Source organism: Ursus americanus, chromosome 2 (genome assembly GCF_024610735.1).
Source record: "Ursus americanus isolate L20-20 chromosome 2, mUrsAme1.1.p, whole genome shotgun sequence".
NCBI classification, from domain to species: Eukaryota; Metazoa; Chordata; class Mammalia; order Carnivora; family Ursidae; genus Ursus; species Ursus americanus.
The window spans coordinates 66,401,760-66,967,486 of NC_142128.1; the positions used below are offsets into that span (position 1 = coordinate 66,401,760).

The 565,727-nt window shown below is 50.2% G+C and overlaps 9 protein-coding genes, 3 long non-coding RNA genes, 2 other non-coding genes and 6 pseudogenes across 85 annotated transcripts; 16 read left to right on the forward strand and 4 right to left on the reverse strand.

Annotated features, from left to right (window-relative positions):
• Positions 1 to 37,678: 37,678 nt before the first annotated feature.
• On the reverse strand, positions 37,679 to 81,277 carry MDM4 (MDM4 regulator of p53). Of its 3 annotated transcripts, XM_045787552.2 has the most exons (12): positions 80,587 to 81,043; positions 80,447 to 80,488; positions 64,956 to 65,068; positions 63,398 to 63,472; positions 58,869 to 59,002; positions 57,579 to 57,634; positions 53,638 to 53,705; positions 52,810 to 52,909; positions 50,450 to 50,610; positions 48,836 to 48,985; positions 47,270 to 47,350; positions 37,679 to 45,282 (listed from the first exon to the last, which is right to left on the reverse strand). In XM_045787552.2, the coding sequence occupies exons 3-12, from the start codon at positions 65,031 to 65,033 to the stop codon at positions 44,707 to 44,709; spliced, it is 1,479 nt and encodes a 492-aa protein (XP_045643508.1). In that variant the 5' UTR covers positions 65,034 to 65,068; positions 80,447 to 80,488; positions 80,587 to 81,043; the 3' UTR covers positions 37,679 to 44,706. The 3 variants fall into 3 exon arrangements, with proteins under 3 accessions (XP_045643508.1, XP_045643507.1, XP_087712894.1); XM_045787551.2 differs by lacking the exons at positions 80,447 to 80,488; positions 80,587 to 81,043 and adding an exon at positions 81,129 to 81,277; XM_087856768.1 differs by having other exon boundaries at positions 80,447 to 81,043.
• On the forward strand, positions 60,052 to 60,475 carry LOC148110642 (histone H3.3C-like; annotated as a pseudogene).
• Positions 81,278 to 85,845: 4,568 nt separating the features above from the next.
• LOC123785697 (large ribosomal subunit protein uL1-like) lies at positions 85,846 to 86,815 on the forward strand (annotated as a pseudogene).
• Positions 86,816 to 89,065: 2,250 nt separating this feature from the next.
• TRNAK-UUU (transfer RNA lysine (anticodon UUU)) lies at positions 89,066 to 89,138 on the forward strand. The gene has a single exon. It is a non-coding gene; the product is annotated as a tRNA-Lys (tRNA).
• Positions 89,139 to 89,413: 275 nt separating this feature from the next.
• TRNAK-UUU (transfer RNA lysine (anticodon UUU)) lies at positions 89,414 to 89,486 on the reverse strand. Its single transcript has one exon. It is a non-coding gene; the product is annotated as a tRNA-Lys (tRNA).
• Positions 89,487 to 98,469: 8,983 nt separating this feature from the next.
• PIK3C2B (phosphatidylinositol-4-phosphate 3-kinase catalytic subunit type 2 beta) lies at positions 98,470 to 160,271 on the forward strand. 6 transcript variants are annotated; one of them, XM_087856796.1, is made up of 34 exons: positions 98,470 to 98,621; positions 119,996 to 121,028; positions 122,621 to 122,860; positions 124,315 to 124,415; positions 125,028 to 125,182; positions 125,476 to 125,596; positions 128,421 to 128,532; positions 128,674 to 128,753; positions 129,105 to 129,168; positions 130,647 to 130,793; positions 131,400 to 131,433; positions 132,719 to 132,914; positions 133,931 to 134,053; positions 137,587 to 137,754; positions 138,293 to 138,404; positions 139,623 to 139,765; positions 141,101 to 141,289; positions 142,764 to 142,857; positions 143,012 to 143,106; positions 143,564 to 143,744; positions 144,755 to 144,862; positions 145,463 to 145,555; positions 146,352 to 146,481; positions 147,752 to 147,888; positions 151,517 to 151,686; positions 152,182 to 152,338; positions 152,677 to 152,786; positions 153,712 to 153,913; positions 154,303 to 154,427; positions 155,474 to 155,591; positions 157,325 to 157,406; positions 157,793 to 157,899; positions 159,100 to 159,228; positions 159,745 to 160,271. In XM_087856796.1, the coding sequence occupies exons 2-34, from the start codon at positions 120,084 to 120,086 to the stop codon at positions 159,931 to 159,933; spliced, it is 5,157 nt and encodes a 1,718-aa protein (XP_087712922.1). In that variant the 5' UTR covers positions 98,470 to 98,621; positions 119,996 to 120,083; the 3' UTR covers positions 159,934 to 160,271. The 6 variants fall into 6 exon arrangements, with proteins under 6 accessions (XP_087712922.1, XP_045643514.1, XP_045643515.1 ...); XM_045787558.2 differs by lacking the exon at positions 122,621 to 122,860 and having other exon boundaries at positions 98,474 to 98,621; XM_045787559.2 differs by lacking the exons at positions 98,470 to 98,621; positions 122,621 to 122,860 and adding an exon at positions 116,811 to 117,120.
• Positions 160,272 to 169,440: 9,169 nt separating this feature from the next.
• Positions 169,441 to 177,533, forward strand: PPP1R15B (protein phosphatase 1 regulatory subunit 15B). Of its 2 annotated transcripts, XR_015722137.1 has the most exons (3): positions 169,454 to 171,927; positions 173,100 to 173,282; positions 174,915 to 175,054. XR_015722137.1 is itself a non-coding variant. In XM_045787563.2 (2 exons), exons 1-2 carry the CDS (start codon positions 170,041 to 170,043, stop codon positions 175,134 to 175,136), a joined length of 2,109 nt encoding a protein of 702 aa, XP_045643519.2. In that variant the 5' UTR covers positions 169,441 to 170,040; the 3' UTR covers positions 175,137 to 177,533. The 2 variants fall into 2 exon arrangements, 1 of the variants encoding a protein (XP_045643519.2); XM_045787563.2 differs by lacking the exon at positions 173,100 to 173,282 and having other exon boundaries at positions 169,441 to 171,927; positions 174,915 to 177,533.
• A 7,055-nt stretch (positions 177,534 to 184,588) lies between these two features.
• Positions 184,589 to 196,323, forward strand: LOC148110643 (uncharacterized). 2 transcript variants are annotated; one of them, XR_015722139.1, is made up of 3 exons: positions 184,589 to 184,725; positions 186,866 to 187,008; positions 196,044 to 196,323. It is a non-coding gene; the product is annotated as an uncharacterized LOC148110643 (long non-coding RNA). The 2 variants fall into 2 exon arrangements; XR_015722138.1 differs by lacking the exon at positions 196,044 to 196,323 and adding an exon at positions 191,665 to 194,560.
• A 2,433-nt stretch (positions 196,324 to 198,756) lies between these two features.
• Positions 198,757 to 334,189, forward strand: PLEKHA6 (pleckstrin homology domain containing A6). 20 transcript variants are annotated; one of them, XM_045787571.2, is made up of 28 exons: positions 198,757 to 198,854; positions 204,113 to 204,189; positions 210,650 to 210,707; positions 292,689 to 292,769; positions 293,414 to 293,528; positions 298,222 to 298,326; positions 298,961 to 299,033; positions 301,626 to 301,726; positions 305,145 to 305,347; positions 306,869 to 307,351; positions 308,566 to 309,088; positions 309,587 to 309,673; positions 314,850 to 314,930; positions 315,827 to 315,895; positions 317,173 to 317,253; positions 317,464 to 317,613; positions 318,446 to 318,541; positions 319,974 to 320,085; positions 320,676 to 320,815; positions 321,709 to 321,858; positions 323,010 to 323,139; positions 323,355 to 323,461; positions 324,536 to 324,712; positions 325,638 to 325,805; positions 325,897 to 326,030; positions 326,537 to 326,682; positions 331,363 to 331,486; positions 332,139 to 334,189. In XM_045787571.2, exons 1-27 carry the CDS (start codon positions 198,772 to 198,774, stop codon positions 331,476 to 331,478), a joined length of 3,846 nt encoding a protein of 1,281 aa, XP_045643527.2. In that variant the 5' UTR covers positions 198,757 to 198,771; the 3' UTR covers positions 331,479 to 331,486; positions 332,139 to 334,189. The 20 variants fall into 20 exon arrangements, with proteins under 20 accessions (XP_045643527.2, XP_045643539.2, XP_087712953.1 ...); XM_045787583.2 differs by having other exon boundaries at positions 305,205 to 305,347; XM_087856827.1 differs by lacking the exon at positions 331,363 to 331,486.
• Positions 334,190 to 340,822: 6,633 nt separating this feature from the next.
• Positions 340,823 to 352,652, forward strand: GOLT1A (golgi transport 1A). 3 transcript variants are annotated; one of them, XM_045787585.2, is made up of 5 exons: positions 340,823 to 340,934; positions 349,079 to 349,170; positions 350,238 to 350,350; positions 351,602 to 351,665; positions 352,300 to 352,652. In XM_045787585.2, the coding sequence occupies exons 1-5, from the start codon at positions 340,910 to 340,912 to the stop codon at positions 352,336 to 352,338; spliced, it is 333 nt and encodes a 110-aa protein (XP_045643541.1). In that variant the 5' UTR covers positions 340,823 to 340,909; the 3' UTR covers positions 352,339 to 352,652. The 3 variants fall into 3 exon arrangements, with proteins under 3 accessions (XP_045643541.1, XP_045643540.1, XP_087712988.1); XM_045787584.2 differs by having other exon boundaries at positions 340,826 to 340,934; positions 350,172 to 350,350; XM_087856862.1 differs by lacking the exon at positions 340,823 to 340,934 and adding an exon at positions 349,805 to 349,920 and having other exon boundaries at positions 349,093 to 349,170; positions 350,172 to 350,350.
• A 2,311-nt stretch (positions 352,653 to 354,963) lies between these two features.
• On the forward strand, positions 354,964 to 358,781 carry KISS1 (KiSS-1 metastasis suppressor). Its single transcript, XM_045787890.2, has 2 exons — positions 354,964 to 356,485; positions 358,393 to 358,781. The coding sequence occupies exons 1-2, from the start codon at positions 356,380 to 356,382 to the stop codon at positions 358,728 to 358,730; spliced, it is 444 nt and encodes a 147-aa protein (XP_045643846.1). The 5' UTR covers positions 354,964 to 356,379; the 3' UTR covers positions 358,731 to 358,781.
• Positions 358,782 to 373,283: 14,502 nt separating this feature from the next.
• Positions 373,284 to 383,351, forward strand: REN (renin). Its single transcript, XM_045787594.2, has 9 exons — positions 373,284 to 373,437; positions 376,473 to 376,623; positions 377,187 to 377,310; positions 377,915 to 378,033; positions 378,959 to 379,155; positions 381,316 to 381,435; positions 381,825 to 381,969; positions 382,243 to 382,341; positions 383,190 to 383,351. The coding sequence occupies exons 1-9, from the start codon at positions 373,340 to 373,342 to the stop codon at positions 383,349 to 383,351; spliced, it is 1,215 nt and encodes a 404-aa protein (XP_045643550.1). The 5' UTR covers positions 373,284 to 373,339.
• LOC123785708 (uncharacterized) lies at positions 374,533 to 391,956 on the reverse strand. 31 transcript variants are annotated; one of them, XR_015722207.1, is made up of 8 exons: positions 391,661 to 391,956; positions 390,694 to 390,753; positions 381,693 to 389,593; positions 381,514 to 381,589; positions 381,001 to 381,414; positions 380,725 to 380,790; positions 379,543 to 379,855; positions 374,533 to 377,049 (listed from the first exon to the last, which is right to left on the reverse strand). It is a non-coding gene; the product is annotated as an uncharacterized LOC123785708 (long non-coding RNA). The 31 variants fall into 31 exon arrangements; XR_015722193.1 differs by having other exon boundaries at positions 390,694 to 390,819; XR_015722226.1 differs by lacking the exon at positions 391,661 to 391,956 and having other exon boundaries at positions 381,693 to 388,101; positions 389,207 to 389,593; positions 390,694 to 390,983.
• ETNK2 (ethanolamine kinase 2) lies at positions 385,740 to 403,431 on the forward strand. 4 transcript variants are annotated; one of them, XM_045787590.2, is made up of 8 exons: positions 385,740 to 385,997; positions 387,730 to 387,989; positions 390,977 to 391,099; positions 395,609 to 395,751; positions 396,349 to 396,432; positions 398,945 to 399,090; positions 400,540 to 400,613; positions 402,198 to 403,431. In XM_045787590.2, the coding sequence occupies exons 1-8, from the start codon at positions 385,740 to 385,742 to the stop codon at positions 402,268 to 402,270; spliced, it is 1,161 nt and encodes a 386-aa protein (XP_045643546.2). In that variant the 3' UTR covers positions 402,271 to 403,431. The 4 variants fall into 4 exon arrangements, with proteins under 4 accessions (XP_045643546.2, XP_045643549.2, XP_045643548.2 ...); XM_045787593.2 differs by having other exon boundaries at positions 399,019 to 399,090; XM_045787592.2 differs by lacking the exon at positions 390,977 to 391,099.
• A 2,894-nt stretch (positions 403,432 to 406,325) lies between these two features.
• SOX13 (SRY-box transcription factor 13) lies at positions 406,326 to 450,596 on the reverse strand. 9 transcript variants are annotated; one of them, XM_087856882.1, is made up of 15 exons: positions 449,978 to 450,596; positions 426,515 to 426,723; positions 417,927 to 418,125; positions 416,673 to 416,784; positions 416,294 to 416,380; positions 415,041 to 415,213; positions 414,578 to 414,646; positions 414,127 to 414,241; positions 411,678 to 411,763; positions 411,322 to 411,484; positions 410,820 to 410,929; positions 410,595 to 410,691; positions 410,151 to 410,294; positions 408,758 to 408,974; positions 406,326 to 408,168 (listed from the first exon to the last, which is right to left on the reverse strand). In XM_087856882.1, the coding sequence occupies exons 3-15, from the start codon at positions 418,122 to 418,124 to the stop codon at positions 407,895 to 407,897; spliced, it is 1,845 nt and encodes a 614-aa protein (XP_087713008.1). In that variant the 5' UTR covers position 418,125; positions 426,515 to 426,723; positions 449,978 to 450,596; the 3' UTR covers positions 406,326 to 407,894. The 9 variants fall into 9 exon arrangements, with proteins under 9 accessions (XP_087713008.1, XP_087713014.1, XP_087713017.1 ...); XM_087856888.1 differs by lacking the exon at positions 426,515 to 426,723 and adding an exon at positions 439,337 to 439,535; XM_087856891.1 differs by lacking the exons at positions 426,515 to 426,723; positions 449,978 to 450,596 and adding exons at positions 439,337 to 439,535; positions 440,061 to 440,916.
• Positions 438,874 to 446,372, forward strand: LOC148110644 (uncharacterized). The gene is made up of 2 exons (XR_015722227.1): positions 438,874 to 438,937; positions 441,177 to 446,372. It is a non-coding gene; the product is annotated as an uncharacterized LOC148110644 (long non-coding RNA).
• Positions 450,597 to 459,516: 8,920 nt separating the features above from the next.
• Positions 459,517 to 463,337, forward strand: LOC123785642 (small ribosomal subunit protein eS21 pseudogene; annotated as a pseudogene).
• A 20,184-nt stretch (positions 463,338 to 483,521) lies between these two features.
• Positions 483,522 to 529,799, forward strand: LOC123785643 (small ribosomal subunit protein uS12 pseudogene; annotated as a pseudogene).
• Positions 529,800 to 530,869: 1,070 nt separating this feature from the next.
• LOC148110645 (small ribosomal subunit protein uS10 pseudogene) lies at positions 530,870 to 531,270 on the forward strand (annotated as a pseudogene).
• Positions 531,271 to 564,515: 33,245 nt separating this feature from the next.
• On the forward strand, positions 564,516 to 564,927 carry LOC123785644 (large ribosomal subunit protein eL27 pseudogene; annotated as a pseudogene).
• Positions 564,928 to 565,727: the final 800 nt, after the last annotated feature.

Genomic DNA, 565,727 nt, shown 5'->3' on the forward strand with positions numbered 1-565,727 from the left:
CCTGAAAATCTGCATTTCTAGCACAGGCTCCCCAGGGGGCGCCACGGACTCGGGGCCAGGTGCTAAGACCCTGCAGCTCGCCTCGGGAGTTGTCGCGAGGATTCACGAGAAAATACAGGTAAAGCACCTGGCACTTAGTAACGTGGCGGTTCTCAGCCTTGGCGGTGCCATAGGGCCCCCCGGGAGCTTTAAAAACTGATGCCCAGCTCCACAGACCAATTAAACCGGAGTCTCTGGGGGTGAGATACAGCCGTGACTGCGTTTTTTAAAAGCTCCGCAGGTGACTTAAAGGTACACTCAAGGTTGAGAGTCACTGTAGTAAGAGCTCAATACGTTCAAAACCACTTTCATGCTGAGCCAGCTGCCCCTCTTGTCAGGGCCTCTCCTCCTTCCCCGGGGCCCCAGTCGCCCACTCCGGCTTCCACGGGAAGGACTGTGGGGAAACCACCTTGCCTGTGGCTTCTCCAGTGGCCGGTGCAAAGGCCCATCGAGAGGACGAGCACTGGTCCCTGCATTCAGTGAACCTCGTGGGCATTCACTCAATCATCAGCCAGGGTGCGGTGGCCGTGTTTACGCTGTGCCTGGGGAACGCGGCGTGCATCAAGCCAGCCCTGTCCTCAGGACTTCGTACCAGATACAAAGATACAGACTGTTGGACTCTGGGATGTGGACGAGTCTTCCAGCCCCATCCCTCACCCACCATCGAAGTTCTCCCTCTGGCCGCCCCGCCGTCTCATCCCAGCTTAAATACCATACGCGACAGAGAGCTCATGACCTCATCAGGCAGCCCATCCGGTTTAGCAGCTCTACTGGTTTAACAGTTCTTCCTTGGACTGAACGAAAGCCCGGCCCTGTGATGGCTACTCATTAGCTCGGAACTTCGGGAGCCACTCAGCCCAGGTTCCCCTCCCACGTGACAGAACTACAGCTCGGGGGGCTCCTTCGGCGGTGGGAGGAACTTAGACCCCGCAAATTGGGAGTGCACTGGACCCTACCCTCAGAAGGGCGAGACGGAGGTCCTTGTGACCCGAGGGCCAACTCTCCGGCTCTCACAGGTCATGCCACAAAATACTCGCCGAGGAACCGACCACACTCTGACCTTAACCCCCACTCCACTGTTCTTTCCCGCTCATCCGCAGCCTCAGCCTGCCCCAGCCCTGCATCAGAGGTCTCCGCCAGTCCCTGCTGATGGTGGGTGGTCGTCACCACACAAACGAATGCGATACAAAACTGCAAAGTGACATCACACATCTCGGCCCCCAACGTCAGAGCAGTGTTTCAGTCACCCACAGAGCCACTGAAAAACTAAGGCTCGGAGTCGGTGGCGGGGGGGGGGGTCAATAAATAACCAGAGATGAGAAAAATCAACCAGGATCATGACACAACAGCTCCCTCAGAAGTCAATGAGCCGGATAGAAAAAATTGAGAGAGGCCCACGGAAAGGGTGAAGCGTTTCCATATTTTTACAAAACAAAATCTGCATTAAGATCCCAGTGCAAAGTCCAAGAAGAAACAGAGAGCCTCCGCCACCCCCCACCTCCTCCCGGAGTCTCCCGTGTGATTAGGGAGTCAAGTCTCACCCAACGGAAGCAATTCTGTTCTAGGCCGGTAATTCAAGATGGCGATGATCCAGAGTTAGATGAAGGGGAACACAGATGAAGAGGTCGGAAGAGGAGAACCAACCGAGACTAGGGAGGCCAGGGAGGCTTTGCCCAGAGGACCCGGTTTTTCAGAAAGACACCATCAGCATGGACTCCTCCTCCTTGCTGACCCCTCAACGGACACCCACCTCATCCTGGTGGAGAGAAGCCCCAAAGCTTAGGACAACTGAGGACCCAGCACACGGAGGAACAAAACCGCACTGTGTGTGGTCAAGACCCTGCAGCACAACATACAATGGGTCAGACCAAAAGGCAGAGCGGGGCTTGGAGCTGGAGGAACCCCTGAGGTGGCAGAGAAGGGTTCATCTGAGAAACCATACAAGCCCCCGCGGGGCCGAGGCCCAGCCCGTCCGTCCCAGTGTGCTGCTGGCAGGCCCATGCTGGGTCCCCCAGGAGGTCCGGCTGCTGTAGCCAGAGAGGGCATGAGGAAGGGCAACGCTGCACTTGAGTGAAAGGCCAATCTGCAGCAGCCTTCCCTCTGTGCTGACTCTTCCCCAGATGGGTCAGAGGGGCTGCCCACCTGTCATCCCGGCCATCCCTGCCTCCCGCTGGGCCTCAGCTAGTTTTCTGGGGAACAACCAGGTGGCAGACATAGGGAGGGAGAGACATCCCTAGAGGAGTGTGGGACCAAAGCAATATCACGTTTCCCAACTCTCAGCCTGTGCACTATTTTCGCAGAGAAAAACAGGCTAAGATCAATACAGAGGGGGAAGCAAGTGGCAAATATGTATTCGAGACCGTGTTTGCACGGAAGGGAAACAGTTGAGGAGTTGGCAGTTGTGACCCTTGGCCATGTGGGTACCAGCAGAATGCTCAGCTGCTTCTCCGTCTCCTTCTCCTCCTCCAGCTGCCTCTCAGTCCTCGCCAACCTCAGTGAGGACAAGGGGATGCCTGGGGACCTAAAGTTCTTACCTGGGGCAGCCCAGGCGAGGGAAGTCAGAGTCTGGGTTGACCTTCTCTCCCTCCCTGCTGCCCTCAGAACGGAGGAGTTACTAATACCCCACCACGCACCCTTGTCCCTGCTTGGCTCTATTTTTTTAAATTTATGTAAATGATATGATTTCTTTATTTTAATTTTAAATTGTGGTTAAAAAACATATAACATAAAATTTACTAGCATAACCACTTCTAACTGTGCAGCTCAGAAGTGTTAAGGGTGCTCACACGGTTGTGTAAGCAGGCTCCAGAATTTTTCCATCTCTCAAACCTGAAACTGTTATCCATGAAGTAAAGTCCCCATTGTCCCCTCCCCCGGCCCCTGGTAACCTTGCTACTTCCTGTTTCTGTGACTTTGACTTCAAATAAGTGGAATCATACAGTCTTTTTGTGACTGGCTGAGTTCACTGAGCATTAAGTCCTCAAGGTTCAGCCACGCGGCGGCAGGTGTCAGGATTTTAGCGCTGAATATTTCCTTGTATGTAGAGACCACATTGTGCTTATACATTTCTCCACTGATGGGCCCCTGACCTGCTTCCAGCGTTTAGCTCTTGTGAGTAATGCTGCTGTGAACATGGGTGTGCAAACATCTTTTTGAGAGACCCTGCTTTTCCTTCTCTAGGGTATATACCCAGAAGTGGAATTGCAGGATCATACAGTAATCCTATTTTTAATGTTTTGAAGAAGCCGCACTATTTTATACCCCCCCCCCCACAGTGCACAAGGGCTCCGGTGTCTCCGCCCGCTTTGTTTTTGAGAGTTCCCTGAGAACAAGGGGCTCCCCAGCACCAGCACCTCTGGACTTGAAATGAGAACCTCGGTGCAGTTCGAATGAGTAGGGTCCAGTCCTCCCATGCCTTCTCGTCTGAGCCCCCACGTCCACGTCTGGGGCTGTCCCGTGGCCATGACCCGGGCCTGAGGAGCAAAGAAAGAAGAAAACAAGAACTCCAGAGGCAGTGAGTCAAGCAAACGCACAAAACAATGGTGCTCCTATAATCGCTCCCGTGGCAGGAGCACTCCGCAGTCAGAAAGATTTGGGGTAAGGAGAGCAGGGCTGAGCTGGCTGCATGCGGCCCATGGTCAGAGCCCAGGGCAAGGGGATGAACACGGGAGAGGCTGGCTGAGGACACAGGTGTGGAAGTCCAGGCCACCATCAACTCTCCCCTGCACCACTGTGACAGTCTCCAACCTGGCCTCCCGCCTCCCTTCTGGTGTGTGGCAGTGAAACAGCAGCCAAAAGGCTCCTTCTAAAATTCAAATCCAATCCTGTTCCTTCCCTGCTTAAAATGTGTCATGGCTCCCCACAGCCCTCAGATGAAACTCCTGGACACATCATCACAGCAGTTCGCCACGCGGCCCTTACATCTGCTGTGTCCCTCCCCCCTTGTCTGAGATCCAGCCACACAGATGAGTTTCAATTGCTAGAACATACCACACTTGCTGTCTATCTTGGGACATTGCTTACACTGTTCTCTCAACTTGGAACATTCTCCCACAACACTGTCCTTCTTCTCTTCATCTAGCTGGTTCTAATTCATCCTGAGGGTCTTAGCTTAGATGTCACTTCCTCCAAGAAGCCTTCCATGGCCTCCCCAATTCTGAGCCAGAGCCTCTTCTCAGCATTACCATGGGGATCATGAGAGGCTTCACACACTGGGTGTATATTCCCTGGTGACTTGCTCGTGCTCCAAAAACACTAGGTTCTGGGAACAGAGCAGAGTCTTGTTCACTTTTTATCCCTGGCACCGAGAACACGGCCTGGTTCGGTGTAGGTGTTCATTACAAGTTTTTGATGAGTGAATGAATGTGTGAGTAAACGCATGAAGGCCTGAGTCATGAGGCTGATGAGACACGGGAGGTGGGGGTGGGGGGCGGCTGGCCGACTTCCATCCTCCATCCACCCACATAAAGTCTTCTAACGTGCAACCACTAATGTCAAGTTTAAAATTAGCCAGGTCTTTTGACTTCTTTCTTGTCTTCTGGCCTTCAGTGCCTCCCCAAATTTATGGGAAACGAGGGTAGGTGAAAAAGGGGCGGGGACCAAGCAATGAAACGTGAATGCTGGAGTTCCTTTGGAACCTGATCCAAAGCTCTGGATTATTGATGTATTTGAATTTATCTAGCTGTCCCCTGTCTTGTGACACAGAGGAATGAAAAGTTTACCGTTCCTTCCAGGCCTCCCTTGGCCTCCCAGTTTCTGCCCAGTGATCATGTCCTTCCCCGTTCAGCCCTCCTGCCCGTGGCTGGGAGGCAGCTGTGATCTATGGCCTGTTGCCCGGGGAGCCAGCCCGGCTGAGGGGCCCAAGGAGCTGAGTGTGGCGGTGATGCATGTCTCCGAGCCGGGCTGTAATTGGCCATTCCCTCCGGATGGAGAGACTTAGCACAACAAAAATCTCCCCTGCAGCATCCTGAATCTTTTTCCTGCAACTGATAGATGGCAAGTCCCTGACATGGAAACATTTGGAAGGAAAGAGCAATGATCTGGGGGAGAGGCATGCAGAGGGGGGTCTGTCCCAAAGCACTGGTACTCTCCCCAGGGCCCCCAGCACGGTACATTCTGGGAACACAGATGACTAGGGACTTTTAGGTAAATACTGCTGTTGTTACCATACTAACCAATAACAGCATGCAGGACCCCAAAGAGCTCTCATTTCCATTAGCCCTGTTACTCCCCTGCCATCACTGAGAGGGTGAGAGCGGCAGGCAAGGGCTTCTTGCAGTGACAGCTACTATTCGTCATCAAGCGTCCTTGTGACACAGGGGTTTTGCACACATTCTCTCTGATCCTTCCAGAAATCCCAGGAGGTGAAGAGTTTCAACCTCATTTTATAGACAAAGGTCCAGAAAGTTTATGTGACTTACCCAAGATCAGGTCAAGGATTCAAGCCAGAGTGTGTCTGGTCCCTGAGCCATCCCGTCACGTGGCAGGTGGGTGAGACGTGGCCCTTTGTCACACAGCGAGCGGAGGGCAGTGTGGAGACAGAAGCCCAAGCCGCCTGCCCTCTCTCAACAGCTGTGGCGGGCAGGGAGGGCAAGGGAGAGCAGAGCCCCATGCGCCCACCCTCTTTGCCCCTGGGTGCATTTGGCTCCCCACGCTTACCCATTTCAGGAATCGGGGGAGGCCGATAGTGTCCAGGACCTCTCGTGCTCATTCCCTTCTCTGCCTCAGGAGCCACGTTACATCTTAATGAGGAGGAAACCCGAGGTATTTAGCAGGGGGTCGCAGGCCAGGACATCTCTACGGAGAACAGCTGTCAGCCACACGCACAGGCCCCTGAGGGCTCCGCTGGGCTCAGCCCTGGGCGGGTGGTCAGAACTGGGCTTCTGGGCCTCCTGGCTCCCGTCGCAGTGTCGCCTCCCGACGGATCTCTATGCACTGTGGCCTGGAGGTACCAGGGAAGGTCCGGAGGTTAGCTCATGTGCGGAGTTCAGCCCCATCTGGAAGGTGCTTTTTCCAGGGACATGAGATTCAGTCACAGCCAAAGTAAGAATGGAAAGGCCCAGGTAGACGAGGCCGAGACAAATGCTCAACAGCTGTTTTCTAGATCACTCTGCTACATCAGACACACACACACACACCCCGCAGCTCTGCTCCAGAAGTGACTGCTGCCAAGCCTCACCCCACAAACCAGGAGCAGCACCCCAGCTCGCATGCCAGCTCCCCTCCCTCTCTCCCTGCCCAGTGCATAGACCCAGAGACCAGAATCACAGGTGACTCAGGCAGGCCCAGGGGAGCTTATCCTTCCTGCCCCCTCATATTATTTCCTGCCCTGAGCTAAGTTCCACAGTCATTCAGCCAAGCAGGCCGGAGCAGGGGGAGAATTTCTCTTGCCAAAAAAGCTAACGCGAGGTGAAATGGCATTAAGAACAGTGTCGTGTCTGGACAGGAGGCAATGGTCTGGGAGGTCTCTGCACTGGGCAGCCCTCGCCTTGCTCGGCCTGAACCCCGCATGCTAACAGCATCCATAACTTGGGGGCCCGTCAGCGAGCACACCGGAAGCAGGGCCAGCCAAGACCCTTCCATGCTGCGCCTGTGAGAGCCAGCTTCAGACGGCGGAGGGACGGGCGTGTGGAAGAGGGAGGAGAGCAGTTCTCTGAAGTCCACAGGGGACACTCAGAACAGGGCACGCGAGTGACAGGGAGGTAGGCTTCAACCGACGTGAGGACATTTTCTAACCGCCAAAGCTGGCTGAGTTCTATGCGCCCCAGTGGCCACAGCAGACGGCTCACCACCGTCTAGAGCGGGAGTTATCCCGTGAAGTGGTGAGACCTCTGTCACGGCGCGTATCCCAACAGCACACTGAGTGCGGATGAGCGCAAGTCAGACCCGTCTGGCACCCATTCCCGACTCTCTCGTGGACGGATTGCGTGACTTTGGCGAAGCTACTTGAAACTGTTTCTCCGCTGGGACATGCGCATAATGACCTCCCTAGGTTCTGAGGCTTCTGTGGGGTTAATGCCTAGAGAGTCCCTCACATGGGTAAGAAAGCACGGGATCAGCTGTAGCTAGAACAATTACATCGAACAACAAGCCGACACCAGGGGGCCCCAACTGGGGGAGGTCAACAGACAGAGTCTCGGAATGGTGGTGGATGGTGCTGGGTCATCTCTGAGATCCCTTCTAACCCGAAGGTACACAGATTTACCCATTTTTTTCTGTTCTTTTTTCTCATTCAATAAATGAAAGTAGCCTGCGACAGAAACTCTGCTAGCCCCTGACTAAGCCAGGGATGAGAGAGTGCCTCACCCTTCCCTTCCCTCTGACACCTCACTAATCACTCTGTGCCTGAAAGCCCTCCCCAGCTGATCAGAAAGATGCGATATTGGCAAAAAAAAAAAAAAAAAAAAAAAAGATGAGATATTGGCATGTACCCCCCCACACACACCCCCCACAACAATCACCGAACTCTGTGCAGAGCCTGTTTCCGGACTTGGCTATTTCCTCACTCTCGTAGCTGGCTCTGGCTCGTGTCCTCCCAGCCTGTCTCTGGACCGTCCTGGTGATGCACCCAAGGCAGCAAGATCTGTCTGCCACAGCCTGAATCTATCCCAGGAATCTATTCCTTGGGAAAAGAAACAAAGAAAGGTCCGCAGACCCCCAACACGACAAAAGTGACCCTGGATAGCAGACACCCTCATTCCGCTAGGAATAATTGTCTGTTTCAGGAGAACAAATCATTGATCTGAAATAACCCACCTGGCCTAACGCAGCTGACCGGCGCCCATAGTTATTGGACCAAGTCAGGAGCTCAGGGCTGATGTCTGCGTTTGGAGTGGTGGGCATTTAACAATGGCAGGTTAGAATTGATGAGACTTTCTGATTAAGCCTTTGCCAAGCCCTCCACTGGGCACTGTGGCCAAACCATTCAGAAGCCCACTGAGCAAACCCTGGGGTTGCTGAGGGAAAATTCTAACATCCACAAAGTGGACCTTCTTGTCTGCCCAATTACCAATAGGACCTTGGCAAATATCCAATGGAAGACAAATCTTCTCATATGCTGTGCCCATTGCAAGAGGCCCATCCGCATATCTTTTTCTAAACTTGCTGCTCACCAGTTCTTGAATCTGACCCCTTTCAAGTTCTTGACCATCTGGCCAAACCAGTAGCGAGGCACATGAATGAGTGAGCACCTTGCCTCAGGCCATCTTTCCTTCCAAGCAAAGTAGTCCACAAGATGTACCACTCAAAGTACGACCACCAGGAGGGTATCTGTTCTCTGTTTCGGGGGCACTTCTGAAGAGCTGTAAGGCTACGTAGTTTACTCTGGGTGGATATCAATACATCATGAGGAGTTTTGCAAAGCCATCTTGATCATTCCCCTCCTCGGCCAACTTTCCACGAATCTACGGATGTCCATTGAGGAAGAGGTAGCAGAGCCCCAGGAGGGGGCAGACTGGGGAGTTTGAGTGACTTGTTCCTAGAATTTACATGAGCCCTTGGTATCTGCTTGGGCAAGTTCCATGGGTATCGTCAGTGTGTGATGACGGCGTGTTCCTGGGCACGCCTGAATTTATGGCTTGGTCCACGTGATGAGCAGCTTTGGCTGCAAGCTCTCGTGCTGTCCGGGGGTCAGGGGCTTTGTCCATCATGGCCGGGACAAAGCCAAAACTGTTACTGAAAAGAATAGTGACCTGAGAAGCTGAGCATCGTTTGCTCCTGGTGCCTCAGGACCTCCACTGGGATTCTCCTACTGCGTTTGCCCCATGTGGCATCAGCATCATAAAATTGGTCCCCCAAATCCAAGGGGACTACCTTCCAGCCAAGATGAAGTAACAGGGATAGGACTTACCCTCCCAGCTAAAACAACCCAAAACCAGACAAAATATATGAAACAACCGTTTGCAGGACATGGCATACCGGACAACGCAGCACAGTGATCCTTTGAGATGGGAAATAAATAAGACCATCGCTGTGATTGCCCAGGCTCACTACCTTCAGAGAGCGTCCAGGCCACAGGTGGGGAAGGGCTCCCGGCTGGAGCCTGGTGGGCTCCCGGAGTTGAGGAGACAATGCTGAGGGTGCAGGGCAGGTAGAATTTGCAGGAAAGAACACTGGAGAGAAAGAGTTGCACAGAGGGCGAACTCTGGGGACCCACAAGGAGACTCTCCCTCAATTACTCAGCGGAGGGCTCTCATAGGCCTGTGCATATGAGGAATCTGTGTGAAGGGGGGTGGAGGGAAGGAAACCAAAAAGGTTAAGGTGATCAGTGCTCACCACTCACAAAAGCGAGGAATGGTGCCTGCTCCTAGAGCCCCGACCGGAAGACCCCTGACGCGTGGGGCATCGAACAGGGCACAGCAAAGAGTCTTGTCTCATCAGTTCTAGGCTGTATCTTCTCAACTTTCTCAATTGACATTTGCGGCCAGATAGTTCTTTCTTGTATAACAGCCGTAAACTTTATATACCTTATAAGAGAGTTCCAACATACGTGAAACAAAATGGATGGGACCGAAGGAGAGGCCGACAAACCCACAATTCCAGCCAGAGATTTCCATCCCCCGCTCTCCATCATTGCCGGAACAGGCAGGCAGAACATGAGCCAGGTTATCGATGATTTGAACAACCCTCACCTGACTTGACCTAGTCACCGCTACAGAGTACCCTCCCCAGCAGTAGCAAGGGCACGTTCTTTCCAGTAAACACGAACCTGTGACCAAGAAAGACCATCTTCTGCGCCATAAATAACACCAAGAAATGTTAAAGGATTGAAGTCATACCAAATATGCTCTCTGACCACAAGAGAAATAAATTGGAAATCGATGCAGAAAGATCACTAGAAAATCCCTAAATATCTGGGAACTAAGTAACACAGCTCTAAACAGTCCAGGGGCCAAAGCGAAGGGAAATTGGGAAGTGTTCTGAACTGAATGAAAATAAAAATACAGCATCTCAACGTCACTGGTGTCAGGATAGTGGTACTTACATCCTTTATTATTAATCATCACGGCTGAAATTTATTGAGCGCTTATTACTACGTGCCAGGTGTATGTAAGCACTTTACATATACTATCTTACTGAATCCCTAGAAAAATTCCATGTGAATAAGGTACTATTACGATTCTTGTTCTGTACGTGACTAAACAAAGACTTAGAGAAACAAACAAAAAAATCAAAGCAGTCCTTACGGGGAATTTATAGCACTAAACACAGGGTGTAGAAAAGAGGCAAGGTTTTGAATCACCTCTCCAGGCTCCTTCTGTCACTGCCCTGCTGTCGTGGTCCGTGTGTATGTCCCCTACAAGGGTGTCAGCGCTCTGAGGACCGGGCTGTAGCTTATCCATCCTTAGTCTCCCGAATGGAATACAGTGCCCGGTCCCCCCCCCCCTCCCAGCCTCCAGAAACATGACTTGACTTGACCAATTCCACCTTCACTGGTTTCCCTTTTCTAGGAGCTGGGGAATGCCCTCTGGACCTGAGACTTCTACTCCATTCCATCTGGAATAAACAGAATTCTGGCTCCCTAACGTGGCCAAGGTATGCCTGTGTGGACCTGGAGATGGGCCCCCTCCCAAGCCCAGTCGGTGAGGGAAGACAGAACCAGCCACCCAGACCCTTGAAAATCCAAGTTCTTTCCTACCATAGGGCTCTGCCGTTGCTAGTCCCTCCTCTCCCAGTTCTTCTCGTGTCCGGCCCCTTCTCATCATTCTGATGTCAGCTCAGGAACCCCCGGGAAGCCTTCTGAGATGAATGTACACCAATGTTCCAGCACGCTCGCCACCTGTAGCCCCTTCTTTGGGTTTCATCACTCAGACTTTGTTTCGGGGTGACCACCTCTCTCCTAACAGACCCAGTCCTGGTGAAACTGTCAGTCAAGGCGCCCTGCTCTCCCCTGCCTGAGAAGAAACAGCTCGGTCTCCGGATTGTGACTCCTGGGCAGAGTGTCACAAAAAGAGAACAGGATCAGGAGACCTTTTTCCCAAAGGCCACCCTCTGAAGACACTGAGTGTCAGAAAATAACCCTGGTTCCTGTGCTTCCCCTTCTTTTTTTTTCTCTTTTATCCTTTCTTTAGATCCCTTATGAACTCCCCTTACCCTTCCAGAAATTTCTTTTTGCTGAGTCAGTTCCCATTGCTCAAGGGAAGAACTCTGATACTAGTTTCCCATCCTCAGTCACTATCTATTTACTCCTTCCATAGCATTTTTCAAAATCCAAAGTGATTTTTAAAAATTTGTTGACGTGTATTGTCTGCCTCTGCCACTAGAACGTCAGCCCATGTCAGCAGGGACCTTTTCCTCCTAGCTCCCGGCTGTCCATCAGCACCCAGCCCCAGGCTGGCATGTGGTGATGGGGGGCTCCAGAGGGAGGCAAGACCACACCGTGGCCCGGGTCGCACTGTGAGGTCTGCTTGCTGGAACGCTGGGCTGCAGGAAAGAGGGGAAAGGAGAGGACAGCGGGAGCCAGTGAAGGAGCCTTTCCCAGGGAAGTGCAAACTCCAGCTTGGGAATTCCCAGCCCCAGATTCCAAGACCTGATCTCTCCTCTGCTCCTCCTTTGATCTCTACCAATCCTTTGTAAATCTCAAGCAGTGTCTTGTAAATCTTTAATTACAAGAAAATTGCAACCCAACCAGCGAATACACGAAGAGTGTTGATAAATATTTAAAATTGCTACAGCAGCAGATCTGAAGGGATTAAGAAAAGATATATTGGAGTGACAGTTATTAAACACTACATCCCAGTAAATGTTACAGAGCAGATAAATAATGCAAGCTCCTGACAGCCGCTCTGTGCTCTATTGCCGACAAGACAGGGGCGATCTGCCCGGGACATAGGACGTGGTGTCAGAGGAGGGAGCCACGACTTAGCTCCCTGCCTCCGGGAGGCTTGCCCTACCTCACACTCCCTCAGCACGGCTGTGTCCGCAAAGTGGTGGTGGCTGGTGGCTGGAAGGAAAGGGAGAGAAGTCTCTGGAATGGTTGGATTTGGAGAGCTCCAGCCGTAGGCTAAGCCCTCCCTCAGGGCGGTCCCTGGAGCAGCCTTCTTTCCTGCCTTCATTCAGTTCTCTCCTCTCCTCGTTCACGGATTCACCGTTCACCTAGTGCCTCACTTATGCCCTGACGGACTCATTCACTTACTCTTGTATTCCCTGGTGTGTGCATTCTTTCACGCCTCAATTCAATGACTTATGCTTGCATTAACTTATGCAGCATTTGCTCACGCACCGGTCACACGTGTATTGAGCACTTGCTAGAGCAGAAAAGGTACAAAGCTGAGCAAGACCCAGGTCTTGCCCTCAAGATCTGAGAGCCGGGGGGGGGGGGGCAGAAAGATAAAAATATTACAATAAAGGTGACTCCTGGCGTTTGTAGCTTCCGTATTTGCTGTTTGACTATTCAGCAAGCAACCACAGAGGGCTGTGACTGTCAGACATGTGCACTGTTGTTGAGACACAGATGTGAACTACACATGCACCGAGGCTGGCTGTGCGGGAATGAGGGAGACACCTGACACAGGCTGGAGAAAACAGGGAAGGCTTCTTGTAGGAGGTGATGTCTGGGCACCATCTATATGCCAGGCAATTTGCTGTATAGCTTGATTACTTCTAACAATTTCCCAACTCATGTTATTTTTTTTTAAAGATTTTATATCTTTATTTGAGAGAGAGCTCGTGTGCATGGGTGGGTGGGGGTGCAGGGGTGTGGAGGCAGAGGGAGAGGGAGAAGCAGACTCTCCGCTGAGCAGGAAGGCCGCCGCAGACACAGGGCTCAATCCCAGGACCCCGAGATCATGACCTGAGCCGGAGGCAGACGCTTAACCCTCTGACCCACCCAGGCGCCCCTCCCGACTCATTTTAAAGATGAGGAAATCAGAGATCAGCTTATCCAAGGTCACAATGACAGTGGCAGAACAGAATTAGAACCAGAGACTGACTCCAAAGTCTGTACACTTTCTACTATACTCGCCTGCTTCCCTGGGGACCTGGCCAGCCACCTACCTACAGTGAAGAAGAATGGGATCATCTCTTCCCTAAGAGCAGTGCGATAGAGTTATTTCGTGTATTTATTTGGCATCTGGAGTCTACAACAGGAAGCTTAGACAACTGTATACAACCACATAACAAACACAGGCGGCAGAGGCCGCCGCGGTTCCAATTTCTCTTGCCACAGATCCATTTTGCTAGTTCTTGAGTTTCACATAAATGGACCTAAAGGTATAAAGCGTTTCATCCTCTTTTTTAAAAAAAAATTCTTTTTTAACTGATCTCCACACCCAGTGGGGCCTGAACTCACAACCCCGAGATCAAGAGTCGCACGGTCCACCTCTACCAGCTGAGCCAGCCAGACGCCCAGGTTTCTTCCTCTTAAGGTAGTAAGAGAAGGTTTTAAAAGGAGACTTTTGTGGGGCGCCTGGCTGGCTCAGTAGGTAGACCATGCAACACTTGATCTCAGGGTTGTAAGTTTGAGCCCCACGCTCGCTGCAGAGATTACTTAAAAATAAAATTTAAAAAAAGGGGGGGGAGACTTTTGGAAGAAATTAAGGTCAATCCCTCAGGAATGTCCAACACAATGACGTGACATATCCCCAACTGTGGAAAAGGCAAGACTGGATGGCACCGCTCAAGCTTCCAAAATCCCTGGTTCCATTTACTTGTCCCAACCTTCTAGGAGGTGGGTGTTAACCACAGAAGCTCAGCGGCCCCAACTCCTGGCGCTAGGGAGCCTCTGACCCTTCTGGACCTGTCCCCTTACCTCTTCTCAAGGTGTGAGCACTGGGAGCATACTTGGGTATGCTTGTCATCTGCTCTCCTACTGCCCTGGACCTCAGGAGGTCCCCTAGCTTCCTGAGTAAGAAAAGCTCATCTTTATCTGGCCTCTAGATTCCTTCCCAGCATTTTAGGCTGTCCTGAACTTGCCTGCCCACACCGTCCTCATGTCTCCAAGAGGCAGGAATCTAGGCTTGTTCAAGGAGGCCCAACATCTCCTTAAAGGTCCTGGGCGCCATCTTGGTTCTGGCTTTCTAGGAGCTTGGCAGCCTCTACAGGGACACAGTCTCTGCAGGGGCTTCTGCCTTCGCACCAGCTTCTCTGTGAGTCAGCACCTGCCCCAAGCCTCTTATCTCAGTCAAAGTGGGGCTCGCTTTCCAGAGGCCCACCAACTCCCTGTTTCACATGTAAAAAGTGCCGCGTTTCTCCTTTAAAGAGCAGGAATAACAGAAATGGCTTGACTCACAGAATGAACAAGTTAGCTCAGGGAACCAGCCTTGTCACTTGAGGGTATGACATCCAGGTGCTCCCCAGGGAGGAGCAGAACATTCCCCAGGGCTGCTCAATTATATTTCCACGGTCTGGAGAAATTACTTTTATACACGACACAACTGGATAGATAGCAAAATTTCCCGGCACGGGGTGACTGGGGAAGGGGAGGTGGATCCCCCAAGTGTCCGCAACAACAGAGACCCCTGCTGTGACCAGAACTGGGTCAGATGCAGGAATGGGGGCAGTGACCTCAGGTCACTGGATGCTCCAGTGTCTTCCCCTAAAAAGGCTGTGGCGGAGCCCGAGCTGCCGGGAATGACTGACTGAATCTTTTTAATCCATGTCCCGAGCATCTCAGCAGTAATTATCTGTGGCTCAGTGCTAATGTGCCCTGTGGCACCCTCCCAACACACCCCTCCCAAAAGACTCAGGCTCTGCCTCACCAATTATCCGCATTGTGCTGCTCATCCCAGAAGGAGGGGCCGGGGCAGGAGGATAGTGTCCCTGATCCAGAATCCATCCATCAGTCAGTCAACAACCTTAAGGAGCCCTTCAGAGGCAAATGACCCTTCCATCCACTCTGATCTTTAACGACCTGCTCTCTTGTCCTATTTCCTAATCGTCTCTGTGTTTCTCTCTGACGTAGTCATTTATTCAACAAAGATGCAATGAGCTTGAGAGGCAATCTGGTACAATAAAGAACACCAGGTCCGGAGCCAGATTTTCTGGGTTTGAACTCCAGCTCTTCCGCTTACTAGCTCTGTGGTCTTGGGCAAACTATACTTCAGATACCTTGGCTGTGAACTGGAAATAATCCAATACTCACAGAGTTATTGCCGAGTGAAGTCAAATATGCAGCCTGCTTTGGAGGATTTCTGGCACATAGCATTGTAGATGGATTTGTTATTAAAATAAGCATTATCGGGGAACCGGGCTGGCTTAGTCAGTGGAGCATGCGACTCTTAATCTTGGGGTTGAGTTTGAACCCCACGTTGGGTGTAAAGATTACATAAAAATAAAATCTTTTAAAAAATAATCATTATTGCTATGATTAAAACATAGTGCTATTGGGGCGCCTGGGTGGCTCAAGTGGTTAAGGGTCTGCCTTTGGCCCAGGGCGTGATCCCAGGATCCTGGGATGGAGCCCCGCATCAGTTTCCTCCGCTGGGAGCCTGCTTCTTCCTCTCCCGCTCCCCCGCTTGTGTTCCCTCTCTCGCTGTCTTCTCTCTGTCAAATAAATAAATAAAATCTTAAAAAAAAAAACATAGTGCTACACAGAGATAAACAGTGATCAGTAAAGAAATTACACCTGCCCTCGGGGACCTCCCATCTTGGCAGGAAGCCGCATCTCACAATTGGGACTAGCAGGAGGAAGTAGAAGCCAGGGGCTAGGAGCAATGTGATGAGGGGAGGGGCGCCCCAGCTGGACTGGGACCTCAGGGGAGATGCCCCTGAGGAAGCTCGTGAGCTGAATCCCACAGGATGGGCGGGAGTTGGCTGGGCAAAGGCAGCAGCAGGAGAAGCCGTCTGAGGACATGAAAACCCCCTGTTAATGGAGTTCACAGAGATCCTCAAGGTGCAGGGCGGGGAGGGCAGGAAATGAAGGAGCTGGGGAGTCAGCAGTCAGGAGACCACTGGTGTGGTCCACATAAAAATAGATACGGCACCAAAGGCACGGCCCATGAGAGAAAGAATTGAAGAACTGGACTCATTAAAATTACAAACTTCTGCTGTGTGAAGGACACTGTCAAGAGAATGAGAAGACAAGCCAGAGACTGGGGGGGGGGGCGGGGACCATCTGCAAAAGACACATCTGCTAGGGGCGCCTGGGGGGCTCAGTCGGTTAAGCATCTGCCTTTGGCTCAGGTCATGATCCCAGGGTCCTGAGATCGAACCTCACATCAGGCTCCCTTTGCTCAACAAGGAGTCTGCCTCTCCCTCTCCATCTACCTCTCACCCAGCTCAGGCTCTCTCTTGCTCTCTCTCTCAAATAAATAAAAAAAATCTTTAAAAAGAAAAAGACACATCTGATAAAGGACGGCTATCTGAAATATACAAAGAACCCTTAACACTCAACAGTAAGAAAACAGACAACCCAATTAAAAGATGGGTGAAAGATCTGAACAGACACCTCACTGAAGAAGATACGCGGATGGCAAATGAGCACAGGAGAAGAGGTCCCACATCATATGGCCGCCGGAAAATGCAAATTAAAACACTACACAACCTATCAAAACGACGAAGTCCAGAACACTGACAGCAGCCGAGGCTGGGCAGGGATGTGGAGCAATAGGAACTCTCGTTCACGGCTGGTGGGAATGCAAAAACGTGCAGCCGCTTTGGAAGACAGTTTGGCGGTTTCTTACAAACCAAACAGACTCTTACCATACGATCCAGCAATCACACTCCTTGGTATTTACCCAAAGGAGTGGAAAACTTATGTTTATACGGAAACTTAAACACAGATGTCTGCAGCTGCTTTATTCATCATTGCCAAAACTTGAAAGCGAAAAAGATGCCCTTTGGTAGGTGAATAAATACAGTGTAGTACATTCAGACAACGGAATATTGTTTAGCACTAAAAAATGAGCTATCAAATCATGAAAGGACATGGAAGAAGCTTAAATGCATGTTACTAAGGGAAAGGAGCCAATCTGAAAAGGCCACGTACTGTGTGATTCCAACTATAGGACATTCTGGAAAAGACAAAACTCTAGAGATGATAAAAAGGTCAGTGGTTGCCAGGGGGTTGGCAGGGGGTAGAACACGTGGAACACAGAGGATTTTTAGGGCAGTGAGACTGTATGAGACTCTATGGTGGACCCGTGTCGTTACACATTTGTCCAAACCCACAGAACGGACAACACCTGAGTGAGCCCTCACGTCAACCATGGACTGTGGGTGATGACGTGTCAGTGTAGGTTCCTCAGCTGTAACACGTGCGCCCTCTGGTGGGGAAGGTGAGGGTGGGGGAGGCTGTGCGTGTGTGGGGCTGGGGGTATATGGGAAATCTGTTCTGTTCAGTTCTGCTGTGAATCTAAAACTGCTCTAAAAAAATAAACCCTGTTAAGAGAAAGAGAGAAGAGAAGAGAAGAGAAGAGAAGAAAGAGAAGAGAAGAGAAGAGAAGAGAAGAGAAGAGAAGAGAAGAGAAGAGAGGAAGAAAGAAAGAAAGAAAGAAAGAAAGAAAGAAAGAAAGAAAGAAAGAAAGAAAGAAAGAAAGAAAGAAAGAAAGAAAGAAAGAAAGAAAGAAAGAAAGAAAGAAAGAAAGAAAAGAGAAAGAAAGGGAAAGAAAGAAAGAAAAAAGAAAGGAAGGAAGGAAGGAAGGAAGGAAGGAAGGAAGGAAGGAAGAAAGAAGAGAAGGAAAGAAAGAGAGAAAGAGAGAAAGAAAAGTCAACCAAGGCAGCATCAGTGGGGAGGAAGAGGGAGACAAGTTACATCTGTGAGGATGAACTGGGGTGAAGGGCAGAGAAAGGTCGGGGGTGATTCCCTGTTCAGTCCCTAGTCTTGGGGCTTGGGTGAAGGGCCCCATGGAGGGTCCGCTGGAGGAGGAGCCAGCCTGCATGTGGGATGGGACTTTGGTCTTAGACACACTGGCTTTGAGAAACAGTCAGGGAAGGTGGAGGGACCAGTGGGCATTTAGATTCATGACTCTAAAGTTCAGAGATGAGGTATAGTTCTGGAAGGTACCGGCATGTTTAAGCTGCTGGTTTAAGCCAGAAGATGGAGAAACTGCCCAGGACAACGTGAAGAGACACACAAGTAGGCCCGGTCTGGGTAAGGCTTTTGCGTGGCCCCTCCTGTGCACACCAGCCACGCCCACCCCTCCCTCTGAACCCCAAAGTTGGGCCTTCTTACCAATTCCCATCAAAATCAGACAGCTGGGGTTCCTCCTCTTGGGAAGAGGAACCCTGGTCAGAGACATCGGGGCCCCGATTCAGGTGGGGGTGGGTTTGGCAGACTGAGAGTGGGGATGGGGAGCTCTGGAGGCAGCTGGGGCGGGGGGAGAGGGGAACACGAAGGAGAGGAAAGAGCTGCAGAGGGGAAGGGAGAGGTGGGGTAAGGGGAGAAGGAAGGAGAGGGAGGACTTTTGGGGCCAACCCAGCAGGAATACTGAAACTGAAACTTGGAGAGAAGTGAGTCATCCAAGGTCACAGCATGGCGAGGGCAGGAATGGCATCGGAGACACGGAAAGACTTTCAGGATAGGAAGAAGCGAGCTTGTCCTTACTATGTGCTTGGGGACAGCCCTCCCTTCTGCCACTTCCCAGCGATCCAAGACACCTGCAGGTGGAGAGGTCTCTGCTGGCTCAGGAGCGGTGCTGCGCATACACCGATCTGCTCTCGTCTTGGAGGCCAAGGCTGCGCTTGTAGCTTCGTGTGCGTGGTGCGGGGATGGCACAGGGTTGCACACTCCAAAGCCGGCTTCATGAAGGAGGACCAGCCATTATTTTCCACATAAAACACCTTTATGGACTTGCAAACGCTAGGCTCCAAAGTTGGCTCGCTCGGTTGGACCTGCTTGAATAAGCTATGTCGTCAGTCACAGAGCAATGGGCCCCTCCCTCCCGAGAGCGCCCTACCCGAAAGCCTGTAAGTCTAGGCTGCGCTGGGAGGGGACCCCAATTGAGACAGAGGGCCCCTGGCCTCCCAGGCAAAGCACAGTTCGGATGTCTGCACGGTGATGCATGGGCACAGGGCTGCTGGGTATGTGGACACGTAGGAGGCTCCCAGGGGAGCAGCCGCCCAGCAGCCCCTTTTCTAGAAACTGCACGTCCACGTGGTCACAGCAAGGGTCCCGGGGCTTCCTGCTCCCGCTTCAGCCACGCAGCTGCACTGCCTGAGCTGAGCCAATCAGAGTTCTTCCTTGAGAATCTGGAACCAAGAGCTTCCAGTGAGGTCTGGCTTTCTCATCAACAAGAGGCACATACACTTCAGAAATGTTAGTGGCCGCCATTTTCCGCTGTCCAGGCAAAACTACAGAAGCAGCTAGTCTAGAGAGCAAGAGAAAAGAATGAGTCAGACCTGAAAGAGAAGAGCCAGTTGTATCTATGCCGTTGGGTTCCATGATACCTACAATTCTTCTACCAAAGTCCTGATTTTTGCTTAGAGTTGGTTTCTGTTACCTGCAACCAATAAAGAGTTAATGAGTAGAACTCAGTCGTTCTCAACCTGGGGTGACTTTGTTCCCCGGTGGACATTTGGTAATATCTGAAGACATTTTCAGTTCTCTGAACAAGGGGGCCAGGAGTGGGTAGAGCTTGTGGGAGCCATGACACCTCCTAGAATGCTCAGGACAGCCCCCACCACAAAGAATCATCCAGTCCAGATGTCAATAGTGGAGAAACCCTGGTTTAACTGAATCCACCATGGATGTCTAAAGGCGAAACATCATCCTATGAACATAGATGCTTGTATCACTTCTCCATTTAGCAAAAATGATTTTGTATTAAATGCTAATATTCAGTGGTGAGAATTCTCCTTCATTGATAGTGGGAGGAAAGTCGATTAGGGCAACCCCTGTGAAGAATCATTTAACAGTATCAGGGGCCTTAAAATGTTCCATCTTAGATCCAATAATGGATTTTTTGGAATTTATTCTTGGTAGAAAAAGCTTAATTCAGAGATAATACACAAAGATTTATGCAAGAGGATGTTCATTGCAGCTTTATTTATAATGGTGAAAAACTGAACCAACTTGGGTATCCAACCACGGCACATTGGTTACATAAATTGTGATACGTTCATATCACAGAATAATATATGTAGCACTTAAAATTATGTTTGGGAAGATTATTTAATAACAGGGAAATGCTCATTTGGTCAACTGAAAAAGCAGAATCTAAAAATTTTGAACTATATATAAGCACAGAAAAAAGGCTGCAGGGAAATTTATCTAAACTTCTGCTGTGGCCATCTCGAGGGAACAGCTAGCTTCGGTTTCCCAGCCTTTGAAATTGTTTTCTAATTTTTGTGTAATGAACACGTATTGCTTTTATAATCAGGAAAAGAATTAAGACTAAACAGGAATCCTAGAATCAGAATTGAAGATAACATAGATTTATTTCATCATTCATCCAAAAATAAATACAGTAGTCCCACTCCCCGCCTTATCCATGGGAAATATGTTCCAACACCCTCAAGGGACGCCTGAAACCACAGATAGTACCAAACCCTATGTCTCCTATGTTTTTTCCTATAAATACATACCTTGATAAAGTTCAATTTATAAATTAGGCACAGTAAGAGATTAACAACAATAATTAGTAACAAAATAGAACAATGATAACAGTGTACTGTAATAAAAGTTATGTGAATGTGGTCTCTCTCTCAAAAGCACTTGGTGCGTTGTACTCACCCTTCTTGTGATGATGTGAGATGATAAAATGCCTTCATGGTGAGGGGAATGAGGTAGACACGGTGACCTGACATTAGGCTACTGTTGACCTTCTGGTGATAGGTCAGAAGAAGGATCACCTGCTTCCAGACCACAGAAAGTGAAACCACGGGTTGGGGGGGAGGGTACTACTGCATGTACATGAAGGGTCGACCAAGTGCCAGACATCACAGACAAAAGATAAGGCCCCTGCCCTTATGGGGTTTCCACTTGAGAAGGGAAAGCACTTTGGAATTTCCACCCACTTTCAAATTCATGATCACAGAATTCCTTTGAAGAGGCTTTACTATGAATAAACAGCTACATTCATTGACAGCTTGCTGTGTAAGTACTAGATACCTTACAGTTTGGATCTCGTAATCTCTGCACAACACCTCAAAGAAACATAGTTAAGTCTCGGTCAAGATCACACGGCTGCGGGCAGTGGCCAAGCTCCAAATCAGACGACCCTAAAAACCACTCCCTGTCTACTCTGCTCCCTGCCTCAGTGGCTGAGGATCTGTGAGCATGAGTAGACATAGGATTCATTCCAGAACCATGTGAGGTGACACATGGGGGTCACCAGGCAAGATTTTAGGGTTGACAGAGCCAGATGGCAGAAAGGGACATGCAGAGGGCAAAGTAGGCCACAGACGGGGCCTCCCACTGGAGGGCTGAGGGTTAGTTGTTTGTAGTTACAGGGAAGGTGGTGGGGTCAGGGGCCAAGGGCACCGTCCCAGTGGTGCTCTGAGCAACCCCTCGGAAGGAAGAACAAGGGAGGAAGAGAAGGAAAAGCAAAGAACACTTCAGAAACTGGAATTCGAAAGAAGAGGACTTTGATACAGGCTGGAACAGCAGCAGCTGTGGCCACAAAGAACATTCCCTCCCCAAAGTAAGTCCATTAGAGAAGGTTCAAAAAAGGGAGAAGAAGATGGAGAGGCCTGTGCTGATACCGCAGACCACAGCCCAGGGAACTGGGAGGATGGAAGGAAATCCTCCCCTGGCCTTCACCAGCTCCTGGGCTGGCCCTCCGCTGCACATCCTGTGGTTGTCTGTATTTCCAGCTTTTATTTTGTTCTGTCTCTTTCTCAGCCTCTTGCCTTTGCCCAGCAACACCCCCGCCCCACCATGAGCTCCCTGTGCAGACAGGGTGTCTGTCTTTGCACCCCAGATTCCAGGGAAGTCTAGGCCTGTTATTAGAGGCCCAGTAAGCGCGTGTAGTTTGAATGAACGGGCAAATAAGATAATGTACCTGAAATCACTTTCGACAGTCTTCAGAGAGATCACGATTAAGAGCTCATTCCACAAATACTCATTGATCACCGCTCTTCGCAGGGCCTCTGCGAGCTGCCCCCGGCAATGCGTGGTGAAGTCCCTGTCCCCAAGGAGTTCGCAGGGTAATGAGGGAGAAGCCCTGGTGTAACTTCGTCTCCTACAAACTACAAGAACATAAACATTAACACAAAGATATGCTGTCAAAGAGGCCCGGGCGAGGCCCAGGAACTGCTCCCCGGGGGCCTTCGAGAAGGCTTCCTAGAGGAGGGGCTGGCTTCAGAGCTGCCTTGTCGAGGGGCCTTGGCAAAGCCTGGGGCAGCTCGCTGCCTTCCCCTTCTCCTCCCCCCGCCCCCGGCCCCAGGGAGCCCTGGCCCCGAGGCCTCCGCAGCGCCCTCTCTGGCAGGGCCGCAAGCCCAGCAGAGTCAGAGGGCGGAGAAGCTGCGGGGAGCCAGGCTTGGGTCGGAGGCCTGACTCTGCCAGTTCCTGGCCAGGTGACTCGACACGCTTCCATTTTCCAAGTCTCAGTGTCCTGGGGTATAAAATGAGGACAAGGGCAGTGACTAACGTTGGTGGTGACACTTCAGTGAACTGACATGCACGGAGAACCAGGAACATAAAGGAAGAAACCTCTCCATGAATGTCAACTCCCTTTACCTCTGGGATCCGTCACACAGCAGCGCCTCTCACATAGGGCGGGGGTACTCCCCGGCCTCACGGCTGCGGCCCTCAGCCAGCCCCTCCCTGTGGTCTTCGGGTCCTGCCTGGTTCCCAGAAAAATGATGGGGGTTTAGTGAAGCCTAGACCTCCGAAACTTTACAGGGAGAGTTCAGAATCTCTCCCAGGGGGCTGGGTGAAGAACGGGTCTGTAATCAAGTCGCAGATGTCTGAAACAAAAGCATGGTCCCATTTGAGCCTCTGACCCCATGAAGCACAAAAGAGCAGGTGTAATTACCCCAGACGAGGAAACCAGGCCTAGAGAAGGGAAAAGATTTGGCCAAGGTCACCTAGGGAACCAGGGGCAGAGCCCAGACCAAGTCTATTCTTGCCTCTGCTGTCTAGAGTTAACATCGAATAGGCTTGATGTCAAGGGCTGGGGGCCCCTGCCATCAGGAGTCACACCCGAGGGGCGCCTGGGTGGCACAGCGGTTAAGCGTCTGCCTTCGGCTCAGGGCGTGATCCCGGCGATCTGGGATCGAGCCCCACATCAGGCTCTTCTGCTATGAGCCTGCTTCTTCCTCTCCCACTCCCCCTGCTTGTGTTCCCTCTCTCGCTGGCTGTCTCTATCTCTGTCGAATAAATAAATTAAAAAAAAAATCTTTAAAAAAAAAAAAAAAGGAGTCACACCCGAGCCCCCCTACCTTATTCATGGACTGGTTAGGACTGGGGGAGACACTTCCGGGAGATGATCAGAAATGTCTGAACCGCTCAGTGAATAGATGAGCTCTCAGCTCCACAGTCCGGGAGCTCGGGACCTTGAGCAGGGCCTTCTCCCTCTCCTGGTCTGCCCTTCCTCATTGTGCAATGAAGCAGTTGTCCTTGAGGTCTCCAAGACCCATTCTCCCCGATTCTCAGGAGCTCCCAGGCATTCAGCAGAGGAGGTTAAGGCCAAAAGTCAAGCCAAGGCCTCCTTGTCTTTCACAGGACACAGGCCCCACAGATATCCAGCTGATGACACTGCTCTCTGGCCTGCCCCTCCCCTCCGTCTCCTGCTTTCCCGAACAGATCTGTCCCCTGTCCATCTGCCCCTGGTTGTTAGTGCAGCCGCTGGCTAGAGAGAAGGAAGAGGCTGTATTCATAGCATCTTTGTCCATATCTACCAAGTGTGTTGGCCCAGAGCCTCCCCTGACCCAACTTGTTCTGACACTGTATCCTCTCCAGTCTGCGCTCTCCTCCCTGCACCCATGCCCCAACCTCAAAGATGCCAAGTTAAACAGCCAGAAGCTACTCATAGCTGGACTCTTTGCTGGAGCAATGGGAGCCCTCTGACCTGCGTATCCTAGGGGGAAGACGAGCTGGGCCTCTCCTCACTGGCTGTCCCCTCCGTTCCATCTGTCCTGTGGCCACTCCCTGTATGCGAGGTTGGAAGTGGCAGTCACAGATCACCTTGCGTCTCACGTTAGAGCTGCAGAAGCCCGGAAGTTTCAATGGCTTGCTCATGTTCACGTGCAGGAGCAGGGGAAGGAAGCCACTCACTGTCTAACAGGAGCTTGGCCGGGCCATTAGGCCACCTTGTCCCCTGACCCCCATGGCCACATCCAATATGGCGGTCGGGTAGATAGATATGCAGGAGAAGTGCTCTGTCTTCTAAGCCAGTTCACCGAGGAGATTCAGAGGAAACTCAAACTGTAAAACTGGCAGGGGTGGGAGCGCAAAGGGGAAAAAGATAAATTAAAGACCACAGCCCCTCAAGGAGGCAAGAGGGGGATGGGGTGGGGCAGGGGCTAAGGACATACATTCTGCTACAGCATCGAACAGCGAACGGCAAACAGCATCACGAATGTGTGAACCAGCACAGTCCGTCTCTCCTGCCTGGTTACTCGGTCAATATTTGCTGAATGAATGACTGCTAACAGCATGCGATTCTGTCTTTCCTGCTCTGGTAAGTTATAAAGTCCATGCAGCCAAATCAGCATTCAACCTGGCTTCCCCGCAGTCTTTGTTTTAGGACCCCAGGCCAAGGTGAAAATAATGTTTGAAAAGACGTGAGATGGTCCATTTGGGACCATTCAATTTCTATATTTGGTAGGGGAGGGGCTACGTGGTTTGGTGCTGGGATTGGAGGGCGGGCCCCCCCTCCTCCCCCTGCAGGTCTCCGGTTTCCAGACAAATCGGGGTCAGGCTGCTTTCCTACGTGGAACTGCCTTGGGACCTCACAGGCAGTGCCAGTGAACGACCGCCGTGCGGGAATTCGTGACTTTCTTGCTGAGGCCAAAACCGTGCAGGGGAAAATGGAGCCAGGCCTGCAGCGTAGATTCTGGCCTCGGCGGGGCGCTGCTTTACCCACTGCAGATACGCAAGTCTCTCGCTAGTGCTGTGATTGGTCTGTCTCTTCTGGTTTTGAATTCTGCAGGGGAATCACACGCAGCCCCTGGTCACCACCTGTACACCCAGCATGCTGAGAGATTCTAATTTCTGAGTAAATTACCTGAGTGCAGAAGGGTCTGCCACAGGAGCTGGGGGAGCATAGAGCAGGGACAGGAGGTGGGAGTAAATGACTTGTGCATTAATCACAAAGCAATCAGTGGATGACAAGGGGCCCTGGAGCCACTGGGTCGGTGCAGCTGGACTCAGCAGAGGGAAAGGTCACCCTTGCCGGGGAACCCCCATCCATCACCAAGACACCCACTTACCTGACTTCCGTGTGCCCAAGCCTCCTGTATGCCAGCTCGGCAGAGAGGCTGTACGGCCTGATTCATTGTCCTTCATCCACAGCGTCAAGGGCCATCCCAGCACCCTCGAGCCCTGCCACCCCTGGCCGGGGCCACGGAGCCTCCTTGGCCCAGCACCCTGCCGAGGAGGAGCCTTGGCTGGTTAACCTTTAGGAAACCACTGACTCGGTTTGGCCAGCTCCCGAGGCCTGCCGACTTCCCTTCCTACGCCCTATATCTTCCCTAGTTACCAGGGTCCAAGGAGAGAGGGACTAAGTGCTCGCTGCTCTCCCATCAGCCTACTTGTTTGACCCTCCCTGGCTTCTTCCTCCTGTCCAATCTACCCTCCACTCCCCACTCCCGCCCACTTCAATCCCCCCTGAACACAGAGGCCCCGCTGGACCCAGCTCACCTGCCCCTGCCCTTCTCTGCCTGTGCCTTAACCCTGGGATCAATTTGTTTCTGAAAGTAATTTCATTGCACATGCGCTGTGCCTTCCAAGTCATTTCCATTTGAACGGGAGCAATGTCTTGACCCACGAGTAACACTTGGCAGCGGCTTTCAGCAGTGGTGATGGGTTTGGGGGAGGGAAAAACATCTTGACCAGACGGACCATTCTCTGGCCCAAATCCATAGCTCTGGATTCCGACCCTGGATTAAAATCCTGGCACGACCTTGGGCAAGTCATTTAACCTCTCCTAGCTCTTCGTCGAGAGCAGGAATAAACGCATCCACCTCACGGATGTGAGGAGAGGATGTAATACATGTATATTTTAAGATCCTGGTTACAAGGTTGAAACTACCCTCCTTAGCATGGTAAGGCTGGTGCTTCCAACACGGGAAAGGGGATGAGGGGCGGAAAATCAAACTGTCCTGAGCACCCCAGCAGGTGATTTTAAAGGCATCTGGCCCTGAATATCCACAGCACCTGTGCACCCATCCCTCTGGGTAAAGGATTATTTTCTTTACATTTCTTTACCATTACAGCCATTCCTCTGGGTAAAGCATTATTTTCTCCCCCCCCCAGGGTCCTCTTTGGACATGTAAAAATCTTTGGGAAGTTAAGGTCACTAATATTGTAATGTGAAAAGTTTATTTTTTTAAAGATTTTATTTATTTATTTGAGAAAGAGAGAGAGCACGTGCGAACGCGAGCAGGGGGAGGGGCAGAGAGAGAGGGAGAAGCAGACTCCTACTGACCAGGTAGCCCAACATAGAACTGGATCCCAGGACCCCAGGATCACAACCTGAGCCAAAGGCAGATGCCCAACCGACTGAGCCACCCAGGCGCCCTGTAATGTCACTAGTCTAAGCAAAAGATTTTGTTTATTTCATCTGTGAAAACGCGGGGTGCCCTGGGGCTCTGAAACCAGGAGGAAGCATGGATTGTGTGAGCTATGAAAGGCCAGGTGTAGGCTTACCCATGACCTCATTCCACCCCTACAACTGGGGTAGTTACTGGTGAAGGACAACTGTTTCAAAGGTCAAATCAAGACCCTTAGGCAAATGTGGAAAGTAACACGTGTCAATGATATCATCGCACTCGGCAGTTAATGAGGGACCTAGTGAGATGTCACAAGTGCTCAGAGAATCCATACAGACACATACGCAAGCCATCAGGAAGGCTGCACTAAATTCACTGAACAGAGGCAAACTGGTCAATATCTGCAGGGCAGTGATCAGTTGCATTTCTGCTGGATACAGTTTGTATCGCTAAGGGCAAAATCATTTGCATTCTTATCAGTTTTCTTTCTTTCTTTTTTTTTTTTAAAGATTTTATTTATTTATTCGACAGAGATAGAGACAGCCAGCGAGAGAGGGAACACAAGCAGAGGGAGTGGGAGAGGAAGAAGCAGGCTCATAGCGGAGGAGCCTGACGTGGGGCTCGATCCCAGAACGCCGGGATCACACCCTGAGCCGAAGGCAGACGCTTAACCGCTGTGCCACCCAGGCGCCCCTCTTATCAGTTTTCTACAGTTTTGCTCAAAGACAAAGGAAGACAAAGTTAATCCAGAGGGAGACCAGACAGGACAGCCAATAATCATCTTTTCTGCCCATTTCAAAGTCTCTCGCAACTTTTCCTAACATGATGATTATCCTCCTCATGACAAAGCAGAAAAGACGAAGACGGGCACAGCATGTGGGAAGGGGGATTCTATCCAGTGCCGGTCCCTTCTGAGGGCGGAGGAAGTCCGGACAACAACGTCACACCTGGGATGACTTCAGGAAGATAGGAAGGAGGTAACTCTCCCCACAAAGTTCTAGGATGTCCTTCAAAGTCTGTCCTTTATTGGAGATTACATCCTTCATATATTTATGGCATTCAAACATCCTTTCTGAAAATATGGTAATCATAGATAGTACTACCACTATTGTTGTTTAAGATTTTATTTATTTGACAGGGAAAGAGCGAGCACAAGCAGGGGGAGAGGCAGAGGGAGAAGCAGGCTCCCCCATAAGCAGGGAACCCAATGTAGGACTTGATCCCAGGACCCTGAGATCATGACCTGAGCCAAAGGCAGACGCTTAACCGACGGAGCCACCCAGGCGCCCTTACTAGTTGTTTTTAAAATGTACTTATTTGAGGAGATAAAGGCTAGCACCCCTGTTCTGTGTTTTTTTGGTTTTTGTTTTGTTTTGTTTTTTAATTCATCTGTGATAGCCGAAAGTCTAGAAACCCGATCCTGGTAACAATTCTGAAATGTTGTTCCAGGTAAAGTGGCTGAAGGGTAAGTCCTGTTCACCCGGGTCCACGTCCCCTAGCCAGTCAGAGGTCTGCTGGTCCTGGTGCAGGATGGGCAGCCAACCTGGATAGGGCCTCCAGACACGAGGCTGCAGCGAGAAGGGAGAAGAACATGAGACTTACGGACTGACTCCCCGGGGTGCCAGAGGGAGGCTGAGACAGTAGAGCTGGAAAATCACCCTGTCTGGGCCAGGCCTCCAAATTCATCGTGTGCGTTGTGCTACGTGGCTTGTCGACAGCCTTTCCCTACACCATCCTCCCTGTCCATAGCACAGAAGACTCTGAGACCCAGTAAAACCTGGTCTATGCCGGCACCTGGGCCAGAAGGACAAGCAACGGGGCATGGGACAACCTCCCTTCCCGAGAGCCAGCCCCAGTCCCTGGATGTAGGGATGCAAGCAGCAAAGCCAGAAGGAGAGGGGTTACAGACTCAAGACTGATTAGATCTGGAGAACTGGAACAGATGCTTCTAGCATGTTCCATATTAACATTTGCAGCCTGGCTTTTTCAACTCCTCCATAGGAGGAGTGGGGTTGGCAAAACCCTGCCCCCTCCCTCACATCTGACTACCCCCCTGCTGCGAAGGAACTGCTTCTAAAGGCACAGGGCCACCTGGCCCCCCAGAGCAAGACCCCTCCCCAGAGAGCAGGGAGAGCACGGGAGCTGGAGTTGTGTCATTCCAGCGAGATGGCCAGCCCATCCTGGCCCTAAAGGGGCAGGTGGAGTGAGGGCAACGAGGATCTCTGGGCACCAGCATTCTGTGTGTTAAGGGCTGCTCTCCTGAGTACCTGCTTTCTGCCGGATTAACGGGAAAGAAAATGAGCAGCAGGAAGGAGACAGCTCCCGACGGTTTTTCAGAAAAAGTGCGTTTAAACTTAAACTCAGTGTAGCAGAACAGCTGGGCTGGAAAATTGGTTGTTGAGCTCTGCAGTTGGTGTCAGGGACCCACTGACTGAGAGGGAATAAGAGCAGCTTGAATTTGTAAACTACAGGGACTGAGAACCAAGACAAAGGGCCTCTAGGGACTCCGGCGACTTCTCTTCCCCTGTGCCAGCACGTCCGGGGGAACGAAAGGACTGAGCTAAGAAACCATGGCCAGGGCCCCAGCTGGTCACGCACTATAGGCATTGGCCGGGCTCTAGAATTTTCGTGTTCCCAGCTCTGCCTTCAAGGAAACAACCCCAGAATCCCAGAATCCCAGGTCTAGAGGGACCAAAGATGGCACAGGAACCCCCTGCCTCAGCTCACCTGTGCCCACAGGGAATGCCCCCAGTCCTCTGCCCAGCCTGGCCTGCTGTCTGCAGCTAGGATGGGGGGAAATGCCTCCTGGTAGACGCGGAGACCTGAATGTCTTCTGTCACCAAGCATGGTGGGTACAGTCTGTGGCACCTTAGATGGGAACGGCCCCTCAGAGATGACCTGACCCACAGGTCACAGACTACCCCAGTGCACCTGCAGGAGTTTTCTTCTTGGCCTATGTTAGAAGTACTTTTTAAGTCCAATATCTACAACAGAGACATTTCCTCCACAAATCTGGTGTGGTGGATTCTCTGGAAATACTAGAAAGGCTGGCAACAAGAGCCCCCCATGACCACATGAAAACACCCTTTATGGGGGCACCGCTCTCCAGACTATTCCAGTCCCAGCTCTCCCTACTGTCCCCTGACCCCGCTGCCTTCCTGTTCCACGAGACACGACCGGTCTCTGCAGGTATGAGTTTGTGAGGCCAGACTGCACACACTCCAGGCGTTCGCAGTGACCGTAAGGGAAAATCTCTTGGTCTAGTGCTCATTCCCCTCCTTTGTGATGCAGCCTCTTCCCTTGCAGAGTTAGCTCACCCCCAGGGATTTCCTTCCTCTTGTTCCGTTATCTTCATCTAGTGACCTTCGTTAATATAAAAATAACCAGAGCAGCAGAGCAATTTTGTTTAATCCTCCTTTTCCTGTGGCCACGCATTTAAAGTCGGTGGTTCAGGCCAGTGGCAGGACCCCCTCTACGGTATCTTCTGGGGTTTCTGGAAGGTATGATTAGGACCTTAATGACTGGGCCACTTAGTGCTTGGGGGCCAGAGGTGCTAAATATCCTGCTAGGCAAGGGATCGTCCATAAAACAGAACGAAACAAAATTTGTCCTTGTGGAATGCTTCAAACACTGATTAAAATGGAACACCGGCTAATGTTTTCCTATCTCTCGTTCAGCTTCTCGATGCTTCTGTAAAAGGGCAGTAGTCTCCTTCAGTCACATAACACAACACTTCTCACACGGGATTGTTGTGGAGATGGACAGGACAGAAAACCAAACAGATAGCTGCCACATACTACACACACAGTAAATGTCAGCGATGACAACCAGTTTAGAAAAGGGGACGGGACACAGGAACTAGGGTGTCTGCCCACAGAGCTAAGTTCTAGTCCTGCGAGAAGAGCGAGTCTTCCGGTAACCAGCCAGGGGATCCGGGTCCTGTCGTTTCTCCTCTCCCAACAAGGAGGGGTTGCACGAGATTCTTGGGAGTCCCCTCCACCCACCCCAAATATTTTGTGGTTCTGTGTGCCTAAGATGATGCATGACATACCCTTTTGACTTTCCTTCAGGCTTTCCTGGTCTGGGCCGGCATTCCCAGGTACCAAGTTGGAAGCTGACCTGAGGCTGTATTTCCTCCCCCATCAAATTAAAGAACAAGGTTGACAGGTAAAGAGTACACTGGATATCACTGCTCCCCTAAAACCCGTGACGTTTTGAGGGAGGCTCTCATGACTGGTGGCCTCAGTTTTTCCAAGGTGCTCCCCTTCCTCAGAGGGAGAGGGAGCTTTCTTTCCGCAGAACACAGCCTCTTGTGAGGGGTACCTGCCCATCACTAGACTCTCACCCCAAAGGGATTCAGGGAAACAGCTGAGGCTCAGCAGTAAGGCAGGGGCTCAGAAATAGATCCCACCAAACACCCCCCACAGCTGGAAGGAAGGCGGCCATGATGGGGGAGTGCAGGGGAGAGGCTGCGCCTCAAAGGGAAAAGCAGCAGTTCAGGTCATCGGAATAAACCAGGAAGAAAGGAACCGCAATAGCTTATTACTGAGAGAATAATTTGTAACTAGGTTACAGACAGTCTGAAGAGACGGAATGGAAGGTGGAAATGGAAAAAATTAAAAAAAACGGAAATAGAATTCTCGTGATGGCTGAGGTGGAGGAAGATCACCATTTACTCCAAACTTCTTACTCCAGATTTCCCTCCTGGATTTTAGAGGCATCTTGCAAATGGATCCTTCAAGCACCAAGAGTAAGAATATTTAAATAAAGACTCCTGGGGCGAATCAAGGGTTCTAAGGGCCCTGGAGCCTTCCTCTTCGATTTACGGGGTACTGGCGCCCTCTGGCGGACAATGTGGGTCACACCGGCGGGTTGGAGGCCAGAGACGCGATGGGCACTTCTGCCTGAGGAAGCTGCCGCCGCAGCCAAGACGCCCCCGCCACAGGAAGAGGCGACCTCGGGTGCCGGGCCCCTCACATGCGTTCGCTCATCTGCCCATCACGCTCTGTGTTCCAGACCAGTGAGCTGAGGCTTAGAGACACTAAGTGAACTGCCTGAGGTCACCCAGCAAGCAGCAAACGGGTAGTTCTGATTCAGTGCCGAGGATTCCAGAACTCCTGATGGTTACAAGTGTTTCTCTCTCCTCTCTCTCTCTCTCTCTCTCTCTCTCTCTCTCTCTCTCACACACACACACACACACACACACACACACGCACAGAGAAAGAAGAAAGCGGATGCAATTTTCACCAAAATGTGTCCCTTATTTAGGTAGCAACTCTACCCAGTTTTGACCAGTATAAAGCTGGAGTTTTTTGAGTTAAAATTTCCCAATTTGGGGCACTAGAAGTTTCACATTTCTTTAACTTGACCCAAATACATGGTTTTGTTTCCCACTAGTGATTCTTTTAACGGTTAACGATGAAGGCAAGAGTCCCAGCACGCGAGGAAGCAAGATGGGGTTCTCCAGACCCCATGCGTTCGTCGGTCAGGCGGGGCTTGATATCACTTCCCCTCTGTGTGTTGAAAATTATCTTTAAAGACATGTTCACCTAAAAGATTTTTTGTGTGTGTGCACACCTGGCCCTAAACCTGAAATGAGTCCTTGCTCCTTTCTCACTTCTTTTCTCTACCCAAGACGCTTCGCGTGTGTGGCAGAAACATTTCAGTATCTGCTTGAGATCTAGAAGTCCGGTAGAACAAAAACCCGTCCTTAACAATTCCCCACTCTTCCTCTCCCTCCCCCAAATTTCAATCATAGTGTTAAACGATAGCAATGACTCTCAGAATATGGTTCCTAAACCAGCACCACCAGCATCGCCTGGGAACCTGACAGAAACTTGGACCTACTGAATGGAACCTCTGGAGATGGGGCCTAGCAACCTGCTGGCAAAGCCTTCCAGGTGGGTCTGTGCTTGCTGAGGTCTGAGAGCTACTGTTCTAGAACAGGGTTCTTAACCTAGGGTCTGGAGGAAGTTTTAAGGGGTCTAAAACTTCCTTGGGTTTGCATATAAAATTTTATAGATAGATAGATAGATAGATAGATAGATAGATAGATAGATAGATAGATAGAAAGATGATAGATAGATAGATATATCTTTTCTCTGAGGAGGAGGTCCAGGGCAGTCACCTCTTGACCCCAAACAAGTTATGAACTTCTACTCTATGAATTGTTTCATGGTAGACATCTCCCTGCCTGCACCCACAAACTCTTCACTTTCCTGTTTCTTTGCCTTAAAAGACACCTGGCTTTCCCCCAAAGAATCTTGTGGTCAGGGGCACCTGGGTGGCTCAGTCGGTTCAGCGTCTGCCTTTGGCTCAGGTCATGATCCTGGAGGCCTGGGATTGAGTCTCCACTAGGGTCCCTGCTCAGCTGGGAGTCTGCTTCTCCCTCCCCCTCTGCCCTTCCCCCTGCTTGTGCACCCACTCTCTCTTGCCCTCTGTCAAATAATAAAAATTAAATCTTTAAAAAAGAAGTCCTGTGATCATTTTCACATACCCCATGTACCTTCAGTATAGGAGATGGGCCTCCCCTGTACTGTACCCAGACCATTATCCCTCCACACAGAAATCTCTGCTCTTTTGAGACTCAGACCCCCCCTTTATTGTGTCATCTGCTTACCTTCCAGATATTTCACTCATTCACTATAGACTTTGGATTCCTACGATCCTGCCATCATCCTGGGTGGTATCGATGTCATATGAATGACCCATCCAACACCCCAGCCTCACAGGACCCTCTCTCATTGACCACCTCAACATCAAGAAATCTCCCGTCCATGACACCTGAATTGCTCACTCTAGGCCATGCTGGGCCTTACCCTCTCACCTAGGCTGGCTCCACCTTTGTATCAGTCAGCTCAAACGAAGTCAGTGTGGTAACACACCCCTAACTCTCAGTGGCTTCCTAGAAAATGTTTCTCTGTCCACTGTAGGACAGCCACAGCTCTGCTCCCTGTTCTTGTCAATCCTGGAGCCAGACTGAAGAAGCAGCCCCCATTCTGGGGTGCAATCGCCTCACACTGGCTAACGCCCCCAATGGTCCCTAAGCCTCTGCTCAGAAGTAGTACACTTGGGGCGCCTGGGAGGCTCAGTTGCTTAAGCGTCCGACACTTATTTCAGCTCAAGTCATGATCTTGGGGTTCTGAGATCGAGCCCCGCGTTGGGCTCCACGCTGGGCATGGAGCCTGCTTAAGTTTCTCTCTCCTTCTTTCTCTGCCCCTCCCCCTCTCTCTCCCTCTGAAAGAGGGAGGGAGGGGAGGGGAGGGAGAAGGAAGAAGGAAGAAAAAAGTAATACACTTCATTCCCACTCATATTTCATTGACAAGCCTGGTGTCATTGGGGCAGGGAGCGTAATCCTCTCCAGAGTGTGGCAGAGAGAAGCGGCAGATGTTTTGACGATTCAATCTACCACGATCTTTGAAGTCTTTATTAGAACACCAATCCGTCTCAGAACCCAGCGGCCTGTCCTTTCTGCTCTCAGCCCACTCCTACCATACCATTCTTTCAACTTCGTTCAGGCTTCCCACTTCCCATGAGCCCCCTCCCAGAAACAACTCGATGATAGATAACCTTTATTGAATGCCACGTAGGTGCTGACTTAACATCTATTATCCCATGATGTATCTGCGACTTAGAGAAGCTAAATAACCAGCGTTCGCTTTCTTCTTCCTGTCCTCCAGGTTAGAACCACCCCTTCAACTATTAGGGGAGAACCAGGTAGAACTGAGAGCCCAGGCTGGGGACATGAATGCATCGTAAGAGCCGTCTGCAGGTTGTATGATTTTTCTCCTGGAACACGAAGCGCCTGGCCTATTGGTTCTCAACCAGGGGGGATTCTCTCCCTACGTGACATTTGGCAGTGGCTGCAGATATTTCTGTCATCTTGAGTAGAGGCCAGGGATGCCACAATGCCCAGGACTCTCCCCCGCCACACACAACAGAAAATTTCCCAGTCCCAAATGTCCATAGTGCTGAGGCTGAGGAGCCCCAGGTCAGGGACGGGGAGTGTCCAGCAATGGCCTCGCAGGTTTCCCTGGTCCGTTCTCTCCTATCCCCCAGAGTTCCCACTTCAGACCTTCTCCATTCTCTTCAAACTCTTACCCCAACTGCCTCCTCCATCAGACTCCACTCTCTCCTTCCCTGCTTTCGACTACACTGAACTGAACTTTCCAGTCTTCCAGATGCCATGAGCTCCTCACCTAAAGCCCCTTGCATGCCTGCTCTTATCTCAACGCTCCCCCTCTCCCAACTCCCATCCTTCCTTGAGCTCTCAGCTTCTCGTCTCTTCAAGGAGGCTGTTCCTCAACCCTTGACTAGATCGAGCCCCTCCCTCTTCTCCATTTCCCACAGCAGCACGTGTGCTGCTAACAGAACACACATCACACTATGGGTTTAACTGGCCAGTGTCCCTAAGCCACGAGCACGAGGACCACGTTCCTCATCTTCACCACAGAATCCTCGCGGCCTATGAAGTATAAGATACAGAATATTTACAGCCCAGGTCTCTCTAGTTCCATTTGGATCTTCTCATATCCCCAAAGTCAACATATCCAAAACAAACTTGTTTTTTTCCTACCTCACCACCACCACCGTCACAACCTACCCTTTTACCTACAATTTTTACCTCAGTGAATGGCACAGCATCCACCGACTGCCCAAGCCATCCGACTCCTCCGCTTCCCTCACACCCCCAGTGACTCTTTCAGGAAGTGTGTCCCTTCCGCCTGGGTTTCCCTCAAATCCATGCACTTCTTTGGGCTTTTGTCTCAGACACAATAGTTTTAACCAGTGACTGATTCTGTGACTCTGAATTCCCTTGGACAGGTTATTTGGTTCCTCTAAGCCTTAAATACCCCATGGGACAATAAATGCCAGGTCAGCACCTACTGTTTAGTCGATATAATAATAATAAAATAAAAAATAAATAAATAAATAAATAAATAAAAATAAAAAAAATAAAAATATATATATATTTTATATATATAAATATATAAATAAATAAAAATAAATAATAATAAATAAAATAATAAATGAAATAAATAAAAATAAATAATAATAAATAAATAAATAATAATAATAAAATTAATAAAATAAAAAAATAAAAATAATCTACTATTATTTTTTCCAGGCCCACTGCCATCACCTTAGGAATATCGTCATTTCCAGCCCGGATTGCTGCCACAACCTGTCATCCCTGCTTCTAGTCTGGCCAGCACTCTGGGCAATTCTAACAATGCAGCCAGAATCTCCTAAAAATGCGAATGAGATCCTGTCACACACCTGCTTAAACTCCTTTAATGGCTCTCCGCTGCCTTCAGGATAAGGCTCACACTTCCCGGCTTGGCACAGCACACTGTCATCCGGCCACTCCAACACTCCAGTGCCTTTTCTCGTCACTTCTCCAGCCACAGCCCTTGCTCCAGTCACACGGAACAACGGAACGCTCGCCAACAAGCCTTGCTGTCATGGGCACTTCTTTCACTGCCCTTTCCGTGGCCCACGTGGCAACTGCCAGATGTCCCGAAGTCCATTGCTAGGCTGTAGGCAACTTGAGGGAGCTTCCTAATGCACTGTGCTATTCCCAGTACCAAGCAGGATCTGGCTCATATCAACACCAAGTAAGTGATAAGCTATACTGAATTGATTGAACTGCCATACTTTATTTTGAAGAGGAAAGAAAGCAAGTGAGTTTAGGGTTGGGAAGGTATGTGGTGAGATTATCCCTGTATCCCCAATCTCGTACCGACCTGAAATCTTTCTAACAGTACTAGATTTTAAGATACCTTAGAGAATGGATTGTGCGAATTCCGGCAAACAAGCACCAACTAGGCATTTGTCTGCTAATGACAATTTAAATCAGTTACTAGTTTCAGTTCGCCCTCCTCTGGCCTTAAGACTACATTCAGTAATGATTAATCGGCAGCACCAGGACTCAAGATGAGTAGGATGCAAAACCCAGAAAACAAAACATGTTATGCAGTGGGAATTGTTACAAAGTACCTTGAGAGGTCACAAAATATGGAAAGGGTTGTGTGGACACAGAAACTGGCTTCATCCTTGGCTCTAATGCTCCTCTCGCTTTTTTGTTTTAAAATCCAATCCCTGATGTTTCCATGTCACCCCCACCCCACCCCCAGGAGCTCCTCATACAGGTGCATAGTACTCATCGCTAGATAAGACAGCCTGTGAAGTGCGCCCCCAAAGGTGTGCAGTGTGCACCAATCCACACCTGCTCTGCAGTGGCCCTGAGCTCAGGACAAATGACCAGATGTTTCACTCACCTGAACGGTCTTCACTGTAAGGACATGACCTTTTGAAAATGTGGGCTAGCAAGCTCTTTGTGGGCAGGTTTTCTTCAATATCCCTCCAAAGAACAGAACCCTAGGGCCACAGATCAGTGGCTGCAATGAAGCTCCTCGGCGTGAACGTACATTGTGCTTTTGAAGAAGAGATCTGGTGAGTTTCTTTAGCTTCTCAGGGAGGGCTATCACCCACCTCCCAATTTAAGAACCACGGCTAGAGACCTCAGCAGACGGTAGGCAGATACGTGATTAATGTGTACTTTGTGACAAGCCCTCAGTCCCTCTTGAACTAGCCCCAATTCAAAACACAAACTAGAGCCCTGCACCTAGGAGCTCTCGGTCAAATCAACAGAGGCCAATCTGTCATCTCACCATTCGAAAGCTCTCCAGCAGCAAAGAAGGTGAACAAGATGGCAAACCCCGTGGGCTCAGAACACTTAGGTACAGACTGGGCCCAGAGAGAAGGCTTGCCTTCAATCACTCTAGACATGCAGGTACGTACGATAGAGTCTCTCATACTCAAGGGCTCTAGTTGGGGAAATTCCACTTGGCCTAACTAACTAGCTCAAGGTTAAAAAAATACTCTGCAAAATCTTGAGGTTCCCTTTCAGGATTGGGGACCTAAAAATGAAATACAATACTCTAATAGGTGATTGGAGGAAAATATCCAAAGTCGCTGTTGATTTTAAGTACGTAACTCCTTTTGCAAGATCTGTTTGTCCCCAAATCAGACTAAAGATTACACATAGAAACAGAAAGTGAGATTTTTGCAATATACACATTTCCCCAATAATGACACCACAAAATGGCAAAATGAAAAATATTTAATACTTAAGAAGCACAACAGAATCAAAAGGTATTAAAAAGCATTACGTAGTGCAAAAACCAGAAAGATGCAGAGCCATTAACTTACTGGTGCTTAAAAGGACTAGGCAGAAAGACACACAAACGTCTCCCTTCCTTAATTAGCGAGCTAGCCACTCTTCAAAACGTTACTTGACATTGCTTTTTTCTGTCCACTTTATGAAACAACATTTGCTACACTCCTGTTGATGATGCTTACCTGATCAGACATGTTATTTGGAAACCTGCATGTTTTCTGTATGCTGGCAGTCACTTTAGGCCACCCACTCAAGTGCAAGTAGAAAATCTGTGTCCGTCCAAACCACAGCAGAGCAGTTGTAGCTCCTATCCAAACTTCACACACTCCTCTCAGAACCTAGGGACAGAACTCTTTTCTAGTCAAGAGCTTCCGACCAAGAAAAGGCTATAGGAGTTCCAGGCGTAGGTACAAGGAAGCAACATGGGCTCTGCTAGGCAGGCACAAAGGGGAGCTTGCGTTCAGCTTCCAGGACGTGAGGTATTTTGAATATATACCCCGGATATCGGTATAACCATTTTCAACATCCTCAACTTCCATACCAAACTATGAGGTAGAAAGGGGAGCATGTGTGTTCATTTAACAGGTGAGAAAAATGAGGCTTAAGAAGGTGACAACTGGGACTGCAGATGGTGGAAGGATCTTATTCCTTATCTCTATCCAAAACGCACTGAACAGTGCCTACCTATAGACCAAGGACAGAATCCTATGCAGAGGCTTACAACTTCTACCTTGCCAAGTACCGAGGAGGCCAGAAACATTTCATTCCCCTTTTAAAACATTTTCTATTATTTTTAAAAGGAGGAAAGAAAAAAACCAAAGGAGATGTTTTGATTATTTTCAAAGGAAGTGAAAAACAAGGCAAATTATCGGGGGGGGGGGGGCTCTTGTAGGAAGAGGGAAGGCTGGCCTCAGCTTCTTAGTGCTGAGACAACAGGGAAGCTCATTCCCGTTCCCCCGTCATGGACACAAAGGAGGCCTAAACTGCAAGTTGTTTTTTATTAGACAGTAGCTCTGGTGTCACAGCTTCCCTTTAGTGCTAGAATCCACCACCCACCCCTGCAAAAGAAACATTCCCCAGGACTGACAGGAAAAGAGGAATCGTATCGAAAGATACTGTAGTTCCAACCACCCAGAGGGTGATACAGAAGGCCTTTGGTATAAAAGCTGTATCTGGAAGCAGATCACTTTGAACTCTAAGGAAAAAAGAGCAATAGTAAGGGAAGAAGAAAGAAGAAAGGTATGACCTCAAAGTAGTTACTGTTTAAAACAAAAATGCCTGGGTTAAGACATTAGCCGCTCTAATAAATTATCAGTGTCACAGTGATGATGTCAATCTTCAAGAAAGCACGTGCCGAATTACAGCAACTGTTCTGAGAAAGGAACTGCTCTGACAGCACTACTGAACCCTCTTTAAGATCACTGATCCATTCTACCGCCAGAAATGAGGACTCTTACTTGCTGTCCTACGCTCCCAGAAGACATAAAGGATCCGGGGTGAAGGAGAACGTCTGCAGCAGCAGCAGCCTGGACTTCAGAGCAGCTACCTCTGTCTGCAGATACACGGATCTGCAACATTTTCAGTCACTCGAAAGGCTCTGATACAGACACAGTAAACCCAAGGGTTTTTACTATCTACCTCTTGTAACAATGCCACATTCGCCAATAATGGCGTTACTTGGGATTGCACATTCCTTCTACCAAAAGAGCTCAGAATGCCTGGGGGACTCGTTCCCACGGGAGAGAAGAGATCCAGTGGCTCCTATAAAGAAGAACGTAGCAATGGCGACCGAGGAAAGCGCTGTCCTCACACAGGACGTCTCAAAGCAATCTGGAGAAACGGTCCCCAAATTAGGTCAGGGAGTCACCTCAACTACTACCTCAGACACTCATTTCCAGTTTAGCTTTAGATCCTCAGTATCTCTCCTCATATGCTCAACTACAACTCCACTAATCACCATCTGGGAGACTCCGGCAAAGTAACCTCAGCATACCCTACGGCAGTGCAAAATCCCAGACATTTGTAAACATTATACGTGTTGCTTTTGGCACAGGGGAGAGCCTATAGGTTCTTTATCTTTGCAGTGAAGATTCAAAATACAGCTAGTTCCGATCCTATAGCCACTTTCAGCAAAGGCATTGGCAGTCTTGATAGTATATGGGCGTACATATATAGCCGTGAATGAAGAGAACCATCAAAATAAATTCTTCAGGACACTAATCAACAATTTAAGTAGATGCTTGGCCAAATGGAAAACAATGGCTTCACAGTATCTAAAGACATGTACTTTCAGAAGTTCACACGACTCTCTGTGGGGAAAAAACCCAAGTATCTGGTTAACAAATTTCCTCCTTTCTAAAGAGAACGAAGAGAGAACACTACAATAGTTCTACAGAATCCAAGATCTAACATTCATCAATTCCTCATCAATGACTGTTCAAAGGAGCCAACAATGCACTGAACTGACATTTAAAAAAAAAGTTACAAATCATTGTGACCTTTAAAAATAAATTCTTACAAAATAATGTCCCACAAAGCATTATATACACCTAAATATACAAAAATTATTATTAACACACAACCGCATATTTCAAACGCTTGGCAGTGATTCCGTCTTCTATTCCGTCTTCTATTAGAAAAGTTTGTGGCAGTTTGCAGGCTGGCCCGGCTGAGGCTGATCCATCACTCAAGCCTAGGACTGCAAACCTTTGACAGTCCATAGGTGGAGTGGGAGGAAATGGTAATATGCATCTGAAGGCTGGTCTTAAAATTTTTATAAAGTCTGATTTAAGTATTTAATACAAAAGCATAGCAAATATTAAACATATGGTACAAGTAGAGTGAGTTAATGAGACAGGAGACATTTTTAGCTATAAGCTAGAAATTCATTGTTTCTAAAGATGTGCTACTTTTGCTCTGAACTTTCTGCCCAGGATAACATGATCATAAATATTAAATGATAATTAAAATAAGATCTCTGGTGCTTGGACACCTGGCTGGCTCAGTCAGTAGAGTGTGCGACTCCCGATATCGAGCCCCACGTTGGATGTAGAGATTACTTAAAAAAAAAAGAGAAGAGGGGGCGCCTGGGGGGCGCAGTCGTTAAGCGTCTGCCTTCGGCTCAGGGAGTGATCCCGGAGTTCTGGGATCAAGCCCCACATCAGGCTCCTCCGCTGGGAGCCTGCTTCTTCCTCTCCCACTCCCCCTGCTTGTGTTCCCTCTCTCACTGGCTGTCTCTCTCTGTCAAATAAATAAATAAAATCTTTAAAAAAAAAAAAAGAAGAGAAGAGAAGACAAGACAAGCCAAGACAAGACAAGAGCAGAGCAGTCTGGTGCTAATGTGGGATAATTTCATTAACCCTGAATCTATGACATGATACAGCAGAAACAGTCAATTCCGCCGGCACCTACTTTAGAGATCCTTTCCTCACAATCAAGACTTCAACTCAAGCAGCTGAGAGTGAAAGAGGAGAAAAGGAGAGAAATCAGATGGGCCGCTGCGAAAGAGGGGTAAACTGGCACTGTCTCCAGAAAACCAGAGCCCTGGTTCACTCTGACTACAACTAAAAGATAAATGGTAGTATGTAGAAATCAGGAGTTTATCTCAGAGAAGTAAAACTTCTCTGAAGTTTTGTGAAGTATGTGAAGACTTCACATACAAATCACGTATTGCTTTCATGGCAGTGAGTAAAGTACACATGTACCGCAGTGGCATTAAGAAAAGAACAAAATCAAAGATGAATCAAGATGGTTTAAAGTCTCGCAGGTAAAGAATTGCTCTCATAGCACTATTTGGCTCTTTGTAGGATCCTCGACCCCTTCTACCACAAGAAATGCAGATTCCCCCTTGCTGTCCTACGCTCCCAGAAGACATGAAGCAAAGATCCTGGGGAAAGGAAAACACCTGCAGCAGCAGCAGCAGCACCCTGGACTTCAGGTTAAGCGATCGAGGACTCTCAGCTCTTTCTCTGTAACAGTTCCGGTCACAACGCTCTTGCTAAAAGGACAATAAACCCAAGTGTAGGTTTATCCTAATACTCACAGCTCAAACACGCAGCTTGGGGTCTTCTAAGCAGAGGGATTTAGCAGTAATAACGGGGACAGTAAAAAACCCAGGTGAGAAAGGAGAAGGAAAGCTGGGTAGCATAAGAGGATCCTGTGCTGGGGAAGGATGTACCAAAATTAGCATCAAATATCTACAAACACAAATACAATTTTTAAATTTTTTCTTAAGTTTTTTTAAAAAAACTGCAGCTTTACCTAAGAGGAATCAGAGGGTGCAAGTGCAGATCCCCTACTCTCCCTGTCCCTCCTTTAAGTTATCACCTGCAAAAGCCCCTAACTGGCAAAAAATCAGACAAAACTGAGGGTTATCAAACTATTCTGAGAGGAGCAGTCGGAAGAAAACAGGGAAGACAGACATTTAACTTGCTGCATTCACCATGGTCTAACGAAACACTGAACTCCGAGGACTTGTTCTGCTTCGAGGGGAAAACCCTCATCCCTGATACCTAGAGAGAGCGAAACCCTTGTCCCTGATACCTAGAGAGAGCGAAGAGACCTGGGCTTCCTTCCCTAAGAAGGGACAATACTGGAGAAAGTGGTTTGGGTTCCTCTGCACCTTCATCTGTCCTCCCCCTGTGGGAGGAGTAACTTAGTGTAAGAAATTTAGGAGTAACTTAATCTATACAAGAAAGGTTGACATTTACTGGACCTTTTCTCTTTGGGGAGAAAGTGTTAAAAGTCATTCTCTAGAAGTCCTACTTTGGCTGCAAGTCATATTCTGCAAGACTTTAAGATGACGAGCATCTTAAATCCAAGTTCCGTAAGCATCACCCTTTAAATATTTAACAAATAATGAGAAGAAAGTGAGCATGCTGTTGGGATTTACTACAAGTGACTTGGATTCTAGTAACAGCTGCATCACCAGCTATGACTCTTGTCTGTCATTGAACCTTTTAGCCTCAAGTGCAAAATAACAGGGGTTGAGTAGAAGAGTGCATTCTAGTTTTAAACTTCTAGAACTTTTAACAAAACGCCCCCTCAAGAAATTAAATATGATGCTAAAAGCAATCTCGTTTGTTATACTTCTTGTAACTGGGAAAACCTTTCCTTCTAGGGCAGGGCTTCCCAGAGCGTGGTCTGTGTACCATTTACAAGCTTGGAGAACACATGTTCTAATGGAAAGAAACCCCTCAATGGGGAAAATGAAGCTCTTGTGTGAGTTTCACTTTTTTTTTCCTTTTTCTTTTCTTTTTCTTTTTTTTTTTTTTTTTTTGACTTGGGCTTTTCTTAACAAGCAACCCAGGTGATTTTTATGATCCATAAATTTGTTAATTCTAGGGCTGTGGTCTTCAAAATCTCATATGCAAACCCCTGGGCCTACATCAAGATTTTTTCCACGGGGAAAGCAAACGGGTATATGTGTAAGGATATCAGCTTAAAGACCTCCAATTTCCATACTGAAGCTCAGATAAGGCTTCTTCAGCTCTAACATTTTTCTTTATTTTGGTTTTCACAACTGCCATACTCCCTATTTCCAAAAGAAAGGCTGACTCACACCCATCAAGAATCTTACTACGGGGCATTGCCTCACAATGTAAAAAACCTCTAGAGGCATCAAACAAAAGAACAACAATAAAACAAAAACAAAACAAACAAACAAACAAAAAAAACCTCAGAGAATTCTCAAGGGACAATGAGGACAGAGTAAAGCAAAGAGAGCTTAGGTTAAAAACTCTGCACCTCATCTATCTCAGAACTGTAACTGAGAAGCTTGTACCAGAAATGTGTTAATGCATTTATTTGAATTAAAAATAAAGTCAAACATTTTCTGACTGAAAATGAAATCTGATTTGGCTGGTGAATTTTAAAATGAGAACAGGCTTTGCTACTTTATATGACAGGACTTTTCCTATCAATTTAATCAGCTAAATCTACAGCTCCAAGGCTTTGAGAAAAATATTTTTAAGGCACATATACAATATATTGGATACGGTATCTTTTGTAAGTACTTAAATTTGTTTTTAAGATTTAGCTGTCACATTAAACATGTGCAAAAGAAAAACTAACCTAGAATGAGAGCCATGACATGGAGGAGGAACTGCCTGGAAAGGCGCACAAGGGACAGAAGCCATCCCCTTAGACTGGCTTGTTCTAGGCTGGCTACTCAGATGCCTACAGCTCACCAGAAGGGAACACTCTGTTTGCTAATCATACCCCAAGGTATAAAATGTGCAAAAGGTTATATATAGTTTTTCAAAATTCTTTCAGGGGTATGTTAGCAACAATGTTCAATACCAGTGTTCTAGGCATACATGAAAGGAATCTCCTGCTTTTCAAGACTTTTCTTTTGGCTTCTCTGAAGTGTGCGGCCTGACTGCAACCATAAAGTGACCTATAGCATTACACAGCTTGACTAATCAAATTACTTATGTTTTTTTCATTGTTAGCTCTAATATTTTTTCTAACAGCTACCTTGGATCTTGATGCCTAAGAACATTCCCTGACAGAAAAAAAGAATAGGGAATAAAATTAATTGAAGAAATAGTAAATCTTCAAGTAACTCGGTAAGTGAATGAATGAAAGTACTTTTGTTTGTACTGGCAGTTGCTTTCTCCCAGATCCTCATCTTTAAAGAAAGAATGAAGTGATTAACATATCTTTTCATGTTAATGGAAGTCCCCCAAACTGATAATATAGTTCTAAAGAACTCATTCTCAAATTCCCTCTAAGTGTAGAAGCAAAAATGTCATGACACACAGATGTTTACATAAATAAATTAACAGATGCAGTGGGTTACGGTGAGGAGAGATGCTCAATACTGACATTTTGATACATACTTAGCCCTGTTAATATTTCCCTGTAAGTCACTGAATCAGCTATGCTATAAAAACCTTAATTACCAACTGAATCCAGCCCTGTTAATATTTCCCTGTAAGTCATTGAATCAGCTATGCTATAAAAACCTTAATTACCAACTGAATCTCCTTCTTGCAAATAGGGCATGAAGCCCCAGCCTTTTTCAATCTTCTGGCACAGTGAAAACAAGTGACAAGATGCCCTGTCCTCCCATGAATAATGTTCCCGTCTCGTGGTCTTTTCTCACACAGACTACATGGCTTCAAGAGATTCTGGCAATCCTCCATGTTTTCTGTATCTGTTCTCTGTTCAAAAAGGTTATCTGATTGTTCTCCCATACTTGATATGGTTTCTTGGCTTTCAGAACTGTGGGCCAAATCCAAGAATTCCACTGAGTTGCAGGGATCAAAAAGTTTGGGGGTTTTTTCTTCCTTTGTATATTCACCTTTAGGTCTAACAACTGGAGCTGATATGGTTCTTCGGCAATCAGGGACATCAATTCCTTCATTTTCCTTCTTTTCAGGTATGGCAGTGATATCAGACGTGGAGAGAGAATGGGTTAACTTAGAACAATCCGAGTACCAATCCTTCCTCAACGCCCAGCAACGAAAACAGTACCTCTTGCTTGGAGAGTTAAATTTCTTGCACTCAGTACACTGCCACTCATCCTACAACAACAAGTGAGACCAATTAATACTCACGCAGTGAACATGAAGCTGAGAAAAACGGAGGGTAGGCCAAATCTCATCACCTCACCAAGCTAGTGAGAGTCCTGACATTCCACATCAGTGGTCTAGCCTCGCATGTGAACAAATTCCACAGCCAGGTGTAAGAAAGTCTTAAGAAGTTTTATAATGACAGTGATACAATCGCCATTTCAAGTCAAAATCTAATATAGCTATCTTTAAGAATGTTAAATTCATTATTCTGGCATTCTGTCTTGTCTGGGTGGAGTTTACACTGCATGCTTTTCCCTGCTGCCTTCTTTGTAGTTAATTTCTCATTGTACAACTTACTCTTTTATTGAGCAAGAGGCTGAAGAATGAAGAAAAGATAACACTTTCATTCCTTCCCACTAATTAAGAAATGTTATAAAACTTGGCAAGAAGGAAGCTAAAATTAAAATGAAGTTTGAAAACCACTACATCACTTATGTTCTCTCACTGCTCTCAGGATTGGAGGTCGCTAACTATATGCCTAAACCCTGCCCTCTGAAAAATGACTGTTCTCGTCCTTGGATGCTGGTAACTTTTTTCCAAGTTCTCCATATTCAAATTAGGAGATACGAGCACTCAGTTAATTTTAAATGCCCTGCTTACTGCAAAGGTAGCTACCTGGAACAAGTCAAAGAGTATTTAATGTGGACAACTGCCTGGCTTTGACAGGATCAGTGATTTGACACAGGCAAACTTGATTACTTCCAGAATGAAGGCCGCACACTTCCCGTTTAGAAGGCATAACTCAACTGCCTAGGCCAAGAGGCAGGCCGAACACGACCATTTGTTAAGCTTGGCGGTCTTCAGAGAGCGTCAAAACATTCTTGCAGTTTAAGATCCTCAGATCTCATCTGAAATGCTATACAGAATCTCAAAGGGACTTCATAAAGACTTGGAATTCATAACTGATGGTGTGTCATAGTCTAATTGGCGTCACTTTTTCTTCTTTAGTAGTACATAAAATAATAGGGCTTATTAAATTAAATGGTGTCTTTGATTTGATGAAATACAGTCTATTTGCTTAATAGGTTTTCTGGGCCCAAGTAGCCACAGAAGTCTGATTAAGATGGAAACACTTATCTCTGCTATTTGTATTACGGTCAAGAACACTTAATGAACCAATATATTCCGTTTTATTACTTAGCTATCCACAGACAGATAATTTGCAATGCACTACCATAATGGTCAACAGTGGCAGGCTGGGAGTTGGGGGAGAATCAACACAAGAGACAACCTACAATTTCTCTATCCCCAAGCAGCAAACTGTAAAATCCCCTCCCTTCCCTATTCCCCATCACCCTTCTTCCCAGCAAGTGAGCTGAGGGAAGCGCTAAAAGAAAAATGGGGAACTAGTATGAAAAGAGAAAAGCAAGGTATACGTCTGAGTCTAAATCTCGGTTGTCACACTTGGTGACAAATCCACACCTAATACCTAAGAGCTTAATACTACATCTTCATTTACTAGCCCTAAATTTAAGTAAACCCGTGTGGAAATTAAGCCATTTCCTACTCGGTTTAAGAAAGCAGTGAAAATATGATCTTTATTCTTGACGAAGAATTTGAGCTAGCTTACAGGTCTATCTTTACGATTATGGAGGGCTGTTTAGTGGGGAAAGTAGTGTAGGACTATTTTAAATAACTCTGTGTACCCACTGACTCATGTCCAAAGAATTTTGTTAGCAGGGAGAAAGGCATACAGACAGGCATTTAAGTCACCCCTTTCAGGGTGGGGAGAGGATTAGGTCAACTCATCCTCCTCTTCTCCAAATTCCAATAAAAACCTCTAACAAGATATAAAGAAGCCAACGTGTCTTAACACCAAGGAAAGCAAGACGGGGGGGTGGGGGGAATGGGCTTCTTCAACACAAGTGCACTGCTGGAACATTCACACTGGAAGATACAGGTGGTGCAAAACAGCTCTTTGACTAGCTACTCATACCTCGGAGGTAACTTCCACATCAGTATCATCACTTAGGGACTTTGAGTCCTCAAGGTCATCATTTTTTCCCACTTCAGTCACCTGCGAGGGCAAAGACATCTCATTAGTAAGGTTTACCTACTTTACACGAGGCTATCACCTGAGAGCAAAGGAGACAGAAGATCTTCAATTTAAAGCTCACATTCTGCTTCCATCACTAGCACTTGAAAAGAAAATGGTTCACATGACTCGGTGCATGCCCAGCCGGCAGCTCTACAGTAGAAGAAACGACTGAAAAATACCCAGAAGGGTCACCAAATACAAGAGGGCGCCCAAATGTATGACTTCAATGAAAATAAACAATATCAGAGTAGAAAAGCTACAAATCATTAAATGTGGAAATTTTTTATCTTGGCAATTTAGGCAGGCATTCACAAGAATAAGGACTGCATGAGAAAATGAAGTGAAAAGAACTAAATAAAATAAGGGACTGAGATGTGAAGAACGGAAAAGTATTTTATGAAAAGTAAATTTCGTATTCCAGAGTAAAACGAGTTATGGGATACCCTGGTTGTCCTATAAAAACATGCCTGTGGACCAGGAAACAGAAAGTTATGAAATGTGGGAAGTGTCTTCTAAATTTTCAAATTCAGAATTTAAAATTCTAAAAATTGAAACCCTATTTTGTGAGCTAGTAAATGGAATAAAATCAATTATGATAAAATTAGGAAACTCAGTATGGCAACTTTCTCACACAAGTTCAAGTATTTCAAGTTCCATCTCTCTCAACGGAAGTTTCCAAATGTCACCTTTGTCTTCATTCCAGCCACTTGCAGTCCCTTCTAATGCTACCCATACAACTAGTCTAGCAGGACCCAAGCATCGATCTGCCATAAACATACCAAGATATCCTTCAGGAACCCAAATTACTATGCAAATCCCTCAAATTAAAAGGATGACCCTATTTAGATCTGTGTTTTGTTATATTTACTCAATAGATGTTTACTGAGAATCTTGTCAATGTCAGGCATTGGATCTGCTGTCCAATCTCTCCTGAGTCTTGAGCACATGCTTACATGACTCTTGGTGTGCTCACAGTGTGTGTATTCAGAGTTCTCTCTTCTTTCCCCTTATTTAAACTCTAACTTATGTAAGAAGAATTCACCTGTCTATTTCCATTTAGATATGAATGACTGTGGAAGACACTGAGATGTCCAAGAAGTAAGACTTTTTTTTCCCTACTTAGAGGGAAAATGGCCATGGCCATGGCCATTTAAAGCCTGCCTTGTTAGCAAAGCAAGGTCTCCAGGAGAAACAACTCCACAGTAAGAGATCAGACAAGGAAGAAAGGGCAGCTTCTTGCTTCTAAAGAAGGAGGAGTGTTTTACCCATGCAGTCCTATCCTATTTTCAAGACAGTGTTAGTTAATTTAATGAGAACCTGAAAACCAGATATGGGAAAATATTAAAAAGTAAAAGGGGGGGATTAAGTGAGTCATCTGTGGTACAAAGGGTCAGGACACCAGATCTGAACAGAATGTACTATGTGCACATAAATACAACCAACGTGAAATTTTTCCAATCATACCTTTTTGTCTCTTACTTTCCCTACTTCTTCACTTGTTCGTTCAGTGTCTGCAGCTTCAACTTTTATTCCCACACCAAACTGCTCTGATACAGACTCATTCAAAAACCACAAGTCATCTGTGGTGTCTGAAACAATAGCAGTACCTATATCCTAATAGAAAAAAACAAATGTAAGTTTTTGTAGTCAGAGGCTTATCAGTGACACTGAACCAACAGAAATGAACCCAAAACTCAATATCCTCACACACCTCCAAAGAACACCTAGCCTCTCTCTTCAGCGGACATCTATTCATTCAACAGATATCTACTTGGCACCTTTGTATAAACTAATGAATGGATATAGGGAGCCTGGCAAGGAATTTTCTATTTTAACAGTAAATCAGGTATAACACCTGAGAAACAGTACCAACAAGCTTAAAAGCTAAAGACTCATAGTTGCTCAACTAAACAGAATGCATTCCCTAAATTTCCTTTCCAAAGGTGACACTCTGATAACCTAGAAAACATTCTGTTAACTGTGATATATTACTTCCTTTATGGTCAATAATGTTTACTGAGGGGCGCCTGGGTGGCTCAGTCGGTTAAGCATCCAGCTCTCGATTTCAGCTCAGGTCATAAGATCAAGCCCTATTTCAGGCTCTGCACCCAGCACAGAGTCTGCTTGAGATCTCTCTCCCTCTCCCTCTGCTCGCTCGCTCTAACTAAACAAAAAAATAAATAAATAACACCTTTAAAAAAAAAAACGTTTAGTGAAATATGAGAAATACTGATGGGAACTCAAATCTTCGGTCCTGCCTCTGAATTCCTAAACAACTTTAAATATAAGCTTCTTTCTGCATTCAGCTATGGATATTTTATGACATGCTTTTCTACACTATTTCTATGAGAAAACTTATTATTTTGCTACTATTCTATATCCATTCATTTACTCAGCAAATACTCACTGAACTCTTAGTACGTGTCAGATACTGCTCTAGGTACTCGGTAACAGAATAGAGTGACGAATAATGCGAAAGCCCTGGACTTACATTTCAGGGGTAAATAGGCAAGAGATACATAAACAAAATAGAATAACCGTTTTTCAGAGTGAGAAGTGCAATAGAGAATACAAAATAAGATAAAGGAACAGAACGCCTATGGCTTGAATACGGGTATAACGCTGGAAGTAATGAAAGTCATTAGATTTTGGGTATGTTTTGGATAAAGAGCTGATAACCTGAATGTGGCATATGACAAAGAAAGAAATCAATGCTATCCCTTTAGATTTGGCTGGAATTACTGGATAGAAGGTAGATTTGTGAAAAAGGAAAGGCTATATAGGAATGTTCAGAAAAAATTAAAAATAAAATCAAGAGCTCTGGTTTGAACATGTTAAATGTCAGATCATCTAAGTGGAGGTGTGGAGCAGGCAGCTGAATATAGAAGTTGGGCATTTAGAGAAGAGGTCAGGGCTGCAGACACAGATTTGAGCAGCAGACACACGCAGATGGTACTTCAAGTCATAGCACTGAATGAGAATTCTTACAGAATGCAATGTGTGGTCAAGAGTAACCAAAAATACTACTCTTTCAAAAACAAAAAACACAGAAAGTTCCTGTTCAAATGTGACGTTTACCTGATTTGTCTGTAAATCAGTCGAGCCATTACTTCTAGGTGTATAGTTGTTCCTCAGGTTTCCTAAAAACCACCAAGGCAGCCCAGCTACATCCCACTCCTCAAACCCAAGGTCCAGCTTAGATGTCTCATCTTGGGTTAAGTTTTTTATGAAGTCTTCATCTACAGCAGTCAAATGGAAAGGACAGTAACTATGTACACAACACTAAGAATCAAAACTCACTTTGTAACATTTACAATCTCTTTATGAGACAGGTAAAAAGAAATTTCTATAGCCAGCATGAAAGAAACAGAAATCAAATATCTCAGTCACAGAGCCCAGACCTCCTCTCAAAGTTAGGCCTCATTCATTAGCAAGTAATGATACTAGAAGCAGATGATCATTTACCAAGAAATCTAAACTCTGAAAACATACAATGACATTGTTCTAGAAGGATTTCGAAATGGTCATTTACTGCCACGTTAAACATTCATACCATGGCAATAACAAAGCAATGGCAATAATAAAGACAGACTTGCTCTAGTACACTACGCCTGATAATGGCTCGATCCATGAATTGCAAATAGTGGTGGCAGGGCGGCCGAACCTGAAGACAGAAGCAAGGCAGTCCAGACCGAATGGGCATTCACAAGGTTGTCGAGGCAGTCTCACTGCTACATATGTAGGGATGTTTCTCACGAATTCATGTTTGGATAGGTAACAGCCATTATAAAACACTGAACTCTAGGTTGTCTAAGTAAATGTATACCTATGTCCCTTCTGGATCAATGGGCTCCTTTGGAGTTATCTAAGGTCTAGAAATACTGCAAACCCAAAACACAAGAAGGTGCCACATATTCCAAGTAGAAGATCTCCTGCTGTACATCCAAATGACATTCAAGGTGGCTACTAACACAAGTCTGCTGCTACCACAATATCCCATCATCCAACCTGTTTTCGTTGTGCTCCCCTCTTTGCCCACTTTCTCACTCTCCTCTACCTCTTCCCAATGCACCAGCCATGCCGATAGCAACCACAGGTGCTTAAATGTGTTGAGGTACAAGTGCTTGAAAACTTCTGCAATAAATGGGTCCCTGTCAGAACAAAATATTACCTTATCTACTTACAAATTATGTTGAACCCCGCCCACTCAGTTTAGGGGAAAGTTCAGCTTTTTACTTATTCATTACTAGAATTATCAAAACCCATATGCCTGAGATGATGCCATATTAAAGTTATCCTCATCTCTTCAAGCTCTCTAACCTCTTGTAAAGGAAACAGAAATATCCTTGCCATGTGTACAAAGTCTATCCTTTCTACTTACACACTTTCCTGAAAATACTAAGCTCTTTATTCTCAAAATTTATAGCACAAACTACATACAGTCTCTTCAATCAGCTATTCTTAGATTTCAAATAGCCTTCTGAGTAGCAAATAAGCAAGGACCTGCATTTAAGGAAAAAAATTACACATTTAATACCATACAGACCAGAATAAGCTCCAAGGTGACTAGCTAGCTCAAAATTCGGTTGCATGATAAACTGATTCAATTTTAAACATTTAAAACAATGACAGCAGCAGCATTTTCTGGGATGTTGCTAGAGGTCTAACCTGCCATTGCTCCAAGTGTGAGCCACTTGGAACTAGAAACTATCATGCCATAAAATACCTGAGTAATTTATGATTTTATATACCTGTACAGAAAAAATTTTGGCAGATACATTATAAAGCAGAGCTTGGGGAAAACTTTCAAAATATGGATTAACTCATTTAACCTGACCAGAGCCTATCCAGTATGGATGGCAAAGATCTGAGGCCTATCATCCAAGGGCAAAGGAACTACTAGGCTTCTGAGGTCTCATTCTTGGCTCTGACAAACTAAGTCTCTATCATCTTTACAAACTCCAAAACTCCACAAAAATTAGCCTTCTCCTCAAGCAGACAAATCAAAATAAAAATCCTAACCAGACTGAATATATACAAGTATGTCAAGATTTAAAAGGCCAAGGAAGCTGATTTACTAGGTGGCAAATTGATAAATCTGTAGCGATCTTCTATTAGCATGCATGCCAAAGGACAGATCTTGCTCCATCCCAGTAAACACAGGTGGCTAAAAGAGAACTACCATCTTCTTCCTAATTAACAACGGTCACTAGGGTAAAGAAGAAGTTTGCAGAAAAGAATGGGAAGTAAGTATGACATATGCCTCTCCTACTTCATATGCAAAGAAAGCACATTATTATTTTTTGAGTTGTCTACAGAATAGTCTCAATTACAGCCAGTGCTTAATGTGAATAAATGCCATTTCTAGAAGTCATCAACAAAAGAAAGAAAAAAAGAAATAAAAAATTAAAAAATGTATAGCCTTCATCCAAACTTACCTTCTCTAGAATTCCTGCATTTATGTTGTGAGGTAGGCAGTGTAGGAATATTGCCTTCTTCTGTTCTTTTCCTGGAACTGGAACTTTCTTCTGCGCTTTGCTGAAAAAAAAGGGAAAGATGTCTATTAGTGCAATAAAAATGACAAGACCAGGGGATGTAGCAGTTCCATTCTGGCTCACCAGTTAGTGTGCGGCACAATGGGTTACGCACAAGAAAGAGATCTCTGGAGTTCACAACAGTCATCAAATAAAGGCAACACCTCTCCTTAACTCACTGTGAGCAGAGCTAAGAGAATCCCAAACCTGGGGGGAAAATCATCTCTGCACAAAAGACCATAATCTACTGTTAAAAACAGGCTATCAATATAAAGCTTGTAGACTACAAAATTAGGCGTAATTCAGAAAACATGTGAAACCCTCAGCATATACCAAAATGATCATAAAGTTTTCCCAGGTCTGGAGAAGCTTTAAGAATGGCCTGACATGAACTTAACTGCAAAAAGCCTGTAAAAATCAAATAAAGTAGTTTTCTCAAACACCTATATACATACACCATCATACACACAGGCACACATAAACCCTAAAGAAAACGCAACTGGAGGAACTGAAGATCAGAAGTGCTACATCCCAAAGAAAGATTCAGAGACTGGAACTCTGTTATGGGCAGAACAGAGAAGTTTCACTCTGTCCCTGGTCTGTGCACTCCCAAGAACCTTTCTTATTAAATTCTTACCGCATTCAGAGAAAGGTCTTGGGAGTCCCAGATCCATAGGTACAGAGAAGGGGCCACTCTGTACAACAAAAGAAGTCACCGTGTGGTGATTTTACCTTCAGTTGGTCTTGACCTGGAATATCCATACTGTGATCCTGTGCGAGAGCGAGAGTCTGAGCAGCATCTGGATAGCAAGTAAAACAAAAGGAAAACCTTCCCTGGTAATAACCATTCTTTCCACATAAAAAGGACCTCAGCAAACAACCCTGGAGCCAGGTTTGCTCCCTAAAGATGTACTTCTCCATGTTGGCTGGACAAAGCTCTCACCCAAAAGGGAAAAATAAAAACTGGTAAAAATGGCAAAGACCAAGACAGGCTGTATTCAAAATGTATTACCAAAATGTTATCTGGGAGAAAATGGAAAATAACTAAAACATGTTCATGGCAAACGTTCAAATTTTAATAAGAAAGTGATTCCAACCAAGAAATAATAGAGAGTATTTTTTATTATCTCTTCCCACAGGTGTTTATTATCAAATCTGCCTAACTTGTAAACAACAGCAAAAAAAGTCTGGCCTTTAATTTTTATTTTCAACTGTTAGTTAAACAGGTTATGAAATCTGAAAATCTGGAATTCTCCCCACTTGCTTCATAACAATGAGCACCTCGTATAAACTTACATTCTAAAGTGTCAGTCATGATTTCCTGGTTTAAATTCCCATTACCTGAATATAGAGTAGTTTTTTTAATTAACAAGTTTTATTTTTCCCAGTTACGATAAACATTTCCTAAGAAGGAAGGGAAAGCAGATAAAGTTTTTCTCAAAGCCAATGAAAAGCAAAGAAAATAATAACCTGAGAGAAACTCTTAGTCTGAGAGAAATGTATTTCAAGGACGTGGAAATTTTTCAAACGGAACAGAAGATGAAAACTTAGCTACAAGAAAACGACAAACTGCGGAGAATTTAATAACTTAGACTGCTCATTATATGAGGTTATATGTTAACTGAAATGTTCCAAATAAGTCTACCAAGGGTTGGGTTCATTAGCTACTATCAGGTCCAGAGATAAGACACTTACGGAAAACCTCATCCTCACATAATAAAGACTGCCAAGAAAAGAATACGGATCCTACAACTGGTCTGATAATTCAGTTGTTTTGCACAAAGCAAACAATTTCAAAATTGTAATTATACAGAGCATGATTTCTACAAGCATTTTTATAGGTAAATGGAGAATACTGAGAAGTTCAAGAGACAGCATTTTCTGACCGCAGTGGTCTTCAAAGATCAACTAACAAGACAATGCAGATAAAGCATTTCTTTAATAAAGCAACTTGAGCATTTTATCATTTATAGTTCTAATGCCTTACTATCTTCCTTAGGTTAAAACATTTAGAAGCAGGGGTGCCTGGGTGGCTCAGTCATAATCTCAAGGTCCTGGGATTGAGCCCCACGTCAGCCTCCCTGCTCAGCAGAGAGTCTGCTTCTCCCTCTCCTCCTGTCCTTCCCCCTACCCGTGCACTCTCTCTCTCTCTCTCTCTCTCTCTTTCTCACGCTCAAATAAGTAAGATCTTTAAAAAAAATAAAACGCTTAGAAGCAAAAAGAAATTATCTGGGAAAACTACAATGTACAAAGGAACTTTAAAATAAAGCTTGTCATATATATTTCATTTTGTTGATATCCATGTGAAGATTTGGACAAATGATTCATAAAGAACCATCTTTACTTTAACAATGACATTTTCTCAACCATCAAAGTAAAAGGTTTAACTCACTTGCAAAGGTGTGCAATAGATGATATAGAAAACATTTTTCTCATTTGTCCTTTCAAATAAAACACATGCAACCCAATTTACTCAGATCAACAGAGATAACCAACCACAAGCACCAATGCAAGTGCAAGTCAAGAGCAGACAATCAAAATTACTTTGGGGCACTACTCTGGTTTTGAACATTGTACTACGGTTACATAAGATGTGACCATTTGGGGAATCTGGGTAAAGAATATTTAGAACTCTTTATTCATACTTTTACTACTTTCCTGTAACTAAAATTATTTCAAAGTGACAAGTTTAAGGACAAAATGTTTTAAGGATTTAATGTTCAGAGAGAAAACTGTGTTAAGAAAAATTAATTGGGGCAAATTCTGTTATGACATCAATGTGTGGCACAAACGGTCAGTCAGAAATATCTGGTCTACCAATTATCAGTGGCAACTAATCTTGGACAAATCACTCATTCTATTAAAAAAGCAAAAAACAAAAACACAAACAAAACAAAACAAAACAAAACAACCCTCCATTTCATCATCTCCAGACCTTCCTCACGGGGTTGTTGTGAGAATCAACTGAAATGTTATCAAAATGTTCATTTTAATAGATGGCATGTTAAATGCTGCAAGTGCAAGAGAGAGAGAGAGAGAGAGAGAGAGAGAGAGAGAAGAAAAGTGAGAACTACACCCATTCAAGTTATCCAGAGAACAGATCAATCAGAAGACAAATTCTACTCAAAGAGTAGATCAGCAAATATAAAATCCTCTGTGTATTTCAAGCCTGCGGTGAGTATCCCAGGAAAGTCCTACAATTTCACCAGTGACTGAATTTCAATAAAGCGCCATATTATTTGCAAGACCTTCCCCCTCAACAGAAATTTACAGTTGGGTGAAGTGGGTGAAGTGGGCAAAGTGGGCAAATGGCTCAATGAAGCCAACAGGCTCCAAAATTCAACCTAAGTTCAAAATCACATTTCAATACGAAAGCACAGTCTCTCTGCTCTCACGTTAAAATCCTAAGTCTTTATTAGGAATGGATTCTTTTCAATTATTTGTTTCACTAAACTCTTGAAAGATAACCAATCTAAAAGGATTACACACTTCTTTAAAGGATACGGAAACCGAAAATCTAATTTGAAGCTCACAAAAGGGCTTCACAGAGGAATGAAGAAAAAAAAAGTTTCATTATTTGGAAAAGAGTAAAAAAGAGGGTTACATTTCAGTTGTATCCAGTTGATTCACTGATCTCTAACACGCCAGACTCCAGACCCCAAAGCAGCCCACTTCCTCCACATACCTAATAAATTAAACTCCAAGGGCAGTATTTAAAAGACACGCAATCAAGCAAAGGGTGTTAGACAAATTGGCATTCATGTAACAGAAAGCTAAAACCATTAGGTGAAAGGTTCTCGGGGGACCCTGATAACAGATGGATCAGAGTAACACCACGTGAGCCCACGGAATCAACATCACTGAAAGGGACAAGGGACCTTACATGACTCAGATGTGACGCAACAGATGTACAAAGCACCACCTACGACACCTTCTCAGCAAAAATTCAAACTTGAAACTATGCAAGCATTACTAGTTTACCGAAAATAGAAGAAATGGACAAATACGTTAAACAACATCACAAGGATACCACTTGCAACCTCCAGAATGTGGGAATTTCTATAGGACAAAATAATCCATTTCTTCAACAAATAAATGACATAAAAATAAAAGGAGGATTGTTTTATAAAGATACTTAGAGGCATATCAACCAAATGCAACGTGTGGACTTTGTCTGGATCTTGATTTCAACAAGCCAAATGTAAAAGACATTTCTGGGATAACTGGGAGTAAACTATACATACACTGGCTATTGGTAGGATTACAGAGTTATTATTTATTTTATTATTATTAATTTTATTGGGTGTAAGAATGACACTATAGTTATGTTCAAAGGAAAAAGGTCCTTATCTGTTAGAGATTTTAAAAGTATGTCCAAATGAAAAAAATAAATAAAATTAAGAAAAAAAAATATGTCCAGATGAAGCAAATGTGGCAAAATGTTAAAAATTACTAAGCCTAAGAGATGGGCATTATACTAATATATTTTCTGTACATTTGAAATTTTTCACAATGAAAAGTTAACATCCTAGTAACATTCTGTATGACAGGTATCCCTCCCAGTCATGGCAACACAGCATTTCATTTCCATCTTGATCCTCCTTGTTTTCCCATCATTTGCCCCCTTGAGCTCAAAGCTGTGATACAAACTGAAGAAATAGGATGTGACGTACCTGTAGCAGCAGAGGCTAACGAGACAAGATTCTTTCTTAGCATATCATAAAGAGGGCTATCAGAGACAAAAAAAAAAAAAAAAAATTAATAACGCCACGGTTTTCCATTAAAATGTTACATGTTTACCTGATACGTGATCTTCCAACTTTCTCTATAACACATGGAGAAGCAGAATGTTTTCCCCAGAATAGATTTGTTTGTAATTATTTAAATGTCAAGATATTCATGTCCAAGTGCTTGTGTTACTTTGCCCTCATTAAGAAACTAATTAATTTACATATTATTTAATTAGCTAACAGTAACACAAGCTTTCCTTTGGAGACCATTCCTTCCCACTAGGAATTAAGTTTTACAATTTTAATTGGGGAAGGAGTGGAAGGGAGTCTTACCAAAGTAACACAAATGAGCTCAGAAAAAGAGTCCTCACAAAACTATAGAAAGAAAACACTGGCTTCTCAATTACTAAATAGTTTGACTCTAAAACAACCATATACACCCCACGCAGATGGAGAAAGTCACACAACAGATCAGAGAAGCTCTACTGTGATTCTTTTTTTTTTCTTTAATAGAGAGAGAATGAGTGGGGTGAGGGGCAGAGAGAGAAGCAGACTCCCTAAAGAGCAGTGAGCCTGATGCGGGGCTCAATCCCAAGACTCTGAGATCATGACCTGAGCTGAAGGTAGATGCCCAACTGACTGAGCCATCCAGGAGCCCTCTACTGTGATTCTTATGAAGCCCCTCATCAACCCCAAACTGCCCAGCAAGGCACATTTCTCTCATCAGCTCACTCTTCCTCTCTGTAACAGGTGCTTCACAAAATTCTAACCTAGCCCCACCAAGCTCCTCCTCCCCAGGCCTTTGCACATGATGTTCAATCTGCCAGGAGCTCGCCAACCCTCTCCCGGAGCACCTCTCTCCCCTCACTTACCCTGCAGCTCTCAGCTCAAATTATCACTTCCTCAAGGAACCATACCTTAACCCCTAAGACCCTAAATCCCACCCCCAACACAGCATCATGCACCTCCTGTCTGTCACACCCACAGTGTAATTTTACCATGTGCTGGTGTGATAACCTGATTAAGAGCATCTACTGTCCTGCTGCTCTTAAGCTCCACAGAATCTGAGACTGTTGCTCAGTAACATGTTCTCAGGGCCTCACAGGCTCCCTGACATGGGCAGGCCTTTCAATATTGATTGACTAAAGGAATAAATAACCATTAATATCCTATGGAGACTGAGTGGTTAGATATAAGCACCCAAAAAGATAAACGAACCCTCACTCTTCTTACCTTGGATCTTTCACGGAGAAGCTCTGACGACCTAGCAGTTCTCCCAAAAGATCTCCACCGCAATACACCATATGCTGCTCCTGCTGATCGTAAAGCTGCTTCACCATTATGTACTGGCCTAGATAGTGCATGACCTGCGGGACAATAAAGGTATGACGAGCGCTGTCCAGTGGCTCCAAAGAACACAAATTAATTATGAGAAGACCCGGTAAGTTCATTTATTAGAAAAAGAGAAAACATACATGAGGATGACTGTCAGTGCTTGTGTAAGGAGTCCTACAACAAGATGGTTGCCCCCAACGACTAGGTTCATCCACTTACTATCATGCTGGCTATCGAGAGACTTTTTTTTAATAGAAATGTAGTGGTCTGACAATGAGAGAAAGTGTTGAATTTACCTAGTATCCCCTTAAAAATTTTTTCACCAGTCCAAATAAAGAGGTCTGTTCTATGACTAGAAGTAATAAACTTAAAATGTGTCTGGGTCATAAAAATATTTTCCAAGTCCAGGGACACATAACTACAAGACGCTTTTGATGCACGTTCATTTAATTCTTTTTTGACATTAGCCAAAAGTAAGAAGCCATCAGCACTGTAAGTGCATAAAACACAGAATCTGGTGTCTATCAAAAATTTAGTCTATCTTGCTTTTTTCAGAGTTCACAAAAACGGAAGGAACTCAGACAAGTTCATGATTCAAAAGTTTTAAATTATCTATTTTTTCCTAATGTTTTCTCTATGCAGATTTTTTTAAACTGCTTAATAATTAAGTTCACTTAATGACAGTAAGAACTTTGTTGTAACAGATTCTAAGCAGACCAAAGCAGCTATCTTTATCTTTAGGCAGCGACTTCTCAGGAATTGTTAGATATCTGCACAGAATATTTTTTCCAACACTGTTCCCATTATATTGGTACAATAATGCTCCTAAGCTCCCCTCTATACCAAGCAACATTTCACCCCAGCTGGGTAGGGGAAAATTAGATGGGAAAGAGCATCCACTGGAAGAAAAAGGAGGAAATTTTATATCTGTCCAACTTCCAGAAGAAATAAATTCACTCTTAAGTATACAAAGTAAGATCTTCTAAGACAATACAGCGTTTGCAGCCACTGCCGCACCATCACCATCTCTAGCTCCCCGAGCTCCTGCTGAAGAAGGGGGAGTAAGTAAGGTCTCTATTCTATGGCTTATACAAAGCACACCACTCACAAATCAACCAGTGGTAAAGCTCTGAGGAAGTGACTGACTACAAAAAGCCACTTCTAAGAGTGTGCCCTCTTCTGGAGGGGTGAAGAAACCTCATCGTTACAGCCCCAGTACTGCTGCACTCTGTGAAACTAGACGTTATCAGAAGTACACTGAACTTCTGATTCGCAAACTTCCTTTCCAGCATCTGGTGCAAAAAATTGCTCAGGACTTCGAGAGAGATCTGTGCTTCACTGCAGCTACTGGTGCTCTGCAGGAGGCAAGTGAGGCCTAGCTGGTGGGCCTTCTTAAAGACACCAACCTGTGTGCTATCCACACCAAACATGTAAAAATTATGCCAGAAGACACCTATCCAGCTAGCACGCCACACACGGAGAATGTGCTTAAGAATCCACTATGATGGAAAACATTTCATTCTTTTAAAAAAAAATTTTTTTTGTCTTCCTGCTGGTAGTTCTGAATGTTAGGTATTTTTTTCCCATGGGGTCAAAAAGTACCTAAGAAAATGATTACAAGCGGAAAAATAGGGAAAAGAAATCAGGGATTGGTAGTTTTTCCATTTTCATTCATGTATGAATTTCTTAATATAAATGTGGGGACCGAAGGCATTCGTGAATGCAAGGCAAAACGTTTCAGTGAACAAGCCTCAGCAGCTCAACTTCATAACAATTATAAATAAACCTCCTATATTTTTCTGGACAACTTGGAGCTTAAAAATTTTTTTCATTTTATTCATTTACTTGAGAGAGAGAGAGCTCACGTGAGAGAGCAAGCATGAGAGGGAGAGTGGCAGAGGGAGACAGAGAAGCAGACTCCTCTCTGAGCACAGAGCCTGACACAGAGCTCGATCCCAGGACCCTGAGATCATGACCTGAGCCGAAGGCAGACCCTTAACCCACTGAGCCACTCAGGTGCCCCTGGATTTTTTTTTAAACAAGTAAATTTCTTACTGACAGTAACTGCATGGTGTTGGTAGCATTTTTTTCACACGGTAGATCCATCCGGTCACTACTCTAAGTTGTCCTACATGCAAGTCCATGTATTTAATGTTGTCTGTCTTCTACGCTGTTCCTGAAAGTCTCCTATTAAAACGCATTAAACAGGGCGCCTGGGTGGCAGTCAGTTAAGCATTTCGGCTCAGGTTGTGATCTCAGGGTTGTGAGAACGAGCCCCACACTGGACTCCGTGCTCAGCACAGAGTCTGCTTAACACTCTCTCCTTTCCCCTTTGCCGCCTCCCACCTACCTGCATGTTCGCCTGCACACTCTAATAAATAAATCAACCTAAATAAATGAACAAATAAATAACACATTAAACTAGGAGAACCTGGCTGGCTCAATCAGTAAAGCATGCAAACCCCCCCCTTTTTTTTTTAAGATTTTATTTATTTCTTTGAGAGAGAGAGAGAGAGCATGAGAGGGGGGAGGGTCAGCGAGAGACACAGACTCCCTGCTGAGTAGGGAGCCCAATGTGGGACTCGATCCTGGGATTCCAGGATCATGACTGAGCTGAAGGCAATTGCTTAACCGACTGAGCCACTCAGGTGCCCAGCATGCAACCCTTGATCTCGGGTTTGTGAGTTTGAGCCCCACATTGCGTGTACAGATTATTTAAAAATAAAATCTTAAAAAAATAATAAAATAAAAATAAATGCAATAATCTAAAAAAATTAAAAATTAATAATGTGTACATAATTACTATTCCTATTATACCGTACTGCCTCAATGCATGTATTAAGAACCAAGATTTAAAAAATAAAAAATTAGGAAATTCTTCTTTATGCACCAGAGAGGGTCAAAATTCATAATAGCCTCATGTAAACAAACTCTGTCCAATTTTTCCCCCCGTAAAACATTCTCTCTGACCAATATGTAGTTAATTTCTTCTTAACCCAGGAAAACTCTACCATGTGACTGAAGGAGATAGCATAACTCATTGTAACAACCTTACTGATATAAAATTCCATACTTCAGGGCACCTGGGTGGCTCAGTCGGTTAAGCACCAACTCTTGGTTTTGTCTCAGGTCATGAGATCATGGAGCCCCACAACGGGTCCCACACTCAGCACGGAGGCTGCTTGAAAATTCTCTTCCTCTGACCCTCCCCCCATGCATATGCCAGTGCGCTCTCTCTCCCAAATAAATTTTTTTAATTTTTTAATTAATTTTCTTTTAAGATTTTATTTATTTACTTGACAGAGAGAGCACAGCAGGGGGAGCAGCAGGCAGAAGGAGAGGGAGAAGCAGGCTCCCCGCTGAGCAGGGAACCCGATGCGGGGCTCGATCCCAGGACCCTGGGATCATGACCTGAGCCGAAGGCAGACACTTAACCAACGGAGCCACCCAGGTGCCCCACAAATAAATTTTTTTTTTTTAAATCCATACTTCAGGATGCCTGGGTGGCTCAACGGGTTGGGTGTCTGCTTTTGACTCAGGTCATGATCCCAGGGTCCTAGGAATAAGTCCTACTTGGGGCTCCTTGTTCAGTGGGGAGCCTGCTTCTCCCTCTGCCTGCTGCTCCCTCTGCTTGTTCTCTCTCTGACAAGTAAATAAAATCTTTAAAAATAAAATAAAATAAAAATCCATAATTCAATAATAGTTTCAGAATTCTAGAAATATAGTCCAAAATGATGCACTTCATTTAAAATGATAAAGGAACTATGAATATTCTAGAAAATCTAAAATGCTTCCAATTTGTTTCCTTGAGAGATATAATGGCTCAGGAGTACAATGTTTCTTAAGTTTTGCAGAAAGTTAAAAAAAAAAAAAACGCTTGTTTCTTCCAATTAGAAAAGGTTAGATTTTATCCTACTAAATCCAAGCAGTTCAGAGAGATTAACATTTTAATATAGAGTCTTCTCCATTTAAGGAATTCAATTTGTTTCTGTTAAAAAACAAAACAAAAAACCTTTAGATGCTAAATAAGTTATTTAAATGCATAAGTGTTTAAAATAAGTGCTCAGAAGAGTATCTGACACATTTATAACGAAAAACTACTGCATTTAATTCCTGCTTGCCAGTACATCCTATAAATCATAGACAGTGTCATTTTTTAATCTTGTACACGCTTTGCATTTTAACTCTGAGATCAATGAATTCACAGTTAAATTTTATGTTTGGCTGACAACATACTTCAAAAGGAAATGTAAAGGATATATGAAGTTCAATTTAGCTGGATGGTCTTTAAAACAAGCAAACGCTGCCTCTCTAGTACCTCAGGAGTAGAATTTCCTTTCTTGGACCTGATTTCAGAACTATATATTATTCATCAGCTTCTACTTCTCAGCTGTTCTTATAACCAAGAATTCTCTTTGATGGCTTACCTCTTTAACAGTGAACATTTCACCTTGTGCACCTGCTGCCTGCAAAATCTTCAAAAGTGGCTGTTTTGGTCGTACCTGATAAAAACATAAAATAAACCTGCTATTTACATTCCAACTAGATTGGTTTCTGAAACCCTACGGAACAAGAAAACCTCCTTAAATATATTTTTTTAAACAAACCCTCATAGACACTTACCATCTAACAACACACAATCTTCCAATACATACAATAATAGCAGATAATCAGACTACTACTTGCTTCCTTCCTGAAAAATCACATTTTCATAAGACAGCACATTCACACCTACTAGGATGGCCATAATAAAAAGAAAAAAGAAAGCAAAAATAAATATTGGCAAGGGTGTGGAGAAACTGGAACCCTTGTGCACTGCTGGTGGGAAGATAAAATGGTTCAGCTGCTGTGAAAAACAGTTTGGCAGTTCCTCAAAAAGTTAAATGCAGAATTACCATATGACCCAGCAGTTCCACTCCTAGGTATATATACCCAAAAGAACTGAAAGTAGAACTCAAACAAGTATTTGTACACCAGTGTTCACAGGAGCATTATTCACAAGAGCCAAAAGATGGAAACAACCCAAATAGCACCGACAGGTGAGCAGATAAACCAGATGTGGTATAAATACACAAGGGATAGTGACTTTGACATCTCTTGCCTCTGACTGTAGAGTCTGTCTTTAGCCACACAATTTTATATTTAAAATGTTTATGGTCAAATTTCTCTCTCTCTCTTCCTCTTATAGCCGCTTTGGTTTTGTCTTAAGGCCCCCCTCATCCTAAAGTTTCCCAAGCATTTCTTAATTTTTCTTCTAATATTATTTCACTTTTTACATTTAAATCTTCATCTATCTGGGATTTGTTTTTGTACAAAGTTTGAGGTCTTCATTTGTTTCCTTCCAGAGATGAAAAATTACATCAAAACCATCTATTATATAAGCCACAGTTTCCCCCATCAAATCCAAATTCCAACTTTATCATATACTAAGGTACATAATACTAGACATTGTACAATGTTTTTATATGTGAGGAAAAGATATGGAACGAGACACACCAAATTAATAATAGTGTTGTCTTAGGGGTAAGGGACTTTGGGGGAAGAAGGGAAAAGATGGTGAAGGAGTCCCTATAGATAAAAACTTTATAGATAAACACATTATAAAATTGAATTTTTTATAAGAATACATTTGCTATATTTACAATTTAAAATTAATTTTTAAAGTAAACAAGCTTGTTAAAATGAAGTGAGATGGAAAACAAACATATAACTTGACCCCAAATTCTCCACTAGCCACCCATACCCTAAAACACAAGTTTTCAAAATGTACCATATTTTAAGCAATCTGTAAGCTCCCCATCTTTATTTAATCAATAATCAATTCAAATTTTTAGCACTGACACCATTTACTAGTTTCCCTAAGATGACATTTAAAAAATAATCCTTTCTGCTCTACATAAAATCCTATCAGTGAAGTCACCTACATGCTCCAACTCAATTTTTTAAAAGCTTACAGAAAACTAGGAATGCCTAAAAATTCTTTACCTGATTGGTTTGTTCTGGAGAGATTCTGCAAGCACTGTCAGAAGTTGAACACTGGGCAGAAGTGGAAAATGATGTCATTTTGGCAGTGAAGAAATTACCGTCTGCTGATAAATCTAAAAGGAAAAAAAATTATGAAATCTCTTCTAAAGCAGAAAATTCTCACTTTAAGATTTACAAAATAGCAGCCAGCAGAAGTTAAAAAAAAAAAAAAAAGACACGTATCAGAGCGCCCTACACAAATGCAATATATCCATATGAGGTTCTTGATAGTCTTCTGATCCCTAATCAGATCCTACAAAAAACTGAAGCACTTAATCAAGAGTCAGAGCCATCTACGCCTTCCCTCAGGTGAAGCCTGAAACAGAAACAGGTTCAGGCATGCTCCAACCTCCACAGTGACGAGTGAGTAAACTGTTTTAGCTAAAAGTCAAATTTACAATTATTACCTCCCCAATGGATATCAGGGTTTCAGTAACTCCTCCTCTCTTGAACAGTGCTCAAGAGCACCCCCTGGAAGACAACAGATGTAGAGCTGGGGGAATTACCAAGATTTAGTAATAGATTTAAGATTCCAAGAGCACATCAAGAAAAACCTCTGCAACATGTTGAAACGTGTCTTGGCAAGGAACCGCAGGAAAGTGAGAGTCAAATTACTCTCTAACAGTTAAAGCAGCTTTTATTTATTTACTTTTAAAGACTTTTTTTCTTTATTTGCCAGAGAGAGAGACAGCCAGCGAGAGAGGGAACACAAGCAGGGGGAGTGGGAGAGGAAGAAGCAGGCTCCCAAAAGAGGAGCCTGATGTGGGACTCGATCCCAGGACTCTGGGATCACCCCCTGAGCCGAAGGCAGACGCTTAACGACTGAGCCACCCAGGCGCCCCAAAGCAGCTTTTAATACCTGCCAAACCCAAAGAGTACAGCAGCTAAATACCTACAAAATGGGTTAAGCCAAGGTGGACATTTATCGTCAAGCAGATACAGCATGAAATGAAATAGAAAGTAAGGTTTAGTTAAAAATTTTCACCTTCTACCATCTTCCAAAAAAAAAGCTATAAGAGGGAAAATAAGATTTTAAATAAACTTGAAGTTTACCATCAGGCCTTTTTCTAGTAAAAAGGTGATAAATGATCAGTGAAATTTATGACAAGCCACATCAGGGAAAGGGTGAAAGAGGCCTGGAAAAACTGACAAACAAGTCTGGCTAAAAGTAACAAGATTCCTTAATCTTGTGAGAATACTAACTGTAACAAAATACAAATTCCTCCCTCCCCCATCTGCTTCCCTCGCTACAAAATGGGTAGTCAAACAGCTACAAGCATAATTTACAATTTTAAAGCAGCTAGCTTTTAATTAGCATTTCAAACCTGATTTCCCCAAACCTGCCAGTCCTGCAGTCTTCCCCATCTCAGCTATCAGCAACTCCATCCTTCCAGTTGCTCAGGTCAATGACCTTGAAGACATCCTTGATTCCTTTTTCTTTCACATCCCACACTCAGTTCATAAACAAACTCTTAAAGCTGTATCTTCAAAACATACCCAAACTCTAACCATTTCTCACCACTTCCATTATTACTGCACTAATCCAAACCACCTACCTCTCAACTACACTACCCTTCTAAGGTTTTCTTGCTCCCACCCTTGCCTCTCCAGCTCCTAACTTCCTCCTTTTGTCTGCTCAAATGTCAGTTTACCCAGGAGGCCTCCCATGACTACCCATTTTTAAAACTGCAACTCCCAACCCCCAGTATTCCCTATCTCCTTCCTTGCCTTATTTTTCTTTACTGGCCTTGTTACCAATCAACATACTATGCATTTTAATTATTTGTCATGTAAAACATAAGCAACAAGTGGGCAGGGACTTGTATTTATTCATTCGTGACTAAATTCCTGGTGCCTAAACTGACAATTACATACACTGTAGAGCAACATGATGGATACAAATACCAGTAACAGGGTGGATGGGGGTGCCTGCCTGGCTTAGTTGGTGGAGGACACGACTTTTGATCTCAGGATTTTAAGTTCAAGCCCCACATTGGGTCTACGCTTACCTAAAAATAAAATCTTAAAAAATAAAATAAACAGTGTGGATGGTTTCCAAAATGGTCCCAATGAACAGCACGTCCCAAGCAGCTCTGTGACATTTATCAACAGAATACAGCGAAAGTGTTAAGTGCCAATTCCAAGCCTGGCAGCTTCATTTTTTGTGCTTTTGGAGACCACTAAAATCTGACTACTCTACTGGAGACCACATAAAAGGGCCATGTGGAGAGGATGAGTTGTCCTGTTGAGCCCAGCCTTCCAGCCATTCCCTCCAAAGCACCACATACTACAGGACATCCCAACTACAGCTGTCACCTGACCACAGCTGCATGACAGACAAGAACCATCCAACTCAGCCCATGGAATCGTAAGAAATAAATAAAATGGCTGTTGTTTTAACTCAGTTGTTGGGTGGTTTATTACATAGCACTAGATAGTCAAAACAAATGGCAAGGCTTATGAACAGCTTACTCTGTACCAGGCACACATATAAACCCATTTAATATTTAAATAACCCTATGGTGTAGGTTAGTATAGTGTAATTATTATTATTATTGTTTTACATCTAAGGCAAGAGAAGCGTACAGATGTTACTTGCCCAAGATAATACAATTCAGTGCACTGCTAGAGTCAAGATTTCAAACTCAAGAGTTCTGAAGTCCACACTTAGTAGTATTTTTCTGCCTGTTAGACCTCAATGTACAGAATTAATCATAATCCTTTCCTTCAACATACTCATTTTTTATCCACACATGGCCCACTTTTCCTTGATTCTTCCTGATGCAATAAGCATCCATAAAGCAGTACTCTTGACAATAACCTATATTTAACTATAATATCCCCTCCCTACCCCATTCCCCTGCTTCTCCCCAACAATTATCCTTATCAACTGTTTTGATTTTCTTCCCTTCCTTTTTATGCATTTTACGGCATCAAAATGGAAAGCTAAAGAGTCAATATTTTTAGTTTAGTTGCTTTTAACTTAAAAAAAGCAGGTATAGTAATTCACTAACATTAATTCCTACTGTCGTCTCACTTTATTTTTATTTTTTAACATGTATGTTTCAGAGACAGAGATCAGTGATTCATCAGTCTTATAGCCAGTGCTCATTACATCACGTGCCCTCTTTAATGTCCATCACCCAGTTACCCCACCCCGACTCCCCTCCCCTCCAGCAATCCTGTTTCCTGTAATTAAGAGTGCTTAGTTTTTTTTCTAATTTTTATTGTAAACTAAATAGAACATAAAACTTACCATTTTTAAGTGTACAATTCAATAACATTAAGTACATTCACAATACTACACACCATCACCACTATCCATCTCCAGAACTTTTTAATCACCCAAACTGAAACTCTGCACCCATTGAACAATAAACTCTCCAATGACCTCCTTTCCCCAGGCCTTGGTAATCACAATCCTACTTTCTGTCTCTATGAATATGTCTATACTAGACACCTCATGTAAGTGAAATCACAGTATTTGTCCTTTTGTGTCTAGCTTATTTCCCTTAGCATAATGTTTTCAAGATTCATCCATGTCATAGCATACTTTTCATTTATTTTGACTACTGTATAATATTCCAGTGTGTGATGAACATCTGGGTCGTCTCTAGGTTTTCACTATTATGAATAGTGCTACTAATATTCTTGTACATGTGCAAAAAAAGTGTCTCTTGGGCATATCTATAAGAGAAATTGCTGGATCATAGCATATATGACTACTCAACTTTAGGAACCGATACCGAACTGTTTTCAAAGTATTTGCAACAATCCACAATCCCATCAAGAATGTGTTAAAATATCCTGTGAATCCACCTCCTTTCCATTATTTGATGTCATAAAACTTTTTAATTTTTGCCAAACAGGTATGGGCTTGATTTTTTCTGTTCACTAATGATAATGATGATAAATCTCTTCATATGCTTAGCAGCCTTGTGTTTCCTCTTCTATGAAATATCAGTTCATGTCTTCTGGACATTTTTCTAATTGATTTTGTCATACTTATTAATTTATAACAGTTCTTTATATATTTTTAACATTAGCTCTATGTCAATTGGGTGTCCTGCAAATATCTTCTCCTAACTTGTAACATCGTCTCCATTTACTAGAAGGTGCTTTTACAAAAACTTAATTATAATAAAATCAAACTTATATTTATCAATCTTTTTTATAATAATTTTTATTTTGTTATGTTAGTCGAATCTTCTTTTTTAGTCAATGACCTCTCTGATTTAAGCAATCTTTTATTCCCCAAGGTCTCATATTCACCTATACTTTCTACTAAAATTTGTGAGTGTGTGTGGTGAAAGGATGACATTTTTTTAATGACATTTAAATTCTTAAACCATCTGGAGTTTACTTTTTTCTTTTTAGAGATCAATTTTACTCTTCTTCTCTATAGATAGCCATTTTTTCCAGCTCAGTTTATTGAACATGCATTTCTTTCCTGACTGCCAGCCACCTATTTTGTATACCAAATTTTCCTTAAATACATGGGTATTCATGAGTTCTGTTCTATTCCACTAATCAATCTCCCCCAGCTTTCACATTCCCACTGTTCAATCTATGTTCATTCAACTTAATACTGTCTTAATTCCTATCTTATAATGAATCTTGCTATCCAAAAGCAAGTCTTCTCTTCCCTGTTCTTTTTTAGAAGTGACCAGCTATTCTTAACCCCCTAAGTTTTCAATTTTAATTCCAATTCCAATATAGTTAACATAGTGTTCTATTAGTTTCAGGTGTGCAATATAATGACTCAACAATTCTACACATTACTCAGTGCTCATGATGATAAGGGTACCCTTTAATCCCCATCACCTATTTCACCCAACCCCCACCCACTTTCCCTCTCCTCTGGTAACCATCAGTTTGTTCTCTATGAGTCTGTTTTCTTACTTTGTCTCTTCTTTTTTTCCTTTGCTCTTTGTATTGTTTCTTAAATACCACATGTGTGAAATCATATTTGGCTTTCCTCTGACTTATTTCTCTTAGCATTATACTCTCTAGCTCCAACCATGTTGTTGCAAATGGCAAATACAAATGACTTCTCTTTTATAGCAGAATACTCCAATATATTGCGCATATATACCAATCTTCTTTATCCATTTATCTATTGATAGACACTTGGGCTGCTTCCATAATTTGGCTATTGTAAATAATGCTGCAATGAACATAGGGATGCACGTATCCCTTTGAGTTAGTGTTTTGTATTTTGGGGGTAAATAGTAATACAATTACTGGATCATAGGGTAATTTTATTTGTAACTTTTTGAGGAACCTCCATACCATCTGCCACAGTGGTTGCACCAGTTTGCATTCCCAGCCCCTTATCTCTTCCATATAAATATTAGTATCATCTTTACCCAAAGTTCCATAAAAATCCCTGTTGGGATTTTGAATGAAATTACACTTTACATACAGATCAAACTGTTTTCTAATCACTAACATCATATATTTCTCTATTTATTAAAGACTCATTCCTTTTAGTAAAATTTTGTAATTTTCCCTTTAGAGATTTAACATGTTTGTGTTAGAATAATTTCTAAAGTTGATATTTTTTTTTTTTAAGATTTTATTTATTTGACAGAGAGACAGCCAGCGAGAGAGGGAACACAAGCAGGGGGAGTGGGAGAGGAAGAAGCAGGCTCCCAGCAGAGCAGGGAGCCCGATGGGGGGCTCGATCCCAGGACCCCGGGATCAGGCCCTGAGCCAAAGGCAGATGCTTAACGACTGAGCCACCCAGGCACCCCTCTGAAGTTGACATTCTACTACTACTGTGATGCCTCCCTTTTCATTATGATTTTGCTTTTGCCTATATACAGAAATACAATGACTTTCATTTGTCTTCTATCCAGTCACCTAAGTTATGTAATTATTTCTGTTTGTAGATGCTTCTGTTTTCTATGTAAATGATTATATCGTCAGGAGAAATCTTAACCCCTCCTTTCTAATTCTTACGCTTCTAATTTCTTCTGTCTTACTTTACTGCTTAGGACTATCAACACAATGTCAAATACACCTGATAGTGGGCATCTTTGTCTCTGATTTTAAAAGAAGTGCTCCTAATGTTTCCCTGTATGTTTTTTGGTAATGTTTGTTGTTCTTTAACAGTTACTCTTTATCAGTTTAGAAGGGTTTCTTTTCAACCTCATTAATTTAAAATATATCATGGAAAAGTAGTTTTTATAAAATATTCTTTCTGAATCTATTGAAATGATCAAGATTTTTTCTTTTAGGGGCGCCCGGGTGGCTCAGTCATTAAGCATCTGCCTTCGGCTCAGGGCGTGATCCCAGAGGCCTGGGATCGAGCCCCGCATCGGGCTTCTCCACTGGGAGCCTGCTTCTTCCTCTCCCACCCCCCCTGCCTGTGTTCCCTCTCTCGCTGGCTGTCTCTATCTCTGTCAAATAAATAAATAAAATCTTTAAAAAAAAAAAGATTTTTTTCTTTTAATCTATTAATGTGGTGCCTTTTGAATTTCATTTATGGATTTTCTAAAATTAAATCTTTACACACCTGAGATAAACCAAACCTGGTTTGGGGGTATTATCCTTTTTTGTACACTGTTGGTTCTGATCTGCTACCTTGTTTAGGTTGTAAAGTCTATATTAGGGAGTGAAATGGGTCTACAATTTTCCATGGTCAAGTTTTTGTCTAGTTTGGATGTCAGGGCTAGCAGGCCTAATAGAATAAATTGTTGAATAGTCCCTATTTTTCTACTGCCAGGGGAAAACAAACTACAAAATTGAGATGCTCTGGTCCTTGAAAGATTGGTAGAATTCACCTTTGAAACATAAAACTTGGTGTTTTGTGGGAAGATTTTTAATCACTATTTTAATTTAATAAATATTAGATTATTCAAGCTTTTTATTTCTTCTTCCGTTTGTCTAAGTTTTCAAAATTACTGGCATATAGTTGATAATATTCTTTTAATCTGTGTACAGACGCATCTCCTTTCCATTCATGATACAACATCTTTTCTTATTACCTCTTCTACTTTTTTTTTTTTTAAAGATTTTATTTATTTATGTGACAGAGAGACAGCCAGCGAGAGAGGGAACACAGCAGGTGAGTGAGAGAGGAAGAAGCAGGCTCCCAGCAGAGGAGCCCGATGTGGGACTCGATCCCGGAACGCCGGGATCACGCCCTGAGCTGAAGGCAGACGCTTTAACGACTGCGCTACCCAGGCGCCCTACCTCTTCTACTTTTAAAAAAATTTATTCTGTTGATCACTACCCAAATTCTTAAGTTGGACATTCAGCTTACCCCTTCTAATCTGAATATTTAAGGTTACAAATTCCTTCCCCCTGCCATCCCTGCAGTATTTTTTAATCTAGCCCACAGGTTTTGCTATATAAAGTTTTTATCATTCAGCTGTAGGTATTTTTCAATTTCCATAATTTTTTAAATCCCTGAGCTTGATAGCGATGTCAATGCATACTGTATTTTCTAAACCTACATTTTTGTGATTAACTCCTAATTTAACAGCACTGTTGGGAGATATCCTCTCTGTAAAACCTGTTCTTTTAAATTTTTAAGGCTTTCACCTGGTCTAGTTGGTGATCAATTCTATAATGTATGCTTGCAAAAGTCTATGTTATTATGTTGAGCCTGTTGGCTTTTTATAATCTTATATATCTACTAATTTGTTAGTCTGACCTATAAATAATTGAGAGATGTAATGAAATCTCCCACTATAATGGTGGATTTGCCCATTTATCCCAGTGCAGTTCTATCAGTTTTGCATCATTTATTTTAAGGACTTCCAATCAGAGGCATACATGCTTTAAATTGCTATATCTTCTTGCTGAACTGAAATATTATTGTCATTATACTGTCATTATACAGGGATTGTCATTATATAGTGATTCTTTCCATCCAATTAAGATATTCGGTCCTCAAGTGCTTAAATTTAATCTAATATTAGTGAGGTCATGCCAGCTTTTATTAATTCCGGTATGTATTTTCCCAATCTTTTACTTTCTATTTTACATGCCCTTAAACTTTTGGTGTGTCCCTTGTAAAAAACATGTATTGGGACTTTGAATTTTTTAATCCAATTTGTCAGTTTTTATCTTTAGTAAATTTAGTCCATTCACTCTAATTAGTATATATGGATGTTTCCACCACCCTGATATAGCATTCTAGTTTGTTCTATCCTTCCTATGCTTAAGATGTTATTACCTTTCTTATTCTTTCTCCGTCTCTCCGCTAGTAAGAGGTTCAGTATGATATCATCTGGACTTTAAATGCTAGGATATTTATTTATTTATTTATTTATTTATATTTATTTATATTTATATATATATATTTTTTTTTTCTTTTTTTGGCCTTAGCCTTTACAATAAATATCAAGGAATAAGGGCGCCTGGGTGGCTCAGTTGATTAAGCAACTGCCTTCAGCTTGGGTCATGATCCCGGGGTCCTGGGATCAAGCCCCACTGCTCAGTGGGGAGTCTGCTGCTCCCTCTCCCTCAGCTGCTCCCCCTGCTTGTGCTTTGCTGCTGTCAAATAAAATAAAATCTTTAAAAAAATATATCAAGGAATTACAATCATCTTTACTTCATAGATCTCTTGTAACACTTCCTGGATTTCAATCTTAGTACTTCAGGCAGAACTGGGCTCAATGTGGGTCTTTGCATGGCAAGGCTTCCAAGACTTCATACACCTGAGAATATTTTTATCATCCCCTCCTATTTAATTGAATGTGGTTGGGTATAAAATCCTAAGTTTCTCTTCAAAACGCTACAAACACTTTTTTGTTTTCCTGCATTTAGTGATGCTGGTCGAAACTGATGTCAATTTAATGTTTGTTCCTTGTAATCTGTTCTCTCTGAGGCTCCTTTTGCTTTGTTACTCTTAAATTTCACTATAATGTTCCTGGAAGCACGTTTTTCCTGATTTCTCATCTTCAGCATTCTAAGGAAACTTTCCCCCTGAGGACATTCTTTTTTTTAATTCTTTATTTTTTTTTTTTTAAGATTTATTTATTTTAGAGAAAGCACAAAAGTGTGGGGGGAGGGGCAGAGGGAGGGAGAAAGAATCTCAAGACTCCCCACCCAGCACAAGCCTGAGACCATGACCTAGGCCGAAATCAAGACTCAGATGCTTATCCGACCGAGCCACCCAGGCACCCCCACCCTTTTAATTCTAAAAGAGAATTATTTTTCCCATTATTTCTTCAAGCATGTCCTCCTTTACATTTTTTTTTTTTTTTTAATGCAGGCTCCATGCCCAATGTGGGGCTTGAACTCATGATCAGAAGATCAAGAGTCACATGTTCCACCAACTGAGCCAGTAAGGCGCCCCCTACTTTTCACTTTTAAAACTCCTATTATTTAGGGGTGCCTGGCTGGCTCAGTTGGTGGAGCGTGCAACTTCCAATCTCGGTGTTGTGAGTTCGAGCCCCACACTGGGTGTAGAGATTACTTAAAAATAAAATCTTTAAAAAATAAAAGAAAATGAAATTTAACAAAAAGATTCCTATTATTTAGATGTGAGTACTTCTACATTTATTTTCCTTACCTTTCAGTTTTTCCTTTAGATTTTCTTTTTATCCTTTATTTTTTTATTCTGGGAGATTTTCTCGATCTGGAGTTCTAATTCATTCTTCAATTGTATCCATTCTGCTATTGCATCCATTGCATTTTTCAACCCTACGATTTCGGCTTGGTTCTCTCAGCCCCTGCTTATTCTCATTTCAAGTTCTTAAGATGTTCCCTGTTTCTTTTAGGATAATTATCAGTCTAACTTTAAACTCTAAGTCCATCTGTTTTACTATTTCTGTTCCAAAGAAACTTATACATTATTCTTCTCTTGAAATACCTGTGCTCTTCAACAGTCTTTGTTATTTTTCCCTAGAGGATAGGAGATACTCTGACAGGCAAAGAATATGGGGCAAGACCAGATTCCAGCCCACATTAGCTCAGTAAGCTGGAGTTAGGTAGAAAACAAGTAGTAGGGGTGCCTGGCTGGCTCAGCCAGAAGAGCATGTGACTCTTGACCTCAGGGTTATAAATTCAGGCCCCACGGTTAGGTGTGGAAATTACTTAAAAATAAACTCTTAAAAAAAAAACAAGAAGTACAAAAGTAGAAAGCCCCAAGCACCAGAAAACCACAATCACTCTCCACCCCACTCAATCACTACCCAGATCAAAAACTCATCCTTTGTTCCCCAAGAAGAAGCACTATGATAAGATCTGGGGAGACTAAGGACTTAGAAGGTAAGAGACAGAGAAGTGATGTTTAAGGTCATCACCTATTTTTCATCAGCTTCTCACAAGTATACGCTTCTGTAATGCCCTGATTCACTCTTGAGGACAGCTGGACTAGGGCTCTGAGTCACAAGCATAGAAAAAGGTAATTCCAAGGTAACGAGGCAGGGGAGAAACTAGAGCAGTATTCCAACAGTTGCCTTCCCCCTGGTTTTATCCTCCTAAAGCCACACCTGGTTGACTTCTGTCCCAGACCAAACACCGCCTCCCCATGCAGACACACACAGGTTCAAAACAGCCCAATCACCCATCTGTTTCTCACACCATTTTCCTATTACCATTCCTGTAGGGATGATTTTGGGAGGGAACCAGCAGTCATGCTAATTCAGCATCTTGGTAGGAACAGGAACTGACCACTTGGGGGGGCCTGAAGAATTTAAACATCAGTAAGGTTTTCCTACTTTGCTTTAACACCTGGTAGAAAGTGTTGTGCTATAAAAATAAATAAAAATAAAAATAAAAAAAACACTGCTTTAAGGGCTATGGAAGTTAAAAGGACACGTCATCTGATTGCAGGGCAGGGGAGGAATGGGAGGGAATGGAGACAGGAGTGGAAGGATTTTAAAATGAGAGAACAGTGAAAAGAATGGGAGGGGAAACATGAGCAAAGGCACTGTTCAAGGATGTATGTGAGAAATGAAGTCAGTTGACAAGCTCCGAATCCAAAGCAAGATCTTGTCCCTTTCCCACTTGTAGTCTCTTTTGAATGCAGCAGGGTTAGGTATTTTACTTGCTCCTTAAAAGAGGAAACTGAGCCTAAAAGAAGTCAAATAACTTGCCCGAGTCTAAAGCTTATTCTTTCCCACTATGCTATCAGTGAGCAGTTACATTCAGTCGCTCAAACCAGAAAGTTGGGGGCACCTGGGTGGCTCAGTCGGTTAAGCCTCTGACTCTTAATTTCAGCTCAGGTCATGATCTTAGGGTTGTGAGGTCGAGCTCCATGTCAGGCTCCACACCGGGCAGGGAGTCTGCTTGGTGTCTCCCTCCACCCATCCACCCCCAACCCCATGAGTGCGCTCTAAATAAATCAGTTTTCTTTATTTGTCGGAGAGACACAGAGCACGCGAGCAAAAGCAGGGGAAGCAGTAGGCAGAGGGAGAAGCATGCTTCCCACTGAGCAAGCCCAATGCAGAACTCGATCCCAGGACCCTGAGATCATGACCTGAGCCAAAGGCAGATGCTTAACCGACTGAGACACCCAGGCGTCCCAATGAATAAACAAATAAAACCAGAGAGTTAGAGGAGTCATCTTATCTCTCTCTCCCCATTATCACATCATCAAACCTAACCAATTTTAACTTCTAAATCTTTCAAATCCACCTCTTTTCATCTCCATGACTATTTCCCCAAACCAGAAGTATTATTCCCTGCATCACTGAAATAGACTCTGAACTGGTCTCTCTAACCCCCTTCAAACCGAATTCCACACTATAGCTAGGAGGATTAAAAAAACAAAATAAAAAAACAAACCCACTCCTACAGTGCCAAGCCCTGCTCTAAAGCTTGCTACTGCTCTAAAGATAAACACAGAATCTAGCCCCAGTCTTGCCAGTCTTTCCTCTTGCACTTCATGTTCTTCTCCATGCTCCCTGCACCTCACCACACTGATCTTTTAGTTTCTCAGAGCATTTACTTCCTGCTTCAGGGCCTTTGCACACATTGTTCCTTAATTTGTAGCACTATGAGGTCTGCACAAGACTGACTCATCCCAGACCTTCTAGTCTTAGGTTAAATAATCAGTTCAACAATCATTAATAGATGATAAACCATTAAGTGAAAGGCTGGGGGAGGGGGAACTTCAAAACACATGGAGAAGGCTGAGAACACTCGACCACTGACAAAACTCTCTAAAAGGCGGTCATTCGCATCATGTACTTCCTGATGTGAAGCAAGAGGAAGCACCCAGAACCTCCTACCTCCTATGAAGTATTCTTGACAAAAAAAAAAAAAAAACTAACCAAGCTTCTACATCTAATTGCTAACTACCTGCTCGTAGGAAAAATGGAGGGTAAAGGAATAAATAATACCAAAAGCAAATAATTAGCCAAACCCAGAATGCAGGAAATCCTACAAGATCTCAGATGGGGGGAGGGGGTGGAATATGGTTAAGTGGGGAGACCATTATTGAGGCTTAAAAAAACATACACTTAATACAGCGTGTGGACCTTGTTCATTCAAGTCCTGATTCAAAGAAACCATCTGTAAATGCCATTTTTCTCTTAACAATATAAAAATTGTTTAGAGAAATCTCTAAACAATCATAAAATTTTTAATTATGTACTAGGTAGTAGATATTAAGAAACTGTTAACCATAGTAAAAAGGCACTGTGGTAATTTTTTTAAATCCTGACCTGATAAGAAATACATCCTAACATATTTAAAGGTAAAATGACACATCTGTGATATGCCTTAAAATATCTCATTAAAAAACTGAGAAAAAATTGGGGCGCCTGGGTGGCTCAGTCGTTAAGCGTCTGCCTTCAGCTCAGGTCATGATCCCAGCGTTCTGGGTTTGAGCCCTGCATCTGGCTCCCTGCTCAGTGAGGAGTCTACTTCTCCCTGTGCCTCTGCTCCTCCCCCCTGCACCCATGTCCTCTAGCTCTGCTCTCTCTCAAATAAATATTTTTAAAAAGCTTTAAAAAAAGCTGAAAAGAACTTGACTACTTTTAAATGAATGAGAGAAGAAAGTTCTTTTTGCTTTCAAAAAAACTCTCCCTGGAACAAACTGACGGTTGCCAGAAGGGAGGAGGTGGATGGATAGGCAAAATGGGTGAAGTGGAGTGGGAGATACAAGTTTCTGGTTTGGAATGAGTAAGTCACAAGGATAAAAGGTACAATACAGGGAATACTGTCGATGGTATTATACTAGCGTTGTGTGGTGACAGACAGTAGCTGCACTTGTGGTGAGCACAGTATAACGTATAGGGCTGTCAAATCACTACATGTACACCTAAAATCAATGTCACGTCGGGTGTTAACTGTATTTCAACTTAAAAAAATAATAAATAAAATAACCCAAAGGACTCTTTCTCAAGAGAGATTTGTTTATTGACAGAGAAGCCATGGGGCACCTGGGTAGCTCAGTCAGTCAAGCATCTGCCTTCAGCTCATCATGATCCCAAGACCCTGGGATCAAGCCCCAGGTCTGGCTCCCTGCTCAGTGGGGAGTCGGCTTCGCCCTCTCCCTCTGCCCTTCCCTCTTGGCTGTCTCTCTCAAATAAACAAATAAAATCTTTAATAAGAAAAAAAAAAAAAAAAAAGAAAAGAGAAGCCAATTCCACCACTTCATTCCACAATACAGCAGAACTAGGGATATCCCAGGCAGGGCAGGCCAAAGTACCCTGGTTTTTCAGTGCATTTGAAGAGTGAAGGACTATCACACATGGGCCTGTAGAGCTGACTCAGGAGGCACTTCCACTTCCAGACTCTCACTCCCCTCACTGGGCATGTGTGCATGAGCTTATATGATTGGTCTCCAACTTACTGTCTCCATTCCTGCTTGGTACTCTTCTCCAAGTTTCCACTTCCACCACTCAATCCCCACCATGACGAATGATGAACTCAGTTTCTTCAATGTGTCAAATCCTCTTACCACTTACCTGCCAGGTGTTTTTAGTACCAAGTTTTTCAAACTATAAGTTGTACCCCAGTGAATCTTAACTGCTCCCCTCCATTAATGAAATAGAACAGAACAGAAAAGAAAATAACAAAGGTAAGTTTTGTTCTGAGGAACCTGTTTCTGTTATTGAAAATAGCCAACACAACACAGTTAAGCACCTTTGTATCAGTCACTCTTTAAAGCAATAATTTTTTTGCAATAACTCATTCAATCCTTACAGAGATCCTATTAGGTAGATATATTATTGTCCTCATTTTCAAAGGGGAAACTGAGGCAGAGAGGAAGATAACTTGCCAAAAATCATGGTTTTAGGGTCCAAGCACTCTGGCTGCAGAGCCAAAGTTCTTAACCATTCCCCCCTCCTATGCGTACTGGGTCACAATATAAAACTTATTTTTTACTGGGGGTCATGGTTTAAAAAGTTTGAAATACAATGCCTTTGGATTTCAGACAGTATCAGGCACCTGTCCTTTCTCCTCTTCTGTGATCTACTTTCTACTGAAAATTCTTATTCTTCTACCTAGGTCCAAAGTCACTTCCTTGGTCAAGGCTTTCTGACACCCCAAGGGAAGCTGATGACACCAGAGCCCCTCTATTACCACTTACCACATTATATTTTTTGTGTCCTCTACTGGACTGAAATCAGAGAGCAGTTTATTCATCTGTCAGTGACGATGAAAGACTGGTTTTTACCCTGCACTCAGTCCAAGAGACTCCTACACTTCATCTTCAAATCTCTACCTTTGAAGACAACTGTGAGTGTTAAGACTAATTAAATTAAAATTTCTTGTCAGAATTTAGCAGAACTAATCATTCGTAATTGTTTAAAGCCCTAAGGACCTCTACTAAACACTACTGTCTGATTCTCTTTCAGCTACATACTTGAGAGTAATAAAAACTTAAAAAAAAAAGAAAAGAAAAGAAAAGAAAACTATTTTACTATTCAGATGTTTAGTTCTTACCAAATCTGTTACACACCTACACAGGTAAGTGTGTAGCAAGAGTATACTCCAACAGTTTGCAAAACAATGTGGCAGGAAAAACCCACAACTCCATCAGTCGGGAAATGGCTAATGAAACTGCTGTACAGACCTCTAAAGCAGTACTAGGCAAGTGTTTAAAAGAAAGTATATGTATACTTGATGGAAAGCTGTCCCTGATATTATCTAAAAAACTTAAGGTGCATAACAATGCATACAAAATGATCCCACTGTTGTTTAAAAATATAAGTACTGTAGGAAAAAGGAAGGATGTTATCAAGCACTTAATAGTAGCTAGCCTGAGGAGAGAACCGGTTAGAGTTAATGAACAGTTAAACTTTACACACTTCTGTATTATGTGCCTTTTTTTAACTTCAGGCGCACGTCTGTTTCTTTATAAACTACACAAATTTGTGATCCTGACCAGTACTGTGTGAAACAAAATATTGTGAAATAAGTATTTTTAAATTAAATTATCTTTTCGAGTCAGGAAGGTACGAGGAGGGAAGAGACAAAACCTAAATTGAGATGTAGGAACACTTAACACCAGAGTACCAAGTACCTTTGACAGATACCTGTTCGGGGTGGAGGGGCTTCCTAACCAACACAGCGCTTTCCTGGTGACGGGAAAAAGCAACAGCATGTTATACGGGTGTCGCTTTAAAAGAGTGGTTTTCAAAATCCGGGGTGCACAAGAATCAGCTGGAAGGTGTACCGTTTAAAACACACAGTCCCGAGCCCCATCTCCGGATGTTCTGCTTGGGCGGGTCTCGGTGTGGCCCAGAAATGAGCCCTCTTCAAAGAAGCACTCATGTGCCTCTGACACGGATGGTGCGCAGCCCTGAAAGTTACTACCTTCAAATCTTGAAACACATCAATGTCATTCTTCCCCCCTCCCTCTCTGGCCACCTCTTTCCTCCAAAGGGCCTCAGCAGGTTTCCAGGGTTGGGTCCAGTTAAACATCGTCCACCGACCATTTCGACTCCAGGTTTGCAACCTGATGGCCGAACGGCAGCAAGCACGTCACTCCACCTCCATTTTTACCTTCCGCGGGGCCTCACGCATAACCCTTCCCCCACCAGCCCTTCTTCCGCCCGGCGCGACTGTCCCAACGCCGCCACCCATGCCTCAAGCTCCACCCGCCCGCTGCCCCAGCTCGGAGGCCAGCCGAACTGGCCGCGCCACCGCCCGCTCCCCGCTCTCCACCTCCTGCCCCCAGCCGCCGGGGACCCGGCCGCCGAAACGCAAGAGCCACACCTTAAGGCCGCTCCAAGAGTCGCTCCCCCGCCGAGCACGGGGGGGGAGGGGGAGTCAGTCACAGGCCGTAAGGCCTCAGCAGCATTTTGAAACGGCGAGTAGTGAGGGCGCAACTTCCGGCCTCCTGAACCCATCCCGTAGAAGGGCTTCCGGTGAGGCCTCCGGAAACCACGGAGGCTCCACTGGAGGGCTAGAGAGGTGGAAAGGCTGAGCTCTTCCTGCCATAGAGTAGAGCCCAGTCCGGAGAGAGAGTCGCAGGTCCTGGACGACCGAGTTGTGAGGTTTCTAGAGAAAACGTTTCAGGAACTCGTAGGGTCTGATGGTATTTACAGCCGTGTCCTAGGAGATCAAAAAATCGAAGAAGGGAGAAACCTAATGGCATAGCCAGAGGCAGCCTTTTGCTCTTCCGAAAAACGCCCTTACCTCTGTTCCTCAAAGTTAACTTACTCTTAACTCTCCAGAGGTCGTGGCTGGAAAAGGCAAACAGCATGTTACTCTTGTCGTTAATTGAGGGAGAGGACTAGAATATACACGAATAACTCAAGATACGTGGTAAATGAGGAAAGAGGTGCAAAGAACCAGGAGGTGGAGCTTTTTGGATCAAACAACCTGATGTCCCAATATAAAAGCACCTGCAACAAATCAGCTTGGCCGAGTTCCACCTCTGCCGGTGCCAGATGGTATTTATCCCTCCCAAGTACCTCATCTTATTTCAGAACGATTCTAAATGTTAGAGGATTTTCTGAGCTGAAGTATGTTACTTTGCAATTTCTAGTGGTTTCAGTTATACACTTGGGGGAACAGAATAAGAAGTCATTCTTCGTAATATGAATACTATTCAGTCATTTGAAGACAGTTCCCATGTTCCATCCCTAACCCTGCCCCTTGTTTTTCTGCAAACTAAAAATCCCCACACAGCCTTCAACTGTTTCTTACTTGACGTGGCTTCAAGCCACCCTGGTCACCATGTTCTGAACAAGTACTTGTTTAACTTGTTTAAAATGTGGCTGCCAGGACCGGGTACAGACCCATGTTAAATAAAATGGGGCGATGACCTCCCTTAATTTGCACATTGCACCTTGCTCTATTTCTGGCATATCCTTCCGCATAGCTGAGAGATCTAGATTCTGTAAATGAGCTGAAGAATTAATTCCTTTTTCACAGTTGCTCTGAAAGGGCCTGAAGTCAGCAACCACCTCTCTCAAAAAATAGAGGGGAGGGGCTTTTTTAGGTGAACCACTCTCAACTGTTTCTCCTCTCTTTTTTGTGCAATTAATTTTGGTGTAGTTTTTTAAAATTCCCTAATAGTGATTTGTACCTTTAAAATAGTATCCAGTTAGTTTAGGCCTCTTCCTCCTGTCTTCCGGACTCTTGGAATTATGATCCTCTCCAGCAACTCATTTTAAGATCAACAAACATTTGTTGAACACCTACTGTGTGCCAAGCATCAACCTAGAAGACTCCAAAGCAAACTCCTGGAATGTGTCTAGTGGAAAAGTCAGTCCAGATAAAGAGAGTGTGGTAAGTGCAATTAACCTTGCCTGGAAGGTTGAGAGAGATTAGCTCGTTTACTTTTGCATTTTGCAAAATTTTGATCAACATATTTAATTTGTCTTTATCGAAAGTCTTGATAAATATGTTGAATAGGACATGGTTAAGAATAGAGTTTTTCCCCTCATGGTTGACACTGATTCGTGATTAATCATTCATCTTCAAATGTTGTTCTTAAACCTCTAATGATCCTACCTAATATCTGGCAACATTTCACTATCCTTCCCCAAGGAGTTCATAAAACTTCATCAAATGACTTGCTCTAATGAAAATAAAACATAATTAGAACATTTCTTCTCCTCATCAAGTAAACTTACCAAAAAAGAAAATGAAATTAGCTTAACAAGCTCATAACTCAGTGATCACCACTTCCTTCTCTAGGAACTGTACTCAAAAATCGTTTAATAAAGAGACAGGAAATCTGGGTTTAGTCTAGCTATTTCTAGAAACCAGAAAGTTACACAGTTCTTCAGTTTCCCAGTCTGTAAATAAAATGGCTAAATCAGATGATTTTTCTAGAGCCCCTTGGAGTTCTAAAGGAACTAGAAGTCAATGTTATTGATCTATAGCCTTTCTTAAAAAATCATAATGAACTACTTCACACATACAAAAAGGTATAAAGAAGAATATGATCTCCTTTTCCCCACCACTCTTCCTAAAAGCAATACTTTACCTATTACAAAAAAAGTTTCCTATAGTCCATTCTCCTATGGCATCTCCCTCCTTCAACTCTAAAGGGAACTCTTCTATATTTGGTATTTACCTCTGCTGTGCACCTCTTTAGATTTTAGGATTTATATATGTGTATATTCCTTAAAAATATTTTGTGCTTTTAAGATTTTTATAAATGGCATCAAACTGTGTGTATTCTACTGCAACTTGCATGTTTGCTGATCATTGTGAAGTTCCACAATGTCAAATCATGTATAGTTAATTTTCAATATTGTTCAGTAGTGTTGTATAGTAATATATTGAATTGTGTAATTAATTGTTATATAGTAATTACGCTTTTCTAGGGCTGCCATCACAAGATACCACAGACTGGGTCACTTAAACAATAGAATTTGTTTTCTCACAGTTCTGGGTGCTAGAAGTACAAGATCAAAGTATTGGCAAATTTGGTTTCTTCTGATATCTCTCCTTGGCTTGCACATGGCTGCCTTCTTGTTTTGTCCTCACCCCTTGGCTGGTAAGTTGTCTGTGTCCTAATCTCTTCTTATAAGGACACCAGCCATAATGGATTAGGGTCCATCTGTATGACTTCATTTTATCTTAATCACCCCTGTAAAAGGCCTGCCTCCAAATAGAGTCACGTTCTAAGGTGCTCAGGGGTTAGGACTTCAACATTGTAATCTGGAGATGGGGGGGCACACAATTCAGCACTTAACGGTAATGAATGCGCCACAATTTTTTATTCATCTCCTTTGATAAATACTTAGGTGTTTCCAATTGTTTCCTGCTACAAACAGTGCTGCTATAGACACTTTTGTACTTTGTGCACTCTAGGGAGTAGAATTAGTGGGTCCAAAACATCGTCAGCACTATCAGATCATAGCACAGTGCTCTCCAACGTGGTCGTAGAAGTAGACACTCCTGGTGGATGTGTATAAGATGCTATTGCTCACATTCTCGACAATAGCCAAACTATGGAAAGAGCCCAAATGTCCGTCAACTGACGGATGGATAAAGAAGATGTGATCCTACACACACAGACACACACACACACACACACACACACACACACACGGGAATGCTATTCGCCCATCAAAAATAATGAGATCTTGCCATTTGCAACAAATTGGATGAAGCTAGAGTGTATTATGCTAAGTGAAATAAGTTGGTCAGAGAAAGACAAATATCGTATGATTTCACTCATGTGGAATTTAAGAAAGAAAACAGATGAACATATGGGAAGGGGGAAAAGGAAAAGAACGAGAGAGGAAAATAAGCCATAAGAGACTCTTAATGTTAGAGAACAAACTGAGGGTTGATGGGGGGTAGGTAGGCTAGATGGTGATGGGTTAAAGAGGGCACGTGATGTGATGAGCACTGGGTGTTGTATGTAAGTAATGGACCACTGAATTCTACTCCTGAAACCAATATTATACTATATGTTAACTAACAAATTTTAAATTTAAAAAAATGAATAAAGTAGAAGTGCAGCAATAAAAAGAAAAAGATTCTGTGGCTCCACATCTTTGCCAATCCTTGTTATTGTCAGATTATTTTAAAAAAAACCAATCTGATACACGTGAGAATTTCTCATGGTGGTTTGATTTACATGGTGGTCCATGATTATTAGTAAGGTTGAGCATTTTTCCATATTCATTGACCATGGTTACTCACCTGTGAATTGCCTGTCCATATCTTTTGCCCACTTTTCTATTGGTTTGTCTTTTCCTCAGTGATTTGTAGGAGTTCTGTATGGGATATTAATCCTTCTTGATTATATGTATCACAGATCTTCAAATCTATAACTTGTTTTCACTTTTTTAATGTCTTTTGATGAACAGTTTTTAAAATGAAGTCAGATTTATTAATTATTTTATGTTTCACTTTCTTTTCTTTTTCATTTAGAAGATTCTCCCTGTTTTGAGGTCATAAAGTTACTCTCATATACTTTCTCCTAAAAGTTCTAAAGATTCACTTTTCTCATTTAGGCCTTTAATTCATCTGCAATTGATTTTTGTGCATGTGACAACATGGAGATCCAATTTTATTTTTTCCATTTGAAAAATAAATGTATGGCTCTATTACTGAATCTATAAGCTGAATGTGAGCCTATCTATAGTCTCTTGAATTAATCTTTCCTTCCTATTTAACATAATCATTGAAGGTTTTGTAGAAAAAGAATCATTTGAGTGGGACCTTAAAAAATGAATAGGATTTCAAGAGGCAGAAATGGGAGAAGTTCATTTGAAGAAACATGGCACAAATAATGGGGAGAGGAAAGAGATGAGGAATTTAGAAGAGACGGTCTTAAAACTGAAAAGAATCTACTTTGATCAAAGTGTTGGTTACTGAGTAAAAGATTGGCACGGTATTGAATGCACTGTCCAATATAATATCCACCTGCCACACGTGGCTTGAAATGTGGCTAGTCCAAATTGAGATTCGAAAACTTAGGAGGGCTTTTTTCCAGTTAATGCGGCTCGAGGAACCATGAGCAGCAGATCCCCGAGATACCCCGTACGAGGCAGGGCGGGAAGTCCTGCAGGGGAACCAGGGCAAGCGCCGGAAGTTTCTGGAGCCGGTGGAGCTGCAGATCAGCCTAAAGAACGATGACCGTTACAAGAACAAGTGCTTCTCGGGCACCGTCAGGCTGAAGGCCACTCCCCACCCCAAGTTCTCCGTATGTGTTTTGAGGGACCAGCCGCACTGTGATGAGTCCTAGGCTGTGTATTCCCCACATGGACATTGAGGTGCTGAAGAAACTCAACAAGAATAGAAAATTAGTCAAGAAGCTGGCCAAGAGGGCGCCTGTGTAGTGCAGTCGTTAGGCGGCTGCCTTCAGCTTAGGGCGTGATCCTGGCATTCCAGGATGGAGTCCCACATTGGGCTCCTCCGCTGGGAGCCTGCTTCTTCCTCTACCACTCCCCTGCTTGTGTTCCCTCTCTCGCTGGCTGTCTCTCTCTGTCAAAATAAATAAATAAAATCTTTAAAAAAAAAAAAAAAAAAGAAGAAGCTGGCCAAGAAGTATGATGCCTTTTTGGCTTCAGAATCTCTGATCAAGCAGATCCCATGCATCCTGGGCCAGGCCTGAGTAAGGCTAGCAAGTTCTCCTGCTTACTGACCCACAACGAGAACATGGTGGCCAAAGTGGATGAAGTGAAGTCCACCATCAAATTCCAGATGAGGAAGGTGCTGTGTCTGGCAGGGACCATTGGCCACATGAAGATGACAGATGATGAGCTCATGTACAACATGCACTTAGCATCATTGTTCAAGAAGAATTGGCAGAACATCCAGGCTTTATACATCAGGAGCACTGTGGGCAAGCCGCAGGGCCTATACTAAGGCACGGTTTAATAAGCCCTAGTGCCACCATTAAAAAAAAAAAAAAGACTTAGGAAAAAAAATACTGTAAAGTATCTCATTAATAATGTTTTATATTGATTACATATCAAAAGGATGACATTTTGGATACATTGGGTTGAATAAAATATATAATTAAAAATAATTCCTTCTGTTTCTTTTTACTTTTTTTGTTGTGGCTACTAGAAAATTTTAAATAACAACTGTGGTTTGCATTATATTTTTATTGGGATGGGTATGGGATGCCAGCAAAGTCAGCCGGGGCCAGATTGTGGAGGATTTTGAATGCTGTTATAAAAAGTTCCATGTGTCACTGAATAAAGTAGTAGGGGAGAATCAAAGAGTTTTGAGCAAAGGAAAGGCATTCTAATATGCCTAACTTAATGACTAAGCATCCTGCTGCACATCTGCTAATTTTAGAAACCATTTTACCATTAGCTCTGGACAGATGATTAATTCTGGAAATGTGATTCTTACAGAGAATATTTGATGTGGTGGTCCTTGTCATTGTTTTTATTGTAGCACGAATGAAACAAATCTAATGTGTGCCCCTTTGAGTGAGAAATCGAAACATAAATGAGCCAAACTTTTAATAATTCCCCGTTACTCAGGGGATAAAGTGATTCTTTTTGTCTGGAATTTACTCAATATGGTCAGCTTTCAAAATTCTCTGCATCTCCCCCCAGTCCAGTCAAATATGTTAAGCCTTATATACAGCACGGTCACTATAGTTAATAATGCTATAATGCATATTTGAAAGTTGCTAAGAGAGTAGATCTTGAAAATTCTCAACATAAGAAAAAAAACTTGTTACCGGGTGTGGCGACACATTTACTAGACTTATTGTAGTGATCATTTTGCAATGTATACAAATGTGGAATCGTTATGCTGTGCACCTGAAACTAATGTTATATGTCAATTATACCTCGATAAGAAAATAATTGTTAAAACTATTTGAAGTGTTGAAGTGTAGATAGTGTTAGAATGCTAGAAAGAGCAGAATCTGTAGTCTGTGCTTGTTACGTCTTTGCCATTGTCTTTCTGTGACTTCATGATTGCTTATTTCTTGTCAGACACCATTCTAAACAATTTATATAAACTATCTTAGGAACTCTCACAGTTTCTATTGTCTGGAGACACGGAGAAGTAGCCTGCTCAAGAACACACGGTGGAAGTGAGGTTGTTTTTTGTTTGTCTGTTTTTGGAAGTAAGGTTTCAAACAGGGGCACCTAAATTCAGAACCCAGGCTTTATGTAGAAACATTCATCCTTTCAGTTTTTCAATGTACATATATGCACCTTTTTTAAAAATTGCTTTGAAATATGTCCTAACTTAACAATAGTTTGCAATTTTTCCCAAGTTGTATTCTTCTATAACGTGATTATTAATTAGCTACATAATATTCCACGTATTAAGGCTGTACCATAATTTGTATAGCCATTATGTCAACTGCAGTATTTTCCAGTTAAAATGCCACGACGATCTTTCCTGTAATCAAATCTTTTTATACATCCCTGATTATTTCTTTAGGACAAATTCCTGCAAGTGAAATTTCTGGGCCAGAACAATCATTCCTAAAGCGTTGGAGTTAAGCAGATGGAATGAAGGGAGAGCAACATCAGCTAACAGAAATTCTTTAAAGTCCCACCCTAAGCCCCATGGTGCGTGACTCTCAAGGCCCGCTCTGTAGCAGAAGGCAGCGCTCAGGTTGCTGATGGCTGTGGAAGAGAAGAGCCTCCAGTGCTCTGACCAATGAAATCTCTGCCGGCACATTTAACTTTCCTGACTCTCTGGCTTGCAGGGCTTCTGCCCCCAGGGGTCACGGCTGGTGACTTCCTCCAGGGTTTGCGTCACTTAAAAATTACTTGGATGTCTTCAAGGGGCATACAGGACAATCACACCGTCCCTCTGCAGGGTCCTTTCTCCCACTCCAAACTACGCAGTTCAATCCAGCAGTTTCCGAGCAGTTTATTTATATTCTCTCTTAAACTCTTTTTGTCGGGTCGGTTTTAGAACTGATAGCCACCCTATTATCAATAGTAAAATAGATCTGATGCCACTATGCTTCAAAAGTGGTATACCTCGCGTCCTCTTAATCCTGGAGAGAGATTACAAATCAAAGAAGCCTACGTAATAATGGTTATTGGGCATATAAATACCTCGCAATTCTGAAGTAGCTGCTAACGCTAGAGAAAAGTGCACGATTTAGTTTTTCTGTTTCTCTTTGTTGCAGGGATCCTGAGCTTTCTCGGGTCTAAAACAGTTTCACAAAATACAGGTGAAAGAAATCGATTACACAAGGTTCTTTATTCTTATGTAAGGTATTATAGTAGAAGCTGTCTCTTGTGAGAGCCCGGATAGCTCAGTCGGTAGAGCATCAGACTTTTAATCTGAGGGTCCAGGGTTCAAGTCCCTGTTCGGGCGCTTTGCTTTAACTTTCACGTTTATTTTTTTCTTCAATTATTAACAAGCTGAGAAACAAATTCCGTCTCAATGGGAAACCACAGTGCAAAAACCTCCATATTTGCCAAGAAATTGAGTGATTTTGCGCAGTTTTTTTTCTTCCCTGAGAACACATTTACCTTGCATATTCTAAAAGCAATGAAAAAATGAATTTAATTTGAAGTGGAAGCACGTTTCATGACAAGAATTTCGTATGGTGATACTTAGTAATGTAAGTAAGGGGCAAAAACCACACACGCCCGAACGGGGACTCGAACCCTGGACCCTCAGATTAAAAGTCTGATGCTCTACCGACTGAGCTATCCGGGCGCTCTTAGAAGGGGTTGCTCTTCTATTTACTTGATATAATTCTAATAAGTTACTTCTCCGGTGAAATACATTTAAAGTACATTTTCTGACACGATAAAGAAAAATGTTCGCTTTTCTATCTTTTTCTCCATTTACTTAAGATACGTGTTCTTCAAGTTGTCTCATATTTCATGTTTGCTCAATTGCCAATATCTACAAAACTGAAACGAAACAGTAATAGCTTACAAGACAAGGCAACCAACATCAAACTTCCAGACATAGAGTTGCGACCTCTTTTTCTTACAATTCTTCTGTCTCCTATCTATCACTTCGCTGGTAGGACCTCTTAATTTTAGTTACTCTGCAGAACCAGATTACAGTATCTTTCCCCTTAATGAAAAATACATTTCCATTCACTAGATGATGTAGCTGTTAGATAAGCATTCCTCAGCACAAAAGAAGGAAAGACGCATTTGATTCATGAATAGAGGAGCTAATATAAGACGATAAAAAGTAATGGTGGGAAGGTGGGTCCAAGTATTAGATAGAGAGAAAATGAGCTTAGACTTTTAATTTAGGTTTTGATCGAAGTTTTGCCTTTCCCCGCCTACCAGGCAAGTTGCAGTTTTCCGGTCAGGCTCACAAGAGGAGCCCTCTTCAAGCAGTATTAGTGTGCACCCGTGGGAGCAACATGGAGAATTTAGAACAAAAGCCTCCAGATCGGCCTCGTCTTTGCTAAAATCAGTTTCATCAACCCTGACGCAGAGGGTGGGGAACACAGGATTATGAAATTTCGAAAACTGATAAGGGAATTCATTTTTTATTTCTGGGAACTTGAGGTTTCTGAACACAATGAACAACAAAACAGCTCAGCCTCAGTTGGAGGGATTTCTTTCCTACAATTGTCTGATTCTTTTAGAACAAAGACCAACAAATTATGTGATCCTGAGCAGGCCTGGGTTTCCACATCTATAAAATGAGGGAATCGATTGGTTGTCCTGTAAGATACCTTCTAAATCTAAAGTCTTACCGCGCCATTACTTTCCCCACTGTGAATAAGATTAGAAGGAACAGACTCAAAATGCAACAGGAAGGAATGATTTAACTGAACAAACATTTATTGATCATCTATTATGGCTTAGGTCCTGGGCTAGCTCTAGAGGAGAAGATAAATAGGACACGATCTCCCTTGCAGCCTAGGAAAGAAGGCAGACGCTTAAGCAAACCACTTTAACAAAGTAATGAATGCAGTCATAAGAATCAAGGACAGCATGGCAGGAGATGAGCCTGGACTGAAAGGCCGTGGTTATAAAATGAGGATGGGGGCCCTAGAGCTTTCAGCAAGAAAAACACATGGTCAGAGTTGAATTTATAAAAGTGACTGTCAGAGGTGTACAGAGTAAATTGTAACGAGCCACCAGACATTTGTCATTTGCTTATTCAGACATTTCTTGAGCACCCACTGTGTTAAGGAAAATTTCTTGCTCTGTTTTTATGAAATACATTATACCTAACTTTCTTTTAAGGAAGGGAAATGGTATCTGTCCAGACTCCCTGAAGGGGAAAGAACAGAGGGGCCTTGAAGGGTTTTTTTTCCCTCGCCCAGTGGCTGTCTTACATGGTATTGCCTTTCCTTCAGGATAATAAACCTGCTGTTTAAAGTTGAACAGACTGAATGAGATTGACCCCTCAACTTGCTTATTGAGTACCTACTATTTCCACAACAGTAAACTAGGCACAGTGGGAAGGAAAACAGTAAGCCCAGAAGAAAAGTGGGGAGGGTAAATTGGCTCTGAAGGATGGTGAATAGGCTAGTGTGGCTTGGGTGGAGGGAGGTAGACACAGGACGTGCCAGACTGGAGACAGCTGACCAGTATTTCAGGCCAAGGAGAACAATTATATCATATAGGCAACGGCAAAATTTGAAAGTTGAATCGAAAGTTTGGCTTGTTAACATTGCAAAGTTCCCACCTGAGGTAGCAGGAACTGAATCCGCTTTTCCTCACGTTGCATTACACACACCAGCGGGGAAGGCTATCTTGTACCGTATTTAGTGCTAACCCTGGAGTGCTGCTTCAAGCTTCTCACTTCCCGTAGACTGTCTAACTTAATTCTCCCGCTAGAGGGCAGTCTAAACTCACAGATTCTATATTGGGGACCCCGCCCCACATTTCTTAAGCGTCATTTCCCCCACTAATTGATCCCTTTTAAATTGTTTTTATTTTAATTTAGTGTAGCTAACATATGGTGTTATATTAGTCTCAGGTGTTCCCCCACTAATTTGTAAAGGGATACTTTTTACACCCCCCCCCCACACACACCCGTTCGCAAGACTCCTCTGTCTTTGAAAATCACCATTGATTCTGTATCAGAGCTGGGAAAGTTGTGGAGCAAGAGAGGTCTTGCCGTTCTCCCACCTTCTTGCCCCCTTAGTGACACCATTTGTTACCTGGACCCTGACTTAGTCCTCTGCTTACAGCTGGAAAGCACTAGCTTAAGCAGTTACACCTTGGAGTGCAAACTGTTTCCACGAGGACCTGGGGGCACCTACTTGCATGGTGAGGTCTTGTCTTCCTCATCCTGAGAGTCCCACAGTGGTGCATGGCAGGGAAAGCATGTGGATAGTTGTGAATTGGATACAATTGTATTGAAGAGCCAGATAGCACATCTCTAATGGTGGAATTTAATTTAAGCCAGCAGGAAAGGTTTAATTTGGGGAGGCTTTCCCAGGGCTTCCCAAACCAAAGCCAAGTGTAGCTGCCTATGCAAGGACCCAGTCTTCCATCATCGCTGTATAGAGTCTTTGGAGTTGAGACCATTACGAGGCAGCAGGGAGATGCATGGTACAGAGAAGTTGTTTGGAGAAGTCTCCTCTGGTGTTTTGGCCCAAATAACTCCAAACTGAGAGCAGCCTGGGTTCTGGTAGGTGCTCCCACCCCTCTCCTCTCTGAGAATACAGGGAAGGTAGCAGCCCAACAGTCTTGGACAGCATCAAGAGCTCAGACACTGGCATAAATATTCCCTGAACCAGGTAGCCCTCAAATGTCCTGGGTCATTGAAAAGGTATAAGAGAAGGACTGTGTCAAGGCCAGTGGGATTCAATGAGATTGAAGAAGTCAATCTGACCACCAAATATTTACAGAGCTCCCCTACCCGACTTCCAACATCTATTCACCTTTCAAAAATATTTGGATTTTTTTTTAGGAAAGTCTACTGAAGGATTTTTAAATGAAAATAGTGCAAGCATTGCCTTTTGCAATTTTAGCTTAAAGTTGTTTTACAGATAAACCCTAGCCCAGAGCAGAGCCCTGAGAGAACACAGATTTACTCACCCTCTCCTCTCATTCATTTCAACCGCCTGCTCCCTAATAACCAGGTCCTCATTCATTCACACAATTCACCAATATTTACTGAACACCAGCTTTGGATTAGGCAATGAATTAGTTCTAGAAATTCAAAGGTAAACCCAACACAGATTGCCTTGTCTCGAAGGAGCTTATAGTCTAATTACCCTCCTCTTCTGTCCTTTCCCCCAATCCAGGAAAAAAATCAAACAAGTAATTTCAACACTCTGTGATTAGTGTTACAACCCAGGCATCTCTCAAGTGTGTTTAGACATCCTCAGGAGGCACTCTAGGGAAGCTTCCTAGAAAGCTAATTGTAGGGTGTATTAGTCTACTATTGCTGCTGTAACAATTTACCACACATTTGGTGGATTAAAAGTTTACTACTATCTTATGGTTCTGTAATCAGAAGCCTAACATGGATTGGGCTGAAATCAGTGTATCAACAGGGCCGTGTTCCTTTCTGAAGGCTCCAGGAGAGGATCTGTTTCCTTGCCTTTGCCAGTTTCTAGAAGCTGTTCACATTCCTTGGCTCAGGACCTCAATCCTCCGACTTAAAAACCAGCAGTGTTGTATCCTTCTTACCATTCTTCCATCACCACATCTCCCTCTGACTTCAGCTGGGGAACATAATTGTGCTTTTACAGAGCAGTGTGATTAGATTGGGCTCACCTGGGTAATCCAGGCTAATCTCCCCATCTCACAGTCTTTAACTAAATCCCATCTGCACAATCCTTTTGCCATGTAAAATAATATATTTACACGTTTCAGGTATTGGGAAGCAGGCATCTCCTCCTTCGGGGGGGGGGCATTATTCTGCCTACCATGTAGAAAGACAGCCACATAAAGGGAAGGGCAACAGAGGTGGGGTTGGGGGGGTAGGATGCCCTTTCCAAGAGTAGGAAGAGAGAAGAGCTTGTAGAATGACCCCTAGGTAAGAATTGCATGTATTCCAGAAACAACATAGAGTTTGCACTGGAATGAGAGAGAGTTATTCATTCAATCCACATTTATTAAATGCCCCTGATATGGTAGGTGCTGTTTTATTTTTTTTATATTTTATTTATTTATGTGACAGAGACAGCCAGCGAGAGAGGGAACACAGCAGGGGAATGGGAGAGGAAGAAGCAGGCTCATAGCGGAGGAGCCCGATGTATGCCGGGATCACGCCCTGAGCCGAAGGCAGACGCTTTAACGACTGCGCTACCCAGGCGCCCCTGGTAGGTGCTGTTTTAAGGATACAAGGATGAACAAGACAAAGTCTCTGTCCCCTAAGGCTAGAGTGAAAAGCAAGGGCCAGATTATGAGAGGCCTTGTTGACTTTCTTGAAGAGTTTGAGCTTCATCCAAGAGTTAAATGGAGATATCCATTCATTCATTCATTCAACAAATTTTATTGAGCACATGCTATGTGCTAGACACTGTTCCAGGCTCTGGGAACACAGAAGTCTAAAAACTAAAGAAAAAAAACAAACTAAAGAATCCCTGCCCTCACAGGGCTTCTGGGCTACTTGATGTTAATTAAGCAAGGGAAGCAGATGTCTGCTTTAGAAAGATCATTCTGGCTAGGGTGTTGGGGAAGAGACCAGAGGGGAGCAAGAATAGAGGTAGCCAGGCCCTTGACCCCCTTCCTCAAGATTCACGGCCTCCAGCTTCGTGTCCCTCGTTGGTCACCTCTTCTTTTGTCAGAAACTCTCTTTCCCCTTTACCCTCCAGCTGTACCAATTCTGCAACACCCCACCCCCAGCCCTGATTCAACATTCTACACCTGGGCTTCCCAATGCTGCAGAAGAAAATGAGGAAAATATTACCACCACCTCCACTACATATCAGAATATCTGATTCCAGCCACATCCTCGACTCTGCTGATGATTCCATTTCTCTCTCTACGAAGCTATCATTCTCATTCCTTTTGGTGGCTATTTTAAACTTATCCACTTTCCTTAAGTCCTCAAGCCCAGCTTGACCCCTTCTCTTTCAGGAGATTGCTTACAGACCATCAAGTAACAACCAGTTAACTCCTAACCTCTATGTTTACCAATCTAAGAGAGGATCTGCTCCTTGGCCCTTTCTCGCAGATACCCAGGCAACCCCACCCCCTCCCCCCTGGTGTGTCCAGATCCTATTTCCTCTGGGACAATTTTCATCAGTCATCTATCTCCTTGGTCTTCCCCCTCAACATTTGAGCATATTTAAGCCCTTCCCTTCTGAGAAAGGAAAGCCGTAACAAAAATCTTCCCCTCCATCCTGCACTCCTCATCCCCCATCCACTGCCTTGTATTTCTCCTTTCCCTTAATTGCCAAGCTTCTAGAAAGAAGCTTCAGTGTCTTCGTGTGTCTCTTTTATTCCTTAAGCCACTGGAGCCTGTGGATTTAACTGTGACTGTTCTCACACCACTGGTCCCAGTGATTCTCCTGCCAATCCAAAGGGCACTTTCCAGCCCTGCCCTCCTGGCTATCCCTGCCACACTTGGGTTCTGGTCACTTTCCTGACACTTCCTCCTACCCTCCTTTCTGATACCCTGTGGTCACGGGTTTTCCCTACCAACTTGGTTGTTTCTTCTCAATCTCTTTGGCAGGGCTCTTTCTCTGTACACCCAACTGGGTGATCTCACGCATGCCCACAGCTTCACCGACCATCCATAATCTGAAGAGCCCAAAATTGCCCTCGTCCACATCTCTGTTCTGACTTTCGTTTGTAGACGTCCTCACCTAAACATTCCACAGCTACCTCAAACTCAACATGTCCAAAATGAAACTCATGTTTGCTCCCCCAACACCTGGGTCCTGTCTTACTGTAGTCCATAGTCCCCCACTTGGTGCATGGCATGTCCTGCCACTAATTCCTAAAGGCATCAAGGGGACATGATTCTAGATCCCTCCTCCCACTGCCTACATTCAATATATTATCAAATATGATTGATTTGACTTCCTAACCATTGCTTGTATCTGTCCTTTCCATCCTCACTGCTACAGCCCTGGCACAGTTTTGAGATTCTCTGATCTTGCACTCTGAATGTAGCCATGTCCTCTGTGAGCTCTTGGCCTGTACCCCCAACGTGGCAGGAAGCAAATGGCACACTCCAATTTGAAGAGACAATTTACACAGGGTCAGCAGGGTAAAGGAAAGCCACAGCAAGAGTGTGCCGCACGTTGGGGCCAGCAGGAAAGCAAGCTTCCACTCTCAGATATCTGAATTGAGAAGGGGGGGCTGCGGAGAGGGGACTGCCCAGAGGGAGCTATGAACTTTGGTTGAAGGTGGCAGCCAGCCCACAGGGACTCCAAAGAGAGGGAAATCCTGAGAAGCAAATATCCAGACCTATTCAACCTTCTTCCTTCCAATCTTCTGCCAGGGCTCCCAGTGTCTCCCCCCCCCCCCCCGCCCCCTACTCGGTAGCCAGAGGGCCAAGACTGAGCCTGCAGGGACCATGGGAAGACACACAGTGCATCTTCCAAATCCTCCTATGTCATATGCCAGGTTTTTCTGATCATATAACTCCCAGTTCCACTTGTCCACACCTGGGTTCTCTGTCACCTGCGGGACAAAATCTAAACTTCTGGGCATGCCCTGGGTTCTCTTATAAGGAAACTTTTTCTCCCTACCAAAGTGCATTATAGAGCCTTTGATTAGATGTTCAACCCAGTGACCCGGGCTTGTTTCCTGTTAGCGCTCCACTTGAGAAATTTTCACTCTGGCAACAGACATACTGAGGGCCCCCAGGCCACTCTGTTCTCTCAGGCCTCTGAGCTTAGCCTGATGACAGGCCCCCAGTAAAGGACACAAACATTTGTACTGTGAACAAGTGGCGAGTGAGCGAACAAATGCGTGTTTTTATCTCCTGTGGCTCTCGAGGATTAGAAATAGGATCACGTCTCCATTATCAACCATGTACAGAGCATTCTGTCCAGAGTCATCAGAATGGTCCACGTACATTCTCTCATTTGCTCTTCACAAGAGCGCCGAGCAGTAATTGAAGTTGATATTATTCCTGATGCTACCCAAGGTCACATGGCAGCGGGCAGAGAGAAGAAACACAGGCTTGGGTCTCCCCTCTCATGAGCTTCTCCTCCTATTGTCTCACTCAGGGGTGCCTGCAATTAGGGGTCCTTCACAGTCACTCAGATTTCATCTTATACGAGAACAAAACAATATCCCAAGAAATCCTTCTGAATTGGGAACTCGTTTTTTATATTGCTTTCTCCCCCTGTAGGACTTCTTCAGGTTAGTCAAATTCCCTTCCTAATAAATATCCTCTTACTGAGCTTTGGAGTCTCTGCAAATTCTATAACTTTATAAATCTAGGAAGTGTGTTGGCTTTTTGCACAATTTTGTATTAATGAGTAAATTGTAGAGGTCCCATATCTTATTAAAAAGGCCTCTCTGACTTTTTTTTTTAACTCTAGTAAACCCTAAACAGACTGAAATAGTAGCATTTTAACAAACATTTTCTTGAGACCAGGAAAGGGGTAGGTTGGCAGACGTTTCGATGGGAACCCTGGCTGGGGAGTCCCAGGCTTCGGAAGGAGGCTGCGAGCCTGGAGACCCCGATACCTGAAGAGGAATTGCAGGGCAGGGAGGCTGGGAACCGAGTGTTGACCCTCACAGACCCGCAGAAAGGAAGGAGGGCCCTGGGGGGAGAACAAATTCAAGTTTTGAGGAAATTGTACTTTGAGACCAGAGATTTTAGTTACTATGCAAAGCAAATGCTAATGAGGGGCTGGCCAATTCTTGGTGGTTGTTTTTTTTTTGGGGGGTGGAGCCTTTAGGAAAATTCTTCTAGAGACCGCTGGTCAAAAAAAGCACTTAGAGTCAAAAATCTTAAACATAACCTACTGAATGAACGAAGTGGGTTTTTTCCCTACCATAGTTGGCTTGGAGGACCCTCTACCACCCCTCCCCCTCAGGATTGCTATTCTCTGGGGTTCAGGTCGGACGAGGCACTCGGGCGGACAGAAACACCAACACGGTTGAGTGCTCAGCGCCGAGACAGCTTCCCCCCCTACCCCCACCTCCGCCCTCAAGGTGGGGCTTTTGCCGGCGTCGCAATCCTAATAACGCAGGGGGAAAGTCCTCGAACCGTCAGTGGTTCCTTCTCAGCAGAACGAGCTGGCATTCATCTGACACCGAGCAAAGGGGTTCCCGCAGGGAAAAGTAACGACCATCTGCAGAAACCTCACCCAAGTGGGAAGCGGCAGCGCCGGCTGCCTGTTCCCGAGCACAATCGGACGCCCGCGCACCGCTCTCCCCCGCGCCCCTGCGGGGAGGGGGAGGGAGCGAGCGAGCGGCGGCGGAGGGAGGGAGGCGGGAGGCGGGCGGCGGGAGGGAGAGGTGGAGGGCGGTCGGGGTTCCGGGGCCCGCCCCGCCCTCGCGCTCGCCGCCGACTGGGCGCTGCGGGCTGGAGCGGGCGGCCGGGTGGCTGCCTGTCCAGGCCGGGGCTGGCCGCGCCTCGCGTCGCCGTGCAGTGCGCCGGGTCTCCGGGAGATGGCTTCTCCGCTCCCGCCCGCTGCTCCCGCTATTGTCTCACCCGGGGTGGCCTGACTCTGCGGGCTCGCGCACGCTCGTGGCCCGGAGGGCTCCCCCGCGCCCCCGGGAGCCGGTCCCGCGCCCTTTCCTGCCTTCCCCGCCGCCCCGGGGTGGGGGCCCAGGGCCGGCGCTCGCGGCGTGCGGCGCGGAGAGGGGAGCGGCCCGGGAGCGGGCGGTGCGCGGCCGGCGCGCCCGGGTGCCGGGGACGCCTGGGGCTGCGGAGCCGGCAGCCCGCGTCGCGGAGCACACGCCACGTCGGGTCTCGCAGGGAAGCCCGCAGCGAGCACAGGTAGGACGCGTCCCGGGCCGCGAGCGCCCGCCCCGGGGTCTGCAGATGGCCCGCCGACTGGAGGGAGCGGAGGTCAACCGGCTCTCCCTCCAACATGGCAACAGCCGAGGTGCAACAATGGAAGGAGCCGCGGGTTCCCGGCGGCCGGCCGAGCCGCGGACGCGGTGGCAGCGAGGGCTCCAGTCCGCGGCGCCCTGCAGGTTGCCGACTCCCGCCGCCACCCCGCCCCAGCAGTTTCGGGGCGTCTCGGGCCCCCGGGCACCCCCTTCCCGCTCCTTTCCCTCTCAACACACTTCCTGGCTCCCAGCTGCAAGGCGATCGGAACCAACCCATGGTTGGGGGTTTGTTTGAGATAAGAAATAAAAAGCAAAACCTGCCCCGGAGTGGGGGGTGGGGGGTGCTTTCTCTTGCAGTGGGTGAAAAGTCAGCATCTAGCCTGGGGAATATATACATTTTTTTTTTTTTAGCCAGACGGAGGGCAGACTTGGCTTCTGCCTTATAAGGTACCGCAGCACCAGGAGAAGCTTGAGGGGGAGAGAGGGACCCTCAGGCCTGAGTTTCCGGGCCCTTCGGGGAGGCGCTGCTCTCCTGGCTGGTGCTTGTCTCTCGCGTTCTGCTCCCGACAGCGGCGGCTTTGATGTTGGGGAGCAATCGCAGCAGCAGGAAGCCCAGGGGACGCTGCCAAGCTGGGGTGGGGTAGGGTGGGGAGCCAAGGGGCTTGGCAAGCTCCTGGGCTGTGAGAAGAGATTACCAAATATATGAGGTAGGTTAGTGCACACACCCTGGTTGGCTGAGGGGTGTGCTGTGTGAGGAATCTGCCATTGCTCCTGCTCCTTCAGGCCAACCTTCTCTGCCTCCGTCCTCACCCCCTTGCGGGGTCTTTGTGGCTTCCCTGTCCCAGTCCCACCAGCCATGCCTGGGATGGAATCTCCATTGTCTCCTGCCCTGGTGTGTGTGTGTGTGTGTGTGTGTGTGTGTGTGTGTTTCTCCCCCTCAATTCCCTTGGGGAATTTTGTACCCTGGGCTGGCTGGTCCCAGCATGGCACCAGATTCCTGAGCAGACAGCTATCCGGGCTTCCAGAAAGGGGCCAACACTGCCCCTCCTTCTCTCTCCAAACTACCTGACTGTCTGGGATGTGGCCAAGCAGATGTAAGCAATTTGCACTGAATTCCAACCCTGTATCAGTTGCTGAATGAAAACTTACTCCCCTGCCACACGGGGCCTTGGAAAGATACTGGGAGAGAAACGTTCCAGGGGGGTGGCAAACCTGATCCCCAAATATTCCTCCTTCCCCAAGTCCAGCTGTGCATCCTACAGCAGAGAGGTTATGAGGCTTCAGAACTGCATCTGCTCCAGAGCCTGGCAGTCCCATCTGGGGTTGTGTCCATGGAAAAATTAAGTAGAGGCACATTTTATAGTTCTGCCTGGCATCTAGCATCTGAGGAGCTGGTGGCTGTGAGCCGGAGCCCTGGACTGAGGCTGTGGCTGCTTCTCCTTTGGCCTTTGGGAAATCAAGGTTTGATTTCCATGGCTCTGAGTTTACTGCTGAGTGTGCATGGGTGTGTGTGTGTGTCTGAATTTGATCAAGCTCTCAGCCCTGGCCAGAAGGGAGCTTGTGCATTTTCCTGTCCCTGGACACATCAGTGAGGGAGGCTCACGGTGTGCGGGGTTGAGGAAGGTTTAGTGAATCTGGGGCCTCAGGATTTTCTCTGGGGTGCTCCTATGGCATGGCCCAGTGACCTGGAATGCTTTCGGTCTTTGCCATGACCTAGTGGCCCTCTAGCAGACACCGCACAGCCTTGTGGGCCTTGGGTCCCCTCTCCGGTTCCTCACCGCACCTGGCCTGACACTTTGCAGGTACCTCGTGTGTATGGTCCTTCAGCCTGGACAAGCCCTGCCACAGCCAGCAGGGAGAAAAATGAGAGAACTGTGCTCCCTTTGAGGGGTTTGTGGCTGGCCGTAAACTTCAGGCTCCTCATGCTCCCACGATGTGAACTTGGACGTGATAATGCGGAGTAGTAGAGAAAATAGTGGGTGGATTTGGGGTCAGGAGGCTTGGCTTTGAGTCCCGGTGTGACTGACTTCCAGCTGTGTGAGCATAGACAGCTTATGAACCTAGGACTTAGTTTGCATATCTGTAAAATGGGGGGAAAATACCCTTGGCTCGCAAGATTGCTTTAAGGATGAAATACACTGCTTACCATGAACTGAGTAAAATCGTGTGTGTGAAAGCACTCTGGAAACTGCAGAGTACTATACCAACGTGTATTACTCACCCTGAGTTTAGCCTTGGTAACAACAAGGGAGGGAGAGCTGGTGGGGGTTGGGAAAGGGGTGGGAGAAAGGGATGGAATAGAGAATGTTCTGGAACATAGGACAAGGGAAGCGTGATGTGCCAATACCAAGGTACCTATTTCTTGGGTGACTTCTGTTTTTTGCGGGGGGTGGTGTGTGTGTTAAAAGAGTTGGCAGGATGGGAGCTAGGAGAGAAGGAGACACTGCTTAATGATATCTGTATAGAAGTCGGAAAACAAGTACCCCCCAAAGGCAGGCTACTGTCCATAAACAGGGTAGTGCTGAGCTGGCAAATAATATAATAGCTAACATTTACTGATGTCAGTCAGCTAGTAAATGACAGAGGAGGGATTTAAAGCAGGCTGTTTCACTCCAGACCCTGTGCTCATAACCTCAGTGCCACTATAAGGATGATATCGGGTCTTGGGAGAATGGAAGGCGGTAGCAGAGTTATAGAATTCATTCATACTGGATTCCCTGACTTGAACACCCATGACAAGTCACCAGACTGGGACATTCCTTAGATAATAAAGTTCTCAAGGGCAGGGCCCCCCGATAACACATCCTTAATTCCCAGGTATTTGGGGGGGGGTCAAGGCACATGTATGTGAATTCCTTGGGTTCCTGCCTTACCGGCCTTCCTCTGCTTTCCCGTTCATATCCCTACCTCAGTGTAAGGAGAAGACTGGGGGTAATCGAATCAAGTAATTTTGCTACCTTCTGGTCAACATTAATAGGTTTGGGACTTGGGCTCCTCTGGGAAATTGAAGCAAATCTTTTGGTTTAGTATTTCTATCTGCTTTATTTCGTGTCTGTTTTATAAAATGAAACGTAGGAGACTGTTTTTCTTGCATATTCTATGACCACATAAGGCTTTAGAACGGGAGAGGACTTTGGGGAGCATTTCCCTGAGAAGTGACTCTGCCAAGGTCACACAGTGACTAGCGGTGTTGGGACTTTACCCTTGCCCCCTAGATGACAATATGACCAGTGACAGGACCTATCTTTGGCACGTCAGAATCGTGCACAGACCCTGCCAGTGACCCCATCGTTGGGGAATTCTTTCAGAGCACGGGTGATGGCATTCACTCACCCCAAATTTCTATGTTGGCTAAAGACATGAAGGACACGGAAGACACTGTTTGTGCTTCGGGGCGGAGGTCCTCCAGGTCAGGAGAAGGAAGAGGAAAGAGGTTCTTAGTATTCCTGAGGCAGAACACAGAACCTGTGCCTGAAGGAGTCTAGCAATTCACTCCTTCCTCTTTTGGAATACTTCCCGCGGGAAGTCTCACCCAGCAGAGGCTCCGTCGTATTTCCAAGAGGAGCCAGAGATCATCTGCCTCTTCAGAAAATATTTTTCTTTCACCTACACTTTATCACTCCTGCCTCTATTTCTTCCTGAAAACACTGTTCAGTTCTCTTCCTCCTACACCTTTCTCTCTCTCCAGCCAACCAACCCTCGTCGCTGTGAGATCGATCCCCTGGGCAGCCGTGCTTTCTTTCCTTCTCAGCATTTCTTCCTACCATGCTTTGTGTGTCCTAAGTCTCTGCTCCTGAGGGTCCTGTCCCAGAGTCTGGGTTCTACTTCATCCCCTCTCCCTGCCTCCTCTCCGAATGGAGGTGGGTGTCAGGAATGAGAGCTGCTCTACTCAACATGGCTGGTTGCCCATGCCCCATGCCTGGCTAAGCCCAGGCCCACCAGGAATAAGCTTGCGTGGAGGCATCCTCTCCAGCCAAGTTCTTCTTTCTATCTTAGTGTAGTTGGTACCCTTGGCAGCAAACCAGAAGACATAGGGTGAGGAGAAAAGAGGAAAGAACCAAGAAGATTGCATTTTGAGGAAATGCTACAGCGTGCCTTGCTAGGAGGAAGAGATCGGTAGGAGCCTTTCTTGTCTCAGGTCTCAGAGGAATCCAGAACGCAGGTGAGTGTAATGATGGGGCTCTTCCACTGTTGAGACATCTCTGGAGAGCCTGTCTTTGCTGGAAGCAGAGCGTCCACCATGTTCCTGATTCTCCATGCCATTCTGTCTTCCTAAGAGTGAACCAAGGAGGTTAAACTGATAAGGAGCACCATTAGAGTGTGTTTAATTCTGACCCAAAGAGGAGAGATTGTTTGCAAATTGGGTATTATGGGAAGCTGGGAGAACACATCTATATTATTCACCTCCAAAATATTAGGGCCAGGATTTCACGTTTCCACTCTAGACTCCGAGAAGGCAGATTTTTTTTTTTTTAATAGAAAGGATAGATATAATTCCCTGACAAGAGACTTTGAAAGGTAGAGTGGTTCCAGAGGGTTGGCAAATCTTCTGAAGTGCAATTGTGATGACACTGTTGCATATGGTTCCGGCACACAAGGCGAAGAGGAGCCACCTGAGCGAAAGGTGAAGTACCAAGAAAGGCAAGGGCGTGTGATGAAGGATAGCCAGCAGCATGGAGGGTCTGTCCCCTGGGAGCTTTTTCGTTTCTTTCTTTTCTCTTTTTCTTTTTAGGTTTTGTTCTTTTTTTCCCCCTTAGGTTTTTATTTTAATTCCAGTTAGTTAACATACAGTATTATATCAGTCTCAGGTGTTGTCCACTGTGAGCTTTCAGACATTACTTTCACCTTCCCCTAACCTTGGAGGAAACCGTAATGATGAAACTGTGTCTTCCCCCTTTATCAGTGGGAGAGCTGAGATTTCGATTAGGTTTGATTCAAACAAAGATGAAGAAACATGCCGAAGATAATTACAGAAGAACCGAAGTTTGAATCCAGGTCAGGATAACGTCCAGCACCCGCGTTTCTTCCTTCGGTGCTCCCCTGTAAGGGACCTCTGAGAGAAAAGCGTGGATGAGGCCCAAGTTCTGAATGAGATGGGGTTTCCCCAAGGGTCTGTTGACAACAAAAAGGGTTGTTCTCAAAGTCGTCTGTGGAAGAAGCTATGGTCACAAAGGGAGATAAGTCTTTCAGATAATGTTTAAAAAGAACTCATTCATTCATTCAACAGATGTTTTTGAGGGCTTACTAATGACTTTCAGTGCTTTCAGTGATGAGGACAGAGAGCCTTCCAGAACTTACAGTCGAGTGGGGAATACAGACAAGTAAATAGGCTGTGGGGTGAGTGTGTGAGTGGGGGTGTATGGGATGCTTTGGAAACTTATAAGTGGGGCATGTGGGGTGGTCAGACTTCCTGGAAGAAATTCAGCGTTAGCCGAGATCAGAACAATGAGTAGAAATTGGGCTGGGGACGAAGTGAAAGGCAAAGCAGGTGAGGTGAAAGTAGTATTCTGGCCAGAGCCATTGAAGGAGTTTACATTTTATCGTTTATTCTCGATGTACCTGATGCTCTCCCCAGTGCACAGGAGTGAAGAAAACAGTCCCTGTCGTTCTGGAGTTTGTGTTCTGGGAGAACTTCGTTCGCTAAGAATAAATTAAATCAAGCTGCTTTATTTTGCTGGTAGGGATTCTATACTGGTAGATCAGGGAATTCCTCATAGACAAACCCTGGCTGAACTTAGGGAAAGTTTGAAAAAGACTCTTGGGATAGTCCTACAGGTAACATAGGGTAGAGGCAAAAGGTGAGTTAATTAATGGTTGGTTATCTTCCTCCAACAAAAAACATCTTCAGTGCCTCTGTTCCTTCATTCTTAATATTCATTGATTCATCAACTGAAAGGCGGTATAAATTCAGTATATAGTCAAGAGTGTGGCTTTGGAGCCAGATTCTGTGGGTTCAAAGCCTGGCTCTCCCACGTACTGGTTGTTTGATCTTGGGAAAGTTACTTAATTTCTCTGTGCTTCTGTTTCCTCATTTGTAACGCGGGGAACATAATAGTAGCAGGGGGGAAAAAGGCTGTGGTAAAAATGAAATGAGTTCATTAAGGAACTATCTAGAACACTGCCTGATACCTCGGAAGGGCTTAATAAATGGTGGTTGTTACAATTTTGTTATAGGGATGCAAACTTAAATTCGGTATGGTCCATGACCTTGAAGTAACCATATTGTACTCCAGAAACTGCAAGTACCCCGCTGTGGAGTGGGGTAATCCTCTCAGCTCTCTGAGGCAGTTGCCGCACAGCTGCTCCAAGAGCTGGTGTAATCGCAGGCAGCATTTCAGAGAGGTATAGAAGCCAGGACCATGGTGCTTAATATTTTGGGGCCTCTAGACTCAGAGTCTAATAAATGCTATGGGGTATCAACCTGGAAAAATCAACTACAGCTTTGCCTTCCTCATTCAGAATCTCTGATCCTACAGCAGGGAGGGGTTAAATGTTCTCCTCTGGGTTGGCCCGACCACCTTCTGAAGACCATATTTAACAGCTGTGTCCCTGGTTGTAAAACACTGCTGAGCATCGTGGGGAAAGCAAAGATAAATAAGAGGTCATTTTTATTCTTAGATGAATGGGCTTATGTCTGTGAAAGTGTTTTGTAACTATAAATCACCTACATGGATAAAAATTATTTTTATTCTAATCAGTAGTAGACATAATGCAACAATATAAATGCTGTATATGTTTCGAGATGTTCAAAAGAGAGCAAAAGTCAACTTTCAGTCATAGGAGATGAGAGAAGGCTCAACTATAAGAGCAGGCACTTGTAGAGGGCAAGGCAGAGAATATTCCAGAAGGCAGTAGCATGACTGAAGATTTGTGAGAAAAGTCGTGGCCCTGGGGAATGATTAATAACCACCAACATTTGGGGGACATGCAGGGAACTGGGCTGGGACTCAGTGTGGGGAGGCTTGAATGTCTGATAACGAAGGGGAGAGACAGAAACCTTTTCCTCAGAAGGATGACATGAACAGAGCCATTGCTGCAAGGTTGGCAGTGGAGCACAGATGCTTTAGATGTCAGCGAGGAGACAGACCTTGTTAGAAGACTGTTTCACTTGTTCAGGTAAGAGAAAGAATAATAATTTTTGGTGCCTAATATGTGCTTTCAGTAGGTTATTTCACTCAAGGAAAGTAATCCAAAGCTTGGAAAGGAATGGACCAATTTCAGAGAGATTGGAACAGGAAGGCCGGGGGATTTCCTTCCCTGGAGGTAGACTGTTGTGGCTCAGTCTAGAAGGAGCACTGGAGTGGGAGTCTGGGACCTGCCTCTAGTTTCTAGTCCCATTTCTGCCACTGACTAGCTGTGTGACTCCAGACAAGTCATTTCTGCCCTCTGGTCATTGGTGTTCTCTCTCTTTCTCTCTCACTTTTTAATTTTTTTTTTTTTTTGAGTATAGGTGACACAAGATGTGACATTAGTTTCAGGTGTACAACATAGGGATTCAACTTTTCTATATGTTAGGCTGTGCTTACCACAAGTGTAGCTACCATCTGTCACCCACCACGCAAGTACAATACCATTGCCTAGATTCCCTGTGCCCTCTACTCCCATGACTTACTCATTCTATAACTGAAAGCCTATTATCTCCCACTCCTCTTCCCGCATTTGGACAATTGGTCATTGGTCCTCTTATCTGCAAAATGGTGGGTCGTCTTTTGGTTTTTGCTTGTTTATTATTTGCTTGCTTTTGAGTGGCTTGGGAGGTGAAGAAGTGTTTTGGGGTGTCGGGGGAGAGTGCGGAATTGTATTGGGGTAATTAATCCCCAGTGTCAGCTTGCACTTTCGGTAAAATGGGATGTACCCGGGGCCCATTCTGTGGGATGGGAAAAACACTATGAATTTTGGCCTCAAACAAGTTTCGATTGAATTCCTGATTCTACCATCTACTAGTTGTGTGACCTTGGGTAAATTACGCAGTCCCCTTCCTGTTTTCTACTTCCCTCATCCATTAAATAAGGATATTAATATCCATGTGGGAGGATTGTTGTGAGGATTAAAGAAGACAATACCTGGCACAAAATCGCGGAGGGGAACAACAGATCTCCTTCTTTCCTTCTATTTCTGTGCTGCTCATATTCCCCCAGCCTCTCCCCCCAGCCCTGCCCCCCTTCTCCTCTCTCCCTTTCACCCAAACAAAGTAAGATACCTCCACTCCAGTCATGACAGCGGAACTGTCCTGGGGGAACTAACTTAACAGACTGTAATGGTGTTTACATACTTCGGAGTGGTATTTCTGTAAGGTGCCTGTGGAATGTCAGCCCCGATAGGCCTGTACACACGGTCACACCCTGGCTACACTTACCCAGCTACAAGCGATGTCAGCTAATCCCTACTGAGAATGGCCTCCGACATTGGACCCTGAGTGAGGATCACATGGGCAAAGCCCCATAAAGATGGAAATGGTGGGATGGGGGTGTGCCACCCTGTGCCAGGTCGGCAGCTGGTCCACCCCTCTGCCGGTGTAGACTGGGGCTCTGTCTTATGGACACCTCTGTCTCCCTTGGGACCTTCCTGGGCCGAGTGGGGCATAGGAGGTAGGAGAAAGGCATCAGATGCAATACCAAAAAGAATTGCCATGATTCCTTGCCCTACTCCCCCACCCCCTAGGTCACTTCCTGCTTAGAGAATAAGTCTTCTTGACCCCTCCACACAGATGAAAATTGTTTCAATGCCATTTAAGGCAGATGTGCTGTTCTTGTGTCCCAGACACCAGAGTCACCATTTCCATCTGTTGTGTCACACAGCATCAGAGTGTTAAGGAGACATGAAGGATAGAAGTGAGGAGAAATTGGAAGGACTGACCAGGGAAGGCTTCTGAGGCTCTTGAGTCAGAGTGGGAAGAGGAGAGAGAGAAAGCAGGGAGGAGGAAGGAGGCTCCAGCTGCACCCAGGACTTTTGAGGCCCTGAGAGTCAGCTGGTGGGGAAATAGGGCATGGGGAGTCTTTACTAGGCTGTCAGTGCAGATGGGTCTGACTGAGGGCACTGGAGCCTACCACCAGGACAGGGGTGACCAGACTGATGTGGGGAGACCTGGCTGGGATCCGATGGGATCTGGTACCACGGGACACTGCCTGCTGCCTCCTCCCCAGGCCCCCATCTGTGTTTCCCTTTCCCTATGGTCTGGGGATTCTAAACACTGAGAGGCCATCTTGGGGAAGGTTTCAACCTTAGTTTCCTCTTAGGCCTGCATTCCGTATGGGGTTTCTCCTTTGACCCAGGTAAAATGGAATCCTTGGTCTTTCTCTAGGTTCAGTGTCCTTGGCTGAACCTGAGCAGAATATCCTTCTGCCTGTTACCAGGAAAAGTGGAGTGGAAATTTGTGGGTACCGGTAAATGCCTGGTGGCGGTGGCCGCCTGGCTCAATCTTGGCTGACAATAGCCAAGGCCTGCGATTGGAGGGGTCAATGACTTAGAGACAAGCTGCCTGCTGGGCTGCACTGAGAGGGACATGTGCTCTGGACGGGGGCAAGAGATGCCTAGGCCTCAGGCGCTGAGACCAGGGAAGCCTTGAAGAGGCACGGCCAGCACCAGAGATCCACCCCGCCTACCTTTTAATGGATCATTCCTTCCAGGCCACTAGAAATTTCCCTTACCACTTCCAGAATGGGTTGGGTTGGGTACTCTTCTCCTCAGACTCTGCTTTTTAAATGCAAATGTCCAATGTCCCTGGGCGGGACTAACACCTTGGCCTCTAACACCCGGGTGTAAATTAGTATCAGATGTTCGGTGGTGTTTTCTGTGTGTGTGTGTGTGTGTGTGTGTGTGTGTGTGTGTGTTTTCTGAGCTGTAAGATGGGGACTGGTTGAAAGGGGCGCCCCTTGCCTTTCCCATCCTGGTCTGTGGGGACCCCAGGGCCTCTGCAATGTGCCCTGACTTAGGAAATAACTGACCAACCCTGAGGCCTGCTAGAAGCTAGGTGGCCTTTGGGCAAAGGCCTGCTTGACAGCCCCTTCCCTGGCATTCTGGCTCCCTGGTGCCCTGCAGGCCTGCCTCCAGTGTATTGGAATGTGGACGGGGAAGGCCCAAAGCTGCACCCTGGAGCCAAAAGGTCCTGTTTCCCTTTTTCTTCCGGGTTTAACCTTCTGTTTACTCTTCTCAGATGTCTTTGCCAGGGACACTAAGATTGTGACCTCATGGTGTCAAAGCCAGCTTCCTCTCCTTTCTCCTCAGGGAGCTGATGAGGGAGTGAGCACAGTCGAGGGGGTGTGTGTGTGGAGGGGTGGGAAGGTAGGGGGGTGTGCAGGGGCAGATGTAGGTAATTGTGTTGGGTGTGGGGGTTGTGGGAAGTGTGCGGGGTATGGAGTAGGCATGGAGAGTGTGGGGTGCATGTGGGTGTGGGGGGGAAGGTGTGTGTGTGTGTAGGGTGGGGAGGGAGGAGATGGAAGAGGTAGGTCTCGGGCGATGTGGAGGGTGCACGGGGAAGGGTGTGAGGGTGTGGGGTACGTTAAGGAAAGTGTGGGTGTATGTGCAGTTTGTACGATTACTGGGGCTTCAGGTCCCTGAGAATGACTGTAGTCTATCAGGGACTTTTTCGATCTGGGGAGTTAGCGCTGACGGAAGACACTCTTTACTATCAGATCACATGTTTCGATTGCTGGTTTAGGGACTGTGGCGGCAGAGGGACAGTGGGCAGGGCTCGTGGAGTGTGCAGAGCCTTCCTACTGGGAGGGGGCAGGGAGCTTGCCCTGGGCATGGTGTGGGGCCTGGTCTTCAGCTCCTCAGCCTTTTTCTGCTTGACTTGCTTTTGCCCTCCTCCAAACCACGCAGGTGGCTCTCAGCTGCCGACAGCCCTCTGCCCACACAGCCTGTCCCTGCCCCCTGGCTCTCTCCGACGGGCTCACAGGCGGTTGCCCCCAGCCTTCCCACAGACAGCACCACCACATGGGAGCTGCGGTGCATGAGCACCCCCTTTCTGCACTCTGGAGGGTCGTCCTGGGGACCAGTTTTCCAGGTCCTTCTCATCCGGAGCCTGGGCTTCTGGCTCATCTGGGCCAGGTGTGCACTTGTTGGGGGACAGCGCAGGGCTGGGGTCAGGATTGTTCCCCACATCGGGTCTGTGGACCCTTCCCCCACTTTGCTGCAGCTCCAGTGTGAGACCCAGGGCAGCGTCACTGACCCTTAGTGGGCTTCGGTCTGCTCATCTCTAATAGACAGGAGGACCCTGTCATGGAGAAGAGAGAGAGCCTCTCAGATGTCTAAGAAGTCGCTACCAGAAAACAACCAAAGCATGTTAGCATTGAATTCATTGGAAATGCTCCCTAAAACTCAGAGCTCTGATCCCCAGCAAGGATGGGAGGAGGTCCCACTGGCATTATTCAGTGCACTCTAGTTAGTCCAGTGTGTCTGCAGTTACCCCAAGATACACCCTCTCCCCTTGCCATGGGCTTGGGCCGTGATTGAAGAGCTGCTCGGTCCTTCTTTGCAGACCCTGATGGGTTAGCCCCACCCAGCCCATGAGACCTTGAGGCTCGTGAGGACTTGGGGCTCGAGCACGGGAGCAGTGAGTTGGCCCCACACTGCCTCTCATCTCTTCCCTCCGTGAGTCTTCCAGGCAGAGCAGAAACTCCGGTATGTTCTGTTCTCCCTTTGGTGCCATGGCTGGATGGGAACAGCTGTGACCTGCTTTCTGGATTCTGTTTAATGGGCTGGCCGCCTCCAGGGAGTTTCCCCAGCCCACACAGGAATCCTGGGGAACTGCATTCCAAAGGACACGAGCTGGGGAAGCTGGACTGGAGATGGAGCTGGTGGTGACAGGGGACAGCACAGGCCTTGCGGGAGGCCTCGGTTTTCGAGAAGCCAATGGCGCTGTGTAGCAGAGCTGAGGAGGGAGGCAAAGGCTATGAGGGCTGCTGTGTGCCCATCCCCCACTTCACCCACTTTCTTACATCCTCCTCCCAGAGGGGCTTCCTTTATACTTCATGGGGTCTCCCATGCCCTCAGAGAGATTAAGATTTCTTAGATGTTGGTGTTTGGAAATGTTGGGGTGATTTTTCTGACACAGGATGGGCTGGTGTAAAGAGATTTGTCTGTAAAGAGATTTCCTTAGGAATCCCCTCCGCTGGAGACCAAGATTGGCAAGGGAAGGTCATCCCGGGAGCCCCTTCCCCCACCCCCATCCTGTCCCACTGCCTTTCTCTGGAGGGCCAAGGAAGCTGGAAGGGTAATTCTTAACCACCATGCTGCTTGCAGGGAACCCAGATGATCAGAACTAGAAGGGGCTGGTTCTATGGGCTGCTGTGGCCCAGGGCAGGTGGGGGGGGGTGCGGAGCAGGAAGTACAGACCAGACAGAGAGGCGATGTGGCTGCTCTGGCTCCCGGCATGGTTCCTGGATTAGAGAGCCACACGCTGCCAAGACCTTTCTTCCCTCTTTGCCAGGGGTTCCACTCAGCTCACTGCCAGCTCCCGCTGTCTGATCTACATCGCCAGCTCTAGGAAGGAAAGTTTTGAAAGAAGCCACGAGCTGCCTGAACTCTTCCATCCCTGACTTTCCTCTTACTCAAGTCCTGAATCTGCAGGGTTTGTGGTAGGATTTGTGATTTTCAGGGCTTCTGGGTATGTGTGTGTGTGTGTGTGTGTGTGTGTGTGTGTGTACAGAACCACTGCACACATGGTTTCTGAGCTGGGATTGAGGACTTTCGGGCTGTGAATGTGAACCCAGCTCTACCTAGTCATGTCACACAGGCTTCTAGCATCTGTCTCTGAGCTCCTAGGACCCAGAGAGCCCTCTACTAACTCTGATATCAACTTGGGCTTCAAATGAGTGGAATGTCCAGGGTAGGCCCAGGGAGGCCAGATATGGAGAGTTAAGTTCCAGTAGCAAAGACTGAACCACATGGGACTGCTTTAATTTGGCCAAGAAGATGCTAGAGAGGGACTAGGTGAGTAGGAAGAAAGCACAGACAGTTGTTTTCTGTCTTCCCACACTTGGAACTAAGTGATAGCCACAGAGAGGGAGCATAGATAAGAAAAAGACCTTGTTGGTGCATGTGATTCAGCGATGGGCCTGACATCAAAGAAGCTTGCAGAGCTGTGCACAACCTATAGGTTTTCAATGCTGAAGCCGGGGTCAGATGGGTATCTGTTTGAGACAGGGAGTTGACCTTTCAGATACACCTTCCCGTTGGCTTCCTGACACAGGGCATGCTAACCTTCCCTGCTAGAGCTGAGCCTCTGGTGGCGGGGTGCGGTGGGTGGGTTGGTGGGGCAGCAGGTGTATGGAGCAAGGAGTGGGGGATGGGTCCCTGGCTGCAAAGCCAGTGGGATTTTGGGTGTGGGTAAGTGTGGGTGTTGGGGAGTGGAATGGGGCAGGGGTCCTCTGAAGACAAAATTCTGGAAGCCAAAGGGTTTGAGTCTGAATGGTCTCTAACTCCTTGACCCATTTCGTTCTGAGAGGAGGTGCTGAAGGTCCCTTCCTAGGTAGTCCTAGAACTGACTCCGCTTCCCTTATTAAAAACTACTAAAAGGTGGGCTGCCCAAGGCTGGGGGCATGAGACCATCTTGTTTGACAGCTCTCCATGTTCCCTGCCAATGAAGAGGGGCCAAGACGTGGTACTTCCCTGCTTTGTGCCCGAAGGGGGGGGATTGAATTATTTATGGGTATGCTTGTCACCTTGGCTGGATGGTAAGCTCCCTGGAACTGTGCTGTGGTCATCTGAATGCTTCGAGGAGGAGCGTGGCGCCTGCCATGTGGCTGGTACTTGGTGGCCATCAGGATTCAGTTCTGCGGGTCTGGGTGGGAGGAGATGACCCAGACCTGTCAGGCTGAGCAGAGCCGTTCTGAAAAGGCGCCCTCCTGCCGGGCAGCAGGAAGCCCTCTCCGCCCACAGCTGGGATCACTGCTGGCCCCTGGGACCCCACCCTCTCTGGCACGGGGACTGAGCAGAGCCAGCTCACTGATGGGAGTGTCCTCTCCTTTCTCTCCGCCCTTTGACTCCAGACCATTGTGTGGCTCTGCTCTGACCCCGTTGCCTCCCCCGCTGGCCTTCAGCCATCCTTTGGTGGCCCTGTGAAGTATTCGGTGCCTGGTGCTGCTCAGACCCTGGCACCCACCTGCTTACCCAGAAACACGCCCTCTTCCGTCACCAGCTGGCTCCCTGGGGCTTGGTGGGGTCCCTTTCCCCCACTTGCCTCTTATCTTCCTGGCAGTTCCAAAACTGTGGTCTGAAGGGTCCAACCTGGTGGCGTGTCTGAATTGCTTGGGAGGCTTTGAAATGATCAGAGTTCAGGGATTCACCCTCCTGAGTCAGACCCTCCAGAAGAGGGGCTGGGAATCTGTACATTCGAAAAACTTCCCAGATGACAATTGCGAGCATTCTAATGTGGACTGTGCATTAGATCATATTACTGTGTCAACCTTAAATGTTGTGGGTGTGCTAATGGCGTCGTGTTTATATAGGAAAATGTCCCAGTTCTTTAGACATTCCGGCTGAAGTAGTTAGAGGCGAAGTGCTTGCATCTTCCCTTCAAACGGTGAAGCAGAGAAAGAGGGGAGGTGTAGACGGTGAGTGCTTGCGGGTGATAAAGGGAACCTGGTTCAAAGGGGTCTCTCGGACGATTTGCACCTGCTCTCTGAAAGAAGGACCTGAGAAGAGAATGCAGCCAGCGCCACCAAGGTGTGCAGCTCCAGGGGGTGCCATTCTCATGGTTCTCTTTGCTGTGGTCAGAGGGGGGCCCTCCCATAGACTCCAGTGTGTGCTGCCCCCTGGAATTGTGCGACACTGTAGAACTGGCCCCAGCTCTCTCTTCCTGGATGGGCTGCACAGACCCAGGCCCTCACCACCCCACCTCTTTCCTGGGACCTACATGAATTTTTTTCCAGAATCTCTAGGAGTCCTTGAGACTAAGGAAACAGAGCAATTTCTAATTTGTCAACCCAGCATAGGCTGGTGGAGAGGGAGCTGAATTGGGGAAGGGGAGGGAGAGGCAGGAAACATGAGACTCTTGATTCCTAAAATACTTTATGTATCCCCACCCGTCCCAGAAACTGAAATTTGGGGCTTGAGTTCTTCGGGGAAGCCAGCTCGCTCTAGCTCCAGGTTGTTGGGAATGTTGCTCCTGACTTCTGTATTTTCCCCTGCGCCTGGCTGCCTCTCTGTACCTTCAGTCCACCTTCGGGGGTGGCTCTCCTGGTCTTGTGGGAGCTGCTGCTTGTCCCCCTCCTCACCTTGGATCCTGCAGCATCAGAGCGAGCAGAGCATGAGCCTGTTGGAGGGAGAGCTGCCAGTGTGGCCCCGGGCACGGGATCTGTCAGCAGGCTGGCCCTCCTTCTCTGCACGTCTGACAGGCAGTCTGGTGGAGTCCTGGCCAGGCGCCTGGGGACGGTGGTTAGCGAGGGGTAGCTCGGCTTTCCTCAGCTGAATTCCAGTTTTGGAAGAACTTCAGGAGCCAGGTCTGCTGGATCATGCATGGGCCTTTCTTCTCTTTCCTCCCAGGGCTAAGGCTGCTCCTTAGCTCTGGGATGTGACTTTGGAGTCCTCTGAGAAATTTGACTCAAGGAAGCCAATGGGTTAGAATCGGAGGCCCAGAGCTGGAAGGTACTTTGTCAGGTGGTCCTGTCCGTCCGCGCACCTGCCTTTTTGGATGCCAAACCCAGCCCAGTGAGGTGATACCCAGTCCCGTGTTTCTAGGACCCAAGGAAGGGCACCAGCTGCATCTTGATCACTGGTCTTCTGTCTAAAAACCCTTACCACCAGAAAGCGCTGTCATTACATCCCAGTTCAAGTGCGTTTCTCAATGGAAATGAGGTGACTTTGGAACTTAAGGAGCTTGATGGTGGTGGTGGGGGGGCTGACAGATCCATACCTATTTAATTTGGAATATGCTACTTTAAGACTATATTTGAGGTATGTAAAGGGTACTATTGGGAGCATAAAGAAGCAGCCCTTAGTCCAATCCAGGGATTCAGAGAAATCTTCCTGGAGAGCATGATGTCTGAGCAAAGTCTGAGGGGTGAGTTGAGTCCCACAGGCAGAAAGTGAAAGGGAGTTGGGAAGGGCATGCCCAGGGGAAGGAAGATGTCGAACACAATCAGGGAGGTATTGAGTACCTGGCAATGAATGGCTGCGGTTAAATGGAAGATGGGGCAGGTGATGAAGGATTTGTAAAGGAAGCAAATGGAGAGCCTTCGAAGGGGTGCAAGCGGGGAGTGGAATGATCAGGTTTTAGGAAGAGCCCTCGGGCTGTTCTGGGGAGAATGCCTTAAGGACGCGCAGATTAGGAGGAAGAACTGTTAGGAAACCATTAAAATAGCTCCAATGAGAGAAGATAAGGGCTCAATGAGGGCCACAGCCGTTGGGATGGTGGGAAGAAATAGATTCGGGAACACTAATGAGGCAAAGTCGCTCTCTGAGGAAGACTTTGGTGAAGGGCTGTGGGGGCCGGGCGAAGGATGGGTTTCTAGCCTGGGCGACTGGCTGGTGCCCTTTGCCAGAGTGGGGAGACCGGAGGGAGGAGAGGTTGTGGGAAGGGAAAAGACAAGGTGGTAGTTCAGTTTGGGACATTTGGGGCTTGAGATACGGGTGATATCCACTTGAGGGGCAAGATACCCCTTTGGATACGCTCTAACACACCAGTGGAACGAATGGGAGATGAGAGGCAAGGTTGCTCGAGCAGAGGGTGTTAACATGGCTGAGAACGGAGTCCTGAGCCAACACCGACATTGCAGGAGCAGACAAAGGAAGAGCAGGACAAAGAAGGAGGGGGAGAACATGAAAAAAAGTAGTGTCATGGAAGCCAAGCGGTAGAGGGTTTAGGGAAAAAGGGGAGGGTCTGGAAAGCGAAATGCAGCAGCCATGTCTGGGAGATAGAAATGCCTGTGGAGGGGCCCCTGGGTGGCTCAGTCGGTTAAGTGTCTGCCTTCAGCTCAGGTGATCTCAGGATGCTGGGATCGAGCCCCTCCTCTCCCTGCTTAGCGGGGAGTCTGCTTCTCCCTCTGCCGCCCCCCCCCCCTGCCTATTTGTGCTGTCTCTCTCTCCCTCTCAAATAAATAAAATCTTAAAAAAAAAAAAGACCTGTGGAATTGGATGGCCTGGGCATTGTTGCTGGGGTGGTGTTCGTAGAAGGACGGGGACAGAAGCCAGATTACAGTGAGTCGCAGGGTAAATGGGATTGGGAAAGTTCACCTGTCTTGTGCTCTCGTAGAGCTTAGCTGGGAAGGCACAACAGAGAAGGTATTGGCTAGGGGACAAAAGGCAAGAGAAAGTGCTTAGGGTGTAGGGTTTTTGCTTTTGTTTTTGTTTTTCATGCTTTCTTTTTAAGGCTAGAAGGAGCCTGAACATGTTTATGTGCTGAAGGGAGAGACCCCGGTAAGGAGATGCGGCGCAGGTCCCGCAGAGGGAAGGGAACTCGGGGGGCATCCTCCCGGAGGAGATCCAGTGAATGGGACAAGGGCGCAAGAAGGTTGTGCCTCCGCAGGGGGCAGGAACCCGCTTCCCCTGAGACGGAAAAGAAGAAAGACTGCACGCAAGTGTGGATAAATTCGTGCGTGAGAGAGGCAGGAAGTTAGATTATTTCCAATGGCTTCAGTTTTCCTCATCATAATGGTGCCTGGCGAAGGCAAATCTTTTTTTTTTTTTTTTTTTTTTAAGAGAGAGAAAGCACGTATGCAAGTGGGGAGTTGGGGAGGGGCAGAGGGAGAGGGAGAGAGAATCTCCAGCAGGCTTCACACCCAGCGCAGAGCCTGCCGTGGGGCTTAATGTCATGACCCTGAGATCATGATCTGAGCCCAAATCGGGAGTTGACAACGCAACCAGCTAAGCCACCTAGGTGTCTTTTTTTTTTTTTTTTTTTTTTTTAAATCAGATCTCTGTTTATTGCAGAGAATAAATGGATGGAATTTAGGGTTAAAAGCATGGATGGAAAAACAATGGAAAAGAAATGCCTTCTGTTTTCAGTTGAATAGGGGTCTATAAACTCTTCTTTCTTCCTTCCTTTCTTTCTTTCTTTCTTTCTTTCTTTCTTTCTTTCTTTTTCTTTCTTTTTAAGATTTTATTTATTTGACAGAGAGAGAGAGACAGCCAGGGAGGGAGGGAACACAAGCAGGGGGAGTGGGAGAGGAAGAAGCAGGCTCCCAGCGGAGCAAGAAGCCTGATGTGGGGCTCGATCCCGGGACCCTGGGATCATGACCTGAGCTGAAGGCAGACGCTTAACGGCTGAGCCGCCCAGGCGCCCCTATAAACTTATTTCTAAAATCATTTGATTCCTTGTTGTTACTGTGGTCATGAGTTGTGTATCACAGGTCTGGTCCTGCAGGTAAAAGGCTGATGCGGTGCCCAGTAAAACTGAAGGAGAAGCTGCTCCTGTGCGCTCCAGAGCCGTCTCAGAGGTGGAATTACCAAACCCAGGCAGAGCACCCAGGACGGAAAGATTTGGGACCCGACTGGACTCAGGGGTGGGCACAGCTCTGCTCCCTGTGTCTTGCGTTCAGCACGTTCAGGACACATACAATTGTTCCTTCGGCCACCCATGACTAGAAGAAGGAATTTCTGTTACCCAAAGCCAATCAGACCCAGAAGATTCTGTCAGAGGGCCCACATCTGAGTGGAGAAGAGGCAAAGATAAGAGGGACTCCGTCCCTGAGGTCACGGGCCCTGTGGCCCTGGGTTGGGACAGAAGACTCTTAGCAGAGGTCCGGCCTCTTTGGAGGTGGGTGACAGCCCAGCCCTGAGAGCCCAGAGAGGGTATGTGTCACATCCTCATGGGCCCTGAGCTCCAGGGGAGCAGCACTGAGCCTGGGGTCCCAGAATCAGTGTACTAATTAGCCTCAGACACCGACTAGAGCCCAGAGATGGTCAGGGGCTGAGCTGCCCATGGGGACAGAGACTCCCCCTGGGATTCCTGACCATCAGCCTCATCCCAGGACAGCAGGTGTTCAGGGCACATCCCAGCTGTCCTCGTGAGAGGACCCCAGTCACACTCAATGTCCCTGGTGTTTACTGCTGATGGGGATTCTGCCTCCTGGAGATTGTGACACCAAGGACAGTGAGGTGAGCTCAGGTTGACCTGACTTCTGGAGGGACAAAGAAGCCCAGAAATGGCAGAGTCCAAGAAACTACACAACAAGAAAGAAGAGACAGCCGTGTGTGTGTGGGGGGGGGGGACCAAAAATGAGGCCAAGTGTCGGCGTGCCTAAGACTTAATACTCTCTGGAATAAAAGACTTGGTCCAGTTTGGAGCATTTCTCTGGTGTCTGTGATCTAAAGTACTAGGACCTTTTCCTGGGACCAGTTTCCCAACTCCCAGCAGCTGTGTTCTGGGTATCTCCATCAACTCATCCAATTCCTTTGAATTTCAAATAGTGAGACTCCCTCTTACCCTCTGTGGGTGAAAAGTAACCTGTAAGAAGTTGTTGAAGGGTAGACAAACTCAACAGGCAGAGAACCACTTCGTATGCCCCGAGGCTGGAGTTGGGCTATTCAGTGTTTGGGGGAGCTGCTCGCTAAGACTGACTAAGCCAGCCGAGGCCCTCTAGGCCAGGGTTCTGCGCCTGTGCCTGACGGAGACACGAGGGTCCTGGGCAGGCACCTCAGGTCAAGAAATACCTTTGTCCTAACACATTAGGGACCTGATGGAACTTACCGCCCAAGTATCTACCTGAACTTTTTTCCTTTTGATGTTTCCAACTTTCTGAGCATAAGGAACAACGTGCTTCATGTTGATTACCTGCTGGGTAAAGCCGTACAATAGAATGAATAATTTTTTATAATTGTACGAAATCGTGAACTTCTTGGCTGCTGGCGCTAAGGGTCAGAAGTGGCCACTTCACATTCGTCTCCCCCAACCTCATCTGAACCACATACACTCAGAAGTCTGTGGTTCTCAGCTTCGGCTTTAGACCAGAATCTTCTGGGGTTTTAAAAAATACCACTGCTCTACCGCAGGCCATTTGAATTAGAATCTTTCTTAAGAGTACCCAGGCAACAGTACTTGGAAAAAGTGGCCCCAGTGTTTTTAACTTGTAACTGGGGTTGAGAAGCGCTGGGCCAGGCTCGCTGTGTCCTGACAACCATTCGTTCAACGCCGTCTTCGTGTCATGGCTTCTAAAGAAAAGGATACCAACACTGCAGTGCATGGAGGGGGCTGCTTGCAGTCAGGACCAGCTGGCCTAGGGGTCGTGCCTCCCTGCCTGGCTTCCTGAGGGCCAAGGGGAATCCATATGGCACACCTGTAGTCCTTCAGGTACCCGGGTCTCACCTGTTACCTGGCTTTGTTTAATTGCCCCTGTTGGTGTGTTTGGGGAGGATCTTAGTGCAGTCTGAGTGGTTACAAGGTCTGTTTCATTGGACTCTGTTTCACTTTATAGCTTTATTGAGGTATAATGGACGTACAATAAACTGTACCTGTTTAAGGCGTACAGTCCGGTAAGTTGTGACATATTTATGTAGCCATGAAGCCATTGTCACAATGTAATGAACATATTTCGCATCTCCAAAAGTGTCCTTTAAGCTTCTTTGTCATCCATCTCTCTTTGCCCCCCCTTCCCAGATAACCGCTGATCTGCTTTTCTGTCACTGTAGATAGTTTTCATTTTCCAGGATTTTATATAAATGGAATCCTGCATATTCATATTTTTTTGTCTGGCTTCTTTTAACTCCGATGTAGGTATTTTGAGATGCATCCATGTTAGCGCATGTGTCAGTAATTCATTCCTCTTTGTGGCTGACTTAGTGTCATTTTGTGGACGCAATCACATTTTTTAATCCAGTCCCCTGTTGATGGACAGACCTGGGTGGTTTCCAGTTTGGGGCTATGACAAAGGCTACCATATGCATATATGAGTCTTCGTGCAGACATGTGCTTTCATGTTTCTTGAATAAGTGACTAGGAGTGGGGTAGTTGAGTCATATGGTAGGTGGATGTTTACCTTTTCGAGAGGCCGCCTGTTTTCCAAAGTGGTGGCCCCATTTCACATTCCCCACCAGCAGGGTATGGGAACGGTCCTCTTTAAACGGATCGAAGAGCCCCTGTTTCCATATTCTCTCGGCTGATGCGAGGTGCCTCCTTCTTTCCTCGGAGTACACACGGGAGAGAGAGAGGAGGGTGGGAGCGAGGGACCAGACATCTATAGATGAACGGAAAGGTGGATGGATGTATTCAATAGATAAATAGAGTTGCCTTGGTATCTCTCTTTTTCTCCATCTTTTTGTTTCTTTGATCTGTTGTAGGCACTCAAGAAACAGGCAGTGGCCCAGATTATGTCACCCAAGTCACATTATTAATTCAAGTCTTTTTATGGCTGAATGATATTTTTAACCCCTCACCTGCAGGTGCCCAGACACCATGCCAGAATCCTGTACACCTGACGCTGGGAGGAAGTAGAAGACTTCCTTGTCTCCTCCGTCCCCCGTCTTCACCATGTCTTCGACTCAGGGCAGTGGGGAACACTGGAAGTCCCTGGAGTCGGTGGGCATCAGCCGCAAGGAGCTGGCCATGGCCGAAGCCCTGCAGATGGAGTACGACGCGCTCTCCCGGCTTCGGCACGACAAGGAGGAGAGCAGAGCCAAACAGAACACAGACTCCTCTCTCATCAGCTGGGATGAGCCTGTCCTAGACTTCTACAACAAGCCGGCAGGAAGGCAGAAGGACCTCAAGCTCTTACGTGGTCTTTCTGGCTCCGATCCTACCCTCAATTACAACTCCCTCTCCCCGCAGGAAGGGTTATCCAACCACTCTACCTCCCAGGGCTCCCAGCCTGGCCCGGATCCCTGGCCCAAAGGCTCTCTGGCTCGAGACTATCTCTACATCTTCGATGGTTCAGATGAGGGGCTCTCTTTGTCCCCTGGGGACCTAGGATCGGGGGACATAGATAGCTCTTCCAAGAAACTGTCCCCACCTCCTCTGCCTCCCCGCGTCTCTATCTGGGACACCCCTCCGCTGCCTCCCAGAAAGGGGTCACCCTCTTCCTCCAAGATCTCCCAGCCCAATGACGTCAACACGTTCTCTTTGGTGGAACACCCTCCAGGCAAACTGCTAGGGCGTCGCATCCTGGAAGAGGAAGAGGAGCTGGGCGGTGGGGGTCCGGGGCGCCTCCTGGGGCCTGTGGACTATGACGGTATCAACGACGCGATCACCCGTCTCAACCTGAAGTCGACCTACGATGCGGAGATGTTGCGAGACACCACCAGGGGCTGGAAGGAGGGCCGGGGGCCCCTGGACTTCGGTGGCAAGGACACTCCTGGGAAACCCGTGGCTCGGAGCAAAACCATGCCCCCTCAGGTGCCGCCCCGCACCTATGCGTCCCGCTACGCCCACGGGAAAAATACGACCCCGGGCAAGAACCGCCGGATTTCCGCCGCTCCGGTGAGGACCTCGTTGCGTTCCTTCTGCCCTCCTTTCCGTTCAGAAACAAAGAGTAGTCCTTCTTTCTTCTTTGTTGTTCCAAATTCAAATCTGCTACCCGCTCACCCCGTTGGTCCTCTCCTCCCCTCTGCTCCTGTCTTTGGCCCCTGGGCCCTGGCTGGGGAGAGGAAGAGGGGCACCAGTGGAGACATGGCTCCTTTTCAGGGCTGAGTTTTGGGCCCAAACAGCCCTTGCGGGTGCAGGTGTTTTGAAATTTTGGTTCTTAGCATGGGCTCACTTCACAAGGTAAGGATGGAACTGGGCTGAGTGGATTCTTTGTGACTCTGTGGCCAAATGGCCTGTGGCCTGGAGCAGGCTGCCTCTGCTTTCTGACCTGCTCTGCCCAAAGTGCTGTGTGATGATGAGGCCCCGTCGTGGCATTAACCAGTCTTTACTGCTCACTGGTCACCAGACCCCAGTCCACACCCCTCAACAACCCTGCCTGGTCTCTCTCGTTCCAAAGCTTGCTGGTTCTTGCTCTCTGTCTCCTTTTGTCTCCCACTGTCTCTCAGTCTATTTCTCTCCCCCCCCCCCCAATCTCTGCCTTTCTCTCTCTCTCTCTCTCTCTTTCTCTCTCCTCTCTGTCCCTCTGCTTCTATTTCTAGCTCCCCTGTGTCTTTCTGCCTGTCTCTCTCTCCTCCTCTCTCTCTCTCTCACTGCGGGGAACTATACAGAACTAGATTTACCATCTCGGCCGTCTGAAGTATGTAGTTTGGTGACATTTGGGGCATTCACATTTTATGCAGCCCCACCGTCCACCTGCTTTCACGGTGAAAATATTTAGGAAAGATAGCAGTGTGACAATACTAATTTTGCGTTTGTCCGTACACAGTATAAAATAGCCAAGTATCCACACAGAAGCACGGGGCAGGTTCCAGGACAGCTTTGATCTTTTTTCTCTGGTTTAAAAGAGTGTCAGCAGCATCTCCGTGGGTGGGACCTGAGGCCACTTGGAGTTTCCCCCTTGGGTCTGGAAGCCCTGACCCCAGAGGGAGTCCGGAGGTGCCCTCACGGCTGGCGGCTTCCGTAGGAACGGCATTGCACTTCATTCCATCCCTGTTTCCTGCTTATCCATTGTCTAAGGGACACGGGGGCTTTCCCGCCCTGTGTCCCAGCAATTGGGACCCTTCACAACTCTGGGAAAGCCACGTGGTCCTTCCTTCCTGTGCTTCTGCTAAGAGAGTCCCCCAGAGCAGAATCAGCTTCTGCGAGAAGTCACGACTCTGGAGCTCAGGGCTTTTTAAAGGCCCTGCTCCGAGAGGTGGGGCTGCTCCCGCTATTTATAGGGACGGGGAGATTCCTGTTCCCGGCTCCGAGTTCCTCACCCAGAGCGGGGCCTACTCAGAGTCAGGCCACCCGGGTAGGTGGTCACCTCTGTTGCTCCCTATCTCTTTTTCCTCCTTCCACCGCCTTACCCTTCCCCTAACCCCTGCGTGTCACCGGGGTTCTAAGCGGGAGCTTGGTCCAGAGTGTCCTTGAGGAAGCTAGGGCAGAGCAAAAAGCTCTTGCCAGTTCTTAGGGGGGAAATGAGGCCTTGGTCATCCCCACCTCAGCTCAGTGCAGGGGCTCATCCCACCGGGCGGGGGGACCTCTCGGGCCCTCGGCCCATCCCGCCACTCCGCCTCCACCGGGCTTTCAGACGGAGGGACCCTCCTTATCCCAGACCTGCGGAGCCAGTTCTGGAAATGGTTGGCTCCGAATGCCAGCCTGGTACCCCCGCTGCCAGCCTCGGCCCGGCAGACTCCCCCAGCCAACATCGGCCGATGCCACCAGGGCCTGCCAGCAGGGCAAACGTAAGTGGCTTTTGTTTTCTTACGGAGCCAGGGAGTGGTACTGAAGGGCATGAAAATGGCCTTCAGTACCACTCTGTTCTCTAGCCCCCTCCCCTACCCCTCCCCTCTCTGTCTCTTGGTCTCTCTGTCTCTGTCACTCTCTTACCCTCACTTCTGTGGGTTAATTGCTGACAGTGGTACTATTGTTGTGAGTGGGACACAGGCTGGAACTTGGCAGAGCAAGGGCCTCACATGCCAACTGCCCCGGCTGCCGCCCGCCCCTCTGCACCCCTCCACGCTCACCCCCGGAGCAAGGCTAATGAGAGGGGTCACTCAGAGGAAACAATTTGGATATTCAAATGAGGAGCTCAGTTGCTGCCATCTGCCCCCAGGGGCGGGGACATGAGAACAGCCAGCGGGAGGGCGAGAGGTGAAGCGTTGCTCTGTGCACAGGCCGGAGCTCCCCGGAAGCAGCTGCTGGCAGCGGCCGCCTTTGCCGGATGCAGCCTGGGGCTCCAGCCCCATCCGAGCTGCAGCTTCATTCCCAGGGGGCGGCCTGTCCCGCAGAGACCTGCCATGCCCCAGCTCCCCGTGCCACTTCCTCCTCCCTGGGGCACCGGCTGCAGGCCTTGGTTGAGGGCCGCCTTAGCACCCGTCGGGGTGACTGAGAGCAGCTCTGTGCTGGGAGACAGGTCGAGTCTCCTCTGACAGAATCCCCACCACCACACGCAGGTTCTCGGATAGGAAGTGGGGCCCAGGCAGGCCCCCTGACACTCCCGCTGAGCAGAACCGAGAGACGCTCAGGAGCCAGGAGGAGCTAAGCCTTCTCCAGGTTCTCTCCTGCCCAGAAAGCCGCTTTGGTACTTTCTTCCTCAAATAGCATTGACCGAGGAGGCACATGTGTCTGAGTCACGGCCTCCATCTGAGGACTCTCCGTCTCTGTCTGCTTTAGCTCCCTGGGGCTTGCTGTGGATGCTGAGGCCTTTGCCCCAAGGCCAGCTTCCCTGGGCACTGTTTGGGCAACCCACTGGCCCTGGCCTCCACAGCGGGGTGGGGAAAAACGGCTGCTTGCAGAGCTCTCTGCCACACTCCCGGGAGCACCCCCAGAAAGCCAGCCCGGGGACCCAGCAGTGCTGTGTGCTGCCTAACCTGGGTTGAGCTTATTAGATGCTGGCACCCCCCCCGCCACCCCCCCCCACGCCCCCGGGAGAGGAGGTTTGGCCACATTCTTGTCCATCCCATCCAGACTTCCAGCCTCAGCCAAGGCTTCGAGTTCTCTTTCCACTTGGCTCCCAGTCTCCTGGGACAGCAGTTAAAGAGATTGCTGGATTTCCCACATTTTCCTGTGCCCCGAATGTTCAGTGCTTCAAAAGCCTTTACACCCAGAGTGTCAGCGTTTAGATGTGGGAGCAGCCTGTGGGAAGGGGGGGCGCCATGAGGGAAAAGGCGCTGAGTCAGCTGCTCTTCTCTTAAAGGTGGACTTGCGACGCCGTGCTGTCGCCAATGGCCATGAATTGTTTGAGGTCTCAGAGGAAAGAGATGAGGAAGTTGCTGCATTTTGCCACATGCTGGATGTGTAAGAGTTTAAGGATGGGGTGTCGGGGAGGGCTCTGGGGGCTAGGGAGGAGGGCCAGCCCGCTCAGAACTTTCTCTAGGAAGGAAGGAGAGCCATATTGATTCCCTCTCAATTCACAGCTATGGGGTGCTTCCTACAACAGGTGTTTGTGGGCTTTTTGAAATCTTAGAAGTTTCACATTTTGGGCAAAGTTTATGAACCCTCGATCCAACAGACAAATTATCCCAGTGGCTTCGGGCTCAGTTGTCCTCAGGAGCAAACGCACCCTGGGTGGAGCTAAGAGTATATTACCTGGAGCTAAACGAGGAAGGAAATGGAGTTGGGAGAATTTTGCATTGAATTTAGCACAGAAAGCTTTGTCATTGTCAGCTGTCTCTGCCATTCAGCAGGGCTTGGGAAACATTTTGTAACTGTAGCAAATGTGTTAAGAACATGGTTTCCCAGAGCTGCTTCCCCACTGCCCCCCCATCCTGGGCTATAGACCTGGAGGGCCAGCCTGAGCAGGGACAGAAGGGCCCTTGGCCTCAGGGTGGGAGGGTCCCAGCAGGCGTCTTCTCGACTGCTCTCTTCTGAAGGCACAGCGAGGGTCCTTCTCCCTCTCTTCCTGCACAGCCTTCGATCTGGCTCTGACATCCAGGACTACTCCCTGACTGGCTATGTCTGGAGTGCTGTCACCGCGAGCCCAGAGCACCTCGGGGATGAGGTCAACCTGAAGGTGACCGTGTTGTGTGACAGCATACAGGAGCCACTCACTTTTACCTGCAACTGTAAGTGGGGAGGGCGGATGAGCATCCCTTGAGGTGGGGCAGGGATGGCTGTGGTTTGGACGATAGGGTCCTTTGACCTCAAGTCCCACCCCACCTGGGGCCCTGAGGAGGGGCAGTGGGGATGCTTCTCTAGGGGACGGGCTCTGGGGCCAGTTTTAGGGGCCCACAGTTATTTTCCCCAATCCCAAATTGTGGGAATGCTTAGCCAGGAATGGGGCGATCAGTGTGGGGATGCTGAGCGCCCCCCCCACTCTGGCTCTCCCCATCATCCCTCCCCACCCCACCCGTTACAGGTTCTTCCACCGTAGACTTGCTTATCCACCAGACTCTGTGCTACACCCACGATGAACTGAGGGATGTGGACGTGGGGAACTTTGTGCTGAAGCCCTGCGGGCTGGAGGAGTTCCTGCAGAAGTGAGTGAACTGTGGACAAGGCGGGTAGGAAGCGGCACCTGCCTTCTGGGTGGTAGGCTTGTCAGGGGGCTTCCTCGGGGTGGTGCTGGGCTGGCGGCCTGGGGCTGGCAGCCCCTCCCTGATTCCACGACTGCTTTCTGGGCACACTCACAGCCACGTCGCACTTTCCCCAGGCACTGTCTTCCAGCAGGGCTGGCCGGCTTCTGAGCCAAGTCTGCTGTGGAAAGAGCTTGGAGCTGGGACCAGGCAAAGACTAAGTCATATCTGCTTGCAGACGTCTGCGTGTGGAGAGATGCGGGTGTGGGGCTGAGGGGGAGAGGGGACTGTCAGGAACTACTTCTCCTAGATTGTGTGTCTTTATGGCCAGGGGCAGATGGAGGACTGGGCAGAAGTGCCCTTGTGGAACTTAGGGGAAAGATTACAAATGCTCCCTCTTCCCCGTTTCCCTGCCAAGAAACCTTTCCCCCTCCGGCATGTGCAGCTATTTTTCCACCAGAGGCTTGCCTCCAGTTCCTCTCCATCCAGTGCCCTGGGCAGCAGGCAGCCTCCTGGAAAGTCTGATGTGGACCAGCTACAGCTATGCCCTTTCCACTGCCCTGGGGCTCTGAGTGCTGGGGCGGGAGGGGGAGGAGGGTACACGCCTCAGGGGATAGGGCTGTGGGGCAGGATCCAGAATCAGCTGGAAGGCAGCAGATAAGGAAAAAAGAGATGTGCTTTCCTCCCCAGGCTTCTGGCTGCCTACTGCCCACTTTCCCTGGCCACTCAGGGAAAGTAGGCCTTGGCAGTGGGGAAAGGAGGGGCCTGGATCTCAGTTCTTCGGAGTGCTGGATGAGTGCCACCACTTGCTCGAGATGCAAGGATGCTTGACCAATGGCTAGAGCAGTTCTTGACTCGTTTCTTTCACCCTGGGGAAAGGAAGGGCAGGGCCCTGCGTGGCATAGCCCCAGGAACCCTGTTCAAAGGTGTTCAATGTGTACTCACCTTCCCTAGAGGAATAAGAAGGGGTCCTAGACTCAAGGTCTCCTGGCAGAGAGCACCCCAGGCACTGTTGTAAGGGAAGAAGGGGCATAATGGGTCACACCAGTATAGCTGGTTTGGGTTGTGGCTTGCCACTTACTAGGTGTAAAACCCCGATCCTCAGTTTCTTCCCTAAAGTGTAGCAAGGATTAAATGTGAGAATGACCCAAGGAGCAGGGAAGGACCAGCCCAGAGGGAAGAGAACATGGGGATCCATTAGCTGGATATTCTCATAGTCCTTGAGCCCCCAGAGCCAAAGATGGTAGACCAGCTGTCAGGTTCTGACTTCCTGCCAAGACCCAGCTAGAGTGTTCAGCGTGAGGTGCAGCTGGAGACGTGGTCCCGAGGTCATGCCCCTCCCACTCTAAGTTGAATGCACACAGAGGAAGGCCTTCCACAGAGAACGTCGGTCCAGTCCCCAGGGGACCCCAGTGTCCAAGACTCTTGGTCCCGAAGCCCCCCTCTTCCACCAAGGCTCTTCTCTTCCCTCCCACCCCACAGAAAATCCTAGACCTTTGAGCACCAGACAGCTGCCTTGGGTGGAGGTGGACAGACCCTCTGGGGGTTCTAGAAAGCTGCTAGCTCCCAAGGAAGCCCTGTGGTTTCCCACCCTGGCTGAGCAGGGGCTGATGCTGAGGGGGCGTGGTGGGTCCAGGATGCAGGCTGCTCTCAGATAAGAACCTTGAGACTGTCCCAGGGGAGGGCTGGGTTTCCTGCTGCCTCCCCCACCCCCACCACACTCTTCCTTCCTCCTGGGACACTCCCACCAGACCCCCCTGCCCAGCCTCTCCACCCGCAAGGTTTAGTTCTGGCTCAGCCTTGGCAGGTTGGGGCCTAGATCTGAGGCTTGGCCCCTCAGGCTGTGGAGAACCCCTTAAGTCCTGGCTGTTCCCAGACCGGTCTCAGGCCGGCACCTCTTCGGCTTCTGCACAGACTCCTCCCCTTTGCTCCCCTCCTCTCCCCTCCATTTCTGGCCTAGATTCCCAGCTCTGCTGAGGAAGGAAGTCCCTTTCCGGCTTCTGTTACCCAGCTGCTGGGACCCGGCCCAGGCCTGCAGTGCTGGTCTGCGAGACAGACTCCCTCTGCCCCTTCTCCTGGGTTTCCTCTCTGACTCTGGTGTGATTTGGGAGGGAGGAAAAGGCTGGGTCACGGAGGGACTCCCAAGGCCGCCGCGAGACTCGGGTCAACAGGGTCTCATGTGTTGTCGCTCAGCAGTGAATGGCCTGCAGGTGGGTGTTGGTCAGGAAGTCTGCAGAGATGTGTGTTGTTACTCACAGTCGGACAGGACCCACGGAGAGGGGAGAAGCAGACTTTTTTGGGCTTGGGAGTTACAGACCTAGAATCTTGGTGGGTTGGTTTGGTGGGCCTCAGCACCCCGGTCACTGCTGGTAGGGAGTAGGAGACTGAGGACCACAGTGTGGGGAGAGTGTCGCTCAGCTCCACGCCCCAGCCGGAGCACAGGTGACTTCCAAAGTGTCCTGTATATCAAAGCCGAGAGAATGGGGTTTAATCACTGCCCCCCCTCCAGAAGGCCACCCATGGAGTGATCCATGATGATGACACAGGTAATAAATGACGAGGGAAGTCAGCATTTGTGCAGACCAAGGTTGTGTGGTTCAGGTGACTTTTCTTTAGACAGACCTCCGTGTCTTTCCCTGAGCTCTGCAATGACATTTTCCAGGAGCCCAGGTGGTACCCCCGTCACTGCCCGCTTCCTCCTGTTTTTCTCTCCCCGAGGTCAAGGTCTACATCTCCCTTCCCACCGAGTCCCCAGGGTGCTAATGGTCTTGTCCCCCTGTTCCACCAGCAAGCATGCCCTGGGCAGCCATGAGTACATTCAGTATTGCCGCAAGTTCGACATCGACATTCGGCTACAGCTGATGGAGCAGAAAGCCGTACGCAGTGACCTGGCCCGGACGGTTCGTGCGGAGGCGGGTGGGGGTAGTGGATGGCTGCACGGGGGTGGGCGGGTGGAGTGGGCAGAAGGTGATAGGAGTAGGGTAGGAGCACTGGGTTGAGATGGATACCACTCCTCTCTGAATAGTACCCTTCTTCTACAGGTGAATGACGACCAGAGCCCCTCCACCTTGAACTACCTCGTCCATCTGCAAGAGAGGCCAGTCAAACAGACCATCAGCAGGTGAGCGTGGGTGCCATCTTGGATGTGGGCCAAACAGGAACTGTGAGGGGACCCCAGTGGATAACTTGCTTGCCTTTCTGCCAGAGCCAGGGGTTCTTACAGGTGTCTGGGATGAGACCCAAGAGTATTCTAGCAGAAGATCCCCACTCTAGGGTGTGTTACATGCCTTCCCTCTAGCACTTGGCCATCATTCTCCAGGTGAGGGGTGGTGAACCTGTAGAAAGAGTGGGAACCCCTTTAAACTAGAGCCTGAATCCTGAGCTGTGGGGAGGGAGGAAGAGAATGGGTCTCCCAGTACCCTGGGTCTGTCCTGACCTCTCCTATGACTTTTCCCTGCCCCCAACTCCCCAGGCAGGCCCTGGATCTTCTGTTCGACACATACCACAATGAAGTGGATGCTTTCCTGCTGGCCGACGTGAGTGTACATCATGGGGCTGGCCCAGCTGCCCAGAGCTCTTCCTCTACGTTCCCAAAGTCGTCCCGGGACCAGCCGGCCCTAAAGGGATCTGGAGTAGACACTGAAAATCTAGCAGCAGGGCACTTCTTTCCATTCCCCTAGGCCTTGGGCAAACCAAGACCGCTGGCTTGGGCAGCTGGCAAGTATGCACAGAGGGGCTCCGCTCCTCTGTGGAAGTCGGTCCAGAGCTATGCCCTGATCCCGGTCTCTGGAGCGGGCGACTCCAATGCTAAGGGACTAGAGTTGTCTGCCCGGCTGCTGTACTTAAATGTGCTCCAGAATTCACGTCCTATGAGCAAAGCCAGGAACCTCTGATTTGAGACATTCTGATGTGCTGGAGTCACAGGTGGAAAACCGTCAGGAGGTGAAGAATCCCAGAGGTAGGGACAGGCCAGGACTCTCCTCACTTGGATTCATGTGGAGTTTTAAGCCTCAAAACCATGAGCGTAAACGTTTGCCCCAAATGTCATGAACCCCCCCCCCCAAAAAAAGAGGACAGTGATCTTCAAAACCCTATCTCATGGTTCCAGTTCATAGTGGTCATGGACTCTTCCCTTTGCGGGAGTTGAGCATTATGTCTAGCTCAGTCCTCTACCCACCACCGGAATCCCTTCTCTAGCAGCCTCTGCTCCACGCCCACATTTACTGTGGTGAGGGGGAAGATGTCTGAGCCCCTTTTGTGGACTAGTCTGGCCCTACGTTAGTGGCTGCTGTGGGTAGAGAAGCGTAAGGATTGTCTTAGCCTTCAGGGAACCCATCTTCCTGCTGGAAAGATGGGATAGTCACCTAAGGTTCTCAGCGGACAGAACAGGGTGAACTTATCACAGGCTCTTGGAGAGTGATTGGAAGACTGGCCAGGGGGCGCTCTGAGAAGGAGGCTGGATGTTGGCTGATCCGTGATTTGAACTTCAGAGGTAATCAAGACAGGACAGGTGAGGGAATTCCAAGTGAGAAAACAGCAGGAGCCCAAGTGCCGAGGAGAGCGTAGGGGTGTGGCCTGTCTGTGGTACTGAGATGCCATCTTCCTGGAAGGTCTAGGTGACAGTACGAGAAATAAGGCGGCCTGGGCAAAGGGGCCCGACTATGGCCTCTGGCTTCCTTGCTAGTCCCTGTGGGTTGGTTTTATTAAAACTGCATGTCTCTGGGGGATATGTGTGTGTGTTACGTGTTTGTACAGTAGCTGCCAGAAGGAGTCTGGGAATCAGGGGAGGTTCAGGGAGGACCTGAACAGACCTGGGAGCCTGGGCATGGCTCATGTAATTCAACGGGAGCGATTTCAAACATCGCTAATGCCGCATGTATGAAAACCAAGCATGGGAGTCCAGTGTTACTCCTGAGGGTCATGAACCTCTACTCCTCCCAGCCCATTCCTTCAACAGTGTGGGTGCTGGAGGCTGAGAGTGCTCATGCCAGCCTCGCTGTGCTGCCTCCCACAGGGGGACTTCCCACTGAAGGCCGACAGGGTGGTCCAGTCCGTGAAAGCCATCTGCAACGCCCTAGCCGCCGTGGAGACCCCTGAGATCACCAGCGCCCTCAACCAGCTACCCCCCTGCCCCTCCCGCATGCAGCCGAAAATTCAGAAGGTAACGGGTCTCAGAGCGTTAGTGTGGGGGAGGAGGAGAACAGTAACTGGGTGACTAGGTGTCCACTTACTCAAAGGTCCTCTCTCCACCTCCACCTTGCAAGTTTGGAGTTTAACCACAAGAGTTCTTGTGTCCCCTCTTCCTGAGGATGAGGGTAGGCGAGGGTCTGCCCCGGCACTGATCGCCAGGAGCCTGGGCTGGCAAAGGCTTTATTCATAATCACCGAGGCATTGCCTGGCACTTTGCATACCCATCAGGGTGCAAAACCAAACCCTCCCCTGAGCCAGGGGCTCCGTGACTCCGCAGTGGGGGCCTTGTGCTGCACACACATGGCCAGCATGATAGCCACTGCGACCGGGGCTGCAGTGGGCTGTGGGAGGGAGTGTCTCATTTGGGTGGACACGACTTTAACCTTGGTCTGGCTCCCAATGTCCATCACATGGCTCTGGTACAAACCCTGACGCCGTCTTCCCTGGGGAGTCTCTGCTTCTCACATTTCAGGCTAGTCTGGTCCAGATGAACACAGCTGTGAAAAGCCCTTCTTCCAGCTGTGCCAGAAAAGGCCACAGCCCTGAAGCTCCCCTCCCTCTCCTTTTCCCCCAATAGGATCCCACTGTCTTGGCTGTGAGGGAAAACCGAGGTAAGGAAACTACTCTCCGTCTCTTTATTCAGCAGGGGCAGCTGAAAATAGGTCTCTGACCAGATTGCTTTTTCTCCCTGGCCCCTTGATTTATGGGTCCAGGTCTGCCTCTGGGTGTGTGTGTGTGTGTGTGTGTGTGTGTGTGTGTGTGTGTGTTTTCCAGCTGGAGAGCACATTTCTTTCCACAAAATGTTTTCTCATTATTTTTACTAGTTATTCCTGTGGTGTCCCTGGGAGATGGTGATGAGGTGGTGTACGTGGGAAGCTGGGGGTGGTGAGGCAAAATTAGCCCTGGGCTCTTACTAGGGTAGGAGTGTCATTATTCTCCAGGAGGCTCCTGATGCCTGTGTTTCCAACTCAGAATAGGCCTGGGGAGAAGGTGATAAAGAATTTTTCCCTGCTGAGTCTTTCAAGCAGAACCTTTCTCTGGAAGCCTGTATCTCTGGGATTCTTGGTTGGTGATTTGTAGTCGTATGGGTTTCATGAATTAATACCTGCCCACAAAGCATGATTTTATTTTACTTTAAAGATTTATTTATTAGAGCACAAGCTGGGGGAGCGGCAGGCAGAGGGAGAAGCAGACTCCCTGCTGAGCTGGGAGCCTGCCATGCACGGGGCTCGATCCCAAGACCCTGGGATCATGACCAGAGCTGAAGGCTGACAACCGATTGAGCCACCCAGGCGCCCTGAACAAAGCGTTATTTTAGGGACCAACATAGAAATTGTTTGCTTTTCTTTTGCCAAGCAATGACTTTTAAAGTTACTGACAATTATCAATCCCACTATTTCCCGAAAGAAAGGACATTTTACACAAACTAAGTAGCCCTATATAAAAATAAGGAGAATGTTTAATTAATTAATTAATTTTTTTAAAAGATTTTATTTATTTATTCGACAGAGATAGAGACAGCCAGCGAGAGAGGGAACACAAGCAGGGGGAGTGGGAGAGGAAGAAGCAGGCTCCCAGCGGAGGAGCCTGATGTGGGGCTCGATCCCATAATGCCGGGATCACGCCCTGAGCCGAAGGCAGACGCTTAACCGCTGTGCCACCCAGGCGCCCCAAGGAGAATGTTTAAAATTGAGTATCATTTTGAGAGAAGCTTGTGAGCCTGCTTTTATTTTCCTCACTTCGCCACAGCTGGGTGAACCTTGTCATGGTTGTTGGAAACTGACTGGCATTTGGGGACTCCTGGCCTGGGGTACACCATCCTCGCCAGTGCCATGGCAACAGGATGGGGCGCATTGAGGCCTTGCGACCTTTCCTTCTGACCCCTTCTTTTCACAGAGAAGGTTGTGGAAGCACTGACAGCCGCCATCTTGGACCTGGTGGAACTCTACGGCAGCACCTTCGATGCGGACTTCCAGACGGCCGTGCATGGGAGCCGCAAGCACGATCTGGTCCAGGAGGCCTGCCAGTTCTCTGGGCCCCTGGCCTTTACTGTCTATGCCACCCACCGCATCCCCATCACCTGGGCTACCAGGTGAGCCCAGGGCTGAATGTCCTCTAGGGAGTGAGCGGAGTGGCTTCTCCCTGTCTGCGGGCGACCCCACTGTCCTGAGTTGGCGGTCTGTGGCCTTGCAGCACACCTAAGGAGCCAAGTGCCTGAGGGGGATTGTGGGCAGGGACATCCCAAGGAGAGGCAGGAGGTCCCCTGGGAGATGGAGAGGACGCTGCCAGGCCCTCTCAGCGCCGGTTGCATCGGCATCCCAGCCCCCCACCCACCCCAGGCCAGCTGATAGAGACACTGCGACAGATGGCGGCTTCCCAGATCCCGTGCATGCCCCAAGGCCAATGACTGCACTCCCCTGCAGTTGTACAATGGGAGGGGGAGGGGAGGTGGGAGATGACCCTTTGTCGGGAGTTCCCTAGGCCTGCAGGGGTGGGTGGAGGGGGACCTTCCTTTGGTAATCCTTAGCTCCTCTGCCTGGTCCCTGGCATCCAGGGCCTGGGGGAAAAGGCATTTGGCTCCACCTCCCTCCTTTGCGGACCCCCCTCTCCCTTCCCCCCTGCCTCTTTGTTCCTCACTTAATGTATTCCTCTGGGCGATTGGCAGAGAACAAAGGAGGCAGCCTGGGAAACCAGGGCCTTCTCTGACCTCTTCTGTCAGGCACCTGTCACGAGCCACAGGGACCCCCATGTGTTGGCATTCACGTCGGCATATGTCGATTTCATCCCCCCCCACCCTTGTGGCTTGTGCATGCGCACACGGACACCCACCGACTCTAAGGAGGCGGCTGGCTGCACAGGCTGGTCCCCAATAACGAAGGGGGGGGAACCGTGGGCCCAGCGTGGAGCCTGAAGGTGGGCGGAGGGATCCAGATCCAGTTGCTTCTCCTGAAGCTTTCACAAATCCGATTTGGCTGTCCTGTCCCCGTGACCCCATGCTCTAGCCCCAGGGACCAGGGAGGAGTCTTCGCAGGAGAAATGGAGCTTGGCCTAGGCTGGGTGACTGTGATGCGGTTTGGGGAGCTGAGCGTCCTTCTCTTTCTGTTGCAGCTATGAAGATTTCTACCTCTCCTGCTCCCTCAGCCATGGCGGGAAGGAACTATGCAGCCCCCTCTACACCCGAAAGGCTCACTTTTCCAAGTACCTCTTCCACCTCATCATCTGGGACCAGCAGTAAGCCCTCCCCCTGGGCCCCGGGGCCGCCCTTGCAGACCCCGCAGAGGGGCCCACACCTGCAGTGAACCAGGCTCTCCCACGAACCCTACCCACACAAGCCCTCAGCCTCTTGAGTCTCCGCTTCCCTAACCCTTCCATGGGGACCAGTACCATTTCTAATCCACAAAAGCTCTCTCTGTAAACCATAAAGGATCATTTAAAACTTAATGGTTAGCTTTCATAATAATTCTTGTCTTGATCTGTCTCCCTTAAGAGGTTTAACTAGTCTGAGGGATTCTCATCTTTTCCCTTCTTCCCAAAGTTTCCGTGGAATAGGGAGAGGGGCCTGTGCTTTCTTCCTTCTTGATGGGAAAGGGCAGGTTGTCCAGAGGAAGGAAGAATGGGCTGGGAGCCACAGGAATAAGCCTCTGTTTCTAGGTGTGTCTCTGGTCCTACGTCCTCTTTGGCTTCTCTGTGCCTCACACTGTAAAGTGGGGCCATTTGTTTAATTCAGAGGCCATTGTGGCATTGAAATGAGATAAAGTATAAATGTAAGTATGAAACCGCAAGCACAAGATGGTATTAATCAGCATTTATTTTTTTTTAAAGATTTTATTTATTTATTCGACAGAGATAGAGACAGCCAGCGAGAGAGGGAACACAAGCAGGGGGAGTGGGAGAGGAAGAAGCAGGCTCATAGCAGAGGAGCCTGATGTGGGGCTCGATCCCAGAACGCCAGGATCACGCCCTGAGCCAAAGGCAGATGCTTAACCGCTGTGCCACCCAGGCGCCCCCTAATCAGCATTTATTGACCAGGGTTTGCTGTCGGGAAGATAGGCATCCGCCGAGCAGAGCAGGAGGGAAATGGAGGCAAGCACGTGCAGAGGGGAGGCGCTGCAGGTGGTGCGCCCACCCTGTACCCGTGTTGTGTGCCGCCCTGCCCTCCCTCCAGACTGCCAGAGAGCCCCTGGTTTGCTGCCCCCAGCTTCACTTCCCCAGACTGAGTCCTTATTTGCAGAGCAGAACTGGAACTTCAGTATCTAGAGTGCAGATTAGAGGCCGAACAGGGTCCTGGGGGAGGCCAAGGTTGCCAAAATTGGCCGAGGCAGAGTCTATGCAAACACGGGGAGAGGTGGGTTATTCAACAGATGGATAGCTGGGGAGGCAGACCCTTTCTCCTGTCTTCACTCTTGTGTAAGTTGTAGAGCAATAAAACTGTAAATAAAGCTTTCATCAAACAGCCGCCAAGGCTGGAGAGATTTCTTCGGAGGCAGTAGATGGCTGCGCAAACGGCTTTGGAGTTCCATCATCGCCTTCCGCTCCTCTGGCCTCGATGACTGCTGCTGCCAAGGGGGTCGTGCTATCCAGTGCTCCAGCCTGGTCAGACCCTATTCCCGTAGAGTAGCAGCGGCCTAGAGGCAGCCTGGCCTGCCCTACCTCAGCCTGCCTGCTCTGTGGGTCTCCTTCTCCTCCCTGTCTTAGATTCAGCCTCGAATCCCACAGGGCTGGTCCCTGGCTAGAGCCCTGTGGAGATTTCCTCTCTGTGCTCCCCATTCCACGTGCCCCACAGAGACTCTTGGCACCTTCATGGTCAGGATCAAGGCATCTGAGAGAAGACGCTGCGTGGTGTAGGGCTCAAAGCATAGGCTGAACCTTGGGAAGTAACAGGGCCTAACTTATAGGGCTATTGGAGAACTTTCGGGACACTGCAAGTAGAATGCGTGTCACAGTAGCCAGCATGTGAGAAATGCTTCCTTCTTCATCCTCGTTGTCATCTTTTTAGCTGGGGGAGCCTTCTCAGTTCCGGTTTCCCTGTTCCAAGTGACTGACATGGTGACTGGCACACGGAGATATTTGTGCATGCAAATCCTATTTGCATAGCCCCGTTCCAGTGCAGAACCCTCAGTGTCATGTAGCAAAAAGTACGCAATGTGTACACACATCACACAAGTGAAGCGATGTTCCACTCTCCACTGAGGAGGAACCCAGCACAGAGGTGTGCAAAGTTCCGACCTTGCAAGTAGCAAAAACCAGGACTGGAACCGGCACATCCCAGGAGTCCTTCCTGGAGGAGGTGGCCCTTGTGATGTGATGTTGAGGAATGTCTGCAGAGGGGTTTCTCAGGCGGGAAGGAGGTTCAGACTGCAGTCAATGTACTGGTTATCCTGACCAACCCCGGATGATGGTCCGTGGGAGAGGTTTTGGAATGCTAGATGGACTCAGGACTGAGGAGAAGGGGATTCTGGCTGGTTCTAGGGGTTGTGGCTTCCTAGTCTCTTTGCCTCCAGATGCACAGTGGGAAGCCTCTTCTGGGCTGACAGGAGAGGGGTCAGCACCAGCCCCCTCTCCACTTTGCTGTGGGGTCAGCTGACTGTCCTGCCGCCGTAGTACCGGGATCAGCTAACTCTCAAAATAGGCCCAGCAGCCGTGCTCTGCCATCCCCTAGCCAAGCCCCAGCCTGGCATGTCTGCTGGCTGCTGGAGGGGCCCTAATTATAGCCGTGGGCCCCCAGGGTACAGGCAGCTGGGACGGCAGGGCTCTGCCAGTCTCTGGCGGGTGGGAGGAAGTGCCTCACTTAGGTGGAGATTTTCCTGCAGGAGTGAGGGGCAGCAGTGGAGGGAGGCTGCTTGATCAGGCCACTGGGAACCTTGGGGGTGGCCGCCCTCCCTCTGTGCCCTCTGGCGTAGAAACTGCCCTGGGCTGGCCAGGCGGGCGTGACAGTGTGGACTTTGGCCCAGGGACAGCTTCCCCAGAAGGTAATGTGGGTCCTCCCTCACTTTCCACAGTTCCTCTTTCCCTCACCCCACCCCTTATCCTGACCTTGGAGGGAGTGGCTGGGCGTGATCAGGGCAGAGGAGCCCCGGGAGAACACATCTGGACTTGGGTAGTGGCAAGGCTTACGTGTCCCCGTGCTTATCATCGCTGGCCAGTTTGCTTGCTCTCCCCACCAGGGACTTCGGGAAGCCCCTTCTCTTTATCCCTTTGGCTTTGAAAGTGTTTTGGGGGGAGAACAAACCATGTTGTGTCCTGGGGGTTGGGAGAATAAGGGGACAGGACAGACAGGTGGGAGAACTCTTGGGGGAGGGTGGCCTGAGGGCAGAGAACACCGTGCTGCTGCTTCCTCCTTGCTTCTTCAGCCTGGGACGCGGGGGAGGGGTGAGGGTTGTCAAGAGGAGCCGCTCCTGGGTGACCCTCTGCAGAAATCCTGACACAAGGGGCATGTGGCTTCACTGTGGGACCTGTAGTCACCTGAACTGGGAGATGGCTCTGGCGACCCAAGGGCTGTCTGGTCACTGTAGGTGGCCTCCAAATCGGGGCGTTGGGCGTACTGTACAGAGAGGCTGCAAAGACAGCACAGTGTGCTTCTGGGAGCATCGGTGGAGGTTGCACCTACGGTCTGGGACCTGTCCTGGTTCCAGGCTTCCCCAGGGAGCACATCTGATATCCCGAGAGGCAGGTCGAGTTCGCAGCCTGCCCTCGACTTCCTGGGCCACCTGTCCCTTGACGCCACAGGGGCGGCACCTCCTGATATGGTCTCCTGTCCTCCCCAGGATCTGCTTCCCCGTGCAGGTGAACCGGCTGCCTCGGGAGACCCTGCTGTGCGCCACGCTCTACGCTCTGCCCATCCCCCTGCCTGGGAGCTCGTCAGAGGCCAATAAGCAGCGGCGTTTGCCGGAAGCCCTGGGCTGGGTCACTACCCCACTCTTCAACTTCAGGCAGTACGCGTTCCCACGCCCGCCCGCGGCTTCTTGGCCTCGGGAAGGAAGGAGGGGGATAGAGAGAGGGGCTGCTGCACTAGCCAGTGTCCCTTGGGAGGTTTGGCCATGTGGGGCTCACCCACAGAGTCCAGAGGGCCCTAGTTGGGGGCAGGGGGGACCAAGGCACAGGAGGAGAGACCAGGACAGTTGATGTAACCAAGAGTTTCTGGGCAGGACGGGGGGGGGGGGGCGCTGTGGGGGGGAGTGTGGAAACACAGTGCTCGGGTAACGTGTCATCTGGCCCTGTCATTGGAAGGGCCTTCGAGGTCATCTAGTCCACCTCTCTGCCTCATGGGGCATCCCCACCGCTGGGTCATCCAGAGGTTTCCTGAAGGGGGTGTGCTTTTATAGGGCCTGGAAGAAGGAGGAGCCTGTGGTCTAAGAGAATGACTGAGTTGGGTGGTGACTTCAAAGGCTGATTTTTGGGTGGGGGAGCAGGAGGAAAACCATCTCCTTAGCCACTGTGTTGGCTCATTCCCCTCCCCTCCATTCTCCTTAGAGTCCTGACCTGTGGTCGGAAGCTTCTGGGCTTATGGCCAGCAACACAGGAAAACCCCAGTGCCCGTTGGAGCGCACCTAACTTCCACCAGCCAGATAGCGTCATCCTGCAGGTGAGACCCCAGCCCCAGGACCCTCCCTCCTACCCGCTGCTCAGGACTGCTTAAGAGTCAGTGCCTGCCTAGAGGTTTGGGCTAGGACAGTAAGAAAAAGCGCTGGCACGTTGGGCACAGGGCGCTGATGTGATCGAAGCAACGAGGGTGAATTTGGTTGGACCCGGAGTGGGAGCTGAGTTCTGTGGAATCTGTGTGCCGTCTCCTGGAGGTTAACTCTTGATCTCAAGGAGGCCGAAGGCAGGGACTGAGCACCTGCAGCCCCATCTGGGGCTCAGCAGTCTGGAGTCCTTTGTATCGAGCCCTTCTCTTACTGAGTCTGATAAAATCTGAGCTGTCTCCCCTGAGGGGAGACCCTCGGTGCAGCCGGTCACTCAGTGCTCTCTCGGGGTGGACCCACTCTCTGGGGAGAGAGGAGGAGGAGCTGGTCAAGCCCAAGGTCTAGTTACTGGTTTCTGGCTCCCCTTTCTTATGATCATGAGACGCTTTGGTATGGAATCTGGGATATCAAAGTGGACATAGCTTGACGTAGAATGATATAGAACGAAGGCTCCAGAGGCAGGCGTTTTTGTCTGTCTCAATTAACCAGACTTAACGCCCAGGACCTAGAACATTGCTTGGCAACTTATCGGGGTTTGGTAAATATTTGTTGATTGAGGGAACGTAGGACCCACTCGGCTCTGATAGGCGGTTTAGGAGGATGAACATCGGGGTGGCATAGAGCAAGGGGACCCGGGTCGCATGGTGAGAGTCAGTGGGGCCCTCACCTGGCATGTGGTCCCACTTCCCATCAGGCAGCAGTGCCTTCCAGGGCCACCCTGAAGGCTCCCTGGCCTCAGCTTGGAGGCTCTCAGTGGCTCAGCCCGTGACACTTCTGTTCCAAGTTCTGGCCTGGGGCTGCCCTCCGCTCCCCACCTGGCTGCATCTCAGCTCAACTCTTTCTCACTTGCCCGTTCTTCTCTCGCTTTTTCTCTGTGTTTCCTTCTCATTTTTTCTGAAAGTGACAGCTGGAAGGGGCTTTCCCCAAAGTCCCAAGTTCCCACTGAGTCCAACAGGGTTATTTTACAAGCAACCTGCAGGGAAGGGAAGGAGGGAGGGAGAAAGGCAGGACCGCCAGCCTGAGACAGAGGTGCTGGAGAGCCGGGAAGGTGGCAGCTCACTCTCTCACTCCCTCACCTGCCTGTCCTCTCGCCCTGCTTCTCTGATGCCATCCCCCAGATCGACTTCCCCACCTCGGCCTTCGACATCAAGTTCACCAGCCCCCCTGGAGACAAGTTCAGCCCCCGCTATGTGTTTGGCAGCCTCCGGGAGGAAGACCAACGTGTGCTTAAGAACATCATGCAGAAGGAGTCCTTGTACTGGTGAGGCCCGGGGCCTTCCCCAAGTATGGCTCAGGCAGGCCCCATTCTGTCTGACCTCTCACCTGCCAGCTCCAGGTTCCTGCCCTCCTGCTTTGGGAGTAGAGGTGGGAAGGGACAGGCATTGCCACCCAGGCAGGACGCAGTGGAGAGAGGGCTCTGCTGGGAGCAGCCTCCAGGCTTCTTTTCCTGAGCTGACGCTAGGCAAAGGGGAGAGGCTGGGGTCAGGAGATGGGATCTAGGAATGCCCATCCTTACAGTGGGGCCTGGGGCCAGACTTAGCTTGCCCCACACACCAGATGCGCTGTCTACTACTTGCTGTCCATGGGGGCAGCTGACTCTCTCCTCACCACCCTGCCCCCACCTCCTGCCCCTTCCACACCCACAGCCTTTGCATTTCCCTGGCCCTGTCACTTTCCAAAAAGGATCAGGTGTCGGGGCAGGCTGGGAGCTCTCAAGGGTAAGCGAGTCCAAGCTGATGTCATCCTTGGGGCTGCTTCTCTTACCAGGATTGGAGGGGGCGGGGTGAGGAGCTGAGAGCTGAAGGAGCTGCTGCGTGGGGACTCCTGCCCTGCCTGCTCTCCCTGTATACCTCTCTGGCTCCTGCATTGCATGGCCCTATGCCACGTGCACGTGTGTGTGTGTGTGTGTGTGTGTGTGTGTGTGTGTGTGTGTGTTCTGGGGGCAAGGGAGATGGGGCTCATCTATCCCTCCTATCCCATCCAGGGAGTCAGAGTAGCTGGGTGACTACAGATCCCCCCGCCCCCAACTCCTCTGCTGACCCCTTGCTTCATTAGCCCCTCAGCTCCCTTCTCCCATTAGACACCTGATCTCAGGCAAGGCTTAATTAGCGGTGGCTTCTGTAAAACCTCCAGCTGGCCCCAGGAAGCCCCAGAGGCTTCTCAGCCATCCAGACCCTGACATGTGGGGACCACTGCCCTCTAGTGGCCCATCGTGGGAGTGGCGCTCTAAGGGCATCCGCAGGAGGGGCGGCAGATTGGTGCCCGGACTGTGAGTTCTGCCTCAGTCAGATGTCCTGAGACGTCAGGATCAAAGATGAGATTTGGGCCCTGGTGGCCAAACTTTGCCTCACACATTGCGATCGCCTGGGGATCTTTTAAAAATACCGATGCCTGGTTTCCCCAGATGTTCTGACTCCGTGGGTGGCGGTGTGGCCCAGGCCTGGGGACTTTATAAACCTCTCCAGGTGATTGTAATGTGCAGCAAAGTTCGGGAACCGCTGAACCGGAGAATGAGTAGCATTCTTTTGGAGAGTAGGTACCCTCCCCTGTGGCTGACAGTGCCCTCCCTCACCTCCCCTGCAACCCCCACCCGCAGGCTCACGGATGCCGACAAGAAGCGCCTGTGGGAGAAGCGATACTATTGCCATTTGGAGGTGAGCTCACTCCCCCTGGTGCTCGCCAGCGCCCCCAGCTGGGAGTGGGCTTGCCTGCCCGACATCTATGCTCTCCTGAAGCAGTGGACCCACATGAACCACCAGGACGCCCTGGGGCTCCTGCATGCCACGTGAGTTGTAACACCCACCTTCCCTTGACCACGAGTCCTTCCAGAAGCCAGGGCTTGGCACTGCCCACCACTAGCCTGAGCCAGTCCTGGGGAAAATGGTCAAGTGGGCTAGGAAATTCAGGGCATCTTCGCTTCTTTTTGTTGCTTTTTCTTTGTCTCCTTTCCCTGCGGCGTTACATTATGAACGTTTTCCAAGCATACTACAAAACCGAAGATTTTACAGTGGACATCCGTGTACCTGCTACCTAGATTCTAACCATTTTAACTATTTGCTCTATTTGCTTTCTTGTGCGTATACCCTTCCATCCAACCGTCAGTCCATCTTGCGTTTTTGATGCATTTCAGTGTAAGTTGCAGACATCATTACCTCCCTCTAAATGCTTCAGCGTATGTGTATCATTGACTGGAACTCAACATTTGTTGGTTTGCTTTTTTCTTTTGAGGCAAAATTTACTATAAGGAAATGCCTAAGCCTTACCTGTACATTGGCTGAGTCTTGACACGTGCACACCCCTGGGTGACCCAAACCTTACCACTTCGTTTGACTTTAACAGTCGTCTTTTCCCTCTTTCCCTCAGAAGGGTTTTCTGGGGATGTGCTCCTCCCAGTTTCAGGCCCCTGGGCTGCTTTTTCCAGATGGTGCCCAGTGTTCTTGGCTTCTTGCTTGCTGCTTTTGGTAATTGAACTGTACCCAATCCATGTGTCTTGCCTTCGGGACTTTTTGAGACCACGTCTTTGCTAATCTCTGCTCAACTAAACTCTGCCACGGGGTACTAGCTTATATAAAACTCCATGAGTCTCTGTTCTTCACCTGGCTGGCTTTGTGTTAAAGGATGGTACCATCACACTTTAATCCACGTAAGGGTTCTTTGGTGACAGGAATTTCTAGCACAGTAGGGGTTGAGGAAAAGATTTTCAGGAATGGGGTTGAAGACTTGTCCAGTTTTTCTTTCTTTCTTTCTTTCTTTCTTTCTTTCTTTCTTTCTTTCTTTCTTTCTTTCTTTCTTTCTTTCAAGATTTTATTTATTTATTTGACAGAGAGAGCGAAACAGCCAGCGAGAGAGGGAACACAAGCAGGGGGAGTGGGAGAGGAAGAAGCAGGCTCCCAGTGGAGGAGCCTGATGTGGGGCTCAATCCCAGAATGCAGGGATCACGCCCTGAGCCGAAGGAAGACGCTTAACGACTGAGCCACCCAGGCGCCCCTCTCCAGTTTTCTTTAAATCATACAAGGAATGGAAGTGGCCACCGTCCTGTTCCTCCATGGCCCCATGCCAGCTCTGACCAGGGGACAGAGCCATTCTCAAGGGTTGCTATCCAGACAAAGTGCTAGGGATTCTTCTAGTGGCTTTGGCAGATTCTGAGGGACCTTGCCTTTTCTCCACCCATGTCTCTGAAGCCCAGCTGTGAGCGTGCTTGGTCACTTCTGTGCCGAGACTGCAGCTGGGGTGTCAGGGGGCTGGGCTCTGTTTTGCAGCTTCCCGGACCAGGAGGTACGACGGATGGCCGTCCAGTGGATCGGCTCACTGTCGGATGCTGAGCTCCTCGACTACTTGCCTCAGCTCGTGCAGGTGGGTGGACCGGCCTTCCGTCTGGTTCTGATGATCCCTCCCCTGGCCCCAAGTCCGTCGGCATTCTTGCAGAACCCAGGGTCCCCGGCGGGATAGTGGCAGGTGTAGACTGCAGGCAGTCCATATAGCCTCCTGTTCCCTTTCCCCTAAACAGGCCCTGAAGTACGAGTGTTACCTGGACAGCCCCTTGGTGCGCTTCCTCCTGAAACGAGCCGTCTCTGACTTGAGAGTGACTCACTACTTCTTCTGGTAAGCCACGTGTGAAGAGGGGGGAGGCAGACGTGCGTCCTCGGCTCAGGAGTATTTTACTCTTCCGTGTACGGGGTAGGGAGCTCAGCCATCGGGGTTCCAGGATGTTGCTGACTTCCAGGTGGCCACGGGCTAGCCCTGTTTCCCCCGGGGAGGGTCTCAGTCCCCAAGGGACAGTGGATCATCGGTGGCCCTCCTTTCCATCCACACGTGGCAGAAATAGGAGAAAGGAGCCACAGAGGGGCTTTGAGCTCTGATTGAGGCAGGGAGGGCACAGACTGGGATCGGAAGGAACACTTCAGTATGAGCTGCGCTCACAGAGGCTGTTTTCCCTCCCGGTCTTGGGGTGGGTTTTCTGGGGAGCTGCAGCGGTGTCTGGCCCCTGCCCGCCATTCCACACACCCTTGCCGGCGATCCCAAGTGTCCCGACCCCCTCCCTGCTCCCTTTGCCTTGCAGGCTCCTGAAGGACGGCCTCAAAGACTCTCAGTTCAGCATCCGCTACCAGTACCTGCTGGCGGCCTTGCTGTGCTGCTGCGGCAAGGGGCTGCGAGAGGAGTTTAACCGCCAGTGCTGGCTCGTCAATACCCTGGCCAAGCTGGCCCAGCAGGTCCGCGAGGCTGCCCCATCCGCGCGGCAGGTGAGGGAGGCGGAGCCGCCTCTACCCGTTTCTGGTCCCAGGCTTGTGTAACCAATCATTAATTCCTTCGCCGTCCTCACCGGCAGGATGGCACTTGACCGTCTCCGATTTAAGGGCTGGGAGGAGGGGACTCTGTCTCTAACCTACAGGCCACAAATTGAGAGTCTGCAAGCTGGATACAGCCCATGGATGTGCTTTGGTTGGCTTGCAAAGTATTACCGTGTTTATGTAACTGTTCGCTTGAAAGGCTAAGCACATTTGTATATGTTGTTCACTACACAAGAGCACCCAGCTGGAGAGGGCAAGTGTGGGCTGAAATCCAGTCCTATTTTGTTCAGTAGGCTGTGAGCCATAGCTCAGGGCTGCTGTTACCCAGAGCAGGGACCTTTACTGTTTGTATAACCGGGCTGTATTAGGCCAACAGTGTTCCTGGTTACTAACATTTAAAAATTGGGAGAATTTAGGGGCCTCTGGGTGGCTTAGTTGGTGAAGCATCTGCCTTTGGCTCAGGTCGTGGTCCTGGGGTCCTGGGTTTGAGCCCTGCATCGGGCTTCCTGCTCAGAGCAGGGAGCCTGCTTCTCTCTCTGCCCCTCTCACACGCCCCCCTCGCTCATGCTCTCTCTCTCTCTAATAAATAAATAAAATCTTGAAAAAAATGTGTAGACTTTAAAGTCCAGATTGTTGGCTTTTCTTGGCAATGTCCCGAACAGAACCATCCCCTTGAGATGCACCTGTTCCCTCAGTTGGTTGTGGCCTGCCTCACACCATGGTGTCATCTGCGTCGGCTCTGTAAGCCGTCTGGGCTTGCTGCCCTTGCACTGTCCCCGGTGCGACACCCCAGGCTGCAGTAGTTTTCCCTCTTCACAGTCTCCTGCGGGTTGTCCACACTTCTCCGGTGGTAGTTCTCATCCCAGCCATTACTGGGCGCCCACCCCTGGGAGAGGCCTGGTTCTGAGGAGAGCTTATGGGCACCCCCCTCACCCCTGCTTTCCTTCTCCCCTCCCTCTCAGGGGATCCTCCGCACGGGCCTGGAGGAGGTGAGGCAGTTCTTCGCCCTGATCGGCTCCTGCCGCCTGCCCCTCAGCCCTAGTCTGCTGGTTAAGGGCATCGTGCCCAGGGTGAGTGACTGGTGGGTTTGGGGCTCTTGGGACAGGGAGGGCTCAGTGGAGGCGAAGTCCTCCCACCCTGGTTATTGAGAGGAGGAAGAGAGGCATATTTGGGGCCTCTTTCCAGCTCTAGTATTTATGGACTTTTGCCTGACAGCTGCGCAAAGTGGAGGAATTGGGTCGGGGGCTGGGTAAGTGTCTCTTCTGATGATACAGGACCCAGGCAGGTGATAATGACCACAGCTGTCACCTGCACCGCTGAGCACCGCCTCTGTGCCACACTGTTCTGAGTGCTTTACACCAGTTATCACATCTTATGCTCACAACTCTCGCGAAGTTGGTCCTGTTGGGAGCCCCATTTTACAGAGGAGTAGACTGAGGGTTAGATGGGAGTCACGTCCTGCTAGGTTGTATGCCGAACGCACCGAAGGCATGAGAGAGTGCTTGCCGGAGCCAAGGCTGTAACAAACTGGCACAGGGGAAGGAAGGAGCGCGGGCTCCCGAGGAATCTGGCAGAAACTACAAGCAGGCGGACCAGCAGCAGCAGCTTGACCCGTGGTGCAGAGGGCATCTTCCTTCCTGACCCTTGTCACTCCCTCTCTCCCATGGCAGGACTGTTCCTACTTCAACTCCAACGCTGTCCCCCTCAAGCTGTCCTTCCAAAATGTGGATCCACTGGGTGAGAACATCCGTGTCATCTTCAAGGTGAGGACACGTCGTGAGCCTGGGGATGGTAAAGGTGGTAGAGGGAGGGGAAAAGTGGGTTGAAGGGGGGCGGGAGCAGCCCCAGCACGGGCCTCTTCCTCCATTCTACCATTTTCACGTGTGAAAGATTATCAGGTGACTGTGGAAATAGACTAATTCTACATGGCCCCAGCGGGCTAGGAACAGAATGTTGGCAGGTGTAGTGAGGCAACTGGCAGCTCAGTATACAGAGTACTTTCTAGGAGGCAAAAGTACCCAGACAACGAATGGATACAGTGGTAATCTGCTCGTACCCGAGGGTGTTCAAACAGAGGCTGAATGGCTACATGGCAGCAATGTTGAGAAGGAACTTAAGCGAACAGGTGCAGGTTGGACTAGGTGAACCCTAAGGTCCATCCTAACTGATGCGCCCAGACAGCCATGATTCTGAGAAGTAATCCATAGTCTGAGAGCGTGTAATACTAGCAGGAGAGAGGTGATGCACATGGGCCACTATATAGTGGCTGTGTGTCAGTTCCAAATCCAAGGTACAGATACTCAAGTTTTAAAAAGTCTTGACGATCAGGAATCTAAATTCAGTTCAGATGGGATGTGGGGTTGAAGAAAGAGCCGGAACGCCGCAGGGGCAGATGCGATGGCTCGCCCGCCTCCGGTCGTTTGACCTGGTGTGAGCCGAGAAGGGAGGTGGGAGAACTGGGCAGTCCCCTGTCGCTGTTTGGGCCCAGGTGGCTCTCTTGGAGCATCTGGGAGCCAGGGGAGGCGATGGAGATGAGCTCTGGTCACTTTCTTCATCCAGTGCGGGGACGACCTTCGCCAGGACATGCTAACCCTGCAGATGATTCGCATCATGAGCAAGATCTGGGTCCAGGAGGGGCTGGACATGCGCATGGTCATTTTCCGCTGCTTCGCCACTGGCCGGGGGAGAGGTCAGTTGGGAATGGGGGGGCTGCGAGCCAGCAGCTGGTGTGCAGGGCACCCCTTTGCTTCCAGCCCTTCTCCCCTTCCCCAGCATGAGTTCTGTACGTCTCCAGAAAACCAGAACCGGCAAGGTTATTTCAGTAGAAGCTGTGGAAGGGCATCAAAAAAAGGAAGGCAGGGCAGAGAGAGGAACCGGAATAAGTCAAACAGACTTGGTGACAGAACCACCAGCTGTGTGGTGTGGACTTGGCGTCCTGATTCAAACCAACCAGCTGTGAAAAGGTAGTTTTTGAGACAATAGGGGGAAATGTAAGTATAGACTGGGTTAAAGAATGATCATTAATGTGGGGGGTATGCTAATGGCCTGGTGGTTATGTCCTCGTTAGTTGTACTTGAAATACATTTGTGAGGGAAATGACATGTCTGGGATTTGTAAGGGGGCCCCTGGCTGGCTTGGTCAGTAGAGCTTGTGACTTGATCTCAGGGTTGTGAGTTCAAGCCCCACATTGGACTCAGAGTTTACTTAAAAAAAAAAAAAAGGTACTTCAGTAAGGAGGGAAAAAACAGGGTTGGCTGAGTGACATAGGCAAAACAAGCTCAGCAAAATGTTCATAATTTTTCAAACTGGGTAATGCTTATGTGTGAATTCATGATCCCATTCCTACTCGTGCGTGTGTGTATGTGTGTGTGTGTGTGTGTGTGTGTATAAAAACATATAAAATGTTCATACAGGGGCGCCTGGGTGGCTCAGTCGGTTGAGCATCTGCCTTTGGTTCAGGTCATGATCCAAAAGGGTCCTCGGATTGAGCCCCACATCGGGCTCCTTGCTCAGCAGGGAGCCTGCTTCTCCCTCTCCCTCTGCCTGCCTCTCCTGCTGCTTGTGCTCTGTCTCTCTCTCTTCCTGTCAAATCAATAAATATAATCTTTAAAAATATATTCATACATATATATGAATATGTATGAATATATATGAACATTGTTCATATATGTATGTATACACACACACACACACGTCTGAAAATCCTAATAAAAGTTAGAAACAAAAAAGGAAGAGCAGCGATGAACTAGGGAGACCAAGAGCCCCAATGTCCCAGCGTGGAATATGAGGCTTGGAAATGGTATTCCTTCTCCCGCTATCCTTTCCCCCCGATTATCAGACTTTGTCCAAATATCCCGGGCTTCGTTGATAGGGAAGCATCCAGCGAAGCTCCTGTAGTTCTGTCCCCGTAGTCCCCTTGGCTCTGCTCTCGAGTGCCACAGCCACGCCTCCTCTCGCAGGGATGGTAGAGATGATCCCCAATGCCGAGACGCTGCGCAAGATCCAGGTGGAGCACGGGGTGACTGGTTCCTTCAAGGACCGGCCCCTGGCAGACTGGCTGCAGAAACACAACCCTGGGGAGGACGAGTACGAGAAGGTAGGATTGGGGGCGGGGGGGGCGGGGGCGGGGGGCGGCGCGAGGCTGGGGGCGGGGTGTGGCTGTGTGAACACAAGGCCTGCCTGGCTCAGCTGTGTCGGGAAGAAAGAAACACACGTGGCCGGTGGGAGCCTCCACGTGGCTAGGGTTTGGGTCAAATGGCTGTGGTAGGCGGACTGAGAAAACGCCCTGGTGTCCAGCTGGGAAACCTTCGTTGAGTTCGCCTGGCAGATTGAGTTTTGGGAGTAGGAGGGGGGCCACCTGTTGAGAAGCTGCCTGGGTCTCTCCTAATCGTGGCTCCTGTTCAGTTCCTCGGCCTCAGAGGGCTTCAGTGGCACTTTGCACGATGTGACTCAAGATGCACTCAGTTGTTCCCAGTTACGGAGCTGGTTTGGGGCAAGGCTGTAAATAAGCAGGAGCCGCGATTAAGGCTGGATGGGTGACAGAGGTCATAGAAAAGGAGGCTGGCCATTCCTTAGGTGGATCTTTCCCAGGTGGTAGGGCCTTGGTGGCCTGCTGTGGTCCATGGCTTGTCCACGGTTTCATGGCGAGGGAACCAGTCCTAATAACCAACTCATGAAAGAGGAACTATAAGCCAGAATGCCAATTTATTTAACTTCCAAGGGGACCTCGTACTAATGTATATTGATCAGTACATTTTATCCCGGAGGGAAGACCTTATGGACAGCCGAATTGTAATCGGAGTGTTTGTTTAGTGAACATCTAATTAGATGATCCTAGATGGCCTTAAGTGTTTGAGTTCCCCAGGATTTAATAACTGGCCTGCTCTACGCTCTGAAATCTCGTGCCAACTCACCAGCTCTTATGACTTTAAGTATTACCCGTTTGATGACATCTTCCAAAGCCATTCCCTCCTCTCTCCCTCGAGCTGTGTGCTCTGAGCCACATGCTTGCTGGAGGTCTCTACTTGAACTTCACCCATACCTCAGACTCAGTACAGGCAAACCCAATATTTCCGTCTCTCCTTTTCCTGAAGCCTGCTTTTTAGTGTTTCCTATCAGTAAATGGTGTGAGTCCCTGTGTTGTCACCCAGGACAGAGCCGTGGGTCCTCTTCTGCTTCCTTCTGGCTCACCGCTGCTGTACCGAGCCCTGTAGATTCTCCTTCCCCAGCAGCTCTCACATCTGTCCTCTTCTTCCCATTCCTTTCAGCTATGTGCTGTCTGTCCCCTGAACCACTGGGATGCTTCTCCTTCTGTCACCATCTGTGCTTGAAGTCAGAGGTTTTTTTAAATAAAGTATAAACCGCTCATGTCACTCCTTTGCTCTAGGTTCTTCGAAGATTCCCTACGCCCTAAAAGGTCCAACATCCATAGTGTTGCACGCAAAGCCTTTTGTAATCCAGCCCAGCCTACCCCGGCCGTCCCATGCCCCGCAGCTCCCCTCTTATGACAACTTACGCCCCAGCCCAGGAGACTCTTTCTATTTCCCCGATATCTTTAGATGATAGTGTTCCTTCTGCCTGGAAGGCCAGGTGTTCCCTTCCCCATCCCTCAAAACCCACCCTCTCTACATTGCCAATCGCAAGGCCCTCTACCCTTGGAGAGGAGTAATATGGATTCTTTCCTCCCGCCCCTCCACCCCATATACGATTTACCACTAACATGGATTCTTCAGGTATCAAATGGCCACCACGCAAGGGGCACTGTGCTTGGTGCTGGACTTAGTCTTCCGGCCAATGTAATAAAAAGTCATAATAAATATGATAGAAGGCTGCCCAACAAGAACGTACGGAGAAACTCACTCTGTGTCTTTGTGCTTAATATCAGTCTTCCAAAGGCAGCCTGTCGGCTCTTCTTGACTTTCTGCTAGAATAGTGCTGGTCGTTTCTTCTGCTGACTTCCAGTAGGAAAGAACTAGAGCCGTTTGTCTCCTGGCCACTCCCTGAGCAAAGGGAGTTGCCCACATCCTTCAAGTGAAAACCCCTTAAATCAGGAGAGCTCCCTTGGTCTGGTGAGACTTCCCGCAGCTCACACTCCACATAACTTAGGTAATGAGACCCGAGTCATTTACCCACAGCCATATAGCTCTTTTGTGAGTCAAGATAGGATGCATTCCAGGTAGGGGCGCCTGGCTCGCTCAGTCGGTAGAGCGTGCGGCTCTTGATCCTCGGGGTTGTGGGTTCGAGCCCCACGTGGGGTGTAGCGATTACTTCAAAATAAAATACTAAAAAAAGAAGAAGAAGAAGAATGCATTTCAGGTGGAAAGAATATCTGTGGAAGGAAGACAAGTTGATGGAGGTGAGGGTCAAGACCGGGAAGTGATGGATTGTACTTCTTACTGAGTGGTTTCTCTTCATTCGTCTGTTTCCCTGTCCTGGAAATAGTCCTTTCCTTCCAGAAGGTGCATTCTGTGATTTCTTTATAGACTTTCTGTTCTTAGATTCCTGTGGACTCGCCATCTGGTTTAATTAGACAAGTGAGTGGGCAGGGGGTTCTGTGTGGCTAGTTTTTCGTTTTTTGTTTTTTTTCTTCCCCGTGTGGCTAGTTTTGAAAGAGGCCTCGTGGATGGCCATGGAGCTGCTGGGAGATAAGACCCCTAGAACCTGGGGAGAGAAAAGAGTGAGGGGGGTGGCAGTGGGGCTGTCGGGGCTCAATGGGGGAGGAGTCTGCGGGAGCTGGAGGGCTTGGGACTCCAGGCCCTGAAGGATGAGGAGGAAATTTGTAGAGAGAGGCAGGAAGGGCACACATTCCCCATCTGGGAAGCTTTCTCTCGTCTCAAGTCTGTACATTCCTTGTTGGCGATGCCGGTTTTTGCCCTCTGTGGATGAGTCTGTCTTGAATTCTTAGAAATTCTGTAAACCTCACAAAGAGGAATCAGAGGGTGAAAGGTATCCGTTTGCTAATTCCATTACTTGTACTTCCTGGAGAGACAGCTAAGGGGACAGATGCCGACCCGATGAAATAAGGTGGATCTAACCCCTTAGCCATCCTCCCTCCTGCTTTAAATTTAAAAATCTCTCTCACACAGTTTACCAGCTAGAGATGTCTGATTTTCAAGTGTAAACCCCACCCCCCGACCCAGGAGTGTCAAACTGCCTCAGCTCTTCTTTGGAGTGAAGTGACTTTAATTAGATTAGCATTTAGCTGATACCAAGAACCCTGGGAATGGGAGGTGTCTATGGGGCAGGGAGAAGCCTGGAGAATTCTGAGGAGGGTCAGGAAGGGACCCGGAAGTTGGCCGCCTCAGGGCTTTGCTTGAGCTGAGCCGGTCACAACTGTTGGGGAATGTGGTAAACATCCGTCTTCCTGTCTATTAAGGTCTCTTCAGTTGGGGCCGGTCAAGTCAGGGCTCCCAGATGAGTTCACTATCTTTCCAAGTCAGTCTCCCTAGAAGAAGGAAAGGTGTAGAAGAAGATGGATGGCAGATAAAGTGGTGGAGAAACATACACCAGCCTTCCATCCCCTTACAGCCCATAAGACAGGAGAGAGGTGTCTGTGTGTGTGGGGGTGCCCGCTGTGCACGATGAAGGCTGACCTGGCAGGTGACAGGTGCTGTTGGGGCTCCTGAGGGAAACAGCAGGGCTGGCTGGGTTGTCTGGCCGTGGCCCTTGCAGTCCCTCGGAGCCACTTTCCGTCCTCTCCTCCCATCTGCCTGCCTTCCCCTCAGGCTGTGGAGAACTTCATCTACTCCTGTGCCGGCTGCTGCGTGGCCACGTACGTCTTGGGCATCTGTGACCGGCACAATGACAACATCATGCTGAAGACCACCGGCCACATGTTCCACATAGACTTTGGCCGCTTCCTGGGCCACGCTCAGATGTTCGGCAACATCAAGCGGTAAGTGGTCTCCTGAAGCCAGGCCGCACGTGGAGGGCAGGGAGGTCCGCAGAAGGGGTTCCGAGCTGAACACAGGCCTGTCTTGGAAGGGGGCTGCACTTGAGCCCCTGGGCTGAGCAGCTTTGGAGAAGAGAAGGCTGAGAAAGAGGTCAAGTCTTTGCAGGGCCTTACAGAAGAATGGGGGACCAGCTCTTCTCCCTCCCTGCTGAGGCCTGAGCAAAGGCAAATGAGCCCAAACCACAGCAAAAGGGAATACAGTTAGCTATCCAGGAAAACAATATTGGTAGCTCACAGACAAGGAATCAGTGAAGGACGTCTCTGGGGGTCTTTTGAGGTTAAGGTAGGAAAAGCAAAGAGGGAGCAGGTAGGGAGAGCCCCATCTATCCAGGTTCCCGCAGGTGACGAGGGGAACTGTTCCCTGACGCACCCCACAAGGCAGAGGGCTTCCTCCTCCATGCTGACCTTCTACCTGTATGTTCGTTCCCCTTGGCCCAGGGACCGTGCCCCCTTTGTCTTCACCTCGGATATGGCGTATGTCATCAACGGGGGCGACAAGCCTTCCAGCCGCTTCCATGATTTTGTTGACCTTTGCTGCCAAGCCTACAACCTCATTCGCAAGCACACCCACCTCTTCCTCAACCTCCTGGGCCTGGTGAGGAGCTCATCCCTTTCTGAACCCATCCTTCTTATCATCTGGCACCAACTTTAAGGCTCCCCTGTCTTGCTTCAAAGGCTTTTTGGAGGTCTACTTCTCTGAGGTCTAGATAAAGGCAGGGCACAGACTACTGGGAACAGTGGTGTCTGTGCGGTGTCTGACTTCCTGCCCCAGCCCCTCCATTCTTGTGGCCTTCCAGCCACTGCCCACAGCATCCATCTGCCACCCCCTAGGAGGGTTAGGGAGCCTCGCTGTAGAAAGTCTTGCCCTATGGGGGGAAGGAGCAAGAATTTCTGGTTAAAGGTGCCCTCTCTCCATCTTCGCTTTCCTTCTAGATGCTGTCCTGTGGGATCCCCGAGCTCTCAGACCTGGAGGACCTCAAATACGTGTATGATGCTCTGAGGCCGCAGGACACAGAAGCCAATGCCACTACCTACTTCACCAGGTAACGCCCCGAGCCCAAAACAGCCCCACCCCCCCACCCCCCCACCCCCCGCAAGTCATTCATTCCCAGGCTGCCCGATGGGGAGGAGTAGGGCTCGGGAAACGGGAAAGCTCTGCTCAGATGGCAGAGCCCAGAGCTGACTCCATGTGCTTGTTGTCCTAACTTTGCCTCTGACTTAGGGAAGCCACCTGACTTCTCTGACTCCGTGTTCTGTCTGTATTTTGGGGCTCACCTTTGTGCATGGAGCTATTGCAGTCTCTTACATTCTTGCCAGGTCTTGGTCAAAGACTTTGTTTCTGGGACGAACATGGATTTTTCTTAGTCCTTAGCTCTCTGGATCAGAACCCTTGCACTTACCAAAACACGGAATTCCATGGTTCCATTTTCCCATACTTGACAATGTTTGTAGGCACATGGTATGAAACCAAGGACGTGTCTCTGTACTCACGTCTACAGTTCTGTCCGTGTAGGCGAGGCCTCTGTTTTATCATCCACTCTTTTTGGAACTTGGCCAGCTAAATTTTCTCCGTTGTTCTCACATAGAACCTCTCCTTTTGATCTGAATTCTTTAGATTGAATGGTGCTTGGTGAGGTTCCCTTGTACTGGAGGTCTACTGTATGTAGACATTTTCATGCCGACCGTGTGCTGGAATCCCTAATTCCTTCCTACCGTGGTTTAACGGTCTTTGGCTCAGGAGGGCAGCAAGGGGAGATAAGACCCCAGGATTCACATGAACAAATGGCATGTAGATAATTGGGTGCCAGTCAAGCACCCTATAAGGATAGTACACAGGGAAAATGATTCTGTCTGAGCTGAGGGTTAGTCTCAGGTGTCAGGGGATAGTCGTTGCGATCGCTGTGTCCAAGCAGTGGGGACTTGGGTCCGTGGTTACATCCTTTTCTCCCCATCCTCCTGTACCAACAGGTTGATTGAGTCCAGCCTGGGCAGCGTAGCCACAAAGCTCAATTTTTTCATCCATAACCTGGCTCAGATGAAGTTCACGGGCTCAGACGACCGGCTGACCCTTTCCTTTGCCCCCCGAACACACACACTCAAGAGCTCTGGCCGCATCAGTGATGTTTTTCTCTGCCGCCACGAGAAGATTTTCCACCCCAACAAGGGCTACGTAAGTGTTTTCTCCCATCTGACCCTGTCTTGCTCCCCACCGCCCCCAGCATATTGGGGTTCTGACTGTCTCTTCCCATCTGCACGGTGGGCATCCCGTGCACAGACTGAGCCTCTCCCCTGGGCGAGTAGGCTGCTGGAATCAGGGAGCCGAATTGGGTGGTTGCCCCGTCTGGGTCGAGGGTCCTATGAAACATGTGCAGGACAAATGTACATCTGTATCTTCTCCTTTGGAGATACTTTTGCCCTTTTCCTTCTAGAAAGTGGACTCCCCCAACACATACGTACACCCACATGCACACACCCCTTCCCTCTTCTGTTCCCTTACCCACTCCGTTCATTGGGTGCACGGGGTTTGGCAGGTATGCTCTAAGACTTGGACCTTTGCAGGTTTATGTGGTAAAGGTGATGCGAGAGAACGCTCATGAGGCCACTTACATCCAACGGACGTTTGAGGAGTTCCAGGAATTACACAATAAACTGCGGCTGCTCTTTCCTTCTTCCCAGCTGCCCAGGTAGCTGCCCCCTTTCCTCTCTGCACCGGGACATCCCGGGGAGGGAGAACCGGTAGGGGCTGGCAGGACTGCAGGATCCCGAAACTACCCTTTCTTAAGATCTGCTTGGTTTTCTTGGCCTGGTCATGAGTGCGGTAACACATGCGCCCCCTGCTGGCGGGGATCTCCTGACTTAGTCCAGCCTGGAAAATGAGCGTAGGTCCACCTGCTGGGAGAGAAAACTGGGGCTAAAAGCAGAGGACTTACTGGATCTGAAGATGTTTCAAAGTTTTGGGTTTTTTGGGTTTTTTTTTTTTATCTTTTAAAGAGTAAAAGATAAATAGAAAACAAAATTTGGCATATACATATGACGGAATATTATTCAGTCTTAAAAAGAAGGAAATTCTGACACGTGCTACAACATGGATGAACCTTGAGGCCATTATGCTCAGTGAAATAAGCCAATCACAAAAAGACAAATAGTGTAATATTCCACTTATATGAGTCTCTAGAGTAGTCAGATTCCTAGAGATCAAAAGCGGAATGGTGGTCTCCAGGGCTTGGAGGGAGGGAGGAACAGGGAGCTGTTTAATGGGTACAGAGTTTAGTTGTGCAAGTTGAAAGAGTTCTGGAGATGGACGGTGGTGAGGGTCACACAACAGTGTGTATCTAATACCACCAGTGAACTGTAGTGTTTAAGATGGTAAATTTTATGTTCTGTGTATGTCATCACACATTTTTTAAAAGGGGTTTTCAAATGAATTTTTTACTTTGATGGGGAAAACTGTGGGCTCCTCCAAGGGCCCCGAGGCACTTCTGGGGAGCCCTAGGACTGCCCAACAGCTTGGTTTTCTTGTCCGGGGTTCCTGGAACTGCCGCGTGAGATGCTGCCTGAGGGTGTCGTCGGCGCAGCCCCGGGGAGCCGTGGGAGGAATGGGGCCGGCTGGTGAGAAATGTGGGTCAGGTCGCTGAAAACGCAAATGAAATGTGACAAAAGCCTGCCGCCTCTTCATTTTCTTTCCCCTTGTTGCCTCTCCTGCGTTCCCACGGCCCACCTGCCTCGCCAGCTTCCCTAGTCGCTTCGTGATTGGCCGCTCGCGGGGAGAGGCGGTGGCCGAGCGGCGGAGGGAGGAGTTAAACCGCTACATCCGGCACTTGACCCATGACGCCCCCGAGGTGGCCGAGGTGGGTGGGCTCCCCTCTGTTCCCCGCTGGGGTGTTCGGGGGCGGGGGGTGGGGTGGGTGGGGGATGGGGTAGGGGGAATGTGGGGGAAGCGGGGAGGTCGCGAGCCCCCTGGTGGTCAAGTTCGGAACTTGGCTCTTTGGGTCTGTTTGACTTTGCAGAGGAGGAAGAGGGGGCGGAAGAGGGGGCGGAAGAGCGGGGAGGAAGGAGGGAGGGAGGGTCTTAGCTTCAGCCTCTCGGGTCATGCCCTTAAATGCTGGGCGCTTGGAGAGACATTTATGAGACATTTATCAGAAGCGATCCCAAAGTACTAGGAGTGATCAGAACCTTAGGAAGGAAGGGGTTTTTGAGGAAAAGGAGTTTTTTGAGCAGGTTGAGTATTTACCTAGATTTTTTTTAAACAAATAGTATTACAATTTGGTATTATAATGAGCATAAAAACAAATACAGTCATCAGGAGGCCCACCCCCCTGCCAGATCATCTCACCCCATTTCCATGTTTCCTTCCTATTTGTCTATATGCAAATGTGACTCTTACCATTTTATACTGGTCATTGCTTCAGTATCACTGTATAATGTATTTCTCACTTTGAGTTTATAATAAGCATAACTTTAAATATCTGTACCAAATTAATACTTTGACTTGCAATACCAAAATCTCCTTAATCATTTGCTTCTTGAGACCGATTATGTCCATTTTTTCCCCCACTATTAATGCTAGGATAGGTATTTTCACACATTTTAGTTTTTGTTTTCCCTAACACAGTTAGGAAACATTCTCAGGAAGAGTAGAATATCTGGCTCAGATATTTCTCTGCTTGAAAGGTGTCTGTGTGTCCAGGGGGAAGGGCATGGCAGAGAAGAACAGACTGCTCTTGACCTGATGTGACCTAGGGTTTTTTTTTCCTTTTTAAAAAACTTTTTATTTGAGAACTTTCAAACATACAGAAAAGCAGAGAAACAGTATAATGTGTGCCTATATGTCCATCACCTAAACAGTTACTGTCTCGCCAGATTTGCTTATTTTTGTATAAAGTATCTTTTTATTTTTTAAAGATTTTTATTTATTTATTTGACAGAGAGCAAGAGAGAGCGCACACAAGCATGGGGAGCAGCAGAAGCAAGCTGGAGCAAGGAGCCCGATGTGGGGCTTGATCCCAGAACTCTGGGATCATGACCTGAGCCAAAGGCAGACGCCCAACCGGCTGAGCCACTCAGGTGTCCCTGTATGAAGTATTTTAAAGTCAATCACAGGGACACCTGGGTGGCTCAGTCTGTTAAGTGTCTGCCTTCAGCTCAGGTCATGATCCCAGGGTCCTGGGATGGAGCCCCGCATTGGGCTCCCCGCTCAGTGGGGAGTCTGCTTCTCCTCCTCCCCCTCCCCCTGGCTGCTCTCTCTCTCATATAAATAAAATCTTTTTAAAAAATTAAAAAATAAAATAAAGTCAGTCACAGACAGCGTGACATTCTGTCCCTAAACAGTCACTGTGCAGCTCTGTTCCTGTGTAACTACAGTGCCATCATATCACCCAGTACATAGTCCATATTCAGAGTTTCCCTGTCGTCCCTCGAATTCTTTTTACAGTTGGTTGGTTTCAGCTAAGATCCAAACAAGAAGCACATACTACATTCAGTTGTTCCATTTTATAGGCCTCTTTTAATCGGGAATAGTCCCTTTTTTTTTATGGGGCCGTTGTCTTACTGAAGAATGACTCTGCCTCTGATTTCGTTCCAGTGCGATCTGGTGTACACCTTCTTTCACCCCCTGCCCCGAGATGAGAAGGCTGCGGGCGCCAGCCCCGCTCCCAAGTCCTCAGGTACTCTGCCTTCTCTGACATTCCTGCCAACCTCTCTGAACCTTCCCCAGGGGTAGTTTCTCCCGCCTCCACATCTTCCCAGTTCCCTCTTTCTCTAGAGGATCTGGTTTCCCACTCAGGCTGTGGGGCCCATCGCTCCTCACGCAGGTTTCCCAGGGACAGGATACTCAGTTGGTGATTACACACGCACGTTGGTTGGACCGTCTCAACCCAATTCTAGATCATGTTCACAGACCTCACCTGGCAGTTCCCCCATGGGGTATCAGGACCCCGACATGAAGATACGGGGGTGGAGGGTGGGGAGAAGACAATGGAAACCTCTGCCTGGCACCAGATGGGGACAAAACTGGCCTCATGACCTTTCTTGCGTTTCTTTGACCCTATAGACGGCTCCTGGGCCCGGCCTGTCGGGAAGGTGGGCGGGGAGGTGAAGCTGTCCATCTCCTACAAAAACAATAAACTCTTCATTATGGTCATGCATATCCGGGGCTTGGTAAGTACATGCGCAGTCTTCATTTGGTTCTCTGTCTTTTTCTGGTACTTTTCTGACTTTGGGAAGTAGTCTAATTACTCTGAGCCTTTTTTTTTTTTTAAGGATTTTATTTATTTATTTGAGAGAGAGAGAGGACAAACAGCGGGGAGTGTGGGAGAGGGGCAGAGGGAGAGGGCCCTCAGAGCAGGGAGCCCAACACGGGGCTCAGTCCCAGGACCCCAGGACCATGACCTGAGCCAAAGGCAGACGCTTAACTGATGGAGCCACCCAGGCGCCCCTACTCTGAGCCTTATTAAAATGAAGATAATGCTGGTATCTACCTGGTGGAGTCGGGGGGGTTAAATGAAGAGTGCACACTGGCACCTAGCAGATAGCAGTAAATGCTCTCTGACAACAATAAAGCAGAGGACGGATACTGGGGTGGAGCGAAGCCGTGGCAGTCTTATAGAGAGGTCAGGGAAGCCTTCCTTGACGAGGACGTAGGTACTCGAGCAAAGATGGAAGGAGGTGAGGATTGTTCCAGGCAGAGAGAGCAGTTAAATCCAAAAGCCCTGATGAGTCAGGAGCCTGCCTGGAGTGTGTTGGGAGGTGCAGGGGGCCATTGTGGCTGAAGGCTGCAGAGCAAAGGGGAGAAGAGTGGGTGATGGGGTTGGAGAGGGCACCGCGGACCGGAGCCCGGGTCCCACAGTCAGGACCGTGGCTCTGACCCTGAGTGCGATGGGAACCATGGGAAGGTTTTTGAGCAGAGACATGACAAGATCTAATTTAAGTTTTAAAAGGATCAGGCTGGATGAAGCCCTAATTGGCTGGCCTTCAGCAAGCAGCTTAATCTTCCTGACTCATCTTCCACCTCTTGGGGGTTACCTGGATCAAATGACAAAATAGACAAAGACATTGGGCCAGGCAGGAAGCTATCTAGGGATATGATGGCTCAGTCAAAACGGACCAAGGGATGGCATGCCCCGGGCGTTTGTATGGAAAGTATAAACTGGGTATAATAGGCAGTCACGTTGATGTTTAGTAGGACACCTCCTATTGTCATGGGAGAGCTTTCTCTCAGAATGGAGTGAGCTGGGAAGCACGTTCCTGTGCCTCGCCAGAAGCCAGGTGTGGGGTTGATCACAGGATTGGTGATAAAGACACAGACCTAGGAAACTTTTTTTTTTTTTTAATTTTTTAAAATTTTCATTACCTTCGTAGCAACTGCTCCAGGACGGGAATGACCCAGACCCCTACGTGAAGATTTACCTCCTCCCTGACCCGCAGAAAACCACTAAGAAGAAAACCAAAGTGGCCCGGAAAACCTGCAACCCCACCTACAATGAGATGGTGTGTGGGGAATGTGCTGGAGTAGGGCTGGGGCTAGCAGACTACGCCTGTGTGTGGAAATCAAGTCGTCTTGGAATGCGGCCCCACCCATCCCTTTAAGGACCGTCTGTGGCTGCTCTTCACGTGGCAGCGGCGGGATTGCGTACTCGTGACGTAGACCAGACCCTATGGCCTCAAAAGCCTAAAATATTTCCTGTCTGGCCTTTCTCGTAAACAAGTTTGCTGACCCTTTGTCAGGATTCCACAGCTGAAACGTGGCCTCGGCCCTGTCCCGTGGGGGGTAGGAGTCCTTTGCTGATAATGAGCGGTGGCCTCAGTACAAAGCCCTCACCCGCCTGACCTCTCAGCAAAGAACAAAGTTCTTTAAAACTCTTCTCGGGTTCCGAGTGCCCTCTCTATCCCCTTGGACTCTGGTTGGGGAGCTCAGAGGTCTCAGCGTCGGCCAGATCAAACCCCGACAGACCTAAGCGTCTCCCTCTTCTGTGTCCCCTCTCTTCCCAATCTGTGTGCTCGCAGCTGGTGTACGACGGGATCCCCAAGGGAGACTTGCAGCAGCGGGAGCTGCAGCTGAGCGTGCTGAGCGAGCAAGGATTCTGGGAGAACGTTCTCCTCGGGGAGGTGCACATCCGTCTGCGAGAGCTGGACCTGGCCCAGGAGAAGACTGGCTGGTTCGCACTGGGATCTCGAAGTCATGAGACCTTGTGAGCCCAGCAGAGCCCAAGCCCTCCCCCCTTCCCTGCCCAGGACCCCAGGCTGCTGGGGGGGCCAGGGGAGAGGACTGTTCCCCTGCTTCAGGTGCCCTTTCCTTGCGAAGGGGCAGGGCCCTTGGCGGGCCTCCCCTCTGTCCAGGCGGGTCGGGCCTTTGTGACAGGAGGTAGGGAGAGTGCGATGCTCTCTGCTGTCCCCTCCTCTGCCCAGCGAGCTTGGGTTGGTGGTGGTGAGCAGCCCCTCGGAGGCTGTGAGGTGGCCGCAAAGTTTTAAGTTTACCTTGTGTCAAGGGAGCAATGCCTGGTTTGGGGTGAGTGGGGTGGGCTGTATGAAGTAGCATTTGGGAGGGGGGGAGGGGGGATTATCTTTATTTTTATTTTTAAAAAATGAAATAGTAATGTTGTCCTGACTGGACAGGAAGCCTCGTGAGAAGGGACTTCACATATGCCTCGGAAGGCAAGAGAGGAAGACTATTTGGACTTTTTGTATGATTAAGGTTCTTATTGGACTTTTCCTTAGGTTTTTGTTTGTTTGCTTGTCTGTTTTTCGTTTTTGTTTTTCTATCGATAGGACTTAACTCGGGGAGGGGCCCCGTGGGTCCTTGGTTAGAGCCCTCCCTCTCTGAGGGCTGGTCGGGGAGGGGCAGGGAGGGTGGGTGTGCCGGACCGAGGCCTGCATGGGGCCTTTCTGATTTTTGCCTCCAAAGGAGAGCGATGTGATATCTACGTGTGTAAGGAAGGGCCTTCCGAATGGGGCTCGGCAGAGGACCTGTATTCAGGGACCTGAGCTCTCTCAGGGGGAGTTTTTCTTCTCATCTTCCCCTACTTTGCTAGGACTCGCCCTGAATACTGTCTTCTACCCCTCCATTCTCATGGCCCCCTTGGGGACCATCTGGTCCCTGCAAATATGCCGGGGGTGCTCCTCCATAGGTCTCTCTCCCTTCCTTTTTCTCCGGTAGGGTAAAGTACTGTCTCAGTTTTCAGATTTCCTTCCACCCAAGGGCATCCCGGCCCTGGGCAGGGGCCTCTCAGCTGCAGATGCCAGGGGGATCCCGTCACCCCACCACACCTCTCCTTTTTATGTGCTGCTTTCCCCAAACTCCATTTCTGTCACATTTTTTAAAAACAAGAATTTCCCTCATTTTATGGGGCCATAAACCTCTTTAGTCTGGAGCCAAAGGGATGCCCTAAGTGGAGGAAAGGGGCCTGGGGTGGGGGATTCTGGTGATGTTCTTTGGTTGCGAGGAGGCCGGAGTGGAGGGCGTGGTTGACCCCCTGGAGTTGAGCCTGGAGGGAGAGACTGGGGCACTTAGCTCTCGGACACTTTATTCCCTACCAGGTGGACTTGAGAGTCAGTCTTGCACTTTACTCCAGAGGGCTGTGTTCCTTGGGAAAAGAGGGAGAGACTTCGAATTTCATAGGAACTTTTAAAACCAGACTTGGCTTGGATGTACCCCATGATGGGGGCACGGAGGTAATCGAGGATACTCTCAGCCATCCCTCCCCAGCTTCCTTCTCAGCTCCAGGGATCAGAAATTCCTCCCTTTGCTGACTCATTCCATAACTGGAGAAAGAAGCTCCATTCACTGAGGCCACAGGGTAGCAAGGAAATCTAAACTTTTCCTTGAGGTTCAAAATGTCAAGGATCAAGTGGCCACGGTGGGGAAGGGGGTGGGGGAAGTGGGGAACAGGGGTGGGACTTCTCCAGATGAACGGACCATAGTTGGGTTACTGGCTCTTTGCCCGTAGCTCATTTTATTTTGACCTTCTGTGCCCCTGACTTAAAGAGGTCTGTGTACTGTACCCACTTCCCAGACGTCCTTGTATCTGCTACTTTCTCTGGAATTGTATTTTCTAATAAATGACATTTGAGAAAAACAAAACTAGCGTTTCCAAGATCGGTCAATGTTTTGATGAAAACAGCTGGTGTATAAGGTGAGATAGTGATGGGGGTTGGTGGTCTTACAAACGGTGCCTTTCAGATGCACCGGTGCCCTGCACTGGGCATTTCACATTTGTCAGCCAAATTTAGCCTCAGAACAACTCGATCAGGTCAGTAGTAGTATCCCCATTTCACAGATGACGAAAACAGAAGCTCAGAGAGATTAAGTAATTTGCCTAAGGACACAGCCCGTCAGCGTTGGGTCTGGAATTTGAATCTCTGGATTGACTCCCAACTTGGGGCAACCTCATAGGTAATGTTGAATGCAGTCCCTTAAGTTGGTATATTATTTGTTAGTTTTCAGAGTGTTCTCTATATAAATGATGCCGTGTTTCGTTGCAGCTACCGTGGGAGGTCAATATGGTTCATTGATTCATTCTGTCAACAAACGTTTACTGTGTTTACCGGTGCCACCTGGTAGCAGGCCTCTGTTCACAAAGAATACAGCTCCTGGAGTTGTGCGCTGGGCCCTGGGCCATGTGACCCCTGGAGTTCACAAAGATAAATCAAGACGATCTCTGCATTTGAGAAGGCTACTGCCTAGTGCTGTTTAGCCAACCATGTTTGATACGAGACGAAACTGAACCTCTGAGAGGCCTTACGACTATGAAGTCATGAGAGCGGAGCCGTAGCCCAGAACTGAACTCACCAAGTGGAAGAAGGAGGCCATGTGACCCTCGTTCGAGCATTTCACCCAGAAGTTTTCAAAACGCTCCAGTGGGGTGTCCTGTTTCACCCCAGGAGATTCTGTGGGGCTTCCAAGGGATTTCCAGTAGTAAACAGTAGGAAGCATTACCTATCTTGCTGGGTTTCCAAGTGGTTTTGGGATGTCACTGCAGTTCTGGGCGAGTCCCAGTAGACCTTTTAAAAGTTAGAACTTGAATCTGGCAAGAGTCTTAGTTGGGGAAATTTCTTGGCCAAATGGGGCGGAAATCTGAACCACCCTGAGGGAGTGGGCATGGGAGCTGGGACAAGGGGCAAAGAGAAACAAAAGAAGCCCAGGAGGCTGGGTTTTCTGAGTGCAAAGAGAGGTGCCAAAAATGACATAACCTGACTGGCTGGGATTTGGGAGTAACGATTAGATTGGACTTGAAAGGTGAAAAAGGAGGCAGCATTGTTAAGTCAGGTGGTAATTGTGGTGGCTGGACCGTGTCTGAGGTGTCTAAGGGCCTTCTCTGAGTCAGGCAGGGCGACCAGGCAGTGTGGCCACTAAAATGACAAAGATGTGGCTCCTGTCCTCAAGGAACTCACTGCCCAGCTAGGGAGGCTGACCCGGGAACACAGAATTACAGCGTGCTGTCTCAAGACAAGGCAGGAGAGGGGAGGGGCCGGGTAGGCAGGGGGCTTCACCAGGATAACCTGCACTGAGCTCTGAAGTGGATCAGAACTCCAGATTTTATTCTTAGTGTGATGCGACTACCATTGGAAGGTTTTGAAAAAGGGACTATAGTGCTCCAATTTATGTTTTAAAAGGTCATTCTGATTGTGGTAGAAAGACCACACTTTAAAAATGGTGCCCTGGGGTGCCTGGGGGACCCAGTCGGTTAAGTGGTTAAGCGGTTAAGCATCTAACTCTTGGTTTCAGCTCAGGGCAGATCTCAGGGTTGTGGGATTAGAGCCCCACCTCAGACTCTGCACTCAGTTTGGAGTCTGCTTGTCCCTCTCCCTTCGCCTCTCCCCCTTCCCTCCTCACTTTCACCCCTGCACACATACTCTCTCGCAAAAAAATAAAATATTTTATAAAGACAAATAAATGGTCATTCTGGCTGCTGTTTGAAGGACGAATGGAAGCAGCAGAGAAGGCCCTTGCAGAAGTCTAGGAAGGAAATGATGGGGCGGGGGGACAGTGAGAAGTAGTTAAATTCTGGAGAGAATTCGTGAGTTTCAAGGTAGAGCTGATGGATCCGCTGGTGGATTCGATGTGGAGTTGAGGCAGAGAGGAAGTGAGGGTGACTCCTAAGTTTAGGGCCTTAGCAACTGGGCGAGGCAGACTGGGGGTGGCCATCGAGGAGAACGGGCAAGATGGCGTTCTTGGCGGAGCTGAATGAAGAGTTTTGTCTCGGGCACCTGGCTGGCTCAGTGGGTAGAGCCTGCGAAGCTTGATCTCGGTGTCATGAGGTCAAGCTCCACGTTGGGCATGGAGCGGACTCAAGTAAATAAAATTATTTTTTTTATAAAGAGTTTTGTTTTGATCATGATCAGTTTGAGGTGTGTGGACATCCACGTGGAGAAGCCAGAGACTGGAACCTGAAGTGCCCGGGAGAGGGCAGCCTGGAGGTTAGGTATGCACGGCGTCCACACGAGGTTGAGATCACCTAGATCAGGCTAGAAGAAAAGACACGGGTGGACTGAGCACTGATACAGGCCAACGTTCAGAGGAGGGAGAGGAGGAGCCACTGGAATTGTAGGGACACCAAGGGAGCGCCGTCATGGGAGCCTAAAGAAAAGTACTGTCCCTGTCCTAGGGCCACTGCAGCAAAGTGTCGTAGGCTGGGCAGCGTAAACAATTTAATTTGCTCACAGGTCCAGAGGCTAGAAGGCCACGATCAAGGAGTTGGCAGAATTGGTGCCTTCCGAAGGTTGGGAGGGAGAATCTGTTCCATGCCTCTTCCACCTTCTGGTAGTTCCTGGAAATGGTTGACATTTCTTGACTTGTAGGGTACATCACCCCAGTCTCTGCCGTCATGTTCACACGGTGTCCTCCCTGCGTGTGCATGTGTGTCGTGCATGCGTGTCTGTGTCCACACTTACCCTTTGTGTAAGGACACAATCCTACCAGATTGGACCCACCCTAAGGACCTCATCCTAACTTTCCAAGACCCTGTTTCCAAATAAGCTTACGTTCACAAATACTGGGGGATTAGGACTTCGATATCTTTTAGGAGGACACAGTTCAGCCCACCACAGTCAGAGGATTGGACTTGGTAAACGGTTGTTGTTGATCTTGATAAGGGGGGTTGTTGTTGTTGTTGTTTTCTTAAAGAGGCTCCATGCCCATGGTGGGGCTTGAACTCATGACTCCGAGATCAAGAGTCTGACGCTCCACCCGCTGGGCCAGCCAGGTGCCCCTTGAGGGCTGTTTGAAGGAGTAGTGAGGACAAAGTTCACACTGGAGGCAGTTGCAGAGAGAAAGTAGAGACCATAACCAACTCGAGAAACTTTGAGGTAGTGGTACAGAAACTTGGAGGGGCATGAATCTGGGAGATGTTTAACTTTTTTAAATATATTTTTTAAAGATTTATTTATTTTAGCAGCAGGGAGAGGCTAAGGGAGAGGGAGAGAATCCCAAGCAGACTCCACGCTGAGCGCAGAGCCCGACACAGGGCTTGATCTCAACACCCTGAGGTCAGGACCTGAGCCGAGACCAAGAGCCGGATGCCCAACTGACTGCTCCACCCAGGCGCCCCAAGCTTTTTAAATTTTATTTTTTAAAGATTTTATTTATTTATTTGACAGACCGCAAGAGAGGGAACCCACGCAGGGGGAGTGGGAGAGGGAGAAGCAGGCTCCCACTGAGCAAGGAGTCTGATGGGGGGGGGCCTCCAACCCAGGACCCTGATATCATGATCTGAGCTGAAGGCAGAAGCTTCCAACTGAGCCACCCAGGCGCCCCTTTTTAATTTTTCAGATAGGTGTTGCTAACCCTGCATGTGAGGCTCTAGAAGCTTGAGAGAAAATTGTATTGGAAGGGGGCTCAGGGAGGCCAGAATTCCTTTGGTTAGACACGAAGGGATAGGATCCAGGAGGCTGCTTTTCTTTTTTTCTTTTTTTTTTCTTTATAGATTTTACTTATTTATTTGACAGAGAGACGGCCAGCGAGAGAGGGAACACAAGCGGGGGAGTGGGAGAGGAAGAAGCAGGCTCATAGCGGAGGAGGGAGCCCGATGCAGGGCTTGATCCTGGAACGCTGGGATCACAGCCCAACGACTGAGCCACCCAGGCGCCCCAGGAGGCTGCTTTTCCTGTCGTGAGTTTGAAAACAGAGTAGTGGGTCCAAATGCAGGTAGATCAGTGGGTTTAGTGGTGGAAAGACGAGGTTGTTTATGTCCAATTGTATCTGGTTTCCCAATGAAGTATGACGTGTGATCCTAAACTAAGAATGTGTGTTTATGGGAATGCTGGAAATTGGACGAACAAGCATCGTGAAACCTTCCCAGAGTGTAGGAGAAACAGAGCTACAGTGGAACTATCCAGTGTTGTAGGCGTGCCTGGCACTGATGAAATGTGTGATTACAAATAACAAAGCAAGTCGGTGGGCACGGCTGAGGGCTTCTGCAACGATTAGCTGCAAGAGTGTAGACTCAGAGTAAGTGGGTAGTTGGGTGTAACTAGGGTTGGAATTTTGCCAGAGAAAAGCAAACGCGCGAAGGGTCTTTGCAAGGGGACCACGAATTCACGCTGGGTGAGGAGGGAAGTGAAGGAGGGTTTCTGGGGGTTGGTAAGTTGCTGAGGGGATACGAGGGCAGTGCGTTGCAAAGATGGGAGGTGGTAGCCACCCAAAGGGTGGAATACTTAGAAATAAGATTTTGGAGGTGGTACTGACTCAGAAAAATGAAGTCAAAAGCGATATACCCTTTATGTCAGGCCTGCACAATCTTTTAAAATAAACATAATTAACTGAGGTTTAAATCTTCTCTTTTGCCAAAGTGCCAGTCCGCTTGCCAGTCCAAGGACTTCTTGTCTTCACCAGCAGGCCTGCGGCCATGGCAACGCCTTGTTATCTCTGTGTCCAGAGCTACCCTCTGTCTGCCTTCTACCTGATAGCAGGCTGCAGAAGGCTGGTTTACACTTTCTTTTCCTGTTGGGACTGATAGGACAAAGTCACGTATTCCTATAGTTTTTGATACTTTATGATTGTGGTTTTTTTTCTCTTTAGAACAACTTCCAAGGTGAGGAAAATAAAATTATGTATTCAACGACAAGATGGGGAAGGGGAGGCTCATTCAAGAAAGCTTTCTTGTTGTTGTTGTTAAATTTATTTTTATTTATTTTTATTTTTTTAATTGACACATAGTGTATTATTTATTTCAGGGGTACACGTCTGTAATTCATCAGTCTTACACAATTCACAGTGTCAAGAAAGCTTTAAGAAATGTTTTTTGGGGACATGTGGTGTTAGTGACAAAGTTGAGTGGAAAGCAAAAGGCTTAGCCATAAGGAAGATGTTGTTATTTTAAATTATGAATACTCTTCCATTCATTCAACAAACATTATCGGCCACCCGTTATGTGCCAGTCAACGTGTTAGGTCAGGATTCCTAAACTTTTTGGTCTCAGGATCCTTTTTACACTTTTTTTTTTAAGATTTTATTTATTTATTGGACAGAGAGAGACACAGCGAGAGAGGGAACACAAGCAGAGGGAGTGGGAGAGGTAGAAGCAGGCTTCCTGCTGAGCAGGGAGCCGGATTCAGGGCTGGATCCCAGGACCCTGGGATCAGGCCCTGAGCCGAAGGCAGACACTTAACGACTGAGCCACCCAGGCGGCCCTCCCTTTTACACTCTTAAAAATTATTAAAGACTCCAAGGAACTTTTGTTTATGAGTATTATATCTATCAGGAGTTACTGTTTAAGAACTCAAAACTGAGGAATTTTAATAATAAACCTACTACATGTTAACACAACACTTTTAATGAAAAATTATTTTTTACAACAAAAAACTGTAGCAAGAAGAGTGACCTTGTTTTACATTTTTCTCCCAAATGTCTTTAATATCTGGCTTTTAATAAAGGACAACTCCAGTCTCTTGTTTTTGCATCCACCTGTTGCCAGATCACTTATCACGTGTCCTCTAGAAGATACATGTCTACTGTGCACTCAATGAGAAAGTGAGAGTTAAAAAGGAAAATCACAGCTTTGTATTATTATGAACATTTTTTTTTTTGGCCTTGAGGGCCCCCTGAAAGGGTCTTGAAATGGGATCCGCAGAGGTGCCCAGGTCGTATTTTGTGACTCACTGGGCTAGGTACTGGGATACAGCCCTCAAGGAGCTGAGACCAGCAGGAAAGAAGAACATTTACAGGTATACATAGTGTAGTGTGTTAAGTGCTCAAATGGTAATAACAGAATTCTGACTGGGAAGGTTAGCAAAGACTTCAAGAAGGAGGTGACATTTGAGTTGGACCTTAAAACATGAGTACTTGCATAACAGGGAGGAAGACAGCTTTCTTGCCTGAGAAACAGCACGAGTAAAGGCAGGAAACAAGTCCAATGTTCTAAAGTATTACATGCATGAGGGGAAGTTACGAAGAGAAAGCTGGTAAAGTATGGTGGGTGGACAGGCTGTACGGAGCCCTTACTGTGTAGGCAACAGGAAACCATTGTTAGCCAATGAATAACAGATATTAGCTGATGTTTATCCCCCTACTCTATCTAGGTATTAGATAGAATTAGTTCTCTCACCAACCTGTTGAAAGAGGAATTATTAGTCTCACCTGACAACCAAGAAACTGAGGCTTCAAGAATTTAATTTCCATGCTTGGGTCTCTTTTCTGTTATTAAGCTGACTCCTCTTAATACGTTTTTCTGAAGTTCTTAGGATTGAAAATGAGATATTTCCAGAGATATGGATGAGATAATAGGGGTAAACCATAGAGATTGAGGACCTCTTAGATTCCTAGAAGGAAGTGGCTGTTCTTTGAGCAGTCGCATTGAAGCAGGAAGAGCAGTTGGCTTCCTCCTGGCTCCCAAAAGTTCTTTCTTCCGTTCGTAAGTGCTCAAAACTGCCACACTCCCTCTGTAATAGATACTTGACTTCAAAGGTGTGGATGAAAAACTTTTAGTAGAAAGAAAGGAATGAACTAAGACCAGCTTACAACAGAGAATCGAATATAGCAATTAAAATTATCAGACAAAATATTTTTCAAAGCATAATGGTCTGTGCGTCCCTCTTTGCCCATTGTATACTGCGGTTCTGGGGGCTCAGGATACAAATAGGACTTGAATGTGTTGCCTGCTGGGAAGCATATGAGAGAGTCAACAGTTCTGAGGGCTACGTTTCTTTCCTCCTCTGTGACTTCGGTTTGCCCCCACTGAAAGGGGACAGTCTAATAGGGTCACCACCTGAGAAACAGTTCACATTTTCGTGGGGGATGTATGTGGGTTAAATACTGAAAGCTAGGTCCTAGGCAAAGCTAAATAGTGATTTAGAAACCCAAAAACCGAAGGGGCAGGAATGTATACGAATGACTCATTTTTCACTTAATTGGTTTTGCACTCTTATTATTCACTCCAAATCACTAGCGTCTTAACACCAGACATGTATTTACACAGTATTGCCAATTCCTACACTACTAAGATCTCCTGCGGATGATCTACTTAGCACTCACATACAGGAACCCCGATATATGCAAGTCAAAGGTAAGTATACACTTGGGTGTGTATTAGGCCCTTAAAAGGGCCTCCGGGAATTCTCGTGTTAAATGGAAACGGCCGCTTTCGCCCAGAGGGCCGAGCTAGGGTACCTGGGGGCGGGGGGGGGGGGGGGAGGCCGCCGAGGCGGGGCGGTCTCCTAGGAGACCACCAGGGAACAAGTGCGCACGCGTAGAGCCTCGGCCTGGCTGATGCAACCTCCGGCGCGCGGGCTGGGTCCGCCGAGAGTAAGGAAGCCGACAGGGAACAGCGCGAGACCAATCAGCTGCCGCTCGGAGGAGTGCGGAAAGGCCCGCCCGCTGGGGCTCTGCGAGTGACGTTGGGCGACGCGGGGCTGGTGGCGTCGCCAGCCGCCCTCCTTCGTCTCGTCCTCTGGCCTGTGGGTGTTCTGTTCCGCGCTGGCCCTGCGGCCATTTTGTGTTTCGCTTCCACCCGCGCCCACCTGCCCAGCCCTTCCGGGGTCGCGCTGCCGAGGGGTTTTTTAACGGCCCGTCCCTTCTGCGAACTCGCAGTCGTAGTGGGAGGTCTCTGTCTATGGTGGACGGGCCTCGAGCGGAGTAGGACACCTCCTTCCCGCCAGGATGAATGTCGCCTCGGCCGCTGCGTCCAGCGCCTGCCGTTCCGGACTGTGGTCTGCCGCCCGCGGCCGAAGCCGCTCCCCCCTGTGGCTGTTTTGCTGGCCCGGGGATCGGCTTGGGGCCCCGACTCCGCCGCGCGGCAAAGCCAAGACTGCTTAGGCATCTTCGAATCCCGCCCGTCCTGCAGCCCTGAGAGACCGCCTAGAAGAAGGAACATGGAGCCGGCAGCAGACGGATCGCGGCCACGGCCGGGCTCCCGGTTCTGGCTGCCCTTCTTTCCTCGGCGCCCGCAACCCGGCACTTCCAAAATGCCCACACCTCCTGCCCCGGAGCACTCCGGGGACCCCAGAGTGGCTGCTTCCCCCCAGCCCCAGGCTCGGACCGGCTACTGGATGAAGCTGCTTGCCCAGCTCTTTGCGCCACTCCCCAGCTTGCTTCAGAAGCTGCTGATCTGGAGCCAGCTCTTCGGCGGGATGATTCCGACCAGATGGCTAGATTTTGCTGGAGGCTACAGCGCTCTTAGAGCCCTGAGAGCTCGGGAGGACCCAGCCGTCTGCCCGGCGCAGAAATCTTTGCGTTCGCTGCGGCTCGACCCCTCGGACGACTCTGCTGCCAGTCCCCTCGATTGGCTGGAGGAGGGGCTGCACTGGCATTGCTCGTCCTCAGATCTAGAATTGGAACTCAAAGCCAAGGCTAGAGTTCTGGACCCTGCCGCACACGCTCTTCTGTTAGAGCAGCAGCTGTGGGGAGTGGAGCTGTTGCCGAGTGGCCATCAAGGCCATCTGTGCTCTAACCGGGAACTTGGCTTTTCGCCCTCCGGCCCCGTGCGGCGTTTCAGCAGTTTCAGCGTCGTCTCCTATTTGTTGAACCCCAGCTATCTGGACTGCCTGCCGCGGGTGGGGCTCGGCTATCAGAACAGTGTGGGAAGCGGCGAGCCTGTTGATTTCCAGACCCTCAGCCCGGAGGGCCGCTGTCTGACTGAAGACCGTGAGCCAACCCACCCGCTGAAGACACAGATCCCTTGCTCCTCCCGGCAGGGATGTCCGCCTCTTTCTAGAGAGGGCCTGCCAGAAATCCACCATCTCCGCACGAAACGGCTGGAATTCCTTCAGCAGGCCAGCAAGGGGCAAGCGTTACCCACCCCAGACCAAGATAATGGCTACCACAGCCTGGAGGAGGAACACAGCTTGCTCCGGATGGATCTGAAACCCGGAGGAGATAGTCCCACGCAGTGTGTTCCCTCTGTTGGAGCCGCTCCCGGAGCCGCCCAGGAACCCACCGAGTGGACGAAGGAGGTTCCACTTGCCCCGGAAAAACAGGGCCCCTCGGAAGGCCGTCCGTCTGGTGAGCTACCTGTGGAAAACGAGCCTGGAGAGGACCAGAGAAGTGCTGGGGACTCCTCAGACCTAGAAGATGACATTCCCACTGCCACCAGGCCAGCTTGTAGTAACAGACTGATAGATTACATTTTGGGGGGTGCGCCCAGTGACCTAGAAACAAGTTCTGATTCCGAAGGTGAGGATTGGGATGCGGAGGCTGAGGATGACGGTTTTGATAGTGACAGCGCAGTCTCAGAATCAGACCTTGAGCACGGCTCGGAAGGCCTTCACCTTTGGAACTCTTTCTGTAGTGTCGATCCTTACAATCCCCAAAACTTCAGGGCAACAATTCAGACTGCTGCCAGAATTGTTCCTGGAGACCCTTCTGACTCAGAGAAGGATTCCTCTGACAAGTCTGATCTCGAGGATTCTCCCCAGACTGGAAGCCTTCCCGAGTCTCCTGACTCTAATTCCGGGGAGGAAGATGACTGGGAATCTAGTGCAGATGAAGCAGAGAGCCTCAAACTGTGGAACTCTTTCTGTAATTCCGACGACCCCTACGACCTTTTAAATTTTAAGGCTCCTTTTCAAACATCAGGGAAAAATTGGACAGGCTGTCATGACTCAGAGAGGCCGTCTGAGCCCACTGTGGCCATTTCCGATTGTCACACCTTACTATCTTGCGAGGTGCAGCTGTTAGGGAGCCGAAAAAATGAAGGTCCAGACTTGGTCCCGGGTGAGGTTCTTTCTGGAGAAAGACGTGCGCATACCAAGAGGAAAAAGGTTTGTTTGTTTGTTTGTTTGTTTGAACATGCCTTACAGTCTGTACTGTTTAGATACGGTTACGTACAGTAGCGTGACTCTTCTGGAGGCATAGTAGAGCGTATTATGGAGGAAGGACTCGAAGCTTCTGTACTTGCATTAAGAAATGACACCGCCCCCGCCCGACATACCACCACCGCCTTCTTCCCTCCTGTGGAATGTTGTTCCTATCCAAATCGAAGATGCTGGGGTGTAGATGGTAGCAGGAAAGTGCCCTTTTCGTTTGGGTTTGTAGCTCTGGGCTGTTGCCATGCGGTCTTCAACTTTTCACTCTTTTACGGAACAGAAAAATGACACCTTGTGTACGCAGTTCTTCTGGAGATTGGTCGGGTCCCGTTATAGCTGTAGAGTTTTTAGTATTAATTGTAGTATGTCATTTGCGGACACCTAATATTTTATTTACAGGATAACAGTGTCGTCTTTCCTGTTAGAGCCCAGAGGGTTGATAGTACCAGGTAGTGAGTTTGCCATGAAAGAAAATACTAATTTCAGTGCAAAACCTTTTTGACGTGAATATGATTTTGATTGACAGTAAAAAAACAATATAGGACATGGTACTGCAGTTTCTTAAGAATGCAATACTAGTTAGCATTGGCCACTTACAGGTTAATAATCATTTGTAACAATGATGGTTACCTATTTGGTTTATCTTGAGTAGCTGCTTCCTATTCCTAAACTAGTCTTAGAACTTCATGGAACATTTTACTCTTTCAACACGTTGTCGGGTTAATCTTATTTGGGGAGGTCCTTTGAATTGCTGTGTTTTTTTTCCCTCTACTATTTATTCAGCAGAAGTTAGTAATTGAAGAGGAATTCCCCCAAACACAGGGTATCTTTTATTGTAGAGGGAAAGTTTCTTTAGTTTCCTATACACTTATTTGGAAAGAGAAAGGGGGGTAAATTATTCTTGACCTCAGCTTCTGCCGCATCAGAGAGTTTCAAGTTGACAGTGCCATAGTCTTGGCTCCAGATGGCCAGCTTAATCCTTTGAAATTCCTCCTGGGTAGAAGATATCTCTACATGGTGATAACCTTATGTCTCGCCTATAGACGCGCAGAATAGGTCATGTTAAAAATTTAGTTACCACTTCTGTAAATGCTGTCATAAAAGATCTTTTCTCTTTATTTTTTAAGGGGACCCTGACAAAAGGACCTATTCAGTGAATAGGTTAAGAAACCTATTAGTGAATAGGTCAAAAAACCTTGCCCTGGTGTAAAGTGGAGCAACGGAATGAGCATTTGGTATCCGGAGGCCTGTGTTCCCTCCTGCTGAGTGGTTAGAGCCAAGAAATTTGGGAAGACAGCCAGACCTGCAAAGTAACTTGACTTCTCATGGCCTTGATTCATTCGTGTATCTGATGGGAATAATAATTATAAATGTGTGAATTATTGCATGACTTAAACGAGATGAGTGTATAAAACTCCTAATTCATCGCCTTGCCTTTAATTGGTAGCTGTTACTGTTCAGAGACCTCAGGCCAGTCTCCTGTGTCGTTTTAGCTTACTCATTGAGCAAAAATGAGATGTGTCAAGTAGATGTGAGACTCCTGACTATGAACCAGAAGCAATATTTATAAAAGATTATGCCTAAAATATGGTAAAATTATTTGGCAGCCTTTGAGCACTTGCCGTTCTTCAGGTATATGGGAGTAATGGGTAGCACTTGATTCTTAGAATGAGACTTAAAACACTGTCAGTGACATAGCGCAGATTGTGGAGCCACACTCCAGGTGTGAGTCCTGATGACTACACCGTAGGAGGGAAGCTGTGTGATTGGAAATAAGTCCGTTAACCTCGCTTTCCTTAACTGTACAGCGGAGGTAATAGTACAGACCCTATAGGGTCGCTCTGAGGATTAAATGAGATGAAAATTGTGAAGTCCTCTGAAATGAGCCTGGCATGTGGTAAACATATTTAGATGCTGCTGTTAGTTATTTTAGTGACACAGTGAGTAACTCTAGAGTGCAATATCTAGTAAGATGTTACATACCTGCTAATTGTCCTCGAGGGCATTCCGTGGCCTGATGTAAAGAGAATGAAAGGAGTAGGCCACGGTGGGATTAGCTGATGTAACTATTAAACATATTTTAAAGCAAGTATTTACTTTTGTAGTTTGCTATGTTAGAAAGAAACTTCTGTATTAGAAATTAAGTAGGGATTAAAAGGGACTTTCATTACATGAAATCATGTATATTTATAGTATTTGCAATTTCATGTATATATGGTGATAGCATATTGAGGAATACAAAGAGGGTTTTATCTCAACTACAAAGTCTCTTAGTAACATAACCTTAAAGATAGGTTAATTTGGCTGCATTTTGTTTACTAAGTAACTTTTTCTATAGTCTGATTACAAAAGTAATAGTTAAAGAGTAACACTATGTGTTTATGATGCAAAAATTAGAAAGCACTGAAAAATGAAATTGTATTTAAAGGAGAAAGGAAGACTAGAAATTGGTGAAGATCTTGTTAAAGCTTTTGTGCTGTAATAAAAGCATTGACTAACATTGACTAATAACTATTTCAAATATTTCTGAAAAATTTTTTGGGAAACATTTGTTATTTTGGAAGAAGAGTGTCACAGAATTGTATTTCCCTAAGGATTAAAAAAAAAGGACTAGTAACATCAGGAAATTTTCAGTTCCCCATCTGGATTCATTTTATTAACACCAGAAGCCAAGAGGAGGGAGGCAGGATGACAAATGGGGGGCAGGAATATGTGTGTGTATGTGTGAAGGAAATCAAGATGGAGTTTGCTCACTTACTTCTACTGAGATGCCATCTAATCAATCACAACTTCTTTTCTTCTGTTACAGTTGAAACCAAATATTCCTGTAAGATACTTGGATATTTGATATTCTGAAAGAATTAGTAGCATAAAGGGTTAATTGCTTCAATGATGATTTTAAGATCCTAGAGCATGATTAAAATTAGTCTTTGTCTTTATAGGTAACCTTCCTGGAAGAAGTTACGGAGTATTATATAAGCGATGATGAGGACCGCAGAGGACCATGGGAAGAATTTGCACGGGATGGGTGCAGATTCCAGAAACGAATTCAAGAAACAGAAGTTGCTATTGGATATTGCTTGACGTTTGAGCACAGAGAAAGAATGTTTCATAGACTCCAGGAAACATGTTTCGACGGACTTAATGCTTTCAAGCAATGTTAAGATGATTTGACGGCCTCTAACTCGAGCACACACTACCTCTTACTAGAGAGGTTTCTTTTGAAAACAAATATTGGCAGCTGTCCTTTTTTTTTTTTTTAAAGGATATGCAACTTGGATCCAGTGACCTAGTTTAATATTTTGTTTATAACTGATCCCACTTAGAGACGGCCAGGTTTGAAGGCAAGCCCTGGTAATGAAGGATGAGATGGTGTGATCTCTAATCCTCCCTTTTTTGATTCAGTCGGATGTATTTTTGAATGTCATGTGCTTGCTGAGGTGTAAAGGGGACCTTTTAAGGTGGAATTTTGCATTATCAAAACTGATTTCCTTGGGAAACAATATTTATAGGGTTCAAAGCCCATTTTCCATTCTAATTTAAATTATGTGTACCTGTCGGAACACTTTGGGCTCTCCCCACCCAACATTCTAAAGTTAACGGGCTTTAATGTCTTCTCTCTATATTTTTATTTCAGTGATGTGGTCCTTCTACCTTTAAGGCTAAGAAAATAATCTTGTATATGCTACCGACTTAAATTATCTTGTGTCAACTTTGTTTTTCCCTTCTAAAAATGACTTTGAGGGGACATGTGTGGTGGGTTTTCATTTCTCGGTTAAATTCGACCTGAGATATTTCCAAGGCCCCCCACAAAACGTACATTTGCAGTACTCTCTGCTACTTTGGGAAAGCTGCATCTTTCTGCCAAATTTTAACGTCTCACACGTTTAACTTCTGTGCAAAGCGTTTCTTGGAGAGGATTCTGTGTATGTTACTGTCGTTCCAGTTCAATGGTTCTTTGTATGTTTCAACAGGTAGACGTTGTTGTAAGAGACTCCAGAAAGTAATAGTTGCATCATAGACATTTACTTTTTAAATTTAAAGGCAAGAATTTTCCTAGGAAGAAACTAGGAGACTTCTCAGAGCAATTTGGTTTTGTTGTATATGCTGTCAACAGAAAACCAGTGTTAATCTCATGCTTCAGCACCGTCACTTTTAAAACCTGTCAGGGTGACACTATAAACTTGGAAATGGGCCGTTCTGAATTTCCCAGTTTGCAATGTACAATAGACTCCAGCAATCTCCAAGTTTATTGTGTTCTACTGTTAGCGCAGTAATGACAAGGCCTGTGCTTTCAGGAAAGGGTGGTACTATAGACTTCGCAATAGAAAGTCTTATTTTTAGCCCAGACTTTACTTTTGAATTGAAGTTTTTGCAGTGGCTGCTTGTCCTTGGTTTATTTAGTTAGCTCGACATGGTGTGCCTCTGTTAGGCTGAGGTGATGTTTATCAGCTCCTGATTGGTCTGTTTTTGCCCCACGTGCCTCTTGTTGCAGGCAGTGGAAAACGTGAGTAGAACAGGTGACCTCTTACGGGTGAACTTGTTTCGGTGTGGGAACAAATTTTTTGTCCGAAATGCTTACAGAGTTCCTACCTCAGTTTATAATCTACCTGGTCATTATTTTATTTCTATCTGGCCTGCCCTAAGAACCGACGCCAGTGATAATAAACGCACCAAGAGTACAACAGCTTGAAAGCTGGTCAGAGTTTGCAGAGCCCTTACTCAGCATGTGTTGTGCGCCTCCGCTTGAGGTAATCACAGGGGAGGGACTGGCAGGGTCCTGCCGTAACACTGTGAACACAGGCTGGTTTCAAGCCCCGGCTGTGTCAGTTGGAAAGAAGGGATCATTTGCCTTGAAAAAAGCTTCCTGAAAATGTGTGGGCATTCCTTTAAAGCCAGACTGAAGGATGCTGTTTTCTTTCACGGCTTAGGCTGAAACCTAGCACCTCTGCATATCTGAAAATAATGGGATCGCTTCACATTGATTGGATTTTGGAGACCTGTTCCCTTGGGATTGCAACCTCACTACCAAATGAGTAAAAGCGTGGTGAAGACTTCTCCCGTTGACTACCCTCCTTTAAAAGAAGTGATCAGATGGTGACAAAAAGGACAGAAGGGGCTGTTTTTATGTTGGACTGAAGGGGAAAAAATTCTTGTCATTTCATTCCAATCCTAGCTGTTTGTAGAACAAAGTTAAACTTGGACGTTGTAATTGAACATTGTACACATTTAAAGTCTTACAATGGTGCTTTAAGTATCAATGTAGCATGTGAAAGGCGTTGTACAGACAGGTAAAATTTCCTTTTCTGAGTGTTGCAATGTGATAACAGCACCTCTTCGTCTTTAACTTGAAATCAAAACTATCAGATTTTATTTTTGTATAATTTAACGAAGGTGAATTTAGGGGACTAGAAGACTCTAAATTGGCTTCTACAGATCCAGTGACTTAAATGTAACCATTTTGTTGGGATTTTATAGCTAAAATTATATTTGTGTATATAACTTTAACTAATCTGTAAATTGTAATAAATATATTTGCAATTATTAAATGTTACGTGATATTTTGGTTCAAGTGTATATTGTGTGTTTCCTAGTATTTTACATTAGTTTTGGACTCACTGAGAAGAATTTTCAGGATTAAATCTGGTATTTTTGTAGAAGCACTATAAACCTACAGGTGCTGAACAAATTGCTGTGGTTTGAAAAGGTTATGTGGCATGTAAATTGCACCTCGGCTTGTTGAAGGGGAGGAGTTTTAAGGGGCTAAATAGGATTGCAAACCACATTTTAATAGGAGAATTTGGTTCTTGGAGTATGAAACCCCTTTCTTAGAGACTGGGGGTTTGATTCCAAAATTGGCCCCAGTCATCCACTTCTGCTGCAGAGAAAACAGTAGAATATTCACAGAAGCAGTAAACTAAATTCACATGCTGGGCTTAGCATAGCATTTCTTGACCCCCCCCCCCTTGTTTTTTTAAGATTTTATTTATTTATTTATTTGTTTGTTTATTTGGACAGAGTGAGTGGTGGGGGGAGGGAGAGGGAGAAGCAGACTCCCTGCTGGGCAGGGAGACTGACATGGGGCTTGATCCCAGGATCCTGGCATCATCGCCGAAGGCAGATGCTTAAGGGACTGAGCCACCCAGCTGCTCCTAGCGTTTCCCTCAAGTAGCAGGGAAATCAACTTTTCTCTTGTTGGTGCATTATTATTTTTTTTTAAGATTTTATTTATGTGAGAGAATGAGTGGGGTGAGGGGCAGAGAGAAAAGCAGGCTCCCCACCGAGCAGGGAGCCCAACACGGGGCTCGATCCCAGGACCCTGAGACCATGACCCGAGCAGAAGGCAGATGCCCAACCCGCTGAGCCATCCAGGCGCCCCTTGGTGCGTTATTATTAATGATAACCATGGTATTGTAAATCATGGCATACTCCCATTTACAATGTTGCATAAATGTGACGGTAGCATCAGAAAAATCAAACTTTGTACCCTGAGAAAAGACGAACATTTGGGTTTTAGCAAGCTTATTAATGGATTAAGCATAATAGCATTCTTTATTTAGGTACTTGGATCTTCCTAGCTAATGAAGAAAAATTTATTAAAGATCTATTTCTGACCTGGAAGGAAAGAAACATAGTTGGAAGTTATCAGTATTTAGTACAAATTGAATTGACAGCCCTGGGTTATACTTTCATTACCATCTTGGGGTTAGTGTAAGCATTTTTGGCTCTCTCTCACTAGGAAGGTTTATGAAAATAGCCATATTCACCTCAAGCTAGATTTATTGCTATGACTCTTGATATCATCTGGAAATTGTGCTGGGTTGGGTTTGTTGTTTTTTTTTTTTTTCTACTTTAATGGAAAGTTTAAAGCAAGTATTAATTGCTGACCTCAAATTTTGACAGTTACGGATTTAGGATCCTTTGGGTCCTCCGTGTACCTTTTAAAAATAAAAGTGAAAATATCTTCAGTTTTTTCCTCACAAAAATGTTATTTATAAAAGTAATATAGAAATCTGTAAAAGCATTCTTACATTGTGTAAAGTAAGTATGCTGCCCAGTGTACCTTTTTGAAGTGAAAGACTTAATTTCTTTTTATATGTATAAAGAGGTTTTGGTATTTCCTCATTTTAAGGATTTTAACACAAATGTTCGCTGTTCGGAATCCTTCTGTACTGGTAATCAGGATCTTTTCCTTATGGACTCAGTTGAATGTTTTGTGATCAATACAGAACATCAGTCTTTCTCCCCAGATTTGCTCTGCGGAGGCTGTTTGTGTCGGTCAGTTGTGACTTCATTTTTTTCTTTCTTTCTTTCTTTCTTTTCTTTCTTTCTTTCTTTCTTTCTTTCTTTCTTTCTTTCTTTCTTTCTTTCTTCTTTCTTTCTCTTTCTTTCTTTCTTTCTTTCTTTCTTTCTTTCTTTCTTTCTTTCTTTCTTCTTTCTTTCTTAAAAAGATTTTATTTATTTGTCAGCAAGCACAAGCAAGGGGAGCAGCAGGCAGAGGGAGAAGCAGGCTCCCCGCTGAGCAAGGAGCCCAATGTGGGATTCGATTCCAGCACCCTGGGATCATGACCTGAGCCGAAGGCAGACACTTAACTGACTGAGCCACCCAGGTGTCCCCACTTGTGACTTTAAAATCCAAAGGTAGCATGATACCAAGATCTTTAGCAATAGGGGTAATAAGGATCAATATATCTCTTCTAACCCTGCTCACTGAGGATTCATCAAACAAGGCATGCTGTGTTCAGTGAGTATGTTCTAGTGACAAGTTTGCTGTCAGGGAGAAACATCGTACACATGCAATGGAGAAGGGGGGCGGAGGTGGGGGTATGTGTCGCTGTGTAATCATATGAGTTGCATCGCTGTTTTACCATGAGCAGACTCCTTAATCGCACCAGGAAATATAGGGGAAACCAGGTTTATGGAAAGTGGGTTGCCTGGCCCATAAGGAAGATAGCCTCGGGAGCTGATGAGGACAAGGTTTAGAAAGCTGAACTGCAAGGGACGAACTTGGGAGTGATTTATCAGGTCTTGTTCTTTTATCGTTATTAAAAAAATTTTTTTTCAGTCCCTCCCACCCCCAGGGGCTCCTCAACTAGAGTGGTTTTGTTCTTTTAATCTTTTACTCTTCCCTTCGTCTTAGTACTATCCTTCTCTCTGTCTCCTCCCGCCTTTGTTTCCTGAAAAAAAATATGTATGTATGTATATATATATTTTTTACTATTGTTTCATAGATCCTTCCCTAGAAGATGATGAGGACCTCCAGAGCAAAAGAAAAGAACAGCACAATTGTCAGAGGTGTGCGTTCATTAGAGATACTATCCATCAAGAGGAAGAAAGGACCTCACGGAGTTCCTAACTCTCTCCAGAGCTTGCTGCATACTTCCCCACCAGAACATTAGGTTACCATACATGTGTTGGGGACTGGATTGATTTTCAGAAATATCCCAAAGATGTTCAGGATCAAAGAAAGAGGTGATGGTAAAGCTGCAAGCTGTGTGCTGCTTTGAGTTAAACCTGCTTTTCTTTCTGGTTTTTTTGTTTTCTTTTTTAAGATCTTATTTTTAAGTAAGCTCTACGCCCAACGTAGGGCTCAAACTCATTACCCTGAGTTGAAGAGTAACATGCTCCACCGACTGAGCCTGCCAGGGGCCCCCAAGCCTGCTTTTCTTCATACATTGGCTCTGCAGGCAAAAACCAGAGAGGAGTTCGAAAAAAGCTTTGAAAACTCCTAGGGATATTTATTCTGTAATGGTTGTCTTTATTTTTATTATTTATTTATTTAAAGATTGTATTTATCCATTTGAGAGAGACAGAGAGCATGAGGGGGGTGGGAGGGAGGAGCAGAGGGAGAGGGAGAAGCAGACTCCCCGATGAGCAGGGAGCAGGATGTGGGGCTCAATCCTAGGACCTGGGATCATGACAGATGCTTAACCAACTGAGCCATCCAGGTGCTCCTATTTTTATTTTTAAGTAGGCTCCACGCCCAGCGTGGAGTGTGGGACTTGAACTCATGACCCTGAGTTCAAGACCTGAGCTGAGCTCAAGAGTTGAATGCTTAACTAACTGAGCTGCCCAGGCGCCCCAGGAATGGTTGTCTTTAAAAACATTTCATTATGAGGGGGCACCTGGGTGGCTCAGTTGGTTAAGTGTCTGCCTTTGACCCAGGTCATGATCCCAGGTTCCCTGCTCAGCGGGAGTCGGCTTCTCCCTCTGCCCACCCCCACTCATGCTCTCTCTCTTGCTCACTCTCCAATAAGTAAATCAAATCTTTTTTAAAAAATTCCATCATGAGAAGATGAGCTCTTCTTTGGATCTCAAAAGCACCTCAAGAGACCTCTCATTGACTTATCCGCAACCCTTCCTTTCCCTCTCACTTTGCCCTTTTAGATTATGTTCATGCAGACCTCGTTTTGCTAACACGTGCCCCTGTTCCTTGTGTGCTGCTGCCCCCACTAATCGGTAAATGCCGAGGGCAGGGGTCTTGTCGTGTGTCTCGTTTAGGAGCCCAGAGCCTAGAACTGTAGATAGTCAGCAAAGATTTGAATGAGGTAATCACTGTCTTTTTTTTGTTTGTTTATATATTTATTTTGTTAGTAATCTCTACACCCAACCTGAGGCTCCGACTCACAGCCCCAAGATCAAGAGTTGTGTGCTCTTCCGACTGAGTCAGCCAGGTGCCCCGAGTTCCTCGCTCTCCTAAAGTCACCTCTCACAGAGCCTTTACTGAGAGTACATCAACACCGTGTCTGATCAGAACCAAACGCGCCATGATCCTAGCGGATGTCGGATCACCAGACTGAAAGGTCCTCACTGAGAAGTTGCGCTAAGCTCTGAACTCGTAGAACGTAATTACAAATTTCCACCTGGCTAGGGATACCACAGCAATTAATTCGAGTGTCATTAATAAGGTGCGTGTTAACTTATGAATTGCATATGTGAGCAAATCAGCTGAGACCTTTCTTTTCCAGAATTAGTATTCTGTATTAATACCAAAGTATTCTTCCCACAACGCCAGCAGTTTCCGTTCTATTCATTGGTGGCCAAAGATCGGCTCTGGGTTTCTAGAGATGCTCTGTTGGTTCCACTAGATGGCGTTACCATCTCGGCGTGCCCGATGGGTCCCTGTGATTGATTACTAATGTGATGCCTATTGCTCCCTTGGAGGTCATTCCCTGGGTGTATCCGCAAGCGGGAGAACTGCCCTGCCCTGCCCATGCCAGGCCTGCCCGTTGGGACTCCACCTTTTTGTGGTAACTGTTCCTTAAGAGAGAACCACGATTTGTAGTTGAACACAAACGCATGAATCGATTGTTCCTGCTCTCCACGGGGGTGGGGGGGGAGGATAATTAGGAGATTGGGGGTGACTTCTAAGAGGCTGACTTTCAGATATTTGCTGGGTTTTCCGGATCGGGGTTTTTCCAGTTAGGGATTCGTCTCACTTAACGATCTGCTCAGCATTCTGCTTCCTATTGCGCTGCTGTGAACCAGGGCCGTCATTCTCAGGGAGCGGAGAGAGAGGTGCCACATGGCTCGAGGCACCGAGAGTCACTGTGTCTGATGACAGAGGTGTACATGGGACTGGCTTGGAAGGAGGAAAAAATCCTAAAGAACTGCTGGGCTGGCGTCTCATGCTGTTCTCTATTTCCCTCTTAGAGCTAGTAGCCAAGGCCGGGTGGCTACCCAGGACCGTTCTTTGGTAAGTTGGGGCTGGCCCCGAGGGGCTGCCCCCATCCACTTTCAGGTGTGCAGAATGGAAGGCCATTGTGTGTTTGCGGACAGTTTTGCTCCGCCCGCAGTGACGAGCCACCTTTCGACTCTATTATGGTGATGCTCTTCCTGCCTTTTGTTTCTGCTCGATTTGAGATGTTTTATTTTGGGGGGGTTTGGGGGTTTTTTGTGGTACCTTCAGGAATTTACAGAGTTTTTTTGTTTTGTTTTGTTGACTTCCGATTGCCCCATTTTTTTAGACACTCGCCTCTGAACAGCCTTGACCTTCCCCATGACGACGACCTGCTGTGAGTCACAGCTTGATTGGCCTGGGGGGCGGGTAGCCCAGTACTGCCTGAGAGATGGCAGGTTTTTTAGAGGAATATTGACTTGCAGAAGAACAGTCCTGCCAGGAAGTCAAAGGGCTGAAGCAGGCGCCTGTTCTGGCAGTGAATCTCCCAGGCATTTCACGTGGGATGCCCAGTTATGTTAGGCTGGTGTCCCTTCTTACGCCTCCCGTTCGGCGTAGACCCCTACAAGGTTCCTTGGGAATATTTACCTTCCTTGATCAGGTTTCATCTTCCCCCTAAAGGCTTCCCTGATGATGACTCCATCTGTGTATCCTCATGGAGTTCATTGCGTTCTTTCCAGTGTTGTGGCCCCCTGTCCCCCTTTCTCTCACTGTTCATATCACACTGAGTTCTAACTGTTGGCGCTTCCATTTCTTCCTGCAGACTGTCACCTCTTTGCTGGAAGGGTCCTTGGCATAGTAACCAGAATGTCTTAGGTGCACAATATACTTTGCTTTAACTCAAGTGACAGTTTCCATAGCCGCCTTCTCCCAGTGGAGAGGCTCCCCGCCAACACACACAATTAAGTAATGTATTGATTCATGGGTTTCAAAAAAGCAATTAAATGTGTGGAAAGCTCTATCTTCAATGTATACGTGATGCTTATTTATAGTACTTGAGATGTTTTTGAGAAGCTAGTATTAGTAGTGGTGACTTTAAACCTACGGTTTTAAATAGTTGATGTCATGTCATCATTACTAATCTTTCAAGTGACAGCCTGAGGTTCATGGGGCACTTCCTCATTGGGTAAATATAGAGCATTTCCTTTACCCAAAAAAAGTTCCCTCATGCTTTTTTTTTTTTTAAGATTTTATTTATTTATTCGACAGAGAGAGAGACAGCCAGCGAGAGAGGGAACACAAGCAGGGGGAGTGGGAGAGGAAGAAGCAGGCTCATAGCAGAAGAGCCTGACGTGGGGCTCGATCCCAGCACCCCGGGATCACGCCCTGAGCCAAAGGCAGACGCTTAACCGCTGTGCCACCCAGGTGCCCCATCTTTTTTTAAGTAAGGTCTACGCACAACATGGGGCTTGAACTCAAGACTCCGAGATGAAGAGCTGCGTGAGCCAGCCAGGTGCCCCTCCCTCCTCCTCTTATATCCAACCAACCTGCAGCTTTCGCAGCCAATGATCCGCTTTTTACCAGTTTTACCTTTTCTAGAGTTTCATAAAAATGGCATTTTACTTCTTTTTTTTTTAAGATTTTATTTATTTATGTGACAGAGAGAGAGACAGCCAGCGAGAGAGGGAACACAAGCAGGGGGAGTGGGAGAGGAAGAAGCAGGCTCCCAGTGGAGGAGCCCGATGTGGGACTCGATCCCGGAACGCCGGGATCACGCCTTGAACCGAAGGCAGATGCTTAACGACTACGCTACCCAGGCGCCCCAAAAATGGCATTTTACATACAGTTATGTACCCTTCCGTGTCTGGCTTGTTTAATCGAGAGTCATCCTTTTGAAGCTCATTTCCGGTGTTGGATTTATCGGTAATCCACACTTTTCACTGCTGGCAGGACCACCTTGTACGATGACACCGCAATGTATTCATTCATTCACTAGAAGGCGGACAGTTGGTTTGTTTACAGTTTGTGGCTATCGTGACTAAAGCTGCTATGAAGATTTGCATGCAAGTGTTTCTGTGGACACACATTGTCATTCCTTCTGGATAAATGTAGGAGTGCGGTTGCTGGGTCATATGGTAAGTATATGCTTAACTTTATGAGGAAACCACTTCCCGTTTCCCGCAGGGGCTGTACCACTCGGCAGCAATGGCTCCACGTCCTTCCTACCATTGGTGTCGTAAGTCTTTTGAAGTTTAGCCACTCTAGTGGATTTATAGTGGTAATCTTACTCTGGTGTAAATTCGCATTTCCTTGATACTTAATGTTACAGAGCATCTTTTCATATGTTTATTTGTAATAGCAAATATCCTCCTTGATGATGTTTGTGTTCAGATCTTCGGTCTATTTTTTTAACCAAGATTGTGTGTGTGTGTGTGTGTGTGTGTGTGTGTGTGTGTGTGTGTATTTGGGGCTTAGATAGAAAGCCCTTCCCATGTATATGTTTTGCAAATATTTTCTCCCAGTCTGTGGCTGCTGGCCTTTTCATTTTCTTAATAATGTCATTTAAAAGCAAAATTTTAAAAATCTGTAGAAGTCCAGCGTATCAATGTTTTCTTCCATGGTCCCTGCTTTTTGTGCCATTTCTCAAAACTCTTCTCCTATTGTGAGGTTACAAATATTTTTGTTATCTTTTCTTCTGGAAGTTTTATAGGTTTAACCTTGACATTTAAGTCTATGATCCATTTTTTTAAAGATTTTATTTATTTATTTGAAACAGTGAGCGCGCGAGAGAGAGAGAGAGAGAGAGAGAAAGCACAAGCAGGAGGAGGAGCAGAGGGAGAGGGAGAAGCAGATTGCCCACTGAGCAGGGAGCCCAACTTGGGGCTCAATACCGGGACTCCGGGATCACGATCTGAGCCAAAGGCAGACACTTAACTGACTGAGCCACCCAGGTGCCCCTATGATCCATTAAAAAAAAAAAAAGATTTATTTAGTTTTAGAGAGAGTGAGAGAGAGTGCAAGTGTAGAGAAAGGCAGAGAGAGAGGTGGGGAGAGAATCTGAAGCAGACTCCACGCTGAGCTTGGAGCCTGACGAGGGGCTCAATCCCACAACCCTGAGATCATAACCTGAGCTGAAACCAAGAGTCAGACGCTCAACCGACCGAGCCACCCAGGTGCCCCTATAATCCATTTTGAGTTAACTTTTGTATATGATATGAAGTAACAGTTGAAATTCATGTTTCTGCACATAGATACTCAATTGTTGAAAAGACTATCCTTTCTCCATTGAATAATCTTAGCATCTTTTTAAAAAATCAATTGACTATATATTTGGGTTTATGTCTGGACCCTCTATTTTATTGATTTGTATCTCTGTCCATCCATAAACATCACACTGTCTTGATTACTGTAACTTTATAGTAAATCTTGGAACTACTTTGTCCTTTTCCAAAATTGTTTCTGCTCCCCTTTGCATTCGTATTCAAATTTTAGAACCAGCTTATTAATATTAATTCTACCAAAAAAAAATCTGCTGAGTTATTGAATGGGATTACACTGACTTAAGAGATTGATTTAGGTAGAATTGCAACTTAATAACCCTGAATCTGATGATCCATAAACATAGCATGTCCCTCCATTTATTTGGATCTTTTGAAATTTTTCTCAGCAGTGTTGTGTACTTCTCAAAATACTGATCTTGTACATATCTTGTAACCTCTGTCCCTAAATATTTCTCTTTTTGATGCTATTGTAGATTGTACTTTTTAAAAATTCAATGTCCAATTCTTTGCTGCATTTACTATATGGAGACACAATTTATTTTTGTATATTGATCTTGTATCCTGTGACCTTAAGATTTTCTACATTGATAATTATATCTTAGAGTGAATAAAAAGTTTCCCTCTCTTCCCAATCTGTATGTCTTTTATTTCTTTTTTCTTGCGTTACCATACTGGCTAGGATATTAAATACATTGTTGAATAGAAATGGTGAGAGCAAACACCCTTGTCCTGCCAGTAGGATCGGTGATTCCTTTTCTTTCATTCCTAGTGTTTGTAATCTGTGTCTTCTCTCTCTCTTTTTCCCCTTATCAGTCTGGCTGGAGGTTTATCCATTTTCTTGATCTTTACAAAGAACCGGCTTTTGTTTTCATTGGTTTTTCTCTGTTATTTTGCTGTGTTTTGTGTTCTAGACCTCTAATTCCTGATTTGTAGTCTATTTCCTTCTTTCTGCCATGAATCGTGTGATCTATTTGGTATATCTCCCAATTTACAGATGAAGAACCTTGAAGCATCGTAACCCACCCAAGATCACACAACTAGGAAGAATGACAGAGAAGGCGCAGTTAAACCCAGCCTGGCTCCACAGTTCCTGCTTCTCTCCTTTCAGGAAATCTTCATAGATGAGATGGAAATAAGGTTAGAGTTCGAAAAAATGAGTACTCTCAATTGGGGAAATGTTGGGGAAAGGGAGCAGTTAAAGGGTAGGGAGGCAAAGGACATTTCAAGTAGGAAAAATAGCTTTAGAGAAAATGTAAAAATAGAAGAATATAGAAAGCATGTTGGGGGAATGGCTAATAGGCAAGTCAAGCAGGGTATGGGCTGTATGGGGTGGAGAAATGGAGTGGAGGATAACGTTTTTACTCTAAATGATAGAGTACTTTGAAGGTCGTGCTCGAATTTGGTCCATTTCATTCTACATGAAGTGACAAGCCAGCAAAGCAATGACATGGTCAAACTGGTTCTTTTAGATTACCTCTTAGGTCATTTGGTGGTTGGATTGAACTGAGGAGAAACTAGAATGGATCAAGCAGAATGTTCTTGTACAAGTATAGGTATGAAGTAATGAGCTCAACCAGAGGCATGGTTAGACCGCAAGGGAGGAGTCCTAGAGGTATTAGAGTTGGGAGGCCTCGGTGGCTGATTAGATAAAAGGGAAGGAAAATTACAGATGTGTCAGCTTTACTATCTGTGGTGACAAAGAGGAGGGTGATGTTATTAATTGAGCCAGGGAATTCTGAAAGAGAAGTAGGTTGGTGGAGGGAGATGTAAGAACTCTGCTTCACATGGGTAACTGACTATGTTCAGCATCTTCTCCATCTGCAGGAAGCAGCCAGGTGAGCCACCTAAGGGAAATTTTGTAGGGTAGTTCCAATGGAGGATGGAAAGAAAGGAAGGGCTTGGGTAAAGAGAGATGGAATTCAGAGACCAAAAGCAGGTTTGGATCGAGTTCCCTGAGCAGAAAATAGCATCCGGATTTGGAGAGGTCTTATGAGTAGCTTGGATCAGCACTTTGTTCCCACAAAACCCCCACGCAACCGCCCTATCCAGACATTCCCCCAAGTCCAAACTTGGCCAAGAATCAGCTGACCCTTCAAGGAACTGTGAAGGCTTGAGCCAGGAGCATTAGGGGAGGTGACCAGAGTGGACAGAAGATTAAAGGGTCCTTCCTAGATCTTTTGGACTCCTGGGAGCTTCTTATGACTCTAGAGGTTGGGGGTGTGGCTCAGGAGTGATTGAGATCAAATCTTCTGCCACCCTAGTGGGATGGGGACCAGAGCAAATCACATTTTATTTAAGAAAATAAAAGATTATGGGGTGTTTCAGTTGAGCATGGAACTCTTGATCTCAGATCTCATGCCACTCTTGATCTCATGAGTTCAAGCCCCACATTAGGTATAAAACTTAGTTAAAAAAATAAAAGGAAAAGAAAAGATTATGACATTTCTTACTCCCCAGCACACTCATAACTGTTATGACTACTTAGTATAAAAGTCTGATTTATGTATCTGTCTCTAGTAAACCATAATGTCCTAAAGAATCATAGCTTACTTATGAAAGTGGGCCCAGGGCCTAGCCAGAGCTTGGTGGACTCTCAATTTGTTCATTCAATATCCTTTATGAGCGCAGTGAGAGACCTTGTACTGTGGCTGAATATTCTTTTATTCGGCAAAGATTTACTGAGTACTTACTGTGTGCTGAGCCAAGAGCTGACAACACAGATGTGAACAAGACTGGCAAGGTCTCTACTCTCAAGCTTACATCTTCGATGGGGGAGTTGATATACACAAACAAAAAAATGGAACAAGATAGCATCAGGTGGTGATATAAGCCTTGAAGATAATGGAAGAGAAAGATCCGACAGGGAGAAACTTAGGGAATGACTCTGGACATAGTCATGAGGATAACTTTGACCTCATACCTGAATGGTAGGAGGGAGTGAGTCATGAGGTGATGGGGGGAAGGGAGGAATGGGAAGAAGGGGGAGCGAACTAGGAGATGATAGTGGATGGGAAGCAAGGGCCGGATCAGTCAGAGCTTACAGAGGAAGGAAATTTGGGTTTATTCTAAGTGTAATTGGAGTGTTTGAACTGGTAGGTGTGTGGTGCTGTAATCGTAGTTTCTCTTTGTAAAGATCCTCTGGCTGGTGTGTGAAAAATGAGTGGGCCAAGGAAGGAAGGAGGGAGACCAGATGAAGAGGGTATTGGGATGGTCTAGGTGGGACATGATGGAGGCTTGGACCAGGTGGCAGTGGAGGTGGAAAGAGGGTATATCTGGATGGAGATCCAGTTGATTGGACGTAGAATGTGAGGAAATGGAGGAAATCTTGGGGGACTCCTAGGTGAGATGGCCAACCATCTTGGCTTGCCTGACCCTGAGGAGTTTCCTGGAACAGGGTTTTCTTTCTTTCTTTTTTTTTTTTTTTTAAAGATTTTATTTATTTATTTGACAGAGAGAGAGAGACAGCCAGTGAGAGAGGGAACACAAGCAGGGGGAGTGGGAGACGAAGAAGCAGGCTCATAGCGGAGGAGCCTGATGTGGGGCTCGATCCCAGAACTCCGGGATCACGCCCTGAGCCGAAGGCAGACGCTTAACGACTGGGCCACCCAGGCAACCCTGGAACAGGGTTTTCAGGGTTAAAACAAGAACAAGTCCCAGGCAAACCAAGACAGGTAGTCACACTACTCGTAGGTTTTGGGGGCAAGCAGTGGGGTGATTATTGATTGTGCCTATAATGAAATAACAGTCCAGGAGAAAGATTGGGAGCTGTAAATAAGAGTTCTATTTTGACCACATTAAGTTTGAGGTACTTATTAAACATCCGTGTGGAGGAGTAGACAACTGGATATACGCATCTGAAGCCCAAGGGAGAGGTCAGATTCAGATAGAAATCTGGGAGCCAGCAGCGTGTAGACAGAATTTCGCACAATGGGGGCGATCACCCAGGGAGAGTGTGTAGGTAGCGTGCAGAACCAGGTTGGGGGTGAAGTTTGGATTCTCCAACATCGTGAGTAGGTGAAGCAGAGGAGAAGCAGCTACCCAAGAGACGAAGAAGGACTAGCCAGTGAAGTGGGAGGTAAAGCAGGAGAATGTGGTGTCATGAAGGCCTAGAGGAAAAAAAGAACTTCAGGAAGGTGGGAGTGGCCAAATACCACCGAGTACAATGAAGACAAAAAGTGGATTTAAAAGACAGCCCCTGAAAAAAAGAGAGAGAGAGAGAGAGAGAAACAAAGAAACAGACTCTTAACTATAGAGAACGAACTGGTGGTGACCAGAAGGGGGGGAAGGGGAGTGAAATAGGTGATGGGGCTTAAGAAGGGCACTTGTCCTGTAGAGCAGAGGGTGATGAAAATAAAAACAGGGGAGGGAGGGAGGGAGGGAGGGAGGGAGGGAGGGAGGGAGAAGGAAGGAAGTCCGTGCTGCCAAGGAGTTCCAGTCTTGTGGGGCGACAGGAAAGTGCACTGCCATACAGGGATGACAAGCACAGCGCACGGGCAAGGGCAGGGGGCTCCTCTCCGGGCTGCGCCTTGCAGGAGAGTGGACAACAGGAGCAGACAGAGAAGGACTGAGAAGGCCCCCCCACCCCCCCAGGCACAAAGGTACAGGCAACCGTAGGGGTTTCTGGATGGCTGGGGCACAGAGTGCAGAAACATACGGGGGGGGGGGGGCCCAGGGCAGGGAAGGGGAGGGCCAGAGCCCTCAAATGCATCTCCCAAGATGAGAGCCCAAAAGTTCCAGTTTCTTTGTAGCCTGGAAGTAGGTGCTTATCTTTGCCAGACTAGTTTTAGCCATTTTCAAGGAGCTGTGAGGGACAGAAACCAGACTGTGAGTAACTGGGAGACACGGAATTGGGCACTGGGAGAAGTGGAAGGAAGAAGGTGGGGATATGGTAGCTGGAGGTGCGGGTGGGGGTGGGCGTGGCGTTTACTGCGTGCCCACGAGTGCGTTTGTGTGTGTGTGTGTGTGTGTGTGTACACGCTTGAGGGAAAAAACCAGAAGAGAGGGAAAGCTTGACGCACAGGGGAGAGGAGATAATTGAGGGAGGAAGCTGTCTGAGGCACTGGTGAGTGATGGTCACTTGTAAGATGCGAACACGTGGAAAGTGGACCTTTGGATGGAAGAAACACAGGGGAGGTCTCACCAGGGGGCCTGGGGAGACTGAACGAACGTGTTCCAGTCAAGGCTGTGTCTTTCTGACTGCCTTTATTTCCCCCTGGAATGATGATGGGGTCTGTTATAATAACGGGGGTGGGGAGACTGGCTGCAGACCCAGCAGGAGGCACGCGGAAGGTGGAGAGGGAACGACAGGGGCAGCGACCTGTTTCCTTCCCCCAGTGGCTCAGGGTGATGCTTTCCTGGGCCTGAGAGCAGCAAAGGTGGACAGATTAATCCGGAGGGTAGTTCTGCAGCCTGGACGTGGTTGAGGACAAGTGGCAGGATGCTGTGAGTTGGGGCTGATTGGCACAGGAGGTGAACCACGGCTTTCGTTCACAGGTTAGGAGGAAATCTGAGAAGCCAGAGGTATTGCAGGAAAGCAAGGAACAGGTGGGAAGGGAAGAGAGGAAGGAGGGCGTTAGGAGGAGCCAAACTAGGATCAGAAAGTGGAATATTTGAGTTTATGTTTTCCAAGTTGGAGTAAATCGGAGTGGTCAGACAGTTTAAGGCATGGCCTTGGGTGTGAGTAACTTAATGGAGTGGAGGTGACTGCCCCTGGAGGTGAGGATATAAGGTATGGTGGGGTTAGGACATCGGGTAGTTAATTCACATTGGCACTGAAATCACCCCGCATGACAGGGAGACCAGGCGTGGAGAGGAAGATGCTGAACCAGAAGCCAAGGCCTCTGACGAGTGTCTAGCGGTGACCAGCAGGTTGGTGATGGCAGAGACAAGAGGGGGAGAAGCTGGTTGGCTGAAGGCCGGAGCCGTTTGGACGTAGAAATAGAAGCATAATGGTGCCTTATGCATTTATTGAACTAAACTGAGCCAAAGTGCTGTGTTAGTTCCAGGAAATGCCCAAGTCAGCAGCAGCTGCCATTTTCTAGAAAAACTCGAGGTCAGACATTAAAGTCAGCACAAGAGCATTGCCTGAGCTGTGGATTCAAGAAAGACCCCGGGAAGAAATATCAGCAGGTGGATTATAGGCTCATGTTGCTGGCTCCACCCCCGCCTGTCTCTTGTCCCCAGCAGGGGACCAACATGCTCCGTCCTCCCCTCCCCCTCTAGGGGAGCTGCCAGGGCCAGGGCTCCGGCTCCACGACGCGGTCCTGGCAGGAGAGATCAGCCAGCCATCTTGGGCTGGCGTCCTTCCCGGGAGAAGCCTGAGCAGAGCCTTCGAGATGGAGCTGAAGGGGGCCCATTTCAGGCGCGCTTCTCCTCCGCGAGCAAGGGCTCATTAGCCAAACGATCATCTTCCCAGGCCCGTTGTCAGACCAACTTAAAAATAACCTGAGCCGTCTCCCCACCCCTTCACAGGGGAGTGCAAGTCGCTTCCTGCTCAGACAGAACCCACCCTAACCTCAGCCCTTCTAGAAGGCTAGCACCATCCGCGCGTTCCTTCTTGGGAGGGATGTGAACACACTCAAGGCTCACTTCCAAGACACCACACCCTCTTTCTCCAACCTGGCGAGCCTCACGTTCACAGATTCCTTCTCGTTCACTTGACCTTGAAGGGTTGGCGCGCCTCGGTTCTCAGCCCTCGATCTCTGCCTTCTCCTTACCCGCGCTCCCTTCCTTTGTGACCTCAACCAGCCTCGTGGCTTTACTACCGTCCCATCCCTGAAAAATACCAAACGTGTATCTCTACTCCTGAGACGGACTCCCATCTTAGAGATACAGTCACCCCCTTGGCATCCCCAAATTGGATATCTCAGAGGCATCTCCAGCTTAACATGCTTGGAACTGGACGTGTGTTCCCGCCACACCCGCTCCTCCTGCAGCCTCCTCCAGCTCAGTCAATGGCAACCCGCTCCTCCAATCGCTCCGGCCAAATACCGCTGAGTCTTCCTGACTCCTCCCTTCCCCTCCAGCCGCTGACAGTCTCATCTACCCCCAAATCCGTCAGCTCTACCTTCAGCAGATAAGGAGAACCTCACCCTTTCTCACTGCTTCTACCCCCCAACGCCACGAACCACGCTACCCCCATGTCTTGCTTGGATTGTGGCACAAGCCTCCTACCTGAAATCTGCTTCAACCCTGTTCCAAAGAGCAGCCGGAACGATCTACAAAATGTTAAACCATGAAGATCACGGCGCCGCTCCAGGCACCCCTCCAGTGGTTCTCCATCTCATGTAGGATAACCGCAAGGTTCCTTACAGAGTTCCTTGAACGATGCGACCTCCCTGGTCCCCTATTCCTCATTCACTCTGCTTCGGCTACACTGGCCTCCTTGTTTCTCAAACATTCCAAGGAGGTTTCTGCCTCAGGGACTTTGCACTTATTTCCTCTGCCTGGAACACGTTCCCCCAATAGCCACGTGGTTGGTTTTCTCAGTTCTTCCAAGTCTTCGTTCAAATGTCATTCTTCTCAGTGAGGCCTTTCTGCGCACCTATATATGGAAATATATGGAACGTCGGAGGGCAGCATTTACTGCATTCCTGTCTCCTTTACTCTCTCGGTTGTCCTCCGTAGACTCATCATCGCCCGAGACTATATGCCTATTAAACACAAATTCTGTGGGAGCAGGGACTTTGTTTTAAAGTTCCTGAATCCTCTGTGGCTAGAACAGTGCCTGGCCCACAGAAGGTACCAAGTATCTGCGGGATAACTGTGATTGAATTCAGTCGGCTGTAGGGAAACCTCAGGATCCTACAGTCTTCTGCGTACCAGCTCTAGTACAAACCTCCTCTCTCAAGCCCTTCTAGAAGCCCAAATGAAGCAACCAATTTGTCTAGGCCTTTGCGTATTTACCCACACCTATGGAATCCCAGCTGAGATGGCTCTTGTCTTTTCCCTTGCTTCCTAGTCCCTGTAAGAAAGTCAACAGGGGCAGATGACCCAGCCTGTAGGTGACCATTAACTACGAAACACCGGCACTCAATAAAAATTACTGTTGTTGTTATTCTTTATAGAGCAGAGGAATCTGGTGTAATCTTGCAACTATGTAAGCCTCTTAGCCAAATGTGTTGACATGGTAAAGTCCATGTCTTGAAATCTAGCTTTCTGCCAATCAGGTTTTTAGGAGACCAGAGTTGTGGTCCCCAGTCTGCTGTGGAATTTGCCACAACTCTGGGTTCTTCCCCGTGTCCTCCAAGGGGAAGGTGTAGGCTTTGGACCACGTGATCAGGAAGATCTTTTCTTGATCTAAAATCGTGGTCTCCTGGGAAGAGAAGCATTCCCGTTCTTGCATCACAAAAAATGCAGCTGGTTATCACATTGGCTTTCCCAAAGAAACATTGTTTACACCAAAGGAACAGAAGCACAAGACACTGTGACCTTTGTGTTGGCCAGGGGCAGAGACCCAATTCCAACGGGCTGAAGCCACTCAGGGCACCTAGAGACTGAAATCCCAGGGGTGGAGCCTCCTTTGGCAAGCCGGGTCTGAGGGCTCCTGGGATGGAAGGAGGCCCTCCACCTCCACGTTCTCCTGTACGGGTTTCGCTTTCTGCAGCCCCTTCCGCACGAGGATCCCAGGGGCACCAAAGCGACAACTGCCAGCTTCGAAGCCAAGAGGAAAAGGGCTTCGACCTAAGAATTCTGGGGTCTTCTTAAAAAGTAAATGTCATTGACTTGGTCGGAGTCATGTGTCCTCTCCTGAACCGATCACTACGGCCAGGGGAACAGAGAGTCAGATGGGCCCCCTCTGTGTCACAGCACCACCGCCCTCGCCCCCAACGGAGCTGGTGTGGGGGCGAGGCCAGCCCATCCAACCCGCGTGGGCAGAGAGGAGCAGAAGGGAGGGTGTCAAAAGGAAACCCAGGGGGCTATTAACAGAAGAAGGGGGATTAGATACCAGATAAGTACAAAGGGTAGACGTGTATTTCGGGCCTCACTGAGTGATGATTTTCCTGCAGGTACTGTGTTAATCTCCCCTAGCTGCTGTAACAGATCAGCACGATCCGGTTCAAACCCCCCAGACCTATTCTCTCCGGGTTCTGGAGGCCAGACGTCCAAAGTGAAGGTGCTGCCTGGACCACACTCCCTCTGGAGGCTCTAGGGGAAAATCCCTTTGCCTCTTCCAGCTTCTGCTGGCTCCAGCTATTTTTGACTTGTGGCTGTATCGCCTCAATCATTGCCTCTGTGGTCACCCCGCCCCCCCCCCCCCCCCGCCGCCGTCTGTTTCAAATTTGGCTCCCCTGGCCTGTCTCTTATGGAAGACACCTGTCATTGAATTTAAGGGCCCACCCGAGTAATCAGGATAATCTCCCCATCTCAAGATCTTGAACTTCATTACATCTGCCAAGACCTTTTTTCCAAATAAGGTCACATTCGTAGATTCCCGGGATTTGACATGGACAGCTTTGGGGCTGTGTCTCAACCCACCGCCCATACTAAAGCAGAAGCATAGTAATATATAAGTGACTAACCTAAGGCCTCGAAATGGATGAGAGAATCAGAATCATTCCTAAATATTACTGATACAGTTTATCCGTGTGCTTTGTTGCCTTTTAAAGAAGTAAAATAAAATTTGCTGCAGGGGAAAACAAGCAGCTCAATTTCTAACCGGACCACAAAGCACGCAAGGTTTTTATTTCAACATATCAGCCCTCCTGCCCTCTTCAATAGGTAACTGTTGAAACAATGGCTGTTTTTATTTGAGCCTTCTACTCCTTTTCTGCATTATTTTTAGCTCCTTTGATAAAATGTCTTTTTTTCTTTTTTAGGTTTTATTTATTTATTTATTTGAGAGAGAGCAGGAGCAGGGGGAGGGGCAGAGGGAGAGGGAGAAACAGACTCTTCACTGAGCAGGGACCCTGATGTGGGGCTGGATCCCAGGACCCAGAGATCATGACCTGAGCTAAAGTCAGACGCTTAACCGAATGAGCCACCCATGGGCCCCTAAAATGTCTTTCTTAGCAGTATTAATACTGATTGTAACTGAGAAACAAGATCTTGAGTGTAAAAAGTCACTGGTAAGAATACACCACAGTTGGAAAAGTATTTTCAAAACTGATTTATTTCAAATCAGTAAAAAAAAAAAAAATCAAAATCTCAACCACCAGCCTTTTCTTCTCTAGGTAAATGTTCCAAGGAACCCCAGGCTGGATTAAAGATAAACAATGCAAAAATCTCGTGAAGAAATCAACAGGAACCCCTATACCTCCAAGAAGACAGCAGCAGAATACATGTTTTCAAATATATGTCGTTTCATCCCTGTTTCCACCCACCTTCGGCCCAAGCAGCTGCCCTTACTGGTTGCTCAGGTTGGACTGGGAACACACTGGCCGCTGGTATTTTCCCTGGGGGCATCTTGGCAGTAATTCTGGAGGTTCAGATCTTCCGATAGCACAGGGGCTGGTAGGTGGCTCTGTGCTTTTATCGGAAGGCGAGTCTCACAGGTGTTTCACAAGACAGGGGACTGGAGTTGGAGGGGACTCTGATCCCTGACCCTCCCAGGCTCCCCAGCTCCGGAACTAAGGGGCACAGATCCTCACCTCTGCTTCTCAGGGTCAGCTCTGCTTTGCTGTCCAATGCAGCTTTCTTGGCTAGAAGCCCACGGGCTCTGAGAGGGGAGGGGAAAGGTGGGGGTCAGGGGTTTCTGTGGCTCTTTGGCATCTGCAGAATGGACTCAGCTTCCACCTGGCATCCAGGGATCAACTTGCCTATGTCGGCAGAGGGAATTCCCAGAGTTGGAGGCAAGATGATGTAATGGCAGGAGTTCTGGCCTGGACACTGGTGGGCAGATCCTTCTCTGCCCCCACTTGCTCAGTGACCTTAATCAGCCTCTTCTCATCTTAGCTTCTCAGTTTCCCATATTTAACACCAGGATTGGCCTAGATGTTCCCTGAGGCATCTTCTAGCTTCACTATCTAGCAGCTGTATACACATTATGTTCTCCGTTTGAGCACTGGGATACCTGGGAAGGCTATCTGTTTCTTTTTCCAGAAAACACTCCCTACACACACCTCGATGTGGCTGATGGCTATATTCAGCAGACCCCCAGATAAGGCCCTAAAGTACAGGATTGGGGTTAGAGTTAAGGGTTGTTTCCAGCGAGGGGCACCTGGGTGGCTCTGTCGGTTTAGTGACTGACTTTTGGTTTTGACTTAGGTCGTGATCTCAGGGTTCCTGAGCCTGTGACCAGCTCTGCACTCAGGAGGGAGCGTGCTTGGGATTCTATCCCCCTTCCATCTCCTTCCTCCTCTGCTCTTCCTCCTCTCTTTCTCTCTCAAAATAAATAAATAAAATCTTTAAGAAAAAAAATAAAAAGAGAGTTGTTCCCAGCTATGACAGCACCGGTCATTCACCAAACATGAATCAGGTGTCCCAGGCCAGTGCTAGGGCTATAAAGATGCATAAGATGAGCCCCGGCCTTGAGGAGCACACAGCCCAAGAAAGGAGACAGAGGAGTAAATCAAGGATTGCATTCCACTGTGAGAAGTTCCACTAGAGGGTTATTCATAAGGCATTGTGACACATAGAAGATGGATATACAAATCTGTCTGGGGTGGAGTCAAGCAAGCATGGCTTCCTGGAGGAGGTGACACCTGGGCAGACACAATTTTCTAGGTGGAACAGGGATCAAATCCCTTAGAATGCTCACAGTAAGCCCGCTCACTCAACAGAGACTTGCCAGCTGCCATGCAACACATTGCTTCCTCTAAAGGCAGGTGTCTCTCATTTGTCTAATGATTCCCTTGGGTCGAACACATGGATGGGAACGGTGTGCACCTAATGGGAGCCCAGGGGCAGGGGCAGCGTAAGCTGGGAAAGCTCACTGAACCCCAGCTTTGATACAGAGACAGCAGAAGTAAGGGCTCCGGCTATACCATTTTTGACATGCCAGTTCTGAATGCTGACAACCTGCGTTCTGTGCACAGAACACATTCCCTCCTCTTCTTTATTTTTTTCCCTTCCCTTTTCCTTTTCTGGTGCAAGTTAGGGGGAAGGGACATACAAGCTGTTGGCTTCTGAGTGTGTTCTAAGGTCTCACTCCGATTCTCCTTAGTCATGGCAGGCTTCTTGGAGGAAGTGCTCAGAAACAAAAGTAAGAGCTAGCTTGACTAATGAGGCTGACATCCAGGGCCCCTTGCTACCCACACCCGTGCGTGCCACCCTTCCCGGCATCTGACCTTTGTTCCTCTACGAACCTCCCGCCAAGCAGAACCAGGTTTGACCACTCGCCCTCTTCCGTTCGGCGGCTGGACATGTCCCCTCGGTCCGTGATTCAAAGCTCTCTCGGCCAAACTGGTTCTCCGCGCCCCGCGCCTGGGCTTGGGGACCTGCCGGGCTGCCGCGGATCCTCCTCCTGCCTGTGAATTACCTTCGGCGGCGGCGGCGCGGCCCCGCCTCCCCGCGGCAGGCCGGCGGTTCAAGTGCAGGTTCGCAGCTGGGAGCGAGAGGCGACACCCCTCGCTCGCGCACAGCAACCTGCTCCTCGGGCGGCTGCGGGTGGCCGGGACAGCGCTCGGCGCGGCGGGCAGCGGGCGAGGGAGCTGCGGAACCCCCCGGCGCGCCGGCTGCCCGGCGTTAAGTTGGGGAGGCGTCCGGAGCGGGCTCCGGGCGGGGAGGCGGCGGCTGGAGCGGGAGCCCGGCCCGGCCGGGGTTAAGTCTCGCCTGCTCCCCGCTGCCCGGCTGGCGGCCCGCCGCCTTCACTGAGAGGCGGCGCGCCCGGCAGGGACCCCTCCCCCGGCTCTCCCCCCACCCCTGCGGGCGGGCGGACAGTGGGGGCCGCTGGGCAGGAAGCCCTCCCCCCTCCCCCGCGGCCCGGGGGGCCCGGAGCGAGAGGGGCTTCTGGACGCCGAGATGGCCGATGAGATTGACTGGCTCGACTTGCCCGGCCGATGGACCTACGGCGTTGACCGCGGGGGGAGAGTCTTCTTCATCAAGTACGTTCGGCTCTCTCGTTTTGCCATTTTAGTTTTTCTCTCGAGTTGTCCAACTTGGAAGGTGGCAGGCGTGGGGGCAGGCTGAGCGGTAGGGGGAAGCGGTGGCTGGACCGGCAGGCATGACTAATAAGTTTATCACCATGCCTGTTTGAATGTGTCTCCCGCCTTTTCCTCAATGGGTCAAAGTCCAGCCTGGGCTGGGCCTGCCCTCCTCTGGAAAGGCAGGGTGCGGCAGGGCAGGTGCTGGCTTTCCGGCTCCCCGCCCCCAGTCACAGGGGGCTCGTGGCGGCCCAGAGGAGGATGGCCGGACCCACTGCCCAGCGGGCCCTCTCAGCTCCGTGCCCTGAAAGGGCCTGGGGTACGTTCTTTCTCTTGCCCCCACCCTGGATTTTCTGACAAGAACACTTGGCTAAGTGACATCACGCCGGGACACCCTGCCTCTGCCACCAGTTCCTGGTCTTCCCTCACCCCAGGACTCAGTGTTCCCAGGCCCGCAGCCCCTCTCCCTTCCTGCTTCTTTATGGGGCTGTGGTCAAGGGGAAGAAGGTGCCCACAGTGCATTTGGCGTTCTTTAAAGAGAGGAAGCCTTTGCTGCTCTCTGTAATATATTAGTACCGTTATATTAATTTCATAAACCAAAATGGCTCTGGCATAATCTCATTATAACAGAGTGGCCCTGCTGGTGTATTTTGGCCCGCTCCTGCTATAGTCGCTCTTTGCCAGGATAGAAATCTCCCGATAATACAGCAAGTCTAGAAGGACATCATTCTTAACTGTTACCCACACGTGATGGGGTGTTTTTTTTCTTCCTGAAGATAGCCACTCACAGAACATTAGAGCTGAAAGGAACCTTGGCTGCAACCCCCTCATTTCTCAGATGGGGAAGCAAGGTCTACAGAGACGGACAGTACTTGTTTGAGATAAAACCACTTGCTAATCAGAGCTCGGACTGAGCCCAGGACCTGCTGGCTTGAGGGCCCTGCCTTCCCCCCTGCCCCGAACAGCCTTTGTAGGAGGTCAGGCAGCCGGTGGTTTTCGGTCTCCGGTGCTTCTCGGCTGCCACACTTGCATTAGGCCCTTCTTCTGTAATTATCATCATCATGATCGTAATTGATGCTGTAATTAGATTATCTTAGAAATGAACTCCACGGAAGTTCTTGACCCTGGGTCAGATTCTTAAATGATAGAACTTCACTGGTGTTAAAACTGCAGTCCCTTTGGTCAGTGGTTTGAGACTTTGGAGTCCATAAAAGTCACCCAAGGAATTTATGAGAGAAGGCCGACTCCCGAGCCCTACCTCCGGAGCTGGCGATTCCCACCCGGGCTGGGGCCTTCCGCGTGTATTCCCACAAGCTCCCCGGGCCAGGTGGTCAGTTCGCCTCTTCTCATCTGCCTTCCCAAACTCTTGCCGGTCTTCCTGCTTCTCTTCGTTTTTCATGCCACGAATATCTGAGTAGCCACTATGTGAGTGCCACCCCGATTGGCATTAGAGAGAAAAACCCAGTAAGAGACAGGTTTTCCCCTGAAGGTGGTAGGGAGACAATGCAGATGAAAGCTTAGGAAAGAAGAGGCTACTTCTAGAGGTAATTGTGTGATGGTCTAGGAACACGAGGAAGAAAGAGTGAGCGTTCTCCGGGGAGTAGAGGGAGGGCCTTCCGGAGGAGGGGACATTTGAACTGATTCTAGAGCAGACGACCAGGGGGAAAGGGGCCCTGAAGCAGAGGCCTGTGGGAAGGAGGGTGCCGGGGGGTGCCGGGGCACAGGTTGTCTAGAACACTCTGAGGGGGTCAGTGGAGATGGAGTGGGGATTGCTCGGGCAGGAAGGGGGGCAGGACACATGGGAAGGGGCGGCTTTGGAGAGGCCTTGTGTGTTTGGCTAACGGCTTTGAATGTGGTCCTGCAGGGGGTGGGAATCCAAAGGAGATTTTTCAAAGAGGATCGGTACACTTAGACCTGGGCTTTGGAAGGATCCCTCCGGCAGGTGGGTGGGCAGGTGATGATTTGAGGGCTGAACGGGAGGGAGGGGAGACACTTGGCATATGGAGAGCCGTCAGGGGCAACGGCCGAAGCCCAGGAGACAGCTGATGGGGTTGGATTTCGGCCGTAAGGATAGAGGGAGGGGAGATAGGAGAAGTCTGTAAGAGTAGAAGCGAGGGTGTTCATTTACTGCCTGAAAGTTGGGGAAGAGAGGGAAAAGGAAAAATCAAAGACGAATCTCAGAGGTTTTAACTAGAGTCTGACAGAGATCAGGAGGCTGGGATGAGAAACAGGTTTTCGGGGGAGTATGTGTTCAGGGGGAAGTATTGAATTTGAGGTCCCTGTGGGACCTGCAGGCGGTGCTGTCTGACAGGCACCTGGACGTATAGGGTAGAAGTTCAAGAGAGTGTCCTGGGAGTCACTCACTGCACAGGGATGGAACCATCCAGAAGTGTGTGACCAAGAAGACAGGGGTACCCAGGCAGCACCAGTGTTGAAGAAAGGGCTAGAGGAGGAGAGACCAGGGAGCTCAGGATGGAAAGCACCAGGGTCAGGGAAGGCTGTTGCCCTAGAAGGGGGGGAGAGGGGTGTTGGGAGGAAGGAATGGTCAATATGGAAAGGCCAAGTGAGCTGAAGACTGGAAAGTACCTGTTGGATATAGGAACTAGGGCCCTCTTTAATGACCTCTAGGAAAAGTGGTTTCAGGGGAGGGCTGAGGACAGAAACTAGATTGCAGAGGATGGATGAGAGGGAGACCAGAAGTGGGGACAGCTTGAAGGGACTAGTTTCCAAGAAGGATGCTGGGCCAGTAAGAAGAGGAGCACAAGACAGGAGGCGGGAAGGGGAGGTGGCGGTTCAGACTGGAAGACACAGGCCAGAGTGGGGCTAAAGGGATGATGACCTAAGAGAGAGAGGAGTTGAAGATATGAGCCTGTGACCCTCAATGGAATAAGGTTCTAGAAAAGATAGGAGATGATGGGGGACTATAACCCAGGCAGAGGGATTTCCCTTAACTGGGGGAAGGCCACTTCTTCCCCAGTGCAGAGGCAAGTATTAAGGTGGGGATATGGGTACGTTTGGGGGGTGCTAGTTGGGCGAAGCTCCTGCCTGATGGCTTACATTTTTTCTTGAAGTGAGCGATGAAAATTGTGCATTGAGAACGGGGATGAGGGAGGGAAGGAGAGGCAGGGGAGGGACTTGAGGCTGGTGGGGAAGCTTTAGAACTCTGCAAATGGCAACTGGCTGGGGCCCCTGAAGAAGATTCCAGGGGGCACTTAGGGTCCAGCTAAGCATGGGGACTGTGGGATTGCAGTGACATAGGTCCTCCCAGTTTTATAGTTCCCTGTCAGCCCAAAGCCAGGGTGGAGACAGCCCTGGACGACATCGTTCTGGGCCAGGGGCTGACAAGGGGAGAGCAGCAGCAGAACAGGGGGATGAAGTCGAGGGTGCAGTGGGGTTGTGTACACCTCTGCGACCCTGGGATGGTCCATGATATCCAGGGGGCTGGGGGTAGTCGTGCAGTCTGGGGGAGCAGCTGTGAGAGGAGAAGAGGGAGCGGGGTCCGCGGGTCTCAGGGTGGCTAAGGAGGAGGTATAAGGGCCTGGGTTTCCCCGCACACTTAAAATTTAGCACTGGCGGCCGTTCCCCTCCCTGGGCTTCCTCTCCCATGGATCCCAGGACCAAAGCCCACATCACAGGGCATCGCTGAGGGCACACATGGCTCGAGGGCCCTGGGGGCACCAGAACAGTGACTCTGTTTCTTCTCTCCTCCTCAGAGGGCAGGGTCAGCTGGGGAATCCCCTCCTGAACGTAGCAGGTGTCCAGACTTACAGGAACAGTACTGGAGTCCAGCGAAAAGAAAGCCTGTGTCCACACAAAGACGTAGACATGGAGGTTCATAGCAGCTTTATACATAATGGCCCAAAGTGAAAAGCACGCAAATGTCCATCACTGGGTTATAACCTATGATGGAATACTACTCAGTGAGGAAACAGAATCGACTATGAACCCAGGCCACCGCAGGGAGGGAAGAGAGAGAGGAAAGAAACGGAAGGGAGGAAAGAAGGAGGAAGACAACAGAAGAAAGCAAGAAGTCAGACAAAGGAGTCTAGCTTGCATGATTCCATTTATATAAAGTTCTAGAAACTCAAGAACGTGCAGACTAACCTATAGTGAGAGGAAGCAGGTCAGTTGTTGCTGGGGGAGGACTTACAAGGGGGCATGAAGCCAAATTGGGTTCACATCTTGATTTTGGTGATCGTTTCACAGGTGCATACCGATGTCAAAACTTCGAATGGTATGCTTTAAGTGGGTGCAGTATTGTATATCTTACTTCAGTAAAAATTTAGTGGAACCCTTCTTAGTGGGGTTTATTATATTAATTAAAGTATTGGTGATACTTTGAAAGCGGTGAGTGGAGTCCTGGCCGGGGCCCAGCGGCCCCACCCTAAAGCCTGGGTGACACAGCTGATCTGAGAGTCCTCTCTCTACCACGTCCCTGGATTGGCCGAGAAAGGTGCTTCGTGCTGGGTCCCATCTGGCTCTGGAAAACTCAGTATCACTTGGCTGGTGGGGGTTGAGAAATGTCGAGGGATTCATCTGCCTGCCGATCTAGACCCAGGCGATCTGCAGTGGTGGGGAGCCCGCTTTGCTGGGAGTAAGGTATCAGAACCCTGGCTTTACCACTTACCGATTGTATGATTTGGGGCAAGTCGCTTAACCTCGCCGAACCTCTGATTCATCACCTGTAAAATTCCTAACGTGAGGGACTGTTGTGAGGGAAACTATTTAGCATTATAGACACCCCAGGACCCAGCCTCCTCCTTTCATATCATTGAGAAGTTGCCAGTTAAGGACCTTCCCTGTTCTCCCTAGAGACTTCACCAGTCACCTCAAATGCTACCTTCTTACTAGTCTTCTTGCCGTTCGCCTTCCTTAACTTCGTCCCGCTTAGCGCTCCCTCCTCCCTGGTGGCATACTCCCCTCTGAGTAGCTATAATAGGGGTAGGATATACTTCCTATCCCATCATAGTGCAACTGTCTTTTTCTATGTCTGTTTCCCCAGTGGGTTATAAATTCTTTAATGTCAGGGTCAGATATTATTTGTTTCTGAATCCTCAGCGTGCGCTCAGTCAGTGCTTCGCGAATGTGAATGGTGGTGTGGATTCGTCCATGTCAGGTGTCTGGGATCGGACAGTCAGTGTTGATATGAATTTGGAGAGGGCTGTTCTACTCAGCGAGGCCTCTCTTGAATCTGACACTTTCTTATTGGTCTTCCGTAGTGATGAGGAAAAGTCAACCAGCTGGGTGCACCCTGGCACGGACTCCCCCATCCAGAGTGGACACTCCTCCAGCCCAGGTAAGGAGCTCGGCTCTCCCCGCCTTTGCCGTTGAGGAGGAAGCAGAGGCTGGAGGCAGCATTACACATCCCCTGCCCTGACTTGGCTTCTGACTTTGTCTTTTCTCCATGGACGGATGCGGCTTAGCGTCTGGACCACCATCTGGGGGAGGGTGCAGGAGCGTTGGTACTCAGCTTGAGGTCTTTCCGTTTCCAGCTCTACCAGTAGCATGTGGGACAGACCTCAGAGGATGCCGATTTGACTTCTGTTCTCATCCCCCTGCCCAATCAGAAAATCCCCTCCATCTTCAGAGCTCCTGACCTAGGGAGAACCCCAGCTCCTGGTGCTGAACCACAGAGCCATAGGCCGTGATGGAAACGTTCTCTCTCTGCGCTGCCCAATGGAGTCACCATTAACCACGTGTAACTGCTGAGCAATTGACATGTGATTAATGCGGTTGAGAAACTGAATTTTAAATTCTAATGAATTTAAACTGAAAGAGCCCCATAGGCTAGTAAGAATTCCTTCACATTGGGGAGAACATGAAAGAAAAGGAGTCAGGACCCGCACTGATTGCTTACTATGGAGAAGACTTCATTGCTAGCCCTGAAGGACCTCCCAGGCCAGTGGCAAAGTGGGGACATGTACAGGCAAGACTTCAGTATAAACTGGGGAGGTGGAGACACCAAGAAGGAGAAGGGCTGGGGTGCTTCAAGTGCACAAGCGATCGTCTTCTTCAGAATGCCACCACTGACCTGCCCTCACTGGCCTTCCAGCCCTTTCCCTGGCTGCACACCAGACATGTGGTTCTAGGAGTTTGGTCATTCATGGGGTACGGGTGGCACTGCTGAACACACTGGGATAAGGTGGTGGCCAGCCCAGGGCCTCCTTTCTTTTAGATTCCAGGCTGGAATTGTTGTGTTGTTAGAGCTGGAAGGGACTTCAGGGACCCTGGAGTCCAACTCCTTTTAAAGGTAGGAAAATTTAAGAGCAGAGAGGAAGTACCTGGCTCAAGGCCACTGAGCTAATAAGTGGAGCTGTGTTGGGGTTAAATGCCTAAGTGCTAGGGGCAGAGAGACCTGAGCTCCAGTCTTGGCTCTACTTTCTATTAGTGTGGGCTTGAGCAAGTGGTTGAAACCTTCCAGGCCTTGGCTTCTTCATTTGTAAGAGAAGGATAGGATTATGAACCTCCGAAGACTGAAGATGGTAGCAAAGGCTACGTGAGAGAATCACCATCGGTGGAAGTGACTGCTGTTGTTCTTGTCATTGTTGTTATTTGTGACATGAGGCAGGGCCTCCAGACCCCAAGGCCGGGCTGTGTCCTTCTTCTGGGTTGGTGTTTTTGCTGCTGTCAGTGTTTAAAATGTGATTCCATCTCTCTCACTATGGCTCTAGGGAGGATTGGAGGATGAATAAAAGCCTTCAGGCCAACTATTTCATTTGGGGCTGCAGCCAACTGGTTGTCCAAGGCTGGGAAGGGGTTAAGATGCCCCTGAAGCCTGCCGGGAGGGCAGCTGCCTCCGCGGGCACTCCGCCTGGACAGGAATATAACACTCTTGGTGTTGCCCAGGCAGAGAGGGCAGTGTGGAGGGAAGTTGCTGGAAAAGGCAGGGGACATAATCCACGCTGGCCTCCTTCCCAGGCACATCACAGTGGCAGGATTATTTAGGATTCGGACCCAATGGGGATCCCTCTACTTGGGGAGACTGCCAACCCACGCCCTTCTGAATGGGGCCGTCCTCCCGCAGGGACGGAGGGGAACAAGTAGCATTTATGGAACAGCACAGAGGAAAGAATGTCAGCTTTGGAAGCAGTAGATCAGACTCACATCCCGGCCCAGACACTTCCTGTGTGACCTTAAGCAAGTTGGTGAACCTCTCTGGGCCTCAGGTTCCTTATCTATAAAAATGTTCACGCTGATGCCTATTCTATACTGTTATTGTGCAAATGAAATGCGCTCACCGTTGCAAAATGTGTAGCTTAGAGGAAGGAGGCACTAAGTGGTAGCTGGGGTTATAATTTCTCTGGACCAAGTCCCGAGAGGGGAGCTGGGCTCACTGGCTTTCCAGCTGCGTTGAAGTAGCAGCGTCACCATCAACAGCAACGTGGAAATACAGACCCTTGATAAATAGGGGTGAGTAAAAGGAATGATAAAGACCGGGCCCTCCACTCTGCAGCAGAGCGCGCGCTGCTCGCCAGCAGCTTGTGCCCTGAGGCAGCTGGTAATGTGGTGGGAAAGATTCAGACCAAGAGTGGCTAGCCATGTTATATAAAACCTGATATGCAAGGCAGATGTTTGGCCTGACCAGAAAGGTGGCACTGATTGTCAAGGGAATCCACACCTGTTTTGCAATGTATCAGCTGCAGGGCTCTTGCATCCCCAAAAGAATGATCACCAGTGCCCTGCCTGTTGCCCCACCTCTGACAGTGGTTTCCTTTGAGTTTCTCAGAAGACTCCCCCTCTGCTTTGGGGTGGAGGTATCCTGTTTGCCAGAGAGGCAGGATTTTTGGGGGGGAGGCTGGGTAGGACAAAATGGTACCTAACAGAGCACTCTTCGGAGACGGAGGTGCTCAGCCTCTCTGGAGCTGCCCAGGAGGGGCTGCTGCCACCTGCAGGGATGGCCCGGGCACCTCCGAGCTGTGGTCAGCTGCCTCAGCTGTTCAGTCCTTGCTCCTTCTATGAGCCTGCAATTCTCTGCTCTGAGCATTTCCATGGATAATTTTTTTCAGAGGTGCTATTAAGAAATGTTTTTATAGCTCAATCAGACAGAAAATGAATAAGGAAACATTGGCCTTCAATGACACATTAGACCAAACGACCTTGATAGATATATACACAATATTCCACCTCAAACCAGCAGGGTATGCACTCTTCTCAAGTGCACATGGAACATTCTCCAGAGTAGCTTGTATGTCAAGACACAAAACAAGCCTCAGTACATTTAAAAAGATTGAAATAATACCAACATCTTTTCTGACCACCATGGTATGAAACTAAATCAGTTACAAGAATACCGGAAAAATCATAAATATATGGAGACTAAACAATGTGTTACTGACCAACCAATGGGTCAACAAAGAAATCCAAGGAGAAATGAAAAAAGTACCCTGAGACAAATGAAAACGGAAGTACGACATACCAAAATCTATGGGGTGCAGCAAAGACAGCTCCAAGAGGAAAGTTCATAGCAATACGGACCTAACTCAAGAAACAAGAAAATCTCAGGGGCGCCTGGGTGGTGCAGTCATTAAGCGTCTGCCTTTGGCTCAGGGCATGATCCTGGCGTTATGGGATCGAGCCCCACATCAGGCTCCTCCGCTATGAGCCTGCTTCTTCCTCTCCCACTCCCCCTGCTTGTGTTCCCTCTCTCGCTGGCTGTCTATCTCTGTCAAATGAATAAAATCTTAAAAAAAAAAAAAAAGAAAATCTCAAATAACCAATCCAACTTTACATCTAAAGGAACTGAAAAAAGAATAACAAACGGGGCACCTGGGTGGCTTAGTCGGTGAAGCGTCTGCCTTCGGCTCAGGTCATGATCCCAGGGTCCTGGGATGGAGCCCCACATCGGGCTCCCTGCTCAGCAGGGACTCTTCTTCTCTCCTCCCTCTGTTTGCTGCTCCCCCTGCATGTGCTCTCTCTCTCTCTGTCAAATAAATAAATAAAATCTTAAAAACAAAACAAAACAAACCCACAAACAAACAAAGCCCAGAGTTAGTAGAAGGAAGGAAATAACAAAGCTCAGAGTGAAATCAATAAAATGGAGACTGGAAAGACAATAGAAAAGATTAACTCAGAGCTGGTTCTTTGAAAAGATAAACAAAATTGATAAACCTTTAGCTGGACTCACCAAGAAAAAGAGAGAGAGGGCTCAAATAAATAAAATCAGAAATGAAAGAGAAGTTACAACTGACACCACAGAAATATGAAAGATCATAAGACTACAATGAGCAATTATATGCCAACAACTTACACAACCTAGAAGGAATGGAGAAATTCCTAGAAATGTGCCATCTTCTAAGCCTGAATCACAAAGAAATAGTAAATGTGAATACAGTGATTACTGGTAAGAAGATTAAATCAGTAGTCAAAAACCTCCCAACAAAAACTCAGGACCAGATGGCTTCACTGGTAAATTCTACCAAACATTCAGAGATTTAATACCCATCTTTCTCAAAGTCTTCCCAGAAATTGAAGAGGAGGGATTGCTTCCAAATTCATTTTACAAGGCCAGCATTCCCTGATAACAAATCCAGACAAAGACACCAGGAAAAAAGAAAATGACAGGCCGATATTCCTGCTGAACATAGATACAAAACTTCTCAACAAAATATTAGCAAACTGAATTCAACAATGCATTAATGGGATCATTTACCACGATCAAATGGTGTTTATTTCAAGGGCTCCCAGAAATAAACCTAAGCATATACGGTCAAGGAATTTATGACAAATGAGGCAAGAATATGCAATGAAGAAAGGACAGTCTCTTTAAATGGTGTTGGGAAAACTGGACAGCTAATGCAAAAGAATGGAACTAAATGACTATTTTATGTCATACACAAAAATTAACTCAAAATGGATTAAAGATTTGAACATAAGACCTGAAACCATAAAACTACTACGGGCAATAAACTCCTTGACATTGGTCTCAGCGATGACTTTTGGAGCTGACCCTAAAAGCAAGGGCCGCAAAAGCAAAAATAAACAAATGGGACTGCATCAAACTAAAAAGTTTCTGCACAACAAAAGAAACCATCAACAAAATGAAGAGGTAACCTACGGAATGGGAGAAAATACTTGCAAATCATATATCTGACAAGGGGTTAATATCCAAAATATACAAAGAACTCCTACCACTTAATAGCAAACACAAAAAACAAAACCCCCCAAAAAACAAACAAACAAAAAACCCAAAACAAAAAACTGTCTGATCAATAAGGGGGCAGAAGACCTGAATAGACATCTTTCCAAAGAAGACATACAGATGGCCAATAGGCACATAAAAAAGATGTTTAATATCACTAATCATCAGGAAAGTGCAGTCAAAACCACAATGATATATTACAGCACGGCTGTTAGGATAGCTCTTACCAAAAAGACTAGAAATACCAAGTGTTGGCGAGGATGTGGGGAAAGGGGAACTCTCTTGCACTGATGGTGGGAATGCAAACTGGGGCAGCCACTGTGGAAAACCGTGTGGAGGTTCCTCAGAAAATAAAACAGAACTGCTCTATGATCCAGCAATTCCGCTGCTGGGTATTTATTCTAAGAAGAAAAAAAACACACTAATTCAAAAAGATATATGCACCCCTGTGTTCGCCACAGCATTATCGACAATAGTCATGATATGGAAACAACCTAGGTGTCCGTTGATGGACGAATGGGTAACGATGGTAGTTGTAGCTGATAGAATACTGCTCAGCCGTAAAAAAGAACGAAATCGTGCCATTCGTGGCAGCAAGGATAGACCTTGAGAAAATTGTGCTAAGTGAAATGAGAAAGACAAATAGCGTATGATTTCACATTTATGTGGAATCGAAACAGCAAAACAAATGAACAAACCCAACCAAACTCATCGATAATGGAACAGGATGGTGGATGCTAGAGGAGAAGGGAGCTGGTGGGGGAGCCACGTGGGTCCAGAGGGACAGACTTCCAACTATAAAATAAATATATAACGTACAGCATGGTGACTGTAGTCAATAATATCGAATTGGCGCATACTTGAAAGTAGCCAAAGGAGTAAATCCTAAAAGTTCTCATCACAAGAAAAACAACTGTCACTATGTATGGTGACGGATGGTAGCTAGCCTTGTGGTGACCGTTTCTCAATGTAACCACGTAACAAATCATTACCCTGCACCCCTGAGACTAATATAAAGTGTCGATTATATGTCAATAGAAAAAAAATATTTTTTTAAGTCCCTGCATTTTCCTGGGACTGATTTCCGAAGTCCTCAGCATCTTGTCCAGAAGCTGCAGAAGCTGGGGTGATACTTTGGGCTGGGGTTTGCAGGCTCAAGTCCTGGTCGGATCCCCTGTGAGGCCTGGGGCGAGTGGCCCGCCCTTGGCTCCAGCTTGTGCTTCTGTGATGCCAGGGGCTGTGGGATGACCCTGAGTGCCCTCCCGGGACAACTGTCTGTGTTCACTGCTCTATCCCCAGGGCTGGTGCAGGGCCTGGCCCAGAGGACATGCTCCAGAAAAGCTTGTCCAATGGCTGAGCCAATGGTGCGAGGCAACGATCCATTTGGTGACTCCGCTGCTCACAGACAGGGGGCGTCCCACTCACTGCCATCCCTCCGATTATTTGCTGGAAACAGACAGATAGGAATAATGGACCAAGAAGGGTGACATGGTTGGCTTGAGCACTGTTGGCTTGTCTGTGAATTTTCGTAGTTTTCCCCGCCCCATCCCTCCTGAGTGCAAATCGGGTTTGTGGGGCTGAGAAGAGAGTGTCATGTTGTGATTTTGCTTCCTCACAGAATTGCCCAAGGGCTGGGAGATGGATTCTACCCGGGAAGGAGCTGTGTATTTCATCAAGTGAGTAAGATGGGGTTTCTTTCTGGTCTGGCTCTTGGGCCCACTGTTGTCCTTGTTACTGATGGCCACCTGGGAGGGGAGGTGCTTAAAAGGTCTGCTTCTGCACTGAAGGCCTTGGGGGCTCTGTGAATGGCCAGGAGGCCTCGAGGCTGCTGAGTGAGCGAGCGCAGAGAAAGCTGGGTGTGTGTTTCTTTTGGTCTGGGGGAGCCATGGGAAGTTTTCTGGGTTGGGCTGGGCTGAACTCGGGGGAGGGAGATAGTTCAGCAAAGTAAAGAGGCTGCTTTAGACACACAGGACAAAGGCTCAGAGGAAGGGGACCAAGCACCAGGATGCCCACCGGGGCAGGAAGTGGAACCAGGTGGAGGGAAGGTGTGAGCAGACAGGCAGGCGGGGAGGTGGCAAGGCCCACCCCATCTCTCTAGCTCTCCTGGCTGGGGCACGTGTGATGCTGGAGGTGGCAGGGGTGTGTGCGGCGTTCTGTTTTTCTCTGGGGATTGGTCACACCCCTCCGTGGGCCGGGGTAGCTGGTGCCCTCAGCAGCTGACCGCGCACCTGGGGAAGGTGTCCTGGAGGTGACCTTGGAAGCAGAAGGTAACTCTTTGGACTGGGGTGGTCCACAGCCACCTGACTGGACTCCTTTCCTTCGGCCCTCGGCCTGGGTCTCTCCATCTCCCAGGCAGGCTGACTCCTGGCTTCGTTCCCACGGGCGAGGCTCAGCCTGCACAGGCCTGTGCCTGGTCTGGCCTCGGAGTCTACGGGGCTGGGAGAGCGTGGCTGTGCAGACAGCTGGGGCGTGGGCACCGCCAGAGGAATCCCCGGCCTAGCCAGGGGAAGGAAGGCCCTCCTCATCTCTTTCCCCTCTTGCTCTCCTTCCAAATCTTCACTCATCCATCAGGAGAGCTCATCCTTCCATCTCCTGCCTTGAGAACAGCCGGCACTTACATCAGCTTGGCTGTTAACCATATTCTTTTTTTTTTTTTAAGATTTTATTTCTTTATTTGACAGAAAGAGAGCACACAATCAGGGGGAGTGGCAGGCAGAGGGAGAGGGAGAAGCAGGCTCATCTTTCTTTCCCGCCATTGAGCCAAATTCATTCTTACCGCAGGACCTTTGCATGTGCTGTTCCCTCTGCCTAGGAGCACTTTCCTCCTGTTTTTGTGTATCTGGCACCTACATATCATTTAGCTCAAGTCTTATCTTGTCAGAGTGACCCTTCCTGACTCCCCCAGCCCCTGCCCCACTCTGCTCCTCCTTAGACCCTCTTACTTTTCTTCATACCACTTGCCAGGGAGCTGGAAGTTTGCTGTTTCTGTATTTGCCTACTTATTTATTGCTGGTGTTCCCCCCACTGCCACGTCAGTCCTGAGAGCAGATTCCGGCTATTTCGTGTTCCACCGTGTCCTAGAACCTTGCTGGTGCACGATAGGAATCCAAGATATTTGCTGGAATAAGTGAATGGGGGGATAAACAACAGAGGCATAGCTAACTCCTGCTCCAGCTGCAAGCCCCGAGCATCCTGAGCTCCCCTGGCTCAGCGTGCCCAGTCCTGGACTCGTCACCTTTTCCTCGCCAACACCCATTCCATCTTTCTCAGAAGTGCCACCAGAGTGAACCCTCAGAGACAGGCAAACGCCCCCCTGCCTGTCAGTTCTCCTCCTAAATATCTCACCCCATGGCTACAGCCTGAGTTCCTGCCCACAGGGGCTCTCACCTGGATCATTCTAGCAGCTTCCCAGCTGATCTCCCTGCCTCCAGGCCAGACTGCTGCAAGAATGCTTGTTCTCTACAATGCAAATTTGGTCACATCATTCCGCGTTAAAAACCTTTCATGCTTCCCATCAGTTATAGGGGAAAAAAATCTGAATTCCTTACTCAGGCACTTGAAAGGGCTTCATAATCTGGCTTCCTGCCTTCTTTCTCTGGCTTCCCCTCCTATATTCCCCCAGTTTGCCAGACCAGATCATTTGTGGTTCCCTCAACACGCCCCTCCCTTCCGTGCCTCCCAGCCTTTGCAAGTGCTAATCTCCGCTCTCACAGGGCTTGTGCCCACCTGTGAACACTTGCTTTTCCTTTAAAACGCTGCCCATGACATCACCCCTTTAGGGAAGCCCACCTGTATTGTAATTGTTTACATGTGTGTCATTTTTCCTAGATTGGCGGTTCAGACTTGAGGGTGCACTGAAATCACCTGGAGGGCTTGTTAGAACAGATTGGCCCCATCCCTAGAGTTTCTGGTTCAGAAGGCCTGAGACTTTGCATTTCTAACGGGTCCCCGGGAATGCTGATGCTGCTGGTCCAAGCACCACAGTTTGAGAACCAGCGGTCTAGATGGAAAACTCAGCAAGGGCAGGGGAGACATAGGGTGGCCATAAAGTCTGGAAACATAGACAATATCATTTCATGAGGTAGTGCAATGAAATGTCACAAGCTACCACGCTATTGTGTCTGTTCCCAGACTTGGTGGCCACCCCACGGGGGTGGCAGTGGCCTCTGTGCGAGCTGGGCGTCACGGCATGGTCTCATTCGGTCCTCACCACAGCATTATGAGGAAGGCGCAATCATCCCTAACTGTTTTAACAAGGAAGGAGAAAACTGAGACTTAAAACTGCGATTTAAAACTGAGTAAAAAAACGTGTGCAGTGTCACGAAGCTGGTAGGAAGCGAGGCTGGGATTCAGCCTCATGTCTGCCTGACTTCGCAGGCTGGGCGCCGAGCTTAACGCCACAGCTGCTTCTGGCAGCCTCGGGCCGCGCTCAGAAGGGGTGGGGGGTGTTGAAGAAAGGCTGACTGCATGAGTGAGGGAGTGAGGGAAGGAAGGACGGACAGACAGACAGACTCTGGTCCACTCATTTTCACGGTTCCCTGCATGATCCGTTCCCCCACCAAGGTTTGTGACATTGGGTTGGTGGGTGAGTTAGAAACTCTGAGGACCCCGGACATGGATCCCGAGAGGTAACAACAAAAGTCAGATACACAGACAGCGGGAGAGGCTTTTTCTTTTTCCTTCTTGTGTGGAGGAGTCAAATTTCAATGAGCAAACGTTGACACTTGCCCGGGATGGGAGGAATATGGCCGTTGTGTGTCAGCGAGCCCTCCCCTCCTGTGTTTGGGAGGCGCCTGTCTGGTACCCACGATGTCATCGCTCAAGCGTGCCTGCGGTTTTGAGGGTGTCGCTTATAGGTAGAGTGGTGCAGAGAGAAGAGAAAAAGCCGAGGATTCAAATGTGGGTGTCGAAACCCCTGGCACGCCTGTGTGCGTGTACCACCTCGGTCCAGAAGAGGGCACCAAAGCACACGTGATGGCCCCAGGCAGGCCTTGACGCGTTTGCTCAGGGGTGACCCACAGCCACTCCAGGACCATCGCCACCATCCTTCGCCACGTCTCAACCAGCGTGGGCCTGGTAGACCTCTTTCAGACGCTTAGAGATTTGGGTATGTTACGTCCATTCCTGATTTTCTCTGGCCCCTGGCTCCTCCCCCACTTCCTGCTAAAGCAGCTAGGTGTGGAGCTTGCCAGTTCAGTCTCCAAGAGGGCCTCTCTCTCCAAAGTTGGCAGGGAGGGAGACAAGGCGGTGATGCTTTCTGCAGAGCCCGATAACCCTTGTTTCCACTCTGGGCCCCTGCCACCCCCTCCCCACCCTGGTGCCCCCACGGGCCGTGCCAGCCAGGGCCTCGCACCTACTGCATTCCCAGGGAGCCCCACCTGGCCGCTGTCACTTCTCCCTTGGTCTTCCGAGAAGAGGCCAGAAGAGGCAGTCATCACACCAGGGCCTCCCATGCCCCCACGGGCTGCTCAGTGCCGCGCCGGGGGCTGTGGGAGGCAGGGATGCAGGAGCCCAAGCCTGTGGGAGCCCAGAGGAGGCCGCTCCCCGAGAAGTTCTGTTCTGCTGTCTCCAGAGGTCAGGCAGGAAAAAGGAGAGAAGTCACAGGGGGAGCAAATCTGCTACTTAGTGACTCGACCAACTCTGCCCTCAGAGAGGCCCATAAGCTTCCAGAGCAGTTGAGAATGAGATGAGAACAGGTCCTGGATGGTATGCGGCTCAGGGGAGGGAAACCCCATTTTGCAGATGAAATAAACTGAGGCCCAACAGCCAAGTAATTTGTTCCAAGTCACTCAGTTGGTAAGGGGTGGCGCTGAGGTCGGAACTCAGTAGGTCCTCAAAGATAACTCACCACGTGGGGCTCCCTTTGCTGCTCCCCAGTTGGTACACTCTGGCGGGGGGGGGGTGTGTGGACATGGCCAGGGTGAGGCGTAGCGGGTAAGACCCCTCCGAAGGGCAACAAGTCCGTCAATTTCACAGCCCTCCCTTTGGTCTCTTACGCCCCCAGGGCCACCCAGATCTACCGAGGCAGCCACAGGGCCAGCTCGGAGGACCTGTCTGCGGCCCTTGCCCTCTGTCTGCCAGAGAGGAAATCCTCCCAGCAGGCCCTTCTGTCCATCTCCTGCCTTTTTCAGCTGCCTGAGGATTGTGTGGGGTGGGCGCTGGGGTCCTTGTCCCCTTCCCCACCCTGTCTGTCTCCCTGCCGGATGCTGTAATCTCTGGCCCCAACCCTGCTTTGCTCCATTGGCTCCTCAAGGCCAGAGACGCCCCCAGAGCCCCTCATCTTTGTTTGGCTGGAAGCCGGCTCTCCCCCTGCTGCCGTGGGCAGGCTTGCCAGAACCTGGAGAGCTAGGGCAGGTGGGTTGGGTTTAATCGGTGCTGCCTGGCTCTAGGCCCGCACCCGGGATTTCTCTGCCCCTTCAGCTGAGTGCCTTTCTCACAGCCGATGAACGGAGCATCTCAGCTGGGCTGTGGGAGCAGTGGGGGGTGACTTAGGAACCCCCCTCTCCCCCTAGAGCTGCAGGCAGGTGCATACTGCTCTGACCTGAGATTCTCAGCTCGGGCCTGGCCTACTCTGGGGTTGGAAGGAGAGGCCTTGCAGGAGCTCTGTCTAGGGTGTGTGGGACTGGGGTATGGATCGGATCCCTGGAATGATCCCCCTCCGGGCTAACAGGGTTCTTCTTGGACCGTGGAAGGGAAGCCTGTGCTCCCGCTCCTCCCACAGCAGATTCTTTTTAAAGAAAAAGACTTCCGTTGGTTAAATGATGCTTATACTCAGATCACATTAAAAGAGAGACCCGCAGAGAAAGGTAAAGAGTGCATTGAGCGAAGAGAAGCTTCAGTTTTGAAATTCAGTTGTTGTTAATAAATACTCAAAAAAATTATAATAGTCGGTGGCTGAGTCCTTGCAGATGCCCTTCATCTAGCTCCTGCTTCTCGAACTATTTCGATACTCAGAAGTGACCCCAGGAGCTCCTCTGGTTTGCTCTAGAGCTTCTGGGTCTCAGGAGCAGGTGGGACTGAGACCCCGCGAACCTGCCCGCAGTTCGGGTGGGAATATTCCATCTTCTTTCCATCTTTCGGATCCTGGTTGTGACGCTCAGTCTTCCCTTTGCACTTACCCACAGAGAGTCTGTTATTGTTCCAGCATCCACAGAAACACGAAGAGAAGGAAACTGAGCCAGAGAAAGAGAGAGAGAGAGAGAGATTGCGAGAGAGGATCTCTTAAGGGCATGGGCTTGCCTACAGCAGAAATGGGGCTGCAGTCCTATGGTCCGAAGTCCTCCCTCCTGCCTCTGAACAAACACAGGTACCCCCTGGCTTGGCGGGTATCCTTGCCCAAGGTCACTGGAAACCAATTAGGGCTGGAGACCGAGGAGGTCCTGGCACCTTGGCATGGGTTCCAACCAGCTGCACACATTACTTCTTGCCATTCTTTGTGCTGGGGGAGGGGATGTGAAGGTGCTAGGACCCCTACCAAGTCCTCCTGACACCCAGAGATGTGCCCCCGTCTCTTGGGTGGAGAGCTGCGGAGACGAAAGGCGCCCACAGGCAGGTCTGCTGAGCCCCCACGATGCCAGACCCCTGGGCACCTTCTGGTTCCCTGCACTCTAGTGGGAGAACAGCAAACTGCAGCTTACACAGAGAAAGGTGGCCCCGGATCCCCTTTGGGGGGGGCAGCTCTTTCTGGTGCTGGAAGGCCAGGAAGGCTGAGCCCAAGTACACCATCCTCTCCTGGGCGGGAAGCATGGGTGGTTAGCAGCTTGTCGGCGGTGTGGATGGAGTTAAACCTTTCCAGGGACTATTTACTCCTGATCCTAAGTGACAGCTTGGGGAGGGAGAGTCACGTGGGCCTGAAATCCCCGCGGGAGCCGATGGAGCATGCCCAGCTGCTTCTGCCTGGGAAAGATGCTGGATCCTGCAGTCACCACCACAGCATCCTCTCCCCGCGCCAGGGACCTGCCAGCCGGAGAGATGACTGATTAGACCGGATCAGATCCTGAGCCCCGCTCTTCAGAAAGGGGCCCTGAAGGGCGGGGGAGGAAGACCCCAGCTGGCCGGAGCTGGGGGAGGGGTGCCTCGGGGGCACCGACAGTTCTAGCTTTTCAGCGCGGGGCTCACACCTCTGAAGCCGGTGAGTCTGGTCTGATGCACCATATCGATGAGGCGGGTGGTGGAAGGCTGTGCTCCGGCCCGGGCTGGCAGCCGCCCGCCGTGTGTGCGTCCGGCTGCTGGCACTGCGGGGCCACTGCCTTCCCCATCCCTCGTTCTTGGCAGCCTTACTTGGGGATCATGAATGCTGAGAATGCTAATTATAACCCGCTCTGTGCCCCCACCCCCACCTCCAGAATCCCCGGTAAGGGCCAATGTTGTTGGAATTTATTACATTTGAATTGCATCTCTGGGGTGAGGCCAGCTTTGGGGCTGCCAGCTTCCTAGGGTCTAGCTGCACCCCCCCCCCCAGCCTGGCTAGAGCAAAGAGGCCAGCCCCACCCTGCCTCTAATCTTGCCAGAAGTGAGTTGAAGGCCAGCAGGAGAGATGAAGGGGGGGGGGGGGTCCAGGGGTCAGACTTGGGTCAGCCCAGGGACTCAGCTCCCTTGGTGTGGTGAGGGGTCATGGCATGTGGATTTTGTGGTCTGAGGTTGGGGCCCAGGGCCACTGAGGCTTTTGAATTCCTAGGGGCAGCTGATCTCTGGGATGTCAGATTTAGTGGGGAGCACCTGAGGAGCTGAGGCCTGGTATGTGGGCCCCAGGGTTTGGGTTTACAGTGGTGGGGTCAGCTGCAGCTGGCAGAGCCTCAGCCTTGTTAGGGAAGGCTCTGGGCAAAGCAGCAAGGTGGGGGAGCTGGGAGAGAGGGGTGGTGAGAGATCAGGTGGGGGGTCGGGAAGGGGTTGGATAGGAAGGCAGAGGGAGAAGAGAGAAGAGGCTAGAGGGATGCTCTTTGTGACCACAGGCCAGCCAGAGAAGGGAAGACAGGGGGCTGGAGCCTGGGAAGGCCAGAGATGGGAGAGGCAGGACAGAGGGAGACAGGCCTGGGGTGCAGGGGTGGGGAGGGCTGCAGAAAGGGGGAGGTGGTGGGAGGAAATGGAGACGGAGTCCGAGCCAGAGAGGGTGGAGGTCTTTAAGCTTGCCATTCTTCCTCTACCCCTATAGACCCCTCGCCCTCAATTTGGTAGTTTGGGGGGCTTGCTTCCCTGGGGAGGGGGTTCTCCTGAATGCCTGGGGTGGGAGCCCTGTGGGCCTGTCTCGGCCTGAGCTTGCTGTCCAGATGGCCTTGTTCTGATCATAGGCACCCGCCCTACAAATCCCCCAAATCCTGGCTTCCAGGCCCCTGTGGGGGGGAGCATGGAGCTGGGGAGGTTTTCTGCGGCCTTCCACCTCGGAGCAGCTGCATTTCGGCTTGGGCAGGAGACTGAGCAGATTCCGGGGGCGGAGAGGAGGTGGGGGAGGTCCCATAGAGACGCAGCTCCTCTCTCCCACGCAGCGGCTACTGGCTCCTGGAAGGACGGGGCAGTGGCCTGAGGCTGGGAGCCACCTCAGGTGGGGGGGCGGCAGGAGGGGCCGGGGCAGGTCGCCTGGCACCGCCACCGGGCTCCCTTACGGAAAACAGGCGGCTCTCTGTGTCTCCTCGCAAGGGCGCAGAGTGCTGGGCTGCAGATATGAATTATTAAAAGTCCTTGGTTTTCCAATCAGTGGCGAGGTGATAACTGTGTTAGTGCTGGTGTGTAATTAATCCTGGCGGGCGGCTGCACAGGCTTGAGACAATGGGGGCTTTTTTTTTTTTTTTTTTTTTTGCCGGGTTCAGCTTTTTTTCCGTCTTCGCAGGAAGGTGACGGTGCAGGACGCATTACACAGATAATTACTTTTAACGTGTCTGCCTAGATTATTGAGTCGGATTCTTCCTGCTCGTTGTAAATGAAGTAATTAATTACCGAGGAAGTCGGCGAGTGGGGCAGCCGGCCCTGGCTCCCAGGCTGACATCACAGCCTGCCCAGGCCAGGCCTGTGGCCTCGGGGGGCACGGAAGTAGGAGCTCGTGGGGCCCAGGGCAGCGGGCAGGGGAAGCTGAGCTGAGAGGGGGCCCAGGCCAGCGTGAAGAAGCGCGCTTCCCGTCTTCCTTGCTGGCCTGGAGTGAGGTTCCCCGAAGCCACTGGCACTGAGCTTGGCACCTGGCAGGGACCCGATCCATGTGGGTCCCCCAGGGGAGGGTCAGGAGGAAGAAGATTGCCGCTGGGTGTCAGGGAGAGCTTGCTGATCCTCGGGGCCGAGACTTCTGGCTGTCAGAGGTTTTGCGCAGTGGATTGAGCTGCGGGCTAAGGAGGTCTGGGAGCCAGTGCGTTATTAGGGCTTTAGCAGGCCAGTCTCCAAGCAATTAAAAAAACATTTAGAGAGGAAAGAACGGTTTGGTTGGGAAACATTTAGAAACAAATGTGGAACAGAGATGGAGAGGCCTCGAGGCAGGCTGAGTGGGGCCCTTCCCTTGGTGGTCTTTCAGTCCAGGTGGGCTCTTGCTCGGCATCCACACCTCCCGATGCCCCCCCGAGACCGTCTGGTCCAGCCTCCCTCCAAGCCCAGACGAGCCCTCTGTTCCCTCCCTGCTGGGAACACCAGCCTCCAGCGACGGGGAGCTCATTACCTCACCAGGCAGCCTGCTCCACGGTTAGAACATTCTTCTGTATGGAATCAAAATCCGCCCACTTCCAAGGTCTGCCCTTCGGTTCCGATTCTTTGAAGCAGCACAAAGCAAGTCAGCTGTCTTCCCCGTGGTGATAAAGATGGGTTTCTTCATATTAAAATAGCATATAATAATGCGTGGGTGGAACGTATTTTATGTAACCAGTTTCGTATTGGGACATGTAGGTTGTTACCTTTATTTTCCTTTTACAAATAACACAACATGAACATTTGTGTGCAAAAGGCCTTTTTTGCATTTTGGATTATTTCCTTAGGATAACTCCCAAGATGTAGAACTATGGCGATAGAGTATATACATTAAAAAAATTACGATTCTGAGTCGAAAAGGAATACACAGTCATTAAAAAAAATTGAAAAACATATAGAGAAAAGATTAAAATTGCCCATAATTGTCTCAGAGGTTTGGTATGTAATTTTACCATTTTGACACATATAGGTTTTTATATTATCACAATACACACACGTACTATAAAATTTGGACCAAGTATATATTCTTGTCACTTACATAGTGGCTTCCTAGTGTTTCATTATATATCTATTCTATTTATTTAATTGACCCCCTTGTTAAACTAGGTGTTTCCCGTGTTTTGCTTTTATAAGCAACGCTGCAGTGAACATATAAATATCTGAAACTTTGCATATATCTGTGATTTTTTCCTTAGGTTACATTTCTAGAAATGGAATTGCTGTGTTATTTTATTTTTTGAAAGTTTTTATTTTAATCTCCTGGTGCTCATCACAAGTGCCCTCCTTAATCCCCATCACCTGTTTCACCCATTCCCCACCCACCTCCCCTCTGATAACCACCCGTTTGTTCTCTATAGTTAAGAATCTGTTTCTTGGTTGCTCTCTCTTTTTTTTTCACCTTTGCTCATTTGTTTTGTTTCTTAAATTCCACATATGAGTCAGATCATATGGTCTTTGTCTTTCTCTGACTGATTTCATTAGCATTGTACTCTCTAGCTCCATCTATGTCCTTGCAAATGGCAGGATTTCATTCATTCTTGTGGGTAGTATTCCGTTATACATATACACCACCTCTTCTTTATCCATCATTCAGCTATGGATGGGCACTTGGGCTGTTTCCATAGTTTGGCCATGGTAGATAATGCTGCTAAAAACACAGGGGTGCCTGTGTCCCTTCGCATCAGTATCTTGGTATTCTTTAGGTAAATACCCAGTAGGACAATTGCTCGATGGTGGCACAGTTCTATTTATAACTTTTGGAGGTACCTCCCTACTGTCTTCCAGAGTGGCTGCCCCAGTTTGCATTCCCACCAAGAGGGAATTACTGTGTTTTAAAATATTTTGACATATTTTGTCAAGTTCTTTGTTGGAAATTACTAATTTACATTCCCGGCCGTTGTGTTTGAGAATGCGTTTTGTTAGACGAGCGTCGGCATTGAACATTATAACACTTTCATTGCTTTAATCCATCGCTGCTTCATTGTTTTAACACATTTGTTTGATTAGGAGTGAGATTTAAGGTTTGAAAAAGAGGTTTTTAAAGTATGAATAGCCCATCTGTTGTCATTTGTGTGTTCGAATCTTTGGCTTTTCCTAAAAGGCAGTTTAGTGCAGTTGTCAAGATGGCAGTGATGGGGGTGGCGGGGTGGGGGTGGAATTCCAGTTGAATCTGGGCTCTGTCATCCACCAGCGATAGGACCTTGACAGTGACTTAGAAATCCCTCTGTGCCTCAGTTTCTCCATCTGTTAGACGGAGGTAACAGTGTCACCTATTGCATGCACCTCTTGTGAAGATAGATGAGGTCACATCGATAGAGCAGGTAGAATCACGCCGAGCAGAGCGACACGTGTGTTTGCTCTTAGTATCTTACTGTCGTAGGTGTGTGTGAGCAACACAGAGATCTGAACATGGTGTCCCGATTTCCCTCCCTCCAAGCCCCCAGGTCTCCTTGTCCTGGGCTAAATGCCCCTATTCCTCCAATGGCCCCACTTCCTTTCTCAGGCTTTCCTGGAGCCTCACACTTGCGGTGCGGTCCCACCAGCACACAACATGGTGAGAAGGCCACACCCCGTTCCCAGGACGATCCCCTGGAATGTCACACTTCTGGGGTCTTCTGGCAGGTGCCTGGATGAAGGGGATTTGGCTCCTCCAGGATCTTCTGCGCACAGGACTCTGCACTGGAGCCCTCTTCCCGCTGCGCATGTCCTTACTGACCCCTCCTTGTCACATCTATCCAGAGGGTGCCGCATTGCTGGGAGCCCTCTCTGCGCTTCCCAGAGTAGCGCTGGTTAATCTGATAAACTAATTCTGGTCTATGTGTTAGTAAGAGAGAGTGGGTATGCTGCCTGCCAGGGTTGTGGAAAGAAGGCCCATCTGGAACTTGAAGACATAGATTCAAATCCTGGTCCAAATTAGCAGCTATGTGGTTTGTAGCAAGTCACTTAATCTCTCTGAACTTCTGTTTCCTGTTCTGAAAAATGGGTTAGTATCACTAGCCATTTAACTAGTTGATCGCTAGGATAGTAATATATATATATTTGTAATATCTATAATATATGTTATAATATATAATATAATAATATATGTAATATACTAGTAATATATATAGTAACATATATTCTATATATCTCTCTATATAGAAATGTTTTGCAAACTGCCGTTAATTATCCAAATGCCAGTTATTGTTCAATGTGTGTATTTGAACAATGTATATCAGAAGGCAGTGCTTTAACTCAAAGATCAAACCGGAACCAAGGTGGGTTGGTAAGAAATGTGTTTAGGGCTGATGGTATTTATGGCGACTGTCAAATCCTCCTCCCCCATTTATTTAGTCTCTCTTAAGGGTTGATCTTGACTATGTGAATGCAGGAAATAAGGCGGGCACATCATTGCTGATCTGATAAACATCCTTGGACGCTCAGGCTTGACTCCTACAAGGCCTCGGCACCCCTCCATGGAGGAGGTGAGGTCCCTCCTTAGCTCTGATGTCACCATGTCTACCCTGTCTGGCTCATCATTACCAGAAAACCTGAGTCTATAATTGCAGGGGCCAATTTGCTTTTCATTAGCCTAATGCTTGCAATTAGCCTGTTCCGTGCACCCCGGCCTCTGGTGGTGAGGTCATTTTTCTGATTTTGCTTGGTTCCTGGGTCCTCATTAGCATCACTGGGCCATCCAGAGACATCCAGGCCTGCTTGCCTCCACCTAGAACTGTGGCTGCCAGGCTGAAGAATTGAAGAGGTCGTTGTGGGGAAGGAAAACCTACTCTTGGCGAGGTGGGATGGGCGGGTGGGAGTGTGCCGACACGTACATTTGTTAGTGTCACGGGTGAGGTCTAGAGCCCAGTTCCTCCTTCTAATCCAGTGCCCTTCTCCCTTTTTTTTTTAAAGATTTTATTAATTTGAGAGAGAGCATGAGTGGGAACGGGAACGGAAGCAGGGGTTGGGGAGGAGGGGGAGAAGCAGACTTCCCGCTGAGCAGGGAGCCTGATGTGGGGCTCAATCCTGGGACTCCGGGATCATGACCTGAGACAAAGGCAGATGCTTAACTGACTGAGCCACCCAGGCGCCCGGCTCTTCCCCTTCTGAGCTTCGATTTCCTCATCTCAAAAATGGGAGTAACGATTCCTGCCCCGCCTGCAACACCCGGGCTCACGTGAGCTCAGGTAGGAAGTGGGTACGAGTTAAAGCCGTGCCGTGTGAGACTGCTTTATCACATCACAGGTGAGAGCCCTATGGGGTTGTACGGTCTCAGTGTCCCTGGCCCCCTGTCTGGTAATTCCTGGTCTGCTCACCCTGCTCGCTCTCCTCCAAACCACGGCTGATTCGAGCGCATTGGCATACAGCAGGTGCTCCATAAACGTTGGTTGGTTATATGGGGCTTTGGGTGGGAAGGAATTTGGCTCAAGGAAACGGTCATGAGAAAGTCTTTGATGGTGGGTATGGGGGGCATTTATTTCCTGTGCTCCTCAGCCTTGCGCCTCATTCCAGCAGACTGAGTTGCTGCCAGGCGAGAGACAGTCTTTGCCTTTGTCTTCGTGATGTTTCGCACAGAGCTGGGCACAAGGCAGAGTTTGGTAACTGCTTTTCGAATGAATGAATGAATGAATGAATGAATGAATGAATGAGTGCATGAGTGAGACAGGGTCATGCAGTAGAGAGAGCATGGCATGGACAGATGAATAGGACTGGGAATCCTGGCCCCACCACTTTCTTTTGGCAAATATTTACCGTATGTTCGTTTTGTACCGGGCAGGTACGAGGTTGCAAAAATGAATTTTTAAATTCCCAGTCTAGTAAGGGAGCAAACGTGTGAGCAAATAATTGTCCTGTATGTGATAGAGACATATGCTACATATGTCGGTGGCCAAGAAAGAAAGCGGTGGAGTCTCCCAGGAGAGAAAGGATTCCCAAGGAAGAGGCCTGAAGCTGGAGCTCATGAGTTTCTCACCGGCACTAAAGCCTCCTTCACGGGGGTGAGGACGGAATGAAATAAAATAATATGAAGAAAACGTCTGACACTGAATGATCTTTTATTTCTTTATTTTTTATTTTTATTTTTTAAAGATTTATTTATTTGACAGAGAGAGGGAGATAGCCAGCGAGAGAGGGAACACAAGCAGGGGGAGTGGGAGAGGAAGAAGCAGGCTCCCAGCAGAAGAGCCCTATGCGGGGCTCAATCCCAGGACCCTGGGATCACGCCCTGAGCCAAGGGCAGACGCTTAACGACTGAGCCACCCAGGCGCCCCCTGAATGATCTTTTAATAAATGTTAAAAATGTGTCCTTGAGGAGCGGGGTGGCTGGTGGGGGAGGGGCAGGAGCCGGGGGCTCAAGGAATTTCAGAAGCAGAGCCACAGAGTTTTGCTATGCCAGTGACTACTTGTGCCACCTGTCCCCTCACTACTCCAAGTCTCAGCTGCCGTGTCGGCAAAGTGGGGACAGTGCACCTGTATGGGGCAGTGGAGAGACTTCACACCAGGCCCCTAGGACGGCTTGGCACATAGTAAGTTCTAGAAAAGATTAGCTCTCTCATTATTACCAACGTCTTTCACGGAGAGACTACATCTGCACGCAGACACACACATGTTGCATGCATGTTGACTCCCAGATATGCTCAGAAAGGAAGATGGGGGAGGGGGGCCCGGGGTTAGGCTGAGCTCGGTCTGAGATTCGCTCCAGAACTCTGTTGGGGGTGGGGAAGGGCGGCCTGTGGCTGCTGCCCCGAACAGGGGGAGCCGGCCTCAGGGAGACTAAGACGTGGTCCCCTGACAGCAGGAACTTAATTCCCTCAGGCACGTAGGCCCCGGCCCAGGCCAGTCCTGCCGGCAACATCCCAGGGCTCTGTCGCCTGACTGGTCCCCTGACCTTCCTCAGCAAGGCAGCCTGGCGGCCATGCTGGGTTGCCGTGGTAACTGGCAGCCTCCCAGCTGGGTTGCCCGGGTAACCAGTTAGCTGGTATTGGGGGAGGGGGTGGGGAGCTGGGGGGAATCAGCCTCAAAGAGGCAGAGAAGGACAAGGGCGGGACCAAGACGAAGACAAATCCCAGATGCCCCCAGCACAGTCCTCTCCTCTCTCCCTCATGGGATTGGGAAAGCCCGAGAAAGGCAGGTAGGAAAGGATGTGGTGTTGTTTCCTGCCATGCGTGTGCGTGCGTGTGTGTGTGTGTGTGTGTGTGTGTGTGTGCGTGTTTTGTGGGGTGAATTGTCTTGGCCAGTGCAGGATGTTTGGAAGATTTGATAGGGCTGGGCAGGATCTCCGGGGCAGTGAAAGTCAGTGAGGTCCTGAGGGGAGGCCACGACCATCTGAACCCGGATCTCAATCCTGGCCCCCCCACCCCCTGGGCAACTTGACCTCTTTGAGCTCTAGTTTCCTCATCGGTAGAATGGAGGTGCTAACACGGACCTCCAGGGACATTGTCTGGGACAGTGGCTGGCACTGGTAATGGTGGTTTCCTGCTCTCCTTCCATGCTGATTTTCTATTCCGTGGTTGCTTTCCAGCTGCCAAGGGCTTGTATCTGGGGCCCACCCTGGTCCCTGTGGCAGGGGATGGGGGCGGTGGGAGGATGGGAATTCTTGAGAACCCAGAGACATGGCTCTCACCCTCAAGGAGTTTACCATCCCAGTCTGCTGGGGGCAGGAATCAAGTTTTTACAAGTGGGAACGTCCGCAAGGAAGTTTTCAAAGTGTAAGACCTAACTGAAATCTTTTACTGCAACCAGTAGAAATACCTTTTCCCTCAGGACCCAGTGAATACATGACTGTTACCCTTACATGTGTAAGCTACCCTTACACGCTAGCTTCCTGTTGTATTTTAGTCTAGTCTGGCCTGTTTTGTTTAAAAAAAAAAAGTCTTGACTCTTGAGCTTGATTTCACGCCCACCGATGGGTCAGTGTGAGAAGCATGGAGAGAGAATAGAAACCAAAGTTCCGTAGGGTGTGTGTAGGACCTCAGGCTTCTCTCACCTTCCATGTGTAATGTCATCTGGTTGGAACCTTGCGATTCTAGTCTGGGAGGTAATGGAGGCTCAGAGGTCACACGACTTACCCAGGGTCACCGATCGGAGGTCATCCCTGCGATTTGCCCAGAGTTGTAGAGCCAAGGCTTGAACGTGGGTCTCTATGGCTCAGGGTCATGGGGCATCCCTGTGTGTACTTAATCTGATGCTGTGAGAGGTGCCGTAGGATTCTTCTTAGAGGGGGCAAACTGGGATCTAAAGACCCAAAAGGATTTGTCCCTGCCACCTCAAAATCGAGGGCCCGGAGCTGAGACCAGAACTCAGTGCCTCTTGTCTGCTGTTGCAGGGAGGGGAGAGGCTGGGTGCTGAGGAGAGCTATGGAGAGATGAGGCTGAGTCTGAAGCCACCTGTGTGTTCGCCTCAGGGTTTGCGAGGGAGTGAGTCTGGGACGGCCTGTGGCGGGGGGTGGGTGGGGGGTTCACTGCACTGGAGCTCGTCCCTCCCAACGAGCTGTTCTGGTTGTTGAGCCGGGCTGGGTGTAGCTGTGAGGAAAGATCCCGTGTCAGGGTCCTGGGGCCAAGGCCTAAAGGCTTCTGGAAGATTTTCTGACAGGAAAGACTGAAGCCAGTCCCCTGAGAAGCAGAGCTTTTAATTGTCTATCTCCTGTACTACAACAGAAATGACGGTTGGCAGGAGGCCCGCCAAGTGTGGACTTGACCACAGAGTAGGTTTGGCTGGGGGAGAGCTTAGTACCAGGTGGCCGAGGTTAGGAGCGGCTGGAGAGGGGAGGGCATGAGCGGCTCTGGTAGAACGCTACCCCTGTACATATTGACTGTGATAAATTCAGGAGAAGGCCTGGAATAGGAATGAGGAGCACGTGGAGGAATCCATACTGCTGGGTTCTGTTTTCAACCATGCTGGGAGAATTTAGCCTGTTTCTCGACCTCTCAGGACTTGGTTTTCCCATTTGTGGGGCTCAGTCAACAGTGCAGTCCTGTCCCTTCCCTCCACAGACTTTGCCCTTTGTAAACAGAAGAACGGGCAAGGCGTTTACAGCAGAGAGCCATTTCCTTTCCGTTTGGGCGTATTCCCTTTTCAGCTCCTACGTGTCGCCCACTGCACAAAAAGCTGCCTAACCTGCCAAGTGCCCGGGGCGGGGGCTGAGGAGTAGCGTGGTGGGGCTTGCGGGACACGGGCTGTGGCTCTGGGAAGCCAGAGACATGGTGCACTTCAAGCTTGCTGTGTCCTTGGCTCTCTGGGCTTAATCGTAATTTATTCAGCACCTGCCGATGTGAACGCCAGCCTTTCCAGCGGTCAAAATGAGAGCGGTCAGAGGTATCCCGTCCAGGCTCTTGTTACCTTTGTCATGGGACAGGCCAGGGTGATGGGTGTGTGACCAGGAACTCAAGTGGGATGGAAGGTTCTGTCTGAGGCTGGGTGAATAGAGGCTGGGGAGACGGGTTCCCAATAAGAAGAATCTGGGGCCTAGGATCATACAAGGAGACGGGGCCTTTGCTTGAAGGTAGACGGATTCAGAGGTGAAGTTGGAGGAGGATCTAACAGGGACCCCTTATCTCTGCACCCGTATAGAGTGTACATGCAGAGTGCATGCTCCCAGTATACTATATAGTATATTCCTTCCAGCTTGTCCGGGGTGACTTAACTCTTTGTCTGTGAAGAACCTGTATTCCTTAGACGATGGGCCATTTACTCCAGACCACACTGAACGGTGGGGGAAGAAGCAGAATTAGGATTTGTGGATGTGTCCCTATTTCCTGCCCGAACTCTCTCCTTACCCCTCGTGTGACCCAAGCTTGGATGCAAGCCTATTGGATTGCGCTGAGGTCATGGAGATGGCGGGAGGGGGTAGCATGGGACTCCTCGTTTGGCTCTACTTTGTCGTGATACCCCCAATAGTCCTGGCTCATTTGTGGGTGCTCAGGGCCGCCCCGCTGGCCTCCTCTCCCCAGATGCCCAGACCCTGTGTCGCTGGAGAGGCCGGGGTAGCTGCTGCCACCTGGAGCAGCGGGAGCGCGCGCATATGGTGGCGGCGGGGGGAGGGGGGGCGTCAGCTGCTCTTGGTCTGACCGAGGGGCCCTTCAGACCCTGCAGAAAGAAAGTCACCAAGGTGCTGAGGCAGAGGCTCGGAGGCAGAGCTGGAGGATTCTGGGAGGGAGAATCAGAGAGCATATCCAGTGTTCTTACAGCTCCCTCCTGCCACACACAGCTGAAGGAGGGGGTCATCAAACAGAGCAAGCTCCTTTCGGGGTGCAGGCCTTCTCTGAATCCAGAAACCCGACGTCCTCATTTAAACCCAGCTTAATCCCACAGAGTGGGCTTGACTCAGGCCTTTCTTTTCCCTTTCTTTTCTTTCTTTTCGCAAATGTTTCCACCCCGCCCTGATAGCCTGTATCATCGGGGTCACTTTGTGTGACCAGGTCCGTGGGTGAGGTTGTACTGCAGGCAAGGCCGAGCGCCCACGGGTGCGGAAGGGGCATGAACAGCGACAGACAGTGTCCAGAACTCAGGAGAAACTTTGTGGAATCTAAACGGAAAGCCTCCTGGTTGGGCCCAGGCTCTGCCAAAGCTGGTGTTGTCAGAACCAAGTCGGTCACGCTTATACTTACTAAGTTATATTTTTAAAAGTGTGCTTTTATTGGTTGAAACAGCCAGTTGGAAATAGAAGTTGTTCTGAAATATTTTCATTCACATACGTCCTTCTCTCTGATAAACTTGTGTCTCTTCACAGTGACTAGCATAACGCCTGGAAATAGCTGTCCTTGACCACACCTTCCCCACCTTCGCTGGGCATCATGCTTGGGGATGGGGCAACGTGCAAGAGATATGATACGAAAAAGATAGGAAGCTGCTCTCAGCCCAGATCTTTCTGTGGGCTGAGATGTCAGATTTCTTCACTTTCTGGCTCAGAGCCGGAATCTCTGTCTCCCAGTCATTGGCTGAAGGATTGACAGGGTAGAATTTGAGGGTATCTTCTCCATCCTTCTCTGCTTTTCTCCTTGGAGACATGGCTTTGTCCCTCAGGTGGGGGGGGGGGAGGGACTCAGGTAACGTAGATAAGGTGCTGGCCTACAGTATAGTGTGGGTTAGGAAACACCGAACCTCTTTCATTCTTTTTATGAGGACTGTATATTTTTAATATTTCTTTGAGAAGGAGCAAGCTATTTTCAGCCAGCTTAGAGGAGTTTATCACTCCCACAAGAACCTTATAACAGGTCAGGGGAAGGAGATGTCAGAAGCGGCTCATTTGCATATTTCCCACAATCCTTCGTCTGGCTCAATTTCTTAGCCATCCTGGGCAGGTTGTCGTCTGGGCATTGCTGTCACTTTCTCTCCATCGCACACACCAGAATCTGTGAGCAAGTCCGGGCTAAATGTAGCTCATTATAAACACTGCACTCGGGTGTGAGAGTCTTTTTTCTAGACAGACCAAGACAGGAGAGAGACCTGGAGTCTCAGCCTTGGTCCGATGCTTCTTGCAAATAGCAGTCACCTTTCCAGTGTCCCAGACACGTGATCAGCCAGCGCCGCTGGATTCCCCCGGTGACTAGCGGCACTGCTCTGGGAAGCACTGCCCAGTGTTGGACAGCTTCAGCTCGTATCCTTCCTTAATGCTGGACTTGAACTGGTCTTCTACCCTTTGGTAAACTTGTCTTGGCTCTGGTTTTCAGAGTCAAACGGACAAGTGTCGAGAGACAGTATGACACAGTAGGAAAAATATAGGCTCTGGGGCCGTCTGCCTCGGCCAGCACTTGACTTTACACTTGCCGGCTGTGTGACCCTGGTTATAATCCTTAACCTCTCGGAGCTTCAGTTTATGCATCTGTAAAATGGGAGCAGTGATGGCACTTACCTCATAGGGTTGTTGAGAGGGTTAAGCCAATGAGCGCATGTAAAAAGCTTAGAACAGGGGGTGCCTGGGTGGCTCAGTCAGTCAAGTGTCCAATTCTTGTTTTCGGCTTGGGTAATGATCTCAGGGTCATGAGATCGAGCCCCGCATCGGCTCTGCGCTCAGCGGGCAGCCTGCTTGAGAGTCTCTCTCTCCTTCTCCCTAAAATAAATAGAAATCTTAAAAAAAAAAAAAAAGCTTACGGGGCACCTGGGTGGCTCAGTTCGTTAAGTGTCTGCTTTCAGCTCAGGTTGTGATCCCAGGGTGCTGGCATCAGGGCCCTGCATCGGGCTCCCTGCTGAGCAGGGAGCCTGCTTCCCCTCTCCCTCTGCTGCTCCCCCCTGCCTGTGGTCTCTCTCTCTCTCTCTTTCTGCCAAATGAATAAAAATGTTTAAAAAAAAAAAGCTTAGAACAGGGCCTGGCAACAAGTCACTTGGCACGTGTTAGCTTTCCTTCTCTTAAACTGTCTAGAATTGAATACAGTACTCCAGATGTGGTCTATTCAATGGCACTCAGATGCCCTCTACTTGACAATCTATTTCTGTTACCTCAGACTAAGTTTGCAAATCACTGGTATTGAAATGGAGCTCACTGTACTGAAATCCTCAGGTTATTTTCCCAGGAACAGCTATTTAGACCTTCTCTGTCCTACATAAGAGATCAGATGTGAGTTAGCGGGAAGGTCAGTGTCGGGGGAGCCGGAGCGTCCCCACATCGGTTCCAAGCACACACAAACCCTCATTGATGCAGCGGGTCCTTCTGATAATACCATTCTGCAGTGGGTGTTCTATTTGGAAAATCTCTTGACCCACACTGGCCTGAAATGAAATTCCCCTCCCGACGGCTCTTTTCTCTCTCAGCGGGTCCCTTTCACTCTTCTCTGTTCATCTGGCGCACTTGCTTCTCCAGTGAGCTGAGCACGTATGGCCGGGTCTTCTTTCCCTCCAAATCCAGCTGCTCTATTTCCCAGGCTTACAGGAGAAGGGACACAGGTGCCTCAAGCCTGTCCAGAAGGCCTGGTCTCAAGGCAAACTTCTGAGACCCTCTGAAACCTTCCTCTTTGTGGACCAGAAGTGTCTACATCACCTGAGAGCTTGTTAGAAATGCAGAATCTCAGGTCTCACTCCTAACCTCTGCCAAATCAGAATCTACATTTGGCACGATCTCCCAGGTGACTTGTATGTACGTTAAAATTTGAGGGGCGCCTGGGTGGCTCAGTCGGTGAAGCTACCAACTCTTGATTTTGGCTCAGGTCCTGATCTCAGGGTTATGAGATCGAGCTCTGTGTTGGGCCACGTTCAGCGCAGACTCTGCTTGTCCCTCTCCCTCCCCCTGCTCACACACTCTCTCTCTTTCTCAAATAAATAAAATCTATAAAAAAATAAAATAAAGTAAAATTTGAGAAGTTCTGCCCTGTACTGTTACTCAGCTTGGGAGAGGAACGAGGGCCAGGGAGGGAAGAATCCTATCTTCCAAGATCTTGAAATTTGTCCTACTGACCAGGCTCCTGGGGACAGACATAAAACTCTTTCTAGGATATTCGATCACAAACCATCCACATTCTCTGTCTGCCTCTCGGAATGCCAACAGTATGGTTTTTCTAAAACACTCATGCCCTTTAAGAAAATACAGACCGTGCGTGCTCCCCATTTGGAAGCATACTTCAAAACCTTTGGATCCTCCGTGCAGCTGGAATCGTTTAAATGTTCAGTGTAGGCTTTTACATTTATGAGCTATTTTGTTTTGTTGATATTAGGCCATTATTCTGGTGTGTGGAATCCTGATTCATAAGCGTGTTAGCCGTCCAGCCAGGCTTTGTCACTAGAAAATGGGGTGGGCTTGCCTTCTGAGTCTTTATGCAAATCATGGATGAACCCGTAGAACACAGCAGGCTCACAGCGGACCCCGCCGCGCCCCGTCAGACACGGGCCTCCATCCAACCAGCGTGATTGAGGGCAATGGCGGCCTCGCCATAATCAGATGAGCTGGTTTCGGTTCCCTCTCGGCTCTCTGCTGCCTTTGTCACCTTTGGCAAGGCATGACTGCCCTAGACCCCTGTTTCCTCTTCTGTAATGGAGGAAATTGGAGTCATCAGCATCCCCTGGGTGCATTAAAGAAATGCATGTCCCTGGGCCTCCCTCCCCCCTCCCCAGAGACCCCCATCCTGGGTGGTACCCAGGCATTTGTATTTTAAAAGCTCTCTGGGGAAAAAAAATTTAAAAAAAAAAAAGCTCTGGGTCATTCCGCTGTGAAGCCAGGACCGAGAACCACTGGGCCAGATCATCTCTGACATGCGTGCTCTGCCCCTCTGATCTCATCGGCTCCCTGGTGCCTGGTAGGCGTCTTCTGGGGGCTCTGGTCCCACAGTCTGAGCTCTGCTGGCTGTGGTCCATAGAGAGGGCCTAGCTGGCTGGTGCAGTGCCATGGCCAGGCACTGGGCACGCCATGCGGGACTGGAGGGCGCCCTTGTCTTCCCCAAATCCCTGGGAGAGGACTTGGGATGGCTGCCATCGGCCGCATGCTTTTCTGCCCTTCTCCTCTGGACAAAAGGATCATCTTTGACTTCTCCGATGTTAGCTTCTCTCCTGTGTTTCTGAGCTTGCTGCTTAAGTAGCCAAAGGCCAGTGTAAGTCAGTTTCAGCGTCAGTCAGTCAAGATGGCTCCCTGCCTGCTTCCTCTCTGCCCTGTGTTTCTCTCCTCCTGTGTAATTCGGGAGGTGACAGCCCCTCTGAGGTTTCTCTTGCATCTCTTTCCCTCCACAGACCCCCGCAGGCCAAGGGCTGCCCCGTGCAGGAGCTGCGGCAGCCCCCAGGAACCTTGCTGACAGACCCATGAATGCATACAGACCCCTCTGACTTTGCACTGGGTGGGGGGGGGGGGTGGTCAGAGCACCTGCTTGCCCAGCTTGGCTCTTTTGGGGGCAAGGCTGACTTCTATCCAGGGCTCAGGAGGTCACTGTAAGCGTCCCTTCCCTGCTCCTGGGGTAAGAGTGCGTCCAAGATCTGTGTTATCTTGTCCTGTCCCTTTCCTCCCCACGGTTGCCGCTGGGGACCCGAGTGTCTGCAGCGGGCCTGTTAATTGGCACTCCGGCTGGCTGATTGACTCTAATGCCGGTGAAGATTTATGTACCCCGGCAGCCGCCTCTCAGACAGCCGTTAATTGCAGGCACGAGAGAGACAATAATTATGCGATAATGGGTGGCTTTTGTGTGAGTCCTTCTCCATGCACTGTGTCAGCAAACACGAGGGTTTGTTTTCTAACATTGAGCTACCCTGCCGAGGGGATGCCACAGCCTTGCTCGCTGTGTCCCTGCTCACTCCATCCCTGTCATCCAGTGCCCTCCCCTCCACCTGCGGTTTTGTCCCTGGGTGACAGAGAAAGATGTTCCTGTCTCCCAAAATGTCGGCTCCTAATTCCCATGCCGTCATGACCCCATTTTTAGGATTTATGAGGTTGACTTGGTGCCTTTTTGGAAAGTCGTACGCTTTTTTTCTGAAAAGGGTGTGAGTGAATGTGAAACCAAATGCCTTATTCCATGGGCCCTTCCCATCTTTGTGAATCTTTTTACAGTTGTAGTTCGTGTGTAGTCATTGGCCTGGGTCATGCATTTCTTTTTCGGTTGAACGTTATTTTGCACAAATACTTCCGGGTATGCCAACGGTCCATAAATGCTTCATTTTAAATAGCTGTAAATAATTTTGTCATGTTACTTCATCACCATACCGCTCGTCTCTTATTACTGGGAGTTTGGGTTGTTTCCAATTTGTTGCTATTATGAATAGCTCTGCTATAAACATCTTTCTATGTTACTGATTTCCCCCAGTTATTTCCCAGGGGGGTAAAGTGAGTTATGAGTTACATTCATCTGGCTCCGTGTTGGGAAGGGCTGAGGGGAGGCGGAAGCTGGAGGCTACCGGCAGTGGGGGGGATCGCCTGGTTCCCTCCCCTCCCTGTCCCAACTCACAGGTCCGTCTCACCTCTTCCCCAACATTTCTAGTGTGCCCCTTGCTCCACCTTCCCTAGTAACAACCCAGGGTAGTGAGAAAGACACCCGGTCCTCTGGTTACCTAGTGACCACCTGGAAATGTAGTGGCTAGAACAGCAATGTATTGTGACCGCTCAGGGTTCTCCGGGTTACCTGGGCTCAGCTGGGGTGTCTCCTGCCCTTGTAGTTGTCTGAAGGCTCGACTGGGCCAGGCAAGCAAGGTGGTTCCTCACATGGCTGTCTTTGGTGCCAGGGGAATTCAGGAGAAGGAGAGGTCACTTCTGGCTAAGACCATCAGGCCAGACCCCATGGAAGGTGTGCGTGCGTGTGTGCGTGTGTGCAGGTGTGAATCTGGGACCGTTAATGTTAGCACCTACATGTAGCCTTTTCATGGAGCCTGGACTTCCCTCAGGAGTGTGGCAGTTGCTTCCTAGAGGGCGTGTGTCCAGAGAGAGTATTCCAAGGGATCCAAGTGGAAGCTGAAGGCTTTTTTTGGAAACTTTTTAAAAGTAGTCTCTACATCCAACGTGGGGCTCAAACTCACAACCCTGAGACCAAGAGTCCCATGCTGCCCCCACTGAGCCAGCCAGGCGCCCCTTAAGGCTTCTTATGCCCAAGTCTCAGAGTCACACAGCGTCACTTCTATTACATTCTCTTGGTCCAACCAAGTCACAGGCCTGTCCTGATGCCCTGGCTGGGGAGGCAGGGGGGCGGAGGGGGATAGATTCCACCTCTCAGGAGAGGAGCAGCGAAGAATTTGCCGTCATCTTTGTTCCTCCACCTGGAAAACAAAAACACATATCCGTTAGTATCCCATGAATGCCCTCAGGAGAGGCTGTAAGAAACCGGGCCCTTCATGTCTGTTCACAGGGCTCTCAAGTCATGTGACCGCTTCTCAGAACCTTCCCCGCGCCCCAACCCCGCAGGAGCCGTACTGTCTTCCTGCAGCCTGCCTCCCTCCCCTTTCTGAACTCCCAAGGCTCTGGATCTTTGGCTGCCCTGTCTCACACAGCTCTTATCACACATCATGCCCTCAGGTCCTCCGGGGTTTGGGCTTGGCTTGCTAGGTTGTAAATTCCTGCTTGAAGGGCGGCCCTCTGTCCTGTTCTTGTCCACCTCCACGCCCTACCCCCTACCGTAAGGACCTAGTGAAGTGCCTGCATGTAAAAGGGCTCGCATAAATTCTATTTTCTTCCCCTTTTCATGCATTGGACACTCCACGGTCTGCGGAATGAATGACTACATTATCTTACTGAACGGCGGGGCCGGGAAGAGAACGAACGTTTACTGAACGCTTAGTGTGTGCGTTTACAAGCCAGGAGCTTTATGCATACACAGTACCTCATTTAATGTTCACAGCAGGCTGGAAAGTACGGAGCAGTATCCCTGTTTTACAGATGATGAGGCTGTGGTTCCGAGATGTTAAGTGGTGTGTCCAAGGTGACATTGTTGGGTCACAGAGCTAAGAAGTTGTGGAGCTGTGATTCAAACCTAGGCCTCTGGGAACTTAGGGCAAGTCTTCGCTCCTGTGCCCTTAATCTCGTAGAACCTCAGTTTTGTCACCTGTAAAATGGGGAGGATAATATTTGTTTGTGATTTGGATGAAAGGAAGTACGACCGGCAAAACACCCTGTGTTTCGTACAGACTAGCCATTCACTCCATGTGGCCTATCATGACCTGACTTCTGGTTCTCAAGGGTTTGGCAAACACTGTGCATTTGGGATAGTTTTATGGCTAGTGGCGGTTGATGGAGCTGCCCTGCTAACGTCTTTGGGTGTGTGCTTCGTTCACCGACACACACTTAATTATTCTGGGACCCGCTTCCCAGTGACTCCTTCCCTCCCTCTGGAGCCCCCGAAGAGTCATTTCCCCTGAATTCTCCCGCAGTGAGCAGCCTCCCACCTTCTGTCTAATCACAGTGCAGACAGCCAGGTCCCAGCCACCCAGGCGGCTTCCCTTACAGCAGCCGGGCCTGGGGATCCCACCCTCCCACATTAATTGCTTTTGTTTGCTCTTTGAAAATTAATTCCAACAAGAGCTCATTAATTCTCTTCCTTTTTCCGCATCCTTACGCTCATGTTCTCCCCCTCACCTCTCCCTTCTGATTCCATTTTTGGGTCCCTCCCAGTCTCATCACATCCGAGGACCCTGTTCCGGATGAGTGTACCGTGGGGGCGTTCCACGGGGTGAGTTACAATATGGACGAGGAGACTGCAGGCCTGGGAAGGGGATTTCATGGCAGAGCTGGGGACAGGGATAATTTATGTCTTTCCTTCGCTGATGCTTTGGCTCTGGCCTCGTTATTCTCTGGCTCGAGATGCTGCCTGGGAAGGGAGAGCTGGCTAGTCTAGGCGTCCACTAGTCTGGTCTGGTCTTCTGTCCCTTCATTCCAAGCTCAGCTGTCTCTCCCACTCCCCTGCCTGGCCACTGATATATAGCACAGGGTTGCCAGAATCACAGACGGCAGAGGACGCTGGGTTTTTTTTTTTTTTTTTTTTTTCTTAACTCTTCTCACATCCTTCCCTCCAAAGATCCAAACTGAAAAGTTTGGGAGTCCAGAAAGACACAAGTTTCTTAGAATTCTTTCCTCCCGGTGCTAGTCATTGGGTAGAGCAGCGCGCTCAGGGGAGGTGACCTGGAATCCGTCCCAGCAAACTGCCTGCCAGCAGCCACGGAGCGGCCCTCTCCAGACCCCCCCCCCCCTCAGGTCCAGCTCTAGCAGGGGTTCCTTGCAGGCGGTTGCTAACTTTTGTGGTTCTGTTCCAGTCTGATTCTATTCCTGGATGCCTGGAGTTTCACAAATCTTCAAGTGCAGAAAACCATTTCCTACATCCATGAGGCTTTGCAGATGTATGTCCTTTGTGCTTATAAGCCCACGGTGGGGTGAAGTCGGGAGGAGAAGAGCAGAACCACAGGCAAGCTGGTCCATTGATGATTCTGCATAACACCTTCCAACACACACATGCGCACACACGTGTGCACACACGCACACACACGCACACACACACGACCCTTCTATGGAGTCTGGCCTGAAATGACCCTAGCCAGAAATGACCTCTCTTTCCCCTGAATTCCACTGGCACCAATGACTTGTAGCACTTACAGGAAATCGATGCTTTTACTTTCAGAATGGTAGTAGAAGATCATATTGGATAAATAAATTGGGGCTGGGTTATAAAAGGCCTTCTCTTTCAAGCTAGGAAGTTTAGCCTCTATCCCCTAGGCATAGAGATACACTGGAGGCTTATGAGCCAGGGCATGACAGAACTGTCATTTGGAGAGAGCGGGGGACAAATTCAGAGGCACACTTCCATCTCCAGGGCAATGGGTCTGGGGGCGATGTGGTTCACACAGGCTGCTGGGTCGTGTTTCATTGATACTCTGAAGACTCATTACAGGCAGGGCAGATTGGTTAGTAATGGGGGTTTCTGATGACACTCTCAGAGCTATTTCAGAGGCTCAGGAGGTGAGGTAGGGAATCCAAGACTCAGGGTAAATCCTCAGGGATAGCGTTGACTTGGTGACTGGAGGCAGGAGGGTAACAGTTATGGCAGAGAGGGGGGACTAGGTCCAAGACCCTTTAGAAAGCCCTTATGGACCCTAGAGAGGTTTACATTGGGGTCCCCCCTATATGGAGGGGCTTCTGCCCTGGAACACCGTAGAGGTACTTCTTAAAGGTGACCCAGCAGAATTATTTCCTGGCCATCAAAGTAGTTTTGTCGAGGTGACAGAGGACTAGGGGAGGACAGTAGCCATGGTTGGTGGGGGGGATTGAAAGGAGGTCCAGAGGTGCCCGTGTCACACATATTCACCATCATCCCCACCGCCTGGCTCAGAATCACTGGCCTTTATGGGCGGGGGCGGGGCCCCCTGGGTGGGGGTGCTCAGCCCTTTCTGCCCAGACAGAAAAGCGGGGGGAAGGAATGAGATGGCTCCTTGTCTGTCAGCTTTCTCCCAAGGTCACTTTTGTCTTTGCTCGTCGAACCGGCACCATCTTCCTGGCACCGCCGTCCCCGGAGCCGCCGTCCCCAGTAGCGCTGGCTGGCAGACAGTGGCGAAGGCGGTGAAGGGTGTGGCCGTCTACTGAAGCTTCAAAGATGCATTTGAGAGATGGGCTCCTCCTTCAGACTGCTCTCTAATCCTGAAAAATAGCCTTCCCCCTACCTCCCTTGCCAAGAGAGCCTTCTTTCTAGCCTTTCTCTGGTGGGGGAGGGAGGGAAGGGCTTGGTTCAAGGGGCCCAGCCCAGTGGCTATACATTGAGGGGAGTTGTCTGCATGCTGGGCGGAGGCCAAGCTAAACACCCCCCACCCCCACCAGCTGCCCCAGCCATCCTGTTTTCCAGGCCTGGCTGAGGATGGGGGTTGAGGGTCGGCTGTAGGTTAACCCTTGAGAGGCCAAAGGGAAGGAAGGGGTCCCATGGGAAGTGTCTCTGTCTGATTCCTAGATAGGTGGTCTCATCAACACCCGGTCCGGAGCCCGCCTCCTGGGGTGATCTTGTTAGGAGTGCAGATGTGTTTCATAGATAATTAGAGAAATTATTGGGGTGGTTAGGGTCTTTGAGTCACTCCTTCTTTCCACACAGAGATTGAAGATTTCACTGAGCAGGGTGGAAGGAGTTTTGCCTGCCCCACCTGGCTCACCCCTCTGAGATGGGGGGCTGTATTGGTGACACTGTTCATCTTGTTCCCCTGCCCAGGAGCAGCTTTGCTTGGGGGAGCTTTTCAGGGCCTCCAGGCTGCAGTATGTCTAGTCCATACTGTCTGCTTCACCCCAGCCCAGGCCTGCTTCCAGGGAAGGTTCTGGAGACAGGATTCTCTTCCTTCCCCCACCCCTGCTAGTCAGCATCCTTTTACTTTTGGCCTTTTGTGTCTCAGACCCGGAGAGAAATGGCTCCAGGCTGGACCTCATCAGGACTCACAACCTCAGAGGGACCTTATGGCTTTTAATAGGCTGACTAAGGAGTCGTTGTCTATCAAGAGCAAGACGAGGGGACATTGCTTAAGTTTTTAAGGGAGTTCATTGCCAGTGAAACCCTGGGCTTGCCATAGAACAGTCTGCTTTTAACCCCTGAGGCTCCTGAACTTGGCCAGTTGGGAGGTAGGTCTCCAACTCTTGGTCCCAGAGTGGCAGGAGAATAGGATCAAGGAGGCTCCTCGCAGCAGGACCCACCCCCGGGTTACTGTTCACCAGACCGGTGAGGGCCAAGCCCCGGGCTGCCCAGCAGGGAGAGGGTCTCTCTCTGAGCCTGAGAAACAGGGCTCCTGTCTGGGCATTGGCTCTTGCATAAGATGCACAGCTTCAGATCATGTACTCCCCTCTGAGCACCAGCTCAGCTCGACCAGCTGAGGACCAGGGGTAATAACACAAGACTTTCCTCCTTTGGGTTCTGTGAAGCTGCAGGAGAAACCGTCAACGTGTATGGAAAGCTCCGCCAACGTCAGAGATTGGAATTCACGTTCTGATCTGTAGGAGAGGCAGAGACCTCTTGGAGTCCTGGGTTTGAGAGCTCACTCCCCGTGGAAGCTCCATTAGCCCACGCCTTCCTCCCCGCAGGCGTGAAGAAGGAGCCCTGTGGTGGGAGTTGCCTGTTCTCTGAGCCACCCCCACTGTGGGCCAAGCTGTGGGTGGGTAGAGAAACCCAGTCATCCCACGAATATGAATCTTAGGGCCAGATCATGCCTCCCCACCCAGTGCCGTCTTCCCCCTTCTTCCTCACTCCTCCTTGCCAGCACGTTCCATCTCCCTCTGATGGAGCTGCGGGCGCCTCTGGCTCTCTTGAGCAGGGTGCCTGCGGCCCTAGGGGCCTCCGCGTTCTCTGGCTTGGTTTGTCGTTCGCCTTATCCTTACTGGGGCTGGCCTTGCAGAGCCGGACAGAAACCTGCCTCGTCCTTCCTAGGTGTGGCAGGAACTCTCATTTATGGTAATGATACCTTGCATTTATAGTACAGCCTTTCCTCTGGGAGCCCGGAGCACTTTTCCTTCCGCGCATGCTCCCATCGCCCTGGAGATGCAGGCTGAGTGATCACCGAGGCCCCGAGGTGTTCGGTGGCTGCCCTGTGTCGGGCAGCTGGCAAGTGGCGGAGCCAGGAGTTGAGTTTCCAAGTCAGGACTGCCCCAGGTTAGTGGGAGGTCCCTAGAGTGTCCACAAGGGTCTTGTTGGCCCGTTTCCTCGGTGCCTAAAGGATCCATGTTCCCCACCTGCTTGATGCCTCCTTGCCCTGACTCCAGGGTAACCTTGGGCTCTGTGGTCCCTGCAAGTCAGTGAGTGTGAGGAGGAGGGAGGCAGTCAACTTGTGACTACCCAGCATAGGCAGGAATATGGAACAGGCACCTTCGATGAAGCCTAAGTGAGCCCTGCGTCCCCCGAAGGAGCAGCTCTGGGCAGGCTCCTCTGGCTCCCTTGATTGGCCCCTTGGTCAATGGGTGGAGCCTGAGGTGGAGCCTCCCTCTGGCAGTCTGCCCTCGGGACGCAGGTGGATCAGTCCACTTGTCTCTCTTCCAGGAGCAGGCTGCTAGGAGGTAGAAAAGAGACCTTCTGGGCCATGTGGCATGTCTGTGAGCTGACTCCCGCACCCCCTCCTGGGCTGGTAAGGGCTGGGAATTCCCTCTGAGAACATGGGGCCCAGAATGGCCCCTGAGGCCACCGGAGGCGTGGGGCTATGGGAGCAGGGTGGGCAGTTGGGTGACTGGTTCCTGGGGGCCTCTGGAACCTTCTCTGCTCCCTCAATCCCTACTGCTGCTTTCTCCCCCACCCCCACCCCTTTTCTCTTCTCTTTCTTTCACACAGTCATTTCTACAGCAGCTTTGAGTTCTGGAATGTGCCAGGTGGGGTGCTCTCTCCTTGTATTTCTTCCCTTCTCAAGGTCTTCTCCAGATACCCCGTACCTCCTCTCCCCCTCCTTTCTGAAGTCTCCTTCCCTTTCTCCCTCCATCTTCTCTCCCGTCCCATGAGCCCTGCGAGCAGCAGCACCAGGAAGTATAAGGGAAGGACCAGCGTACGAGGTGCCAGCTGTTTGCCCAAGGTGGGGCTGGCTGCAGCCGGGCCCCTACGCGGGGCTGGGCTGGGCTTGAACGTGGGCCTGGGCACTTGGCTCTTCTGGGGCCTGCCCTTCCCACACCTTCTTCCTTCTCCCCTCCTTCCCTTCCCTACTCTGGCACCTAATAGAAGCAGAAAGGCAAGAAGGCATCGGCCCCAGCCAGCACAGATGCTGCTTTACGGACATGCCAGTTCTTTTCAAGACGCAGGGTAGTGACAGGCCAAGTTCAACATGGGGCTGGAAGAACCCTCGGTTCTGAGCCAAGGTGGTCTGGGGAGAAGGGAATGTTGAATTTTGCATCCAAGTTTGCATGTGGCTTTTCCACTGTCTTGCGGTGGCCCTAGCTCAGCGCACGGATCTGGCTGCAGTGTGTTCACTGCTACTGCGGGACAGGGGAAAGCAGCCTGGGGGCCCCTCCCATCATGTTCTCCAGCGGGGAGCCCCAGGAGCCAGAGCCAGCGCCTGGCCAGCTCACAGGATTTTACTGCACTGTGAGTATATGACCACGGCGATAATTACAAAGGGTTGGATTTTTGTTAAAAACAAACAACCAGGGGTGCCTGGGTGGCTCAGTAGGTTAAGCGTCCTACTACTCAGTTTTGGCTCAGGTCATGATTTGAGGGTTGTGAGATCAAGCCCTGCATCAGGCTCTGCACTGATTCTCTCTCTCCCTCTCCCTCCCCTTCCACCCCCTGCTTGTGCATGCACCCTCGCTGTCTAAAAAATAGGCAAACAACAACAACAACAAAACCCCAACAAAAACCCCTCTGTGTCATAGAAAATCGCAAACAAATACAGAAGCAGAGAGAACAGTGTGAGAACCTCCATGTACCCAAACGTCAATAATTCTGAAGTCGGCTCATGGCCCATCTTGTGTTACACGTACTTCCAGTTCTTTCTGTCTTCTGCTTATTTTGAAGTAAATCCTGGGCAGCTTATCATTTCATCTGTAAAGATAGGGATTCTTAAAAATAAGTATAATTCTCACATCTAAACAGAATCAACAAGTCCTTAATGTAATAAAATATCAAGTTAGTATTCATATTTCTCTGATTGTTATATACATTTTTTCCCATTTTCTCTTTGATTTGGATCCAAATAAGTCCATACATTGTGACTGGTGGTTATAGATTTTTAAGTCATTCTTAATCTATATTCTTTTTTCTTTCCTTCTCTCTTGCAATATTTTGCTGAAGAAACTGGGCAATTGTCTTATAGAGTGTTTCACATTCTGAATCTGGCTGATTGCATTGTCAGCATGGCATGTAATGCGTTCCACTGTCCCTATATATCCCCTGTGTGTAGTTATATTTAGGGCTGAATCAAATTCAGGTTCCTTAAACTGACTTCCTGGGGGGAGTGTGCAAGACCCCCCTCAGCTGTGGGTGTACAACTATCAGGAGACACACAATGTCTGGGTGTCTCTTCTTTGGTGATGCTACCAGCCTTGATGATCGTTGCCTGGAACCATTCATTCATTACAGGCTAATTGCCTATTAATGACTCTCTCTAATTAGTCTTTGCTCTGTCCTCCCACAATAAGCAATCCCTTACTTTGGGAAGAGGACTCCTTCTCTGAAAGGTGTTGCTGTGGAAGCTGAGACCACGTGACAACATGGTGGCTCGCTCTCCCCTATTCTGGCCTCTCTGGGGATCACTAAGACCAGCATCCCATAAATACCAGGTTGGGAGTCCTGGAAAGAGTCCTTTCAATCTCTATTCAGTCAAATTTCAAGTCTTTGTGCTGATGGAGAGAGTCAGAGCAAGACATTTCCAATTAGCTCTGGAATACAGCTCAGCCATATTTAATCAGAGTAATGGTCAGGCACAAATCTTCCCTGACTATCCCCTGTACCCACCCCGTCTCATACTACTATAAGTGATCTAATCATAACTCTTCATATTTGTGTACTAGTTTATAGTTCGTATGTTTTTAAAGATTTTATTTATTTATTTGAGAGAGAGAGAGAGAGAGAGCACCCATGCGCACGAGCAGGGGGAAGGGGAGGGGCAGAGGGAGAAGCAGACTCACAGGGCTCCATCCCAGGATCCCGGGATCCTGACCTGAGCCGAAGGCAAACGCTTAACCGCCTGAGCCATCCAGGCGTCCCTAGTTCATAGTGTGTAAAGCATGGTGCACACACACACACACACACACACACACACACACACGAGAGAGGGTAAGAGGGAAGCATTGAGGTCAGCTTGCTTGAGTGTGGATTTCGACCCACCACTTTCTAGTTGCTGGCCTTGGGCAAGTTAGCTAACTTCTCTCTGCATCAGCATCTCCACCTACTTGGTGGGGTTCTTAGGCATGTTAAGTGAGCTCGTGCAACCAAAGAGCTCAGCACAGTGCCTGACACGCAGTAGGTGCTCGTAATTGTTAGCTGTTGTTATTCGGAAGCTAACCCATCTGGAACCGTGAGGATCTGCAGACGCTACCCAGGACAGAGTAGCGGCAGAGGAAAGCCGACTGCTTAACACAGATGGGGGATTGCGCGCTGCTTGTCCCAGGGCCCATCAAGGAGGAGGCCCGAGCAGCATCTCATTGCAGCTTCTTTCTCGTTCACCCCAGCCCTTCATCTCAAAGTAGCCAGGGCTCCAGCCTGAATTTTAACGATGATGAGGTTGGGTCCAGAGAAGTCAGGGAACTTGCTCTCAGAAAGAGTCAGAAGACGGTGCGTACATTGGGAAAGGAGAGACGGCCACCCTGGCTGTCTGACACCTGTTCTGTCCTTCCCCAGGAATGGAAGCAGGCGCGAGGGAGCGGGAGGACTCGGGGTTCGGCTTACACTCGCGCTTGTATTTTTCCCTTGTGGAGGCCTGGGCTGTGTCTTGCCCTGGAGGAGGGCTCCTGAGGCCCCAGTTCTAGAGAGCCAGGTGGACAGGCCTGCTCCCCGGGAGCTGGAGGTCCCCTGGGGCCTGGCACAGCTGCTTGCCCATCTGCCCATGCAGATCAGAGATGGAAATCTGCAGTTAGACAATTAGACCCCACAACCTGCAGAGGAGGAAGCCTACTTACGAGGTGACAGTCAACCGTGGGGGCTCCCGGCGCTCTCCTTGGCCTAAATGGGCCAGAGACTCCAGGCCAGGAAGGGCTCCAGAGGTGGGGCTCCTCAAGGGGAGGAGGGAGGGACGGAGGGAAGGAGAGAAGCGGGGGGACAGGTAGACCCCAAGCTCATTTGCCCTGTGTTAGCTCGTTGTCACCGGCTGGTTCCTGTAACCCTCCACGTGCTGGGCAATATAGACCGCGAGGCACCGTTTTGTGGGCCCCGAGAGAAAGGCAGAAGGGAATATTGGCGAGGATAAATAGGGAGCGAGGCCTCAATCCCAGGTGGGAAGGAGAGGTAGGAGGGCCGGGCAAGCAGTAACACTGGCACTACTCTCTCAGGCATCAAAACACAGAAGACTGGGACATAAGGAACAAGACGAAATGCTGTATTTTTGTTTCCCTGGCCTCCTGCCTGTTATATCCTTGAACTACTTCTTTTGCTGGGCGCTCAGCCTTGTGACTCAAGCATGTGAGCCCAGAGTGGCAGACTTTCCATCCCAGGCAGAGGAGAAGGGGAGGGGAGAACCTGGGGCCAGGCAGAAGTCCAGGTGGCTGCTTTCTTTGCCCATAATTTCCCACAACAGAGGCTATACAGAGCCCAGACTGCTGTGGCCTGAGCACAGGTCCCAGGGTTTGGGCAGTGAGTGGAGTTCAAGGGCGCACGGTCGTGACCCATTTGGCTCATACAGCCAGAATGGGGACGATGGGGGCAGTGGATGCCGAGTGAGGTCTGATTGAACTTTCCCCCTGAGTCCCAGGGCCAAGCACTGGGCCGGCACACAGAGGGCACTCATGAAATGTGAATGAATGAGTGAATGAACGAACGAATGACCCAGTCAAGGAAAAGGGAAAGGGGATTTGATTACATTTCTCCTTAGACCTTTTAAATTCTCTAGCTCAATCCTTAGGGGTTGGACTTAGGGCTCAGACAGCAAAAGTTGTTTGTCAGCAATGGTTGTAAGTTGAAGCAAAGCTTGACTGTCTTTCCCACAGAGCCCTGCTTTGTGAATTAACCAGGATTTTGGCTTCTCTCCTTTTCCTTTTATCTCCATGTCTCTGCGTGCGCTTGCTGGGACAGGGTGCGTGTGGCCACAGAGTGGGGAAGCCACACACGCAGGCCTCAGAGCGTGAGCTGGGGCCTGTCTGTGGATCTCTGCTCCCTGTGCCTTCCCGTCCGTCCTTGGGTTCTGAGTCTAGGTCTCAACCATCTCAATCTCTTCCCCAGTGCTTTGCACACAATTGGGCACTGATAAAACATTTGCTGAACTAAGAAATGACTGAGTTGGCGGCAGAAGGAGGGAGACACTTTCTCCATCCTGATGTCTCGAGCCCTGTCTCTTCTCCGTGTCTCGCCTTGAGCGGACAGAGGAGCTGAGTGTCCACGCCTGCCCCTGGTCTCCATGAACTCAGGGACCCCGTGTGAGCCTGGGCTCTGTGTCAGCTGGCAGAAGGGGCATGGAATTGGAGCCTGCCCTCGGCCGTGGAGAAAGTCATCTACAGCAGGACTAGACACGTTGCGTGCTCAGCAGCCTGCCCCACAAGGCAGCTTAGGAGAAAATTAAGTGGATTCAAGCCAGGGGAAGTTCATCTCTGTGTGCTGGACTGGTTAGGGAGGGGGCCGGGCAGGGCCAGGAATGGGGGCACTGCCCCTTTTCTCGGCTCAGTCCCATCTATAAGTTAATCGCAGCTCAGTTGTGTTTGGCACTGGTAGCCTGGAAATGGCCCTCATTGCTTCTCCCCATGCCCATCCTTTGATCCCTCATTCACCTCAGCCGCTGAGATCTTTGTAGGACTAAGTGACCTCTGGGGACAGCCAGGAAGCTGAGTTCTGCGCTATCGCCTCCTCCTGGGTTTGCTCACCGGCTCCTCCAAGAAATCACCAAGAAGGACCTTTCTCAAGGTTCCGGGTCCCAAGCAACTTCAGTTCGTCTCTTAACAGTATTTTGTCCTCTAGCGAGGAAGGTAAACTTATCCAGATCTTCTGGAGGAAACAAGGCCCAGCGAGTATGCCTGCAGTAACACGCATATCAAGGGCTCACGGGATGGGTGTCTGGGCACTTGGCCCCCCAACCAACCCTGTGACCCGAGCCCTCAGTATTTCTGAGCATGAAGATTTCATGGGGTACCCATGGGTGCTTTGCCAAACCAGAGGCTTAGTTCCCTTGTGAGTGCTTCCGTAGGGTGACCGATGTCTCCGTTTTAGTACTGAAAGTCCTGCATTTGAGAACCCCCTCAGTGCTGGGCAAACTGGGACAGTCGGCCACCCTCTGCCAGGGGATCCTCTCTCTGCCAGCCCTCTAAACCCAGTTTGCACTTCTCTATGTGACTTAAATCACGGGGAACAGCTCTTGTCACCATTCAGCTCCTGTGCACTGACCCCAGAGATGGGGGCTGACAGATAGCTGAGCAGAGATGTGACCTACACGACATGCACAAGGCATGTCTTCCTTATCTCTCAGCAGCCCCAGACAATCTAATTAGTTGCTCCTTTCTGCCTGCAATTGGGATAGCCAAAACGCAGCCGCCCGGGGCTCCTGCCTGTCGGTGGCTGAGCCCTCTGGTCAGACCCCGCCTTTCCACATCTCCTGTCCTCTGGGTAACTCCAAGTGACATCTGGTCTCTGGTCTCTTTTACCCTCCCACGCGCCCTCTGCCAGAGGACAAAGACACGTGCAGGTGACACAATACCCTTTTTTTAATAAATGAAGGAGCTGAAGTCGAGTATAGAAAGTTTAGTAAGCTGTTGGGCCAAGGTCACATAGAAGCACTAAGACCAGAACCAGCTTCCAAGTCAGCACCTTTCGGCACAAAACCTCCAGCTTTTGTGACTTCTGGGAGAGTCTCCCCTACTCCAGATCACATCTTCTGTGTCTATCCCTCCCAGTTCAGATTTTTGTCAGAGACACCCGGCCTTAGAGGTGATTCTTTCTCCATTCTCATTCTTTGGTCCCATGGCCCCTGTCTAGGTGGTGGTGACACTCTCCTGTCCAAGTGTCAGCCTCCTTTCTGACGGGGCACAAAAATTAGCCCGAGCTGGAGCAGCCCAGCCCCGTCCTTCCCATCCCATCCCATCCCATCCCATCCCATCCCATCCCATCCCATCCCATCCCATCCCATCCGATCTCATAAAGGGGTTATTCACAGAGGCCCCTCTCTTTATTCTATTTATAAATCTTTTCAGCATGTTTTTGTTCCAGTGACAAACCCTTTTCTACCCTCCTTCACCCTGCCCTCTCCTTCAGCTTTGGTTGAGATGCTAGAAGTTTCCTTCCATCCTCTGCCCTTCGCAATCCCTAGCCATGGTGCTTAACCAGGCCTGTCTGGCCATCAGGTCAGAGAGGGGAGCTGCTCTTTGGGGGACAGGCCCGCTGGTAGCAGCAGGACTCTGGGGCTTGGCCACCGGACAGGAACCGTGAAGTACCGGTGTGGCTGAAACACAGCCCCCCGCCCCCCTCAGGAGAGCGGGGATGACTCATGTGGACTCACGCAGGACCCTGGGGCCCAGGGCAGAAGTGTGACTTCAGCCATCACTCAGCACCCTTCAGAACACTCACTCGGTACGCGGGGAATGAGAAGGGAGCGATGCCGTGGATGGTGGGAGCGGATGACCTGAACTTGGCTGAGTGGTAGAGAGCGCAGTTCCGCGGTTGGGTGGCCCAGGTTCCTTCCCAGTGCTGCACTCTGGGTGTTCAACCTCATTTTGGCTCCTCGTGAAAGGGAGGTGATGACAGCCATCTCAGAAGTGAGTGGCATTTAAGATCGTGCCTGACACAGCGGACGTGCTCACGCGGCTATTATTGCTAACTAAGCTCAGGCCTTCTGCCCCTCACCTCGCCAGCGAGTCGTTCATTCATTCGACAGATATGTATGGAGTGCCTGCCATGCGCCAGGAATACAAGGATAAACTTGTTCAAGGTTTCCAGTTACGCCAGCACTTCCTGACGTCCTCTATTTTTGCTCCAGCCTTCTTTCTTCCTTAAGGTCCAGGCGCAGTGACAGAGGTTGAGAAATGGGTGGTCACGGAGGTCCCATCCAGTCTTAAGGATCCTTGTCTGTGTGGTGGGGGTGGAGGCCACTCTCCTTGGGAGTCAGGGGACCTGAATTCCTTTGATGACCTGGCTGGTAACCAGCAGGTGGGGGGGGGTGACCTTGGACAGGTAGCCTTATCCTTCTGGGCCTCCACATCCCCATCTTTCAAACGGAATAATAACCCCTTCCATCCTACTGTGTAGAGATTTTTTTATTTATTTAAGTAATCTCTACACCCCATGTGGGACTCGAACTCATAGCCCTGAGACCAAGAGTCGCATGCTCTTCTGACTGAGCGAGCCAGGCGCCCCAAGTGAAAGTGCTTTGTAAATGTCAGGGGGCAGGATGGACTAAAGAGGAGACAGTCCCCAAGACAGCTCCCAGCCTATGTGCAGAGGTGGGCCTCCCTCAGGAAAGACCTGAGTGCAAACCCCTTGAAGGCAGTGCTTGGCACAGGGTAGACACACAGTGAATGCCTGGCCCATAGTTGTAGACCCTTAGTAAACATTTGTCAAATGACTGAACATAACAAATAGATCAACCAACGTAAATGCAGGGGAGGTATGAAGTTCTGAGAAAATGCCAAGCAAAGGCAAGATCAAGATCAGGCATGGTCTATCAGGGAGGGCTTCCTGGAAGAGATGGTTTAGATTTAGAATGGGAGGAAGGGGAAGAACTTGTATCAGTGAGATGCCATTTCGCGGGACAGGAAGGGCATTTGCAGGCTCTCCGGGGCCAGCTAGCTTGGTTTGTTCTTGGGGTGGGGGAGGTCACACAAGAAAGAAATGAAAGGAGTAGAGGATCTGGGGCAAGAGCCCTTGGAGCCCAGGCAGAGGAGTGTGCATGGGCAGTGGCCACAGCGGGGTTTTGAGAGACAAGTGCGTGGTGGGGGAATGTGGAGGAGTGTGGAAGAAGTGTGGTGGTGGCTGATGGTGAGCAGATCCCAGAGGCCCGTTCTCTGCTGTGTCCCCACTAAGGGCAGACTCCAGTGGCTAATGGCTCTGGATGATAAGGGCAGTGGTTGTGGCTGCAGGGGCCTGGGACCACCTGCCAGGCAGCAGCTAATGACACTGTGAAGGCAGCGAGAGCTGGCTGGCAGCACTCTGGCGTACAAGCGCCGTGGCTTCCCCAGGCAGAGCAGGAAGCTGCCTGGCTCATTAGTGTTCTGGGAACCTGCTGTCGCACTAGAAAGGGAAGGGAATAGAGAACTTCCAGAAGGCCGCCTAGGCAGCGAGGACTGAAGTCACGTGGTTTAGAACCTTGAGGGTGACAAATCATGATTTCCTCCTTCCAAAAAAGAAGTCTAGGCACACACAGGCCCTCGTGTGTTAGCGTATTTAAATTGGGCAGCATGAGACAGAGGGCAAGGGAGGGTCCCACAGACCAAGATCCCACCTTAGCTCTGCCACCTGCTGTGTGACCTTGAGCAAGTTTCTCAGCCTTTCTGGGCACCACGTTTCTCATCTACCGAGGTCTTTGTCAGAGAATTAATTTGGAGATTAAGAAAAATCGTGTGTCGGAAGCATTGACGATAGCTTACAGTGAAGTGCTTGGGGAAACTGCTCTTGCTCTCTTCTTCCCAGTATCCCTTCGTCCTCCGCTTAAGGAGAGGAGGCAGGGCGCACGCTGCAGAGCCCCAGGGGCAGCTCCTGGCACCTGCTTTCCCCTACTCTGCAGCAGGCCCGGTCCTCAGCACCTGCACTGTCCTGAGCTCAGGGGGCACCAGACTGGGAGACGGCCTTCCTCTCCTCTGGATCCTGCCAGCTAGCAGTGCCCAGCACAGAGCAGACATTTCCTAGATGCTTTTTGGGTGGGTGATGGTTTTGACATGGTCCTTTTTTTTTAGAGAGAGAGAGAGAGGGGGAGGGAGAGAAAAAGCATGAGTGTGTGTGGGGGGGGGGGTTGCAGAGGCAAAGGGAGAGATTCCTAAGCAGACTGCACGCCCAGTGAGAAACCCAATGTGGGGCTCCCTCGCACGACCCTGAGATCATGACCTGATCCAAAACCAAGAGTCAGACGCTGAACTAACTGACTGAGCCACCCAGGCACCCCTGATGTGCTCCTTTAGAATTCAGTCTGGCGGGGGAGGTAGACTTGTAAACAAAGAATTAAGAAAAAGAAGCTTCGATGCACAGAGAGCTTTGCAACAGATGAGGGAAGGCTTCTGGGGAGGAAGGGAGCAGGTTTGGGCCGAAGCTTGAGGTTGGGGTGAGGGGGTGGAAAGGATGCATCTCCCGCAGAAGGAACAGCAGGTCCAGACACGGAGCTGCACTGGAAAGGGAAGCACAGCAGCGTGGCGAGGGGCTGAAGCGTAGAGAACACTCCCGGAGTCTCAGGTGACCAGGCCGGCAGGGAGGAGGGCCTGTGAAGAGCCTGGATAGCCCGACCCAGGAGCGTGGATTTCATCGCTCAGGGGTGTAGGCAGGCACGGGGCACAGTTGTTCCCTGTCTCCTGCCTTATCCTCACGGCCCTGTGCAGATGAGTTACCTGAGGCTCAGAGAGGCTTGTGGCCTGCCTGAGGGTGCACAGCAGATTCGCTGGAGGGTCAGAAAGGGAGCTCTGGGCCCTTGGCTCCCACTAAGGGGCGCTTTATGCAGCAGAAGGCCCTGTTGGTGTTGCCTGACTCCTTCTGCTGTCCTTGAGGACACTCCCAAGGGTCATCAGGCAAGCTGTGACCTCTGGCTGACACTGTCCCCGATTCTACCTTTCAACAGCAACCTTTTCTGTTCAGGGAGCCCAATGTGACTGAGCTTGGACCCCCCTTCCCCACCCAGATCTTGGCACGAAGGAGAAGCCACAAGATCCCTTGGAATAGCTTCCCACTTCATTTTCAGGTGCCTGGCTGCCTGGCGTGGGCCAGATTTGGCTCAAGGACTTGTTTTTCAAAAGAGATGGGGCAGCATTTGCAGACTGTAATGGCATTATTCTGGGTGCTTTGGAGAAGGCCAAGAACCCTCTCTCTCCCCCAATCCTCCCTTCACCTCTTCCGGAGATCTGGTTCCAAGGGTTTACCCCCAGGGCCAGTATGCCTAGCACGTAGTAGGTCTCCACAAACACATCGGGGGGTGTGACTGATGTACGAGCAATGCACCATGTAGGAGGAGGTAGGGGACCCAGTACTTTCTAGAAAAGGAGATACAGTGGGGGTTCAGTCTGCACAGCAAGACCCCCTAACTCCTCACTCCAGCCAAATTCCAAAGAGAAGCCACCTGTTAAGTTATGATTTCCAGTGGTTTCTCTGGGTCATGCAGAGACCACGGCTGCTGCTCGGGAGCCCCTTCTTCTAGAAGCCACTCCTCCGTCCTGCCTCACAGCCCCTCAGGGAGGCAGAGCTTGTGTTTGTGGTGAATCCAGGTGGAGGAACACGGCTCCTTCCTCAGGCTCCTGCTGACACTAGCTCCTCACCCAAGAAGGACCCCCCAAACACCTCCAGGGTTGGGGGTCCAGTGGGGCGGTCTCCCCAGCTTATGTCCCCATTCTCCTAAATCCATCCCATCATCAGGACAGGAAAGAGCCTCCATTTGACAGGTGGGAACAGCAAGGCAGGAGGGGGCAGGGGCAGCCAGCAGAAGAAAAGAAGGAAAACGGCATGTGGCTCTCACTTTTTGGAGGTGGGAAAAGAGGGAAAGAAGTAGCGATGGGCAGCCATGTCTGGAGTCCTGGGAAACTGTCTGGCCTCCTTGGCAGCTGAAAGGCTGCCCCTTACAGGTGCTCCTTACCTGTGCCCTGGGTAGGGTCGGGGGCAGTCTGTTTCTAGCATCCCAGTTAGACCAGCAGAGGCCGACGTGCCGTGGTCCAGTTCCACTGGCTTGATGTGCCCGTGGTCTCCTGGTACCTTCTCACCCTCCTCCCTCGCTCCTGCCTGCCTCCCTGCTCCCTCCTCTGCTCCCAGCCTCCCTCCCTCCCCTTCCATTTCTTCTTCTCTGCCCCTCCCTCTTTATCTATCCCACTTTCCCTCCCTCGCTCCTGCCCAGTCTTCCCCAGACATTTATGGAGAAATCTCTATATGCCAGATACCAGAAATGCAAAGATGAATACGACACGGTCACCACCCCTAAAGAACTCTCCGGGGGAGACAGACGCCTCCACAAATCAGTGCTGTACAGGATGGGCTCAGAAATGCCTGTGTAGGAGTCGAGAGAAAGCACCGGAGAGGGAGGGGTCACTTCTGTCAGGGTGGGGAGAGGAGGATTTATGGGGGAGTGGAAGTTTCCACCAGCTCTGGAAGGAGTCCCACCCTCCTGGGACCTGCGCTTACTTGAATTCACAAAGTCAGTGACCAGAAACAAGCCCCCCCGGCCTCTCTGGACCTCAGTTTCTCCGTATGTTTGCTGGTTTTGTTTCGTCATCGGGGTTTGAGGTTTACCACAGAACGAAAGGATCCAAACAGAAGTCCTGGATGTCGCCTGGGATGAGGGGGTGTTCGCCAGCTCCCCAGGAGAGGACCGTAAACGGGGATGATGGGGATTTCAGAGGACATGGTCCAGAGAGCCGATGGAATAAAGACACTGCTCGTCTTGCTCAAGTTCTGGGGTTTCCCGAGCCAGGTGAAGGCCAGTGGGGAGCCCCGAGGGACAGGGGCCTGGTCCCCAGTCACAGCCTATGTTGCCTCCTTTCTCCTCTTTCTCCCCGTCGGAAGGAGCGGCTGGACTTGTTGAAAGCCACGGTGGTTCCAGAGTGCCTTGTGCTGGGGGGAGGGAGGGGTGTCTGCATCGATGTCAAGGTGGGAGCAGTACAGGGGCCGACTGGGAGAGCCAGTGCCACCAGGCCCTTTGAGACAGAGGTGACCCAACTTCCCGGCTCCCCAGCGCCGAAAACCTTCCCAGTCTTCGTGGGGCGTTCACTCACTCACGGGGCGACCCCTGGCAAGCTGGGCTTCTCAGGGCTGGAAAACAGGGCAGGGGTGCTCCTCCTGGTGTCTCGGCGCCATGGAGAAGGTAAAATGAGACAGGATCGGAAAGAACCTGGATCTTCTGGAATAAAGAGTGTGGGAGAGTCTAATATCTCTGTGCAAGTTCATACTGTTGAGATCAATCAAGTACTTGGCCCATCCTATGGTTATGAGCCTTGTTAACCAAGCTTATCCTTCCAACTATTGTAGTAGGACTCTCTGGACTCTATAGTGGGAGCTGCGAAGTGCCGTATCCTCAAATCAAGCCCTTAGAAAATTAAATCACTTGCTTCTGAGGCGAGTGTGACCCCTCTTACAGCAGGGCCACATGCTCAGAACCTTCTTAGGTCTGGCTTCCCTCTCTTTGCGAGAAGGGCGCAGCAAAGAAGCAGACAGTGTAGTATAATGGTTAAAAGTCCAGATATGGGGGGCGCCTGGGTGGCACAGCAGTTAAAGCGTCTGCCTTCGGCTCAGGGCGTGATCCCGACGTTATGGGATCGAGCCCCACATCAGGCTCTTCCGCTGTGAGCCTGCTTCTTCCTCTCCCACTCCCCCTGCTTGGGTTCCCTCTCTTGCTGGCTCTCTCTATCTCTGTCGAATAAATAAATAAAATCTTTAAAAAAAAAAAAGTCCAGATATGGGAGGTAGAATTCAAATCCTGGCTTTATGACATACCAGCTGTGTGGCAACCTAACCTCTCTGTGCTTCTGTTCCCTCTCTTGTAAATGGGAACCATATTATCCCACATGAGGTTGGTTGTGAATTAAACGACTCAATCTGGGAAGCACTTAGCACGATGCTCTCAGGACCCTCACGTCACTTTGGCCTGTCTCCCTAAAGCAAGGTGTGCAAACGCCTGTGAGCCTCTGAGACTTGGGAATTCGTCTCTAAGCGAACATAGTCCTTGGAGAAACACCTCTTAGCTTCTCCCAGAGCAGTGTTTCCCATTTTTTTCTCCACACTCCAGAAAGATGTTTACCTTGTCAACAAGGAAGCACACACACCCATCCACACACACCCCTTTATACCTGTATATAAATACATGAAATTATACTTTTATTTTTTATTTATTTTTATTTATTTGACAGAGAGAGACAGTGAGAGAGGGAACACAAACAAGGGGAGTGGGAGAGGGAGAAGCAACCATCCCGCTGAGCAGCGAGCCCGATGCGGGGTTTGATCCCAGGACCCTGGGACATGACCTGAGCCGATGGCAGACGCTTAACGGCTGAGCCACCCAGGCGCCCCTGAAATTATACTTTTATATACAGGACTTGTGCCAAGTGCTTTTCCAAATGCTTTATGTGTATTAACTAACTAATCCTCACAATAGCCTTATGAGGTGGACATCACCACTGTACCCATTTTAAAGATAAAGAAACCGAAGCAGAGAAAGATGAAGTGGCTGAGTCAAGAGGCTAACACTCTGTGTGTGTGTGTGTGTGTGTGTGTGTGTGTGTGTGTGTTATGGATTTTAATACTTTTACAGAGTGCTGTGTGTTCTGATATTTTCTATTCTGTCCCATTAAATTTGTAAAATGCCAATCTTGATTTACTAAATTGTAATTCAGAAATTACAGTGTGGGGGCACCTGGGTGGCTCAGTGGGTTGAGTGTCCAGCTCTTGCTTTTGGCTCAGGTCATGATCTCATGATCATGAGATCGAGCCCCACGTCTGGGCTGTGTGCTGAGTGCGGAGTCTGCTTGAGATTCTCTCTCTCCCTCTGTCCCTCCCCCACCTTGCACTTGTGCACTCTCCCTCTCCCTCTCTAAAAAAAAATTCCGGTGTGAAAGTCACTATCCTTTGGAATGTACTCAGAAAGCAAGGAGGGTAGGAGGGGGACACTCCTGGTGGAAAGGGGGATAGGAGAGGACGGGCTTGGGGTGGCCTCTTTGCAGAAACCGGTGGGACTGTAGCTGGGAGCGCCGGGCTCTGGGAGGGTGGGAAGGTACCTCGCGGTTCCCAGATGGGGGGCTCTGAAGAGAGTGTGCTCAGACCCCGGGAGACGGCTGCAGCCGGGGTCAGGTGCTCGTTCCTGGGGCCCTGGCTGTGGGGCTTTTGCTCATGGTTATCTTATCGCTTCCCGGACTCAAACCAGGGAACGGCGTTCCAAGCTGGAGCCCTTCCTGGAGCCCAGAGCGCGGGGCTCATTGCTGAGGGCTTGAAGTACCCGGAGGTCTCTTGATGAGCCGATTGGTGTTTTCTCTACATCCACTATGTTTTGCTTTCAGGTTTGACTTTTGAAATATTTTTATATTTATCAAGTTATTGCCCACTCACAAGGGCTGAATTGGGTAAACTGAGGTTCCGTTGTGTCCCACAAACGAAGGAAGAGAGGCACAGTTACTCGGGGATTCGGCCAAGGCGCAGAGCAGACTAGAGCATAGAGAGGTCTCCTGGCCTCCAGGTCTGGTGATTTCAGCTGCAGATTCCACGGTCGATGATGTGATTCCCTCCGTATTAACCGTGGAGATGCTTAAGGAAGTGGATACAAAGAGGCCCCTTAGCCTACTGGCTTTGTTTGGTTCCTCCGTTCTTCAGCTCCCGTTGGCCGCTGGGAAGGTTCGGCAGAGTCATTCCTGCCCTGTCCTATCCGAATGCAGGAGCCCGAGGGGTGAGGCGTGCACTGCGGCTTCCACTGGTCCTGTCCTTGGTGTCCTTTTTATCTGAGTAAATCTGACATCTGTATTGACTTCCCCAGGGGGGGATGGGTTTAAGTTCCAGCCAGCCAGATAAAGGGCAACCCAAAGACCAGGAGGCCAGAAAAGGTGGAAACCAGGGGGAACTTGGGACCTTTTGGAAGGGACGCGCATCTCTCCGGAATGGGTCCGCTAAGGTGCCGCCCCTGGGGAGCAGGAGGAAGGACAAGAGCAGTTCAGGAGGCCCTGCCGGCTTGGAGGTGGGCACAGGTTCCGCACTGGCATGGGGGACAAGGGACCTCCGGGGAGGTCGGGTACCCCTGGGCCGGCCCATTGAGAGCATTTCTCCTGGGTCCCTATTCTGAGCCACCCACAGCTGTCCTTCAGGCAGCTGTCTGCCCAAGCCTTGCTGGGGTGTCTGGCGGGGCCACGGAGCGCTCTAACACCCACTCTCACATCCTGCCACAGGAAAGCCAGGCTCTTGCCCAGCCACTGCCCCTCCTCCGCGCATTGGCCCTGGAGGTGCTTTTAATAGTCTAAAAAATTAAGGAAAATATTTTTCAGAGCCATCGTTGCTCCCGAAGGAGCCTGACTTCCTCCCGCTGGGAGTGAGCCTTCAAAGATCGTTTTATCTGTTGATCAGTGAGAAAGCAGTAACAGAGTAGGAGCCACCGTGTGAGTGGTGGGACCCCACGGCCAGGCCCCCAGTGCTCTTCCAGCTTCAGTGAGCGATGAAGGGTAAAGGAGGCCACAAATAGAGAGCAGTTCTGGTAGTCTCCATGGTAATAGACGTGTGTCTATTCCCTTCTATTGTTATTCTTACCTCCCAGCATGACCCCTGACCTAGCCCAGGGACCCCAGCGTTCTCCCACCTCTTCACAATGCTTTCCTTTCTGAAATGCCCACCTTCTGTCTCTCAGAAGCTCTTGGTCGCCATGCTGCTGCCTCCCTGGACATCTCCTGACTCTTCATTCACACCACCCTTGTCACGGGCTGCTTTGAGGGGAGGATGGTTTTGTGGGTTTGGTCTGGGTCCTGTCACTACATTGGGGGTTCCTTGAGCACAGGGACCCCATCTTATCTCAGACCCTGGCACTGTGGGTGCTTAAGACACGTCCAGAGAATACATGACTGTATCTTCATGAGGGGGCACTTTCTGTGGGCCAGGGTATTTAACAGGGGCTTTCTGGAAGAGATGGCCTTTGAGCTCAGCCTTACAGCCATGTCCACCTGCCTCTCTTGGGAGATTGACATTCAACAGGCGTCTAGGACGGAATTAGGGAATGGGTTTTGCAGAGGAGTTCCTCAGGTTATCAGATAGTCAGTTTGGCTGAGCTTAACCTTAAAGTTGGCTCACTGTGGTGGCTGGAGAGGAGTGGGATCTCCTGGTGAGAGGGAGGGGGTGACACGGCCACACACACAGATGCCTAAAACCTTTGGGAAAATATTGAGAAGCTGTGGCCTAATTAGAAAATTGACCCACAGGACAGTGGAATATGCTGTCTAAAAGATGAATGGGCATGCGCTTTAGTGGGCGTTGGGTGCCAAGGAGTTAGGCCTTCCTGCGGCCCGGAGGGGAGGGGACAGCCACCGGGAATTTCTGAGCACGAGCGTAACATGATGGAAACAGGCATTAAGCCCTACTCTGCAGAGGGAAATTGGCTGTATTTCTAAAGCACAAGGCAGAGTCCTAAACTTTCTCTTATCACTTGTTGCAAGTGCTTTGTGGTGTCTAACCTAAATCTTTCCTGCTGTAATCAAAGCCCAGGTTGTCTCGTCAGAGTTGGAAAACAGCAGGACAGGGCGCAGTGACAGGAAAGAAAAGTTACTCTCCCATTTCTGTCAGAGAGAACCCACCTATCTTGGTGGAACGAGAGTATGCGCCAGGGTTCTGGGCCAAGCTGGCAGAGCCCTGGGACACGGGAGCACATTGAGTCCTGCACTGATACAGGGGTGTGGGTTGGGGGTAATTGGAGCTCCCAGGGGACTAGAAGCCCTGGATTTGTCCTGAGGTGCTGTCCTCCCCCACCGAACCCCCCAGCACTTTGGCATACACACCGTCCCTTTGAAAAGCTCGCGGGCATCAGTATGGGCGTGCCCAGTCTCCTCTGCTCCATTGTGAGGGTTAAAGAGATGAGGCCGATAAATGTCTCTGGGCCGGGCGATAAGGGCCTCCAGAGAAAAAAGACAAGATATGCTTCAGGGAGGGGCACAGGAGAAGAGGTTGGGGGCCTTCACTGTCTCTTGCTCCAGCTTGTTGTGGTGCCCATCTGACACCTGAGAGGGGGCTCTGCCAGGATCAAGGGAGGCAGCAGGTGTCTTGGCCTCCAGTCCCCTGCTTTGACCGTCCCCAGGCTAGGGGGAGTGGGCCCGCGTTCCAGTCTGTCTGGTCCTCCCTGCATCCTCTCTGCCGTTGCCTTCGTGCCATTCCCTGCACCTGCCGTCCGCCGCAGTCTCCGAGGGAATCCCGGAGACTCCAGTCCCTAAAAAAGAAAGTTCTTCTTGAGCACAGAATTTCTCCCCCCCGGGCTCCTAGGGCAAGTGGGACATTCCATTTAAAAGGTGAAACAGGAACAGGTGAACAGACAAAGCAGAAAAAAGAGAGGACTCAGAGACATGGCGGGGGAGGAGTGCTGAGCCACCCACGCTGCCCACCTCCACCCCTGCCGCCTTCCTACCAACCTGCTCGAGGTTTCCTTGCTTCCTGTGCCCTGACCCCAAAATGCCAGCACAGTAGCCTATAGCTCTGGGACACCTCAAAAAGCCAGGTAGGCAGACATCCTCTCAGAACACCCTGCCCCTCCCATCTGGGGACCTTCACTTTCCCAACTACCTGGGGCTACTGTGTCCCACAGTTCTGGGGGCACCATTCACACTGTGCTGTATGTGAAAGCCCCCCGCCCCCGGAGGGGGTATGCTGAATCTGGGAGGTCAGTGCCAGCAGATAAGTAGGAGGGCAGAGTCGGACACTTTTCTATGTTCCAGGCAAACAATAGGGACCTTTTCAGGAAGCTCGGGGGAGGGAGCTGACGGTAAGAGGATCCCTGGGTGGATGCTCTGTGGGGTGGCTTGAACAGGTTTCTGCATTTGCTGCTGATTGCTTAATTAGACACCTACATAGTGCTCTCTGCTAATGACCACGTCTCCCAGGGAGATGGCAGATAAAAGGGTGGGTAGTTCGAGAGAGCCAGGTGCAGGTCTGGAGGACGGCTGCCTGAGAATGGGGGCAGGAGGGCTAGAGCATCACGGGATTTCCTCGGGCCAGTCCAGACTAAAGACTAATCAAGAAGAGTGAGTGTCCTCCCTGGCTCAATGGAGAAGAGAAGCAGTGGGCTCGAGGCCCGCTTCTGTCTCCAACATTCACATCCTGTACAAGCTTTCAACTCCTGGCTGCGGTTTGCCCTCCTGAGAAACGGGGAGGGTCCTCTCCTGTGCCTAGGCGGTCACCGAGGCCAGATGAGCCCAGGCATGCGTGCGTCTCCGGAGGCGGAGAGCAGCCAGGTGTGTTTCCAGGCACCTGCAGGGTAGGTTGGCAAGAGAGCCAGGTAGGGTGGAGGAGGGCACCGAGCACTGCGAACTCCAGCCGGACAATCAGGAGCCACTCGGGGATTTGAAGCGGAGCTTCGCTAATGGGCTAGGAGCCTGGCTGGAAACATTTCAGAGCCGCTCGGAGGGCGTGGGAGACACGAAGCATGAAGCAGTTCTCTGCTGAGGCCTGGAGGAGTGGCTGGGTCCAAGTGTTTGTGGTTCCTCGGTGCCTAGCCCCTGCGCTCTGCAGCCCATCTTCCCGGAACTGGAGCTGTCGGGCTGGGGGTCCTAGTGGCTCCCAGCCCTCTACTGGGCGAGCAGGACAAATATTTGCCAAAAGCAGGTGGCATAGGGAAGGTGCCAGGACCCAGGTCAATGTTGTGTTTGTGCTGCCCAAACAATGTGCTGCTTCATGGGCTCCCGAACATCACAGCCCTGTCGGGAGGCCTGGCTGATGGGGAGCACAGGGTTGTGCACCATGGGGGAGCCGGGGAGATGCCACTCTGCCCCTGGGGTGTCTGTGGGGTGCTGGCATCCTGGCTTTGGCCTCACTCCTGCCATCCTGGGAAGGCCTGAATGGCACATGAGGACGGCTCTGGCAAGGGCTGCAGGACTGTTATATGGTCTCCCCTGTGCTCTTGATGGAAATATTCATTTCTGCCCATTTCAGAGACGGGGTGAGGTTGACAGAGATGACCAACTGTCATGGAAACTTTGGACCTTAAGGAAGAGACTGTGACTTTTGAAGCTGGGCAGGCCTAGGTTTGAAGTCTGGCTTTAGAACATACGAGCTGTGTGACCTTGGGCAAGCGAGTGAACTCCTCTACTCATGGGTTCCCAGTAGCGTAAAATGGGATGTTAGGACCCTGATTGCCATGGGTGATTGTGAAGTTTCCTCCTGTAAGGATATAAAACCATTCCTTTTACTGCATAACCTGAATGCTTTCGTGTTGAAAAGCTGGAAAAGGGACTATATTCAGTTTCATTCAATAAACATTTTTGAGCAAAGGTATTTCCAGTTTCAAAGAGTCAATGATTTTGTGTCTTTCAAAACCCTTTGAACATCTTGGAAGGAAGAAGCATTTGAAAACTCTATTATATTTGGCAGTTACCGTTAGTTTTTTGTTACCCACTCAGAATGTCTTTATCTGTGTAGCTCCAGAACTGGAAGCAATGGGTGGAAGCAGAAAGCACACTTAACCACGCTCTTCAACAGGGGGGCAGGTTGCCTTCAAAACTAGCGAGCATCTCATCCCTGTGCCAGTTCAGCTGGCAGGTTCATTTTCCTAGGTGCTGGAGAAAGCTTTTCCTGCATTGGATGGAAGGGCAGATTGCTTAGTAATGAGGCCCCCCCAAAACATGGAGCCTCTGATTCTGAGATCACCCGAATTCCCTAGTTGAGGATCGGGGGTTTCCCTACTGCACTAGGTGAATGCATGAGAGATTGGGATTAGAGGAAAATTCCCCTATGGGGCTTCCTGACTGCCTTCTCCAGAGCAGAGCCCCTTTTTAGTTGGACCAGATCGACTCTAACAGCTCTCCTTGCCGCTAACTGTTCTTTCCTACGATTGAAGGCTTTGCGCCTGTGTGCACGCTTGCCCTGCGACGCATCTCAGAACCAACTTCTATTCTGGGTGGATCTTTTCCCTGTGTTCCACACTGTCTCTAGCAGGATGGGGGATTAAAAATCAAGCAACTATTTATGGCATTCCCGCTAGGTGCAAGGCACTGGTGTAAGAGCAGAGAGGGAAGGGGCGCCTGGGTGGCACAGCGGTTGGGTGTCTGCCTTCGGCTCAGGACGTGATCCCGGTGTTGTGGGATCGAGCCTCACGTCAGGCTCCTCCGCTGTGGGCCTGCTTCTTCCTCTCCCACTCCCCCTGCTTGTGTTCCCTTTCTCGCTGGCTATCTCTGTCGAATAAATGAATAAAATCTTAAAAAAAAAAAAAAGAGCAGAGAGGGAAGGCAAGAAATGAATAGTCCCAGTCTTCAAAGGCTTCAGTCTCTCTTTTGGAAACAAGCTTGACCCAAGTAGGAAGTCAGTTAGGGTAGAAGACTGTAGGACAGGACGGTGGAGTGGGAAAGGGCATTAGTAGGCGTGCTTGGGAGAGGAATAGATAGCTCGTCGTGGGCTGAGGCACTGGGGTGAACTGGGCCAGTGGATTTGGGGCACCGATTACTGTCGGGTGCCGGACTTGGGTGGGAGAGAGACAAAGTCGGCCTGGCAGTTACAAGCCTGTTTGACTGGGACAGTTAATGTTGACATTGAGGGAAGTAAGAGGACTTGGATGGCCAGCTCATTAATAATTGACCATGTTTGACCTGTGTAGGTTGCAGTATTCAAATGGTACAGAATAGTTTCCGGTGAAAAGTTTCCCTCCTGCTCCATCATGGGTCTGCTCCCTGCTCCCTCCCCAGAGGTGACCACTGTTACCAGTGTCCCGTGCATCCTTCCTGAGATGCTCTAAGCCAGTCCAAGCCAAGACCCATGGGCCAAATCCAGCCCACCACCTCATTTGTTATGACCCACGAGCCAAAAGTGGTGTTATATTTTAAATGGTTGGAAAAAAATAAGATTTTTGATTCATTAAAATGATTTGAAGTTCAAGTTTTAGTCTCCACAAGTAGTCTTGTTTAAAGCCGTATTCATTTGTTTATGCTAATTAATTTATACTCGTTTGTTTATGCTAATTTATTCATGTTCATTTGTTTATGCTGATTTGTCCACATATTGTCCGTGGCTGCTTTGGTACAACAAAGGCGGAATTGAGTATTTGCAACAGAGACTCTATGGCCCACGAACTATTTGCTGGCCCTGAAATATATGGCCCTGAAAATATTTACTCTCTAACCCTTTACATAAAATGTTTGCTGACCCCGGCTCTATAGAAACATACAGGTAGTTACAGACTACTTCTTAACCCAAATGGTCGCATGCTAAGTTAATTGCTCTGCCCTTCCCTATCCTCATTTACTGTGTCTGGAGACCGTCCCACATCAATACAATGGTTAGTTAGGGCATGGTGAATCTTTATTTGATTTTAGACCTGCCGAGTTTAAGGCAGTTACCCTCTAGGAAGATACCCGGTTGGTGGTTGGGCTCCAGGGGACTGAGGCTTGGAGCCTGGAGGTGGAGATCTGAGAAACACCTGGGGGAGGTCGACAGTGCGAATCCGTGACCTCAGCCTCTAGGTCCAAGATTTCCCTTATAGAAGCGAAATGCTGCATTCTGAGTACTGCACCAAGTCAGCCGTGGAAGTTAATAGTCAGATGAACATAAAGACCATGCATGAGAAACGTTAAACCAGCACCTGAAGGGATAGTAAATACTACAGGCAATTTCGAGTTACCTTCTTGCGTGAGAAGTAATGGTAACAGGTGGGATGCAGTAGCGAGCAGAGCAGGAGGACAGTGGATCTTTCTGGGGCTCCTGCCTGTCCACCGCTGTATACCTGTCACCTTATGGAAATTGCTACTCTCTCAGGTAGTATATTTTGTCTCATTTTACAACCGAGGAAACTGAGGCACAGAGAGGGTAAATGATTTTTCTCACAATCAGTGCTTCAAGGGAATATCTAGTTGTATTAAAGTGTGGTGCCATCTGACTTTGTTTTTCCATCTGACCCAAGATGCCAAATCAGGCTGGGAGTCACTCCCCAGCTTTGACAAGCCGTTTCTTCTTCCGGTCCTCAGCTCCCTCATCTGCAAAATGGGGCCATTGTCTGCATGCTTTCCCTTCTCACTCTCAAGTGGCCTAATCCTATTGTGGGTGAACCGTCAGGAAAAGGGGTGGCTCCGTAAGAGCCAGATGCAGAAAATCGGAAGAAGAGTAGAGAGGAAGGTGAGTTTAGCAGTTAGTCTCTGCCAGACCAGTTATCTGGAATCTGATCCTTGGGAAAATGGTATTCCTTGATGTGGAGGAGGAGTCTAGAAATCTCTGCTCCTAACCTGAGAACTTGCCTATGGCCCTTGCTGCCTTGACCCTGAGCGCCACTTGAGCACCTGGTCTTGCGCTGCTGGAGGGGGTTGGGGTTGGTGCTGGGAGAGCGGTGGACAGCGCCTGACAGGTCCCTTCCTGTGTCTGCCAGGCTCTGCTTGGCTCCGCTTGGGCTTTCTGGAGGAGCCGCAGCTAGAGGGCTGTGTGGTGTTACCAAGTTGCAGGCAGGGTAGGGAGGGAGGGGAACGAGGGCGGGTGAGCCATCAGACCCCAGGAGCCGGGGGTGTGAGTGTGTTTATATAGGACTCAGCCAACCTGCAGTTTCAGATTTCAGACCCCCGCTTTATCAGGAGACTTTCCCCTGGTTTTCAGTCAATGCTGGAGCCGGGAGAGAGCTGACACCAGAGCCTTCCTGGAAGGCTAGGGAAATTCTGGATTCCCCCGCTCTCTCCCTGTCTCCTTCCTTCTCATGGGAGCTGCATCGGCCACCCTTGGCAGTTTTCTCCGGTCTGGAGTGTTCTTTCCTTCCTTCCCAATCAGCTGTCTGCATCTTCCAGTTGGTTCCTGACTTCCAGCATGGAAGGTAAAATTTGGGGCCCTAGGGGACCTAGGGTAGGCAGAACTGGAGCTACCTGGACTTCCACCAGTGTGGAGAGGACGGGGGGGGGTGGGGGACACGCACATGCTGGACAAAGAGCAGTGGTTCACAATGAGTGAGAGACAGAGAGAAGGAGGGAGGGAGGGAGGGGGAGAGAGAGAGAGAAAGAAAGAGAGAAAGAATGTGTGGGGGGGGCGTGTGTATTGGGGGCACTTACATTATATTTGGAAAGCAAATTTTCTTTTCCTTCTTCTTTCATTTAATTCCTTTATTTCCTTTAATTCCTACTAACAAGAATGTCCCATGAATGTCCATCTTCCTTGGGAGTCTCCCATCAAAAAGTTAGGAAAAACCTTCTGACTTCTAGAATGTGCCTATTTCCTCACTTGGAGGTTGGGGGGTATGGAGGGAGCTTAGGACCTGGGTCTGTCCTGGAGATAGGCGTCTGGAGGACTAATGCCCCCAGAGCCAGCCTTGGTTTCTGCAGGCGCTTGGAAACCCTCCCAAAAAAGCTAACTGTGAGTGCTGTAGTTGCCTGTGTGGTGGGAAGGTGTAACCGGTATGGGTTCCAGCATAGTCTCCATGTGGAATTAGCTCGCACCAGGCTAAACAGATCAAAGCTGGGAGAGACAAATGCCGGGAGCCTTTTCTTCTTGGTGTCTCAGAATTGGGCAGGATGCTGGCCAGTGCCTGGGGCAGGGGGTGGGTGGATGAGAGGGCATGCGGAGCTTGGCATTCCTCCCAAAGGCGGAAGTTTGGGTGGGGAGGTGATTGGTGGGTGGTGGGTAAGGCTGGCTGCATGCGGGTCTGCCTTCCCAGGATTTGCATGGTGCTTCTCAGTGGCCGGGAGCAGAGACCAGAGCCCTGCCTCCTACAGGGGCTGGTGGGCGGGCAGCCTGTCCTGGCCGCTGAGACCTGTTTGTACAGTCCTGCCCATGGGCAGCACACACTGCGCGGAACGGTCTGGCGGGGATGGTGGGTGCGCCAGGCCCATGAGACTCAGCAAGAGTGGCTTTTGAAGAGCAGGTTTAGGGGGATGAGATAACCATTGCAAGTGGACTGCGGCGGAGGGAGCTACAGGCAGAACATGGAGTAGATGGGAAGGAATAAAGAGAGAGGTCCGGTGGGGGGGGGGGGGGTCCTGAGCTCTGGTACCTTCCAAAGCTGCAGCCAGCCAAAGGACCTCAACTCTTGGTATAGACGTAGCCTCAAATAGGTGAGAGAACCAGGGCTGGTCTACTGACTTCTGAATACGGTGAGATAGATGGACGAGAGGCCATTGATGTGGGCAGGACAAAGGACAGTCAAGACACATTCTCAGCAAGGAAATTGTATAGTGCAGTTGAATCTGGGGTGCAATCCCACAGCTATTTATTAGGCAATATAATTAATGGGTTGTACAGTAGGGTTATTTTTGAAACTACAGGCATTTAAAAATAATTTTTTATGTACATCACCATCTACTTCCAAAGAGAATCCCATGTCTTTGTATATTTGACAGATGGTGTGATGCATGATTTTGGCCAGCAGATAACAATAACCCTTCCTTTGATTCAGCTGTGCAGAGCGTCCCAGCGCGGAGCGTGCTCTCACGGACACTCTCGCATTCTGGCTGGGTTCAGCAGATGTTTACCAATCGCTCGCCTCTCCTGGGAATTGTGTTAGATATTGAGGTCCAGGTATGGATAAGACCTGGTTCTGGGGGCACCTGGGTGGCTCAGTCGTTAAGCGTCCAACTTGGGCTTTTGCTCAGATCATGATCTCATGGGTTGTGAGCCCCGCGTCAGGCTCTGCACTCAGCCGGAGTTTGCTTAAAGATTCTCTCTCTCTCCCCCCCGCCCCACTTGCACATGCACACATACTCTCTCTCTCTCAAAAAAAAAAAAAAAAAAAAAAAGACCTGGTTCTGTCCTCAAGAGTCTCGCAGTCTAACTGCAGTCCCATAAGGAAGACAGAGTATCTTTCCTACCGTATAGACGAGGAAGCCAGAGCCAAGAGGTGCCAAAGGGTGCATGGGTAGTGGGCAGATGGTCAAGGCTGAGGGTGAAGACCCGGCTCCTCATCCAGGGCCTTTTTCACATTTTTCCCTCCATGCCACCTCCCCGTCCTCTTCCTCCCCCTTGCCTTCCCCATCAGAACGAAGAGCAGAAAGCAATAATGTGCGGCAGGGAGAACAGAGCAGGGGCTCCCTGGAAGGGACTCAGTCCGCGCTGGGCTCAAAACTGTAGGTCTGAAATGGTGTCAGTGGGTCCGTGTCTGCGTCATGTTGCTGCTTTCCTGCCCTCAGCCACTCACCAGGGCTGCCTTTATCTCTCAGATAATTCTTGACTCGGTGGGGCAGATCGTCTTCCTCCCTCTTCTCCTCGGCTTATCTTGGCAGGCGAGGGGACTGAACGGTCCAGGGGCGCCCCGAAACTTGGGAGGCTCCACATGCAGGTCGATGCTCCCTGAACACTGGATTTATGAGCACAGCAACAGCCCTCGTTCAGGGCTTTGTAGCTGACAGAGCGCATCCACATAAGCAAGGCTCAGCATGTGTGTTGATTGCCCCGTCTCTCTCCCATGTTTGTCCAGCTCAGTCTCCTGGAAAGGTCCAAAGCTTTAAAGCTTTCTTTCTCTTAATTTCTAGGCTTAAGCTAAAAGGGACATGGAGAGGACATCTGGCCCAATGATTATTGATTTGGGGCCAGTGACAGTTTTTTACCAGTCCGAGGTGAAATGAGAGAAATAGGGAAAACACACTGATCTTTTTTTCTTTTCCAGAAAGCAAAATGCATTCAGTTCAAAGGTTTTCTTTCAGGGGCAGAAGATGTGCTCCAATATTTATTCTGGGGTTATGGCTTTTTTATTCTTTTCATGAGCTGGTGGTGAGACTAGATGGTAGTTGGGCTTTTAAAATGTCCTTATTTGGCAAAATAAAAAGTTGGCAGCCTTATAGTGGTTCCTTAAATTTCATTTTTTGAAATTTAACTGGTGCACGAAATCCAAACATCTTGCCTCCAGGCAGGACCTTCTCCAAGCAGATGATTCTCTCCCTGCTAGCAGCTCTTTTGGGTAGATTCCTGAAAACCCGATTCGGGCCTCGTCACCACCGCTCTTTCCCTGTGGGTCCTTGGGTCATGATAAACTCCTAATGAGTCTTGGTTTTCTCACTTTTCAAAGTTGTGGGAGGGTCTTACCTCCCAGACAAGGCCACTGTCTGACAAAGGAATGTGCGCTTACGTCCTCTTCCTCTTTATCAGAGAGTCAGAGACTCCCTTCTCTGAAGGGCTCCACGAGCAGGCTTTGCCAATTCTTACTCCTGTAAGTTATCTTTTGGAAATGCTGCAAGTCCTTTTCTGTCCTTGGAAGAGAGAGGGCATTTGTGGACCGGATTATGGGAGCAACAGGCGGTATAAATTTATATTTGGTGTCCAGTGTTAGTCATTTGGAAATACCCCATTTAGATGGTCAAGAGTTAAGGGCGTTTAAAAATCTTGCTGTCAGTGTTTGAAATGGTGGATCTTCTTGAACTCTCATGAATATCGACTGTAACTCTCCTCAGCCTGCAGGCTCCTGGAGGCATTAGAATGTCTGAGTCTTCTACCTTCTGAGGAGCCAGGCCTGGAATAGCAACAAACATGTGGGAATCCCCAGGCAGCCCCAGCTGCCAGACTGAGTCACGTGGCTGGATGTGCGCATGTGTGCAGACCTGTAGGGGAGAACGCGTGGAAGGGAAAATCAGTTTGAAATCACCCTAGACGTGAAACTAGATGCTCTTTTTGAGATTTCTTCTAGGACCCTTTTTCTGAAATTAGATGCCAAGGAGCTTCTTCATAGGAGAGAATTTTCTGGTTTTCCCCATGTTCATGTTCTGCAGCAAGAGCCCTCCTAGCCTAGGAAAGCAGCTGAGGTTTGACTCAGGTTGTGACATTTGGGGGAGTGAGGGGCACACCCTCACCTCGGGCTTGCCTGGGGCAGAGGGAGAAGTAGAACAAGCTGGTGAAACACACAGGAGCCTTCGGTTCTGACCTGGAAGACCGAGCCCAGGTGTGTGTGAAGTTCTCCTCTCCAAGAGGTTGCTGGGTGGTAGATGGGTCAGTAGAACAGCAAAGCCCTCAGGAACAGCGCTGGAGGAAAACACATAGCTGTGCCTGGTGACAGACACCACAGACCTACTCAAAATAGCCGAAGGGAGGAAGACAAGGTGAAAAGGGATCCAAGAAGTGCAAATGAAAGATCTCTGCCACCTGCCTCCACAGTCCATGCTCTACCTGGGTATGGGGCAGGCAGACGATGGTGACACGGCATTGGTTCTCCTAGCACATCTCTGGTCCCCGGCGATGGAGGGTTTAATGAGGATTTTTTTTTTTTAAAGATTTTATTTATTTATTTGACAGAGATAGACAGCCAGCGAGAGAGGGAACACAAGCAGGGGGAGTGGGAGAGGAAGAAGCAGGCTCACAGCGGAGGAGCCTGATGTGGGGCTCGACCCCGGAACGCCGGGATCACGCCCTGAGCCGAAGGCAGACGCTTTAACCGCTGTGCCACCCAGGCGCCCCGGGTTTAATGAGGATTTTGTCTTAAACTTTGGATAAGTTTGGGACACAGAGTCAGAGCGTACAGCCTATTCCTGGAGGTGAGGCTCTCTTCTGATGTTCAAGCCAAAAAGGTCAGAAGGTGTTAACCACGCAGCATGGCTTTTTCTGAGTATAAAGGTCAACAAGAACATGACTGGGACCTTAAAGATGTCCCTGTCCTTATCTTGGTGAAGACTATGGAAAGCAGTCTCTGGACCCCAAGGCCGCCTTTGTCTTCCGCTGGTCGCATGATCTTGGGCAACTCAGCCCCTCTCTGGGCCTCGCGATTCCTCATCTGTAAAATGAGGGAGGTGAATTTGATTGCCACCGTCCTGCTTAACTCTGTACACTCAGTTCTCTATTGGCTGGACAGCAGGGCCTTTTCCAGAACCTCAGGTAGACTTCTTGCTCCACGAGGTAGAGTCTGCAGGTCTGTGTCCAGCAGCTGCCTATCTGGTGGAAAAGTGTCTGTTGGCTCAAAGTGGGTGAGACAGGGATTCTTAAGACAGCAGATCCAGGGTCAGAACTGAGAAGCCCACCTGGGTGACTGTGCCTCGGAATGGGTCAAGTCCATAATAATCACCAGTAAATCCCTAAAATGTACAGCTAGAGCCAAGAGATCTGAGAGGAGCGATTGCCCAATATTGCTCACAGTTATTGGACAGGGCTGGCTTCCCATTTTACAAGCCTCCTGGGGCCATGAAACAGCATCAGGAGAAACACGCCAAACCTGTTCCACTGTGTGTGTTTCTCACCCCTGAGTGGCCCATCTTCATCATCTTTCTCACACTCAGTGTCTCTTCCTTCCTTCGGCCCAACTCTCTACAAACTTTGGCCCCCTGCATCCATTAGTGTCCCTTGGGGCTTAGACACTCGTTCCCCTGGGAAGGCCTTTAGGGAGTGGGTAGCACAGATGAAGCTGTGGGGTGGTGGTAGGGTAGAGAGAGGGCCGGAAGCCTGATGAGGTGGGGAGTTGGGAGGCATGCTTGGAATATTCGGGCATGTCTATACCTGAAGTATAGACAAATAACAACACATGGCCTCTGCTGGCTCCGTTCAGGTGGAAAGGCAGCAAATTCTTATGGGCTGGTCTTTGGATCCTCTCCCTTGCCCCACGCCGACTTGTGTTCAAGGGACCTGGCTCAAGGCTGCAGGAACCAGGCACCCAGGAAAGATCCAGAGTGCAATAAGGCAAGTGATCTGAATGTCTGTGTCAGTATCTTTAGCCTAAATAAGTCTGGTGGCTCTCCGGAAACCCCTGTCTTCAGGGGCCGGTGGAGCGTGTAGACGGCTCCACAGCCGGTCATCTGAACCCCTGGGGCCCGTGGGTGACACGACGCACATACTGTTGTGTTACCTCAAACCTCCAGCAGGGGCTGGAGCAGCCCCGGAATCAAACATATTAATATTTCTGCAGCAGGGCTTGTCTAAAGAGTCGCAGAACGGAAATACAGAAAGGCTGTAAAGAGCCTCATGACAGTTCGGGCCACGCTGTGCTGCCGATTAGGTTCGAGTCAGGCTGGGGTCTGCCATCCATTGAGTTAGGAAGAAATGTTCAGTTTTTAGATGTTTGTGGATTTGGGGCTGCCGTGAAGGCATTGTGGTCCGTACTGCCTTGTGGAATCCTATCGGGTGGAATTAGCATTCCCATTTTACAGAGGAGGAAGCTGGGGCTCAGAGAGGAGCCGTAACCTGCCTAAGGCCGTTCAGCCCATACGGGTGATTCCAGCCCAGAGCTGTCTGCCTCCAGAGCCAGGCTTCTTCCTCCAGGGTGTGCCTCTCCAGCAGCGAGTGAAGGGAGTGAAGGAGAGACGAGGGTGGGGGTGGGGAGCTCTGACTTTGGCGTCGTCCCCAATGCGGGAGGTGCTTTCTGCACATCTGATAGGGATCACTCATTGGCTTGTTCTTATTTATACATTGACTTGTGGGATCCCAGTAGGCTAAAAGCTCAGAAGAGAGGAAGCTAAAGTTCAGTCAACTTTGTGGCTTATAAGAAGAATCCAGCTGGCTTCATGGGGGCTGAGGGAGCCAAGAACAAATGGGGTCAAATTGGGTTTAGTGAGAGAAGCATCATCTGCAGTGGAGACAACCCCCGTGCAGAACCAGTGGAATGCACAGTGCTTCCTGCCTCCCCACCCATTGCCTGACTGTGGAAGGTCTTGCCTTGAGTAAGGACTGGTCTTCCGAGGAGGACCGTCTGGAAGGATCACAAAGCCCAGATAAGGGTGAGAGTGATGTGCAGCTTGAAATAAGAATTCGATTAGGGGGTCTCACTGGTCTTCATTAGTGATGTGAAAAAAGGTCAGAGGAAGTGCTAATTTAATCTGCTGAAGAGACATCATGTGCTTTTAACCCTTTGTTGGAAAGATGGACATTGGTCTGTTGTGGGGACAATGGCATAGATAACCTCCCTCCTTCTACGTTCCATGTGCTGTCAGAGGACAGCTGCCATGCCTGGGCCATCTCTCTGCCATGCCAGCCAATTCTGCTCTGGTAAGGGAGTGGCTGTGCTGTGCCCTTCCCTAGGAAGATACCCATGAGGAAGGGTGGTAGGTTCGTTGCCATAGGAACAAGGAACATCTGTTTCAACCAACTAGAGAGCACATAGGGAAAAAATAGTCTTAAAGGGACCATTAGTTCATGGAATTGGTGCCAGGGAAGTAGTTTATCTGAAAAAGACCTGAGGGGCAGATTAGACCCCGTGGCCTGAGAGCACCGTGAGACTCTGAGGCAGTAAAAGACCCACATTTGCTTTGGAAAGTGTAGGAGAAAGAAGACAAGACTTTTTTTTTCTCCCCTGAATAAAGGCTGTCCTCTGAGAACATGTCTCAGAGCTGAGTCAGCTTGTTGGCCTAGAGCTCCCTGCCTCCCCCTGTCAGCAGTGGTCACCTGCCACCGTCCTTAGGGATCTTAGCTCCCCTCTGTGGTTGCTGATTCCCTCCTAAACATCCCAGAAGCTTTTTCTAAGCTGAGTAATAGCAAACTTTCGTGTTTTCTCTGACCCTTACCCTCATCCTTGCCCTGATGGCCTGATCCCCAGCCTGGCCTGGTTTACTGCTGCCCTTGGGCAAGGATCCCAATCCCTTTCCTTCTGCCTCCGCTACCTTCCTTTTCTCCTCATACCAACCACGTGCGCAGAGTTGATGAGACACTGGGTCCTCCGGAAGTCATCGTGTCCCTCTTTCTGGTATCAGTTAGGACTTCTGACTACTTCTGCTACTGAAACTACTCACAGCAGCTTAAGCCCCAAAGGGGATTTTATTGTAAGGGTCAGAGAAATGTCTGTATCGCAAGAACAAACTAGAACCAAGAAGCCGAGTGCCACAGCACAGTGTTGTTTTGTTCCTCTGCCTGTGCTGGCTTCCATCTTTCCTCTCACCGCAGAAGGCTGCTCAGCTCCACGGTCCATCTACGGGGTACAAAAGATGGCCTCCAGCGGCTCCCTGGTGTACAGGCCACCTGGAGAAGGACTCATCTCTTTTCTCTCAGTCCCAGTTCCCATCCCTGGGGAGAGTTTTGGTTGGGCTGAGACCAGGTGGTTACCCCTGTAAGGAAGTGTGTTTAGGAACATGGCTGTTACCACTGTAGCTATGTGGGTGTTGGGGTGGGGGCAGTTTCTAGAAAGGATAGGTACTTTCTAGTACACCTTAGCCCTTCTTGGGCCTCCCAGCCTAGAGGAGTTTGGCTTGAAGACTTTACACATCCCCAGCCTCTCTTATTTGGCTCTTTCCCTGCCTGATCATGGGGACTGGTAGGTACCTAGTTGGTAGCCCAGCACTATGACCGGAGGAACCCAGGGCGTGGCTGTGGTGTCACCGCCATTCTCTGTGAGTGGAAAAGGTACAGAACCTGAACCTAGAAGGCTGGTCAGGCCCCCACCTCACCCATAGGTAAAACTCTATCTTTTTAGTGAAGTCATTTATAAAAGATTTTATTGCTCCATCAGACACTAGGGCGTCAACATCTAAAAGCCTCACAGTTGGAAAGCCCATTACTGTTTCTAAACTCAGTTATTCATAACGTAATTGAATCCATTGTCCTTCATTCCATCTTGGGCTCACGAGGAGGACCGATGCCCACCATCTTGTTCGGGTTAGGATTGAATCAGTGACTATGAAATAATCCTCTTGCATGAGAGAATGGCAATTTGGGCTAGGGTGTAGGGGATTTGGAACCATTTCTGGCTGGCTGCTGCCCTTTATCCCAAGGAACCTCAGAGAAGAGACAAACTGTACGGGGGTCAAATCGTATACTCTTTTCATGGTGCTACACCCCTTTTTCTTTATGCCCTCCTTCATGCCTTCCTTTGCGAAACCTCTCCCCCCCTCCATCTGCTGTAATGGCAGACATGGAACAGAAGTCTTGGGGCTGGAAGGAGCAGGGGGAGGCAGGCCCCACTTGGCTTTGCTCTGTGAGGGGCATGTGGGAGGGGAGTGGAGAACGGAGCACTTCCCTCTGATCTTGCCTGACTCCCCTGGGGCCTGGGAGGTGGGGTGTCTCTGAGTGGAGCAGAGGGAGGGCCTGCAGGGGCCCAGGAGCTGGGCTATTTCTGTAACACAGAACACATCTGCAGCCAGCCGCAGAGAAGGTCAAACTCTGGGCGCAGGGCTGGAATGCAAGGGGCCAGGAGGCAGGCAGAGCTGTGGTTTCACCCCTTCTGGCAGCTTGGAGGGTCCCTGCAACGCCCTTGGGGGAAGGTGGGGCTGGCGGGGTGGGGAGGGACTCCGTCCCTGGTGGTGATGGCATAGCGCACTGGAGGGGGGGTTGAGGCCCGGCGCAAAATCCAAATACCTATCGCGCAGAGGTGGGGAGGAACGTAACTCCAAGGTATGGGGGCACTAATTCGCGCTCTCTGCCAGGAAAAAAATCAGGTCAGGCAAAGCGCAGTGTGAAGGGAAGGCGAGATCGTGCTGAGGTAGGGGCAGTAAGGCTCAGACAAGCACAGGTGAGGGAGTGTGTGCCAGAGATGTGGACAGGTGTGGGGCCAGCTTACCGTGGCTGTGCGGTTCAGTTTCAGGCCCTTCTGAGACCCTGTCTAATTTGTATTTATAGTCTCGCTTGATGAGGACCCCTCCAACTGAATAAGCTCCAGGCCCACGAGAGCCCGCTCTGTCCCAGATCCCCGAGCAGCAGCACACTCCCCTGGCCTCACTCCCCTGCTGCCGCGGCATTCTGCAGCCCTGTCCTTGAGACGGACTCCTCTCGATGCCTTCTGTGCTTCACCCTCACCCTCACCCCGCCCGCCCGTGTGTGCCTTGGGGCTTCTCGAGGGTCCGTTTATAGTTCGAAAATTGCCCTCTTCCAGCCCTGCCTTTGTCACAGAAGGACCACCTTGGCTAAACCTGACTGGGGCTTGACCTTTGGCCACCCTGCCGTTGGCCTGCCTCTCTTTAGCACCTTCGATGAATAATCTGTTGGTCTATGTTCCTTCTTGTGCTGTGGGTCCTCCCTAGCTGAACCCAAACTTCTGCGATGGGGACAGGGCTCCTGAGGGGCAGTTAGCCTGAGAGAGGGGCTTTCTCGAAGAACCTGAAGCACTCAGGCATCCGTGGCCTTTCTCGTCCCTCTCAATCTCTCTCCCGGCCAGGTGATTCCCCGTCTCCTGTCCAGTGCGCTCCAGGGGGCAAGCGCTCGCTGGCATTATATCGCTGGATGGGCACAGTGTAAGCACCAGAACTTGGGTCTTCTCTGTGAACTCCTGCCCAGTGACGTAGTCCCTGGAATTGACTTGCTTTTCAACTTCCCAGTGTGATAGGACCCGGGAAAAAAATATCCATCTCCCAGTTCAGAGTATACTAGGGGCAGACCTCCCTCCCATCTGAGATTCTCAGCTGTTGGTTCTTCTGGCCTCTAAGGATAGGGGGACAGGTGGCCACTGCAGATGATCACTTGGTCTGAGGTGCATAGTGGCTTAAAGGCATTACAGGCTAGATTTAGGAATCGCCAAGTGCCATCTTGACGAAGAACTTCTCCAGGAGCAATTATTAAGCGTCCGTTCTTTTTTTTTTAAAGATTTTATTTATTTATTCGACAGAGATAGAGACAGCCAGCGAGAGAGGGAACACAAGCAGGGGGAGTGGGAGAGGAAGAAGCAGGCTCATAGCAGAGGAGCCTGATGTGGGGCTCGATCCCATAACGCCAGGATCACACCCTGAGCCGAAGGCAGACGCTTTAACCGCTGTGCCACCCAGGCGCCCCTAAGCGTCCGTTCTTATGTAGCAACATGCTAAGGGGCTTTCTTTATCGTCAAAATTAGGCCATTGCTTCCTATGAATGAATAGTCCAAGGCAGAGGCACAGATAAGAATGACTACTGGCATTTCCTGATCGTTTACTCGGTGCCAACCTCTTTTAAATTCTCTGCTCCTTTAATCTCATTTAATGCTATGACAAGCCTACGAGGTAGGTGCGTATATTATCCCCCTTCACAGATGGGGGTAATGAAAGCACAGAGAGGTTGAGTTACTCGCCCAGAGCCACTCAGTCAGTCCCTAGTGGAGCCAGGATTGGAACTGGGGCAGTCTGACTCCAGAGCCAAAAATCTCAAGACCAATGCAGATTCAACTCAGTAAAAATAAATTAAAGGATTAGTTTGTAGGATGATGCATGAGAAGGGAATTTCAAGTTGCACAACTAACATGAAGTGGGAAGAGAGCCGGCTTTGGACTGTGTCCTGGGCTGTAATCCCAGCTCTCCTACTTCCTAAGCCTGTAGCTTCAGGCTACTTACCTGACCTCTCAGGTCGCTCTTCCATAGGCAGGATCGCAGGACCTATCCTGGGAAGTGAAGCAGAGACTGTGCTTGGGTAGGTGTTAATTTCCTTTTCTTTTCTCTGCCAGTTGTCAGGTCTTCCTGGGGAGGGCGAGGAGTGATTTGGGAATTCAAAATTATTTCTTGTTTTGGGAGGAAAATGTCCAGCCAGTCCTCCAATACCCAATCTTTTGGACAGGACTTTTTGCCAACCCCATTTCCTACTGTTCCCTCTTGGGACTGCCCGGAATCAGAGGAGAGCCAGGCCAGAGCACGAGGCACGGGGACTTTGTGCAGCTCTCAGGCAGCTGTTACCCTCAGGCCCTTCTTTCTGCATCATCTTTTTTTTTTCTTCTTTTTAAAAACAAGGATATTCTCTTGCATAACCACAGTACAAGTGAACAGATTTAGGGAACTTACCATTGATGCAGGACTAGTATCGAATATACAGTCCACATTTAGATTTTACCAGTCATCCTATAAAGTCATTAGAATCCAAATCCAGGACCGTGTCTCTTTACTCCCCTCTAATCTAGAAGAATTCCTCAGCTTTGGTTGTTGTTGTTGTTTTGTGTGTTTTTTTATTTGGTTGGTGGTGGTTGTTTTTGTGATTCATGCCTTGAGGTTTTTTGAAAAGTGCAGGGACCCTCCCTAGCCCTTTCTGGGCCTTGTGCATTCTTCGTAGCTCCCTCCCAGGCCCCCCGAGCCTCATCCGGGAGCAGGGATGACTAAGGTGAGGGATGGAAGGCCCCTCTTGGTGCAGCATTGAAGGGGTGCCAAAACAATTATCAAGAGCAACATTAAAAAAAAAATCAAAATTAGTGTCCCAATTTCATCAAGAACACAGTATCAACAGTTTTAAGTAAAGACAGGATCAATAGCCTTACTGCTCAGACAACGGAGAAATTCCATAATACTGATCTGGTTTCTATTTAAAACGTGTCACTTATCATGGATTTTTTTTTTGCATTTTTATTTTGAAAACTATTCCATGAATAAAATAGTATCCATCTCGATCACTGAGTTTTTGGATGCCCCTTACATTTCGTGCCCCCTTGCCCTGCAGGGTCGGTTTCTCCATCCCATCATCCTGTCCTCAGAACAAGGGAGAGAGAGAGGTGGGGCTCCCAGGCAGCCACTTCTCTTGTGCCCTGGCCACAGTGGTGGAGGAGGGAGGGTAGGGCACAGAGAGAAGAGGAGGGAGAGGAGGGGTACAGAGGCCTGGAGCCCAGCGGGGTCGCTGGCCTGGAGCCCTCTAACAGCTTCCAGCTGCTTCCACACCCACCGGACTTCCTGCCTTGGGAGTGGTGTTTGGTTGTCCCCTCCCCCTGCTCATCAGACGCGTGATCTAGTTAGGGCCTCGGATCCTCTCATCTCTACCAGTCTCCTTTCTCTTAACACCGCGTGGTTCCCACCATTTATCTGCTCCTGTTTTCATCTATCCCGGGAGCCCCTCCCGGGGTCTGTAACTGGCCCCTGTCCAAGAGCAGGCACCCGGGGCAGGGTGAGTACCCGACACTGGTCCACGTTCCATGCTCTGGCAGCTGAGCCAGGGCGGAGGGACACAGGTGGGGTGTCAGCCCCGCTGCGGACAGGTCTCCGGGCAACAAGCGCGAGCTGCGGACTGAGGTTAAGAGAGCCCACCAGGGTCTAGCCTTCCCTCCCATACGGCAGGTGGGTTATCTTGGCCAAGACTCTTGACCTCCTTGAACTTCAGGGTTTTTGTTAAACTGGGAGGTGGTGATATTTTTCTGCCTACCTCATGGGACCATAAAAGAACCAAGTGAGATAACGATGAGAATCGTCAAGTGTTATCCTAATATTTTCCCTTCTGTCATAAGACAAATAGTCCTTTATTTTTATAAAGTCCGTATTCAGATCTGCCACATTATTCGTTTTTTCTTTTTTTTCTCTCTCCCATTATTTGACCTAACTCCATGAGAGGTGTGCAGGCTGATTCAGGGCCCGTGCCCCTCCCTGCCTTGAAGCAGCCTTTCTGACAGACTAAAGCAGGTCCCTAGCAAAGCTGGGGCGCCTGCCTCCCCCCCCCCACTTGCCCATATTCCATCACCATGTAAACAGAACGGGTAGGACCCAGGAGTAACTGTTGGGTTGTTTTGTTTTGCTTTAATATTTCACATGGAAGTTTTTCTACTTTATCGAGGTGTAATAAACATAAACTGCATCATCTATTTAAAGGACGAAATTTGATGTGTTTTGTGAAACGACAAGCACAGTTAAGATAATGCGCCTGTGCACATCTCCCCCCGATTTCTTCCTGCCTCTCGAAATCCCTCCCTCGCCCCCCCACCTCTGATCTGCTATCACTGTAGGTTAGCTCACATTTTTAAATTTCACATATGGAATCATACAGTATACATTTTTTATTTGAGGGGTCTGGCTTCTTTCACTCAGCAGAATTATTTTGAGATGCATCTGTGTTGTTGTGTATATCAATAATTCATTGCTTTCTGTTGCCAAGTCTTATCCCCGCGTATGGATGTGACATGTATATTGTATTCACCTGTTCGTGCACATTCGGGGTTGGGTTTTTTGGTGTGTTTTTTGTGGGTTTGTTTTTTTTTTAGCTTGGGGCTCTTAGAAACAAGCTGCTATGAACATTTGTGAACAAGTCTTTGTGTGGACATATGCTTTCATTTCTTTTGGGTAAATACCTAGGAAGCAATGGATTGTATGATAACTGTATGTTTAACTTTTTAAGAAACTGCTAAACTTTTCCAAAGTGGATATACCATTTCCATCCTCACCAGCAGTGGACGCGTTCCAATTCACCTACATTCTTGCCCACACTTGGTATGATTAGTCTTAATTTTAGCCATTCTAGTGGGTGTGTGTAGTGTTACTTCATTGTGGATTCAGTTTGCATTTCGCTAATGACCAAGGATGTTGAGCATCTTTTCATGTACTTTATTTGACATTGTGTATCTTCTTTGCTGGAGTGTCTGCTTAAATCTTCTGCTTGTATATTTTTTTATTGTGTTGCCTGCCGTCTTCATATTTAGTCGTAAAAGTTCTTTACACATCCTAGATAAAAATCTTATGTCAGTTACGTGTTTCGCAAATATTCCCCCTCAGTTGATGGCTCACCATTTCCTTTTTGTCACAGCATCTTTGGAAGAGCGGTTTGTGATTTTAGCGAAGTCCAATTTATTGATCATTTCTTTAAAGTTGGTGAATTTTTTGTCTGAAGAAATTTGCCAAGCTGAAGATCATGAAGGCTTTTCTCCTATGTTTCCTTCTAGAAATCTTATCGCTGTGGCTCTTATATTTAGATCTTGGTCCATTTTGAGTTAATTTTTTATGGTTGGGCCAGGGGGCTTGTTTTGGTTTTGTTTTGTGTTTGGTATATGGATCTCTGCTTTTTCCAGCAACATGTATTAAGAAGGTTGTCATTCCCTCATTGAATTGCCTTTCTACTGTTTTGGCAAATCAAATGGCCATATATGCCTAGGTTTTTTCCTTGATTCTCTGTTCTGTTCCATTTATCTATACATGTATCTTTATGCCAATACCACATTGTCTTGGTTACTATAGATTTATAATAAGTCTTGAAGTCAGAGAGTCTAAGACTCCTAACTTTGTACCTTTTTTAAAAAAAAAGATTTTACATTTAAGTGATCTCTACACCCAACATGGCGCTTGAACTCACAACCCCAAGGTCAAAGAGTCACATGCTCTACCAAGCCGGCCAGACACCCCTAACTTTGTACTTCTTTTTGGAAGTTTTTTAGTTATTAGAGGTCCCTCGCATTTCCCTATGAATTTTAGAATCAGCTCGCCAATGTTTACAAAGAACTTATAAGGATTGTGTTGAGTCTATAGAAAAATATGCGAGAATGATAATCTTAGCAATATGGAGTCTTCTGATCCGCGCAGACAGTATATATCTCCTCTTATTTATATTTTATGTCTTTCAGCAGTGTCTTATAATTTTTAGCATATAGGTCTCACACATCTTTTGTCAAATTTATTTATTCCTTAACATTTCATGTTTTTAATGCTATCGTTAAGTAGTGTTTTTAAAATTTCGATTTTCATTGTTTGCTGTTGGTATGGAGAGGTACAACTGATTTTTCTGTGTTGACTTTGTGTGCCCCTCCCCCCTTTTTAAAAAACTCCATTTAACGGAGCGGGAGCCTGGAAATACAGAGGTGCTGGGCATTTGCATGATATGATAAGCATTTAAAGCGGCGTATAGCAGCATCAGCATCTTTCCCTGTTTTAAGTCAAGTCATTCCAGGAGCAGCCGTGCAGCCAGATGTGGCTGTGAAAGGGTACGTGGGGAGGGGGTGGTGTGGTGCATCTGACCCTCCACAGGCAGTGCTCTCCTAGATGTCTGGGGGTATTCTTAAGGTTGGACTAAGTGCGAATGCAGTGCAGCCCCTTTAAGAGACTAGGGCCAACCAGCCATCAGGCCACTGGGAAGGCAGCCCGGGAGATAAGATAAGGTCCCCGGGCTGGTTTAAGCCAGGGTCCTGAGCCACCGTGGTGGCTACTGCTAGACAAACAGGAACCCGGGGGATAAGGAGGAGGTGCCAGCTACTAGACCCAGGCTGGCAAGGGGCAGAGCAGCCAGCTCACCCACTAGGACCTGAAAAGAGAAGGGCTACTAATGGTGGGTGTGCAGGGGGAGGGCACTTGCGTTCTCCTGTGTATCCTACAGATTTACGATCATGTTTTTAAAACCCTAATAGACTCTACTTAAAGGCCTTCCCTGTAGTAAATGTCCAATAAATATGTTGGTTGAGTTCTTTATGTTCTCTCTACTGATATCTTTATGTTCTAGTAAGATGCTCTGGTAAGCATCAGAAGGTTTTGAGACTACCTGGTTTCTTGCTCTAGAAAAACTAGAAAAATCCTGGCAAGGACTTCCCCTGAAAAGCCTGGAGCTGCTCATTTGCACATATCTGCATAGATTTGCATGTGTCCTACATGTAGAAACTTTCATGCTGGATTTAGATTTCCCCAAATCAGAAGCCTATTTTTAAAGGGATAAAGAGGGGATTTGTCTCTACTTGGTCCTGCCCACCTTTCATCTGCATCTTCTAAAGATGCAAATAAACCCCCAAAAAACAAAAACTAATTTCTTCAACTCTGACATAGAAAGAAGACCACCTGTGGCTGTCTTCCTTTATGTAGATACAAGCAACCCTTTGCCTGTCAAGGTGTTTCCTTTCTTGGTTTCTATTCCAATTCCCGGTTCCACCCTCCAAACTCCTGAGCAAGACAGGGAATTATGAAGGCAAAGAAACACTCTAGCTGGACAGCCAGGAGCTGATATGCCCAGAAGCTGTCAAGGATTGTGCCCTGTTACCTGGACAGAGAAGCTGGAGGTGCGCGTTCAACTGAAAGCACCTTCCCGCCACTTCCGGTCCCAGGGCTAGGGATGCTAGGATCACCTTTGTCTGTTCTCCCTCCTGCAGGAATAAATAAAAATATCATCCCCTCCCCCAGATCCTGGCTCCTCTATTGGTCTGCTAGGCAAATATTTCATAATGTGGGCTCATCCAATTGGGCACCATGCCAGAGCCCAGCGCCTCAGGTTGCTAGCGAGCTCCAATCAGGCGGGGCAACCGGGGTGGGACTAGAGGGCTCTCGCTCTCCACATGGGAGGCATTACTCAGGTGGATGGCATCGCGATGGGAGTTGCCGCTTTGCCCAGGGCTGGGAAGAGGGGACAGGGCTGTCCATCAGCCAGCCGGAGGCAGCCCAGCGCCGAAGGGGTTAAGGCCAGTCCGCCCGTGTGACTGTTAATGATTGCTACCCACCAGGGACCTGGTAAGTATTAAAGGAAACCTTTCCCCTATTCCTGAGTGTGAAAGGAGTCAGGGCAGGAGTGCTTGCCGAGGATCCGGCGGAGAAGAGCCGGTGAGTGAGTGGTTATCTGTCTGCCGACTGTCTGGGTGGTTCTGGAACAGGTAAGGGAACATTAATACACCCATTCCAGCAGCTAGAGCAGGCTTTTGTTACCACCGGATACAGATTCTCAGCTCGGGGCCAGATTTTGGATTATGCTGCTTATTAGAAGGAAACGCAGAGGGTTGTTTTAGTCTAAGGGGGTGAACTGCTTGGCACAGAAGCTGGAGATACAAACCATTGTCTGTCCTGCCGCGAGACAATGGTTTTGTGTGGGCCACCCTGCACGCAAAGCTCTTCCTCCCTCTCTGAGCCATTGTCTCTAGAGAGGGGCTCGGGAGCTCTGGGCAGAAGCGCCAGGGGCCTCTTGGGGGCCGATTCCCCAGGACCGGGCAGGAGGGAAGGCGGAGAGGGCCCAGGCTGCGAGGCTGGGGTAGCTGCGCCTCACCTTTCATTCCTTTTACTGAGAGGCAGGTGCGGAGAGGTGCAAGGGAGGACGGAGCAGATGGGAGGCGGTGCAGAGAGTTGGCGGTGGGAGGGTGGGGGGCGGCTCTGAAGTCGTTAAGAAGACAAAGTTTGTCATTTGGGAGCCAGACGAATCCAGAAAAAGAGGACTAGTCTTTTGCGTTCAGGTGTGTCTCGCTCTCTTTCTCTCAACTTCCTCCTTCCCCTCAGCCTCCAAAACATTAGTGCTCTTTGACCCATCACCTCCTGACAAGTCAGACTCACGTGGGGAATGGGCACCAGCGTTCCTGGGTTTTGTTGGAGGGGGCAGATGGTGGTGGTGTGTGTGTGTGCGTGTGTGTGTGTGTGCTCACACATGTACATGTCACAAGAAACGAAAGCCTGATCTATCTCCAAAGCAGAAATGTTGACTTGACCCCCACTTGGCCAGGAGCGCTTTTGTCCCCTGCCTCTTTCTTGGGAGGGGAAAATGTTAGATGACGTAATGATGACATTAGGTGGCCCTGGAGGGGTCCGGTGGGTAGGAACAGAGCTCTCCCTGTGCCCGTCTTGGAGGCAGATTTGAGAGATAAGGCAATCCCAACCCCCTGGCGGCTTTCAGCGGGCGCTGTCTCTGGCTGGGCTGCCCACAGGCAAACAGAAACCAGGCACAACACAGGGGAGGGGCCAGCCCCGGACCCAGCAAGGCCAGAGCAAAAGCAGCCAAGTTTCTGGGCATGTGAGCCAAGAAAGAGGGGAAGTAGAAATGGGAGGAGCGGGCCACTTGTTGGGTGCTGCCCTGTACTGAGAGAGGGAGCCATGAATGGGCACTGGCCCCCTTCTGTGTGCACACCGCCAGCGGAGCAGCCCGGACCAACCGGCCCTCCCGGGCAGGGCATGCGCCCCGCGCCGGTGCCCCGCACGCTCAGAAGGGCTTGCTTTAGGGCTCTGCTGTCACCACCCTGACATTCTTAATTTTTTTTTTAAAGATTTTATTTATTTATTTGACAGATATAGAGACAGCCAGCGAGAGAGGGAACACAAGCAGGGGGAGTGGGAGAGGAAGAAACAGGCTCATAGTGGAGGAGCCTGATGTGGGGCTCGATCCCATAATGCCAGGATCACGACCTGAGCCGAAGGCAGACGCTTTAACCGCTGTGCCACCCAGGCGCCCCGACATTCTTAGTTTTTGAACAAGGGGCCGCACATCTGTATTTTGCACAGGGCCCCGTGAATTATGTAGGTTGTACTACCCTCAGGCCCAGCCAGGAGTTGCAAGGGCAGCGTGCTTACTCACATGCCCCAACAGGTGTAGGCGGACTCACCTGTTACTCAGGCGTCACTTACCCAGACTGGCTCCTGTCCTGGCTGGGACCAGCACAGCATCCTTCTCCCTCGCCTTCTCTCCACTCCTCTCCCCAGAGCGTTCTGTTCCTCCTTGTTGCAACGTCCTGCCTAGTCTTCCTTCCTTCAGGGCTATCGCCTGGCAAGGGGACAGGGGTGGGGACAGCAGTGTCCCTTACCTGATTCCCTCCTTCCTGTCTCCCTCTTCCCTTTCCTCCACAGGCCTCCTCTTTCCCTTACCTGGGATCGAGGCTGGGGTCTAGGGTTGGGAGTGCCTCTCCCCTTCCTTGGAGGTCTTCCACCCTTCTCTCGGCCTGGGTGATTAATGAACGCACGCTGGCACCTGCTTCATGTGCTGTTTGCTTAGGGACACACTGTTTCCCTGCGATCACCACAGGCTCCAAGTCTGGGTGGTAGGGTGGGGGTGGGGGAGGTGCCGGGGAGGGAAGACGCCCACGCCCGCCCGCTGTCCCTGTGCCAGTCCTTCTAGCTTTTCCCTGAGTGCCTTTCCGGCTCTAGACCAGAGGACACTGCAGACCCTGTGCACAGCTCTTTCCTCTGCTTCCCCCCAGCCTCTGCCAGAAGTTGGCCAACCCAAGAAGGAAAAGGAAGGCAGGGGAGGAACATTCTTCCCCCTTTGCCACCTCTCCTCTTCTCATCAGCTGGGGCTGCTATGTAACCTTCCCCCAGTGTCTCCCCAAGCCTGCCCCCAAACAGGGCTGTCAGTAACAATATTGTCAAACCTTGGAGGGGAGTCTTCATGCCAATGATTTAAAAATGGTGGATTATCCAAATTAATTTTGAGGGAACTTTGAAATGTATCATTTGATTTAGAAGTTTTAACTCTGCTGTTGGCGGCCATGGATTCCCTTCTTTTTGGGCGAGCCGAGGGCTAGAAGGGCACCTGTATCCTCTGAGGACACTGAGCTCATATCAGCTGGTGGACGGACAAACTGGCTTGGAAATAAATGTTTCAATGAGTCAAACACTATTAGAACTGGAGAGCGGCTTGCAGAGCCTGTAGCCCCACGCCGTCCACGAAACTGCTCCACGGTGGTGGGATGCGCTGTGACTACCCTGTCCGACATGCCCCAGCTGGGGCAGGCAAGGGGCAATGCTGAGGGCTTTGCTGCCATCCCACCTGCTTTTGCCCCCCCTCGCTCATGGGACTCCCTGAGGTAGGGAGGCTCCTTCCCCCAGGAGCAGTTGTCCACGCTCGTGCTCTTCTGCTCCCATTGATTTATTGCTCTCCTCTTCCCCAGACAAAGCCCCGGCTTCCTAGACTCTTATCAGAGGTGGCCTGCCAACTCCGGTTGGGAGGGGGAGGGAGAGGAGGGGCCACAGAGCAGATGGAACCTGCCTTCACATCCCCCAGCAAGAGGGATTTGAAGCTGAGCCCTCCCACCTCTCTCACTCACAGTCCGATATCCCAAAGCAGAATGGCACACGTCCGCTCCTCCCACCGCGGGGGGACCATGGGCCTGTCTCTGCAACCCCCCCATCATACAGCCCCTCTGCTCCTGCTGTGTGTCAGGTGCAGGCCCGGGCAGAGCAACAGAGAAGGCCCAGGCGGTGAGCAGCCCTTCCACAGCTCTGCACCGAGACAGCTGTTGTCAGACTAACGTTTATGGCTCCCCAGACCTGTCGCCCACGGGCTTAAGAGTGAGAGGGTTTGTGGCGTTCATCCCTGTGTTCTCACAGCCAGCCCGGTGGGTCTGTCCTCTGAATCCTGCATCTCTTTCCCTCTTCTTTCCTGGGGACAAGGAACTCAGGTTGGACAAATGGCACGAACTTTGTCTTCTCTCTTCTGTTGCTGTTTTGGGGCGACAGACCTCAGGTTCCCTGACTGCGAAATGGGCCTTGCCTTCCTCCCAGTGTGAGGACCAGACGGAGCGGCTTCATTTGGTCCCTTTGCTCCATACCCCTTTGTTCATTAGTCTTGTCTACTACGTAAGGCATACTTACGCCCATGGTTTCATTGTTAAAACGAGGAAGCTGAGGCGCGGAACAACTTGACCCTTGCGGATTGCTGGACTGGGAACTGAGAAGGCGTTTGTAGCTTCCGAGGGTGTGGAAGGAGGGACATCAGCCTGGCTGCATTGCTCTCTGAGCACTTACTTTGTAAAATTCTTTCCCTCGGGGTGGGCTGGGCTGGGGTGGGGTGAGACTGCTCTCTGTGGGACACCAGAACCAAATCTGCTGAGCTAGGAATGAGGAGAGCTGGTTCCAATGACCTTGCAGAGGCCTGGAAGTAGACAGCTGGGCCGCCTCAGCTTCTGAAGGGTAGAAGTTTGGGATTCAGCTCAGAGCTGGAGGAGGGGTAATTAATTATTGCCCTGTGCCTTTACCTCTTGGGACCCTTGCTGACTGTCGGAAGGGCACTTGGAGACCAAGGGAGGAGACGGCGGCCTTCCCCCTGCTCCCATCAGCTTAGCTGTGGCTGCTCAGCGGAGGAGAGGAGGAAAAGGTAGAGCCAGGAATTTAGGCCTTCCTTCCTCTCCTCCCCTCAGCAGGGAACAAATCCAAAGCCTGAGGGCGAGGAGGGCAAGGCGCCCCAGGGAGCCAGGTTGCCCCAGTTCTCCTAGTTGTGTCAGGGTGTGAGGGGCGAGTGCCTCTCTTCCGGCCCGTGACGACTTCTGGGCCCCAGAATCACAGTTCTTAACACTCGCAAGGGCCACTGCTGCTCTGACGGTTAAGGCCTGGCCGTGCCCGGAATGACATTCATCAACCAGAAAGGGCATAGGCCTGGCCTCCAGGAGGGCCCTGTGGTATGTCTGGATGTCCATGAGGGGGGTGGGGACGAGGGTCCTCGAGAGCCTTGGTACAGCAGCTCTTCACTGACCAATAAGGAAGAATTTCAACATTTTAATAACTGGCATGGTTATACCCAATACCTGTCCTGGTTATCTTCATGTTTCAGAAGGCAAATGGAATTCCAGAAAGTAAAATAGTTTGAAGACAAGATAATCCAAGCTAGGGTACGAGATCAGCATGAGAGTCCCGGTGAAGTTCCCCGGAGTGATACTCACCACCCCCTGCCCCCCCCCATACACACACACTATGAACCGTGAGCCAGATTAACGAGTGGTCAGCCTGCTCTCCCTGCTGTCGGGGCTGCTTTCCAGGCCCAGGGCAGGGGCTAGGCAACGATACAGTGAGAGACCACGGAAGGGCACAGCGGGGAAGGGAGGAGATCCGGCTCTGACCCCCGGATTTGTGATTTCCACCCCTTGGCTCTTGAGCTTTCTATCTGAGGTAGGGGCCAAGGGTCTGAGGGTCCGAGCTCTGGGGAAACGTCCCCCGGTATTCCATAACTGGCCATAGTAGGTAAGGAAAATGACTTTGGGCCCTTTGGGGTGGGGCTGGGGTCGTGAGGACAGGCAGAGTTAGGCAGAAAAGAGGGCAGCACAAGTCTTACCTCCTGGATACTCAGCCCAGTGGCCTAGCATTTTAGGCCCAAGCTTGCTTGGGGAGGACACCCTATTCTTGACGTTTTGGGAATTACTGTGGCATGGGAGGCGGGAGGGTGCAAGGGCGGAGAGGAGAGGAGAGAAGTGGTGCAGGTGTCAGGCTGGCAGCTGGGTCCCCAGAGCCCACACAGCTGGCACTTTGCTCTGTAGCCTCACAGGGAAAAGAGACAACACTGTGTGGAGGGGCTCCTTCCCACCTGCAGGTAACCGAGAAGCACCACCAGGACCTGACCTCCTTTGGTCTCTTCTCTGGGTGGCAGCAATAGGCAGGAGGACAGAAGGACTTTGGTGGGGAGAAGAGGGCGGTGAATTTTTCCCTGGGATTGACCAGGAGCACTTCTGGAATCAGGCACACCAGCACTGTTGGAAATGGAAGCCGGGCTGGTTCTCATTGGGACAGAATGCTGGAGCCGATAAAGCTCCCTGAAAATAATGATGAGATCCAGAGGGGGAGGTGGGGAGCAGGAGCCAAACCTCTCCTACCTTCCCCTCCTCCTCCGTCAGCAGCAGCCATCCCGGGAGTGCGGACAGTCTCGCTGGGAATCTGCTAGCTGGGGAAAAGAAGGAAGTGGGAGGGATGGGCCCCGGGCAGCCCTCCTTCCCTCTCACCCCGCTCACCCCGTGTCCTCTCTCCCCATAATGAGCCGTGATGCCAGGAGCCAGAGCGCTCTCAGGATGGGGAAGGCTCGCTGGCTAATTCTCTGTCAGCAGATTCTCAGGAGCTATGGAAATGAAGCAGCTTGGTGTTGGGCGATAACCAGGAGGGGCCCAGAGGGTGGAAAGAGTTGGGCGTATTTTTCTAGTTGTTCAGTATTGATCACGGTGGGAGCTCTGGGTGTCCAGCCTGGGTGTGCATATGTGTGCACGCGTGTGCACTTGTGTGTGTGCATGTGCCTGCACAGGGGTCGTGAAGACTCAGGCTGAATTTGCTGCTTTTGTGTTTTGTTTTGTTTTGAATTTGCTGCTTTTGACAGTGTCGTTGTGCCAGGGAGTCCTCCAGAAAGAGGCTGATTCTTGGGGAGTGTGTTTGGAGACAAATCAGCCCTTGGTTATCTCTGCGGTGAGGCTGTTGCTAGGACCTACAGGCTGCGAGTGTTTCGGGAAGGAGGAAAGATTTAAGTAGATGGAGAGATGGATGCTTGCAAAGTGGAGAGGATTGGTCTCTGTTCTTTGTCATGTACCGGTGCTGGCACTTCGGGAATGCCAGCCCCCTGTACGTGCAGCCCCCACCCCATACACTTGCCTTCTTAGTCCTGACATGGTGTGGTTTTCGTTTTCTAGCTCTGGCACCGGGCATATTTCTTGATTTTTTTTTTAAACAAAATAGCCATAGCCATTATCTCTTATGCATAAAACATTGCACATTTTGAAAGTTTACAGCTAGGGGCACCTGGGTGGCTCAGTAGGTTAGGAGTCTGCCTTCGGTTCAGGTCATGATCCCAGGTCCTGGAATTGAGTCCTGCATCGGGCTCCTTGCTCAGTGGGGAGCCTGCCTCTCCCTCTGCCTGCTGCTCCCCCTGCTTGTGCTCTCTCTCTCTGTCCAATAAATAAATAAAATCTAAAAAAAAAAAAAAAGAAAGAAAAAGAAAGTTTATAGCTATTATTTCATAGAATTAGAAGGTACCACATTTGTGCACGAGAAAATGAAGAACCAAAGAAGTCAGGTCACACTGCTAATTCATGCTGGGTCTTGGACTGAAAGCCTGGTCTTGCCCAGTTCTCTTTTTCCTGATGGCACTGCCATTGGGGCCACCTTCATAGATCCAGCGGATATTGTGACCACCTAGTGGGTGACCCAGGAGTTTAGGGATGTCCCTGCCCCATCACAAAATCTCCCTTACTGCTTGAGGTGCCCCCCTCTTTGGGTGGAGTTCAGGAGGTCCTTTGGAGATGAATTCGTAACCATTTGTCCCTGAGAAATGGAGGCCTTTGACACCCCCCTCCAAAAAAAGGAAAGAAGAGACAAAAAAACTAGTTACCTAACCTCGTTTTCCTTTTTAACTATTGTGCACCTGGTATGTTCTTCCTGAGTCTAACCTAAAACGAAAGCCTGTCATTCTGTGCAGTTTAGTGGCGAAGGAAAAGAAACCCAGCCAGGCATTCTGTGTGCCTGAATCCTGAGGGTTTCCGAGCGCTCACCAAGCAGGGGAAACCCCTGAGCCTTCATTCCTCCCCCCCTTGTGCTAGCTTCACTGGGCACAGGAGAAGTAATTTAACTTACAACTTAAGCAAAGCCTGTGGGAGGCCCCTGAGCTCAGCTTGAAGAGAAAGGGGATATTTTTGCCTTCTAGAGGAAGAAAACTCATTTTCCCAGTGCACCCCCGCCCCTCCCCTCCTGTGCAGATGAGCTTAATTTTCTTCCCCTCCTAATGAAGATGGATCAAAGCCAAGCTATATATTCAAGGGGGAGCCAGGCAGGGGAGCTGAGCGAGGGGGCGAGGGGGCAGAAACAGAGCCTCTCTCATGGAGAGGAAGTAATTAATTTTAAGAGAAAGCAAAGATAGGGAAGCTCTTGGTAATAGAGTGTCGAACTCCAAACGCAGGTGGCTAAAAATTAAGTCAGAGCATGGAGAGTTTCTTTTGTTTGTTCATTCATTCACAACTTGATTCAACAAATATTTATTAGACACCTACTGCGCACAAGGAGAGACCTCAAGCTGGCATCGGGGGAGGGCCCAGAGCCCCATAACCAGAGCAGGGCTCAAATAATTGGACTGGGACGGGGAGAGGTAGCATCTGGCCACTGAAATCTCTTGTCACCATTTGCAAAAGTACCACGAAATGGTCGAATGTATCGACTGTTTGGATTTAGGATTCGTTACTCAAGTGTCAGCCGCTGAGCCCAGCTACGACCGACCAGCTTGACCCATCACGGGTTAAGTAATAATGTTGTCCATTTGCTTTGCCATTCACTGATTGCACTGTTCTCTGGCTGAGTTCTGACCTCAATCCAAAAAATTAGATTAGCCCTTCCCTTTCAGTGTCTGTTGTGACATAACAACAGCCTATGATGACAGCAGACTGTTTGGGGCTGTTCTAACGAACCACGTTGGTCAGAGAGCATTCTGTCATCTGAAGGCAGAAATGGAATGATACAGAAAGCCGGAGGGACTGCAATTTGATATCCAAAAAGCCCATCTCGGCCGCAGAAGGTAACAGTGGGTCTGGAACCTCCCTTGTCAGAACCCTTGATGAGCTCAGCCAGGGCTGAGACTCGTTAATGAGTCTGATTGCAGAGTGAGCTGGCCTGGAGGCAGGGGGATGGAAGAGATGACCTTCAGAAGGCCCTTGTCATCCAAGGGCCCTAAGACATAGCGGGCATTCGGAAAAGGGGAGATCTGACCGTCTTCGGCCACCGGAGAGCTCCGGGAACTTCACAGCGATGCAGACCTCCTCGCCCCTGAGCAGATCTGCCAGCCGCCAGCTGGGATTTATCATATGGCATCTGGGAAGATTTTCAGAAGTAAACACATGGTGACCCCCTCCGAGCCCTGTTTGCTGCCCTGTTCCTCACAAGCTTCGGGAGGACGCTGTCGTTCGAGTTCACCCCAGCAAAGAAGCCAGGCCTTGCCACCAGCTCTGACTCCCAGGCCCATGGGCTCCACGTGCCCCTCAGCTGGACCCCCGGCGGAGGGCCCGCCAGCTGGGGCTGTGTTCTAAGGGAGCGTGGTGGGGGACGCCGCACAGAAGCCCGGTTCCCAGCACCCCGTCTGCACAGAAGTCTGGACCGGCTAGGAGGCGTGGGGAAAGTTAATCTCAGCTTCTAGGCGGCGGCGAATTTGGAGCCTCATTTAACCCTTGTGCCCACGGGATCAGAAGGGTCTCTGAGAAGCACGTGGATTTCAGCCCGGGGGCCTGTGTTCTGGGCTGGGGGTCGGGAGCCAGGGAAGACTGCCTTCCTGCAGGTCGGGCTGGCGCCAGTGTGTGCCGTGCAGATGGGAACGCAGCCCCACACTGCTCCGCCCGCCCCGCTACTCTGTGTCCTTAGCTCAGTGAGGTCGGACTACCTGGAAGTTGCACACCTGCTCCACACACGCCTGCCTCCGTTTCAGCATTTTCTCCTCGGGGACCTGAACCGGGAGGATACCATCCCTGCTCCCTTATTCTGCCTCCAGCACTCGGACGGCAGCCTTTGGGTTGGATGCTAGGAAGCCACAGCCCCCCCACCCCCCGGGCACCTGGGCACCCCCTACCACCCCCAGGGAGAGCCCCTCCCCCTCCCCTAGCACCGGAGCCCGGAGGAGGGGGAGCCAGCAGCACCTGCCGTGCACCCTGAGCTCAGCCCCGGGGACCGGAGGACTTACTTCTCAGAGGGATGGTGAGAGCAGGGTGGCTGGCAGGTCCTCTGAGGCTGCCGAACAGGGAACAGAGCTGCCAAAAGGATGTTGAAGTTTCGGGCTGATCGCCGGGTCAGGTAGGGATTTCTTCTGCAGACTGTGAGCCGAGTTCAGGCAGCAGGCTGACTGGCAGCTCGTCGGGTCGGGGGGCTTCAGAGTGAGGGCCCTGCCAGACCTGACCTGGAGAAGGAAGAGGAGTTAGGTCAATGGCTGCTGCATTGCAGTGCTTGTGAAGGGGAAGCTATTTTGAAATTGGTAGCGCCGGGATGGAGACAGGACGTCATCTGTAGGGGTTGCTGGGTAGGAGAGTCTGGGGCAGGGAGAGGTTTGCTGAACCTTGAGAGACCTGTGCCGGCTGACAGCAGGCTGTGTGTGTGCTTCTGTGTGTGTGTTTGTCTGTCTGTCTATACCAGTGCCTGCGGGGAAGGTTCCAGCAGTTAGCACAGGGAACATGTAGAGCAAAAGGGGACTGGGGGGCGGTGGATGTGGGAGGTGGGGAGCAGGCACTCTGTGCCACTGGGAAAAAGCAGAGGTTTTGGCACCTCGAGGACCTTATTTTCACAGACTGCTCACCCCCTTCCTCATGGGGGAAAGCCAGGGATGGGGGGTGACTGGAAAGAGCTACCCTTCCTTGCAAAGATCCCCCGCAGTTGAGGAGAGCATCCCTGTTGGAGGGAGGAGGGAATAAAGTTTGGGAAGTGGGGGAGCAGGTGAGCAATGTGTTGGAGTTAGAACCCAGGCCAGATTTAGGGTCCTGGCCAGCAAGCCCGAGCTGCCAAACCCAGATTTCCATATAGACTGTGGCCACTGCCCGCTGGGCTTCTATCTGCCACAGGCCTTTGGATTCCATCTCAACATGGCTGGTTTGGAAGCTGAAAAAACACCCTTTGATATTATCATTAGCTTCAACAGACAGCGCAGGGGCTGGGACTCCTAGACTATTGAAGGGGGCAACTAAAGGTGACCTCGCTCATGGGGCTAAAGGGACCAAGCGATGCTCTCTGTCCTTGGGTGCCAGGTAATCTGCCACTTGCCGAGCAACCCTGGCTGTTCGCGGTAGGGCTGCTCAAGTGGCCCGGTGTTAGGACCCCCAAGCCTGGCGTGGCCTCAGCAGGCTCTGTCCAGATGCCTGCTTCTTGGGGTGGACTGAGCCTGTCCTGGGCTCTCACAGTCTCTGTCTCAAGAGGGATGGGTGAGGAGGACCTTAAGTCTCATCTAGCCCCCCACTGGCTGGATGCTTAACGTCTATAATATTCTTGCCAAGTGGTCCCCTGCTTGCAAATCCATCGCAAATGGCTGCCATTTTCGGCTTAGTCCCGCGGCACCAGCCCCCCTCCAAGTTCTATCTGTTACCCTTCCTCCCCTGTCTCCCCCCAAAGTCACCAGGAAACTAGCCTGACATTCAGCCAGCCAGAGAGCCACGGCAGGCCTTCCCAAAGGAGCGGCCGCGGCTCTGCTCCCCGTCTGCCTCTGCACAGACCCTGCTCCCTGGCAGGCTATCCTCCCTGCGCCCCACCCCACTCGCAGGCCACAGCAGACCTTAATGAGATCTGACCGTTGAGCTGGCACTAACCTCAATGCCTGACAGCCCCTGACGTCTCAGCTACAGCTCAGCCCCTTAGACGCAGAAACCCTGGGCTCCGGAGTGTGAGTGGGTCCCAGGTCAAGCTCAGGAATGGAGTTTCTGGACCTCTGGTTTCACTTAAAGAAAGAGGTGGTACGTAAAACAGGAGAGGAAGGAGTCCAAGGTCACAAGAGAATTCTTTCAGCAAATAATGAGTGAGCAGTTTTTAATGTGGAGCACGGGCAGGAGCTGTTCCTGGGAGAGAACCTGCCACACAGGGAGCCTTGGCTGTTGGAGGCCCCCGCCCCCACCCACGTACACGCCCAGGGTCACCACTGAAGGGGTTAAGTGGGGCTTATTTCCAGCCTCCGGGAATCTCTATAAGTAGTTCGCACTGACAATGAAAGGTGTCTCCCCACCCCCCACCTGGCTGCAGCTGCTCTTTCTACAGCTCAGCCCTCTATCCTGCCTCTCCTGGACGCACAGAGGGCAGAAGGACGCTCTCCTAAGTGGTCACCCCTCCCTGTCACTGCCCACCCACCCTTGGCTCTGTCTCCATCTTTATCACAACTTCTGTCTGTTCTTTGCCTCCACAGCCACAATGAAAGACGGAACACATTTCTACACCCAGTGACTGGCCAGGTCCCAGAAGAAAACAAAAAATTTAACTTGAAAACGTACGTCTGTCCCTGCTGGCTGCCTGACCTTTCCACCGCTCCCCCCACACTTTGCAGTTGAGAAGGGGAAGGGAGGGGGTGGTGAACAGAGGGACTTAGGGTCTTTCACCCCAGCCCTGAGGAATGGAAGCTTCTGAGGGCCGTCCGGCTGGACGCCCTCACTCACTCTTTCCAGCATCTCCCCAGATCTCAGGCCGGTGCCGCCAAAAGATTGTGCTGGAGGAGTGAGACAGGTCTGAGGTGGGCCTCTCACCAGAGGCCTTTAAGGGAAGTGCTGAGGGAAGCTGATAGAACCCTCAGAGCCAAATGCAAATTCCTCTCGCTGTGGATCTTGGCTCAGTGCACGAAAAGGAAAAAAAAAAAAACCAGATAATTAAATGGCTCCCATAGTCTACTGAGCCATTGTGTCTTTTCAATTAGAAGGAAAAGGAGTTCCAGAGTCCTAAGGTCTAGGTTTTTAAAATAAATTTACAGGAAAGAAAGAGGAAACTGTCCAAGATTACTGGCATGTGGTCTCAGAAGAGCAGAGGGAGCAGCTGAGGTGACCTCCGTGGGTGGCGGGGTGGGGAAGATGGATGGGGCCTTTCCATTCTTCCTGGGTTTTGACTAGTTTCTTTCCTCTCTTTTGGTCAATGTGAAATCAGATCGGCCTTGGACATGTCCAATAAAGCAGGTGGGAAACGCCCGGCTATCACCAACAGTGACGTACCCAACCACAACATGGTGTCCGAGGTCCCCCCAGAGCGGCCCAGCGTCCGGGTAAGTCTAGCCCCCGAGGCCAGCTGTCGGGCAGGGATCCTAGGAAATACATGAGCCTGTCCGGCTGTCTCCACAGGCTCCACAGAACAGGTGAGGTGATACAAGAGGAGTGGAGAGTGGCAAGGGAAGAGGGGTCAGACCAGCACCTTGTAGAAGACTGATCTCTAGACCAGGGGTTCTCGACCTCGGCACTATTAGTGTTTGGGGCCAGATAGTTCTTTGTGGTGTGGGACTGTCCTTCCACTGTAGGATGGTGAGCAGTGTCCCCCGCCTTTACCCATCAGATGCCCGTAGACCCCGCCCTGTGACAACCGGTGTCTCCAGACATTGTTCAGTGTCCCCTGTGGGACAAAACTGCCCCCTCCCCTTCCTGTGGAGAACCACTGACCTAGGGGGACAGCAAAAGAGGACTAACTCCTGAGGCCTATGGCGTCGAGAGCTCAGAAAGGAAGGAGCGCCTCAGGAGGAAGAAGTAATCCAGAGAAGAATGTGGCATAGAGGTCAAGTAAGATAAGGGCTGAATGCGTCCCTGGGGTTTAGCCCTGGAGACCCTGACTCGTGGTGGGATGAGGGCAGAAGGCAAGCCAGACAGGGCTAACGAGGAATTGGGAGGGGAGACGGAGAGACGGTGAGGAATTAGGGACTGGTCTTCTAAGAAACTAGACAGTAACCGGTGATATAGTCGTCCAAGGGAGCGCTCTCCGAAAATTAAATTGGACCTGAGCTTTATGTATTACCGAGGATAAATCCTGAATGTGTGTTGCTGAGTAAGAAGCAGGTTGCAGAGTATGAACGCTGTGGTACCATTTACGTGAAACGGCCTACGTGAAAGCAGTACGACGCGCGGACAGGTAGATTGCGCTACAAGCGTGTAATCAGGGGCAGGCAGACTAGTTCTGAGTCAGCGGTTGCGTCTAGGAAGGAAGAAAGGTAGTGAGACTGAGGAGTGGTTCAAAGGGGGTTTCAGCTCTATTTGTCGTGGGCTATTAGGGGGAAACCAACACATAGTGGTGATTTATTCTCTACTTTTCTGAAATATTTGAAATATTGAAAAATGTTTATTTATAAAGAAACTTGACTGTTAGGGGAATGAGGGGCAGGGGATGGAATCTGGAAGATATGTAAGCTAGTGGGGGGCCTTCTTGGTCCGTTTCGCTTTGCTTCAGGAGGTGCGAGCAGGAGGGGAATGGCCCAGTAGATAGGTTCGGGAGGAAGGGGACAGCTGTGAGTCTCATGGAGACAGGAGAAGTCAGAGGCAGGGGTGATGTTAGCCTGCTTAGGGAAGGGGCCCCCCTTCTGCGCTGCGGAGAAAAGGTATGTAAAGCTAGGCAGTGCAGGTCTAGGAAGTTAAAGACATTCCCATCTGATATCCTCAACTTCTATAGGGAAGTAGGAGGGAGGGTTTTCTGCAGAGAGGAGTGGGGTGGGTGGAGAGGCATTGGGGCTTGAGAATATGCCCAGAGTTCAGAGAACAAGAACAGAGGTCTACAAGGGGCATGTGAAATATTGCGTGATAATGTTGAAGGGTCATTTGAGGTCATAGACTTGACTCTGAGTGGCTCCAGTCCACAGATGCGTGTGGTTTTCCTCCAGTGCTGCTCCCAGCCCGGCTGTGAAAGCAGGGGAGGCAGATGGTTGGATTAGCCTAAGGTGGAGCGTTGCTGGGAAGCTGTGGCAGAAAGATAAGGAGGCGAGGGCATAGAGGGTTGGCAGGAGAATGGCAGAAGGGGTGAGCTATGGGAGCAACTTCTAGGCTGCAGAGTGGAGGGGAAGCCGTGGCAGAAGACGGACTGAGGAGGAAGGGAAGGATTTGGGGAGTTGCTTATTCTTCGGGTGGTGGGTGACTTCCTCAGGTGCCTAATCTTTATATGTGGATTTTTACTAGTAAAGTTTGGAAAAGAATTGTATTCCCCAGTTTGGGATGTGCTTTATAATCAAGCCCAATTTCTTCTTTCTTTCCTTCTGCAAGTATGTACTAAGTGCTTATTGTAGCTGGGCCCTGGTGATGAAGAGACACGCAAGCCTCAGCTTCCTCCCTACAAAGAGCTCAGAGTCTGGAGAAGGAGCTGGAAAGCCAACTGCTCCATTGCAGGGTGACAAGTTTTAGACCGCAGGAATGGACAGAGAAAAGGGCCAGCTCACTGCGCTGGGGGGTCTGGGAGGTTTTGTGGAGTCGGGGTGGGTGGCCTACCCTGGGCTTAAAGGATGAGTTGGGATTTGTCAGGAGACAAGGGAGATGGGGCTCCCCACCTCACCTGTGGGAGAACAAGGTGAGCAAAGGCGGGGGCCTGGGAGAGAGCCACCTGGAGTTCGGCCTGACAGTGAGGGCCCCGTCGGGTAGACGCGTCGAAGACGGGTCATGGGCCCTACAAATCTTACCCACTTGTCCTTGTGTGCTGTGCTAAGGCACTGAATTCCCTTCTAAGTGATGAGAGGTCGTAAGAAATGTTCAGGGAGCATCGTGACGATGCTGTGTTTTAGAGACGTAGCCTTACTTTGTGGTAGATGGTACGCAGCAAGAAGAGGTGATGGCCTGGGAGGAAAGAACAGATGCGAGAACCATTAGGAACAGAGACTCACGCCCTGCGCCAAGGCCGTGTAAGGAGCGGAGGAAGGAGGGAACCGTGTGAGACAGTTCAGGGGTCAGGTCTGGGCAACCGGGTGGCTTGGAGTACCATTCGCCGGGTGAGAGCTACGGAACAGGCTTGGTGAGAAAGAGGATGAGTTTCCTTTCGCACTTCCTTAGGCCTGGTTGGGCGACCAGTCACAAAATGGGCTGAGGCTGGGAGACAGGTGTTAGACACGGGTTAGGGCGTTTTCAGCGTAGCGCTGCTAGCCGAGCAACGGGTGTAGATGAGATACGTAGACAGCGTAGAACAAGAAAAACGAGAATTGGAAGTTTGGTTGAGGTCCACCAATAAGGTAAAGGTGGCGACTGAGAAGGAGCGGCCACGGAGGGAGGAAAGAATCCTGTCACAGAAACCAAAAGAAGGGTTTCAGGGACAGAAAGGGCAATGTTGTCAGTGTTGTAGAATGGCCAAGGACAGAGTGGCTTTAATTCAATGACATGGCAACTGGCCCTTCAGGAAAGAGGTGGGAGGGGGTTTGGAGTAAACGTGAGGCAAGGACGTCAGGACGCTTCCCAGGAGCCTGTTCCTGCGAGGAAGAGAGGGCTACCCGAGGGCCTGCAGGGGTGTAGGGTTGAGGGGCAGTTCCGGTGGATGTGGCCGCGTGAGAGAGAGGGAGAGCTGGCGGAGGGGAGAGACAGACAGAGACAGGCTGATGCTTTAAGGATGAGCGTGTTTGCTCAGGAGAAGCAGCTAGCGGAGAAGGAAAGGTTGAAGAGATTTGAGAAAAAATTATCCATGGAGCAAAATCTCAGGAAATGGCAGATAGAACGTGTTAGGCTTGAAAAGGAGGACGACACCTCTTCTTTTGACATTGGAGAGAAAGAGGTGACAGTGGTGAGGACAGTAATTTTCTAGGTAAAAGGGTGTGAAATTGAGGAAGTGTGTGTCTGATAACCTGGATTATCTCCATGGAGCAGAGCTGGGTCTGCTGGGCCAGGCTGAGGTTGGGGATGGGGCGGGGGGGGGGGGCCTGTGTGCTGGCTTCATCCATACGGCGGAACCATAATCACAAGCCCTAATCTGGCTGAGAGTGCAGGGAGGGGATAATTTGATTGCTCTGGGATTTTGAGTTTTAGAAAAGCTCCAGCAATGAGAATGGATGGGGTGTTTGAGAGGGTCGGTGACCTACCCCAACGTGCAGCTGGGCTTTGTGGGGAAATAACTACCACCAGGACGTGGCTAATGGGCCCAGAAAAAAAGGGAAGGACTGAGGAGCTGGGGAATCCAGTAGAAAAGCTGGTGGTATTGAGTATTGAGTGAGAAAGCCCAAAGGAGGGGATGGCATCAGGAAATGGGAATACCAGGGCTGAAGATGTGGGTGCAGCTGTGGGAGTGAGTGCCGGGGTAGCAGTGACTGATTTTGGAATTGAGGCTGTCACAGTACTACAGGTTAGGGCGCTGGATCAGTCATCATCAAGGACAATGCCACAGGGATGGCCAGACTTAGAATGAAGATGATTGATACCGGAATCCTAAGACTCTGAAGGAATGATCTAGAAGCTGACAGTGATGAGAAGGGCTGAACAGTGGAAGATCAGCGGTGCTTCCAGAGAGATTATAGCCAGAATGTGGAAGGATGACAGTGTCCATGTGGCAATAAGGAGCCAGAGGAACCCCTGTGTGTCTTCCCTGCTCTGTGCTATGTACATTTGAGAGTGAGCAGGACTCCGAGAGATGATGATGTAGGGAATCTACTGGCATTTGTGTGGGTTCCAGAAAGCATTATGAGAGAGGCGGGGAATCAGGACAGTAGAAGAAAGATAGCCCAGGAGTAAAATGAGAATTCTTATTTTCTCCTTAAAACAACGACAGAATCCGTACCACTGTGAGACAGGTCAGACTATTATTTTGAGCCCTGTTTTAGAGATAAGAAAAAGAGTCAAAGAATTGGAAAGGTGTGCCCTTGAGTTAGGAACAGATCCAGGAGTCATACCTGGCCCTCTAAGCGTGAGGACACCCCAGGCGTGGAGAGAGCTATAGCCCCCAGCAAGGGTGGCTCCCACTGCAGATGGAGCGGGGAGGAGGGGAGGAAGAAAGTCAGGTGGGTTTCTCTGTCTCCCCAGGCAACCCGAACGTCCCGCAAGGCCATCGCCTTTGGGAAGCGCTCACACTCCATGAAGCGAAATCTCAATGCACCTGTCACCAAGGCGGGCTGGCTCTTCAAACAGGTAAGGCCTCCTCCACTGTCCGCCCACTTTTTCCTCATCACTCTGGCTCCTCTGTAGTTACAATAATAGCCCCTGCATGTTTTGGTATGTCCTCCCGTGTCCTATTTTCGGTATGTTGTATCTCTGGGAGTGAATCTCCCAATTTTATAAAGACTCAGAGAAGTTGAGTATCTTCCCCAAATCACACAGAAACATTAGTGCTGCATTTGGGAGCCCAGCCAGGTCTCCTAATGGGCAGATGGAATGACAGAAATAGGCTGGGTCGCACACTCCGTCGAAGCAACCCACTGGCTCATTCTGGAGGTCCCTCTTGGATCCACTAATTCTTCCCAGTTTGACCTCGCCACCCTCCCTGCCCACCCTCTGCCCACTCATCCTGGCTCACCTCTCACCCCTTTTCTCTTCCCTGGGAGGGACACTGAGGCCCAGGATGGCGGAACCGGAAGGTTACAGACAATCATCTAACGTCACTTTCCTGCATCTGAGGTCTCAAGGGGGTGGGCTGCCACTTGGTAGCGGCAGAGCTGCGACCAGAGGCAGGATGGCCTTATAATTAGTGCCACACTCCTTCCCCCGCACCCCGCTCCCCTGCCCAGCTCACAGCCCCTCCCCTCTGCCTCCCCGCACCCCACAGGCCAGCTCCGGGGTTAAGCAGTGGAACAAGCGCTGGTTCGTCCTGGTCGACCGCTGCCTCTTCTACTACAAAGGTGAGCTTGCCTCCTCTCCTGGGGCTGGCCAGATCGCCAGCCTCTGCTCTGGGGGGCGTTGGTCGGTGGACACTGGTGGGGGTGGGGCTGCAAATCTGCCCCATCGCCTCGGGCAGCCGTGGGGCGCTACCGACCGTGGGACGAAGACAGAGCCTGCTTGCTCACACGGTCACTCAGTCACTTCACATTCAGCGACATTGACCGCGCACCCACCAGGTCTCAGGCAGAGTCTAGGTGCTGCTGAGGGACACAGCGGGCAGACAGGACAGTCCTGCGATCGATGGTGGAGCCCTGGGGCAGGGGATGGGCTAGGAAAAGGAGGAAGAGGAGGAAATTCCCCAGTCCCTGCTAGCAGGTGACCTACCAGTCAGAGCTTGTGTGTTCATCTCCCGTTCCCCTGAGGGTCTGAGCCGACCTACGGAGGCCGAAATCTCAGTTTCGTTCACTGCTATAGCCACGGTGCCTTAAACAGCGCGTGGTACACAGTAGGCGCTCAATCAGTGTTGAAGTGAATATCCCCCCAGCTTCCACCCTCTGTGCCTGCCCCAACACTCACTCCCAAGCCTCTCAAAAAGAGAGAGAGAGACCTAATAACTTGGGTGAGGCAGCCTCTAGGAAGTAATTTTTAAAATAAATGTACAGCGATGTTGTGTCAAGGAGGTCCTGAGGGAGCTGGTGAGGTTGAGGACAGGGATGGCCCTGTCACATGGTGTGGGGCCACAGGAAGAGAAGGGTAAGATGGCTCTGCAGCAGGAGCGGCTGTTTCCTTTCCTCCGTGCCCTGGAAATGGCAGAGCCCTGACTTCTCTGGGCGTCCTGGGAGCAATTCGGTGAATCATTAACTTTCACAAACAAAGGTTGTACCCAGTGACCCCTCCAGAATGCTGCTGTCCTTGTGCCCTGGGTCGCTGCCACCTGAACCCCATAAAGAGACATCGGAAGGGGCTGCAGAGACAGGGTCCAGCCTCAGAAAAAACCCCCAAGACTGGGGGAGAAGACTCTGCCTGGGCCTGGCCCCTGGCGCTGGGCCTCTGGGACCCAGGGCTAGCTGGAGTCAGGGTCTGAACGAAGCTGAAGGAAAGCCAGGGTCTCTGCAGAGGACAGACTGTGGGACTGGTCTGTGAGGAGAAACTTAAAAGTTGTGAATTCAAAGGGCATTGTGATGGGGGCCACCATCCACTGGGAGATGCTGTTAAGAGACCCTGTAAACACTGGCCTGGATACTACCAGGCAGAAGGCCATCACCTCCAGATGATGGCAGCCTCGGCTTTCCTGAAGAAGCCCTGGGTCCCCGGCCCCAGCTCCTCCTGGTCCTTTGGCTTTGAGCTTCCTCTGGGTGCCATGCTGACCCCACAGAGAAGGCTGGACCTTAAGCTGAGTATCTTGTGTGAGTGAGGAGGAAGGGAAGAAGGGGAGCTCATGAGTCTATAATCCCTGAGACTTCTTCTGACCCCTAATGGAGGGTGTTCCAGAGTTTCCAGCCTCGGGAACAAAGAGCTATCCCAGGGAAGTGGGGAATTGCCCCCCATCTGTTCCACAGAGCACCCCCAACTTTTGTGGCTCCTGCTGACAGCTGGGGTCCCGACTAGCTCATCCATCAGGCTCCTTTGGGGATCCATGATGAATTATATAGGAACCTGGTTGTTAGCCTGATGTGGGACCAGAGAGCCAAGGGGTTCTGCAGGGGCGTGTCTGCCTGTGGAGATGCGGCAGCCATAAAGGGGAAGGCAGACCCCTGTCAGGAGAGGACCGAGCAAGCTGCTGGGTGCCTGGGAGAACCCTAGAAACAATTACCCAGAGGAGCCAGAGCCGAACATGGGACTGCCCGCTCTGCCAGGCCCGATCCCATTATTATCCTATTACGTGTAACCCTGCTGGAATTGTCTTGCGTGGGGAAGCCTTATAGCTAGGACAGTGCCTAAGAATGCTTGCTTGGGAGGGGCGCCTGGTGGGCTCAGTCGGGAGAGCGTGAGACTCTTGATCTTGGAGTTGTGAGTTTAAGCCCCACAGGGGGGGTGGAGTTAAAAAAATGAAAAGAACACTTGCTTGGGAGTCAGACTCCTTGGGTCCAAAGACCAGTCCACCACTCTCTACTTCAGTAACGTCGGACAAATTACTTAACCTCTCTGTGTCTCGCCTCCTTACCCATAAAATGGGGTAATCGCAGTACCTATTCATAGGATCGTGGGTGGGGTTAAAGCCATTAAGGTGTTTAACTTAGAACAGTGCCTGACGAATAGCAAACCCTCCATCAGGTTAGCTGTTCCTTATTTGTTTACCTGCGGCCCGGAAGGTAAGCTTCCTGAGGGTGGGTGGCACTTCTCTCTCATCTGCCTCTACAGTCCCAGCATCTGGAATGGTGTCTGCAGGGCCGCCGGGCTCCCCCCCCTGCAGGGAGTGTGCCTCTCTGTGTTGTGGAGAGCACAGCCTGCACGCGGGTGTGTGGCAGCCCTTGGTGCCTGACCAGGAGGAGATGAGCCACCCAGACGTGTTTCTGTTTATCGTCGTAGGGCTGATAGACTGCTCCGCTCTCTCTGTGCACGCGCACTCAGCAGGCACGCGCAGCTCACCTGTGCCTCTGTTTACCCGACAGATGAGAAGGAGGAGAGCATCCTGGGTAGCATCCCCCTCCTGAGCTTCCGGGTGGCTGCGGTGCAGCCTTCGGACAACATCAGCCGAAAACACACCTTTAAGGTCAGTTGGCCTTCCTCTCCCAGGCCAGGTGCAGAAGGAAAAGGAAGAAGGAATGAGCATTCTAGAGCATGAAGGAATGGAGAAGGTTCCTGAGCCACCTCCCCAAGGAGTCCCCAGTGGTGGTGGAAGGAGGGAGTAGGCAGTGGCCCCTGGAGTCCGTCCAGGCTCTATCGAGGCCACCTCCTCTTATCTCAGGAGTCAGTTGGGTGGTTCTCCTCAGGTTGGGCCGGGAGAGACGGGCTTTAGTGGTACCCCGGTTTTTCCTGGGGGAGAAGTACTTACGTCCTGAACCCGTGAACCCTCTGTCCAATGGCCTGGCAGCAGAGGCAGGGGCTGGGGACTGGTGGGGTTCTGACATCCCTTCTAGGAAGCAATTCTGCCTACCCTGGGCCCAGGGAACTAGACCCCCAGTCAAACTTCCTCAGATGTCAATCGCTAGAGAAAATGAGGAGTTGCATTTGATTACAGTCGAGAAAGGCGAACCTCACGCAGACCGTAGGTGGGGAGAACAGGAGCACGGGAAGATGGGCCTCACGTGCCTGCTCAGGGTCGCTGCCTCAGAACCCCCGGGGAATCCGCCCATCAAAGATGTGCCTGCAGCTGGCTCATCGCGGGCCGGTATTTTTCCATGTTTAAAAATTCATAACCCATTAAAAACAATAAAAACCCTGTGCCCTGTTTGTATTTTGTGATGCAGAGACCAGAGGCTCCTTTTCATTTCCAAATATAAAATTATGATACCGGCTCTGCACTTTAGCACAAAGCCCGCCCTCCCCTAGTTGAGAATGGCTGTCCAAGTCCCTGAAAGCCTAAAGCTATGGTGTTGGGTGAGGACGGGAACTGCAGGTAACGCCAGGTCAGTATTGGAGCCTGTAGGACCTCAGAGACTCTGCCCCTTCCTGTCCTGCAGACTCTGGTCACCTGACCGTGGAAAAGAGGAGGGCAGCGTACCCAGGTGCTGCTCTGGGGAACAAGGAGGGGCTTCCTTGGCACGTAATTAGTTCCTAGCCTCCCAGGGTCCTGTCTGCCGGAGGTGTGAACAGAATGAACAATTAATAAAACTGGCTGCAGGGAGCCGGGTTTTAGCCGGGGACGCAGAAACAGGTTGTTTCACCAACAACAGACAGTCCTACTATACACACTTGCGCACACACACCCACACAGCCCCACAGCCTGTCTCGCCCTCCCCTCCAGACCTGTGCACAGACACATCCACACTCCATCCAGCTCGCAGCTGTGCCAGCCGTAGGCATTTCATCAGCGTCCCGAGTGACTGACACACACACACACACACACACACACACACACACACCCATCAAACCCAGCTCTCTGCACCTGTCCGCCCCTCTCCTTCTTCCCCTTCCCCTGAGGAGTGCAGTGCCTCTTTAAAACCCAACTCCAAGGGCCATGCTCAGTGGTCCACAAAGGGTTCTGACTGTGCCGATTCAGTGGCCCTTCCCCAGGGAAGGGAGGGGAGCAGAGACAGATGGGAGGCTTGTCCCGTGGCGGTCATCAAGTGAAACTCTTGGATGGCTGATAATGAGCTGGGCACTAGTCCTGCGCAGCCTACCGCTGAACGCCTTAACCTCTTCCTTACCAGCCCTGAGGGGGCTCAGTGGACTTCGCTGCACTGGGCTCCCTCCCTCGGTTCTGTGGCCCGCTTTCGTGGGGCCAGGCTGGTGTCCCCTCCCGCTCCCCATCAATTGGCCCGCCTCTCCCCAGGCCCTCTGCCTTCCCCTGTTGCAAGCAGTTGCTCCTGTGCCTTTGCTTTCTCCTTGTTTCCCTGTAGGCATGTTTTGTCCTCTAGCTTGACCGTGAGCTCTTCAAGTGCAGAGAGCATGTCTGTTTTCCTGTGATTGGTGCCCGGAGCAGAGCTCTGGACGCACAGGGTGCTCACTAGCAAATTAATTTACTTGCTGCCCACTCCGACCAGCCCCAGGTCACACCCACCAGTCCTGCCTCTGTCTCCCTCTTCTCTATGACAACACTGTGTCCTCCACGCCAGAGAGCTCGCCAGGGCCCCAGCTTTCTGTGTCCTTGTGCAGTTTCCACCCCCAGATGCCTCCTTACAGCTTCGCTGGCTGGAAGCCCCTCCCTGCATCTGCCCACAAGCTGGGTCCCCTGCAGGAGGGTGGGGACAGGCAGGATCCAGAGGAAAGAGGCCCATCTCTACTCCCAGAGAAGTAGGACATGTCACTGGTAATGACTCCCGTCAGAAAGGAATCATGTGCTGGGGAAGGGTGGTACAGAGGAGCGAGGGTCCCGCCGGGAAAGCATTTGGAGGGTGTGGATTCGACACTGCTGCTTAGGAGAGCCCCGTCTTCTCTCCTTCCAAGCCTTAGAGACGCATGATTTCACACCCAAGGGGTTAGAGACCAAAGGGAGGTTCACATCTGAGACTATTAATCACTCGGATTTCTCATATTAAGAGGGGTAAACCAGGCTACCTGCTTTTTCTGGGAGACTGAGGGTCTCACCTGGGGAATATGCTGAGGTCCCAGAAAGAATTCAGCTCTACAGCATTTTTGCCTTGTGGCCTAAGAACCTGGAGCTTCTCCAGGTAGAGCCCTCCCCATTAGATAGATGCATTACTTCAGGCTGGATCAAAAACCCAAGTCTGTTGCAGCCGCAGACCTGGCTGGGAACAGAGATAGGATCAGCCCTGGGATGCCCTGAATCCTCTCCGCCAACAGCCCCAATTGCCTCCGGGCCAGCTCTCCACTCCCCACCCTTGGCGGGACGTCCTGGGCGTTGCTGCGTGCTGCCCTGGAAGGGGGTAATCTGAGTAGCTCCCCACTTCCCTCCGCTCCTCAATATTCCTGCCACGTCATCTTCTGTCTCTCCCTCTGGTGTCTGGTTGACCTGCTCTCTGCTTCTCCTCCTTCTGACTGCGTGAGGACCCCTCCTCTGGACAGGAGCTCTCTTCTGGGTTCCCGCCTGCCGCACCTGCTCGCGGCCGCCAACTAGGTAGCGTGCTCTCACTGTCAGTGCATGCCCCTTGCATGCGCCAGGGGTGGAGGCCTGGCTGTCTCTCTGCGCAGGAGAGACAGTACTACCTCCTCAGAGGCCGAGCTGGGGCCAAGAGTGGCCTGTGCTCGGGGGTGGGGTGGCGGGCATCTCTCCCAGACATGGGGTAATAATTGCCCTTCAAATCAAAGATGGAATTTGATGGGAGAGTGGGCGTGCTAATCGTCCTTCCTGTTTCTAATCACCTCAGGTGGGGCAGGTAAGCTTACCTGGCTCTTGGACCGCCAGGTGGTGTCCAGCGAGCTAGCCTGTGTGCCAGCTGGAGCACTTGGTGGGGGCTATCATCTTCACCTTGCTCCGAGCTGGGGGGGGGGGGGAGGGGGAGCTCCGGGTCAAGGGAACGGCCTGCCTGACCGCCTGTTGTGTGGATGTGGCTGTCTTCTCCCTACAGGTGACTGCGTGCTGGGTGGATGAGGCCGGGGCCAGTCCCACGCACTGCCTCTCCCCACAGGCCGAGCACGCCGGGGTCCGCACCTACTTCTTCAGCGCCGAGAGCCCCGAGGAGCAGGAGGCCTGGATCCAGGCCATGGGGGAGGCTGCCCGAGTACAGATTCCCCCAGCCCAGAAGTCCGTGCCCCAAGCTGTGCGTCACAGGTGAGTTGCAGGGCCCTGGGCATGGGTGTGGGGCGTGCCAGAGAAAGAGGAGTGAGGAGGCACCCCACTCGACCACCTCCCGAGCCCAGTGTGCTGGCTGGAACCTCTGAGGACATGCGAACCGCTCCTTGCCTCGTAGCAGGGTGCCTGGCTTAGTGATTTCCGGGCCTGGAGTCTCTCTTCCCTTGACTGGCTCTTCCTCTTCTCTCTGGACTGGTGGAGGCCAAAAGAGAAGTCAGGTTCCCTCAGGGCCAGGCCAGGAGCCAAAGACCAGGGTCATTCACTCGTTTTGTCTTGGCCGTGTGTGCATTAAGCCCGTGCCCTCTGGAGGACGGTGGACTCGCGTTGGAATCCCCACTCAGCCCCTTGCCCACACTGTGACATCAGCGTGAGTCACTTAACCCCTCTCACCCTGAATTTCCTCTCCTCGAAGACAGCAGTTAGAATCCTCCCTCATGAGGTGGCTGTGAAATCTGGACGGGCAGCCAACACTCAGCCCATGGCGGCCCGTCCCCTTCCCCACCCGCTGCCCCCTGCAGCCTCGGGGCCTGTCTTTACTGAGTACGTGGAGTCTTGAGGTAGACGTTAGCAGGGATCCAGAAGGAGGAGGTTTTACAGTCTAGAGAGTCTCCAAGTCTATTTTAGTGTGTTAGGAGTGTTTACCAGGCAATGTCGCAACAAGAATGCTTGAATATGTTGAATTTCGGAAGCCACAGGGAAAACACTGTCACGAGATTCCATCTTCACGTCAGCGGAGGGGCGAACTTCCAGAAGTTTGCTCATGCAGTACATAAATATTTACTGTAAGTAGGTATGTGTCAGGCACCGGATCGGGTGCTAGGAAAACAAGGGAAGACACGTCTACGCTCTCCTGCCTCGCGGAGCTTACGTTCTGACGGAGTCGGTCCTGGAAGAAGCTTGTTCTGGAGATGGGAACTAGCGTGTTTCTGTGCCAGGGATGTTTGAGGCACCTGCCGCGTTTGATCTCACGGTCCTGCGAGGAGAGGGACTGGTACACCCACCCTGCCAACAAGGAGCCCAAGGTTGGCCGAAGTTAAGGAGCTTCTACAGGACACAGGGCTGACCCGTAACAAGCCTCCAGAGCCGAAACATCAAGGACAGTCGCCATTTTGAAGCTTTGGTAGAGTGTGTGTGGAGCTTGGGGGGCTGCAGCAGAGACAGCCTGCCAAGGAGACCAAGTCTGGGGGAGGTCAGTGTTGGCCATAGCTTCCGAAGGCTGGATTCAATGCAGGTCAGCAGAAGGGAGCAGAGAGTGACCCGTGGAGAGCAAACCGTGCGTAGGCAAGATTGGACTATGTTTTGTACTGATGGCCCAGGCTGGAGCAAGAAAGCAAAATGGGGGGGATTTAGGAAACAAAATTGCGATTCACTGAATCGCATTCCCATTGCTATCTTCCTGCCCACCCTTCTCCACTCCTTTTTCCTTCCCGGTCTACCACCCCCTGCCCAGCTCTGTGCCGGGCTGGGGTCACCTACAACATCTCCCTTGCTGTCCTGCAGCCACGAGAAGCCAGACTCAGAGAACATCCCACCTAGCAAACACCACCACCAGCCAACCCACAACAGCCTCCCGAAGCCCGAGCCCGAGGCCAAGACTCGAGGGGAGGGTGATGGCCGGGGCTGCGAGAAGGCCGAGAGGAAGCCCGAGAGGCCCGAAGTCAAGAGCGAGCCTCTGGTGAAAGCCAACGGCATCCAAGCCGGACCGGAACCAGCCTCGGAGCCCGGCAGCCCTTACCCCGAGGGCCCAAGGGTCCCAGGGGGAGGGGATCGGCCCGCTCAGCCCAACGGCTGGCAGTGTAGCTCCCCAAGCCGACCAGCGAGCACAGCTTTCCCGCCTCAGGACTCAGAGAGCGGGGGACACCAGCGGAGCTTCCCCCCACGTGCCAACCCCGACAAGATCGCCCAGCGCAAGAGCTCCATGAACCAGCTTCAGCAGTGGGTGAACCTGCGCCGCGGGGTGCCGCCGCCTGATGACCTTCGGAGGTGAGTCCTGGTGGGGCGCCGGCGCGGAGCTGGGGTGGTGTTACGGCTAGGGGCTGGGGCCGGGGGGTCACATGCACAGCCTTCCCTGCCAGAAATCTTCTGGAAGCCAGGCTGTGTTGGGACACCAGGAAGACCCTCCAGCCCAGGGTTGCCAGCTTGTCCAAATCCTCTACTGCCCCCCAGCTGTGTGACCCCTGCCCGGTTCCTGTCCTGTCTACAGTCTTCAGAGACAGGGCCGGAGGACCCAGAGCCTCTCCGCAAGGATGCGGGGTGCCCAGGGGGCATGCAGACGCTCAGAGGGAGGGGCCTTTGAGTCATGCCAGTTAGCGAGCTGTCTGTGTGTCTGGCCTCTTACGACACCCTTGGTGCCACCCAGCGTCTCTGCCACCACGAGCTCACAGCCGCCAAGCCAACTCACCCCAGTTTTAAATGGCTCGAATTACTTGAAAGTCTTTGTATGCAATTAAGAAAAGGGAAAAGGAACAATGTTGTCCCTCGACGATCCTAGTTCTGCCCTCTAGACCCATTTACTCCTTTGTCCGGTGACGGGCTTGCAAATACTGGAGGACATGTATTGGGCCCAGTAGCATGTGTCAGGTTAGTGGGGCTGCCGCTCCTTCCCTGCGGGGGTGGGCAGCTCCCTAGAGCACAGGGGACGCAGGTGACAGCCGCAGGAAGGCTGCTCACAGCCGCTGCTCTGGTGCCTGGGACGTCTGGCCTGCCCCCGGGAGAGCGCCTCACTTGGGATGAGTCCCTTCCTTGATGAGAATGTCAAGCCAGGGAAGCTGCCCTTTTGTCCCTCTTCTGTCGCCCTCCCCAGTGCCCAGTACGCTCTTTCTGCCAGTCACTTCTGCGGAAAGGATCTGATACATGGGTTCATGCTGGCTCAGAGATGGCTGAGAAGGGTTAAAGTTTCTCCCCAGGGCTACTTCATTTTAGAAAGACAAAGACGGAAGCTCTGAATGTGAAATTCCCAGCCTCAGGTTGCTGGTTGAGGGAGGAAGTGTCGAGGGATCTCTCCCTGCACCCCACTACCTCCCCCAAGTCAGAGTCAGTGCCCAGGCAGTGGCTGCCTCTGTGGGCTCCCAGGGTCGGCCTGGGGTGCCATTCACCGGGTCACACCCTGCTCTAGGCTGGAGGACCCGGAGGTGGGGTTGGGGCACAGCGGTGGGGTGGGGGGGCCTGGCTTCCTTACAATGTTGTCTCTCTCTCAGTCCCTCTAGGTTCTACCCCGTGTCCCGCAGGGTCCCTGAGTATTATGGACCCTACTCCTCCCAGTACCCAGATGATTACCAGTACTACCCCCCAGGGGTGCGGCCCGACAGCATCTGCTCGATGCCCGCCTATGATCGGATCAGCCCACCCTGGGCGCTGGAGGACAAGCGCCACTCTTTCCGCAACGGAGGCGGCCCTGCCTTCCAGCTGCGGGAGTGGAAGGAGCCCCCGGGCTACGGGCGGCAGGATGGCACCGTCTGGCTCCCCGGCCCCTCCCCCTCCCGGCAGCCAGTCTATTATGATGAGCTGGATGCCACCTCCGGCTCCCTGCGCCGCCTGTCCTTGCAGCCCCGCTCCCACTCTGTGCCCCGCTCGCCCAGCCAGGGCTCCTACAGCCGTGCCCGCATTTACTCCCCCGTCCGCTCACCCAGTGCCCGGTTTGAGCGCCTGCCACCTCGCAGTGAGGACATCTATGCCGACCCTGCTGCCTATGTGATGAGGCGATCCATCAGCTCCCCCAAGGTGAGCCACCAGCCCGCCCTTCCTGCCTCATCCCCTGAGATCCCCCAGAAGCCTACTCCCATCTGCGGAGGAGAGGTGGAGGTGTGGGGGCATCTGGGACTCGGGGTCACTGTGTCCCACGGGGACACACACTGTATGTTGGCAGGAGCCATGATGATGCCCGAGGGAGCCACTGGCCCTGCGGGTCTGTCTGTGGGAGAGCTGCTCTGGGGGATTTGCTTTGACCCCTGAGTAGGAACGTTGCTGTTGGTGCCCGTCCCCAGGTCATGCCAGGAACCCTAATCCTGTGTTTAGAGGGCAGAGAGGGTTCTGTCTTTTTAAATCTTGAGGACCCGACAGGTCAATGCAAGGATATTACAGTGGATAAATGCCGTCTATTTTAATTTGGCATCTGCTCTAGGACAGGATACAAACATCCCTAACCTTGAACTTCAGTTGGTGGGGAAGTCTGTGTCCCAGCCGTACCCCCTCACCTCTCCAATTCCCTTTCTCTTCCAGTATGATTACCTGGGAGACAGGCGACCAGTCCCTGCAGGACTGTTCCCCTACAACTACCCACCATCCCCCACGGTCCACGATAAGATGGTACGTCCTCTCCTCCCATCCACTCCCCGCAGAACCTCTCCTCCCAGGGCGGGGCTGAACTAGGACAGCCACAGGGGTGCTCTGTGCCTGGCGCCCCTGGTTTTTAGCAGCCTCTGGATACCTCTTCCCTCCCAGCCAGGACTCTGACCCCAATGCAGAGCTTGATGCCACTTCGCCCATCCCTAGGACACACGGTAGAGGAGAGGGGACATTTTCTGGAGGCATGTGATGCCCTGACCCTCTAGAGCCCGGAACAGCTTCCTGCCCCGCATGCAGAGGGGCCGGGGCTGGAGTATGGACTGGGAAGAAAAGTCAGGCCTGAGTATCCAGTAACAGGCATTTTCTCCAAGTCTGTCCTTGCCTGGAGTGCTACTTTTGGGGAAAGAGACAAGTGGTGGGATTAAGGAAGAAAAAATTGTCCATATTATGTCTTTTCCTTCTTTTCTCCGTGCTTTCTACTTGTCTCTCCCGGGAATTTGTTCTCCAGAGCATTTTTACCCCCCTCCCTCCCGAAGAACTGGATGCAGATGCTCTACCTGGAAGCGGGGGGGCACTGGAACCGACAGGCCGAGTCCTTGTTCCCGAAGGCCTGTTGCTGACCCCTGTCTCTTCGGAGGCCCCTGGAGGCCGAGGGGGAGGAGCCTGTACAGGCGTGGGGGGTGCCCCTCCATTCCTTCCCCTTGATCCTTCTCTGTCCAAGCTCTAGCCCTGACACACAGCTCAGCACCCATCTAGAAACAATGGAATCTTCTGGAAAACTCAGGAGCTGCCAGGGAGGGCCGACTAGATTGTTTGAGTGGTGCTTTCCTCTCCCAGGGGGAGGGCCAGGCGGACCAGGAGCCCCGGAACTGGGGCCCCAGTGAGTCCCTCCTCTCGCTGGGTACCCAGTAGACAACTTGGTGCCTGCCCCCAGCCTCAACCCTTCCCTTCCCCAGAATTCCTCAAGGGCAGACAGAGGCCTCTCTTTGACCTTGCCCGCCAGCTAACTCTTACTGCTTTGCTTCCTTTTTATTGTTTTCTGTTGTCTTCTTCCTGTTTGTTTGTGTTGCTGTTGGGCTTCGGGCTCCGGGTAGGATGAACTTTTAGACCTTCAGTTGCAAAGAAACCTAGAGTATTTGGATCAGCAGGTAGGCAGAGCTGGTGCCCCCTCGCCATTCCCCTGCCCGCCCTCCCGTCTGTCTCCCTGCGCCTCCCCACCTCCTTCTCGTCCATCCATTTGACAACCTTTGTTGGCACTACCAGGACACAACAAAGTGGCTTGTATTTTGGTTTGCGCCTTCACACCCCTCCTCCTCAAAGCCTTTTAGGGCAGCTGGGAGTTTCCTGGGGAAGGGAGAATAAGAAATGACCACATGAATAATTAATGCCCCCTCCTATTTGTTCAGGCCAGATGGAACTGTCCCCCCAGGGGGCAGGCGGGAATTTGTCTTTCTGCTGGAGAAGAGAGGCAGAGGCAGTGGAAGGGGTGGGGGAGGTGAGCAGCCAGGCTTGGCCTAACATGCAAGGGATTCAGTGCCGCCTGAATCTGGGAAATTCTCTCTCCTAGTTTACGGGTGGTTGCTAAACTCCACAGTCTGTAAACTGAGGACTACAGACTCGACCTAGGATGGTGTTTTAAAATTGTATTTGTTAGTTCCTCTGCCAAGTTCTTTTGCATCCGGGGCTTGTGTTCTCCTTGAGAATTCCATGGGGTAGACTGAGGGAGTGTCAGCAACCTTGTTTCATCTAGAAGAGTCTGTGAGTGTTCCCATAGATGGCCGTGATTGGCTGCGGAGACCTGGCGCCAGGCTCTAGTCATTTGGCTACCTTGCCTCTGAAACTGAGGGGCTCTGATACTCCCTGCGTTGAGACACGTTGAGGGTGGGGGTCAGGACGCTGGGCATTGATATGAGCGCATACTCTTACCTAAGTCCAGATCTGTGCTACAATTTCCGGGGGACCTGCGCATCCCCGGCATGGCCCGGTGGAGGCGGCCCAAGGTGGTGAAAATTATGGTAAGAGTCATAGTAATAGTAGCAGTAATGCCAGCAGCTGCCATCCCTGGGTGCTTTCTCTGTGCCTCAAGCTATTCTGAGTTCCTTATAGATCCTAACACATTTAATCTTTGTAACGACCCTGCAGGGTGGGTACTGTTGTTATTCCCCTTTTAGAACCAATAAAACTAATGAAACAGAGAGGTTAAGTAACATGCCAAGGACACACAGCTAGCAAATGGCAGAGCTTGGAACGTGACTCTGAGTTTTTGACCCAGTTTATAGCTGAGAAGATGTCTAATATATGAAGAAGCAGTCAAACCTCCTCAGGATGATTTTATGCTCTTAAAGTTGCAGAAAGAACCTTGAACTTGAAATCGGAGGCTATCGCTGTATCTAGACACAAGTCATATAACCTGTCATCTCACGGGCCTCCATGCCTTGGTGGGATCATCCTCGTAGAAGGCCCTGGGCGCTGGGAAGCCCTGATATCCACATTTTCATCAGCAGGGACGGCTCCCAACCCTCACGGACCTTGCATTTCAGTTCCAGAAGCAGTATGTGGTGTCCACAGCACGAGTGTTCCAGCCCCCATGGGGACGAGCCTTAGGATGCCAACCCAGACCAGCGATGGGAAGGGTGGGCTCGCCCCGGCAGGAAGCAGGGTCTGCAGGGCCCGAAGTAGCGAGGAGCAGGGGTGAGTGGCCTTGGGGCTGCTGGGCCGGCTTTCCTCTCTGCGGCCCATCTACAGTGCCCGGCCGTGCTGGCATTCGGTGCCACAGCAGGGCCCCTCCTGGGGCTTCTGCCCTCACGGACAGGCTGGGCCCTTAGGCTGGGAGCTTCAGAAGTAACCCTTCAGAGGACCTCCTCTAGGTAAAAGATAATAATCTTAAAAGGGAGTTTTATAGGATAAGAGTCCAGGGGTGCCCTGGTGGCTCAGTCAGTTAAGCGTCCAACTCTTGATTTCAGATCAAGATCTTAGGGTCGTGAGTTCAAGCCCCATGTTGGGCTCCATGCTGGGCATGGAGCCAACTTTAAAAAAAGGAAAAAAAAAAAAAAAAGAGTCCAGAACGTGGAGTCAGACATTCTCGTCCCAGCTCTGCCATTTACAATGGTTTTTTGGTGTGTGTGTGTGTGTGTGTGTGTGTGTGTGTGTGTGTGTGTGTGTGTTTTAACTTCAAAATGTCGCTTCATCTCTCTGGGCCTTTGTTTTCTCATTCATAAAATGGACATTGTAGAACCCACCTTTCCTGCCTCCGGGAGCTGCTGGAGGATCGGGTTAGTGTGTGCGTGCTGGCGCTGTGTCAGGCGTCGGTGAGGAGCGCTAACTGCTGCTGGGATTATTTTATTCGTTTCCTTCTGACACTCAGTTTAAAATATTAATTGAGCACCTTTATGATGTATGAGGCACTGAGCCGGGTGCTTTCCCACAAAATCTGACATTTGGGACAGACAGAAGGTGGCACAGAGGAATCCCAGAGGCAAAGCCCATGCGGGCTAAAAGATCCCCAGAGCCACAGTGTAAATGGGAGCAGGCCAGGGCGAGAACATTCTTGCTTCCCTCCTTCAGTGTTTGAGACCCACTGGTTGGGCGAGCAGTGAGATTAGTGGATGTCCAGGCAAAGCCCGGGCCTCCTTTGCCCTCTCAAACCTGGTGTGTTAGCAGGTGCTCCACAGACACCATGCACACACGCGCGCACAGGACGCAGGCATGGCTCACAGGCAGCAGACACACGCACATATACACACGCCATCTACAATCACACACACACATCGCATGTGCATGCCCTGTGCACAGTAAACAAGACCTCCTATACACAGGACTCCAAGAAGGTAGGGACTGACTTGAGTTCAGATCCTTACAGAAAATGGGGCTGATGTCCTGTTGACGGTGAACTATTTTACAAAGACTCAACCTCCAACTACAGCTGCTCTTTGGAAAGCCCTTTTAAATGACACTTGATGCCGTCGAAAAAAATTCCAAATGGGCTAAAGAGGTAGAGAGATCAGATCCTAGGAAAGCCTTTCAAAACGTGTGGACCCTGCAAATGGGGGTGGCTGGGAGCCCCTCGCCCTGTCCCCAGCACACAGAAGCACCTAAACGGGTAAGAGGAAAAATACATGCGGGCCCAATGAAAATGGGGGAGATAAAAGCCAAAGATGTGAGGGCCTCCTGAACTGTGACCCCAGAAGCTCTACCCTAACGTGGCTCTGTCCCTTTCCTCCCTCACTTCCTCTCCCCAAAAAGCTTTTCCCAGATAACTTCCCTTTGTCTTCTGCTACCTTGTCCTGTGGGTCAATTAGGTTAAAGGGACATAGCCAAGGATACTCCCTAATAGTTTCACTTTTCGATGCTGTCACACTGGAACCGGGGGGTAAATGATGGCATCTCTAGTTGATTTGTTTGGCTTGTCGTCCCTCCCTCCCCCCCTCCTCCACCCTGTCCCCTGCCCTTCCTCATCTCTCTTTTTCATTTGGCAAGCAGTCTTTCCCCCTCCATGTTCCTAATGATTCTTGAAACACAAAGATAACATGTCAGAGAACAGTGTTCGAGTATCTGGTGTCCCTTTAACACAGCTTGCTTGTTTTGGCCTCCTTATTTGCTCCCTAGCGTCATCCAAGATCGGCATGGATGCTACCAGCCCAGCTCTGGAAACCGTGTTTAGCAATCCTTTCTACTCTAGAGCCAAGAGGTGGGCAGGGGTCGGGGAGAGAGAGCTGTGCCTGCCTCTTTGTGAAGGCCCATCCAAAGAGCAGCCCCAGGTTTTCTTTCTCAGCTGTTTGATTTAGTTCAAATTTGGGGAGATGGGCTTTCCCACCTGCCGGTGTGGTCTTTGACCAAAGCAGTGTGAGGACAGAGAGCCGGGGCAGGGAGTTGACCTAGGCCGGTGTGGATGAGACCCGCACCTCTCAGGCACCCTGGGGGAAGTGTCACTGGGCAGGGGTCTCTTCAGGGCCAGCGAGCCAGGGCACAGCAGCCCCCAGCCCCCCTTCCGTGGCCTTTCCTCGGGGTACCTCTTCAGCGCTCGTCCTGAGACGGAGCTCACAAGGGGTGAACGACGGGTAAGGCCAAGCAGAGGGGGCTGGAGACCCCAGGATGAGCTGCCCTTTCCTGTTTCCGGGGAAGTGAGCCCAGGAGGGAGATGGGGAGACAGCTCCATGGGGGCCGGAGTTTGAATCGTCCGTTCCTTCCTCTGCTGCAGATGAGTGAGAGCGAGACTCTCATCAGTATGGTGAACCGCATGGTGGAGAACTCCTCCCCCAGGGCCCAGATCTTCATGCAAGTAAGACCGCCGCCTGGCAGCATGGTCCCCATCAGCACCATCTCAGCTGCTTGTGCATGGTCTAGTCGAGCCATCTGGGCTGGGGCTTTGGCTCGGCCCCACCCGCTCATCCCCCAGGCCTCATCTCCCGGCCCCGCCCCCTCCCCTCCTCTAATTCCGCTGTGTCTCCTCCATTCTTCATGTTCATGGGTGAACCCAAGGCCCATTGCTCAAACCATCAAAATAGCCGGCGCCGAACATCCCATACCATGCCAGCAATCGCAAATCTGCTTTCTAATATCCAGGACTTCTGTTTTGTGTTGGGTCTCTTCTTCACAGACGTCTTTGGGGTTCAGGGCCTGAGGGGTGTGACATGGAACCATCTGATGCCCCCGTTGTGTAGAGTGTGCTGTGGTCGCCAGAGGCATCACCAAGGCTGGGCAGCATTGGCTGGTTTAGGCACAAGCCCTGTGACCGGTGTGCGATCTACCAAGATAATCATTCTCCCATATTTCCGGCGCTCATTCCATTTCCCCGGGTCTCAGCCTCAGAAACTGCCAGGGGTTAACTGCTGTTCTCGTGGTTGCCCCCAGTAAGCCATCCGGGATCTCTACAGCCCCGGAGTCCCTCTTGACAGTAGAGCTAGACATTGTGGGAGAGAGAGGACATCCTGAGTTGGGGAGCAGAGCGGCACCACTATCTCCAGAAATCAGCCCAAACAACGGGGAAGAACCTAGACGGGGCCACGCCAGGCTTCCCAGCCAGGGACAAAAAATTAGCTCGGGTTCCTGGATTAGAAGCTCGCAGAGCTGACGGACCACGGCCTCTGACAAGAACGGAGCAAGGGCTGTCCGCCTTCCCGTCCCCACACGCCCTACCCATGCCCTGCTGCTGTAACCGGCCTCGTGTTCCTGCAGGTCCCTCCGTACCCAGAAGTGTTCCGGGACGGTCTCCACACCTACAAGTTAAACGAGCAAGACACAGATGTAAGAGCAGCTCTCCTGCTCCTCTGTCCTCTCCAGTCCCTCCCGCTGTCGTCCTCATCTTCGCTCTCCTCCGCTGGGGCTTTTCCTCCGTTCATCTCTGTCCTTCTGGTGGCTCTTCATGCCTTTGACCCATGTCCTCTCTCAGCACAAAGACAACATTCTGCCTGCCCCTTCCGCATCCCCCTTCTTTTCTCCGTCTTCCCCCTTCCCCCACCCCTGTGCTGGCTGTGTGCGTTTCCCCATGGAGCCCCAGGCCCGCCTGTCTCCAGCAGTGGGATCTGCTTATTACAGGAACACAGACTTGGTTAGGAGGTGTATTGGCCAGGCTACTCTGTGCCCAGCGTGGCGGTCACCCCAAGGCCACTAGAGGGAAGCACCTGGCCCTGCCCCTGACCTCGGGGAGCTTCAGGGTAGTAGGAGATGGCAGGTAGCAGCAGGTGGTAACATGATTCCTGTGCTAAATGGGATGGGTGATGGGTTCTGCAGGAGGGCAAGGCTGTGAGACCATGTGAGCCGATGGGTCAGGGACAAAGCAGGTAACCGGTGATCTGGGCCTGGAAGTTAAAAGGCCCAGAAGACAAGATGTGGCCAGTAGAAAAGAGCCATGGGGGTATTTGAGGAATGGCATGAATAAAGGTATGGATATTGAAAAGCATAAGTCTTTCCAGAAGAAAAATTTGGCCTACCCTGCCTCCTCCCCATCACCACAGGTCTTGCCTGGGTAAAGGACCTGCCCAGTAGGCCTGGGAGAGTTCCATCCAGGCAAGGGCCAGACCTCAGAAGGATCCCAGCATCAGCCTTCCTGAGACCCTGGAAGGAGGGGAGGACAGAGTCCTGTGAGCCTGGCGAACCAGTTTACATGGTTCTCTGGTTTTCCTAAGACTGCGAGTTCAGACGCCCTGTGTACTCCTCCAATCCATGCCCGCCTGGGAGGCCAGACCTCATTATCTCCTCATCCCTTCTGGAATTGGAACCCCCAGGAGGAGGGGGATGCAGGAACTTCACATTTAACTCCCCTCTCAAGCTGACTCACTTCCTCAGAGAATAAGCCCATCTCCCCTCCCAGTAGGTCCTTGGGGAGTCTCCCGAGGTGAAGACCAACTTCCTGTTCCCAGGAGCCTCCAAGGTCAAGGTGAAGAAGGCCTAGGGTTCCTCGGCAGGGAAAGGAGGTGGTATCCAGAGGCCAGGCCCTTCCGAGCCATGTCCCAGGTCCCCGTCAAACCATGTCCTTCACCCCTTCTCTCTCCCTCCCTTCCCCCACCCCCTCGGGCCCCCAGAAGCTGCTGGGAAAATTGTGTGAGCAGAACAAGGTGGTGAGGGAGCAGGACCGGCTGGTGCAGCAGCTCCGAGCTGAGAAGGTGAGAGCCAGGGGGTGGCCTGGAGTTGGGGGCGTGTGGGGAGGCTGGCATGGACAGGTGCGGGGTGCCGTCTCCACCCTAAGCTGCCAAAGCCTTGTCTTACCTTCCGTCCTGCCCTTACTGGGTACTGCTGGGGCTCGGGCCTCTGCTGCTTAAAGTCCCAGAGAGGAATCATCAGGCTGCTGACGGCGTTCCCCTGCCTTTCTGCAGGAGAGCCTGGAAAGTGCCTTGATGGGGACCCACCAGGAGCTGGAGATGTTTGGAAACCAGCCCGCCTACCCGGAGAAGCTGCTGCACAAGAAAGAGTCCCTACAGAACCAGCTCATCAACATCCGGGTGGAGCTGTCTCAGGCGAGCACGGTAAGCTCCGCCCTGGGTCCACGCAGTCAACACCGTTTCCGGAGAGCCACCCCTCCCGGGCTCTGCTCTCTCGTTTCTGACTCTCTTCGGCGGGCAAGAGCAGGGTGGTCTTGGCCAGAAGGGGCAGAAACAGAAGACCTTAATAGTACCTTGCAGATAAGCCGCGAGTACGCCCGCCCACTCGCTCCGTAGAGTCTCCAGCAAGGAACCGGCTTCTTTCTCCACAAACTCTTCCTGCCCTGGGATTCGTTCAGGACAGTGTGAGGTCGAGGGCTCCTTAGCTCGTCGGCTGCTTTCACAGCTTGGCTGCCTCCCTCTGTCCTCTCCCCTGAAGAACCAGAACACCGGCAGCAGGACTGCTGGTCTGGTCATTTGCCGGGGGTGCAGGGCAGACCCTGCAGGACCGACTGCCCGGATATAGTCGTTCCGGGGCGCAGCAGCAAAAGGCCAGGAAAACGTGGCCCAGAAAGGAGGAAGGTCTCTAACCCCCAGGGAGCAGACACCTCTGGGTTTCCTCTCTTTTTGTCCTCCACTTTGGGTCACCCAGTCTGGGGAGAGCAGGAGAGAGTGGGCATGGTCTGATCCCCTCTTGGCGTACCCGCCCATCTGGAGAGGATTCTGATTTCTGTATTTTGGCCTGCAGTCAGATGGGCCACCGTTTGGCTGTCATCAGAATGTCTCAGCCCTGGGCCCTCTCCACCTGTCCCTCTGTGCCCTCCTCTGAGCCCTGCAGGACCCCAGGTGGCCTGGCCCTGAGCCCCGTGGAGGGGGGGGGTAGGGAGGAAAGCTTTGGCAATGGTCGCTTTCTCAGTGAACGCACCCCCCGTTGCAGGCCCTGGCGAACAGCACCATAGAGTATGAGAGCCTTGAGTCAGAGGTGTCTGCCCTGCATGATGACCTCTGGGAGCAGCTCAATTTGGATGTCCAGGTGAAGAGGGCCCCTGGGCAGGAGGGGGTCAGTGTGCCTTCCCTTCTCCTTTGGGCCAAAAGAGACCAAAGTGGCTTCCTTTCTTGCTTTTGAGATCTCAGAGACTTGAGACAGGGAGTCGGTCCTGAGACAAAAGACAAGATTCACATCCATGTAAAACAGATGTTTTGGGGATGAAGACCATGTGGAATCTTCTTTAGTTCCATCGGATCATGAGGAAGGACTAAACAGAAACATGAGAGCGCTACGTTAGACAGAAGATACTTTATGACCGGAAGCCTTTAACACATTGCTATAGATACGGTGTAGACCTGGATAAGGGTTTAGATCCACACGCGAGTAGAGATGTGGGCATCTGTGCAGCGGTCTCTCGTGAGCTCAGAAGGAGCAGTCAGTGCAGGAGCTGGCCGCTCAGGACCTTTAAGACAGGAAAGAGGCTTCCCTTCCCAGGGTCAGAAACACTGTGCTGGGAGGCAGGAGGCTGCACACGTTGACCTTGGGGAGTTCTTGTTCCTTTCCTCCCTCGATCTTCTCTACCTGGGCTCTGCCTCTTCTCTAGCTAGCTTTGCAAGCCCTTTGCAGTTCATGTCCCCCACTTCCCCTAGTTTCCTCCGGGTGACAAAACTCACCACCCCACTTTGCAGCTGGCTAGGGAGGGGGAGGTGCGGGCCCTCTGGGTCCAGAGCACCCGAGTGCTTCCATGTCCTACGGGCGAGGCTGACTTTCACCACGAACCTTCTAGGAGGGAGGAAGGCATCCTGGTCAAGGGCAGCAGCTCTCGAGACAAACAGACCCAGACTTAGATGGCGGTCACACTGCTTCCTCACGGGGGTCTCGGGCATGGGTCTCTTCATCTCCAAAGTCGGACACCCGTGGCCAGTGCCGCACAGAGTTCTCGTGCAGCTGAAAGGAGTTAGTATCTGCCAGGGCCTGGCACGTGGGGGGATGGGTGTGGGGGGCTGAATAAGTGCAAGCTATGCTTTTTTAAAGAGTGTAATCTCTAACTGAATATAATACGTGAATACTCGGGCAGACTTTGGGTGTCAGTATCACAAAAGGGCCGTTTGGATAGAAAGAACATAAGTAAATTGGAAACCCTTGCCCTTGATAACAGGCTATCATCAAGGGTCCACTCAGGGGGCATTTGCTCCAAGACCACCCGGATCTCCCTGGGAAGCTGAGGCTGCACATTTACCTGAAGGGGCTCTTGGCTGTGGTGACAGGGCCCTCTCCTCAGGCGATCCCCGAGTTCCGTTCAGCAGAAGCTGAAGAGGAAGAGGCTTCCCACGGGAAAGACGAATGTGCGGAAGGGCCGTGTGAGCGTGTGCGCGTGCGCACGGCTCCTGCGTCCTGCTGGCCCGCAGGGATGCGGGGGGAAGGCTGGGGCACCACTCGCAGCCACTTCCCTTGACCTGCCCTTGTGCGGTTTCAGAATGAGGTGCTCAACCGGCAAATCCAGAAGGAGATCTGGAGGATCCAGGATGTGATGGAGGGGCTGAGGAAGAATAACCCATCCCGGGGCACAGACACGGCCAAGCACAGAGGTGGGGGCCTTCTCCGCCAGCCTCCTGAAAGGCTCCCCAGAAATGCTCTGGGGTCTTTGGCGTCGCCCATCTGTCACGCCCCTCCCTCTCCAGGCCTTCACACTGTGCTCAGAGCTAGTCAGGGCCTTCTCAGGCCTCCAGGATGTTCCCCTGGGATGGTAGGTAGGGCTTCCTTAATTCCTTATGCCTCCCGGAGCCGACCAGCTGTGCCACTCAGAGACGCTGCCGACCCCGATAGTCTAGATTCCTCCCCAGAACAGGTCAGAGAGCACCTGTGCCTCCCCACCCCACCCCCACCCAAGCCCACCGGCCGGGTGGTGATCTGAAGCCCTGGAACTTTGGGCTGGCTTTCTTTGACATCTCAGAGGCAATGTCTTCTGTCTGTCCTTTCCATCCATCATCTAACCCCTGCCCAGCATGCTTTTCCACCGCCAGCCTGCATCCCAACCCCTGGAATAAGTCCCTCCATCAGGCCCCGGTGGCCCTGAAACCTTCCTCCCACATCCCTGGTTCCTCCCCTGCCTCTTCCACCTACGGAGCCACACTCCTACCCCATCCATCCTTCATCTCTCCTCTCTGCTTGCCCCCAGGAGGACTTGGCCCCACGGCCACCTACAGCTCCAACAGCCCCGCCAGCCCTCTCAGCTCCGCCAGTCTCACCAGCCCCCTAAGCCCCTTTTCACTGGTATCCGGCTCACAGGGGTCCCCCACCAAGCCTGGGTCCAGTGAGGTAAGCTGAGAAAATGGAGTCGAAGGTAGGTGGGGGAGGGAGGGAGAACCAGGTCCTTGTTGGCCTGAAGGACACGGACTCATGCCCATCTCTGCCCCAGAGGCCTCCAGCCCTAGTGCTTTGGCTTTCTGTCTCACACCCAGTTTGGTGAACTTCCTTCCAGATTTTTCCTCTACTTGCTTTCATCTGCATTTGTCATCTTCAGCTCCTTGCAGGGAAGTCTCTTCCTGAACACCAGGACGGTTAACAACGATACCTAACACTTAGTGGCAATTTAAATCCAGGACTGTTCCAGCTTGTGAGAGGGTTGAGGGCGGGCATGGGGAGCCGTTTCCTAGCTGGTCAGTCAGCAGGTGAGGCCCGCTCAGAAACATACATGCACATGCCCAAGGCCCTTCTCCCGGGGAGCCCAGTCCAGTGAGGACCAAGACCAATTTAGAGGAAGCAGCCAGCCTCTGGAACTTGGCCGTGTGTGTCTCAGTGTGGGCCGTAAATGTCCTGATGTGTCAAAGAGATGGTGGAACTTTCATTGGGACAGGTAGAGGAACTAGGGAAAAGCGTCACAGGCAGGAGAGGTGGCAGAAGCAAAGACGCAGGAATGCGGATGGGCCCAGGGTGATGGTGAGGCCGACGAGCAAGGAACTTTGGAGAAAACTTGGGGAAGAGTGGAGAGCAGTACACAGGTGGGGGCTCAGCCGAGGAGAGCCTTGAAGCCAGGCCGAGAGTTCACTCTGGAGCTGGAGCTCTCTCCCGGCCGCGGGTGGGAGTTTGGCGGTGCAGGGGCCCACCCCACATCCCCCAGATGTCGTCTGTCCCCTGCTAATGCTCTTTTCTCCTGTTCTCACAGCGGCTGCTCTCCTTCCTTCTAATGCTCTGGCTTCTCTCTGCCTCAGGAGCCCGGTCCGCCGAGGCCCCCCCTCCCCAAAGCCTACGTGCCCCTGGAGTCTCCTCCAAACGTGCCGCCGCTCCCTAGTGAGAGCCGCTTCTGGCCCTACCCCAGCTCCCCTTCCTGGCACCGTGGGGGCGAGCCAGCCAGGGGTCAGGTACCCAGCACCCTTGGGTCCTGGAGGGCAGGGGCGGAGGGAGCGGGACGAAAGGTCAGGCGAGGGGGCAAGGCAGGACTTGGAGCCATTTCTCCCCCGTTGCCATATTACCTTTCCCACAGCCGCCCGGGCGGACTCTCGGGTAAGGAGAGGGGCGGCAGAGAATGCTCTCTGTGGACAGAGGGAAAATGACGCCCCCCCCCCATGCCCGGGCTCCTAGTGGGCCCCATTTCCTCCCAGCACAAGCAGGCAAGGGAAGTCGAGGGACCCGCAGCGAGTGGTACCATTGCAGTCCCCTCCTGTCCACCTCAGACCCCGGTCCTTCCGTGCTGTCAGTCTCTGCCTCGCGTGTCCTCTTGGGTCCCATCGGCCCTGGAGTATAACCTGCCCTGTTCTGGCTCCCCAGCCTCTCTCCCCAGGAGGGTACAGTTGGGCTGGGAAGAGGTTGCATGGTGAGTAGTCCTGTGTCTGAAACTGGGAGCCAGCTTCTCATCCCGGCTCCGCAGCCGGGAGGGGACAGAGAGGCGGCGTGACCTCTGCTTTCCAGACGAGGGGAGGCCGTAGGGCTTACCCAGCTCCTTCACTGACTGGAGCTGGTGTCTCTGGCCTCTGGCTCAGTCTTTCTGTGACCTTCATGAAGACTTAGACTCTAGCCGCACCATGGGAGCATAGGCAGGGTGCAGAGTCTAGTCGCTTGATTCTGCAAGTCCTCAAGCCAAGTGCATGTTTCTCTCCCCCAGAATCTTGGTACCGAAGCCCACCTGGTTCTCTTGCCCAAGAGGTCCTCGGCCGTGTAGGCCCCTCCCCCAGCCATTCCTCCTCTCTGGCTCACAGCAAGTCTGTGCTTCTTGGCACTTGCCAACAGGCCAGGTCAGGTTGAGGGGCCTCTCTGCTGGGCCTCCGCTGGGGGCCTCCTGGAAGCCCTGAGCCCTCACTCCCCACGATGACCCAGCATTGGCCAGCCTTCAGATGGCATGGGTGGGAGACTCCATTGCGTCCCTGCCCACTCCCCAGCTGGCACACTTGGAGTTTCCTCATCCCGTGTTTTCAAGGGTTTGCGCTCCAACCATTGCAAAGCACAGACACATCCCTGAGGGCCAAGTTCCCAGCAGTCCCTACAGCATGGACCGTCTTCTCATTTTTTCCCCCAGCCCAAGGCAAGCCATGAGCAGAGCAAGAAAGACACCCCCCAGACGTCACCCCTGGACACCGCTAAGGACATCAGCCTTGTGCCCACCAGGCAAGAGGTGGAGGCAGAGAAGCAGGCAGCTCTCAACAAAGGTACTTCCTGTCCCATCCTCCCCTAGAGGGAAGGCCACGGGTCAGAGAGGAGCCCAGAGAGGTGCTCATTCACAGCAAAAGAGAGCGAGTGCCCCCCCGTCCTGGGCCTTTCCCCTCTGCCGCAGGTGGGACTGAGCCTCCTCGGAGAAGCAGGCTCCCACCTCTCTGCCCTCCTGCTCTCCAGAAGGCCCACTGGCTCTTCTGTCTCCCTGCAGTTGGCGTTGTGCCTCCTCTGACAAAGTCGCCCGCTGATGAAGAGCTAACTCCGTCGAGAGCGGTGAGGAGGAGTGCCAACGGGCTCACCAATGGACTGTCCTCCCGGGTGAGTGCAGCCTGGGGCACAGAGGCCCGGACGGGCCTGAGCTGCGCTGTGGGCCCAGGGGCCTGTGTGTGTCCACCCATTTGTCCACCATTCGAGAAACCCAGGGCTGGAGGAGGAAGGCAGGACAAGCGGGAGGAGGGCAACAGCCCCACTGGAGAAGTCTGCCATCAGGGAGACATACCAAGGGACAAGGGACAAGGAAGACACACATAAGAAAGAGAGAAGAATACTGAACAAAATTATGACTATTTTTTAAAGATTTTATTTCTTAATTTGAGAGAGAGAGAGAGAGAGTGCGTGCATGGGGGGGGTACAGAGGGAGAGGGAGAAGCAGACTCTCCTGCTGAACAGGGAGCCTGATGCGGGGCTCGATCCGAGGACCCTGAGATCATGACCCAAGCTGAAGGCAGACGCTTAACTGCCTGAGCCACCCAGGTGTCCTTTCACAAAATTATTATAATGTGCCAGCAAAAATCAGTGATCTGTCCGATGTGCCAACCTAAGGCAGTAGACTCATTTCCTAGGGCTGCTGGGACATTAACAAAGCCCCCCAAAGTTGGGGACTTAAAACCACAGGAAGTTTATTCTCTCACAGTTGTGGAGGCTGGAAGCCCAAAGCCGAGGTGTCAGCAGGGTTGGTTCCTCAGGAGGCTCTGAGGGAGCACCTGTACCGTGCCTCTCCCCAGCTTCCGGTATCGCTGGCCATCTCTGTGTTCCTTGGCTCATAGACCCAACAGTCCAGTATCTGCATCCAGCTTCACATCACCTTCTACTCTGTGTCCTCTTCTGCTCTGTCTTTTATAAAGACACTGGAGATTGGATTCAGGGTCCACTCCGATTCCCGATGACCTCTTCCCGAGATCCTTACTTTAGCCACATCTGCAGACTCTGTTTCCAAATCAGGCGACATTCACAGGTGCTAGGGGCTTAGGACAGGCACATATGTTTTAGGGGCCCTTCTTTACCCCACTAGAGACAGTCTTCCCAGAGAAGGGACATTTCAGGCCTTAGGGCAGATGAGGAAGCTGGGAGTGGGGGAGGAGCACCTATCAGAGCCCTGCTCTCCCACGGCAGCAGGAGCGCCCCAAGAGTGCTGTGTTCCCCGGCGAGGGCAAGGTCAAGATGAGCGTGGAGGAGCAAATGGACCGCATGCGGCGGCACCAGAGCGGCTCTATGAAGGAGAAACGGAGGAGCCTGCAGCTCCCGGCCAGTCCGGCCCCCGACCCCGCTACCCGGCCTGCCTACAAAGTGGTAAAGTCCTCCCAGCCACCCGCAGGCGTGGCCCGGCACCTGCCAACACGGCCTACCCCCAGCCCGTGCCCGGCCTGGACTGGGGCAGTTAGGGTGGGAAGAGAGGGGCTGGGAAGGACCCACAGTGGGCACCTGGGAGAACCGGCCAAGGCTTCTCCCCACGAGGCGGAAGGTACAATGCCGCAAGCGTTCCTTGTATGTATTTAAAGAAAAATAACTCACAAAGAGGAATGTGTTAATTATTGTAGTTCAAATGAATTATACAAAATTCGGTTAATAAAGTATAGTGCAAAAGTCAGCCCCCAGGGTAGCCGTCACTTACCCATGTTGCTAGAGCATTTTCTGTGTGTTTCGCACTGGGCTGGGTCTACTGGCGGTAATCGTAATAGCGCACTGGAGAGGAGAGCGCTCTACAGAGTCGGGAGAAATTAAGGACTCCTGGGCCACACGGCCGTTGAGCGCGGAGCTGAGAGTAGCCCCAGGCATGCGCCTAATCTTTCTTTCCACCGCATTTCAGAAATACAGAAAATTATCATTAAAAGTCCTGCCCTCAAACAGCTTACACTCTCCTTGGTGGATGGGAACTTGTGTAGTAGGAACCCACTAAAGACCAATGTCAGCCACGCTAACCCAACCGCCTAACATATATGGCACGGCCTGCAGACACGGGGTACGGCCCGGTGGGAAGTAACAAGTACGGAGGAGACATACTGATGAGATTTGGCCTCTGGGCCTTTGCAGGTGGGCAGGCTTTGGACAAGCAGCATGGAAGGAGGATAGCTGTCCCGAGTGGGAGTGTGGGGTGGCGGCCAGATCTGGCATGATGAGCGGGGACAGCGAGGACACGGGCCTGCTTCAGGCTGCCTGGAGACACAGGCGGTGGGGGACAGAGTCCCTGTGTGGTCATGATGGCGCTGTCCCCTAGGTGCGCCGGCACCGTAGCATCCACGAGGTGGACATCTCCAACCTGGAGGCAGCCCTGCGGGCAGAGGAGCCCGGGGGGCAGGCCTATGAGACGCCGAGAGAGGAGATTGCCCGGCTCCGCAAAATGGAGCTGGAGCCCCAGCGCTACGACGTGGACATCAATAAGGAGGTGAGCGAAGTCCAGGAGGGCGGAGGGGGAGAAGGCCTGGGGGTGGCGAGGCGGGTGTGGAATGGAGGTGGTGACCCAGGTCCCTCCGCAGCTCTCCACGCCCGACAAAGTGCTCATCCCCGAACGGTACATTGACCTGGAGCCCGATACCCCCCTGAGCCCCGAGGAGCTGAAGGAGAAGCAGAAGAAGGTGGAGAGGATCAAGACGCTCCTTGCCAAGTCCAGGTAACATGCCTCGGAGAACCTCGACGTCCTCTGCCCGCCCTGGCCCCGGGGCACTAGCGCCCCTGACTCCAGCACCCCGACCCATGCCAGCGCGAGCCCTGAGCCTCCCCAACCGAGGGCAGATGGCGACGGCGGCTTGAGGCAGCGGACCAGGCCCAGCCCTGCGGCCGGGGCAGTGATGCTGTCGTTGCGGGCCGGAAAGACCTGCTGGGCGCAGGCGCATGCTGTCGGCAAGAAGAACCGCTGGGTCGCCCTCTGGTGACATCTCGTCCTCAGCAAGGCTGCCCTAAAAGTTCACTCATGCACTTTAAGACATTGCAGTAGGGGGTCCCAAAATGTGTTTTGCCAGGGTCCCACTCGCCCCTGGGGACGGCCTTGCTGGGAACCAGATCCTGCCCCCTCACAGGCCTCTGGCCACCCTGCCAACCTCAGTCCACAGGCGCCCCCTAGCCAGTCGGCCCATCCCTGTCCCCCCACTCCATGTCTGTGTGTCTGTGCCTCTTCAGTATGCAGAACGTGGTGCCCGTCGGCGAGGGGGACCTTGTGGACGTGCCCCAGGACTCAGAGAGCCAGCTGCAGGAGCAGGAGAAGCGGATTGAAATCTCCTGTACCCTGGCGACCGAGGCCTCCCGCAGGGGCCGCATGCTGTCTGGTGAGAGGGGCCGGGCCTTGCTCCTCCAGGGACACCGGCTGACCAGGTGCAGGGGAGGAAGCTCAGTGCTGCGAGGGGGCCAGGGAGAGAGAGGTACAGGACCAGGGAGACTTGCCTCAAGGTCAGGAGAGCATTTATGGAGCGCCAGGTACTGTGCTAGGCGCGGGGGGTGCAGAGGGGCCAGAGTTGCAACCAGGAGCTTGGAGCCAGGATGACCCTCCCAGCTGCTCCGTGGAGGAATGGCCAGAGGCCACGCAGGGAGCAAGGGCGCCACTGTCCCTGGGCAGCTCAAGGAAAGGCACAGCAGAAGGACGATCCCTGAGCTTGTTTGGGAAGGACAAAAGTATGACCAGTCATGGAGCGGGGCCAGGTATTGCAAGGTACCCTCTCACTTCCCGTTCTTGCTGCGTGCAGACGGGAAGGCGAAAATGGGGCAGGTAGCCAGAGTCGATAGTCACACAGTCACCACCCTGGCTACTGACCCAAACGCACTTTTCTGCTAAGAGAAGATGAGCATGGCACGGACTTCACACCAATACAAAAGCTAGAGGGTTCCAAGTAGACACCATGAGGTTGAAGTCAGCCTGAGATATGGCCCCAGAGAAGGTGAGACTGGAATCAGGAAGAACGGAAGAGACTCTCTTAATGGGAGGGTGGAGGATAGAAGAAAGACAGTGGTCACGTCACGAAGCCAGCCGGGGGGAAGGAATATGTTCTCCTCCTCAGGACAAAAGGTGGTTAGGGCGGAGAGGGAGAGGGGGAGACTTGAAGGCCTGTCCAGAGGGATGCCCAGGAAGGATGCCAGGTTTGCAAGGACTTCGGTAGAGGGGGAGGCAGAGAGACAGATGTGCTGGCCTACAGTGACTGAGGGGCCGGCCACGAGCAGATCAGGACTGTGGCCGGGAGCCCGGTGGAAGGGATGGCGTTTCGTGTTGGTGGTCAAGAGGGGTTTGAATTCTGGCTTTCGGGGACTCCATTTCCTCATCTGTAAAATTCGAATCCAAATACCTGCCTAGTGGTGTGAGGAATGGCGACAGTAAACGCCAAGCTCCCAGCACAGTGCCTGGCCCTCGGTAAGTGCTCAGTAAATGCTGGCCCGACGTGGTCGTGGTGTTGGTGACGGTGGTAGGACTTGTTGACCTGCGGTAGCTGGACTAGAAGTAGGCTCTGTGTGTGGTTTTTCTTGCTATTCTAAATACGGATATTTTTAGAAACCAGAAGGTTTCAGGCTACAACAAAGGGAATTTATGCCTTAAGGAAGAACCTACTGGCGGTTAGGGTCTAATGGACATTAAATGGGTGGCCAGGGAACACCGCTGGGGATCTTTCAGAGAGAGGCTATCGGTTGGGCTGGACTTGAGGACGACGGAAGGGATGGGCTTCACCATCCCATCCTGCGGCCAAAGGCGGCAGAACCAGTCCGGCTGCACGGACGCCTCCTTCCCATCTCTCTGCAGTTCAGCTGTAAAATGAACTTGAATCTTCCGAAGATCCAATTCCTCATGCTCTGGGGAAAAGGCAGCTTCCTGTTGCGAGGGTTAGCACACGCAACACTGTCTTTAAAACTCCCCCCGCCCTCGCCCCAGCGCCTGGCTCTCTCCACTGTCGTTTCCCAGCCAAAGGTTCCATGAAAACAAAACCCACCCTGGCCTATCAGATTTCCCCCTTGATACACACCAGCGTACATTTCAGGGTCTTTGCGCTGAAAGCAAACCGTCACTTGGCTTTTACCAAAACCCCAACTATTTAAAAAATGGCATAGCAGGGCCAGACCTCAGACTTAGCCCACTGTCCCCACTGCCCCTTGGCCCCTGGCCCAGATTCCCAGAGCTGCAGCTCTGCCAGGGACAGCGAGGACTGTGCGTGGGCACAGGTTCAAGCCCGGGGCCGTGCGTTTGGGACTGCGGGGCGCGGGCCGTAACGACAGCGCTGAGTGCACGGGGCGCAGAGGCCGTGCCCAAGTGTGGGTGGATGGCGTGGTCAGGAGCGCTTGTCGGGACGCCCAGAGCGTGCAGACTCAAGTAGGGGCTATTTGGGAAGATGCAGCAAGTGTCCTTTTGTACGCGTGGCATGATGTCGTGCGCGGTGCCTGTACTGGGTGATATTTGTAGAGGCGTTTGTGCGTATTCAAGGCGTGGGTGGAGGGAATGTGGGAGTGCAAATATAGAACGATGTGTGTATATGTCTGCAGAATGTCTGTGGACATTGCGTGGAGACCGTAGTTGTGAGTACAGGTGGGATTTAGTGAGCTGTTGGAGTTTATATGTGCACGCGAGGCTGCAGTGGAAGGATGGAGGTCGTCTGGGCGAATGCACGTATTTGCGTTTGACTGCCTTGCCCCGCAGCCTGGGGAGTGATGAGCACATGCGTGTGTATGTTGTGCATAGTGTACATGCCGCGATATTTGTCAGTATGTGTCTGTGTGCGGGACAGCTGAGAGCAGGTCTCATGAAGATGCAGGATCCCATTAGTTATGCCGGCAGTTGCGGTAGGACTTGTGGACACACGGTAATCACATCACACCTGTCCAGCATAGCTGCTACATGTGTGACCTTGAACTATTTCTTTTTTTTTAGGATTATATTTATTTATTTCTTTATTTGAGAGGAGAGAGAGAGCATGAGCAGGAGGAGGGGCAAAGGGAGAGGGAGAAGCAGGCTCCCCGCTGAGCAGGGAGCCCGACTGGGGCTCAATCCCAGGACCCCAGGATCATGATCTGAGCCGAAGGCAGATGCTTAACTGACGGAGCCACCCAGGCGTCCCGTGAATTTTAACTATTTCAATGGATATATTCCTTTTTTTTTTTTAAGATTTTATTTATTTATTTGACAGAGAGAGAGAGAACACAGGCAGGGGGAGTGCCAGGCAAAGGAGAGGGAGAAACAGGCTCCCCGCTGAGCAGGGAGCCCGCTGCAGAACTCGATCCCAGGACCCCGGATCATGACCTGAGCCACCCAGGTGCCCCTCAATGGATATATTCCTAATACATATTGAGAACATTTCTGCCTTCATAGAGAAGTTATATGTATAACATAATTCATCTTTCTTGCTCTTGTTCATTTAGCATCATTATAAATATCCTTTTTTTGCTGAGCCACTGAGGGGATGCCCTCTGGGGCTGCAGTTTGTACAGCCCGGGTAGCCGTGCTAAGGGTTCCCAAACTTCCACTTTTAAAGGTATTTTATCTACTTTTCACAAAAGACTTTTTCTCCTCGGTTGTGCCTTCTTCTAGCTCTCAGTGGGCCTCCCGAGTCCTCTCTCTTCCCTAATTTCCCTGTCTCCGATCTCCCATGGGGTAGACACCCAGCAGGTCAACTGCTCAGAAGTGTATAGAAATAAGAGTAACTGGACTCCAGGGAGCTGGTCTGTGCCTAATTCTAAGAGCTTCACCGCACGGATGTTGCAATAGATATTTGGCTTTCTTGAAATAGCCCTGGCCTAGTTGTCGACTTTTTGATGGTTTTAGGAGTCGAAGTCGCCAAATAACGAACCACTGGGTCCACAATACAGACATACACACCAGTGTGTGTTTCGGAAGCATTTGCGAATGTATTTGAGTGTGAAGTCACACGTGTGTCGGGTCACGTGGAAGAGCAGGGTTTGGAAGCGCACAAACACACGTATCTGAGTGGTGGCAGTGAGCGTAGTGTCCTGTTGGATCCCAGGCACAAGCCATGCACTCTGCGTGGGCAGAAACAGCTTCCTGCTCACGAGAAGGTTCCACGTCTTGTGTACACCGTGGCTGTTTGCGTATACGCCGTGGGAGCTGCACCGGCCCTTTCCCTTGCACAGAGGGCAGGGAGGTGATGGGGTCCAGGGCAGGGTGGAGAGCAAGGGGCTAGAAGTTGGATGCCAGGATCCTTCTGTTGGAGGAAACAGTGTGACCCTGGCTGAGAACTGGTTCTCCTCTGAGGCCAAGCGAGCACGTTCTCTCTGCCAGGCTTCTGCTTCACAGCGGCACTGAGGGGTGCCCGAGGGTCTGCAGACGGCAGAGAGCTCATCCCTCCTCATAGGAACCCCCCTCCTCATGGTCCTTCCACTTTGCGCTTCTCAGCATGGAATCATAACAATACTAGAGTAAAATCCATTCATTCAAATGTCACCACTTTAAGGTTTGTAATGATTTGGTCAGGGGTGGGCTGAAGTTTGCCCCTTCTGGATTGATGGAAAGGGGATCCCCAGGGATAGCGGGGGGCATGTTTCTGAGACCACGAGCTGGGCTAAGTTCACGGTACTCGCTTCAGCCCTGCCGGAAGCCTCCATTTCCATGGAGGTGATTCACGCGGTGATAACCGGGATCTAGTTGCTAGCTGGGGGCCGGGTGATCTGGGGTAGTGTGGTTTTTTTGCACTGTTCGTCCTCATGCCCGCGGGAGCACCGCGTGGAAGGTCCATCTCCACATTGTGCGGATGCGAGCAGAGCCTTGGCCCAGAGAGGCCGGCCTCGCCCACAGTCACACTGGTTCTCAGCAGAGCCTGCAGTGGCCCAGTCTCCTCGGGCACCCTGTGCGCCTCCGAGGCGCCTGGGACCAAGGCCAGGTCCGCCTCAGCTCTCCTCTCTGCTTGCCTCCTGCCTGGCTCCCGCCTGGGGAAGGGCCTCCTTGCTCTCGGTGCCCGGCCTCCCCACCCCTGCCACCCCCACCCACCCCTATTCACCTCCCTGTTCATTTCTGTTTCCAGTGCAATGTGCCACCCCAAGCCCTCCCACCTCCCCTGCTTCCCCGACTCCACCAGCCAACCCCCTCTCGTCTGAATCCCCACGGGGCGCCGACAGCAGCCATACCATGCGGGTCTGAGCTCTGACGTAAGAACTTTTCTACTGTATTTCGTCCACCAAGGGGAGTGGGACCCCCGCCCCTCACTCCCATGAGCCATCTACCCCCCCACTCATTCCAGCATTGCTTCTCCCTCCCCCCCCCAGTGCCTCCATGCCGCTCTCTCCCCTCCCTCCATCCGCTTGAGCCCGCAGCGTCCCTGTCCCCATCCCTGTCCCCGTGCAGTGCTGGGCCAGCGCCAGCTAGAGGGGCTGCCTCTTGGATGCCGCAGTGCCGGTGGGCTTTGCTTCTCCAGAAGCAGACAGGGACAGAGCTGAGGCCTCCCCTATCCTACTGTCGGCCAAAAAGCCTTCCACCCACTGAGATACACAGCAGTCTTGCCTCAGAAGCCCCCAGATCTTACTTCTCCCAGATCACCCCCAGATCCTCCTGTAAATTAAAATAACGTGGGAAACTATGGCCAAAGGCCATGTACCTTCCTTTCCCCAACACACAGCGCTCGGTACCAGGCAAGTGGAGAAGAGCATGGACTTCCATTCATTTGCTCCCCTCGCAGGGTTGGGGCATGGGGCGGGTTTCCACGGGGTTCTCCAAGAAGAGACTTCTGTCTCCTGGGGAAGCGGGGCTGGAGCTGTTGCTCGGCCGGGAAGTGTCTTTCTCACCCGTGTGTCTTTTCCTCAGTGCAAGCCCTGGCCGAGGCCAACGCTGCGAAGCTTCACAGAGCCACGTTCTGAAGGCCTCCTTCGCCCCCTGAGGTCACGGCTCCCCACCCTGGCCCCCTGCCCCTGCGCTCCTGCGGGCATGCTGCAGGGAGCCAGGCTGGGGGCTGGGGGTGCTGCCAGGACGTTACCTCCGTGTCCACTTGCCCACCACGCCCGGCCCTGAAGCCCTCGCTGCTCAGATGGCGACCCTAGGCCAGGGCCTTAGATGGTGGGCAGACAGCAGCCCACGTCCCAGGGGCTACACCTGGCCCTGGCTGGTGGTGTGACGGCCCTACTGGAACATTCCCGGATGAAGAGGATGCCCTGGTGGGGAAGACCTCTGGGCTCTCTTAGGTTAGGAGGAGGGTGAGGAGAAGATGGACACTCGGCCTCTTCCGGCCCCTCCTGACACCGAGGACGGCACCTGCCATCAGGTCCTTCCCCCATCGACCCCACCCTGCTGCCCCAGCTGCGCCCGGGGCTTTGACACATCTCTGCTTATGGGTGCTCCTTTGGGGTCCAGTGGAGACTGACCACCCTGCTTGAGCCAAAGACAAGATGACAAGAGCTGGGGAGAGGCGCCTCAGCTCCTAGAGGGGACAGTGCTGGCTGTGGGTAGAGAGCGGCATGCAGGTCTGTGCAGCGTCTGAGGACAGGTTGAGAAGGGGGAGAAGAGAGAAAGGGAGAGATGCAGGCAAGTGGGAGGACAGCGAAGAGGCAGGACTCGTTTGCAAGTAAGAGGGTGAGGCGGAGGTGGAAAGGGGCTATGAGAGGGATGGGTTTCCCCGGGATGGAGCCTTAGCTTAGTGCCAAGTACAGTGCCAGACTGTCAGCCCTGCTCCTGCACCGGTCCCCCAGATCCACGGGCCTGCCCACACACTGGCTCCAGGAGGACCCACCAGCGAGCACATGGTGACCGTCGCTGCAGCCGTGGGGACGAAGGTGTGGGGATGCGGGTGTGGGTGAGCAGGTGGGAAGGTGGCCCTTTCTGGGTCTGGGCCCGGTGTCTGCCTCCCCCACCTCGGCTCAGGGGCAGAGAGAAGGACCTGTGTCATGTAGGATGTCGTCAGCCTTAGGGCCTTTCCTAACCATGTTCGGGACATTTTCTTGTCCCCCTTCTCCCTGGAATGTGCTGTGAGCCAGCTGAGAGAGTGCCCCGGAGAGGAAACGCAGCCTTAATCTGGGAGGCTAGATTCTAGGGCCCCATCCCGCGTCCCAGGCATCCCCAAGGAGGACCAGGTGAGGCTGTACGGAAGGACCCCCTTCTGGTCTGGCTCTCTCACCATCCGCCTACCCCGGGAGGCCAGTGAAGGAGACACAGAAGCAAAGCTCACTTTTCCTCCTTGCCTCTCATCTGGGGGGACGGTAGCCAGGGAGGAGGGAGGGGAGAGAGTGAAGCTGGACAAACCCGGGCCCCTAGGCCTTCTCTTTGCCAGAGTTGCTGCCTGGAGACTTCAGCCTCCAGTGGCCCCAAGAACAACTACTTTATCTACCAGCACTTCTCCACTCCTTCACAGCTGGGCCAGTGACTGGTTCATATGCAAGTAAAGATGGCAGTTCATTCAACAAATATTTATCGAGCACCTTGTATGTACCAGGCACTGTTCTAGGTGCTTAGGGTATTCTCATGCTTCTGAGGGGTTGCAGACTGGGGAGTTCCACTTCCCTTTTAGCAGACTTTTGGAACATGGCTACATTTCCCATCTTTAGCACCACTCAAGCACCCTATCCCTGTTTTTTCCTCCCCCCACCAGACTGGCAGGTGGGATTGTCCCTCTCCCTCTTTCCAACACCTTTCTGCCTCCTCAAGAAATGGCTCTTTCGGGGCCTCCATGCCTTTCCCCTTTCTTTGTCTCTTCTTTTTTTTTAAGTGATATTTTTAGACATACGTGGAAAATACCAAGGGTTAAGGTCTGCATCTCTGCCACCTCTCGCTCTCATCTCATAAAGCTGGCTCTTTATGTTGCTTTACATGCCTTAATATATGTTTTATGAAGATTATACATATTATAGATATATACATAATATATATATTTGTTTGGACGTCTGATCCTTTCCCAGAACTCCTGCCCAGGCCCATTTTCCCTCCTTTACTTTCCACACCATTCCTAGCATGTGTCGGCCACACCCCACGCCTTTTGATCCAAAGAAGGGGAGAGGACGGACTTATTTTAAGACAGATCTATTTTACGCTTTTGTTATAAAAGCAAATCTATTTTCAAAATGTGCAATGTCTGAATGGAATCAGCAAATAATACGAGGAGATTGGGCAGCTGCCTCTAGGTCCAACCCTGTGTCCCTCCCCCCCCCCCCACAGCTTCCTCCTCCCATCCCCCAGTCTGCAAAGGGCTGGTCCCCAGAGCTCACCCAGAGAGCATCTTACCAGGGCGGGAAGTTCTCTTAGGAGTCCTGGTCTAAGGATTTGATTACACTGTCAACTCTTGACGACCCTCTAGGGTTACGGGATGTGAATCCTCTCGAAGGAAATGTTTACAGCTGTGTGCACAAAAATACACCCCTGCGGGCAACCCCCCCCCCAGGTGTGCTCCTGGACCACCTCCCGTCACCAATCTGCTGGAAAGGGCAGACGATTTAATGACAGCCTATGCCAAGTGGCACCAAGAACTCCACTCCCTGATGGAGCCAGGATACAGTACAAAGGCCAAAGGAAACGGTTTGGGACCACAGGTCCTTCAGCACAGACACATTCGAGTTCCTTGGACTTCTCACACTCCTTGATCCCTTTCTGGTCTGGGTCACGTCTGCAACATCTGTCTCCCCCTGTGACCCTTCCTCGGGGGGCTGTTGTTAAGGGGGACGGTTGCTCAGTCTGGCATCCAGACTGCACAGTCAGCTTCTGGGCTGAAGCGGGTCCCACGGACGAGGTGACATCTCAGCCTTGCCCAAGAAGCCCCTAGGACTGTCCTCTGGCGGGCTGCCACTGGGACGCTGAACTCCACCCGCCCAGCCTTGCAAACTGCTTGCAGCTGACGTAGTAGGCAAGGGGCTCTTGCCTCATAAGGATCTGGGCAGAATGGAAGTCTTTTGTCCAGATCTGAAATCAAGGGTTTGGGACTGTCACAGAGCTCCTGGCCAGCATTTGAAGCCTGACCTCCCAACTTGGACATGTACTGGCCTCCTGTTCCCAGCCTAGAGCATCTTCTTGTGAAAGAATGGGGCCCAGACGGAGGCCCAGAGCTAAGTGACCCAGGGGGGACAGCCCTGGTTGCTCTTCTGGGGCCTTGCCAATTAGCACATTACCTCCCTGATCAATAACCAAGAGGCTGTAATCAAATACGGCTACTGTCACTTTAAAGATTTTTCTGAGGTCGCAAGCTGTGCACACTTGCTCTCCTGCCTTGGTGAGAGGCATGTTCTTGGGGCAGGGCTGCCTATAGCAAGACAGAATCGATTCCTTTCCCCTTTAGGCACCCCTACCTGGCAGCTCTTAAAACTAAGGAAAATACGAAATATACATATATATAGATATATCTATTTATGCACATACTGGGGCCAATTTGATCTGCTAGTATTAGACAATAAACCATACAAGGAAATGTATGATCTCAGTGTCTTTATTTAGTATAAAAGTGACCTTAGAAGAAAAGTTAAGGTTAGCTGAACAGAGGGCATCTCTGTTGGGGGACCAAACATCTGTAGCCACCCCATAGCATCTTTTTAGCCAACGAGCCCCTACCCAGGAGGGGCATCCTGACTGATAGGTGAACGCCTGCTTCCCCACTCCCCAGCATTCTTTTTAGATATAGGTACTGAAGAATCCCAGTGAGCTCTGCATTTGTATCTTGCAAGTTTGTATAAACCCGATACAGGAAATAAAATGAATGGTTTGTACAAGTGGCGTGTGTCTCACACTCTGTCCGTGACTGCCTGTGGCTGGCCTTGTGGCTCGTGGCAATTTCCGAGCTTGGCAGAAAAGGGGAGATGGTCTGGGGTCGGGCCTTCCCTGACGAAAAGCCAAAGCTCAGTCTGTGGTATGCTGCCCACCGTGGTCATCTCTGTCCGGGTAATCCCAAATCAAGGCTTGTCCCAAGGGCCTGTGGAATCAAAGTTACCAGAACAGTGTTCAGATCCTGGGAACCTCCCATTCATTTGTCTCTGAGACTGAGGGTAGAACTGTAGGAGAAGAAAATTAATTCTTAGGCTTTCTTGATTACTACACTATGGCCTATATATATTTTTTTAAGATTTTATTTATTTATTTGTCAGAGAGAGAGAGAGACAGCGAACACAAGCAGAGGGAGAGGCAAGCAGAGGGGGGAGAAGCAGGCTCCCCGCTGAGCAAGGAGCCCGATGGGGATGGGATCATGATTTGAGCCAAAGGCAGCCATTTAACCAACTGAGCCACCCAGGCATCCACCACGGCCAATAGTTCTGCTCTGGGTACAAAAGGTGTATGATTTGGCAAGGAGCGTCAGAAAAGCTGCCCAAATTATTCTCATCCAGCCTCAATGCCTTTGGTTTATGTCCTCCGTTTATGTCCTCAGAGGTTATCAGTTTCGGATCTTTAGTGTGAAGGCTGTTCAATTTGAAATCTTTCAGTGAGCAAGAGTCAAGAAGCCCTGTGAATTCTATGCGGTGGCGAGGAAAGAGAGAAAGTGAGCCCAGGATAGTGGCAGGCCTCAGCGGGGTCTCTGCAGGATGTCGGGGGAGAGGTGGAGGCATTAATGGTTCAAGGAAGAGAAGAAAATTGAGACAGGAGAGATGGGAAGGCAAGCCTCTTCTAATTCCTGATTTTACCTTGGTCTGTTCTAAGGGCTGATTTCGAATTCTGGACACCTGTTGTCATTGCTAAAGAGCTAGCAGAGTGTGAGTGAGTGTGTATGTGTGTGTGTGTGTGTGTGTTTAACAAATACAACCATATTTGGGGTTTTGTAACATCCCCAGGAGAGCTATAAACCCTGATGGCCTTTGTGAATCAGACAGAATTGGGACCTGATGCAGACTCACGACAGAGGCCCCTGGAGCTGGAGGAGGGGCACGGGACCCCTGTGGCAGCGCCCTCTGGGCCAGAGCCAGTGGCTTGGCAAGGAGACAGGGTATGAGAGCACCGGGCACCGCTGGGTGTCGCTGTCCCCACAAACGAGGGCTGGCTCCTCTTCAAGAATGATGCCCACGGATCTCTGCCTGCTCCAACCCCTGGCCCAGATCAGGCCTCTGATCACACCGGGCTGGGGTCGTCAAAGGGGGCGGTAGTCAGGAAACGTCAACGACAAAGCACCCAGCAGAATGCACCTAAAGGAGTGAGACACAGGCAGCCAGGCTTCAGATCCTGCCGCTGCCAGGGCCCTGGGGCCACACCACATGCCTCTCATCCCTGAGCCTCCACTGCGTCCTGGTCCTGCTCCTTCTAGCTGCCGGAAGATTGGCCAAGTCACTAAAATTCTTGAGCCTCCGTTTCCTGTTCCATGAAATGCAGATATTGACCACCTTATGGAGCTCTCAAGAAGGGCAAACGCGAAAATGGATGAAAAAACACGTTGAAAACTCAAATTCGTTTACGAATGGGAGGAGGTGGTGGTGACAAGGTGTAGGCCCCTTGGCCACCTTCAGGGGCACCATGAGGGAAAAGGGAGAACGTCTCCCAATGTCCCCCTCTTCGCTGCTCCACTGCCTTCAATGAAGACATCTCCAGGGCCCCCACCATCCAGCCCTATGAGGGGTGCCCCCCTGCGCACCTCTATTCCTGCAACTTCAGCCTTCCAGGGCCTACAGCCTCCTTCCTGGGCTTGCCCCCATGAAGGGGCTCCTCTCCAGGACTGTGGGCTCTGTGGACAAGCCCCTCCGGGCCCAACTCCAGCACCCAGCACTGCCATCAGAGAACCAGGGCGGGAGGGCCCTGTTTGAGGTGAGTTCGGTTCTTCCAAGCTCACAGGTGAGCTCCATGGGTGGGAGGGAGGTATTCCTAACTGCTACTTTATACACCTGTGGGAGCAGTTTAGAACCACATTTGAGAGCAGAAGTCTCTTATATAACAGCATTTAGTAGTACACTATAGTACCCTAACATAGTAATACACCAATAGTAATTATCATAATTATACTAGAAGAGTAATAACAATGGCTCGTTAAGTGTTCACTATGTGCCAGGTACCCGTTCTGTGCCTTTAGTCACCAGTCCTCGTTCTAGCTCTCTGTGATAGGTACAATTATCATCCAAGACGCTGAGGAACAGAAAAGGTAAATAAAATGTCGAAGGTCTCACCAAGCTACGATGAAGCCCAGAGCACTCCGACTTCAGAGCCCAAGCTACTAACCACCAGGGGCTTCAATGGGGGGGAGGGGGGATGATAACGCCCCCTAGGGGAAATTTTGGAAATTTGCGGGGAGCTGAGGTCATCTCAGTGACAAGAGGGCAAAGCTCTTACAGGCGGCTAGATTTCCAAAACAATAATTGTCCTCCATCCTGCATGACTTTCAAATGTACAACTGGACTAAACGCCCTTCCCGTACACGTTGGTCACACTGCAATTCATAATAGTACTAAGAAGTTCTTATCAGCTTCTAAGGATTTTTTTCTAATGATTTATTTATTTATTTGAGCGGGGAAGGGCAGAGGGAGAGAGAGAGAATCTCAAGCAGACTCCCTGCTGAGCGCAGAGCCCCACTTGGAGCTCGATCTCACCACCCTGAGATCATGACCCGAGTCAAATCAAGAGAGTCTCACACTCAACCGACTGAGCCACCCGGGCGCCGTTTTTTGTTTTTTTAATCAGTTTCATGAATACCTCGGTAAGTTACAAGACAAGACAGTGGTAATGGAGAAGAATCGGAAACGAAATAAAGACATTGTCTCAAAATTGTTGAATAAACCCCCCGCACGCATTGTCTGCGAACGTAGTATAACCTTCAAGTACTGTTTACGCGGCCGCGGACTGTTCCAGGGCAGGAGGGTCTCACTGAGCAAGCACAGATTCCCTGCAAATAGCTCACGGGGGAGATCCGAGAGAACCAATCATTAAAGCCAAGATACCTGAAATGCAGGAGCTCTCATTAGATCTCCTTAATAAGTGTTTTTAGAGATGATTTCATAGGATTGCCATTCTTTTCATTGGTAAAGTTTTTGCAGCCCAAGGATGAGCCCCTATGTTGTAACGATTGGGCGTGGAAATGTTTTGGGGACTTGTATGTTGTTTCTCTAGCTTTCTCCACCACTGTCCCAGCACACACACACACACACACACCCCGCCCCGGGGGACAGGCCGTTGCCCTCAGGTGCTTGTCACACGTCCCTGTCCAATCCACCCTCCATTCCGCATTGCCTGTTGGAAATCCATGACCTCCAAGGTCCACAGCTGCAGATTTGCCTCAACACACGACTGCATTTCAAGCAGATCCATGTGTCTGTGGTAACCCCCGCTACCCTGCTCAGGCGTGAGCTTGGGTAGCTATTTTCACCCAGAAGACCCGGTTCACGTGCATTCACAGCGCGCCTCCTCACTGTCTCGGCTTCGCCTTGCTGTGTGAGCCCTACTTCAGTTAAGGCTATTTCCCTCTTCCTCTTAAGGCCATTTCCTTCTTTTTATATGCAAGTACATCGTGTCTGTTACTACTTACCTAACAGTTCATTTCCTACCGCTCTCTCCTTTTCTTGGGGTGGGGTGGGGTTGGTTTTGTTTTGTATATAAGGACTCTGGCTTTCTATTTCTCTTAAATGTAAGCGTATTTATTTTAAGTAGGTGCAAGCAATCTGCCCGTGTCATTGGTGGCTTCCGGGTAAGTCTTGCCTGAGCATTTATATATTGACATCGTGCTCTATTATAAGTTCTTTCTTTCCTTATTATAATTAGTGTTTTTAAAAATGATGTGTGTACTTTGGTCCTCTCATCTAGGAACTTCATTTCAGGATAGCGGGGACATCACAGGGTTGAGAGCCAGGGCTCTAGAGTGGCCGAAAGGATGTCAGGAACTACCTACCGCTCTTTTTTGCGGCCTACAGAGGGAGGAAATGCCGTGCCCATGTCTACACAGACGGTAGGTGAACTAGAACCAGGCCTCTGGAAGCGTCCAGCCCTGCCCCAAGCCCAAATTCATCTTTTATCCTCCCTAGCTCCACCTCACTGTGCAAAGCTGGACACCGCTGGGGAAAAGGAGGTCGAAGCCCTTTGTGTCTAACTCCCCTAGGGCGCTTTTGCCCTTGATGTAACCCAATCCCGCTCTCCGAGGGAAGGCCCCCAACAGGTTTTACTCAGTGGCTTGCCGCCCCCTAGTGTCTAGCATGGGTACTAGCGCAAAGCAAGCGGACTTTACCTGCAGGATGAATTCAGTACTTTTCCAAAGAGAAACACAGATTCCAAGTCTTCCCACACACACATCCCCCCCACCCATCAAACCAGGTAAGGAACCTGGGTAGCCCGAGATTCCAGTCCCCTATACGGTCTGAGTCTTGCCGAGGACTTGGAAGCAGCTGAACTCAGGCTCAGGGTGCGGGAGTGGGGGCGCCGGAGGGGTCGGGTGGGCGTTGCCTCCTCCGGGTAGACGGAGTGAGTGACAGGGGCCAGTGAGTGCGCTCTGGGACGACCCGGGAGAAGGGAGTCTACGACTTTAAGCAGGCATTTGGGTGAGCCGCGGAGAGAGGTGGGGTTTGGAGAGGAGAGGGAGTTAATGATTTATCAGACGCTCATTTCACAATTTATCAAGGGTCAGCTTCCCTGGAGCATGCACAAGTCTGGTCCTCTCTGCTCCTCGCCCCTTGGCGGCTTCGACCCGGAAGGCCCCCCAGGCAGCCTGCGGCATGATCTCCATCACCGAGTGGCAGAGTGAGTGGAGGGCCGGGTGCCGCGCAGGGGGCTGGGCTGGAAGGGAGGCTCCAGGCTGGGGGGGGGGGGGCCGGAGACGCCACCCCTCCCAGCCGGGATCTCGCGCTGGGGAACCCGTAAGGCGACCTCTGGAGCCAGTGGCCGGGAGCTGCTGTGCTGGCATCCTGCAGGCAGCAGGATAGGACCGGGTGTGGCTCCGCTGCCTCCCAGTGGGTGGGGGTTGCTCAGGACCCCCGGGGAGCCAGACACTGGTGCCTGGGGGAAGCGGCAAGTTCACCACGCACGCTGGTCCCTTCCCCATCACGGTTCCCAGACCTGGGGTGCTGCAAAGGTGAACTCAGGAGGCCTCTGCCCATTGAGACATTTTCCCCACAAACTCTCAGGGTCCCCTGTGGCCCTGGGGGCCTTCTTCTTATTCTTCTCTTAATTTTTTTATTTTTTAAGTAAACTCTATCCCAAACGTGGGGCTTGAACTCAACCACCCGAGATCAAGAATTGCACGCTCCACCCACTGAGTCAGCCAGGCTCCCCACCTTGGGTCGCTTCTTACCAGAAACTCAAGTCCACTCCTGTCCCCAAATTCCCGTATCCTCGCTCCTAAATATCCTATCCTTCCCCTTCCTCTGCGGGGAGATGGCAGGGAGGTAGTCCCCAGGCCTGGCGGGGGGCCCGGAGAACTGTGACTTAAAGCCCCTGAGCCCAGGGTCTCATCTGTGAACTGGTGATAATATTCATTCACTGAACGAATTTGTCTACGATGTGCCGAGCACTGTGTTGGGTATAGAGCATACGAGAGCATACTGAAATGGAACAGACGTGTTTCCGCAACCATGCTGCAGTGGGGAAACAGGTAATTCACAGATAAAGAAATCAGCGTGTAGTAGGTCAGATGGTGATGGGTCCTCTGGGCAAAAATAAAACAAGGTAAGGAGGCTAGGGAGAGTGAGGTGGGAGGGGCTACTGTGTTGTATAGAGTACTTAGGCTTCAGTGAGAAGGTACCTTTTATACAGAGACCTACACGAAGAAGCAAGGAAGCAAAGCTATGCAATGGTCTAGAGGGAGCAATGTTCTAGGAGAGGGAACAGCCAGTGCAAAGGCCCTGAGGTATTAGTATACTTAGTGTGTGGTGTGCCTGCGCCAAAGCCAGGAAAGGGGAGAGTGGTAGGAGTTTAGATCCAGGAGGTCACTGAAAGATGAGGCTGTGTAAGAACTTGGGTTTTATCTCCACGAGATGGGAAACGACTGGAGGGTTTTGTGCAGAGAAGTGAGTGATGTGATCTGTATGCATCTTTAAAAGATCACTCTGGGTACCGGGTTGAAAATAGGCCATAGAGGTGGGAGGTCAGCTACAGGGAGACCAGTTCTGAGGTGAGAGCTGGTGGAGAACAGCAGGACAGCGGCAGTGAAGTGGTGGAAATGGTCAAGGCTGGATCAGCTCTGAGAAAATTGCTAGAAGGATTTGCTGATGGATATGGGTGTGAGAGAAGTTGAGAATCCCGCCAGTATTTTGAGCGTGAGCAATTAGAAGGGTCGAGTTGGGCGTTAGGCGCGCTGAGTCTGACGTGCTAGTAGACGTCCGGGCGAGACGTCAAGTAGGCGGTCAGGCGTGTGAGTCTGGAGTTGAAGGCCGAGGCCGGAGTTAGACAGATTTGGAAATTGCCAGCATAGAGATGGTATTTCAAACCATGAGAGTCCATGAGGTCACCTAGGGCACAGTTTCTCAGCTTCCCTACTACTGACATTTTGGAGCAGGATAATTCCTTAGGGGGGGCGGTCTGTCCTAGATGCCAGTATGTCCCTCTGCCAGTGGTGACAATGGAAAATGTCAGCAGACATTGCCAGATGTCCCCCAGGGAACAGAATCACTCCTGCCCATCCCTCCAGTTGAGAACTACTGACTTAGGGAATAAAAATCCAAGGAGAAGGGCGCTGTGGCCCGAGTCTCCCGGCAAGCCAACCATTAAGCCAAAGTGTGCTAAGTCCTGCGAGAGGGAGAGATGAGGGAACCAGATTCAGGTCAGGTATTGGTGAGGGGACCAGGTTTCCCTAAGGAACCTTCAGCCCCCGAGGATGAGTATGCCTGAGGCAGATAACACATGGGAGGAAGCCGCATATACAGAGGCCTGAGGCAGGAAGGCTCATCATGGAAACAGTGATGAAGGGAAGGGAAAGGAGGGGGAGGGAAGAGGGAAGGAAGGGAGGAAGGCAGGAAGGAAGGAAGGGTGATGTGGTTAGGGTATGGTAGGGCAGGCGGATGGTGACAAGAGAGGAAGATGAACAAGCAAGCGGAGGCCCCACCATGAAGGGTCTGTAAGCCAAGGTGGGGCTGGGAGGACGCTTTTAGTTGAAGCCCAGTGGGAAGCCAGCGAGGACCCTAAGCAGGGCATTAACACGGTGGGGTTGTATGCTTTCCAAGCCCCTTGAATACTGTGTGGGGAAGGGATGAGATGGGGCAGGATGGAAGCCCGAGACTAACTGGAGAATGTTGTAGAAATCCAGGAAAGAGATGATGGTGGCTTGGAATTAAGCAGAAAGGGTGGAGAGAAAGGCACCGCTTTCAGATACCTTGGGGAAGAAGAAGCAATAAAACTTAGCCGTGGGCCGCATGGTGGGGGGGGGATGGCAAGAGCAGTGGGGGGGACTCACAGATGGCCCTCGGGCTTCTGCCTCAAGCAGCTACCTGGGGGGGGTGACATTTGTATTCATTTGGGGAAACAGGGAAGGGCACAGGGTGAAGGAAGAAGCCCACTAGCTCAGTTTGGACCTGCTGAGGACAAGATGCCTCGGAGAGGGAAACCAAGTCAGCAGAGATGCCGAATCAGCAGCTGGATAGGAGCTTGGCAGCTCGAAGACGGCATGGGCTAGAAGGGGAAACAGTGACGTTGTTAGCACACGAGGGGTAGTTACACACGTGGGAATATGTGTGAAAGAGAAGAAGAGAAGTGAGCTTGGGCAGAAGCCCTGAGCATCTCAAACCCCAAGAGAAAGAGAAAGAAGCAGGAGCCGGCAAAGGAGGCTGGGCCAGTGTGGTCAGAGCAGCAGGATGAAAATCAAGGATATGGTGTGGTGGAAGGCAAGAGAGGGTATTTTCAGAAGGAAGTGGCCAACTGCTGGCAGCTGAGCGCCAACGTCTTTTCGTCGGATCTGGGAACACGGACGCCGTGGATGGCCAAAGCAAGCAGCTCCTGGGGACGGGCCTGGGGGTGGGAGTGAATGGCACTGGGTTGGTTAAAGGCACTTAAAATTTTTTTAAATTTTATTTATTTGAGAGAAAGAGAGCAAGAACGAGCAGGGCAGGGGGCAGGGGGAAGGGGCAGAGGGACAAACAGACTCCCTGCTGAGCAGGGAGCCCGATGGGGTGGAGGGGGTCTGATCCCAGGACCCGGAGATCATGACCTGGGCCAAAGGCAGACACTTCATCAACTGAGCCACCCAGGGACCCCTAAAAGCACTTTTTCTAGAGCCAGACAACTGGGTTCAAACCCTGGTTCTGCCACCTCCTGGCTGTGTAGCCCTGGGCAAGGACTTAATCTCTCAGTGTTTCCATTCTGTTTGGGAAATGGGACTAACAGCACAGGGGGGTTCCTACATAACCTACTTCATAGACAGTTATGAAAATTAAGTGAGTTAGTGTATGGAAAGTGCTTAGACTGTGCCTGGCACAGGTGCTCATAGCGTTAGCAGTTATCCCTGTTAATCACTGTTGTTAACCTTGAAAGCGAACTGGAAGGCTCTTTCTCCTCCCATTTCCCTCCTTCCTATTCCTATTCCTGATTCAGTCCTGAAGCCATTAGGTTGAAGGGGGGGAGGGTGCTGCCCGGAGCAGGCGTCAGAGCCCTCGCCAGCTGACAAGGGTGTTCGCACTGGGGGCAGCCGTCTGCCAGGCAGGGTGAGAGGGCATCCTGGCAGGGTTGGGGTAGGGGCTGGAGAGTAACTTTATAGTGTGGGGGGGGGGATCCCAGCAGATGCCACCTTAATCGAATGTTGGAGAAACATCAGCTCTGGCTCTTCTCCAGCAGGGGGAGCGCTGCTCCATCTGTCTGGCTCCCAGGATCCTTGGCTGCAGGCACTTCTGTCACTCCTGGTGACATGTCCCATCTCCAGCCCTCTCTGCCATGCTTGCTGCCCCGAGGAGAAGAACTTCAGGAGCGACCCCTCCCCACCCCCACCCCCACCCCGTTGGCAAAGACAAATCACGAAGCTACTGGAAGCAAGAGGCAAAGGAAGGTCTGAGGCTTGCATATGAGAAACACAGTTTGCGACGCTTTTCTATGAGGTTTTGTGTTCACAGCGCAGTTTCCCCACTGAACCCTGAAAGCAGTAGGCTGCCCCCATCACAGGAAAATTCTGGAATTGTACCAGCCCTTGAAGAAGAATGTGGGGCAGGGTGGAAAAGTAAAAGCTATGCAGGCCAGTAAATCATTGTCGCCGGAGAAAGTAGACACAGGAGACAAGACATAGTGTGAATTTGAGAAATTTATGCTCTCTCTACAAAATGAGTAAGAGGCATTTTAACAAAACAGTGAAAGCCAATAAGATACTCACATTGTGTTTCCACACAAAAACATCTACTAAAGGAGATCGAGGAGAAGGGTGTATCATCAAAATTGGAATCAATGACGTATTTTTATGGCAGGTGTAAGCTAACAACAGACACTTTTAAAAGAGGCATAAAAACTTAAAACACCTTTGCCATTCAGATAAGAGAAGCAGGGTTATGGTCTTCCTCCACAATATTCTTGTCTATATAAAATGATCATGACGAAGTAGTTGTGCTCCTAGATGCTCAATTTATTGTCTCTGAGGAGTAAAAATAAATAAATAAAGCATGCAGTACGGAAAGACTATGCAACCTTCGTAAGGACCCAGAGGCTATACTCTGCTCGGAGTCCTAGGCTCTAAGATTAGCTGTAATTCGAGCAGGTGTTACCGGGAAGTAGATGTAGGAAACCAATCCGTTTAGATCACAGAGGTTTGTCAGAAACGGGAGGAATCAGCCGTTCGTAGAAGATGGGTTCTGGGCAGCTGGACGGTGTGTTGAGAGAGAGGACGTTGCCTTGGGTCCTAACAAAATCCAGCTCTTCCAAAAGGGAGACCCAGTGAGACTGGCATTTTTCTGCACTATGAGTTAAGTGAGGTCTTGGCCTGTAATCTAAATGAGAAATCTCATCTCTGTTTTTTTAGGATTTTATTTTTAAGTAATCTCTGCACCCAACGTGGGGCTCGAACTCATGACCCTGAGATCAAGAGTCACACGCTCTAGTGACTGAACCAGCCAGGCGCCCCTAATCTCATCTCTATATTTTTAATGCTTCTTTTAAAGAAGTCCTTTGGCCTTATTTCTGTACTGAAACCGATCCCAACCCTCTTAAGATCTGCACAATAACAGATTATGAAAAATGACCAGAGGGTAATAGTGTTGTTTTATTTTCCTTCCATTGTAAACAGAACTTAGCCGGTAAGTCTAGTCTCGAAGATTTTGTTTTTGTTTTATTTGTACAATTCTGCCCCTGAACAACCAGACTTTTTTTTTTTAAGATTTTATTTATTTATTTGACAGAGAAAGATAGCCAGCGAGAGAGGGAACACAAGCAGGGGGAGTGGGAGAGGAAGAAGCAGGCTCCCAGCAGAGGAGCCTAATGTGGGGCTCGATCCCAGAACACCGGGGTCATGCCCTGAGCCGAGGGCAGACGCTTAACGACTGCGCCACCCAGGCGCCCCTGAACAGCCAGAGTTTTAACAGCTTTTTACAAGTATCTCTAAAAGTATGGCAATGATAACACTTTCATAGGTATTGTGAGGACTAATTCTAAGATGTTAGTTAGCGACTCCAGTAAAATTTTTCTCTTTAAAAATTACCTGTATGTTCCCTTTTAAAAAATTTAGCCAACTTCAATTTCTAAAAATTAAGCCATTCTTTTAAGTTTATTATTTTTTTTAGTATACTCTACACCCAATGTGGAGCTCGAACTCACGACCCAAGTTCAAGAGTTACACCCTCCACTGACTGAGCCAGCCGGGTGCTCCTAAAAATTAAGCCATTTTTTTTAAAGATTTTATTTATTTAGTTGACAGAGACAGCCAGCGAGAGAGGGAACACAAGCAGGGGGAGTGGGAGAGGAAGAAGCAGGCTCCCAGCGGAGGAGCCTGATGTGGGGCTCGATCCCATAATGCCGGGATCATGCCCTGAGCCGAAGGCAGGCGCTTAACGACTGTGCCACCCAGGGGCCCCTAAGCCATTTTTAATACAGTTATACATGTTGTAGTTTAAAAAGACACTCTTGCCGTACCCCCATCTACCATGTGATTTACAATAAAAAGAAAAGAAGGCATTCTAGCTATGTGAAGTAGGTCAGGTTGCAAGACTATACAACGTAAGCTTGAAGTGGTATACTAGTTTCAGTAATTTTTTCAAAAGAGGCAACAGAATTCCATTTCTAATACCATCAAAAAGAATAAAATACTTAGGAACAAGCTTAACCAAGGAGGCAAAAGACTTACTGAAAACCACTAAATGTTGCTGAAGGAAGTTTTAAAAGACACGAATAAATAGAAGACACCCCGTGTTCATGGATTGTAAGATTTAATATTGTTAAGATGTCAGTACTACCCAAAGCAATCCACAGTTTCAGTGTGATTTCTATCAAAACCCCAATGGCATTTTTTGTGGAAATAGAAAAATCCATCATAAAATGCACATAGAACCTCAAGGGATCTCAAATAGTGAAAGCAATCTTGAACGAGAAGAACAAAGGTGGAGGTCTCACACTTCCTGATTTCAAAACTTAATACCAAACTACAGCCATCAGAACAGGGTGGGACTAGCATAGAGACAGACACATAGATGAAGGGGATAGAACAGAGAGCCCAGAAATAGACCCAGGCAAAGATGGTCACATGATTTTCAACAATGGTGCCAAGACCATTCGGTGGGGAAATGGCAGTCTCTTCAACAAATGATGTTGGGCAAACCGGACACCCACCCTCTTGCAAAAGAGGGAAGTCGAGCCTGTACTTTACACCGTCTGCAAAAATAAACTCAAACTTTATTTCAGCTCAAGGTAAGAGCTAAAACTATAAAGCTCTTAAAGAAAACTAGGAGAAAAGCTTCATGACACTGTAATTGACAATGATTTCTTGGATTGGATACCAAAAAGATAAGCAAGTAAGGAAAAAGTGGTTAAATTGGAGTACATCAAAACTGAAAACTTCCCTGCCTCGGAGGACACGATCAACACAGTGAAAAAGGCAGTCTATGGAATGGAAGAAAATATTTGCAAATCATATATCTGATGAGGGGTTAATATCCCTTGGGCTCGCTGGCTCTCAGCCAACTCCTGCAGCTTCAAAGATTGCCCTGAGACCTAAAGCAAAAACACACAGTACAAAGTAGGGAGGGGTGCTGTCGGTGTGGGTCCAACCTCTGCAGAACTGCCCAGCCATGGGACTGCTGTTAGAGGAAGCCTCGGGGCATGGCGGGGGGGGGGGGGCGCACCCGAGGTGCAGCAGCAGGAGGGAAGGTGCAGAATGGGGCAACAGGTGCCGGCTAGAGGGCAGACTCCCACGTGAGCACCTTCCATTTTTCCAATCAAGCGCGAGAGGTCATCACCTGAAAACTGGGGACAGGGGCATTGACAGGAGGAAGCACACAGTGTGAAGGGTTCTCTTGGAGGGCAAACCCGTTGAGAAACTGAGCAGGACCGCTGGGCGGTGCTAAGGCTTTTCGGGGCTCATGGTCGTGAGTTGTCAGTGGCGCCCTTCTGCCTGGGTGTTGAGTTGGGCATCAGCGGCTCGCAGCTGCAGGAGGACAGCATCGGAGGGACCCGACCCTGACCGTTATCTGGCTAAGCATTTGCAGACAAGAGGAAGCAGTGAGGGGAGCGCCAGCTAGCACACAGAGCCGTGGTGAGGACAGAACACCCAGCAGTGCTCAGGTGCTAGACGTAAACCTGTGCCCACCCCCGCCTTCCGTTCTCATCCCATCGTTCCCCTCGAGCACAGAAGCAGAGATTCCTGCGTGGAAATGGACTGCCCCATCCCCCACTCCCCAGAGAGCCGCTGTCCAGTGGCGACGGGGGAATCGTCCAGCATCCCATCCTTCTCCCCAAAGCGCATCCCACCCCAACTTCCTTGCCCATTGCAGAGATCGGTGTGGGTACCACCGGCTTCGGCATCTTCTTCATCCTCTTTGGAATACTCCTGTACTTTGATTCCGTGCTCCTGGCCTTCGGAAACGTGAGTCCCCCTGCCTGTGTCCCTCCCCCACCAACCTACCTAAGGTCTCTATGGAAGGTTGGCCCCAAGTCGATTCAGATCATGCCCTTCCAGGGGTCAGCCCGGGCAGGTGACGGTGGTTGGGGTGCCCAGTGAGGCGTGCTGGGCACGGAGAATCCAAGCTCTGGGTGAGGGCCTGCAGCTACCAAGATGACTCAGCCACCATCCCTGCCACCAGGATCCCCCCCATCTAGGGATAGGGACATAATGCGAACATCCGTGACTGGGAAGAAAGGCAGGGGCAGCCATAAAGTCACAGTAAGATAAGCACATTGAATATAAAACAAGGTACCTGGGGGAAAGAAAGCACGTCCAACTGCAGAAGGATGGAAAGGCATTTGGAAAGGAAATAGGTGTGAAGGGGGATGAAGCACTTTGAGGCGGATGGAGTAGCGAGAGAAAAGGTTTGGAGAAGGGGAGAGAAGGCATGGAACGTTCTGGAAGAAAGCCAGAGAGTTCAATTTGATGGACACCTAGGCATTCCTAAGAGACCATTAGGAACCAAGCTGAAGACAGTGACCGGGCCAGACAGTGGAGCCCCGAGGGCTCCATGTGACTCCGGATATGGCTGCCTAACCTATTTCTTACACCTCAGGGTTCAGCTCTGTACAATGGGCAGACTCTATTATCCCACCCGCCTTGCGAGCTGTGATGAGAAATGAAGTCATACACGAAAAAGTACTTGGGATCCAAGAAGTTGGGTTGAATTGGGTGAGCCACTGGAGACCAAAGTTCTCCTTGTTCCTCCGCCTGTCGCTGGGCAGCTCTGTTCCGAACAAGCAGAAATGGCTCAAGGCTCTGGGAGGTGGCCCCAGGGCGGGGTCACCCTCTCTGATGTGTCCCTCCCCGAAGAGCTAGCAAGGCCTGCCCCATGCCTGACGCGGGGCACCAGGCCTGGCCCCTGCCTCCCTGGGGGGGGTGGTGTGTTTGCTCTCATGCTTCTCTCCCTCCCTCCCCCGCAGCTGCTGTTCCTGACTGGCCTCTTGTTCATCATCGGCCTGAGGAAGACGTTTTCCTTCTTCTTCCAGAGGCACAAGCTCAAGGGGACCAGCTTCTTCCTGGGGGGGGTAGTCATTGTGCTCCTGCGTTGGCCCCTCCTGGGCATGTTCCTGGAGACCTATGGATTCTTTAGCCTCTTCAAGTGAGTGCCGCCTCTTCCCCCGGACCTCTGAGTAGCTGAGAGCACCCCAGGTTTGGGCAGCACAACCAGCAGGGGGTGCAGAAGCCGGGACTTCATCCTGCAGAGGGGAGCCTTGGAAGGGTTGAAAGGGCAGGAGGGGCACCAGGCAGACACTTGGAAAGGCCCCTCCAACAGTAGGATGAAGGACAAATTGGAGGGATTGGCCCATCCATCAGCAAACATGGAGCACCTGCTGTGTGCCTGGCACTGTGCCTGCCCCCAGGGAGGAGAGACACAGGGCCTGCCTTCAAGTCGAACAACCCAGCAGGGAGGAAGGGCAGGGAACTAGCCTCTGCCTGGCCCCTCCTATGCCCCAAGCACGCCCACCATCCTCAGCTCACTTTGTGATCTCTACGACCCGCTGCAGGACTGCTCTCTGCAGATGACGGAAGCAGCTCAGAGAGGCTGCCCCCTGCCCGGGCTCTCACAGATAGTATGCCGAGGATCCGGACTGGCCCCAGCTGTGCCCGGCTGCTGGCCCCACATCCCATGGCCTGGCCTGCTGAAAAGTGAATCGGAAGTCTGCAAAGATGTGTGGCCACCGCCAGGGCCAGGGGAGGGGTCCTAGAGGAAGCAGGGCCCAAGACAGGCCCTGGGGACAGGCAGGCTTTAAGAGGAGACTGGAGGGTGTTTAAGGAGAAGAAAGGAAAGGATGCCAGGGTGTCTCTGATAAGAGTGGGGGTGTGCCAAGAGCAAAGGGTGGCTCCACGCACGAGATGCCGAGGCGAAAGGGAAAATCGGTAGGAGCACAGGCTCCTCCAGCCGCCCAAGCCTGGAGCCCAGGAGGCCTGCGGCAGGTGGTCCGCACCCAACCTAGGGCGGTGAAGACGGTCACAGTAATACAAACAGAAGCTCCCCCAACAGTTCTTCGTATAAAGCCCTGTGGTGTAGACACTATTATTATTAACGCCATTGACAGCTGCAAACTGAGATTCAGAGAAGTGAAGGAATTTGCCCAAGTTTATACAGCACCAGGAAGTGGTAGAGCCAAGATGTGAACCCAAGGAGCCTGACCCCAGCCCCTTTATTCTTAAGCTCTCCACGTGGTTGCCTCCCCCAACCAGGGGTGCAGAACCAAGCCTGCTCCCAGTGCCCAGGGGCCCGCTTTCTTGGGAACCAAAGCTGGAGCCTTTGGGTGGACCTCAGCCTGGACGCCCTCTCCCCTCTCCCCCAAGGCCATCGCTGACCCCTCTCCCCACCCTCTGCTCCTAGGGGCTTTTTCCCTGTCGTCTTTGGCTTCCTGGGCAATGCCTCCAACATCCCCTACCTGAGTGCGGTAAGTGGGTGATGCTTGTGGCTTGGGGATGCTGCCTTGGGGTGGGGGTGGGGGGTCCCTGGTGAGACTGCTGCCCCCACATCCCCCCTCAAGCCCCTTTCCCCAGGTTGGCCAGCCTCAGCATCCCTTCCCGTCCCCACACCGTCTCCATCTGACAAGAGCAGCTGAGGAGAGGGGCCCCGGGAGCATTGTGCCTGAGGCCTGAGTATAGAGGAAAGTGGCTATTCGTAGCTCCTTATTAGAGCCAAAGAAACAGAGAGTCTAGGCGACCCAGCCAGAAAGTGCCAGAGATTTCTGGGGAGGATGCTGAGCCAGCCTCAGGCGTGGAGAGGATGGATGACAGCCAATGACGGCAGCAGCGGGGGGCAGATTCCGTCCTCTCCTTGGGGCAGGTGTGGGGCAGTGGTCCCCAGCCGCCACCCCACCCTTTCTCTAAAGGATATTTTCTGACAGAACAGGAGCTCCTTGAGAAGCTCGGGGAGGGCCTGCAGCCAGCTGGCTCAGCCCGTGCCCCCTCTCCCTATCTGCTCTTGGCACCGCTCCCAGCTCTAAAGGCCTGTTCCGCAATAACCTAGATAGATGCGGGGTGTGCTCCTCATTCTTTGTCTGAAGTAATGATTCCTGGCTCCCACAGCTGTTCCGGAGGCTTCAGGGCACCAGATCAATGGTCTGAACAGCAGAGATGAGCTCCTTGAACTTGGGTCATTGGTTGAGGGGGCTGGAAAGGAAATGGGGGCTGCCCCCACCCTGCACTGACTCATCTCCCGCCTCATACCCAGACCTCTCCAAGTCCAGAAGGAGGATGGAATTGAATGACTGACCACAAATCCCCAAGTCAACTCAAAAGGCTGTCGGCACGGCTGGGAGCGGAGATCCGGGGGTGGGGGCGGGGGGGCCCACGGAGACCGGACTGGGACTGGTATCACATCCTGCCCTGTATTTATGGGAGGAAAGCAAAGATTAAATCCCCAAGCTGTGTGTCTGAGACTCAAAGTCACTGTCTCCAGCCTGTCGAGTGCAGTCCCCGATTCAGGGCAGGCTGACAACACAGCACTCCACGGAGTGAGGGGCCGGCCTGCTCTCGGAGGCTATCATTCTTATCCTGGTGGTTAACAGTCCTAATGAGTGAGATGATATGTTTGTAAAGCCTTCTTAGCAGTAGGCATCAGACAAGTGATGGGTATTAATCCTGCAAACTGTGGGAAATGCTACTCAACCATTCATTAGGCGGGTGTGGGCACAGTACACCCACCAGACAGCCCCTGTGCTGAGAGAGCTTTCCTGTCTGAGGGTGGAGACATCGCCCCTGCCTTCAGAGAGCCCCAGTCTGATGGAGGAGACATTCTTGGTCCTGGGGAGCCCCACCGCCCAGGGTAAAGAGTGGTCTCGCAGGGCCAGGAAGGAAACATTTAGTCACTATCTGTGAGGCCCTCGGTGTCCATGCTGAGCACGGGAGTGGGGGCTGAGGGTGCAAACGGAAGCCCGCCACTGCCGTCAGAGCCAAGTACTCGGTGATCACAAAGCAGTGTGGTCATGAGACGTGCAGGGGGGCCCGGGAGCCCCGTTGTCATGTGCTGTACATGGAGGCCAGCTCTCTGGGTGTCCCCGGGCACTTCCCAGGGACACCCGCATTCTAGAGCTGCCACTTCATTTTGCTTTCTTAGTCCTCCAGGTCAGACTGTGCCTTTCTCTCCCTTCCGCCCCCTTCATTACGTTCCCTTCACACGGGTGCTCTTGCGCCTCTTGTCTGGAGGACAAGAGCCCCCCCACCCGTTCCCCCTCAGATCGTCCACGTCCGTGTCATTCGGAGCAGAATGGGTCTCCAGCTAAGTGAGTCTGGGGCGGAAGGGGGTGAGGAGGTGGGAATCAGAGTCAGCCTTGGAGGGCTTCTGGAGGGGGAAAAAGAGGCTGATTTCAGTCACGAGAGCCAGGTGGTGGGAGGCCGCGCAAACACTGTGCTCTGAGGGGTCTGAGGGGGGGAGGAGGCAGAGGTGGGCCTGTGCCTGGAGACGTCACCTTGGGCTTTATAAAAGGGACGTGACCAGGCCCCTGGTGAGCCCGGCTCCCCTCTCTGTGGGTGCTCAGCAACCCAAGTAGCGCCTGGAGACCCCACGGAGCTCCGAGCCCGCCGGACAGAGCCCAGGTAGGTGCACGGGGGCAGCCACCCCTGGAGAGGGGTCTGCGCAGCCCCAGGGAGGACCCCCAGGGAGGAGCAGGCATTTCCTTCTACGACTGACAGACCTATCCCAGACAGGCAAAGGGGGTGCTGGTCTTTCCTGATTATCAGGTTGGCCAGAGGATTCCGGAATGTCTCAGTGAATACCCTGACTCGCACTTAGGAAACCAGGACCTTGAGGATCCCTTACAGTGGAAGGAATAAAAGCAGCGAGTGAGCTCTGGCTGCGATGAGAGGCCACAGAAGCTTTTGGAGGGAGCTGGGGAACCCCTCAGGGCTCAGGGGCTCCATAGGACTCCTCCAAGCGGCTCCCCCAGCGTGTGGATGGCAAGTACAAACCTAACGAAAGAGCCCCTATGCGCCCTGGTAGCCGCCTGCACTAAGAACTGGGGGTTACCCCAGGAAGGAAGCCCCCTCACTTCAAAAGCTTTCCCACCGCGCCTGGAATCTATTACCCATTAGCTATAAAGCCTGGGGCGGGGGCACAAAAATTGCCCACAGCAGGTCAGCCTCTCCAGGCCTCGTGAAAGGTTCTTTTTCCAAACAATTCAACTCTTCCACACGTGTTAAATGCTTCTGTGCTGGGAAGTGAAAAGAGTTGGGGGGTGGGGTGGTGGTGGTGGTGGTGGTGGTGGTGGTGGTGGTGGTGGTGTGTGTGGGTGTGTGTGTGTGTGTGTGTGTGTGTGTGTGTGTGCTCACCTGGCCAGGTGGTAAGTGCTATCTGTGAGGCGGAGGTGTTACCGGTGGGAGGAGCTTGGAAGAAGGAACACTAACCTTCTAACCACACCGCCTGCCCACCCCCCACCTTCCCCACTCAGCACCCTGCTTCTGCAGAGCAGCCAGAATGTTCCATCCGAAATGCAACGCACATGCCCCCTCAGGCTCTGCCTACTCTGGGATAAAGCCCCCCTGTACCCCTCCTCCAGCTTCACCACTGTCTCTGTCTCTAGCCAAACTCTGCCCTCCCCGCAGGCTGGGGGGCCTGTGGTCCCCGCCCCGCCCGGCCCCTGCTGGCCCGCTCCAGCGCCCCCTGCTGGAAATGCCTGCCTTAATCCTGTGTTCCTGCCGCTGATCAGTGCTCAGAAACTCGGCTACCCCCCCCCCCCCCGTGGCAAACCCGCCTGCCCCGCTCCAGAATGAGCTCCCATGGGCTCCCACAGCTCCCTGGGGACCCACACGCCTCCAGCCTTTCATTTCCGGTGTTATTTTGAAATGGTCGGCTAAGAAGCCTCAATTTCTTGAGCTAGATCTTGGGGAGGTGCTGGAAACAAGCAACCCTGTGTCTTCGTACACCTGCGCCCCCCCAGCACCTACCACAGCACCTAGTGGGTGCTGTGATCGACAATGACCTCTGAACTAACCTGGAGCCTGTGCGTTCATGGTCTGAAGCCAGAAAAGAAATGGTTGCTCTCTCTAGTGAACTGATCCCGCCTCTCCTCTTCAGAGTAGGTGCAGAAAGCCTGGTCTGGGTTTCAGAACGTCATTGAGTCAAAGTCTGTAAGGAAAAGTGACTATCAGAGGGGATAGTCGGGGACCAGTCTGATGCAATGCTCTTATTCACAGAGTACCAATCTGGTCAAGAGATGGGGGTAACTTGCTCCCACCTCCCAGGGAGCGGGGCAGAACTGGGGCCAGACTTGAGTGTTCTTGGTCCCATTCAGGAGTCTTCCTCTCTGCCCTGTGCCCAAGTCCTGGAGAAGAATGGGGGTGGGGCAAGAACAAAGGTATGGATGGGGCTGAGCAGTCATTAGCAGCTGATGGGCGCCCATGACCGCTCCTCCCACCTGCTCCCCTGGATCACAGAGGCTCTGTCAACACCCTTTTGTCCAGCCTTTGGACCTGCCTCCCCATCAGTTTGTCCTTACTCATGTTTGTTGGACAATCTCAAAGTGCCTGATGACTTCTTCAAAGAGAAATTCGACTTGAGAGCTGGAAGGGCTGGAGTGGGGGCGGGGCCTGAGGGGGAAGGCAGCTCCCATCTCAGCAGCCAAAATCACGAGGTCAATTCAATTCATATTTTCTTGGAGCCCACGAAGAATAGAATAAGGAGACAACTGACCCAATTAATCGAAGGAGGTTTTTTCTCTTCCTTGTCTTACAGGCAATAAGACAATTCGATGACAGTCCTCAAGGCTGTAAAGAGTTATGAGAGAGAACAAGATGATTGCCTCTTTCTTCCTTTTTTCTTGAAAAACGAAAGAAATGAAGTCTCTGTTGCAGCAGAAGGGAGTGGGCCAGGTTGGGGAAAGCGCTGTCTAAGGGGAGAGTTGGGCACAGGAAGGGCAAGATATATGCAGAGCCCCACATGGAGCTCCCAGGCTCCAGAAAATCTCTGGACCTCAGCGTGCTCCACTCAGTGGAGCTCCTTGCCCTGCTTGACTTCACCCCCCCCCCACTGCCACACACTGCCCTTCACTCTCCTCTCCACGCTGGGCTCTGCCCCAGCATCCAGCCCTCACCGTGCACCTGGCTTAGTCCCCTCCCCCTCCCTCTGTCTCAGCCTCAGGACACTGCCAGGACCGGTGCCTTCTCACCACGATGATGAACTCGCTGGTTTCTTGGCAGCTGATGATTTTCCTCTGTGCCACCTCGTTGAGGGAGACATTTGAAAAGCTGGCACCCATGGAGAATCCTAGACCGACAGGTATGCGTTGTCTGGAAGAAGGGTGGGAGTTGTTGCAAAATGAGTCACCATATTTTTCAGAGCGAAGCTAGTCTGTCAATGTTCACACCATATTTAATGAGAACCTAAGACTAGCACATGCAACTTTTTGGGGGCCCCATTAATCTTGCAAGTAAGGGATGGCTTACTGCCCTTTCTGGGCGTCAGTAGGCTCACCCAGGTTCAGGTGCTTGTTAACCACGGAGCTCCTTCATGGTCTTCTCACACTGTTCTCTGCTCTACGCCAACCACCCATCTGAGCAGATCCATTGGGAAGGAATTTACTATGCAAGTTTCCTTCAGTGGTGATCTCAGGCCCTTTGTGGGGAATTGGGGGGGGGGAAGGACAGATCCTTAGTACCTGTCCACCTTGTGAGTTCATTGTGCAACTGATCAGCTGGAGAAAGCGAGCCCCAAAGAGGTAAAGAAACCTCCCCAAAGTCAACCAATGCTGGAGCAGCCCAGCAGGTGCAGGAGCTGCCAGGAGTGTGTCTCTGAGGGGCACAAGCCAGTCCCCGAGACAGGAGTTGTGGGTTTGACACTGCTTGGTGGTCAGTTTCCCCGGCAAACTAGCACGTGGCTTAGCCTCTCCTGCCCGCAGTTCTTCTAGCTCTGGAACTCGGAGCGCACCCTCTCCACGGAGGATATCATCAAGCCCGTAAGCTATCCCAGGGCAAAGAGAACAGGGCCCCGCATGTCCTTTGCCAAGAGTGTCCTGGGATCAGGTATTCTTTCTCGACTGAAGGAGGCTCCCCCAGAGAAGAACCTCACCGCAGCTCCAGGGACATTGAACAGAAAGACCTGTTGGCTCTTTCCGGCAAATGGCTTTAGGTGAGGCCACAAATAGCTTGAGCAGCAATCCTGCAGGGATGAGGGGCTTCACCGGGAAGGAAGCCATCATCCCCCCCTGCGTCAGGCAGGCCTTAAGCAAGGCAGGAGGAGCGTTCCAGGAAGATTAGCATTAACTCTGAACCACGCGCACACTCCTCTTCTCCGAGGTATGCCAAGGCATTGAGGAGCAGGGCCCAAAGCCAGCTACCCCCTCAACACACACCCACTCACACACCAGGCCTCGTTTCCACTAATCTCGTGCCACAGTTGGCTGGGGTTCTTGTCTACTCCGAGCTGGTCGCACTATTTTACTGCCAAAAATTAGAGTGAACTTAACAAGCCTTTTGCATGTGAAGTGCATTCCAAATTAGCCTTGTTAGCCCTCAGCGTGAAGGGGAGAGATTATACACAGTGGGGGAGGTGAGCAGGTTAAGGTGACCCAGATAATTTCCCATTCTTCGCGGAGTCCTCCTGTAGCTTCCTAGGGGTCACAGTAATTGCGGAGGGGTGTGGGACACAGTGGTCCTCGTTCTACTCTCGTTTCTGTAACTACAAGCTGTTCATTCGCTTTTATGTCTTTAACAAGCATTTGAGGCTCTACCGCACGCAGGTCACTGTCTCAAGCTCGCACAGCTAGAGCTGAATGCACGCGGCTCCCAACAGCCCCCAGGAGCTCAGTCCCATGCCGGAGCCTGATGCAGAGACAGGATGGAGGGCCAGGCAGGGAGCCAAGAAGAGCAGCAAAGCTGAGTGTCCAGCAAATAAGGCAGGCTTATTTCCAAGCTCTACCCTGTTTGCTTCCCAAAAGGAAGTGATTTAATATAAAAGATGTTTAAGATCATCCTGAAGACCTTTGAAACCAAAGCTAGGTTGAAAGAGAGGGAACCAATGGCTTAACCATCTGAGCTAAGATGCTCCTGGTGGTGCCTGCTTTGGGCTCTGGGCTTCCTAGAGGTCAAGGAAAGGGAAGCACAGGATGGGGATGGGAGCAGGTGTTCCAAAGCCGTCTCTCCTGGGCCCTGGCCTCACCGCAGCCTCTCTCTGCGGCTCTGTCCTAGGCCAGCGGCTCGGACCCCAGGCCCTCCTGGCCCCGTGGGAGCAGAGCCCTCGGTGCGCGGAGAGAAAGCCCACCGGCGCCCGGCCCAGCCTGCGGGGGCCCTCGCTGTGCCCGCCTCCCGAGAGCCCTGCGGGGCCCCAGCGGCCAGGCCTGTGCGCCCCCCGCAGCCGCCTGATCCCCGCCCCCCGGGGCGCGGTGCTGGTGCAGCGGGAAAAGGACCTGTCGGCCTACAACTGGAACTCCTTCGGCCTGCGCTACGGCAAGCGGCAGACTGCGCCTCCTGCAAGGCTCGGCCGGGGCCCTCCTGCAAGGCTCGGTCGGGGCGCTGGGCGTGGCTGAGCGCGACGTGCGGGACAGTGAACTTCAAACCCGGACCAGGGAGCCGGGCTTGCGGGGGAGCGAGAGCGGGGGCCGGCGGGGGGGTTGGTAAGGCAGTGGGAGGGCGACTGGAGTCTCTGTCCTGAAGTAATAAAGGGAATGCTGCCGACACACCCTGGAGTGACTTGTGGCTAATTTTTGCAAGCAGCGCAGATGAGATTGTTTTCCTTCTCTCCTCAATTGGATCTTTTGCTGATTTTACGACAGCTTTTAGTGTTATCAAGCACAGACAACCGTGCTTTTCAAACTAGAGATGGGAAGGACCAGATTGTTTTTCCCCAGTCTGGGGCAGATCAATACTGATAAACACACACACAGTGAATCACTAAAAAACTGAAAAATGTAAAAGTAATTAAAGAGAAACCCAAACTGGATGCTGCTTCAGTGTTTCAGCAATATCAAACTTCTATGAAAATTTCTGAGGCCGTCCTCTTCATTCCTGGGCTTCTCTCACTGCCCACAGGTTACAGTATTTTGCAGAGGGGCGGGAGCCTCGGCCCACACTCTTGAGAAGCACCATCTAGGCCTGGGGGAGACAGCGTCAGTACCTTCCCCTTTCCCAGGGAAGCGCACAGCCAGTTGGACAGTTTGATCTGGAAGATGATGCCAACCGCTGCCCTGTCCAATGAAGTTTAAAGATCACCGCAGCCCCACAGTCAGACCTCTGCTGGGCGCTCAGACCCGAGGCCCTGACACCCCACTCTCATGCAAGGGGCATCCCCTCCCCCCCAGGGAAAGCCCTTGATGGATCCAGGTCTTCCCGTGTATCTCTTTTCTGCAACCTTGGGCTCACCCAGAGGGCGGGGCATGTGGTAGCCGCGTTTTCACAGGTGGGAACCCTGAGGGTCAGAAAGATACATAACCCCCTGAAGGCACACAGGCTCCCAACACCAGCCTGGCTCCCCGGCTTCACAATCCACCTGAGAAGGAAGGGTTTCCATCTGAGTCAGCTGTGCTGGACTTCAGGAAAGGTCAGTCTGCCTTGTGGGGACATTCTCGGAGGCCCCCAAGAGCTGGGGTGTCGGTTGCTGTAGTAAGAAGTAGAGGCTTGTCCGTAGGGAAACTGAGAGGAAATCCACCCCTCCGCCCACAGGAAAACCCAGCCCTATTTGGCAGCCTGCAGCTACTCCCACCCTGCCTGGTCTAGGATGGAAATGCTCTTTCCCAGAAGGATTATGGGGCCACCGCCATCCCGTGAAGTGCCACAGTGTTCCACCCATTACACAAACCAGGACTGCGCTGAATGAAGGCGGATGTGTTGCTATGGCAATGAGATAGGCTGCCATGGGAACAGGACAACCGGCCCCACCCCCATCGCTACCCTGAACCGGTCCTCCAGGATCTTTCAAATTACCGCTCCCGCTGTGAGCTCCTGTCCTAGCGTGACAGCGGGCTGCTGCGGAGATCGGGAAAGCTCTTCCTCCCCCAGACCGCCTGGGGCGCGTCTCTGTGCCTCTGGGAGAGGAGTCCTAAACACGACACCTGTCTGATAAGTGAGCTATTATTCTACTCCCTGACCCGGTCCTTTCTCTGATGAAGACCGTGGATGGGAAGAGGCTGAGGAGTCTCTGAAACGTGCTTGGCAGCCCAGTTTTACAAGATTCCCTGCGACCACCCCCCCCCATCCTTCCTCACAGCCTTAAGTTTAGACAGGAGATAGGAGCACACACGCTGCTTCAGGGAGAGGTTCTCTCCTACGAGAAGCAAGCCTGTCTGTGCGGGAGAGGGCGTGTGTAAGGAGTAACCATGAGAACCGCATGCACGCTAGTACACACGTGTCTGTGTGACCCTGTGGTGTGGGCCCCTGGAACTACATTTCAGGCTTTATCGAGTGCCCTCCAGGATGTCCGCTTCAGCAGGCAGCAGGAGGGGAGCTGGTCCCCTGCTTCTTGCCCCAGGACTGCTGCCTGGAACACTCTGGGCTTTCCAGTTCTTGGCCTTGTATCTTGGGACAAAGGGATCTCTGGTTTCGCGGGACTCCCGGCCTGACTCGGCTCCCTAGGTTGGAGGGAAGGTTCAATGCAGTTTGGAGGCTGCGAGGGGCTATACATGCTCCTGGCCCCAGGGGCTCCCATCTGCCTCTCCAGACTTGCTGGGTGAGCTCAGATAGCCAGGGCATGGGAGCCCAGAGACTTGGAGCTAAGGCTACCTGGGGGCACTCAGACCCACTCCTTCCTGGGGTCTCCCGACAGTCCCCAAGGGATGAAGAATCAGGAAGGTCTGGGCATCCCTCACTGGAGGAAGGGAAAGAGGGAGGGTCTCTTCCCAAGTTCCACCCCTTTTGGGAAGTCTGTTAGAATAGCTGGTCTCACATCTGTGTGGAAAGGAATAAGGGGATAGGGACGCTTCTGCCTCAAGCATCACTCTTCGAACACTAACAAGAAATGTGTGAGTATCTGCCGTGTGCCAAGCTGGCCACGTCATCCTCACAACAATTGCACGAGCTGGGCAACATTCTCCCCATTGGACAAAAGAGAAAAACTGGGGGTCGCCTGGGTGGCTCAGTCGATTGGGCGTCTGCCCTTCAGCTCAGGTCATGATCCCAGGGTCCTGGGATGGAGCCCCACATCGGGCTCCCTGCTCAGTGGGGAGCCTGCTTCTCCCTCTGCCTCTCCCCCTCCCCCGCCCCTATCTCTTGAGCTTGCTCACTCTCTCTCTCACTCTCTCTCAAATAGATGGATAAACTCTTAAAAAAAAAAAACTGAGGCTGGGGGAGGGTAAGGGGCATGCCCAAGGTCCCATAGCATAAAAATTCCAGAGCCGAGAGTCCGGCCCCCACATTCTCACTCCAAACACCAGAATCTCCCTACACACTGCGGTCTTTCCTTTGTCTCAGGCCCCACTGTGTGGGGGGCCACCCCTTTTCCTGCACGATTCGTCTTGGGAAGAGGGGCGGGCAGCCAGTGTAACCCCAAGCCGATCCCTCTCCAATGCCTCTCCAGCTTTAATAACAATACCAGTGAGGTCACTGATGCCCAGAGCAGGGCTCCTCCCCTCCAAGCTCCTGTCAGGGGCCAACTATCTGAATTTTGCCCCCGTTGTTCTCCTACTCTCTCCAGAAGCGGGCTCCACAGTCCAACTTGGTCACAGGGAGTGACAGGTGGCAAGTCCAGGGAGAGCTAGCCTGGCCTTCCTCACTTTCAGTGCCGGCTTCCATGTTAAAGCCGTCAGAGCCTGGACTGTCTCCATGTTTGGCTCAGAGCAGGGAGCCCGGGGATGGGACACACAGCCCCCTCTTCACTACCTTCTCAGGTTCTGTTTGCTTCTGTGTTCTCGAAAACTGTCCAATATAGTCTCAACAACTGCCCCTTCGGTGTATTACCTTCACAAAACATTAAAAAAGTACCGCTTTTGAAACATGGCTGTCTGCTCCCTCCTGAAGCCCCTTACAAAAGACACCAAAGGAACAGAGAGGTATGAATTCTCAAGGACAAAGAGAAGGGAGAGGAAGCCACAGCAGATGAGAAATGACAAGCAGATTTTGAAGATGGCAAGTAGACAAAGGGCTTGGCAGAATGAGGGAAGCTACCACCTCAAAGCCAGCAAAGGGGGTCCCTGAGGCACACCAGGACCGAGTCTCAGGACTGGGAGGTAGTAGGGTGAACCCTGGACTGAAAATGGTAGAGGTGGGGGTGAGGGGATGCTGGCTGGAAATCTGTACACGGAAAACTCAGACTCTCCGGGTCCCCTCTCCCCAGCCCACACAGCCAGGCTATGCCCTGGGAAGAGGCTAGAGTTTTGTCTCTTGAGGACACAGTGGAGACCTCGAGTCATGGGGACATAGGCACCATGAGGTTGGAGCTAAAGAGAGTGGCTGAAAGAGAGGGACTGTGTGAAAGTCTGTCTGAGTAAGTCTGTCTGTCCAGCCCCATCCCAAATCTCTGTTCCCAGATGTAAGTAGCAAGGTGTCACTTCCCCAGAGAGAAGGCCCCAGAGAGAAGACCTCGGATGCAGACACTGGAGGTGCCTGTCTTCATCCATCGGGGCTAGTCTAACAAAATACCATCAACTGAGTGACATAAACAACAGAAATTTGGGGCGCCTGGGGGGCTGCCTTCAGCTCAGGTCATGATCCTGGAGTCCCGGGATCGGCAGGGAGCCTGCTTCTCCCTCTGACCCTCCCCGCCCCACCGCCCCCAGCTTGTGCTCTCTCTCTCTTGCTCGCTCTCAAATAAAGAAATAAAATCTTCAGAAATAGTAACAACAACAGAAATGTATTTCTCAGTTCTGGAGGCTGGACGTCCAAGACTGAGGGACCCCAGAGTCACTGCTTGGTGAGGACCCACTTCTTGGTTCATGACGGCTGTCTTTTTGCTGTGTCCACACATGGCAGGAAAGAGAAGGGACCTCTCTGAGGTCTCTTTTCTAAGGGGACTAATGCCACTCACGAGGGCTCTACCCTCATGACCTAATCACCTCCCAAAGGCCCCACCTCCAAATACCATCACTTTTGGGGGTTAGGATTTCCACGTCTCAGTCTCTGGTAGTGCTCCAGGAAAAGCCAGCTCAGAACCCCCATCTAGGGGCGCCTGGGTGGCACAGCGGTTAAGCGTCTGCCTTTGGCTCAGGGCGTGATCCCGGCGTTACGGGATCGAGTCCCACATCGGGCTCCTCCGCTGGGAGCCTGCTTCTTCCTCTCCCACTCCCCCTGCTTGTGTTCCCTCTCTCTCTGGCTGTCTCTATCTCTGTCGAATAAATAAATAAAATCTTAAAAAAAAAAGAACCCCCATCTAAAGCGGGGTGCACCAGCATGAACCCGCTGTGCACACTGAATTTCTAGGCCACTCCACCTCTCTCTCTCTCTCTCTTAACCGTGAACCAAGAGCCGAGAAGTCCTGGCGATTTGAAGAAACAATCCAGTCTGGATGGAGAGCAAACCAAACAAATACAAAGAAAACAGTGACATCATAAAGAAAAAAAACAAAAAAACCCCACACAAAACTAGTCTGTAGTTAATATCCTCAGGGGGCGTAAGAGAGAATTCTGCATCCATAAAACGACTAGTGGATGCAAGAAACAAAGAATCAAGAATCATAAAAGGAAGTAAAAAATACAGGAGAAAAAATGTGTATAGAAACTGAAGACTCGGACCTAAAGTTAAGGAAATCCCCTAGAAGGTAGAACAAAAAGAGCTCAGGAGAGGAGCACCTGGCTCCTCAGCCCGTAGAGTGAGACCCTTGGTCTTGGGCTTGGACATTCAAGCCCCGTGTTGGGTGTAGAGATGACTTAAAAATAAAATCTTTTAAAAAAAGAACTCAGGAGATAAAATACACGATACTTAGAAAACAAACAGAGCTTGCACTGTGCTACTAATACGAGTTCCAGAAGAGAGAAGAGAGAACACAGGAGGGAAGACATGATCAGGGAACCAAATGCGGGACAGGGTTCCAGAAAGGAAGGACACGAATTTCCAGATTGAGAGTCTTCACTGAGTACTCAGCACATGAATGGAAAAGACCCACACCAGGGACAAGGGAAAGGTGGCCAACGCCTCCAGAGATAAAACCACAGGAGCCACGAGACTCAAGAGTGGCACCAGACTTGTGAACATCTGAACCACAGCTTCCAATTTCAGAGGGAAAATAAATTTCAACCGAGAATTCTATTCACACCCAAGCTATTAAGAGTGAGCGCGGAGCGGAAGCGTTTGTCAACACGCCAGGCCTGGAAGCCCTGATTTGTCAGGCGCGCCTTGTCTGGCAAGTTCTGAGAGCACATTCAGGGTTTCAACAGCAGTGCAGCCTGAGGACGGGGAGCCCCCAGAGCGTGGACGCAGTGGGGAGCCGCAAGAGGGCCCCAGGCCACAGTGTGCAGCCTGGGGGCGCCCCGGTAGCTCAGGTGTTAAGGGTCCTGATCTGAAAATCCTGACATGAAGCCCCGCGTGGGGCTCTAGGCTCAGTGCAGAGCCTGCTTGAGATTCTCTCTCCCCCTCTGCCCTCCCCCCCCCCCCAGCTCTCCCTCTCTAAAAAAAAAAAAAAAGTGTGCAGCCAACCTGGGAACAGGAGGCTTCCAGGAGAAAATCCTACTGACAGTCTGCAAACATGGGGCCAGGCAGAGAGGGGGTTTGGAGGATCTGGGCAGAATTCACAGCTCATAGGAAAACAAGGAGTGGGAAGAAGACCAAGGGGTTTTCAGTGAGGAACTTACTGAATAGCAAAAAATTATATATGGAAGGAATTACATTATACACTGTGAACAATAATTGAATTATAATAGTATAAATACTGACTTCTGATTTTGCCAAAATTGGAGGGGTGGAGGATGAGAGAGAGAAATCTTCATCTGCCACGAAAGGAGATCAATAAATAATGTATGAGGTTGAAGAATTAAGAAACGGAAGGATAAGCATAATCTTGGGAAGTACAAACGACAATAGCGAATAGCCCAGAGGGTCCAAAGGTGTTGCCTCGGGACGCCTGGGGGGCTCAGACAGTTAAATGTCTGCCTTTGGCTCAGGTCATGATCTCGGGGGTCCTGGGATCGAGCCCCGAGTTGGGCTCCTTGCTCAGGCGGTCTGCTTCTCCCTCTGCCTCTCCCCACCCTCTGCCCCCACTGGTGCTCTCTCTTTCTCAAATAAATAGATAAAGTCTTAAAAAAAAGATGTTGCCTCTGTGCAACAGGACCGGGGGGGGGGGGGTTGGGGGGGGCTGGGGGCTGGGGCAGGGCTGGTGACGGCTAGGTTTCATTATCGGCCTTTTAGTTCTATTGTTGTTTTTTTTTAAACTAGAGTATTTTTCCGATGAAAAGTAAGATGGCTGGCTCAGTCGGTAGAGCATGTGACTCTTGGTCTGGAGGTTGTGAGTTCAAGTCCCACATTGGGTGTAGAGCTTACTTAAAGAAGTTATAGATGGAAGAAAGGAAAAGCAGGAGGGAGGGAGGGAGGGAGGGAAGGAGGGAGAAAGAAGAGGTCCTTCTTCTAGGAAATGTGTTCTTGGGGTACACTTTCCCCAGCAGCCTGCCCCACCCCGCCATCGTCCCGCTGGGGACGCATGAGCACACAAACCCCTAAGCACCGTCCATCAGACTTGCGGCCTGCGTCCCCACCGCCGTCCCCACCGTTCTCTCTCTCTCTCTCTCTCTCTCTCTCTTCCTCCACGGAGCTGCTTCGCTGGCAAAGGGATCTTCCAGTTTAAGCTTTTCCGGATGATGAAACAGACCTCGGCGGCCATTTGGGGGAAAGCAGTTCATCACGTTTCTCGCTTTCATGCCTCAGGGTTTGGGGTCTGGTCCCACGACACTGGGTGCATCTCGTCTCAGGACACTGTCTGACCAGGATCTCCCACCAACCCTTGCCAGTCCTCTCTTCCCCCTCAGGCCCCCCCAGCTACCCAGACCTGTGCGATCGGCCCTCCATTTTCCTGGGTCATCACCCGGGCAGGCCTCAGGTTGGGATCACCCCAACCCGTGGCTGAATTCCTGTTCCTCCCAAGGTCCCCAGAACAAGCCAATAAAGACACTTGGTTCTCTCCACCCCTGCCCCGCAGCTCTGAGGCTCTGGTCCCAGCCCCGGTGCCTTCCCCAGAGCTCTCCAAGTAATTACTCCTGGAGGACCCACCCACACAGGCAGCCGGGGTTATTAAACTCCATTCTGGGTCTTTCTTTCCCTCTCAAGGCCCCAGCTGCTCCTCGCTGCTGAGCTCAGTACCCCCATCTGATTGAAAAATTCCTCTGAGCAGCCAGCTGGGGCCCTCCGGGGAAGGGGAGTTCAGCGTGATGTGGGCAGGAGGTCCGGTGGAAGAAAGGCATGTCGTTTTTTTTTTTTTAATCCTTTTTCCAGCTTCCCTGTTCGCTTTTTATGGACAGAGGCAGGACCAGCCCGAAGACGGTTATCTCCCCAACTTGAAGGCTCAGCAAGGTCAATTTCCACCTCCTTACCCCCTTGCCCAGGGCAGTGGTCATGGCAAGAGTTTCTCACTAAACTAACGATGGCCAGGAATAAGTCCATGCCCGGCTCCAAGCAGCATAAATCTGGCTCTTGAAGTGGCCAGCCTTCTCTCCCTCCATCCTCAAACTCCGCTCGGCACTCCCAGCCTTGGTCACAACACCCGAATCTCCTTGGGATCAGTATCATGGAGGAAAATGGGATTTGGGGCCATTTTTAGAGAAACCCTGGGCACCCCTTGTCTCCTGAGAGAGACCTGGCCTCCGGAAGCCCCGACCCCACTGCGCACACCCGGCCGTGGGATCTGACCAGAGGGCCGGGCTTGGGCTGGATTTATGCTTCCCCTGACTGGTTCTCACGTCCAGGCTCTGCCCCACTGGGAAAGGGCAGGTGCCACACAACCCTTCCCTCAGCCTCCACCAGCTCCACGACTCCTGACCTCGAGGGGACGCAGCCTGGGATGTAGAGGTGGGATCCTGGGAGCCTCTGCGAGAAAAAGTGGACCCTGGGCTGACGGGGGCTTGGGAGATAGCCCGATAAGGGTCCCGTCCACTCTCCTTCCCAGCCCACAGCCCACAGCCCACAGCCCTGCACAGCCCCCGGGCAGAGAGGAGAGACTCCTATGGTAACGCCACCTCCCTCTGGATTCTCCCCAAGACAATGGAAATGGTAGAGTCACAGGTCGGGCCACTGGGCAGGGAGTAGGGACACACAGAGTCCTAGATCCCAGAGCTGACCATCACAGGGTCAGAGAGCACCTCCTGGCAAGGCACTCGCTCTTGTTGGGCTGTGCCGACTGCTAGACGGTTCTTCTTGGAAGCCAACTAAACCCGGGCTCTTCCTCCCCACCAGTCCTCCCCCAGGGCCTCAGTTCTGCACTGGGGGGCTGCACCAACCGGTCTGGCTCTGTTTCCCTGGGAAGACCCTTCAAGGGCCTTATGATGCCCCGGGGTGTCTCTCCTGGCTCAGCCTCTGCACGTGGCGAGCCCTCAGGAAACCTCAGGATCCTGCTCATTCCCACTCCAGACCTCGAACTGTTCTGCTTGGATGTGGCACCTGGTCTCTGGTCTCAGGCTCCCCAGCCTAGGAGTTCAGAAGGGGGACTGAGGGGAGCTGGGGGAAGGGCAAGGAGCAGCTGCCTCTGTCCCAGCCTCTGAGCTGCAGTGACTGGGGAAAACTAGAGACAGTTACTTCTGGGCCCTGCCGCCCTTCTGGGAGCTGATTCCTCGCCTGGCCTGTCCCCCCGCCTCCTGGGGGGGCCTCTCCTCAATCTCACAGCTGCTCTCATGTGGGTTATCCACACTCCTCATTCACACCTGTGTCCCACTGCTAGCGGTGTTTGGACAGTGCCCAGGGCCACAGGGCACCCAGGCCTGTAGGCTGGAACCCCCAGCCCTGCCTTTGCCACAGAAGAGTCCTGTCAACCTAGACTATACTTGAGGACCCTGCTGCCCCGCGCCACCGCCACCAGGTGTCTAAGCTGCAGCTGGGTGCTGGGCTTCAAGGGCTCCCCCCCTACAGAAAGCACCGTGGGGTGACCGCGCTCCCTATCTCGTGGCCCCAGCTCAGCACCCCCTCTTTTGAATCCCCTGGCTCTGCCAGGCATGTCAGATACCCACAGCCACACAGAGGGGCCCGGAGTCACAGCCCAGTGCTCAGCTCATCCCTCCCTGAGCTCCCTGAAGCCCCAGCTTCCTCATCTGAACGGTGGGTACAAGACACACCCTTCCTCGGGCTGCCCAGAGAATAGAAAACACTTCAGCGCACAGGGTAGGTCCTCCATAAAGAGGACTCGGGTCCTCCAGGCTGACTCCATCTCCCCACTTGCTCTCCCCTGCCCAACCTCCTGCTCCTTCTGCTCTGGGGCTTGGGGAGGGGTAGAGGGAGGGAGTGGTCAGTCACCTGCACTGGCCGGGACAGGTCACAAGCTTGTCAGGGTCTCGGGCGGGAAAGGAGACCATCTCACTCTTCAGTCCCCCTCCTGAGATTCCCACCTGATTTTCCATCAGCAGAGCCCCTCAAGGTGGGGAGAAGTGAGATTCTGGGGCAGGACAGCCCCATTGGGGGTTGACCCCTTGACAGCTGGCCCCCCATGTAACACACGTAATGGCTGGCACAGGGGAGATGTGGGGCCACGCACCAGCTATAAATTTAGGACGCATTACATACCTCCTAGATCTTGGTTTCCTACTGTGTCAGAGGACTACTGGTCCACTCGCCACCCAGGGCTGACGTGGACATTGGGAGGAGACCCTTCTCCCTCCAGGCTCTTGCTTTTTGCGTTGGGCCTTCCCCTCCCCCACTCACTCACTGCTGTCATTTCCGGATGTGCAGGTCCCACCCCCTCGTTTATCAAAGACTTTGGCTTCTGACTTAACAGACTTCCTCTACCCTATGCCCTCTGCGATCCTTCTGGATGACATCACCATCCACGCAGATGGTGACCCGGCCAGCACCCTGGCCTCTCCCCTCCTTAAGTGCCCTCCTGCCAAGGACCTCACCCCCACATCCTGCTCTGGCTTTGCCATCATTTGTCACTTCCGTACCTTGAAAAAGACTCTCTCGAACATCCCACTCTTGACCAGCTCTTTGTCATCTGCTGGCTTTAGGCTTCAACTGTTCCCACCCCCCTGCCCTTTCTTCACCCATGGTCCTCGGCTTCCTTCCCATTTGTCCATCTGTCCTATGCTGTCCTTCTTTCCCACACCCCCCTTCTAGGCCACAGTCTATCATTCAATACATTTTTGCCAGGACTCTAAAACCCTTTGTCCCTCCTCTCTGATCACCAACAGGGCACCACCCCAGCCCTGGATGAAGCCAGCCACACACTGTCCTGGTGTCCGTACCCGGGCAGCCAAGCACTGCGGGGGCAGCCGGAAGGCAGAGAGCAGGGCAGGCTGGCTTCCTACGAAGGTGTGATCTCCAGCCATTAAAGGTCTTCCTTCCTCCCAGAAACCCTCCTAGTTTCCCTGGTCAGCTCCTTCTCACTTTCCGTAACTATCTCAAGCCTCCTCCGTGTCCCTCACGCCTCCAAACCCCATCCATCCCCAAGTCTCAGCAGAGGTCCTTGCTCCTTGCTTGTCTGAGAAGGTAACAATCAGCACACAGGAAGGCCCTCAGCTTCCGGGACCCGGCAGGTAAGTGGCAGGTAAGTGGCTGCAGGCACGTGCCCTGCCTGCTCACCTTCCTCACTCCAACCTGCTCAGGAGTCCTACGGTGGTGATTCCCTCTCCTCACTACTGAGTCCTTTCTAGGCCTTTAAATATATTCAACTCCCTCCCACCATTAGAAAGGAAGGAGGGAGAGGGGCAGGGCTGGGAAAGGAGAGAGAAAACACTGCACTTGGTCCTCACTCCCCTCCAGCCACCACTTCTTCCTCTTCATTATCCCCAGCTTCTCAAAATAACTGCCTGTTCTGTACCACCTTCATCTCCCTACTTCCCCTACTTCCCGTCACTCTTCCACCGTCCCTGTCTGGATTCCCATCCCTCTGCATCACCAAAACAGCTCCCACTAAGAGCCCCCATGGCCACCTGTCTACATTTTAACCCCTGTCCTGCCTGACCTTGGAGCGGCACCGTCATTGCTCCTCCTTTGCTCCAGGGACACCTACTGGTTTCCTCCTGCCTCTCCGTTCTCCTCTCTGTGGTCTCTTCCTCCACCGCTGACCTGTGAAAGCTGGAGTCTGGGGCTTCCCATCTCTTTGCCTTCTCCCCTGGCTAAAATTATTCACATCTGTGACATTAATGACCAACTGCAAATAACGCATAAATCTTTCACACAGGTCCGTGTGTGCACCTGCCTTTTCGTGTCATACCTGGGACATGTTTTTTCTCCCCACCCCCCCTTCACCTGGGATATTTCAAAGGAACCCCACATTCAACAGTCCTCAAACTCATGGTCTCCCCAGACCTCTTTCCCTTCTGGAATCCCGATTCTCTTCCACTGCACCCTCAGTATCACTGGGCATCCAGAAGCCTCCCTCTCCTTCACTCCCAATATCCCAACCATCACCCAATTTTATTTCCTGAATCTTTCTCAAAGCCATCCAATCTTTTCTACCTCCACCATGCCCACCTCCCCTGGTCCAACCTAGTTTGTGGCTATGGCTGTCTAATTGGCATATGCCACATGATTCTGGACCATTCTAAAGTCCTGCTAAGCCACACTGTAGCCTCCATGTCTTTGCAAAACACATCTGGTTACATCATCATTCCCTTCTTCACCTGTTTACCCCTTGTGCTCTTCAGGTGAACACAGCACGGGGCGCAAGAACTTTCGTGGTTTGACACTCAAGTCCGCTCTGGGATGAGTTCTGGGACATACAGCCTGAGCTTACAGGCTGACCGCGTCCGTTATTGTCAGTGTGATCCCAGGCAAGTTCCTTTCTGAATCCTCCTCTATCTGTTTCCTCATCTATATAATGGAATAATAAGGAGACCCCCTCATGCGGTTGTTAACAAGAGTTGAACGCCTTAGGCATTTAGAATGGCATCTGGCACGTAATAAACATTCGGCAAGTGTTCGGTCTTCCCACCCTCTGCCTCCCCATCTCATCATTCGCCCCACTTCCTCTGCTCTCTGTCTAGCCACACTGGCTTTCTTTTGTGCCTCATTCTCATTGTGCTTCCTCTTTCCACAGGGCCTTTGCACATGCTACTCCCATTGGGACTCTATTTCTCTCCCTCTTCAGCTATTCATTGCCCTGCCTACATAGCCTTCAGATCAAAACCCAAGTGTCATTTCTTTGGAGATGCCTTCCTGGAGCCCCCTGACTGTGCTGGTCATCGTCATTATTTTACATTTATGTTGTGATGATAATCTCTCTCTCCTACAGACCGTGGGATCCACAAGAGCAGAAATGGCATTTACTTTTGTCACCTTTGTGATCCCAGCATCTGACAAATAATAAATGCTTGCTGAATATTGTCTAACGAGTGAAGAGCACCAAAGCCTACAGGAATGCTTAATAAACATTCTTTCAATCTGACAAGACAGATCCCCAACTCTGAGGGGCTTTAAAAAGCTTTCCCCTGCCCTCAGCTACCTCCCTCCCTGCCAACCCCAGTGCCTGAAAATTCCCCAATAAGTGTCTACACCAGGAAACATCAGATCCTCCCATCGTTCGGTGATGGGACCAAAATCTCAGGGGACCAAACATACTCATTAGCCAACACATTAGTAACAGAGATCAGCTCCTCTAAGTCTTTTTTTTCTTTCAAGTAGGCTCCAAGACAAAGTGGGGCTTGAACTCACCACCCTGAAATCTAGAGTCAGACACTCTACTGACTGAGCCACGCAGGCACCCCGTCTCCTCTAAGTCTTTACCTCTCCCAGCTGGTGCAGAGAGCAGCACCCTGGAGGCAAAGGACAGAACACTAGAGGGTCTGGCACCCTAGGGGCCATCCAGCACCTGCTCTGTGCTACAGATTTAAGGACTGAGGCCCAGAGAGGGGAAGGAAGGGGTCCAACATCACATAGCAAGTTCGTGGTAGAGTCGAAGCCAGAACCCAGGTCCCAGACATCTAGCCGAGAGCCAGCTCCCCAGTTCACTCGTTTGATAAGTGCTAAGCACCGCTTCGGTAAGAAGCTGACACATGTCTACAGAGGTAACTCTGAGAGGGGGCAGCTGAGGTCCGCACTCTTCTGGAAGGGCTTGCTTTGCTCAGTGGAAGCCCACAGCCGAAGGCAGTCAGTTCCAGGCTGAATCAGGGCCTGCTGCATGGAGCAGGTGGGGCTATTTGAAATGCACGTGGAAGAATGAGCAGGGAGCAGCCAGGAGAGGACATCGGAGCCTGGATCCTGGGATTTAGGGGCCAGGTGTGTGTGTATGGAGCGCTGCCCCAGACTGCAAACTGCAAGGAAAAGGGACGGCAGCAGAGACAGGGCCCAGAAGGGACTCGGGGCCAAGCTGGAAGGGAAGGAGGAGTTGGGAGACCAGCCGCCCCACCTCACTCTTCTGCAGCAGCTGCCCCAAGCCCTTGAGGGCTGCCCTTCCCTCCCACCAACACTGGGTCAACTGCCAGTGGACAGACACCCCTTCCCCCAGCTCCCTGCTTCTAGGAGGCCACATAAGGGCTGTGGTATACTTCCCCTGGGCGGCTGCTGCTGACAGGCCCTGAGGCCCTGGGTCTGGCTGTGTTGCGAACAAGCCAGGAAGAGTCACCCAGGTTCCAGAAGGGAACTGAGACACGGTGTGGGAGAGGCCAGTCAGGGATACAGGGATACAGCCAGGTTAATGCAGAGGATGGAGCTTGAAAGGTATGGAGTGTGGAGTCTGGCCGGGAGGTGGGAAACCTCGGTTTTGCTCCTGTCTCAGCCCTGACCGTGTTCCTGAACGCTGCCGGTTCTCATCAGCCTCTGCCTGGTTGAGGGTCGGGGGTCAGGGGTCGCAGGGCCAGGCCGAGATGGGGCTGCTGGCGTCACGGGGCACACAGCATTGCTTTCCCACAGCCCTGCTCCCCTGGCTCCAAGGCTCTGCGTCGGAACCTGGTCACCCTTCACCCACCTAGCCCTCTCCCCTGTGTGGGGGGGTTATTCCTGGCTGCCCTCCGTGTGCCCCAGGATCGTAAATCAGGGCACAGCAGAATCACAACCATCACAAGGGTGGAGCGCATAAAAGGCAAAGGGCTCTGGGAGCCACAAGGCTTCAGGGGATCCTGGGGAGAGGCGAGCACCCAGGCGGAGCATGGACCGACTGAGCAGAACACCTCGCTGGGGACTCCTGCTGGCGCTCTGGGGCGTCTGCACCCTTGGTCTCCCTGCAGACCCTGGCGCCTTCCGACGGTAACTCAGGCTGAGAGGGTGGGAGGGGGGCACAGGGGTTCCTGACACCCCTGGCTTCCAGATAAGGGGTGTGATCCAGTCCTCATGACCAACTGGGAGGGAGGTGCGATCCCATTCAGGGAGGTGACTCCCCAGAGTCACATGGCCAATAGTGGCACACTCCTCAGGCCGAAAAGCCATGTCGTTTGATCTCTGCCCAAAGCTTTTGCTCCCTGCACCGATCACCAGGCGAGGCACTTTGGGGATGATTAAGACCTACCCTTGTTCTCAAGGAGCTCACAGCCTAATTATTAAGAAGGGGGTGGTAGGGGTAAGCCTACCAAGGAAGAACAATATAGGGGTTGAATACAAGCCTCCTAGCATTGCACTGTCTTGGTGTTAAATTCTGCTCCAGCAGCGGACCTGACTAGCTCTGAAAGCGTGGGCACGTTACTTAACCTCTCGAGGGCTCGGTTTACCATTTTTAAAAAACAGATAATAACAGCACCTACTTTGCTGATCTGCTTTGAAGATTTAATGAGATAACGTAGGCAAAGCCCTCAGCGTGATGCCAACATGCGGGAAAAACCAGCTGGTGTCAGCCCTACAGGCTGGATTGTCGCCTGCATTAGAAGAAAGCTTAAGGCGGCCCAGAGGAGGGAGGAGGAGGACCTCAGACCCACAACCAGGGCCAGGCCCTATGGGAACTGGGCTCATATGGTTCACTAGGTTCATTAAGGCCGCAGAGGGGGGAGAAGCAAGATGATGAGGACCTCGGGGAGAAAGGGTTTCGTGTGGGGAGGGCAGGTAGAACCAGAAGACCGCAAGGTAAAAAGGCAGGTGGGGCTTTTTGTGGGTTTGTTAAGATCTCACTGTTAAGGAATCCCTACACCCCAGTGGGGCTCGAAATCACAACTCTGAGATCAAGAGTCACGTGTTTTACTGACTGAGCCAGCCAGGCGCCCCTAAGAGGATAGGTCTCAACAGCCTGTAAAATGCCTAGGATTTCACAGGATCTTTCTGCGTATCTCAAATCCCCTTCCCGACAACCCAGCAGTCCCATTTTACAGGTGAGGACACCGACGCTCAGGGGGGTCACGTGAGAGAGGCTGAGACTCAACACACATGGGACCTTTTATTTCCAGAGCTTCTTCCCTTGCTCTGAGGCTCCCAGAGGGTAACTGCTAGGGTAGGGGTGTGGGGTGAGAGTGCGCCTGGACGCAGCCCCCACCCCCAGGGTAGAGGCAGAGCAAGGTAAAAATGTTCTCGCTTGTTCTCTTTAAAAAGAGAAGAAGAAGGGGTTGGACCAGGAATAGAGAAAGAGGCTTTTGAAACAAAACGTTGCCGCCTGCTCTGTGCGCGGCGTCCCGCAAGGCACTCTGGGAGACCTGAACACAGGACCCCATCTCTAGGTGCTCGCCTAGCCTCCGGCACGCACATTCTCCGCGTGCTGAGCAGCGGGCAGCTTCCTTGATCTGCTCACTGATTTCATAGGGGAGTTAATGGGGGCTCAAAAGGCCCAGAGAGGTTAGGTAAGTTGATCCGAATCCTACAGTAATAAGGGATTTAAGCGTGTGCCCACAACTGCTGCGTCCGCACCACCAGACAGCACCACCTCCATGGGCACGACGCTGTGCAGGCTGTGAGCGCCCGGGGGAAAATGAAGCAGGAGCCCGAGCAAGGGTGGGGTGTGGGGAGAACGGACTTTCTAAAAGGAGGACAGTAAAGGTAAAGGTCCAGAGCAGAGGCTGTTCAGGGTAAAAGGTAGAAAATGCACCCTCTTTGGGATCAGACCTTCTCTGCCCCTCCATTTTCCCGTCTGTAAAATGGGAATAATCACCCACCCTGTGGGATGGCTGAGAGTAAGATCATAATTGTGAAACTACTTGGTGAGCAGTAAACGGTGACGTGACTATGACAAGCCATGTCTGTTACGACAGGACACTGGCTGGCAGGAAAGCTGCATTGGGATCCGTGGGCGTGAGGGGGTCCGGGAGCTCTGGGTGTGAGCAGGAAAGGACAGTATAAGTAGACGTACAGTTAGAAAGGAAGACAGGTTCCCCATAAATTGGGCTGGAATCCTGGGACCCCCTGGCCAACAGCTAGGGACACCCCCCCTCAGGCTTCCGCAAAGGGCCTTCACATGGGAGCCCTGGGGATGTTCTCTGGGAAACAGGACCAGACACACTGCTTCGAATCCCTGCTCCATCCTTTCTGAGTCACCTCATCCCTGTGAGCCTCTGCTTCCTCATCATAGAGTGAGGACAGCGACTGGCCTCAGGAGAGCTATGCGGGGGCGTGTGCAGTGTTTGGCCCTCACCAGGTGGCAGCTCCGCGGCGTGCTTCACCCCCACCCCCAGGGCAAGAGGCAGGTGTCAGGGAAAAGAAGCAGCAGGACTGGGACTGAGGCTCAAGAAGGCACATCTTTCCAAGGGGAGGGGGTGCAGGCACTCTGGAGATGCTGGCTGCTCTCCCCACTCCACCCCTGCTCCAACCCACAGCCCTAGCCGGCTGTCTACCCCGGCCTGGCATCCCGGCCCCTGCAGGCTGCGGTGGGTGCCTGCTGCCACCTACAGGCCTGCCGTGGCACTGCCTCCCCCTGCCCTGCCTTGAGGGGAGCACGCCCGTCGTCATCTTAGAGGGAATGTCATTGTTGGGTTTCCTCCTCTTCCTCCTCCGGCTCCTTGCCGGCTGGAGCTCCCTGAAGGCAGCGATGATCTTTATCTTTCTATCTCTAGTACCCAGCGCAGGGCGGGCACAGAGTAAGTGTTCAGCATGTAATTATGGGACGAGAGAATAAAGGAGCACATGGCTTTGTAGTGATAGGGGTCAAAATCAGCAGAAGGAAGTGCCCTGAGGATCATTTAATACCAGCGCAGCTGACGTGAGGAGCCTTGCAAATTCTCTTTGAGAGCCCTTAGAGCACAAGGGCGGTTCTGTGGTGTCTGGGCTAGGTTGGGTGAGGGAGTGTTGTACTAGAAGCTTCTAGGACCCCACCATTATTATGGCGGAGTACAGAGCTCTTCTGGGTTTTTTCCTCCTTCACCCTGGGCCAGGATCTTCCTCAAGAAAATGCCCTCCATCCGGGAAAGCCTGAAGGAGCGAGGCGTGGATGTGGCCAGGCTTGGTGCTGAGTGGAACCAGTTCACCAAGAGATTCTCCTTCGGCAACAGCACCTCCCCCGTGGTCCTCACCAACTACCTGGATGTGAGTGCCCGGCTGGGGCCTTGCTCCTCCGTCTCCTTTCTCTCTCAGGCCCAAGGCTTTCTGGGCTCTTTCCACGCTGTCTCTGACGGAGTTGCGGAGACACTCTAGGCAGCCTATAAAATTCCCATTTCAGAGCTGGGAAGGCTGAGGCACAGAGGGCAGAAAGGAGCCCAGAGGCAGATCTAGGTTGGGAACGCGGGAATCCAGGCTCTGGGCCTCGAGCCCAGGTGTCCACGGTGGGCAGGACGGGTACATGACCTCAGGGGCAGGTTCCTGTGACCGGACTCTGCACAGCTTGACTGCTGATTGCATCAGGAGCCCCACGGGAGGTGGGGCACCTTCCTGCTTCATTTTCAGTATTTTTATTTTGCCCTCTTGTCTCGCTTCCTGGGAAGTCCAGTGACGGTGCCAGCCTTCCCCCGGGCCCTGCCAGAACATGGAAACCCAGAGAGGCTGTGTGATCTCCCTCATCTCACCCCACGTGCCGGGGGGGTATTAGGCAAAACCCCAAGGCCCAAGGCTCCCGAGCCCCTCCAGCCACCTCTTTCCTTTCACCCCCACAGACCCAGTACTATGGCGAGATTGGCATTGGCACCCCACCCCAGACCTTCAAAGTCATCTTTGACACTGGCTCGGCCAACCTCTGGGTGCCCTCCACCAAGTGCAGCCCTCTCTACACGGCCTGTGGTGAGCCCCCCCCCATCTCTGCACGGCCTGGGGTCCCTCTCCCCAAGTCCCCTCCGCGCCTGGCCAGTCCTGCCTCACGCCCTCTGCCACCATCAGAGCTCTCTCCTCTCTGCCCCTGCTCCCACTGCCCTGGAGAGGAGAGACAAAAATGTCCCCCATTCTCCTGATACCTCCACCAACTAAAATGGCAAGCAGGAGGAGTCCCCAGCCCACCCACAAGGCCATTTCTCCCCTTTCCTGAGATCGGGAGGGTACTGAATTCTCAGACCCACCCAGGCACTTAGTGTCTTCTACCCCTTTCCTTAGTCCACAACCTCTTAGTGAGTGCTTACTGGGACCAGAATCTTTTCCTCGTCCCTGCATTAGAAATTACTTTGAAATGCCTCATTTGAGACAAAATTCTCACAGATATGGGCACCTGACAGGGGCCCAGGAAACACAGTCTTTGATTGATGAAGCACATTTTCAAGCCTCCAACCTCAGGGCCACCCCACCCCTGAACCTAAGCCCTCAATCACTGGGACCATTCACCCAAGGCACCTGCCTCCGAGCCCCCCAGCCCAGGCCTCTCTTGGACAGACCTGAGTCTATGTCCCTCTGCCAGAGATTCACAGCCTCTACGACTCCTCGGAATCTTCCAGCTACATGGAGAACGGGACAGCCTTCACCATCCACTACGGAACTGGGAAGGTCAAAGGCTTCCTGAGCCAGGACGTGGTGACTGTAAGTGGGAGTGCCCCAGGTCATCTGACCCCTGCCCTTCTTGCCCCCACCTGCGGGCCCAGACTTGGGGAGGGTACGGTTCAGCCCACCTTGGAGCCTGGGAGGGGATGGAACCCTGCCCTGCCACCTGCCAGGGGCCAGTGAGGCCAAGTGGCAGAGCCTGGGACACAGCAGGCCTGAGCCCCTGACTCCCCGCGGGGTGATTTATGGAGCCTTTTACATCGAGCTCACGGGAGAGCCTGTCCTGAGCCCTGCACTCAGCTAACCTACCTGAGGTCACCCGGATCTGACTGGGTTCTTAACCAGACCCCAGACTAAAATCAGAGTCTGAGTCAGGGTCAGCGGTACTGGTGACATTAGGGTCAGGCATAGGTTTTAAGATCACAGCCGAGGTTAAAGTTTAGGATTAGGGCCAGGGCTTGTTTTTCTTTTTCATTTGGTTTGCATCTGACCCTCTCCATTCTGGGGTTTCTCCATCTCCTGCTGTCAGAGTTACAGAAGGGGTACACGTGGAACGTGAGAGCAAATCAGTATGAGCCCTTACCTTCCCCTTGTCTGTGACAAAAGGGGACAAAGACTGGCTGGGCTGAAGAAATCCTTACCAACAGTGAGGGTGGGGAGCTGAGGCCCAGTCCTGTCCGTGTGGAAGCTGGGCCCCTGGGGAGGGGGTGTGGCACATTTTCTGTTACTTCCTGGCAGTATGGCCTTCTCAGCCTCTGCCCCTCCCAGTCCCGGGGCAGCCCCGGTTCTCTCTGGACCCCCACAGCCTGCACGAGTATTAGAGGAGAGGATATGTGTGTGGGGGGGAGATTGATGAACTAGTCTCATCCCAAATCGCTCCACCCGAGGGCACATGGGCGCTAGACTAGACGCTGGGCAGAAACGGGGCAGTGGACTTGGTCTCCTCTGGTCCTTCCTTCCACAGGTGGGTGGAATCACAGTGACACAGACGTTTGGAGAGGTCACAGAGCTGCCCCTGATCCCCTTCATGCTGGCCAAGTTTGATGGGGTTCTGGGCATGGGCTTCCCTGCACAAGCTGTTGGTGGGGTCACCCCCGTCTTTGACCACATCCTCTCCCAGGGGGTGCTAAAGGAGGATGTCTTCTCTGTGTACTACAGCAGGTGAGCCTGGGACTCCAGGGGCCACGGCAGGGGGAGGGAGGGAGGCAGGAGAGCTGGGAGAGTAGGAAGAGAGTTGGGACTGGAATTGTGACGTGTTCCTGATTAGGTGGTATTCAACCCGTATGGAGAATTCCCCTACCCAATATGGAAGCCACAATTAAATGTAAACTAATTAAAATTAAAAAATTCAATCCTGAGTCACACTAGCCCCATTTCAAGTGCTCAGCAGCCACAGTGACTCGTGGCTACATGCTGGGTCGTAGAGATACAGGACATTTCCATCATGGTAGAAAGTTCTATTAGCAGTGCTCTAGAACAGGAGGAAAATGCAGGGTGAGGGTGATGGAAAGGAAAGCATTACTGTACGGGGCACATGACTCCACTCACACAGAAAGCTGACTTCATTCATTCATTCATTCATTTGCTCCTTCATTGATTCAACAAATATTGGGTGCTTATGTGCCAAGCACCATGGAAGGTTCTGGGGTGTAGCCATGAACACGGTGTACAAGAGAGAGTCCCTGCCCTCACAGAGTCTGGAAGGAAAACAAGAAACATCACGGCACGATGAGCAGCAGCAGGGAGCGTGGGGCTGAAACACATAGGTGCCTCTCCACTCTGGGCGGAGGGTATGTGCAGTTCAGCCGGCCCCGGGGAACCCTTGTCGGCTGTACAGCAGGCTGTAATTGACCCCAAGGTGCTGGGTTTGGAAAGACAGTAAGAGCCGGACGTGAGGGATCATAAGGGTAGGAACACAAGGCTAGTGGAGGGGAGGGTCAGGGCCCAGAGAGATCGCACAGGTAAAAGGGAGAAAAGAAAATGCAAGGCATTGAGCAAAGGCCACTGATGGGCCCTGTGGCCAGGGGCAGGCTCGGGCAGAGCTGTTTAAAAAGTAGAACGTGGCAGCTAGCCCACAGTTGAGAGGTAGATGTGGGTGTCAGGAAGTGAGGGCAGGTGTAGAATGCCCTGAGAGATTCGACAGGGAAGGAAATGTCAGGAAGGGGGTCCAGGTGGAGACGCAGGGAGAAACAGAGGGAAGGGTGGGTGTTTGGAAATGCTGGCGGAGGCCAGAGCCTGCTTGCAGGTGGAGGAAGAAGCCAATGGAAAGCGAGAGATTGAAACTGGGAAAAAAGGAGATCATTGAGGGCCCAGGAGCCTGAAGGCCATGGGAGCGAGGAGAATCCAGCAGGCAGGAAGAAGGGCCTTATTAAGAAGAGGACCTGCCTCTTCCTTGACCCTGGGACAAGAAGGAGGGAATCTCAGAGGAATCTTGACATGTTGGGAGTGGGGCAGACGTTGCTGGGGCTGGCACATGCGCAACTGTGCAAAGGCAGTTACAGGTGCCCGCGTAGCATGTGCCAACCCCTGGGCACACGTTTGCCGGAGAGCCCCGTCCCGCACATACACACGGGAAACCAGCCCCGCAGAGTAGGCCCTGAGCTGGGGGAGGCAAGGGGATCAGCTGTGGACGGGGCACCAGGGGCCTGGCTCCACTCACCCCACCCACCCCCTGTGTGACTTCGGGCAAATGACTTCACGTAAAGGGTAAAAAGAGGGCATAATACCCACCCCGCCCAACAAGAGGCTGGTGAGGCTCCGCTGAAACATGGGCCCCCTTTCCGCTGTGTCTCTTTCCTGCAGAAATTCCAAGTAAGGAGCCGAGCCCCCCCCCACGGCCCTGACCCTCCTGAACACCGGGGCCAGATTCACAGATGCCACCAAGCCCAACTCGCCTCCGCAGGCCCAGGCCCTGCCGGATGCCGAAGCTGTCCACTCCTCCTTCCAGTTCATCTCCTGCCCCTGACCCACCCCGACCCCACAGGTCCCGAGAGTCCCCCCACCCACCATGCTCAACCTGCAGATCCCCAAACCCAAGGGATGGTGCGGCCAACTCTCATCCTGCTTTCCTCTTGCTGCCCTTGTGCCAAATTCCTTCTCGGTGGGGATGCTTGATCAGTGCCCCGAACTATCCTGGAGCCTCCACTGGTTGGGCTTGGGGAGGGGCGAGAAAGGTGGAGAGGTGGTGTTCCTGCAGCCTCCTGGCCATGCCACCCTTCCCGCCCTCCTCTGCCCCACCCTGTACCCTTGCCCAACTTCCCTTGTTGCTGGGGTGCTGGGTCTCGAGGTTGTGGGTCTTCAGAGCACTGATCTTTCCTCTAGGGATTCCCACTTGCTTGGAGGAGAGCTCGTCTTGGGAGGCAGCGACCCCCAGTATTACCACGGAAATTTCCACTACGTGAGCGTCAGCCGGACCGGCTCCTGGCAGATCAAAATGAAAGGGTCAGGAACCCTCGACCCTCCCCGCTCTCCAAAAATGCTGCCGCTGCTGGGGGTGGGGTTGGGAAGGTGCCGCTTTACCATCGTGTCCTCTCTCCTAATGCACTCACTTCTTAAGGCACAGCCAACAGTTGCTCTCTGAGCGCTCTGTCCAGGGCTGGGGAACGTGGAGATATGAAGAGCAGAGGGGGAGGGGGTCCACTGAGAGGAGGTGGCAGGTCACCAAGCCACCCGGTATGTGCTGGGGGAGGGGATGGCACCTTTCTTCCTCCAGCACATCCTGGGTCCACCAGCATGACCTCCTGTCACCGGGCTCAGTCAGGGAAGCCACGCAGCCTGGTGGTGTCCCATCAGCCTGCTGTCTGTCTGACGCTCCGACTGGCCTCCCCCAGGGTGTCTGTGAGGTCGGCCACCGTGGTCTGCGAGGAGGGCTGCATGGTAGTGGTAGATACCGGCGCGTCGTACATCTCGGGTCCCACCAGCTCCCTGAGGCTGCTCATGGACACCCTGGGGGCCCAGGAGCTGAGCACAAATGAAGTAAGAAGCTGGGGGAGCGGGGACACCACGGGCTGGGGTGCACCACCTGCTCCGGGCCCCAGAATTACCCCAGAAGCAGTAGGTCCCGAATGGGGCTATTCTGGGCCTTCCCCTCCTGTCCTCTCCCGATTCCCATGTGTGGCTTGGTGCCCCAGGGAGGGGGCAGGCCCTGTGCCCAGCCCCCGCCAGCAGAGGGCCCCAGCCACAGGCACGGGGCTGTGTCTGCTGGGGGACTTCCCACACTCAGCGGGACCCCCTTTGCCTTCCCCTCAGTATGTCGTGAACTGTAACCAGGTGCCTACGCTCCCCGACATCTCCTTCCACCTTGGAGGAAGAGCCTACACGCTCACCAGTACAGACTACATATTACAGGTGAGGCTGCAAGCTGCCCCTCAGCGACAGGGAGGACAGGTGCTCAGAGGCTGCCTAAAAGGGACCAGGCCTCGTGCGACATCAGGGCTTCTCAAACTTAGCTACAGGTTAGAGTCACCTGGAAGCCTTAAAAATCCAGTAACAAGGGGCGCCTGGGTGGTGCAGTGGGTTAAGCATCCGACTCGTGGTTCCAGCTTGGGGTCGTGATCTCAGGGTCATGATCTCGGGGTTGTGAGGCTGAGCCCTGAGTGTGGCTCCACGCTGAGCACGGGGTCTGCTTGAGATTCTCTCTCCCTCTCCCTCTGCCCCTGGCCTGTTCTCGCTCGCTCTCTTACACACAAATAAGTAAATAAATCTTTTTAAAAAATCCCAGTAACAAGCCACATCCCCTACCTATTAAACCAGAACCTCTGGGGGCGGCACCTGAGTATCAGTGGTTTTCAAAACTCCCCAGGTGACTCCAATGTGTCGCCAAGTTTGCCAATCACTGCACTCAGCCCCTTGTCTCCGTCTTCTCGGCAGCTGCCCCCAGTAATGCTATGCTCCTATACTCTTACCCCCTTTTATACACAACAGACTTAGGGCAGCTAAATAACTTGCCTAAGATCAGAAGTTCTGCCAGACCGTAAGCTCTTGAAGGTAGCACCGTGCCTGATGCCTGCTTTGCCCAGTATCTAGCTCCGTACGTGCGTCCAGGAGGATGCATGGCGACTTGAAAGGGCAAGAGAGGCCGGAGGAGGTGGGGGGGAAGGGGGGATGTTGCTGAGGACAGCTGCTGGGTTCAGGTAAGGGGGAAGGAGAAAGGTTATGTGCCAGGCAGTGGGGGAAACCCTCTTGCTTCCTGCCAGGATCCCTATGGTAATGAGGACCTGTGCACCCTGGCCCTCCATGGTCTGGATGTCCCACCGCCCACCGGGCCTGTCTGGGTCCTGGGTGCCAGCTTCATCCGCAAGTTCTACACGGAGTTTGATCGGCATAACAATCGCATTGGCTTTGCCCTGGCCCGCTGAGGCCCTCTACTGCCCAGGTGGGCGCTGCCTTGGGCCCTAGCCCGGAGCTAGAGCACTCTGGGACGCTCCCTTGCCTGTGCCCTCACGCAGGGGCATGGGGTGTGGAGCTCCTCCCGGACGCTCGCCCTGCCTCCAGCACCAGCTCTTCCCTGCTTTGAGAACAAGCAGAATAAAGACTTCATGTTCACAACCCCGTTGCACCTGGGTTCACTGGGGTCTGAGAAAAGAGGCGCAGCGGGGATCCTGTGCAGACAGGAATGTGACACAAATGACAAACTACGCACTCACCCGCACGCACAGGTTCCTGCGTGCGCGGATGGTGCCATTCAGCCCTGCTCAGGTGGAGCTGCTTACACACAGAGCTAGCTCCTTGCTCTCTGCAGCCCCTGCGGGACCAGGGCTCATGCTGTGACAGTGGACTGTGGGTCAGAAAGCTGCTCCTAGCGGGAGGAAGCCAGCCTCAAGCTCAGGCTCCACCCAGCCTCTCAGGCACCGACAGCCCCCTAGCCCCCCGGCCCACATCACCATTTACACATGCAGTCTAAGACTCCATCACCTGAAAACATGGAACACCAGAGATCTGACTGATACTCCCTTTGTACACGGGAGGGGGGGGGGAACAGACTCAGAGAGTGGAAGGCATTTGACCAAGACGGCTCGTCGAAATGCATAAAGTCAAGATTAGAAGCCAGCCCATGTGACTCAGGTGCTGGGGGCACCTCATCCCGTGCAGGGGTGCTTTCACAAGTACAGAGCTGCACACACCCTGGCAAGGGGCCCACGGGCACAAGCACACAGCCACACACACTGCTGCCCGCACCCCCAGACATGGGGCTCGACAGGCTGAAGTCTTCTCCCACTCTTACTCGGGCTATCGGTATGGGGGTGTATGTTGGGGAATGAGAGGCAGCACCGAGCTGAAGCCATGGGCGCTGTTCCCCTTCGTGGTAGCTGTTCACCCCTCTTTTGACCAAAGAGGGGGGAGCACAGAGTGGCCCAACCCGGCCTCCGGCAAACCTCATACCTCTAGAATTACAACTCCTTGGAGTGGAGTGGGACCCGGGGGCTCCTCTAGGGCAGATTTCCGAAGGCAGGAGCTGTCTGCCGGGTACAGCACAGGGCCAAGAGCACGAGCCTGGGTTCAGGGCCCTGGATCCCAGCCTCGGACCCCCTGCCCCATTTTCTCAGGTCTCTTGCCAGCCTGGCTTGACTTCCTCACTGCAAAGAGGCGGAGCTGGAGTCCGTGTCCTCTCCAGCTCTGTATCCTGGGGCTCCACGACAGGCAGGCTTCCCCGTCATCTCCTGAGCCGGCCAGCATGATAGCCACATAGAGCTATTTACATTAACATGAAAATTAAGTCGAATGTCACACTAGCCATATTTCAAGTACTGGGCAGTCACATGTAGCTAGCGGCCACTATGCTGGACAGCACGGATATAGAACGTTTCCACTATCGCAGAAGTTCCGCTGGGCAGAGCTGGATTCTGGACAGCAGTAATGATAGGAGCCTTGTGGTTGAGAGGTTCCTGAAGAAGCCAAAGGGACAACTTGGAGAAACAGAAAAACGCCCCTTCTCTGTAGGCACTTTTCTGGATGGGGCCTCGAGAGCGCTCCCCCCCCCCCCCCCGGGCTGAAGACTAGCGAGCTCGGTTCCCACTGGCACACCCACCCTCCACATGTATCACCCAATGTCACCTCTCCACCTAGTGTATGGGGGGGGGGCAGGATTTGCCTGGGGAGCTCCCTGCAGGAAAGGGCCTTTGAGATGCAGCGGGGGACTTCTTTTCCAAGAGGGACCTGGGGCACAGGTGGGCGAGTCGAAGCCGACCTCTTGGAGGCAGCCAGATCTCCATCCACCAGGCTGGAGCAGGGGCGCAGGAAGAGGCCTTCCCCGGCCCTGCCCCAGGCTGCCCAGGGAAAGCGGCCCCCGCCGAGGCCAGAGGAAGGAGGCCGGCCACCTCGCCAGCTCAGAGGCTGGGGAGCGAGCCCCGCGCCACTGGACCTGGGACCCGGGCGGGGGCGGGAGGGAGGGGCGGGGCGAGCCCAGGCCCCGCCCCCTGCGTCACGGCCTCCCCGAGGGCGTCACCCCCGCCCGGCGCTCCAGGTAGCGGCTGCCGCCGAGGCCGCGGCGGCCCGCGGGCCGGGGCGGGGGCGGGGCGGGGGCGTTCCCGGGCCCCCGCCCCGCGGCCCGCCGCCCGTGATGATGTCACAATCGCGGCGGGCTCCGGCGTTCCCGGGTCGGCTTCGGGCGCCGATCCGAGCGGGCAGCGGGCTCCTGAGTCATGGACTTCCCCTGGCCCCTCCTCTACCACTCCCACCGCCGCGCCGGGCCCCCCCGCAGGGGCTAGCGCTCGCGCGGCGGCTCCGAGGGGGTGGGGCTGCTGGGAATGGCTGTGCCCCCTTCGGCTCCTCTGCCGTGCTCGCCCTTTTACCTGCGGCTGCAGGCGCCGTGCCCGCAGTGCTCATGGGGCATGGAGGAGAAGGCGGCGGCCAGCGCGGGCTGCCGGGAGCCGCCAGGCGCCCCGAGGGCCGCCGCCGTCCCCTGCTTCGGCATATCCGTGGACCAGGACGACATCCTCCCGGGCGCCCTGCGCCTCATCCAGGAGCTGCGGCCGCATTGGAAGCCCGAGCAAGTTCGGACCAAGGTAGCCGAGCGGGCGCGGGGCCGGGCTGGGGCCCTGGCGGGGCTGGAGCGGGGATGCGTGTACGTCTGTCCGTGCATCCTTCCGGGTGGCCGTCCCAGGGGTGCGCGGCTGCTGCGCAGGGCAGGGTTGCAATGGTGGTTTGGGTGTGTGTTTTGCTCCATCTGTGCTGGTCCCGAAGCCCAGCCAGGCTCCCACCTCCCTCGGCCCCAACACCCCCCGCCTCGGGCCCCACAGCCCCCCTCCTCCCGGGGCTCGCGGGCCGCCAGAGGTCCACCTGCCCACCGTCAGCATGCTGCGCGCTCGGGCCCCACCCCCTGTCGCCGCGCGCCGGTGCCCCTCGCCGCCCCGAGGAGCGCGCGCGGCGGGCGCTGAAACCTGAGGAGGCAGGAACTTTTAAGGGAACCCCCCACCTCCACACACACACACATCCCTGCCCCTTCTCCCCCCGGTGGTGGGAGCAAAGTCTCCAGGCTCTGAGCGGTTCCTGCCGGTCCCAGGAGCCACCGGGTGGAATTCCGGTTAGCCCAGAGCCCCCGCGCTGGGTGGAAACCCTCCCCATCGCCGCAGGCTCCGGCTCAGCACCCCCACACCGGGGGCCTCCCCACCCCCAGCTGGGCACATTCTCGGGGACACAGATGTGGGCAGAGCCTCCCACTGAGGAGCCTCAGGCAGACTCCCCAGCTGAGCCGCGTCCTCTGAAGAGTCTTCACCTGCTCCCCCTCCCCCGCCCAGCCCCCCGGGGAGCTGCCTGTGGAGGAAGGAGTCCTGCGCCCCGCACCTGCAGCTAGTGTGGAGTGGCAGGCGCTCCATGCTGCGGCGCCTTCTGGGTGGGGAAAGGCCAGGTTCCCCGACCAAGTGCAGAGGTTGACAGACACCTCTTGGGGGAAGGAGGGGTGGGTAGCATTTTCAAAATAAAAGACCCACTTTGGTTGTAAAACCACAAGGCATCAAGCAGGTCTGTGGTTAATTCCAGCCCTGATTGAACATGCTACCTGCCAGTCCCTCCCCTCTCTGGGCCTCAGTTTCCCCACCTAGAACTGGTTCAGATGTCCTCTGAAGCCCCTACCAGCTCTGTCACACCGGGCCCCATAAATCCCATGGTTCATTCCTCCTTGTCACGGTACCCAGAGGGTCTGTTCTCCCCAGCCCATGGCCTACTGTCACTTCTGGTTTGGAACTCAGAGGCCCTAACTAGCTCTGACCACCAAAGCCCTCGGCTGGGTGCCAGCCTCCGTACCTCCCGCACCTCCTGGGCTGGTTGGGGCATGAGGGGCCTCAAAGAATCCTCGCTGCGCAGATGATGAGAGGCTGCTGGCTCAGGATGTGCTTGTCCCGGGCAACTCCCAGCCCTCCCTGGCCACATTCTGGTCCATGGAGGTTTCTTTCAGGGATGGAGGAGTAAGAAGGGGGGGGGGGTTCTCCCACCAAGGAGTGTGGAAATTCCTCCACTGCCAAATCCTATCTGCCAGCGGCAGGCCCAGGAGAGGGGAGGGTGCCTGGGCTGAGGTTTTCTTCTCGAACTCTTAGGCTATCCCAAGCACTGAGAAGGGTAAAACATTAGGAACAATGCTGAGCTCCTGCTTAAGTTAGAGGACAAAGGATGGGTGGGGGGTGTTTCTGTGTGGTTGTGCGGGGCGTGCAAATGAGCACCCCATGCTGGGGCTGGGGAGCCATGGGGCAAGAGCAGAGACCCTGCCCCACACACTCTTGTGCTGCCCTCTGCCCATGCCAGCGTTTCACTGATGGCATCACCAACAAGCTGGTGGCCTGCTACGTGGAGGAGGACATGCGGGACTGTGTGCTGGTCCGGGTGTATGGGGAGCGCACTGAGCTGCTGGTGGACCGGGAGAATGAGGTCAGGAACTTCCAGCTGCTGCGAGCACATGGCTGCGCCCCCAAACTCTACTGTACCTTCCAGAACGGGCTGTGCTACGAGTACATGAGGGGCATGGCCCTGGGACCTGAGCACATCCGGGAGCCCCGGCTCTTCAGGTGAGAAGGTGGCCCTGGGGTGGACCATTCATTTCTGTGATTCCTCAAGCCTTGGCCAACTTCCTTGGCATAAAGTAGAGTCCATGAATGAGTCATAAGGTCTGTGAACTTCCTGAAATTGCATGAAAAATGTGCGTGTGTGTGCTTATGTGTGTGTGTGCATTGCTCTGCAGAGAGGGGCCATCGCTTTGTATGGATTTTCAGTGGCATCTGCTAGAAGGGGGCCCTGCCTCTTAGGGAGGCAAATGAGAATTTGGTGAACCTGGGACTAAAGGACCCAGTTCCCTAAATGCAGCAGCGCTCTGCTTCCTGGCCTCATGCCTCAGCCCTTTGCCCACCCCTCGTCTGACCTGGAAACATCTTGGAGCCTTGGAAGTGAAATCTGAGCCAAATCCCCAGAGCACCCAGGATTTCCTGCCCCTCCCCTCCTGCCAGGAGCTCAGGCATGCTAGGAGAATGGGCCCTCTCCAGGGTGAGCCTGGGTTTAGCAGCCCAGAGAGACACCAGCCCTCCCCCAGTCTGAGCTCCTTCCAGGTTCCCCGACAAAGTGGGGAAGCTGCTAAGGCTTCCTTCCAGAGGCTCGCAAGATCCCCTAACCCCCTAGGAGCCCCTCCCATTAAATTCCTGGATGTGCAGGACCCAGGAAGTAGACTTAACCTTCAAGCATCGTGGATGCCTCTGTGGGGTCTGGGAGGGGCAGAAGTAAAGAGGTGCCCATAGAGCCTTTTCTCTCCTCTAACTGTTCTGGGCAGGGATGTCAGGCAGTACCCACCTTCTCCGTCCTGCACCACACCTGTGTGCGGAGCCCTCAGACTACAGCGAGGTCCCAGGCAGGCTGAGGTTGACTCTCCATCCTGGACAGCAGTGCAGGGCTGGGCCTGGAATCCTTGGGATCAGTCCCATCCCACCCAAGGAGAAGGAGCTTTCCAAATACCGAGGAGAAACAATAAAAGCCCATCTAGGGAGTAGACCAAGAAGTTTCTTTGCTTCCTCACCTGTTACCCAGTTAACCCCAAGTAAGTGCACCTGGCCTATTTACAGAGAGCCCCTCGCAGGCCCTCCGGGGACTTAGAAGGGACTCTGAGATGCCTTTCCCTCTAGTGCTCCAGAGCGCTGCCTCTGGGGCTGCTCAGGCCCTGGAATATTTATGTTGAGATGTATGGGTGTGTGTGTGTGTGTGTGTGTGTGTGTGTGTGGAGTTAGGGGGACATACAAACCTGTTCAATGGTCTTCTCAGGCTCTTGCAAATGTGCCCAGCCTGGAGATAGGAGGTCAGAGCAGGGCGGGGGCCCGGGGAACCCTGGCCTGGCTTCTCCCACGCGGTGCTCCTGGCTCTCCTTCAGTCTTGTGTAAATAAAGCTCAAATATCGGCAGGTCCTCACCAGGTCACTTCCAGTCCCGGGCCGCCTCTGTGAACGCGGTGCTGTTCCTCATTCTCTTGTGGAAACAATTACCACTGTCAGGAAGATGGAAGATGGATGTAGGTTCGATAACAACTTTACCTTTGGGGGAGAGCCAGAAACTGGGATAGGTGTAGGAGGTAGGCTCTTCCCTGATGATTTTCCAAGGATAGACCGTTATCTTTCTCGGGTGAAGGTGAATCTCTGCGGGAAAGGCGAGGAGGCGGCCTTGGGGAGGCATGTCCTCGTGCCCCTGAAGCCCACCTCCCAACCTCTCCTGCTGAGACTTTGCAGAGTAAAAATGCTGAGTGTTGAGGTTACTTGTATTGCTTTTCCAGACAACAGCCCTATTGATATTCAAGGAAACGCTCTGTTCGTGCTCTAGTCGGAATCTTCCTTCGGGAAGGGAAGGCCTGGGTCTCAGGTCTATTTCCCTGCCTCGCCTAAAACCCTGGCGGGCTCCCTCCTGCCCCGGGGCCTCTAGCCTCTGAAAGCGTGGCCTTCATGGCTCACCCTCTCGGTGGCTGCCACGCCCCCTGCCCCCTCCACCCTTCAGGAGGTGGGAGCCTTGGGGGCTTCCGGAGGAGACCCTAGACTGCCCTGTTATCCTGTTGGGTGACGGCCTGCCCCTTCCCAGGACCTGGCAAGGGGAGGGGTGTCCCTGGAACAGCTCAGTAACAAGGTTTCAAACAGCCAATGCCTTTGTTGTCTTTCCCAGTGATTATTATTCGAGCAACAGGCAGAGGCGAAGGAAGCTTGAATGTTGGAGGCTTGGCAGCAGGGTTGGGGGTGGGGCTCCAGCAGGGAGAGCTGGCAGAGGGCTGGGGGAGCCCAGCTAGGACGCAGGGCCTCAGACGCTGGGGTCCTTATCAAGGCCCTCCCTCTCTGACCGGTCAGTCCCCCATCCGCCCCCGCCCTCTCCCAGCCCCCTTCCCCACCGCCCCCTCCTTCTCTCCCGGGACCTTGGATAATGTCCACAGGAGAACTTGAAAATAGAACGCTGGTTTGTTTTGCGTCCTTGGCACCCGGCCGCCAGCATCAACTCCCTGCCGCAGAGGAAGGGGCTGCCCTGGGCCGGCCTGCTTCCCTCCCCACCTTGGCCAGGCTGATAAGAGGCGGGCATTTCTTCCCAGCCTGGCATCCCCACCCCCCTGATCCCTCGGTGCCCAGCATTCACCTCCCCCCGAGGGCATGGATCAGAGTCCAAGGAGGGAGGAGGGCCACTGCCCCCATCCCCAGGTGAGCCCTCTGTCCTCAGGGGTTGCTGTGGGTACATGACCTTGGGGTGGGGCAGGGTCACTGACCTGTGGCCAGGGGCCCGCTGCTTTGCCTTCCTGCTCCCTGAAGCAGCCCCAGCTCTGGTTCTGGAAAGGTCGGTGCTGGGCTAAAGGCCTTGAGTCATTTTCATGCCTTCTGCTAAGACCTTCCTCCTGCAGCAGCAAGAGGCCCTAAAAGAGCTGTCCCCGCACTCAGCCCTGTGGCTGGCCCCCAGTCCTCACCCTGTAGGACCCCTTTCTGGTCAGGAGGGGCTGAGTGGGGATGGGCCTGCCCCACACTGATACTCTGCCCTTCCTGTTTTCTGCATAGGCTAATCGCCTTAGAGATGGCGAAGATTCACGCCATCCACGCCAATGGCAGCCTGCCCAGGCCCACCCTCTGGCACAAGATGCATAATTATTTCACCCTTGTGAAGAATGAGATCAGCCCCAGGTACGAGATCGGGGAGGGTTCAAGGCGCCGTTGTCTGTGCCGCCTTCGTGTGATCCCGCCTCCGTTCTTTTGGCTCCGTCCCCCCAACCCTGAGCTGGAGGGGCTTCAGTCCGGACTGCTGCGTCTCTGTCCCCAAGCGGAGTTGGGCCGATCAACTGAGTCTCAGGAACTTAGATCCCCAGCTTCAGGCCTGTGTGCTCAGTTGTCTCTGAGTCTTCCGGTCGTGGTCCAGACGAGGGTTGGAGACGGCGTCTCCCCTTTGACTTAAAGGAGACTGAGGCGCAGAGACTAAACTTGACCCAGTGTCAGGGGCTCGGAGTGTCAGGAGCCAGGGTTCTGTTTCCTAGCCCAGGGCCCTTCCCACCTAGGCTGCTTTCTGAGCAACCAGAAGGGAGAGCCTGGCCTCTGAGAATGGGGTGAGGCCGAGTTCACAGTCAGAGCTCAGCTCGTCAGTTGACAAGCCCGTGGGACATCAAGACTCCTGCTACTTGCCCAGACGCCTCTCGTCCCCACATGCCCCTGGGGTCCCTGCTCCTCACCTTGTTCGCGCTGACAGCTTACCGTTTCCTTGCCGCCCTTACTCCACGCATCCTGACAGTGCCCTTCCCCAGGGAAGACGGGCCCCCGGCAGCTAGGTTCTCTGGCCGGCCCCCTGAGAGCGCTTCTAGCCTTCAGCTGCCTGGCTCCCCAGCATACTGTTGGGTGCTCAAGGAGGCATGGGGAGTTGGAAAGAAGAGTGTCCACCCTTGTCCCCCCCAGGAAAACGCAGTAGTGAGTCTCTGATCCCTCTGTGTTCCCTGCTGGGTTGAACGTCTCCCTTGTTCCAAAGGTTCATGGGAGTAGGGTATCTCCTTCCCTTCTCTAAGACAAGACAATAATTAACTCTATCCTCGTCATGTGTCTCTGTCTCTCTCACACACACACGCGCGTGCTCACACACACACGCGCACACACACACACACACGACTGCCGTGACTTTATCTAGATCCTCCCACCTAATGATTGTCAAGCTTTAGGACTGTTTGTCCAGGATGGCCCACATGCAGACCTTCGATGCCACATGTTATCTGGGACAAGGACTGCCTACCCGCTTAGGGCTAAAACAGCACGTGGAGAGCAGGATCCTGGGGTGTCTGAAGCCACAGGACCCTCTGACCGTGCAGCCCGCCACTTTCGTTTGGCACATGGAAAAGCTGATGCCTGGAGAGGGGGTGGGACTTGCCCAAGGTCAGTGGCAGCTCAAGGGCTGGAGTCCGGACCTGCTGCTCAGGCACGACCCTGGTCATTTTAGCTTCCTTTGTACTGTCACTGTGCAACCTTCAGGGGTGACCTTGTTGGGAGTAGTGTGGTCCCTGGAGAAGAGCTGACCAACCGACTACCTTTGCTCTTGTCATACCTTTGACCTTGGCAAATGGAGCTGTTTAACTTCTTGGAGCCCCTTTAGGGGACGGTGCCTGCCTTAAAGTGCGTAACCTGCCCCAAGTGGGGCAGTGATGACAGTCACCTGGATGAGATGAAACTGGAGCTGTAGTCACAGTCTAATAACCCTGATGTGGTCAGTCCTGCATTTCACAAACATCAACTGGGATTTAAAACAATGAAAAACACAGACGTGACATTGGCCCTGCCCTCAAGGAGCTTAGGAACCATCCGGGTGAATAGGACACGCCCGTGCATAGTGACAAAAGAAGGCAGGGTGTATAATGCATGTGGGGGTGGGAGACCCAGGGCCAGTCTTCCTGGCAGGGGCAGCGGGGCAGAGCTGGGAAGGGAGGCCGCTCGGGCTGGCAGAGAGGGTGCGAACACACTGGGCTCGTGGGTGGCGAGTGGATGAGGGTGGCTGGCGCAGGCCTGCAGGGGGGATCGGGGAGGGCTATGGGAGGTGGGGTGCAGAGGTGGCTTGGAGCTAGATGGGGAGGACCCTTCCAATCCAGGTTAAGGAGCCAGCATTTCATTTAGCAGATGGTGGGAAGTCATTGTGGAGGCCTCTGAGCCAGGGAGCACGAGTGTGGTTTAGGAAGAAAGCTGTCTGGCCTTGTAAAGGACAGAAGCCGGTGGGATTTGGGGAAGTGAGGTAGGGATTGGCGGTAGGGCGACCAGCTCAGGGAGTGTTAGAACCGGATGGGCAAGATCCCTGGGCAGCTTCGTGGTGGTGGAGTGGGGGGATGGAGGGTGGGGGATGCGTCAGGGACCCTGTGGAAATAGATTTGGCGGCCTCGGTGTTTGGTTGGGCATAGAGGTGGGGGCGATGGCTGCTTCGGGGGCATCAGGAGGAGATGCGGCCGGGTCGAGTGGTAGAAGAACCAAGGTGCTGAGCCAGAAGCTCCAGCACTTAGTCGGCGGTGGGAGAAGGTACTCCCTCCACCCGGATCCGGAGAGCTGAGTGGGTATTTGGCAAACCGGCGGCAGTGTTTTCATCAGGAGGAACCCCCAGCCTTCCCCGGGAGGGGGGCCCCAGCTCCTGCATCCCCCTCCTGCTGCCTCTAAGGGACAGAGGAGCGGGAGGAGCGGGCTGCCTGGGGAGCGACAGTTTCTGTGATGTGCTGGCGGCTGTTGTTCTGCCAACCCCACAGCCTGGAGAGCGTCCCGTAGTGTCGGGGCTGAAGGCAGCAAAGCTGGCGGTGTTTCAAGTGCTCAGGGGAGGGCAGCGGGGCAGCCGAGGGAGGCCGCCCAGGGAGATAGATCGCTCCCACAGTAACCAGCTGCGTGGCCTTGGCGTGGGTAAGGTGGGGGTCAGGCAGAGGTCAGGGCCTGGGCAGCAGGTAGCTTAGATGTCAAAGACATGTTTTTCAGGCTGAGACCCGGGAAAATCAAAGGGTCCTCCTAATTCTTATCTTTAGATGGTTTTAGGCCAAGGGAAAGAAAAAAAAAGGGGGGGATCTTGAAAGGTATCTTCTTAAGGAGAGCCAAGACTGAAATGCGTTTATGCAGACTGGTCAACACAGATAAACTCCAGTGAGGGTAAAGGCAGGCCTCCCCCAGATCACCCCCCTCCTAGACTCTCCCCAGCTCAGAGTGGCCTGTGCAGAGCCTCTGAGGGGCACCGGGGCCCTCGCAGCTCAGAGGTTCAGCTTGATTTTGCATCTGTGGACAGGCTGAGGACTGCTTCCCTTGGGTGAGGGGGAAGAGGGTCCAACTGTACAAGAAACATCTGGAAGCTGGGAGGCCTCTGCCCTTCCTTGAGCCTCCATTTCCCCAAAGAGTCGGACCAGAGGCCGAAGATCCTCGCTAGCCTTGACCTTCTCAAAGTCTGGGAGGGAGCCTGCCTCTCATCCTTTCCCAGGGGGACAGGGGGACGCCTTAGTTGCTGAATGCTCTTTGCCATGTTTTGGCCTCTGGGCCGCGTGACGGGGTGACGGGGCACCCTTTGGGAGGATCGGGAGGAGGACCTCGTGCTCCTCCTCCTGCGCAGACTGTGGCTGCCCTGGATAAGAAAGCAAACAGGAGCTACATGGCGACAGAAGAGGTCAAACCCCCGCCTCCTCCCCTCCACCCATTGGTGGTTCTGGGGTTTTAAGGGCTGTGCTGACTATTTGGCTTTTCAGTGTACACAGGGCCGTGTGCTTCCTGGGACCAAAGTTCAGGGCGTCCCAGCACAGTGTGCCCTCGCCAACTTGCACGGGGCCTCTGCTGCGGGTCCGACTGACCCGGTCGTTCATTCCTCAGCGTGGGCTTCTTGCAGCAGCAAGGCCTTGGGTGCTGCGGGGTGGGGTAGGGCAGGAAGAGGGGTGGCCTCTGTCATCTGTTGCTGCCCACGCACGTGTGGTCTGGACGAGGACAGACACACACACACTCCTACTTCAGGGTGCAGGGGACAAGTCCCTGGGAGCTACGGAGCAAGTGTTCGATTGTAGGAGTGAGCCCAGGAAGCAGTTTGTTTGCTTTCTTAAGTGGGCCGGAGTGGTCTGTCTGTGAGATGAGAAGTTAGGCTTTATGAGCTCTCTGGTCCTTTCCACCTGTGACACCAGCCGCTGAGGGGGAGGGGGCCGACCAGGAGTGTCCGTGCTCCAGTCCTTCCGCAGGGCACTGTGATGCCTCCCCACACAGTCTTCTTTTGAGAGCAAACCTCCCCCCAGGCATCTTTCCCAGCGCCCTGAAAGAGGGTCTGTTCGCAACTCTCCCCTCTGCCCTTGTTCTCTTCATCTGGAGTCACTGAGTGTGGGTACGCATTGTCCCCTCCTGTCCTCGCTCTGTGCCTCCTTCCTTGCGTCCCACCCCCTTTCACGAAGTAGCAGGGATGCCGGTCGGATCAGGGACGCACTTTGCAAACTGCTTTTACGCCCGCCCGTGTTTGAATAAGCTGCTTAGAGTAACTGCAGGAAGTCAGGAAATCAGGACGCCTTAGTGCCAGATGACAGAAGTGAGGGTCTGAAGGGCGGGCCATCCGTCCAGGGCTCCTCTGCAGGAACGGGTAGTGACAGGGCCAGAGCTCGGGGCTCCAGAGGCCCAGCGTCCGCCTGTCTCCTGTCGGCCCTCCCCTCACCAGCCTCCTTTCTTGCCGCGGCCCAGCCTTTCCGCAGATGTCCCCACAGTGGAGGTGTTGGAGCGGGAGCTGGCCTGGCTGAAGGAGCACCTGTCCCAGCTGGACTCCCCGGTGGTGTTCTGTCACAATGACCTGCTCTGTAAGAACATTATCTACGACAGCACCAAAGGTACGTCCTCCCTGGCTCTGGCCGGGCCGGGCCCGAGGGGTGGGCTGCCTTCGGGGTGCCGCTCCTCAGACCGGCCCTTGGACAAGCAGAAGGTGACCCTCCGGTTTAGATCTCAAGTTAATTTAGGAGAGAAAGGGAAAAGGAAATAAATTTCCACTTAGAAAAATCAGTGCCCAGAAGGAACTGGAAACTGATTGGCGGAGGTCCTTGACGTGAGGCCGCCTGAGCCATTCCCCCCAACACTTCGGGCTTCTGAGGACATCTGGGGAGGCCCAGGCCCTCCTGGAGACAGAACCTTTCTGTGCCTAATGAGAGCTCCACCCCCAGGGAGCCCTGACCTTTATTTCTGGCCCTCGGCCATACTGAGGACAGGTATCTTTAAATGAGCAGAGCTCGAGGACCCACCTCTGTGAGAGAAACGGCCGGACAAACGAACAGCTTCGCAGACAGTCACAGAGGAGGGTGGGTTGAGCTGAGTTGCCCCCAGAGGCCAGCCAGAGTCCGTGGGTGCATCCCAGAGGTCTGTGGGAACTTGACCAGGCCCCCGTTTCCCTGTGCCCCGGGACCGACCCTCATCGCCTCTCTCCCACCTCACAGGCCACGTACGGTTCATTGACTACGAGTACGCCGGCTACAACTACCAAGCCTTTGACATTGGCAACCATTTCAATGAGTTTGCAGGTGAGAGGGCGTTGCCGTTTCGTCCTTGCCCAAGATACTTTCCTCATGGTGGCTGGCCGCGTCCGGGTGAGGATGAGAGCAGTTCTGTCCTCCAGAATCTCACAACTCAGGGAGGGGAGGCACAGCCCGCCCTGAGGGAGCTCCAAGTCCGGGGGAGGAGGCCGGAGCCACACGCAGAGCAGACCCCTGCGAGCCCATCTGGCACTTTGCTACTGATCAGAATGTGCCCTCCGTAGGGTCCTGAAGGATAGTGGCTTGGCGTGTGACTTAGAAACAGACCCCGGGGCTGGCTCAGTCAGTGGCGCATGTGGCTCTTGACCTTGGGGTTGGGAGTTCAAGCCCCACCTTGGGTGGAGATTACTTTAGAAAATTTTAAAAACTTAACAAAAGAAAAAGCCCCCTTCCTCTGGCCAGACACAGCCCCTGGCAGACGGGCCAGCTCCGGCCAGACACAGCCTGTACCTGTCCCTTTGCCCAGCATCACCTGCACGATTGCAGGGGTCCTGCATGCAGAGGAGCACAGTGAGCTGGTGGCCTGGTGAGAATCATCTAGGTGGCACTAGTGGAAAGCGTATACTCTGCAACTTGACTGTCCCAGTTCAAATCCTGGCGTTGTGGCTTACTAGCTGTGTGACCCTTGGGCTGCTTACTTACCTTCTCTGGGCCTCTGGAAAGTGGAGATACTAACCTACTTCGTCGTGTCAGTGTGAGAGACACATGAGTACGGCACATCCCAAGCGTCATGCTGGTGTTTGCTGACACCGGGCAGGGAAGCGAAGCCTTCCGGTAGCTAAGGGAGACCGGCAAGGGAGACCGGCGCGGGGATGGATGAGGTTGGAGGAGGGGTGTTTTGTTGCGCTAGCCAGTTGCTCAGTAAAGGCACCATAGGTACAATAGAATCATTTGTGTGAAAGAAGCGGGGCAGGTTTTTCCAGCTGGAGGGCTTCATTGTTAAACGGTTTGATGGGGCTGGAGAGGCAACTCATGGATGGAGCTGGACACTGGGGCTGGAGGGACATCATCAGGCTGGCAGTGGGGGGTGCTCAGCGTGACGGAGCCGGGCCCTGGGGTGCAGGACAGGGGAGGCACACCCAGGCCAGCTGTAAAACCGCCACCTGGCCCAGCCTCGGCCACTCCCCGGCCCACGCCTGGCCAACTGTGTCCCTTCGAGAACCCCAGGTGACAGGGTTTGTCAGGCACTCATTGTACCTGAGGGTATGACTTCCCCAGCTGGCCACCAGCTGCATCTAGGAACCCAAGGGACGGCGGGGCCTCAGCTGGGCGGAGCCACTATGCTGTGGGGTGCGGCACCGAGCGGAGGCTGCCACCGGTGGGGCCCTGGGCCTGTGAGCGCGCAGCTGCCAGACCCGCTGGCCTTTCCGGAGGGGATCGTTCTTCAGCGTGTTAAGCCCTCCTCACCACCACACAGAGCAAGGTCCGGCTGGAATTTTTCCAAAGGGGTGGACTGTATCCTGCTCCCAGCTGGAGAATGGAGGAGGAAGGCAGGGAAGGAGACTGGGAGCTGGGGAGGGAGAATGCCTGGGTTCTCGGGAGCAGGGAGACCCAGTCCTGGGAGGCAGGAGTTAAGAGTCAACTGTGCACTCACCTCTACCTGGCTGACCGGGAGCCAGCTTCTGCTCTCTGGGCCTGAGTTTCTACACCAACACCAGGGGATTCTTTCCCAGCCATCCTCTTGGGGCCCCAGGAGACTAAGTGTGTTTCTCCAGGAGTATGAGGGAAGCTTGAGAAGGACAGGGAGGAAGAGACCATGGGCAAGGTGGCCTGGTCCTGGTCCTCTCTTAAATGCACTGGGGCTCTCTGTCCCAGCTCGAAGGCAGGCCTCTGCCACCGGCCCAGGGTGTGGCTGGTGGGTGTTTGGCTGGGACTTCGAGGACTCAAGGAAGAGCAGGACCAGAAGGAATCGAAGCCACCCTGTCCAGGGTTCCCAAGCCTGGCTGCATTTCTGAGTCATCTGGAGAACTGGACAGGGAGCTAGAGGTGCCTGGGAACCCGTGTTTTTACCAAGGTCGCCAGGCAGTGTTTTGGAGTAGCCTGCTCCACACTGGTCCAGGAGGCCAAGTCAGAGGCCCCACGCTTCTGAATGAGAGGCCCCGGCCAGTGGGAGGAAAGGCATTGTGCAGGGTTCACTGGTCAGCATCCCACCAAAGATGAGACCCCTGACGCGGTGCGACCGAGCACCTCCTGGGGGCCCTAGTTCCTACGAAGGGCACGGGGGAACAGGGATGCTGTCTTGGGGGTCCCTGTCGCACCCAAGACAGTTCCTCACCCTGCAAGCAGTCTGCCTGCATGCCTTCCTCCAGCCCACGGAAAGCAGCCCCCCAGCTCCACACACCGGCTAAGTTTGGTGGTCGGGAGGCTGTATTCCTCGGCACAGCCCCGCAGGACGTACGTGGAGGTTTTGAGGGGAGCAGGGAACACCCACTGGGCTGGAGGAGCCCCCTCCCAGGTGGACCCTCTCCCAGCACTGCGGCGTGGGCCGCTTCCCCATCAGGTGTGAACGAGGTGGATTACGGCCGGTACCCCGGCCGGGAGAGCCAGCTGCAGTGGCTGCGCTACTACCTGCAGGCTCAGAAGGGCATGGCTGTGACCCCCAGGGAGGTGGAGAGGCTCTACGTGCAAGTCAACAAGTTTGCCCTGGTGAGTGCCTGCTGGGGGGGGCGGCGGAGGAGGGACCCACTCCCAACTGCTCTGCTCTCACAGCCCAGGGTGGAGGAAGTGGAGGCCAGGGGGAGGTGTGAGGGCCTGGGACCCCAGCCCATGCTCCCGAACCCCGCCCTAGAAGTGAGGCCTGGGAAGAGCCCTCTTGGGCATCCCCAGAATACTGAGATGCCCTGTTCCCTGCTTTTCCCTACCCCGTCAGTCTCTCCCTCCTTCCTGGGGAAAGACTTCCAAGGGCCCTGTTTTAGCCATTCCTCATTTGGACAAGTAGTTCTCTCTAGTGTCTAACTTGAGCCTTTCATGCTGCAGTTAAGCGCATCTTTTTTTTTTTAAGCCTTGGTGGAGATAAAGAATCAGTTCTAATCCTCCTTGTTAACTACCTGCACTGACTCAACTCCATGGGAGCCTCCCCCATCAGGCTCTTCCTGCTCAAATCACGGAGCTGTCAGTTCTTGACTTTGAGTGCCATTTATCCAGGGTGCCTGGTTCATGCCCAGTCTCCTCTGGTGTGTGCCCAGGGGATTGCTAACTAGTCTTATTGTCAGCCGTGTAGAAGCAAGAAGACAGGTCCACTGCCCTGAATTTCACAATATATCATGGAGCTTAAGTAGAATCTTTACTTAGCTGTCATTCTGGATTACCTCTCCCGTTTTCCTCATTGGCACAAAACTGATTCTCCATCAGGCTCTTCCTCTTAACCGTTCCCCATACGCCTTCCTCTTGCTAAATGTTTTCATGTAATCATTGACACTTGGCTAATTGACCTAGGCCTCTTGAAGTCCTAAAAGTGGGGGGAGGCACTATGCAGCTAGCCCTAGGGCGAGCGGGACATGGGGTGGGGGGCTCTGGCCTGGGATAGTCATGATGTCCCTGCCGTTTGCTCAGGAGCAGGCTAGGGATGGTCTGGCCCCCAGGGCGCCTGTGGCCACAGGGAGAGCAGTTGAAGGCTTAGTAAACGCCCAGACTCAGGGCTTGTCTTCTCACATCTACATTCCCTTCGCACACAGAAGAGAGAAAGGGGGTGGAGGAGGTCCATCCTGATGACTGTGGGACTGGGCCTGTGCTCTGGGGCAGGGGTTCATCTCAGCCTGGTACCTTGGCCTTGCGGGCCCCAGGACACTCCCCTAGGCAGGGGAGAAGCTAGGGATGGAGCTAGGCCTAGGCTGGGGAACAAGCTGAAAGTTCTAGAAGCACCATCCCGCTGACCCCCACCTGGGGCAGGTAGAACTCTGCCTTTTTTTTCAAGGGAGTGAAGCCCCCAAATGCTGTCCAGTGACTTGACCTCCCCCGACTTGTGCTGGGGAGACTCCATCGTGTCTCTGCCAGCGTCCTAGTTCTGTCTTCTAGGGTGACCGTTTCCTCTAGCTCCGTGGGGTTCATGACAGGCATGAATGGTTACGTTGCTGACTCACTTTGGTCCCGTTCCAGGCATCTCACTTTTTCTGGGCACTCTGGGCCCTCATCCAGAACCAGTTCTCCACCATCGACTTTGATTTCCTCAGGTGAGTGCAGGGGGCAAGTTGGGGCGGTGGGGAGTGGAGGAAAGGAAGAGCTTGAGCCAAGGGTGTGGGGGCAAAGGCTAGCCCAGAGAGAACATCCGAAGTCCCTTCCTCTGCTCTCCTAACTTGTCCCTATTCCAGCCACCCCCTATCCAGTGGGGTCACCACTCTTAAGGGAAACGCGTGAGCCCAGAGCACCACTCTGAAAGTAGTCAGAAGTTCTCGAACCCTCCCCTCGTGCCTAGTAGGAGATTCGCTTTCCCTCCTACCTCTTATGACCTAGTCCACTACTCCTGCTCTGCGGCCACTGCTCTTAGCCACGGAGCCTGGTGGTGAAAGGGACTGTTCATTTTATAGCAGAGGGGACAGAGTTCTTCCAGAGAGTGGAAGCAACTCACTGAGGTCACTCAGGTGGTTTAGCGCTTACCATGTGGGGTATGGGGCCCAGCTCCTCCTGCAGCGAGGTCCAAGGGCCTATACCGCACTTGAATATGGACTCCGGGTTCCATCCCGTCAAGTATGCCTGTCTTTAAGGACTGGGCATCATTTTGTCTAGTCTTTCTCCATTCTGGTCTAGTCTTCTTGCCCTGTCCTCCCCACCCACCCTCAGCTGGAAAGGAGTCACTACCCTGACTTCGCAGCGTTACAGCGACTGGAAAGGCACAGTGAGCTCTCACCTCACACCTAGGATGGCTATTATCAGATAAACAGAAAACAAGTGTTGGGGAGGATGTAGAAAACCAGAACCCTTGGACGCCTAGCTGCTGGGGAAAATAATACTGTGCTTCCTCAAAAAGTTAAAAATAGAATTCCTGGGCCATCCAGCATTCTCACCGCTGGGTGTGTAGCCAGAGTTGAAAGCAGGGGGTCAGAGAGAGATTTGCACACCCATGTGGATAGCATTATTCACAACAGCCAAGAGGTGGAAGCAAGCCCAGATCCATGGATGGCTGAATGGGTAAACAAAATGTCTACACCCATGATGAAATATTACTCAGCCTTTTAGCGAGAGAAAACCATGTCCCATGCTACAACCTATGAACTCTGCGGACAGGCTAAGGGAAAGAAGCCAGTCACTAAAAGACCAATACCATAGGATTCCACTTATATAACTAAATTAGTCAAGTTCATAGAAACAGAGTAGGGGGGCACCTGGCTGGCTCAGGAGAGCATGCGACTCTTGACCTCGGGGTCATGACTAAGCCCCACATGTGGGGTGTTTACGTAAGAAATTTTTTAAAAAAGAAACAGAGTGGGTTTTGCCAATTCATGGGGGGAGGGAGATACGGGAAGTTGCTGTTTAATGGGTACCGAGTTTCAGTTTTGCAAATTGAGAAAGTCTTAGCTGTTGTATAATGATATAAAGGTGCTTAACACTGCAGAACTGGGGGGCGGGGGTGGGAATCAGCATTTGGGGAAGGGCTGCACCAGTCCGATCTAAGGAAAAAAAAATAGTTGAAGTTAAAAACACAAACATCCACCTGCCCTGGGGTTGAGCTGGTGAGACTTGCTCCCGGTGGGAGTCCCCCAGTCGGGCCCACCTGGCTTCCCTTCTCAGCCCGGGCTCCTGTTCTTGTCCTCCGGCAGGTACGCGGTGATCCGATTCCGCCAGTACTTCAAGGTGAAGCCTCAAGTGTCTGCCTTGGAGATGCCAAAGTGACCAGCTTCCCCATCTCTCCCTTAGCCATCTGCCTGGCCAGACCTATTCTCCAGGGCCCGGTTCTGCTCTGGGGTCCACACCCTTGGACAAGGTGGGAGAGGGGACAGGTGGGTGTCCAGGGAGAAGGCTCCACCCCTGCCACCAGCCCCTAGTGGATGCTGCTGGAGACCACATTCTTTTGTTTGGAGGGGCTGATAGGACCCAGCTCTGGGGGTCCCCTTCACCTTGCCAGACTTGGCAGGGGGAGCGGGGTTGGGGAAGTGCCTGTAGCCAGCCAGGGCCTGGACCACAGCCACCCCTGGGAAGCCCAGTATTCCTGGCCTCAGGCCGTGCTGGGTCTGGGCTGCCTTAGATGTGTCTTTGACCTTCCTGGCTTGGGGAAAGGGGGAGGTGGGAGGGCTCCTTTCTACCTCCAGTGCCCTGAGCCTCCGGCCCATCTCCCCCTGCATGCCGCACGTGGGAGGTGCTGATGAACCCAGACCAGCATCATGCCAACTCTGACGGATGGATGTACAGATCTTGGGGGGGGATGGTCTAGAACTAGGCTTAACGGCTCCCCCCCCCCCAAAGCCGCCTCACCTGAGATCCCTCCCTTTCTCCAAGCCAGATCCAAGCAAACCACCCCTTCCCTAACCTCCACCCCAGGACCTGCACTCCCTCCCCTCCCATGTTCTTTTTGCTCTGTGCTCTGTTCTGTCCCTCTGCCACCTGATGGGAGGGAAGGCAAGGGAGTGGTGCCCTCCTGGGCCTCCAGAGCCCAGCTCTGCTTCCTGCTTGGCCGGAGGGGACATAGCCCAGAGTGGGGTGGCCAGCAGCAACCAGCAGCTTCCTGCCTTGTTCCTTCCCTGCCCTCCAGGCCCTCATTTCCAAGGATTTGTCTCTCCTTCTCCACCTTCTGTCCTGAAGTTTCCTGAAGTTGACCCAAGGACTTCCCACTAGAAAATGAGTAGTGGGAGTCAAGGGGCCTGGGCTAGGGACTTCGGGGCTCACCGGGCATCTAAGAGCCTGGGTAGGATGGGTCGTGAAGGTGCCGAGCTCACGGCCCTGGACTCTCACCAGCCTCCAACTCCTGTCTGCCCTCACAGCCTCTTGGCTCTGGCCTAAAAAGTGATTCATTTGTAAATTATCATGGTTTTCTGCATTAAAATGGCCATTTCTGGACCACTCTGTGTCTGCCTATGGTGAGGATTTGACTTCGACAGAGGTTATGATGGATTAGCTCTCCCGCAGTGGGGTGTGGGGGTGCTACAGCCCACTTCTCCAGGGTTCCCTGGGGCTGCGGCCTTCTTACTCTGCCCTCCATGCACCTGGCTCACAAAGCCTGGGCTCCTGGTTTGGGATAGGCCTGGGCCCGGCTAGTGCTTTCACCACTCTCCTGCCTTTGACCGTCTTGCTAGAATAAGGGGAACCCAGGAGGACACTGCTGCTGGGGAAGGGAGCTAGGCTGTGGCCTCACTAGGCGGTAAACCAGCGAGATCCTGCCAGGATGCACTCAGGACTTCTTCCTGGGCCGGTTTTTGGCTCCTAGCCGTTGAGGGGGAGGGGTGCCGCTCTGCTGGAGACCAGGCAAGGATGACTTCTGGAACGAATCTGTTACTTTCACAGAAGATTGGAGGGGAGACCAGCTCAAAGGAGAGCCGGGGCACCCCTCTCGGCAGCTGGGGCTGCTACGGCGGTGCCACCTCCAGGGCCCCCCCAGAAGGTACCCAGTGCCCTGAAGAGCGGGGAGAGCAGTGGCCGCCTGCCAGGTAGACTCTGGCTGTTTGGCTTTTGCCGGCAAGAGCACTGGATGCCATGGCAACCGTTGGAGCGGAGCCGGCCCCAGCAGCTGGGGCCTTCAAGGTCACGGTGATCCAGTGTGGCCGGGCCCCCAGAGGTAGCTAGCTGGATCAAGCCCAGGAAGGGTACATGGAGAGGACGTGGGGGAAAGGCGGGCCCCGGCCTAGGGATGGTGCCGGGGCCGGCAGGCAGGGCCCCTGAGGGGTACCGTGGGGTCAGGTGCTTGTGGGCAGGGCCTTCTCGTGGACTAAAGGGCAGTGCCCACCCTCCTTGTCCCTCTCAGATCCATCCCCGGAGCTGAGGGCAGAAATAACCACTGTGAAGGCGGCTTCGTTTCCAGCCTCCTGGGGCCTTGATGTCACAGCGCTGGAGACGGCGTTGCAGTGGTGAGCAGGGACCAGCTGGGACAGGGCCCCCAGGTACCATCCCGTGCCCTACAGCCCCGGCCACCACCTGCACCAAAGGAGCGAACCTGCAGGCACCATCCCACTGCCTTTGAGGAAACATCCTCCCTCCTCCAGTGCTCCAGGGGAGGGGGTGGGGGGGTAGTTTAGGACACACACACACCCCCCGCCCGAGCCTGAGTCGTCTCTTTCACTGCCACCCCAGACTAACCAGAACCCTTGCGCCCTGGCTCCAAGCACCAGGCCTTGGCAACTCCCAGGGGGGGCCTGGGCTCTACTCTTTCTGACCTTTGTTGGACACAGAGCAGGAGCTCTGGGCAAAGCACACCAGGACAGAGGTTCATCTCTGCTGGGCTCTGACCCTCGCCCTTTGCAGGAGACACAGAGGGCAGAGAACGCCCCAGCCTTCCTGGCAATGACCAGGACCTTCTGGTCCTGGCAGCCTATCCTGCCTCTCCTGGGCAGGAGGGGTAGGGCTCCAGGGCACCAACCAGAGGTCCTCGTGGAGGGCATTGTCTGTCCTAAAAGGATGCAAGGCATGTAATTCCATCCCGGCAGCTGGAGTGAGGGCAGGACAAGAGTTCCTAGAGTGGGAGGACGACAGTATTGGCCTCAGGCTCCTGAAGCCACAGAGGACCTGGGAATAGGGAAGTGAGAGGAACTCAGGACCGGCAGGGGATCGGGGTGAGCCTGGCTGGGAGTGTCCTGACAGACTGCCCTGATTTGGTTAGGAACACAGTGTGGGAGGTAGTGGAGTCTGGAGAGTGGGAGAGGACAGTGCCAACTTAAAACGAGCAATTCTCCCCATGACCACTAGAGGGCAGGCGCCGCAGTCATCCAAGCTCCTCTTCCCAAGGACCACCTGTGTCTTTCCCTGGGGGGCCAGGGAGACTGTGCTGGGAAAAACCTGCAAAGGCCAGCAGCCAGGACATTCCCTAGCTCAAAAGTCCAGGACCTAATTCCTGGAGGAGTCTTCACTCCTGAGTTAGAGGCCCTGGAATGAACCACACCTAACTTCTCTCACCACCATCCTCTCCCATCTCCCTGGTTATGAACATACACCTCTATTAATCCAACCCACGTCTCCCTCTTCCACTAGAATTACCCTTCAGCTTTGCTGCCCCCATACAGTGGGATTAATGTTTGATAAGAGTTGGTTGTCTTATTGTTAACAAGCACTTCGAGAATTTTAGTTTGTCATCAGCCCTTTTAAGTCTAATGGGCTGTTATTTCTCTTAGCGTGGTACACATTTGAAAGCTTTGTGCAAAACAAAGGTCACAGAGCCCTGAAGCACGTCATTAGCGCCCTTGCTTAGTTACTCAGTATCCCGGAAGGCTCCCAAATGGGCTCAGGGCGTCCGTGGGAGCCCTTTCCTGGAAGGAAGGCCCACCGCTTTCATTAGATTTTCACTGGGCTCCTTTTCCACAAGGAGGTTAAGGACTCTGGATACGGCTTAACCTCCGTGTTTTCAGAGGAGGAGGATGAAGCCAGAGGGGAGACCTGGCACCCGCCTCCCCGGCCAAGGCCCCAGGGCTAGCTCTGGTCTCCTGACTGCTGACGGTGCTCTCACTACTGCCTTCTTTCCTAGGACCGCGGTAGGCAATGGGTGGTGAGGTCTAGCTTACCTCCTGGAGGCCGGGGCGGGGTCTTCTCCGGGCTGCAGGTTCTGTGGGTGGCATCTGTCACTCCAAAGGCTTGGCCTGGGCTTCATTGGCCTCAGAGGCTTGTGCCCAGATCCCATGCCTGAAGCTGCCTGGAGTTGCCACAAGGGGGCAGTGGTGCCTGGGCTGGCGGTACATTTAGGAATTCTGGCTCCAGGCCAGCTTTCCCCCCCCCACCCCTCCGCTCCCCACCCCCCCACAAGGACCAGATTCTGAAATGGTCTGTCTTTATTATGCCAACAGAAAACAAAAAAATTCCCCAAGTGTAAACAGGAGAAAGGTGCTGGTTAAGTTACTCATCATTATCTTATTATTAACAAAATAAAGCACTATCTATGTTTACAGTCATAAAAAAAGAAACAGCCTGGAGAGAAGTTGGGCTTGAGGGAAGGGGGGTGGGGGAGAGGAAGGGGAGAAGACTGGGGGAGGGGGTTAGGCACAGACGCCATATCTGCCCCTGTGGGGTTGGGGGTTCCCTTCCCACCCTGACCCAAGGGCTGTTCTGAATCTTTGGAGTCAGGTGTCAGTGGGATTTTTCTGAGGGAAATAGCTTTACCATGGGAGCAGGAACTGACGCAAGTTCCCCAGTGTGGGTGGGGGAGAGGAAAGGAGCAGGCAGGCGGAGGGGCAGAGTCTTATCCTCACCAATCAAGATTGGGGAGCCCCCCTCCAGTCCCTACTCACCAGCTGCCATTAGGAGGAGCCCTGGCTCTCCAGGGCTTCTGTCAACTGTCAGGAAGGGAGGGCCACCATCAATCCTCCTGTCCCCAACTTCTGGCACTCAGGTTGGGACCAGGGGCTGGGGCACTGAGACAGAGCCCCTTGGAGGCTGAGCACATTCCCCTGTTGCTGGGAGCTAAAAATGGCTCTGTGGGAACCAACCGGCAGGGGGAGAGTCCGGGAGGGAGTGAAGGGACAGGCAGGGGAGGTCAGGGCAGCTGGTGGGCCCCAGGGCTGACCACGGGCCGTACAGAAACCCAGACTGACCAGCGGTGTCAAAAGGGCAGAGGCAGATCCCAAGAAAGGGAGACAGAAGAACAGCCCTGCAGAGAAACGAGGCCAGAAACACACAAGGACACACAGAACCTGAGACACCCAGACTGACAAAGAGGTAGCAATGTGGGGACAATGAAGCACGGAGAGGCCCCCAGAGAAGCAAGAGTAGCATCGAGAGACACACCCACAGGAACTTAGCAATAGTGCCTGGCATGGAGCGGCACTCCATAACTGTCTTGTGCGAGGACAGAGCAGATGGAAACACGTGTGTGCACGTGCACGCGTCTACACACAGCAGCCAGAGGCACGACAGGCTTGGCAGAAGATCAAGACAGAGAGACCTGTTTGCACAAAGTGATCCTGTGAGGAAGGAGCGATCTGGGAGTGGGGGGGAGGTGAGGGGGGGTGTGGGTCCTATGGGGGCTGGTCCAGCCAGGACAAGAATGGAAGCAAAGCATAGGGCCCCAGGGGGACAGGTCTGGAGCTGCCAGACCCCTGGGCTGAGGGGACCTGCAGGAGGGGCGGGTCATACAGTGTCCGCTGGCCATGAGCCCCACAGGCCGAGGCGCTCAGCCCCGACCACTCTATAGCTCCTGCCCAGCGAGGCCAGCAGCTCCTTGGGCGAGGCCACGGGCGGGGGTGTGGGGGGCATCTCCCCTCAGGAGGCTATCTACAAGTGCACGGCTGCGCCCCTCTCCCGGGCAGGCCCAAGTCCAAGTACCAACAGAGTCCAGGCCGGCCGGCTGCGCGCATGGGTGGAGGGCCGGGCCCACCCGGCGAGGATCAGTCTGTGAGCACCACCAGCTCGCCGTCACTCTTCTCCTCGCCGTCTGAGTCCGAGTCCTCGCTGTACCGGTACAGCTCGCCCTCCGCCACTGAGTGCCGGTCCTCCGTGGCCTCCCCCTCTTCCCTGAGGCTGCAGGTGTTGACGATGACGGGCATGTTGGGGTCCAGGCTCCGGGGCACGTAGTGCTCCACGAGGGGCTGAGCCAGGGGCATGCCTGCCACCCGAGGGTACAGGACGTCGGAGCTCATCTGTAGCTGGCCGGCCTGGGGGCTGCAGGGCAGAGAAGAGGCAGGCTTACAGAGGGACCCTCACTTTGCACCCCCGGGCCGCTCTGGGGCATGCCCTCCCACCCCACCAACACGCTTTCGGCTCTGACACACACACACACACAGCCCCCGGGCCTGCCTTCAGATGGCCACGTTCACGGTCCGCTACAGGCCGGCACATGGATATTCCCGGCGGATCGTGTGTGCAATCCCGCATTAGGCAGTTAGAGACTTAAATGCCCCAGGGGGGTTCCCGCTCACAAGAACCCACGCCGGTGCTTGGCTCCGTCGAGTCAGGCACCCCCTGGGTAACAAGCACCTCTGTTTGTCGTAGCTCTGCACCTTTTCACGGAGTTTGTGACTCACAGGCGCGGTTTTCTCAGGTCCATGCGGCCAGTGCACCCCAGTCAGGTACAAACCTATACCCTACACCCCTGCAGCCCCACGGGGGGGGGGGGGGCAGGGAGACACACATAACGCCCACGCACACGTGCACGCCGAGCCCCTCACAGAGGCCGCCACCCACCAGCACCAGCCGCTCGCGGCCCGGGGATGCGCGCCCGGCCTCCACCACCCGGGGAGGCCCGACTCACGGGGTCACGTAGCTCTGGCGGGCGTCCTGGCGCCGGGTCCTCATCAGGGCTTTGTACTCGCCCACCCGGAGCCGCTTGCCCTCCACGATGCAGGTGCGCTTGGGCCGGGGCTTGTACTTGTAGTCGGGGTACTTCTCCAGGTGCTGCCGGCTCAGCCTCGCCTGCTCCTCATAGTACGGCTGCTTCTCCTGGTTGGTCATGGACTTCCAGCGGGAGCCTGGCCCAGTCCCCGGGGCAGGCCGTCAGTGCGGGTCTCTGCCCACCACCCCCAGCCCCCCGCAGGCCCCAGGACTTGGGTCCCCAGGTGAAGCCATGAGGTGATCTATGCGCCAGCATGTAGCAAGGACCTGGCCCACCGAGGGTACTCCTTGGAGGTCCACTGAGCGAATGAATGACTGAAGCTGGCACGTGTGTGGGTGTCTATCTGCTGAGCAACCACGGCCCCAACTACCCAGCAACTTCTGGGAGGCCTCTGGTCTGCATGATTTGCATAAACAAAAGAACAGCCAGCCCCAGGCCCCCAACGACAGATAGCCGCCCCCCCCCACTTATGACAAAATACCCCCCAAGGTATTAGGACAAAATACCTTGTCAGCTGTCTCGGTTGACAAGAGACAGGAGCCTCCATCTTGAAGACAACTGCCAACTTCCAGCCCCACCTGCCCTGCCCTACATCCCTCCTTGACCTCCAATCAGGACATAGAATTTTAAAAAACCGGGGCGCCTGGGTGGCACAGCGGTTAAGCGTCTGCCTTCGGCTCAGGGCGTGATCCTGGTGTTATGGGATCAAGCCCCACATCAGGCTCTTCAGCTATGAGCCTGCTTCTTCCTCTCCCGCTCCCCCTGCTTGTGTTCCCTCTCTCGCTGGCTGTCTCTATCTCTGTCAAATAAATAAATAAAAATCTTTAAAAAAAAAAAAAAAAAAATTTTAAAAAACCCTTTCTACCAGGGCACGGGCTGGCTCAGTCAGAAGAGCATCTGACTCTTGGTCCTGAGTTTGAGCCCATGTTGGGGTACAGAGATTAAATAAATAAAACTTTTTAAAAAAAACCTTTCTAATGAAAGCCCAAGAACACCAATCCTTCCTGTTTCCTACCAGAGGCAGAGTTTCAAGGGTCTGGACAAACAGTAGAACAGGTTAGGGAGAGACCAAGGGCTAAAGCCTGTGTACTTGTGCACGCACGCACGCATGCCTGAGTTCTTGGGTGCAGGTGCTAACCGAAGAGCCCTACAATGATACAAGACCCCAGGACCTAGCCTCCCCACACCCTGCCTGACCCCTGTACCCCAGACTCCTCTGAAGGTCAGGATGATGGGGACTGTCACCCAGCAAGGAGACAGCTGTCTCCTGGAGCCCTGAGAGCCCCCAGACACCCCACCCACTGGCCCTTACCAAGGATCTTGCTGATGCTAGAGTTGTGCATGTCCGGGAAGGCTTGGAGGATCTTCCTTCGCTCGTCCTTGGCCCACACCATGAAGGCATTCATGGGCCTCTTGATGTGGCTGCTGTTGCGAGACTCAGGAAAGTGGCGGGAGCCTGGGGGACAGGGGTGTTGTCAGCCAGGTAGGGCAGCTCCTCTGGGGGTAAGGAAGGAGAGGCCTCCCCGGCAGGCAGTCATCCCTTACTTGACCACTAGGGGGCGATGGTGAGGCTCCCACAGCCTCCATGGACACCAGCAGCAGGACCTCAGCAGAGGCCCAGCCTGGGACCCAGAGACTGACAAGAGACAGACACATGACAGGACTCCAGAGGCAGACTATGGGAGAAAAGGCATCAGGGAGAGAATCTGTGGGCTGCAGAGGAGGGCCCTCCTCCCCACCAGTCCGGGGTCCTCACCATCCATGTCGCAGCCCAACATGGCTTCTTCGAGGGGGTGCACACAACTCTCCTCCAGCCTCTCCTTGGCCGGGGACGTGTCCAGGCTGATGAGGTCCTGGGGTTGACAGAGGAAATCTGTACATCGGCTTTTCTGCATCACCCAACTGTCCTCCCTCACTCCTCCCTCTGGTGGCCTCAGACTTGAGTCTTCCACCCCGGTGCAGGGTAGTGGGGGGGCCGTACCTTGCGGAAGGGAGCATTGGGGGAGCTCTCTAAGGCCCCACTGTGGCCATGCAGCAGCTGTCGAGCATCCTGAATGGCTTTGGTGACAGCGTCCCCTTCACCAAGGAAGCCTAGGGGAGAAGAGGGGAGGGTGAGGGGGAGCGGAGGGGATCAACCCCGTTCACACCAAGCCACTCCTGTGAGTTGCATCCTCTTGCCCCTCTGCACTGCACGTCCCCAAGGGGGCGCTGTTTACATTGGCTGTTGCGCCACGGGCCCGTAGACTAGAATGGAGAATCTCACTCCCTGAAATTGTGCAACTCGGTGGCCTGGATCCCTGATGTGGGGGTGCCCAGTCAGATCTGCTGGGGGATAGGAAATAGGGGAGCTTCTGAGACACTAAGTGTGGAAACTAAAAGAGGCCAAAGGCAGCAGGGCTAACCCTTGTTTTCCAGAAACTGTAACCCACAGAAGGGAAGGACGTGCCCAGGGTTGTAGGATGCCCTCCTGGCGGAAAGCTTACCCAGTGGCAGGCTGGGCGGGCTGGCCTGCAGGTCCCGCGTGGGAGCCCCGTGGCTGGGGGGGCGGGGTCCACAGTTGTTCATCTTCAGGCTGGGGGAGCTGGAGGCATTGGGCAGCTCGGGGGCCTTGGGCTTGGCCGTGAGGTTCAGGGGCTGGGAGGGCTCCTGAGGGAGACCCAGAGATCAGAGGCCAAGACACCAAAGGAGACCCCCACGGAGGGACAGAGAGGACACATGGTAACAGCAAGCAAGACAGGCATCCCAGGAACAGACAAGGAGATGACAGGAACAAGTGAACAAGAACAGGGGACACCCCCCCCCCGGCAGCCCAGCCACCCCAGGCCGGGGGCGGGGGTACCTGCAGGGGGTGGTGGGCAGCCATGGCCCCGGGCCTCTTCACCGCGGGGGCAGGCGGGCTGTGCAGCAGCGGCAGGGGGTACTCCACTGTGGAAAAGGCGGCAAGGAGAAAAGTCCTGGATGAGCACAGAACAGCAGACGGCCTGCTTGACGAGGTCCCGCAGCACCAAGGGGACAGAGGCTTACAGCTGGCCCAGTTCGCTTCCAGCCAAGGCTCTCCCCGGCCCCAGAGCGCCGAAGGCCTCCCACACCCTCATCCCCTGCTACCCTCCCCACGGGTCTGCATCTGCACCCTTTTCCTGCCCTTCCCAACCCACGGAGCCTCGGGTTCCCACCCCATGGTGACATGAGGACAGGTATCTGCTCTATGGAGACCTGTGTTCCGTACCTTCGACACGCAGGGTACGAAAGCCGCGCCCTGTGTCAGCCCGTCTCCTCCCAGCTCACAATCATCCCTAGCGTGTGGCATACAGCAGGCGCTCAGCACATCACCCCATTTTACAGAGAAACAGAGACCGGAGACAAGACGCGTTGCCCACATAGCTCAGAAATGGGAACACGGACCTGTGTACCCGGGTCCTCGAGAGTCCACAGCCCATCCTCTCCCCTTTACGCAGCACCCACCCTCTCCATTCTACCGGGCCCACCTCACTACTTGCCCTCCACCCAGCCCCGCATCAAGGAGCCGGGAGTTCAGGTGGAGAGCTGAGCTGTGTACACAAGTCGCTAACCACACGCCGGTGGCGGCCTGGGCTGCAAGGTAACACACCCGAGAACTTGGTTCCAGCTGGGGTGGCCAGAGCAGGCTTCTTGGGGGGGGGGGGAGCGGCAAGAGGTGGGCTAGTGGCTGTGGGTGGGCAGGCGGAGGGGGAGCAGTGGGGTGACAGCCAAGGTGTGGGAAAGGAGACCGGCCCGTGATGGGCAACCCTGGGAGTTTGTGGCCTCCATGCCGTAGGCCACAGGGCACCATCTAGGGCTTGCGAGCTAGGGAGGGGCGTCATGCACTCGGCTTGGGGAAGGGCCCTCTGGAAGCATCTGGGCCCCCTGCTTACTAGGATTCTGGAGCTAGCAAAGCAGGTGGCAGTCTGGCCAGCTGAGGTCTTCCACGGCTTATTTCCTGCCTCCGTTGTCCAGAAAGCACGGGGTCAGGTGTACTCCAACGCCCCCCAGGCCCTGCCCTCCTCACTCCAGCAGCTCTATTCACCGGGAGTTGCAACGGGTTTGTGCTGCTGGCCTGCTCCCCCTTCCCAGTCTCCCTACCTCCCCAGTTGGAAACTTCCTGGAAGGTAGGGCCTGACTTTCAGTCCTTCGTGCATCCCGCCCCGCCCCGCCCGAGTGCCCGGTGTAGAACGAGGCAGGAGCAGAGTTGGTGACCCACGGAGCGCACAGGCTTTGAGGGCAAGCCCACGGGACTCACCTGCCTGCTCTCACAGAACAGGGAGGGCGGACCAGGGGGGCTCGACCTAAAAGCTGTCCCCACTCGTAGGGCAACTATGGGCAACATCCCTGCTCTGTCCCATGACCTTTCACAAAGAATCCGTGATCATGGCCTACGAATTCCATTTGTGCTTCTGTCCCACCACCTCTGCCTGAGCGCAAGCTGTCATGCTGTCCCCAGAAACCCCTCAGCAGCCCCTCACTGGTCCACGCTCCGGCTGGTACCCGTCCCTCTGTTCCCCACCACCCACTGTCAGTATGACAACACGCCCTCCGTTCAATCGCTCAAGCATGTCTGCACTTTACAAAATAAATGCCCTCACCCTCCTGTCCCATGACCACACGGTCATGCGCTCCCCTGCAGCTTCTGGCCTCAGGCTCCAGGGCCTCCGCCTCGGACTGCCCTCCGCCCTCAGCTCCCAGCTTCACCCCCACAGACCACCTCCCGGTCCCCAGTTAATTTCTGACCTCCTCAAAAAGCCTTCCCAGATTCCCCAGTCACCGGCATCCTTTCTCCCTCCCCAGACCCTAAATTCCTGGCACTCGAAGTCCATTTTTCTCACCCTCCTCCCACCACCCTGTGGCCACCTGACAACACAGCGTCTAGCAGGTGGTTAGTGGTCAGTCTGCGTTCGCTGAGTTTCAGTGGCGGGGCCGAAGGGGCACAGCTGGGGTAGAGACAGGAGCACGAGTCTGGGAAATGTAGACACCCCAGTGGCTGTCCACCATAGGACTGTTCTGGCCCAGGAAAGGTACCAGGGCTGGGGACACGGCATCTAGACTGGCCACAACGGCTTACGTCTGCAAAGTACTTCACAGCGTTCAGGTGCTATCGCTTTCCACTCTCCCAGTGAAGTTCAGAAAGAAGGGATTCTTCTTCCACTGCACAGATCCAAAAGCGAGCCCAGGAAGGCCACATTGCAAAGGAAGGCACGCACAAGCGTGGTCCGGGGCTCCTTCCAGGACCTCAGGACAGCCTCCACTAGAGGCCGCGCCCCCCCTCCCCCACTCACCTGGTTTGCAGGGGATGGGCTGAATGGGCAAGGCCAGCTGGGAATCAGGAGTGACAGGCAGAGGCTGGTGGCTGGGGGGGAAGGCCGGGATCATGACATAAGGCATGTTGACCTGCTGAGAGCAAAGAAACCCGACGTGAGCCCTGGGGGCCCAACACAGCTCAGCCCGGACACGGCGTGTGCACCCAGACACGGGAGGCGCGGGGACCGGAACAGGGCCAGTCTTCGAGAGGCTCCACCGGACCCCACATCACCTCCGGCTAGCTGCCCTCAGGTGAGTCCCTCCCTTAACACAGAGGAAGAAGATGGGGGTATGGGGCCAGAGCAGAAATGAGCCCCTCCTCGGGGCCATGCCCGAGTGGTTCTGCTTAACCCGTACCCCGTCCCTGCCTGTCCCCGGCGCGTCCGGGCTGGCGTCAGCCCCTTGGCCTCTGGCCACCCCACCCCCTACCTGGATCTGCTGCTGAAGGAGGTTGATCTTATGTTGCTGCTGGATGAGCTGCTGTTGCTGCTTGGCGATCTGGCAGCAGGGGAGAGCGGGGGGCACGGACGTTAGCCCCAGCCCGGGCCCACCGCACCCCGCCATCCGCACGGGCGCGCCCGGGCAGGGCTAGGAGCAGAGCAGTCCACCTTCGGGGTGCATTCTCCTTTGGTAAGGAGCTCGCTCTCCCCTCAGAGGCCACGGCAGGAGGTGGGGCAGGAAGCCCCGCAGGCCCCTTACGCTCCCCCGCCCCCCACAGGGCTGACGAGCAGCCAGGCGTGGGATTCCTGGGGCCCCTGCCCACGGCCCCTGACCTGAACCCCCCACTGCCTTGGCCTGCACTAGCCAGGCCTGCCCCCCCAAGTGCTCCCCTCCAGGCCCTGATAGACCCCCTCTCCCCTAGCAAGACAGCCAGACACCAAGCGGGACCTACCTGCTCCTGCTGCTGCCGGGCCAGCTCCATCTGCTGCTGCTGCTTCTCGAACAGCATGGCAGCCATGTTCTTCTGCTCCGAGTGCGCCGTCAGGAGCTGGTCCCGCAGCGTGGACAGTTGGTGAATCATGACCAGGAGCTGGAGCTCCTTCTCCGCCAGGCTCTCCTGGGTGCCTGCTCCGCGGTAAAACAGCCACCAGGGAGAATTGTTGTTTTTCTGTCCATCTGTCCACTTGTGCGTCCACCCACTCATCTGAGTTCACTGGGCAATTGCCAGTTCCCAGGCCCCTGTTAGGGGCTGAGTGACAGAGAGGATGGAGACACGACCCTTGCCCAAGGGAGCTTGCTTGCTGTCTGAAAACCAGCTGCCCTAGAAGGTTCCCACCCGCAGCTGCTGCTTCTAGCCCCTGGAAATGCCGACAGTAGGACATATCAGTCCTGCATCCCTCCTCGGATGTTCTCAAGTGCCCCAAGCTGCAGGGTCAGCAGAGAGAACTATCCCACAGGAGAGGCCAGTGGGACACACTGCTCAGGCCTTGGAGCAAGACACAGGAGGCATGGGGACCCAAGGGTTCAAATTCCCACTTCAGCCCATCCTGTCCGGGGGCGACTGGGCAAGTAACTGGCCTCCCTGCCCTTCGGTTTGCTGAGCTCATGACGGACGCTGCCGGGCCAGGTTGCAGAACCCCCCGTCTCAAAAATCACTCGGGGAGCCTTTGAAAAATACACACGCCCAGGCCCCCTCCCCTGGGGTTCTCATTCCGCAGGCGGAGTGGAGCCTGGGCATTGGCCTTAAAGCTCCACCTGGGGGTGTGACCGACCACACTAGGAAAACAGCCACACTCACGAACCAAGCAGCAGCCCTTGAATTCACTTAGTGAGGTCCTGGTGGCCTAGAATTAGTCTTCGGCAGGGAAAGGGCACGTCCAGCTCATTTGATATACAGTTAGATCTGGGAAGTGGCAGTGACATGCCTGAGGTCGCAGGGGTCCCGGTTTAGAGTCCAAACCCATCCTCACAGAACATGATTCCCATCAGGCCTCTCCTGACACACAGGCCAGACTGAATACTCAGTCCCCAGGGGAGGGATGGTGCTGACCCCCCGGGCTGGGCAGGAACCAGAGGGGCACAGCCCAGGTAGGAGGGGACACCAAGAGCCTGCCAAATTGCCCTACAGGCCCAGACTCCATGGCCAGGCTGGGAGAAGGGAAAGAGTTCAGACACCCTCCCCTGCCTACCCACATGGGCCTTCACCTTTGACATCTTTGGTTTCCACAGAGCTCCTTCCCAGAAACCTCTCCTTCCAGTCACTGGACAGCAGCTTCTCGATGGCGGGCACGACTAGAAGATACCAAAGGGATAAAGAGCAGCAGTCAGTCCCAGCACCTCCCGCCCCATGCCCACCTCCAACCGGGGCAGACATCTCACCTGTTTTATTTTTATTTTTTCCAAGATTTTATTAGAGCGAGCGAGAATGCATGAGCACAAGCAGGGGGAGAAGCAGAGGGAGCAGCAGACTCCCTGCAGAGCAGGGAACCCGAAGTGGGGCTCGATCCCAGGACCCGAGACCATGACCGGAGCCGAAGTCAGATGCTTAACAACCGAGCCACCCAGGCGCCCTGAGACAGCTTACCTTCTTTTAAATGTTGGCTGAAGTCTAGCTTCTCCTGGCTTCCAGAGGCGGCCTCAGAAGCTCCTGGTCTCTTGGGCTCTGGGGACCCATTGCTCTCGGGGGAGCTGCAGTCCTACAATACACACTGAATGTCACTGTCACCCTCAAGAGAAGAGGGCAGACTGCAGGGGTATGGAGCAGCCCGGGGACGTGCACCCGGCCCCCTGGGCAGGGCCCTCCCTCCCCACCTTCCCAACCTTTGCTCTGGCTTTGCTAGATACAGCGAGGGCACAAAAGGTTTGCAGACCAGAGCCCTGGATTTCAGTCCCGGCTCAGTGACCACGAGGTGCTTGATCCCACATGAGACTCTGAACTTCTCTGAACCTGACTGACTTCCCTCTTCTGAAAATGGAAATATTAATACCTCCCCGGTCAGGATTGTTGCTGGGATCAAGTGAATGCACGTGAACGAGGTGCGCTGCGGCAGTCGAGTGGCGAGCGAGCTATCAATCATCACTCCCTTGCACACAGCCACACCTGCAGCTGGGTGGGCGACTCCTGGGGACCCCCCCCCCACCTCACTCCTCCTTGGGACACCACCACCCCCAACTCTCCTCACCGGAGTCCTCTCCATTCTGTAAGGCCTATCTCAAGGCCCTACTCCTCCAGGAAGTCTCCCCCATCACTACCCCGACCCCTCTAACCTCTCCCAGACGCCTCCAGGTTGGATCCCTCCTCGGGGCCCTAAAAGTCTCATTTTCTTTCATTTGGTTTTAATTACACATTCCCCTTTTTACAGCTCTTGCGTGGAATCGGGATTTTTAAAAACCGCGAGTCCTTCCTGCTCACGGAGTTCGGAGCGCCTTCATTTAAGGATGAGGGATCGTGCGGTCTATTAACAGCGGCTGATCTCAGGCTCGGGTAATAAGGCTGATTTTCTCAACTCGTATGGTAAATACACTCTGAGCAGATGTATCCTGTCTCTCCAACCAGTCCTCCGAGGTAAGGATGGTCACACACGGGTGAGCAGTCAGTATCAGGTGAGCACGTGTAGGAGTGAGACCACGGACCGCTCAGACAGGTGGCCTGACTCGACTTGGCAGCCCCTCCCCACCCACCGAAGTCTTGCCCCAGAGAGACATGTTCTGCCTCCTGTCTGGCCCAGCTAGGGGACTGGGTGCCCGCCCAGCCTCAAGGAGACGCCTTGGGTGGGTGTGGGCTATGGAGGCAAAGTGGGGACACTGACCCAGGAGCCCCGGGGAAAGTGCCAGGCACCTGGGCTGGAGCTTGGGAGTCAGCACCATCCTGGGGAGCCCGGGCTGGGTCTCCGGGCTGGGACTCAGCTGCAGTGGCCGAGCCCTGGAGGGCCTCATGGCAGGGCTCCTTCTTCCCTTCCGACTTGACGGTGCAGTTCACCATGGTGCCAACGCCATCTGGGGCCAGCTGGGCAGAGCCAGGGCTCCTCATGGACATCCTGGAGGAGAAGCAGAGGGAAACCGACGGTGGACACAGCATCTCCACCCTCACCAAATGCAAACTTCCATTTGGAGCCCACGGTAGAAAAAAAAGATTCTTTAGTCCTGTGCTTTTTTTTTTTCTTAAATAGGAAGGTCTACGGCCAACTGGGCCCAGCCTTCGGCAGGCCCTGCCTGTTCCCATGTTGGAGCTGGTTGGCTGAATGGTCTACCAAAGGAGGGCAGAGATGGTCAACTGGCAGTTTCTGAGCCCAGCAAAGTCAAAATTATGTGTGTGTGCGTGTATTTGTAATTAGCTAACAAAATTTTAAAATCATGAGACATCACATAATCTGGATTTGTGCTTCTCTTGATGTTGGTCTGGCACGACAACTGGCTGGAATTAAGTAGCAGGTGCCCCTTATGGACAGGCCTATTTTCCTTAGTCCCTACCACTCCCTACTGCCCCCCAAAAGGGGGAGCAAGTGTCAACTACCCTATATATAATCTTTTTTTTTTCCTCTTAAAGATAAAAGTGAACTATTTTTTATATCCATGTATCTACCAAAAGTAGGAAAATAAATAACAGGTGAGAGATGTAGGGCTTGAACAAAGCTATTTTTCTTTATCTAGATAGTGTCTCTCATTTAAAGTCTCTCTCATTGGCCCCTGTAGGCATTTGCAATCCCAGCCGTAAGCAGCCTCTGCACTCCCTCTGCTCCCCCCCTCACCACGGCCTGGGACACCAGGAATGGGATGGGGGGGAGGTGAGCGCCGGTGGTCATGCCAGGCTCAGAGCCAAAGCAGCAGAGGCCCCCAGCTCACCTGTTCCCCATCCAAAGTCACTGTGACAAGACCAGCGGGGACACCCAGCAGCAGGTTCCAGGTATCCCAAGGTCCTACACCCGCTACGTGACCTTGGGTCAGTTACTGAGCCTCTCCACACCCGTTTCCTCATCTGTAAAATGGGCAGTCCCAAGGACTAGGAACTGCTAAAATCTCCTTGTTTAGAACACCGCGTGGCACTAGTAAGCACCCCTTGTTAAAACAAACACTGTAGAAATGCAGTCCCTACGAGGGACCCACAGTCCAGGCATGGCCTGGGGGATTGCGTGGGAGTTAGTCACGGGTCACCCGCAAATCAAATTCTGTGGGTAGAGCAGGAATGTAGTTTAACAAACCCTAAGGCGATTCTGATACCCTCTAGTTTGAGAAGCACTGTTAAATAAAAATCTAAAAATTTTTGCACGGGCATTACATTTTTAGGAGGGAATGTAAGGCAAAAAAAAATCAGATATAGCAAAACATCCCCTAAAACGGAACTGCAGGTGTAGTATTATATATCGCCTCAACTCTGTACAACAAAATGTTTGTTGTAACAGAGGAGTGAGGCCATGCGCGGGATACAGGAGTCCCCGTGCAGTTATTTTATATTAAACCGCGGAAGGGACGTTATAGTTGAGTAAGCTGTGTTTGGTTTGATGCCATCTAGACCCGAGCCGACTTCTCCAAAGGGCGGGGTGCCCTGGGGGCCAGCATGGGACCCCGGACCGGGCACTGCAGGGTGAGGAGAGCAGGCAGCCCTGACCCTACGAACGCTGGCCCGGGAGAAAAGGCTCGGGGATCCGGCTCTGGGGTCCGGCCCCGGTGTCCCCTCTCACCACGCAGGGGCCTGGCCGGCGTCCAGGAAGCGGCCGGCTCGGCCCATCCGGGCCCAGGGAGGGGCGCCTAGCCAGGCCCCGGGCAGGGGGGCCGTGGGGGCGGGGCGGGCAGGGAGGGGGTATTATCCCGAAGCTGAGGGCAGCAATTACATAACAAACAAGCCCCGGGCTCAAGCTGTGAATTAATCAAACCGCTGAAAATAAAACCTTCCTCTCAGGAACTTCAGACAAAAGAAATGAAAACAACCAGGCTGGCGGGAGAATAAAAGGCCGCGGGGCCGAAAGCGGGACAAAAGGGAACCAGACAATAGGGTGTCGGACAAAGGCAATAAAGCCAAAGGAAGTGTGACAGGCGAACAATGCGGGCCTGTGGGCTTGTGATCCCCGGCCGCTCCGCGCCACCTCGTCCCACACCCACTGCTCGGCCGGGCGTGGGCAGGCCACCAGGTCGCCTCCTAGCGCCCCACTTGGGTCCTAAGAGGTTTTCGCCTCCATCCTGCCCCAACTTCGTGGCCTTCCAGCTCCTACCTCAAAGCCTGTCTCCCACTGCAGCCCGAGACCCCCGAGGCGCAGCAGGGCTCATGCTTGGAGCCTGGGTGGTTCGGGCCCCTGCCTCCCCAGAGCAAGAGGCTGAGCGGCCATCCCCCCCCAGCCCCCCCGGGCTGAAGGTGGAGGCAGAGGAGCTGATTCACAGCCCTAATGAACTCCAGGCCTGCACTGCCCACCCCCAGAGCCGCTCATCACCTGCAGCGGCGGAGCTGGCAACCTGGCCAGTTCCCATGCACTGCACCCCTGTTTCCAAGGCTTAGGATGAAAACCGGAATGTAACCTAGCTCATTAACAGATGGTTATTGATTATATGTTGAAATTATAATGTTCTGGATACATGGAGTTAAATAAAATACTGTTTTCACTTGTTTCTTTTTACACTTCTTAATGTGGTTACTGGAGAATTTTAAATTACGCATGAGGCTCGCACTGTAGCTCTGTTGGAAAGTGCTGCATTCGGACATCTCCCTTTGAGCGCTGATGGCCTTTTTACCCACACTTAACCCCCAAGAGTACCTCCAGCTGGGCACTGGGGATTATCTTTATATTGGGGAGCTTGCCTCCCGGGGCTCCCCATGGTTCATCCTGGCCTCTGGCACAGCCCCCGCCCTGCCCCCAACAAAGAAAATGACTCCTAGGGACCAGCCAAGCTGGCTTGGAGGTGTCCAGTCTGTTCACCAGGGTGTGGTGCTCCCCAAATAACCCTGCCAGATCCTGCTGCCCAGACAAGGCCCCTTCCATTTCCACAAGCGTCTGCCTCAACTTCGGGCACTGGCTCTCGGCTGGTCTCTTGGGACCCATTTGTCGATGGAGAAGCAATAGCCCAGACCTGATGGGCTCCTCCTTCCCTCCCTCTCGAGTTCCTGGAGCACAGGCCAGCTCAGAGAACAGCCCCTTTCCCTACCCACAGAGAGGAGAGTCCCTCGTAAAGGGTCAGCGCCAAGCTCTAGACCCTCACCATCCCCCCATCCCGCTCTCCTTTCTCTGAGTGTAGAGCAAAAGCTGCATGTGATAAAACTAAATGAGGAGAGAAAGGAGAACAGGTGGCTTCACCTCTGCAGGATACCCGGGGGATGGTGGGTGGTCAGTGGTAGAGGCTGTTGGGTTCCCCAACCTGGATTCAAATTCTTGCTCTGCCACCGGACGACGTGTGTGACCTTAAGCAAGTTAATTAATTCTGAGTTTCTTCTGTCTCCTCATTCGTATAATGGGTATAAGAATCCCTGTCTCACCAGTGCCCATGAAGATGAAATAACAGAGTATCCATTAAGTTGTCATATAGCCCAGGATACTCCTAGAGTCAGGTGGTTGAGAGAAAAGTTATCAGAGGTCAGACAGACCTGGGTACGTGCGAAAGACAATTCTGCCCCATCAACTGCTGTGCCATCTTAAGTAACTTAACCTCTCTGAACTCATTTCCCCCTCAGTAAAATAAGAAAACCCAATATGAAAGGATGAGCCTTCCAGTAACACTCCAGACTTTATAATAGGTGCCTGTTTTACATTCTTAGGACCCCCTAAACTTGGCCTTCGGGGTACTTATCACAGTTGGTAAAGATACCTTTACATGATTTGTAAATCGTATATTTCCGACTGGCCCAGTAGCCTGAAAACCCACCCAACACCCCCCACCCCAGGGCATTGTGGAAACATACCTGTTATTGCTCATCACGGTAGCCCCCGAGTCTAGCACAGAGCCTGGAGCACAGCAGGGGCCCCACCATCATACAATAGAGTATAATTCAGTTGGGCAACATAGCACAAGGCAGGCCTGGACACGTAATAAAGTGACAGCTACTACAAATCTCCCAACTTATGATGGGGTTATGTCCCAATAAACCCACCGTGAGTTGAAAATATCGTCAAGTCGAACACGCAGTTACCCCACCTAACCCAGCAAACGGCACGGGCTTCGCCTAGCCCACCTTGAGTGCGCACTTACACAAATCATCTAAACCAAGCCTACTGTAGAATAAAGTGCTGAATGGCCCACGTGACGTACTGAATACTGTACTGAGCACGAAGACAGGCACAGTCATTGCGAGTGCGTCTCGTGGCGGCCTGGGGGCCGTCGCTTCCACGCAGCATCGTACTGCAGAACTGCCAGCCCGGGAGAAGATCAAAATTCCAAGTATGGTTTCTACTGAATGCATAGGGCTTTCTGACCATCATACAGTTGAAAAATCGTAAGTTGAACCGTCATCAGTCAGACCGTCTATGTTATTATGCACCAGAAGCTGCTCTCTGCGCTACATTGCCCACCCCACCCCCACCCCACCGGATGTCCTCAGCTGCCCCTTCCTTCCATCTAAGCTCTTCCTAGGAGCGACCTAAACCCCCCAAGCACCAAAGCCAGTCCATTTCCCTCTGCCTTTACCTTGGGACAGGTAAGAAACACTTCCCACACCTTTTGTAGCCTACTGGAGTCTTTCCAGAAGTCTCTTCTTTTGCAGAGGCTAAAAAAGCCCCTCCCATTCCTTTACCCCTTCCTCAGCACGCTCCATGCTTCCCCTACCCACGTGGTTTCTCAGGAGGTCTGAGGTCAGCAGCCACACCGGCCCCTCTCTCCAGAGGCCTAGAAGCCCAAGGAGCCTGGGTGCACAGGAGCTGAGTTACCGGGCTCCCCCAGCTCCCCCCGGGTCCTGGTCAGAGGCCACAAGCCTACAGGACATTCGGGTCAGCCACCCAGCCAGGTGGAGGTGTTCCTGGGAACCGGGTCTCCTCCCTCTTGCCCAGCCTTAATCATATTTTACAAACGGAGAAACTGAGGCCCAGGGAGGACCACTTTCAGCAGTACTGCTTCGGGGCTAAAGGCAGAGCACGGGGCTAAGGAACCAGCTAGGATATGGATCAGCACCCCTGCTCTGCCCACCCTTCCCTTCTAAGGTGCCCACTCCCCAGGCCCCCCGCCACCTTCCCTCTTGGCCTTATCTCTCACCTGAGCATCCGAGAGAGGCGAAGGCCTCAAAGGGAGATACGGTTCAGGCCATCCTCACCCCTGATGGGGCAGGGCCTTGAGTCTGTGAGCTGGTGGCAGAGAGCCCCGGCACCCCCCCCCCGAAACCCAGTGCCCAGCACAAGGCATAGAGAGGCACCCGCGCTCCACAGGGCCAGCGGCTCAGAACACAGCTCTTATAGGGCAAAGCTGACTGCAGGTGCCGGTCCTCTCCCTTCTCTTCTCCCAGCAGCCAACCCTCTCCTGGGCCCTCCGACCCCCACCCACAGGCGCACGCGCAAGAGCCCCCTTCTACCCAAAACAAATCACCAGCCGCTTCCTCTCCCAATCAGCCAACGACCTGGCCCAGCTGGACTGGAATCAAAGGAGTGTTCACCCTTAGCCCTTCCTCCCTCTGTAACGATAGCCCCCTCCCCCCCCCAAAATATCTAGATGCAGATAAAGATAGAGATAAATTCCAGTCATCGGAGCATGACGGGTGACTCAGACCCCGGGGGTACAGGAAGACAGCCTAAGCAGACCCCCCGAGGAGGGCCACGACCTCACTTCCCCACGGGGCCCTCACTAAACCTACAAAGTCCACTGCAGGCTCCCACTCCCAGCTTGCCAAGTGGGTGGTGCCAAAGGGCACCGGCGGGGAGGGAGCCACCCGGCAGGGGTGGGGCAGGGCCTGAGTCCCAGGGGAATGTCACTTCCTCCCAAAGCCCCAGAGAGTTGCGAGCCTCAGGCAGCCCCGAACAATAGCCCGAGGCGTGGGTGCCCAGAACGGTGCCCCAGTGCCACATCCTGCCATTCTTCTCCCAGGCCGCACCCCGCCACCCTTCCTGGCTACGCCCGATCCTATCTCTGATGTTTACTCAGCGCTGGGAGCGGGGCTGGCTACAGGCTTGGGGAAGAGCTTTCCTGAGAGGCCCCTCTCACCCTGTCCAGGCTCCACGGGCCTCAGGGGTACGAGATCCAGGGCGTGCGCTGGTCTAGTCTAGCCCGGCTCAGGAGACAGCCACGGCCAATATCCCCTGCCCCTGGGCTGTGCTGGGCAGGCCAAGGTGGTGTTCACCTGGGAGAGCAGCTGATCCCAGCCAATGGAAACTCCATCGGTTCCCGAGTGCCTGCCCTCCAGCCTGCGAGAGCCGGCAGCCTCCCCCGGAACCTCCGGCCCAGAAGCCCCGATCCAGCCCGAGTTCCCCCAACTGCCAGTTTGAGCTGTACCCCGGCCCAAAGGCTCAGCGGACTGAAGGAGCTGGGGAGAGACTGGAGCTCTGATGGTCCCATCCGTGGCCCCACGCGGTTGTCCTGGGTCTCTGAGACACCTGACTCTCCTCCCAGGCCAGGAGGAGAGTCTAGGAAAAGAGAGGGGACACACTAGAAGTGCTGGTGCGGCCCCCGTGGGATGCACGCCTGCCCCACCATCCTGGGTAAAACAGAGAAGTTTACCAGGTGTTTCCTGGAGTCCCTTCTTTGGGGGCCCGCCTGCCTTTAGGACTGCATGCTGTCTCCAGCCCACAGTGCTAGGGACCCCCTGCAGTCCTGTTCTTGTCTCCCAGTGACCAGGTCAAAGCCCGTGTCCTGCACAGGGCAATGTGTCTCGCCTCCTGCGCCGACCAGACCCAGCCCAGGGCTGGCACACAGCAGAAATGCCGCAGCCAAGGCTCAGTGGCTTGTCAGAAGCCTCCCTTTGGGGATAGCCCTGAACGTGAACCAAAGGAAGGGAGGGCCAAAAGAGCTTTCAAGGGCAGAGCATTCCCTTGGCTTGTAGGCACTGAATCAGGGGCTCACCATGCATTTCCCCATCCTCCCCAAGCCCCTGCGCAAGGGGCACCTGAAGCCAGGCCTCCGTGAGGCCCAAAGCGAGGTCTTTCCCCACAGGCTGACACACCATCACTCCCTCTACCCCAGACACCAGGACCCAGTCCAGCACAGACAGATCTGCTGCTGTCTTCCCTGCTCACAGGATTCTAGTTGGTTTTGACTTGAGTCGTGGCCAAGTAAGAATGAGTCAAAAGAAATCAAGGCTGCTTTGAGAACTTGGAGAAAAGACTCGACCTCTCAAAAACTTCGTTTCTTCATGTGTAAACGGAGATCCCAATGCCTACTTTGATTAGAAGCTAGCAGATACTCAGAGAACCTGGCACAGAACAGAAGCTCAGCGAAGGCGGGAGGGAGAGGCCTAAAGCAGGAAGGAGGGCCCCCCCTCCCCACGCTGCCTCCCACCCCGGGCAGTCTGGCAAGTCCCAGGCTCTCCCGTCCCCAGCTCTCCGGGAGACAGGAGGGCAGGGGTGCCGCTCTGGCACTGCTGGGAAGTGTGCTGGCACCGCGGAAAGAAAATGGTCTTTGTGGCCGCCAGGACCTGTGTTTGAAGCCTGGCTCCACCGCATACTACGAGCTACTGGCTGTGGGACCAACGGGAGGTTTCCCTGTCTCCATCTCTAAACTGGAACAAATAGTAATGATCCTGCAGAATCACTCAGAGGACCCAAGGTCATGTCTGTAAAAAGCAAAAAAAAAAAAATTGCTCCCTGAACACTCCCCATCACCCTCTGGGGAAGCCTCCCCCACCCGAGTGGCCAAACACGCAGAAGACCCACAACCTGAAGGACAGTGGGGCCTGTCCCCCTCCTCCTCCACCTGCACCCTGTAGGTCTCTCTCCCTCGGGCCCCGTCTCAGCACCCCGCCTGGGCCGCCCCAGCTACCCTGGAATCTCCGCTGGCAGGTGCCCACCCTGAGTCAGGCACCCAGGCTCCACACGGTGCGGACAGGCTGAAAGAGCCCCGAACTTGCCAAGGAACCCCCACATCCCCAGCGCCACTGCTTATCTGTCCGTGCCACCCTGCCTGCCCTTCCCCAGCCCACCACACAGAAGCTCTAGAGCACTGAGGAGCTCCCTCACTTCCTCTGGAGCCCAGGCGGGTGAAGTGTTGTTCTTATGAACCCCGGCAGTCCCCTGCCAACCCCAGGAGGGGACAGGGGCAAGTGGGAATGGCCTGAACACAGCCGGGTTTACCCACCAGACCAGAAGAAGTCTCCTTTCGGCCAGGAATTCCCCCCTACCGGGGCTGCGGTGGGCCGGGCAGCTCTCGGCTCTTGCTTGGTGTCAAGTCTAAGCCCCGCGGACAGAGTCTCACAGTGTAGGGAGACACGGCGGCTCTGGAGACTCCTGCGGTCGGTTCAAACCCAAGCATCCCTCTCACCAGTGGCCAAATCAGGCCAATCACGCCACTCTCGAAGCCTTCGACTTTGCTCACCTACAAACGGACTAGTCACATACAGCCCACAGCATGCTGGCAGGGAGGAAGGAGGGGATACAGGACAGCTGAGCCGAACCACTGCAACGGGCATCCTCATCAGAACCGAAGCCGGAGGGTAAGGGGAGGAGGCACCCAGCAACCCCGGCTCCACGGACGAGCCCAGCGGATGTCTGAGACTTCACCTCTTCACACCTCAGATGCTTCACCTGTAAAGGGGCCAACAAGACCCAATTCTCAGGGCTGCTGGAGAATTAATCAGTAATGTGTATGGGCGGTGCCCAGCGGGCTCAGTCAGAAGAGCATGCAACGCCTGACCTTGGGGTCCGGAGTTCGAGCCCCACGTTGGGTGCAGAGACGACTTAAAAACATCTTTAAAAAAAAAATAAGTAGTGTGTATGAAATATTCAGAAGGATCCCTAGCACCAAGCAGATGGGCACTTCATCTTCTTGTGGTTGAAGGAATGAATGAATGCGGGGGTCTCCAGGGAACCTCGGCCAGCAGAGCGCTCAGCCCAAACCAGTATAGGTTTCAAGAGCCCCTCTTAAAGTCATTTCAAGTATCAGCCCCCACACATCCATAAGCCCACGGCCCCCTCTCCAAGTCGGCACCTGCACCCTGCCTGCTGGGATCCCCGGGTTCAGGAAAGGTATCTGATGCCTTTCCCTCTTCCTGACTCAGCCACTCACTGCAGGGGCAGAGACATGGGTCCGTGATCCAGATGGGTATTTCGTACAAGAAAGAGAATTCTGCAAATGCCGGTCACCAAGAAGGCCACCTGGCAGTGTGGACAGGAAGACAGCCTTGAACCCAGCAGGCTGACCGGCATGCAAATAATCAGCAAATCCGCCTCGGCCTCATCCTCTCCTCCCTGGGATGTGCCTCCCCCCAAGGCTCGGCGGAAGATACACCTTGAGGGGTCTGGCGGCTTCCAGAGCAGCTCAAGCGTCTAGCTCCCCAGCTTGAGCAGATAATGGAGAAACAAGGTGCCCACAACACTGCAATGGGGGGGGCGGGCAGCGGCCCGGGGGCTGGACCTGGAGACACCGGCCTCACCTTTGCGCACTGGCTCAGGTCTGCCGCCTCCCCCATCGCCTCCCCTTCCCCCACCCCAGGCTTCGGGTGCGAGGCCACCTGTGCCTGGGGTAAACCTAATCACCACCATCTCCCCCAAGACAAGCTCACTCATCGGAAACCCCAATTCAGCAGCTCCTGCAGCACTCATTCTGCAGGCGAACAAAGTGTTCCGTTCTTTTTCTCTGCAAAGGCCGTGTTTCCTCTCCCATTATCTACCCCATCGACAGCCAAGCCTGCCACAAAAGCAAGATTTCTTCTTTCTTTTTGTTATTTTCGTGGTCCCCTTTATTTATGGGTGGCTGTTCTTTCTTGGCTTTGGCTCCTTTTCAAAAGGGCAGGGAAGCAAGGGGAGGAGGGGTACAATAAGGTGTCTCTGATTTCATCCAAAATGCTCACCGAGCGGTCCCCACATGGTAGCCTGCACCCCAGTCTGCCCGGGACCCCACCTGGCAACACCAGCAGCCTCTGGAAATGGAAACCGGACCACCTCAACCGAAGAGTCGTATCTGGCAACGGGGTGGGAAGAGGCAGAATTCTGGGAAGGATCCTGACACCTGGAGCTCACAATGCTAACGATAAAATAATAAGGGGGATAGTCCAAATATCTGACGGATGATGGGCATTGACCCATCGCAGGGGCCTCCTGGCACAATCAGGTAAGTTGGCAATGCCAGCCACCGTCAGCTGGCTGCCACGCTGGTGTGGATCCGCTAAAGAACCCCCCCCCCATCCTAGCTAACGTTTACTGAGCCTCTGCTATGTGCCAAGCAGTGCTGGAGTCACCTTCACATCTATTATTTAGTCTTCACAGTAACTGCCTGGGGTACACCCATTTTACAGATGGAGAAACTGAGGCATAGAGGTGATCTGAGCCCCGCAGTCCAGTGTCAGAACCCAGCTCTCAATCAGACAACAGGAAGCGAGCAGACAATGTGTTAAGTGTCGTCTTTGGGGATGAGCCCTTTGAATTCTTTTAACGGTCCTGTGAAATAGTTACTATTATAATCTGTCACTGATGAGGGGACAGAGGCTTAAGGAGGTTTAAGCAACTGCCCAAGCAACACTGTCTTCTCTGCTGCAGGCCTGAGGTTTCCAGAGCCACGGAAAGTCTCCCTCCTGCACCCTCCCTCCTGCACCAGGAGACCAGGTCAAGGCACGGGGTGGGGGGGGGGGGGCTCAATGCGGGCTCCCCACACCACTTGCAGACATAAAATGATTCGAAATCGCCAGCGTCCTACCAGGGTATCTTCCAAGGGAATGAGGGGCAGCACGCGAGAAGGCACAGGGCCACTCCAGCCCCTGAGCTCCCTTGCAGTCACCGCTTCTTTGTCTGCCCGCCATCTCTCCAGGCCACCTATGCCCACGCCTCCACACCTGCTGGCCTCCCATTCATGCCTGCCTCCACAGCATCGGCAGAGCCGTGTGTCCCGCAGTCCCTTGCAACACATCCGCCTAATGAAGGGTTGCACTCATTCTTATTTTCTTATCATTTTTTCCCCTGCATGTAAAAGGGATGTGTGCTCATTGTAGGAAATCTGCAAAATTTAGGATAACACAGAGAAATTGAAAGCCGCCCGTTTCCCGTCAATCTGGAGGTGGCCACTGATCAGAATTTGGCAGATTTCCATCAAATCTTTGTTCTATGCATAGTTTTCTTTTTTTCCACTATTGAGCTCATAAGCAAGTTTTATACTATGCCCCCCCCCACTTAATATGTCTATCCGAGGGTGTTTTCATGTTCCTAAAAATCAGAAATTATTGGAAACTCTTTTTAAGATCATCTTAATATTTGCACCTCTCCCCATCTATGACGGCACCATAATCTTTGCACCCAGTGCACAGGGTTGAAATGGTCCAGCTCTTGAGAAGTTTCGTATTACTGAAACCTTCTCTTCACCCTCAAGGTCACGCACCCTCCCCACACCTCCGGTGGGTCAGAGCCATTCTGTTCCTGCGACAGATTGGAAGGAAAGCACCCTGACCATGAGTGGACAGAGCAAGGCAGCAGAAGGACCTCACCTGCCTCCTCTTGATGGGCTGGGGACAGAGTAGCAAAGGAAGTACAAGATGGAGGGTGGAGGCCAAGATGGGGGCCCGGAAGCTTGGGCCCAGGGTCTGACTGCTCCTGCTACGGGGAGGGCCTGTCCCAGCATTTCTCAGGGCCTTGACTTCCCCTTAAAAAGATGGGAGAACCACACCCACTATGATGGAATTTTTTTAAATTATTTATTTATTTTTTTTAAGATTTTATTTATTTGACAGAGAGAGAGCGAGCACGAGCAGGGGGAGTGGCAGGCAAGAGGGAGAGGAAGCAGCAGACTCCCTGCTCGATCCCAGGACCCTGGGATCATGACCTGAGCTGAAGGCAGATGCTTAACCAGCTAAGCCAGCTGGGCGCCCCGATTTTATTTTTTTTTAAAAGAAGCATCGGCAAGGGGCGCCTGGGTGGCTCAATTGTTGGGCGTCTGCCTTCGGCTCAGGTCATGATCCCAGGGTCCTGGGATCAAGTCCCACATTGGGCTCCCTGCTCAGCGGGGAGCCCGCTTCTCCCTCTCCCTCCGCCGCTCCCCCTGCTCATACCCTCTCGCTATCTCTCCCTCTCTCTCAAATAATTAAATAAAATCTTAAAAAAAAAAAAAGAAGAAGTATCAGCAAGGATGTGGACAGTTGCTGGCGGGGATGTAACATGGTGCGGCTGCCGTGGAAAACCACATGGCAGTTCCGCCCAGAATTAAACATACAACAACCGTATCTTCCAGCTACCCCACTTCTGGAATATACCCCAAAAGACTGGAAAGCAGGGTCTTGAAGAAATATTTTTTTTTCTTAAAGATTTTATTTATTTATTTGACAGAGATAGAGACAGCCAGCGAGAGAGGGAACACAAGCAGGGGGAGTGGGAGAGGAAGACGCAGGCTCTTAGTGGAGGAGCCTGATGTGGGGCTCGATCCCATAACGCCGGGATCACGCCCTGAGCCGAAGGCAGACGCTTAACCCCTGTGCCACCCAGGCGCCCCAGGGTCTTGAAGAAATATTGGACACCCATGCTCATAAGCATTATTCACAACAACCCAAAGGCGGAAATAACCCAGCGTCTACAGAAGGACGAACGGATAAAGGGTGGTATATGTGCGGATAGAGTATAGTTTACATATATGCATATATACATAGGACTGTTGTCAGCCTTTTTAAAAGGAAGCCAATTCTGACACATGCTACAACATGGACGAACCTGGAAAACATGATGCTATAGGAAATAAGCTGAACACAAAAGGACTAACATTTGATTCTGCTTATAGGAGGTACTTGGAAAAGTTAAACTCATAGAGACGGAAAGTAGAACAGAGGTTACCAGGGGCAGGAGCGGGGGAGGGGGAGCTGTTGTTTAATGGGGACAGAATTTCAGTTTGGGATGATGCAAAATTCCGGAGAGGGACGGTGGGATGGCTGGACGCCGGGAACGTAAAACGTGCCCCAAACCATACAATTAGAAATGATTAAAATGATAAATTTTGTTATTGCATCTTTTACCACAATAAAAAAAAAAAGATGGAGAAGATGAAGCTGCTAATAATTTACACTTTCCTGGCACCTTTAATCTTGCAGATGGGCAGAGGCAAGAGCATAAACACAGCCTCACAGACTAGGGACTCATGTCAGACCGGGCGTCGGGGAGCGGCGGGCTGGAGACGGGCTGCCTTTGGAGAACCCCATGCTCACAAAGCCATAATTAACATCACTAATTGAAGTGTCTAGAAAAGGCCAGCGCCAGACAGTGCCAGACCTGCCCCGCCAGCTAGAAGGCCTTCCCCTCATGCCTCCCCCTCCTCCAGGAACAATCGAAGGCTTCCACCTGCCAGACAGAGACAGGTGTATATGGAGGACCCCTCAGCAGGGAGGGAAGGGGATCTGGGGGCAGGAAGAGGGGGAGAGGGGAAGAGATTAGGTTCCCTTAGAGATTAGGTTCCCTTAAAGTCGGGTCCTTGGCCTTCCCGGAAATCCCTTCCTCCAGTGTCCTTAGGGTGAGTTTCAAGGAAAGCACTGGGCCGACACCTGGTTTCCCGAACAGATCTGCCCCGACTTGCCGTCCGCACCTGGGCGACTCATCCTACCGCTCTGGGCCTCCCTCAGCGTCCATGTGGAGAGGACACAGTGACAGTGGTCCAAACGGAAGGTCTGAGCTAACAGGCAGAGGACTGGGGGACGGATGGGACAGACGGACCTGGGAGAGGAGGAAAGTAAGCAGGGACTCATCCCCCTTCTCCACAGACACTGGCTTGAAGGCCACCCACGTCATCCTTTCCTCCTGGATGAGGGACAGACTGGGACAAAAGTCCCATCCAGCCCTAAGACTGATTTGCTATTTCCATTTTCTATTACTGGTGCCTTTCCTGGTAAAAATATCACAGTTCCCACTTAATCGAGAACACATCCCAGGGTCCCAGGGTCTCTAAGAGCTGCCTGTGCTCTGTGGCCACGCTGACGGCAGTCCACCACAAGGGACCCTTGGGGACTTTCTATGGAAACCAAAAGGCCACCCGGCATCTTTGCCCAAAGAGGAGGAGAGATGAGCTTCCCTTCCCTGCCCCTGCTTCCCCAGGCCCTCCCTCAGCCCCCATTGGACCATCAGAGCCACTGTTTCCCATCCCCCACAGCCAGCTGCCCTGACCCAGGAGGTGGGGGTCAATTATGGGGTCACTGGAGGCGCCCAGCTCAAAACCAGCTCTGGCGCTTAGGAAGAATTTAACCCTCTCCTTCCCAGCTCATGACTATCGGCCGTAACAGATACACCTGTATGGGGGGAAACATAATTGCCGAGGGGATCCAGACAGGCCCAGGTGAGAATTCTGAGTGCACAGTGGACACGGAACTGGATTTGGAGGCCGAGGGTCTTGAGCTGGAGCCCTAGCTCCGACACCAACTCAGGATGCAATCCTGGGCAAATCCTAATTCTCTGAGCCTCAGTTTTCCTATCTGTAAATTGGCAGTCCAAATACACACCACCAGATTGCAAGTGACCTCAGCACAGTGACTTTCTCAAACTGCCAAAGCGCTTCATACACCTGGATGGTTTATAAAGCCCCATACAAGGGAAAGGGACCCAGAGGCTTTTAACTCACCGTGGGGCCCGGACACACCACCCAATTTCCCAAGGTCTCAGTTCTTCCATTTGCACATGGAGTGAATTATTACTTCTTCTCCCAGAGATAAAATTTTAAGTGGGGGAGGGCTCCAAGGTCTTCAATGCCGTGGAAATACAAGAGCCGCTAAGCCCCTCGTTTCCACTTGCTGGCTGCAGCCCAAATCAGCAGAAAGATAATCACACAGGGATCAGAACAAGCTCAGCATTTCACAGATATTTTCAGCGGCAACAAGACCCATTTTATAGATGAGGCAGCTGAAGCGAAGGGGCAGAGGCAAAATCCTATCTAAGATCCGCCTGACTCCACCTGCAAAACCATAGCACAAGGAACCTGGAAAAGAGGCTGCTACCCACCGGCCGGCCAAGGCCAATTAACCCTCTCCAGCAGGAGGGCTGGGCGCCAGCAGGACAGCCTTCACTTCCGGCCAGGTCCTCGCAGGCAGCCCCTGAGCTGCCCAGAGTCCAAAGGTTGGTTGCAGGTTGTTTATTACTAGGAATCATTACAACTCACCGGTAGTTGGGTCTTGTGACCGTGCTTCGTTCATGCCTCGAGACAATCCCAACTACATGTGAATTTCATAGGGGCGACAAAAGTCCATCCTACCTGGGGTCGAACTGTTCCTCCCTCCGTGACAGGTTTAAGGGACGACACTAGGCCAAGGACAAAGAGCAGCTGGCTCGGAGCAGGGCGGTCATTTCTGCTACACCCAGCAATGCCCCCCCCTGCACTAGTGCGTGACAGACCCTTCACCCCCTTTCCTGGGCTCCTCCTTTGCACCTGCCGGGTGGGTTCCAAGCCCCACCCCTGCTCCCAACTTCTGGAACACCTGGGGCAGCGGTTCTCACCCTTGCCTCTCGGAGTAACGGAATAACCACGGCAACAATGAGGGCAGCAAACACCGGGTAAGATTCCGGCGTGCGCGCCGACGCTGCTCTGACATTTCCCACCTCGCCAATCCCTTCCACTGAGGCCTCCCAACACACGGCACGACCGTAAGCAGCAGCGCACGGCTGCGGACACCGACGCACAGAGAGGTGAAGTAACTTGGCCAGGGCTACACAGCAAATGCACCTGTGTGTCGCATGTGAAGAAGGAAAACTGTGGAAGGTTGAGGGAGGTGTCGGGGCCAACAGTCCATCCCCGCCACACCGTGGAGAGGGGCTCCTCCCCCTTTCCCAGATCCCGAAGGCCGTGCTCAAGACCCAAGGGAGGGCTGTCCGCACATCCAGGCAGGCCAGGAGAGCCGCACCTCTCCCACCCCAGCATGAGCCCCAAAAAGCACCACCACGATGGCCACCATCCTAGTACCAGCTCCCACTTACTGGAGCCGTCTACACTCCCGGCCCTGTCCCAAGGCCTGTAATAGGTAGATCATTTGATTGAATCCTTTTAACCTTGTGAAGTAGGTATTTTATTCTTCCTGCTTTGTAGGTGAGAAAATCCGGCTCTAAGAAAGTTCTAGTATTTGCCAGAAATCACACAGCTCAGAAGAAGCAGAGCCAGCACTCAATCCTGGGTCTATCTGACTCCACCTCACAGCCTTCCAACCCAAGGCTGAGGAGGCGGAAATGGCTCCATCAGTCCTGGCGCTCTGGCCAACTGGGCTGAAACGCGTTATTCCCACAGTGCCGCTGTTTCCTAGGATTCCCTGCTTCCCCTCCCCAGACAGATTTCAGCTTCCCTGTGGGCAGGGTCTGGTCTCCTCTCCCTCCACCTCACCCAATCCCATTCACACGCGAGGGTTTGGTAACGCTTATCCATCCCATGACGATCACATTTGTTCAAAAATATCAGACCACTGCCTTTTAAAAAGACCTCTAGTGATTAATAATTCTCAGTCCTGAGGCGCCTGGGTGGTTCAGTCGGTTAAGTGTCTGCCTTCATCGCAGGTCATGATGCCGGAGTCCTAGGGGTCCTGGGATCGAGCCCCGAGTTGAGTTGACTGTTCAGCGGGGAGCCTGCTTCTCCCTCTCCCTCTGCCCCTCCCGGTACTTGTACTCTATCTCTCTCTCAAATAAATAAATAAAATCTTAAAAAAAAAAATCTCAATACTGAACAATGTAAAGTTTCCATTTGTCAAGAAATGGCACATGCTGGCTTTCCCAGGAACGTTGGCCACACTTATTTACTTGGGCCCTGGCAGGACCAAAGCCGAGGGAGGCAGCCTGAGTCCGGGCAGACAGAGAAAAGGAACACCCCTCCCCCCTCGCTCCCCCAGGGCCGCCAGCCTCAGCCCCACACCCTGGGAGCCCACTAGCCCTGGCAGGGAAATGGAAAGTTGTCTCGATGACCAGATGGTTCAGCATGATTTGAGGCAGCAAAAATGTCTTTGAATGGAAAGCAAAAGAACAGGGTTCTGTTGGAATTTTTCACAGAACAATGAGAGAGAAGTTTCAGTCTGAATGAATGAGCTAGCCATTCTGAACGTTCTCTGAAACATTCTCTGGTTCCTCATTGTCAACAGAGTCCTAGCTCCTTGACCTGCTCTGACCTTGGTGGTCTTTGCCTAACTGCGATCTAAGCTGATGCCCCCCCCTTTTCCACGCCGTGAGGCTCAGGGTGGGTAGCTCAGCCACCGTTGTTCCTTACAGCCCCTGGCACAGAGGTGCCCGACGAACAGTCTTCTCAGTAGGACACAGGGGTGGCCAATGACCCCCAAGTCAGGTGCTGGGCCCACAGCGCGCACTCCAGACACACTTACTGAACTTCACCGCGCAAAATCCAATCTCGTCGTTCATCCTTTCAGGAACCCCTGGAAAGAGCCTGGAGCTAGCTGGGGAGGAGGGTATCGATCAGAGAACAGAGGACAAGTCACCCGTCTCGGGAACGAGCGGCCTGGCCGTCAGCTGTGTGACGAAAATAAAAAGATAACAGACCAAACCTCATAGCTGGAAACCAGGCCCATTCTCTCACTGCCCAACACACACAGTCTCAGCCCTGGCTCTTTCCAGAGTCCCACAGAAGTTTCTCTCCTTCCAGCAAATCTGCCCTTCAACAACCATCCAGGGGCACCAACCACGCGCCTGGCTGGGAGGCAAGTAACTCACTGGAGTGGTTCGCTCTCCCCAGCACAGCCTGAGCCCCTCCAGCCACGCGGCAGAGGCCAGGGCAGCGAGCACCGCCGTCCCTGACCCTGAGAAGCTCTCCTGCCACTGCCACGTTCTCCGCCCTTTGGCACCAGGGACCCCCTGGAGGACTCTGACCCTTTGAAGAATGGCCAACGCAGCTCCATTCTCGTCAAAGCCCAACAGTTGGGAGGAGAATGAGGGGACGTCAACGGAAGAATGGGATCAACTTACGTGCATGGGTGGAAGAAGGGGACCTGCTTCCAGGAATGGGGACCCGTGAGGCGTCCAGGGGGGTGTGGCGGCCAGCCTGGGGGAGAAGGCGCCACAGGCGCTGCTCCTGCCCTCCGCATCGTCTTCCGGGACCCCAGCAGCACAAAGCCCGGGCACCCGCAGGGCCCTATCTACGGCCCGATCTCGCGGCCACCCAGCTCAATTCCATCAGCTCAGCACTTCTGCAGAATGGGTGGGTTGTTCCGCCGGCGCCCCGGGGCATCTTGCTGGCTCCCCTCTTCCGGGGTCCTCTCACGCACTGCTCTCCTTTCTGGGCCCGTATCTTTTCAGACCTCCTCTCTTGAGCTCTACGGCGGCTCTGCTCCGAGCCTCACGGCCCTGACCCCACTTCACGGAGAGAAATCTGGAGCCCAAGGCTCAGCGAGCATTTAAGTGGGGGGGGGGGGAGCCCATTCGGCCCGCTAACAAGAGCCATTTGGGCTCACATGCGGATGCCAAGCCTTCCAGAAGGGCTTCTCCCCACACAGGACTGGGCTCAAGCAGGCCCCATGCTACAGCTGTCCCCCAGCACAGGCCAGGACGCCACACAGTCGATCATAAATTATTGACCATCTCCTCTTTCCTGTCCGGCCTCACGCCGTGGCCCTTAGAGTCTTCCCCCAACACTGGGGAACAGAATGTGCTTGGCTGGAGACCTGGGTGTCATAAATTGCTAATAACAGATTCTCAATCTTTGAAAAACAAAATAATAGAAGGCCTGGCCCTCCCTTTCTGCTCCTCTCATCCTCAACACTGTTTCCTGCAAGGCCAAGAAGAGAAAGAAATGCCTCCTTTGGCCACAGAGTGGGAAATCAACTCCTCCCCTCCCTGGGGCCCCCAGGGGAGCAGTCTCCCCACCAGCCTCGCCCTTCAGGGTCACAACAGCCAGGCCTAAAGGAGCCTGTTCTTGCAATGTCTTTGTTTCCCAAAGTCCCCTGTGTCTAACCTCACTTTATCCTCACATTAGTTGAGCACCAGCTAAGTGCCAAGCACTGTGCACCAGGGAGGAAGATCCCCAAACCCCATTCACAGATGCGGGGTGGCTGCTGGGGAGCAGCGGGGGTCTGGGCAATGGTGCTGAGGCTGGCCCAGCCCTCTGGGCTCACCCCAGGTAGGACCCACAGCCAGACGACAGAGGCTGACTCTCTTCCCAATCACCTGGCCTGTGTGAGCGCCGTCTGGGGGGAAAGGGGACAGGAGCGGGGAGGCAAAGACAAGAGCAAAAGCTAAAAGCTGCCATCTTTGGAAAGAACAATAGTAAAGACACATCCGAATGTTCCCAGGGAGAGATTATAAAATTGTGTTCAGGGTAGAGGTTATATGCAAATTGCATGTAAATCTGTACATGGCCCTTGGACAGACCCACATGTCTGCTGTTCCTTCTGCCCCTGCTCTGACTCAGGCAGTCTCCAGGCTACCTGACCACCTCGCCAGGGCATCCCAGACCTTTGTCCCTCATCCGGTCTCCCAGCACTTCCCTCTGCACCACCTTCTTTCCTAGCCTCCCCTCCCGGGAGGCAGGAGTACTGAGGAGGAAGGGGAGAAGGAGAGACAATGGGGGGGTGGGCAATGCCCTCAGTGAGCACAGCTAAGGACAGGCTCCCTGTGACTGTCAGGAGACCCCATGGGCTTCAGACATTCATCGATGCCCCCAGTCCTTCCCATCCTGAAACCCGGTGGCGGGAGGCCAGGGGGTTTCGCAGCGAGATCCCAGAGCGGGTTTCCATGTGAGCCTGCACGGGGTCAGATCCACAGTCAGCGTGGGGCTAGGACGCCCCACCACTTGGATGCATCCCCCGCACCTAAAGCTCAAATTCCTCATCCACAAACTGGGGGGCGGGATACTCTCTGCCCTCCGCAACTCAAAAGGCTTCTGAGGCACCCGAAGGTAAGCCACCCGCAAAGGGACGCAGCGCGCAGACACCGGGCTGTGACGAAGCGTCTGACTCCACATCTGGATTCTGAAACTGCGACAAACACGGCCCGGGGGGCTGTCATTGTCCTCATCTGACTCTTTCTCACCTTCTCCCAGGAGGGGTCAACACAGTCCTTCCCACGTTGCAGACGAGAGAAGTGAGTTTCCGAGAGATGAAGTGACAGGCCGGAGGGCACAGGGCTGGACCAGGGAGGGCCGTGGCCCCAGCTGCCTGTCGACACTCCAGCCTCAAACACCAGCACGGCAGTCGGGGATGCCCCTGGAGGGAACGTCCCCATCGGAGAGGCAGGACAGGGGTCCCACTACCTGATCCACAGGGAGCCCCAGCACCGGTGCAGCCGGCTCCCCCCTTGAGCCCGACAGGCCTGGACGGGGCCCCGGGAAGACTACCACGCGTGCTTTGGGTCCTGGGCCTCCCGGCCTGACTTATCTGCCCGGGAAAGGGGCAGCCTGGCCCGTGTCCAACTTGACAATCATGGAAGGAAGGAGACAGCCCACCATTTCCACGTGACAGATACAGAAACCGAAGTCCAACAAGGCTTATGACCTGGACGAGACAAAGAATAATCCTAACAGTTCCTTTTACTGTGCAATTGCTGGGCATCAGCATGTGGCACACCTTTTCCTAGAATCCTCACGACAGGTTGCCACAGGGGAGACACCATTACCCCATTTTACAGATAAGAAAAATGCGGCTCCAAGAAATGAGGCAAACGGCCTGATATCGAGACGCAAAATCTGAAAGCTTCAAATCTAGAACTTTCTGACTGTGCAACTCCATGGTATTTTCACTGAACTATCCTGCTTCTAAACTGAAGAATGTTCCAGAGCGAGACTGAAGTTATTCATGATGTACTGGTGTGGGGAGGAGGAGGAGGAGGAAGACGGCAACAGAGTGATGACCAGAATACCTGACCGTGCAGCAAGGTAGGGATGAGCCTGAACTCCTTCACCTGCCATGCAGGCCCTTCTCCGCCTGGCGCAGGCCACCCCCTCAGGTGCCATCCTCGCAGGCCACCCCCCCAGCTGCCATCCTCACACACCTGCAATGCAGGCACGAACATGCACTGTCACACCGAGAGGCTCTCTACCTAGAAGGCGCTTCCTACAGTCTTGACCAGAAAACTCCTACACCTCCCTCAGAGCCCCACTCCAATATTGCCCTTTCTCTAAAAATCACTCCCTGATCATCCTAGAAGAGTCGATTGCTCCTCCAGGGCATGCATGCTAAACATCCCTGATCTCTGGTACTTGACTGGACGACAGATCTAGTCACACACCTGACAATCACACAGCCCTAGACGCAGGGACTCTTATCACCCCCACCTTACAGATCAGGAAACTGAGGGGCGCCTGGGTGGCGCAGTCGCTGGGCGTCTGCCTTCGGCTCAGGGCGTCTGCCTTCGGCTCAGGGTGTGATCCCGGCGATCTGGGATCAAGCCCCACATCAGGCTTCTCCGCTAGAAGCCTGCTTCTTCCTCTCCCACTCCCTCTGCTTGTGTTCCCTCTCTTGCTGGCTGTCTCTCTGTCAAATAAATAAATAAATAAAATCTTTAAAAAAAAAAAAAAACAGATCAGGAAACTGAGCCTCAGCCAGGCTAAGTCACTTGCCCCAGAGCACACAGGCAGTCTGGCTCCAGGGTCTGCCTGCCCATGCCAGTCCTGTATTATTCTTCCTTGCCTCCCCGTCCCTGGTGCAGCACCGGGCACACGGCAGGTGCCCAGTCAAGGTTTGTTTCATAAGAAGGTATGGAGGGAGGAGGGTGTTGCCTCATCCCACCCACCTCCAGCCCCAAATGCCACCTGGAATTCTTTTTCTTTTAAGAGAGAGAGAGCAGGAGCATGCAGGGTGGAAAGGGAGGGGCAGAGGGAAGAGAGAGAATCTCAATGGGTTCCATGCCCAGGGAGGAGCCCGACACCGGGCTCGATCCTACAACCCTGAGATCATGAGCTGAGCCAAAATCAGGAGTCGGATGCCCAACCGACGGAGCCACCCAGGCGCCCCCCACCCAGAACTCTTCAGTCCACGTCTCCCTGCTTCTGGCCCCACCTTCCATCACTCCTGACATCGCGCGCTTCTTTCTTCCAAAACCCTCCAGGTGCTTTTCCTATTTCCCATCCATTTCTTCCTTGAGTGCCCCAGCAGGGGTGAGGCGTCTTGCTGTCTTTCCAGTGGGAAACTGAAGACTCACAGAGGCCTCCTGGCCAGGGGATCTGTTCAGAGGCAGGTCTCCTGCCTACGGGGCTAGTGCCTCCTGTGGACTGGTTTTCCCTCTGCCTCAAGCAGGAAAAAACAAGCCCCAAGTTGCAGGGGGGTCTGGAGGTCAGCACCTGCCCTCCCCTCCGTGCCAGGATCCCCTGGCTGACCTGGCCACTGGTCTCTGGCTGGGCCTTAGAGCGGGGGGGGGGGGGGGGCTGCTCCCCGGGGCTAGAGAGGAGGAGACAAGAGGCCCTTTGTGTCTGCAGAGCTCCTGAGACACCTGTTCTCCCTCCTGCCTGCCTGTGGCCTCCCTCCCTCCTGGCCAGCCTGTGTGCGGCCTTGTTTATCCTACAGGCCTGGCAGCCAGGCCCAGCCTGCTCCCAGCGTGGGGCTCCGGCAGCCCCTGCCAGCACCTGCCCGGTCCTGGCAGCCCCAGGGGCTGTGGGCCAAGCACAATCCCCCTGCTGTTGACACAGTTGTTGATTTTCAGGAGGGCAGGGAGGGACGGGAGGGGAGGGGAGAAGCAGCGAAGGCATTTAACACCAGCCTGCCTAATTTGCAGTTGGTCCCAGCAATCCTGCACCCCTCCCGTCCCCAGCTGCCTGGGAGAGGCTTGGGCCTCCGACCCGAGGCCGCCCGGGCCACACCCCACGGTGCGACCGAGTCCCGCGTGACCCTGCAGCACCACAGCACAGGCAGCCCCGCCCACACCCCCGTGCATGTCAGTGCACCCCCATGCTGGCACACACGACTCAGAGCCGGACCAGGCCTCCGGGTGCCAGGAGCCCTAGCCACCCTGCGTTCAAGTGCCTACCCCTCCCCCTGACTCCAAAGTCATGAGGCGCCCTCAGTCCCCGGTGAGGGGCAGGACCACCTGACATGCCCTTGGAGACCCAGGGAGGGCCCCGGGGAGACGCGAAGGGATCCGTCCTTACAATCTCTTCTCTCCGACTTGTTCTTGTGCAGCACTCTCCTCCTCACCCTCCAGGTCTTTAGGTTTCCTCTCACAGGGAGGCTTCCCTGACTGCCCAACTCCGGATGCAGTGCCCTCCCCGGTCCTCCCGAAGCACTACACCCTGCACCCCCCACCTCCACTTCTGTCAGTATGGAACTGAGGACTGACCTCTTCGCCTTCCTCACTGCTGTGTCGGGGGCTGTGCTGGTGTCAGCAGCCAGGCAGATGCTCCCTGTGGATCCGCCGAGGGGCTGCGGGAACGAAGCAGGCCCCCACAGGCCCGAGCGTGCACTCCACTTCCACCCCAAGCTCCCACTCTGACAGTCACCTCCTGGATGAACAAGGCCCTACGTGGCTGGTTAGAAAGGCTTCGGGATGACCCACCAGCATGAACTTAGATTGGTAAATCCGCTTCGCCAGTTATCTCCTCAGAGTCAAAGAACAGGATCTTGAAGGACAGGGATGGGTGAGTTTTGAGCATGAAAGGGGGAGAGGAGGGCAAGGGTGCAAGGAAGACCCTGTGGGTTGGAGGCCAGCAGAAGGGTCTGAGGGAGAGGCTGCTGCTGGGCCAGGCAGGAACTCCCCTGCCTCCTCCCCAGGCAGTCTTCCCTGCCCCCTCCCTTCCAGAGCTCCTAAAGGCATCAGGAGGTCCCTCACTCCTGTGGCTAACTGGCTCCCATGGCCAAATGTCCCAACAGCACTCAGGTGGCAGCAGTCCAGCTCCACAGACCCTCATAAACCGCCCACCACACTCACACCCACACCCACACTCACATATAGGCCCTCCCCTCGCTACTGCTTCCCCAAGCTCCAAGTCAATCGATGCCCAGAAAGGGGTAACAAATAGCCCAATCACTTCCAAATTTGGGGTGTCATGTTGAGGAGAATGGATCTAAGGCCAGGCAGAGCTGGTAGAGAGAAGGGAACTTACATTACGGAAACCATAGGTCCCTGATGTTCCGAGCCAGTTCCAACAGGGCGACCATGCACAGCTGTGCAGACTGTGCACTGCACAACACCAAGAGCCCCATTCATCCAGACTTGTATACCTATCACAACTTAGATGGCAGTCAAGTTCATCCCTTGACTTCCTCACATACTAAAGAGAAAGTTCTCCTGCTACCCACCTCTACTCCAGGCAAGAGGTGACATAGATTCCTTTCCTCTGTTCTTTGACCTGTTTCCTGGCTAGGGTACCTGTGAGTGAAGGCTCAGGCCATCACTCCAAGAGAGGCCTCCCTCTCCCTGCCCCATTGGCCCCAGCTAGGGGATCCATAACTCCACCACTAACTTTCCCTACACACTCTGCTCTTTCCCCAGCCCCTCAGCCTGGCTAGACTCCCCACCATCACCCACTTCTGGTGAGAGGGTGTGGCCGCAGATCCATGTTCCCGATGACACAGAAGGAGGCAACGGAGTTTACAGAGAGCGAAAGGAAGGAAGGCGGGTCCTACCCGCTGCCTTGCCCCTCCCTGGGAAAGAATGGAATTGAAACCCCAATCTTGTCCGGCACCAGAGGCTCTGGAGAATTGGTAGTCCTGGAGGAGAGACCAGAGGAGGGCCCCCCTCTGGCTCTCCGGGGCCTTCTAGTCCACTCACTTTTCCTTCTTGACATTGATCTCATGTCCCCAGTCTCCCTGGGGCTCTCAGAGGCACTGCCTGGTCTCCCAGGGGCCAGAGGGGCCACTCCCTCTGCTTTCAATACCTCCTGATTCATTCTCCAATCTCCTCACCCCAGCTGCCTGACAGCAGGGCTGTACCTGCACCCAGGCCCCCTTCCAGCCCCTCCCCATTAACCTCTCATTCACCCCTCCTAGCCCTTCCTTCCCCACCGGACCCAACCCTCCAGGGACAGGCCTGGAACCAAAGTCTCACGGGGATAAAGGAATGACTTCAGCTCCTTCAGTAGGGCTGGGGGTGGTTTCAACAGTGTTACACCCCGTTACACCCCCCAGGCAGAAGACTCCTCTCCCACCCCGCTGAGGAAAACACAGGGCCTGCCCTGCAGAGCCTGTGTGGCCAGGCAAGAGTTAACTCTCTGGAGTGGCTGTGAGGGCAGCTCATTGCTGTCTCCTGCCAGGTGCCAGGGTGAACAGGAAGGCACCGGAGGGCACGGGCCCACTCAACTGTCACCCGGAAAGGGTACCAGGCCAGCCTTACAGGATTCTTCCCATACTGCCACTACTACCCCTCCTGCCAGCGACCCCTCTTGCTGCGGAATATTCTAGTGTGGGTCCCAACTCCTGTCTGCCAGAGAAACACTGACTTTTCTGTTGCTCTGCGTGGCAGTTCTAGATACATTTGAAAACCTTTCCGTGCTGCTTACGAAAGTAATGTGTAGTGGTGTACTTCTTTGGGGAACTGAAGAAACACAGACATAAGAATAGAAATATGAGCTGGAATTTTTAAAAAGTCAACAAAGGGTGCTAGTCTAGGGTGACCCCTGCCCCCCCCCCCAGTTACTAGAGCTGGGGATGGGTCTGTCTGGTCTGCTACCCCACTGGCCTCTAAATGGCCCCCCGCCCTCATCTTGGACTTCCAAGGAAATCCCCCCCAACCCTGGCTGCTCCTTCACATGGCGGGACCTGGACCCCTGCAATGGCAGCGGGGCACGTCTAGAGTGCCAAGAAGCAGGACCCGGCGCCGAGGTGCCCCACTCCCTTTGTGGGGGGAAGGGAGAAGGCCTGGATCAAGGCCCTCTGGGGACTAGTTCTCACCCCATCCTGTTCCACAGGCTGCACATTCCATTCTGAGTCAAGCAGGGGGCGGGGACTGGGGGAGGTAAGGCCGAGGGGAGGAGAACAGTCCGGCCGCCTCTGGGGCGGATCCCCCAGGGAGCTCCAGGCCGGGCAGGGATCAGACCTAAACCACCAGGGGGGAAGGGAGCCCCAGGATTCCGGCCCAGTCTGTGGCCCCTTCCGGTTCTCCTCTCCTCAAGCCAAAACACTGAAACCCTACCTCGGACATGTCCCCAGAAGATACGGGGGACAATGTGGGGTAACACTAAACCTCTCCCCACTCCCAACCTGGCCACAATCCCCAGGGATGCTAATGGGGCTTCATTCAGGCCAAGGCCATTTAAACGCTAAGGTCCTGCAGGGGGGCGCGAAGGTCTTGCAGGGGGGCGAGTCTGAACATGTGTGTCGAGGGAACTGAATTGAGGTGTGAGGGCGTGTCAGGCTTCCCAGAGTGACCGAAAGCGCCTGGGGAGAGGATGCTATTTGGGAAAAAAGGGGGGAGCTGGAGCTACTGTCCCTCTTCTTCCTCTACCACCCCAAACACACCCCTCCCCTCAAAACACACGCTGGAACACCTCAACCTCTGGGCACACGTCTCAGCCCCGGCAGCTTGCTCCCCCAGGTTGCCCGCCCCCCAGACGCAGGGCCACACACGCAGCACATCCGGGCCACGCCCAGGCCTTGGATTCGCCTGCGGTTGACCTTGGGAGGAGGTGGGGAAACCCCAGCCACTTCCTCCTCACCTCACAGCCTCTTGGAGGTCTGACCACTGGCACTGTCCCATGTCTGGGTCCGTCCAGATCCCTCCAGACAGCACCCAGTGGGGGGAGGGGCCTGGGCAAGGCCAGGGCCGCAGGGCCCCTGGCTCCTCCCAAATGAGGCAGGTCACAGGGCCAGAGGGTCTTCCAAAATAAAGCAGGGGCAGGAGAGCCAAGACCACGCCTGGAGTAGCACGTGGGAACTGCCAGGTTCCATGCCACGTGCCATGCAGGACAGAGGAAAACCTTTTCCCAGGGGAGTCCCAGGGGCCTTCACCACCATGAGGCTTGCGCAGGAATGGCCTCAGGGGTCTCCGGCAGGCCCAGCTGGACAGCGTCTCCCACTGCACCCACTCTCAGGAGGAAGCAGGAGGAAGTCACTGCTGCTCAGAGAGTATTCGAATTTTGTAAAGGAACAGAATCCCACCTGACCGGAGAAGCAAGCAGAGGTTGAAGTCGGCCCTGCTCAGCTGGCCTGCAACAGACTTCCTAAGCAAGCCTTCCCAAGGAGTTGGAAGGAGGACTCCAAGGAAGAGGCAGCCAACATGGAAGTGACCCAAAGCAAAGACCCCATCCAGGGCACGCCCTCCTGCTTGGGAGCACGGAGACAGGGAGATGACAGGAGGTGAAAGCCACCTTCCATGGGTCCTGGTTCCCTGCCGGGTGACGGGCACTGGGACAGCCTTCCCAGCTTACGTAGCCGGGTTCCAGAAAGGAGACGAGCAAAGGGTGAGGACTGCAGCGAGTTTGGACAGGAGCGAGCCCTCTTAAGCAAACACTGAGCACAAAAATCATTCCCATTCAAAGCACGATTTGCTGTGGGCCTGGCTGGGCCTTCCCAGCCCAGAGTCCTTTTCAAAGGCTCCCCTTCACCTCTGAATGTGGCTGGGGGAGGGGCACGCAGGCCCAGTGGCATTTGAATTCCACTTTTTCCAGAGGCTTTCTGGGGGACCTACCCAACAAGGCCAATCTCAAAGCACCCCCAGAGAGGAGTACACCTGTGGAGTGTCAACTCCTGTAGGGCAGGGAGTAGATCTTCTGCAGGAGCGGGCCTCTCAGGCCACCACCTGTCCGGCAACAACACACCCAGGCCCACCCACGCCATTCACGGGGCACCGCTGCGGACTTAATCACTTAATCGGATGTGAGCCCCCGGAGCTGTAAGAGGTTAAGTACTGTTGCTGCTGCCGTCCCATTTCACAGATGGGAAAACAGAGGCCCAGAGCTGTTAACTGATGAACATCTCTCCCAGCTCTAACTCCTCACTGGATACATCATGTTGTCCCGAATCTGCTAATTATCAGAGTAGCAAAATGCTCAGGCTGGGGCTCTCCCCACTAAGGAAAGAAGGGGTACGGATGAAGCTGGACCGCGAGATGCTTTCAAAGCCATGGCACCACTGGAAATCGCCCTTCACCAGTACTGACCACACTCCTGACCACAAAATCTGAGTTGGGGATAGAATGCCCTCTCTAGGCAAGAGCGGAGAGTGGTTAGTGAGACCCACTGGCTCCGTCTTCAGAACCACCTCCCCTCGGCCCACCATACCTGCATTCTGAATCCAGTGGGCCTCCTGGCTAGCCTCTTCCGTTCTTGCTCCCCTTCAAACTACCCTCTATTGGCAGCCAAAGTGACCTCTCTTTTTCACATTTTTTCCCACTTATTAAAGTCATTCATGACCATTGTAGAAGACTGGAAGAATCAACAGAAGAAGGAAATAAAAATCGCCCGTTTTCCGGCATCTGGAATTAGCTCTGTAAACATGTCCCGGCAGCCTTAGTCTTCTCTTCATGTATGTGTGCCGGGTGGGCGTGTTGCGTGTGCACAATTATCTGCACGAAATTAGCACTTTACCACAGAGCTTTACATAAGGTTTTACCCTTTTTATTATATACGTTTTCCAAATTATAAGCTAGTCGTTCTTTACCTACACGTTTGGGGGTTTAGTTTCTTTGGCATATTTCACAGATGCACGAGGCACTTCGTTCGGGCAGGACAAAAGGGTCCAGAGCGAAAACACCATCTTTCCTCCACCCCAACCCATCCCTCAGCCAGCGTTTCCCTCCCCTGGGGCAACTCTGATGATCTGTTTCTTATATAGTAAATCATCTTTTAAAATCACCCATCAGATCATGTCACTCCCCTCCTCAAAACTCCCATGGCTTCCCATCACACTGGCCATAAAATCCAAGCTCCCAACTAGTCCTAGCAGCCCCGTGTGACCAGGCTCTGGCCCTCCCCTCTGATTCCCGCCAGCCTCGCTGCTGTTGGCTAGCCGCGATCCGGCCTCAGGGATTTTTTCATTCCCTCCCCCTGGAATCCTTTCTTCAAGTCTTTGTGCAGCCGGTTCCTTCTCACCCTCCAGGCCTCAGCTGAGCCACCCTCCCCCGAGGGTGGCTTCCACTGGCCTCCAACCTCCGACCACCCCACCTGCCTCCATGCACGTGTTCTGTGCCATCCCCACACTGCATTTCCGCCACATCACATAGGGGCTAATGTTGTCTTGGTTACTTACTTCGAGGGTGGGCACACTACCTGTCTTGCTCAGCCCTAAAGCCCCACTGCCTAGCACAGGGCCTGAAGCGTAACTAGCGTTCCAACACATTTCTGGTAAAGGCATGAATGGGGGGCAGGGGGGACTGCGATGTTGGCTCTCATCACTGAACACAGCCCGCCAGCAGGATCTCCAAGCACCAAGCACCAGCCTCCTGGCCGCCCTCCCCCAGGCCCGGGTGGGGGCTACAGAATTGGAGAAAGGAAAGAGAAGCCCATTGTCCCAGGCAGTACCCACCTGCTCTGCCCTCCTGTCACCTAGCTCGTCCCTTACTGGCGCCGTGGATTTGCAGGGTCCAGAAAATCAGACAAGGAGCCCGTGACAAACCCGACTGCCTAGAAAATACTCTAACGGCAAGTGGAAAGTTGAAGGTGAAAACTTCCCATCCAGGCTATGCAGGCAGCTGGGATATTCCAGGTTCCGGAGTGAGCCCCAGCAGCAGGTGACACAGATGCTGCCCAGGGAACAGAGCTCCCCCAGGAACAGCCTCAGTCCATCCCACCTGGCGCCCCCTCCTCCGTTCACCCCTCCCCCCAAGGGCCCGAGACACCTGGGCTCCTCTCTCCAGAAATTCACCCAGCCCCAGAGACACAAATGCGCATCCAATCCTGAGCCAGCAGCCCAAGCCAGGATACTCAGGGGACACCCTTGTGGAGATGCTTCCTTCCTGGGGCCTGATTTCCACTGAGAGAAGACTGCAGGTAGGCCAAGATTGATTTTGAAGAATGAGGGAAAGGAGGGAATGAAGTGCCTTTCACAAAAACCGTGAAATAATGGGGGGTGTGGGACGGGTGTGATGAAAGACTTCACAACATGGAACTAGACAAGGAGTAGGGAGACTCTGAGGAGCCCAAATCAGGAAAGGGTGGGAAGAAGTGTGAGGTTTCCTCCTTCCCAGAAGTGGACAATTGTTACAGCGGACTAAAGGAGCACAATCCCGAAGTGCCCTTCTGGGCTCCCTTCAAGGTCAGTTAGTAATGGCAGTGACACCAACATTTCTCCAGCACTTACTACGTGCCAGGCACACTTCTAGGAGCTGCAGATGAGCAAACTGAGGCACAGAGCAGTAAGGCTGCATTGCTCAAGATCATGTCCCCAGTGGCAGGATCTAGGCTCCACCTTTGGAGCCCTGGCCCTTAACCACTAAGCTACACGTGGCTTTCAGTGGTCCCACCAAGGGGGTCGCTATCCTTCTGGAGTTCATGCCTTCCAAACCATTATCCCTTAACTGATCATTCGATGCCAGTTTCAAAGATGTACGCATAAGTCTGCCCATTCCGCACAGGGGAAAATCTGGAAAAGTTACGGGACTCGCCCGAGCTGACACCGCCCATAGGAGGGGAATTAGAACCAAAATGTGCTGAGCCCCAGCCTGTGGAGCACCACTTCCTAAGGGAGCACAGTAGAAACCCGGATCGCGAAGCTCCGCCCAGAGCAGCAGCATCTCCTTTGGCTTTGGCCAGACCCCTTCGCCAGCGCCAGCGCCGAGGCGCCCTGCCCGGAAATTCCCACAGAGTCACAGCGAACTTCCCAGGAAAACTCCTCGGCTTCCTCCTAGCCCCAGTCACGGAGGCGGCTGCCAAGAGCGCCGCTGGAGTCCTTGCAGCTGCCGTCGGCCCTCCAGGGCGGGAGCCGCCGCTCGTGCGCCCGGGGTCCTCCCGGAAAGGTCCAGGGCTGAAGTTCAAAATTCACTTCCCGCCCAGGCCCGGGCTCGCGGCCCCTCCCGGGACTCTCCGGCAGCCCCCACGTCTCTCGCCCTCCCCAGCCCCAGATAAGCAATGGGGCCCCTCCAGCCTGGAAGGCCAGGCGGGCAGCCGGGAATATCCCGCGGCCGATCCCTGCGCGTCTGGGGACTCGCAGCAGCCGACGCGCGCACACACACACGTGTGTGTGTGTGTATGTGTGTGTGCGCGCGTGTCACAGCAGCCGGCGCGCACACGTGTGTGCGTGTGTGTGTGTGTGTGTGTTTACGTACGGAACGCGCGGGGTGGGAAAACAATGGCGAGCCGCTGGGAACAGAGCGACGGGCCCCCTCCCCACCTCCCCGCCTCTCTACCCCCAGGCAAGATTTGCTTTGCAGAGAAATCGGGATGCAGATTCACCTCCGACTGCAAAGGCGGGAGGTGGGGGGTGGTAAGGAGGCGGCTAGGGTGGGAGGTGGGAGGGGGTGAAACAGGAGCGGCCGGAGCAGAAAACAAACAGGATGCAGCGCCCGGCGGGTCCGCTGGGGTGCGAACCTGGCAGGGTGGGAAGGACTGCGTGGCCCGCCCCCGGCACCGCATCAACCCGGGAGGGGGTCGATCTGCGTCTGGGCGCCGGCACCCGAGCCCCACGCGGGGCGCGCACAGGTCACCCCAGCTTCCCGTTGGGAAATCCTTGAACTGGGCGCCTAGACAGCCTGATGAGAAAGCCCTCGTGCCCCCGGCGGGTCGGCGAGGGCGGGGGAGGGGAGCACCCCTAGGCCGGCTAGCGTGGTGCGCACACAGACACACACAGCCCCCTCCCCCCCCCGCCACGGTCTTACCGGGCTGCCACCCCTCTGCCCAAGGACCCAGCTCGGCCCGCGAGAAGCCGCCACTGGCCGGCGTTGTTGAGGGGTAGGTGGGGGTCCGTTCCTTCTCGAGAAACTTTGCAAAGGATGAAAACTCGCAGAGATGAGAGCCGGAGTGTGCCCAGAAACGCGGGGGCGCGAGTGTCAAACTTCGCAGGGCTGGGGAGAGGGGCGCAGCGGCGTGCTGCGGGAGCCGAGGGGGCGCACTTACTACTCAGCCAGGCGCCGGGCTCGGGGCTCGGGGCTTCGCGCTCCTGCTCCTGCTCCGGCTCCTCCTCCGAACGGGTCCTCGCGGCTGGCAGCCTGGGCTTCCCGCTCACATGCCCCCGCGACGCAGCTGACCGGCGCGCAGGGCTGGGGCGGCTGGGCTGGGAGGAGGCACGCCCCCCGCCGTGGGCCGGAGAGTCGCTCCGGACTCGTGGCCACCCTGGGTCCGCGCTCCGCCGCCGGCCGCCGTCCCGGGCGGAGAGCTCGGTTCCGGCCGGGCGGCGCCCTCCGCCGAGCCAGGCCGCTCTCTGCACTCTGCCCTCTGCCCTCTGCTTGCGGCCGTCTCCCTGCCTTCCGCGGTCCTGCTCCCAGACTCGCCCGGACGCTGCGCCGGCCCGCCCGCCCGGCTCTCCGGCTCTCCCGCTCCGCGCCTCGGCTCGGTCCCGAACCAGGGCCTCGGCGGCTGGCCGCTGCGCCCCGGGCTCAGACCTGGGCTCGCCGCTCCCGGGCCGGGGTTGCAGGAGCCGCCACTTGCACAGTTCAGTTCAAGCCGGGACTGGGAGCAGGGCGCTCGCAGCTCGCTGCTACGAGGCGACTCCACAGCCTCAGAGGAGAAAGAGGGAGGGAGATAGAGAGCGGGCAGGGGGAGGAGGAAGGAGGAAGGGTGGGGAGATGGAGAAGGAGGGAGGGACAGAGAGTTCCCTCCTCCTCCCTGCAGCCAGGTCCATCCAGGCATCCACAGTTGGAAACCTCGGTCGGGAAGGGGAGAGCGGCGGGGGCGGGTGAGAATAGAAGAAAGAGGTGGATTCTGCCCACTCCCCCTGCCCAGGTATGAGGGTCGCTACCGAGAATCTTCGCTCTTTAGAGCAAGACCCAAGAAGTTGTCCATCCAACTGCCGGCCTCCTAACCCTCCAGACAGCCAGGATTTAGTGTTTCAGACCGTATTTCAGAACCCCACCTGCAGCTAGACTGCTTCCTAATGCCTCAGACCACTCTCTCCAGGCCTGGCATTTGGCACTCTCTTCAGTGTTTGTTGTTTTTTGTTTTCCTGAGCTGGTTCTAGATAAAGGGGTGGATTCCTTTACTTCAGTGTATTTATTAAATGCCTACAATATGCCTGGCCCAACAGGGTGCTGGGGACACCAGGATGAATGAAAGGGGGCCCTGCCCTTTCTAGATTCCCCTTTCCTGATGGAGACAGATGAGTGAACATGCCATTACTGTGAAGTGGAACAGTGCCAAGGTCAGACTGGCACAGGGGGCACAGGGACCACCAAGGGCACTCGGGTGTGAGGACAGGGATCAGAGTCTTCTTGGGAGAGATGTTATCTGAGCTGGGTCCCGGGAAGTAGAGCAGGTGAAAGGAGGGGCAATGGTGAAACTGAAAATAAGGTGCCAGCAGTGTAAGTGGCCCATCTTCTCAGCAGGTGATGGTCAGCCAGGCTCCTAGGACCTTCTGGGGGCTTTAGATTTCATCATTCCCCATGGCCTTCCTTACCCAAATCCTTTTATTGATCTTTTAGTTCTCAGCCCACATATGAATTCTTCCAGAAGCTTGTCTTGACAGCCCAATCTGGGTCAGGTGCCCCATCTACCCGGCAGGCTCCAGAAGCCCTCCCCCACCCCCCACTCCTCTTTGCCCAGGGTTGTACATATTTGTATGGCTTCCCCTGCTGGACTGCAAGCTCCCTGAGAGCAGGGATGTCTCTCTGGCTCACTGTTGCATCCCTTGTGCCTAGTGAGAGCTTGGCAAAGAGCAGGCCCTAGATAAATACTTGTTGATCCATCGGTTGACTGAAGGGAATGGGGAGTCCCTGAGGGATTCTAAGGAGGGCCTCTGATGAGATCAGTCTAGCTGGAGGCAGGGAGGCCCATGACCAGACAGTGGCAGTCACGGGGTAGAAATGACACAGGCCTGAGGTAAGCTAGGGACAGGGAGGATGGAAAGAAGGGAGCAGAGGGATGGAGGTGGGACAAGTCAATATTAACTCTTAAGCAAATGGCTTTTGGATGACTGAATGAAGCCATTTCAGAAACCATGAAAGAGTTACCCAAGTGCCACAAAGCCTTTCCTCCTCCTGGCCAGCGTGCTTGTGTTTTCCATAGAGCTGGTTGTTTTTCTCTGGCCCCTGATCAGCTTCAATGGGCACCTTCTTTATGGGTCCGTCCCTGTAGCTGTCTTCAGCCACCACAGAGCAGGAAAGGAAGAACAGAGATGGGACGTGGGCTCTCCTCTTTCCAACATCGCCCATCCACCAGACCGCGCTTCATTGGTGACCACCCTCCCCGGTCACTGCCACTCACTCAACTGTTTTTTTGTTCTATTTTTGTTTTTAGCAATCTAGTCATCTCTACACCCAATGTGGGGTGCCAACTCATGACCCCAAGATCAAGAGTCATATGCTCTTCTAGGGGCGCCTGGGTGGCTCAGTCGTTAAGCGTCTGCCTTCGGCTCAGGTCATGATCCCAGGGTCCTGGGATCGAGCCCTGCGTCGGGCTCCCTGCTCAGTGGGAAGCCTGTTTCTCCCTCTCCCCCTCCCCACTGCTGTGTTCCCTCTCTCACTGTGTCTCTGTCAAATAAATAAAATCTAAAAAAAAAAAAAAAAAAAGAGTCATATGCTCTTCTGACTGAGCCAGCCAGGTACTCCTGAAAGATTTTTAAGCATCTGCCTATCGTGTCTTACACACAGTAGGACAACATACATATACGATCTTGTGTTCAAATACAATATCCATTCATACCTTATCCCAGTTCTGTGAGGTTGGTATCATCATCCTCATTTTAGAGGTAAGAAGAATGAAACTCAAGATCATGGCCAGTAAGTGGAGGAAGTTGTTTGACTAAAGATTCTAGGTCTTTCTATACTACCACACCATTTCCTGGGAACACCCATCAAAATGACACTATTTAACCTAGTGGACCACTCCCTCCTCGAAACGCTCACTTCGTGACTCCACACCCCCCTGAGTTTCTTCTGACCTCACCTGTCCTTTCCCAGCCTCCCTTATTTATATTCCCTCCTCCACCTTGTCTCCAGGTGGGTGTTTCCCATGGACTCCCTTCTGCACCCCATTTTCCTCTCTCCCTTCTTGCCATAGATGAAATGTTATGTTGCTATAGCTTTATATATTTTTTAAGATTTTATTTATTTATGTGAGAGAAAAAGAGAGAGAATGAGTGGTGCTGAGGGCATAGGGAGAGAGAGAGAGAAGCAGACTCCCTGCTGAGCGGAAGCCTGATGGGAGGCTCGATCCCAGGACCCAGAGGTCATGACATGAGCCAAAGGCAGATGCTTAACCGACTAAGCCACCCACACGCCTCTGTTTCCATAGCTTTAAATACCAACTATTGGGGCTCCAATCGTCCAATTCTTGATTTCGGCTCCGGTCATGATCTCAGGGTCGTGAGATCGAGCCTCACGTACGGCTCTGTGGAAAGTCTGCTTAAGACTGTCTCTCCTTCTGCCCTTCTCTCTCAAATAAACAAACAGACAATGTGCTGATGACTCTCCCAGCTTTTTATGTCACTCTCCAGACTGCTTAGCGCACCTCAGATTCGTGTATCCGACCACACACTTGACGTTTCTACCCAAGGATCTCACAGACATCCTAAATTTCCCACGTTCCAGGATGGAGCTTTAACCACCACCCCCAAACCTGCGTACACCCTGTTCTGTCTTTCCCATCTCAGGGAACGGTACCACCGCGAGGTTTGAGCCTAAAACCTAGGAGTCGTCCTCGAGTCTTCCTTTCCATCGACCCAAATTAGTGAGGGCTGTTGATCTATTTCCACAAATATGTCCTAGTCCTCCTCTTCTCTGTCCTGACTGTCCCCACCCTGGCCCGGGTCATCACCATCTCTCAGCGAGACCACGACAGCCTCACTGCTTCGGAGAATTGAGACTCCCTGCCGTCACATCATTCCACTAAGGCTGCTTACATTGCCATGACTTTAATATTTGTTCCAGAAATTTCTTGCCCAGGAAGATAAGCCCGTAAACTAGTAAATAATTTCATTATTTGCTCCAGGAACTTCCTGAAAATCAATTTATCTGAACAATAGACTGCTCAAACAGCCCCCTTCTCGGGACAATAGTTTGCTTAACCTGGCATACCACTAGCTTATCAAACAATTGTTTATTCTTCAAGACCCTCCCCTCGCCATATCCTCCAATCCTGAACTGTTATGTTACAAATGGCCCAACCCCAATCAGATCTCCATATTGAAAGGTCTGCCTCTAACCAGACTTCAAGCCATATAAATATCTCTTTACCTGGACGGCACTTCCCCAAACCCTGTTCTTCCCAGAGCAGGCTCCCTTTCATCCTCTGGTCTGGACATAAATGTTCCTTTCTTTACCGTCCCTTCCCCAATCCCCCCACCCCACCCGCAAGATCATTCTCCACACCTTATTCTCCTGCTTCATAGCACTCACCACAATTCATGCTTACTTGATCTGTTTTCTGATTTCTTGTGGGTTTTTTTGTTTGTTTGTTTGTTTTTCCTGTTTTCCCTTTAGATTGTGGGCTCTGTGAGGGAAGAACTTTGTCTGCTCTATTTTCCATTTAATTTCCAGAGCCCCTTGTAGATGCTTAGAAAATATTTGATGAAGGAAAGACTTTGGCTCCAGTGAGGTGACCTCCAACGCACTTCACGTGGCTGCCCATTCCTGAGACCCCGGTGGGGGGCTGCGGTGCCCAGGGCTGCTGGGGTTCCCCACTCTCCCTTTAACCTCCAAGGTTAGAGACAAAGGGGCAAGTGGAAAAAGTAGTAAAAGGATTAAAGTCACGGAATGGAGTGAATCACTTTCCTCAGTATCACAGGGGCCAGCGAGAGGGAGAAAGTTCCAGAAAGTAAGCTGAGAAGCTGAGAGAAAGAAAGAGCAGCGAGAAATCCCTGTCTTGCTTTGCCTCAGGTCTTCCCCGCTTTTCCCTAGGACCTAACAAAGGGCTGTTTCCTCTGCAAAGCCTAGAGGAGGGTGCTTGTCGGTTGGGTCAAGTCTGGGTAGGCCCAGCCTAGTACAGTTTGTCAGGGTACCAACTCTTCATCCTACTAACTGAGGACGTGCTTTTCTAGATACCTACAGCCAGACTCGCCAGTCAGAAGTGCTGAGCTCAGGTGGCCTCGCACCGTGGAAGATGCCACAGGAACCCCCTTCAGAGTCGGGCTCAGTGTGGTGGGCCTCCACTCAATTCTACTTGGCTTTCTCCCGGGACTCCCACTTGGGTATGGAAGTGAACCAAGAAGATAACGCGTTGATTCACAGAATGTTTCATTTGCCTATCAGAATCTGAACGTATAAGATCTGGAAGCAATCAGCTCTCCAGAACCATCTCCACCATCTTCTCTCTCTGCAGACAGGAGAGGTATCTGGCCTGTGGCTGACTTTTTATCTATCAACAGTCCTGTGAAGATGGGAACTGTTCTCTTTTACCGAGGAGGAAAACCACACTCCAAGATGGGAAGCAAAGTTTCCAAGACTGCAAGGGGGGAAGGGGGAAGGGCTGACACTTGAACCCAGGTTTTCTGGCCCTCAAGTCCGTGCTTTTTCTGCTATACCATCCTGTCTTGCTTCTTATGGGGTTTTATGGCCCTTAGAATCGAAACCATATGAATTAGCACTGGAATATTATTCAGCAACCCAAATTCTAGCCCAGGCCTTCGAGCTAGAAACAGCTCAGGGTGCCTGGAGGGGCTCAGTCAGTTGGGTGTTTGACTTGATCTCAGCTCAGGTCTTGATCTCAGGGTCGTGAGTTCAAGCCCCGCACTGGGCTCCACGCTGGAGGTGGAACCTACTTTTAAAAAATAAATAAATAAAAAGCAACAGCTCTCTGCTTCTTATGTGACAGTTGGCCACCTGTCCCCCAACTGGAGGACTGTCTCCCAAGGACAGAGGACTCAACCCATACGCCCACCCCCAACACACTTGCATGCACACACACAGGGACTTCACTGAGTGCATGTGCTCCCCTAATGCCAGTGATGTGAGTCCTTTCTACACACACACACACACACACACACACACACACACACACAGAGTCTTCCAAAACTTCTCCACTCCATTCTTCCCATGTCTAGCTACCATGGGGAAGTCAGCTTGGGGAGGAGGGCTGGAGTATCAGGGCTCACCTCCAGACCTAGCAAACATTCTCTCCCTGCAAATTTAACTCTTAGTAGTCCCAAACCCTGGGGGCAAAAATCAGGTCGCATGTCTTACTGATCAATTTGGAATGGGTGCAAAGGCAGGGTTACCTCCCTCTGAGGGCGCCCACACACAGTAAGGCCCTGCACAATGGGTGTTTTCTTCTCTCCTCCTTCCTTCTCTCCCAGTCCTTCCCACAGAGGGGGGCCTTGGGCCCCACCTGAACTGGCAGCAGATGGAGGGAGGGAGGCAGAGAAGTGAAGAAGGTTGTTCCCTTCCCAGCAGCCCCTGGAATTTAGGAAATCCTGAGGTGGCCTCCTCATTCCCCTCCACCCCCCCCACCACCTGGTTTATAGTACCCCACCCCCACCACCTAACTTTTTTTAACCCTCTTTCCTGTCTTGAGGAGACCTAGATCCTCATCCTGGGAGGGGACTGGCAACAATTAACAAAGGCACCATGGAGTAAAGACAATTAACAATCCAGAAAAGAGGGGAAAGAGAGGCTTTGTTCTGGTCTCCATGGCAACGGGGGGGAGGAAGGAGGAGGAGGAGGAGGACAAGGAGGAGGAGGAGGAGGAGAGGCCGTCCAGAGAGGCTGATACTTTCACTTTCCTTTCATCCCTCCCCTGTCCCGCCCCCTTGGGTTTCTGCCAGGGGACAGGGGATCTTGAAGAGCACAGGGCTGGGACAGGCCCAGCCTGCAGGCTGGAGATTCGAGGTGGGTGCCTGTGAGGTTCACACCCTAGAGAAGAACTCACTCACTGGGGAATTAAGGCTAGGGAGAGAGCGCCTCGGGCCCTGAAGCAAAGGCATTCTCCCCTTCCTTCTTCTTTTCTGAAGGGCTTATCTTGTGCCAAGAACCGTAAGCAAGGCTCTGCTCTGGACAGCTTGTGGGCAAAAGGCGCTTGAGTGGCTGGTGCTTCCTTCCTGATCGCAGTCAGCGGTAGGACTGGCCTCGGCAGCCTGCAGGGCCCACTGCAGAATGGTAGGCAGCGCCCCTTGCTGCAAAGTTGTTAAGAATTCAAGATGGTGGTAGCAGAGCCTTAAATCAAGCACGGGCCCTTCGGAGCACGGCGCCCTGTGCAACTATGCAGGTTGAAAGCCCATGATGCCAGCCTAGACGGAAGGCAGCTTGGGGCCTGGGCTCCGTCTGCCTGCTCAGTGTGCACGCCGGCGTGCATGTGCGTGTGTGCGAGAGAGAGACAGAGACAGAGAGAATACTCTGGGCAAATCTTTCCTTCCTGGATTTCTATTTCCTCAACTCTTAACGAGGATATTGAACTAGGTGATCTTTGGCTTGCCTCTTCTATGGGTCTGTGTTTCCTCTTCTCTAGGATAAGAGGAGAAGGATTTTCCAGGCTTCTCTCTACTGCACACAGTTCTGAACTCCACCTCAAGGAGCAAGGGAGAAACCAAGTATAGAAAACTCATTCCCAAGTGTCTGGTCCAGCACTCGCAGGCTTCCCTATTTGGAAAAGGCAGAAGACAATGAAATATAAACTCCAAACCTCTGCTAGAAATTGTGCTGTTGGTTTGGGGGGAATTGGAAGGCACCTGCCGTCTCACAAGTGCTTCTAGATAGAGCAGAAGTTTCTTGGCATGAGAGGTCAGGAGCCCCAGCCCCACCTCCCAGATGGGCCTCTGCATTAGCCATAGGAGACTGTCTGCCAGGACATTTCTTGCTCCCAGCGACCTTAACATCAGGAGAGAATATGGGTTAGGGACTTCAGAACTTTCTAGGACTTTCTATCTTTCTAGGACTCAGCCTTATTGCCCTGTGGGTCCAAGTGAAATGAAGAATATTAATCAGACACTAAAATCAAGGGCACCTGGGTGGCTCAGTCAGTTAAGTCTCTGCCTTCGGCTCAGGTCATGATCCTAGGGTCTTGGGATCGAGTCCCATGTGGGGTTCCCTGCTCAGCAAGGAATCTGCTTCTCCCTCTGTCCCTTCCCCTACTCGTTCTCTCAATCTCTCTCACTGTCTCTCAAAGAAATAAATAAAATCTAGAAAGAAGGAAAAAAAGAAAGAAAGAAAGAAAGAAAGAAAGAAAGAAAGAAAGAAAGAAAGAAAGAAAAGAAAGAAACTAAAATCAAGGAGAAAAAAATCAGTTCTGTCAGAGGCCCTAAACCAGCCAAGAGGTCAAAGGTCCTGCTCTCTGCCTTCATCTCTCTGCTTGGAGGGTATCCTGCCAGGGACTCCTTGCATGGGTGCTGTTATGGGCTGAACTGTGTCTCCAAATTCGTACCTCAGAGGGTGACTATACTTGGAGACAGGGTCTTTAAGAGGTAATTTTGTTAAAATGAAGTCATTAGGGTGGGCCATAATCCAACATGACTGGTGTCCTTATAAAAAGAAGAAATTTTCATATAGACACAGAGGGGAAGAGAAGATGGCCGTCCGCAAACCAAGGAGAGAGGCCTGGGACAGATCCTTCCCTCAGAGCCCTCAGAAGAAGCCTCCCTTAGCCTCCCTTCATGGACTTCTAGCCCCCAGACCTGCGAGAAGCTACATTTCTGCTGTTTAAGCCCCGCCGTCCATGGTGCTTTTTAAGGGCAGCTCTAGCAAATATTCAACTAGGGCTGCTTAGAGATTGGGAGGTCTGCAGAAGCTTGGGGCTGCCTGGACTCCAAGAACGTGTCTGCACTTTCAGGGGGTAGGTTTTTGTACTAGCATTGCTGTATTATTTTAATTTGAAACAAAATTGATCTATTACTCTCTTCCCCCATAGCCTAGTCTTTTAAATTTTTTATTTCTTCTGGTATTGGTTTAACACATTTTATTGTTTTAATCCCTTTAGTCTTTTATTTTTCTGGTTTTAATGATTTTACTTATCTCTGTCATTTTTAATCTCTGTTTCGTCTTTGTTCTAGCTATCTCATACTATTTGCTTTTATCTCATCTTATCTTCTCGATTTATTGTTATTGTATTATCTTTTTATTCCCCATCTTTTATTTCTAACCTTTGCCTTACCGTGTCTTTGTTCTATCTTTTCATTTCTTTTTAGTTTATTTGGTTTATTTTTAGTTCATATTATCACTTTGCCAGCTGCCTTTTTTTTTTTTTACTGTTTTTACCATCTTTTTGTTTCTTCTTAGTTTACTTTATCTTTTTATTGACTGGTGTATTATCTTCCATATTTTACTGTTTTCAATTCTCTCAGCTTATTAAATGCGGGGGCTGGAAACACAGCCCTCAGGGGAGAGCCGCAAGGCTAACCCAGGCTCCACGCCGAGGAGGCTGGATGCCCGGCCTCCTGGAGCTGGCCCGCCCAACAGCTCCCAACATATGCCTCACTTGCTCCAAAGCAGGCCCCTCCTATCTGTAAGAATTAATCTGTGTAATACAGGAGACCTTGGGATAAAATTCTCCGGAAGATACCAGGTTTGCTTACGGGAATGACACATCAGAGCCGTGGAGGAGCCCAGCTTTCTCACAGCATAGGCCATCCAGCTGCTCTCGGAGCACGACATCATCTCAAGTTCACCATCAGCAGACATCAGACCAAGGGTATAAAGAAACCACACCACTTGGCAGGGTATGGAGGGCAGGAAATTTCACTTTGTGGAAAAACTCTCAACAGACCTCAGGTTTAATTTTAACAAGAAGCCAAGTGGTCTTGAGCCTTGCAGAAAAGTTCTTGGGAAAAGGCACAACGAAGGGTCTTCTGGAATTCTCACATCTAGCTGCCTCTAATTCATCCATCTATTTATTAAATTTGTATCGAGAAGCTACTATGTACCAGGAATTATGCTAGGAAATGAGGATAAAGTGAAGAGCAAAAAGAGATAGGGTCCTTGCTGTCATACAGTTTATAGTCTCGTAAAAAGATAGGGTATTTACCTGGCGATGACTGATCTGATTTGCCTTCCTTGCAGACAAGATTACGGGAGGTTGTGACATCTGAGACTGCTAGTTGTTCCCCCAGTATGTTTCTCCTTTCTAGAGCAATACAAGTTTTAGCCGAGAGAATGACTGCCAATCAAAAGACTGCATTTTCCCAGGCTCCCCTGCAGCAAAATCTAGCCATGCGCCTAGGTTCCGGCCGATAGAACCGAAGCAGAAGTGAAACACAACTTCCTGGTTCTGCCCCACGGGACGTACACAGAGTGGTATATGCAACTTCCTGGTCCTATCCTTCACAGTAAAGAATATATATGCTTTCCATTGTCTCTTTCTACCTTCTGCTGGCTGGAACGTGGGTATGGTGGCAGGAGCTCTCACAGTTATGGGATAGCCTGAAGGCCATGAGATGAACGAAGGGCAGTGAAAGGGGAGTACGGGTCTCTGCTACCACGGAGCCCCCATAAAGTTCTGTTCTGCCTATTCTTGGACAATTATAGGAGAGACTAATACATTCCTGTCTGATATAAGCCATGGTGACATTGGCCTTTGTCATGGCCGCTGAATCAGTTCTCTTGAGCATGTAGGTCTCCCCCAAAACTTTCCCTGATTTTGACTCAAGCCTAGAATCGTCTCTTTCCAAGCACTCTTAGAGAAGAATCAGGTACATCCCAGCTGGGTTACTGCTCTACGCAAGAACGGACCTTTCTTGTCGCCGGGGTGCATGAGGGTGAGCAATCTGCTGCGTTTTGTGGCTCGACTCTGATTGTAAACAAGCTTCTCTGCACGACTCTCTTGAGTCCCAGAAAAGTAAACTAGGTCTTAGCACTCATTCCCACTTTAAGTATCTTTTTCATGACAAACTATATGCAAACGGAAGACTACGCTGTTAAAAACTATTTCATCAGTGCGATCCCCACCAACGACCAGAGTGACCCCACCCCGTGTCAACAGTGTGACTCCTCTCCAAATATTCTACTATCGGCGTAGCACTCCGGCCCTCCACATGTTTACTTCCCTGCTCCCCAGTCACATTTTCGGTAACTTCTTCAGCTGTTGGAGTTCCCTTCCATCAGCCCTGCCCCTCTGCAGACAGACACTGTCGTGAAGCCTGCAGACCCCTCTACCCCTGAACACCCTGGAGAACCCTCACACCGTGAGTTTAGTCTTGCTTCTACTCCATCAGGTGACCGTAGCCCCTTACGTTAGTCTGCTCAAGCTGCTACAGCAAGATGCCACGGACTGGCTGTCTTACACAACAGAAATTCACTTCCCACAGTTCTAGAGGCTGGAAGTCCAAGATCAAGGCGCCAGCCATTTGGGTTCCTGACGACAACTCTTCCTAGCTTATAGATGGCCACCTTCTCCCGGTATCCTCCCTTGGTGAAGAGAGGGCTCTCACCTCTCTTCCTCTTCTTATAAGAAATGAATCCTAATCACAGAGTCCCCACCCTCAGGACTTTATCCAATCAACTACCGATGGCCCCATCTCCAAAAACTATCACAATGGGGATCTGGGCTTCAACATATGAATTTGGGGGGTACACAAACATTCAATCTGTAACATCACCCCCGCTCCCCTCTGTCTTGTTCACTGCTGCATCCTCAGTCCCTAGAATAAAAAAAGGCATAATCCTGCATAATTCTAAACTGCCAGAGGATGACTCTACCCTGGGAGATTCCCAGAAGTTGCCTCCTGATATCTAAGGTATTTCTCCCGGCATGGGGCTGAATACAGTTCTCAGTAAAACTATAACATTTTATTTTGGGATGTAATCGTATAATAAAGGGGACTGGAGCCTACAAAATAATTTCATGTCTAAGAATTAGGCCCTTTTCTTTAAAGTTCCATGGGGAGTGCACCTGGGTGGCTCAGTCAGTTGAGCGCCGAACTCTTGGTTTCAGCTCAGGTCATGATCTCAGGGTCATGGGTTTGAGCCCCATGATAGAATCTGCTTGAGATGCTCTCCCTCTGCCCCTCTCTGCACGTGCATGTGAGCTCTCTCTCTCTCTCTCTCTTAAAAAATAAATAAATCTTTAAAGTTCCATGTGGAAAACGAGGCAAAGGTGAATTGGCCATTTCAATCTCAGTGCCACTAACCTTCCAGATTGTTAATATCGTAGTCAGTGTATGAGGGTCTCTGTGGTAGTAAGTCTCCAAGGTGGCCCCCGATGATCCCCACTTTTTGGTGTGCATGCCCTTGCGCTGATGTAATCTCTTCCCATTGAGCATGGGCTAGACTTAGTGACACTTCTTTTTTTTTTATTATTTTTTAAAGTAATCTTTACACCCAATGTGGGGCTTGAATTCATGACCCCAAGGTCTTAGAGACCTTCTAAGAGACCCTGAGCCAGAAGCACTCAGCTAAGCTATTCCTGGATCCCCAACCCTCAGAAACTCTGTGAGACGAGAAATGCTTATTGTTTAAGTTGCTAAGTTTGGGGGTAATCGTTATGCAGCAATAGGTAAGCAGATAATAGATCAGGATGTCAATATCAATAAGATAACTCTCCAGCTTCTAAATATATTTGCCGTCTATGGATGGGATCAGCCATCTGCAAAAAAGAAAACTAGTAAGTGGGAATCTGAGAGAATATTTATTCTCTAGAAAGCATGATTGAATCATCTGCATAATCTGTATTCTCCCCAACCTCTTAGCATGATGCTGGACACAAAATTAGCTAATTGATTCACTGATGACTTCTTATTGAAACTTGCATTGCTTTCTATTTGCCTTATTTATTTATTTATTTATTTATTTATTTATTTATTTATTAAAGATTTTATTTATTTATTTGACGGTGATAGAGACAGCCAGCGAGAGAGGGAACACAAGCAGGGGGAGTGGGAGAGGAAGAAGCAGGCTCATAGCAGAGGAGCCTGATGTGGGGCTTGATCCCATAACGCCGGGATCACGCCCTGAGCCGAAGGCAGACGCTTAACCGCTGTGCCACCCACGCGCCCCTGCCTTATTTAAACAAATATTTAGGTAGATTCACAAAGCTCTTTCTGGAGTGAAGAAGAGTTATTTTGGCTTTCTGTGCTCATGCTCGTGGTGGTGGCAGCAGGTGCGCCCTCGGCGTGCAGAACGACACCAGCGAGTTCGTGGACCTGTAGGTGCCGCGGAAATGCTCTGCCAGCAACCGCATCATCGGCGCCAAGAACCACACGTCCATCCAGATGAATGTGGCCGAGGTTGACAAAGTGACGGGCAGGTTCAGCGGCCAGTTCAAAACCCACGCTATCTATAGGGCCATTTGCAGGATGGGGGAGTCTGATGACACCATCCTCTGACTGGCCAAGGCTGATGGCATCATTTCAAAGAACTTCTGACTGGAGAAGATCACGAATGTGGGATATTTGTCATAAATAAATAGTAAACTCCCCCCCCCCAAAAAAAGAAGAGTTATTTTGCCTGCAAAATCCATTTTTAAAGTTTTTTTCTGAAGTCTTCCATGATCAACCTCCACCCTATTCTCACACACTAGTGATTAGATTTTGTCATTCTTTCCTCCGTGCACTCATGGCACCTTGAGACCACCTCTGTGATGGCACTTGGCACTGATGACTTGCTATCTCCCTCATTAGGCTGGGAGATTTTTGAAGGCAAAGACTATGACTTCCTCATCGTTGTTCTTAGAACAGAACGCAGTCTCTGGCCCATAAGTTCAACAAGTATGCCTTACATAAATGAATAGGACTATATTAATGAAGGAAGGAATAAATAAATTAATAAATGAGTTGGCTTTGAAAGAAAACTAAGTGGCCTGAGGAAAAGATTTTCCCCCTTGGATTTCTGTTCTCCTATAAAATGAAGGGGTCGGACAAGATTGCTTCTAAGAGCCGTTTCCACTTAGACCTTCCAAGATTTATGACTGAAGGTGGAAGTGGGAGCCTATGCCCTTCTACAGCCTTCGAAAAGCCATGTTAGGAAGAAAATAATAAAGATAAGACTAGAAATCAGTGAAATGGGAAACAGACCAACAATGAAGAAAATCAATGAAAGCAAAGACTGGTTCTTTGAAAAGATCAATAAAATTGATAAACCTCCAGCTAGATTGATCAACAACCAAAGAGAAAAGACACAAATTACCAATATCAAGAATGAAAGGGAGGGAGCATCACTTCAGATCCTACAGACATTAAAAGGATAAGAAGGGCGTGTTAACAACTCTATAGACTAAATTTGGCAACTTACACGAAACGGACAAATAACTTGAAAAACACATATTAGAAAAACTGGCCCAAGAAGAAATAGAAAATCTGAATAGCTCTCTCTATCTACTAAAGACACAAATTCATAATTTTGAAAAAACTGGCAAAATTCTCTCAGTCATTTAAGGATGAAATAATACTAACCATACGTTAGTTATTTCAGAACACAGAAGAAGAAGGAGGAATATTTCCCAACTCATTTTGTGAGTCCAGCATTACCCAGATGCCACAGCCAAAGATGTTACAAGGAAAAAAACCTACAGATTGATATCCCTCCTGAACAATAGACACAAAGCCTTAACAAAATCTTTGCAAGTAGAACCCAATAATATACAAAGCGGGGTGATTCAGGAATGCAGGGCATACAGACAGTAAAGGAAGAAATTTAACTGTCTTTATTCACGGCTATAACGATATCTATGCAGAGAGCTCTAAGCGAGTCTCAAAAAAACTACTACAGCTAATAAGTCAATTGAGCAAGGTCGTAAATACAAGGTCAAGATACAAAAGAAATCACCCGTATTTGTATGTACTTGTAACAAACTATTGGAAAATGGAATAAAAAGGTGTCATTTACAGTAGCATCAACAAACATGAAATACCTAGAGATCAATTTAATGAAAGATATGGAAGACATTTACATGGAAAACTTTAAAACGTTGCTGAGAGAAACTAAAGATCTAAAGGAACGAAGAGATATGCCGTGTTCATGGCTGGGAAGACTCAATATTGTTAAAATGTTAACTTTCCCCAGACTGATCTACAGATTCAATGTAATCCCGGTCATAATCACTGCTATAGACTGAATGTTTCTGTCCTACCCCCCACCTCCAAATTCATATGCTGAAACCCTAATCCCGATGTGATTATATTAGGAAATGGGGCCTTTGGGGCACCTGGGTGGCTCAGTCAGTTAAGGGCCAGACACTTGATTTCGGCTGACGTCATGACCTCAGGCTTGCAAGACTGAGCCCTGCATGGAGCCCCATGTCGGGCTCCGTGCTGGGAGCCTGCTTAAGATTCCCTCCGCCCCTCCCCTCCCAGCTCCCCCCCACCCCGCCCCTGCTTACATGCTGTCTCTCTGTCTCTCTCTAAAAAAAAAAAAAAAAGGGAAAAGAAATGGGGCCTTTGGAGGGTAATTAGGTCATGGAGACAGAGTCCTCACAAATGGGATTAGTACCCTTGTAAAAAAAGTCCCCAGGGGTGCCTGGGTGGCTCAACCAGTCAAACATCTGCCTTCGGCTCACGTCGTGATCCCGGGGTCCTGGGATCGACCTGAGCAATGGGCTCCCTGCTTGCCTGGGAGTCTGCTTCTCCCTCTCTCTCTCCTCCTCCCCACTGCTTGTGCACTTTCTCTCTCTCAAATAAACAAATAAAATCTTTAAAAAATAAAGAAATAAAAATTTAGAAAGTTCCCAGAAAGCTCCCTTACCCCTTCCTCCATGTGAGGACACAGCAAGAAGACAGCCATGTATGAACTAGGAAGTAGGCTCTCACCAGACACCAAATCTGCCAGTCCCTGTATCTGGGATTTCCCAGCCTCCAGAACTGTGAGAAATAAAATTCTGTTGTTTAAGCCAATGGTAAGTCTATGGAATTCTGTTACAGCAGCCCAAACAGATTAAGACAATCATCCAGTAATTTTTGCAGAAATTGACGAACAAGTTCTAAAATTTATGTGAAAATTCAAAGGACTTAGAATATCCAAAGCAATCTTGAAAAAGAAGAGCAAGGTAAGGGACACTTGGGTGGCTCAGATGGTTAAGCATCTGCCTTCGACTTGGGTCATGATCCCAGGGTCCTGGGATCGAGCCCCACGTTGGGCTCCCTGCTCTGCGGAAAGCCCGCTTCTCCCTCTCCCTCTACTGTTTCCCTGCTTGTGCTCTCCCACTCTTTCTGTCAAATAAAAAAATAAAAATCTTAAAAAAAAAAAGGAGAAGAGCAAGGTAGGGTTTATATTATTTGACTTCAAGATCTACTATAAAGCTATAGTAATCAAGTCAGTGTGGCATTGGTGTAAGGACGGACATACACATCAGTGAAACAAAATAGGGAGTCCAGAAATAGACCTACACATGTTTTGTCAATTGATTGTTGACAAGCGTGCCACGGTAATTTCAAGAGGAAAGGCTATCTTTTCAACAAATGGTGCTAGAGCAACTGGACAGTCTTATTAAAAAAAATACACCTTGACCCCAACCTCATAATACATACCAAGATAAACTAGAAATGGATCATAGACCTACACATCACAGCTAAAATGATACAATTCTAAAAGAAAATCCTTGTGCCCTTGGGATAAGAAAGATTTCTAAAGACCCCAAAAAAGAAACAATAAATTTCACCCCATTGAAATTAGAAACTTCTGCTCTTCAAAGGACACTTTTGGAAAACGAAAAAGGAAGTCATAGGTCATAGCCCGGGAAAAAGTATTTACAAACATGTACCTGACAAAGGACTTGTATTCAGAATATATAAAGATATATTCAGAATATATGATTTTTTAAAGATTTTATTTCTAAGTAATCTCCGCACCCAAAGTGGGGCTTGAACCCACAACCCCGAGATCAGGAGTTGCATGCTCCACTGACTCAGCTAGGCAGGAGCCCCCAGAATATATAATGAAAGTAGAACATATATATTTTTACAATTCAATAATAAGACAAACAACGCAATGTGTTTTTTTTTTAATGGACAAAAGATTTGAACAATCACTTCCCCAAGAAAACATATAAATGGCCGATAGGCACCTTCGCATCATTCGTCATCAAGGAAATGCAAATTTCAACCACAAGGAGAGGGTCCCACACTCCTCTCGGAATGGCTAAAAGGAACAAAGTTGGGTGATACAAGCGTGAGCAAGGGTGCAGAGCAGCCAGAACGCTCCTGTACCGCTGGTGGGTGTGTAAAACGCTACAGCCACTTTGGAAAATAGTTTGGCAGTTTCTTATAAAGCTAACGTACACCCACATATAACCCAAGGATTCCCCTACTAAATAAAACACCCAAGAGAAATGAAAACATAGATCCGTAAAGACTTTTACATTAACGTTAACGGAAGTCTTACTCACCACAGCCCCAAACTGGAAATAATCCGCATGTCCATTAATAAGCGAGTAGATCAACGAAGTGTGGAGGAGCCCCCCAGCGGAATACTACTCGGCAGTGACAAGAAACAAACTACTTACGCGTGGGACAGCTGGGAGAAGGGTCCACACTCTCCGGTTCTGTTTATATGGAAATCTTGAATTTGCAAAACTCTCCTACAGAGGCAGAAACAGAGCAGTGGCTGCCTGGGGCCAACGGCTGGAGGGAGACTGGCTACAAGGGGGCACAGGGGACCTTTTAGCGGGTCCATGGGTTTAAATATTTGTCAAACCTCTTTGAACTGTACCCTTAAAAACGGTATATTTTAAGTAAGTTCTATCTCAATAAAGTTAATTTAAAAAGAAACCAAAAAGGCTACATGGCTGTGTGCTCCCCTGGAAGCCGGGCTCAGTCTCGATCTTCCCACCCCCTTCAACACATTTCCACCATCTCTACCCCAAAGCCATCCTCCAGCAGGGGTTCCTTTCTCTGTGACAGGTCTCTGTCCCAGCATGTCCTTCCCACCTGCCACCCCCAGCCAAGACCTTTCTTCATCAGCCTCCACCAGCCAGAGCCTCTGCACCTGCTACCAGCCGGCTCTGTGGATGAGCTGTCAGCGCTACCCCAGGTCAGGGCTTCGGGCCAAAGCCGAGCCGCCCGAGCAGATTGCGTTCAGCTGATGCGGAGGTGGCCTTCAACTAAGCACATCAGCCTCACCAGCACCTGCTGGGTCTTGGCAAGGGCGAGAGACGGCACACAGTCTCTGGCGCCTCTGCCGTCAGACCTCAACGCTTCTTAACCCGTGGACCCCCAGGGCCAGGCTCTTTGGTCTGTGCGTGAGGTTCCGCGGACCTGACCTAGGCTTCTTGGTGTTGTCCCCACCCCGAGTCTCATCTTCCCTTCAGAACCTAGTTCCCTCCGTCCCAGGTCCTTTCCTGTCCCTAAGACATCATTCCCAAGCAGAGCCGTTTAAAAGAAAGAAACCCGAAATCGGCAGTCATTGTGGCATAGGCCCACTGAGGACCCATTCGGCCCCCTTGAGAAAGGGCACCCTGGGCTGGCCGGGGTTCCTCTGCGCCAATGGCACGCTGGGCCAATGACTCTCGGCGAGGCTGGATGACCCTGTTGCTTGCATAATCGATGGGCCCTATTCTGTGCCACCACTCAGCCCCTCCTGGGGATATACACAAGAACACTTTGGGGACATAGGGAGCAATCCTAGCCAAACACAGAGAGAAAGGGGTGCCAGGAGGCCCGAGAAGCTTGTTTAGGGCTCCAGCCTGCATTTGTTTCTAGGATCCTCTTTGTACCCCTGATCCAGCGAGAGGCTGAGGTTTGGGATCCAAACGGTCATCGGGGACCACAGGCCTCCTGGCCAGGGACTGTGGGGATTGGGAGCAATGGGGAACTGTGGCTCTTTGGCCCCTGGCCCCTTGCCCTCCTCCTCTTGGACGGCGGAGAGGATGCAATTTCCCTGGTCATGGGAATGGCTGGACCCGGCCGTCTTGGACACAATGGCTTGGCCAGAGCACGTGGGCGAGCCCAGGAGACTGGCTTGGGTCTGCGGCTTCCTGGGAGGAAGTGAGGCATTGTTTCGGGGGCTGTGTGGGCCCGCTGGAACTCCGCACAATGCAAGGAACGGTGGGTGCCAGGTCCAGCCCACCGACAATCGGGAACTTGTTTATTGCTTTAATGACCCCACGGTGGATCCACCTGGAAACAGACCTGCTAATGAGCGGAGACAGAGCTGGCACAGCCCCAAGGGAAGCCTGTCGGGCCAGCTCCCCTGGAGGCGCTAAGGGTGTGTGGTCTGAGACTGGGAGAGCTGGGAAGTAAGGCCTGGGATCTGTCTGGGAAAACCACAGTGAGATCTTCTGCTTCTCCATCCCCATCCGCCTCCTCTGTGGGGTCGTGAGAAGGCAGAGTGGGGGAAGGAGCCATGAGGTTGAGAATGGAAGGCATGATGGAGTTCCCCATTCCGGCCTCTGCCCCAAACTGCTGGTGGCCTTGATCAAACTGTCAAAGCTTTCTGGGCCTCAGTGTCCCCATCTTTCAGGAAAGGATACCCAGATCATTCCCGCCGTCTCCCCACTTTCCCAGGGTGTTGGGAGGATAAGGTAAGATCAGACACAGCAACTGCTTTGAACTTCTTGGAAGAAAAACCCTTTTAGACATCAAGGCTTTACACTGTTTGCTTCTTTCCCCTGTGGCTGGAACCTGGGAGCTTGGGGAGATGTACTGTCTGGGACTTGGTTTTCCTAGACTGTTTGTCAGACACCTGCCAGGGACTGAGACAACATTAAAAACTGCCCCCGCATCAAGGACATCTGGGAGCCAAAGGTAGGCAGCATAGGAAGGGGCGATACTACGCTGGGGCCAGCTCACAAGAGCCAAGTGCCAAATGTTCAGGAATGTTAAATCCATTGGTAGCTTGCCGTCAGCCACTATAGGAGTTTTTACACCCTAAAAATTAGCAGTCTCTACAATCAGGGCCCTTTTTTTTTTTTTTTTTTTTTTTCCTCCCTTAAGAGCTAGTTTTCCAGCCAGAGTTTGCAGAAGGCTTGCTCGGTGCTGCCATGACCCTGCTAAACTCCCACCTGGGTCTCACCAAGCAGGTGCAGCTCATTTGCTCTGGGGACACAGACCCCCACTTCCCCCCCCACCCCTGGGGACTGGAGGCCTAAGCAGGTAAGAAAATGGCCCCGGGGCAGGCAGCAGTGGGGCAGGGGTGACCAGTGTGATAGAGGCGTCATCGACTCTCCTGTCCTATACGGAGCTCTCAGGGTCTGGGAGCCAAACCAAAGCTCCAGTTGGGTGCTGAGGCCCGCTGCTGGTCTGGGTGTCTCTTTACCCTAGTTCAAACACAACAGGGGTGGGGATGGGGATGGGGACAGAGACCACAGGAGTCTTCCATCTCAAGCATTTATGAGGACACTCATGGGAGCATAACTGAGCCTCCCTAATTATTTGAGGAGTTGTTTGTTTGCTGGCTTGTGTTTTGGGGCCTTATTTTAACCAGAGAAGTTTCTTTAGAGGCTGAAAAGGGTGATGACCATGGATTCTGCCGACGGGCCTCAGATACGGCAGGCAGTGGGGAGTAAAGCTATGAAGCCGAAGAAGGAAGCTGCCAGTGACCTGGGGTGGGTCAAGGCGACAGTTCAGGGCCTACAAGCCATGATACCTGGGCTCCAGTTCCGGCTCTGCCATTCGGTCCCGGGCACATCACTCGGTCCCTGGGGGCCTCCCTTTCCTCGCCTGTACTCTGTCGTCACCAGCAGGCCATCTGGAGGGGCCCTGGGTGCACTCACATCCTCTGACCTGAATTCATTTCTGCTGCCCTTTGGTTTCTCTTACCAATGTCTCTAAGCTGGTGGCACGGAAGCTTGAGACGTGCTCCCTTTCAGCGTAAAGCTACTTGTCCCATCGGGCGTCTTTCACAGTGAAGGCATTTGCTCCAGAGTCTGGGAGGTCCTGGGCCTAAATCTTGGCTCTTCCCTCTCGCTGGCTGTGTGGCCTTAGGGCAAGTTCTTCTCTGATCCCACCACCTCGACCGAGAGATAAGACCGATCAGAGAGCCCTCTACCAGACTTACCGGCGGAATTAAATGGGGTAATTCGTGTGAAGTCTCAGCACAGACCCTGGCACGTGGCGGGCATGGAGGAATGGTAGCTGTGGTCGGCCCTCTAGAGCAGGACCCGGTGGGCCCGGGAGGGACCTGCCGCTTAAGAGCGGCAGCTGAGCAGCACCCTGCAATCTTACTGGGGGATTTCAACTCAGCAAATGAAAGTCACGACCTCCCAGAGGAGACCCCTGTATTGTTACAAGGAAATGCATAGTTGATCGGAGGTGGAGAGGCAGGGCACTCCGGTTCTGGTTTTGACTTGTCCTCAGCTCCCTTGTTTATGACATGTTGCTCATCTCGGCCCTCCCTCATCGCTCCGGACAAATGAGGTCATGCTGATGAGCAAAATGAAATCAGTAAAAATATTTTAGAGTATGCCATAAAATATATTATTATCGCAAATAATAATATAATTAATCTCTACGGCCCAGGACAGCCCTGAGAGATTTATTTGTGGGTAGAAGAATTTTCTTTTTTCCATTCTTTTCCAGGGAGGTTTTTTTTCCAGCAGGAGCCTCCGTGCCTTGGGGACAGAGTGGGGCTGAATGTCCAGTGTAACTCACAGTCCTGCCTTCCTCCCTCCCACTCGTCCCTCCACTGGGAAATCTAAATATACTTTTAGGGAACCTCATTCCTCCCGCCCCGGTTTCCTTTCCAGAGCATGCCTGGGAAAGCTCTCAGAACTTGGGAGTGAAGGCTGCTGTAGGGACATGCCTGAGCCCTTCTCTCTGACCCTGGGCTTTGGTCCCCAGGAGGGCTGGTCACAGACGGGAGGCCCAGGGGCTGAGATGGCCCAGAGAGACAAAGGTGTGGCAGTGACAAGGAGGCTGAGAAATGCAATAAAGTCACTGGTTGGATGGGAAGGGAGGGACACAACTCTCGAGGCCCCCACAGAGAAAAAGAGAGTAAGCCACTGTCCCCAGGTCCACCTTGGATGAGGCTGGAGACAGGGCTCCAGGGCAGGCCAGCTTCAGCTTCAGCAAGCTGGGGGTGGGGCAGGCGGCGACACAGGCTCCACTGGGAGCGGATAAATAATCTTCAGCTGCAACAATAAAGATCAATTATGACCTAATCGCCCAGCCCGATTCCAAAGGCCCAGGGGGTGGGTCTCTTTCTGCCTGTCCCTCCAGGTTTAATTATCTGAGGAGTCTTTGGACTTTGGGAGACCCAAAAGGGAAAGAAGATCTGCAAATAATTAAGCCAGGGAATGGCCCTCACCAAAGACGTGTCTGTGGGCGTGGGGCAGGGGGCAGAGGACATGGCAGGTCCCCCTTGGGTGCATCTGTGTGGGTTGGGCGGGGACAGAGAACAGGAGCAGAGGAAGGGAGGCCGCTGAGGCAGACAAGAGCTCCGTGGCCAGGAAGGATACCGGAGGGAGCCCCAAGGCAGTGAGGCAGACACACGGGGAAGCTGCACCCTGAGGACCGTTCTCACCCGGGAGATCCCCTTAGTGTTCACGGCATCTTTGCAAACACTAGAATTATTGGCAGTACCCTTGAAGGGACGGAAAGAACTCAGAACAACTCTGAGCAAACCAGCGTGATTGTTGGTTGCATTGGCCATGGCCACACACAGACGCAGAGACCAGAAAGTACCTGCCCTCGTTTCCCACTGCTTGTATGACTTGGGGTATGGCTGTCTCTCTCTGACACCAGCCTGGCCAAGTTCTGCCTGGTGACAGGGTTGTCCCCTGCTTGGTACCATCTCACACACGTGCCCAGCTCCACATTCTGCAGGACACACATCACTGAAACATACATATACCCACAGCAGGGGGCAAAGATCAATTGCACACAGGATGGAAACCGACCAAGGAATCATGGCGCACAGGTTACACGCTCCCACTAGGACTTGGGACAGACCTACCAGTTTTCCCTAGAGGAGTTTTGGGGTTGCAATTCCTTTGGCCTGGTTCTTTGTTTCTAACAGAGGTACCCATAAGGTTCCTCATGCTATCTGCCTACCTCTTCCACTATGTTTGCCCCTGGATTCCGGACTAACCCCTTTGGAGTCACAGCCTGTTAGCACCTGAAAGAACAGTAGAAGCCATCAAACCCATCTTACAGATGGGGAAAGTGAGTCTTCTTTCTCTATCCAAAGTTGGCTCTCTGGACTCCCACTTGCTTTCTAAATGAATTTTCACCTTGTTTTTGGCTAGTGGGGCATATCTTTATTAATGATGGTTTTACATGTGCACTTGGGTCCTATGGTTTATTAATATGACGATGAAGGCTCAGCCTAGATTAACCAGTGTGCCCAAGCAGGCCACTGGGAAGGGAAGACAGAACACAAGTTGCCTGTGAGCATGAGGCCCCTCCCCCACTCTAGCATCGAGGTGCTACTGTGTTTTACAATCACCTTGGTATATTTATATATTAGTGTTCTTTTCTATTTTAAAAATGCTTTCCCATTGTGCTTTGGCTCACTGGGGCAGTGCTGTTCTCCTGGTTGTGCCGATAGGTTTTTCAATCAAAAACAAACAAAAAAATCCACATGTTTCTATTTCTTTATATATCTCTGCTTTTTCAGGAAAATAAATATTTGTTGAATTGAAGTAGAAAAATTTTTGAGAAAAATGTTTTTGTACCTAGTGTATTTTGCTGCTATTGTTGTTAAATAAGCGCTTTCGGTGACAGGGCTTTTGTTCTGAGAAAGGGCTTTTTATGTTGGGGGTGGGGGGATGTTGTCCATCCAGGGGGCTGTGTTGGGAATTTCAAAGTAGGAGAGTCTTAAATCGTACAAGCCAGCAGTAGCCCCTCTTCTTTCTCTGCTCCTCCGTTTTGTTTCTGCCTTCCAATTCATATATTCCCTCCTATCACCCATGCCACCCCCACCTCCGCCACTTGGCCTTCCAGCCCCTCTATGGGAGGAGAGCGAGGCAGACAGTAGTGCAGTTTGGCAGTCTGCGTTACAGACTAGCGAAGGGGAGCAGAGGTCCCAGTGTCCCTGGGAGCTCCACAGGACCCGTCTGCTCCAGTGTCCCCCCTTGACATGAACAGAGTTGTTCTGGGGTTCAAGTGCTTGACAGCTGAGGTCCCTCCTTCCACCCCCAAGACGATTTCCAGGTGCTCACAATTCACCAGGCTCTCTCAAGGATCCAGTCACACATTGGGTTTTACTTAGGTGCAAACACTAATGTCTATGGGGGTACATAACGAATCCCACGCCTTCCTCAGTGAGCAGGGAGCAAGGCCCTAGGGGCGAGGACACAGTGTGACTCCTCCTCCTGATCCTGTGAACCCCAGCCACCTGTCACAGGGCCTTTCCCTGTCTCGTGACTCATCTCGCTGAGGGCCACAGCGCCAGCACGCTGCCAGGTCTTTGGGGACACAACAGTGAAGGAAACATAGCCCGGGACCTCCAGAGTCAGGCGTCTGGCAGGTCATAGACACTTAGACGATCGATCACACCAGGGGATAGCAAATGTTATGGTGGGAGAAGCTCTGGATTCTTAAAAGATGTATAGGTCTTGGGGCACCTGGGTGATCCAGTCGGTTGAGCGTCCGACTCTTGATTTCAGCTCAGGTCAGGATCTCAGGGTCATGAGATGGAGCCCCGCATCAGGGTCCAGGCTCAATGGGGGAGTCTGCTTGAGATTCTCTCTCTTGCTCTGTGCCCCCTTGTGCACTCACACACACACATGCTCTCTCAAATTAAGAAATAAATCAGGGTGCCCGGGTGGTTCAGTGGTTAAGCATCTGCCTTCGGCCCAGGACGTGATCCTGGGGTCCTGGGGTCGAGCCCCGCATTGGGCTCCCTGCTCCGCTAGGAGCCTGCTTCTTCCTCTCTCACTCCCCCTGCTTGTGTTACCCTCTCTCGTTGACTGTGTCTCTCTCTGTCAAATAAATAAATAAAATTGTAAAAAAAAGAAAAAAGAAAAAAGAAAAAAAAGAAAAGAAAGAAAACTTAAAGAAAAAGATGCATAGGTCTTCACCAAAAGAGGAAGAAAGGAAAAAAGCATTCTAGGAGAAGGAACAATATGTGAAACAGGAGGATTGAAAAGACACTTCAAGTAGTCTGGTAAGATAGGAGGGACAGCTGTCGAGAAGTGCTGGTAGGAAGCGAGAGTTCTTTGGGCTCATTTATTTGTGCCAAGCATGGTTTTAGGTGCTGAGCAAGAGACACATTCCCTCTCTCATGGAGCTTCTATTCTAGTGGGGAAGACAGATAACAAAAACCAAACAAATATATCAGAGCGAGAAATGCTAAGCAGAGAGTTACCGCAGGAAGGCGTGAAAATGAGTCACAGAGGCACTACTTTGGGTTGGGCGGCCAGAAGAAACTTTCTGGAGCGAGCTGGATAAGGAAGTTGGCCATGTGAAAATCAGGCATCCCGGGCAGAGGGAATGGCTACGGAAGAGGCTCCGGTCAGCAGAGCTGTTTAAGGACATTTGAACAGTGCGATTGCTTTAAGAGATGGCCTCGGTCATGCCTCTTCAGCCTCTCGAAATAGACATTGTTGCCTAACGAATTACCCCAAAAGTTAGTAACATGAAACAACGAACGTATCTCACAAATTTCGGGGGGTCAGGATTCTGGAGGCAGCTTCTCGGGGTGTTTCTGGCTCTGGGTCTCTCTTCCTCACCACGCGGGCTTCTCCATAGGGTTGCTCACAACACAGCATCTTGCTTCCCCCACAGAGAGAGACGGAGAGATAACGTACCCCAAGCAGCGGCCATAGTGTTTGATGAGCTGCCCCAGAAGGGACATGGCATCACTCTCGCTGCATGCTCCTGGAGCATGGGATGCACAAGGGGTGATGCAGAGGTGTGATTCTCAGAAGTCGTGAGCCATGGGGGCCATCTTGGAAGCTGGCTACCTTGCCCTCTGGCCCCTAATGTTTACATCCCTCTGGCATGCCAATTATGCTCCCTCCCCCACCCCGCAAAACCTGAAAGTCTTGCCTCATGGCAGCACCAGCTGTATCTCATCATCTGAATCAAGTACAGGTGCAGATAAGGCCCCTCAGGTGTAGTTAGTTTCTCTCTCTCTCTCTCTCTTTCTTTCTCTCTTTCTTTTAGACTTATTTATTTATTTTAGAAAGAGAGTACACAGCAGGAGGAGCAGAAGGAGAGAATCCCAAGCAGACTATGCACCGAGCCAGGAGCCCAACCTGGGGCTCAGTCCCACAACCCTGAGATCATGACCTGAGCCCAAATCAAGAGCCACTTAACTGACAGTGCCACCCAGGTGCCCACAGGTGTAGTTTCTTAAGTAGACTCCCACGAAAGGTTCCTCTTTCAGCTAAACGGACATGAGATATCTGCCCCCACCATACCCTGTATGCGACATAGGAGGGGAATAAGAGAGCCGCTAAATGTATTCCGGTTCAAAGGGGGAAAGTGGTCCATAACAATTCTGAAACCCAAACAGGCAGATGGAGTAACTCCCCACGGCTCTTCTTGGCTCTCCCGTCTGAACTCTTGCGTCTGACCTCTGTGTCCTCCCTCCCTGCTCACGAAAGTTAGCTTGTGTTTTCTCAGCTTGCCTCCTGCCAATAGAATTTTGAGAGTCCAGAGGGCTTTTTTCATTTTGTATTGTCTCAATAGTGCGTGAAAACACTTCGGAAAAAAACATCAGCCCAGAGCCTAGACTATAAAATATGTTCCGTAACGGTAGCAATTATTGCTAACGGGAGGTGTGGTACGTAGAACAATGGCCCCTACGGATGTCCAGTCCTAATCCCTGGAAACTGTGAATAGGTTTCCTACATGGCAAAAGGGGCTTTGCAGATGGGACTGAAGTAAGGATCTTGGGATGGGGAGGTAAGCTTGGATCATCCAGGTGGGCCCAATGCAATCACAAGGATTCTTATAAGTGAAAGAAGGAGGGGGCGCCTGGCTGGCTCAGTCAGAAAAGCAGGTGACTCTTGATCTCGGGCTCATGAGTTCAAGCCCCGCATTGGGCGTAGAGATCACTTAAGTAAATAAATATTTTTTTTTTAAAAGAGAGAAAAAGAAAGAAGGAGGCAGGATGTTTAGAGAAGGAGATGTGAGGACACTATGGAGCTTGAGTGATGTGACTGCTGGCCACAAGGGGCCACAAGCCAAGGAATGCAGGTGGCCTTGGGAGGTGAGAAAAGACAAGGAAATGGATTTTCCCTAGAGCTTCCAGAAGGAATGCAGCCCTGCCAATATCTTGATCTTAGCCTAGTAAGAGCCATTTTGGAGTTCTGGGCTCCAGAACTGTAAGCTAACAAACCTGTGACGCTATAAGCCGCTGGCGGGTAATTTGTTTTAGTAGCAACGGGAAACTAACAGAGGGGCAATGGTGCCATGAAGGCACAAAGGGGTAGGAAAAGACTGGGGGGAAAGATGTATGTTAGGGACGTGTTAAGCTTGTAGAGCGCAGGTGCAGACGTGCAAGGAATAGCTGGGTATTTGAGGCTGGAGTCCAGTCTGGGCTGGGGAAAGAAACCAGGGTTTCAGGAGATATGGAAGCCATAAAAGTGAATGAAGGATGAGAGGGACGAGAGGTGGAGGATAGAGGATGCCTGGAGGGCAGGCCAAGGAGGAAAAGCAGGGGAGCCCTTGAAGGAGAGAGAGAAGGAGCACTTAGCAAGGATTAGCGAGGGGATGAGTATCCCCTTACAAGGCAGTAAAGTGAGAACATAGTGAGGACTCTAGTTTCCTTCTGCTTACTCCCTGGGGTCTGCCTTTTATTTTCTGTGTTGTCTGAATCAGCAGAGTTCGTCTGGAAAACCTCATGAGATGGGGTCTCGGAGCTCCCAGGACCCCAGGGAAGAAGGATGTGCAAGAGCAGACAAGAGCGTGCTTCAGCAGCTGCCGTACCGTCGTCCTGGGAGAGAGGCCCAAAACACGGCTTGCGTCTCGGGCGCACACGTTGGGATCCTCAGGGAACAGAGGAGCAGAGGGACCATCAGAGCAAAGCTGTCTTTTTTACTTCTTTGGCACTCCGCCCAGGGGCCTAGATTTATCCTAAACTGAGCGAACAATACAGGGCACTTCGTTTTGGTGGGGGGAGGGGGGGGGCATGTGCACAGAGCTAGAAGGTCCAGGTCATGCTGGGGAAGGATAGACGTCCTTCCAGATACTTCTGATCCTAAACCGAGGGCCTTGGTGACGCATCTCCCATTCAGCTGGAAAGGCGGAGGGGCCCCTTTAAGCCTTCTTGCTTTGAAAACATCCATAAACAAGTTTATCACTTAGGAATGCTTTTCAATGACAAGAAACAGAAAAGCCAACTAACAAGGGCTTACATGAATTGGGATTTATTTTCCTTCCATAACCAGAAGTCGAGGTTGTCAGTAGCTGGCATTGGGTTAGGGCACTGTAATATTAACGATAAGATCTTATATTTTCCTTGGCCTTTCTCCCAGAGTCACCCTATGGATGCCACAGCTCCAGGTATCATATCCCCATTCCAGGTGGGCAAGAAGAGAAAGGCATGGGGCCAGACACATCTGTCCCTGTAATTAAAAAAAAAACCAACAAACAAGGGTTTCGCAGAAGCCAGACAGGTTTTTGCCTATGTCTAACTGGCCGGGACATTGTCAAAAGTCACCTAGAGCTGCAGAAAACAGACTGGTTTTTGTGTTCCCAGGCTCTGGAGTGGAGACTGCTAAGGGAAGGGGGGTTTGGGGTGGGTGTGGTGTTAGCCATTCTATAATAACGGGATGCTCGTTCACTGCAGTTGCTTCTCCTTAAAGATGTTTTGCTCCATTTGAGGGCAGCTGGAGCATATGGGACCCCGCACCCCCTAACCCCAGGCGGACCCCAGGGGGCCAGGCACTTGGCACCACACGCTGAGGCCCACTCACCCCTCCTTCTCGGGTGCGGGGCGGGGTCCTATCTTAAGGAACGACCACTGAAAGAGAAGGAGGAGATGGTGTCTGTCTTCACTTCCGGGTCATAAAAAACTTAGGGCTGTTATTTTTGAGGTCAAAGATAACTATTCAGTTAACTCAGAGAGAAAGAAGTCAAAGCGCTTGTCTGGGATGGTGACTAGTTGTCACCTTCCAACCAGCTGCTAGGCCTTGGCGAGACAGTTGGCACCCAGGCGGGGGTGGGGGGGTGGGGGGGTGGGGGGGGGACATGAGGGGGTGCCCCCCTCGCAGCCAGCTCCAGCTGCGCCTCTTTCCTACTTCCTCCACCCGGCCTTGTTTACACCTGGTCTCAGTTGTTCACCCTGCGTTTGGGCCCCCGCCCGCTCATCCCGCCTGCGGATGGACTATCTCTGAAGCTATGTTGACACCCCCTTCCTCCCTGCCCCCCCGCAGACGGCCCACCCCACAGCCGCCGGCTGGCAGGGAGACGCAGCTTCCTAGCCGCAGCCCCTTGCCGGGCGCACACACGGTCCTGGGAAGACCCCCCAGAGTGATGGAAGCTATTAGATGTGGTGGGGGGTGTGGAGGGGAAGGCTCTGCCCACCCCCTCTGGGAGAGAATCGGAATTTGGGAACAATCCAGACGGACCTTCAGGCATGACTCAGCCGTGGTGCTCCGTGGGTGTCTGCCCACATGAAGAGGAAGATAGGCACCCGCCCGTGTCACGTGTGCCTGGGGGTCTCCCGCTGCCTCCGCCGAGCTGCTAAAAGCGCTCCTGGGCACGGGCTTGGGACGCCGGCCCTCGGGCGGTGGCGGTGACAGCACCCAGCTGGCCTGGGGGTGGGGCCAGGGCAGGGACTTTGTCCCGCAAGGGCGCATCTCCTAGTGATTAATGGACAAAGGTCACTCACATGAACCCCATTTCCTGAATCTAAACAGCCCTGAATCCGGGGGGGGGGGGTAAGGGGGTGCGGGGGGCAGGACAGACAGGCCGATACAGAAGAATTTTGAAAGGTCTGCCTTAGACCCTCTGCCGAGGGTGTAGACGAAGCGGGGAGGGACCCTCTTCGGAGCGGCTGGTAGGGATAAAAATGGGCTTGGCATTTTCGGTGGACTATTCGGCCTTACCTACCACATTTTAAACATGCCTGTGCGGTATGTGCGCTTCAGAGAACATTTCCACACACACACTGTGTTAACAAGGCTACTGTGAGTCCTGAGCAGGATTTGGGGGCGTTGAGGCACGTGCGCTTTTTACGTCATCCTGATCCTCTGTGTTTGCGGTTCTTGCTGGTCCCCACGTATTACCTTTCTCGGTATGAAGATAGTGTTACCTCGATCTTCCTAGTTCAAGCGCGTCGTCAGTATGGGTAAAACCATCATGCCACTGGGGGAGAATCCCAGCCTGGCGGCTCCTGAATCCCACAGGAAGGAGTTTTTCAACATCCGGAGGGTCACTGGGGGACAAAACGCGACTGACAAGGGGACTTGGGGGTCCAGCCAGAGAGGGCCGTGTCCAGCCCTTTCTGCTTGGCTGGGCTGCCTCCAGGCTCTCCCCTGAGCCCAGGCTCTCCCCTGAGCCCAGGCGCCCCAGCGCCCAGTTTATTAAGGTGAAGGAATAGCAAACGGGAAGAGAAAAATATATATATAGCCGCCCATAAAAAAAGATAAAGTAAATTAAAAGAAATAAAAAGATAATTAAAATGATATAAAAAGCAGTGTACAGCTAACTGATGAAAGGGACTAAAATAAGCCCCAGCTCAGCCCAAGGCTCTCCCGCAGCCGCACAGCCCTGAGGTTCCCGAGCACAGCCCCTGGTCCCCTGGGTGGAGGGGCGGTGTCCCAGCTGCACTGACCTGGGAGGCCAGCCGGGCCCAGGACGCGGGCCCCCCATCGACTGCTCTGAGTTAGGGTGTGGGGGGGGGGGAGGGCAGGCTGGCACTGTTCAGACAAAACCTGTGGGAAGGCTTGGGACCCTTGGGGGAGCACTGGGATGTGGAAAAAACAGGACTTCAAACAAGCTCCAACCTCTGAGTGCCCCACAGCCCCATTCTCACCCGTTTCCTGCTTCCCAGGCCTGCCTTCCTCTTCCTCAGAGAAGGGGGTATCTAAGCCTTCTTTTAGTGGGTCCTCAGGGCCCCAAAGCACTCTTAAGCCTACTTCTCCCAGGTCTCCCTTCTCTCTGGGGGTCTGCCCCCTCCTAGGGGCATTGACCGAACGTGCACCCCATTAGGACAAAGGGTGAGTCTAGGACTCGGCCCGGCTCTGAGTAGAGGGTGTAACCAGTCACTCTCCCCGTTCAGTGCGTTTCCCAAAGTCAGGGTTCTTCCGTCTGGCGAAATCCCATGAGGAGGCCTCAAACTTCCCCCCAGCTGGGTCTAAGGTGAGGTCAGTGTGGCTGTTAAAGGCCTCTCTGCCAGGTGGGGTGGGGTGCAAGTAGAGTTCCTGCTTGCTGTCTGGGCCCCATGTAGCAACCTAAGCACAGGGCCACATCCTCACTCACGGCTGACTCGAGGGAACAATGCCTTCTCGTCCTTCTAGAAAAGAAATCCCTGCAGCTGGTGGGAAGCTTGCACACACATCCCTGCATCCTCAGCGCAGAGCATTCTTCAGAATGTAAAAGGACAAGGAGTGCCTGCCAGCAGGTGGGGACAGGGAAGGGCATCTCTGCTGGGTTAAGGACACCAAGGGTCTGATCTTCCAGAACAAAGAAATATTTAACCAGATATAAATCCCCACCATTTAGAACAGCCTCCTGCTTTGAGAGGTGTTTTCCGAGGGCTCAAAAGCCCCAGGACCAATTCTTGGTTAAGGCTTGAGCTTAAATTTTGAGGGCTCCCCACCGCCCAGAAATCTCCTTAGGGAGAGAAACTCTCCCAAGCACTGAGCAGTCGGGCTCGGAGGGCGGGGTGGGGGCAAACGATCAATGCTTCCTCCTCCAAACTACAGGGCCTTTTCTCAGTCTCTACAAACTAGCACAATAACAATAAAAACAGGAAGATAAGATGAGCTAAAAGAACGTAATATAAAATTATAAAGGACAAAAGAGAGATAAGGAATAATCAAGATAAGTAAAACAGAACTAGAGGACCAATGGTTTAAAAGCATAAAAGAAAGAAGTGAGCTTTAAAATGATACAAAAAATATAATCAACAATTTATAAGATTAAGAGCTGAGGTTATAAAAACAAAGAAGGTTTACAACGCTCAGAGGGACGGGGCAGTCAGGGAGGGAAGCAGCCAGAAGCACACGAGAGTCCTCTCCGTCTCACGCAGTCAGGGTTTGAGCCTGATTCGGCCGACTCCATCAACCCTTCAGGACTGAGTCTCCTTGCTTAAACATTGTTGGGCCTTTGCTTCTGATTTTTGCTGATACCCATACCTTGGCATTCAACCCCTCTTTCTGCCAGGCTTTCCCGAAGCAAATTTTATTGGGAATGAGTACACTATAGGTCCACCACGCCAAGTTCTAAATCCTGAAACAACAAAAGCCCTGAAAACCAAAAGTGTCATCTTTGACTTGGAGGCAAACCCAGTCTGGCCTGAACTCATCTGGTGGCAAAACCTGACCCAAAGTGAAGCTATTTCTGGGATGAGCGTTCATCCATTTCCTTGCACAAACATTCACGCATCCGACGACAGGGGACTCCCGCACACCCAGCGTTCGGAGTTGTGTAATACAGCGTCCGTGCCTCACGTCTTTGTTTACCATCTTTCTAAAATTCTGAAACACATCTGGTTCCAAGGGTTCAGATAAGAGATTGTGGACCTGATGAAAAGTCTCCACTAGGTATAAGAATGGCTATAGACATACAAGTCTATGTTGACACTATGGAATATTATACAGCAACGACAATGACCTAGCTACACCGCATGTAGCTGTATGTTCAGAGAAAGAAGTCAGACACAAAAGCATACGAGTTGGAAGGCTCATGACCACGTGATTTTTGTGGGTTCATCCCTTAAATTCTATTTATAGGCAGTTCGAATACAAGAAAGCTGCTCAGGTAGGATTCTGTCATCAAATATAGGCCAGTACCCTGATTCCCCTCCCCCCGAGCTTCGACTGAGCCCCGTGGAGGAGGCACTGCTGAGCCCCCCACGCTCGCAGCCCTGTCACCGGCACAGAGCCAGTTGGCTGGGTCCCCTCCCTTTCCGCCTTCCTCTCTCTGCCTTTGTCTCCAGCCCCTCTTTGCTTTCCCTGGGTGGAGTGCTCATGGGATGGTGGCAATCTTGTCTTTTCATGCTTTTGTCCCAACTCCATTTGGGGTCCCTCTCCACCCTCTTCCCTGGCCATTCACATCAGTGTTTTTATCTTCCTTCGTTCCCTCTCCTCCTTGGCTGACGGGGCTGCTGATCCCCACGCGGTCTGCTCTCTTCCTGTCCTTGTGTCTGATCCTTGGGATCAGCTGGCTTTGGGCTTTTGTTTGGGCCGCAGGGCTTTCTCTCTGCCTCTGCCTCTCTGTCCCACCACCCTCCCTTCCTTCCCCCTCATCTCGATGTCCTTTGTGGGACATGCACTTTTATCTCCCTTTGATTTGCTCTCTCCTCTTTGTAGAAGAAGAATGAAAGGCTCAGCTAATTGTAGCAGGAGGGCAGTGACGCCCCATTCCCCTTACCGGTGTCTTCCCCACCAGGCCAAGCAGGAAGGGAAATGAGGGCAATTCAGACTCCCACCTGCTCCCGAGTCGGCTCTGGGTCTCTCTCTCCCCCGTGGGCTCTCGTTCCCCGGTGATCTCAAGGGGAGATGACGCAGCGCTGGAGCCCCTCACCACTGCCTCCAGCAAGTCTCCCTAGACCCACCACTCATCCATGATGTCATCACGGCACACTCGTGTGCACCAGCCGTCATGGAAGGTGCTCGGCGCAGAGAGGTGAACAAGACAGGTATGCAGTCTCTAAGTGCGCAAGTCAGAGCAATAAAGTGGGTCAGGGGTGTGATAGGGAAATGACTTTAACGTCTCTAACTGAGGACCTGAACTCCGAATGGGGGCAGGACCAGACGGAGGAAGAGATATCTGAATGACTTGCAGGCATTAGTCAGGGGGGGAGGGAGGATGAACAGGTCGCAAGCAGATGAAACATTTCGTCTTAATGGAGGGACAACACGATGTCAAATTCAGTGGATGAATTTGTGGGGCATAAACTGCTGGGGACCCATGATGGAGCCTGCAAGGAGCTGGGCATTTATCCTAGGGATGCAGGGAGGTCAGGGAAGTGTTTTGAATGAGGATGTGACAGATCATATTTGCGCTTGGGGTGGGGTGGAGAATAGAGCAAGACTGGAGGAAGGGGGAGGGGGTGTATTCATTTTCTATTGCTGCCGTAACAAAGGACCACACTTTTGTGGCCTAAAACAACACAACCGTATTGTCTTAGGTTCTGGAGGTCAGAAGACCAAAGTCAGGCTCGCGGGCTAAAGCGAAGAGGCTGGCTGGGCTGGTACCTTCTGGAGGTTTGAGTACGAAATCCATGTCTTGTCTTTTCCAACTTCCAGAGGCTACCTGCATTCTTGGGGTCCTAACCCCTTCCACCACCTTCAAAGGGCACCTTGCAAATCTCTGCTTCCATTGGCACATTCCCGCCCTTGTCTGACCTTCTTGCCTTTCTCTCGTGAGGAACCTTATGATTCTAGCAGGTCGGTTTGGGTAATCCAGGATAATCCTCCCATCTCGAGAGCCCTAGTTTACTCACATCTGCAAAGTCCCTGATGCCATGTCCGGTGGCATAGTCACAGGTTCTGGGGATTAGGATGTGGACATCTTTGGGTTCCGCAGTTCTGTCTAGCACCGAAGCTCTTACGGTACTTTGGGAAGGACACAATGATAACTGAAACTGAGTAGTAGCAGTGGAGATGGAGCCAAGGGATAACTCTGGGAAGCAGACTCAAGGTTGACTGACTGGATGTGCGAGGCGAGGGAGCGGGGCGAGCAGGAACCACTTCCAGCTCTCAGGTGACAGCAACGGACCGAATGGCAATGTCACTTACGAGATAGAGAACACAAGAGAGAACTGGGTTCAAGACAGGGAGCGCAGGGCAGGAAGAGAGGAGTTTGAGCTCCTCTGAGGCATCCAAGGAGAAACACCCCGAGGGCTGCTGGGCATTTATCTGGAGCCCAGGAGAAGGGTCTGGGAGGGAAAGAAAAATTAGAAAAAGGGTCAGCAAATTATGACCAGCAGACTGGCAGCCAGTTGTACAAATAAAATACTATTGGAGCGCAGTCAGGCCCATCCATTTCTGCATTGTCCGCGGGTGCTTTTGCACAATAGCAACGAAGTTGGATATTTGCAATAGAGAACATTTGGCCTCCTAAACCATGTGGCCCTTTCATAAGACATATGCCAACCCCTGGGTTGGAGAATCAGCAGCCCGAAGGTGGTACATGTGAGCATAGGGTGGCCCAGAGCAAACATGTGGAAGGAGAAGAACAGAAGTCCAAGAAATCCAGTATTCAAGAAAAAGGAATAATACGAAGAGCCATAGATGGACATGGTGAGTGGCTAGAGACAGAGAGAACCGGGAGAGCTGCGCGGTTCTTCTCGCTGCAGAAGACACGTGTGGCAGTTTAAAAACATGTCCACAGGTTCTTTGATACTGTAGGGGGTCAGAATATGCCACCCCAAAATTTGCCGCTGTGGCATAAGGATTGTGTTGCCCGGAAGACAACTGAGAAACAGCAAACACCAAAACAAAACAAACCCAAGCAAGCTCCTGCCCTCCCCCACTGTTTGCCTGGAAGCAGGCTTTGGCTCTTAGTCACCAGAGACTCTTATCAGCCCAGAGACAGCACGGAGAGGAATCTACATAACAAACCTCACTGAAATAACCCTTATTTCCATGGGCTTTCCCCGCATGTGTTCCTTCCCACAGTTTGCCACTCTTGGAAGCCTAAAACCCGTTTCCTTTGGCTTGCCATTTCTCGGCAAATTTGCTGGTTTTTCTCAAGCTGCTAGAAGCCTAAATTCATCCCGGTTCACTGTTTTTCCCTCATCTATGAGCTCTACCCGGGTTAATAAACTGTCTTTCTCTTGTTAATCTGTCTTTTATCAGTCTAATTTGCAGGGCCCAACGGAATGAACCTAAGAGGGTAGAGGGAAAAGGTTTTTTTTTTTGTCCTCTACAATAATTCTCCCTTTAAAAGATGGAGTCTAGGGGCATCTAGGTAGCTCAGTCACTTGGGTGTTTGACTCTTGATTTTTGGCTCCGGTTATGATCTCAGGGTTGTGAGAGGGAACCCCACATTGAGACCCGTGCTCAGTGGGGAGTCTGCTTGAGATTCTCTCCCCCTGCCCTTCTCCTCCTGTTAAGTGCGCTCTCTGTCCCTAAAATAAATAAATCTTTTTTTAAAAAAAATAAAGATAATAAAAATAAAAGATGGAGTCTGACTCTCCCACCGTTGGTGGTGGGCTAGACTTCGTGATTCACTTATCGAAATAGAATCAAGCAAAAACGGCAATGTGTAGATTTGGAGACTAGGTCATAAAAGGACTACACATTCTTCATCTTTCTTTCCAGAGGAAGTTATGCCATATTGTGGGGACACACAAACAGCCTATGGAGACATCCGCGTGAACAGTGGCTGAGGCTTCCAGCTGAGAACCTGAGAGGAGTTGGGGCCACCTGCCAAAAGCCATATGAATGTGAATGAGCCATCCTGGTAAATCCCCAGCACTATGCAAGCTTTCGGATCAGGCTGCCTTGGCCAACATCCCAACTACAACTACATGAGAGACTGTGAGCAAAACCTACCCAGCTCAGATGCTCTGGAATTCCTGACCTACAGAAAGCTTGAGCTGATTAGTATTTGTGGTTTTAGGTGACTAAAGTTTTGGTGTAATTTGTTACATAACGGGCAACTAATACAACAAGGAAATAAGTGTTTTAAGGAAAGCACGATCGATATCCATGCAGCTTAGAAGTCAAGCAGAATTTAGCAGGCTGTGCTCCTAGTTACCTTCTGGGAGGTACTGCCTGTGGGATTATAGAAGTCCCTTGGGCAGGATGAGGACAACTGTGTGAAACTGGCAGTCATCTGGGTTTCACTTATGTAATGCTGGAGGGCAAGAGAAGAAAGGAGTATCGGGAGCTGCTCTGGCATCAGTCCTCCCTTACAAGATAGCTCTGGCCCATTCCAATGTGAATTTGGGAAAGTCTTATTTTTTTAAAAAAAGGTACCAATCCCGAGTCCTCCCTGGGCCTTTGGCCAGAAGGCTTATGGAATAAAATCAAATAAATGAATGTTCTCTGCTACCTCTCTGAATTCCTCTGGGGGAAGTCAAGACATCTGTTGATGGCCTTATTATTTTCAGTAAAGGATCCAAAGTGACTTCTGGGCTTCAGTCAGTTATCACGTGACCACGCAACTCATGAGGAAGAAAACGTCCCAGGAGTCTGACTTCAGTTCCCACTTCTCACCTAGAACTGGTCTCTCAAAAACATCGCAGAACCGTGTGCCACACTGACCAATTCTTTCTCGCTTGCATACTTTTTGACTTGGATCAGCTAGTTTGGTGAGAGAATGAAGCCCTAAGCTCCAGGAAACCACTGTGTACAGCAAATCAACTTCTTTCCTGTGCATGTAAATGCTACCAGCTCTGTACTGTTTGGGGGGAGCACTGAGAAAATAGTCACTCAACAAATCTTTCTGTCTTCTGTGGTCTGGATGAGGAACCGTGGTTGAGAAAGATGCTCTCACAAATGTGTGTTGGATTTTAGGGGTGCGTCCACTCCAAGAATTCTGGCTAACTGAACGTGAGGTTGCCGGGCTTTTGAATCTGTTGCTCCATATTTAGACACACTTACTATCGCTCCTTACTTCCTTGGTTCTTACATTTTATTTAATTATTTTAGCTTTTATTTATTTATTTTTTAAGATTTTATGTATTCATTTGACAGAGAGAGAGACAGCCAGCGAAAGAGCGAACACAAGCAGGAGGAGTGGGAGAGGAAGAAGCAGGCTCCCAGCGGAGGAGGGAGCCCGATGGGGGGGCTCTATCCCAGGACCCTGGGACCACGCCCTGAGCCGAAGGCAGACACCCAATGACTGAGCCACCCAGGCACCTCTACTTTTATTATTTTAGCTTTTAAAAGTTATTTGGTCCTTTTAATCATTGGCACAGTTTAATTGTTCTTTTTTTTTTTTAAGATTTTATTTATTTATTTGAGAGAGAGAGTGAGAGCAAGAGAGATCACAGAGGGAGAGGGAGAAGCAGACTTGCCCACCAAGTGGAGGGCCGGACACAGGGCTCGATCCCAGGACCCCGAGATCACGACTTGAGCGAAGGCAGACACTTAACCGCCCGAGCCACCCAGGTGCCCCCAGTTTAATTGTTCTTAATGTGCCTTGTCTTTTCTTACTATTGTATACTCTTTCTTTTATTTCATTTAAAGTGCTTGTTCTCAATGATATTTTTTGTTTCTCTTTATCACTTTTAACTTTATGGTTGCCCTCTTTTTATCTTGTGTCTTATTACGGGTTCAATTTTCCATTTATTTTGATCTTTTTTCTTTATCTATTTATTAATTGCTTTTTAAAAAACAACATCTATTGTGTTAGTCCCCTAACTGGGAGCCATAAGCACAGCTCTGGGGCGACTGCACTCTACATGCCCACACCAGCAGCTAAGGAGGCTGGAGGCTTCTTTCTTCTCCGTCACCTTTCCAGCTCCCTTTAAGGACACCACATCCCTTCCTGCTTCCAAAAACTTTAACCTCATTAATATAGGAGACCCACCATCCAGAAGATCACCACAAGATCAAGGGTGATGGCCTCTGAGAGTCCCATCCCCCACAGTGCAGGACCGTATAATCGGTCCCCTGTGCTTGAGTGCGGTGGCGTTGTGCGTTGGGTGGATTTCACTCCCAGTACTAGGTTATATGATCTGACAACGTGAAGGGATTCTGCAGAGGTATTTAAGGTTCCAGATTAGTTGGCTTTGAGTTTTGGGGTTTTGGTTTTTTTTAAAGATTTTATTTATTTATTTGACAGAGAGAGAGCGCGTGCGCACAAGCAGGGGGAGCAGCAGGCAGAGGGCGAAGGAGAAGAAGGCTCCCTGCTGAGCAGAGAGCCTGATGCAGGGCTCGATTCCACGACCCCGGGATTGTGACCTGAACTGGAGGCAGACACCTCACCAACTGAGCCAGCCAGGCGCCCCAGTTGACGTTGACTTAATTGGAAAGGAGATTATTCTGGGTGGGCCTGACCTAATTACATGAGCCCTTAAAAGAGACAGGGCGTACCCCGAGTCTGAGATGGGATGTATGACAGAGATTCTGCGGCTGGCCTTGAAGAGGTATGTGGCTGTGTTTGCTTGCTTGCTCATTGCGGCTGTAACTGTTGTCTTTTCTCCCTTTCTTAACGATACCTGACAGTTGTTGAACTTCTATAGTGTGCCACAGTAGTCTAAATATTTTTTTATTGATCTATATGAGTGCAGTTCAGCTGGCACACAACGAGACATTGGTTTCGGGTGTAAACATGGTGATTCCACGACTCTGTGCCTTATGCGTGCTCCCCACGAGCGCAGCTACCATTGGTCAGCACACAACGCTAATACAATACCATTGACTAGATTCCCTGTGCTGTGCCTTTCATCCCAGTGGACTTACTCAGTCCATAACCGGAAGCCTGTACCTCCCACTCCTCTTTCCCCAATTTCCCCGTCTCCCCATTCTCTCCCCTCTGGCAACCACCAGTTTGCTCTCTGTGTCATGCGTTAGGCTACTCTGTTTAAATGGCCTGTGAAGGCTACATGGCCAAGGGCCTGAGACTTAGTAGCTGACAGGAGTTCCCAGCTAACCGATAGCAAGGACACAAGGACTCCAGTCATGCAAGTGCAAGGAAATGAACACTGCCAACAACCTGAGTGAGCTTGGAACTGGCCCTTTCTATACGTGAGCCTCCGGATGAAAACAAACCAGCTAGCACACTGATGGCTGCCTTGTGACCTGAGGAGCAGACGACCCATCTAAAACATGCCAGACTCCTGATCCATGGAAATGGTGAGGTAACAGCCGTGTGTTACGTTAAGCCACTAAACTTGTGGTAATTTGTTCCACATAGATAAAACCTAATGTGTCAGGTCATATTGACCACTTTTTTGAAGTGGTGAACTAGGGCAGTTCACGTCATACCATCAAGCTTCTCTCTGAGGAGGTACAGCCTGTAATCTCCATGCTCCTCTAAACCCTTTGGTCATTGAGCAAACCCTTTACACACATCACCACGTATCAGGAAGGGGAGCGAGGCGAGAAGTTCCATTTGGGAAGGATCTTTAACATAAAGATGGTTAAAGGTAACAAAAAAAGCCTGGGGTCTTCAGCCTTCCAACAAGACTCCTTGGAAGGAAGGAAGGAAGGAAGGAAGGAAGGAAGGAAGGAAGGAAGGAAGGAAGGAAGGAGGGAGGGAGGGAGGGAGGGAGGGAGGGAGGGAAGGAGGGAGGGAGGGAGGGAGGGAGGGAGGGAAGGAAGGAAGGAAGGAAGGAAGGAAGGAAGGAAGGAAGGAAGGAAGGAAGGAAGAAGAACCCGAACTAAGTGCCACAATTATATTTTCCAAAAATGGGCCAAACAATATTGCCCATCCCATATGATCTTATAAAGTGACTCTGACATGCCTCCCATTGAGAAGTGATTTCTATGTCCTCTTCCTTTGACACGGAGCAGATTTAGGATAGAAGCAACACTGGGACTGCTGAGCTCAGTCACCAGGACATTCATCCTGGAAGTTGTCAGCCACCACGGCAGTCTGACTACCCTGAGGCCGCCGTGCTAGGAGCTACCTGAGACCGGCCCAAGCTGATCTTCCTTCACAGGAAGGCCCTGTGACTACACGAAGAGAGTGAGATGTCCCACCAGCCCCCAGACTCTTCAGGTCCCCCACTGTTCCGGCTCTAGCCAGTTGACTGCAACCATAAAAGAGATCCCAAGCCACGGCCGCCCAACCAAACCCTTGGAAATTCCTGATCCATAGAGACAGTGAGAGATAGCGAAACTATTGCTGATGTTTTAAGTCATTAAATTTTAGGGTGATTCGTTACACAGCAACAGATAACCAGAACATTTGGGCTTGAAATCCTTCCCTAGGTCAGCCTGCCCCCTGCATAGTTCTGTCCTGACTGGTCTCCTTTCTACTCTTACCTACTTTGCCTCCATAATCCTCCAGGACTCTGAAAGGCCCTCTTGGAGTGTGAGTTGCCTCCATCCCCTCCTTTGTTTTGAGACTGAGGAGAGCTGCCTAACGTGGGGATTGTCCTCAACGGCTCTTCTAGGCCTGAGTCACCCGTGCTTTTGCTGGCTTAACTGAGTGCCAAGAAGGCCACAGATGAAAGTTACGCTAGTTATGGGGGACCGAAGGCATGAAATGTGACACTGACCTCAAGGAATTTACAATCTATTCAGGGATTTTTAAAGTCAAACAATGATGCACGCTCTGTTGAGAACCCCCGTGGCCCCAAGGTGCTCTAGGTAGAAGGACCATCTCATTTGTTACCCAAATCCAGACAGTTCTGAAAGCAAAAGGGCGCACCAGTACTAATGACCTTGGGAAACCAGGCATAAACTAGCACTGTCTTGGGCAAACCAGCCCATGTGGTTCTCAGAGCCGCAGGAACCTAAATGAGGAGAGCCATACCCGCTCTGACTGATTGCCGAACCTCAACTTTGCTTAAACCCAACCTCTTCTCCCACACTGCCCCTGTTCCCGCGCAGCTGAACATGGCTGGGAACAATGCACAGTTATGCTGACTGGTTGGCTTTAAATCCTTGGCCATTCATCACACATGACTCTTTATACTGCGTAGCAGACATGCCATATTTCCCACTCTCCTGACAACGCTTTCACATCTCCCCCTCCTCCCTCCTAAACTCCAACCCTCCTCCTTCATCCTCACTCTGAGTGGAAGGTCTTAGCCCATCCCCCCACCTCCCTGCTCCTATGCCCATGCACTCTGCCCATGCACTCTGGGGGTACACTGTCTGTGCTCCTTGATGAGCTCAAGCCCTCCACCCATACACTAGCTCCTATCCACTCTCCCCTGCTCAGGATTCTGCCCCAACTGTTCTCCCCTCTGTCTCTCCTGTTTCATTCGTGTCTCCCTTCTCATCACTTCCACACAAACATGCTACTGGGTCTCCCGTCTTTAAAAAACCCTGTCTTGGGACGCCTGGGTGGCTCAGTCGGTTAAGCATCTGCCTTCGGCTCAGGTCATGATCCCGGGGTCCTGGGATCAAGTCCCACATTGGGCTCTTTACTCAGCGGAGAACCTGCTTCTCCCTCTGCCTGCTGCTTCCCCTGCTTGTGCGTGCTCTCTCTCTAAATAAATAAATCTTAAAAAAAACCCATCTCTTGACTCCATTTTCTCCTTCAGTTAAGACCCCAACTTACGTCCTCCCTTCACACAAAATTATTTGAAAGAATACTCAGTCTCCAGTAGATCTCCTTTCATACTATCTCCAGCTCACTCCAGTAATGGTTTTGCCTCCACCATGCCATCAAAACTGCTCCAGTCATGGTAGCAAATGGACTCCACATGCCTCATCCAGGGGACATTTCTCATTCTCTCAGCAGCATTTGGCAAAGAGCATCTTCCAAGTCTTCCTTGAAAGACATCTCCACTCAGCTTCACATACGCTTACCTAGCTTGATTCCTCCTTCTCTGGCCACTCTTTCACAGTCGTCTTTGCTACCCACCCTCCTAAAGGCTGGGGTGCTCTGGGGTACTCAGCTTTCTATCCATATTCACTCCCTAGGGGATTTATTCAACCTGAGGACTTTAAATTCCATTTGTCTCTGATGATTCCTCAACTTGTATCTCTAGCTTAAACCTCTTGCCAGAATTCCAGCCTTGACCATCCGATCGTCTATCCAATATCTCCACGTGGGTGTCTGACAGGCATTTCAAATCTAACATGTCGGAAATTGAGTTCCTGTGTTTACCCTAACACAACTCCTTCTTAAGTCTTACCAAACATAGATAAATGGCAACTCCATTCTTCCAGTTACTTGAAAAAAAGTGTTATATTTGGCTCCTCTTCCTCTTACATCCCACAGCCAACCCATTAGCAAATCCTGAGTATTCTACCTTCAACATGTTTCCAGAATTAGACTACCATCACCTCTCACCTTCCAACCATCACTTCTTACCACCATCTCTCACCTCCTAACTTACTTTCTTGCTCCTGCTCTTGCCTCCCTTTGGTCTACTCTCAAAACAGCAACCAGATATACTCCGTTAAAGTCTAAGTCAGATCGTATCACTTCTCTACTCAAAACTCGTTATTTCACTCAGGGTAAAGATGAAAGCATTCACCTTCCCTGTCACCTCTTTGACATCTTCTCTTCCTCTTCCTCTCATCCACTCTGCTGCAGCTCATTGCACATGCTGTCCTTCCAACACCAACCATGTGTACTTGTTCATGCTGTTTCACCCACACAAAATGACCTTCCCCCAGATATCCTCGTGGCTACCTCCCTCACTGTCTTCAAGGCTTAATCCAAAGGTCATTTTCTTTCCTTCTTTCTTTCTTTCTTTCTTTCTTTCTTTCTTTCTTTCTTTCTTTCTTTCTTTCTTCTTTTCTTTCTCTTTTTTTAAAGATTTCACTTATTTATTTGACAGAGAGAGCACAGCAGAGGGAGAGGGGGAAAGCAGACTCCCTGCTGAGCAGGGAGCCCAATGTGGGACTCCATCCCAGGACCCCAGGATGATGACCCGAGTCAAAGGCAGACGCTTAACTGACTGAACCACCCAGGCACCTCCAAGGTCATTCTCTTAATGAGGGTTCTCTTGGCCACTATGATAGTCAGCCTCCAAAATGGCCCCTAATGATCATATCTTCATACTTGTACTCTTGTGTTTTCCTGTTGTCCCCTCCCACATTGTATTTGGGTTGGTTTGTGTGGCAGCAGAAGTGATGGTATGCCACCTCTGAGGTTAGGTTATAAAAGCCTGCAACTTCCACCTTGGGCATGCAGCCTCTCTCTCTTGAATCATTCTCTCCAGATAAAGCAAGCTGCCATGTCACGAGCAGTCCTATGGAGAGAGGCAGGGAGCTGAGGCTTCTTGCCAAGAGCCATGTGGGTTGAGCAAGGAAGCTGATAGCCCATGCCTTCACCGTGATTTCATGAAAGATCCGGAGCCAGAACCACTCTAGTTCAGCTACTCTTGACTTCCTTATGCTCAGCAATTGTGTAAGTAGTAAATGTTTATTGTCTTCGGCTGTTAAGGTTGGGGATAGCTTGTTATACAGCAGGAAATAATATTGACACCATACCCACACCCAGTCCCTGAGACATTATATCAACTTTCCTGTTTTATTTTTTTCTTCTTAGCATTGATTGCTATCTAACATACTATATATTTTATGTGTTTATCTTGTGTTTGTCTCTCTCTTCAACTAGAATGTAAACTCCTAGCAGGCAAGGATTTTTGTCCCTTTTCTTTATTGCCATAACTCCAGCACCTAGGACAGAGTCTGGCATATAGCAAGCACTCAACAAATATTTGTCAGCTGAATGCACAAAAGAATGAATGAATCTGACATCAACTTTCTGTCTGAAATTCTCCCACATAAATGCAGTTATGGGCACCTGGGTGGCTCAGTCAGTTAAGCATCTGCCTTCAGTTCAGGTCATGATCCTGGGGTCCTGGGATCGAGTCCTGAGTTGGGCTCCCTGCTCAGCAGGGGTCTGCTTCTCTCTCTGCCCCTCCCCCAACCCCCCCATGCTCGCTCACTCTCTCTCTTTCTCTCTCGCAAAAATAAATAAATAAAATATTTTAAAATTATAGGGGCGCCTGGGTAGCGCAGTCGTTAAAGCGTCTGCCTTCGGCTCAGGGCGTGATCCCGGCGTTCCGGGATCGAGTCTCACATCAGGCTCCTCCGCTGGGAGCCTGCTTCTTCCTCTCCCACTCCCCCTGCTGTGTTCCCTCTCTCTCTGGCTGTCTCTCTGTCACAGAAATAAATAAAATCTTTAAAAAATATATATATATTTTAAAAATATAAAATAAATGCAGTTATAATCCCAATCATTTGTTCACAGTTTTCCAAGTATTATTTTTATTACCAAAACCTGAACAGTCCATCCTGCTGTAAGACAACACACGCTACTAAAAGTAACCACACTATAAAAAAGCCGTACAATGAAAACCAGGGGCTTATGGGAAAAATAGGGTTAGAAGTCACAATACTGAAACACTTTATTAGTAACGACAAAAGATAGGAGCCTAATAAAATGGTAGCACAGTTTATACATGTTAAATAGTTGAGAAATACGTAAACACTACAATAAATATAGCCTTATACCCTGAAACAGACTTGAATTTTGCATATGGAAGTGGTTGTTGGAAGGGGTGCAACTTCTGAGTTCCTATGAAATGGTGGAAGGGGGGTCTATCCGAGACTGGAAGGAAAATCATAACACCAGATATAAATGGGTATGGGTTACAACACTGTGAACTGTGCTCACTTGAGCAGTACACAGACTAAAATATAACCCTGTGAACTCTGGTGGGGGAGACACTTGAGGGGTGTGCTTGCATACATTTTGTGTGTTCCTACCCTGCATGGTTCAGCTGGGTGCATTTTTCTCCACCTCATGTTTTCCAGGGCAAAATCAAGCATAAGCAAATGAAAAAATCACATTATGTTCAAATTGCTCCCTAATATATGAATCAGATTGGAACAGATGCGTGTTTTCAAAACAAGCCTCACTGCAGAACCAACTATATCTTTGTTTATATCATTTTCTAGGGTCATTCTTTCTCCTTTTTGCCCGACCAATTCCACCTTCACTTCAAGGCTTATTTTCCCTTGAGTCTTTTATTACCTGTGTTGACATTATCTTCTTTGAACATTCTTACGCTTCCTTCTCAATTCTTCTTACTCTCATCTTGCAATCTGCCATCAGTTCACTCTGCATATGATCATGCCTCTCTCTCCAGCTAGCTGTAAACTACTTGAGGGCAGGGGTAGCCTCCGATTCATCGCATCTTTTTGCTCATCTTCCAATAGCCATGCTAGAACTGTGTCTGGCGTACAATGCATATTGAAAAGCTCTTTGTTGATATGATCCCCAGGCAGGGCTACGTGAGGCCTTTTTCATCTCCTAGCTTGATGCCTAATGAAAGCAGCAGGGTCACTTATGCAGAAAACCCAGACCAAGACTGAGTAAGAGAAACTAAAGCCCGAGAGCAAAGATGAATGTTCTAAGTAGCTAATGAATCTCCAGAAAGGGGCGGTGTTCAATGACCACAGCTCGGCTGGTTTGATCAGGAACTTAATCCGAGAATGCCTGCGTTTTGAACAGAATTTTGAAGAAACGAAGGACAATATTGACTGAAAATTTAAAACGTCTTACCTAGATGGCAAGTCGCAGGGCGCCTGGGTGGCTCAGTCGGTTAAGTGTCTGCTTTCGGCTCAGGTCATGATCAAGCTCAGGTCCTGGGATCAAGCCCTGTGTCAGGATCTCTGCTCGGTGGGGAGCCTGCTTCTCCCTCTCCCTCTGCTGCTCCACCTGCTTGTTCTCTCTCTCTCTGTCAAATCAATAAATAAAATCTTAAAAAAAAAAAAAAAGAATAGAAGGTAAGTTGCCCTTGATATTGGATACCTAGTCCACCAGCACAGCCTAAATTAATGCCTCCTGAAAAGTGAAGGGTGGGTTGAGATTCCATTTCTCTCCAAAGATAGCAGGCAGAGCTACGGAAGGGGTGATGAGAGTGATCCAGGTACCAAAGGCTAGGCATTGGGGAAGGGAGTGGGGTGTCTTTGGTGCCTCACTGATGGGACATAGAGGTAAGAAGCAAAAATGGGTTGGGCCACATCATTGTTCATTCCAGAGGCATCATTCAGAGGGCTGTCTCTGTGAACTCTCTTTCTCTCTTTCTTTCAAGTTTATTTAAGTAATCTCTACACCCAACGTGGGCCTCAAACTCATGATCCTGAGATCAAGAGTCGCGTGCTCTTCCAACTGGGCCAGCCAGGTGCCCCTCTGTGAACTTTCTGTATGCCAACGGAAAATAAGTCTTTAAAAGAGAGACTGACAATCCCCCTGCTTCCGGGTATGCCTCAGGCTGGGGGAGGGCATGGGGGCAGGGAGTGGGGCAGTTAGTCCATAATGCTACAACTCGTTCTAGCGGTCTAATACGGGTCTATAACAAGACAAACAATCAAAACCCTGCATTACTAACTCCAAAACGAGAGCTCAGGTTTACAGTCACTTTACATGTGCCCTACACATTCACCAGCAGAAGGTGACAACCCTTCCTCAACTTCCACAGCCCAGAAGGCTCTTTCTCATGGGGTCACCCTCCCCTCATCTTCCTAAGGAGCCCAGAGGCCCTTGCATTTCCTTAACATAGGGGAGGAAAAACTGCTTTCCCTAGACCCATATTAGGTTCACTGGCTGGCCTCCGTAAAGTAGACCGATAACAGATTAACTAGAGAAAAACAGAAGTTTATGAGCACGCGCGTCGTGCGTACACACAGGAGCACCGAGGTACAGGTAACCTGAACAGGTGGGCAGGACTTGCGCTCACAGAGCATCTTAACAATACATTTTTAGGTCAGTGACAAGACAAAGGAAAAGGACTCTGAGTCTCTAAGACAGCAATGGGTGGGAAGGTAAATATATGAGAGAAGTAATGGCTGATAGGGGTGACTTCAGTAAGGTTTGTTAAGTAGATTTCTCTGGTGCCATCTCTGGGCTGATAAGGGTCTAGAGTTGTCTCCAGTGATTGACCTCTGTTCTTCCTGGTAGAGCAGGGAGGGGGGACACCTTTACAGATTTGTCCTGCTTTTAGGTAAATAAGGGGAAGTCGGAGCGCTTTTCTTGTGTCTGCTTCTTCTCCATTGCCTTCAGCTCAATATAGTGGCATATTTTAGGGTGGCATATTTGGCTACCCTCTGTTAACATTCTATGAGTAGACTCCCCATATTGCCCCATCTGCAATAACCCAATTTCTACTTTGTTGAACTTCCTGGCACCTCTCAGCCATTGCCCAGCACTAGCTGCCTGGATCTTATAGATTATTCTTTGATTCTGGAAAATGGTCCCATCCTTGATGCCCACAGCCTGTTATGTATGTTATGTATTGGCCAGGGGACCTTCCCATAGAGCAGAGGTAGGGAGGATGATTAGGTCATGTCAGGAGACACACGAGAAGATGTCGAAGTGGGGGGAGAGCATGTAAGCGTTATCCCAGTCTTGTCCAATGGCTGTGCCGTGTGGATTAGGAGCTCTAAGAACATGCCGTGGCTGCTGCTGCTTGCTGAGTGTTGAAAAAACACAATACCTCCATCCCTGTCCTCTGTTGCCGAGAATTCAGAACTAATTACAAGTATACTCAAGGGTATTCCATCCGCAACCTTAATATTTTTTCTCTCCTCTGCTCTCCCCTAATCTGGAGAGTGGAGGTGGAGGATAATCTGAGATAAATGGGCTGGGGAGGAGTCAGGAGGAAACTTGAAAAGCTGATTTTCCAGTTTGGCTGGCCAGTAGGTTGCCAGCCCCAGATACTCTCCCCTCCGCCCAGACATTGCCCACAGATCAGAAATTACACTGCTATTCATTTTGCTGGAGAGAACGGACTGATTTGATAAGGGGAGACAGTCAAATCAACCCTACAGTGGCTTATAAATGTGTATGGATTGGCTGAGTACTTGGGAGTCATGATGATGTTTATAGAAGCTGATGAAATTGAACACAGTAGGATTAAAACACCCACGTGAATAAAGTTTTTTATAAGTAAGCACCGACAAAGGTACTTTGGTTTCTTTTTTTTTAACCTCTGGGAAAAATTAATTTCATTGTAATTGTAAAATTTGGACTCTATTCATTTATAACATCCCCCTCCCCACTACAGTTGGGAAGATAGCACCATTGTCTGGACAACAGCAGCAGAATTTTTCAGTCCAAGAAAAGAGTTTTGAGTTGGTAGAACCATAATAGCCTTGAGTGCTCATCCCTGCCTGGGAATGGCTTGGAGTTGTAAGGCAGGCAGCAGCCCCACCCCCATGTGCACCAAGGACATCAGAAGAAAGGAGGAGATGTTACCATCTCTGTTTTGGAAGAATAATGAGATTCTGTGTCCTGTGCTCTGAGGCCCTTCCAGAACCCTTCAGTGCACTCGGTACAGTCCTAGAGACCTCTCCTTCTCTCCTATCATAATGCATGTCAAAAATCTGCCAGGTTTTGCCCAGTTCCCAGTTCCAAAGCCACATGTTTGGGTATTTGTTAGAGTGGCATTCCCACTCCTTGGTACCAAAATCTGTATTAGTCAGGGTTCTCTAGAGAAACGGAGCCATAAATACAAGGAGATTTATCATAAGAAATTGGCTCACATGATTATAAGTCCCAAGATCCACAGTCAGCAAGCTGGAGACCCAGGAGAGCTGATGACATGGTACCAATCCATGTCTGGAGGCCAGAGAACTGGGAGAGTCAATGGTGTAGATTTCAGTCCAAAAGCTAGTAGGCTCAAGACGCAAGAAGAGCTGATGTTTCAGTTTGACTCCAAAGGCAGAAGACCCATGTCTCAGCTCTTCGACCAGGCAGGCCAACTCCCTCTCAGCCAGCCTTTGTTGTTCTATTCAGGTCTTCCGTTAATTGGATGAGCCTCACCCACTTAGACGCAGCAAGCTGCTCTACTCAGTCTATCAGTTCAAATGTTAATCTCATTCAGAAATGCTCTCACAGACACATCCAGAGTAACGTTTGACCAAATGTCTGGGTACCCTTGTCCCAGTCAGCTTGACCCATAATTATCCAGGGAGGTTATAACAGGTGATTTAAACCTCTCTCTCAAAATGCCTTGAATGACCATATGCTAAGTGTAAGGTCCCACTCCTAAGCTCTTTGAAAGTCAGTGTAATTCTGTTCAATTTGATTTGATTCCAACTATGGCATAGGTTGTTACCACAGGTGACGAACTCATCTCTACCCAGACCTTGGAGATATTCACTCAAAGGCCTGGTCTAGCTCACAGAAGCTAGGCTGTGAATGGCAATACTGTCATGAAACGGGAAGGAGTATGGGGAGGCAGGGAGAGAAAGGCTATAGTGGCTCCATGCTTCTCAAGGAGTATGGGAATTACGGAGGAGTTTGTAAAAATGCAGATTCTGATTCAGTAACTTTGAGGTAGAGCCTGAGATCTTGCATTTCTAGCAAACCTCCGGGTGATGCTAATGCTGCTGGTCCAGGGGCAACACTGGAGTCGCAAGGTACTAACTAGATGAGCTTTACGGTCCCTTCTGAGTCTCTAAATTTGGTCCAATTTGGCGAACGTTCATTGAAAACCAATCATGTCCCATGATGCCATGAGGTAGTCGAGAGAGGTATGAAATGTGTCTCCACGCTTTAACAAGCAAACTTATATTGAGAAACATGGTTGAACAGCCCCAAGTTCCACAAGTGAAGTGATTGCTCAACCTTCTGGGTCAACCTCTGAGTGTCTAGTTTCTTAGGAAGGCATTCTCCCCGAAAATTTTTTAAAAAGATTTTATTTATTTGTTTGAGAGAGAGAGTGAGGAGAGAATCCGAGCGGGGGGAGCGTCAGAGACAGAGGGAGAAGCGGACTCCCCACTGAGCAGGGAGCCCAATGCGGAACTCGAACCCAGGACCCTGAGATCATGACCTGAGCTGAAGGCAGCCGCTTAACTGACTGAGCCACACAGGCGCCCCTCTCCCTGAAATTTTTATATCAATGCCAAGAAGTTTGGTCTCAATTTTTTTGTAGAAGCCAGAGACCTGAAATGTAGTTTAGCCACCAAAAAAAAAAAAAAGAATAAAATAAAATAACCTGAATAGAAGAATATGAACAATAACAAAAAAATCAGTTGGATGAAAAAGTGTAGGGTTGGTTCTTCCTAAGCCCATGGGGGCAGCTGAGGTGGGTTACAACCCTGAGAAAACTAAGAGTGAAACAGTGTCATGCACAAGATGGCCCTGAGAAAGGACAGCTCTGACCCGATTGTCTAGGGTCAGAGTTCTTCTAGGAAGAAAAATGGTGGATACTTAGTGGGGAATGGCTACCTCTGGGGTCGTGGGTCCCTGATGGGAACGGCCATTGAGCCTATAAAAGGGCCCATGCTACCAAGCAGTCTTTTCCCAAGCGAGGACTAGTTAGCCTGATCTTTAGGTTCAACTGGGAGAGGCAGAGGTGTTGGGGGTGCGGGGGGAGTTGGGAGCTAGTTGAGGAACTGCTGAAACTATATACTGAGATGGAAGAAAGCAGTGGCTCTTGGAGGGAAGGGGCAGAAGGCGGGTTAGGGTCCCTTATGGCCTTGGCTATTAAATGAAGAGCCACCCACAGCAGGCAAAATACTTGCGGAGCGTATCTTTTTATAATGAATAACTCAGGCTAGTCTTATGACTGTCGGTGAAGGCAGAATCCACTTCCCTAAACAAGCCCCCTCATACACCTAGTTCTCTAGCCCCTGCTTGCCCAGTCCTAACCTCTTTCTTCCCTCCATGGAGGTCCTAGTAAGACTGAGAGCCACTGGAAGGCCTGATAGAGACCCTCCCTGCTGGGTCCCTTGGTCCCCTTCCAACACACACACACACACACACACACACACACACACACACCCCTAACCAGGCCAGTGACTTGAGCTCAAAATGGCTGGAGCTGGTGGGGGCTGGAAAAGGGGGAAGGGGGAGGGAAGGAAGAGGAGAATCAAACAGAAACCTTCTCATCTTTCTATCAGCAGCCATGCAAGGAATATTGTTCAGCATGGCACAAAAGCGGCACTGAAAATAGCTACAGCCAGAGCGGGGCTGCCAACCACTGCCTGAGATAACGTCTACTTGGAGACACTGGTGTCTTTGTGGGGCTGTCAGTGTCCCTATTGTTCCCAAGCCTATTGCCTGGGGAATATTGTTCCCAGCTTTTGTCTCCCCCGGTTCACTTTTGTTTGCCTTTACTTACCATCTCATTCCTCGCTCCCTTTGTGCTCTCCCATTCCCTCCTTTGTCTCTCCCTCTTGAAGCCTGCCTGTGGCTGTGGATTGGTGCCCAGGGAGACAATAGGCCCTACCCCCTCTCAACCTACGGTCCCACCCTGAACCTCACACAACCACGGTGCCATTCCTTCTCTCCCTCTCCCAAGAGCACCCAACAAGTCCCAAAGGCGGGACAGCCCTGAGGGAGGGTGGGGTCCAAGCTACCACTCCCCTCCCGGAAGAGCAAGAAAGGGCCAATGGAGTATGTGGACCGCAGAGGAAGTCTGAGATGCCTGAAATGCGTTCCTGCTTCTTTCTAGATCTCCTTTTATTTTTTATTTTTTAATAGGTTTTCTGTCCAGTCAAAGGAATAAGGACAACTCACACTCCACATCCCCCAAACCCTCCTTTGAGTGCCCAGCATGCACTTCTCTGACCAGGGCACTCAGTTTTCTTCTCCCTCCCTCTCTCAGCCTGGCGGATCAAAGCCACTTCTGTTTATTTGCACATTCAAATCCAGACTGCCTCCAGTAACCCGATCCAGTCAGGCGCCAGGATGGTGCAAAAAAAGCCCGCCTGCGCCCCCTCCCCCATCTAACAGCCCTTTTGGCAGAACTGGGCAAGGAAGGGGACAGGGGTCTCCCAGGGTCAGTGTTGGGAGTGGAAGAGGAGCCACGCCTGACAAAGAAACAAACCGCCAATCCCTTTAGAATGGCCTCTGGTCCTCTCACCTCTATGGCAGGGGGAAACCAAGGCATCAAAAGAGATTTAGAAAATACAGGAAGCAAGCCCTGAGCTTTTCTGCCCACCCCCAGCATATTCAGGGGTCCAACTGTAGTCCTGGGGAGAGATTCCTTCTTAGTTCTAGCCTGAGAGGGCAGGGCCCAGGTAGGACTTAGAGGCTGGGGCGCACTGGGATTTCAGAAGCGGTTAATAGAAAGTGCTTTTTCCACCGACCCCCCCCCCAACTTCCTGACTCTAGACAGATGGGAACGGTGATTGGAGAGTTGAGGAAGCTTTTACTTTGGCGGGGAAGGCTGGGAGCAGGGACCGTAGCCTGAAGCCAAGGAAGAGGCTCTACTCTCTCATTGTTCTCGTTCCAAGGACAATGGGAATAGTCTCCAGAGAGCCATTGTTTCAAAAGCTGGAAATTGGGTAGGGGATTTCCGGAAAGTTTGAATGGAAGCCAAGCATGGCTGTGAGGAGACAGGAGGAGGAGGAAGAGGAGGAGGAACGGGAAAAGGAAGGGGAGGGGGCAGTCTGGGGTTAGGGGAAGCTAGCACTAGGCCCCGAGGACACATTTGCCCTCCCGATTTCACTGTTCTCAATCCCACACTGCTCCTTTTTGTTCTGATTCTTCTCTGCTCCTTTCATCTACCCCCTTTTCCAGCTAAAACTAGCTCTTGATTCTTAAGCATCAAGAGAAGCTGAAATAATCTGCCCCTGCCTTGAGGGCAACAACCGAGTCTGTTCCACCTTTGCAGCCCTAGTCCAGAGCCCAGAGCATAGAATGAAGACAGTGTTGACTCTTGACTCCAGAAAGTCACGTTGACTAGCTGGACTTCCAGGAGAGTAGGCACGGAACTGAAAGTTGAAGGTGAGAAAAAACTAAAGATGGGGGATAGTGAGGACTTGGGGATAGACCAGGCACATGGCGGAGAAGGCGAGGTGTGGTCATTGGACAAAAAAGGCGCAGCGAAGTAGGGGCACCTGGGTGGCTTAATCGGTAGAGCATGAAGCTCTTGATCTCAGGGTTGTGGGTTTGAGTCCCACATTGGATGTAGAGATGACTTAAAAAAAAATAAAAATCTTAAGAACGACAACAACAGAAGGCACAGCAATGCAGAACGATATTTGGCCTCCAGAGTGAAATTCTCTGCCTCAAGCGCCTTTTCTCTTCCTCTTCATCCTAGCTAGTCTGAGCTATCTTTCAGAAATCCAGATGCAATCACATCTCTCCCTTGTGTAAAACCATTTGATGGCTTCCCCCTGCCTCCAGGCACCCGTGAGTCAGTGAAATTGGAACTCCCCAAAGACAGGACCACGTTGATTGTTCCCAGTACCCACCACAGGTAACTGGCACCTAGCCAGCCCCGAAGCCACCCAGTAAACACGGAACTAAATTAACCGGCAATTGTGTGAGTTAATTCTGCCAATCCTACGGTGCTCCCTGGATGGTATTTCAAGGTTGGTACAGTGGATGATTTTGACACTTAATGTTTTATCCATTTTATAGCTGTTGATTTGATCTTTGAAAATAGCCAAGGGCCATGAAAATCAACACATGTATATTTATTTTAAATATTGAATCATATTCCATCTAACTAGAATATAATTGAGAACCAGGAAGTAAGCTAATGTACCCTGTAGAGCAACCAAAAGGGATGGCATAATGGCAATATATTCCACTTACCTTGTAGCTGCGGATGGCCAATGAAATATAAGTGGAAGAGGTAGGGTGTCTGGGAACTTCTAAGAGGGGCTTGACTCAGATGGGGAGCATACCCTTTTGCCCTTCTCACATTTTTCTTTGTCTTGGCTGGAATGTGGTTGTGATGGTTGGCGACCTAGCAACAATCTTGTGACCATAAAGGGACAATGAGTTTGAAAGCCTTATGTTAAGGAAGGCCAAACAGAAAAATATGAAGTGCTTGGGTCCCTGAAGACCAAGGAGCCACAATACTAGCCTCAAACTGCCTATGAATCTTAACCTATCAAGTTTATTTATGCGGAGTAAACAAAAAACCTTTTATTAGATTAAGCCCTTTAATTTAGGTCTTTATTATTAGAAGTCAGACACAATTCTCACTCATACAGTAGTACGATTTATATCAATAAAAAATAAATTTCTATACCATTTCTTTCTGTTTGCCGAACCGGTGGAAAAAAGAAAAGGAGTCAGAAGTCTCTCCCACCGTGTACTAGAGCACGGGAATAATCCTATGGGTTTTCAAAGTGGAGTTGCAAGCTGAGTTTGGAGGCAGGAGCTAGAAAGAACACAATTGCTCTGCACAACAAAGCAGAAGGAATAAATCTGAGGTGGCTGGGGAGCAGGGACGAGGCCAGGCAACATGCGGAAGACTGCTATGGATGGGTGTGTGGACACCAGGATGAAGCGGCAGCTGATAGCCTGAAAGAAGAGAAGAGGGAGGGGGAAACCCTAAAAAAAGACACAGAACTACAAAAACACAGAAGTTTATTAATAATACTTGAGGTAATTCCAAATAGTTCTGTAAGCTTCATCAGATGCCTGAGGGTGTCAGGCTTTTGCAACATTATACAAAAACGGACAATTCAAAATGATGAGTACATGTCATTAAAGCAAATCCTTTGCTAGTAATACAGAAGCCAAGTTCTGGGTCAAGACAGCAGGTGGAACAGATGCGAAAACCTCCTCCTTCTTCTCTGAATACATAAAATGAGGGAGAAAATAGATTTAAAAACTCATAGCCACACTTGAAAACAAGAGAGGGAAATGTTAAAAGCTATCAGAGAAGGAAGATGGATTAGGTACCAAGAAACAAGAATCGGATTGATCCCAGACTTTCTCTTCTGTAATAGCAGATGCTAAGAGACAGTGGAATAAAATCTTCAAAATGGGGAAACAAAATGACGGTAAATGTACAATTCTATGCCCAGCGAGACCATTATCCCAGAGTAAGGGTAGAATAAAGACGCCTTCAGGTATGCAAGACTCGGAAATTTTAGTAATCATAGGCTTTTACCAAAAGAACTGTTTCAACAAGAAGAAAGGTGAATCCTGAAGGAGAAAATGTGGGACGCAAAGTTCAACAGAAGGTTTTACGTATGGCACAGGTATGATTTTGTAAGAAGGAAGTACATAGGTAGGTGGTGCTGCGGTAACAAACAACACCCTCCGATCCCAGAGGCTCACAATCCCAAAGGTATCTTTCTTGCTTATCTCGGCTCAGCTGCAGGCTGGCTAAGCTTCTGCTCTATGCATCTTCTTTATTCTGGGATTTAAGTGGAAGCAAAAGCTTCTATTAGGAAGAAGCTCTTTTCCTGGCAGATGGAAAAGAAAAGTGGAATGCCATGGGTCTTAAAGCATCAGCCAGGAAGTAGCAAATAGCCTTTCAACTCACGAAACATGTCAGGTGGCTAAGCCTGCCATCAATGGGATGTGCCCTGAAAATCACGTGGCAATGGGAGGCAGTATGTAGAATTCTTTCAGCAAAGGGCATGAATAATTTGGGAACAGTAATACAATCTACCAAACAGAACAAACTCATCTGTATCCTGCTTTTTCAAGTTGAATAGTAATATTGTGAGCATAGGGAAGGAAAAAAAATTCTCTGGCTGGGGCCCTGGGATTTAGACTGACAAAAGACAGAATGCATACACACAAGGAGAGAGCACCTAATGATGGGTAACTCAAAGGGATGGTTAAAACTTGTAAAAAAAACCATCTTTTTTTACCTAAGAGTAGGCGGATGGGCAGATGAAGAGAGAGAGAGAATCCTAAGCAGGCTCCATGCCCAGCACGGAGCCCAACGCCGGGCTCAATCTCACAACCATGAGATCGTGACCTGAGCCAAAATCGAGAGTCAGACACTTAACCGAAGGAGACACCCAGGTGCCCTGGAGATTATATAGTATCTTAAAAAGAACAATAAACTTGTAGAGAAGGGACAAGATAAAGGAAAATGAGTTTAAGCTTTTAGGGGTGGCAAACAGGGAAGGTGAATATAGAGGAGTAAACTAACAGAAGATAAGGGTGATTTCAGTAAGGTTTGTTCGCAGACCTTGTCAGTTCTGACTTTCCCTCGTCTTCATGGCCATAAAACTCCCCCAAAAGAGGAGATGTACGGCCGTCCTCCTTTCCCAGAAGTTTCTGCCTTCAGTTAGACAGGGAAGGCTCTGAGGAGGCTTCTTTCTACAACTGTTGATTCTCAGTTGCCTCCAGCTCAAAATCATTCTTACGCCAAAATGGCATATTTTGGGGTGGCAGGCATATTCCGATCCTTTACAGGAGCATTTGCTCATATCATTAATAGTCCTTTCCATTTTCTTTTGTAAGAGGCAGAGATCTAGTATGGTTTAGAAAAATCAAGATGGTTGGGGCACCTGGGTGACTCAGTTGGCTAAGCATCTGACTCTTGATCTCAGGGTCATGGGTCATGAGTTCGGGCCCAGTGTTCAGCTCCATGCTCAGCGTGGATCCTACTTAAAACAAAAACAAAAATGGTTGAGATGATAGACTTTGGGGCTCAAAGATGTAAGACTTATGTAGGGGAGCATGGGTGGCTCAGTTTGTTAAGCATCCAGCTCTTAATTTCGGCTCGGGTCGTGATCTCAGGGTGGTGAGATCGAACCCCACAATGGGCTCCACACTCAGCAGGGAGTCTGCTTGGGCTTCTCTCTCTCCCTCTGCCCCTCCCCACCACGTACACCCCCCCTCCCTCTATCTCAAATAAATTAATAAATCTTAAAAAAAAAAAAAAGAAATAGGAGCATCTGGGTAGCTCAGTCGGTTAAGTGTCTGCCTTTGGCTCAGGTCATGACCTCAAGGTCTTGGGACCGAGGCCCACATCGGGCTCCCTGTTCAATGGGGAGTCTGCTTCTCCCTCTCCCTCTGGCCCTCTCTCTGCTCATGCTCTCTATCTGTCTCTTTCTCTCTCAAATAAATAAAATCTTAAAAAAAAAATAAAACTCATGCACATTTCCCAAGGAATCCAGATATCTGGTGTTTTATTGTGTGTGACTCTGACTCTGAGTGCTATGTAACTTTAAATAATTAAATATAGAACCTCATTTTAAAAAATGAAAACGCACAAAATACTGAGCACATAAAAATATTGGACAGTGAGAGAATCATAAAGAAATGTGTTTACCAGTGAGAGAATCATAAAGAAATGTGTTTACCAGGGCGCCTGGGTGGTGCAGTCGTTAAGCGTCTGTCTTCAGCTCAGGGCGTGATCCCGGCGTTCTGGGATCGAGCCCCACATCAGGCTCCTCTGCTATGAGCCTGCTCCTTCCTCTCCTACTCCCCCTGCTTGTGTTCCTTCTCTCACTGGCTGTCTCTATCTCTGTCGAATAAATAAATAAAATCTTTAAAAAAAAAAAAGAAATGTGTTTACCAACAATTCAGGTTTTTTCAGTTATCAGGATAAATTGTGAAAGATTTTGAAATGGATCAAAAAATTACTGGATGTCTCAGTGGAAATCTATGCATTACCTAGAGCACGCCATCTCAATGACCTGGTTCTGGGGGAGTTTCACTTTTCATCATCTTTGAGCTATTGTACCACACTGTAGGATGTAGAGAACGGAGCAATGCAAATACATCTGTTTTACACACGTGCAAATGACTCCTGTATAGTCAGTAAAGGGACAGCTGATCTCTCTGGCCTCCCACCCCCCACCCCCCACCCCCCACCAAACAACAACTCATTTTGCATCTACTCGTAGATTCATTTTGTGACGACATATATGCGTGGTCTTTGAATTCTCGTTTCAACTGGTTGAAACATCTTATCCCTTCATTAACTAATGAGTTAAGGAAAATCTTTTTGATGTGTTCACTTTATATTTGTATGGGCATCGTGATTTTATCTCACATTTGCACACTGAATTTCCCATAAAATTTCACTGGAACACTTATGGGAAACAGCACCTGGTGCTGTATGTTTTTGCAAACATATGTTATAAGACAATATTTTGAATTATTAACGGTTGCTTTTTCTTCAGGATTTTTCCCGTGACTCACATCCCATTAAACCCCAACTGACTCTATGAGATTAGCTGTAGCGGGACCACTGTCTTGCAGGACTGGTGGAGACGCGGGCGAGGAGGCATGCTGGATGAGGACGAGGCAGACCCGCCAAGTGCCCACAGCTTGGCTTCCCCTGCTGCCTGCTTCCTGACTCTCTCGCCAACTTTTGATTTCTGAAAATTACCCAGAATTTTTCCAATAAATGTCCTTTTTTGATTCACCTAATATGAGCTGATTTCAGTTATTTACAATCAAACAACTTTAACCAAAACAAAGTGACATCAAGAAGGAGAATGTAAGACCATTACTCTGGTTAAATCCGGAGTCTCATCTGGATAAAAACACCCAGCTTTCGGGGCGCCTGGGGGGCGCAGTCGGTGAAGCGTCTGCCTTTCACTCAGGTCATGATCCCAGGGTCCTGGGATGGAGCCCCGCATCGGGCTCCCTGCTCAGTGGAAGCCCGCTGCTCCCTCTCCCCCTGCCTGCCGCTCCCCCTGCTTGTGCTCTCTCTTTCTCTCTCTGTCAAATAAACAAAACAAAACAAAAAACCCAAAAAACAAAAAAAAAAAACCCACCCAGCTTCCCTGACTTGTTCTCACTCTAAATTCATCACTGTCATTCTCTGAGTTTTCACACTGCCCAGTAATCATTCTTTTCTTTCCTCCTCTGCTCTTTCTCCGGGTCTCGCCTCTCTCTCGTACCCCCATACCTCCTCCGACATCCTCACCCCGGCAGTAAACCGGGCTTGCTTCCTCACTGAGAAAACCGAAACTATTGGAAGAAAACTTGTATAGATTATCACCACTTCACCCGCACAGCTTCCAGGACACCATGATGTCTTGTGTTCTTTGTACCTCACATATTCCTTCTTCCCCAGCGTCTTTGCTAGTCTCTCTTCCAGAGACCGCCCCATCTGTGTTGTCCAACACGTCAGCTGCTCGCCTCAGGTGGCTAGGGCACAGCAGCAAGGTGGCGAGCTTGAACTGAAATTGCTATGCCTTCAACAGATATCAGGTCTCGTTTTTTACAAAAATATTTTATTTGTTTGTCAGAGAGAGAGAGTGAGAGAGAGCACAAGCAGGGGGAGCTGCAGGCAGAGGGAGAAGCAGTCTCCCCACTGAGCAGGGAGCCCCATGCTGGACTTGATCCCAGGATCCTGGGATCATGATCTGAGCAAAAGGCAGATGCTTAACTGACTGAGCCACCCCAACCCATAAAAGGTTTCAAAGACTTACTAGGAAAAAAAGAATATAAAATATTTCATTAATAATTTTTATACCACGTCAGGCTCTCTGCCTGCTTCTCCCTCTCTGCCCCTCCCCCTGCTTGTACTCTCTGTCAAGTAAATAAATAAAAATTAGAAAAAAAATAATAATTTTTATAGTGATCACATGTTGAAATGATAACATTTTGGATTTCTTAGGTTAAATAAAACGTGGTTTCAAATTAATTTCACCGGTTTCTTTTCTTTTTCTTTTTTTGCATGTGGCTACAGGACAACTTAAAATTAAGCGGCTCACATGATATTTCTATTGTCTAAATGTTGGAGTGCCCCAGGGCTCACACAGCCTTGGAGCGTGCTTCTTTCTCTACCCGCACTCTCTCATACAGTTTTACTGCTCTAAATACTTTATATATGCCAGCGGCTCACAGACCTGTGTATCCAGCTGCCTGCTAAGTTCCCCGCTTAGAAGTCCGATTCACATCTCAAGCCGGCTCCGCCCTTGGTCTTCCCAGTCTCAGTGGACAGCAGCTCCACTTGTTCAGGACAAACCCTGGAGTCATCCTTGACTCCTTTCTTTCTCTCAAATGACGTAGCCATTTCTTCCTGTGGGCTTATATTCAAAGTATATCACGAGTCTATTTTTCACTATGATGGGGTTCAGGACACACATTCCAAAATATAGTGCCTTGGCATACTGAAGATTTCAAGCTGAAGGAGTTTGAGAAAACAGCAGAAGCAGGAAGGTCCCTGACCTTCCCCCTGACCTTCTCTCCTGAAGCAGGTCATAAGACCCTCATGTGAGAGGCACCTTCCCTATAATGAGAGGAAAAAAATATCCTTATCTCCAACAGAATGAACAAGCCTTGCTAAGTTTTCCCCACTTTACTACATTTCGCTCATACTCTCTCCCCTATTGTATTTTTCCACGACTTTCCATTGCATCAAACCTAGCACTAAAACATTCAAGTTTGGGTGCCTGGCTGGCTCAGTTGAAAGACTGTGTGACTCTTGATCTCAGGATTGTGAGTTTGAGTCCCATGTCGGGGACAGAGATTACTTAAAAATAAAATCTTTATTAAAAAAAATTAAACAGGGGCACCTGGGTGGCGCAGTCGTTAAGCATCTGCCTTTGGCTCAGGGTGTGACCCCAGCGTTCTGGGATCGAGCCCCACATCAGGCTCCTCTGCTGGGAGCCTGCTTCTTCCTCTCCCACTCCCCATGCCTGTGTTCCCTCTCTGAATGGCTGTCTCTCTGTCAAATAAATAAATAAAATCTTAAAAAAAAAATTAAATAAAAAAATAAAAACGCTCAGGTTAAACCATTTGGGGAGGGATCTTCATTACCTTATGAAGGCTCTTACAAGAAGTAAAAGAAATATGTATGCTTTTCTCCTGTTTATCTTTATCAGTTTAATTTTCAGACCCAACCAGGGACCCTAAGAGAGTCTAGGAAAAGTTTCCTCCCCTACAAGTATTTTCCCTTCTACTGCCATTATTTCTGGCCCGGATTACTGGTTCAGTGAGTAACAGGTCTCCCTATTGGATGCTCACAGGTCTCTTAGCTTCTAGCCTGTGTTGGTATAGTCTGTTTTCAACAAGTGCTTGAGGAATCCTTTTAAAATTTAAATGAGTGCTCCTCTGTAAAAATCCTGCCATGACTCCCTACATCACTCAGAGTAAAAACCGAAGTCCTTACAGTGGCTAAGGGCCCTGCACATTCTGACCCCCATCACATCTCTGGCTTTACCTCCCTACCACTCCCATTCACCCTGCTCCAGCCACACAGCTATTCTTAAGATGCCAGGCAGGTTCCTGCCTTAAGACCCTAGAATTAGTTGCTTCCTTTGCCTGGCATGCCCTGCTCCTAGATACTCAGGTGATCGAATATCTATCTAATTCGCCTCCTTCAACTTTTGTTCAGATGTCACGTGCTAAAGGAGGTTCCTCTGTTTAAAACTGCAAACTACACCTCCCCTTCTCGTTACTCCCATTTACTTTTACTTTTCTCCAAAGTACGTACTTACCACGTTCCAATACCCCATAAAATTTAATATGTCTATTGCTAACCCACCCACCACCCTTACCACCACGGTGGAAGCTACTCCAGGAAAAAGAACTCGTCCTCTTATGTTTCCTCATGCATTCCGAGAGCTCATGACAGTGGCACGCAGCGGAGCTCAGTAAATATCTGTTGAATGAATGTTAGGCTAATCAGGGGAGGCTGATGCAATAAGACAAATCCCAGTTCCAGGTGGCCAAGCTGGAAGCAAAAAAGAAAAGCCGAACCGCAAATCAGATTCTGAAATTCAGATCAATACATCAATTACTCACCAGGCCAAAGGCAGCCAACCAAAGCTCTGATTTGCTGCTCCTTTTCCTTTGGGACAGGAGGATACACTTGCTTGGGAAAGAGTGGAATCCTGAAAATCTCACTGGGAATATGGAGAAAGCATCAAGAATTCCTGGAACCCTGACCCTGGCCCCCCAAATAGCCTCTTTTCATGCATGCCTTTCTCAAAGAGGGCTCCCATTCCAAGGTTGAATATGGAATGCAGTTGGGGAGCGTGGGCAACATTCCTTGGGAGATTAGAGAAGATAGGTTCATTGCAAACTCCTTTCTACCTCTTTGTTTTGGGTCTTTGCCTGGAGGCTAAGGCCATTAAGCAGAAAACAATTGGGGATGCTAAGAAATGGAAGACCAGCCATCGTGGCCCAGGCCTGATTTTTCAGCTCACCGGGGATGGTGGTTCACATGGCAAGACCCAGCAATGTTACAGACATTCCTTCATTCATAAACAAATATTTATTGAACTGCTTTCATGTATCAGACACATTCTTGGCCTCAAGGAAAGTGGTGATTAATATAAGGTCTCTCTTTTCACGAAGCTTAGGTTCTGGTTGGGGAAACAAAACAATCAAGTGAAAAATGACTAAGATAATTTCAGATCATGGTACTTGGTAGGCACTAAGAAGAAAATGAAAGTGGAAATGCGGTGGGGCTGGGGTGCTTTAGGCAGGGTAGGCAGGAAAGACCTCAGGAGAAGGTAAGATTCCATTTGAGAGCTGGATGATGGAAGGGAGCCAGTCATGCCAAGAACATTCAGGTAGACAGAACAGCAAGCACCAAGGTGCTGGGTTGGAAAGGATGACCAGAGCAAGCCAGCGGCTCAAGAGTAGTGAGAGTGAGGAGAAAGGGAATAGAAGACGAAGCTGAAAAGACAGGATGAGGTCAGACCATGCAATGAACAGACGCCAACAGTTATAAAGCAATGAATACTATATTCTGATTTTAATTGTATAAATAGTACCATAAATTGTAGGGATAATTTAAAAACTAGCTCAATAGTCCAGGTGAAAGACGATCACAGCTTAAGCAAGAGCGGTGATGACTGTGATCGAAATAAAAAGCCATGACTGGATTCAGGAGATGCTAGATATTTTGGAATGTGAAGGACAAAATGCACTGGACCATTAACCAAAGTAATTTCTATTTGACAGAGAAAAGTAAGAGGTGGATAATTACATACTCAGTCATACAGCAGTATACACCTCATAAGTGTATAAATGAAACCCAAAGAGACAGGGGCACCTGGGTGGCTCAGTTGGTTAAGCAGCCAACTTTTGATTTTGGCTCAGGCTCTGATCTCAGGGTTGTGAGGTCGAGCCTGAGAGCCCCACCTCGGGCTCCGTGCTGTGTGCTCCGTGTTCAGTGGGAGTCTGCCTAGGATTCTCTCTCTCTGCCCTGCCCCCCATGCATGTGCATGTTCTCTCTCTCTCTCTCTCTCAAAAATAAATAAATAAATCTTAAAAAAAAACCCCAAAGATATAGTCTTTCTGTAGCATATAAAAATAAGAAGCATAAGAATTTGAATTATACTAATCAGTATTTCAGTATTTTATCTTGGAAATGATCTAGTTGTCTAATGAATACCCATTAAGTAACTCAATTTACTGTTCAAGATTTTAATTACCTGAAGATCTTGAAAACTAACTTCAAATTGGATTTAAAAAAAAGAAACTAACTTCAAATTAATTATTGTTAAAATAAAGTTTGTTAGAATAATTATTCTATTTGGTTATATACAAATTTACACTTTTTGTAATCCTAAACACGAAGTAGAAGTAATGCTAGCTTATTCGATCAGTAAACCAATTAAGTTTAAGAACATATCGAAGTAGAATAAAAATGTACACTAATATTTTACTTAATGTCTATAATTTGGAGAAAAAATCTATTTTTATTAAACCAAAATTATTAAACTAGTTTTGTTTGTCAGATTTATCTAAATTACATTTACTCGAAATCTTAAAATGTTTGAGTTAGTTTCTAAAAAAATGCCCTTTTTTTCCCACTGAAAGTATTAGAAGTTCAGTTTCCTTAGTTTCTGGGAATTTTAAGAATGCTTAATTTATATAAGTGCTTATTTATCTGTAAGCCAACCAAAATAGCTCTCCTCTAACAGATTTTATAATCTCATTAGGTAAAACCATCTGAAGGTAGGAAAATATCACACATTCACAGAGAGGCGAAGAGTTTCCTGAATTACAGACGTAGAAACATACATACGCACTGAACGCCAAAGCTTAAAATTTCAACTGTGGGTCAAGCATAACCACGAAGTGGGTCACACAGCTAGAATGTGGTAGAGCCACGACCCCCACGGGATTAAGCAGTCAAATTAACTACTTGTAGCAGTCCTGCTTTACAGTATTGGAGAAAACCAGAAGAGCAACAATAAAGATCTCCTCTACGGAGAGGAGAACAAAGGAAACTTCCAAGACAGCTTCAGACAGGGGTCACCAGTAAAGCATATGGCAGGCCCTGCTGGACAGGGATATTGAGGTGAAAGGTAACATCTACAATCTCAGTAGTATTAGGTCAAGTATTTGTTTCCTTGATTAGAGATTGGGTTTGAGTTTCCTGGTCAAAGAATTAAACCGCCAGAAATTCTGTCCTCTGAGTGGCTATACGTTGTCCCATTCCCTTCAGACCATGCTTGGTGGCCTGCTCCCTACGCACGTTAGTATCTTGTGGCTGGTAGTGCCAACCAGAGGCTACAACACCGCACAAACAATAGCTCCCCCTTCCAAGAACTACTTTTGACCAAGTATTCTCAAAACTAGTTGAACTTCAGGCTGACCTCTTAGGCTAAATCTCTACAAAATCTCCAAGTTTCTTCCTCAAGACAGAACATCCTTTTGGAGTCGTTGTCATGCTGCCGCATGATGAAGGAAGTCTGCTGTGTCACGGAGTTCTGGCTGATCTTTCCCAGTTGCTGCTGCTGCTGAGACCTGGACCCTCTGTGCTCAGCCTGATCAATAAAGTAGAAACTTCTGTGTCACCCATCCCGGGGGTCTCAGTGACTGCCCAGCTGAGTAGGTCTGGTGCCTGATAAATGCACCACTCTCTTCTCGTAAGCATCACTTAAGACTTTATTGTCCTTGGTAGAAGCTTCTTGATTTGAATCGTTTTGCACGATTCAGGGTTCTTGCAGACCACGTGGGTGTACTACTGAGGTTCTCTGGGCTGATGACGGTCGCCTTTTGTTCTCATCATTTGAATACGGGCAATCAGTAATTCAGTGAACTTCCAGGTCATTGTCCTACTTCTTGCACGTACATACATCATGGCACCAGTAGCACCTAATAGACGAAGCTCCGGCAGGATTCTCCCACTCCCTCTCCCACAAGTTAAAATTTCGATGACCATTCAGGAATTGATATGTAAGCAAAATTATTTACATACCTGGTGCCTTGGAATCAAGGGATTCAGAAATCCCAAATGATTTGATGGTCCGCATTCTTTGATTGTTGTAAAAAGGTCTCTGAGAAACAGAAAAAATTTTAAATTGCTTCCCTTGAACTCTTAATCCAAGACTCTTCCCTTAATGCAACCTCTCCTGACCAACCCAGACGGGCCTCTCTTTTGATCTCCTTCCTGTCCCTTTACCTCCTTCGCTTTGCTCTGCCTTTCCCGTCCTCCTTCTCTACCATCACTGGGACCCCTTCTCTTTCCTTCACTGTTCTTGTCTAAATACATTCCTCTCACTGACAATATCTCCTTGTAATGGCTTCATAATAAGGTGTGAACGAAGTCACCCCCTGCGTCAGCGGACTTATACATTTAAACCTTGGCCAAAATCAAATTTGCAGTTCTACTTAAAGACTTCACTAATTTTCACACACACACGAAAGATGAAAATTCACCAAAGATTTTAGGATTCTCCTGAAAATCTATAGTCTGGTTAATCCATATCGTCCTGGGACCTAGAGATGCAAACCTTGGAGAGACAATGCAGGATGGACTTACCACCAAATTAAATCATGTTAAATACTATACGCACCAAAATTTAAGCATAGATGGATATTTAAAAGTATAAAAATAAGACAAAATATCTTAGTAGATTACTTTTTTAAAAAATTTGTTGTTTATTTATTTATTTATTTGAGCGAGAGAGAGAGAGAGAGAGGAGAGGGACAAGCAGACTCCACACTGAGTGCAGAGCCTGGTACGGGGCTCAATCCCATGACCCCAGACCATGACCCGAGCTGATATCAAGAGTCAGAGGCCCTGGGGCACCTGGGTGGCTCAGTCAGTTGAGCATCTGCCTGCTTCTCTCTCTGCCTGCTGCTCCCCCTGCTTGTGCTCTCTCTCTCGCTCTGACAAATAAATAAATAAAATCTTGAAAAAAAAAAAAGAATAAACTCCAGTTTTATCAGATCCAAGGGCATTATTTAGGCCATGACACCACACAAAGTGGAAAGTGTCTTTCCCCTCGTATATTGGAAACGATTTGGGACTTGCCCCCACCCAAATACCAAACAATAACGTCAAGGATTTCTCAGTCTCACAGGATACTGTAGACATTGGATTTCTAACTTTTCAGGATTGGGTTTTCCTTTATATGTTCTTCTTTATAAAGATTTTATTTATTTATATGAGAGAGAGCAAGAAAGCACAAGCAGGGGAAGCATCAGGCAGAGGGAGAAGCAGACTCACTGCTGAGCAGGGAGCCCAGCATGGGGCTCGATCCCAGGACTCTGGGATCATGACCTGAGCGGAAGGCAGACACCTAACTGACTAAACCACCCAGGCGCCCCACCTTTATATGTTCTGATTAGAGCAGAAATACCTGAGCTCCTACCCTGTAGGGACTGTTTTCTGTAACTTAAAGTACTCCCTTCAAAATCTTCCTATCTTTGGGACGCCCAGGTGGCTCAGTTGGATAAGTGCCCACCTTTGGCTCAGGTCATGATCCCAGATTCCTGGGATCAAGTCCCACATCAGGCTTCTTGCTCAGTGGGGAGTCTGCTTCTTCCTCTTCCAGCCACTCCCCCTTCTTGTGTTCTCTCTCTCTGACGAATAAATAAAATCTTAAAAAAAAATTTTCCTATCTTTGAACTCCTCGGTCATTATAAATCTTTTTATGTAGGGGCGCCTGGGTGGCTCAGTCATTAAGCATCTGCCTTTGGCTCAGGTCATGATCCCAGTGTTCTGGGATCAAGCCCCGCATCAGGCTCCCTTCTCAGTGGGAAGCCCACTTCTCCCTCTCCCACTTCCCCTGCTTGTGCTCCCTTCCTCGCTGCCTCTCTCTCTGTCAAATAAATAAATAAAATATTTAAAAAGAAAATAAAATAAATCTTTCTATGTAAGCATGAAAGATCAGTACCAGTTTTGGGGTTCTAAATCAAAAGCTCAGTGGACATCGTACCATAGTCCTACTGCTTGTTTTGGCTTTGCACTTGACCCTCTAGCAAAAGTCTACACTGCTTGTTTACTGAAATCTGTTTTATGGTCCAGAACATAGTCTGAGGTATATGGTTCCATGTGCACTAAAAAGGCATATTGCAAGAGTGTGGGTCAACTACATAAAAGTCACAGTCCTCAACATGTTCTCCCCTCTGACGCCAACTGTAAGTTCACATTGTTTCCAAAATGACCCTCAGTTTTGATAATTTGCTAGAACTCAGTGAAATTATATTCAGTTACAGTTTATCACAGGAAAACGATACAGCCTAAATCAGCCAAATGAAGAAACACAATGGGCAGAATCTGTATGTACCAAATTCAGAGCTCTAATTTTCCTCTCCCTGTAGAATCAGAATGCATTGTTTTTCTGACATTGGCATGTGACTATCCACAAAGAAGGACTGCCAACCGCGAGAGCTCACCTGAGCTTCAGTGTCCAGAGTTTTTGTTGGGGCTTCAGTGCATGGGAATGACTGATTGCTCCCATGGTTGAATTCAGTCTGTAGGTTGACTGATAGTGAATGACCCAAAGCCCCTACACTAAGACTACTGTGTGTTGCCATACCCACCTTAAGATCTGATGTGGCCTGGGATGCCTGGGTGACTCAGTTGGTTAATTATCTGCCTCCTACTCAGGACATATCCCAGGGTCTTGGGATCAAGTCCCGCATCAGGCTCCTTGCTCAGCGGGGAGCCTGCTTCTCTCTCTGCCTGCCTTACTCCCTGCTTGTGCTCTCTCTCTCTCTGACAAATAAATAAATAAAATCTTTAAAAAAAAAAAAAGATCTGATGTGACCAGTTCCTAAACAAAGACACTCCTATCAGGTATGACAGATTACCTTCTAGAAGCTGAGGGAAAAATCCAGACTTCTCTTTGAACACGGCCCAATTCTTTACTACGCAATCCTATTGCTGTGTTGGCTGTTCTATAAATGTCAACTAGGTGAAATTGGTTAATAGTATGGGGCATGTCTTCTATGTATTTACCTATTTTCTGTCTAGTTGTTTCAATCATTGGGAGACAGATATTGAAATCCTTAGTTATAACTGTGGTTTGTCTACTTATTGCTGTAGTTCTATCAGTTTTTTCTTCATAAATGTTCTGCTATAATGTGTAAAAGATTATTATGTCCTTTCAGTAAATTGACATCTTTATCATTACAGAATGACTCTTTTATCCTTGGTAATGTTCTTTTATTTGTTTTCTTTTTTTCTTTTTTTTTTTTTTTAAAGATTTTATTTATTTGAGAGAGAAAGCACAGGAGCAGGGGGAGGGGCAGAGGGAGAGGGAGAAGCGACTCCCCACTGAGCAGGGAGCCTGATATAGGCTTGATACCAGGTTCCTGAGATCATGTCCTGTGCTGAAGGCAGATGTTTAACCAATTGAGCCACCAGGTGCCCTGGTAATATTCTTTTATTTGAAATATACTTTGTCTGAAACTAACCTAGAAACTCCAACTTTCTTTTCTTTTTTGTAACACCTGTATTGAAATATAAATCACATACCATATGTTTACTCCTTTGAAGTGTACAATTGGATAGCTTTTGGTATACTCAGAGTTGTGCATTTAACACCACCGTCAAATTTCAGAACATTTTCATCAACCCAAAAAGAAATTTCATACCAGCAACACTCCCTAATTCCTACTATTCCCTGGCAACCACTAATCTATCTTCTGTTATTTAATTAATTATTTATTTAATTAATTAATTTTAAAAGATTTTATTTATTTATTTGAGAGAGAGAGAGAGAGAACAGAAGAGGGAGAGGGAGAAGCAGGGAGCTTGACTTGGGGCTTGATCCCAGGCCCCAAGATCATGACCTGAGCCAAAGTCAGATGTTTAACCTACTGAGCCACCTAGGTGTCCCTGAATTATATCAGTTTTTGTTTATATGGGAATGTCTTAATTTCTTCTTCATTTTTTGAGGGATAATTGTGCTGGATATAGAACTCTTGGCTGACAATAGCACTTTGAATAGGTCATCCCACTGCTTTCTGGCCTCTACTGTTCCGATGAGAAATCAGCTGTTACTTACTGAGGAGCTCTTGTATGTGATGAGTCATGTTTCTCTTGCTGCTTTCAAAATTCTTGGTCTTTTGATTGTTTTTTTTATGACATATCAAGGTGTGGATGCAATTTCGTTTACCCCGAGAGTTCATTGAGTTTCTCGGATATACCAACTAATGTTTTTCACCAATTTCTGGCTGTTATTTCTTCGAGTATTCTTTCTGCCCATTTCCCCTCTCCTCACTCTAAGACTTCATTTATGCTTGTGTTGGTTCACTCGATAGTGTTCCACAGGTCTCAAACCTCAGTTCATTTCCTTCATTCTTTTTTATTTCACTTCTTCAGAATGGATAATCTCAATTGACCTTTCTCTATGTTCACTGATTCTTTCTTCTGCCTGTTGAAATGTACTGTTCAGTCCATCTAGTGAGACACACTTTTCAGTTTCTTTACATATCTCATAAATTCTCACATATCTACATAAATTTTTTGTTGAAAACTGAATGTTTTATTTATTTTTAAGATTATTTATATTTATTTGAGAGAGAGTGAGTGGGGGGCAGAGACAGAGGGAGAGAGAGAGAAGCACTCTCTGCTGAGCAGGGAGTGGGGGGCAGAGACAGAGGGAGAGAGAGAGAAGCACTCTCTGCTGAGCAGGGAGCCCCCTGTGGGGCTCAGTCCCAGGACCGCAAGATCATGATCTGAGCCAAAGGCAGATGCTTAACCAACTGAGCCCCCAGGGGCCCCATAAACTGTACATTTTAAATTATGCAATGTGGTGGGGTGCCTAGGTGGCTCAATCAGTTGAGAATCCAACTCTTTTTTTTTTTTTTTAAGATTTTATTTATTTATTTGACAGAGAGAGACAGCCAGCAAGAGAGGGAACACATGCAGGGAGAGTGGGAGAGGAAGAAGCTGGCTCTTAGCAGAGGAGCCTGATGCGGGGCTCCATCCCAGAACACCAGGATCACGCCCTGAGCCGAAGGCAGATGCTTAATGACTGAGCCACCCAGGTGCCCCAGAGCATCCAACTCTTGATTTTGGCTCAGTCATGATCTCAGGGTCATGAGATCAAGTCTCATGTCAGGCTCTATGCTGAGTGTGGAGTTGGCTTGTCCCTCTCCCTTTGCTCCTCTCCCCACACTCTCTCTCTCTCTCAAATAAATAAATAAAATAAAATCTTTAAATTATACAATGTGGCAACTTTGTAAATCAGATACTCACCTCCTCCTCAGGATTTGTTTAATGAGTTTCCTAGACTAATTCTGTATAATGTATATTCTCTGTTATATGAAATCTCTGCTGAGTTAGCTTAGTAGCCAATTTAATGATCAAATAGAGATTTACTCACTTGCTTGAGCAAAACTTTGAAATTAGCCAGCATTGAGACATTACGGTCTTCTTAGGCCTTTCTTGGGTGTACATATACCACGCATGTGGCATTATAAATTTCCAGGTTCCCAGGACTCTGTCAGATCTTCACGACTCTCCCTGTGGACATCTTACTCTCCAACTTTTCCTTTTAAGATTTTTCATCAGCCTATTCTTAGTTCCAGCTGTTAACACCTCTGGCAGCTTTGATGTTAAACAATTGCCACTGATTGTTTTTGGTAAGTTCCTTGTGGTTAGGACTATTCTCAAAGATAGAGTTCTGATTCAGGTCAAGTAAAGACAAGCTCTGAGAATGGCACTTTTCAATGAGTTGCCAGATAAGCCAAATAGTGACAGTTCTCTGGGATTGGGGCTTTTGGGGAACTCTAAATACATTTTCCCCTCTTCAACAGCGCTAGCCTGCTGGTTTTCATAGCTACTGTGGTTGTGAGGCTATCAGATTTAAATGGTACTTGGAAGGTGGAAGAAGGGGTATTGGATTAGGGAAAGTTAAGATGCCCCAAAAGTTATTGTTCTTACTGAGAGCCAGACATTTTTTGCGAATGAACTCTCTCAGATTATCAAAAGACTTTGTTTAATTTCCAGTGTTTGAAAAAGTTGATTTTGGTAGTTTTTTATCTGGATTTTTCATTGCCTTTATGGAGGAGCAGATTTTTGGAATTCCTTAATGCCATTCTGGAAGTTAGATAGCTCTCCATCTTTCTTTTCTTTCGTGTAAGCATGGTATATCATTTTACATCCTTTTACTTTTATTCTATTTGTGTCTTTATTATATATATATATATATATATATATATATTTCATTAAATCCAGTTGATTTTGACTGAGCTAGCCAGTTTCCCATATTTGTGTCTTTATTTTAAAATGAGTTTCTTGGGGTGCCTGGCTGGATCTGTCCATGGAGCATGTGACTCTTGATCTCTGGGTTGTGAGTTTGAGCCCTACATTGGGTGTAGAGATTATTCAAAAATAAAAATCTCAAAATAGAAATAAATAAATACATACATACATACATACATACATAAAATGTGTTTCCTAATTTTATGGATATTGCTTTTAAATTTTTTATTTTTACTTTTTAGAAATTTTATTTATTTTAGAGAGAGACAGCAAGGGGGGGGGGAGAGAATCCTGAAGTAGACTCCCTACTGAGCATGGAACTGGACATGGGGCTCGATCCCAGGACCCTGCAACCATGACCTGAGCCAAAATCAATTGCCAGCTGCCTAACTGACTGAGCCACCCAGGTGCCCCTGGATATTGCTTTTTAAAAATACAATGTGAAAATCCCTTTTTTAAATTGGGATGTTAAGAAGATTTAAAATTGTTTAATGATGTTGAATTTAAAGTTATCTGTTTGTGGGACGCTTGTATGGCTCAGTCGTTCAGCTTCTGTTTTTGGCTCAGGTCATGATCTCAGGGTCCTGGGATCAAGCCCTGCATCTGGCTCAGCAGGGAGCCTGCTTCTCCCTTCCCAACTCTCCCGTGCTTATGTTCCCTCTCTCGCTATCTCTCTGTTGAATAAATAAATAAAATCTTTTAAAAAAGTTATCTATTTGCTAATTTCTTTCTGTTCCATCTGCTCATTGTTCTCTCTTTGTCTCTCTTAAAAAAAAAATCTTTTGGGGGCGCCTGGGTGGCTCAGTCAGTTAAGTGTCTGCCTTTGGCTCAGGTCGTGATCCCAGGGTCCTGGGACCGAGCCCCGCACTGGGCTCCCCACTCAGCAGGGAGTCTGCTAGTTGTTCTCCCTCTACCCCTTCCTCCCCTGCTTGTGCTTGTGCTCTCTCTCTCTCAAAAAAGTAAATACAATCTTTTAAAAAAATGAAAATAAAAACCTCCTTTGAACTGATGATTTTTTATGATTCTATTTTATCTTTTTCATTGCCTTTTAGCTCAAGTTCTTTGGATTTTGTTTTGCTTTGAGTAGCTGCTTTATGGTCTGTAGTATACATCTTTAACTTACCACTATCTACTTGGAAGTAACATCATGCTGCTTCTCACAAATGGTGTAAGAACCCACAACAACATGCTTTCATTTCTCCACATCTGGTCTTTTTCCTATTGCTGCATATAATTTATTTCTGCATATGTAATAAATCTGACATTATTTCTTTTCTTTTCTTTTCTCTTTTCTTCTTTTCTTTTCTTTTCCTTTCTTTTTTTCTTTTCTTTTTCTTGTAGGCTCTATTCAGGGCTTGCTCTCACAACCCTGAGATCAAGACCTGAGCTGAGATCAGGAGTTAGATGCTTAACCTACTGAGCCACCAAGGCACCCCTGTTGAGTTTGCTTTAATAGTCACTTTTCTTTTATTTTTTTCTAAGATTTTATTATCAAGTAATCTCTCTTCCTAATGTGGGGCTCAAACTCACAACCCCAAGATCAAGATTCGCATGCTCTACCAATTGAAACAGCCATGTGCCCTGTCAGTTTTCTATTAAAGAAATGAAAATTTAAATAACTTTATTGTACTTATTTATTTATTTAAAGATTTTATTTATTTGAGAGAGAGATAGAGAGAAAGAGAGCGCAAGTACAGGCAAGGGGATCGGCGGGTAGAGGGAGAGGGAGAAGCAGGCTCCTGCTGAGCAAGGAGCCTGATGTGGGACTCAGTCCCAGGACCCTGGGATCATGACCTGAGCTAAAGGCAGATGCTTAACTGACTGAGCCACCCAGGTGCCCCATAAATTTAAATAACTTTAAAAGGTCTTTCACATTCACCCACATATTTTTCATTTCTAGAGCTCTTCATTTTTGGGTATAGATTCAGATTTCCATTTGATAATATTCTCCTTCTTCCTGGAGGCTTCCTTTAACATTTTTATAGTTCAGGGTGCTTGTATGAATTTCTTCAGATTTTGTATGCTGAAAACATCTTTATTTGGCCATTGTTTTTTTGGGGGGATTGTGTTTTTTGTTTTTTATTTTATTTATTTATTTATTTATTTATTTATTTATTTATTTGACAGAGAGAGAGCACAAGCAGGCAGAGCAGCAGGCAGAGGGGGAGGGAGAAGCAGGCTCCCCACTGAACAGGGAGCCCCATGTGGGGCTTGAATCCAGGACCCTGGGATCATGACCTGAGTCAAAGGCAGATGCTTAACCAACTGAGTCACCCAGGTGCCCCTATTTGGCCATTGTTTTGCAAATATTTCTCTGGGTACGGAATTCTAGGTTGATCATTTTTTCTTTCAGTACTTTAAATATATTATTTCACTCTCATCACGCTTGCATTATTTCCAACAAGAAATCTGCTGCATTATCTTTATAGTCTGTAAATAAGTTGCCTTTTAAAAATCTGACTGTTCTTAAGATTTAGGATTTTCTCTTTCTCAGTAGTTCTAAGCAATTTGATTGTGATGTACTTTTGTTCCTGTATCTTTGGCTTGAGGCTTGTTGACATTCTTGGATCTGTGGATTTAAGTTAAATTTTTTTTTTCTTTTTAAATAGGCTCCACGCCCAGTGTGGAGCTTGAACTCATGACCCAGAGATCAAGAGTCACATGCTCTACCAACTGAGCCAGCCAGGTGCCCCAGATCTGTGGATTTATAATTTTCATCAGTTTGGAAAATTTTTTATCCATTAGGCTTTAAAACATGTCTTCTGCCTGACCCTTCCTTCACTTTCGGGGACTGTGTATATTGGGCCACTTGAAGTTGGCGCACATCTCCCTATGTTTGGCTTGTATTTTTCAGTGTTCTTTTTCCTTTTGTGTGTTTCATTTTGTACCGTTTCTATTGCAACATCTTCAAGGTCTCTAATCATTTTTCTGTTGTGTCTAATCTGTTACTAATCCTGTCATCAATTGAATTGTGTCCACCTCAAAGTTCATATGTTGAAACCCTAACCCCCAATATTACTTTACTTGGAGATAGGGCCTTTATGGAAGAGATCAAGGTAAACTGTGACCATAAGGGTGGGGCCCTAACCTAATAGGGTTGATGTCCTTATGAGAGGAGGAGAAATCAGAAGTGTTTGCATACAGAGAAAAGGCCATGTGAGGACACAGCAAGAAGGTGGCCATCTGTTAGTAAAAGTCCTCATTAGAAGCAAACTTTGCTGGAAACTCGATCTTGAACATTAGCCTCCAGAACTGTGAGAAAATAAACTTCTGGTGATTAAGTCATTCACCCTGTGGTTCTGTTATGGAGGCCCTCGCACATTAATACAAATACCATCCAGTGTATTTTTCATCTCGAAAAGTTCTATGTGGGGGCCTCTGGCTGGCTCAGTCAATAAAGCATGTGACTCTTAATCTTGGGGTCATGAATTCAAGCCCCACGTTGGGTGTGGGGCTTACTTAAAATAATAATGATAATAATAATAAATAAAAAAACTTTTTAAAAATAAAAAAGTTATATGTGAATTTTATATGGTTTTTAAAGACTTTTAAAAAAATGATTTGAGAGAGAGTGTGCAAGCATGGGGAGGGGCAGGGAGAGGGACAAGCAGACTCCATGCTGCGCAGGGAGCTCCATGCGGTGCTCAATCTCATGACCCTGAGATCATGACCTGAGCCAAGATCAAGACGTGGACCCTTAACTGACTGAGCCCCCAGGTGCCCCACTTATATGTGAATTTTAAACAAGTATCTTCCATGACTCTCAACATTCTCATAATTTCTTGTACTTTTTTGAATTTATGGAATATATGCCTATCATTTGTGTCATTTCTTTTTTTTTTTCCCTTAGGCTTTTTTATTTATTTTACTGAGAGAGAGAGAGCCCAAGCCAGAGGAGCAGCAGACAGAGGGAGAGGCAGGTATAGAGAGAGGGAGAAGCAGGCTCCCCATTGAGCAGAGAGACTGCCCTGGGGCTGGATCCCAGGACGCTGTGACCATGACCCAAGCCAAAGGCAGGTGCCCAACCAACTGAGCCACCCAGGCGCCCCTCAACTGTGTCATTTCTGAATCTATTTCTTTCTTTTTAGATTTTATATATTTATTTGTCAGAGAGAGAGAGAGTGCACGAGAGAGCACCTGTGCAGGGGCACAGTGGCAGGGCAAAGGGAGAAGCAGCCTCCCCGCTGTGCAAGAAGCCCAATGTGGGACTCAATCCCATGACCCTGGGATCATGACCTGAGCTGAAGGCAGACACTTAACCAACTGAGTCACCCGGGTACCCCTCTGAATCTATTTCTATTATTTGATTTTTCTCCTCATTATGGATTGTATTTTCCTGTGTATTTCCTGCCTAATAATTTTTTACTGGATGACAGACACTGTGAATTTTACATTCTTGGGTACTTTTTTTTTTTTTTACTCTAAATATTGCAAATACTGTGTTTATTCTGGAATGCTATTAAATTACTTGGAAATAGTTTGGTGCTTTCATGGGTTGCTTTTCAGCTTTGTCAAGTAAAATCAGAGCTATCTTAGAGTTATATATATTGGCCCCACTACTGAGGAAATCCTTCTCATTTTCCTACACTAGCCCTGTGAATTACAAGGTTGCTCCACTCAGATTGTTGGGAATGTGAACTATTTCCAACCCTGTATATTTTCTAGGAGTGACCCTGCATCTTCTACCCAGTGGTTCTTTCACTGGTCTCTGGCAGTTGTCTCACACCATGTGTCGGTCAGTATTCAACTGAAGACTAAAGGGAAATCCCCTGTATGTCTCTGCAGCTCTTTCCTCTCTGATAATTTGCCCTGTAAATTATAGATGCCCTAATCTGTCCAAATTCTCAACTACACTCCTCAACTCAAGGAGATCCTAGGCTGTTTCTGTTCACTGTGCTGAATTCTAGTAACTATCTCCAGCTATGTGGTAGATGACTCACATCCTCTTCCTCTTCTTCCTGGGACCACTCTTCTGCATTGCCTCTTGTCCACTTTAGGAAATCCTTTTTTTTTTAATTGAAGTATCATTGACACACGATGTTAACTGGTTCCAGGTGTACAACATAATGATGATTCAAGAAGCCTATATGTTATGCCAAGCTCACTATAAGCTTAGCTACCATCTGTCACCATACAACGCTATTATGATATCATTGGCTATATTTCTATGTTGTACCTTTTATCCCCATACCTTATACATTCCATAACTGGAATTTTTTTTTAGCGAGAGAGATTGAGATAGTGCACATGAGTGTGTGTGCACATGGGGGGAGAAGCAGAGGGAGAGAGAGAATCTTAAGCAGCCTCCATGCTCAGCATGGAGCTCTACCTGGGGCTCAATCTCACACCACTGAGATCATGACCTGAGTCAAAATCAAGAGTCAGACACTTAACTGACTGAGCCACCCAGGTGCTCCATTACTGGAAACTTTTACCTCCCACTCTCCTTCACCCATTTTGCCCATCCCCTCTGACATCCACCAGTTTGTTCTCTGTATTTATGTGTCTTCCCTCTGGCAATGTTCAGTTTGTTTTCTGTATTTATGGATTTTTCTCTTTTTTTTTATTTTTTTTTAAGATTTTAAGTAATCTCTACACACAATGTGGGACTTGAACTTACGATCCTGACATTGAGAGTTGCATGCTTTACCACTTGAGCCAGTCATGTGCCCCTTGTCTGTGTTTTTAGCCATTTAAGGTGGCAGAATAAATCTGGTCCCTGCTATTTCCATTTTTTATAAGTGGAAGTCACCCTGAAAGTGTTTAAGTACTTGGTCCTTCCAGTCGAACAGGTGCAAATAGCAATATAGCATTAATGTGTGTTTGGTGTGATGATCTTGAGATGTCAGCACCAGCAAAATTTCTTTGAATTATATTAGATTATAAAGAAAGTAAACTTGAGCAAACCCGTGAAGGTGTATTATAGGCTCTTTGAGGTCAAAGCAAATAGCATCTGATGATCCTTACGAACTAATATCGATTTTTAAAAAATCTTTTGCAAGATCAATACATCCATAACAGCTGTTTTGATTTGTCCCAGGCAATATACCATTTCTAGAACAATAGCTGTAATTGGAATCACTATCTGATAAATTTTATGACCCACAGTCATTCTCCAGGATCAAAAGCTAAACAGGGGACTTGAATGGGGATATTTTAGAAATCAACATCCCTGCACATACCAAGCTAGGAAGTAAGGACCAACAAATACCAAAAAAACCTTACTATTGTGTTGGCCACGTTTTCTGATCATAATGAGATACAATTAGAAATCAATAATAAAAATGTAACTTTTAGGGGTGCCTGGGTGGCTCAGTCAGTTAAGCATCTGACTCTTGATTTTGGCTCAGGTCATGATCTCAGGGTCATGGGATTGAGCTCTGCATCGGGCTCCATGCTCAGCAGGGAGTCTGCTTGAGGTTTTCTTTCCCTCTCCCTCTGCCCCTGCCCCCTGCTCTCTCTAAAATAAATAAATAAATCTTTAAAAAAAAGTAAGTTTTATTTATTATTATTTTTAAAGGATTTTATTTATTTACCCAACAGAGAGAGAGAGAGAGAGAGAGAGGGAGAGAGCACAGGTAAGCAGAGAGGTAGGCAGAGGGAGAGGGAGAAGCAGGCTCCCCGCTGAGTAGAGAGCCTGATGTGGGGATTGATCCCGGGATTGCCAACTGAGCCAAAGGCAGACACTTAACGGACTGAGCCACCCAGGTGCCCCGAAAAATACAAGTTTTAAACACACACATTTGGAAAACTTAAAACACATCTCTATGGACTTCTATGGAAAGAACAAGATACGTAGGTGAAAAAAATAGGGCGCCTGGGTGGCACAGCGGTTAAGCGTCTGCCTTCGGCTCAGGGCGTGATCCCGGCGTTCTGGGATCGAGCCCCACGTCAGGCTCCTCCGCTATAAGCCTGCTTCTTCCTCTCCCACTCCCCTTGCTTGTGTTCCCTCTCTCGCTGGCTGTCTCTATCTCTGTCAAATAAATTTAAAAAATCTTTAAAAGAAAAAAAGAATTCAAGATACTGAGGATTGTTTACTATATTATTACCACTTATGTAATCATATATGACATTTGTGTATATATATTTGCAGGTATATATAAAAATTATTTGGGGGCGCCTGGGTGGCGCAGTCGTTAAGTGTCTGCCTTCGGCTCAGGGCGTGATCCCGGCATTCTGGAATCGAGCCCCACATCAGGCTCCTCCGCTGGGAGCCTGCTTCTTCCTCTCCCACTCCCCCTGCTTGTGTTCCCTCTCTCGCTGGCTGTCTCTCTATGTCAAATTAATAAATTAAAAAAAAATCTTTAAAAAAATTATTTGGAAATATACCTCCAAAATTTTGGGCACTTGTATTGGGGGAGTGTACAAAACCATGTAGATGGGATCAGTAGCAGGATGGAAACTTCACTGAATCCCATCTCACAGTTTTCATCTTTGATTTCCAGCGAAGGCTTTAGATGTCTGCAGTCCTTGCTGACATTTTACATGCAGCCTCAAGAGAGACCCTGAGCTAAAATCACCCACCTAAGCTACTCCCAGTTTCTACAGAGACTACTTAAAGATAGTAAATGTTTATTGCTTTCAGCTGCTCAGCTAGTAATTTGTTATGCAATAGGTAATACACCAGTCCTGTCAAAGGTTTTTGGTTGGAATTTCTGTTGCCTGTGTGGTTAGCAAAATTTTAAGTGAAAAATTTGACAACTGGCAGAAGCAAATACTTTCTTAGGAAGAGCTTATTTTTTGCTGCCCTGCTTCTTTCTTTAGCTCAGGCCTGTAGCGCCGGCAGGAGGGGCAAGTGTCACGGTCTCCATACTGCCCGCAAGTTCTGCAGCTACCAACAAGATCAGAAGTGGTATGATGAACAGTACAAGAAAGCCCATTTGGGCACAGTCCTGAAGGCCAACCCTTTTGGAAGTGCTTCCCATGCAAAAGGAATTGTGCTGGAAAAAGTAGGGGTTAAAGCCAAGCAGCCAATTTCTGCCATCAGGATATGTGCTGGGGTCCAGCTGATCAAGAATGGCAAAAAAAAAAAAAAAAAAATCACAGTTTTTGTACCCACTGATGGTTGTTTGAATTTTACTGAAGAAAATGATAAGGTTCTGGTTGTTAAATTTTGTTGCAAAGGTCATGCTGTTGGTGACATTCCTGGAGTTCACTTTAAGGTTGTCAGAGTAGCCAGTGTCTCTCTTTTGGCCTTATACAAAGGCAAGAAGGAAAGACTAAGATAAGTTTTGATGAGAAAAACATGACAATAATAAATTTTCATAAACAAAACAAAAAAAAAAAAAAAAGAAAAGAAAAAGGAAGACCTTATTTTTAACCCAGGTCTCAAAGAATTACTGAGGGTAAATTTCAAGGTAAATTATAGTTCACATTGAGAATCACAAAACACCTACAAGCAAAAGATACCATGAGCGAGAACCAGAAAACCAATAAACAGCAGAAGCAGACATGGGAAGACTCCACATGTTGAATTTTTATCAATGAAATAATCTAAAATGATTATGTTTAATATGTTTCAAGAAATCAAAGCAGAAAAAAGAAACTATGAGCTGGAAAAGAAACCATAATGAACAACCAAACAGATCTTTTTAAAGAACAAAGTAGAACTTCTATAAATAAAAAATACATGATGTTAATTAAATAGTCAAAGACTGATTAAATAGCAGATTAGACACAATTAAAAAGAGAACCAGTGCCATAAAAAATAGATCCAAAGAATTTATCCAGAATGCTGTCCATGGATTCAAAGATAGAAAATATGCATGAAGGGTTAAGAGAAATGGAGGAAGAATGAAACAGTCAAACATATATCTCAGTGGCGTTCCAGAAGGAGATAATGGAGAGATTGGGGATGAAGCAATATTTGAAGATAAAATGGTTAGGAATTTTTCAGGGTTGTTGAGAGAAATCAATCCTTAGATTCAGGAAGCCCAACAAAATCTCTAGGGAATAAATAAAATGAAATTAAAAAGAAACATGTCACAATTGAACTGCAAATCAGAAAAGAACAAGAAATGGTCTTAAAAAGCACAGTAAGGTTAAAGAAAGCATATCGGAGGAAATAATACAAGTAAAAACAAAAATTAATGAACTAGAGATAAAATGACGCCATAGAAGGATCTATAAAGACAAAGCAGGTGTTAAAATAGACAAGCTTATAACAAGATTGATAATAAATAAATAAGATTACATATGGCTCTTTGAGGTAGAATCCGTTGCAGCTAAGGCAGGGCTTTGGAGGCCCCGCTCCTGCTCCTGCCTCACTGCTGTTTGCTCTCCCCGAGGAACAAATTGGGTAGGAAGCTGAGGGGCAGCCATGGCTTTTAAAGACACCGGGAAGACACCCGTGGAACCAGAGAGGGCGATTCACCGAATTAGAATTACTCTAAGGAGCTGGAACGTAAAATCTTGGAAAAGGTATGTGCTGCCTTGATGAGAGGCCCAAAGGAAAAGAATCTCAAAGTGAAAGACCAGTTCAGATGCCTGCCAAGACTCTGAGAATCAGTACAAGAAACACTCCTTGAGGTGAAGGTTTAAGACTTGGGATCGTTTTCAGATGAGGCTCCACCAGCGACTCAGTGATTTGCACAGTCCTTCTGAGATTGTTAAACCGATTACTTCCATCAGTATCGAGTCAGGAGTTGAGCTTGAAGTCACCATTGCAGATGCTTAAATCAACCTTTTTAATAAATTGATTATCAGTTGTTAAAAAAAAAATCACATATGAATAATACCAGGAATGAAAAGGGGGACATAATTCTCTTAAAGTCTCTAAATATTATAGAAACTATTATGAACTTTATGTCAATAAATTAGTAAACTTAAGTGAAATGGGTAGCATATTAGGGTATATTTGGCTTCATGTAAGAGAATACCTGATTAATAGTTGTTTGAGCGATAAGACACTTAATTAAATATAGATGGATCTGGGGCAGACAGACGAATGCCTTTATGTAGGTTTGGAACTAATCATTTTCCATACAACTTTTTTTTAAGTAAAACATTCATATAGAGAAAAGTGCACAAATCAGGTATATATCTCGATACAATTTTTTCACACAATGAGCGCATCCAAGTAGCCATTACCCGGATCAAAATAGGGAGCGTTACTATCCAACCGCAGCCTCCTTGCGGCAGTAATAAGTTAAAGCTTAGCCCTCTAAGTTCTTTTAGTCCATATGGACTCAGCTGCTTGTATTTTAAAAGCACCAACATTTTCCTGCCCACCAAGCAGTAAAAGAGCTATGAATTGAGATGTTTGCCCCCAGAATTCACGTTCTTGCCTCAGCTATGCCTGCTAACTGCGTTTTCTAGATCCACCAGTGTGTGCTGAGGTTTCCGACAGGTCCGCACACAGGAACTGAGACCAGTGCCATAGTTAAAGTTTGGGATGGGCAGTAGTGTACACCCGAGGCCACTGAGGCCACTGAGGTCTATGCAGCAGCTTTGCCCAGGGGTGTGTTGTCTTGTTAGGGAGCACGTCTTTGCTTAAGGTCCAGTGTGGGCAGCTTTGCTCTGTAGAGGTATAAACTGTAATATCCTGACATCGGCTGTAGTCACCTGCCAAGGTCAAAATACGAGGTGGCTTAAGGCTTAAAGCCTCTTGCAGAGTTAAATGCTCTATCTACACAACTGTAAAAACTCCACTGGCTTTAATATAACCTCTTAAGATGCCCAAGTCAACGCCCACTAACTATACTCCAAAGTCGAAAGCTCAAAGATAATGACCCTACTTCATAAACACCTCTTCTATAGATATTTTGTTAAATCCTATAGAATTTAAATCTATAGAATTAAAATCCCTATTTATTTACCAATGTGTTCACACCCAACATTTCAGATGTTGGGGTCTTTGAAGGTACACCTCTAAAATGTCTGTTTACTCCACAGGCAAGGCCTGCCCTGCATCTCTTATAGCATGGAGGACAACAATAATCAGAAGACACTACTCCTTACTGTCAAGGCAGCTTCCTAGATGAAGGGACATCCATGCCCATTTCCCCAGACTTGTCACTTAGATAACCCCCACTCCTCCTTCCAGGGAAGCTAAGAGTGAAGAAGAAGAGAGAGGCCAGGAAAATTATCCTAGTGAACCTCTCCTCACAGTGAAGGAAACACCAAGTGATGGAGAAATGTACTCTCTCCAAACCAATTGGTTCAAAGTATCAGAAAACCATGCATTGGGAATGAGGAGATGATCTCATCTTAGCAGGCCAAAATTCCTCTAGGAGAACCAGACCCAGGGAATGGAGTCAGGACTTAGCACACGACTTGCCAAAAAGCTAGAGCTTTGACAAGGTGCTCAGAAAATCTAAAAGCAAGCAGTAATGGAGCCAAGGAAAATCCACGCTTCCTACTCTGTCTGAAAATAGCTAGGTCTTTATTAGGATATAAGAAGTCATGTTCTCTAAAAAAAGGGAGCAAAAGGTCATAAAGAGGAAACAAAGGAGATGAAAGGACAGTACATGAAATACAAAGGCCACAAGAGAAATGAAAAGGGAGTTGGGTAAGATATGGGAGAACTGCAGGAAATCTACGCATTAATATACGACAAAAAAAGGCAACGAGCTCACATTATAGACAACGCAATAGATGATGTAAAGGACAAATATGAGAAAGTCCCTCAAGATGCGGAGGAAATGGAGAAAGGATGAAATCATAAGAGAAAAGATGATAGCAATAGAGGACAAAGAACAGATTGATTTTTTTTTTTGAGTTTTATTTCTTTAAGTAATCTCTACACCCAACATGGGGCTCAAACTCATGACCCTGAGATCAAGAGTCACATGCTGTATAGACTGAGCCAGCCAGGCACCCTGACAAAGAACAGATTTAAATCAAGAATTACTGCTGCTCTGGGGCTCCTGGCTGGCTCAGTCGGTGGAGCATGTGACTCTTGATCTCGGGGGGTGTGAGTTCGAGCTCTACATTGGGTACAGAGATTACTTAAAATAAAATCTTAAAAAAAAAAAAAAGAATTACTGCTGTTCCTGAGGGAAGAAGAATGAAAAAGAAGTCAAAATTGAAAGTTTTCAGAGCTAGAAAAAAACCCCTAAGTATTAAGTCAAAAGGGGCTCACCGTGTCGAATAAAAATGAACAAACAGACCTACATAGACATATTCTGGCAAAAAATTTCTAATTACAAAAAAATGCTACAGCCTAAAGAGAATAAGTAGGCTAGCTATAAAGAAAAAAAATTGTTTGATTTTATTTTCTTCTGGAATACTAAATATAGTGGAACAACAGATACGGAATTTTTAGGGGAAAATTATCTGACGTAGCCATAAGTCAGCAAAAACCATGTACAAAACCAGACATTTTTGAAGTGTAGTCTATGGATTCCTTGGAGTCTTCTTTTTTAAGATTTATCTATTTATTTATTTATTTGAGAGAGAGACAGAGATAGCGAGAGAGAGCACAAGCAGAGAGGAGAGGGAGAAGCAGGCTCCCTGCAGGGAGCCCAACATGGGGGCTCCACCCCAGGGCCCGGGGATCATGACCCGAGCCGAAGGCAGACACTGAACCGACTGAGCCGCCCAGGTGCCCCGACTCCTTGGGGTCTTAGAAATCTTTTCAAGGTATCTACAAGGTCAAAGCTATTTTTGTAATAATACTAAGACATTCTCTGGCTTTCTACTTTGTTAATATTTACACTGTGGATGCAAAAGCAATAGTGGGTAAACCTGCTGGCAGCTTGGCACAATCACTGTCGTGTACCCACTGTAGTAGGAATTACGCTCTTCACCACCCCATACTCCCACGTGTCCTTGATGAAACAATAAAAAATATTAATTTTACTAAATCTTGAATCTTAAATGCACATTCTTTTAATGTTCTGTGCAGCAAAGAGAAAGCGTACATAACGCACTGCTGCTGTTCAGTGAAGTATGATGCTGTCGGGAGGAAAAGCTTTTGTGCAATTGGGTCACAAGCTGAACTAGCTACTTTTTTCATGTTCTACCATCTTTACTGGAAAGAAGGACTGACAGACAAACCATTGTTATTGAGACTTAGGTACTGGCAGACGTTTTCTTGAAAATGAACAAAATGAGCTTATTGTTTCAAAGAAAACAATTGACCATATTTTGCCATTAAAAAATTTGAGATTTCAAGTGAAAATTAAAATATTAGAAAAACTGTATCTGTACTCTGAACTCAGATCCTTACTACTTAAAGACTTTTCTGAGGAGATCAGTGGTAATGCAAATGAAAGTGATTTTTAAAAATATTGATTAATAATATATGTTAGCATTTGGAATACAGGTATAACTCAGTGGACCAATAATTTCCAAATGACCAAATGTGTGATGTTACAAAATAATGCCTGGGTAAAAAAGCCATTCAGATTCTAATTTAACAGAGTATGAATGTTCATTGATATGGTTTTAAATTCCGCATTGAAATTAATCTTTAGGAAACTATTATTTGCCAAATTCTGGTAGAGTGTCAAAGAATTATCTGAAAAGATTATTAAAATACTCCCCTTCCTCAGAATACTTTTCCCTTTTCCAATTACATATTGGTGTGAGGCCAGAGTTTCTTCATATATTCCAACTAAAACAACATATTACAACAGATTGGATGCAGAAATGCATGAGCTTCTATTAAGATAGACATTAAACGTATTTGCAAAACAGTATTTTATAACCAACCAAATGAATATTCCTGAGTGAAGACAAGCATACTCTTAGATATGTAAGGGCTCAGTAAATAGACTTACCTGTCCTTCTTAAAAGAAATTACTTTTTTAAAAAGATTTTATTTATTTATTTATTTATTTATTTATTTGAGAGAGCACGCTGTGGGGGGGGGGCATGTGGGCGGAAGGGGAGGGAGAGAAGAATCTCAAGGGGACTCCTGCTGAGTGTGGAGTCCATCTGGGGCTCGATCCCAGGACCCTGAGATCATGACCTGAGCTGAAACCAAGAGTTGGACATTCAAATGAGGCACCCAGTCGCCCCTTAAAAATTACTTGAGGATTTATTTCTGCCATTAAATATATGAATGATTATGACCAAAAGAATGGAGAAATTGGGTGATAAAAAGATTGTTTTGTGAATTATAAATTGCCTCCAAATTATATGGACTATGGTTGGAAAGGAGCAGTTCTTCAAAAGGGGGAAGGGATGTTAGATAAATCAAAAACTAGGAATCAGTGCATCACCTTATTGAAGCCCCTCTGTTTAGAATGTCCACCTCCTTCTGTGCTCATCCAAATCCCATTATATTTCAAGATAAAGCTCAGATCCCACATAGAATTGTAGAAGTTCAGTACTGGAAAGGAGCAGGAGAGAGGAAAATAATTTATATTGAGATCTATTATTATGTACCTGTCTGGGTGTTCAAAATTCATTTACATGTAATCCTTACAGAAAACCAGAAGACTGGGTTTTCTATCCCCATTTTATAGACAAAGAAATCGAAGTTTGGAGAGATTAAACCACTTGCCCCTTGTCATCCTACTAGCTAGAGGTAGAATTTGGATGCAAACCCAGATCTTCTTTACTTTGAAGTTCATAACCTTTGCATTTCACTATACTATCTTAAAGTTCATCTAATCTAAATAAGCCCTGCCCAGTCTGATGTTTCAATCCTCATCAAGACATCCCCATGAATGGTTAACAGCCCAGCCCCCTCCAGGAGCAAAGAATTCCACATATTTTAATGCTGTCCATTATACCCATTGACTGCACTAAAAAGTTTCTTCTCAATATTAAGCAGACATAGTTCTTCTGAAGCCCTTATCCATAAATCTTAATAATACCCTTTGGGGTGTTATGCATAATGAGCTAGTGGGAGAGACCATTAGTGGGATATTTATTCTCTTCTTCTTTTAAATGTTTTATTTCTTTATTATTATTTTTTAAAGTAGGCCCCGCACCCAATATGGGGTTTGAACTCATGACCCTGAGATCAAGAGTTGTCACACGCTCTATCCACTGAGCCAGTCAGGTGCTCCTCTTCTTCTTTTACATAGGAATGGAATTTTTTGTCTCAGCACAGAGGCAGATGTACTGTGAAACTAATGAAACTGAAGCTTGGAGCCCCTCAGTTGCTGGGAATTGTGGAGTGTTCTAAACGGAGAGGGGAACAGATTGAAATTAGGAAGCATTTTTGATGAATTGGCTAAAGAGATCTCAGAAGAAAGGGACCTGAAACTCCAAAGCTCCAATAATTTATTGTAATTTCTTTACTCCTACTTAACAAATATGTTTGTACCTAATTTTATACTGGAAACCTTGTATTGTTTTCCTTAAAGAGGATTCCAAAACTTGTATCCCGTCTCACAAAATCTAGACCAGACCCTTGGTTTGATCGATATATTTTCACTACTGAATTTATGTCTGGGTAATTTACATGAGAGAGATTAGGAATTAATCTATTAACCCATTAATCTAACTAACCCATTGTTAGATTGGGTCTCAGTCACAGTAGTCAGACCAATTTCATGACACAGAATGCTGAAGTTTTATTCTGCCACGGGCATACAAGACCACCACACTCTACTACCAGCACCAGAGTCAACTGACCCAGGGGCCTGACACAGGCCAGGCCAATAGTTCCTTGTCCATGATTTCTGAATTTGGACTGTAGAGTCAGTCTCCTTGGTTACCTGCACTTTGGGCTGTAGAGCACGGGATCACCTGGCAATTATCTCTTTACGATTGTGCTTCGTTACTTCCGTAGGGAAGAAGTCAGTATGCACTAAGAGAACACAGGGAAATGGGAAGAAAGGGTGAGTGCTATAGAAATTCGGTCTTTTCAGTTGTTCCTTCAGCCCAACTGCATTTTTGTCCTTCTTTTTTTTTTTTTTTTTTTAAGATTTTTATTTATTTATTCGACAGAGAAGAGAGAGAGCGAGCACAAGCAGGGGGAGCAGGAGAGGGAGAAGAAGGCTCCCTGCTGAGCAGGGAGCCTGATGCAGGCCTTGATCCCAGCACCCTGGGATTATGACCTGAGCCCACTGAGCCACCGAGGCGCCCCCCATTTTTGCCCTTCTTATAGACTTTGGTTCATCAATCTTCCTTGACCAGGAGAATTATACCAATAAATTCCTGGTTTTGTCCGAGCTACTGAAGTAGGGTTTCTGTGTTGTAACCAAGAGGCCTGCCTGGCTGGCTGGCGGGAGAGCATGCGACTCTTGATCTCAGGGTTGTGAGTCGAAGCCCCACACTGGGTGTGAAGCCTACTTGAAAATAAATAACTACAATAAAACTCATTATGCACTCCCATAAGGTATATAGGAAGCAAGCCAGGAAGGGGGCCCAGGAACTCCCAACCTGTACCTTTTCATGTGAACAATTTGCCTGTGACTCCGTATCCCCTGAGCACTTCCATTCATAGCTCCAACTGCCTAACTGACAGGATATCTCGAAGGCACCTCAAAATCATCATCTGGCCTCTCAAACCTTTGCCTTCAGGGTTCCTACTCCTGTAAATGGCACACTACTCACATCTGGTGCCCAAGTCTCAAGCTTGGATGAGGTCCGTGCATTATAAAATGTAACATGCCCTGGCACCTGCCTATATCCTACTCCTGCCTCCATTCTCTACCTCCAGACACATGGTTTACCCCAAATTAATGAGGTAACATCTCCCTTTCTCCTAGTGTTGCTCCACTGTACCCATGTTTGCATAGAACTTTCCTGTGTAAAACCATAACTCTTAGGTAAAGTACTCAAAATGGAGAGCTATGGAAGTCCCTACACCCACAGGCTCCCCTGCTTTCCCCGCTCTTCAGTCGGTACCAGACACAGCTTTATGAGATAATCCTTACATATCTGGGGGTTTGAAACAAATGGGGTCAAAATAGAAAAAAAAACCTATAGAGGTCATAGTTTTGTAGTGATATGTGTCGAGAACCACACTGACTTAATTTGACATGCGATACCTTCAACAGGGCCCAAACGTTCTTAGCAAATAAGTGATTGGGACCTCTGCGGCCACTCTGGGACAAAGTGATCCTGCACGGCCCTTGCTTCTTTATCCTATTCCTTTCCTAATCCAAATCCCCCACAGGAGCATCTGACTGTTGAGCCTACGTTCATGCCTATACCCTGGTTACAAGACTCACTGAGACAGTGCGGAGCTGGCTTCTACTTTAGTGAGGTAGGACTCATGATGTCAGAGAAAAAAAAAAAAAACCCACAAGGGAAGAGTGATCAAAAGATGCTAGAAACCTCAAAGCATCATCTCCACATCAGGGCTTAGCCCAGTCAGCTTGTGGCACCCCCAAGCCACTGAGATTGTTTTGCAACAGGCATCTGGCCCCTTTCACATCAATGAGATGTTGGGGAGATTTCCAACGGTTGTTGCAAGAGATCGCTCATTTTAAAGGTGTATTGGAAGCTAGCCATCTTTTTCTGGACAATATGGTTTAGGGGTGAGGTTTGGAATTACTGCAGCCATGTTGGCACTGTGGGAAAAGCTATGTCCCAGATACAGTTAGCCCAGCACGATGCAGGCTGGAGATACGGGAAGACAGTGAGAAACTGAATTTCACCAATCCCAACGACTGTGCATGACACGTCTGGATCTTATAATTATGTGAGCCAGTGAATCATCTTTATCATTTCAGCCTGTTTTGAGGGTTTTCCTTTGTCTAAAAAAACCACATATCTCCCCAAGGACTTGTATCCATAATATATAAACACCTCTCAAAGCTCAACAATAAAATAACTAATAACCCAATTAAGAAAATGGGCAAAAGACTTGAAGAGACACGTCACAAGGGAAAATACACAGATGACAAATAAGCACGAGAAAAGATGGTCAGCACCATCAGTGATCAGGAGCGAGTTCAAGCTACTAGAATGGCTAAAATTAAAAAGCTGCCAATACCAAGTACAGACTGCAGCAGCCACTGCGGAAAACAGTTTGACGGGGTGTTTTTTGTTTTTTTCTTACTAAAGACTATATTTTTTAGCAGTTTTAGGTTCACAGACAGCTTCTTCTTTTTTTTTTTTTTTAAAGATTTTATTTATTTATTCGACAGAGATAGAGACAGCCAGCGAGAGAGGGAACACAAGCAGGGGGAGTGGGAGAGGAAGAAGCAGGCTCACAGCGGAAGAGCCTGATGTGGGGCTCGATCCCATAATGCCGGGATCACGCCCTAAGCCGAAGGCAGATGCTTAACCGCTGCGCCACCCAGGCACCCCATACAGACAGCTTCTTTTAAAGTTAAACATACAGTTACCATATGTTCCAGCAATCCCACTCTCATGTATTTATCCAAGAGAGATGAAAATTTATATTCACACAAAACTTGTACATAGGGGCGCCTGGGTGGCTCAGTGGGTTGGGCGTCTGCCTTCGGCTCAGGTCATGATCCCGGGGTCCTGGGATCCAGCCCCACGTCCGGCTTCCTGCTCAGCGGGGAGCCCGCTTTTCCCTCTGCCTGCCGCTCCCCCTGCTTGTGTTTCTCTCTCTGTCAAATAAATAAAATCTCAAAAAAAAAAAAAAAAAACCAAAACCACTTGTACATAAATGTTTATGGTGGCTTTATTCATAATGACAAAAAATTGGAAACACCCTGAATGTCCTTCAGTGGGTAGAAGGATAAAGAAACTATGACACCCCTGTGAAATGTGTAACATTTCAGCAATAAAACGTGCAACAGCACTCAGCAATAAAAGCATGGGATACACGCAACAATGTGGATGGATCTCAAGTGCATTATGGTAAGTGAAAGAATCACATGTGAAAGCCTCCATATGTATGATTGCACTTATAAGACAAAATTGTAGGGACACAAGGCAGATCAGTGGTTGTCCCGGGCTGGGGGGAGGAGGGTAGGAGGCAGTGATGACAAAAGGGCAGCAGGAAGGAATTTGTGGGAAGGGGAGGATGAAACTTCTAGATCTTAACTGTGGTGCTGTTTACACGTGTCAAAACTATACATGTGTCAAAACTCATAGACGTGTACGCACACACAAAAGTGAATTTTATTATATGTAAATTTTTAAAAGTGAATAATTGAAAAAAAAAAGTTCTGTCTCTATAATGTGTTGGATGAGCAGAGCTCTGACCCGGGAATTTTCGTGCAGCTGGTAAAATTGAGGGGCCTGCTCTAAGAAACAGTCTAAGAGAAGGTGCACACATCTGAATGTATATAAAAATAGACACACACGGACGCATGCAACTTCAAAAACCCACACACGTAGGTATTAGAATAAATATAGTGAAGAAAGTTAGTGGGAGAAAGTCTCCTGGAAAGGCTAAGCGGAGGTTATAAGGGTGAAATCATGCAAGGATCTGAAAGCCATTTGGGAAAGTATTAAGATTTATTCAAGTACAGATTTCTTAATTTTCTTTGCATCTCCTACAAGGCCTGGTATAATATTTACATACTGCTGGTGTTTCATAAATAGTTTTTGTTTATTCTTGTTTGTTACATATGATTCATAAATAAAATAAATTGTTCAAAGGAGTGGAAAGGCATTCAAGTCAAAAGGGAGTGTCTGGAAGAAGTTCCTATTAGTTCCACAGCTGGTCAGATCCCACAGACTTTCCCCTTGTTATGGGCAAAGACTCGGGATGGGGGGGGTCACCTTGTAAAGTGTTGACCCAGAACAACTGAGGTCCTGCTTTTGTCTACCGCATGGTTTGCAGTTTGAGTCACTGTATCAATCTTACGCTCCCTGTTCTGCACAAAGATATAGGTGCTGATGGGTATAAAAACACGCCCTCCCAGCTACCCGGGTGGGCAAACTTCCGGTAGCTGCCCCCTTTGCTTGCCTTCCTCTCCTGCTTGACTGCCGGCCTCAGTGCTCTGCAGAAACCAGTGTTGATGGTATCTCTTTTCCAAGATCTGCAAGGGCCCTCTCAGCTGTAGATTGGTGACATGACAATTAACCTTCAAAGTAGACTGATCCCAGGTATGGGGCACATGGCAACAACCACCTCCGGAAAGTTAGTATCTTACGAGCCCACTAGTACCCCACAAATCCGGTACCGCTATGATTTGCCAAAGTGGAAGAGAACTGTTTGATTATCTGTCTTTACTCATCCTGCCAGGACCGGAAAAGCCCTTGACTTCTCCCCATCAAAAGGGTCCCTTTCCCACAAGCACAGACTAGAGAGCGTAAAGAATTAGTTCTAGTCAAATAGACCCGGTTAGTCCCGTTCTTTAGCATACCTCCTAGTTGAACATTTGTCCTGGACACTAAACTCTCAACTTTTTTGGGTCAAGTTTTCCTTCATCCTCAACTCTAAATTCTGCTAGCTTTTCTTTCTTTTTTTTTTTTTTTTTAAAGATTTTTTATTTTATTTATTTGACAGAGACAGCCAGCGAGAGAGGGAACACAAGCAGGGGGAGTGGGAGAGGAAGAAGCAGGATCCCAGTGGAGGAGCCTGATGTGGGGCTCGATCCCAGAACGCTGGGATCACGCCCTGAGCCGAAGGCAGACACTTCAAGACTGCACCACTCAGGCGCACCTCTGCTAGCTTTTCATGAAAACATCTTAGTCCTCCTTCACTGTAGTTTTGGTTTTAGTTTTCTGTTATTGCAGGTTATATCTTCATAAGTGCACCTATCTCAAATTTCCATGCCACAGAAGACAGGCACTGGCTCTGATCTCATACAGTGGAACCTAGCAACACATGGCTTTTTAAAAAATTAATTATTATTATTATTTTTTTTAAGATTTTTTATTTATCTGAGAGAGAGAGAGAGCATGATGAGGGGAAAGGGGCAGAGGGAGAGGGAGAAGCAGACTCTCCTCTGAGCAGAGAGCCCCACGTGGGACTCGATCCCAGGACCCTGAGATCATGACCTGAGCCAAAGGCAGATGCTTAACTGACTGAGCCACCCAGGAGCCCCTAAAAAATTAATTTTTATTATTTTTAAGTAAGCTCTATACCTAACGTGGGGCTGGAACTCACAACCCTGAGATCAAGAGCCGTATGCTCTTCCAACTGAGACAGCCAGCCAGCCAGCCACCCAGCACATGATTTCTTAAATAAAAAACATATTACATAGATGGAAGAACAAGGTCTAATGCAAAATATTCACAGCTCCCAGGCTCCTTCTCTAGCAAGTCCCTTCCTGTATGTGAGCAAAGATAAGGGAATTCCGTGAGCATCAAGTTCAGGGACTGCAAGTCACCCATTCCCTTCCAAAAGGTTTTCTGGGTACATGTTTTTATTTTTATTATCTTTATTATTTATTTATTCATTTATTTGAGAGAGAGAAAGAGAGTGCACGAGAAGGGGGAGGAGCAGAGGGAGAAGGACAAGTAGACTCCGTGCTGAGCAGGGAGCCCCATGTGGGGCTCGACCCTATGGCCCCGAGATAATGACCTGAGCCGAAATCAAAAGTCGAACACTTAACTGACTAAGCCACCCAGGTGCCCCTGGGTAAATGTTTTTAAAATGCAACCAGGCAAAAGACCCGCCTTCATCTCTTTTCCCTATTGCAACAGGCTCAGAAGCACAAGGGTTCTAAACAAATAGTGTACAAATAAGAAGTCATTTCACATATATTTATATTTATATTTTAGCCTAAAAATGTTTCTGACATTCAATGCCAAAATACAGACCTTGCACCCCGGAACCTTATCCACTGCCCCTCACACTCAGCATGTGTTCGTCCTCACCTAAGGCAATGCCTAAGGCCCCTTCACTCTTCCTTTGCCCCAGTTCTTTTTTTTTCAGTAGATTGTATCCATTTATTTGACGGAGAAAGAGCACAAGCAGGGGGAGTGGCGGGCAGAAGGAGAGGGGGATGCAGGCTCCCTGAGGAGCGGGGACCCGGATACCGGGCTCCATCCCAGGACCCTGGGATCATGACCTGAGCCAAAGGCAGACACTTAACCGACTGAGCCCCCCAAGCTCCCCTCTTTGCCCCAGTTCTAATACAGCTCAGATGTTCTGTCAGTTTCATCTTTCTAGTTGTGACCAGACCTGGGAGCCTATTTTCCAAAGGCAGGAAGTACCTTGGAAGCCTAGAAAAATGGCCCAACCCAATTCACAGAAGAGAAGTTTGGAAAAGCCTGCGGAGCAACTTGTGGGCTACGTTCATGCACCCTAAACAAGGCAGCCCCCCAGAGGAGTGTCTCCCAGGGGAACTCAATCATAAACCATGGAATGGCTCCCATGCCCGGAGAGACCACAGCTGGTGTGAAGTGGGAATCTTCTAGCCAATTAGTTTTTCCCCAGGGCTGTGGGAGAAAGTCTTTGAGGAGGAGGCTTTGGGACGAAATAGGGGCAAATGGAAAGCAACTCCTGGGTTAGCCAGATCCCTGAGTGGAGCTGGGAGGCACTGCCCACAACAGAAATAAACACCTGAACATTGGTGGCTCTCAATTCACACCCACATAACAAACCAAGGCAGAAAGGCAAGCCCGGGCTCAGATGATGGGCTTAAAGCGATAGGGACGGGAGAGGCCTGGAATCTGGTTCTATTATCAGTGCGGTCTTACCATTATTGAGGCAAGACAGATGAACCTCTCTGGGCCTCTGTATCCTCTAGGATGGCAGAATTTCCCAGGCAGTACAGATATAGGACCTAAGTGTTCTAGGTTTAAAATTCTTGGCCCTGTGTGCCTGTGAGAAGTAAGATATTCTAACTTCATACAGCATTTTACCATTCAGCTAGGTTTTACATATATTCTCTTATTTAATCCTTATAATGACCCTGTGAGACGGCTTTTTTCCGTTTTACAGAAGAGGAAACCATGGTTTACAGAAAGCAAAGCTTGTAGAGAGGTAGTTAACCCCAGCGGCACACTCTGGTCTTTAGATGCCCCATCTGGTATCCTCTGCATTGCTCAGTGGTTTTCAAACTTTGCTTTTCAAGGCCCTTTACAATTCCATGGAAGTGTTCGTGGGGTTTTGTGGACATTCTTACAGCAAGTCAAAAAACTTTTTAGACCCCTGCTCAGTAATGCCTGTCCTTGGTACTGCCCTTTGATTTGAAGTACATTGGGTTCCTTCAGCAACCCTTGGAAGTTAGGCCTCACTTTCCCCTGATGCTGCAATGATTAAGACAGATAAGTAGTTCACTGATAGGGCCTGGGCGCCTTGCCTTGAAAGCAAGCCTCACTTCTGTAAGAATCGGCCTCGCGGGGCTGGGGTGAGAGAAGTGGGCAGAGCAAAAGGAAGTCTGTTACTGATGGTCCGTGCCATCGAGTGATAATGCAACGTTCATCTTCCTGTTGAACACTTTGAAGCGCTTTCCCAGTTGTGAATGAACTTCTCTCAGATTGGTTTTTTTAACATTCCCTTAAAACGGTGAGCTTTTAAATGAGTTACAGTAGCTTCCTGCATCAGCCGTCTAACACATTTGCACAGTGACTGCTCTGACAGCCTGTCCCGTATATTCCTTGTGTTTGTGGGCTGCCCAACATCCTGGATTTGAGGAATCCCCGGCCATTGGAACTTTAGTACAAAGCAGGGCCAGTAACCCGCTGTAAACGTACGAGGAGCACATCCTTGCTTTCCCAGCACCTCTTGCAGTGAGGCCGTAGGCCTGGGATCTGCACTTGGTCAACCAGACACGCCCACCTGCAGTCCGGACTCAGGAAACAGTAACGCAGAGAACGAAGCAGGGAAGCTGAATTTATTCCAGCAACAGCAATTCTAGTTTCCACGCCAGGGGTAGCACGCAGTGTCTTGTGCTGGTAGCGAGAAAGGCTTCACCAGACTGGCTCTGGGGCGGGATCTTGACGCTGCTTGTAGCTCCCTCCCTCGTCTTTATTCATGCCCACTTTCAGAGCTTGAGTGTCCGGGCCGTCCCATGAATATCTAGCTCCTTGTTCTGGTTGCTCAGGCCCAAACCTTGGAGACTTTCTGAGTCTCTTTCGTAACCCTACCTCCATCTGTGAATGAGGAAATTCTGAAAGGGGCTCATCTCCTCTGCTGGTAGTCCCTGGCTCGAGCCACCACGACTCCTCACCGGGTTACGGCAGTCTCCCTGCTCTCACCTTTGTTCCCGCACAGTCCTTCCTGTCGCTACAGAGTCGTCAGGATCTTTAAAAATCATAAGTCAGATCCTGTCACTCCTCCGCTCAAAGCCACCCCGTAGATTTTCATCGTACTCAAAATCCAGAACACTTATCGGGGTCTACAGGACCGGTCCCTCGCTTGCTACCTTTCTCATCTCACTTCCTGTCACTTCCTCACTTGCTCTCTGCTCTGGCCACACCAGCCGCCCTGCTATTTACAGTGCCGAGCACACTCCTGGTGCTGACCTTGCTGTTCCCACTGCCTGGAAGGCTCTTCCCCAAGATGCCCGTGCGACTTGCTTCGTCACTCCAGTCAGGCCTCTGCTTAAGTGTTACTTTATCAGAGGGGCTACCCTGACCTCGTCCTATCTAAGCACGCTCTCCTCATTTTTCTTTTCTTTTTTTTTTTTTTAAAGATTTTATTTATTTATTCGATAGAGACAGAGACAGCCAGCGAGAGAGGGAACACAGCAGGGGGAGTGGGAGAGGAAGAAGCAGGCTCATAGCAGAGGAGCCTGATGTGGGGCTCGATCCTATAACGCCGGGATCACGCCCTGAGCCGAAGGCAGACGCTTAACCGTTTTGCCACCCAGGCGCCCCCTCATTTTTCTTTTCTAACATCTGACTCATTCCTCTTTATTTTTCTTCTTTAGTATCTGGAACATAAGATACCTATGCATTAGTTTATTGTCTCTCTCCCCTACTACCACATAACCTCCTCGAACGTAGGGGCTTCGTTGCTTTGCTGCTATATCCCCAGGGTCTACAAGAGTGTTTAGCACATAGTGAGCATTCAATAAATATATATGAAGTAGAGGTGTTTACCAAATAAATTCCATTTCTGCTTCAGTCAGCCAGAGTTGGCTTCTATTGCTTACGATGTCAACTCCTAAGAACCTTGTCTGATAGACAGAGTGTAGGCCCTAGGAGACTGGGAATCAAATTTATTTCTCGTTTAGTGGCCTTGGGCAAAGTCACTTAACACCTGGGGACTCAGTTTATATGTTATCCCTCTTTGCTCAAAGATAATGTTACAATTTTTTAAAATAGCCAAATTTCAAAGCAACAACAGAATAATTATTTTTCCAAGCTGCGTCATTCTTCGGCTTTACAATCAGCATTTATATCTTCCTAGAAATGAGTCACCTGGGTGCCTGGGTGGCTCAGTCAGTTAAACGTCTGCCTTGGGCTCAGGTCGTGATCCCGCAGTCCCAGAATGGAGCTCCACATGGGGCTCCCCGCCCAGCAGGGAGTCTGCTTCTCCCTCTGCCCCTCACCCGGCTCATGCTCTCTCTCTCTCACTCTCTCAAATAAATAAATAAAATCTTAATTAAAAAAAAAAAGAAATGAGTCCTCTCCTCAAAGTTTCAATATACTCAGATAATTCTTATATATTGCCAATGCTATTTACCACCACTGCCGCCAGTATCACCACCATAATCATCATGAAATAAAAGCAACAAGCCAGAAGACAGAGGATTTCCGAGAAGGGCAAAGCTCATCATGCACTATGTTGAGAAATGGGTGTTGGGTGTTTTTTTTTTTTTTTGAAGTGTTTGTTTAAGTGACCTCTATGCCCAACACGGGGCTTGAACCCACAACCCTGAGACCAAGAGTCCCACGCTCCACTGATGGAGCCCACCAGGCGCCCCTGAACAAAAGATAGATTTAAGGTGCGTAGAGGGAAAGGTGGCGTACAGGTGTTTTATAGGTAAAAGCAGAGCACTACAGGTATATGACGAAGAGCTAGGATAAAGAGTAAGCAGGGCGCCTGGGTGGCTCGGTTGGCTGAGTATCTGCCTTCAGCTCAGGTCGTGATCTCAGGGTCCTGGGATCGAGCCCCACGTTGGGCTCCCTGCTCAGCGGGGAGTCTGCTTCTCCTCCCTCTGCCCCTCTCTTGTGCTCTCTCTCTCTTGCTCTCTCTCAAATCAATAAAATCTTAAAAAAAAAATAGTAAGTAAAGTCCAGTTTATTAGGGATACCCACAAGCCATGCACTGGCTTCTCTTGATTTCTAGGAAAAGCTGTAGACACCACAGCTTAAAGCTTTGTCTTAGGATGTCCTCCATTGTCCTCATGTCTTCGTCCACAACGCAGCTTGCTTCCTCTATCTTCTTGCATCTAAAAACTATATAAACATTTTTTAAGCTCCTTTGCGTATTCAATGACCTCCATAAAATTGCAGGCCTTTTTCTCATGGACTTGTACAACACCAAATTTTTCCCTTCATGTACTTACTACATATTTTAATGTATGTACTGGACTTCCTGATTATTCCTGTAAATTTTTGTCTTTTAGCTTATTAATTAGAGTTTGGAATCCTAACTCTTTAGGTCAATATAGCAGGTTATAGGTACTACAGTTCATAACACCTGAAAATTTCAAAAGTATTTCTCATGGGTCTTTATCCAAGTTGTTGAAGAAAATGTTGAATAAGGTCCAGGACTTCTGTGATCTCTCTCCAAGTTGAAACTGGCCTTATCAGTACTTGGGTTTAACTTTCAAATCCACAATAAATAAATTCACTCAACTCTTTTGCAGGGAAGAGATTATGATTTAATAAATAGAGCAATGGACTGAGACTCCTACGAACATGATTCTGAAACAAACTTTGCCACTGACTTTGTCAAGTTAACCAACTTCTCTTGAACTTATTGGGAAGATGAGAGGGCTCCATTTCCAAAATTCAAGGATTCTATCACCCAGTTCATATTTCCCCACAAAAAGAGACAATATTGTACTATCTCTTTAAGTGCCCATTTTCTGTCTCAGAGACAGGGCAATAACATTTCTCTTTGGCCTAATTAATAGTATTTCAGCAGAAGTGAGTCTTACAAATGGCCAAGAATAGACAGTCTAATTTCAGTTCAGTCCACAAACATCTGTTGAGTGCACACTATGTCAAACATTATACTAAGAGGCTTCTAAAATAAATCACCAACAATAAAAAACAAAGTTAATTAGAAATAAATCCTGCATTCCCAGACTTTGGATCTGTGCAGCACTATGGAAGCATGTCTTGGCTTCCTTTCCATGGACACTGGCCACTGCAGTTGCCACGGCATCGATGTTTATGCATTTCATTAAAGGACTATGTCTTGTCCTTGAATTCTCTGAGATATTCTCTCATTCTTTCAGATGCCATATACAATTAATCATTTTCTTCATTCTATTTTTCCAGTGCTCTAGGACCTTTAGGAAAATGTGAATTATATCAATTAGGATTTGATCAAGGAAGCAGACCTCTATGAGTGATAATAGAATAAAGAATTTATTACAGGGATTAGGGCTTTTGCAATCACGGGAGCTAGTCAAGCAGTCTATGCAAGTCTGGTGCTTCTACGTCTGGTGCTGGGCCTGAAGTCAGCAAGGCCAGCAATCGGAAAGGGAAGAGAGACACAATGTGGGAGAGACAGAGGACTAAGTGGGACCCATGAGGACAAACTGGAGCTGTGGGGTAGGTGATCTATAAGATAAGTTGGTGTTCCTCAGCATGGAGGACATGAACATGGCCCAGAATTTGGAGAAGATGAAGGAGGAGATGCAGTGGGAGATGGCTCCTGCCCCAGACCAACAAAATGTACCAGCAGATAACTGACAACATGTGAGCTACGTAACTGCACCTGCCCTTCACTGACCTTCAGAGCACAAAATTAGCTACAGTTTTACTTTTACTTTCAAAATCTCATGCCAATCTCTCTTGTGACAATTCTAATTAAGAAGCATACAGCGAAGGATAGTATGGAAAATATGGTTCTACCTTAGCGACCGCTGACACAGTACAAAGCCATCATCAGAATCAATACACAACTGGATAGCCCTTACAAACCTTCCCACCCTTATTCTTTAGAGCCTTTTAAGTATTCATTCCCACATTCCCTACTACTGTACTTGTTGCTATTATCAGCCACAAGCTAAGAGAATATGACTGCAATAAATACTACCTACAAGGAGTTAATATTGGAATATATAAAGAACTGCTACACCACAGTAAGACAATGAAAAACAACTTAATACAAAAATGGGCAAAAGATATGAACAAGCGGGGCACCTGGGTGGCTCAGTCGTTAAGCGTCTGCCTTCAGCTCAGGGCGTGATCCCAGGGTCCTGGGATCAAGCCCCACATCAGGCTCCTCCGCTGGAAGCCTGCTTCTTCCTCTCCCACTCCCCCTGTTTGTGTTCCCTCTCTCGCTGGCTTTCTTTCTCTCTGTCTAATAAATAAATAAAATCTTAAAAAAAAAAAGATTCAAAAAAGATATGAACAAGCAATTTGCAGAAAAGAAAACTCAAGTGGGGACACCTGGGTGGCTCAGTCAGTTTAGCATCTGCCCTCAGCTTAGGTCATGATCTTGGGGTCCTGGGATTGAGTCGTGCATCAGGCTCCTTACTCAGCAGGGAGCCTGCTTCTCCCTCTGCCTACCACTCCCCCTGCTTGTGCTCTGTCTCTCTCTCTCTGATGAATAAATAAAATCTTAAAAAAAAAAAAAAGAAAAGAAAACCCAGCAGCCAATAAATAAGAAAAAACCCTCAATCTCTCTACTAATAAAAGAAATGCAAATTAGGGGCGCCTAGGTGGCTCAATCCTTAAGCGTCTGCCTTTGGCTCAGGTCATGATCCTAGATTCCCGGGATCGAGTCTCACTTTGGGCTCCCTGCTCATCAGGATGCCTGCTTCTCCCTCTCCCACTCCCCCTGCTTGTGTTCCCTCTCTTGCTGTTTCTTGTTCTGTCAAATAAATAAATAAAATCTTAAAAAAAAAAAAAGAAATGCAAATTAAAACAGATTTCATTCATATTCATCAGAACAAAAAATATTTTGAAGTCTGCAAAAATAAATATTGGTGACGATGTGAAGAACTAGGAACTTAATACACTGTTAGTAGAAGGTAAATTGGTACAACAACTTTGGGGAATGATTTGGTGATAACTAATAAAGTTGAAGATGCACACAACCATGACCCAACAACTCTAGTTGAGTAGAAACACTCTAGTCTAGAAAAGTCTTACATGAGTATACAATGAGAAATATACAAGAAAATTCATTGCAGCATTGATGTAACACTGAAAATCGGCAACAATATAAATGTCCATCAATAAATGGCTAAATAAATATAAATTGAGGTATATTCATCCAATGAAAAATATTCAGTAGTTAAAATGAATGTACTAGAAGGGCGCCTGGGTGGCTCAGTCAGTTAAGCGTCTGCCTTTGGCTCAGATCATGATCTCAGGGTCCCAAGCATAACCATAACAACAATAAATCTCAAACCAGGTCAATCAGACACACCATAACAGAGATGAAGAATGCCTATAAGTGCATCAGAAGACTCAACACATCTGAGCAAAGGATCAGTGAACCTGAAGATAGGTCAATAAAAATTACCCAAAATGAAACATGAAGAGAAAAGAGTATAAAAAGGAGGACTGGGCACCTGGGTGGCTTAGTCGATTAAGCGGTGTCCAGCTCTTGATTTCGGGTCAGGTCATGATCTCGGGATCCTGGTGTCGAGTCCCACATTGGGCTCCGCGCTCAGCATGTGTCTGCTTAAGGATTCTCTCCCTCTGCCCCTCCCATTCTCTCACTCTCTCTCTAAAATAAATAAATAAATCTTAGCCCCCTCCGCCCCCCAAAGAGGACAGATCATCCAAAAGCTGTGGGACATTATCAAACAGTCTCAAACATGGTTGGAATCTCAGAAAAAGAGAGAGAATGAGGCCAAATAACTACTTAAAAAAATAAAAATAAAAATAACTGTGCCCCAGACTTCAAGCTTTCCCTGCTCTCCAAATTTCTAAAAAACAAATTAAAATAAAGAGAAACTTCAGTATCAACAATAAGATTCAAGGAATTAAACTCAAGGCGGCAGAAGTACATAGACAAGTAATACAGGATCTATAGAAATAACAGTAATATATTAGTTCACCGTTAACCCAACCATTGAAATGGATGAAGCATAAGAAACACAAAAATATGTTAGACAGGAGCTGAAAATTAATTCCTAAAGAAGATAAATGCAAGAGAACATCTAGTCTAGAGAATCTTTGTATGTATGTACTAAGCAACACCTGGACAGGATTATCACATTATCAAGTAAGATCATTCTGTAAAACACTGATCAAAAAACAAAATGGATCCAGCAGGATAAAGTAGAATCAGTGAAATGAAAAGTAATTTAGAGAAATACACTAGGAAATAAAAAACATATTGTAAAAGAACATGAAAGAGGAAAGGCAGAGCCAACATTTAAAAAATAGAAGTCTGAAAGAATACAGAAAAACGGGCATATATGTAATCAATAAGGTTTAAAAGAATACTTTTCACCTGAATAAAGAACTGAGATTGGACACAAAGAGAACTCAGAGAGGAAATCAAAATTAACTGCAGAGTCCAAGACCATGGCATTGGGAAAAAAATTAAATTTCTGGTAAAAATGAAATAATTCTGTCTTCCAACTTAAAAAAAAAGCAGACTATATGCAAATGAGAGGTTTATATAGAGAGAAAGATAGTGTGCTCCCGCTGGGGTGGGAGGGGCAGAGGGAGAAGGAGACAGAAAATCTTAAGCAGGCTCCATGCACCACGGAGACCTATGTGGGGCTCCATCTCACAACCCTGAGAACATGACCTGAGCTGAAATCAAGAGTCAGATGCGTAACTGACTGAGCCACCCAGGTGCCCCAAAGCAGCTTTATATTTTCCCATTAAAACAAAACCAAAGGAATCACTGAAAAGAAGACTTTTTTTTTTAGATTTTATTTATTATTTGACAGAGAGAGACAGCAAGAGAGGGAACACAAGCAAGGGGAGTGGGAGAGGGAGAAGTGGGCTTCCCGCCAAGCGGGGAGCCCGATGCGGGGCTCTATCCCAGGGCCCTGGGATCATGACTTGAGCCGAAGGCAGATACTTAATGGCTGAGCCACCCAGGAGCCCCTGAAAAAAGGCTTTTAATTCAAATATAAGTTTCATTAGTAAATAAATGGACCAGGAAAGCAACTTTAGTTTGGCAAAGTAAGAGGCATACGTTATTTGTTTGTTTGTTTATTTATTTAAGATTTTATTTATTCATTTGACAGACAGAGAGAGCACAAGCAGGGGGAGCAGCAGGCAGAGGGAGAAACCCCATGTGGGGCTGGATCCCAGGATCCTGGGATCATGACCTGAGCCGAAGGCAGACACTTGACCAACTGAGCCACCCCAGGTGCCCCGGCATATGTCTTTTATATTTGATATCTACAAGAGCACCAAGGCCTCTGAAAGATAATTTTGAAGAAAAGTGATTTGGAAGAAAAGTGATGGTACATGCCAACTTGGCTAGGTTATAAGCCCAAGTTATTCAGTCAAACACTACATTAGATATCACTGTGAAGTTATTTTGTACATGTATCTAAGATTCATTATCAGTTAACTTTAAGTAAAGGAGATTATCCTAGGTTATCTGGGTGGGCCTGATTCAATCAGTTGAAGACAGCAAAACTGGGAAGAAATTCCTCCTGTGGACTGAAACTTCAGCTTGCCAGAGAGTTCCAGCCTGGCCTTCCTGATGACCTACATTATAGATTCAGACTTTTCTAGCCAGCCCCCACAACTGCAAAACCAATTCCTTGTAATAAATCTATTAATATATATCTCCTACTGGTTCTCTTTCTCTGTTGGCAATTTGACAGACACAGTGATGTTAACTACAGTTGTTGGCAAGTCTTCTGCATTGATATAATATTAGAAAAAGGATATGGAACAGAGATTGATTTAATAAATTATAAAATCTCACAATTATCTAATAAAGAATGAGAAAGTATGAGGAAATCAAAAGATGAAGCCAAATGTTTATCTTACAATGTGATAGTCGAAGTTATTTCTTATTAGATAGCTATAAATAGGTAAATATAGAGTTAAGAATGTTTTTGGACTTAAGATATTCACCAGTGGAATTAAAAATAGGGTGTTTGAGGTAGCCAGCTTCCAAGATAGTTCCCTATATTCCTACCTGCTGGTATTTCCATCCTTATGTTGTCCCTTCCCACAGTGCACTAGGATTGGTCTGTATGACCAATAGAATACAGCAAATATGATAATATGTCAAATGGGAGATTAGGTAATAAAAGATACAGTTTCTATCTTGATCTCTCCTGCTCTCTTGGATCATTTGCTCTGGGGGAAGCCAGCTGCCATGTCATGAATAATCCTGTGGAGAGGTGCATGTGGTAAGGAACGAGGCCTCCAGCCACCAATAACCACAAATGAACTATGGTCTTTGACCACAGCCATGTGAGTGAGCTTAGAAGCAAAGTTTCCAGCGTCCAATCAAGTCTTCAGAAGACTGAAGCACTAGGTGACTTGTAGACTGTAATCCTTTTGTTGTTGTTTGTTGTTGTTGCTGTTTTTAGAAAGAGGGGAGGAGCAGAGGGAGAGAGAAAGAGAATCTTTTTTTTTTTTAAGATTTTATTTATTTATTTGACAGAGAGAGAGCACAAGCAGGGAGAGCAGCAGAGAGAGGGAGAAGCAGGCTTCTGCTGAGCAGAGAGCCCAACGTGGGGCTTGATCCCAGGACCCTGGGATCATGACCTGAGCCCAACGTAGACGCTTTACTGACTCAGCCACCCAGACACCCCACTTGTTTTTTTTTTAAGATTTTTATTTATTTGAGAGAGAGTGAGAGAGAAAATGCAAGTGGGGGGGGAGGAAGAGGAGAGGGAAAAGCAGACTCCCCGCTGAGCAGGGACCCCCGTGCGGGCCTCAATCCCAGGACCCCAAGATCATGACCTGAGACAAAGGCAGATGCTTAACTGGCTGAGCCACCTGGGCGCCCCTTGTGACTGTAATCTTAAGCACACCTTATATCAGAACTGCCCAGCAAAACAACTCCTGGATTCCAGACTTTTGGAAACTGGGTTAGATAATAAATGTTTGTTGTTTAAGCTACTAAGTTTCCCTTTCAGACTGATTTAAAAGGTAAAGGGAAGCGGACCTGGGTGTCTCAATCAGTTAAGTCCTGGACTCCTTGATTTTGGCTCAGGTCGTGATCTCAGGGTGGTGGGATAGAGCCCCGAATCTGAGTCCGCCTTCAGTGGGGGGTGTCTGCTTCTCTCCTTCTCCCTCTCCTCTGCCCCTTCCTCCCCTTGCATGCACTCTCTCTCTAAAATAAATAAGTAAATCCTAAGAAAAAAAAATAAAAGGTAAAAGGAAACAGGAAAACTCACAGAAAAGGTAGAACTGAAGAAGCAAGGATAAAAGTTAGGAAACACAAATAGAAAGTAAAGTAAACCACGAATAAGAATTTAAATTATTCTAAATAGTCAAAGTCCTGCTACCAAAAGGCAAAAAAGCATAAATTATTAAAAAATTAAATAATGTTATTAATAAAATACTTAGGAGCCAAGAGACCTAGAAAGCTAAATGTCAGAGAATGGGCAAAAATAAACAACTGATAAAAAGGAAAGCGGCAATATTAATATGTGATGAAACAGAATTTAGGGCAAAAAAGCACTTAAGGCAGGTGGTTATGGAAAGGTAGTGAATAATGAAAACATAATAATAAAGAATTCATATGGACCAACATGGCAGCTAAATATATCATGCAGATTAATACCCTTGTAATGAGAAAATGATAAAAGTACAATTATAATGGAAGAGTTTAATTCTTTAATATCGGTGACAGATTAAGCATGTAATATATAAAGTTGTAAAGGATCTAAACATCATAGTTCATAATGAGGAACATTATTACAAATTTTTGTATTCTACACATACTCTACACATATAGAAATTGAACATATTAGTTTATAGAGAAAAATCTCATTAAAGACAATAAAGGAAAACATATCATGGGCTATATTTTTTGTCTTCAATTAAACATTAACTGCATAAATGTTTTCTTATAAAGAGTTCCCAGTCATCCATAAAATAAAGTTTCCACAAATAAGAATGTGGACAAAAAGAAAGAGAAAATGTAAAGAGAGTGCTTTCCAGGCTATAAAAGTATACGGCAAATGTTAGCAATTATGATTAGTTACTTACTTTAAAAATAATAATGAAAATACCAACCTATCTAAATCTTTGTGGTAAAGTCAAAGCAGTATTTGGAGGAAAATGTATAATTTGAAATATACTATTTTTTAAGAGAGCAAAAAGATTTTATATAAAAGCAACAACAAAATCCCCAAAAGTAAATAGAAGAATGGGACTAATTAAGACCAGGACAAAATTAATTAGAAATAAAAACAATTAGATTTTGTAAACATTATAAAATAGATAAGTCTCTAGCAAATCTAATCAAGAGAGAAAATAGACACAAATTATTAGAAACAAAGAGGTAAGTAATATTTGAAAATGCTAAAATTTTCCTATTCTAAAGAAAAAAACCCTTTCTTTTACTACAGTTCTCGCTCTCCATTTGAAAGACCCTCTCAAAACCAAATTATTTTTTGGAAATAATGGTAAAAGTAAAACAAGACTTACATTTCTGTTAGTATAGCAGACCAGGCACAAGAGGACTGTACCACCTACTAAAATCAACTAAAATTAATGGACTTAAAAAAAAAAGATTGAAGTACAGTTGATGCACAATGTTACATTCGTTTCAGGTGTAGAATGGTGATTTAACAAATCTATCTATGTCTAATGCTATGCTCAGCCCAAGTACAGCCACCATCTGTAAAATTACTGGATTTTTAAGGTCTCAAATGTATCAGAAGCGGACAAGAAATTAAAGATTACTTAATGTTACACGTATTCTAAGGCATCATTGGCTGAAAGAGATACCACTATTTTATTCACTACCAAAAAGGAAAAAATGCTGTCAAACTATAACATAATGCTTGCTTAGAATTTAGAACTTTTATTTCGTACTTACTGAAGGAAATATTTTAGACTTAGTCATCTATTTTTAGTATAAATTACTCCTGGGCATATGTAAATAATAAAATATAAGTGAAAAAATCATTTAAGGTATGCCTAAAGCTTCCTCATATTTAAACTTTACAATTTTTTTAAATTCTCACATTTAATCTTAGTCTTCCACGCAATGCTCTGTGCCACCAAGAACATTGGTGATTTATTATTTCATAAAATAATCCTTAAATAAATGAAAAACAATTGGCACTGGGCTCTTAGGCTTCACTTTGCAAGTATTTGGTTTGCCAACCAACTTCTGACTCATGTTTCAGGAACGTTGCTGGATATGTCTGATTCACTATAAGAACAGCTCCTGTCCACAGACACTTGACTTCTAGGGATTAAAAGAATGCTCCACTATCAGCCTCAAGATTTTCTTCTAAGCCACTGATGTTCATTCTGCAAGTTTTGATTCTTCAATTTTGATACACATATGCACACAAAAATATATGTCTATGTTGTATCTCACCTTGGCTGAGAGTCAATCCAGGATGCTATCAGTTTAAGATCTATACTGATTTCAGAGATGTTAAAATGTGGGGGGGGGGGGGAATGTGTATTTTGGTTAACAAAATAAGAGCAATTAAAGTAGGTATAAAGATATGGAAGAAATCTACCAAAACTGGAAGAACTTAAGGTTCAATTTTGATAGCATGTGATTTAAAAACGAAAGCCCAGGACCACCAAAAATAGGGAATCTAAAAGGAGATTCTCCTCCCACCTCCTAGTCTCCAAAGTGTTATTCTCTCAGTGTGATAGCAAATCAGAATCCAGCTATTTTCTCACCACAACTATCACCTCCAGGGGTCTACAACAAAAACTGCTCATCTCAAAACTTGGTGCTGAGTCAGGAAGAGGAGATTATCTCCCCCAAGAATCTGTAACCACAAACTACTCCAATACAGGTTTGTATCCCAAACACATAAACCTGGATACTTGAAAAAAATCATAAGGCAAGAATTAGGTTTAAAGTAGTCTTAGTACAATGATGCCCTCAGGTGCCCAAAGGAAGCAAAAAGCAAATCCCCTTGGAGGAATTCATCTTCATCCCAGGCCTTCAATATTTCCCAAAGGAAAAAAAAAATTATTTATTTATTTATTTATTTATTTGTTTGTTTGTTTGTTTGTTTATTACTATTTTTAAAGATTTTATTTATTTATTTATTTGACAGAGAGAGAGAGAGCGAGAGCACAAGCAGGGGGAGCACCAGGCAGAGGGAGAGGGAGAAGCAGGCTCCCCGCTGAGCAAGGAGCCCGATGGGGGACATGACCTGAGAGGAAGGCAGATGCTTAACCAACTGAGCCACCCAGGCGTCCCAGGAAAAAAAAAATTTAAATCAGTTCACAGTGAAACAACAACATTATGAAACAAAAACAAATCACAAAACCATCAGGAAACGAAGCACCATGAGCAAGAGCCAGGAGAAATGACAGCAAAATCAGAACTGCAAAGACATCAGATGTTGGAATTACCAGACACCAAATAGGGAAAAAAAGTATATTTAATACATTTCCAAAAATAAGAGAGGGTTGAAAACACAATGAAAAGCCAACATATCTGAAAAGAAACCAAAAAGAACTCAAAAAAAGTAATAATTAAAATTCTAAATTTTCTGAATGGGTTTAATAGCTCTTCAGACACAGCCCAAAATAGTAGACTAGAAGAGAGATCCGAATAAAATTGTACAGAACAAAGGAAAAATAATGACAAATATGAAGAAGTTAATGAAGGATACAGTGCAAGGATCTAACAAATGACTATTCAAAATTCCTCAGGGTGGAGTTTAATAAAATGGGGTGCAGAAAAGAACGGAAGAAATAGTGGCTAGCAATGTTTTAGAACTGAAGAAAGAATTCAATTAACAGACGCAAGAAATCCAATGAATTCCAAGTAGAATAAGTAAAAAGAAAGTTATACCCAGAACTATAACACGGAAACTGCAGAACAAAAGTAGAAAACAAAATCAAATAAACAAAACTACGTTTGAGGCAGTCCTTGAAAAAGAGAGATTAGCTTCCTGTAGCACAATTAGAATGACAGCTGACTTATGAACAGCAGCAATGGAAGCTAGAAGATAATGAAGTAAGATTTCTGAAATGTTTAATGCACTGAAAAAAGTAACTGTTACTGAAATTTTATGCCCTGTGGAAATATCTTTAAAAACGAAGGCTAAATAAAGACATTTTTCAGGCAGAGTTTGCCACCACAGTTCTTCATTAAAGGAAATTCTAGAGCGCATCCTTTAGGCAGAAAGTGATCACAGATGGTCTAAGATCAAAGAAAGAAAATAATGGACGAACAAAATGGCAAACACATGGGTTAACAAACACTGCCACATGAAAATATAACAATACTGCAGCAAATTAAGAATAACGAGATAGGGCCCTTAACGAGGTAGGGTGGAATCACAAGGATGAGGCTCTAATCCAATAGAAGTGGTATCCTTATAAAAAGAGGATGAGACACCAGACATTTCTGTTTCCTTGCACACAGAAGAAAGAGCATGTGAGGACATAAGAAGGCAGTCTCCTACAAGCCAGGAAGGGACTTTACCGGAAATAGAAACTGCTAGCACCTTGATCTGGGATTTCTAGCCTCTGGAACTGTAAGAAAATAAATGTCTGTTGTTTAAGCCATCCAGTTGGTGGTACTTTGTTATGCAGCCCAGACGAATACTTACTTTCTCAGACATCCTTGTATCTAGGGGTGAACGATCACACGTGGTTACAGCTAAAGATATATAAAGAAATCATTTGGTATGAACTCTGAGACTGCTTTTTTAAAAAGGGAGAACCCTTAGGGGCGCCTGGGTGGCTCAGTCAGTTGAGCATCTGACTCTTGGTTTTGCTCAGGTCATGATCTCAGGGTTGTGGGATTGAGCCCCGCATTAGGCTCTGCACTCAGCGCAGAGTCTGCTTGAGATTCTCTCCCTCTGCCCCTACCTACTCTGACTTGCACTCACTTGCACTCTCTCTCAAAAAAATATTTAAATCCTTAAAAAAAAAATGTGCAGACCCAGAAAGCATGCTCCTTTAGGCTCTCTCCATTTTCCTAGTGTAGCAGCATTTCTTTTCTTTTGATCACAAGGGGACGGGCATAAGGATAATACCCTATGTGACAAAGGAAACAGCAGGGAAAGATGAAAGTAGCCTGGGATCTGATGGCATCATTGGACTACCATCCAATACTGTCAAGTGCTCTATACCAATGGCCGATAACTGATAACTAGATTGCTTATTTCAGATTTCTTTTTTTTCTTAAAGATTTTATTTATTTGACAGAGAGAGACACAGTGAGAGAGAGAATACAAGCAGGGGGAGTGGGAGAGGGAGAAGGGGAAGCAGGCTTCCTGCTGAGCAGGGAGCCCCATGTGGGGCTCGATCCCAGAACGCTGGGATCATGACCTGAGCCAAAGGCAGACGCTTAACGACTGAGCCACCCAGGCGCCCCTATGTCAGATTTCTTATTGTGAGCTAAATAAATTTATATTTAAGCTACTGCTACTTGGCTTTTGTGTTACTTGCAAGTTTCCAGATAACGTAATTCTCAAATGATAAGCCCAAGGAGAAAAGATGGGATAATAAGTTATAAAGCATGTGAAGTAATAGCAAAACTGAAGCATTGGCTTTACTCTGTTTCCTTCTTCTCCTTCAAAGAAGGTAAGTTAAGTGTTTAAAAACATTCTTTGTATGTTAAACGTTGATGAAAATACAGGAATAAAACATAAGCAAAATTCACATGTATTTCTAAAATAAAGCATTTAAAGGGGTATCTGACTCGCTCAGTTGATAGAGCATGTGACTCTTGATCTCGGGGTCGTGAGTTCAAGCCACATGTTGGGCATAGAGACTACTTAAAAAAAAATAAAATTAACACTTAAAAAACCATGAAGATAAAGCTTAAGTTTCAGGCCTTCTCACTTATATAGGCCCTTCCAAGGTCCTAGGAGGGCCCCTAGCAATCTTTACATGATCAAATATATTTTTAATTTACAAAATCAAGGTATTTTAACCATAATAGATGAAGATTATTGTCTCTTTCCACTTAGATTTCTCCTTTATCAAATTTTCCTTTGTATTAGGTGATGGTACAGTGACCACAGATATTTTTGGTTTCTGGCTAAGAAATTGAGCTGGAGATACATTTAATTTTAGTTAGGTGGGGTATTTTATGCAGTTCAGTTACTTCTGTGCAGTTAAATTATTGCTAGCCTACCCAGTGAGGACACGGCATCCAGGAACACTTTTTTTTTTTTAAGTACGCTCCAAGCCCAGCGTGGATCTCAACACCAGTCTTGAACTCATGACCCCAAGACCAGCACCTGAGCCAAGATCAAGAGTTGGACACTGAACCACCAAGGTGCCCTAATCCAGGAATACTTCTAACACCTATGAAGCCAGTGTACCTGGCATAGGCACAGGACGGTACAAGGTCATGTAAAATTGTAAATAGAGGACTCCAGTCTCAGAAAGATCTAATTAAAACCAAAGATATTCCTGTCAGAAACATATTGATAATGCAACATACACAATCTTAAATATATAGATCATAGATTTTAAATCACAGATTTTTTCCCCGTCTTTTTTGTTGGGAATGTTTATGGTATAAAGCTTAATACACCATTTCCACTGCAATTTGAGGAGATATTTTTAGAAGTTTTAATAAAGTGAGAAATGTTAGCCTCCTAATTTGGACTTATATGAAGATGAATTTTGTCATATTTAAATTTATTTATTAAAGAACTGAAGGAAAATTCAGATTAGGAAACAAAAGCAATAGAGAACAACTATGAAATCAGTAAAATTGTATTTTTTTAATTAAAAAGTGAATTATAGGGGCACCTGGATGGCTCAGTCAGTTAAGCATCTGCCTTTGACTCAGGTCATGACCCCAGGGTCCTGGGATGGAGCTCCACATCCGGCTCTCCACTGAGCGGAGAGCCTGATTTTCCTTCTCCCTCTGCCTGCCTCCCACCCCCACCAGCTTGTGCTTTCCCTGTCTCTCTCCCAAATAAATAAATAAAATCTTTTTTTTAAGATTTCATTTATTTGTCAGAGAGAGAGAGCATGCACAAGCAGGGGGAGTGGCAGGCAGAGGGAGAAGAAGTCTCCCCGCTGAGCAAGGAGCCAGATGCCGAACTCTATCCCAGGACCCTGGGATCGTGATTTGAGCCAAAGGCAGACGCTTAACCAACTGAGACACCCAGACCCCCCAAACAGATAAAATCTTAAAAAAAAAAAAAAAAAAGAAGTGAAATATAACAGGAACATTTTTAAATCATATCAAAATTATTAATTTTTCAAGAGTATGAGCTAAATTTCAAATAGAGGTAACTAGGTTCTTGGATTGTTTATAAATCCAATCAATGAAGAGAAATTAATCATATGCATAGGGCACTTGGGTGGCTGAGTTGGTTAAGTGTCTGCCTTCAACTCAGGTCATGACCCCAGGGTGTTGTGATCGAGCCCAGCACGGCTCCCTGCTCACCAGTGAGCCTGCTTCTCCCTCTCCCTCTGCCACTCCCCCTGCTTGTGCTCTCACTCTCTTCTCTTAAATAAATAAATAAAATCTTTTTAAAAAGTCATACAAACATATGGAAATACCTTTCAATTTATTGCTGTATTGACTATATAGAGAACATAACTCACAATTCTAAGTGAAGATATCTATGACACATTAGTGAGTGTCATTAATGCAGAGTATTTTAGGATGATCGCATAAGAAAATTTGAAACACCTGAAATCTAGAGATTATATATGAAAGAAACTTTATAGAGATTTTAGCAAATTTGACAATTTTAAGAAACTACATGGTATTATCAATAACAAATTGCAAAGCTGAAGAAACTTTTTTTAAAGATTTTTATTTTTTTATTTTTTTTATTTGACAGAGGGAGAGAAGGAGAGAAGGAACATAAGCAGGGGGAGTAGGAGAGGGAGAAGCAGGCTTCCTGCTGAGCAGGGAGCCCGATGTGGGGTTCGATTGCAGGACCCTGGGATCATGACCTGAGCCAAAGGCAGACACTTAATGACTGAGCCACCCAGGCAGCCCAAAACTTTTATAAACAACCAAAATAAGTTGTAAGCATTGTAACAATGAAAGAGGAAAGACTGATTTATTTCTCTCCTTATTTAATAGAAAATATTACAGGGGTGCCTGGATGGCTTAGTCAGTTAAGCTTTTGGCTCAGGTCATGAGCTCAGGGTCTTGGGATTGAGCCCCGCATTGGGCTCCCTGCTCAGCAGGGAGTCTGCATCTTCCTCTGCCTGCCGCTCTTGCTCCTGCTTGTGCTCTCTCTCTCTCAAACGAATAAATAAAATCTTAAAAAAATATATTACAAAATCTTGTTATGTTAAGAAGCAATCAAAGAGTTACAGGAAAAAGCATTACAGAAATGATTCAAGTCATTATTTAATAAAAATACTATGTTGTTTTATGGATTTTATAATTTTCTGTTGTCAAGTGAAAAAAAAATTTTATTTGTTAGGATTTCTTTCCTTGGGATGCCTGGGTGGCTCAGTCAGTTAAATGTCTGCCTTTGGCTTAGGTTGTGATCCCAGGGTCCTGGGATCGAGTCCTGCATCTGGCTCTTTGCTCAGCGGGGAGCCTGCTTCTCCCTCTGCTGCTCCACCTGCTTGTGCTTTCTCTCTCTCTGACAAATAAATAAATAAAATGTAAAAAAAAAAGGATTTCTTTTCTTATTCTAAATGATCACTTCTGTCTATAATTCTGTACTTAAAAAAAAAGTTGGGGGGCACCTGGGTCACTCAGTCGGTTAAGTGTCTGCCTTCAGCTTAGGTCATTACCCCGGAGTCCTGGGATGAGTCCCATGTTGGGCTCTCTGCGCAGCGAGGAGTCTGCTTCTCCCTCCGCCTCTACTCTTCCCCTGCTCCTGCTCGCTCTCTTTCTCTCTCTCATTCACTCTCTCTCTCAGATAAATAAAATCTTAAAAAATAAATAAATAAAATTTAAAAAAATTAAAAAAGTTGGGGTGTCTGGGTGGCTCAGTCAGTTAAGCATCTGACTCTTGGTTTTGGCTCAGGTCGTGATCTCATGGGTTGTGAGATCCAGCCCTGCATCGCGCTTCCCACTCAGTGGGGAGTTTGCTTGAAGATTCTCTCCCTCTGCACCCGCTCCCACTTGCACCCTCTCTCTAGCAAATAAATAAATCTTAAAAAAAACCCAAAACTCTAGGGGTACATGGCTGGTTCAGTTGGTAGAGCATGTGACTCTTGATTTCTTGAGTTTGAGCCCCACATTAAGCATAGAGTTCAATTAAAAAAAAAACAACTCTAAATAATGTAAACTTACGAATCATTTCAATAAAGGTTTGAAAAGGCAGCATAATAAAATTCAACAGTATTCTCATTAACAGTATAGCCATATCCTACCCAGTATAACCAAACTGTAGTTTGAGGGAACACTGTCCACAAGACTAACATCACTAGTCACACTAACTGCAAATTTGGGGGGCTCTGAAGACTGTCTTCTGGCTTGGAAATTTCCTAGAAGGACTCACAGAAATCCCTGAAAACTTTTATGCTCACAATTACAGTTTGTTATAAAGATTCAAATCAAAATCAGCTAAGAAAAGAGATGCACAGGGCAGACTCCAGGAGGGGGTTACATGTAGAGTTTCCACTCACCTGTCCCCATGGATTCACATATGAGATTACCTCCTCTGGTGACAATGTGTGACCAGATATACAGAACACCGTCAACCAGGGAAACTCACCTGAACCTTTCGTGTCCAGAAATTTTATTAAGGCTCTATTACATACTGCTCATATGGCTAACTCTTAATTTTCAGTTCCCCCCCACCAAGGTGGAAATAATACCTTTAGTTATCAATTCATCTGGAAGTTGGAACTAATATGGTGTGGCCCAAAGTCCATATCATAAATCACAGTGTTCAACTTTTTGGTCTTCAAAGTCCCCAGCATACAAAGACACTTACCAGGCACAACATTCCTGTCAGTCAGATCCCAGAAATCACCTTCTAGAATCAAAGGGCAGAGGCCAGACATCTCTTTGGGTAAGGTTAATTCTTCACTACACAATTCTTAATACAAAAAATTGCATTTCATTATTTTTAAAAAAGATTGATTTTAGTGGTGTCGGTGAGTAGAGGCTTGGAGATGGGCAAGTTCGTGAAACCCGGGAAGGTGGTGCTGGTCCTGGCCGGACGCTACTCCGGACGCAAAGCGGTCATCGTGAAGAACATTGACGATGGCACTTCAGACCGTCCCTACAGCCATGCTCTGGTGGCTGGAATTGACCGCTCTCCCCGCAAAGTGACAGCTGCCATGGGCAAGAAGAAAATCACCAAGAGGTCAAAGATCAAGTCTTTTGTGAAAGTTTATAACTACAATCACCTCATGCCCACAAGGTACTCTGTGGATATCCCCTTGGATAAAACTGTCATCAACAAGGATGTCTTCAGAGACCCTGCTCTTTTTTTTTTTAATGATTTTTTATTATATTATGTTAGTCACCATACAGTACATCCCCGGTTTCCGATGTAAGGCTCGATGATTCATTAGTTGTGTATAACACCCAGTGCACCATGCAATACGTGCCCTCCTTACTACCCATCACCGATCTATCCCATTCCCCCACCCCCCTCCCCTCTGAAGCCCTCAGTTTGTTTCTCATACAGAGACCCTGCTCTTAAACGCAATGCCCGACAAGAGGCCAAGGTCAAGTTCGAGGAGAGGTACAAGACCGGCAAGAAAAAGTAGTTCTTCCAGAAGCTGCGGTTTTAGATGTTTTTTTTTTGTTTTTTTTTTTAAGATTTTATTTATTTATTCGACAGAGATAGAGACAGCCAGCGAGAGAGGGAACACAAGCAGGGGGAGTGGGAGAGGAAGAAGCAGGCTCTCAGCAGAGGAGCCTGATGTGGGACTCAATCCCAGAGCTCTGGGATCACGCCCTGAGCCAAAGGCAGACGCTTAACAACTGCGCCACCCAGGCGCCCCTAGATGTTTTGTTTTTGGTCATTAAAAAATACTAAAAACAAACAAACAAAAAATAAAATAAAATAAAAAAGATTTATTTTAGAGAGAAAAAGAGAGCGTGCGAGGAGGGGAGGGGCAGAGGGAGAGAACCTCAAGCAGACTCCCTGCTGAATGTGGATTCCAACAAGGGTCTTGATCTCACAACCCTGAGATCATGACCTGAGCCAAAATCAAGAGTTGCACGCTTAACAGAGTCACCCACGCACCCCTAAAAACTATTTCAAATCAAGAGCCAGTATTCTATTTAATGGATAAAAGTTAGAGATACTTCCTTCATAACTAAAAAAACAAACAAGAATGATCTTTTAAAAAATTAATTATTT

Bases quoted from the DNA above. Each gene is read 5' to 3' on its own strand.
- MDM4 (XM_045787551.2), bottom strand. From the start codon at position 65,033: ATGACATCATTTTCCACTTCTGCCCAGTGTTCAACTTCTGACAGTGCT. The intron at 59,003-63,397 runs GTAAGCCATCAA...ATTGTCCCGCAG, and splicing joins AAATGTTCACTGTTAAAGAG to GTCATGCACTATCTAGGCCA. The intron at 47,351-48,835 runs GTATGATTGGAA...TTGCCCTCGCAG, and splicing joins GGAAAGTAAGAGACAAAAAG to GTGACTGAAGTGGGAAAAAA.
- PIK3C2B (XM_087856796.1), top strand. From the start codon at position 120,084: ATGTCTTCGACTCAGGGCAGTGGGGAACACTGGAAGTCCCTGGAGTCG. The intron at 143,745-144,754 runs GTGAGGGAGGCG...CCTCCCTCTCAG, and splicing joins CTGCCCCATCCGCGCGGCAG to GGGATCCTCCGCACGGGCCT. The intron at 147,889-151,516 runs GTAGGATTGGGG...CCTTCCCCTCAG, and splicing joins GGGAGGACGAGTACGAGAAG to GCTGTGGAGAACTTCATCTA.
- PPP1R15B (XM_045787563.2), top strand. From the start codon at position 170,041: ATGGAGCCGGCAGCAGACGGATCGCGGCCACGGCCGGGCTCCCGGTTC. The intron at 171,928-174,914 runs GTTTGTTTGTTT...TTGTCTTTATAG, and splicing joins CGCATACCAAGAGGAAAAAG to GTAACCTTCCTGGAAGAAGT.
- PLEKHA6 (XM_045787565.2), top strand. From the start codon at position 198,772: ATGGCCGATGAGATTGACTGGCTCGACTTGCCCGGCCGATGGACCTAC. The intron at 307,352-308,565 runs GTGAGTCCTGGT...TCTCTCTCTCAG, and splicing joins CCGCCTGATGACCTTCGGAG to TCCCTCTAGGTTCTACCCCG. The intron at 318,542-319,973 runs GTGAAGAGGGCC...GTGCGGTTTCAG, and splicing joins AGCTCAATTTGGATGTCCAG to AATGAGGTGCTCAACCGGCA.
- GOLT1A (XM_045787584.2), top strand. From the start codon at position 340,910: ATGATCTCCATCACCGAGTGGCAGA. The intron at 340,935-349,078 runs GTGAGTGGAGGG...TGCCCATTGCAG, and splicing joins CTCCATCACCGAGTGGCAGA to AGATCGGTGTGGGTACCACC. The intron at 349,171-350,171 runs GTGAGTCCCCCT...CCTCCCCCGCAG, and splicing joins TGCTCCTGGCCTTCGGAAAC to CTGCTGTTCCTGACTGGCCT.
- KISS1 (XM_045787890.2), top strand. From the start codon at position 356,380: ATGATGAACTCGCTGGTTTCTTGGCAGCTGATGATTTTCCTCTGTGCC. The intron at 356,486-358,392 runs GTATGCGTTGTC...GCTCTGTCCTAG, and splicing joins GGAGAATCCTAGACCGACAG to GCCAGCGGCTCGGACCCCAG.
- REN (XM_045787594.2), top strand. From the start codon at position 373,340: ATGGACCGACTGAGCAGAACACCTCGCTGGGGACTCCTGCTGGCGCTC. The intron at 373,438-376,472 runs GTAACTCAGGCT...ACCCTGGGCCAG, and splicing joins GACCCTGGCGCCTTCCGACG to GATCTTCCTCAAGAAAATGC. The intron at 377,311-377,914 runs GTGAGCCCCCCC...TCCCTCTGCCAG, and splicing joins CCCTCTCTACACGGCCTGTG to AGATTCACAGCCTCTACGAC.
- ETNK2 (XM_045787590.2), top strand. From the start codon at position 385,740: ATGGCTGTGCCCCCTTCGGCTCCTCTGCCGTGCTCGCCCTTTTACCTG. The intron at 387,990-390,976 runs GTGAGAAGGTGG...TTTTCTGCATAG, and splicing joins CGGGAGCCCCGGCTCTTCAG to GCTAATCGCCTTAGAGATGG. The intron at 391,100-395,608 runs GTACGAGATCGG...GCCGCGGCCCAG, and splicing joins AAGAATGAGATCAGCCCCAG to CCTTTCCGCAGATGTCCCCA.
- SOX13 (XM_087856871.1), bottom strand. From the start codon at position 440,746: ATGCCTTCGCTGCTTCTCCCCTCCCCTCCCGTCCCTCCCTGCCCTCCT. The intron at 418,126-440,060 runs GTGGGGCCAGAA...CTTCTCCTCCAG, and splicing joins GATGTCAGGAGTGATGGAAG to GATGTCCATGAGGAGCCCTG. The intron at 410,692-410,819 runs GTACGGCCCCCC...TGTCAACCCCAG, and splicing joins CCAATGCTCCCTTCCGCAAG to GACCTCATCAGCCTGGACAC.